The following is a 576,716-nucleotide window of genomic DNA, read 5'->3' as shown; positions in this document are numbered from 1 at the left end:
TTCAACAAAAATACAAAAAAACACAAAATGGGAGAAGAATATACAAAACAATGACATAAACACACAAACCGTAGGGTCTTTTGCTGTATTGATGTTCAGATTGGTCATTATTCTCAATGCTGACATGAATGTTGATAATGTGGCCCTTGGAACAGAGTATTTTTTTTATGATAAAAGTTGCCCATTTCTAATATAGAGAGACAAAAACTTACTATCTTATGCATTCAAAGTCAACAGAAAAGACGCATTGTGTGTCACAAAACGCTGGAGCTGAAAGAGAATCGGCGCATGTGCAGAATGTAATGAGGAAAACGTCTATTATTGGCATAGATCTACTGTATGTGAAGGAAGACACCAAACAACTTTGGTTGGACCAACTGTTGAAGGCTTCCCTATTAGTGATGCTGTGAAATATAAACTGTTTTCCCTTTCATTTTAAGTCGTATGGTCGTAAACGTGATGTGCTTCAGAAGGGCAAATGGTAGCTGGAGTTAGAAGTGAAAAGTAAAACAATCAGCATCATGTTAGGATGATGATTATTATCTCTTTGACCCGTTTGGTCACAACAAAGAGAAACTGTGAGTGTCTTTGCTAAATTGTGATGGAGTTCTTGTAATGTGTCTGTGTCTGTGTGTTGAATCGACCTGGCTCACAGAGTGTTTTAAAGGCGTCTCTGGAGCTTTACAAGCGAGTCGCCCGAGGCTTCACATTTACTGCTGGAATTCTGTTTGAACGAACAAGCTGAGACAGTGAGGGGCTCTCTGCTCTTCCACTCCATCAACACAGCTCACCTCCACTCCTCCTTCATTTAATCGCTGATTTCCCAGAAACCCCTGAGCAGTGAGCACTATATCTGAGGTAAAGCTGCCATGGCTCGCTGCGAGGCACAGATTCTTAGCCTGGTGGCACGAAATAAAAGTGTAAATCAATTCCAACAAATCTGGTTCTTTGGAAACCTCTGTTAGCCAATGCAATATTTACACTTGCTGAGACCTTTACAGTTTATTTTGGGATGAAAGTTTAATCTACCATGGGTCTATCATTGTAAACTGCCATCAGAAGCATTCATTGTCCAACGAATGTCATCATTGACATGAAACTGAACTATTGACACTGTGATGATTTTTTTTTCTTCAATTGTAATACTCTGAATATAAATGATTCTAATTATTTAAAGACAAGTGAGTTTTTGTATCCCACTAGAGATGACACCAAAATAGAAGACATTGTTTAGGACTAGACAAAGCCAGAATAAATACTGCAAAATGATATTAAAGCCATAACGTACTACAAATCCGATGAGAAAGAAAAGTTAAAACAGGGTTTTTCAACCTTGGGGTCACCTGAAATGTCTAATAATTAATAAAAAAAAATAATAATTATTGATTCAATATTTATACAGATATACTGTATATATTTCTTTTTTTTTTTTAAATTATTATTCTTTTGAAAAAGAAAACAATACAAATGTTCAAATAAAATGCAAATATTGATCTCTTTTTCAATACTTTTCACATTCAAAACAGGTTTTTTTTTGCACAATTTTACTCATAACAAGCTGCTGTTATCAGTAACATCTTCATACATTCACGATCACATCTTAATAGGTTTATTTTACGATAGCTTACTGACGTTAGCTCAGGTACGTAGCATAGACTGTAAAACAAACGGACGGGACAAGCTCCCCGGTGGAGTGAAGCTTTCATTTTTAGAGCTTCCCCTGCTGACTGGCTACAGTATAGGTCATAAACCCCGCCTCCTCAATGATAATGGGTGGAATGTGCGTCAAACTGTAAAATTAAAATACTGATCACAATTTTTTTCCAAACCTAAACTCTGCAGTGATCATTAGTTATTATCACTCTACATTCAAGTGCTCATTTTTCTCTGACGTTTGTTTTAATTAAGTTATTTGAGGTTGAAAAATGGGATTTTACGTCACATATGATGATGATTGACCGCCGCGGATCTTGCGTAGCTCTGAATAAAGCTGAGATGCCATTTAACTTTTCCGTTCAGTTTTTTTCATCTTTTTTTAGCGGTCAAAATGAGTTGTTCTGCCGTAAACTGTTCTAACCAACATGTGGAATCTAAGGGATCTTTGCAGTTTTTTCAGTTTGTAAAAAAGTGTGATTTATGTGTAATTGGGTGGTTAGTCATTATCTAGAAAAACTTATTACTAGAACATAGCTGCCATATATCACTCAGCAAGGATGAATTTCAGCCATGAAGGTGGCCTTCATGGAGGAAGTTATGGAAGTGAGCAACAGAAGGGAACAAATGACAAAAGAATGGCTGGAGAAGGTGTTGGAGAAGATGAAAAGAATTCACTGTATATGGTCAGGATCAGCAGTGGAGGGGGTGGGCGCGGGGGTCGCATGCAAATAGACAAACTGGTTTTCAACAGTTTGGTGAACCCCCACCAACATGATCCCAGCACCCAATCCAAATCTCAGCTGCCACTGATCCACACACACACACACACACACACACACACACACACACACACACACACACACACACACACACACACACACACACCATGACCCCATCTGCTTTAAGAACAATGCAGCAGGAGGAACTACAGCCCCCCACCCCACGCACTCCCACCCCTGTCATCGGAGACTCTCTGACTGACACCTTCCCCCACCTTCTCATCCCACAGAGCATTTTAATGACCTTCTCCCACCACCAGCAACCATCTTCAATCTCCACCAGGTGAGACTGGAGCTCCAAATCACCAAAAAAAACAAAACATCAGAACTGCCAATGGCCTGAATAGTGAGAAGACAGTTAATAAGACCAGTTCACACAGAGACAAAACGAAAACAGTTTCCCCTAAAAGGGGTAATTATGTGTGCGTCCACACGTAAAGGTGAAAAACGCTGTAGTAAATATACCAGACCTCTATGTGGCGCTGTAACGCTGCCACAGAAATACACCAAAACAGGGAAGAAGACACAGAGAGAAAGGCAGCATCTATTTGCAAGCATGTCTGGAATACTAGTGGAGCTTTTTTCTATTTTTTTTATTTTTTATTTGGTCACAATGAGAACCACCAGATGACCTCCAGGGCTGGACTGCAGTTCCTGCACGACACTGGACCGTATGGAAGGATCTATAATACGCCTTGTGGCGTCATCGTTTGCAGAGTATGCGTATACGCCTTCTGCACAGCAACCCAGTGGATGGCGTTCACAGACTTTCCCACTCTGTGACCTGTTTTTAGAAGTTATCGTATTCGGCTTCCAAATCGTTGTTGGAATCAAGCAAGTCAGGTCGCTTGAAGGGAGTTCGCCTGAAGTCGTGTCATTTACATTGATTTTGAATGTAATCTAGTCACATCAGTCGCGTTCTGTGTGAATGCACCAAAAAGACACTGGCAGACGAGCTACGACAGCAGCGACACCTTTAAAACATGTTCCAGGAGTACAAGGATTATAGAGAAGCGCGAAGAAACATGGGGCATGTAGGATTTTAATGGAAACTACTAAGCGGCGTTGCACCCCCAAGTATGTAAGCTCTGAAGAGAGCGGCCAGTCCGCGCTGAGTCCGTTGTACACGGGGTCCGCCTGAGTATGTTTGAGCCTTTAGGAAGCTTTCACACTGGTTTAGTCGTGGACTCAGTCCAAATGGGCGGAGGACAGGTGATAATTTTATTCCTTGGTTTAGTTTGTCAGATGCGCAGAAATAGATGCCATCTCCGTTTGTTCTTTCACAACATTCAACAATAGAGCAGCAACAAGTTGCCGTGCTTTTGGTGGTTTTAAAGCCCTGTTTTGCGCCATTGTCCGTTCTTCCTGACCACCTACAATACCGTGCTTTATGTCATTGCCGATACTTCCTGTAATTGATCCGCTCCGAGAGTGGTTGCATTCACGGCGCTCCTAATTGTCGGTGGGGGCCTTGGGGTTGGGGGTTTGGGGGCGGTGGCGGAGTGTGCCAGCTCCTCGGTGCTTTCTCGGGTGTGTATGTGGGGGGCGGTGGCTGCCTCTCGGCTTGGTGTTTTGGGGGCGTCTGGGGGGCTGCTCGGCCGGGGGGGGTTGCCTGGGCTCCCTGGCCCCCGCTCTTTCTAATATTCTGGCTGCGTCCTCGAGTCCGGGGCAGCGCTTGGGTTTACAGTGGCATTATCTTGCAAATACATCGGTCTATGATGCACTAGCATGCCTTGGACTGTGGGATAATACTTGTAGTGGGCTTAACTTTAGACACGTTGATCCCAAATACCTGTTTCATGTAATACCACTCACTCCTTCCCTCTGCCCACAGCCACCACCATTATAGTTAAGCCTCACGCCTACAACTTCACATCTCACTTTACAGTTATCAACTCCTCCCCACCCTTCCATTTCTCTACCTTGAATCGCTCCTCCCTGCTCCCCCCCCCCCCTCACCTAGGTGTAACACTGCCCTCTCTTTTTATATTCTCCCTTTAATAAAGTGTTTCTTACCCTTCCTTAAGGAGGGCTGGTGATGGTCAATAATGCAATGTATTTAATTGCAATAACAAAAAACTAAAAAATGCATTGCTGTCTAAAAAAGATTGCACTTCTTGTAGTGTTGACCTTTGACAACATGTGCAGACAAAAAAAAATTAAGAATTTAACAGAATCAATCACAAATAATCACAAATACCATGCCTATAACTTTAAGACTATAGACACGACCATCATCGGTCTCATCTCTGATGGAGATGAGTCTGACTACAGGTGGGAGACAGACCGGCTGGTGTCCTGGTGCAGCCAGAACAACCTGGAGCTCAACGCTTTAAAGACAGTGGAGATGATAGCAGACTTCAGGAAGAACCCAGCCCCCCTCACCCCCCTCACCCTGGGAGACTCTACAGTGAGCTCTGTGGAGTACTTCTGCTTCCTGGGGACCATCATCACTCAGGACCTCAAGTGGGAGCTGAACATCAGCTCCCTTATCAAAAAAGCTCAGCAGAGGATGTACTTCCTGCGGCAGCTGAAGAAGTTCAGTCTGCCAACAAAGATGATGGTGAACTTCTACAGCTCCTTCATCCAGTCCATCCTCTGCTCCTCCATCACCATCTGGTACGCTGCAGCTACGGCCAAGGACAAGGCCAGACTGCAGCGTATCATCCACTCTGCAGAGAAGGTCATTGGCTGCAATCTGCCCTCCCTCCAGGACCTGTACGCCTCCAGGATTTTGAGGCGTGCAGGAAAGATTGTGGCCGACCCCTCCCACTCCGGTCATAAACTGTTTCAATCTCTCCCTTCTGGAAGGAGGTTTTGGTCCATCAGGACCAGAACCTCCAGACACAAAAACAGCTTCTTTCCCTCTGCCACCATCCACATGAACACACCCCAAGTCACCCACTGAACCCCCCCCCCCAATCACCACCTCCATGATGACATTATCTGCTGCACTGTATATATACATATATATATATATATATTTATATTTATCCTATTTATCCTTTATTCTCTATCTATCCTTTATTTATCCCTCATCCTTTATATTTATCATTTATCATTATTATTATTATTATTATTGTTGCTGGGTTGTTCTTTGTTTTTTGTTTTTGTTTTTTTTGTTGTTGTTTGTTTTGTGCACCAACTACTGTCCTTAAAACTGTACATGGCCATTAAAAACATTTCTGATTCTGATTCTGATAAGATAGTCATTGTGTTAGATTTAACAAAAATGTAATTTAAATACAACTATATTTTTTTTATCAATGGTGGCACGAACCACTCACTCTCATAAACTCACTTCCCATTCCAGGGAGTTTGATGGAGAGGTGAGTGTGTTGAGGTTAGCGTGCGTGCGTGGTGTGGCATGCGCCACACACTCACAAGTTGTATGTGCATGGCTGAGTGCATCAAGGCCATTTGAGGATCAAGCGCAGCAGTTATGAGTGTTAAAGTGGAAGTAAGAGTTTTTCCAAAATAAAAGACCTGGAAATAAAATACTGACCATTTTCTGCTCCAGGTAAAATTAGGTGTGGTTTCCTGTACTTTACAGTGGTAATGTTAGTGATAATTAGGGCTGTCACTTTATTGCGTTTTTAGCACTCCAAACAGCGCGGAACGATTCTTATTTCAAGAGTTTCATCAGCCAATCAGGATTGACGTAATGAGAAAGTGCATCTGATAGGCACAAATCCCATAGTGAGACATCAAAACTAATGTTATGAAATAGAACTAAAGCCTAGTTGTGTGCAAACTGTGCAAGAAAGAGTTACCGCCGCTACCACCTCAATGTAGCGGCTAGATTCATTAATGATTATTTAATCGCACAATTTTTTAATCTCTTGACAGCACTACTGATAATTAAAAAATAAGCACTACCCCAAAAGTTTTTAGATGACAACTGAGAAACGTAGAAGTTTAAAAACCTCAAAATAAAAAAAAAAAACAACAACAACAATTCACCACCTTTCAAATTCCTTTCAGTTCTGAGAGGAGATAAATGCTTAACTAGGGATTATCAGCATTGTTGGTGTAAGCAATCCTTTCCCCATCTTTACTTTCACTATCATTTACACACCAGTAAAAAAGAATCACAGAAGAGCTTAAATCTCACAGCTGGAAAACAAGAAAAGGTGAGTTTGTGATAATTGCTGTGCTAAACTGAAAACAGAAGGAGAACATATGCTGAATGTAAACCCTTGACAAAACCCTAACAATCAGAATCCCAGTGGAAAGAATTCCAACCTCTTATTATTAAAATGGAAAAATCACAGGTTTCACCTGAAAACTGTTTCAAAATTGATTTGATTTGTCAGTTCTTAAGAAGTCTCAGCTTTAACAGAGTAGTGATCGATGTGATGAATGTACAACACCCAACCATAACAATAACTCTTCTAATACAGTGTTTGCTATAAAATGACATTATTTCACATTTATTCACATTACCGTAATTGGATTTTGTCCATTTTTCTAATACAGGGTTAGGATCTTTTATTCTGTCACTATTGATGAAGTGAGGTGAGATCCATGGCTGGTGTTTCAGAATCAGATGTACTCATCTTTTATAGAGGTGATGCATTCAAAGCAGACAGTTTGACACATTATTAATCTTTTAAAGCCGAAGCATCTTGATCGGTCTCGATCGCCTCATGTAAAATCACCAGCTCCCCGAGTGAAGCATCTTTGAATCCAAACATCACTGATAATAATGGAGATTTTTTTTAATACCAGTTTGAGAGTTGACTTTGCTAGCATTCAAAGTCCAGCGTCAGTTGTTGCAGAAGAATTCCACCCCCACCCCCCCCTTTTTTTTTTGTTTTTTTTGTTTGTTTTTACAGCACTTCAGTTTTATGTAAATTATCTTGACCAAAGGGTGCCTATATTTTTTACATTTACTGTAGGACAATCAGAATATAATGCAGTTGTTTTATGACTTTTAAGCACTCATAGCTGAAGGTAAATGTTTATTCTATAACTTAATATTGCTTTCTCAAATGTGTGACACCTCTGTTTGATATGTTTGGCCAGTGGATGTCGTCGTATAAAAAACAATACATTATTATTACTATTATATATACACATATACACTGTATACAAATAAGGCTTTGAGGGAGAGAAAATATATCAATTTTTTTTCTACTTGAGATATTTGAGGACCTCAAGAAATTGTTGCAGCCCTGAAAAAAAAAGTGAGTATTACAAGTTTTATTTGTAGGGTTATCTTTTCACCAAATCCTTGTTAGAATTTCAAATTTTGTTAGAAAAAAACATGAATCTGGTCATGTCAATCCTCATTTACTTGATGTTGATCAGTTTAAAAAGCGTCTCCTTCCTTACATTGCTCTTTAGAACTGGGGTGTTAAAGTTCATCTTTGTTCAGGGGCCAAATTTGGAGCAGTTCAATCAAGTGGGCTGTGGATTTTCCAACATTAATGTGTCCTAGTTTGCACTTCCACGTATAGTGAGGAACATAGGTATTTGAACACCCTGCAAATTTGCAAGTTCTCCCACTTAGAAATTATTTAAGGGTCTGAAATTTACATCGTAGGTGCATTTCCACTGTGAGAGGCAGGAAATCACATTGTATGATTCTGAAAAAATGTATTTGTATTTTCTTGCTGCACATAAGTATTTGAATACCTGAGAAAATCAATGTTAAAATTTTGTCCAGAAGCATTTGTTTGCGATTACAGAGGTCAAACGTTTTCTGTAGTTCTTGACCAGGATTGCACACACTACAACAGGGATTTTAGCTCCCTCCTCCACACAGACCTTCCCTAGATCTGTCAGGTATCGGGGCTGTCGCTGAGCAACACCGCGTTTCAGCTTCCTCCAAAGACTTTCTATTGGATTTAGGTGAGGAGACTGGCTAGGCCACTCCAGAACCTTGATATGCATCTTACGGAGCCACTCCTTGGTAATCCTGGCTGTGTGCTTCGGGTCATTGTCATGTTGGAAGACCCAGCCACGACCCATCTTCAATGCTCTATGACTGAGGGAAAGAGGGTGTTGCTCAAAATCTTGCAATACATGACCCTATTCATCCTCTCCTTAATACAGTGGAGTCCTCCTGTCCCCTTTGCAGAAAAGCACCCCAAAGCATGATGTTTCCACCCCCATGCTTCCCAGTAGGGATGGTGTTCTTGGGATGGTACTCATCCTTCTTTTTCCTCCAACCACAGCTAGTGGAGTTAAGACCAAAAAGTTATATTTTGGTCTAATCTGGCCACATGACTTTCTCCCATGCCTTCTCTGGATCATCCAGATGGTCATTGGCAAACTTCAGACAGGCCTGGACATGTGCTGACGTGAGCAGTAGAACCTTCCGTGCAATGCATGATTTTAAACCATGACGGCGTGGTGTTCTACCGACAGTAACCTTTGAAACTGTGGTCCCAGCACTCTTCAGGTCATTGACCAGCTCCTCCCATGTAGTTCTGGGCTGATTCTTCACCTTTCTTATCATCAGTGATACCCCACAAGGTGAGATCTTGCATGGATCCCCAGTCTGAGGGAGACCGACAGTCATCTTTAGCCTCTTTCATTGTCTAACAATTGCTCCAACAGTTGATCTATTTTCACCAAGCTGCTTGGCAATTGCCCCGTAGCCCTTTCCAGCCTTGTGGAGGTCAACAATTTAGTCTCTGGTGTCTTTTGACAGCTCTTTGGTCTTGCCCATGCTAGTAGTTGGAGTCCGACTGACTGTGGGGTGGACAGGTGTCTTTAACAAGCTCAAACAGGTGCTAATAATTTATATGAATAAGTTCAGTAGAGGTGGACTTTTTAAAAGCAGAGTAAGAGGTCTTAGAGAGCCAGAAATTGTTGCTGATTGGCAGGTGTTCAAATTCTTATATACTGTACTTATATGAGCAACTCTGTACTGTGTGTGATTTGGAGGTGGTGGAGGACAAGTGTCATTTTGTCCTGTATCGTCCACTTTATTTTGATTTAATAACATTTTTATTTGAATGTGTACATTTGTCTAATCCATATGTTTTTTGGATGCCTGAGGGAAGATTATGAGATGGCTTTATAGCTTTATGCTTTTTTTTTTTTTTTTTAAAGCTTGGGAAAAATGACAAACAATTTAGTATCCAGTATGAGAAGTTTTGTGCAGGATGTTTGTGAAACTGGCCTGTAACCATCTGTTTTATTGCTTATGCTGAGTCAGTGTCTTGTAAGCCCATGTGGGCTGGGCACACTTGTGCATGACACTTAAATAAATAAAATCAATTAATCAAAAATATATATATGCAGTAAATAACGTAAAAGTATGTATGTACATTATATGAGGCACCGACAATATCCAAGCAATTGGTGAAATTTTGTCATCCATCCATCCATCCATCCATGTTTGGAAGTAAAACGGTCAACCCCTGCAAATGTTGATTCATTTGTGACAAATTCAATGAAACTCCACTTCAATAATTTTAATGTTCTACTTTCAAATAAATCTGTTGAAATGTTAAGTGTATTATTTTTTGCAAGGATGCCAATATCTATGTTTGGATATGATTTAGCGATTTAAAATTACCCCCAATTTCTGCTTCATTTAAATGAATAATTCCTGTGAAAAGTTAATTTTTTAAAAATATTGCCAAAAATCCCAAGCTTAAGTTCCAGTGGAAATTTGCCTGATATTTTACGCAACTTTGCAACCCTACTGGGATATTCACAACTAAATGATTTGGTCATTTACACAATGATTCATGTTTTCTAGATGTTTTAAAGGGCTAGATTATTTTTTCTTTGGTCAAGAATTCGTTGTTTATACCTTAAATGAACATCATTTATTCAAGAGTCACAGGCTAGTTTTCCATTGTCCACCTCAGCATCCATTTGCGCACTTTTCTTGCATTAATTGTAATGCAATCTTGTATTTGTCAAAGTTTGAAACAGAGATTGGTTTTGTTTGCTGTTTTGCTGCTTGTGTTGCTCTACGTGTGGTTTCAACTCCTTCGTTGCAACATTTACACAAAGTTCAAAGACACGTTAGAGACCAAATCAGATAGTGGAACAAATCAAAACATTTCACCAAGATAAAAAAAAAAAAAATGTTTTATTTATATAGTATTATTATATAATATAGTAGAGATAAATACACCCCCTTTGCATCTCAAGCTCAAACACTGAAAAGTTTCTTTTTCTCTTTCTGTTTTTAAACAAAGCTCCTTTTAGCAGGAGATGATGTATACTTAGTGGTTTTTGGTCCTCAAAGATGGAGGCTGAACAACAACAACACATCCCACCCAACAGCTTGTGTAGTTGTGTCTTATTGGTGTGTTGATGTTGCAGGTGAGTTCTGCTTTGCTTCATCAGACCCCCCCCCCCCCCCCCCCCCAAAAGTTGTAAAAAAATAAAAACATGTAGAGGCATCATGTAACAAACAGTGAGCAGTTGGATCGTCTTGTAGGAATCCATCAGTCTCAGTGTGTGCTGTGTATCTGCTTCTATCCCATAGACAACAAGCCTTTATCTCCCAGCTGAAAGGCCCAGTTACTGAATGGGAATGAGGGGAAAAGATAATGCACCCTTCTCTGCACAATTACTGATCAACTGTAGCGCTGTTGTGGAGCGGAGCTGCAACTACTCATGCATGTGAGTTCACGTTGGTTTTCCCAGAGAGTTCATTGCATGTGGGACAAGGCAGGACTACAGGTGGATGTTTGCTCACACCCTGGTTTTATTATTTAACATTTAAATCCCTGTCAACTACTTTAGGATGATTATAGAGGAGAGATGGGCAACAGATTGATGACCAATCGGAGCTTTATTACTGAAAACAGCAAAAGGTCTATTTTGGTTCCAGTTCTGTGTGTTTTTGGAGTCATTTTTGTTATTGTTTTGTTGTTATTTTGTGTATTTTTGTTGTCACTTGGTGATTCTGGAGTCATTTATATGTATTTTTTTGTCCTTTTGTGCATTTTTGTGGAGTATTTGGATTCACTGTGTATTTTTGTTTTTGTTTTGTGTGTTATGAGTCATTGTGTGTGTTTTCTGGAATCATTTATGTGTATATTTAGTGTTGTTTTGTGTTTTTACATTTATATTTGTGATCGTCTTGAGTGTTTCTAGAGTAAATTTGTGCGTTTTTCTGTAATTTTAAATGTTTTAGAAATCATTGTGTGTTTTTGTTGTCATTTTGTGTGTTTAGCATAATTTATGTTTTTCTTCTGATTCGTTTTGTATATTTTTTGGTTATTTGTGTGATTATTTGGAGCCATCTTAGTAGTGTTTTCTTTGTACTTTTGTGCATTTTTCCAAGGTTTTGCATTTTTTGGTGTCCTTTTTGTGTATTTTTGTCGTCATTTTGTGTTTCTGGAGTCACCTATGTGTATTTTTGATGTTTTGTGTATTTTCTTTGGTTATTTGTGTTCATATTTGTGTGTTTTTAGAGCACATTTGAGTGTTTTTTTGTCCTTTTGGTTCATTTTTATGTATCTTTGTTTGTTTTTGGAGTCACTGTGTATTTTCGTTGTCATTTTGTGTTTCTAGCATCATTTGTTTTTCTTTGGAGTCTTTTTGTATATTTTTTGGTTATTTTTGTGCTCGAGTAGTTTTTTGTATTTTCTTTGTACTTTTGTGCAATTTTTCATGATTGTACATGTTTTTGGAGTCATCTTGTGTATGTTTACGTGTGTGTTAGGAGTTATTTGTGATTATGATATTTTGGGGGGGGCACACAATACTAGACCGAGGCCCACAGCATCCATGATTTCTGTCTGAACTAGTTTTTATTCACAATAAAATGTATTTTTATCCATTGAAGTGATTTTCTTTTTTACTTTCTAATGTTTTGGTCTAACATCAATTACGCTTTATTTTGGTATTGCTTTCATACGCCGACTCTAATTCTGATTAGGTTTTTTTGTTTTTGTTTACCTTCTTATCGTAGTTTCAACTTTTTGTGGCTATTTTATGTTTATAATCTATTGTTTTGTTATGTATCTTGTGTTTTGTTGTGGAAACCTACTAATTAATCTACATTGTGGTGTTATTTTTATTTGGCAGATTGTTTTCTATTTCTTTTGGTATTTTGTGTTTGTCACTAAATCCTTTTGATTCCTACACCCAATGTTTGTTTATTGTGCATTTTGAACATTAAAATTAAGAAGTCCAGGATACAGCTCATGGCAAATACTAAAGACACAGTTTCAGTATGTTTATGTATGTGGTGAAAGCCTGTTTTCATGTAATCAATCAGCTACATTGTGGCTGCGCTGCCTGCAGAGATAAAAGGATTCACTCAAGTTTTATTAACATTTCAACCTAATCTGTTGATTTGTCGTTAGAGGTCAGCAGGTCAAAATGAGACTGACCTCATTATGATATACTGTTAAAATGAGCGTGTGCACGTGCACGCACACATGCACGCACACATCAGACAGATGTCCCTCGACTGCAAGGTAGAAGCCTATTAGTGGTGTTTAATTATTGATCACTATAGAGTCCAGCAGCAGCGCACACACACACACACACACACACACACACACACACACACACACACACACACACACACACACACACACACACACACACACACACACACACACACACAATGACGTCATCAAAGTGTGTGTTAGTGTGTTGTTAATTCATGAATCATTTGTAATTCGAACAGTAAAGACGTTTCATTCCACTTTCAGGTTCTCGGGACAAACTTTCTCCTAAAATGTGAATGGAACCCTAACATTATGCAGTAATTAATATGCATAAATGGTGGGTTTTTGAAATAAAATAAAAAAAGATTTAGTATTTTTGTTTTGCTGTATTGTGTTACAGTTGTTATTTTAGTGTTTTTATTCTAATCCAGGACTAAACAGTTATAAATGTGTTGGTTTGACTCAGAGAAACTCAGAGATTCTACTTGAGTTTTACACAGATTGTTTCCAGGTTTTTGGTTTGCAGCGTAAATTAATGTGTGCAAGGTGAATGATGGATGGATGGATAATGGATAAATGGATGGATGGATGGATAGGTTGGTGATAGATAGATAGATCGATCGATCGATCGATAGATTGATAGATTGATAGATCGATAGATCGATAGATAGATAGATAGATAGATAGATAGATAGATAGATAGATAGATAGATAGATGGGCAGATTGGTGGATGGATGATGGATGGATGGATGATAGATGTATAAATGGATGAATAATGGATGGATGGCTGGATGGGCGAATGATGAATAGATAATGGATAGATGGATGGATGGATGATGAGCGGATGATGGATGGATAATGGGTAGATGGATAAATGGTTGATGGATGGATGGATGGATGGATGGATGAGCAAATGATGGATGGATGATAGATGGATAAATAATGGATAGACATGGATGGATGGATGGATAATAATAATAATGGATGGATGGATGGGCGAATGATGGATGAATGATAGATGGATGGATAATGGATAGATGGATGGATGGATGATGAGCAGATGATGGATGGATAATGGATAGATGGATAAATGGATGAAGGATGGATGGGTAGGTTGGTGGATGGATGGATGAGCAAATGATGGATGGATGATAGATGGATAAATAATGGATAGACATGGATGGATGGATGGATGGATGTATGATGAAAATGAATGGATGGATGGATGGATGATGTATGTATGGCTGAATGATTGAATGGATGGATGAATAGATGGGTGAATGGGTGGATGGATGGATAAATAGATGGATGATTATCTACTCATACTGAAAGAATGAATGAATTAATGGATGAATAATGAACAGATGATGGATGGATGGATGGATGGATGGATGGGTGGATAATGTATAGATGAATGGACGGTTGAATGGTAGATGGATGAATATCTACTCATACTGAATTAATTAATTAATTAATTAATTAATTAATTAACTAATTAATGGATGATGGATGGATGGATGGATGGATGGATGGGTGGATAATGTATAGATGAATGGACGGTTGAATGGTAGATGGATGAATATCTACTCATACTGAATTAATTAATTAATTAATTAATTAATTAACTAATTAATGGATGATGGATGGATGGATGGATAAATGGATGAATTGAATATCTACTAATACTTATTTATTTAATTAATTAATTAATTAATGGATGAATAATGAATTAATGGATAATGGATAGATGAATGGACGGTTGAATGGGTGGATGGATGGATAAATGGATGAATTGAATATCTACTAATACTGATTTAATTAATTAATTAATTAATGGATGATGGATGGATGGATAATGGATAGATGAATGGACAGGTGAATGGATGGATGGATAAATGGATGAATGAATATCTACTCATACTGAATGAATGAATGGAACAATAAATAAATGGATGAATGGATGGATGGATGATATCTACTCATACTGAATGAATTAATAAATGAATAGATTAATAAATGAATGGATGAATTATGAATAGATGGATGAATGAATAGATGGATGAATGAATGGATGGATGGATGGATGGATGGATGGATGGATATCTACTCATACTGAATGAATGCAGGTCATGTTCTAGTTGATCTCTATCATGTCTAAAGCTCTGCTGCCACCTGCTGGTAGTAACACAAACAGCTCAGAGAAAACATGACAATCACTGACTTTTATCATCAAGATTAAATAATAAATAATAAACCTGCTTTTAAATCACATTTATTTATTTAGTGATGTGGATAAATTGCTTGAATGAAAATGTATAATTGTATCACTAGACATTTTGATTTATGAGTTTTGTTTGCATTTCTTTGCACTTGAAATGTAAGGAGGTAAATCATCATTTGACTGTCTTTCATGTTTTTATCGTCACAAATTATTCAAAGTTGATCAGAAATCAAATATTTAGATTGAAATCTGAGTGGAGAAAAACACAAAACATCAATGAAAATAATTAAAGAAAATCCTATAAACAAAAACCATAAATCAGGTTGTAATTGCAATTATTTCCTTTTCTTTGACACACACACAAAAAAAAGGAAAATATCTGCAAATGGAAATTCAAGCAGAGATTTAAAGCTTTTCATTTTCTTTTATAGATTTGATTTAGAATGTACTTAAAGAAAATGTAAAGTTTTCTTTTGAACCACTGACCCATACTTTTGCTGCAGTATTTTCTTGTACATTGTGAGGTTTCTTTGCATATGTAGACTATATATATATATATATATATATATATATATATATATATATATATATATATTTTAAACCAAGGATGAAAACGGGAGAACTTTCAGCAGAACAGACATATTCAGAGATAAAGCTGCAGCTCTGCTTCCCTCTGCTGGTCAATATACAAACAACAGTTTCCTTTCATTTTAATATCATTTTTTAAATGTATTTATTTATAGATTATCTTTTTTAAATTTATTTTCTACAAATAGAAGAATATAGACTCCTTCAGTTATTTTTTATATAAAAGCGTTCTATCCACACATATTATAATCCTATTTTAAGACAAGTTTTATTTTAGAGAACATCATTTTATGTGCGACACTAATGTCTGATTGAGTGTTTTATCCAACGGCCATGATGGAGATACAGGAGGATTTTAATCACAAACTATTTATTTATTGTATGACCATCCATACCGCATGTGTCAAACTCATGGTTCGAGGGCCAAATCCGGCCCATTGGAGCATTCGATTCAGTCCGCAGGAGAAAATGAAAATGACAGAAAAAACATGAATCATTGTGTAAATGAAACTCAACACTCCTGGTGTTAATGTCGCATGATCGCAGTCATCTTTTTAATGTTAAACTGCTGAAAAAACTCAAGATTCTTACAAAATCCTTCAATTTTACTTAAATTATTGCATAATATTTGCCTTAATTAAATAGAAACTTGTCACAAAAAATAGGAAATTTAAAGTGAAGACCCTGTTGAGACTGATATTTGTCACTTATTGCTATTGTTGTTTTTATTAACATATTTTCTATTTTATGTATATGTAAAAGTGCAAACTTAAGGCACAATAATGTTAAACCTTTAACTTTATCCTGTAAATAAGTCATGGTCTGCAGTTTGGGGCCCACATGATACGGCCCTCGGTCTAATTTTGTGTGTGTGTAAGTTTATGAACACAGAAAATGGCTCCAAAAACACACAATATTACAGAAAATTACACAAAAGACAACAAGATGACAAAAATCCCAAAAAAGATTTTTCACAAACTAAACTATAACTGTAAATAAAGTGATTTTAATATTTAAGCTATTATAATAAATACATAATTATGAAATATGTGTATACTATTAAAATACAATAATAGTATTGAAGCAGTAACACTTAAAAACATGAGTTTGATTGAAGTTTATTTAAAAAAATGAAACACAATCAATAAAAGTGTTTTGAAAATAAATGTAGCATTTCCATTTCATCATGGCAGAACCAAAACAAATCAGAAAAACTCACTAAAAAATAAAAATTGACTTCAAAAGTACAGAAAATAAACAATATGACTCAAAAAATGCAGAAAATGAGAGAAAAATCCAATTGTAAATGTGTCTTGGAGATGAATAACTTGTCTATCTGTATATGTCTATCTGTGACTGTAAATACTGACATTATACAGTATTTGACAATGTGGACATGGGATCAGAGAATCACATTTTTGTGGGCCCCACTGTGATAAAAGTGGTCTGTTCACATCAAAGCAGGGCCTCCATCAGGATGAATGAGGATTCACTTTTTAATACATTTAGAAAGTCCTGACATTATTATTAATATTTATTATTATGCACATGAAATATGTCTGGTGAAGCAGATTATCTATACGCTAAAGAGCTTCTTTATTGAGTTCTGTGAGTCGGATCAAACCCAGAGCTCTTTTACTAAAAGTCACATCATCAGATTTAATCTAAAAAGAATAAAAAAAATAAATGTATTGTCTTCAAACAAAAATGATCAGTTTTGAAACCTGTACTGAAAATTCAATTAATTAAAAATTATTTCTTTAAAGTGTAGAAATCATCTGTCTATTCTTAATATTTTAGCAAATATGGCCACAATGATAATCACGATTGTTTTGATCAATATTGTAATCACAATTATAATCACAATTATTTATCATGGCACCACTTTTAAACAAACAATGTGTACAGTTTACATTGCAAAATGAACCTTTAGATAAGAATTGTACTAAAAAATTTGAAGTGCATTAAAAAAATCATATACATAAAAATATGTTTTTGTAAAAAAAATAAAAAAAAATAAAAAATGTTCTTTTTAAAGGTAAAAAGACAACACGCAATCTCAAACAGTTGTATTCTATACTTCCTCAAAAATAAATCTAGTTAAAGAAAAAACAGTATAAAAATTTAATAATGAAATAGTTATTAAATAAAAAGATAATTTTGTAATTGTTTTTAAATTATTGTTCTTTTTAAAGTTAAAAACACCACACACAATCTCAAACATTTATATTCTATACTTTCACTTCCTCAAAAATATAAATTTAGTTAAAAAAGAACAGTATAAAAATGTAATGAATTAGTTATTAAATAAATAGATAAAAAATAACATATTTTTGTAATATTTTTTATTATTATTGTTCTTTTTAAAGTAAAAAACACCACACACAATCTCAAACAATTGTATTGATACTTTCACTTCCTCAAAAATATAAATCTAGTTATAAAAAAAACAAAACAACAATATAAGAATGTTATGAAATAGTTATTACATAAATAAATAGATAAAAATAACCTATATTTTTGTAATATTTTTGTAATTATTATTGTTCTTTTTAAAATTAAAAACATCACACACAATCTCAAATAATTGTATCTATACTTTCACTTCCTCAAATATAAATGTTGTAAATAAAAAAAATAAAAAAAAACCAGTATAAAAATATCTGAGCATAACATAACATGATAGAAATGTGTGATATTAAAATGGGGTCACAGCACCAAACAGGTTGGGAACCTCTGTATTAGGCAAACTTAAAGCTGCTTGTAACGTTTTTTAAAATGTGCCTGTATTTCATCTAAAACTTGTTCTTTACTCACAAGCAAATTTCAAAAGGTTGAATTTGCCAGTTTTTTACTCTTTCATAAACAATCGGTTTGTTGACAAAAGTTTGGCGCATTGCATTGTGGGATTGTATGGTTGGAAACAACAAAAAGAAGGCGCCAAAGTAGAAAAGTTTCTTTAGAAAATGTTTTTTAACCGTGGTTTCTGATGTTTATGGTGTGTATCATGGCTCCATGATATGACTTCACTCTGAGAGATAATACATTTTGGCAGTATTCGACTGTTTCTCTCAAAAATGACAAAATAAACATCCTCCATTGTTTTGCTGCAACCTTCAGTCAACTTTTGAATGATACAGATACATTTTTTACTAATTGTTGCAAGCAGCTTTTATTTGTTTTAATATTATTATTATTATTATTATTATTATTATTATTATTATTATTATTATTATTATTATTAATAATAATAATAATAATAATAATAATAATAATAATAATAATAATAACAATAATAATAATAATAATGTATTCATAGAACATGTACATGTCAAAGTGCTTTATAAAGGCAGGTGTACAATAAAACAAACAATAACATTTTAGAGAATAAGAGTGAAAATAAAGGAAAATAAAGAGCGTTAGCCAGAGAATAAAGTATTTTACATTTACAGAGAGCAGTGCAGCGTGAATGCAGGAGACGACTAGAATACAGGTTGGAAAACAAGACGAGGAATGAGGAGTGTTTTTGTTGTTTAAATATCCTTTGAATGCAAAAATATTATTATTATTATTATTATTATTATTATTATTATTATTATTATTATTAATAATAATAATAATAATAATAATAATAATAATAATAATAATAATAATAATAATAATAATTCTCTACTGATTGGATGGAGCACAGACACACATTTGGATAATATTCCTGTCACATCAGAGTGCAAAGCATTATGGAATTGATGAAGGGCACAAATCAGATCAAATTCCATGTACATATAAACCATATGTGTCAACTCATGGCCCGCGGGCCAAATCCGGCCATTTGGAGCATTCAATTTGGCCCGCTGGAAAAAGTAAAAATCATTGTGTAAAAGAAACTTACATGATTGCAGTCATTTTTTAATGTTAAACTCAAAGCATTACATAATATTTCCCCTAATTAAATAGAAATTGGTCACAAAATCTTGGAATTTCAAAATAAAGGTCCTGTTGGGACTGATATCTTCTCACTTATTGCTTGGATATAATCGGTTTCTTACATATTTTCTATTTTATATATATACATTGTAGCTGCCGTCAGAGTTTTTATCATAAAGGGCGGTTAGTAGTTTTCATATTCAGTTTAGTGGTACATTTCATTTACACATTTCATATTTCCACATTCATGTTTCAGAGAGATTCAGGGGGAGAGCTTATTTTTTGTTCCGCTTTGTTGTGTTGCTGGGGGAAATATGTAGCTGTGGCACACTCCAGAGCAGCACAAGGTGTCTGAGAGATGTGGATAAAACGACATTAAAGGTTGTCATTTAAGAAGAATTCAGTTATTCCCTTGGAGTTGATGCGGCCAATGAGGTATTTTATTTGTGTAATGTGTGTGTGTTTTTTTCATTAGTTAATTAAAGTTTGTATTTTATTTTCATAGTTCTGACGGCATGGAATGCGACATGTAAAGACGTGTTAATAAATGGCTGTTTAATACAAACGAACTAAGTTGAGCCTTGATTGAACTCTGAGGGAGCAACATACATATTATAGTGTAAACTAGGGAACATTAATGTTGAAATTACTCGTTTTCCCACATAATGTCTGTGGCCCACTTGAGGTCAAACTGCTCCTTACTTTGGCCCCTGAACTAAAATGAGTTTGCCACCTGATGTAGACCCTCAGACCCATTCATTCAGTGTTTATGTATAAACATGACATGATCTGATCTCACAATCAGAATAAAAGATAAATCTGTCTGAGAAAAACAAAACAAGTACACGCATCATTTATCTTCTGTCTGTCTGTAATCTTTAGATCAGATCTGTTTCCTCCTGCTTGTGGCTCTGCATTACAAACACAAACCATTAATGTGACTATTGCTTTGTTTGACTGAGCCATCTGTGTGACGACGACTGAGAATGTCACTGAGATTTTCATCATCAAGCCCCAACCTGAATCTCACACTGTGCAATTTTCACTTAGTCCTAAAACATTTCCGCTTTCATTATCGGCTCTGAATGAGGATGCAAAGGATTCATCAAACAGCCATCGTCACTATCAAGACATAAATGTTCTTCACTCGTCCTCACAGTTCTGTTTCATACAGTTAGAAATTAGGCAAAAAAACTATGACGGTGAAAACTAAACTATAGGAGCATTTTACAGAGGGTTTATTATTCCCACACAATCTATATAATCATCTAAGTGGGAATAAAGGGACCCAACCATAAAGACAGAAAAATGATTGTCCATTTATTTATTTATTCGAATAATATCCAATATTTTTGTTGTTTCATGTGTTTTTGGGAGTAATTTTTGTGTATTTTTGATGTTTTGTATAGATTTCCATTACTTTTGTGTATATTTGCCATTATTTTGTGTATTTTTGCTGTTTCGTGTGTTTTTTGGAGTCGTTTTGTGTATTTTTTATGTCTTTTTGTATAGATTTCCATTACTTTTATGTACATTTGCCATCATTTTGGGAATTTTTGTTGTCCTTTTGTCTGGTTTGTTGTCCTTTTGTGTATTTTTCTGCACATTTTTATTGTTCTAATCATCTTGAGTATTTTTACAGTGTCTTGTGTATTTTTGCAGGTTTCTTTTTGCGAGTTTACTTTGGGGGCCGCACAAAATTAGACTGAGGGCCGCACATGTGTGTATGTGTGTGTATGGTGTATGTTATTGTATTATACAATACAATGTGACCAATGTAAATCAGCTCATGTAAGTGTGTTCGCATATATTCAGGTAATTTATTGATTGATGTGAATACCTGGATGTTATTATGCTATCAGAAGAAAAAATGTGTGAAATAGACAAAAAATAAACAAAAAGATAATTAGCGCTCCAGCATCCAGGATGAATTTTTTTCTTAACCTCCAGCGACACTGGTACTGTATTGTACATTTTACTTTATTTCCAAAAAAGTTTGTTTTTTTCTCAGTGAAGATGCAAAATAAAGTGTGTTTTCCATGCAACTCTCATCAGGTTAAAATTATACAAGTTTTCTTCAAAACAAATATTCTATTTTGCAGTTTTGACTTTGAGGTTTGAAGGTTTTTCAACTTTTTATTGTCTTTTTTTCCCTAGTACATCATGTGCCTCAGGTCCAGCAGCACTAAGGAATAGGAACGAATAATAAAAGGAAAAATTGTTTTGGTGAGTTTTAGCTTTCTTCAATAATACTTTCAAATGGTCTGATAATTATCGGCTGCAGGATGAGTACAAATTTTAGGAAAATTGATTGACACGATTAACAACTATAGGTACGAGTGCAAGATTACATCGAGACAGAATTGATTCAATTGACTTTGATTCGTTGCTCATTTTGAGTCGGTAAATGGTGTGAAATGTGAAATAAGTAAATCAGGGTCAATGTGTGGGAAATCAGATATGGAGCTTTGTGCTGATCCACACGTGGCAGGAGAAGAAATAATGAAAAACTTCAACTGACGAAACTTTCATTCTTATTTACATTTTTGTCAGAAGACTAAAAACTAAGACTAAATCATATTTTATATGACAGATGCTCTGTGTGTACTCTTTGTTTGCAAGTGAAAACTGCCGACTGTTGATGATTTTAACTCTTTATATCGGCAACATTTTGGAATTCTTTAACTATGTGTGGAAAGGGAACACACACACACACACACACACAAACTGCTGTCAATTATTTTCTTGCTCATCTATAAATAAAAAAACAGTGTATTTAATCTACGCTTTTCAGGCTCCCTCTGTTGATTTTTTTACCATTGTTTCACTAAAGTGTGTATATAGTTACTGACTTCACTCATGCGTGTGGTGTTGTGTCGACTAAAAACAAAAAACACTGGGCATGGGAACTCCAGCTTGGTTTTTTCCTGTGATGGGAACACTGTAAATAATATTTCAAATGAATCATAGTCTTTATAAAGGTCTTATAGACCTTGTTCACATGGGAATAGTTACATTATGTTTGGCTTAAGAACGCACAAGTTCTTTAGTCATTCTACCTGTCTTTCATCACCATGGATACAGTGTTTAAAGGTCCCTCATGTTTGCATGATCAGTCTGATTGCATGAAACAGGATTATGTGATCAGTGCTTTGTGGAGGAGTCTGTTATACGTGTTTTATTGAGTTGCAGTATAGGTATAATGAGGAAAGAACTCAGATGAAGGAGGAATTAAAGAGATGGAATTCATCAGTTCATCCAGAAAGTACTTATTACATTCCTCGTGCAAACGGAGTTAATGAGTAGGATTTAATAGTGGGCGGTAATGCTCCTTGCCTTGGTTGCCATCCACCGTAAAACGACACAGAAGACGATTCTTTAGTTTTTTCATTTACTTTATGAATTAATGCACATTTTGTATTTGATTCTTTCTTTTTGAAGAGTCTATTACCACTAAATGAAATAGGTGTGAAGGATTGAGTTTTTGTTGTCTTGCGTTACAAAGTCAGTATATAATGAAGCCGTATTAGAATGGACCACTACAGGGATTTGGTCATTGTTGGCCTTTTCATATGGATTACAGGTTATTTAATGTTAGTTTGTGGTAAAAAGTTGTTTGAAACAGAATGATTTTGTAAAAATAAATACATAAATATTGTTGCATTACAATTAGGCTTGTAAAAAAGAGGGGAGAGTGGATTTCTGGTAAATTTCTAGTGGAATTTAAGCTCGAGAATTTTGGGAATATTCAACTTTTCATGGGAATTATTCAGTAATTTTCAAATTGAATGGAAATTGGGGGGGAAAAAAAACCTGTATTATCTTCCATTTTTTATTATTATTTTTAATGTATTCCTTGTTTTATTTTTTTGAAATCATTTTGTTTTATTTTGATGTCAATTTTTCCTATATATACTTAATGTCTTTCTTAACTTTTTATGGCATTCAGTGTGGTCAGCAAAGTGAGCGTTTCATTGTACAGATAAATATGTTTCTTTACTGTACACATTACAATAAACACACAAAAGCATCCATTCAAAATAAAACAGTTGAAAAAAACATAGCATTTCAATTAGGTTTGGAAAATTCTGCAAATTGTCCAATTTTGAGACTTTCAATGGGAATTCACAGGATTTTTATTTCATTAAAAGTTGGCCCTTAACAGGAATGTTAAACATAGTTGTGAAAATATATTTTTGCATCATCTAAAATATGAACATCAGTTATTTAAAATGTTAAGTTCCTGTTGAAAATGAGCTATTTATGTTTACAGACCCATTGTTGACATGTAAAGAAAAGGTTTTTTTTAATGTTTTTATGACAGAAACTTGGATGTATTGAATTTCTTTATTTTGAACATGTAAAAAACAAAAACAAAAATGACCAAAACACAAAAAACAAAACAAAAAAGGGAAGAAAGCAAGGAAGGTGAACTGCAAGTTTACATGTTCGAAAGGGAGCAGGACGACTTTTAACCTGATTTAATCCAACCATTATTTACATTATGATGTCCAAACAAGTATTTTAATTCCTCCATAACATTATAGAATAGAATTAAAAATAGATACATTCATTGATCTCTATAGGTGGAAATTCACTTGTTGCAGCAACAGTAAGAAACAAAACATAAATACCAGCATAAGATAATAATGCAAAATGTAAGAACTGTGGGACAGACAAATTAGAAGGACAAATAAAAAATAAAAAATGTAAACAAAACAACAAATGTGCAAATAACAAAATATTCACATCACTATTTAGAGTTCTTTCGACAACAATTCACAACTGAATTATTTGGAAATTTACTCTGAAAGGCCAAAATTATACCTTAGGTATAATTTTGTCTGGCCCCCAAAACAAATCCCCAAAAATTGTATTTCAAGAAGTTGAAAGGAATATAAAGACAATATTAGGACACAAAATCACTCTCAAAACACAAAAAATAAATACACAAAATGACTCAAAGACATACACAACCACTTAAACAAAACGACTACAAACATATCACATGACAGAATAGTTCAAACGACACAGACTGTCAAACAAAGTTGCACAAAATGACAGGAAAGTACAGAAAAAACAAAATTAATACTAAAAGTGACCTCCAAAATGCTCAAATCGACAACAAAAATGCAGAAAATGAGAGAAAAATACACAATTTACAAGAAGAAAAAACAACAAAAACAGACAATTACTAAATACTGACAAAACAAAAAAAGCACAAAGATTGGTTTTTATTCTAAATGCTGACATGAATGTTAATGTGGCCCTCAGATCAGATACAAGCACATTTTTGTGGCCCCAGCTGTGATACAGTAGCCCATCCCATGTAGTGCAGAGACCATTTAGACCCGTTTCCAACAGAATAGAAAGAATTAGGAGTCACAAACCGTAAAATTAAGATAAAACTGCATTTTATCTTTATGCTGTATATAAACAAACTACAGTGTGTTGCAATTATGAATTATGAATGAATATTATCAGTTCATTGTGTATATATGTGGTGGGGTTCGATTTTCGTTCAAAAAGAAGAACCACGACCATCCATTTGGCAAGTCAACTTTCATTTATTTTTCCAAAAATGGTGCCGGTGCTCAATATTTACAGTGGAACACAAATATTTACATCAAGAGAAAAAAAAACACAACCTGGTCCCAGCTCTATAATAGAAATATTTTGAACTCCAGGAAAAAAAAGACATGTGTTGTAGGTTATCTTTGAATAAAATATTAAATACTCATTTGAGTCTTTCTTGTATTCAAAAACAAAAAGCCAAACTTAAGTTTTAAGGCCACTTAGTGAAAATGTGTGGGTTCAAACCATGCAAGTGAGTTTTTCTAAAAATTATTTATGACACCGACTCTAGCTTGAGTATAAAAAAGTAGTCAAAGTTCCTTCATGGGGTGTGGTCACTAAGGTAACCCCTAAAAGGTGATTTGGGGAGGTTTAGGTTATATGGCGCGTGGACAGGGAGCCACAGCAGAAGGACAAAAGAGCCCCATGTGGCTCCGGACCCACGGGTTGCAGACCTTTGCTGCAGTAGAACATGCTGTCAGGTAAAATAAGAACGTGTCTATTTGTACGGTTGCCGTACGGACAACCCCCGGTGCCATTGGTACGACGCGTACGTAGCGTCTTCGGGTTAGGGTTAGGTTATAACCCGACCAATATTGCAGCAATTTTTAGGGTTAGTCTTAGTCATGTGACCTAAACTGGCCAAATAGGGGGGCTGCATACGAATAGAATATCGTTATATTGATAAGGCAACCATACGGATAGCCACTGCCAATAATAATTTTACATGTATGTACTGAAGTGCCTGTAGAGCAGGAGTGTCATATACTTTGAGTTTGACCTCTAGTAGGCCACAGATTATAGGCGGGAAAAAAAAGAACAATTCTAACATTATTGTGCCCTAGTTTTCAATATCAGTTCAATTCACTTCAGAAAATTCTCAATTTTAAACGTTTTTGTGCAATTTAGAGGAATTTTGTGAAATTGTTGGTGAGAAATTACTAAAAAGTAAAAAGTTGAGTTCTTTTCACTTTTTGCAATTAAAAATGACTGCCTTCATGTGATATAAACCAAGGAAAAATAAAAGCCACTAAAAATATTGTAGAGTTTCGTCAAATTGGGGAATTTTACATTTCTATAACTGGATTATTTGGTAAATTACACAATAAATATTGGCTTATTTTCTCCTGCAGGCCAAATTGGATGATCGAAAGCAGTGTTTTCCAATCTTTTCTGTCTCATGTAACCCCCCCCCCCCCCCCGATCCCTCTCTTCAGATTAGGAGAGCCCCTTCATCACTTCAATTTAGTAATCGTTCTATTATTATTTACATGTTAACATGTTGGCCTCTGAAATCTCCTACAGCTTGAAAATGTCAACCTGTACGTTTAACGCACACTAAATATCAATTTTGTGCATCACAATTATTGTATATCAGAGAAAACATTGACCTCAACTTTTAGTAAGGAGTGGAAAAGATGCTGGATGAGCATGTACAGTGTCTGAAATAGGATTAAAAATGACTCTGCATGTTGGAAATAGATTAATCAATGTTTCCAAACGTACCGCTAGGGGTACACGTACCCCTGGTTGGGAACCACTGCTCTAAAGGGACGAATTTGGCCCCCGGGCTTTGAGTGTGAGACACATGTGCTGTAGAGCCTCATCCATCCTGCAGGTGTCGCTATGAGAGCAGCAGTGTTTGCCTCTATTGTTGTGTACTTTACACACACACACACACACACACACACACACACACACACACGGGTGAATAAAGCACAGTGTGACCATTGAGACACAACAACAGTGTAGGTTTGGTATTCCTGCTCTTTACCACCAGTCCCTCCTCTTTATCTGACCCCCCCCCCCCCCCCACCATAAAGACCCCCACACACTGACATCAAACACTGCTTTGATATGCCACGGCCTTTATGTGCGTGTGATGCTGAGAGGCGTCTTTGAAAAGTGTTTCCATATCATAAAAGCTTTCATTTCCTTTCTAACTGTTGTGTAGAATTAAAAATGTGCTTTAACTGAGGAAGTGGTTTTTACATGTTAATGGCCTTTAATGGGACACTTGTGAAACATTCAACTAAACAATAAAGTAACAAATTAAAAATAATAATAATCTTAGACCTGGTGTAGATGGAAAGGTCAATGACAACCTTCATTTTGTGACTTCCTGTTGTAAAAAAACAAAAAAAAACAACTTTAACATGTAAAATAACATTTAAGAAATTAATCTTATAAAAGTATTGTGAATAAATGTGCTTTTAGGTATTAATAAGCTGTAAATCATTGGGATTTGTGATACTAATGGTCCAAAGATGTGACACTGCGTTAGTCCATGACCTTCCCACTAAATAAAAATGGCTGCGTTGGAATAAAAGCCATCACTGAGCTCCATTACAGCGTCTCCCTGGCTGTGTGTGGGACTGTTAGCAGATAAAGGTGTGAGAGCAGAAGGCGAACAATGTTTCACGTCAGTGGAGCAGCTACAGACAAAGACAGAGAGGCTTTTGTTCTGCCATGACAGCAAAGAAAGAAAGATAGGCCTCTGCTGTAGCTCCTGAAATGGCGGACGGCTTTAAACACAGCGTGCCCGGCGAGGAGCGGTGAAAAACCCGGAGTGGATCCAGAGCACGGACCGGAGCCGGAGTCAGAAGACTACATCTCAGTTTCCTCTAAAGCAGTGGTTCCCCAACTTTTCACAGTCCTGTACCCCTTCATACACTGAACCTGAAGCCATGTACCCCTAGTCCTGCACCAGAGGTGTAAAGAGTACTGATATATCTTACTTAAGTAGAAGATCTGTTACTTGATAGGAATTGTACTCAAGTAAGTGGGGTGCCAATTGTAAAGTAGGATAAACAGCAACTTTTCAAACCATGTTGAAAAAAGTGTGAGAATTTATTCTATGTTACTTTTGACCAGATTTACAGCAATATTTCTGAAATTTGTGATGTTTACTTTTTTTTTTTTTTTTTTATTTATTTAAATCTTATTTAGCTTTTATTTTGGTACCTTCGGTGAATTTCACCCATCATATTTAGATTTAACGTTTATTTAGAATAAACATTTAGATTTAACATTTATATCCAATATTTAACATTTAGATTTCATGCTTGACATTTAGATCTAACATTTAGATTCAAGATTTAGATTTCATATTTGACATTTAGATTTAGATCTAACATTTAGATTCAAGATTTAGATTTCATATTTGACATTTAGATTTAGATCTAACATTTAGATTCAAGATTTAGATTTCATATTTGACATTTAGATTTAGATCTAACATTTAGATTCAAGATTTAGATTTCATATTTGACATTTAGATTTAGACCTAACATTTAGATTCAAGATTTAGATTTCATATTTGACATTTAGATTTAGATCTAACATTTAGATTCAAGATTTAGATTTCATATTTGACATTTAGATTTAGATCTAACATTTAGATTTAATGTTTAACAATTAGATTCAACATTGACATATTTTTATGAAAAAATTAAATATCACATTTCACAAAAAATGCTGTAAATATGGTCAAATGTAACATTTGAAGCTTCACATAAGTTTTTTAATGCATGTTTACAAAAACTTGTGTGAAATTGTATTCATACAAATGATGGTTTGTTGCTAAATGTTGGCAAAAGTTGCTGTTTATTTTCGTATGTGCAACTTTACAAATGCATCCCATAAAGTACAAATTATACACAAAATAGTCAAGTACAAGTAAACAGTACTCAAAGTAGAAGTTACTACTTTTACTCCCATGTTTATTTTTGGTAATAAATCTTGCCATGGGTCCCTTGAATACAGTTAATGTCGTATGTATAAACTTAAAACTTATGTATAAACTTAATTCTGGCATCATTTATTGCGTTTAATGTTGGGGCGGCTCAAAATTAGACTTGGGGCCACACTTGTCTCGCCAGTTACCCATGTTTGGTCTAATAGTTGGATTACAAGGTCAGGGCAGTATTTGTGGTGAGTTTAAGGTTTGCACTGGTAAAAGTTCATCAAAAGGGGTCAAAGGAAGGAAAAGTCGTAAACTGCAGAAAGAGTGGTGGGCTACCAGGGGCCACCAATGCCAGAGTGAAGTAAGAGCAGGCCCATTTGGGTCTGTTTAGGAGACAATATTTTGTGTACCAGTGACGAAGCTAATCATGGTTTTAATTCTAAAGTATTGCATTAACGCACTGTTGATTACAGATTATAGCTGGCCAGTGTGTATCACACAGAAGTGACAAATATAGAATTCAGTCAAGAAGTTTCATGAGTAAAATATCCATTTAAGTTCTATAGCACCATCAGTTACATCATTATATGCCTTTCTAAGCTGCACCATTAGCCATAAACAAAAACTAAAGATGAGATTTAGAAAAAGCTTCAGAGGGAATTAAAAAATACAACTGAATCAATGGATGACACAATAAATCAAGTTATATTTTTACAACCCAGGTCATATTGTGTTCAACCAACCAACCTTATTTTTTTTAACCTATATTCTACCTATTTTACCTTCAATCTGATACAACAGAGACAAAAAGCCATCTCATTCTTATGACAACCTCCATCAATGTACCGTATTTTTGGACTATAAGGTGCACCGGATTATAAGGTGCACTATCAGTGAATGGGTCTGACTGGGTCTATTTTCATACATAAGGTGCACCGGTTTGTTGATGTTATTATTATTATTATTAAGATGCATTAAGCGAAATAAAATAGTCAGATAAGTCAATATTTATTCAACTCATTAACAATAATTCTCAACATTGTTCAGGTTTAACACATAAAATACAGAACATTACACTCACTTTTTCAGTTCAGTATGTTGAAGCACAGTACTGGTACATATCACTCTACGAGGCGTCTGACTACGGTAGCGCTAAAGTGCCAAAAATCCATCAAGCAGTGCAGCTTCATTGTTTACCAAAGTTGTTCTAAAACATTTTGACATATTAATTTCAAATATAAAGCGCACCTGATTATGAGGCGCACTGTCAATTTTTGAGAAAATTAAAGGATTTTAAGTGCCCCTTATAGTCCGAAAAGTACGGTATTCAAACTGCCTGTGAGCACTAACCTCTGCAAACAATTCATGATCCAATTTACAACTATATTTTGAGTTTTCTCCAAAACTCTGTAACCTAGATTTCAAATTCAAATTGTTAGTAAATTGAGACGTTAACGTTTAAATTAGGAAATTTAGAAAAAATTAAAAGGGTAGGATTAGATGTTTATACTTCTTCCAACTCCTTTGGGTTCGTGTAAACAGGGATACATAAGAATTTGAAGATGCAAGATACTGTATTGTTATTATTTCATGATGTTATTTATTTTAAACTGTTTTTAAATTTTCATTTACACGTTCTCAATAAAAATAAAGAAAATAAATGAAAATTCTGCATTTTGACACAAAACAGAAGTTTCAAAATACTATAACCACACACCATAAACATGATATCCTGTTTACTTTGACATGAAAAAGTCTAACCATTTTTGACTTGAAGATGTTATAATATACATATACATATAATATGCATACAAAAAATACAAGTTCAATTTGACATTTATTTGTGGAAATTCCATCTATTTCCAGTCAAACTAAGAACATGGAAACCCCACACAGGTTAACCAAAGCCTGAAACCCACAAAGAGACCTTTACACACATTTTATAATCCGACACATTAAAAATACGAAAACATAAGCTTTGCTCATGACCGTACAGATGCTATTATAGTTGAACAGGTCCACTACAGTAAAAGTCAAATAAAAGGTTATTCAGCCACAGAAAGGGAAGTGAAACTGACACATGACAGTTTGATAGTTTTTGGAGAACATGACGCTACTGCATGAATAAAGCTTCCAATTGTGGGTTTCCCTTTATCAGATCTGTGTGATGTATATAACACAAATAGATGTGCAGATGCTAACTAATGTAGCATTAAAGTGCTAAAGTCTGACAAAAAAGGCCTTGATTGTTTGTTATAGTTTTTTTTTTTTAGGATTTGAAGTAGAAACCAACCCTTCACAATTTGTCCTTGTAGTTCTGTTCATTACCAGCATAAAAACATCATGACTTTAAACAACAATCACTATTAGGAAGTTTGTGTACATCCACTTTTTCTGATATTTCTCACACAGTATTGTCTCTAAAGTCTATTCTGTCACCTTGGAGACACCAAAAATCTGGCAATAAACCATTATTCCAGGCCTGTATAGGGCAAAAACTAGACTATTTTAACTTTTTTAATAGTAGTCAGTATGGATGGATTGTTTTTGTATTGTTATCTTTCGTTATCCAAATAAATACTCATGACCAAAAGGCAATCCATGTGAATCAAAGGCTAAGAACAGAAAAACAATGTTTAAGAAAAAAATATAAATATATGTTTAGGCTAAAAATCACATTTGCTTGACTTAAAAAGTAATATAAATTTGACCACTGATGTCAAATTTTTGTTGCATTTAAATTAGAATTATTAAAAAAAAATATATATAAAAAAAAATGCATATTTACAGGTATTAGGATTGATTAAACATGTAACGGTTGAACTCTGTCTAAAAAAAAAAAAAAATTTCTATTGGCCATTTTGAATTTACTTTTATGAGCGTAGTTTGTGTTTAACGACACAAGCCAACATTGAAAATGAACTGTAGCTGTACAGGAAGTATTTTCGTGCTCAAATAGTTAAACAGAACTTTAATCTACAGGTGATGCTCTTTGAGTTTACATCTGCAGCTCTTTTTTTTTTTAATTTGAGGAAATGAAGAAAGCTGCAGGCATAAAAACCTTGAAGAAAAAAAAACATCTACTTCAACTTTCACGATGAAAATAGATTTGCTTTCCAACATATCTTTATAAATACTACCGTACTGTAAATAAATCATTCTGATGTATTAATAAGAACAAGTACCTTATTAAAAGCATTCCTAGTGTCAGCATTGTGGCTGTCCACCAAAGCAAAGTGAATCTGGGTGGGAAAAAAAAACACACAAAACAAATAGTTGCAGACTTTCAGCTTTAAGTTTTACAGCCTAATCAAGGCTAAATAGTGCAGGAAATATTACATTTCATACAGAGGAAGGGGAGGAGCCAGGTGCAGAGAGAGATGGAGGCAGCAGGCAGGCGCAACATTGGAAACAACTGTCCCAAGATTTCTTAACAAAAACTAAAAGTATCAAACAAAAGGAGTCACTGGGAAAACTGGGAGCAGTGGAGAAACACCACAGCGCACAGGGATGGTAACATAGATTCAGCAGCCGCTCCGATGTGTCCAAGCATTCAGCTACATAGTGAGGGAGGCCAATCAGGGAATGCAGCACACCTGAGTGCTAAACAGGAGGGCGCTGCAGTACGTGTACACACTGATGAGACTGGGAGGTGGAGACACCAACAGGATGCACAGAAAGACAAGTGTTAAAACTGCAGGATCTTCATTTACATTTCTTGAATTTGTGTCAACATTTTATTTGATATAAGTGCAAAGATTTGAGGAAAATGGCAGGATTTGGTAAACATTGAGAGTTTTAGCAACAATATGAGATTAAAATTGACTGCCATCATGTGATATGAGCACGGGAAAACTGAAATGTCAGTAAGAATGTAAATAAAGCATTCCAATGATCAATGTCAAACCAAAGAAAGTGTATTAATAACAAGTGTCCTACCTCCCTTAAAAAAATGATTTACAAAACTCTGCTCACACAGGAAAATCTCTTCATGTCAAAGTTAGAAAAACAAGTGTGGAAACTGTAGCAGAATATGCGATTAAGATAGGAATGGCAGTGATTTATGTTTTTTTGTTACAGTCTGTGCAGCAGCCGTTTCATATTCTTTCAAAATGTGCTATCTTCTTCTAATGCTGTCAAAGAATTAAACACCAGAAACTACTTTTGGTTAGCGTACAATCAGAGTCGGCACCAGGCAGCATTAACTGGGGGGGCATAAAAACACTCGCTGTTTATCTGGTTTTTTAAAATTATTTATTATTATTTTTTTTAGCAAAAATTCATTTTTCGGTAGTACGCATGCATATGTGTGCACATACGATCTCAGTACGATGTGAACTCAGTACATGACACCGGCTTCCTGCGAAAAATCAAACATTTCAAAACAAAAACATCTCTTCTTGTCTTCCATTAGTTTTTTTTTTAACACTTTTATAAATAGGGCTCTTGTTTTGAAGTCAATTGGAATTTTTGTCAGTAGCACAATGGCGGGCCCCCGAAAAATCTCTGAAATGTCGGCATGAAATAAGTATTCGTGAGTTTTATGGATCAAATGAGCACATGTTGATATTCTACTTGGTCACTTTCTCGCTTGAAATGTTTTTAAAACTTTCAAAGGTGGAGAATCAACAGAGATATTTATTCTCAGTGTGATTCAGGTTTTTGTCGTTGTAGGTTCAAAATGCATCTAGGGAAACTTGGAAGTTTACTTCAGTGGGAACAATCATTAAATCATATAATAGACAGTATATTCATTGAGTTTGTAGTGTATAGTTCGAACACAGCCATTGTTTTACTACAACTGTCAGTCTGTGAAAACACCACAAATGTGTTGGGAAGTCACTTTAGTAGAGTTTTTTGGGGCAAACACAAGAAAACACAGTAGCATCCGTCTATGGGACTCCACATCCCACAATGCAATGCGTGAAACTTATCCAACAAAGTCATTTGTTTGTGAGTAATTTATCTTTGATTCACTGACCTATGAGGCCTCCATTATGTCTTTATCTGTTTAATAACTATCATTACCAGCTTTAACGTCCTGATACCGACACATTTAGTGTGACTTCTTGCTTCTGCTGATTATAAGCAGCTGATTCAGCTAAAAACTGAAGCTTTACCAGACAGGAAGAGACAGTGATCATCTATCACTGTCACACACAGCATCAGAGAGGGATAACACGCAAAATCACACACCCACTCAAACAAACAAACACACACACACACACATGCACACTCCCTCTTTCATAACAGCCAGTAAGTCGGCATTTCTAAATATATAGGACTCGCCCTTTGAGGCCACAGTGGAGCCCAGTTGCTCCCCGCTGGAGGTTTTTCTGGAGGTTTGAGAAGTTTCGCCTCTCACCATACATGGAGTCCTGACTGAGAGAGGAAGAGGAGGAGGTGATGAGGGGCGAGGGAAGGGCCAAAAGCCTTGGGAAACATGAACGCAAACATGAACACAATAATACGTGAAATAAACTAATAATAAAATCATGTTTCCTTCAAACAAAAGTGAGAAAAAAAACTGAATAAAAAAAAAAACAATGTTCCCTGTCTCTCTGAGCTCATTTCCTTTCAGCTGTGAAGCACCTTTCAATCATCGGCTGGGCTCGCTCATCCCTGGGGGTAGTCAGCACTGTCTGCTGTGTAATTAAAGAAAAACAACATTCCTTTAATACAGTCTCAGTCTGACTATCCACCACTTAAAGTAGCTCCTCTAACATATTGTTTCCAGAGGAGTGAGAGTAGTTGTGTTTATTGGTATCAGAAAAAAACAAACTATTTTTCTTTATTAGTTTTCACCTTATCTAAAGCTAAAGATTCAACTGTGTCTTTAATGATAGTGGTTGAAACGAATCTACTGGGTTGATTCATTGACTTCATTTTACCAGCACTTGCTTTATAGACAGACTGTTCACACAAACCTACTGCTGCCCTTTTTTATCTTTAGATTTCTAATGGTATGAACTACATCAGGGTTTCTCAACTGGTCTCACCCTGAAACCCATATTTAAGGTCATTTAAGGTCATTAAATTGCGACACACTTTTTTTTTTTTTTAGAACGCAACCAACCAAAAATTCATTTTTCAAAACACACATATAATCTTTTTCAAAGCATGAATCTATATATTTTCCTGTGCAACATGCATTTCACAGCATGCCTGTCAAAAGAAAAGTTTCTTTCAAAATAAAAGACAAGTCTAACATGAGTGACATTAAAGGTATCGTGGACGATGGTATCGTGGACGTGCTCGTGCTCGTGCGCATCGGGTCCTTTGAAAATGGATTTTTATTTACCGGTGGTGAGTCTGACATAGTGGGATGACTGCAAATCTTCTTTTGGAAGGTAAGCTTGTGTGACCTATGCCGACTCCAACTTGTAAACAGCTGTGCACGAGGAAAACGGGGCACGTGCACGCTCTCTCGCGCACATAGGCGCTCCTTCTTGAGCAGGTAGAGTGCTGCGCATGTGCAGAGGGCGTTTCTTTTCTAAATTTCGGGAAAGCACTGGGAGAATGCACAAACTCAACACATCAAACACAGGCCTTCATCCTGTGAAGCACTAGCTGCGTTTCCATTACCTTCGGAAATGTGCAAGATCTAAAAAGCGCGATAAAAACTGGTGATGGAAACGCCTGAATTTTGAGAGGAAAAAAAAGACTAAAAATACCGTAAAAAAGTTTTTACGCTTTCATAGGGAGGTTTTTTAGACATTTTGATATTGAAATGTATCGCAAAAGCACCATGGAAACACTTTTTCCCCAATCATTTATCACAGGGCGTGACGTACCTGGTCACATGACCACTTCTCTTCGAGAAAACATGGCGTGGTACGTGTGGACAGAAGAGAAGACCGAGACATTTCTTAGCGTTATACTTAAAAATTATTATTGCCACATTAGACAGCAAATAACAAAGGAATGTGGAGTGTTATAAGGAGGTCATGAGTGTTCATCTTCCTGCAGCAAAGTATCGTGGGATGAGATTTGACGAGAATTGTGCAGCTACTTCAAATTCCAAAGAAAGCCCGTTCAATGTGCAGTTATACTGTGTCTAAATGTTTTGAAATATCGCTTTTATTTTGCGAAAAACTGTAAGGGAAACAGCTACTAATGCTAAATAACATCATGTGCTACTCTATCTATTTAATATTCTTTTTTTGTATTTAAGAGTTTACATAGATATAATTTCTCAATAAAAAATTATATGATGATTAAATATATAAATATATATATATTTGGAGTTTATGTTTATGTGGTTCTTATTGTTTTTGAGTAGCTTCTGGTCTTTAAATAAACTTCAATTACTCTTTGAAGTTCAAAAACTATTTTCTTGAAACAAGCAGGTCAAACTTTCTTGGGAAATTTCACCACAGACAGTAGCGTTCATTACTTTCTGTTTTTCATTATCAAATCGTAAATTACGCGAGTTCTAGGACAGATTTGGCAGAAAGTGATCACAGTCGGGTCACCGTTTCCTCCAGGGCAGAAACAACAACCTGCACAGTTTTTCAAGTTGCGTCCGCCTACGTTCTCGTCAGAACTAAAAACAAATATTTGCCATTTGCCTTCGATTTGAAGCGGAAATGTGAAGAATGGGGAAGTGCTGGTGTTTGTGTGAGTATCAGAGCGAGGTGAGCTGCAGGAGACGGCCTGCAGGCTCCTAGACATGTCAGCCCGGCTGAAATCTCCATGCAAACTTCCTGTTTTTCTCTCTGCACTCCACACTTTTATCTGAGAGCGCTGTCATGTGTGACGGTGAGTCAGACGAGTGAAAGCAACGAGAATCTCACTGGAGATTCCAAGCAGCTCTAAAAATAAAGCAGAATTATCACGATAACGAGACGTAGAATGTGATTTCAAAGTGGGTTTTCCACTGTAGAGCTTATAGCGTCGCTGTCTACCACTTTTGCATGTCCAGACAGAACCAGGCTTATGTTGTGTTGTTTCCCCCTGCATGGTATTCGTACTACGTCATGTTGCAGATAGTGGCTGGTATGTCCTCACTTTCAGCAGCTGTTGGTGCTCTATTCTCTGAGCAGTGTTGCTTTTCTGATCCTGAGCTCTACAGTTAAGGTGGTGCGTGTTGTTGGAAAAGATTAAACCGAGTCTGACATTAAAGGACCCACAAAATCAATGACCAGGTGAAGGTGAACGATAGAGAACAACTAGCATTTAGCAAACAACAAATTCTCAAACTTTTTGGCTCAAGTACCCCCTTTTCTCCTATTTCTGAATCCTAGTACCCCCTTTGTCCGACTACAACATTTTGCTTAGAAAACTATTAAAAAAACAACTACAGAGCATAATGATGGAATGAATGAGTAAAAACACACATTTTAAAGAATCTCATTTTGTGAATAAGTGGAAAGAAACAGTATTTAGTGCAGTGGTTCCAAACCTTTTATGGATCATGATTAAAAAAAAAAAAAAAATATATATATATATATATATATATATATATATATATATATATATATATTTTTTTTTTTTTTTTTTACTATATTTTAGTTGAACTATATTTATATTTCACAATGCTAGAGTAAAGAAATACAGTTGTTTAAGAGTCTGTGTTTAATTGAAAAAACAATAATAATGAAAACATTTCAAATATCTTTTTTAATTTTTCAGAAATTTCAGGCAAACCGATTTAAACTCCAGACGACCCCACGAGTACCAACCCCAAGGTTGAAAAACCCTGATTTAGTGGCCCCGGAATAGTTTTTTTTTATCACTTCCACTCTCTCTCTCTCTCTCTCACAAGTACCCTCTGTAGTGCCATCGCGTACCCCCATTTGAGAAACACTGAACTAATGCTATTTCTCGCCCAACACCAACGTCCATGTTTTCATAGATATTTTGTTCAGCGCTTTGAGATGACTTTGTTGTATTTTGCGCTATATAAATAAAGTTGAATAGAATTGAATTGAATATCTCTTTGTCTGCTAGAAGTCACGTTTGGACACACTGTGTTTACAGAAGTAAATATGGAGGCACTTTGTCTTAACGTGTGTGTGGCACTGATAAACTTTCAGTAAACCCAAAGTCAGCCCAGAACGGTCACCTTACTTTAAGAAGATTGAAAACAGCGAGAATTATTATCGTTTGAGCTCCAAAAAATCATTCTTTATTCTTGTTTCACAAACTTGACATCAAATCAATAAACTCCAAACTGCTCAATTTGTACGTGGTTCATGAAATAAAATACTCCCACCATTTGTTTATAGCTAATAAACAAATTCAGAATTATCCAGCATGCCCCCCCCAAAACCACTTAATCACAATTTAGCAAAAAACAAATCCCTGGTTATGAAATGAACTTCCTTCTCAATTGGTCCAACTTCCTCCGAGGTCTTTTAAAGATTATGTAAAAATGTACTACTTTTTTAATAATCAATTATCTGTTATAGGTTTCTTTTTGTTTGTTTTCTGCTCTACTGGCACCCTGTGCAGGGTGTACCCCCGCCTAACGCCCATTGGGAGCTGGAAATAGGCACCAGGAGACTCCCGGGAACCTGAAAACAGGAGCAAGCGGGTCAGAAAATGGATGGATGGATGTTTTCTGCTCTGTTTCACATTTTTGGTGCTTTGTCCTGTCCTAATGGGAGCTCATTGAGGGGTTTTTTTTTGCGTTTCCCCTGGCGTACCTTTCAAAATGTAACCCCCTAACTCAGCCAAGGAGGTCATGTTTTCACCGGCCTTTGTCCATTCGTCAATCTGTTAATGTGGATTTTATGTTAGCAGGACGTCTCAAAAAGTTTGCAATGGATTTACATTAAATTTGGTGAGCTGATCGACAATGTCAAAAGGAAGAACAAATGTGATTTTGAAGATGATCTGGTATCCAGAAGAAGTTCATGTGCGAGGATATTTCATACAGTTATGCATGGATTTAAATTAAATATGGTGAGAAGATTTAAACTTGTGCTTTTGTTGTTAATGTTCCTCCATTGTTGTTATTGTGTTCCATTTGTACTTTCAAATGTGCCAAATAAAAAGAAAGAAAGAAAGAAAAACTGTTGTTTTTTCCCACCTCTCTTCCTGGGACACAGCATTGTGATTTTATTGAATTTGAATGATGTAAAGGTGGGATAAATGCGACATGGCCGATCAGACAGCAGTTGTATTGCAAAATATCAGATATGTATCAGATTAAGAAGTACATATGAAAGTGGCCTGGGTTGGACTTGGAAAATGATCTAATTTGTGCTGTTCAAAGACAGATCAGATACAGGTCGCATTTGCCTGCAGTCTGAATATAGACTTTGATGATCAAAGTCCCCCACCCCTCGAACAGTGTCAGAGTCCGATCCACATACTTATTTAGGTCACTTTCACACAAGTAGAAACTAGAAGCGCCAGAATATCTACTTATAAAAGCACATATAATTAAACTAAATTCCTGCTGTGGATTTGTATTTATACGACAAAATGAGGAAAATTAGCTCAAGTTACCGTTCAAGATGTAGGCAGATTATTATGGCATTTAATCGCTGTTACAGGTTCAGTTTGTCTGTTAATGATCGGTTTTAATGATAGTTTATTGTGAAGAAAACAAGAAGCTGACTTGCTGCTTATGCAGTGCTTATGATGGCGCTACAGCTAATGCTGTCACATGACAACCTAAGTAGAGCTAAGCCTCTGAGCAGGATGTTATAAAATCACCTGGAAGTTTTAGAGAAAAGTGGACTTTTTTCTAAATACAGGAAATATTGAGACTTGGTGTCAGTGACTATTGATTCTCAACAGCAGGTTGAACTATACACACCTCCACCTGACGCTATTATTTATTAGCATAGTGAACATAGATCAGCCATGAAGTCAGCTTTGAATCATTGAATGGTGAATGTGATCATCTTCCAAGAAGGAATTGTCAAGACATTCAACCTTAATAGCCCGGCAGATATATAGGAATATTAGGCTAATGCTGCGTTCACACTGGATACGTCACAAAATGTCCGTACGTCCAGATTACAGACAAAGTCAATAGATAGATGCGTCCCAGATGCGAAATCTTTCCAGTGCGGCAGTGCGGTCCGATCCGCACGTCAAGAGCGTTGGCCGTACGAGCATGCTCCCGATGACGAAAGCCAATCAGAGTCTTTGTTGACGATGACGTCAGGTCGTCTGTTCACCCATTCAACCATGGTTCTATTTGACATAGAAGCATGATCTCAATTATTTATATATTATTATGGGTTTTTTTCGGGGTGAAGAAATTCGAAAATAAATCGAAGAATATCTTAAATTGTGCTCAGAGCACGATCCAAGATGGCCGCCATACGTATTGCAAATTTCAAACTGTGGTTTTGGTAGATGTAGAAACATGATCTTTGTGACAAAATGTAGGTTTTTGGGATAATGATTGTCATGAAATAGCTTAAGATACTGTAAAAGCATCCAGGGCAAGATATACTATAAGATGGCCATCACATGGAAAGAGTGAAATTGCGATTTCTTTGCAGCCACAACTCTGTATGACAACAATACCTTTTAAAGGGTGAACGATTTTATTTAAATCCCTATCAAAACATTAATTAATATATCTATTTGCATTTATTTCTCAGGAAGATTATAACCCATGCGATCATGGTGCATGCATGCATAAGCATTAATCTGATGATGTTTACAATGATTACACTCAAACCTACGGAGCCCAGCAAGGGTCAGGGGTAAAAAAAAAAAAATCCGGTGAAAATCCGTGCCCACAGATTATTAAACCGTGCGCTCGGTTTTGCAATCCGTGCGCACGGATTATAAACTGTGCGCACGGATTGTTAAACCGTGCCCACATATGCAACACGTGCGCCCACACATGCTCAAGGACTTCAGTTGAGAGTTTGGATTTGTCCATGGCTGCACCTGCCAGGTAAGCTGGATCCATTGTCATAGACTTAATGCAGCCATGTCATACCATATTTACACTTTGATAAACCTTTAACATGTGTGCCAATCTCAGCTAACGTTAACTTAGTACGGAGCCCGGCAAGGGTCAGGGGTAAAAAATAAAAAAAATCCGGTGAAAATCCGTGCCCACAGATTATTAAACCGTGCGCTCGGTTTTGCAATCCGTGCGCACGGATTATAAACTGTGGGCACGGATTTTCACCGGATTTTTTTTATTTTTTACCCCTGACCCTTGCCGGGCTCCGTACAAACCTTTGATGTAGATATCTGATTAATATTTAAAAGAACGTAACAAATGCGTCAATTCTTTGGCCATCTGGTGGCCATCTTGGATTTCTTGTTTTTGAGTGGGAACCGTAAAATGGATTCACCATACTCAAATTTTCAGGTTTTTTTTTTTTTCCTGAAGTGAACAAAAAACTGAAAGATTGATGTTTGAGATCTCTGCAGGTGGACTAAAGCTTGTCCCCCTCCAGGAGGTGCTACACTTAAGGTCACAGATTCCTCCTCTAGAAGAAAAAAAAAAACAGCATCAAATGACCCACAAGATCAATACAGGGACGCGTCGAATATCGTGCAAGGCAACAACATTCTGCTGCAGCGCATTCATCCTGAGACGGAGCTGATCAATCGATTCTAGCTCACCCTCTCAAGTCTAACACACGCACACACACACACACACACACACACACACACACACACACACACACACACACACACACACACACACACACACACACGGCTTTGAAATGATAAATTTGCTGCACATGTGCACACAGTCACACACAAACACACACACACACTCATACACACACACACACTCACGCACACACACAAGGCTTTGAAATGATAAATTTGCTGCACATGTGCACATACACAAACACACACACACAAACACACTCCAGGAAGGGAGGGGGAGGTAGGGGGAGGGGGGAGGGGGAGGTCATTTGAGATACATTTCCTGAGTCTCACAAAGCTGCAGTTTGAAGACCACTGCTCATTTCTGCAGGGTCCTAGTGTCCATGAATTTAACACACAGTCCTGAGGGTTTTAGGCCCTTTTTTTGTATTTTTTTAACACACTGTGTTCCTCATAGGGAGAGTTTGCTTACTACGCTTTTGTGTTAGCGGGAAATTCACCCGAAGAGGTTCAGCGAGGTCACATAAAAGCAAACAGAGCACACAGGGTTGCTTGTCCTAACTCTACCTGCTACCTTTGAAGATAGATGGACTTTGACATGAGCTATTTCCATTTAAAATCCTTTATTTAATCAGGTTTGTAGACTAAAGTCCACAACAAAACGCCACCAGTTTATCACGTGTGGTAGTAGCAGGACAAGTGAGGACACAGAACGTTGTGGCTTCACAAAAGATCACATTATAGGAGTGTAAAGCAATGTAATTTAGGGTGAGGTAATGTACAGTACTTTTAAAACTTGTATTTGTAAGAAAAACCTGTCCTCGAAGCTTTTTCTTTAAAAAATAAATTTAAAAAATCTGATTATAAATTACCCGAGAAGTTAAATTGTGTGAACATTGTTACTAATATTCAGTTTAGTCATATTTAGGGTTTAATAATCCACACAAAGTCGGATTTAATTCCATCCATCCATCCATCCATCTTCTTCCACTTTATCCGGGGCCGGGTCGCGGAGGCAGCAGTCTCAGCAGAGATGCCCAGACCTCCCGATCCACGCACACCTCCTCCAGCCGTTCTGGGGAGACCCCGAGGCGACACCAGGCCAGCTCAGAGACATAGTCCCTCCAACGTGTCCTGGGTCTTCCACGAGGCCTCTTCCCAATAGGACATGCCTGAAACACCTCCCGAGGGAGGCGACCAGGAGGCATCCGAAACAGATGCCCGAGCCACCTCAGCTGGCTCCTTTCGACGTGAAGGAGCAGCGACTCTACTCCGAGCTCCTCCCGGGTGACTGAGCTTCTCACCCTATCTCGAAGGGTTCGCCCAGCCACCCTGCGAAGGAAACTCATTTCGGCCGCCTGTATCCGCAATCGCGGATACAGGATTTAATTCCATTATCTGTTATTAGTTGCTGTGTTTTCACCATTTAGTCAATAGGCTAATGTAGAGTTTCTCAAATGGGGGGTACACGATGGCGCTACAGCGGGTACTTGAGAGGAAGTGGAAAATTAAACAAATGAAAGTATTAAAAATATGGGGTTTTGAATCGTTTATTTTTAGTGTAAAATGATAATGGCAATGATCTTGATTAGAACACAAACTGAACAGGAGATGACGGCAAATGATAAAAGCTATTGAAATAAATCTATTCAGGAGGTACGAAATGTTGTTTCATTCCATTTATTTACAAAGTTAAATCCTTCAAAATGTGTGTTAAAACTCATTCATTCCATCATTATGTTGTATTGTTGTAGTCGGACAAAGGGGAGTACTTAGATTCAGAAACAAGAGAAAGGGGTGTAAATATGGATTATTACACATGGTTTCTTTTTTAACATACTATAATTAAATGTCCAATAGCTCCTATTTAGCCAGAATAAAATACATTCAGGTCAACTTTCTTACAGCCTATTTTTTTGGAACAAACAGTCTATATCTAATTTCAACTTAATCTAAATCTAACAATAACACAAGCAAGTTCGTAGACAAATCAGAAATAAATAACTAGGACACTCAGATTAACAGTAAAAAAGAGCATTAGAGCAAAATGCACAAAATACAAATAATTAACAAATAAGAATAATTCTATTTTAAGTACTAGACTTATTACACATTAAACAACTCATATAGATATACCTAATAAATCAAATAAGCAGACACAATAGACCCCTAAAGGATCAATAATAATAATAATAATCAGTAATCTTGAACATAATTTGTATTGCTTTAAATCAACAGTAAATGTCATCTTTAACTGATAATAACTGATCGTTTGATTTCTGAAAGTAAAACATCTTCTAATTAAAAGAATACTGATTAAAACTTGTGAAAACTGTGCTTTGACCTTTAGAATTTGTGTATGTCTTTATCTCTGATGAGCTCATGTTTGACCCTGACAATCACAAATGTTTTACGTATCATAACAAAAGAAGACACATGACCCAGCCATGTGCAGCCATGGGAGGAGAAACACGAAATAACAACATGGAATAAAAATGCTGAGAAAACTAGGTGCGAGGCCCAGATAGAAGGCAGACCCTGAGGCCCCGCCCACAGTTGTGCATTAGATGAGTGCGTGTTATATCCTATTGACTTAATATTGGTGTTGATTCATTTTCTGTTCATCTGTAATAAATGGATTGATTGATTCAGCAAAGCAAAACCTCTGACTACGTCTCTCTGTGTGAAATCTCAGGTACTGGATATGAGAGTATCTCAAAACTCTAACAGGAAGAACTCGAGAACCACTGAGCTAATGTATGTACGAATGGTTCATTTGGAATAAAAATCAGTTTTATGTTGTAAGAATGGAGACCAACTTTCAAAACTCAAAGACAACTGACCCCCCCCCCCCCCCCCCCCCCCCGCCTCCCCTTCTTTCCGATGCACCTGAAACCATCGCGCTCTCACCTCCCAACAGCTCACTGTCAAATGTGACAAAGGAAAGGAATATAAAAGTCCCCCCCCCCCCAACTCTTTACAAAGATAGATAGAGTGGCATTAAGTTCTTCAGTCGAGAGGAAACCTTGAGGCAATGCTTCCAGTTACCCTGAGTGGGCGTTACCCAGTGGGCGTGCACTGTAGTTGTTCCCACTCAACATCTTGAAGTCAAAATACAGCACTTAGGGGTGTTTCCATCTTGCAAATTTGATGTCTTTTGGAGCCAGAGTCTGCGCAGTAGGGTCCGGTGGGAGGAGCCCTGGTAACACGCCCCGCCCATTTAGCATTATGCCCTGATCAGTTACGCAGCCCAGCTACTCCATAAACTTAAGTATCTTTCCCACTGGAAAGTCTACCAACATCTTGTTCATATGAACAGATCATAGAGGTTAGTACTAGTAGCTCCAAAAAGACGGAAAAAAAAAAAAGTTTAATGGCGTCTCGGCTCATGACGTAACTGCTCTTCACAAAGAAAGCTACGCAAGATCCGAGGCTGTCAATCATCGTCATATATGACGTCAAATCCCGTTTTTTTTAACCTCAAATAACTTATTTAAAAACAAACTTCACAGAAAAATGAGCACTTGAACACAATGTAGGGTGATAATAACTAATGATCACAGCAGAGTTTAGGTTTGGAAAAAAATGATGTGACAAGTATTATAACTTTACAGTTTGACCCACATCGCATCTGTTATCATTGAGGAGGCGGGACTTGTGACCTATACTGCAGCCAGTCAGCAGGGGGAGCTCTACAAATAAAAGCTTCACTTCCGCCCCCTCTCCAACTCCACCCTGTTCGGCCATTTTTGTAGTTTGATAGAAGAGATACGGCTATGTAGCGGCGCAGAAACTTTTTATTCACACGTTATTTACAAAATGTCAACAACGGAAAACTTGTCCATCCAGCCTTACATGTTCGAGCCAGAGTCGGACCTGGCGGAGCGAGATGAAAATGATGATGAACCCGCAGAACAACGTCTTCATATGGATGTTAACAAGTGAGCTAACACAAGCGCAGAGCTAACGCTAGCGCCAAGCTAACGTCACAAAATGCATTTTAATACAGTCTTTTCGGAGACAAAAAGGGCAAAATGAAATGACTAATGAAAACTTTAGACTTAAATTAAATCACGTAGGCCATATCATCAAGGATCTAAAACTAGCACACAGCGCTAACATATGAAGACGGTGCAACTGCTAATGCTAACAAAACAATGACAGGGACATCTTATCATCACACTTTTTAGCGTTATTTACAGCTTACCGAAGTGCTCTGTTAGTCGTCTCCAAAGATAGAAGGAATTGAACCCTCAATCAGACAAAGTCTTTCGGCAAATCCTTCTTTATACTGGTGGAGGTTGCTGAAGCAGTCATCCTTGAAGTGCTTCGCGCACACAAAAATGACCTTACCCACAGATGTGGGTACATTTCCGTGAAAAATAAAACTCAACCAGGCACTTTGAAAAGGTTCTGATGCTGGGAGACGGTGTAATGAAGTGTGTGGGTTACTACATCCAACAACCAAACATTTTGACTTATCCTCTCGTAACTTCTGCATCCTTGACCTTGGACTACAAAATAAAAGCGAGAAATAAAAATGGCAGAAGTGTTGGGCCTGGAGTCGATGTACTAATTTGGCAGTTCCGCTGCAAATACTGTGACGTCATTGTTCAAAAAACGTAATAGAGAATAGAAAAATCGAAACAGATTGAACAATATGACCAAAACAGAATAAACAGATATCAACGGAGCACCTGAAGAGACTAATTTGAACTTTTCTGTACTTCTAAACACTCTAAATATACAACAAAATGCATTTAAGGGCTAAAAAAGTGGATTTAGCATGATATGTCCCCTTTAAGCACAGGTTAAATTCCTGATTTGGATACTGTGTGAGGCAACAGGCACAGATCAACAAATGAATCAGTCCTAAAAAATCTACTTTGGGTGGAGTCCAGACCAGGAAGGTGCACCTTGTATAAAACAGTTGTAAAATTATCTGGCAAAACCTGTAAACCCTGAACCACGTGGCTTGTACAGAGGATGAGAAACATCAGTGAACAATGAGGAAAAAGTGATACTAAAGTGTTTTACTGCAATTTCATCATTCTCATAACAAAAGTGCCTAGTGTGGCTAAAGTACGGCATTGTGGATGGGCAGGATACCGGCTACGGCTCCAAACAAAACGTTTAAACCAGGGGCGTCGAACTCATTTTAGTTCAGGGCCCAACTATGGAGCAGTTTGATCTCAAGTGGGTCACATAGTTTATGCGAGAAAACAAGTAACTTTCACATTTTTACGTAGAAATAAATGACAAAATATGTAAGAAGCTGACCATATCCAAGTAATAAGTGACAGATATCAGTCCTGACAGGATATTAACTTAAAATTTCTTTATTTTAAGGGTAACACTATGCCACACTATGGGTTTTTTTCAACTCTTTAACATTAACAAATAACTGCAACCATGTGTTAATACGCACTGGAAAAACTGTCGGCCCCTGTAAATATTGTTGAGTTTAATTTTCACAAAAATTTATGTTCTCTTTGTCACTTTCTCCTACGGGCCGAATTGAATGCTCCAAAGGGCCGGATAAGGCCCCCGGGCCATAAGTTTGACATATATGATTTAAACCATGAAAAGCACTGCAATTTGTTGCTGCACCAAAAGTCTTTTTTTGGGTCATTTTGAGGTTTTATGCCTAACTCATGTATTTTCATATTTTACGAAAACGTACATAATAAAATATGAATTATTTTTAAAATATGAATTAAATGAAAAATTATTGTAAAAGAATTGAGTAAGGCCTAAAATTGCACTTTTGTCATGAGGGGTGACCATTTTCTTCCTGACCGACTTTCTGATTGACTTTAAAACTTGGCCTGAGCACATGAAGCTACAGAAACATCTAAATCTGGTCAGTAATGGGCTACATGAGCATTAGACTATTAGCCATTAGGCTTTAAAACATCCGTGATTGGTCCGAGTCTGTACTGCAGCACAAAGATAAACAATAAAAGCTGCATTTAAAGCTCCTGGTCTTCAGTCATTAGTCTGACAAGAAAAGAACAAAATGACATTTGAGTTTTCCTCAGGCCGACGCTCTCTGTGTGAATAAAAGCTGAGCACATGCCATGGTTATGTGTCAAATGCATATAATTCAGGAGAGGAAAAGGGGACACACACACACACACACACACAAGGCCTCTGAATTGGGACACCTTCTCCTAATCGTCCCTGTGGAGCTCCACAGTGACAGAGAAGCAGGTTAATTAGCTCAATCAGATCAGCACAGGAGCAGCAGAGCTGGGCTTCAACAGGACGACGACACATTAATGAGGAGACAGATGAGAGGACAGACAAAACCTGATCCTAGGGAGGTCTCAGCAAACTGAAAAGAACATTAGTGCCAATAGTCAGAGCTGAGACCTCTGGCTTCATCTGTGATAAATATAATCAGTGAATAATGAACTTTAAATATCCAGACATGAATTAGAGGGCATCACAACTAAACTCCACCAGTAGTTATTGTTCTCAGAGATAATCAAAGAGTGGTCAGTGGAAACAGAGAAAGCCTGGGGGTAACGGACTCTCCTTCACGCTCAGCCAAAGCCATCACCATCATCACCATCATCATTATCATCATCATCACCACCGTCATCATCATCCCCACAGTTCATCCCTGCAGCTCAGATACTTCTCCTGCAATATTTCTCTCACGCCTTCAACTCACAGCACATTAAACTGTCCCTGTGTGAAGAAAACATCTGGACGTCTGCAACATTACTGTAGCACCAAGGACGCCATGGGGGCATGTAACGATGCTGCTGATTGGCTCTCTCTGGTTTTGCCTTTATTACTGGAGGTCCAAAAAAATAATAACTTAAAGAAAGGGGAAAAAAGGAGGAAAACAATTTCACCTAAAGATGATAGTGATTAAATACCTTTGTGAAAATATATTTTATCCACTTCCTATCCGCATTGTTAGCTTTGTGTAGTGACCAAAAGAAAAAGATTGCGTCTACAAGCGTCCAGATCTGTAAAGCCGTAGGCTGCAGGTCTCCCTCCCCCTACAGCGAGAGGGCTGTACACTTCCTCAACTTACTAGGGCCAAATGAAAGTGGCATACTCCTTGAATAAGCCTTTCAAATTCTAATTATATTTTGAGTGAACTCATCCTTAAGTCACTCCTTAAGTTGAGAATTTAAACCTTAAGTATAAGCGGCGCTGTCTATGATAAGTGCTGTAAACACACGGCCGGAGAAGAAGTGAGCAGCCCTCTCGATGTGGCAGCCCTCTCAGTGCTGCCTCTGGCTCCGCAGACACATACTGTTCATTCACTCATTCTATTCCACGGTCGTCACGTCACTGGAGCGATGAAGCGGTCAAAAAGCGCAGCAATATTCAAGCGACTCATCACAGGAGATTTAAGCGACTTCATTCGCATTCGGTGTGAATGCACCTTTAGAGATAGAGTCAGGGAGGGGCTCGGAGTAGAGCTGCTCCTCCACAATGAGAAGAGTGAGATGATAAGGATCAAGCACCTGATTAGGATGCTTCCCTGGTGAGTTGTTCAGGGCACGTTTCTCTGGTAGGAGACCCCGAGGACGACCCAGGACACACTAGAAACACTAAGGTTGCTTTCACACCGGTTTAGTCTCAGACTCGATACAAAAGGGAAACATTTATCACCTTGGTTTGGCTCAGTTTGCATTCAGAGCACAACCTCTGATCCACTCCAAACAGCCTCTGGTGCAGTTGCATGAGCTAACCGCTAGAAGTGGCCGTAGAGAATTCTCTAGGCCAAAAAAACAGAAACCTGAAGAAGAGGTTCTCATCTATGGGTCAAAGCCAACGCTTAGGAGTCCACAGAGACTTCATCTTTCTTAGTTTGTTCTTTCAAAACATTCAACAATGGTGCAGCAACAAATTGCCCTGTTTTGCACCGTCGCCGGCTCGTGCGCTCTACGTCATCGCCAAAAGTTCCTGGGTTTGATCCGCTCTGAGAGTGGTTGTGTTCACGGTGCTCCTAAAAGCTCTAGGCTTTGATTGGAAACGCTCCAAGACCGACAGAAATAACTGCTCTAGAATTTGCTTTTTTGAAACACTCTAGACTTTGTTTGCCTGTTCACACTTCCAAAACGAGGCGGACAGTCCGAGCAAAGGAATCCTAGAGCATTTTCATTGCCCCATATTTTATGTTTTCATCGAGAACCCCAAGGGGTACACGTACCACCATTTGAGAAACACTGCCTTAGACCAGTAAACTAGATGGACTATCCCAGCTGGTTACCACAGGAAAAATAAACCCATTTCTCTCCCATCACAAGCATAAATGGATTAAATCAAACCTAAAGCCTCTCAAAGACCCCCAGTCAGTCTCTGCTGTGCGCCCTCTGCTGGTCACACACACACACACACACACACACACACACACACACACACACACACACACACACACAGCTTCACTGACGACACTGCAGAGAACTGCAGGGCTGAGCCTACCACGGTCACCATGGCGACCGGCCCGGAGTGAGTGCCGGTCACCGCCACAGTGTGAGGTCAGCGTTACCATGGCGACAGAGCAGATGAGCGGTAATCCGTCCTTGTTTTGGCACCGTGGAAACGCGAGGGGGCGGGGAGAGCGTGTGTGAGCATGTGTGTGTGTGTGTGATCTGTGGGTTAAAGCTGCAACCTCACGCAGGCACGCACACGCACACACACACGCGCTCCACCTCCTAATAGCGAATTTGCAATCATGCACTGCAGATCAGGCGTGAGGCTGCAGAAGATTAAAAGGCTGATGATGATGATGATGATGATGATGGTGTGCAACAATAAATTAATACATTAATTAATTAATTAACTAATTAAATATAAAGTAAAAACAAGGTCACCACAGAGACAGGCAGCAGCTTATTGTGTGTAAACTACAGGCAGAGTTTGAGAATAAATAAATAAATAAAAAGATTTAAATATTTTATAGACCGTCTGAAGATAAGATTAGTAACATAAATGATAATGTTGACTACAAAAATGTAGTTGTTTAATGTTCAGTCCAGTGGCTGCTTTTTGCTGCAGTACCATATCTGACCTGCTGAGCACAGCGTCGCTTCACTATTTACATTGTGAAGAATTGCGCAAAAAAAAAACTCCAAAAAATAACTTGTATTTTTAAAAGAACAATTGAATTCATATATATTTTGAACAGTCACTGTGTTTTATAGCACTTGAATATTTGTATACTATGTACATTATATATATATATATATATATATATATATATATATATATATATATATATATATAAAATTCTAATTAATTTGGGAAAACTGTAATGTAAACTTTTGACCATCACTGGGGGGGGGGGGGGGGTGCAATGATCATTCTGCCCCGCAAACTCCACCTATAGCGTAAACAAGCATTTAAGTACATACACACTGACAGATAACAATCACACATGCTCAAATAAACTTTATCAAAAACGTTTCCATCGACTTAACTTTGCAAAAAAAAAAAAAGAACGGTTTGGGACCATTTCACTGAAAACGTATACTACACACCTGAGGTAGAATTAACATCTGTGACATGAAACACTAAAAATATTGGTATATTAAGAATTGTATTTTTTTTCAAATGAATTTGGGAAAACTGCAATGAACACTTTTGACCACTGGGGGGTCAATGCTCTCCCTACCCCTGTAAAACTCTATAGAAATGGTTTGTATTACTACAGCCATGTGAAGCAAAACCCTAAAAGTGTTTTATTACACAATTAACTTGCCCTTTTTTTACTTTACTGTACTGTTCTGAGAGTTGTTTCCTTTTTGGAGAACTGTAACTCCTCAAGTTTGTGCTTGGCATGACATCGTGTTGTGTCTTCTTCAGTGAGACAACAAACAGAAACCAAGGTGAGGAATTTATTTGCGTAGTTTGTTGTACTCACAGGACAAACTAACAACAGTCAACCACTGCAGACGGTCGATGTGTCTGTCCTTCACTACGTAGGCTACACACACCAAGGACACGACTATGATTCAGATGTCGATGTCTGTTTCCTCGATGCTTGTTGAAAATCCTGTCCACGCTATGACAGTTCTACTGCAACCAGGAGCACAAGCTGAACCAGTTCATTAGTGAGAGTCTGTAAATAACAATAAGGAGTTCATTACATTTTTACTGCTGCACGAGCCTTTATAGATTCCGCCATGATGTGACACACGAGCACACCCCCCCCACCCAAAAAAAAACAAAACCCTTCATCGGCCTTTAAAGGCAACATTGCATGGGTTTTTTTCTTCTTCTTCTTCACAAACATAATGAGTGTTAGCGTAGCTACAGACTCTGCAGCCCCTGCACTCCAGCAGCACATTCGTCATTTTGGCTTCCTGCCTGCCTCCACCCTCCCTTCTGGAAAAAAAAAGCACCCTCCCCATCCTCTATCTTTTTTTTTTGCTCTCTGGCATCTTTCAAATGGTGCAGGAGTCTGCTGATTGGTCAGGTTGACAGGCCTTCAGTGAGTGGGCGGGTAGCTGCAGCCAATGGCCTCCTTCCTCCTCCTTTCCTGTAAAAAACCCCTCCATGAATAATATTCTCCAAACAACACCACATCCTCCTCCTCCCTTAAAAAAAAAAAATCCCCTCTGTGAGATTTGAACGTGGCCCCGCCCTCACCTTCCTCTTTCTCATGTAAAGAACAGCATCCTCTCACATTACAACATGGAGGCACGGCTGCTTGCTTTGTGTCACTCACACAATGGACTCCCTACCAACAACCCCCACTCTTCCTCACCCCTTCTCCCTCCCTCCTCCCCCACCTTCTCAGTTGCAGATTTTGGGTTGCGGTGCATCAGCATTAGCAGCAGCAGCATTAGCAGCAGCTCTGACTGCAGCCTCTCCGCACTCCAGCCAGGCTATAAATAACTCGGCAGCCATCTTATCATCTGCCTGTCTTTTATCACGCTGCTCATACAGGAAGCAGGGGAACAACTCGGGGGACAAAAGGCCATGTAGAAAGTCTGAGGGTCTCAATTTCTCAGCTTTAGGGAGTCGACGAAAAGAGAAAATGGTGGTTCCTGTGCAAGCGTTACACACACACACACACACACACACACACCAGGGAACATCTTTGCTCCAGTCTAAACCATCATTGTATTTCAAAGCATTGGTCCCACAGATCACATTTACTGTACTTTGTGTTTTTTTTTAAAAAATCTTTTATTCTTTAAAGCTGCAGTATGTAAGTTTTTTTTTGGCATCATTTGGTTAAAAATCATAATCGCCTTTGATCTTATTGAGTGGACAGTGAATCTCTCTCTCCTTCTCTTGGCCCTGTAAAGGCAGTCATACCCATTTTGAGCCGATTTTTCACTCATGCGTCTATTTTTGGGATCGGGCCGAGTTGTGTGTCATTCATCGTGCATACTGTACATCGTGTAGTATACATGGGGTCACGAGAAGCGATTAACACCTCACCACCAGCTCCCGATCAGCAATCGTATGGTTGTAAGGAAATCAAACATGTTTGAAATCCTGGTCGTCCCTCGTGAGGGTATCTCATCATTGAAGCAGTGCCACGGACCGGCATACCTCAAACTGCGCATGCGCAAACACCGTAGGACCGCTGTAGAATTGACGGATGGTACCGCCCATTTCTGTCCAGCCAGTTCCTGGTCCATCACATCACGTCTTTTCTTTTTTTTAAGCTCTTTTTGCGGAGATTCGCGAGTCTCTCTCCACTTCCAGTGTCTTCTTCCTCTTCTGATTTTAATGTTGCACTTCCAGAAACAAGATCTCGACGTGTCGTGTATGAACGTACAGTGTGAGCAGTCAGATCGTGTCAGTAAGTTGGTCCGTACAGTGTGAGAACATGAATCGTGAGCTGCGAACATTCGGGCTCTGCACGAGTCACACATTTTGAGCTAAGGCAACGATATGTACAGATTTATGTGAAACTCTCAAATGCAAAATATCTGGGGGGTCAGAATGAATTTTTTTTCTCCATCGGACAAGGACCGCCCACATGCGGCCCTCAGTCTAATTTTGAGTGGCCCCCATAAGTAAGCTCACAGAAGGACAAGAGAGAAAAATACATAAAAAAATAAACAAATTACAGAAACACTCGAGGTCAGGGGTTCTCAACTGGTCTCACCCTGGGACTCACAGTCATTAAATCGTGACCCAATTTTTTTTTTTTTAGAACCCAACCAACTAAATTTAGTTTTTCAAAAAAAGCTGTTGAAAACACAAATATATAATCTTTTTTTTAAAAAAAAAAACATGAATCTATATTTTTTCCTGTGCGACATGGATTTCACAGCATGCCTGTCAAAATAAAGGTTTCTTTAAAAAGAAAAGGCATATTAAGTATTTATTTATTTTTGACTAACTGTGTGTGACCCACCCAGTAGAGGTCCGCGACCCACTTTTGGGTCCCAACCCACCAGATGAGAATCGCTGCTCTAGATCACACCAGAAACACACAAACAACAAAAACACAAAATGAGAACATACAAAATAACAAAAATGAGTGAAAAATCCAAAATTATTTTAGTTTTTCTCTAAATAACACCAGAAACACACCAACAACAAAACACACAAAAATAAGTGAAGAATACACAAAATGACACCAAAAATCCAAAATTAGATTTTTTTTTCTTCTTTAAATAACACCAGAAACACACAAACAACAAAATGAGAGAAAAATACTTAAAATACAATCAGAAACACACAAAATACAACAAAAACACACAGAATGACAGTAAAAACACACAGAATGACAGTAAAAACACACCACACGACAACAAACACACAAAATTAACAAAATGACAATAATAACCTCCAGTCTGGTCATTATTCTAAACGCTGATGTGACGTCTCGTTCCAGTTTTGTGGCCCTCACTGTGATAAAAGTTGTAAATCGTGTAGATGCGATGGACGTCCACACAGTGATATAATCAATCAACAACATGGCTGTGCTTCACTGGTTCCTGGCCAGTATGTAACTAGTTTCTTCTTCTGTGGTGCAGATGGTTGAGGTCAGTAGACACGCTGACAATGAGCAGCAGCTGTCACTCTCTCAGCGTCTAAAGGGCCCTTCTGTTCACACCCAACCTCTAATAATAATAATAATGTCTCCTAAACGCAGAGCAACTTTAAATAAACTCTCCTTAAATATGACAAAAGCGTCATCATTGATCGCAGTCATTGTTTTACATGCTTTTTAGCAGACAGGCTATGCTAACGAAGCTAATTCACAAACACTACGTAGCCGTCGTAGCATGTTTGGAGTCTAAACGTGTAACAGGTGAAAAAAATACAGCATTAAGAGATTGTTTTTGCTCTTCAATGATTTTACAATTTTATTTCTTTGTTCTAAAAAGTTCTGTCAAACTCCTCTGATGTAAAATTTCCCCCACGTCTATTTTAAATCTTACACAAGGTGTTTTGTTTTTATATTTCTTGAATAAAAGCATAAATCTGATGTTATGTATGTAGGTGTGATGAGTGAAGAACAGTAGATTCTAATAAACCTGGTGATGGAATGTTTGTTTGAATATTAATGAGCTGTCAGGTATGTTTTCAGATTTACATTTACATACATCACACACACAGTGTGCACTGAAACCTACTGAGAAAACATGCATTTTCAGGCTATAATGAGGTAAAAATATAGAAATATAAGATATAAAAGCTATAAAAGACAGAAGAAAACTGGCTTAATTTTTCCATTGATAAAACTTATCATTTATTTACAAACTTATCATTGCTGTCAGTTAATGAGTGTTTTTGTCGTCATGTATTGTGTTTATTGCTCATTTTATGTCGTTCTGTGGAATCGTTTTAGTATTTTGTGTTTAGTTGTTAGAGGCTGCACATTTTGTGTATTTATTGCTCATTATGTGTTTGTTTGGGATGTATTTTCAGTTATTTTGTGCGTTTATTGCTCTTTTTATGTCAATCTGGTGTCCTTTTATGTGATTTTCTTTGTCATTTTTTCTATTTTTGTGTTTCTACAGTCGTTTTGTTCGTTTGTTTGAGAGGCTGCATATTTTGTGTATTTTTTGCTTATGTCTTTTTTTGTGTATTTGGATTCATTTTGTTCGTTTATTGCTAATTTTATGTCATTTTGTCATTTGGTAGCCGTTTGTGTATTTTGGTTGTCCTTTTCTCTTAAATAGTTTAGTTTAAAAAGTTTAGCTTCGGGCTATGGAGGAAACAAAATGTTAAAAAATCTCCTGCCATAAAAGCCCAGATTGACATTTTAAAATGAAAGTTGAGCATTAAAGAGTTATTAATGCTAACTAATGTGACCATCCTTTGACATTCTTTGGTCAGATTATATTAAATGAACGTGTGCCCGATCTCAGTGGTCAGAATAAACCTGGATTATTTACATATCAAATGAATAGTTACTGATTTAAAAATCATAATAAATGCTTCACAGTGTCAGAAAAGAACAAATTATTATTTTTTCTCTTCATTGATTAAATCTCCAGATTCTCAAATTTTGGAATGAATCTTCCCCATGCATATTTATTTGGTATAAACCAGGAAAGGGAAACTTCTACCACAGCGGGGGCCACAAAATTGTGATTGTATCTGATCCAAGGGCCACATTATCAACACGTATGTTAGCATTTAGAATAAAGACTAATTAGAGCATTATTACAGTTAAGAACAAAGAAGAGTTTTGTCTTTGAAGTACTTTCGTGCGGGTTTTCTTGGTGGTTTTTTCAGTTTTTAGACATTTCGTGAATTATTCAATTCATTTTGTCTATTTTCTTGTCAATATAGCACATTTTTGTTTCCTTTTTATGCTTTTTTTGAGTCATTGTGTGTTTGTTATTTTTTTGTTATTGGTGTCATTTTGTTAATTTTTCTTTCTTTTTGTGCAATTTTGTTGGCATTTTGTATATGTTGTTTTGTCATCATTTTGTGTACTTTTGACAAAATTTTGTGCATTTTTTGTGTGTTATGTTGGGCTTTGTATAACTTCCAACTTCATGAATTACAATTTTATTTTGGGGGCTGCACAACATGATATAGGTATAAACTAAAAGAGGAGAACAGGTTAAACATGTCGCTTAGCTATATTTAGCCTCTGTGTTAACAAAAGAAACAGTGTGCGGTAATTAGCGTGTGTTGTGCGAGTCGGTAAACAGACATAAATACTGGCAGGCTGTAAAGATTATGACGCAAACAGGTTACTGGTTTTTTTTTTTTTTTTTTTTTTTAAAAAAAAAAACAAAAAACTTCCCACTGGTATTTATGGTGCGACTGCAGGTCTCACCTGTGCACAAGTGCTAATAAAACTTTGCCCCCATTCCTTTTTAAACTGTTAGACTATTGCAGGATAATAATAATTAAAAAAAAAAAACATCCTTTTTTGTTGTAAAACATCAGATCTTGAATCCCTCCTATTATCCTCAAATATTACAAACACATTTTACCCTCGGGGTCAATCTGACCCCAGGGATATTTGCCTCCAGAAAATTGTTGACCAAGTTTTTGTGGTAGTAGAATATTGTCCCCCACACCCCACCCCACCCCACCCCATGTCATGTATAAACTCAAACGTATCGACTACACCTGCAGCTTAGGCTCAAATTGCCCCCAGAGGAACACCACATGAGTTCAATATGTGTTCAGCATATTGTAAAAAATATGATAATTTTATGCTTAATCAATTAAATCCATGAAATTAGGAAAAGTAATGAAATATGAAGCAAAAATAAGAAAGTCAACTATTGTTTTTGAATGTTGAATGGGGTCAAATTGACCCCAAGGATAATATGAGGGTAAAACCTTTTTTTAATAATGTGCACACATTAAATACACCATGTTTCAGTTTGTTCGTCTCAACTTTATACCAGTATCCAGGCAAATTTTGAAGAATTCTCCGTGAATTTCTGGAAACGTGCTTCTGTTTTATTTTCCTTTGCTGAGTTCAAACTCATGCAGTACATACATCAACATGAACTAATTCACTGATAACGACAGCTCGGATCATTTCCTACCCAACAACATGTATGTATTATTAACGCCTAAAATGCACTGAAAAGGTGAACAATCTCTGATCATTGTGAACCTTTTCAGTGCATTTTAGTAAAAAAGCCATTCACAAAAACTCTGTAATGCATGGCAGAAATAAACAGCATGAAACATAACTGAAGAAACGCTAACTTGTTGGGTTAAGTGTTAAAATGTTGCTTTTTTTGTAAAAATGCTTTCAGGTAAATGAAAAAGATGTGATGAGTTAAATTGTCAGTGCTTAGTTACAACATCTGGAACAGAAAGATGTGGGTTGTTCTTCCACAGATGCTTAGTCAAAAAAAAAAACTACTAACAAAAAAAACCAAACAAACAAAAAACAAAAGGCTCAGGATGATAATGTTAACACTTCAGAAGTCACTGTGGTGCACCGTGAACCAACCAGTGAACATGGATGTTCTTTGTGTTGAAGGGAATGCTGACGATGCATCGCTGAGGAGAGGAGACGACGTCTCAGTGTGAAAACATCCGACTGAAAGAAGGACAGAGAGAAGATCAAAGCTTCATTGGTCAACCTCAGGTTCAGGGTTTGTTTAGTGTTGCCGTGGAAACAGTCTGAGTTCACTTTGATTTTACACTAAAACTTTTAACTGCTGCTCAACTACAAGTAAAAAGTCACATCATTAAACAAAATTTAAAAGCACAGAAAGTGAAAGTTGAGCACAGAATTTTCTGATTGACCTTCAAAAAAATGCTTACGTCCCATTGGTTAAATGTGTATGAACAAGAAACTTATCACATTGTTGGGGCCGCCATAATTCTGCTTCTGTCATCCGAGGGCCAATTTTACCATTAATACAGGAAAGAACAAAATATTTAGTTTTGTTAATTTTTCTGTTTTAGTATATTATTGATATTTTGTGTGTTTTCTGGAGTCTTTGTGCATTTTTGGAATCATTTTGTGTATTTTTAAGTCATACTGTGTGTTTTTAGAGTCATTCTGTGTGTTTTTAGAGTCATTTTGTGTGTTTTTAGAGTCATTTTGTGTGTTTGTGTAATTTGTGTGTGTGCTTTGGATTGTCAGGTCAAAAAAAAAAAAAAAGTTATGAACAAACACAGCTGCCACTAGAACAAAGCTCATCTTAATGCCATGTGAACTGTGACAACCTTCACATTAGTACATGAACGTGGAAAAGTAAAGTGAAGAGACTTGTGTTGGTTATTGTTTCCATCTCTGGACTTTCTCTGCTTTCTGTTTCAGGCTCAAAGTGCGAGTGCAGATGTTTTTCAGACTCAGGTCAAATGAAAAACAGCCTGTGACTCACTTGAAGTTGTCCTCCTCCTGCAGGTTGAGCACCAGGCTGCCGGCGTTCAGGTACACTTTGTTTTGGGACTGCGCCATCTGCAGGTCAAACACAGGAACACAGGCCGGGGGTGAGGGCAGCAGAGGAAACAAACACAGGTGGAAAGTTTTTGCAGGCATGGCTGAGCTGCCGGTGTGAGCACAATGACCACATTGTCCCAGCTCCAACACTGAGGCGATTCACGGAGGGCGAGCGCCGCTGAGGCCCGCTTGCCTTCGTCCACGCAGGAAACGCACGATATTAGCAGAGCGCGTCCGGGCCCCGATGACGTGACGGCAGCGTGAGGAGCGAGAGGTCACGGCGTCATAAAGAAAGTGGTCAGAGCCATGAATGGATCAGTGATAATATAATAACAGGAGCTTATTCAGATGAGCATCAAACACTCACACACGGGTTATTCAGCTGCTCAACCATTTATATCACATGATGTTCTGATTACATTGTTATTGACTTACAGATAAAACAAACACTTACAGATTGAAAATAAAGTCATGCTTTTCAGAACCAGACTTTTCATTTATTATGTTTTATATAGTTCTTTCTTTAAGTGTCATTTCTGCATTGTGTGTTTTTTTAATTTTTTAATTTAATTTATTTATTTTTTGTTGATTATTTCTGTTTTTTTTTAAATGTTTTTTCTTCTAATTTATGTCTGACCTACAACATTCTTTGCACTATTATCTATGTAAATATTTATTTTTGTTTTTATAGTCTGTTCTTGTGTTATTATGTTGCTCCAAAAGTGAATTTCTCCTCCTTCTCCTCCTATTCTATTCTATTCTATTGTTCTAAACAAGTGGGTCAGGGCCCAAAATTGGATTGCAGACCCATTTTGAGTGGCAGACACCCATAAAAACACCGTTATTGTGGAAAAATAAATAGTTTTTTTTCTGTTTAACCTTCACTGTTTGTTTTTGATGAATTGTTTGTAATTTGCATAAAACTTTGAAAACATCCATTTCTAAATCAATTCAAAACTATTAAACTTGACCATCAAATAGATTTTAATTACCCTTCATGTTCTTAATTGATGTCAGATATTTTTTTGGTTTTTTAGTTTTAAGTTCTTTATTTTCCCAAATATTTTTCCTATTTCTAAAAAAAACATTATAGTGTGAATCTTTGAATGGAGCAGCTGCCCTAGCGTTCACAAAAGCAAAACAAGTGCACAAAAAAAAAAAAAAAAAATATATATATATATACTGTATATATATATATATCTGTCCTCAACAAGACCAAAAATATATATTTCTATTTATTATTATTAATTTTCTTTTTATAATAATTTTTAATTATTATAATCCAATATTATTATATTTTTTCTTTATCATAATTTTTTTATAATTCTAATTCATTATTAATAATAATCTTTCATTTTTTTCTTTAGTTTTTTTAAGACCAAAAATGTCCACGTGAGAATCAGACTTGAGCTTTATTTCCTGTTCTGTTGGCGCCATCTAGTGGACACGTCCTCTACAATACTTTAACACACTTTATTTTTTTCCCTAGACTTTAGTCATCCAACTAGTTCTTACATTGTAGGTTCTGCTAAAGGTTTACCTGATAAATAAAACAAGTATTACAAACTGAACCATTTTATTGGTCACTTTATTTGGCACAGCTCACTAGTGTTGGTTTTGGTCTCTATTATTAGGAAAGACCCTCCTCAGTCCCATTCTGATGCTAAGATCTAAATGAACTATTGTTTACTTCACTTAAACTAAAAACTAGGCTTAACGTTAGGTTTCAAAGACAGTCTTTAATGTGTGTCATAATTCTGCAGGCAGTTGTAAATAATCTAAAGAAAAAGCTCAGCACCACCCCTGCCATTATGCAGTGCTTTGGGGCATTTTTGGAGCTAATAAACAGGCATCATTCCTTCAGTTCAGATCTCTCAGAAATAAAACTACCAGAAACTGGATTTGGCAGCTACGATTTAGTATTAAGGACAGGGACGTCAACAACGTTTTACAGCCTCTTTTCCCAGGCAGGCGGGACCAGTAAAACCACAACAAAGCTGCTACAGTGAACACCTATAACAATATATTCTATAAACAAATTACAGCAGAACCACAAAGAAACAAAACGTCTCGTCACAGGACTTCAGACCTGAGCAGTGTGTTTTTCTAACTATTAATTAAACTAGTGGTTCAACTAATGGTCTTAGTTGATTTAGTTATCTTACAGGGATTTCAAACTTAAGGTTAGCCACATATGTAAGGAAAGTTGATGGTCTTTAAATGTTAAAAGTAGGAAGGTGGCTGAGTTATTTATTTTTAGGTTGACAAATTGTTATATTGTGACTTAATTTGGTGTCAATGTCATTATTCATTAAAACCCTCTTTAAGAAAAAAGCTATTTATTTCAATTTTTTTCTTAAAGCTATAGGGAGCCATTGCAAAAGAGTCAAAGAGCCACATGAGGCTCCAGAGCCACCGGTTGCAGACCCCTGGTATAGTTGCAGAAACAGAGTTAAAAAAGAAGAAAAGAAAAAAAAAAGAGGCACAAATGGGCTCAAATTGTTCAGATAATAGTTTCTTAAAGGCATCTGGCATCCCCCTCCCAGTGTCTTGCCACCCCAAATGGGGTCCCGCCCCCAAGGTTGAGAACCGCTGAATTAAACAACTTATGGAACATTTTGACTTGTAATTGTTTCCAAACCTGATGAAGTAAAGCTTCTTCCTTAATCTTTTAGTGTAAAGGCAGTTCAGTTCAATAATATGTTGACACATTTATAGATTTCCGGTCGTTCTGACACCTGGAAACCAAAGCGCTACTAAGCAAGAGGTTGTGGTTTTCTACCAGGAAGAGAAACTGAAAATAAAAAACATTTTTAGTTCATCGGAGCAATAACTAACCTGTCTTCTAAACCAACTAATCCTGTTCAAAGCGTAGGGTCGCAGCCTTTTTGTTTCTCTTTATTTAACTGTTACTCAGAGTGTTACTAAAATAGTGCAGTAAAAAGTGGCCAAATTAGAAATAGCAGTTAATTGTTTTTGTTTTTTTTTTTGTTTTAAAAAAATGCCATTTAAGTCTTTTGGCAAATTTCAGTTTGCAAAACAATCACAGGATTATATCACAGAGGGGAGGAGAGAGAGTGGCCAGATGCTTTCAAAAAACAAGCTTTTCTGCAACTACACCAAACTTGCTATATTTTAACCTATTTTCATCGCTTTTTCTTGCCTTATTTTTGCTGCTTTTAAAGCAGCTAAATGACTAATTATTCCCATTTCTGCCATTTCTCCATCAGATTTCAATGCCTTTTCTGCACATTCTTTCCACTTTCAAGACTTTATCAGCACTTAAACCCTTTCCACCACTTTTCCCACCTAATGTCAAATATGTCGACCCATTATTGTCACTTTTAACCTCTTTTCACCATATTTCATGCTTATTTTGCCTAACTGTTCTAACTGTTCCAATATTGTCACTTTAAACCCTTTTTACCACTTTTACTGTGAGTTTTTTGGCCACTCTAATTTGCAACTTTTAACCAATTTCTATGGTTTTTAAAATCCCATTTCACCAACTTTTCCATCATTTTTGGTCACTTTTAACCCATTTTATTTTTAATTAAAACAAGGATTTAAGATGAATATATACAACGGCCCAAATAATAATAAACTTCCTGGATAACAGTGGATATTATTCAGATAAATAAATAAATGTGTTTATCACAGATTCACAGAACAATGGGTCATCATTTTGCTGACTTTATGGATGGATCCCAAAAATCTCTCCCCTTTATTCCCCCTTATAGATGATCCTGTTGGGGGTGGCGGGCTGAAAAGGTTGAGAACCACTGGTCTAGCAGATCAATCTCTGTCCTTGCGCTTTATGTGTCATTATTTAGTTTGAAAAAGTGGGAGGAAACCTGAGACAACCTAAAATACCAGGCTCTAAAAATAAAAGCACAATTACCAAAGATGGACTGAATAAATTGATGCAAAACTTCACTTTGTGCAATTCCTTTTTGCATGTTTTTCCTAACTTTTGAATCTGCATTACTGCTTTTTTTTAGTGTTGGTTTTATTCTGGTTTCCTATTAAAACGTTTGCTCACAAATCCTGATTTTGGTCCAAATAATCCCATCACCTGTCAGGAAAACTACTTGGATCATGTTTAAGTGGACACATCTCACCGTCTTGGCGATGTTCTGAGCAGCACGGATCTTCCTGAGTTTGAGATAGCCGGGATTCTTGGTGACAGCCTCGCCCAGCTGACAAACAGACACAAATTGTTATTGTATTCACGGGAGAAAAGTGTTACACACCCACAAACAGCAGAGAGAGAGAGAGAGAGAGAGCTGTCGGCCTGGGGCTGAGGAGCAGCAGGCCCAGCCAGTCTTTCACAGAAACCAAACCAATAGTTGGCAGGATCCAGGCTGCGGGCGTGTCACCGCCAGGCTTAAAGATTTCTCACGCATGTTGACATACAGGAAAAAATTATTATTGCATATTTGGATGGTGTTTGTTTAAGGCGCTTCTGTTTCGAACGATTGCAAGGCGAGGCCCAAACCAGCTCGCATCAGGACTGGTTTTACTGTGAGACGAAGCTCAACCAGTGCTTCCAAGTTTTATTTAATACTGTTATAACTCAGTAAAACATGATTAAAACCTTCAAGAAAAACAAAACTATAGGTTTGCAGTTTAGCAGGATCTGCAGATCTTAACCCTAAAAACATGAGCAGGTATTACAATAACCTGACAAACTAACATTTTTCACCAAAGCTAAGGAGGAATTACCAGCTACCGGTGTTTCATTTTAATAAATAACATTACAGCATGATTGATTTCATGTCTCAGTTATATTCTTAGTCAGGGAAAGTAATCACATTCTGGAAATTATGAAACTTTTCAATACTTTCATTAACAGCAGCCTTAAAAAACCATGTTTCTCAGAAAATGTAGGACTTTTAAGACATACTGGTGTCTGCATTGGAGTAAAATAATGGTGGAATAAGACTTTGGATAATTTTTCTTTACATTTTGAAAATGTTTTAATAAAGGAAACAAAAGTCAAAGTGTAGTAAAAACAAGTGGTGGGTGTAAGAGTTCAGGGATTCAGATTCAGATTATATGAACAACCTGTTGACGGGTGGTTTGCAATTTGCAAAGATTGCAAATAGGAATCACTTTTAAAACAAACGTGATGTGGAGTCAACTAAAAGAAAGTGATCTGCTGACTCACCATCTTGGCAGCCTCAGCTTCTCCTTCAGCCTGGATGATTTTTTGTCTCTGGTCCTGTTTGGCCTTTTCAACGTAAAACTGGGCTCGCTGCGCCTCCTGCTGGGCTAGAGAGGGATAGAAAAGACACTCAGACCATTGCAGAGTCATGTGATCGTCTGTTGCGCGGACCACATCATCAACATTCATGTCAGCATTAAGAATAATGACCAATCTGAGCATCAATACAGGAAAGACTGAAAGACGTTCTGTGTATTTTGTTGTCATTTTGTAATTTATTTTATGTTATGTATGCATTTGTTGTTGTTCTGTGTTTAAACGTTTTTGTGTATTTCTGTTGTCATTATGTATAATCTCTTATTTTCTGTGTTTTTGTTGTTGTTTTGAGTGTTTTTGGAGTCATTACCCCATCCCAAAGTGGTAATATTTTCACCAACATTTGTTTGTTAGTCTGTTAGCAGGATTACATCAAAAGTACTTAAAGCATTTTGACAACATTTTAACCAAAGATAGACCTTAGGCCATGTAAGACTGATTCTGGATCACTTCAAAATATCAAAAAAACTCCATCTCTCATTATTAGTGAAATTACAAATTTTTCTATCTAGGTTCTCTGTAATTTGACTCAGTTATGTCCAATTATTCCTCATTTACTTCACTGACGTTCATCTGGATCTGAGCCGGATTGTGCATTTTATAGCAATTTTTTCTAAAAAAAAAAAAAAAATAGGGGTGACATACATTTGGACCTACTGTCTCATTCTTAACGGGAAAATAAAGGACTTTCAAGCTTTTAAAATGTGAGTGATCATGGTACAATGATCAGGATCATTGATCCAGTTACCAGCCAATATCTGACAAAGAGGTAATTTGGCGCTTGGTGGAGGTTTGCTCCCTCTCAGTTCTCTTGTTTTGTGTATTTTTTATGTTGTTTTGTGTGTTATGAGTCATTTTTTTCTATATTTTTCTGTTTTTGTAGTCGTCTTCTGTGTCTATAGTGTAATTTTGTTGTACTTTTCTTTATTTTTCTGTTTTTGTAGTGGTCTTCTGTGTTTATAGTAGGGATGTAACGATTCACTCAACTTCCGATACGATTCGAATCACGATACTGGGTTCACGATACGATTCTCTCAATTTATTTTACAAAATGAGACGGTAGACGAATGATGACAAAAATATTCCTTTATTTTTTTCGGGAAAACACTGCACTATTTTCCTTTTATTTTTTATTGTCAAAAGAATCCCTTGATAAACTATTCAAAACAATGCAATTTAACTAAAAATAAATCCTGAATGAAATAAATAAAGGAATAATACAAATGAAGAAGCCTATTAATTTAAATTCTGGTTCTACAGTAAATCTTGCAAAACTGCATAATAGTTCTTTTTCTTTTTAAAAGTGCAACTGAAAATGTATTTTGTGCCTTAACAATTGGACTGGTCATTGCACTGTATTTACATCAGATATTTGTTTGGACCAGCAGAGGGCGCTGGTAACCCAGTGGTCGGTTGGCATGCAGATATTCTTGCAGTGAAGAAGAGATGCTATGCTAGCAGACAGAGCTAATAGAAAAATGTGACTTTTACAGATATTCACGTAACGTTACAGATATTCTTTCGGTGCTAAAGGGGTAAGGAATCATTGTTTAAGAGTAGAAGGCGATTCCACCCGCCGCCTACGCTTCTGGACAAGAGAAGGATAAATATATAGCGCCCTCTGCTGTTTAAAAAAAGTACTGCGATTCAATTTTCAGAGTATCGATATGAACCACGATACCTATGAATCGATTTTTAACTGCCTTAATTAATCGTTACATCCCTAGTTGATAGTGTAATTTTCTTTATTTTTCTGTTGTTGTAGTTGTCTTCTTTGTTTTTAGTGTCATTTTGTATGTTTTTCTGTTTTTGTAGTCATTTTGCTGTAATTTTGAGTAATATTGTGTTTCTGGAACAATTCTGTGTTTATTTTAGGGGCAGCACAAAATTAGACTGAGTAGCCAATAGTTGCCCATTCTCATGCCACATTATCAAATACAGTTTCTAATTATAATAAACATTTTATATAGCAGCACAAGGCCACAATAAATAAATACTTGTGCATTTGGCCATGATCAAGAAGAAAAAGTCAGAATTTTACATAAATATAAAAGTATGATTTCACCTCGCCCTTTAAATTCAATTCAGACAGAGGTTTTTAATGGTGTGGGGCTAGTGATAAACAATCAATACCTAAACACCACAACTTGCTACGATCATACGTTTTTCATAACCATCATATTACAGAAAATGTTTACTGTCCTAACTTCCTGGTTCACCCACCAACTTGTTTGGCCTCCACGGCAGCCGTGTACTCTCGGCTGAAGCTGAGGTCGGTGATGGCCACGTCATCCAGGATGATGTTGAAGTCTTTGGCTCGCTCGAACAGTTCTCTGCGGATCAGCAGAGAAACCTGGAGAGAGACACACACGACTCAGCCTTTGACTACCTGAAACCTCTTATTATAATATAAGACAGGGTTTCTCAAATGGGGGTACGTGTCCCCCTAGGGGTACGCGATGGCAATACAGGGGATACTTGAGACAGATGAAAATTAACAGATGAAAGCGTTAAAAATACGGGGTTTAATAATGTTTATTTCAGTTAAAAATGATAATCATACTAAATATTACCAACAACTCACAAAACGACAAAAAACACACTAAGAGAGAAAAATAGTTACTATTACCAACAACACACAAAACGACAACAAAGACAAAATCACTGCAAAATACACAAAAATAACAGATACATACAAAACAACATAAGAAACAACCAAGCGACAACAAAAAACACACACGCTGAGACAGAATAATTTAAATAATATCAGAAAAATAATATCTGAAAAAAAAAAACAAAAAAATAAAAAATAAACAGATAAACAACAAAATGACACCAAAAACACATAAAAAAAAAAACAGACAAAATGATGATGGAAATTGATCTTGATCTGACTTGGTACAGCAGGCAGTGGTCAGAAATGGTACCTGTGCTCTCTGTGTGATGAGCTGCGAGGCGTTAAACTTGGCCACCACACTTTTGAGCACCTCGTTGACGATGGAGGGCAGCACACGCTCATCATAGTCCTGACCAAGCCTCTGGTAGAGGAGAGGCAGGTTGGACGCCAGCGGTCGAGAAAGGACTCTTAGCGTGAGGTTCACCATCTGTAGATCTGTGATCAGAAACTGTTATTGAACAAGCCATACTGATTGAAATGAAAGGGTGAAATGTTCTGTTAAATGTTGCTCTTAAAGACTCATAGGGTCTTCTTTTTAAATAAGGACGCATATTTTGTTTACTGCATTTTGTTTTATTTGAGTAAAAAGTGTTTAAAAGCAGAGTTTATAATTCGATTTTTCATTCAAACATGTAAAAAAAAAAAAAAACCCAGCAGGATTATATTTTTTAAATTTCACATATTTGTAAAATATAGTAAAGTGCTGTGGTGTTACATTTGAATAAAGTTGACAATAACGCACAAGATATTTAATAATAGTACTTTTTCATTACTGTACCAGGAAAAAAACAAACCACAACTTCTGTATCGAAACCGTGAATGTTGTGTACCGTTACACCCTTAATATCCATGTTAACATTTATGGATTTGTCTCTTGTCTGATCTTTACTAAGATCTGTATGATATTGTTTTGCCATCACAATATATTTTAATCAAATTATTTAGGATATGTTAAAAGTGAAGACCAAGCTATTATTCAAAAACTTTCAAATCCAAAATAAGTAAATTGTGGACAATATGCAATTTTGAAGCACTGAAAAGTCAAACACCCTGAAAATTTAAATATCAGCTTAAATAAATAGTTGCAAATCTTTTGCAGTGAGAACAGGCTGATATTGTGCACCGAGATTAGACGTTGGACATTTGCTTTAACTTGCGTTATATAAATAAAGTTGAATTTAATTTAGTCCCTAGTGATTGCAGCCATTTCCTGAATGTTCTTAAGGAATTCTCTTATACTTTTGTTTCCAACAACTGAACAACATGCCTGGTTAAATTCAGCTTAGGTGAATGATTGACTTCTTCAGTTACCCAAACTGAAGAATAATTACATTTGCTTTGCATCACTGTCTGATGTTGTTTGCTCAGGGTTCATTTTTACAGCAATTTTTGATTTAGTTTTAGTCAGTCTTTTGACCAAAAATGTTAAAAAGTTATGCATTAACAAAAAACTATAAAAGCAGAAGTGCCATTAGAGCAAAAAACAAACAAACTCAATCATAAAAGTAATAAGAACTAATTATAGACTTATTTAACGTTTATTCTTTCTTTCGTCTTTAACATTTATTCTTTTATTTGTGATATAAGTGGCTGTAACAAAAGCAATTTCCCCCTGTGGGATTAATAAATAAATTCTGAATTTCAAATGGTCAAACCGAAGCCTGACGAGTCCACCTGATCTGCAAAGTGAGTTATAAAAAAGAACGCAAGAAGACTGAAGCTAATGAATCATCAGGTGGATTTTCAGGTGTGGTGTTTGCAGTTGAGAGTCAAACATGTCCTTTGTACCTTTGCTTCCAGTGAGTGAGGAGATTTTTCTTGGTCTGGCTCGGATGTCATAAATGATGGGATACTGGAACCACGGTATCCTGTGGACAACATGCACAGTTAGACACACTACTGCGTTAGAAATAAAGTTCATTCTGTCAGAACGAGAAAGCTCACCTCACCGAACAAGGGCCAGAAAAAATAAATAAATCACAATCTCTCACATTAACAAAACAATCTTTATGATTTTTAGAAACCTTTTCAATATCAAGATTAAGCTGGAAAGTCATGTTTGATGTTTTTGTACAATGAAGAAACTTCAGCCAGATACTGTAATAGTATTAATAATAATAATAATTTACTTTATTACTCACTTAGTGAAAACTATACCCCATTCAACCAAAAGGAGCAGTGCGACAGCCAGTGTTTTTGTGGGGTTAGTATTGGATTCAAACCCTGACGTTTAAGATACAGGTCGATTCTCTGACCACTGGGCCTTAATAAAGACAACGGAGTGGATAGTGGATCATACCTAAAGTGAAGTCCTTCAGAGAGCACAGTGTCCATCTGCATCCCTCCAATCCTGTTGAAGATGATCGCTCTCTGTCCACCCTCAACTGCACACAGTGAAAACAGCAGATTTTAAAATGCAGATCATTAAATATCTGGATAATTGTTAATATATCAGAAATTAATGTCTGTACCCTTGATTAAGATGTTTTTAAATGTATTTATGTTCACTTAATCCAGGTGATTTCAGCCTGGCTACGTGCGCACTCCAGTGACAGGGATGAGATTGCAGCGTCACACCAATCACAATCATGGAGAAACCGTGCCGACATAGGTCACAATTGAGTTGGGCTGAAACGATTTCGATGATGCGCAGGGACCGCACACCACTGGCGCGTCATCAATGTGCGACAAACATTCTGCATTCAGTTAGCGCTATGGCGGAGAGTAAGCGACAGAACGTCTAAAGTCATTACACCCTCAAAGATGAGAACAAGGTGCAATCATGTGTTTACTCCAAACAATACCTGGCATACCACAGCAGTACGACTTCAATGATGCAGCATCTCTACCGAAAGCATCCACATTAGTGTTGTCAAAAAACTCAATACTGAATAAAGTATTGATACCAAAAAGTTAGTATCGGATACAATACTCATCTGCAAAAGTATCACCTGCTCAGAGCGTTTAAACAACTAACCAGAGTTACAGAAGATCTGTGGATAAAGTTGTTCTGTTGTTGTGAACGAGACCATCAATACCAGGGATTGTAGAGTCTGAAACATTGTAGGTTAGTGATAAATTCTGATACTGTCAAATATTCTGACCCCTAGTGGTGAAATAACTGATGCATCCTTGTGTCAATTTATTTTTGTTTAATCATTATGGTCTGGAATGATGTCATCAGGATCATTTAAATTAAGTTTTGATAAAGTTCATTTAAATTAACCTAAACAATAAACCTGATCAGATTCAGTAAACCATTGATCCCTGAGGGGAAATTGGGTGACTGTGACAATAATGCTGTTCTTATACATTTTTTATGACATAAATAAATTAAAAATGAGCAGTCAGAATAATCACTGTCACTACAACTTAAATCTACCTTTTAATTGTAACTTACTTTATTTTTGACACACATTTTTGTTTAATTTTTTTTTTTAATTATTTATTAGTATTTATTTTGTATTATATATATTTTTTATGAAAAAAAAATATTAATATTTCTTAAAAAAATTCAATTTTAAAAAATTTAAGTGGAAAACATAGAACTTGAAAAAAAATTAAACTAATTTTGTAGGGCCCTCATCATAACACTGTTAGCTGGTGCCGGCACGGCTGCAGCTTGGCTAGTGCTGCTGCCGGGGGGCCTACGCAAGCAGTTTTAGTCAAAAATGAGAAGGGAAAATTTGCTAAATTGTGTTATACTTTCTCAAAAAAAGTGTAATAGTTTTTGTTGTTTACAAGTGTTCTTAAATGTTGCACTACATTTCACATAATTTAAAAATACATTGTATCCTGTTCATCGTTTGTATTCTCAATTTTATTAAAGGAAATTATGCTTCTAAATTTTTGTCTTTTTTGCCCCGTGGTATGAAAAAAAATGGTATAGAGTATCGAGTTTTTCCCCTGAATGTCGATATCAAGTTTGAAATTCTAGAATCGTGCAACCCTAATCCACATGCTGTTTCAACAAGAGTCGCTGAAACAAGGTAACGTAGCGCTAATTTAGGCCTGGGCCTATAATCAATAAATAAATAAATTAACCAGACGATAAATGAAAATGAACGCGACAGTTTTCCAGCCTTGATATATTGACATATGCATGTGTATTTCGGCTACGCGCCCGTCGGCTGCGGAAGTTAGCGTTAGCAACGGATATAAAACAGCAGATAACTCAGTCAGTTCTAATAATTTCTCAGCGGCCTGTGTAGCAGCAGAGCCTCGTACCAGCGGTGTCCGCCAGCTCCGGTGCGCACAGCCAAAGGTCGTTCATAGGCTGACTTCCTCATCAGTGCGATTAGAGCAGCACATGCACCCAGCATTAAGCCTGGTTTATGCTTGATCGGCGCAGGACGTCACGAGGTGCGCGTGCCAAAAATTACGTAACCGCACACAGCGTGCTCGGCGCACTCAGGCAGATCGCCGGAACAGTATGGTTGTAAAAAAAATCCCACGGCACACCTGGGCTTCCCTCACGGTACGCCAGTGTTCCGCGGAACCACTGCTTTATGTTAGACCAGTGTGAGTGATTACCTGTGTATGTGGCTTCCTTTACTCCATAGGCCAGAGCTCCAGCTCCAATAAGGAGTTTGACACCAATTCCAGCCCCACGGGAACCTGAAGACATCCTGGCTGCGATCTGTCGCAGCAGCTCCAGCAAACCCTGAAATACAACAATTAAACGATGTAAATTACATTCAATAAACACCAGCATATTGTTAAAAAAAAAGAGAGGTTACTGCTGTAATTTAATCTGTCTGATGAGCAGTTTTAACGGATCAGTGTCCATCATACTGTAGTTTTTTTCTTATAGTATGTTATGTCTAAAGAAATCGACAACGTACAAACAATTGGGATAAATCAGTTTGTTAATCTTAAGGTTGGTTGTATCACATTATTTTTCATCACTATTAAAAAAAGCAACAGGATTAAACTAATGCAAACTGAAAGATTATTAAAATGCTGTAAAACTAAAACCTCTTTAGGTTTTTGTGACAAACATGCATCTTTGCTTTTATAGGACCAGAAATGTTATTGATGAAGCCTAAAACAGCCTTAGATATTTATATAATTTATCATCTTTTAAAAAAAAAAGAAATCTCCAATTCAAAGTAGCAATATGATAAAATTAATTATTTAAAGACAACTCTTTGTTTTCAACAGTCTGCTACCAGTATTGTAGATTTTGTAGTAGTTTTAGTCATTTAGTTGTAATGGTTATTAAACCATCATTGTTTCTCAGAATTACACTAGTTTCACTAAATTTATAACATTTTTAATTAACTGAACATAAAAAAAAAGAGAAAAAAAAAAAAGGCCGTGGCTATTCATACGGAAACGTATCAATAGACAACCAGTCTATTCATAGGCTATGGATACGTTTCTGTATTTGGCAGAATAATGATGAAAGAAGCAATAGTTTCCTTTAACTTTGCCTTTTTTGTGAATACTATATTTTACATCACATTTAGTTCCAAATTACAATGAATGTCATACAACTTCATGAATTAAAACAGAGAAACTTTAACTATAAATTCTAAGTTGTTTATATTGTTAAAAGGTGTTCCAACCCTGGATAATAAGTGTGACAGAGAAGAAGCACGATTTTCATTAGTGCAATATTTATTACCCCAACAATTTAGACAATAACAATAACCAAAATTGACAAAGTCAGTAGCGGGCGTTTCCACCATTTGACAGAGACGTCTCATGCTCCTAACTAGCCTCATGATGTTGTTCTGAGGCAATGTGTTCCACTCCTTCACAAGTGCTACACACAGTTCAGCCAGGTCACGTGGCGGTAAGCTACGAGCATCCAGTTGCTGCTTCAGCTGGTCCCATGGGGTTAAGGTCAGGGAACATTGCTAGCCATACCATATGAGGCACTCCAACTTCCTGAAGTCGAGCTGTGACAATTCTGGCACGATGTGGTTGAGCATCATCATCCGTGAACAGAAAGATGGGGGTGTGCTGGTGGAATTGGAGGATGACAACGGGTTCTATGATGTCTCTGAGTTAAGAAGGTGCAATGACGGAGCAATCGACAATCACCAAATCTGTTTTGTGCTGACTGGTGATGCATGCCCAGACTGTTGCACCTCCTCCACCAAAGCAAACCCTGAGGACCATGTTGACCTTGGCATATCTTGCCTTCTCCAGCAATGCCGACGATCATAATTTCTGTACTAGGTGACCCGACACTCATCGGTGAACAGGACGGTAGACCACTGCTGCATTGTCCAGGTCACATGGTCTTGTGCTCACTGCAAACGGTCACGGCGGTGTCTTGGTGTCAGTGGAGTCACCTTCAACGGTCGTCTGGCATTCAAGCTAAAGCGGTGGAGTCGGTTGCAAATGGTTTGTCTGGAAACCCTAGTACCCCTCACTTCTCGTAAACAGGCCTGCAGCTGGGGTGGTGTTTAGCTCAGTGGGTTGAGCGCCCGCCCCATGAACGGAGGCTGTAGTTCCTCACCTGCAGCCGGTCCAGGTTCGATTCGCGGCCTGGGACCCTTTGCTGCATGTCATTCCCTGCTCTCTCTGATCCCTTTCCTGTCAAGCAACTGTCATATAAAGGCCACTAGAGCCCAAAAAATCCTTTTTTTTAAAAAAAAAAAAAAACAGGCCTGCAGCTGTGGCAGTAGCCTAACGGTGTCTGAGTGCATAGGTCCTTAGGTACTGGTCATCATTGTTGTCCATCACTCGCAGGCCTCCACTCCTGGGTCTGTCACGAACACTGTTAGTAGTTCTGTGTCTTGCTGATGACACTTTGAGACACGCCACGTTCACGAGCAACATCTGACTGACTGCGACCGACCTGAGGGCACGCTATGGTCAGGTGGCGCTGCTCGTCCGTTAAGTGACGTTGTGTGTTCATGGCTGCTTGAATGATGAACTGGGAATTATTTACTGACAATACCAGCTTTTGAAATTGTTGAAATTGATGCCACATTGAAAAGGTTTGTCTTTCTGTATTTTTTGGTATTGGCCCCAATATATAAGGCGCACTGTACCCAGTGAAACCATTACGTGGAAAACACAAAATGAGGCGTGTCTATCACCCTAATACAATTGCCTCCTTGTCCCAAAAAAATCACTGAAGTGAAACAAACCTTATGTATGAAACCCACTGAGGGCCTCACATTATCACTAACTTATTGTTGTTGTGACAGTCCACCATCACTGGGGCGTTTATGAAGTAAACAAAATATAAACGTGACAGTGCCAAAGGGTGCGCACTCAGATGGTGTAGTTTAATATATATATAAAAGTGCAATTTAGTTTACAGAGATGTTACACTATCTATTGTTTCAGTTGTGTGTGGTTTTTTATTCACGTGCATTTTTTGCTAACCGAGACTGACGTTACAGTCCATTTTATTGAATGTTTTTGGTTGTTTTGATTATTTATTTGGGTTTATTTACAATCATAATACAATTCCAATTTTTAATATTCTTAAGAAATAAGTGTATTTATCTTTAAAAGGGTGTACTTGCATTATAATGCCATTTTAATTATATTAGCTGAAAAATGGTATCAAAACAGCAATATTATCGTTTATTGCAATCATTTCTGGGACAATTTCTTGTCCAGCAAAATGTGTCATCATGACAGGCGTAATTGTGAGTAGTGTCATTTCCTTGGTAAGATTTATCTACTCAAACCGCCCCACCTCCTGATAATTAATAAATACATTACTTGTAATTGAATTTAGACTGTATGAGCATTTCTGTTATGAGGCTACAGTAATTACCAATGTATTTAATTGTCTTCAGCTGTGAAAGTGTGGAAACTATGACGAATATTATTAGCCAAATATTAAAATGTAAAAATTTAAAGCGCACATATTTACAACATATTTTGAACGTTGAGAAAAAGAGACCCCTACTAATAACTGGGACGTTACAGTTTAGATTAGAAAGAATGTCTTCTTAGGTTCAATGAATTAAAAGTAAATGTCATTTTTAGTGCAAAGTTTGCACCAAGTTTAAGCGACTGACATTAAAATTTAAGAGAAGCCAAACGACTAAGTTCAAACCCTTTGTGGAAACTAGTTAACCCTGTTATCTTAAGTTAATAATAGTTAAAAGTTGGCCGTGGATATGCATTTATTAAAGGCCTTAACTAACCTACGTCAGACAAAACCTAACACACGTGCACTGCGTGGGCTTTAAAAGTGTTACAAAACGGCACGCGGGCGACAGTTAACAGCAGAGCATTAAAAAAAAACACGTTAAAGAACATAAAGGAAAATCTAAAATAGGATAATTAATTAACAAAAAGGCTACTTACACCAGGTTCTTTATTAGCCATGCTCGTCCTCTGTGTTCCTGACGCTGAAATCAAGCGAAGAAGAGAACAAGGTCACGACTGATGACGCACATCCGCCTGCGTGAAGATTCACGGGAAATGAAGTATTCGCTGAAAAGTCTAACTACATACATAACAGGACAGGTTTATGGGGAGAGTTCTGTCTGAAAAAAAATCACAAATATATCCACAATTTATACACGTGTTTTATCATTTGTGTGTATGTATTTATCATGAATTATCATGTGTTAATCTACAATTGTGTGTGTGGATTGTGTAAAGTGCGTTTGCGGATTATTATTATTATTATTATTATTATTATTATTATTATTATTATTATTATTATTATTACAGTTGATATCTATTATGGTCTATCTTAATGATGTGCCAAAGTGATTTTATATGGAAGTAGATTTGTGCCTTTATTATTCAATTAAAAAAAAAAACACAAAACCGATTACAATTTTTTTTTTTTAAAAAAATTAAAGAAAAAAACTGTTCAAATGGGGGAAAAAATATTTGAGACCCAATGAATTGAATTTGAACACGTTTTTTCTTTGATTGAAACGTGTGTGTGTTTTTTTTTATTGAAGTAAAAAAAAAAAAAAATATTGAAAAGTGTTTTTTAATGGTGATTTTTATTTTGTTGAAAAGTTTGTTTTTTTAATTGAATAATAAAGACAAGACTACCTCCATACTTTTCGCCAAGAACACAATCACACACAAACACAAGTTATTTTTTTTTTTTTTGTAATTTGTAAAAATCTGATTAAGATTATTGGATTTGAACCCATTTTTGTGACACAACTAATCATTGTCTGATTCAATTCTAATAGGATCCATAAAATCCACTTTCGATTAAATGCTTCCTTTCGGGGGCCAAATACAAAGTAGTTAGATTTTAAGTGGGCCACAGATTTAGGGCGGGAAAACAAGCAATTTCAACATTAATGTCTCCAAGTTTGCCCTTTACACAACATATATATGATACATAAAGTATGTAAGGCACCGACAATATCGAGGCAATAAGTGACAGATAACAGTCCCTGCAGGATTTTGAAATTTCATTGATTTTGTGACCAATTTTTATTCAATTTGGGGAAATTATGTGAAATAATTTGAGGAAAATTTAGTTATTTGAACAATTTGAGATTTTAAATTACTGCAGTCATGTGATTTAGACAATAATTTATGTTTTTTTTGTTTAACTTTCTCCTGCGGGCCAAATTGGATTGTCTAAAGCAGTGGTTCTCAACCTTTTCACCCCGCAACCCCAATAATAAAGATACCAGAGACCAGCGACCGCCACCTGAAGATGGTTAAACACAGACATAAACATTGAAGAACGTCATGTGGAGACAGGACCATCTATAAGGGGGAATAAAGGGAACAGTTGTTTGGGGTCCATCCATAAAGTCAGCAAAATGATGGTCTATTGTTCTATGAATCTGTGATAAGCACATTTATTTATTTATCTCAATAATATCCACTATTATCCAGGAAGTTTTGTATTATTCGGGCCATAGTATAAAGTCATTTCAAAGATGTAAAGCCTTGTTTTAATCAGAAATAAAATGGGTCAAAAGTGACCAAAAATGGTGGCGAAATTAGATTTAAAAACCACAAAAATTAGATAAAATGTGCCAAAAAAATGGCCAAAAAACGGACAGAAAAAGTAGTACAAAGGGTTCAAAGTGTCAATATTGGCTTAAAAGTGGCAAAAAAAAAAAAAAAAAAAAAAGTAGGAACAATTAGTTTGAACTGGCAAATAATGCATGAGAAATTGTGAATGTGGTTAAATTGGCAAAAATAATATGGTGAAAATAGGTTAAAAGTGAAAATAATGGGTCAACATATCTGACATTAGGTGGGAAAAGTGGTGAAAGGGTTTTTAAGTGCAGATAATGTCTTGAAAGTAGAAAAACGTCCAGAAAAGGCTTTGGAATTTGATGCAGAAGTGGCAGAAATGGGAGTAATGTCGAAAAAATGCATTAAATGGAGCAAAAATATGGCAAGAAAAAGTGATGAAAGTGGGTTGAAATGTGGCAAGGTTGGTGTAGTGGCAGAAAAAAGGTAAAAATATAGCAATGGGCTGAAATTGTCAAAAAAAAACAAAAATAAAAAATCTTAAATTGGTATCTGGAGACTCTCCTCTACCACGGTTGAAAACCCTGGTCTAAAGGGCCAGATTTGGCCCCCGGGCCATGAGTTTGACACTGTGCTGTATGAAGAAGTGTGAGATGTTGCCGCGCGGCTCGTTGATTGGCCTCGCGCTGTCGGTGCCTCGTGAGGAAATCAGTCCTTTTATAGTTAACGGAGCTCACAGACCGTTTTCCGGGTCCACAGTTCCTCAGCATGCAGAGGAGGCGGACCGAGGGAGACACCTGGACCACCGCGGACACACCGGAGCCCCGACACTCCGCTACCAAGTGAAGCCGATCATCGATCAGGTGAGATCGGATCGGAACTGCGCGCGTAAAGTGGGTAAAAGGGAAACCTGTGTAACCTCCAGGGAGGGGGGGTCGGTGATCTGGGCTCTGGGTGGATCCTGGACTCAGATTAAAGACATGTCAGGTCCTGCACAGACTTCTTCTACCGCGTCACCAGGAGAGGACAAAAAGAAAAGAACCAGGCAGTGCGCATCCAGGGTCCAGGGTTCAGTTTGTATACCCCGAGGTCACAAAGATCCACCCCGTCTTCCTGCTGCGTCTTATTAGATCCAAACACTGAAACATCGTCTACATCTGCGCTTTTATTCAAGGTAATACGTGACAACAGCGACAGACCTACTGGGAATATCTCCGCGCGTAATAATCAGCCAAGTAACAGGTATTTACGCAAGAACAGCAAAAAGAGGGTTGTTTTGATGTAAATGTACAGTGGAAAGACTGTAAAAAAAGATCCTTTTAAAACGCTTTGGAAACTTTGAAAGAGTTAGAGCCTCGGATAGAAAATGATAAATGAACAATAACATGATGAGAATGAGCAGGCCTGACACTGATTATTACTACAGAGTTGTCTTGGCTTCTGTCAGTGGGTGGAATAAGGTTCTCCTAGTAGAACATTGTGTTCTCAAAGTTTAAGATAAAAACATGAAAAGTGAGCACATGCATGTGATCTGTTTAGCATCTGCACTTTAGTCTAATTTTCCAGGAACACAACAAAAGGCTTTTACTCTTGCATGTTCTCCTCATGCTTGGATAGGTTTTCTCTGCTGATTTCCAATTTCAATAACACACATGTACAGAATCATTAAACACGGGACGCGACGTTAAACTGTCCTTTTTGCCAAAAGATGGTAGTCACATGAGTTTTAGGAAGAGGATGTCATTTTGGGACACATCATCAGTAGTGTTCCTTTGAATCAGGGGGTGTTTCTGCCTTTTTAACACTAGATATACTCATCAAAGGTGGCCAGCTACAGGGTACCTGCAGATACCACAGCAGACATTTAGAGATAGTATGTGTGGGGTTGATGTTTTGATGGGGAGGTATTGCCACTTGCACTTGTAGCAGAGAGAATAAAGAGACGGCTAATCGAGCACCACATGTGTAAAAACATTGTCAACAATCTGGCCAAATCATATTTGCTGACTTTTCTCTAAATCTATTCACAGATAAAAGTGTTAGCAGGGGTGTCATGTGACTGTATTATTGTACAGTTTGCGTGTTCTCCATAAACATTAATTAGGTTTCTAAAAATATGTCACATCATTCAAAGGTGTGATTGTGTTGTTATCGTCCGTCTGCAGAGGTGTAAAAAGTACTGATATATCCTACTCAAGTAGAAGTGCTGTTACTTGATTGAAATTGTACTCAAGTACAAGTACAAGTAAGTCATACATGAAATACTGAAGTACAAGTAAAAAGTAGCTCAATTAAATAATCCTCAAAGTAGAAATTACTAGTTACTTTCACCCCTCGTGTTTATTTTTGGTCATAAATCTTGCCACGGTTCCCTTGCCGTAAACATCTTATGTATAAACTTAAAAAGGAAAAAAAAAAAAATGAAATCTTGTACAATTGGAACTTAATTTATTTTCCACAAAGGCATCTGTATAAAATAAAAGGTTTGACAGCAATTAATTCAATTCAATTTAAAAATAAAATCTCCGGCTCTAAGTATAGTTACATTTATGAATTCTAAAATTGAGAAAATAACCTCCATTCAATGCTGTTTTGGTGCCGTGCATTACGTTTAATCCGATTGGTCGGCTATGATGTGATGCATTTGATTGTAGTCTGGTTATTTCATTTTTTGTAGTGTCACTATTTCCGTTGATCATTTTAAAACAAAGGATAATCATTTCCTCAGTGACAGTAACAGGTGTAGAAACGTAACAAATTAGCCTACTTCTTTTAAAACGTACTTAAGTACGACTAAGCACAATTAATGCTTGAGGAATAAACTTTAAAAAGTACAAGTACCCATGAAAGCAACTCAGTGACAGTAGCGTGAGTACTTGTAATTCATTACTTTCACTTCTGTCCGTCTGTACGTGTTTGGCATGGGATGAGCTCGCATCATGTGTACAGTGTTCTCTTTTGTTAGACGATGGAAGGTTAACCAGTGAATTTGTATCAATTAGGAAGTGAAGCTTAAATAACGTCCACCATTCCTGCAGTGGTCTGCTGATAAACAGAAATGTAATGAGATTGTGTGTTTTGTGTGTTCGTGCACAGAGCTGTGTTGTACCTGATCGTACAGCTCAGTCAGTCTGCTTTACTTCCCCTCTTTTAAATTTAGACCAAACTTTCGTACTTCATCACTTCCTCTTTTCACTGTTTCCAACAAGGCACTGTTTCTAACTCACGACGCAAACCACAAACTCCAAAAAAACTCGCTGAAGAAACTCTCACAAAGCTAATTTTTCATACAAATTCTCCTGGTATTTCTTATTAAGCACAGCCAACATGTTGGTATATTTTCACCAAATTGCCTGTAGCTTTTATGACTTTTATTGCGAATAAAATGTAAATATTCATCAGTGACTTTATGTCAAATAGTCTAACATAACTGATGCCACCAGCCATTTTCAGTATTATGTAGTTTAGAGCTTTAACTACTGTAGTTTAGGCCTTCAACTTAGATATATTCATAATAGAGTTGTGCCAGAAACAGGAAAAGGTGTTATTAACCTAATGTTACTTGCTGAGAAAGTGAGTCCAACCTTTTCTATAGTTGAAGATTATGTTTTATGTTTTTTCAACAATAGATTCAAGCCTTAAACCAGACATGGGTCACATGTGGCCCTCAGCCTAATTTTGTGTGGTCCCCAAAAGAAAAAAAAAACCCAAAATTGCTCCAAAAACACATATTATTACATGATAATACACAAAGTCAAAACAAAAATAAACTATGAAATAGACAACATTACCTTAAAAACCACATAAGGTGACAACAAAACCACAAAAAACATACAAAACAACAATCGTAGTACCAAGAATGACTAATCACACCCAAAACAACATAAAGGAATAAACAAAATAACTCTAAACACACAAAATAACAACAAAAATAAACAATATGACTCCAAAAGCACACAAAACAACAAGGAAAAAAAAAAAAACAGAAAATGAGAGAAGACAACAACAAAAACAGAAAAAAATACAAAACAACAACAAAAGTACAAAAAACAACATTCAAACAACATTTAAGAATGAACAAATGACTCGACAAAAACACACAAAACAACAACAAAAACAGAACATGAGAGGGAAAAATAAAATAAATAAAAAATGGCAACAAATTTGACATTACACTAAAAACACACATACAAATATCTAAAACAACTACATAAGTACCAAAAAGGACCAATCACATCCAAAACAACAAAATAATTATTGTATTTAATCCTTATTTAATTAACAGTCTTTTATGTAGTTATGTACATTTTCTTTTTCTTTTTCTTCTTTTCTGTTGTTTAGTTTTCCTTCTTTGGATTAGAAATATTTCTGGAGCATTTGTAAAAAAGAGAAATTTCCCCCTGGGTTGAATAAAGTATATCTGATTCTGAAAAAATAAAGTACTCCAAAAACACAGAAAATGAAAGAAAAATAGACTAAATGATTAGAAAAACACACAAAAGAATATTAATAATAATAATAATAATAATAATAAACAGAACACTAACCACGATATACCTAAATGACATTAAAATAAAAAACAAAACCCTTTTGTTGTTTCCAGTGGTAGCATGTAGGCTCTGGATTCAGTGCCTCTCCTTTAGAGCAGAGGTTCTCAACCTTGGGGTCAGGACCTTGTACTGGGTCACGAGACACATGGGAGGGGTCACCAGATGCCTAAGAATATATATTTTTTTAACAATTGTAGCCCATTTTTGCTTATTTTGACCCTATTTCTGCAGCTACACCAAACTTGCCATATTCTAACCTATTTAAAAGCATTTTTGCTACATTACTCCCATTTCTGCCAATTCTCCATCACATTTTTTTTCCCCTTTCAAAACATTTTCGGCACTTATAAACTCTTTCCACCATTTTTCCCACCTAATGTCGCATATGTTGACCCATTATTGTCACTGATCACCTCTTTTCACCATATTTCATGATTATTTTCATTAATTTAACCACATTCATGATTTGTCATGGCCATGATTTGCCAGTTTAAACTAATTGTTCCAACATTTTCTGTCCATTTTTCACAGTAACTTGAAAACGTTTTGTATTCACAGCATGGGGAACCTGATCAAGGTGTTAACAAGAGACATCGACAACAACGGTGGAAATTTCTTTCTGGATTTTGAGAGTGAGACACAAACACAACTTCAGTGGAATATTTGCTTACGTTGCTTAAGTCGGTAAAAAAAATGTGTACACGTTATTTTCGGCTGGCACATAATGATTGCAGTGTTTCACACCGGCTGTACGTAAGATAATCAGTTTTTTCCCCAATGTTGCTGTTTCAAACTTTTTGTCGTAAAGCAGTGTTCCTCAAACGGGGGTACGTGTTCCCCTATGGGTACGCAGTGGTACTACAGGGGGTACATGAGAGGAAAATTAACAAATGAAAGCATTAAAAATCTGGGTTTTTATGTTTATTTTTAGTAAAAAATTATAATCACACCAAATATTACCAGCAACTCACAAAACGACAACAAAAGCACAAAAAAATGGGAGAAAAATACACAAGATCACTACAAAATACACAAAACTAACAGAGAAACATACAAAATGACATAAGAAACAACCAAATGACACAAAAACACACACACTGAGATAGAATAATTTAAAATAATACCAACAACACAAAAAAATGACACCCAAAACACAGGAAAAACAAGAGAAACATATACTGAATAATAAAATGAACAGACAAACAATGACAAAATGATGCAAAAAACACACAAAATGATGATAGAAATTATCTGGATTAGAACCTGAACTGAAAATACAAGTGTCAGTCTTGGTTCCACATCAGGAGGGAGTGACAGGAAATTATACAAACTATAGAAATAAATCTATTCGAGCCACTAAATAATGTTTCATTACACTTATTTACCAGAGGAGGAAAAATATATTTTTCTTTACTTACTTGTAGTGATGGTATAACAGAGATTTGCTCATCTGTTATTTGCAGATGCTCAGCCCTCACAGTCGGAGACGGTGGTGTGGGAGAAGGTGAACAAGGTGCTGATGGAGGCTCAGGTAGTCCTGGAAGACCTGCAGGCGTACAAAGGTGCAGGAGAGGAGATACGGAAGGTATAGCATCATGTTTTATTCACAAAATGTTCAACTTTCATGATGCAAGAGCTAAAGCAGGACCGTGCTGCTCTATTTAAGATAAATCTATGACGTGACTCAGAAAAACACACTGCAACAAGAAGGATGACGATATTTGAATTTTAGGCCTAAAACGTAGTTTTTTTTGTTTACCTATTATTGTGTCATTTTTGCTTTTATTTAATTGTTTATGTAAAAAATACATCATTGTTTTTTGTACGAGAACCTTTTTACCGCCTGCCTATTATGTGTGTGTGTGTGTGTATGTGTGTTTAGGCCATCCAGAGTCCGACTGTGGAGGGGGTGCAGGAAAAAGCCTGGTCCGCTGTAGTTCCTCTGGTGGCAAAATTAAAAACCTTCTATGAGTTCTCGCAAAAGCTGGGTAAGAAGAAAATGTGAGGAAAATGTGAGGCCAATAAGACACTCAAACATTAGTCGGACACTGGTTGTGTTGCACAGATAGTATGCCTACTACATTGGATAGTAATGTAATGTAGTATGCATACTGATATGTGTATACTACATTGGATGTTTTCTGTATTCAACAAAAACAAAGAAATTGACCTTTCAATACTTTTCACCATTGTGCTACTGACAAAACTTCTATTTAACAAGAGCTCCATTTACAAAAGTGTTAAAAACTAATGGAAGACAAGAAGAGATGCTTTTGTTTTGAAAAGGTGATGTTTGATATTTTAGCTTGAAGCCGGTCCCAGGACGATTTTACATTCCGCTCGTAATGCATTGAGGGGCGGTTGAGTATGAGTAGTGTGCCCACTCTGCATACTTAGGAAATGTCCCGGTATAGTGTACATCTACTATCTAATGTATGCATACTACAATTGAGTCACAATTGATTAAGCATGTGACTCAATTTTTGTATCTAATGTAGTATGCATACTACATTAGATACTATCAACATACTATCAACATTTAAACCAGGGGCTTTTACCTTTTTTTATTGTCATATATGTTAGGTCATATATGGTGCCCGATGGAGCTGTTGGGGGTTAAGGGACTTGCTCAACACCCCACAGTGATGGCCCGGGTGAGATTCAAACCGGTGACCCTCCGATTACAAGCCCTACTACTATCTAATGTATGCACACTCCAATTGAGCCACAATTGATTAAGCATGACTCAATCTTTGCATACTATCTAATGTAGCATACATACAGTACTATCTAATGTAGTATACATACTATCTAATGTAGTATCTAATGTAGTATGCATACTATCTAATGTAGTATACATACTATCTAATGTAGTATGCAAACAATCCAATGTAGTATACATACTATCTCATGTAGTATGCAAACAATCCAATGTAGTATACATACTATCTAATGTCATATGCAAATTATCTAATGTAGTATACATACTATCTAATGTAGTATGCAAACTATCTAATGTAGTATCTAATGTAGTATGCATACTATCTAATGTAAGTATACATACTATCTAATGTAGTATCTAATGTAGTATGCATACTATCTAATGTAGTATACATACTATCTAATGTAGTATGCAAACAATCCAATGTAGTATACATACTATCTAATGTAGTATGCAAACAATCCAATGTAGTATACATACTATCTAATGTAGTATACATACTATCTAATGTAGTATGCAAACTATCTAATGTAGTATCTAATGTAGTATGCATACTATCTAATGTAAGTATACATACTATCTAATGTAGTATCTAATGTAGTATGCATACTATCTAATGTAGTATACATACTATCTAATGTAGTATGCAAACAATCCAATGTAGTATACATACTATCTAATGTAGTATGCAAACAATCCAATGTAGTATACATACTATCTAATGTAGTATACATACTATCTAATGTAGTATGCAAACTATCTAATGTAGAATACATACTATCTAATGTTTTTGAACACAGCACCTGTTCAGGTGGCTGAACGCTAACAACACTCCATTATCACCTTTTTGTGATGATTTAGGAAGGATTGCAGGAAACCTCGTGAAACTATTTCAACCTGGTCCATATTTAATTACTTGATCTAAAATATGACCATGGTGTCATATATATTTTAATAACAAATGAATGTTAAATTAGTGGAGCAGTAGATATTATTGCTACATCACAGTTACAACAATATGGGTTCTTTCTCAGCCATGTCACAACAGAGCAAACTTACTGACTTGTCCTGTCCCTTTTTGTGTCCCACAGAGTCCAGTCTGCATTGTCTCCTGGACGTCCTGACCAGCTCCGGCTCCACACCCACTCAGCACCTGGAGCAGCAGCAGGCTCTGGCCCGTCAGTTCGCCCACATCCTTCATTTCACACTCCGATTCGACGAACTCAAGGTTCGATTCTCGTCAATATTCTCACACCAAACCTCTGCCCAGTGCTTCTTCTCATTCTTTGTATCGGATGGTTTTTCTCAGATGACCAATCCAGCGATTCAAAATGACTTCAGCTACTACAGGCGAACCATCAGCCGCATGCGCATCAACAACATATCTGTAAGCAAAGTGTACAGGGGAAGTATGATCATCATAATGCAATAAAATAAATAAAACTGAAAATAATCCCCTCACAATATAAATATTGCAGACCTTATAGCATCTGAAGAATTTAGAGACATTGGTTAGAATGAAATTGAAATTGTATGGAAGGTCATTCCTGCCAGTAAAAAAAACAAAAAAAAACCTAGAAAAAGTAAAATAACAATAAAAAAAAAAAATGAAATCATAATTATGAGCTACTAATTCATAATTATGAGATACTATCTCATTATCATTGGAATTGTAAGGAAGACCATTCCTGCCAGTAAAAAAAAACAAAAACTAGAAAATTAATAATAATAATAATAATAATAATACAAATCTTAAGTTATAGTTATGAGCTACTAACTCATAATTATGAGATACTGTCTCATTATTATCGAACTTGCATTGAAGCCCATTCCCGACAGTAAAAAAGAAAAACTATGAAAAATAAAATAATAATACTAATAACAATAATAAGTTATTAAGTCATAATTATGAGCTACTAAGTCATAATTATTATATACTGTCTCATTATTATTGAACTTGCACGGAAGCCCATTCCTGCCAGTAAAAAAAACTAAGAAAAGCAAAATAATAATAATAAAATTAATACATTTTAAAAATAAATAAAAATAATAGTGTCTCATAATTATGAGATACTATCTCATAATTATTGAAATTGTATAGAAGCCCTTTCCTGCCAGTAAAAAAAGAAACTAAGAAAAGCCAAATAATAATAATAATACATTCTCAAGTCATAATTATGAGCTACTAAATCATAATGATGAGATACTAAGTCACAATTATGAGATACTATCTCATTATTATCATGATTAGTTTTTATTCTTATTATTTAACTTTTTCTGGGTTTATTTGTTTCTGCAGGAATGGACTTCCATACAATTGTCTCCAACTTTAATAGATTTCTGCTTTGTATTTCAGGCTTCGGCAGAAAGTGAGGTCAACAATGAGCTGGCCAATCGGATGTCTCTATTTTACGCCTGCTCCACGCCGATGCTGAAAACGCTAAGTGATGCCACATCAAAGTTTGTGTCAGACGTGAGTTCATCTTCAGTGTCACTAATGTATCTTAACATTTAATGAAACAATTTACTTTAACCCTCTTATTATCCTTGGGGTCAATTTGAACCCATTCAATGTTTATCATTCAAAATAAATTAGTTGACTTATTTTTTTTTGCTTCATATTTCATGACTTTTCCTAATTTGATGGGTACAATAGTTGATTAGCGTTTTTAAGCGTGACAGATTTTTAAAATGCACCACATCTAAAACTGACAGTTTGACCTGATGGTGGCGCTGCAGGAAAGGTCATGTCATCACCACAACCAATAGAGTTCATACTCTTTTGGTCATTAATGAAGATTTTACAGATAACTATTCTAGATACATTTATTCTAATTTAAAAGTTTGGCCTGATGGTGGCGCTAGAGAACAGGGTTTCATTATCAAGGGGTTATTTACTGTATGTATTCAACAAATAAACAAAGTGCCTGACACAAAAAACTTGGTCAGTAATATTCTGAAAATCATTTTCTGGAGGCCAATATCCCCGTGGTCAGATTGACCCCAAGGGTAAAAGGAGTTAGTTCTATTTAAGGATAATAGGAGGGTTAATAATACACAATCCTTAGAACTGGTTTACTGTCCAATGTAGTATGCATACTATCTAATATATGCATGCTACAATTGAGTCACAATTGATTAAGAATGTAACTCAATCTTTGCATAATATCTAATATAGTATACATACTATCTAATGTATGCATACTACAATTGAGTAATAATTGATTAAGCATGTGAGTCAATCTTTGCATACTATTGAATGTAGTATGCATACTACAGTATCTAATGTATGCATACTATCAGGTTTTTTTTCACAAGGGCATGGAAACAACAAATCTCACCCAAAATAAGTCTTTAGTTGATGAAAAAATAACATTAACAATTAGAGATAAAACATTAATCAAATTTACTCCAAAAATAAACTAAATAGAATTTAATCAAAGGATGTGTGACAAAAAGGCCCTTACATGTTTTATTTATCCCCTATTTATTTATTTATTTTTGTTCTGTTTTTGTGTTATATATACAAAAAAATGCAGTGTACTTTTGATGACAGTTGTGAAATTGACATTTTGCTTGTTAATTAATGCAATAAAGTGTTCAAAAAAATTTGTACTTTTATGAATTTTTTTTTTGTTATCCTGATGAAGGTCCTCTGACCGAAAGCTAAGGAAATTATTATTATTATTTCACTTGCATTGATCCAAGTGTGCAGATCTCTTTTTCACACAGTTTTACCAACTGTAAAAATGATCTCAGGTTCACACCCCTTTTTAAGATTAGTGTTTATGTACTAAGCAGTTTGGCCTTCAGGTGGCGCTCTTAAGCTTTTATTACTGTAAGAACCAGCAGCATTAGCCCTGCTCAGTGCATTTTATAACACATTGTATTACACACCTGAATGTGATTCATCAAAGTAAAGTTTATACCACTCTGTTTCTACTCAGAATCCAGACGTCCCCATTGAAAGCACAACAGACTGCCTGAGTACAATGGCCAGTGTTTGCAAAGTCATGCTGGAAACACCGTGAGTCATCACATTTTTCTAAGTCTTCATTCGACACGCAAGCACAACTTCAATATTGTGTGTGTGTGTGTGTGTGTGTGTGTGTGTAGGGAGTATCGCAGTCGCTTCACCAGTGAGGAGACAGTGTTGTTCTGCCTCCGTGTGATGGTCGGTGTCATCATCCTGTATGACCACGTTCACACAGCTGGAGCCTTTGTTAAGACCTCCAACATAGATGTGCGTCTCTCTCATTTTTATTAATATAATTATTATGTTAAAATATTTTTTTTTTAATTTCAATCCCATCAACACCTCGACGCATTTGTAATTACTGACTTAAAACCTGAGTATTTTACATTCAAGAAAATATTCAACGTCAATTTTAGTAATCTTCATTTGGGAAAAATATGTCCAGGCTTGATACTTTTTAACTTATTGTTTTGAGGAGTTTTTTTTACCCACTTAAATATCAAGTGTGCATTGCTTAATAAGGCAGAAAACTGTTCGCTTTCTATTTCCGCTAGTTTTTTTGTAATGCAGGATCGAATGACGATTTTCAGTAAATTTCCTTTCCACTCCGTTGTCATCAACCGTATCCATGGAAACCCGGGAACGACTTTTTGAATACGATACGTTTCACCATTTGCGGCTCACGACACGATCCTGATACTAAACAATACAATATACATTGCAATATACTGTATCGCGATATCAGTAATTACAAATTTCACCTTTACAAGATCAAAATAGTATGAAATACTATTTATTTTGTTTTTTCTCAAACTTGCCAGACCGAGTAAATGGTAACTAACTGTAATTCAAGTACCGATATAAAAAACAAGTGGTAAGTTTGTTTATCAAACTGGGAAATTACATTTTTCAAAAATGTTTAACTTTTGCTTCTACAACAGATTCTGATTCTTAAATGATTTAAAAACAAACAAAAAAAGAATCTATAAAAGTGCCCAGTATGTTTTATAAAAATTCACTGACACCTAGTGACTGGGCCTTTACTTGCTATGTATATGTTAGCACAGTTAAAACATAATTTAAAAAAATGATTTGGATTGATTTTTTAATCTATTCGATCGCTAAATTTATTTATTTTTTTCCTACAACCTTATTAACTACCTACTCAATACTCTATACCTCTTTATTCACTCTTCTATCAATGCAACCACAGATTGTAGAGCACACAGATGCTAGTTTTTATTAAAGGGGCGGGGCTAAAAGTGCTTGTTTGTGATGCAAGATGATCCCAAACAATAGCAAAAATCTAATGTAATAGCTGCAATAGCGGTTTCAACCCATAGAGGGCAGTCACTCCTACATTTTACAGCAAAATATACCAAATTGAAACACTTTGACTAAAATGTTGAGAGTTGGACCAGGATCAAGCAATAGCACTACTTAATACCAAATACATTTGTATTGAGGAGAATAAAAGTGGTTTTGAGGATTTAGTTACTCATTAATTGTCATTCATAAACCTTAACAATAACAGCTACTAAATGAAATATATTGATACGTTGTTGTTTTCAGATGAAAGGTTGTATCAGACTTCTGAAGGAGCAGCCACCCAGCAGTGTTGAGGGTTTACTTAATGCTCTCAGGTATTTAATGAAAACCACCACACACTCATTCTGTGATTGAATCAAAGAATGCTTTTAAATCCAAAGGCCTTTCCCCTGCACGCAGGTACACAACCAAACATCTGAACGACGAGACCACTCCCAAGCAAATCAAAACCATGCTGCAGCCGAATTAACCCACGTTTGTTCTGCACAGCTGAGGAACTGGAACTATACGCAAAGAAAGAGGAAAAAAGGAGCGTTTGCTTGTGAGGATTTCAAAAGAACTACTGAACTTTTACTTAGTGTTTCTTCCGATAGTGACTGTTTTTAAGCTGCTTTTTAATTTTTTTTTTATTATTAAATGAAAGCAACTATGAGAAAATGGGGAAAACAGGGTTGTATTTTCAGAATATGAAAAAGCATTACAACAAGCTTTCTTTGTTTCTTTACCAGTGATTTATTTTATTTTTTTTACAATTTGACCAAACCTCTTTCTGAGGAGTAAATTAGTTATCTTTGTTCTAAATAATAAAAATGAACTCATTTTTAATTCACATTTAACTAATCCATGTACTGTTTGTTCTTTGGTTATTCCGTTTTCAAACCACTGTTTTCCAAAAAGAAGACAAAATGAATCTTGCTGGAACTATTACATGGAAGTCAAGTGAAACTTCAAAGGACGCATCATCAGAACTCCTCTGACGAAGACTGACAGTTGATAGTCGAAAAATGTCAGGAGACAAAAAAAAAATCCTGAAAAACCTTGTCTGAATAAACAAAACCTGAACTTAACATAGTATTAAAAAAGAAGACAAAATGAATCTTGCTGGAACTATTACACTGAAGTCAAGAAAAACTTCAAAGGACACATCAAAGACGACCATCAGAACTCCTCTGACAAAGACTGGCAGTTGATAGTCGAAATATGTCAAAAGATAAAAAAAAATTCCTGAAAAACCTTGTCTGAATAAATAAAACCTGAACTTAACATTGTATTCAAAAAGAAGACAAAATGAATCTTGCTGCAACTATTACACAGAAGTCAAGTGAAACATCAAAGGACGCATCAAAGGCAATCAGCAGAACTCCTCTGACAAAGACTGGCAGTTGATAGTCGAAATATGTCTAAAGATAAAAAAAAATTCCTGAAAAACCTTGTCTGAATAAATTAAACCTTAACTAAACATACTATTCAAAAAGAAGACAAAATTAATCTTGCTGTAACAAATATCTAATTTGCCCATAAACATCAAAATATCCGACAAACAGAACAAGATTTCACCAATATTATTTTAATTTGATTTTAACAGAAAATTGCTGCTTATCTGGTTTTTGATATGTCTATTTTTGTTTTGGTTTTTAGTCAGTAAAACAAATTAACCACACTGTGCATTTGTTATTTTAATTTGATTTTAAAACGGAATAACCAAAGAATGAACAGTACACTGATTATAACGAAATGTTGCAAAACAAACTGCGGACAGAACCACATTGTCTTAAACATATACAAAAAAATTAAGCCATAATAACGGTAGAAAATATTCATGTCATTTGTTACACAACCAACCACAGTCCAGTTTTTAGACTTCAGACTTACGCTTCAAAGGTTTGTATGAATATGACCAAAAGTCACAGAACTGAAACCGTTTGTGTCTGGAACCGCTGAGATGCAAAACTGAAAAAGGGAAACTTCGGACTGACATGTTGATCAGTGGTAACGCTGCTTTTAAATTTCCAGCTTTTTATGTTAATACTGCAGTGTCAGGGATTTGTATGGCATTATTGTTTTAAGTCTTTGATGTGTTGGCCAAATAAAGTGTCTACATTTTTAAGAAACATCATGTCTCAGGTTTATGTTTATGTTACTGCAAACAGGAATAGGTTGGTATGAATTTTTCATAAGATGTTTATTTTGTGCTTTAAATAATATTGATTAATCTAATTGTACACCCAAGCAACTTTCTGTGTCAACATAAACAATGGCCGTGTTTTAAATGTCATACTAACGTACTACTCGTACTAAGTTTGATGTGAAAATTAGTATGTAGCGTGTTCACATTAGATAGTATAAAAAGATTGAGTGTGCAAGAAATACCCACATGTATACTATATCGAGACATTTTTCAAGGTGGGCACACTAGTCATACTCAACTGCCCCATGATGCATTATCAGAGGATTGTAAAATCGTCCTGGGACCGGCTTCAAGCTAAAAGTCAAACATCCATTTTTCAAAACAAAAGCATTTCTTCTAGTACTTGTTTTGAAGTTAACCGAAGGTTTTGTCAGTAGCACAATGGTGTGTTTCTGAAAATCTCCGAAATGTTGGCATGAAATGTGTGTCGGTGAGTTTTATGGCTCAAATGAGCACATGTTGATATTCTACTTGGTCACTTTCTCGCTTAAAATGTTTTCAGAACTTTCAAATGTGGAGAATGAACAGAGATATTTAGGCTTCAGGTTTTTGTAGCTGTAGGTTCGAAATGCACCTTGGAAATCTTAGATCCTAACCATACTTATAGTATAAAGTAGACAGTATATACTCATTGTGTTTGTAGTGTACATCAATGGTTCTCAGCCTTTTCAACCTGTGACCTCCAAAATAAAGTTGCCAGAGACTGGGGACCCCCATGCACTGTACCTGAAGGTGGTTGAACACAGATATGAACATTGAAGAACAGTCATGTAGAGACAGGGCCATCTATAAGGGGGATAAAGGGGAGAGATTTTTGGGGTCCATACATAAAGTCAGGAAAATGATGGTCCATTGTTTTATGAATCTGTGATAAACACTTTTATTTATATATCTGAATAATATCCACTGTTATCCAGGAAGTTTATATTTTTTCGGCCATAGTATATGATCAACTTGTTTTAATAAAGTGGGTTAAAAGTGACCAAAAATGGTGGAAAAGGTGGTGAATTGAGAGAAATTGACAGTTGCAAATGATAGTGGGCAAAAAATTATACAAAAAGTGGTGAAAAGGGTTTAAAGTTTTAATATTGGCTTAAAAGTGGCAGAAGAACAATTGGGAACAATTACTCTAAACTTGCAAATAATGTGCATGATGAATCGTGAATGTGGTTAAATTGGCAAAAAAAATATGAAATATGGTGAAAAGAGGTTAAAAGTGAAAATAATGGGTCAACATATAGGTGGAAAAAGTGGTGGACAGGGTTTATAAGTGCAAAAATGTGCAGAAAATATATTGGAAATTGATGGAGAAATGGGAGTAATGTAGCAAAAATGCATTAAAAGGAGCAAAAATATGGTGGAAAAAAAGTGCAGAAAATAGAAAAAAGTCAGAACAATTAGTTTAAACTGGCAAATAATGGGCCATGACAAATCGTGAATGTGGTTAAATTGATAAAAATAAGCATGAAATATGGTGAAATAACAGTGACAATAATGGGTATATGCAACATTAGGTGGGAAAAATGGTGGAAAGGGTTAATAAGTGCTGAAAATGTTTTGAAAGTGGGAAAAAAATGTGATGGAGAATTGGCAGAAATGGCAGTAATGTAGCAAAAATGCTTATAAATAGGTTAGAATATGGCAAGTTTTGTGTAGTTGCAGAAAAAGGGTAAAAATAGGCAAAAATTGGCTCAAATTGCTCAAAATGTATTCAGTTTCTTAAAGGCATCTAGCGACTCCCTCTCAGTGTTTCGTGACCCCAAATGGTTGAGAACCCCTGATGTATAGTACTCGTCATTTTAGTAGAGGTGTAATTCAGTGTTCAACCTGAGAGGCAGTAGTGTGCCACTACCACACTACGAGCAGTAAACTGGAGCTCTTTGCTTTTGATGACTGACACATTATTTAATCCTGTTCTTTGTCCACAGAAGAAACACAAGGAACTCTCAGCTCTTCCTCTTGAGTCACACTAAGACTGAATAAAGACAAATTCCTGGAGTTCTGCTTTCTGCCTCACACACGCACACGCACACACACACACACACACACACACACACACACACACACACACACACACACACACACACACACACACACACACACACACACACACACACACACACACACACAGACATGTTGCAATAGTTAAGTCTGATTATTTTCATTCTTTTAAGCTCACCTAACTAATCATTTATCACTTTTTATCCTTAACTCCGTATGTATTTTCATTGTTGGTGTATAGTAAAGGATTGTGACTTATCAAAACAGTGAAAGTGAGGAATAAATATTTAAACTTTCAACTCTGGAGTTCATAGAGCGATATTACCCACATGAATAATTCAACAAGCATGTGTTTGACTGTGATTAGACAGAATGGTATTTCACTGTTACTCTTTAATCTGATCCCATTTTACTGTCAGCTCAAAGTATTTGAGTGGGCAACACCCTCCAACCCACGCATGCACACACACACGCACACACACACACACACACACACACACACACACACACACACACACACACACACACACACACACACACACACACACACACACACGGAATGTGCTTCTTCCTGCTGCTGTTTTCCCTTGAAAACTGCTGTAGACCATGTACAGCAGAAAGGCGGCCCGGGAGCCACATGTGGCCCTCAGTCTAATTTTGTGCGGCCCCCAAAAACAAATCCCCAAAAAATTGTATTTCAAGAAGTTTGAGGGAACAAAAAGCCCGACATAATACACAAAATAAATCTCAAATGACAACAAAGACAGACAACAACCACTTAAACAAACAAAAATAACTAAGTCACAAAATACAATAACATGTTATAGAATAGCCCCAAAGACACACAAACTGTCAACAAAATTGCACAAAATGAAAGAAAAATACAAAAAGCAAAAATACAGGAAGTGACCCCAAAAATGCACAAATTGACAACAAAAATGCAGAAAAATATGCAAAATTACAACAAGAGCACAAAAAAATTACAAAAACACACAAAACAATAGTACATTTTCCCACCGTAGGATCAATAAAGCTACTCTACTCTAAAATGACTAAAAACAGACAAAAACAAAGACAAAACCATTTCCCCCCCCCGGTATTAATGCTCAGAACAGTCATTATTTTAATTAGGAGTGTGATGATATCTCAATACGGCAATATATCACAAGATTTTTTTTTGCACGATCAATTATCAATATGTTCGCGCTAAGTATCAATTTAAAAAAAAAAAATTATTATTAGTTTTTAAAAACATTTTCTGCTTTTTCACTAAAATGTGCAGGTAGGTCTTCGCAGAAATTGTTTGTTGAAGGAACCAATATATTGTTTACTGGAATATTGCACTATAATGGTGTCATTGGTAAGAAAGACCCTATTTTGTGTTTACAGAAATCACTATTGGAGATACTTATTAGTTTACATTGGTATGTTGACACTTATTTACAGAAAGTTGCACTAAAATAGTGTCACTTTTTCAATTTATTGTCTTTCAGAGATATAAAATAAAAATGTATTTTTTCACTTAATCTTTTTTTTTCTTATGTCATAAATGATCATAGATTGATTTCTGACCAATATATCGATAATCGCAGTATCGTCATATAGTGAGATAATTGTTATCGTGAGCTTTGTATCGCGTATCGTATCGTATCGTGAGGTACCCAAAGGTTCCCACCCCTAATTTTAATGTCGGTAATGTGGCCCTCAGATCAGATATAATCACATTTTTGTGGCCCCCGCTGTGATAGAGTTGCCCATCGCTGATGTCCAGGATAATAAATGATAGAGTGGAAAAATACATGTAATGACTGCATCCTCATCTTGGGGCAGCAAAGCATCTTAAGTTTGTAAAAAAGCCTGACAGAACAATGTATAAAACAAAAAACAAACAGACAATACTTTATTATCACTACAAGAAAAATGAAGCAAGAATCCAATCAGTGTATCATAAAGGAGAAACCAAACTGCTGATAATTCAAATGTTATTCACCAGAAGTCATCTCTCTTCTTGTCTTGTCACTGTCTCGTTTTTTAGCCAACTCTGATTCACCACTAACAGTAACTCAAACATGACTAAAGAGAAAACCAAATATTTCCTTTATTTGTAAGGGAATCAACTTACAGAATTGTTTTTTTGCTCACTACAACAGCTCATCATCATCATCGTCATCATCATCATCATCATCATCATCATCAGTGGAACACAAGGGATCAACTAACGGCTTCCTTTTGGCTGTTAACTTCTGAACAGCTGGGCGGTGTACGGTAACACTGTGTCTGCCTTAAACATGTTTTTTTTTTGACAGTCTTCCCAAGAGAATTGTGGTTTTGAACTTGTATTACTCCCATTTACCAACAGCCATTCCAATATGACTGCTGATCCTTCTGTAATTTCTCACAATCTAACCTCATATGTCACTGTGGTGTGAATGAAACATATGTTTTTGGTAAAATAGTTAAGTGCACAAATAGTTTTAAGTGTAGTGAGGCTTTCATTGTTCTCATCACTAAGTTTACACAAATTAGGCCATCGAGCTGTAGAAAGGAAAGGGACCAATATGAAAGGGTGAAAGAAAGGAACATAATTATTGTGTTTGTATTTGATTATACAGAGGGGGAAAAAGAGTAATAATATATCCTACTCAAGTAGAAGTACTGTTACTTGATAGGGCTGAACAATTCTTGAAAATAATGTAATTGTGATTTTTTTTCCTCAATTTTGCGATTGCAATTTAATATGCAAATATTTTTTCAAGGGCCTCTTTTTTTAATGATCACAAGCAATAAATCAATTTATTTCATAATAAACAATTTCAGATTTATTTAAACTTTAAATAAGTATAAAATGTAAATCTTAAAGCACAGATTACAACAAAAAGCAAACACATCTGTGGCTTTACCTATTCAACATTAGGGATAGGTATCGTTAAGGATTTATCGATACTGCTACTCTTATCGATACTCCTTATCGATACTTTACTTTTTTAAATCAATGGAAAAACACAAAATAAAACACTATAAATGTATAAATAAAACAATGAAAAATACAGTATGAATAACACTAAAAACAATAAAAAATCTAAACAATACAAATCTTCAAATCAAACATATTAAACATAACTTAACAATGAAAAATTGTGCAACAGCAGAAATAGTGAGCTGTGTCTCTGATGCTTGCGGCTGCACTGGCTCGTGACAACGAGGCTAGCTATGTTGATTTATACCGTTTTTACCATATTAACTCGCAACATTTTAGCTGTAAGATAATATATGATCGCAAGTCACTACTTGAACTAAACGTAGTCGGCAGTCGAAGCGCGGTAGAGGCCGATGTGCGGGGAAACCTACCTAGGACCGCTACACCGAGATGACCCAGTGGCCCACGAAGCAGTGGGTTTTCCTGCCAGCACTCGCCGCCACTGGAGCAGACGGAGGCGGCGCGACAGACAGCAGAAGCGTGGCTGCCACGAAGGACTAGCGGTTAGGCTAAAGGCTACGCCGTGGAGAACACCCGCACAGTGCACACACACAACTCATCTGGTTCTGCAGCGGCACACACTTTTCTGACTCAAAATCACAATAGCTGCTTCAAAAGCCTTAAATGTTTTTTACTGTAATGTGCAGTTTTTTGGTTGTAAACAACAACAAGTGTGTGTGGATAGCGTCTACAGACACGCCTACTCATGAAGTGAGGCAAACAGGCGAGCACTGTCTACAGTAGCCCCTCCCATCAGTCAGCTCTGCAAGTGGGTTCTTAAGGTGGACTGACAGGCAGCACGGCAGTATCATTGCTTGTCTGAAACTTGAGGATTAATGCGACCTTAAAAATACCGTCAGCAGAACCGATAAGGATGTAAAAAAAATAATAAATCGCAGCCTTAGCGATTAGAAAATCACATTTTATGATGTTGCGATATAATCGTTCAGCCTTATTACTCGATCGAAATTGTACTCAAGTACAAGTAAGTCATACATAAAATACTCAAGTACAAGTAAAAAGTAGCTCAATTAAATAGTACTCAAAGTAATTACATTAGTGCATTACGTTTAATCTGATTGGTCGGCTCTGATGTGATGCATTTGATTGCTGACATTTCCTTTTTTCGTAGTTTCACAATGTCCGTTGATCATTTTAAAACTAAAAAAATATGAGTTTATCCATTAACGGTTGGGTGTAGAAGTGTAACAAATTATTTCACTTCTTTTGAAACTTGGGAACAAGTAAAATTACTGATTTAGAAATATACTCAAAAAGCTACTTAATTTCAGTACCGTGAGTACTTTCACCTCTGTATCAATGAGAAAATCATTATGGTTCCATGTGTTGTTGTCCTAAAATTTACATAAAGGCCAACCGAAAACCAATAGAAATGTGTTTTATTTAAAAGGTAAGTATAACAACATTTTTTTAAAGCAGAATTTCTCCAAAAGGAAGTGCTGAACCTCTGATAGAAGATTTTTTTTAAAATTATTTTTAAAGCCATGGTACTTGTGTTTATCTTATCAGTTCGTTTGAAAACCATGTCCTCTCATCTTTACAATGCGTGTTAATGATAGTAACAACAATGATTTACAGAGATTAACTCTCACTCAGGATTGAAACCCCCAACCTTCACTGAATTTAGCTTTATGGACTCCAGCAAGGTCCAACTTTACAATCGCCTCACAAATGATTTTCTTTTGCAGCGTCAGGTAAAAAAACAACAAAAAAAAAACGTATGTGCTGTTTTTGTTATTGGGATCACGTGTCAAACATAAGGCACGGGGAACCAAATCTGGCCATTTCAAGCATCGAATTTGGCTCACAGGAGAAAGTAAAAATGACAGAAAACATGCGTTTTTGTGTAAATTATCAAATAATCCAGTTATCCAGGTATCTCAGCTTCACCAACTTCACAATATTTTGAGGGGCTTGGCCTTTTTCCTCTGTTTATGTCACACGAATGCAGTAATTTTTAATTGTAAATTGTGGAAAGAACTGCAATTCCTTACAAACAAATGCACGAAAGTCCTCTAAATTACAAAAAAATTGGTAACGAAATCAATCATTTTTAAAGTTTATTACTAATTATATTAAAAATTAGGGCACAATAATGTTAAAGTTGTTCTTTTTTCCCCCACCTAAAATCTACAGCTCACTTGAGGTCAAACATGTCCATATTTGGCCCCTGAACTAAAACAAGTCTGACACCACTGATTTAGATAATAGTGGTGAGGAGGATAGACAGAGTTCATTCTACGATACAATACGCATAATGGGCTCACATAATCAATAAGATAATTTGGAAAAAATACTGTAATACATTACTGTTGGAAAGAAAAGCATTCTTTTATTTGACTTTAACTCTGTCATACAGTATTTACATACTTATTTTGGGTTTGACCTTATCAACTCAATATGAATATAATAATGAAACAAACAATAACATAAATAGTTTGTTTTTCTTCTATTAAAAGTACCTCTCTGCAAATAGAATGCAAAAACAGAGACTTTATGGCAGAATAAAAATTAAAACCAAATCATATCATATCATTCCTATCTCTACACAGCTTTCAGATATGGACATGTTTATCAATTATATTAGTTGGTCCAAAGGTATTGCAATACAATTTAATTTACATGAGGCTACTTTATCAAAGTCAGCAAAAGGTTTTCACATAAATTCCAATATTTTATAAAATATTTAAAGTGATTTAACTGAGTGCTTTAGCTAGTCTTACAAATAATTCCAGCAAGTTCCTTTTGTGTTCTTTTTATTTCAAGGTTTAATTTCTTCAGACTTTTTTCAGGAAATTTACAATTAAATTTTCTTTGAAATTTTTTTTTTTTGATCTCTTGACATGTTTCGACTGCCAACTGTCAGTCTTCCTCAGAGGCATCTACTGATCACTTTCATGTGTGCTTATGAGTTTTTTTCTGGGCGTGGCTAACTCGAGTAGTTCTCTCTGGCTGGCCGCGCCCCCTGTCGCCCGATGGTCTCTGGAGAAAAAAATCCCAGGTGTAATGGTCACATGAAAGTGATCAATAGATGCCTCTGAGGAAGACTGACAGTTGGCAGTCCAAACATGTCAGAAGATCAAAGAAAATTTCAAAGTTCATTTCTTGAAAAAAAGTTGCCTGAATAAATTAAACCATAACATATTAGTCTTACATATACTTGATTTCAGAAGCAGAATCGGTTTAATGGACAATGAACTCATTTCCCATAATGCTCTATTTTTTACCCTGACCTACCTGGACCGTTTTCCAAATAACTTCACTCCACTGTAGATAAACACAACTGACACACCTGTTTACCATAGAAGGAGTTTCCTTCCTCTCATTCTGTGCGATTGATGCTTGAAACAGGAAACCACACCTCTGTTCAACTGATAGTGCGGCTTGGCATCATGGGCACCGCACTGGGCGCACACACACACAGAGACACACACACAGAGACACACAAAGCCTTATCAGGGGGCAGTTTGCAGCAGTTATCAGCTCTGCAGCTTGAGCTGTCAGGTGGGGAGTTGTAGTTTTTATTGGTTCACCAGGCGGCAGCTGTTTGATTAGATTACAAAACTATTACCACTGTTCTCTTTATGTGTAAACGGCCCTTGTCTTTCTATGGTTAACTGCAATCTTCAGTTTTACACTATGAGCTTACACCATATTAATGTAAAACACTGGATATTGATGACAAAACTTTATCCCTCACTCTGAAAACAGCATGTATATATCAGCAGACGCCTCTGAAGAAGACTGGCAGTTGACAGTCGCAACATGTGAGGAGATCAAAGTCAATTTCATGAAAAACAGTTGTCTGAATAAATGAAACCGTAACATATTCAAAAAGAACTTGCTGGAATTAATGCGCGGGAGTCAAGGAAACATCAAAACGATCAGCTGAGGCCTCTGAAGAAGCATGGCAGTTGACAGTCAAAACACGTCAGGAGATCAAAGTAAATTTCCTGAAAAACAGTTGTCGGAATAAATGAAGGCTTAACATATTATTCAAAAAGAAGACAAAAACAACTTGCTAAATTTATACGCGGAAGTCAAGGAAACATCAAAGTGATCAGCAGACGCATCTGAAGACGCATGGCAGTTGACAGTCAAAACATGTCAGCAGATCAAAGTAAATTTTCTGAAAAACAGTTGTCGGAATAAATAAAACCATAACATAGTATTAAAAAACAAAAAACAAAAAGAACTTGCTGGAATTATTACGCGGAAGCCAAGGAAACATTAAAGTGATCAGCAGATGCCTCTAAAGAAGATTGGCAGTTGACAGTCAACACGTCAGCAAATCAAAGTAAATTTTGTGAAAAACAGTTGTCTAAATAAATGAAACCTTAACGTATTATTCAAAAACAAGACAAAAATAACGTATTGGAATTATTACGCTGAAGTCAAGGAAACATCAAAGCGATCAGCAGACGCCTCTGAAGAAGACTGGCAGTTGACAGTCGAAATATGTCAGGAGATCAAAGTAAATTTCCTTAAAAACAGTAGTCTGAATATATGAAACATTAACATATTATTTAAAAAAGAAGATGGAGAGAAGTTGCTGCAATTTTTATGCTGAAGTCAAAGAAACATCAAAGCAATCAGCAGACGCCTCTGAAGAACACTGGCAATTGACAGTCAAAACATGTTGGGAGATCAAAGTAAATTTCCTGAAAAACAGTTGTCTAAATAAATGAAACCTTAACATATTATTTAAAAAAAAGACAGAAAAACTTGCTGGGAATTATGTATAAATTAGAATTGATTGATTGATTGACTAATGTCTTAAGCATGTCTGAAAACACATTTACTTCCCTCTTCTGGCTCTTCTGACATGAAGAATTAGACTGTGTTTAGCTGAAGGAAGTGAAGGGCAGACAGTGCTGACACAGTTTTTACTCACACAGATTTTTTAAATTTATCACAAGATATTTTTTTGGTTTCCAGAGAATTTCCCCCTTTTTTAAAGGGAACTCCCCTCTTAGACAATGTGAGAGATGTGCCAGCTCAAACACTTCCTCCTTTGTATTTTCTTTGCGAGGAGTCGTCTATGCCTTTCAAGTCCAGGCCACAAATGTTTTAATTACATTCTTTTTGCAGATTAGGTTGGGAGGAATGTGTCAAAGCTGAATTCCTTGTCAATATGACCAAACACAATAAATGTATACTCTGTGCATGTGATATGATTATAGAGGTATGACTGACTCGCTCACTTTTCAAACGCAAGGACAGGAGAGTTATCAAGTATCAATCTCTAGGGATATCTCAGCATTGAAAACACTGTTTTTTACATGTTTTTACAAGTTTACAGTGAAATAATAAACAACATTTTCACATTTTATCAGTTCGTCTTGTCCCGATACAACGTTCTCACTTACAGTACGATACAGATATTTCAGCCTTGCGTATTGGTCAATACGATTATTATTTGCGCCATAGTATATAGTCATCTTAAAGATGTAAATCCTTGTTTTAATTAGAAACAAAATGGGTTAAAAGTGACAAAGGTGGTGAAATGGGATTTTAAAAATCACAGAAATGAAAAGCTGCCAAATATTAGAGAGGCCAAAAAGGGTAAAAAGGGTTGAAAGTGTTAATATTGGAACAATTGGTTTCAACAGTTAGTTTAAAGTGGCAAATAATGGGCATGACAAATCATGAATACATTTAAATTGGCAAAAATAAGCATGACATATGGTGAAAAGTGGTTAAAAATGACATTAATGGGTCAACATATGCAACATTAGATGGGGAAAGTGGTGGAAAGTGTTTATAAGTGTTGAAAATGTCTTAAAAGTGGAAAAAAATTGCAGAAATAGCATTGAAATTTAATGGACAAGTGGCAGCAATGGGAGTAATGTAGCAAAAACGCATTAAAAGGAGTAAAAATAAGGTTAAAAAAGTGATAAAAACAGGTTAAAATATGGTAAGTTTGGTGTAGTTGCAGAAAAAGGGTAAAAATTAGCAAAAATGGGCTCAAATTATTTAAAAAATATTCTTAGTTTCTTGAAGGCATATGGCGACCCCATCCCTGTGTCTCACGACCCAAATGGGTCAGGCTGCTCCTCTCTGTAGTTTATTTCCGAATAATCTGAAAATGAAACACTTGAACCGTTGCTTTACCACAAACTGCTGATATGGTGCATCATAATGTGTGCTCATTAAGATCAGTGAAAGTAAGCCACCAATATCTGTGGGAAAATACCTTAACGATCCTATCGCAGCAGGTGCAACAAAACCAAATGTGGCGAAGAAAAAGTCGAGCATGCACCTACCTACGTGATCTAATCAGATTGAAAAGTGTCAGAAATGGATTGTGGGTAAATTCTACCAACAAATGCACCTATTTGAGAAAGTATGTGGCCTGTTTTTTGCAATCTCAAAAGGGGCTACATAAATGTATGTGATTTTTAATGGGAATTTTGCTAACATGAGTATGAATAAACATTTATTTGTATTTATCTGACCAAAAACATTGGCAGTTGTGTGAGGATTAACAAGGTCAGATATGTACAAAGGGGGGCTTCACAGTGTTGCATCATAATGTAAAAAAAAATTAAATGTGTTATTTTGTATGTTAGTATGTTTTCTGACCTCCTGAGCCAAACTACTTTACATCTAGTATGGGGCGCCGATTGTAAAGCTGAACATGTTAAAACAAACAGCAACATTTAGCAACAAACCACATTTAGAAAACATATGTGAATTTTTTTCACGTTACTTTTACCAGATTTACAGCAATATTTGTGAAATGTTTCCTCATAAAAATATGTCAAAGTTAAATGTAAATGTTAAATCCTAATGTTAAATATAACATCACATTGTTAATTCCACATGTCTCGGGTGAAACTAAACTTTAGCTAATATGCAAATTCACCGGATGCGTTTATTTTGGTACTCCCGGTGCATTTGCATACGAGCAAAATATTTAGTTTCACTAGTGACATTTAGATTTAACATTTAGATTTAGATTTAACATTTAAGGTTTAAATTTAACATTCAGATTCACCATTGACATTGTATTTTTACGAGAAAATCACTAATTTCACAAATATTGCTATACATCTGGTCAAAAGTAAAAAAAAAAAAAAAGTTAGATGTTTTTTAAATGTGGTTTGTTGCTAAATGTTTATTTTAGCATGCACACCTTTACAATCGGCGCCCCATATCTAAAGAACATAAACTCACCAATGAAACTGATCTGATAGGATTTAAAGCAGGTGATGGCATCCACATTTGCATTTCAGGAGATAAAAAGCGTGTAAACATTTGACAATATTAAGACAATAATATAAGCTCCAGCAAATACTTTTTGTCTTCTTTTTGAATAATATATGAAGGTTTCATTTATTCAGACAACTGTTTTTCAGGAAATTTACTTTGATCTCCTGGCATGTTTTGACTGTCAACTGCCAGTCTTCTTCAGAGGTGTCTGCTGATCGCTTTGATGTTTCCTTGACCTCCGCACAATAGTTCTGGTTTTTTTGTCTAAATTTCCTGATAAACAGTTTTCTGAATCAATGAGATCTTAACATATTAATAATTAAGCTTGCATCATTAAAAATATCAAAATGGAACAAAAAATGTATTGAGGCTACAACCTAAATTATAGAAAGAACGGAAGACATAGGATTGCTTAATGATCAGCTCAGTTGTCTGTATATATAGTAAAATAATACAGTATATAGGGTTTTTTTCTAGCCTGTGGGAATATTCCTGTACAGGAATAGCAATAAAAAATGACCTGCAGGCTATTGGACTTGATGTGAATGTGCCAAGTTTTCTGTGAAAAAGCAACAACATTTACATGCGAATGATTTGAACAGTTAAAACTGTTAAAATAGCTTGAGGGCAATCCCACTGTTTTTCTCACTTTAAGAAGGAAAACACGTATATCACAGACAGGACTGACTTTTCTTCACCTTGGTTCATTAAGGAAGGCTCAGTAACAAATTATCTAAAGAGTTTGTTTAATGGAAAAGCAAACCAATAAAAAATAGGCCTAGTGAGGAGTTAAACTCAAAGGATGCACAACAATGGGATGCTAATACTGTCATATAAATCAGTCTTAAAAAAAAAGCCTTAAACTTACAAATAAGGTCCTTTTTAGGCTCTTAAATACTGTGAGTGTGGTTCATTGGACCAGATTATCTGATTATTACTACGTTGTTTTACCTTTGTGTAAACATGAAAATTGTGACGTCTTATTGACTTTTTTCTTCTTTGAGTGCTGTTTTGTAATGTGCTTTTATTGTAATTTCATGTCCCATTCTTTGTTTTATTGCAATGTTTTTCTTGTAGCTTTTCTTAGGACTGCATACGCAAATTATCATTCTTGCTATAACCCATCATATTTCCAACAATTTCATAGTAAATAGATGTCACTATAAAATAAACAATAAACAAATGATGTATGAAGAACTATATCACATGTGTCAAACTCAAGGCCCGGGGGCCAAATTTGGTCCTTTAGACCATTCATATCAGGCCGCAGAAAAAAATTAAAAAAAACAAAAAATACGTACATTTTCTGTTTTTTAGTTGCTGTTAGCTACCAATAAACGTATTGACTAGGCCACTGGGAGTGAGGCCCAATGCCAAGGCAGGCTGACTTGATAATACTGTATCATGTTTTTCTGCAGTCAGTGCCTTCTCCTCAGTTCCTGATCTGTGCTTCACGGATCAACTAGTCTGAGATACTCTGATGTTCTCTCTCTCTATCCTGTTCTGTTGGTCCTTCTGTCCACTAACCCCAACCAGTCACAGCAGATGGCTGCGACCTCTGAACCTGGTTCTGCTGGAGATTTCTACCAGTTAAAAGGGAGTTTTTTCTTCCCACTGTCGTTAAATGCTTGTTCATGTGGATCATGTTCGGTTTTTTTTTTTTTATTATTATGAATTCTATATTTTGATAAGCGCATTGAGATGACTTTGTTGTAAATTGCGCTACACAAATAAAGTTGAATTGAATTGAATTGAAAAAATTATTGTGTGAAATACCAAATAAATCAACTGGATAGATAGGATAGAGAGATAGAACATCAGAATGTCTCAGACTATTTGTGAACCACAGATCAGGAACTGCCATCATCAGCTTCACGACACCTGAAACAGAAGAAAGAGAAGGGCGAGGAGAAGGCACTGACTGCAGAAAAACATAACACTCAATTAGCAGGTCTGCCTGCATGGATTTGGGCATTGTTCCTAGTGGTTAGGTTAACGTCTAGCTGCATGGTAACCAGGTGGTGTGTAATGGCAAAGGGTAGCTTTAATGGGCAAAATGTGGCAAACAATAGTGAAAAAGGGCAAAAATGTGGAACAAAAAGAGGCAAAATTGACGGAAAAAAGGAAACAAGTGGTATTTTTTGGGCAAAAAGTAGCTTATTTGGATGAAAAGCGACCAAAAAAATTAGGAAAGGATGCAAATTGGATAAAAGTGTCAAAAAGAACTTGCAAAAATTGACAAAAAATAGGGAAAGGTTGCTGAAAAAAGTGCATAACTTTTTGAAAAGGGGTAAAATTGGGAAAAAGGAAGTAGCAAAATGGCAAAAGGAAATAATTAAAAGGGGATAAAAAGTTTTCCCTTTTTGAGGTTTTCTAGGGAATAATAATTAAAATGAAGACATAAAGTGATAAAGAGCCATATGTTAAGCATCACTGACTTAATAAAGGCTTCTTTATGGTGTCCACTGATAATGTAGTGGGATGGTCTGGACACAAAATGCCAGGACTATATTTTGGTCCCAGTCCACTCCTGGTGCGTACATCTGACATGGAGCGACGTTGGAGGTACTAGAGCCCGCAGTGTGTGCGCATCATTAATCACGCCCCCGGCCTTAACCCACAGTGGCAAATTTGTTTTAGTTTTAATTTTGTAGAGAAACAGTCGCAACATAATCGGTGGGCCAATAATATTGCTCATCACTAATCACGATAGATTAGGTGGCAAAGTTAAAGTAATAAGGGGTCCATCACTGGTACACGTGGCAGTGAATTGATCTATGAGTGGATTTATGGTCTAAAGGTGTGCGACAAGGCAGAGAATAATCAGCTGTACTCGTGTGCATTACTGTTATAGTACATGTAGAGTATTAGTGTCACAAGTAAAACACAACAAGACATTTGGACAAGTAAATACACAGCATTATTTTACATGTTTTGTGTAACAGCTCAACAATGACCTCACAGATGTCCTGTGTCAGGAATCCCAAAGCCTTGAGCACGGTTTATCTTTGAATGCAGACCTTCGACAGTTGAACCTAAAACGACATAAGGGCTGATTCACAACCTACAACCCCATCCCTGACCCAGAGCACAGGAAGCCAAGACTCATAAAAGTCATTAAAAGCCCTCCCAACAACCTCCTCGACACGTCTGGTGCTAAAAGGACCCTTAAAACGCAACAATGTGGGCCTCCCCCAAAAATCTCTGAAGTGTTTGGGGAGAGACTGCAGACATCTGCTTCCAAACTGGACCTGAGTTCCTCCTCCTGAAGCCGCCTGTTGTCAGAGCAGCTGTTGGAGCACATCCATCCACACAATCACAGCAGACAGTGGGAGTCATGAACTCATAAACTAAGACACAAGTCAAATAAAATGGATGTGGCTGTTCATGTTATCCTCTTGAATTCATTTATAACTAGAATATATAAACGAGAATGCAGGTACTGTCCCGCGTTGGACTGAATTAGCTTAGCATTAGCATAGCATTAATGTAGCATTAGCTAGCTTTTACATTACCCTAGCGATATCCTAGCATTAGCCTAACATTAGCATGAACCTAGCATTCACACTAACCTAGCAATACCATTAGACTGGCATTAGCACTAACCTATCATTACTAGCATTAACCTAACATTAGCACTAACCAAACATTAGCATTAACCTAGCATTAGCACTTGTCTAGCTATAGCATTAACTTAAAATTAACATTAGCCCAGTAATAGCATTAGCCCAGCATTAGCATTAACCTAACAATAGCATTAACCTACCATTAGCATTAGTCTAGCATTGGCATTCACCTAGCAATAGCATTATCTTAACATTAGCACGAACCTAGCATTAGCAATAACTTAGCATTAGCATTACTCAAGCATTTGAATTAACCTAGCATTAGCATCTGCCTAGCAATGGCATTATCCTATCATTATCACTAACCTAGCATTAGCATTAACCTAGCAATAACATTGACCTAGCATTATCACTAACATAGCACTAGCACTAACTTAGCATTAGCCTAGCAAAAGCATTAACTTAGCAATAGCTTAACATTAGAAATAATGTTGAAAAAGGTTGAAAAGGCTGAAAAAGTTTAAATAAGTTGAACATATTAGCTGAACATGTTAAAGGTTGAATGGTTTGCAAAGACTTTAAGGTAAAAACTGGAGCATCTCCAGCTTAACAAGCTGTCCGCTCTAAAAATGAGATCAGAGCTGAAACTCAGTGCAGTTTAAAAAAATGTAATAACTAAAAAATTACAAGCTTAAATCTTGAACTATTTGTCAAAATCAGACAGAAAGTGTAGGAGGAGGTAACACAGACTTTAGTGACTAACCCTAACCCTGCATCCTCATAAATAAATAACAATCAGAAAACCTTTGATAGTCCTAAACATTTTACTCACACATAGATGCAGGAGTTTTTGTTTTTCCTCTGTTCACTCTCTCAAACTGAAGCGGCTTAGTCATCTCTATCTGACCATGTTGGATAATGTCCGGGATCTCTGCATGACTTACAGTACACGCTGCTTTTATGACTCAGCAGGGACTCGCTGTTGGTTGTCAGGGTTTCTCTCATTTTTTAAGGAAAAAAGGGAAGACATTGATGTGGTTCAGTCTGGATTTCCTCTTACCTTTTACTGCACACTGACACCGACAGTGGAAATAAATCCCTGATGACTAACATCTGAACAGTCATGACTCGTCATAATTTGGCTTTGTGCTGATATATTTAAAGTTCTCTTTTAGTTTAATGATATTGTACCTTTAAATAGTATTTTAGGTAATATGTAAGACCAGGGAATTTACTCCTATCTCCTGACATGTTTTGGCTGTCAGTCTTCTTCAGAGGTGTTTGCTGATCGCATTGATGTTTCCTTGACTTCCGCGTAACATTTCCAGCAAGTTCTTTTTGAATAATATGTTACGGTTTCATTTATTCAGACAACTGTTTTTCAGGAAATTTACTTTGATCTCCTGACATGTTTTGACTGTCAACTGCCAGTCTTCTTCAGAGGTGTCTGCTGATTGCTTTGTTTGCTTGATTTCCATGTAATAATTCCAGCAAGTTATTTTTGTCTTCTTTTTGAATAATATGTTATGTTTCATTTATTCAGACAACTGTTTTTCAGGAAATTTACTTTGATCACCTGACATATTACTGCCAGTCTTCTTCAGAGGCGTCTGCTGATCGCATTAACATATTACTCAAAAAGAAGACAAAAAACCTTGCTGGAGTTATTACACAGAAGTCAAGGAAACATTCAAGCGATCGGCAGATGCCCCTGAAGCAGACTGACAGTTGGCAGTTAAAACATGTCAGGAGATCAAAGTAAATTTCCTGAAAAGCATTTGTCTGAATAAATAAAAGCTTAACATAAAAGCATTACTCATTAGTCATGGCTTTGTTTCCTGGAGGCAACATTGAGGTTCTGATGTGCATGAGTTTGCAGGTTCTCCACGGTTGTGGGTTTTAGATCATTTCAAGTATATCAGATGTATATTTGACATTTGTATGCTGTATAAGTGCTATAGCGTGTAATATTTAAGGCTGTAGCTTACAGATAAAATGCGATGTGATGATTTTTGTGTTTTTGAGACAACGTCTGATGAAGATGCCGCAACGATTACGTTTTCTTTTATTGAACGGACTTGAATTTTGACCGCTCGATTTCACAGCTTCCGTCTGCTGCTTTAAATACATTTGCCGGGTCACAAAGGACAACTGGAGATGGATTAATCTGTCGGAGCTGTGATTTGTGTGGATAAGATTCCGTTAAATCGTCCCATGAGAATGAACTTTCATCTGCTCAGGCTGAATTTATCTCTAAAGAAGTTTACATCCAATTTCAGACTCTCCTTGTCACTCAGTGAAGAATATTCAGAGATTAAATATGTTTCATGCAGGAAACAACCAAAATAAAACTTTACTTCCCGAGATAAGTGAAAAGAGTTCAAACAATGTTCAACATGGACAGGACCAGATTTTATTTTGAAGGATCTTGCCATTACTGCAAAAATATAAAATAATAATTTGGGAGCTTCAGTAGAAAACTACTAATTAAATAAAAGGAAAAGCAGTTAAATTATTCAAAGCTATTTAACAGTCAAAGTTAGTTTACGGCACAAGAACACATTATGAATTCAGATACAGATTTCATTTCAATACAGGGTCAACAATAATAAATATAAATGTGTACAAGCATTTAAACTAGATACAAACTGATCTCAGATCAGCTCTCAGTGAACCCGTCACTGAGTCTAGGCTCTCACGTTAGTGCAGTCAGTGACAGGGTTGGGGTCATTTACAATTGTAATTGATAATTAATTATGGCGGAATTGTAATTGTCTTTGTTGTTGTAATTGGCATGGAAATTCTATAAAAACTGTAATGAGATACCAAGTTACATTTTGTGGAATAATTTGGCAAAAATTGCAGGACTTTGGAAAAATGTAGAGTTCTTTTAACAACAATTATCAAATAAATTATTTGGTAATTTACACAATGATTCATGTTGTCTGTCATTTTCACTTTTTCCTGTGGGCCAAAACGGATGCTCTGAAAGGCCAGATTTGGTCCCCGGGCCATGAGTTTGACACGTGTGGGTTAAAACATGGGTCAAAACTGACCCGTTATCATAAGAGATGCTAACAGAAAGCTAACACAAAGAGGAATATTACATTTATGGTGGTTTTTATTAAAGGCTCAGTAATTGTGATTTATTGTAATTGAACTTTTTTTTAAATTCAGAACGTAATTGTAATCAACTTTTAAGGGAAAAAATAATAATTGGAATTGGAATGGTAATTGGAAATAATGCTGGTCACCCTAATTGTAATTGAACATGGATAATTACAGATGTAATTGTAATTAAAAAATGTAACTGACCCCAACCCTGAATCTATAATCAATAAAAAGTGAAACGCACTATATGAACAATACAAGGTGAAGAACTATCTGGGACACAAACAACATAAAGACATCACTGTAATGTCCTGAGGTGCTGAAGTTTGTTTTTTAATGCTCTGCTTTTCCTCCTCAGCTCCTCCTTCATGGTTATCAACCTGCTTTCATCCACCTGGAGCTCCCCGATAAGTTCTGTGGCCTTCTTGAGGATCGCCACCTTGGGCGCTCTGTCGTTGTCGGCCACCGATGGGACTTCCTCCCTCAGGGAAAGGAAACTCATCTTCAGCTCGTTTCGCCTTTGCCTCTCCAGCACATTGTGAGTCCTGCGCCTGTCGCTGTCCTCGCTGTCGGACCGTGGGCTCGGACACCTGCGGACCACGGTCCTCTGCTTCTTCCCCTGGGGGGGACTGTACTCTCTACGCTTCACGGGAGGTTCCGGGGCAAAGTAGTTGTGGTGGAGCATGTTAATGTGAGAGCGGTGGAGGACGAGAGGAGAGGTATTGGACCTCTGAGATGCCTTTCGTCTGTCCACTGTAACCACGTCGATCTCCTCATCCTCCATCTCCTCTTCTGAAGGAAAACAAAGTGAAAGTTTCATTTTACGACAGGTAGCAAAAGTAACAGGTCGGAGATACGAGCAGTTGTTTGATAGAGCACAGATTATTCTACCAGGTTTAGGGTCAATTACAATTACTTTAATTATCCAGAATCGGTAAACACGGGACGTGTTGTTAAACCGTCCTTTTTTGTCAAAAGATGGTAGTAACATGAGGTTTACCATTTTATAGTGGTGTGGGAGCTATGTTTCAGATGGGAAGGATGTAAATTTTAGGATGCACCATCAGTAGTGTTCCTTTGAATCAGGGGGTGTTTCACCCTGTTTAACACTAGACACCCTCATCAAAGGTGGCCAGCTACAGGGTGATCAAGGCTGCGTTTCTTACGCTCAAATGTTCAATTACAACTTGAATATGATAACGGTGATCAGCATTCTGTCAAATTACAATTAAAATTAAAATCCTTATGCTGCCCCTGTTAGTCAGTTAGGATTACGTTCTCAATCACTAAAGTTCACATTAAATTAATCACAATTACTGAGTCTGAAATAAATAACCCCACAGAACAGAACAGAAAAGATTAGGTAAGTTTTTGCTAATTACCACTGGACACTATTGGGTTCAGTTTTTCTTTTTGATCATAAGTTTGAAACTGCAAGTGTAAACAGTAGTTGTGTGCATATATGAAATCTGACAATACGATATGATTCATGATTTGGATGTAATGATACAATATATCCCAATACTAATTAATACAATATACATCGCGATATCAATCATTACAAATTTCACCTTAAGTACTTAATGGTATGAAATACAATTTATTTAGTTTTTTTTTATTTGGGAGAACAAGTAAATGGTAACGAACTATAATTCAAGGACCAATATCAAAAACAACTTAACTATTGCTTTTACAACAGATTCTGATTCTGTTAAATTCTTAATTTAAAAAAAAAAAAAAAGTAATGCACATACATCTATAAATGTGCCCATTATGTTTTATAAAAATAAAGTGCAATCAACTTCCAAGATAACATGCATTAATGAGGAGTGAGGTAGTTTAACAAGGTCTGATGCGACATTGTGACTGGGCATTTACGTCCTATGCATATCTTAGCACAAATTAATTTTTTTAATTAAAAAACCATGATTGAAAAATCGGTTTGGACATTTTTTGGGCCAATACAATAATCGCGCGGTGAAATATCACGATATATTGCCGAATTAGGGCTGGGCAATAGGGACCAAAACTCATATCTCTACATTTTTTCTCAAAATGAGGATATACAATATATATCTTGATATTTTCAATTCAAATAAAGTCTGACCAGAAATACAGTTATGGGTTAAATTTGCCAGTGCAAAAAAGCTACACAGGCACATTTATTGACAAACTTTTGGCTTTTTCTCCTCTAAGGGACAGCACGTGTGAGTGAGTTCTGTAGTGTGGTTTGTTTCGGGGAAGGTCTGGGTTAGGACGCACTCAGCAATACATCTAACTGTGCTTTTCATGCTGTTCTGAGAAGTAGCAAAAGCAACGACTCCTAAAATGAGTATTTCAATACAAAATAAGCTACAAAAAATATATGTATCAATATCACCGATATTGTAATTTTCTGTATCGCCAAAATAGAAAACTGGATATATCTTGATTCTCAATATTTTGCCCAGCCCTACACCAGATCAATTTTTTCTTACACTCTTAATTGGGTCCGTTTTTATCCGTGTAAATAGTCCCTCTACCATTGAAATTATGAAAAGAACTTAACAACTGTAACAAAGCATTCTTAAAGACGAGAACCACCATCACATAAGTCTACTTCTTACCTGATTCACTGTCACAGTTGCTGGGTGGCCTTGACTCCAGAGACATCTCTGACCCCAGCTCCATTAAATCTCCACCAGTGTCCTGCTTCTCATCCATTGGGCTGTACTGGAGAACCATAGTAGGGTCCACGCTAGTACTCATCTGGAGCCTGCATATTTGCTCATCTGTCGCTCTGTTTGGCAGGGTGCACACAGCAGACGATCCCTGCCTGGCCCGAAACATGGCCAGCCGTTCAGACACCACCTTCTCCAGCTTGGTAGATGCTGCGAAGCTGCTGCTCCACATGCAGTCCTGGATGATGGAGGACTGAAGCAACGCATCGGAGGGGTTATAATCCTCGTCCAGCAGGTCAGAAACCATCTCCAAGTGGTCGGCGGCAGACAGTGGGACGACGTCGTCTGACAAGGAGGGTTTCCAGCTTGATGACAACGGAGCTGTTTGCAGAAGCTCAAACTTCTTCCAGATGTCCTCACTGGGACCTGGGAGCAGATGGCTGCGAGGAGGAGGGTAGAAGTCCTCCTCACCATCCATGAAGTATGGCTGGACAGTGTCGTAGTCATAATCGTAGTTTGTGCTGGTCATAGTTAATGTGGGACGCATTGCAAATGCCTGATTGAAAAAGACAAAACAATCATATGAGCCAAGTGAGCGCCATAATCTTAAATCCAGGAAGTTCATTTTGTCTTCTTTTTTAAAATATTATGTTGAGGTTTCATTTATCCATTTATCAGGAAATTTACTTTGATCTCCTGACTGCTTTATTTTGACCTGCTGATCGCTTTGATGTGTCATCATGAGTTATTTCTGGGGTGTGGCAAACTTGACTGATGCTCTCTGGAAAAACGACCATCAGGCAATCAGCAGACGCCTCTGAGGAAAACTGACAGTTGGCAGTCGAAACATGTCAGGAGATCAAAGTACATTTCCCTGAAAATTATGAATGACCTTGTTTAACATTTGTTTTGAATAATTTGTTAAGGTTTCATTTAGACAAACATTTTTCAGAAAATGTACTTTGATCTCCTTCTCATCCGCCAGTCTTCTTCAGAGGCGTCTGCTGATTGCTTTGATGTTAATAAATGAAACCATATTATTCAAGGTTAATACAAAAATACCAAGCTGGAATTATTCCGCAGAAGTCAAGAAAACATCAAAGCGATCAGCAGACGCCTCTGAGAAAGACTGACCGTTGGCAGTCTAAACATGTTAGGAGATCAAAGTAAATTTCCATGAAAAAACTTGCCTGAATAAATGAAACCTTAACATATTAATACCATAACATTCAACCGCCAACCAGGGTCATTCCTGTATTTATTCATTCTGCATAAAACAGGGATAAATTAAGTAAAAACCTTGCATTTAGTGACATGGTTAAGCAAAGTGTGTTGTTTGTTGTGCATTTTATAAACAACAAATAAAACAACTTTGACCATTAAGCAGTCACAGCTCAGATAATTTATCTTCAGCGCAAAATATAAAACAATTAGAACAAATTTTAAGGATAAGGACATCAATAATACTTGACTTTGGGAATGCAATAAGTAAGCAGCAATAACTGCATATATACAGTGCTGTTTATATAAAGTTTCAACCATTTTCCACCCTTTAAAGCAGTGGTTCCCAACTTTTTTTGGATCGTGACCCTATTTTGATATCAAGAATTTCTGGAGACCCCAAAGACATTTTTTTCTTCCTAGATTTAGTTTTTCTTCAAGTTTGTTATTACTGTACTACAAATACAGAGCTGCCAGTGTCAGTAACAAGTTGTGCCACCTCAGATATTTTTATACTGCATTTTACTTTTATTATTAAATAGATGTACATTTGACAGTATAGATTACAGTTGTTTAAGATTGAGTGTTGTTTTAATTTGTAAATATATATATATATATATATATAACATTTCAAAAATTAATCTTTAATCTGTCACATATTTATTTATTTTTTTTATCATCTATTACTAGACATTTCAGGCGACCCCATTTTGACATGAACCCAAGGTTGAAAAACACTGCTTTAAAGTATTTCAATTAATAATTCTTAACCACACCGTCCTTTCTTTACAATTGTTGAGTGATGAGATGCTCTGCAGATGCAACAAAATAAGGTGTAAACATACATCAGATGATTGAAAATACACTCATGATTACAATTACTACTTTAATGATTCTTCAAAATGACGAAAAAAAAGGGAAAACCAGGTAATTTCACATTATAATGTTGTAAAAAAAAAAAAAAAAAAAAAAAACTTACTGTTAAAACGCTCTCTCTTTCCTTGTCCCAGTAGGTGTGCAAAAAAATGAAATAAAATGCAAATATTCCAGGGAGTAATGGTTGAATGGTAAGAGTTGTCTTAGTTGGATAAAGACAACTCTTCTGTAGAGCTGAACTGTCTCAGCTTCTCACTGACAGATCTATGAGTGACTTTATACTGCCGGCTTTTTCTTCATCCGCACAAGACACATCGTTACCCATCGCGCTTCACGTACACTTAAATTCCACTTGACTGCACACACACACAAAAAAAATTGCCATTCAAAATTAAATAACGCATATTTTTCTTTGAAAAATATGCACTTCTTTTCAAACAAATAAACGCGAAGAAGGATGGAACTACTTTACTGCGCGGATGTGGAAATCGAGTGGAGCGTAGAGGAGGCTGATCTGCGCTGACTGTAAATGACGCAAAGGAACAAAGTTCCAGGAAATCAGCTTTTACTCAGCGGTGAGGTCATAATAAACACACTTACTGATGAATATTCTAAATATTACACACAAAAAGAATATAATAATAATATTTAAAAAAAAAACAAAAAAACAACAACATTATAAGATTGATGCCTAAACCTCCCCCGACTGCATTAGAATATAAATTGGAGCTGCATATTGAAAGAAAAACGTCAACAATAATGTCAATAAATAAATAAAAACAAACAAATAAAAAAAAATAAACAACCAATATATTCATAATACAGCCAAGTAAAATTTAGGAAAAAATAAAGTATAGTATAAAGAAGAAACCATAGTCAAGAAGACTCCCATCACCTGAAAAATACCCTGATTATTGTGCTAGATAAGATTAGATCTCATTAAAATCACAAACAAATAACCACCTTTCTCCCATGACTCAAACTACATGTGTAATCACAAATCCTATCTATATGCAATAATTGACATCAAAGTGCAAGCCACTATCTGTGCCATATTTATTTATCTCACCAACAGGTCAGTTTACATTTTGATATTGCAGGTTATGATAGTATTATATATTTATATTTCTTCCCTTTCTTGTGTGTTATTTGTCATTCCTCGTTATTGGAGAGCACCTTAATTTCGGTACATCTGTTGAACAATGACAATGAAAAACTTCTATTCTATTATATTAAAAATATGGAAAATTAATCTGTAATAAATTCCAAAACAAATTATTCTGGATCTAATTTAGATAACTACAAAAGACTCGAGGGCCTCTTTTGGTAGTTGATGTTTTGTAATTGGTGTTGGGATTATTCAAGAATGAAAAACAAACCAAATGGTGTCAAATAAATCGAAAATTTCCCCTGTCGCATTAATCTTCTCCTGCAAAATGGACTTCAAAATAATCCCAATGGGCGGGAATCAGCACAATCTGGCAACGCTAGCCAAGCGACTGACTTCCGTACAAAACAAAACGCATCGTGGAACTCTGGGAAATGTAGTTAAGTCGATCTAAATTCAATTAGTTAAATTTTTTTTACAAGTATATTTTTATACAAACAATCTAAATTCGTTTACGTTTTCAAGAATTTAAACAGAAACAATTTCAATTTAGCATTTTGTTGGTAAACTGCGTAAACATTTATATTAAAGAACTACAAATCCCACAAGCAGACACGATGACGTAGTAACGTTTAGCAACCATCAGTTGCTAAAGAAAGCTGCCGCTTCCGTGTTGTTCCTGTGTTATTCTGGCTAAAAGCTGTCGGTAGCAGAGACAAAGCTCGTCTGACAGCCCAGCTAACGACTGACTATCATGGTTTTGTGAAGCTGACGGACACTTTCAGCCCTTTTTTCCTCTCAAACAATGTCGCTGCTGCAGAGCTCCAAGATGAGAGACAAGCGTATTTTGTCTGGTACCTGCCCGGACCCGAAATGTCAGGCGAGGCTATTCTTCCCGGCTCACGGCTCTGTTAGCATCGAGTGCACAGAGTGCGGACAACGCCATGAGCAGAAGAACCTGATGAACGTCGAAGAAGTGACGGACCCGGACGTGGTGCTCCACAATCTGCTTCGAAACGCCCTGTTAGGAGTCACCGGGGCCCCAAAGAAAGGCACCGAGCTGGTGAAGGTAATGGGTCTGTCTAATTATCACTGTAAACTGCTGTCCCCGGTTCTCACCCGGTACGGAATGGACAAGCAAACAGGCAAAGCCAAACTACTGAAAGAAATGAACCAAGGGGAGATGTTTGACTGCTCTCTTCTGGGGGACAGAGCCTTCCTCATCGAACCGGACCATGTGTCCACCATTGGCTACGGTAAGGACCGGTCAGGCAGCCTCATTTACCTCCAGGACACTCTGGAGGAGGTGAAGAAAGCCAATGGTAACAGAGAGTGTCTGATCCCGGTCCACGTTGATGGAGATGGTCACTGCCTGGTCCATGCTGTGTCCAGAGCCCTGGTGGGTCGAGAACTGTTCTGGCACGCCCTGCGAGAAAACCTGAAGCAGAACTTTAAACACAACCTAGAACGCTACAAGGCTCTCTTTCAGGATTTTATCGACGCAGCGGAGTGGGAGGACATCATTAACGAGTGCGATCCCCTATTCATCCCACCCGAAGGCGTCCCTCTCGGACTACGCAACATCCACATATTTGGTCTTGCTAATGTCCTCCACAGACCAATCATCCTGCTGGACTCCCTCAGTGGAATGAGGAGCTCCGGTGACTATTCGGCCACATTTCTTCCCGGGCTTGTGGCTGAGGAGCAGTGCAAAGGTAAAGATGGGAAGCTCAACAAACCAATCTGTATTGCGTGGAGCAGCTCTGGCAGAAACCACTACATCCCTTTGGTGGGAATCAAGAACACAGTGTTGCCGAAGCTGCCCGCGTGGCTCTTGCCAAAAGCCTGGGGCGTTCCTCAGGACCTCATCAAGAAGTACATCAAGCTGGAATCGGACAGCAGCTGTGTGATCGGAGGCGACCGCAGCCTCCAGGACAAGTATCTAATGAGGCTGGTGAACGCTATGGAGGAGGTGTTTGTGGAAAAGCACAGCATACACCCATCGTTGGTGGCCGACGTCCACCAATACGTCTACAGACGGACTGGCATGATTGGCATTCAACCCGAAGAGGTGACTGAGGAGGCTAAGAAGTCCGTCAAGGAGAACCGGCTGCACCGTTGTTTGATCTGTGGCGCCCTCTCTGAGCTCCACGTCCCATCCGAGTGGTTAAGCCCTGGTGGGAAGCTTTATAATTTAGCCAAATCCACACACGGTCAACTGCGGCCAGACAAGAACTACAGCTTCCCCCTCAACAGTGTGGTCTGCTCATATGAGCCACAAGGCGACGTTCTGGTCCCAGATTACAAACTGAGCTCGCTGAACACATGCAGCTGGTGTCACGGTACGTCGGTGCGACACATCCATGGAAACGGCTCGGTAGTTTACCTGGACGGGGACAGAACCAACACGCGTTCGCACAGCGGAAAATGCGGATGTGGCTTCAAGCATTACTGGGAGGGTAAGGAATACGACAACCTGCCCGAGGCCTTCCCCATCACACTGGAATGGGGGGGTCGAGTGGTGAGAGAGACGGTGTACTGGTTCCAGTATGAGACTGACCCGGCGTTGAACAGCAACGTGTACGACGTCGCCATGAAGCTGGTTACCAAACATTTCCCGGGGGAGTTTGGCAGTGAGATCCTGGTGCAGAAAGTGGTGAATACCATCCTGCATCACACTGCCAAGAAAAATCCAGACGAGTACAACCCGGTGTCCATCGACGGTGCTCACGTCCAGCGTCTCACCGACACCGCAGAGACTCAGGTGGTGCAGGATTCACAACCGCCTTCGAAGATCATCCTGACGGGCCAGAAAGCAAAGACTCTACACAAAGAGGAGCTGACCATGAGTCGGACCGAGCGCAGCATCCAGCAGAGCATCAGCGACCAGGCGCTGGTTACACAAAAACGACGCACTGACAAGCTACGACAGGAGCAGAAAGGCTCGGGCCGAACATCTTCTCCCGGAGGTGGTTCCTCGGATAACTCCTCCTCCTCGGCTCCAGCTACGCCCACCAAATCCCTCTCCTCGCCTTCTTCCTCTAGTAAGGAAAAGAAGATCCGTGTGACCACTAATGATGGCAGGCAGGCCATGTTGACGTTGCAGTCCCACACAACCTTCTCAGAGCTACAAAGGAGCATAACAAACCAGTTTGGGGTTTTACCATTACAGCAGTTTATTCGCTACGGTTTCCCCCCTAAAGAACTGGTTCCTCCTAAAGACGGTGCAGAGAACGAGCCGGTGGCTTTACAACATGGGGACAGGGTGACTGTGGAGATCCTGAGGGGCCCCGAAGAAAAAAGCCCGGCGGCTACTGTACGCCGACCCTCGAGCTCCCACTCAACTCTGCACTCTGTGCAGGAGCCGGTGATGCCCAGCAGGCTGAGCAGCCAGGAGCTCCAGGACAGCATTGACCTCGAGATGTCTTCCTTGTGTCTTCTCGCAACGTTAATGGGTAAGAAAAAATATGTGAATGCTATACTGTGGATCAGTGTTACTCAAATGGGAGTACGTGTACCCCTGGGGGTACGTGATAGCACTACAGGGGGTACTTGAGAGAGAGACTGGAAAATGAACAAATAAAGTGTCAGTCTAAATGATAACTATAGAAATCTATATGTTAAGGAGCCACTAAATCAGTGTTTTTCAACGGGGGGAGGTTTAAATTTGTCGTTTTTTTAATTTAATGTTTGTTTTTAACTTTGTGAAATAGTGATCTAGTTCAATTTAAATGCATTTAAAAAATATATATCTGAACTTAAATATGATCAAAAACTAATTCTAGAAAAAATTCTTTATCAAAATGAGGTCATGATCCAAAAAAGGTTGTGAACCACTGCTCTAAATAAATATAGTTTCTGTCCACTTATTTACAAAATGAGATTCTTTAAAACGTGTGTTTGCACTCTTTCATTCTATCATTATGCTCTATAGTTGTTTAAACAGTTTTCTATAAGCAAAATGTTGTAGTCGAGTCGGACAGAGGGGGTACCTGGATTCAGAAATAAGACAAAGGGGGTACTTGAGCCAAAAAAGTTTGAGAATCACTGCTATGGATTATAGTTTAAAGGTCTGTGAAGTTAGTTTCTTCTATTGCTTAAATATAAATGTTTAAAGTAAAATTTTACATTTTTCATACAGATGTCTTTTAACATTTATTTTTCTTGAGTCATCCGACACTGTGAAAAATACAAAAGTAAAAAACATACAAACATTTCAGACACAAATAACTTTTAACAAATACTGGCAAAACCAAAAAAGGCATAATTACCGTGTGTGTGCCTCTCAAACCATACAGAATATTTAAGGTTTTTGGGCATACCAGTTCCTTCTGCAGCCATATGGCCTCTGACTATAATCCTACAGGTGCGATCCTTAATTACTCTGGTCATGTGACTTGCCTCATTCCCAGAAGAAAAAAGAAAAAAAAAAACAGTCCACATTTTTAAACCATATGAACTAAAGTGTTGATGAAAACGGTCATTGAAACAAAAAATCTAAAAACTCAAAAATAACTGTCTCCTGGATAGTTACATTAGTATTATTCTGAAAATATATGGTTTTAATAGTTTAAACTTTAGTATGTTGTCTTAAAAGAACACAGTTAGAATAATTTTATTTTTACAGCAGTAAACCAATGTTTAGGTTATTGGTTTATTTCAAGTGTGTAGTTAGAAGTTAATGTTCTTTGATGACCATAACATTTTTATTTTTTTTTCATCCATCTCTCCGAGCATAAAATAGAACATTTGGTTTACTATTGAGAGTGGCGTGAGAGCTGTGTCTCAGATATGGGAAGGATGTAAATGTTGAGGCCTTCATCAAAGGTGGTCAGCTACAGGGTAATCAAGCCTGAGCTCATGTCCCATAACTGTTTCCCACACTCTCCTATCTGCAGCTTTGGGCCACTTCACTCTCTGTGTGTGCCCTTTGATCTTTTTTTCCCTCGGAAGTGTCTGCTCTTTGATCCTTTTCTTTTAAGTTATGCTCCTTCTTTGTTTAGATTATTATTTTAAAAATAAATGTCCAAATTAGATTTAAAAGTTCAGATTATTATTTTTTGACTGCATGGTAAATGTGTCACAGACTTCACAATTGTTAGTGCTGCTTTTTTAATGAATAAAAACAAGAGAAGAGCACACAACACCTTTGCGAATATTTTTTTAAAGTTTAAAATACCAAAACAGCTCAATACAGCTGTTACCATGTGTCCAGGTGTGTTCTGCGCATGCTTAGTCATGTCTGAAGGGACACTGGCAGCAGACACACTGCACATATAGGTATTGAATTAGCAGCTGAGTGCACTCCCAGGCTTTTGATCAGCTGCCACAAACAGCTACCAGAAACTCTCTCTCTCTGTGTATGTGCACACAAATGCTGGGAATGTGCTGACTCAGCTGTAGCAGCCTTTAGCCAACATCATCGTTTGCCAGCAGGGTCAAAAGTCGTTGCAGAAATGGCAGGTAGCAAAACAGTGTTGATGTTAGCTTAGGTTGCCTCTGCGCTTCCTGTTAGCTCATGGATCGTGTTCAATTATATAACCATATTAAAACCAAGCTTACATTATCGTCAATGTGACGATAAAAAAAATTCTATAAGATTTTAGTATATGGTAGTATATCTCAGTATGAGTACACAGACATTAAAAACATCTAAAATGAAAATTAATAAGCAGAGAAAACTAGATGAAAAAAGGATAGGAAGTGCTGTTAAAAAGCTTAATTATCATATGTTTGGTGGTGTTCCAATACATTTTTATTCTACCTCTGATATGATACATATTGGCCAATATCGATCCGATATATCAACACGAGTCGTACATGCTTTCATTACTTATTATGTAGTGTGGAATGTTGGAAAAAGCTTGATCGAAAATAAAGTCAGTAACGGAACGCAAAAGAAAACCCATTTATTATTGTCAACCAAAGGGTTACATACATTTTAACCTTAAAAATAAAATTATTTTGCTGATATCAGATTGATATCGATTGAAAAAAAAAAGACAAAATTAAAAGCCAGAAAATAAACCTAAATCACCCCTGAATTTATTCCAAGAAATGCAGAAAGCAAATAGAACAGTTTAAACTGCAGAGATGATGATAAGAATATGAGTTTTGATAAACATTCATGTATTAAACAACGGTGTAAGGTTAATAAACTTCTAGATTGAGCCGATCACTAATATGCTGAAAATGTGTTCATAGTGGGATTATAAAAGCAGTTGTAGCTCTTTTTAATCCAGTTTTAATCCTAAGGGATCTGCTGCTGCTTAGCTTTCTCGTAAATGTAGGTTTTTAGGACAATTGAGTGACTTTCTTAACAACTACTCAGTGAATCTCTAAAAGCTGTTGTGGGTTTGGCATTTTGAGGATTATGTGTTGAAACTCTAAAAAGTCTGAGTGATGCACGTCGTGTTATTTTAGCTTTACTGTGTGTTTATTAAACTGGTTTTGTGGTATATTTTAACTTTGTAATATTTGTGCTTTGTTCCAGGTGAGGATGTGTGGTCATACGCAAAGAAGCTGCCTAATTTATTCCAGCAGGGTGGTGTCTTCTATAACATTGTCAAGAAAGACATGGGTAAATTATTATTGTTATTTTTATTTTTAATATTTTGAGATTAAGTGAACCTTTTCTATGCACGTGCATGAGTTGTGATGGCGCTCTTACTGGAACAATACTGGTAATCGAGACTCCTCAAATGATCTGTGATGTTTCCTACTGGGAAATATATCGAGATTTAAGATATATCAAGTTTCCTATTCCGGCAATATAGAAAATTACAATATCACCTATATCAATATATATAAATTTTATAGCTTATTTTGTATTAATATACTCATTTTAGAAGTTGCTGCTTTTGCTACAGAACTCACTCACACAGGAGAAAAAACCAAAAGTGGCACATATTGTGCAGCTGTTTGTTCATAAATGTGCATGTGTGGCATTTTTTTTTAATCAGCAAATTCAATTTTGAATTGTCTTTTTGGTAAGACTTTGAGTTAAAAAATGGAGATATTTGTCGTATATCGCCATTTTGTGAAAAAAATAAATAATGTCACTCAAATTAGCCTGTGATGATATGTATAATGATATATATAAAAGCATAATTATACTTGATATGAAATGGATAGATACCAATTAGAATATACGGAGTACAAAATGGTATGAAATACAATTGATTTCATTCTTTTTAAACTTTTCGAGAAAAAGTAAATGGTAACTAACTGTAATTTAAGTACAAATATCCAAAACAAGTGGTATGTTTATCAAACTATCCAAAAACTAACCACATACATCTATGAAAGTGTCCAGTATGTTTTATAAAATTAAAGTGAAATCAACTTCCAGCTAAAATGGTCTGATCTCGTTCACTGACACTTTGTGAATGGGCGTGCACCTGCTATGTATTTGTTAGCACAATTGAATGTTTTTTTTTCTTTAAAAAACATAATTAAAAAATCGACTTGGCCTTTTTTTTGGATTTATACAATAATCGCGCGGTGAAATATTGCAACATTGTCAAATCAGTTTTTCTTACATCCTTATATGGTATATTGCCAGAATCTTAGGAGTAAATTATCTCCTCATCAGTCTTTGATTCGTGGATTGTAATCCTCTGTTTCAGGCCTGATGGATGGAAAGCACTGCACACTGCCACACTTAACAGGAAAGACCTTTGTTTATAATGCATCTGAGGAGCGTTTGGAGCTCTGTGTCGATGCTGCGGGCCACTTCCCGGTCGGTCCTGACGTGGAGGAGCTGGTGAAGGAGGCCATGATGCAGCTGCGCTCCGAAGCCTCCAGGGGCAGCAGAGAGGGAAGCCCCTCCCACAGCGCGCTGCGGCTGGGCAGCGGGGGCGTCGTCCGAAAGAAGGAGCATCTGCAGAGCGTCAACGCGTTCCAGGGTAAAGGCCACTCTTTAGGGAGCGCCGGCGGCTCCTCTTCCCCGGAACATCGACCAATCACGCGCCAGCACAGCAGTGGTGTGGACCTGAGCGCCAGCGTGTCCCGCGGACCCCCGGACCTTTCTGACATCCCAGAAGGCACCACCAGGGAGTTGGTCCGCATGGCCCCGGGGTTCATGACAACGAAGGACGGGCACGGCCTGGACCCAAACCTGATGGAGCAGCAGCGGAAGAAGCTCCAGGAAATGGTGTCGTCCATCCAGGCGTCCATGGAGCGCCACCTGAGGCAGCAGCAGACTGCGGCTGCTGAAGGGGGCGTGGCCAACAAGGAGCGGACAACTAATGCTAAGACGAATTCAGCGCAGCTGTTGTCTTCAGGGGACGGGCAAACCGTGGCTAGAGCAGCAAGACCGGCGGAGGCAGACGTATCCGTCCAGAAGGTGGAGGAGGAGTCAGATGAGATGGAGAGCCAGGACCAGGACGCTGGGCAGAGCAACAACACGGAACCCATGGACCACTCCTGATGGTTCCTGTGCCTCACTGGGATCAGAGAGCTTTGGTGTGTACCGCATGGCAAGCGTGCTACTGATAACAATAATCATCAGGTGGGGGGATGGGCACTGTCTGCCATACATTATTGGCTTTCTCACACTAACTTTGCACAGGCAACCCTGAAACTTCACTAAAATGCACATTTCATTTCAGCTTTTTATTCTTTGTGTGCCTTTTTTTTTTTTTTTTTTTAAACTGATGATGTATTGGCAGACACTCGTCCTGCAGCCGAAACTGCCGAGTCACCACCACGGTGTCGCTCGGATCATAAGCCTCGTGAGTTCTGCACTATATGACGCCTAATTATATTTCCATTAAAAACGTGCACTGATGTTTTTGCGCTGGGGAAAAACAAGTTAGCCCAGCAGATATGTAGCAATATTTGGTTAAAATGTTCACTTCTTGGAAGAAAGCATGAAACTGTATACATGGGGGTGGGGTTTGAGTATGCTGACTATTTTTAATGGGATCCATGCTGGTAAAGCAGTGGTTACCACTCAAAATCAACAAATCCAAGATGGCCACCATCCTTATTGCCAATTTAGATATTTTATCATAACTTTGGTTCTACTTGACATAGAAGCATGATCTCAGTGGTGAATTATACATTTTCAGGGTCAAAGAATTCAATAATATATCTTAAAATATTTTGAATTGTGCTCAGAGCAAGATCTAAGATGACCATCATCCATATTTACATCTGTAATTTTACCATAACTTTGGTTCTGTTTGATGTAGAAGAATAAATGTAGGTTATTGGGGACATGGATTGTTGTGATTAAATAGCTTAAAATATAGAGAGCAAGATTCAATATGGCAACCATCTGTTTGACATAATTCGACAACCCTCTGTAACTTCAATATTGTTCCCGAGTGGGAACTGAAACTAATTTATTTCTCTGTCAGCAGTACATAACAAAAACAACCATATTTTAAGCCTTTTCATCACAATTCTTGTCCCCAAAAACCTACAAAGATCATGTTTCTACGTCAAACAGAACCAACGTTATGGTGAGATTGAACTTTGCAATACTATGGATCTTGCTCTGAGCACAAGTTACAGTATTTTAAGATGTATTATTGAATTCCTTTACCCTGAAAACCTATGATTCGCCACTAAATTGGCAATGTGGCTGGTGGCCATCTTGGATTTCTCTATTGTGAGTCGGAACCGTTGGTTTTTCCAGCGTGGATTAAATTCAAAATGGATTCAGCACACTCAAAAACACCTATGTACAAATTTTCATGCTTTCTTTCAGGAGTGAACATCTTTTTGACATATCTGCCTGGCTAAAGTTGGATTCATGTGTGAGAAAGAAAGAACCCCCCCCGGGTCTTAATATTAAGAGCAGAGTGGCTTTGGAATCAGCAGCAATACGATCTGCAAACACGCTTCCATCAAATGTAGATGTCAGCTTCTGAATGCTTTAAGGCCGTTTTAACCAAAAAACTGCTTCTTTGTGAGAACAAACGACAATTCATGCAACGAAACAGATCAATAAATCAGTCCGTTTGGGAAGAATTGGAAAGAAAAGCAAGCAAGCAGCTAAACTTTTAGTTCACCCAAACTAATACGTCTTCATTGAAAGGACAGTGGGTTTTTTTTTTTTCCTTTTGTGTGTGTGAGAGAGGTTTTAAGTTTAACATTTTAAGCCACTGACCTTAATTCATAGTTGTGCGCTCACACACTTCTTCTGCTGATGTTGGAGCCTATAGTAAAAAGCCAAAGATGTGGTGCATTCTAGGGTTTATTCATTTATTTTTTAAATCCAAAATTTAGGCTACAAATTAAAATGACCTTCCTGTCCACTGTATTTTGAATACGAATACATAATTTCAACCATTATAATAGAGCTTCTGGTCAAGTGCCTAACATGGTTTATGTGAAGTTTAACCTATAATTAGAGAGGGAAGAAGTCAATTTAAGTCATTTTTATGTTTTACACACACTAGAGTGCAGTGTTTAGAGGAAAACCTCACATACAGAGGATGTTTACTGTTATAGCACTTATGACCTGCAGGTGGTGTAGTTGTGTCTGTTTATTTTTTGGGGGTTTGTAGTTCAGCAGTGTTTGCTACTCTTGATTCTGTTGTTCTTATTAAAGTGTCTCTAAAGCGTCGACAGGTTCAGCCTTTTTGGCTAAAACGTCATTGTAAAAAAAATTAGCAGGAAGTTGATCACAAAAATAAGAGCAACGATCCCAGTGCCATGTCTGAGCTTTTATGAATTTAAAGCGATTCAGTCTGTAAGGCTAATAATTCAAAGTGCCTCGAGCTAATTGTTGAGATGAATTGACTAATTAATTTGTAGTGAAGCTGTTGCACAACAGCAGATACATATTTCAAACTACACAAACTGTGTGAGTTAAACATCATCCCTTTTGGCTAAGTTAATGCTGACAATTTTTTTGTGTGTGGATTTTTAGTATTTGTATTATTTTGGAGGAAAACTTCCATTTGATATTTGTCCTATGCAAAAATATTCACTGAACTTCCAATAATAATAGTATAAGTTTGAAAAAATGGAGGAGTTGTGGTAGTTTATAGATGGCTACAAAATCTAAATGTTAAATATCCTCAAACAATCAATCTTTAAATACATGATGCTTCTTTGATTTAGCAGATGAAGACATTTTAAGGTCAAGAAAAACCTCAGTTTGAATCTTTTCATTTCGTGCTACGTTTTAAACAACGTTTTGCCTCTTTTTTTTAAAGTTTTTTTTTTAAGTTTCTTTATACACCCACAAGAACTTGATCTGTACTTCCTTAATGGATCAGAAAATCTCTTTTCTTCAATTCAATTGAATATAAAATGTTAGGATTGATTTTTTTTAATTATTTTTATTATTTTTTTGGTTAAGACTAATTTAGCGAGCCTATTATTACACTAAGTGGTGCTGAAACCTTTGCCCTTCCGGATTTCAGTGTGATACATGTGACGTCTCCGCTTTGACATCCACTGACACTGTGACAGGGAAATGACAAAAATTATTATTTTTTTTTAAATCATTATGACAGAAAAACTCACAGGATTTTTCATCTTGCTTCGCTTCATTTCGCAGTATCTGCTGTGGATTATTGCAATTCCTGCCTTTTGCAGAGGAATGCGTTTATCAATGCAGCGAGCTCACCATCTAGTGAAGTAATACACGTGTAGCTTATTGTATGAATGTATTACAACTGGTTGTGTTTCATTGTTATCAGAAGAAGTTCAGGTTGAGTTGCTTGAAATGCGTTCTGCAAGCTGTTTTCTGGCATATTTTGGGGTCATGGGTCACTTTTTTTTCTTAATCCCTTAGGATCAGATTGTTGTGAAATTTCTAGCATTTAACCAACTCTAAACTTATCATGACTAAAGTACTTAATCCAGTCCGAGCTAGTTATTTATCAAAGCCTTATTTTTACATCTTTGGTCGCATCTCTATACGTCGCCTCAATTTAAAACAAAAAAGCTCCTTGGGCTTCAGAAATTGAGTTTTTCTTCTTCTCAGGCTTACAGTATAAACTCCTGTAATGGGTTTTTCATTAATTGAAATTACAACAAAAAAAAAAAAATCTCAATTTCAAAATGTGAATCCTACGTTTTTTCTGATTCCAGCTCTCTGTGTGAAGACTTGCCACGAAGGTGAACAAATTTAAAGACATAGCACTTTTTCAGGAAAAAGAGGGAGTGTTTGTGTAGCATATACGTCTATTATAAATGAGCCTGAGTGATTAATAGTCTATGAGGAAAAGCAGGAAAATTAAATGTGTTCGTAACAGACTTGAAGTTTTTCTTTGACTGCTGTACAAAATGACTTGTATTGTAATCCTGTTGTATAATAGTAAATATTGTAGTATATTTGGACCTGTACAGAAAACACAGATTGTTCAGTTCCCTCAGTTTTTTTTTTTTTTTTTTTTTTTTAACTTCTCTCTGGTTTGCTATAATGAGATCTTTGATGATGCACAGCTTCGACATCGCTTCTTGCATGTGTGATGGATTTTCAAACTCAATAAAATCACTTCCTTCACCCGTTTCTTGCATTTTGTCATTATTTCAGATTTCACTGCCTGGTAATATTTGGTCTTTCCATGAACTAATAAATGATTATACGACACGTAGCCAAGCTACAATAACCCCATATAAATAATATGGAGAAGTCACATGAATCCCAATAGGATAACACTTTAATTTAGAACACCTATTAACCATTAATTAGTTGCTTATTAGTATTAGTAACATATTGAGTCCTAAATAATCATTATGTACTTAGTCATTCTTATTAATGCCTTATTATACGCTTAATGGCCGTCTCGCAATCCAAACATGGTTAGGATTAGGGTTAACATTAACCCTAGCATGTTGAGATTGTAATTCATATACAACAACTTTCTTATTTTACTAATAAGTAATAATTCTGAGGTTATTGAGGGAAAACTCTTAGTTACTGAAAAACTGTAAGATCAGCTGTATGATAGGGTAAAGGCTGATAAACCATCTACTATATGCTGATGACCTGCTCATTATGTCACCCTATACTCTGCAGGCCTGCAGCAACTGCTCAAAGTGTGCTCTGAATATGATGAGCAAAATGACATAAGTTTAATGCTAAAAAGAGTGTAATGATGGTAGTGATGATGACTGGAGACCAGTGTAATGTAGTATTTCATGTGTTCTACTTGTCAGGATGGGAGCTGGCTGTGGTGGAAAAAGTGAAATACCTTGGTCACATGATCAGGAGTGACCTCTCTGATGATGATGACATCCAGGGGCAGTATTGGTATTGTAAATTAAATGCACAAGCTCACATGCTTGTGCTGAAATTTGGAACGTGCACAGAAAAGGTGAAAATAGCTTTGTTTAGCATAATGTAGCATCCAACATGCTCTTAGGATTCTACTGAAAGTCACTCCAGTGGTATCTGTCATTGTGTCCTTGGGCAAGGCACTTCACCCACATTGCCTAGTATGAATGTAGTGTGTGTGAGTGTTGGTGGAGGTCGGAGGGGCCGATGGCGCTCGATTGCAACCTCGCTTCCATCAGTCTGCTCCAGGGAAGCTGTGGCTACAATAGTAGCTCACCACCACCAAGTGTGAAGTGAAAGAAAAATGCCTTAATTTTGTAAAGTGCTTTGAGTGTCTATGATAAAGCACTATATAAAATCCAATGCATTATTATTATAAAGTACTCACAAAATGAACTTATAACTGTTTCTATGGCCAGACCAGAGCAGCATCAGGTCCAGTTCAGTGCTTTGGAGGCACAGCTTATATGGACTATAATAGTCTAATTATAATACTCTCTGTTTTGTCTGTCTGTCTCTTTTATATGTTTTCTTATGGACCTTTTTTGTGTCTGAAATAAAAGATTGATTGATTTATAGGCCATTTGTAAGTATTTTTTTAGAATTTCAAGAGACTGTTACCCAAGAACCAATGTATACATGACTAATCATTAGTGATGTGAACAGTCTATGTACATAGCTTAAAGCTGATCAAATTACAGGGAGCTGCGGTATATGCTAAGTGGTTTACTGAAGGCCCAAACATGATCCAGACCCAAACCCAGACAAACGGGGCTGACATGTCCACCAGATAGGATGAATAGCAGATATGTTTATATATTCTGAGAGAAGAGGTGGCGCTGTATTACTCTACCAAATTTCAGTTTCTTATGTAATGTAGTTCCTGAGATATTGGAAGCTGAAAATTGAATAAAAATGAGAATGCACAAAAATCAACCCCCCCCCCCCCCCCCACACACACACTAAATTGTCCACATTTCAAAAAGTGTTCATACGATCAAACTAAAATATTTTGAGATTTAAAAATATTTGAGTCACTCCAAATGTTTGTTAGATTTAAACCAATACAGTTGATGAAAAAAAATCATCATATATATTTGGAAATGTGGTATTTGATCAAAGTACAACAAATAGATACATTTTGTTCATGCTTTTATTTTTATTTTTTTAATAAAGCTCTTAATGTTGCAAAATTAACCCATGCAGTTTACATCTAGTTGGGATGGTTTTAAATCAGATTTCACAGATATCGTGGATTAAATTTTCTGTTATATATCGACTATCGCTGTATCGTGATAATATTGTTATCGTGGTGAAAATATCGCAATATATGGTATTGATACCCAGCCCTAATGCTCAAGGGAAAAAAAAAAGAAGAAAAAAAAATGAAACCTATATCTGTACAATTGCAGTTCGATTTGTGCAAATACAATGCTAAGAGAATAAATAATAGTTGTCTACAATAAACAAAGGACTAGTTTTAAGTGATTTCATTATGATTATATAATAAAACAAATTCCGAAAAAAAATATTTACAATTATGTAATATACATTAGAGTGAAAGAAGGAAGAAAACGTTTTAGAATTTACAAATTTTAGAATCAATCTGTCACTGAGAATGTTCATGTACATACTCTTTAATTTAAATGTTCACCTGCAGTACTCAATGCACTACTGTACTGTTATCTTATTATTATTAAATTTTATTATTATTACTATCTTATTATTGTTATCTTATTTTATTTAGTTTTGCACATATTAGTCTAACTACTGTTTATATATATATATATATATATATATATATATATATATATATTTTTTTTTTTTTTTTTTTTTTTTCTTCTAGTTGATTGTAATTATTTAATGTTTACACTATTAGAGAGAGCACAGTTCACCAAGTCTAATTCCTCGTGTGTATAACAAACTTTATTGGCCATGTAATGTATATTCTGATTCTGAATTTAAGCATCAAAACTTCCTCCGATCCAATAAAAATGTAATTTCTTAAAGATAAATGGATATTGTTAGTTTAATGCTGGATTAAAAAAAAAAAAACCCAATTATTCATTTTTGTTATTTTTTATACAAAACTAATCAAAATGATTTAATTTGCTGTTATTCTATTTATTTATTTTTAAAAATGTAAAAGTCAAATCGGCTACTGAACACTCCCGAACAGTATGGGGCGGTAATGAGTGCTTAGTGTTGTTGCCAACCGCCAACGAATACCATAGAAGAAGATAAAAAAAGACGAAGAAGTCGTCATTTTAATGCGACGCTGTTTTTGTTGCTTTTTCCACGCTTTTCCCCTCAATTACCGACATGTCTGTAGTTAACGAATCAAATGTACCATCCTACATTTTCAGAGATTTTATTAATAAGCGTCTTAGTGCTGTTGCTGAGGAGATTTTCTCCGTGTTTGAACGAACTGTCGACAAATACGAGAAAGAGCTCGACCGTCAGCGTCGACTGCTGGATGCCAGCGGGAAGCCTGGGACCTCAGGTATGTATGTACCACACACACACACACACACACAATGTGTGGTTCTCAACATTTTCAGCCCCGCGACCCCCAAAATCAAAGTGGTTGAACATTGAAGAACAGTCATGTGGAGACAGGGCCATCTATAAGGGGGAATAAAGGGGAGAGATTTTTGGGGTCCATCTATACAGTCAGCAAAAATGATGGTCCATTGTTCTATGAATCTGTGATAACCACATTTATTTATTGATATTAATATCCACTGTTATTCAGGAAGTTTATTATTATTTGTGCCATAGTATATAGTCATTTTAAAGATGTAAATCCTTGTTTTAATCATAAGTAAAATAGGTCAAAAGTGACCAAAAATGGGGGTAAAAGTGTCAGTATTGGCTTAAAAAGTAGGAACAGTTAGTTTAAAATGGTAAATAATGGGAATGATAAACCGTGATTGTGGTTAAATTGGCAAAAAAAATAAGCATGAAATATGGTGTAAAGAGGTTAAAAGTGACAATGTGTCAACATATGCGACATTAGGTGGAACAAGTGGTGGGAAGGGATTTAAGTACCGAAAAAGCTTTGAAAGTGTGAAAAATCATATTGAAATATGATGGAGAAGTGGCAAAAATGGGAGTAATGTAGCAAAAATGTCCTAAAAGGAGCAAAAATATGGCAAGTTTGGTGTAGTTGTAGAAATAGGGTAAAAATTAGAGCTGGGTATCGCCAGGGGTACCTCGTGATACAATATATCGCAATATTTTTTCCACGACACCGATATCGCGATACGGCGATATATCACGGGAAATTTTATACGCAATACATCACGATATCTGTGTCACTGAAGAAATTCAGAATTGATCTACTGCACTGAATCCATTTCACAGGAATTACAAAACATTGTCAGTCAATTTCACATGAATGACAGCCAAGTAAAACACAGTGTATACTGCACAGTGGCTCTTCTTCACACACACGCACACACACACACTTTGTAAATAGTGGGTAGTGGCTTATACCGATATCGATCCAATATGATATCAGCACGAATCATACATACTTTTATTACTTATTTTGTAATGTGGAATGTTAGAAAAGGCTTGATCAAGTGGTGTTACTCAAACTGAGAACAATAGTCAGCAATTCAAAAGTGTCAGTATATGGTGGGAACAACTGAGGGCGGGGACACCCCTAATATATATAGTTTTTGTCATGTCTTGTATGTTGCAATAAAACTAATCAATATTTGTTGCCAGTGAATTGATGACGTGTTGCGAGACAAAACCTTGCGATATATCGTATCGATATCTATGCACATCATTAGCAAAATAAGCAAAAATTGGCTCAAATTGTTCAAAATTTTCTCAGTGTCTTGCAACCCCAAATGGGGTCCTCTAGACCCCAAGGTTGAGAACCATGGAATCATAGAAATGAACTTAAAGAGTACCTGTAACAGTCTTTTTTAAAACATCAGTACGACATGTCCAGTATTTAATACTGTACATGGAAAGTATGTTTGTTTTATTGGTGCACATGGTCCATATATGTAGTTAGACACTTTTATAGTCATATCAAATGAATGATAATCTTTTAAAAAAATATTTCCCCTTGACAAGGAGTTTGAGAACCATTGCCCTAAAAATGACATTATTGTGTAAATTAGCAAATAAATCAGTTGTACTTAGTTCAGTCCCTCCAAATTCAGAAATTCAATTTGACTTCACTATATATTTGCAGGCACTCACACCTTCCCCATCCTTATATCACACGACTAGTCATTTTCAATCGCAAACTGTCAAAAGAACTCCCCATTTTTCTAAAATCCTGCAATTCCTCACAAACAGAATTCCTCTAAATCGCATAGAAATTGGTCACAAAATCAAGGAATATTGGCCCACTTGAGTTCAACTGAAGTTGTGAGACATTTTTTCTGCATTTGTGTCCTCAGAACTCCCACAGGCCTCTGTGAAAGACGAGGTTCCCCTGAAACAGCAGCACTGGGAACCGAACAAGAGGACCAGTGTGGATCACAGTGAAATACAACATTCACTGATTAAAAATGAAGAACATAAAGATATACAAATCAAGGAGGAACAGGAAGAATCCTGCTCCAGTCAAGGTGCTGAGACGCTTTAACAATTATTTTAATGTAATATTTAAACATTATTAGATCATATAAACAGCAATATACTTAAGATTATTTATGAAAATGTTAACATTTCATCTAGTGAGCATTTGTTTTCTCTGTAAAGAAGTTGTTTAAAAATGTGCTGAATTGCTGTGAAAATAATGTATTTTTGTGTAGAAATGTTCTCGCCCTTTGAGAAAAATATCCTCCATCAGCACCAAAGGGTTAATGACTCCTGTCAACAGAAAAGCATGTTGGAGAAAAAAGGTGAGTAAATCCACAAAAACAGTGTATAAATGAGTTTGAACAGAAATGTGACCTGCTGTCAAATCCAAGGGATTATTTTCAGACTTCTGACTAAACATAGTTATTAGTCGTAGATTTGATAAATGGAAGCTCTAAAGCGACAATGACCTTCAGTTGGATTTGTGACTTAATAATTATTTTAATATGTTCTCATATTCATCCTTTAAAACAGCTGGAGATGATAATTTATTATTGGATAAAGACAGTTTAGGCCTCATAGATTAATACATTTAATCATTTGCTCGAGAGAAAAAAAAATATTGTCGCTTGAAAGTTTTGATCTCCACATATTCGGAAAAGTTTCGCGCATTGCATTGTGGGATGTGGAGTCCTGTAGACCAGGGGTTCTCAACTTTGGGGTCGGGATCCCATTTAGTGTTGTGAGACACTGGGAGGGGGGGTCGATATTTGGCGCTAGTGAATCGATAAAGTATCGAAAGGTGAAACCTTGCAATATATCGTTGCATCGATATTTTTGGCACACCCATGCAGATATATATTTTTATAGCTTATTTTGTATTTAAATTAGGGATGTCCCGATACTACTTTTTCACTTCCGATACGATACCAATTTTGCAGTCTTGAGTATTGGCCGATACCGATCCGATGCCAGCACGAATCATACATACTTTTATGACTTATTTTGTCGAGGGGAATGTTAGAAAAGACTTGATAAAGTGATGTTACTCAAACAGAGAACAATAATCAACAACAGTAGGTATGAGAAAAACTGACTCATTTATTATTAACCAATTGGTTACATACATTTTAACCTTCAACATAATATCTACACTATTCTACAATTGAATAAATATATATCGTAGATTTTAGATGCAGTTCGATAAAATCCAATAATCGTTTTCTGGCTGATATCAGACCGATATCGGATCGGGACATCCCTAATTAAAATGCTCGTTTTTGGAGTCACTGCTTTCGTTACTTCTCAGAACATGAAAAGCATGATTAGATGTATTACCGAGTGTGTCCTAACTCAACCTTTCCTTAATCAAGCCACTCTACAGAACTCACTCACACGTGCTGTCCCTTAGAGGAGAAAAAGCCAAAAGTGGCACATATTGTGCAGCGGTTTGTTAATGAATGAGCCTGTGTGGCATTTTTATCAGCAAATTTAACCCAGAATTGTCTTTCTGGTCAGAGTTTTATTGAGCTATAAATAGAGATTAATATATCGCCAGTTTGAGAAAAAATATTGAGACGAGTTTTGGTCCATATCGCCCAGCCCACCTTTTTTTTTGCACATTTTTTTCCCAATTTCAGGAAATATTTCAACTCATTCCACCATTTTTCCCTCCTAATGTTGCACATGTTGACCCATTATTGTCACTTTTAACCTCTTTTTACAATATTTCATGCTTATTTGTGCTAATTCAGCCACATTCACGATTTGTCGTGACAATTATTTTCCAGTTTAAACTAATTGTCAATCGAACCTGCATTAAAAAAAATACTAGCTGAACTAGAAAGTTAGGAGTTTTTGGCTTTATTAAGCAATACACAATTGATATTAAAAAAAGTATCAGGCCCGGACATATTTTCTTTCTATATTCTCCCTTAAACAAATGGATTTTGGAGCATTTAACGGTTATAGAAACTTGTCTGATTAAGTTAAATATATTTTTTGACTAAAGAATGTCTCCTTTGTTTAAAGTTTTCTCAGCTTCCCTATATTTGTTCTTCCAGAGCTCCGGCAGCAGCTTTTCTATGACAAAAGCGACGTTTCTACCGCACAGAAGCACCACAGCCATAAAAACAACCCGGACAATGCAGAGCCTCGACAAACAAAGGAGGAACAAGAGGACCCTTGGCCGACTCAGGATGTAGAGCGTCCTAGTTTAACGCAAGAGACCGATGTGTTTATGGTGACTGTTCCCAATGGAGCAAGTGACGAGAACCAATGCCAGGTGATGAGTGCGCAGTTTATTTCAGCATCAACTGAAGCGATCGTAGCAGGCCCTGTTCGGAAGCGTGTAAAATGTGACTTGTGTGGAAACAGCTTCAGGAACAAGTCCAAGTTGGGAGTACACATGAGAATCCACACGGGCGAGAAGCCGTATCCTTGCGAAACTTGCGGTAAACATTTCAGACGAAGCCACGCGCTGAAGGCTCACAGGAGGATCCACACAGGTGAGAAACCGTATGACTGTAAAGTATGTGGAAGATACTACAGAACCCGTGGTCACGTGACTGAACACATGAGAATGCACACAGGTGAGAAGCCGTACCACTGTGGCACGTGCGATAAAAGATTTTCCAGGTTGTCAAACTTGACGATTCACAGGCTAATACACACGGGGGTGAGATACAGTTGTACCACTTGTGGAAAGTCGTATTCTCAGCAGGCGACTTTGAGAAGACACTGGAAGCTCCATTCACTGGAGGAAATCGTAATACCATGAGAGTCCACTTGGGTAAGACATCATAGACCAGGGGCCTCATGTACAAAGACTTACGTGAAAAATGGTGTGAAAAAAGCGTACATCTCAATCCAAAAACAAGCGTACGCTCAAAAAAAGTCAGATGTTTTAATCTGTGCGTAGGACTGGATCACCATCCTTTGAACATCTGAATCGGCATATGTCATATAGACACACAGTTGGCTGCATGCTTGACTTCTTGGGTGTGTTAAGAAGTAGGGGTGTCCCAGCCAGAAAACTAATATCGGATTTTATCGGACTGCATAAAAAAATCACTGATATATTTATTAAATTGTAGAATACTGTAGATATTATGTTGAAGGTTAAAATGTATGTAACCAACTGGTTAATAATAAATGGGTCAGGTTTTTTCATACCTACTGTTGCTGACTATTGTTCTCTGTTTGAGTATCACTTGATCAAGCCTTTTCTAACATTCCACATGACAAAATAAGTAATTAACGTATGTATGATTCGTGCTGATATCGCATCGGATCAATATCGGTATCGGCCAATAATCAAGGCTGCAATATCGGTATCGTATTGGAAGTGAAAACCTCGGGACATCCCTATTAAGAAGTGGGAAGCGGATTAAGGGAGAGATGGAAAATGCTATATACTACTACTAATAATAATAATTGCAAAATGTTAAATGTTAATTGTCTGTCCGCCATCTGATCAAGGCTGTGGCTTAATGTGTAACTGATAACTCTGTGTAAAACACTTTGGTATTAAGCAATCTATAAGTGAAGTCTGTTTACCGGTACGTCAATCGCCAAGCCCACCGCCTGAACAGTCCGTTGGATTGTGTGCGGCTGCTAATGATGGCTGGGCTGAAAGCGTTACAGTGTTCAGACGTAAGTATCTGTTACTCAGAGGATGGCTGACCAGCGTACAGAGCTTTGACAGGTAGTGAATAACATGTAGCGGACTCAGACATATAAAATAAATTAAAAAAACGTACGTATGCCACCTCAGGGCGTGAAAGACCGCACATTTCCATGCTCACTCCAGTTTCTGAACATCAGGATTTTGCCTTGGATTTGGGCGTACACACATTTTTGGGCGTATGTACCTTCAGTACATGAGGCCCCTGGGCTGCCCAATCTTTTTTGACCCAAGATCTACTTTTCAAATAGCCAACCTCGCGAGCTCTACCAGTTCAGTGTCAAAATCACAAACCCACACTCATCGTTTCCAGCATGCAGTCACTTTACCTCAACCACTAGACATCACATCACAAACCCTCCCTCTCTCTAACACACATTCCTTTCACACAGTTGCCAGTTTGCATAGTGCACTGTAGCACAAACCCGCTCTCACTGCCACAGACACACACACACACACAAAGAAACATACACACAAAACACAATCTCCGTTATGTTTTTAATATCGTCAAACAGGCAATCCACTGCCATGAGAAAGGCTTCCTTCACCACTTCACCGTCTTTGAACGGCTTCTTATGTTTAGCAAGAACGCGACTGACGCGATAGGAAGCAATAGTTGTGGCCTTTGGTAAAAATTGATTGCCGCGCTGCAAGCTGTGCTTTCAATTTGCACACTTTAGTGGTGCGTACCGGCGTTTTTGTAGGGAAATCCTTCTCGTACCTTCCGTGCAACGTTGAAAAAAAATGCAGCTTCGGATTCCCGCTCTTTGCCAACACCATCGTTTAAATGAGAATAAACAAAAAAATTATCTGCTCTGATGACTTAGCTGCGTGCAACGGCTGACAGCTGTCAACTTCCGGTCAGATTGAACCTGACCTTTTTAATTTTTCACTTTTTTTGTGGACGTGTTTAAGAGTCTGATAGGGTGTACAGGCAAGTACTCATAGGCTGTAGTGTGCATTTAACAATAAAAAACATAACACACAATCAACTTTAGTTTCTTTACTTTCCAACACTCCTCGCGATCGACTGGTTGGCCACTCCTGTCATAGACCACATATGTCAGGGGTGTCAAACTCATTTTAGTTCAAGGGCCACATACGACCCAGTTTGACCTCAAGTGGGCCAGGCCAGGAAAATCCATATTTTTGTGAAGGAAAAAAGCAAAAATTCAAACAAAATCCAGAATGTGAAGCAATGTCTAAGCAACTTGACTTAGAAACAAATTTTCTAAGTCAATTGCAAATTTTCTCAAAATTTGCAATTTTTTTAGCCAGAATTCCATGGGATAATTTGCGTGAAATTTTCAGCTTTTTAAAAATAATTGCAATTTAATATCATTGATAACAAGTATTGTAACTCCTACTGTATTTTATCTAAATCTTACATAGTACTTTACAAAAAGTCCTGTTTTTGCTGCCGTTTCTACTTTGAACAAAATATTCCGGCGGGCCAGACTAGAAGATCTAGCGGGCTCGAACTTGGCCCACAGGCCTTGAGTTTTATGTCAAATTATTTGGTAATTTTTATAAATGACCATATATGGCTTATCCTTCACAGAAACATGGATTTTTCTAGGCCGGCCCACTTCAGATCAAACTGGGTCGTATGTGGCCCTTGAACTAAAATGAGTTCGACACCCCTGACACGGACTTTAAATCTGAGTAGAAAAAGTCTTACATGTATGAGTTATGTAAATAATTGAACCCGTCTTGTTTTTTTGTAAAACGTGAAATTCCACATATTAGAAATGTAAAATTCAGAAACTATATGTATGAACAAGCCCCTGAAAGTACTCTGTCTCGCTATCGGTTTTCCATTGATTCTATTTGTAAATTGTGCTGTCAATAGGGATCACATATGCAGTTGAATACCATGTGGTTAATTGGAAAAAGAGGAAATATATAAGCACTGTACAGGTTGTATGTCTGAAGCTGAATAATAAAACTTTATTTGTTAAGTCGATCTTCATTTTGTGCTGTTCTTGACTTGAAAATAACTTCTCTTCACTGGATGTGTTCACTAGACTTCACTCAAAGAACTAGATATTCAATTACTTATTTAATATTATTTATAGTATTGTTTATATAAGTATAGGTGAAAAACCTCAAAAGGAAAATACACAGTACAAGAACAATTACACAACTATTCAGTCCTTGAAATCATATTTTGCTTTTAAAATTAAACCTTTTCCAAGTATTACATTTTATTTATATTATTTCATTTTTATTTTTCTCTAAACAAGGTTTTCTACTTCCAATCTTAATCAATTATATGAAATTATTGGTATTTTAACTTGCATTGTACAAGAAACTGATCAAATATTTATAACCATTCTTTTTAACCACACGTTTTTAACAAAATCACATTGTTTATAGTATAAATTAACTCAATATACTTTAACACAGCTATTTTTAAACCACATTTTTAAGCAATGTAGTTCATTTTTAAACTATTTAAACATTTTATCCTGATCCAACAACACAGTTGGCATGGCACCTTACATCTTGAAATTAAACTAGTACTTCAAACTCAAACATGATTTGAATTACATACGAGACAATTTCCGCGGAAATCGTGGGAGGGGCTCGTTGCCGGTTTGAAAGGTGGAAATCCATTAAAAATTGGCCAAACAGTTGAATTTTTAAGTTTTAGGTGTAAAATGAGAACCTGCAAACTACACACAAGAAGAGGATTAGTGATGAAGAAGAGAGGGGATGATGAAGAGCTTAATTTTTGACACATTTCAAAGTTTGAATTCATTAAAATGACTTTCAATTTTATACCTTCTGGTCTAAACTATGGAACAATGAAAGTGTCATATCCTGACCAAAATGGCAGCTCTCTATAGTTTATGCCAGAAGGTATAAAATCATTCTAAAAAGTTCCTTTTAATGTGGTTTTTTTTTAATATAAAAAGATGCACATAGTTTGTTTATTGATTAAACACACTTTTTGTTAGATACATTTTCACTACAGGTACTGTTTAAATCCAAGTGTCCTGATTACTTTTGAATGAAAGCAACAGCGTTTTATATAAAACCTGTGGTTATATTGCGAGGTTCTTACCACCAGCTGTCCATCCAAACATTAAAGAGTCTTTCACACCAAGTTCAATGAGGAGAAATAACTCTTTCCACTGTAGCTGCTTAACAAGCACTGCCATTACTCACAGTGATAGGTTAGTCATTAACAGAATCAGGTGTGCGTGAGTGGGAGGGGCTTCCACCTGGCCCCTCCCCCTGCACAGCAGGAGGGAGGGAGGGAGGCAGCTCACAGACAGTTTAGTAGAACATTCTTAGATAATGTAAGAAAAGTAATTTGAGTCATTTGCAACATTTAGTCTTTAAATACATGGAATATTTCTTTAATATGTTTCCAACACCATTTTAGATTTTCCAGCCAATCAGTGTTTGCATATCATGTTCTCAGTACGACATAATTACGCCTACTTAATTCCAACGTTACTCGACAAAGAAATGGCATTTAAGTAAAAAAAATTTCACAGGGAAGTCTATGCCAGGGTTTTTCAACCACTGTGTTGTTTGAAATTTTTCAATTTCACCTAATTGGTCTAAAGAAATGTTTTTGAAAACTATTCATTTAATTAATAAGTCAAATATGCCATTGTGTTGCCATGATATATATTACTATTATTATATATATACTAATAGTTCAACAAGTATTAATACTTTTTTGTGTATTTAATTTATAATAATTTTACATTTAATAAATCATAAATGTGTTTATCATATATTTTATACAGTTATAATATATATAGTAAATTATTACATAAATTAAAAATAATATCAGTCACATATTGTAAATTATAAATGTATTAATTATATATACATGCAATTATAATGAATTATATTTTTAATATATACATATGTATCAAATAAATTGCAAAAGTTATAATTTAAAATAACATTTAAATTATACAAATTATAATCTATATAATTCTAAATCTTTTGAACTGCTGAATAATTAAAAACTCTTAGATTTTTAGATGGTTTATATTGATTAGGTGTGTAGCTTGGTGAGTCCCAAATGGGGGCGGCTTTAGGACCCAGAGGAGCAGAGCTGTCAGCTGTAGTAAATATAGCAGCAGCAGTAATGTGCGCGTGGGTCAGATCAGACCAGGGTCATATTAAGACCCGCATGAAGCGGTTCGACCTGATGTTGGTCCACTGATCCACAGTGATCCGATTCAGTCCCATTAACCCGGGGATGGAGTCCAGGTGACGGAGCATCAGATTCAAGTAACATCTGCAAGTAAGTGACTTTGTCCTTGTGATCAATGAAGCGTTTATACCCGTCTACACTTATACTGGAAGAGTTCAAACTTTAAATAATAATTATACAAAAAAAAAATAATAAAAAAAAATATGGATAGATACCCAATATTCCATATTTAAATAATTTGTTTTTTTGGAAATTTAAATATTACATTTCTCGCAGCCAGCCATTTAAACACCCAATAATTCAAGTATAATAAGCAGAAAAAAAAGAAAAGAAAAATTGAGCGAGATCTAATTTATTATGAGACGCCAACTGTAATAAAATGCATGCTAATTTAAAAAGCAACTTCTTGCAACATGCAGCAACAAACCACGTTTAAAAAACACGCGAATTATTTTATGATACTTTGGACCAGATTTACAGCAATATTTGTGAAATTTGTGAGTTTTTTTTCTCTCGTAAAAATACGTCAATGTTAAATCTGAATGTTACAGCTGAATATAAATGTTAAATCTTAAATGTCACAGGTGAAGCTAAATATTTAGCTAATATGCAAATTCACCATTTCTATTTAAATGTAATATTTTGATTTAGATTTCATATTTAACATTGACATCATATTTTTACGAGAAAGAAAACATCACAAATTTTACAAATATTGCGGTAAATCTGGTCAAAAGTAACAAAACAAAATTCACATACATTTTGTAAACGTAAAAGTTGCTGTTTATTTTAGCATGCACAACTATACAATTGGCGCCCCATAATTTATTACTGGAGGTGCTGCTGTAGATAAATATTATGGGCACTACTTCCTGTGTGATAAAAGGGATCAGTTGGTAAGTTGCCAATCCATAGCTGTGACGGTTCTTTTTAATTAATGATTAGATTGCGTCTTTTTTTTTTTTTTTTTAAAATACATAAATGTAATCTACATTTTAATTTTACAGCAGTAAACCAATGTTTAGGTTATTGGTTTATTACAAGTTTGTAGATGACTTTGATGACTGTAAAAAAAATCTGCTTTTATTAAATGTTATCCATCTATCATACCATAAAAAAGAATCATTAAACACAAGATGTGATGATAAATTGTCTTTTGTGCCAAAAGGTGGTAGTAACATGAGGTTTACCATTGGAGAGTGCATGGCGTAGGAGCTGTGTCTCAGTTATGGGACAGATGTACATTTTAGGACGCATCATTAGTGGTGGTCCTTTGAATCAGGGGGTGTTTTGGCCTTTTTAAACACCAGACACCCTCATCAAAGGTGGCCGGCTACAGGGTGATCAAGCCTGAGCTTGTGTCCCATAACTGTTTCCCATTCTCTCCTATCTGCAGCTTTTGGTTGGGTTGGGCATTCAGCATCGATAGGACCCGGGACTAACTTTTCGATTCTCCCGGAATTGATAAAATTTTTACATTTCTATTCCTATATTCGATACACAGTCCGCCCAACAGAAGAAGAATAAACCGCCGAACACCAACAAAGAAGAATCCACCAATGCGTCTCACAACCTGCTCCAAACGCCACGACGGACTTGCCGCAGCGCGCTTGTGGGGGATGCCCCGGCATCAGCGGGGCATCCCGCGGGCACCGCCCCCTGCCAGGCCTGGTTTTCCATCCGTCGGTCGGAACCGAAACCCCACTGTGCGCCGGAGTGCGTGGCAGTCCAGCCCTGGCCGTCGCCCCGGGTACCCAGCAGACCTCCCTTCCTCTTCCACCCCAAATTGCAGTATAACATTATTATTTTTATAACTATTAATAATAACCATGAACAATGTGCGGAAAAACGGTTTCTGATTTTATGCAATACCTGCTGCGAATATGGACTGGGTAAGGTGTTCCTTATTGTATGTTTGATATTCTGCACCGAGTTAGCACATCAGTGGGAGCACAGTAATGTTTCAGTTCCTGCAGCATCAGACAGCATAATATTTATATTCAAGTCCATAGATTTGATATTTATATACTAGCTGCAAACAGCCCTGTTGGAAATGTATTGTAAAGTACTTAAAAAGTAAAAAAGTTCACAGGAATAAAATTCCTGGAGAGGTTCAGAGTACTTCATCAATAAAGATATCTGGTTAGCTAGCTCATTTAAAACATGTAAACATTTTTGACCATGCCGCTTAAAAGTATCGGAATCGAAACGCAGACTCGTAATAGTTCAAGTTCAAAGGATGCCCAACCCTATTTCGCACTCGGTCTGTGCCCTTTGTTCCTTTTCTCCCTACGAAGCGTCTGGTGCTCTTCGAACTGTGGTTTTGTTCCTGTCGCTGTGCTTCAAACATCTCATGATATATAATATATTATAAAACAAACAGGAAACCCAAACCAGATGTTTAGTTTTCATCTCCTAACAGTTTGCTTTGGTCCTGTGAAGATGAACCTGTGAGTGTCGTTGATGTGTGTGTTCTCTCTGAGCAGCGATGCTACAGCTGTGTAAAGTCACTAAGGCCCTGTTCATCAGCAACGCTCGCTCGGCCTGCAGCGATGAGCTCCTCCAACAGGAAGCCATCACGCTCTGCATCAACGTGTCCAAGCAGCAGCCGTTTCCAGACGCCAGCGTCGCCAAGCTGCAGGTCCGCGTGTACGACGACCCCAACGAGGACCTGTACAGTCACTTCGACCGTTGTGCGGATGCCATCCAGAGGGAGGCCAACAGAGGAGGTCACAGCGTCGTCTACTGCAAGAATGGACGCAGCCGCTCGGCCACCGTCTGCATCGCTTACCTGATGAAGCACCGTGAACTGACACTGATGGACGCCCTTCAGGTGACCTTGTTTATGTGAGGAATGAGAACAATGCTGATGTGTAGATACTCAGTGGTGTATTTCAGCTGACGATAGGCCTGTAGAATGTTAGGAAGATCTGTGATATGTGCTGTTATCAGGGTTGGCGTCAGTTACATTTTACAGCTACAATTATGTTTTCAAATACATTAAAAAAAATGTATTGTCTAATTTCTTTCCTATTAACTACCTTGTTAGGCTTCCTAATCAATTAAAATATAGGTTTTTAATATTTTTGGTGTGGGTGTTTGACCTTTGTTGTGTCAGTATACCCCTAGATTTAGATATATATATTTTTAAATTGTAAAATATGGTAAAGCTTGTACTGAAACATATTTTAATAATTGTTAGCTACATGTATAGAAATGTAGCATAGTTCCCCAGTTTTGTGTTAAATTATAATTGGCAATTATAGAATTTTTATGGCAATTACAATGTCAATTATCTGAACTCAATTACAATTTAAAGTCTGTGTAAAGCAGAAATAACTTACGCGATTACAATTATGATTGACCCCAAAATGGCAAAATACTGATTCTGGATCAGTTTGAATAAAAAAAAAAAAATGTTCAGCTCTATGTATCTACAGCACCTCCTGCTGGTGACTTTTAAAGTGTGATCGATCACTTTACCATGATCAGAAACACTGATCCAGATAACTGCCAATATCTTGGTGGAGGTTTGCGCTCTTTTGTGCATTTTTTTCCGTCATCTTTCTGTATTTGTGTTGTCATTGTTATGTATATTTATTATGTTTCTGAAATGTGTATATTTGCTGTTTTTTGTGTACTTTTCTTTGATTCTGAGTGTTTTTAAGAGCCATTTTGTGCATTTACTTTTGAGGCAGTGCAAATTAAGACAGAGGGCCCCCGTCTGCTCTAGTGGCTTGGCTGATAATGTAAGATTTGATACTGACAAAGACGTACTAACATACATTTATAAGGAAAACCAGTCTGTTGTTATCCTACAAGAGCATTAGCCCTTCACAGCATGTTAGAAAACTTCTAGCCCTTGGCCAAATGTAGTTGATGACCGCTGCCATACAGCAGTAGCGCTCAAATTTGAACATCTTCTGAGTAAGTGACTCAAAAAAAAAAAATGAAAAAAATAAAACACTGCCAATTTATGCAAGTGTAAAAGTTTTAGATTACAACTAGAACCAATCGCCACGTCAAAGTTATTATCAGTACAAACTAAGCTAATGGATGAGACAGAATGGTAAAAAAAATTAAAATCCTGCCCCTGCAGAATGAATGTTTCTTTTGAGCTGCCAAAGTCAAGGTCCGACACATCTGAAGGTCAAAAATCTGCAGCAGAGCATTTTTCCTGAAGCTCGTATAGTCAATGATGCCCTTGAGCAAAGCAGCGACACAAGAGCCTGTGACATTGTGATCAAATAGACACACTCAGCAAATCTGCAGCTTCTGAAATGCTGAAATCTGGCAAATGGAGCTGTATCTGTGGCAAATATACATGTTTTCTGGTGATTGTTGTTAAAAATGAGTGTAAGCCAGTTTTAAACAACACACTATGGTTGTGTTGCATCGTTTTGATAAATAATAAAGCAGTTTTATAAAATAAAACTGAACTGATTACAGGGTTGGGGGTGAATTACATTTTTCAGTCACAATTACGTTTTCAATTTCCCATGTCAAGTACAATTAAATTATGATTACAGTGACCAGCATTTTTTCCAATTACAATTAAATTATTTTTATCCTCAAAAAGTCAATTACATTCTCAATTACTGAAGTTCAATTAAAATTAATCACAATTACTGAGCCTGAAATAAATAACCTAATAAAAATTCATTTCTTATGATAATGGTCCTAAATCAGCAGTAAATCTAACATCTAATTTCTTCCCTATCTATTGGTTACCTTGTTAGGCTTCCTAATCAATTAAAATATAGTTTTTAATATTTTTTCCATCAGTAGACTCCTCAATTTGAATTTATTTTTAAATGGTCAAATGTGGGAAAGCTTGATATGAAACAATTTAATATTCATTAGCTACATATGTTAGAACTGTACATAGAACTGTAACATGGTTCCCCAATTTATTATAGAATTTGCATGGCAATTACAATTACAAAGTCAATTATATGAACTCACAATTTAATTATGATTACAGCAGCAACACATTTCTAAAATTGCGTGATAATTGTAATCAATTATCAATTACACAAATAGAATTATAATTGACCCCAATCCTGAAATTAAATAACATTTTAGATCATAGTAAGCAGGATGTAACACACCATAATGCTTTTGCACCATTTTTTAAAAATTACAACTATTTCTGTTATAGAAAAGAGTTATTTACAGATGTTGGGGGGGAAAGAATCAACTGTTCTTGCTGAAATTATTGTTGAGTGATGTTCCAACAGATTTATGTGTTTCCATAGTTGTTAAATCCTCATTATTCTTCCTCAGAGAGTGAAGACGGCCCGTCATGTGATCGAGCCAAACCCCGGGTTTATGTCTCAGCTTCAGAGGTATGAAGAGGAGCTGAAGAGAAGAAGAGGAGAGTCCTGATGCACGTTTAGCTGAAGCTACTGAATAGCCTCAAGCAGCAGGAGAAGCTTCTGCTTTTGAAAGTCCATACAGACAGGATTACAATATAAATGACTTAATGTAACAGAAAGCCCTTTAAACACACTTTATTTGATTTAAAAATCAAACTTATCATATAAGCAGAAATAGAGAAAGCTTGTATTTTTCCTGCTATTAAGAATGATCAAAATAAGATCATTGTAAGCTATAAAACCTTTAAAAAATATATATATATATATTTTTTTTAAATAATAGTTTTTTCTCGATTATGTTATTTTTGTAATCATTGAGTGTAATCGAAATCGATTAATTACACAGCCCTATATAAACCGTCTTGAGATTAGCGCTAACCACAATGTGTGACATATACAATAATACAGTGGTTTCCAAACAGGGGTACGTGTACCCCTAGGGGTACCAAAGCACATCGCAGGGGGTACTCAGAAAGATTTGACAATTATTTTAAAATAATCGAGACATGTTCCTAGTTCTTTTTTAGGCTATTTTTTTAGACAAATTCACCATAAAAATCCAGACTCAAAACCCATACAAGTGTCCTTGGGTGGCCTGAAAGGTGCTTTTTAAATTAAAATATATATATATATATATATATTATTATTACAACTGAACAGTACTATTGCTAAAAAAAAAAAAAAAAAAAAAAACTATATTTTCTTGTAATTTATTGAAACAGGTTTATTTTATGCTGTAGATACCATTTTATCACACTTTTGACAATAGGAGAAAATAATTAGCTACATTTTACATCGGAGGCCACATATTCTTACTATTGAAGTAATGACAAAAGTTACATTGGTAATTTAATTTTTAAAAATAAACAACATTTTGCATCGACACCACTTTCTGCAGTACCGTACATGAACTGCTGGGTGCAGTGTCGCTTCACCATTTACATTGTGAAGAACAATTGTGCAACAGAAGAACCAACTTTTTTCCCCCTTTTTTTTTTATTGAATAACAAGATACTGTCTCACAGAGGTAATAGCAGTAGAACTGTACACACACACAATATATCACGATACACAAACCAAGCAAAGAGAATGAAAACAAAACATCTTACACACAAATCACATACATTGTAAGGCAGAGGAAAATTAAAAACCAAAAGAAGCTTGACTTTAAACATTTAAAACAAAAGTAAGACATAATCGATGTAATTTTTTTATTTTTTGGCATGGTCAGTTTTCAACAGTTTTAAAGAGGAAAAACAACTTAAAATAATTGAAAAAATGGTTGAAGCAGGTGAGACCTTCTCCATTTACAGCAGTGTATATGGTATTTTGCATAGAACAACACAATATTCACAATATTGGACACATTACTTTCTCAGTTGTCAACAAAGTATCTTATATGATTAAAGGTAAAAGTGGGAATATTAGAAATTCCCTACATCGCTACATCACTCCATGAATTGCAGGTAAAAAAAATAAATACCAACCTAAAGATTAATCTAGGTGAATACAAAAGGCACATTGTGTTTTGTCCAATTTGAACTGTTTGTTTAAAATTATAAACAGAGCAAATATTACGACACATTTTAAAATTAAAATGAGTTTCTTTGACCTGACCTGAAGAACCAACCTGCCTCTAGCCTTGAAAGGAAGACCAATAAATTACTTGTATTTTTTAAAACAACAACAAATTAATTCACATATATTTTGTACAGTCATTCACTGTGTTTTATGGCATTTAAAATATTTGTATATTATGTACATTATATTAGGAATTGTATTTTTTTTTTTTTCGAATGAATTTAAGAAAACATCAATACTCAACGAACCTCATCGGCATTTTAGCGTTATAAAAAAAAAAAAAAAAAAAAAAAAGATAAATAACGGGATATCAAATTTCTGTCAGTTTAAAATAAACTGTTGCCTATCATTCGGCTGTATTCTTTAAAAACAAATTCAATTAATTACCTTAAAGTCGAAGGTTAGAAGATCTACTCCCAATGGACGGAAAGATGGTAAATGTGCATGAAAGCTCTATGGGGATTTGAAAGAGCTAAGTTAGAACATTGTAGCTTCAAAGTATACAGTTGGCCCTTAAGTGGAAAAGTCACAATAATATTATAAAACACTTACCAAAATATGACGGTCTAAAAGTGTATAGTTGCTCAGTTTCCGTAGTTTGTCTGAAACGCCAACGACATGCCACGCCCACAGCGGACAATATCAATCGGGTGACTTTACAGGAAGTGGAATATTCGGGGACAGGAATTAGGCCCCTCCTCCTCCTTCTTCTTCTTCTTTTTTGGGATTTTATGGCAGTTAGCAAACTAAAAAGTGTATTACCGCCACCTACTGTTTCTAAGCGGATCTGCGTTTAGGAGGACCATAACTTGCAAAATAAGTTAAAAAATAGATTAGGCCACCAGAAATTCATCACAAGCAAGCAGTGAATCTCCAGGAGTCCAACAGGGCCCCACACCTTCACTCCACGAGCTTTGCCTTCATTCTCCAACATATTTTTCAGCTTCTTCATGTTCAAAAATGTCTCTTTCACAATAATCTTGATCTTTTCCGTCTTCTGTTTAACCTGATCACTGCAGTTTATCACATATGTCATAAACAGTATTAGTTTATCTAAAGAAATGTTCCACTGATATATACTTTTTCCATTTGATTTCCATTATGTTTGTTCCCTCTCCTCGCTTTGCTTCTTTTACACTTTTTTCCAGCACCTCTCTCTCTCTCTAGCTGATATCATTCAATCTTTTTATTTTCTCCACTTCCTCTGCTTTTTTTCCTCACTTCACATTTCCTGTTGTTGCATCTGTGGATGGTGACACAAAAAAGGTGGTGTGTAGAAGGAATCTTCGGACAACTGAATTGCAAATATGATGACATTTATGATACAATCAGAGTCCAAAAACAGGGTGTCAAAACCTGCTGAGAGCTGCTGGCCAGATCATTGCAAACACTGCAATCTCTGCAAACTACTTCCCAGCAAAGTAGTGCTTATATCGACAAGAGAAAGGTCATCCTACAGGGTCATATCTCTAAAAAACCCCCCAATATAATCAAATAAAATAACAAAATAAAATAAATGAATAATGAGGAAAATAAACACATACATATAAATATTTAAGTTTTCACAATGTTAATCTCAGCTTTGTTTTTGTTGTAGTGGAGCAATATTAAAGTATTACTGTTGATGGATTTTTCAGGATGATGATACGGAAGAACTGAAAACTATATTGTCTTCTTCTCTGAAGAAATACATGTGCTCATTGGCTCTCCGCTTGGTCTCTTATTTGAATATTTTTATTTTTTATTTTTTAACTCAACATGAAACAAACGAGATAGTTTGAAGTAGTTTTATCTCACATTATGCTTTTATCTTTTCTTTGTTGATCAGACTCAACATTGTTCCACCAGGACGAACCCTGAAAGTTGCTTTAAAATATGTCCAAAATAACATTCTCTTGTTGATGCTTTCTGGGCTGTTTTCATGTTTAAAGGGCACATGTAGTGAATTTTAATTGGAAGCTCCATAAAAAGATCATATATTGGAGGTTTAGTCGGGTTATTTTCTAAGAAGGAAAAATGGCTCAACTCCTTAAAGAAAATAACACGACCAAACTTTTAGCATTTGATTTTGTTTTATTTATTATTTAGGAGCTAAGGTTAAGAATTAGTAGAATATTAGCTTATATTTAAATTGCTTTAGTTGTTGAAGGATCACTTTTTGAGGGGACACAGTGTTAGTTACTAAATGCTTAGACACACACGCACACGCACACGCACGCGCACGCGCACGCGCACACACACACACACACACACACACACACACACACACACACACACACAACATCATGAAAAGGAATGCACGAGGGAGAAGCCAGATGCTCTGTCTCTCCCTGCTGACAGTGGAAGATGTGGAGGACATCTATCTGCTAGGGGTCATGATCTTTGGCCTGCTAATAACGTGGGTATGTGTATGTGCATGTGCCTTTCTGATGGATCGTGAGCTGAGGCGACTTTCAGAGGATATGAAGGTACTCCGAAAGAAGAAGAACTTTTCGTTTGGAGAGTTGGAGGAACGTAAACAACGACTGGAAAAGAAAGCTCGAGGAGATACGGAAAAAAAGGACAGTGAGGAGGAGTAACAACAGGAACAATGACTGCAGACGAGAACACATCACATAAAAAAAAAAAAAAAAAAAAAACGTTAATGAAAAGATGAAATTATGAAGAAGATGAGAATGTTTGACAAGGGAAGAAATGAGGATTGATGTAAAATTATCTGTGTTCAAATCAGGGGACGGATCTGGATAAGCATAATGCTTTTTTCCGTCGCCCTTTCCGGCATGCAAAAGGACAAAAAAAAAAAACAATGATGTGATTTTGCTCTGAATGTCAAAATGAATTTCTGTGATTGCAACCATGTCAGAAATGAACTGAATAAATAAAATAAATAAATAAGGAATGTAGAAGATCATTCTTGGAGCAGGAAAGGAATCAGATGAGGAATAAAGACCCCTGGACGACACCCCCGTTATGCTGTTGAAAGTCATGTTGTTATCACTGGACCATCAAGTGGTGAAGAGTGGGGGGGTCATACCCCCACCCCTGGACTCTCAACTGTGGAGTGAAACACTATAAAAGAAGACTGAGTCAGAGTGAATGATGTATTTTGCATCCAGAGCAGTCTGCTGTGAAGGAAGCAGAGAATCACAATCGTGCTTGTAGATTTACACGTTTCGGGGCTTATTGATTACGAAATGTATCAGGGTTATTGATTATGTTAAAGGGCCAGTTTAATAAAAAAAATCACTTTATAATGGTTTAACTACAGTGATATACATTCCTTTAGCCTCATTCAGAGGGCCAAAGATAAAAAAAGTTCTGTTTCCTCCCTCCCTCGCTATTCCACATTTTGTAAAAAGTCAGCTCCAAACGGGCGAGCTGGATTTTTGCCCCCTTATGAGTCATAAGGTGGAAACTCCTCCTGCTAACAATTCTGGCTCCTCCTTCCCTACATAAGAATGTGAGCTCCTCCCTCTCAAACTACCTCACAGGTAAAACAATCATGTCGAAGGCAGGTTGAATTAGAGTTAATATCTTTACTTTCAGTACATAGATAATCCAGAATATAGATGAACCGAAAAGCACTTACAATCAGTTTCACTTTTAGTAGCAGTTATACCGCCTCGTATTGCCTTTATGGGATGATGTTACGTGTTTGTGATCCAATGCAACGCTGCGGTCTGACAAAACAATGGACTATCGTTTTAAATGGACTATTTCTGTGGTCAGTGAGGAGGAGAAGGAAGTGACTGTTAATTATTTACTGCTGCTGCTGCTGCTGTGATAAACAAACACGTTGAAGCAGCCTGTTTTTAGGAGCGCTCTAAAATGACTTTTCAGGGAGCTAAAACTCTAGAAAACAGGCAAGATTGGGGAAAAAAACCTCAAATACTATGTTGTTGGGGTTCTTAGAACAATTCAAGATGGTTGAAAAATAGCATAATACTGGATCTTTAATAAGTCTAGTCATCTGTGTGAGGTGATGAAAGAAAGAAAATGACTTGTCCAGTCAATTTCATCATTTAATTTTTCTTACTTTTTTCATGTCATTGGAAACACCACCATTAAAAGTTATATGCTGACAGAGATCGAGAAGGTAACAATATCTGAAAAACCCAGGCGAAAAGCACAGGGCATGTAACTAGCAATTCACATTTCCCTTTAAAGGGAATTAGCATTTCTAATGTTTTCTTTCCCATTTCACAGAGCTTTTGATTCTGATCTTTGTACAACTTAAACATTTGTATTAAGAAATGCAAGAAATGTATAATCAAAAAATGCCTGTGAAGGTCAAGTAGTTTATTTACCAGCGTGCGTTACATCCCAGACACATGGACACTTTCATGGAAGTTCAACACACTTCATACTATATCATCCTCTGTTGGTGACAATGGTTTCCACTCTTGGCGGATGTTGTAGACGATAAAATGTGTCCCACTCCTCCACAACTTTGCTGATCCAGTCATTGTAATTGGACACCTTGGTGTAGATCCCCAGCTTGTCTTCTTTGCCGCAGCCGTCGCCCCAGGACACCAGGCCGACCAAGAACCAGGTGTCCCTGTACAGGGTGACCATGGGCCCGCCGCTGTCTCCCTCACACGCATCCATCCTCTGGCCCAGGACCCCTGCACATAGGACGTTGGTGGAGATGTTGAACGGCTGCATCTGATGAGCGCAGACGTTGTGGCTGACCAGAGGAACTTTGATGACGTTGAGGGCCGAGCTGAACTGTGCGCTGTCCATGTCCTCTTTGCCCCAGCCCGTCACCACAGTTACAGTCCCGTTAAGGTGGAGCACACGTTCGGCCATCTCACGCCCAGGCAGACAAACAGGAACGATGTAGTCAGAAAAGGGAGCGGGTGTCTCTAGGTGCAGCAGAGCGATGTCATTTTCCACTGTTTGGCTCTGGAAGTTGGGATGTGGGAAAGTTTTGTCGACCTTTAGAGTCACCTCAGTGCCTTCATCTCTGAGGCGTTCATAGTCGCCTGCAGACACAGATCAGGGTTTTAATGCTCAGGGTGCTATCCACTGTATTTTCACAAAGCCGTCAATCAGAATAAGGCAGTAAAAAGTCACCCATTCGCACTCTGAATCTCAGATTGTTTTCAAGGCAGTGAGCAGCTGTCAGCACCCAGCTCTCATGGATGAGGACACCCCCACAGTGGAAACGCCCTCTGGCATTCAGTAGCAGCACCTGGACACCAACACATCATCACATACCAATAATGTCTCTCTCGTACACATGTGTCAAACTCAAGGCTTGGGGCTCCAAATCTGGCCCTTTAGACCAGGGGTTCTCAACTGGTTTCACCCTAGACCCACATTTTGCTACGATCATTAAAACGCGACCCACTTTTTTTTTTTAGAATTCAACCAACCTAATTTAGTTTTTCAAAAATAGCTGAGAGACATTAAGCATGCATTTATTTTTGACCAGCTGTCCGCTAGCCACCCAGTACAGGTCCGCGACCCACTTTTGGGCCGACCAGTTGAGAATCACTGCTTTAGACCATCCAATTCGACATGTGGGAGGGAGTTAAGAAGACAGAAAATACATAAATCATTGTCTAAATTACCAAAAAAAAAATCTCAGCCCTTGTAAATACACAAAATGAATGAAAATTCACAATATTTGGAAGATCAGAATTTTCCCATGCTTTCATCACACGACTGCAGTCATTTCAAATCTCAAATTGTTCAAATAACTCAATCTTCCTGAAATTATTTCACATAATTTCCCCAAATAAAATAAAAAAATTGGTCACAAAATCAATGATATTTAAAAAGAAAATCCTGCAGGGACTCATATCTACTTTCCTGGATATTGTACGGCGACCTTACATAATACATACATCATTTATACGGCATGAAAAGTACAAACTTGGGGACATTAATGTTGAAATTGCTTGTTTTCCCACCTAAAATCTGCAGCCTACTTAAGATCAAACTATTTTGTATTTGGCCCCTGAACTAAAATGAGTTCTAGTAGCTATGCTTGCACAACCACCAAGTATTGAGAATTCAACGTAGTTTGTAATACTGTAATAAATTGACAAAAAGAACCAATTTAAATGTATCACCTGCCAGGGGCTTTCCCCCTTCTTGCCCACCTCTCCACCAACCATCCAGGGAATCAGGCCATCCATTGGTTTAGTGTACGATGACCGACCAATCAGCAGCTGACCGCAGGATGATGGACCTGCATGAAAAAAACAATTTATAGTTTGTGGTTTGAAAAATATCCCACTAAGCATAGTAATTAAGGTTAAAAAAAAAGTTGAAACATTCAATTGAACTTTATATTCGGGTCATTCCATGTCATTTTAATAAATTTCAAGGACATCCCACACAAAAAATCTTGACATTTTTTGTTCCTTAATAATTAAAGACGCACACTGGCCACTTTTAGTTTGATAGGAGGATGACTTAATGAGATATGAACAATTTGGTGAGGGGGGTATGTGTCCTTGTTTTCTTTCATTGTCAGCTTCCAGTAGCTCAAACCATTACATCACATCGGAAACTGAAATTTGGCATACTAATACAGCGCCACCTACTCTCTCAGATTATAGAAAAAAATCTGCTATACATCCTATCTGGTAGACATGTCAGCCCCTCAAAATTGGAAGAAAGTTTGTCTAGGTTTGGGTCTGGAACATGTTTGAGCCTTCAGTAAACAGCGTTGCATATGCCTCAGCTCCCTGTAATATGACCAGCTTTGAGCTATGTACATAGACTGTTCACATCACTAATGATTAGTCACATATATGCATTGGTTCTTTTGTTTTAATACTATTTTCATTGGCCCATAACTGCATGTGGGAATGTAAGGAAAAAATCTGATCTCTGTTTTAATTTACAGTATAAAGTTCAGATTTTTTTGAGACCAAAGTGCGTGGGCCATTTGTGAAATGACCCATTTCCATAACTTTAAGAATTAGATTTTTGACTTATTTACAGTCAGCTGGGTTTCCATTACAAATTTTTGCAAATATTTCTAAATGTCAAGAAAGTATAATTGTACTTTGAACGCGTTTCCATTGAAGGTCGTTTTGGGCAGGAGCCTCGTAACTCCAGTGAAATCTCATCCCGTGAGATTTCTCTGCAGAAGATGGATTGTTCAAAGCTCCTTATAACACTCTTCATTCCTTTATTGTTTTCTGTCTAAAGTGGCAGTAATACTTTTAAAATATAATGCTAAGAAATGTCTCTGTCTCCTCTTCTGTCTACACGTGTTTTCTTGTAGAAGTGGTCATGTGACCAGGTAGGTCACGTCATGTGACCAGGTACGTAATTGCACAAAAAGTGTTTCCATAGCACTTTTGCGATACATTTCAATATCGAAAAGTCTGAAATTCCTCCTCATGAAAGCATAAAACCGTTTTAGCAATATTTTTTTTAAATTCAGGTGTTTCCATTACCAGTTTTATTGCGCTATTTAGATTTTGCGCATTTCCAAGGGTAATGGAAACCCAGCAAATGATGTTTTTCCTGAACCTATTCTTACCTTTGGGAACACATTTCCTGTGGTTGTCGTCCAGTTTGTAACCTTTCAGACAGCTGCAGCGTCTTGTCGGGCTGCCATCATTCTCTGTACATTCGTGGTCACAGCCGCCGTTATCCACTGAACAGTTTGTGGCTGTCAGCGCTGGAACACAACAGGAGAGAGAAGATTCCATAGGGTCAAAAAACCACAATACATCATGGCTTCTTCACTGTGGCACTTTTTCCTGTCTGAAGTGGAGTGCATCAGTAAAGAATAAATTCTTTGAACCACAGAAAATACAATTTTGATTTCAATAAATGGAACCCATCCAATATATTCTGTCTTGCACACAATAGTAAATCTATAACATGCTTAAGTTATGTTATGAGAGGAGGTGGCTTTTCCAATGGATCCCAGTGTTAGAAACACTCCATTATTACTGACGGCAACTAAGGTTGCACGATTAATCGATATAAAATTGAGATTGGATTATTTATTGAAATTTAAAAAGTCAACATCGCAAAATCGATTTTCCGATTTTTGAGGGTAATGACTCTCCCTGGGCCGTCTTTGGGCTGTGCTCCTCCAGGCCACCGTAATTATTAGCGCTACACAAGCCACGTGGAAAAGGATTCCAGATGTGGTGGCATTCCACGTTGCTAAGGACAAGGTCCCTTTACAAACTGCTAAAAAAAAAAAAAAACGATTTCAAACAAGTGATAGACCCCCACTACAACCTCTTCTTTTTAAATGTGAATTTTATGTGACGTTCTTTAAAGTAAGGTTTTTTCTAATGCAAGGTTTTCTTTTTAATAATCCCAAGGGCTTCATTTTGGGTTGGGCAGGTTGTTATTTTATCAATCACTCAGAGGATTTATCATTCTTTGTTAAAGCTTTGCTGTTGCACTTCATTCCCAATATGGAAATTTATTTTCACTTTTTCAATTAGAAGAAAATACTTGAAATAATTTAATCCAGTGTTTTTTAAGGGGGGATGGGAAGTAAAATCGTTTTGAACTAAAATCGTTTTGAACAAAAATCGTGCATCCGTGCTACAATGCTCACTTACGGTGTTCACAGTATCTTCCCTCGTATCCATGGTGACACTTGCAGGCGTAGTCCTGGTACTGGTCCACACATGCTCCGTGAACACACATGTGGGACAAGCATTGATTTCCATCTGAAACACAAACATTAGCCCATTCTGATATATTCACATTTTCTTAATTACAGTTTTTAAAACCAATATTTATTACACAGTGAAAGGTTCTATGTTATCTTTAGGGACTAATTAGCTGCTAGAAGTGGATGGATGATGATGATTGTGAGTAATCATGTGTTGATGAGAAGACTTAAAGCATTTGGTGTTTGAATTAAATTTGGTGGTAAAGATTTTCCAGCTATAGCCATCATTGAATATTTATGTTCATTAAGTTCTGGACATTGGAAGCTCTCAGCTCTCTTTGGCCCGGGGCCCAAATCCTTTTTTTTGGTGCATCCAATGACATGAATCATTGTATAAATGAAACTCAACAATATTTGCAGGGGCTCACAGTTTTCACGGTGCATCATTGCAGTCATTAATTTAAAAAAAAAAAAAACATTTCTAAGAATTTTTTGTTCTTACATTCCTAATTTTGGTTAATATTTTTAGAGTCCATCCATGATAGTTCTTTTTTTTTCTTCACTTTGTTAGGCATGGCATAGTTGGAAATCAAAGAACATGTCACGTATTGTCATATTTTGATATTGAAATGACTCAAGTGTTTAACGTTCATGCTGTAAACTGTTATTCTATCATTGTTTCTATCTTTCATGTTGTTGTCATATTGTCATGGCAATGGGACGGGAGCAGGCCTGAGGGGAGGGGTTATGAGCGAGTGGGATGCTGGGATGAGGAAGTGAAAAGTGTGCGGAAGTGAGACGACGGGTGAATATACGAGTCTGTTGGCGTCGTCACGGCTCACAGTGATCATTTTTGTTTGTTTAAATAAACCGACGTGTGGCGTGCCAAACTGCCTGGTTCCTTTCACTGTGCAGAGTGCTACAATATATTTATATGATAATCACTTTTTATTGGGTACATTATATCAGGTAAAAATCACTCGACGTTAGTGATTTTAGCGATAGCGCTCCAAGCCTCACACTCTGTCATCTCTGCACCACATAGAAAGTCCTTTATTTTTTTTATTTAAAATGTTTAGAACAATTAAGTACAGGTGGAGCGTTGCCGTTGGTAGTGGTCTTACCTGTATACACCGTCCAGAACTCCAGCTGTGAACACACACGACCATAAATCATTGAGACTGCTCATGTAATTGTGATTATATACCTGAACATTTCAAAAAAGCAGCTAAAGATCAAACGTGGGAATTGTTGAAAATGAGGAAAAAGGGGTGTCCTGCTTTTGGATGATGTCTATCATGGAGAATGATAAACGTAAAGCTTCTTACCGTAGCTTCTCTGGTTTGGAAAATCTCTCTGGCCTCTTCAAAGTCACACCTTTCCTCCATACACTCGCGCTCCATGGAGGCTGGTTTCAGCTCCTCCAGGAAGGAATTGGCTCGACGTGAGCGTAGCAGCATGTGAGCTTTGGGAGGCTCTGAGAAAACTGGGCAGAACATCAGGATGATCAGATAAAAATAACATGATCCTGGGTAACTTAAGGCAGGTATTGGTGTTTTGTTTGGTGACAGTTGCAGGTAATGCTGTGCAATATAATGATATATATCGTAGTGCAATATAAATACTTCTATCGTACAATATAACCCTTTATCGTTTATATCGCAAATTTAATGTGTGTGGTCGAGGTCCCACTCTGTTGCTAAAATATCATGAAGCAGGCTAATCTGCTCACAGCAACGCTGCTACTTCACAGTAGCATGTTTACGTCACCCAGAGACACTAGTTTACAGCACCCTTAACTCAGTGGTTCTCAACGTTTTCAGCCCACGACCCCTAAAGTAAAGGTTCCAGAGATCGGGGACCCCCACTGTACCTGAAGGTGGTTGAAAACGTACATGAACATTGAAGAACAGTCATGTGGAGACAGGGTCATCTATAAGGGGGAATAAAGGGGAGAGCTTTCTGGGGCCCATCCATAAAGTCAGCAACATGATGGTCTATTGTTCTATGAATCTGTGATAACCACATTTATTTATTTATCTGAATAATATCCATGATTATCCAGAAAGTTTATTATTATTTGCACCATAGTGTATAGTCATCTTAAAGATGTAAATCCTTGTTTCAATCAGAAATAAAATAAGGTAAAAGTGACCAAAAATGGTGGTAAAGGTGGTGAAATGGGATTTTACAAACCACAGAAATGGGTTAAAGTTTCAAAAAATTAAAGTGGCCAAAAACAGACAGACAAAGTGGTTAAAAGGGTTCAAAGTGTCAATATTGAAACAATATGTTTAAACTGGCAAATAATGGGCATGACAAATTGTGAATGTGGTTAAATTGGCAAAAATAAGCATTAAATGTGGTGAAAAGAAGGTGAAAGTGTCAATAATGGGTTAACATATGTGACATTAGGTGGGAAAATTGGTGGAAAGGATTTATAAGTACCAAAAACGTCTTGAAAGTGGAAAAAATTTGCAGAAAGGCAATTAAATTTGATGGAGAAGTGGCAGAAATGGGTGTAATGCAGCAAAAATGCATTAAAGGAGCAAAAAAGTGAGGAAAATAGGTTCAAATATGGCAATATTTGATGTAGTAGCAGAAAGAAGGTAAAAATTAGCAAATATTGGTTCAAATTGTTAAAAAAAAATATTCTTTGTTTTTTGAAGGCGACCCCCCTCCCAGTGTCTTGTGACCAATATGACTCTTTCAAGCAAAATAATTGCAAACGTGTCTCACAAATGGAAATGTTTATTTATCTCCTGCTGCTCTAGACGGACTTTTAAGGACTAAAACCTAACCAAACCTCTACTATCATATATGATCTTTGGTGGAGTTTCCAAGTAAAATTCACTACAGGTACGATTTAAAACTTGTGCAGTGGCCATTATTATTGGTGTGTGTCCAAAGTTGTAGTTTTTAAAGTTTGTTTTTCCAAATTTTACATCATGGTTTGTACAGGATTGTGTGTGTGTTTTTTTCTTTTTTTTTTTAAACTTGTTTCAGATCTATAATAAAGTGAAGAAGATGAGGATCTTGTTACACCCACCTGACAGACTGATGACAGACGCCGACCACAGAGCAACAAGGACACATGCGCAGAGGACGAGGCGAGACATGACAATAAACCTGCAGCCAATCAGAAAAAAAAGCAGTTCTCCCTTCAATGTTTGTGTTTACTCACGGTCGTCAGTGAGTCATTCACAGCCCACATCGAAGATCCAAAACTTACCAATTAAAGCGATACAAAGTGAGACCCTTTGAGCAGCTGTGGATCAGCCAAAGAAGCTAAATTACAACTCGATCAAGAAGCGTAAAGTAATCTCTGTTACACTGATCGATTTCAGATCGAAAAAAAATGGGAGATTTTATCTTTAACACCCCCCCCCCCCCCCAAGGCCTCAGGGAACGAGATCTGAGATCCTTAAAAAGCCGTCGGCGACACGCAGAGGAGATTTTTTCAGTTTGTTTGTACTTACATGAGAAGAATTGAAGCGTTGGATCGAGACGATGTTGCGCTCTTTCTGGTGCATGTGTTAATATCTAACTACCAGTGTTTACTGAGAGTCCACAGTCTGCAGCTGAGCCGACTGCCAACACTGTCAGACCCAAAACACACACAAACACATACACACAAACACACATTCTTTTACTAAAAGTCTAAAATTCACTAAACCGCAAAACACTTTTTTCCCATGCTGCATACAGATATATTTCGGTATTAAGTCGTGCTGTTGATTGATCCTGGTCCAACTCTCAACATTTTAGTCAAAGTATTTCAATTTGAAAGTGTCTATTTGTACGGTTGCCGTAGGACAACCCCCAGTGCCATTGTTACGGTTACCGAAGTACACGTTAGGATTAGGTTTAGGGTTAGGGTTAGGTTATAACAGAATATTGCAACAATTTTTAGGGTTAGGTTTAGGGTTAGTCACGCAACCTAAACTGACCAATGACTGACCTATCACGTGCTGCGTACGGATAGAATGTTGGTACATTAATACGGCAACCGTACGGATAGCCACTGCCTTTCAATTTGGCATATTGTGTTGTAAAATGTAAGAGTGACTGCCCTCTATGGGTTGAAACCCATTACAATTCAATTTTGCCACTGGCTGAGAACGAGATTTGTCATTGGACCATGGTGTGTCACCGTTGGCCCCGCCCCTCCTATAAAAAGTAGCACCTGTGGACTCTACGATCTGTGGTGAGCAGGTTGGACTCAAGAAATTGTAAATAGAACGGTACAATGAGTTTTTTTTAAATTTTTTTAATTAATTAATTTTTTTTTACATATGATACACGTTAGCCAGGACCAATTTTTTGTTTTGCTAAAAACATTATTTCTTTAATTTCATTTTTTTTTTACAAATTCACATTTAAAATTGTTATCATATTTAATCCTTTAATAAAGTCCATTTATCATGGACATTTATTTGGTGTAACATTTTTACTGTATGTGTCTTGATCCCTGTTGAACCCAGGTTAAGAACCAATGGGCTAAATAATACTATCATATATAAATCTTTAGTGTGTTTTTGTCAGTTTTGTTTATATACTTTTATTTAAACGGAGGTTAAGAAAGTATTTTTCAACAGTCTTGGAAGTAGCTAGGTTTAACGGACTTAATCAAAATCAATTCTGCCATATTTCAACAAAAAAACAAACAAAAAAAAAAAAACAGAAAAAAACATTTAATTGTGCAAACATATGCATAGCACATAAACGCCCGGTCACTAGATGTCAGTGAACTACATCAGACCTTGTTAAACTACTGTACCTCACTCCTCAATGCATTTTAGCTTGGAAGTTGTTGCAGTTAAACTTTTTTGAAAAATGTAATTTGACAGTTTGATAAACATACCACTTGTTTTTTATATTGGTACTTTAATTACAGTTAAATACCATTTACTTGTTCTCACAAGTTAAAACAATGAAATAAATCCTATTTCATACCCTTTTGTACTTTGTAAAGGTGAAATTTGTAATTTCGATATTGTAATATTTTGCAATTAGTATTTAGTATTGGGATATATTGGGATGTATCGCATCGTGACAAGCAAATGGTGAATCATCAGACTTATGGTAATGCACACCACTAATTCGAACCAGCAACCCTATTTTAAACTTTATTTAACAAGGAAAATCTCATTGAGATTAAAAATCTCTTTTTCAAGAAAGTCCTGGAAGCAATTAGGTCAAAGGGACTTGCTTAAGGCCCCACAGTGATGGCCCACAGTGGATTTGAACCTGCAACCCTCTGGTTAGAAGCCCCCAAAGCCCTCTGATGGTTAGCTCGCTTCCCAAATTGTTAGGCCACCACTGCCAGGTCAACGTTATGTATTTGCTGCTGCCCAGGTAAAATCAGACCACACAATATCACATTCTAAAACTATTCACGCAGAAATGCATTTTCCCGGTCATTAGTTATGAAGCCTCCAGAGTCTGACCGAGCTCTGTTGGCTGTGGAAACTAGGACAATTATTAAGGTTTTTTGTTCGCCTCTTTGTCACGGTTTTTGCTTTAGCCTTGTTCACGTAGCTCAATTTACATCTCGGCTTTCAGCTGTTTTGACCTTTCAGAATAAAACCTTGCCACTGGATATAAAGAAGGCAGCTCTGGTTCCATGGGTGAGTCATTGATGAGGTTTTTGCTGGGAAGTGGTAAGAGAGAGAAACACTTTCCTTTGCATGCCTTTCTGAGCAGGTCAGTGATCTCTTGTTTGTGTTCGGAGCATTTTCCCATGCTTTTGTTCATTTTGCACGAGAAGCCAAAATAATCGCGATTTTCATCTCACGAGCTGCAAATTCTAAACAACACAACTTAAAAACAACAGAGAATGAAGACATCAAGTCATATGCCTTAATGTTGCAAGTAGCGCAATTTAACGCATTAATTGCGATTAATTAATTACAGCAAAAATGTATTCCTTAAAAAAATGAATCGCTTGTTTTGTTTGCACCCCAAACAGCTCGGAACCTTTCTCCATTGCACGCGTTGCCGGCATACCCATAATAATGATGCACTGGCTACAACGGTAGAACCGGAAGAGAAGTCTTTGTGGGCTTTAAAGCAGAACTAAGTAACTTTTTTACCTTAATTAATCCTTCTCGTAGTCCCTCTGAGGGTAATACAAGTGTTTATGGGGTGATGGGCACTTGCAACTTTCCCTGCCTCCAACCCGGTGGCAGCCTCGCAGCTCTGTACTCGTTCTCGCGACAACACGTACTGCTTTACGACAGCCCAATGCACACAAAAGGTGCGACTGTAGCGACTGCAGTCACTTCAATGGCCTGTAATGAGTCGTTTGAACACAGTGGTGCTTTTTGGTCACTTCATCGCTCCAGTGTCGCCATTACCAGGGAACATGTGTGTGTGTGTGTGCACAGCAGGGTGACGGGGAGACAACTGGCTGATCACTTCCCTTATCATAAACAGTGACATTTTACGGTATAAATGGTCAACTTACTGAGTTACTAAAAGATGAGTTCACTCAGAATGTACGCTTATTCAAGATTAACTTACGTTTATGAAGCCTCCCACTGCCCATCTCACTGAAGCCGGAGAGAGGTGCTGCTGTCTTGGGGGTGCGGAGTGTTTACCAAAAGGGACCCTTAGGGGGAGCGCTAAGCGCAAGTTTCTTAGTTCTACTTTAATTTTATTTCTTTTTAAAAACACACCGGATGGAAAACTGAAGCCCAGTTGTGTACAAATTGTCCAAGAAAGAGTTTGTGGACCACCAGAGGTCTTCCTCCTCCAGCGGAGCTCTCCCACCTCAATGCTAACTATGTAGCAGCTAGCACAGACAGCGATCTTTCTATTCTTCTATTTGGATGAAAAAAAAGTGATGAAAATAGGTTAAAATATGGAAAGTTTGGTGTAGTTTGGTGTAATTTGATCAAATTATTAATAAAATATTCTCAGTTTCTTGAAGGCATCTGGCAGCCCCCTCCCAGGGTTTCGCAACCCCAAATGGGGTCCCGACAAAGATTGAGAACCACTCAGATAGAGGAAGAGATTTTTTTGCATCCGGAGCAGTCTGCCATGAAGGAGGCAGAGAACCTCAATCGAGCTTGTAACTTTACATGTATCAGGTTATTGATTACGACATGTATCAGGGTTATTGATTATGTTAATAAATCTAGTCATCTGTGTGAGGTGATGAAAGAAAGCATTAAAAGTTCTACGCTGACAGTTCCCTTTGATGACTTGCACAAAAGTTGGGTAATTGTGATTATATTCAGGTGTGTGATTAACAAAATCTACCACACAGATGTGAATAATTATCACTTTTACATGTAAGTTTATAAAAGTATAGCAACTACAAGTAATAGAAACAGGTCGCGTGAAGTAGTGACAAGACACAAGGTGTTGTAAATGCAGTGGACACTGGACAGCAAAGGAAAGTGTTTAAAGTAGATGAAAAACACATTTATATTTGAGAGATGAGCTCCCCAAAACGATTAGAGCTACAGACCAGATACGTTTGTTAAAAAATAAATAAATAAAAGATTGGAGAAGACGTAGAAAGTATTATAGATTTGTTGTGGATTTCTCTTTTGATCATTGGATAGTTGTTTTAATTTTAAATTAAATTTTAATTTTCAGAAATAGAATTACAATATTGACACAATTAAAAAAAAACAAAAAACAAAAAAAACGAATTCTAGAATTTGTTCTGAGAGTAATTTAGTATTATTTTTCTGAAACTAAAATAGGAACCAACGTCATCAGATTTTGTATATTTTTAAAAGTTTAGCATCTGTCGATAAAATATTCAATAAAAAATAAATAGGGTTATTTAGTTCAAACTACAACCACTGAATTGTCTTTTAATGAAACGTTCCTATTTTTGATTGTTACCATGATCCTTTAACAGATTTTCCTCTCCAAAGAATGCTTTTGTAAAAAATGTTTTCACAGCACTAAAGCTGTGAAATAAGATGAGGAAAGACTAAAGAGCTGTTTTTTTTTTTTTTATTATCTCTATATAAACTCGATAAAAAGAGGGTGAACAATGATATAAACTAGTAGGGTCTCATCTTTCTGCCCTCAATATCATTTTGCTGTTTCTGTTCAGTAAGACAATGTAAAAACTCCTCCTCCACCTTTACTTTAACCCTTCCACATTGACTTTTGTCTGTTGGCCTGTTGGGTTCGGTCAGCCCTGAAAAAAAAAACAAAACAAAAAAAAACGCTTTTTGTTTGGGGTCACTCCTATAAAAGCACCAAAAGGTCTTGGATCCATCTCATTAAACACACAAATCCAATTTCTGGTTGATGCTACACAGCTGTGAACGGTGAGTTGTTCTCAGCTTTTTGTGTTTGATGTAAAGGAAAAATTTGTAAAATTTGCTATGTTGTGAAAACTCAGGATTAGCATTAGAACATTTTGTTAGGAATTTTATTATTTTTATATACCAATTTACAACTAAGTCTACATGTGAAACGTCTTGGCATTGTTTTCCTTTTTCCAAAGTAAATTTCATCTACTTCGGACGTAATGTTCATTCATACATTCATTGGTGTTTGTTTGTTTGTCTGTTAACAGGATTATGTCTGAAGTACTCCATTATGAAATGTTTTTAACCAAAGATAGGCCTTATGCCATGAATGATTCCATTATCTTTCAGAAGGGATCTGTATCAAGTCTATCTATCTATCTATCTATCTATCTATCTATCTATCTATCTATCTATCTATCTATCTATCTATCTACCTATCTATCTATCTATCTATCTATCTATCTATCCCTCATCATTGGTTAAATTTCAAAAATTTGTATCTTGGCTCGTAATAATTGATCTTTATGAAATATAAATCAGTTGTGTCGAGTTGATCTATCAAGATTGGTTCAGGATTTCACATTTCATTGCAGTTTTTCCAAAAGAAAAAAGGGGCGCTCAAACACTGTATAGTTATTAATAAGGATTGACATTTCTTATGAGCCTTTAAAGTACGTATAATCACGGTACTATGATCAGGATCATTTATCCAGATAATCGCCAATAGCCTAAACAGAATATTTGGCACTTGACGGAGGTTTGCGATCTTGTTTGTCACTAAAATTGAAGCAGTGTTCTATTCATTCCCTTGTTCTTCATCCTTCCCCAGATGTTTTTCAAGTTAGTGAACCTACTCGTCCTGTTGTCTCTCTGCTTTGCCATGCATGAATCTGAGAGCAATGAACATTCCAGTCACGATCACGACAGCATGGGCAGTGATGACATAAGCAGTGCGGACTCAAGCAGTGAGGGAAGTGATCCCAATGGTGAGAATTAACGTCAGTACAACAAAGATAATGACAACTCCAATGATGACCCTAACTCTCACTTCTGGCACTATCCCTTGCCTCCTGAAGGTAACTTTTGGGACCATGATAAAAACACCATCAACTACGGAGGGATGAGAATGTTTGGAGAAGGAGACCCATTGGTGTCCAATCAACCAGATCCTCATTACTGCGAGATCCTGATCAACTCTCCGGTACCAGTGCCTGTAGATCAAATTCCTTTGTCCTGCATCTGCTCCTATTGTAAAGGCACTGTGGGGCCAAAAGGAGATCGTGGGGACCGAGGTCATCCAGGCACGTAAAATCAGTTCATAATTTTCAATAACTATCTGTAATGAAACAAACATTATTTTACTTTGGAGAATCTTACCTGTAATATTAGACAAACAAGAGCAGAAACAGCTGGATGTTTATTTTTACTAGTGGATACAATTTTCTACACACAGCAAAACTAAAGTCACATGGGAATTGTATGATTAAACCAGGCCAAGATAACAGGATAATAAAAACTTGATCATCTCGTTACATTCATCTCAAACTGTTTGCTTCCTTTGAACAGGGGCACCAGGAAGCCCGGGGACTCGAGGGATGACGGGGTATAGAGGGAATCGAGGATTCAAAGGACCAATCGGCATCAAAGGTGAGTCAAACAACAAGGATTAACACAGATTTCAGTCATTGGACAACCATTTTTGGTGTGTACAACTACAATGTGCATGTTTAATGACAATGGAAGCTATGAAAAAACTTACAAAGCATGAGGAAAGCCCCATATTTTTCAAACATATTCAAAACTTTCAGGGTTACTGTGGTTCAGGTGGCAAAGGGACTGTCTCCATAACGAGAGGTTTGGGGTTTGATCCCAAGGTTGTCCATGTTTTAAAGTGTCCTTGGGCAAGAAAATAAATTGTAAACTGTTCCCAATGGGAGATCAGTACCTTGCATGGCTACTCTGTCACCATTGGAATATGATTTCAGCTAATATTTGAGCACAATCAAGTCCATTTACTTGAAACAGTTTTTCTCGAGTCACCGTTTTCTGGAACTGTACTGTAATACCTGAATAAATGTCCATGGGTTAGTCTGGTTTTTCACCAATAGGCAAATGTTTATGACACTGAGTAAACCTCAAAATAATAATTAAAAAAACTAACAAATTCCAAGTGAGCACTTGGAATTTAAAAGGCAATAAAATAAAAATAATAAATTAATTAAAAACATAGCCCAATAATTTTATTAGATTAATATTGTTTAAATATGCGACAACAAAGAGAAGAAATATACTTAAAGACATGACAACGTAAAACTAATGTCAAAATAATTATTTAGAATAGTTAATAGTTATTTAGAAATGAAAAATATAAGGTTGAGCAATCATTACAAAATGATAGTCAAATTTGAAAAATACATTTGAGCAAAATTAGGCCAATTTATCTTTAATTATATATATATATATATGTATATATATATATATATATATATATATATATATATATATATATATATATATATATATATATATATATTATACTGTAGATTACACCTACCAAACTGATTTTAAATGAATACCAGTTCATCTTTCTGGGTGCCCAAAATCAAGTATTTACTAAATTAAAGTCTTTGTTGAAGTTAATTTTTAGTTTAAAAAAATATATCTTTTTGGTGAAATTCAACTGAGAGACATGAGTGCCTCAGTCTGAATAATGTTCATTTTCATTTCAAGTATTATTTGTTTTTACAGGTCAGAAGGGAGACTTTGGTGAAAAAGGACAGACTGGTGTTGCTGGTTTCATCGGTTCAAAGGGTGCACAAGGACTCAAAGGTCAGCAGGGGTTAATGATAATTGAGGATTGGCTGTTAGTTTTCCACATGCAAAGTGATGAAATATGTAATTACTGTTGAAAAAATAAAGTTTTAGAATTTCAGTTTTTCTATAAGAAGGAACTGTTTTGGAAGTTATTAAAATGCAAAGACGGTTGGAGAAGCTTGGATATAATAACAAAAACATTCCTGATGTGTTACTACAGGTGAAAAAGGAGACCAAGGATCATTGGGACCCCCGGGTTCACAGGGGCCCCAAGGAGAAACCGGCACATGCCCTGAATCTTGTAACAGCATCCCAGGTGCACCAGGTCAACAAGGCCCTCCAGGACCAGCTGGAGGCCGTGGCTTGCCTGGGGTACAGGGTGCTGTGGGACCCAAGGGCACAAAGGGTGTAAAGGGTGACTTAGGTAGACCAGGGGATCCAGGTGTTAATGGTGTGAAAGGTGATCAAGGAGAACAAGGTGTGTGTGAGTGCACTGATGGGAACGATGGTACGAATGGGGAACCGGGACAAAAGGGAGATAAAGGGGATAAAGGTGACACGGGTGCTCAGGGTGTACAAGGTCCTGTAGGCTCCAAAGGTGATCTGGGTGACATGGGTCTGATGGGGCTGCCTGGCCCCTGCACACCAACCATTCAATCAGCATTCAGCGCAACTCTTCAGCTGTCATTCCCAGGGCCAAACTGGCCAGTGGCTTTTGAGGACGTCCTCACCAACAGACAGGGCCACTACAACCCATCCATAGGCCTATACACAGCTCCTGTCGACGGCATCTATGTGTTCTCCCTGAACCTGGCAGTTCACACAAAGCCGCTCAAAGTTGGCATTTATAAAAACTTCCATCCTGTGGTAAGAGCAGCCCAACTAAATTACCCATCCATGATCAGCCAGAAAGTTGTACTCCAGCTCATAATGGGAGACAGAATCTGGCTACAGTGTAAGGACAGCACCTCAAACGGCATGTTCGCTGACGATGAAAACACCAGCATGTTCTCTGGATACCTGCTGTATCCCGACACCTGTGAAATCCCTATTGGCAGAGATTTTGGTGACCAATGGTCAAATACGAATCATACCTACTCCTGGGACGGTCCTCAAACTACCACCAGTCCACCTCCCTAAAATGAGGCTCCTCTAAAGTCAATAGTGAAAAATCTTTATAGAATCTTTTTTGAGAACATAGTGACACTTCAAAAAGCATTTATCACAGACACACGACATAGCTTTGAAATGTTATTCACTACCAGAGTTTTAAGAATAATGATTATCATTTCTAAATGCTTAAAGACAAACTCCTAAACTGTTCATACAATGTGGTATGAAAGACTATTCTGATATTCAGGCTTCTTGTTTAGAAAATAATAATTGTGATATGGTAGCTTATAGAGTTAATGGAGCTGTATTGTGTGGTTCATTGTCAAGAGTATAAGTAAAAGTGAAAGGTTTTGGTCAACTCGATCCAAAGTGTGCACAACAAGATCCAAAGACAAAGACAAAAATCAGAAGTTGTCAATAATGTATTTCTAGTACTCTCTTACTATAAAGATTATATATCATGCCTTGCTCAAAGGCACCATCAGTCTATCATTGACCTAAAATGAAACAAAAGTAACATCTTTACAATCTCAACATCTTTTCAATGCCACTCAAACCTTTGTATTTTAACATTGATTGTGGAATTTGTGTTTTTAAACTGTAGGTTGAAACCAAAGTATATGAAAAAAATCCTCACAGGCACAAAGAGGCTTTAAATCTGAAATATGATTGGCTGAAACAGAGCTGGTGTGCAAGGACAGACTGAGAATGAGGATCAGAGACCTTGACCTTTTGAAAGTTAAAGGCAAAGCTGTGAAGTGTTATGAAGATGTTGAGTCAAATGGCTGACTTTCTGCAATAAAGATGTCAAAGAAAGGACTCGTGTGTTTCTGATTAAAAAACGTTTCTATCAAACACACAGAGAACTGCAATCTGGTTTTACTGATAACACAGTGAGCCAGTGAGGCCTTGACTGAACATTAAGGTAGTTGGAGATTTGAGCATCAACTGGAGCCACTCAGACCACACAGGAAAAAGGTTTGCACTCAGTTCTGGTATTTAATCTCTTTCATTTAGTTTGGTAAGAACTGGATGTGTGCTGATGATGAAAGTCAATGGTTCTAAAAGATACAAACAAATTATTCAAACAAACTATAAAATATAAACGACTGCAGCATTGCAATCATAATGCATGCTATAAGTTAAATGTAGATAATTCCAATAATGTTTCGTAAAGTCAAATTAACCAGATCAAAACTTAATTCCAAACAACAAGAATCAATCATTAACTTAAAGGGCCCATGTTCCATTAAACCAACTTTTCTGTGCTTTAAACATCATAAAGTGCTATTAGGGCTTCATACACATGCCCAAAGTGTTTTTTTCATTGATTCCCTCAATTGTTAGTTAGTGGGTGATTTGCTCCTTTCTTACTGCAGGGCGAGCCCAAACACCTCGCTCCAATTTGATGACGCGTTCCCACATTGATGACAAATTTGACACGGCACTGAGCTGGAGAAGCATGACATGTAAACAGACACACCCATAAAGGTGAGCATTTCAGCGTCCTTCGCGCAGTGCTATGTACAGTATGTATTTTCGACAGTCTATGTATGTACCGGTGAACGCCCCGCCCCCACGCTCTGTCTCGTGTTTATAAAGCAACATGAGTTTGGCTACAGAGTGGGTGTGAGGAGGGCGGGCTGTCCTCTGGCCCTACGTCATAGTGCGGGGAGGAAGAAGTCAGTGTCCCGTCTATAGACACGCCCACTCACGAATATGCATAAGTAGGCCGTAAATCAGCCTGTTTGTGTAGAGTTGCTCATAAAGTGACTTTTCAGAGGCTAAAACTCTGGAAAACAGGCGAGTTTGGGAAAATAAACCTCAAATACTATGTTTTGAGGTTCTTGGAACAAATAGAGATGGGTGAAAAAATAGCATGACATGGGACCTTTAAGAAGCTTTGCAGACTTTATAAATGCATATTCATCTGCAGTAGCACATGTAAAAAGGTTTGGAAATTTTAAAATTCAAAGATTAATACGAAAGCTTACTGATTGGGCAGCCAGTAGATGGAACCGCAATGTTACAAAGACATTGACAGAAGGAAAGGACTTATCCAGCTTTAGTGACTTTGCAGCATTCCTGTCATTGAAGCAGAAGTCACTTGTAATCCTGTCACCTCTATTCATGCACTTCGTTCTCTGGAAGTACAAAGCGATAACAGGTACCCACAAGACATTAAAAGGAACAAGGCGAGTGTGTTTACTACAAAAGCAAATATACAAGTTGACAGACAACCAGCAGCTAAGGCCAATGCAAAACTTTGTGTATCCTGTGCCAAAAACACACACAAACTTCACAAATGTCCAAACCTCATCAAAATGTCTCTGGAAGATAGAAGGATGTACGTTAGAGACAATAAACTGTTACGGATGTTTGAAACAAGGTCACAGTGCTAAAGATTGTCGACATTGCCTCACCTGTGACACTTGCATGAAAGCACATCCAACCTTCCTACATGACACAAACTACTTCAGAGATCTGAAAGAAGAGAGACATGTGGGTACAGAAAATACAACACAGAACAATACATCAGAACCAGCAGCTGCAACGTCCCTAAATGTTGTCAGAAATGTGAAATATGTCAACACCTCAATGATCGTTCCAGTGTGGGTGTCTTGTTTATGCTTTACTAGACACTCAGCCTCTGTCATCGCATTGCTGTAAAACAGATCCCCCCAGCGACTCATATGGATGCAATTTGTGCATTAGAAAGTGACTTCAGAGGTCATTAGAAGTGACAAACCAGTGTCCCAAGAGGATCTCATCTTCCTACACAAGCCTAAAGAAGGCATAAAGAAAACAAAGCAAGGGCATTACAAAATGCCGTTACCTTTCAAAGAAAGACCACAATTGCCAGATAACAGACAACTTGCCAAAGCCAAAATAAACCAGCTTAAGAAAAAAATCAACCAAAATAGAAGATACAAAAAAGATTATGTTAGGTCCATGAGCGACATCATCCAAAGAGGTGATGCCGAAGAAGTTAAGGATAAGGTACTCCCTGGTGAAACATGGTTCATTCCACATCATGGCATTTATCACCCAAAGAAACCTGACAAGCTTCGTGTGGTATTCGACTGCTCTGCAAAGCATAATGGGACAAGCCTCAATGAACATCTCATGACTGGTCCAGACATGATTAATAATCTAACAGGTGTTCTCACACGCTTCAGACAGCACCAAATAGCAGGGATGTGTGACATTGAAAAAATGTTTCACCAGTTTCAAGCACAGAAAAATGATTGTAACTATGTTTCCTATGGTGGAAAAATGGAGATCTACACACAGCCTCAGATATACATAGATTTTTATGTGGATGACGGAGTGGCCAGCACAGCGTCGGTGAAAGAATGCATACATCTTACACAGGAAGCACATGAAGTGTGTGCTAAAGGTGGATTACGGTTACACAAGTTCATATCAAACTGCAACGCCGTTCTAAACAGCATACCAACAGCTTTAGGTATTCATAGGAACATCGAAAAGGACTGCTTTACATTCAAAGTCACACTGAAAGATCAACCTCCTACACAGCGTGGGGTATTGTCCACTGTCGCAGCTATATATGACCCTTTTGGATTTGCTGCTCCTTACCTCCTCAGTGGGAAGAAAATTCTGCAAGAGATGTGTCATCAGGGCACCAGCTGGGATGACCCACTACCTGATCATCTTAAGGCACGGTGGGAGCAATGGAGAAAAGATCTTGTCTATCTTGAGAAATTGCAAGTAGCCAGACGTAATGCACCCGCTAAATTTGGAGCGGTCGTAAAAAGGGAACTGCATCATTTCTCGGATACAAGCATCGCTGGATATGGACAGTGTTCATGTCTAAGACTGATAAATATGGATGGAGTTGTGCACTGTGTTTTTGACAAGGGAAAAGCTTGTGTCTCACCCACAAAAGTGACCACAATCCCAAGATTGGAACTCACTGCAGCAGCAGTCTCAGTCACAGAGAGGCTTAGAGAGGAGCTTGTTTATGAAAACATCAAATAATTTTTTTGGACAGACTCTAAAGTCATCATAGGGTACATAAGGCAAGAAGATTTCACACATTTGTCGCTAACAGGGTAAAGACGATCCGTGATAGCACAACGTCCCAGCAATGGTTTTGTGTCTCCACCTCAGAAAACCCTGCTGACAAGGCTTCAAGGGGAACAACAGAGGATGAATTGCTGTCTTCCAACTGGCTCACAGGTCCAGAGTTTTTCTGGGAAAAGGAGATGCACCCTCCAGCCAAAAAAATTGTTGAACTTCCAGTCGGAGTTCCAGAAGTAAGGAAAGGTCACACATTACACACAGCAATTATTGAACATTTCAGCCTTTCTGATCACCTAAAGACGTTTTCATCTTGGTCTCACGCCATCAGTGCAGTAGCACGTCTCAAACACCGTCTGACAAAAGAAAAATCAACTGCACACTCAACAGTCAATGAACGGTAAAACGCAGAGCTTGTGATCATCAAAGATCTTCATAGACAAGCATATGACTAGGTGATAGAGACGCTAAACAAAGGTAAATCCCCACCAAGCAACAACAAATTACATCATTTTGATGTTTACCTAGACAAAGAAGCAGTGCTTAGAATTGGAGGTAGACTATATCACTCATCCCTTCCAAATCCATTCAAGCACCCCATAGTCATTCCCAGAGACCATCATGTCACAAAACTGATAATCTCTCACTCTCATGGTAAAGTTAATCATCAGGGAAAAGGATGAATGAGATTCGAGCCAATGGGTACTGGTTTCCATGACGAAGTCACGCTGTTGCATCCTACATTTGTCAGTGTGTCGTATGTCGAAGACAAAGGAGAGCTGTAGAAGGACAGAAAATGAGTGAACTCCCTACAGAAAGAATAGAACCCTCTCCGCCCTTCATACACTGCGGAATGGATGTTTTCGGCCCATTTCTGACTAAAGTAGGGCGAAAGGAGCACAAAAGATATGGATTACTCTTCACATGTTTCTACTCTCACGCCATTCATGTGGAGATGTTAGAGGATCTGTCAACAGATACCTTTATTAATGGACTACGATGCTTTATTACACTGAGAGGCTCAGTCAAACAGATTTAATGTGACCACGGCACCAATTCTGTAGGTGCAAAAAATGAATTGGATGCGGCTCTCCAAGAAGATCATACTGAGAGATTGATAACCTTTCTTGCAGAAAAGCTATGTAATTTTGTCTTTAACACACAGAGAAAATAATAGGCTGTCAATAAGCTTTTACCTATTCCCTTTTTTGGTTTTTACTCTATTTTTACATCAATGTGTTTGTGTTTTAAAGCAGAACTAAGTAACTTGCATTTAGTGCTGCCCCTAAAGTTCCCTTTTGGCTATGTCACTGTCGTAAACACTCCACACCCCCCGCCGCCTGAAAAACCCTAATACAACAGTGACACTAAGGGTGCTTTCACACATATAGTCCCATGTGACAATGTGAACAGTATGAGGAAGAGAGACTTGTAAAATAAATGAATGATGTGGGAGTAATACGGAAGGGAGTGTGGAAATGTGTGTGATGTATTTGTTTGTGTGCTGACAAAGCGGCTCTGAAAATGGATAGATGGATGGATAGATAGATAGATGGATATTTGTGTGTGTGCTGCCTGATGGAGCGCTGGGTTGCGAGTGTGTGTGCGTGCCTGTTGCCGCAACGACAGTGTGTTTGATTGCTGGCTCCGTAATGATATAAGTTTGTGAAAAGTGAATTAATAGACAACCGTGTGCATAATCTAGCATTAGTTTGTATTGTGCTACCGTAAAGCAGTACGTCTTGCTACCGGGTCGGAGTCAGGAAGGTTGCAAGTGAGGTTTTCTGGTCTGAGACAGCAGGGGGAGATGAAAGACCCCCCAATAACCCCATAAACACTTGTATTACCCTCACAGGGACTACAAGAAGGATTTATTAAGGTGAAAAAGTTACTTAGTTCTGCTTTAATGCAATGTACATAATTGACCAAAATAAATAAAATAATATATTCATTCATTGAATGTGGGAAGAAATCAAAGCCGAATACCCACGAGGATATACAAAGCTCTGTAAAGAAAGACGACCAAAAATAGGAATGCAGGTGTTGGATGATGAAGCGATAAGCACAAACATGTCTCCGTTTTCTGCTTTTATAGTTTTGTTTTTCAGCTCTTTCTTTGAGAAGGAGGTCACGTCTGCAGACAGAAAACCCATCTCATCCTCAGCAGGACAAAGAAAAACACCCAACCTCCTCTTCTTTGCTCTGTCTGACTATCCTGTGCTTTTGTTTGGTGAGACGAGACAAAAAGGATGTTTTTTTTCATGTGAGGTTTATAAATATATCAAAGGTGTCTCTGAGTAAAAAAGGTCTTTCCGAAAACTGCATTCCAAAATAATGCAGTGCAGTTTGCACAGAGCGGTAAGTAAGATTTTTTAATTCTATCAGAGAATGTCTGTTCATACTCAGTCATACAGGAGGAGGTGGCAAAAGTACTAGTCTTCAGTATTCAAGTAAAAGTAGAGATACTTGAATAAAACATGACTCTGGTAAAAGTAAAAGTACTGAAGTTGTTCCCTTACATGAGTAAAAGTAAAAAAGTACATGTTAATATGCATAACAAGGGTTTTTAAACCAGCAAATTACATATATTTTATTTTTTAAGAACTTGTAGAAATGAATTAAATCTGTTACCTTTGAACATCTGGATAACATAGCACAAAATGTGTCAAGAAAAAAAAAAATGCAAATACTTAATTAAACCCAAAGCGGCTTTGAGTTGAACATTTTTTAAAACTTAAAATGTTAACCATAAAACTAAGGGACCTGCCTAACAGAAAAAAGCTCAAACTATACCAACTTTATTAATTTGACTAGCACAAGTTTCTCCTCCAGCTTCGCGATTGCTGTTTTTTTTTTCTCTTTCTCTTCAAAATTCTTAAAAGTAACCAGCTCATTTTTAAAATGTAAGGAGTAGAAAGTACAAATAATTGTTTAAAAAAGTAAGGAATAAAAGTAAATTGTCCCCAAAAAAAAAAAACTCAAGTATAGATTCCAGAAAAAACTACTTAAGTACAGTAACAAAGTATTTGTACGTCATTACTTGTCACCTCTGCATACAGCTAATAATTATAGTAACTAATATAAAGCAACAGCGCTTGGATCAACTTTCGTGAAACAAGTAAAACTTCCAAGTCAAGTTGCTTCTACAATTGCTTTACCTTGAAGCAGAGATGGGCAACTGTTATCACAGCGGGGCCACAAAAATGGGATTGTCTGATCCGAGGGCCACATTATCAATATTCATGCCAGTATTAAGAATAACGACAAATTTGAGCATTAACACAAAAAATACCTAAGTTTTTTTTTGTCATTATTTGTTGTCTTTTTAAGTTGTTTTTTTCATTTTGTGTATTTATCTGTCATTTTGAGAATTTCTGCTTGCATTTTGTGTATTTTACGAGTCATTATGTGTGTTTTTGTTATTTCTTGTGTGTTATATTTGCATTTTGTTTCGTGTCAATCAGTGCCATTTTTGATTTATTTGTAGTTTTTGGTATTTTCTATGTCATTTTGTGTAATTGTTGTGGTTTTGTGTGTCTGATGTCCTCTTGTGTGTATTATGAATCTTTTTTTCTTTTTGTTGTCGTTACTTCGTGTATTTTTGTTGACATTCTGTGCATTTTGTTGTTTTGTGGGTTTTTGAAGTTATTTTGTATGTTATGTTGTGCTTCATATTACTTCCAAATTCTTGAATCACAATTGTTGGTGGATTTGTGTTGAGGGCTGCATTGAATTAGACCAAGGGCCACATGTGGCCCCCGGGCCACCAGTTGCCTATGTCTGCCTTAAAGAAGCAATAGCAGTTGTCTGATGTTCAATTCTTTCTCCTTTTTTCTCCAGATGCTGCTCGGGCTGCTGGGACTCGTCTCCCTGTTTTCCATCTCCTCATCTGAGCATCCGCAGACTACCATCACACATGCACACACTGAAGAAGAAGGCTCCTCATCCGGCCTCAGCAGCTTCCAGGGATCGAGCTCAGGCAAGGCCTTCTGGCCTTCTGGTGCACGCATTGGCATCCAGCCAAAGCCAGCTCTTGTTAGACCCCTGTGGCTGCCCGGAGCCAATATGACTGCAGAGCATGAGGCGCACGACCCCGAGGAGGTCTCACAGCTCTGCGACGTGTTGCTAAACTCGCAGGTGCCACCGACTGCAGAACAACTTCCATTTGTCTGCATCTGCTCCCTCTGTAATGGAACTGTGGGGCCTAAAGGACAACGTGGAGATCAGGGCCCTCCAGGTGTGTAGATACCTACCTAATTTAAAAAATCTGTTGCTGTCGTAATTGTAATTAAATTGTAATTGAGTTTAGATAATTGACTTTGTAATTGTCAAAATTCTCTGAAAATGAATTATAATTTACCGCAAAACTGGGGTACTATGTTACAGTTCTATGTACAGTTCTTTATTAAGGTATGTTTCAAATCAAGCTTTTCCACATTTTTCCATTAATAAATAAATAAATTGAGGGGTATACTGACACAAAAAAGGCTCAGACGCTCACACCAAAAATATTAAAACCTATATTTTCATTGATTATGAAGCCTAACAAGGTAACCAATAGATAGGAAATAAATTAGATGATAGATATTTGTTTTAGTGTATTTTACAGCTGCTTTAGGACCCGTCATCATAAGAGATGCTAACAGAAAGCTAACACAAGAGGAAGGTTAACTTTTATTAGGTTATTTATTTCAGGCTCACTTATTGTGATTAATTGTAATTTAGAAACTGAGCACATAATTGTAATTGACTTTCTGAGAATAAAAAATAATTGTAACTCAATTGTAATTGGGGAAAAATGCTGGTCACTGTTATCGTAACCGAATTGTAATTGAACATGGGTAATTGGAAACGTAATTGGAACTGAAAATTTTTAATTGACCCTAACCCTGCTGTCAACATATCAGAGTTTTCATTTTAGGTTCTAACATATATTTTAAAAGTATATCTGCAAGATGATTATCATTTTTTAATTTCTATACTATCAAGTATTTGAAAGACATCTGTACAGATAACATTGACAACAAACAGGCATTCAAATCTCCAAGAGTTTTAAATACAAATAACAAATAATCCTGACTCATCAAAAGTATACATGCACAGTTTGTTTTCATTAGGAAAAGTTTTATCTAGATCCGGGGCATCAAACTCTTTTTAGTTCAGGGGCCGAATACGGAGCAGTTTGATCTCAAGTGGGACACAGATTTTTTGGGGGAAAACAAGTAATTGCACTAGTTTGCACTTTTACATATACATAAAATACTAAATATGTAAGAAACTGACAATATCTAAGCAACATGTGATAGATATTAGTCCCAACAGGATCTTCACATTTCCTAGACTGTGACCAGATTCTATATAATTAGAGGAAATATTATGTAATAATTTGAGGACAATTGAAGGATTTTGTAAGCATTTTGAGTTTTTTCAACAGTTTAACATTAAAAATGACAGCTATCATTTGATATAAGCAACTGGGAAAACTGTGAGCCCCTGCACATTTTGTTGAGTTTCATTTACACAATGACTCACGTTTACTTTTTTACTTTCTCCTGCTGGCCTAATTGGATGATCCAAAGGGCCGGATTTGGCCCCCGGGCCATGAGTTTGACAATTGTGATCTAGATTAACCTTCTGCTAACTGTTCTTTGAGTCCTACAGCAAAAAATACTAATTTATATTCAAATATGTAGGTTTGAAAACATTTTAGTGGCAAACTGACCTAAATGGCTTTTGATCAGGGAATACTGGAAGCCCCGGGAGGAAAGGACTCATTGGGCTCAAAGGTCACACAGGATTCAAAGGCATGCCAGGAATGAAGGGTAAGTGCACCGTTTCTCTTCGAGTTGATGTTACATGATGATTTAGTTTGGTTCCCACCTGGTTTTTCACGTATTATTTCAGGTCAGAAAGGACACCAGGGGGAAAAAGGAGAGCCTGGAGAAGCAGGATTCATGGGATCAAAGGGCGATCGAGGATTCAAAGGTCTGCAGAAATCACAATCAGACTATTGGCTAATCAACATCAGGGTTCCTCGTTCCTCACTCCAAACATGATGGTCAGCAGCTTTCCAGAACCAGAAATGAGGAACGCTGCTCTAGATTAATGTAAAAACATCTTATAGCTGTAGAAGTTCGGGAACCTTTATTTTAAACAGTGTTGTGCTGGTTGCTGAAAAATAGTAACTAGTTACCATTACTAGTTACTATTTTGATTACTTACACCAAAAAGTAATGCGTTACTGGAAAAAGTAACTTTTGAGTTACCGGTACTTAGAATTAAATAATGTGTTATTTATTTTGGGTCATTTGTGTCCATACAGCTTTATATTAGTGCTGTAATAATACAATAATCCACTGTTGATCAACTGCTATAAAACAACCATAAATGATGTGCATATAAAGCACAAAACAGCTGTTCCAAAATTAAAAAAAAAATTTAAGCCTTAACACAGTAAGCTGTGCATATTCCAGGTGAACATTCTGTTGTTGAAAATGCTTCTAAAAAAAAAAAAGTGGAAAAACAAATTCACAGCATTTTTCTCAGCTACACAATGCTAAACATATCAGGCTAATGAGCTGCTGTTAGCAGTGACTCAGCAGTAGCGACAGGCTTCTTATTTACAACAACATACCGTGCAATAGTTTGGCTGACCTGTCCCAGTCACAGTGCGTTAAAATGCAGCCGCAGCGTTAGCTTAGCTTCACTGATGCATCTTTTGGAGACAAAAAATAATGCGCGTATTTCCACCCTGAGAAGCTCGTCCTGTTCTCGCAATGACTCGCCATGATTGGCGCACGTGATGTAAACAGAAACACGCTGACATTGCTTCTTCTTCTACTGTTTTACCGTGTTTGGCACAGCATCCCGCAAAAATATGTAGCGCCACTGTAAACAGGAAGTACAATGCAGCTAGCAAAGTAATGGACAAACGCACCACATTGTAAAGATAACGGCGTTATTTCTTTAGAAAAATATTACGTTACAGTACTAGTAACTGTCAAAAGTGATGTTTGGTTTTAAATGCTATTGTCAAATACTTACAACACCTGTGTCAAACTCATGGCCCGGGGGCCAAATTCTGCCCTTTGGAGCATCCAATTCGGCCCACAGGAGAAAATAAAAAAGATTCATTGTGTAAATGAAACTCAATATTTTCAGGTGTTCACAGTTTTCCCAGTGCTTATATAGGATTATTGCAGTCATTTTTAATGTTAAACAGTTGAAAAAACTCAAAATTCTTACAAAATCCTTACATTTTTCTCAAATTATGACATACTTTGCTCAATTAAATAGCAATTGGTCACAAAATTTAGGAAATTTAAAGTGGAGACCCTGTTGGGACTGATATCTGTCACTTATTGTTGGTCTATTACATATTTTGTATTTTATGTAAACAGAAGTGTAAACTAGGCCACAATAATGTTCAAATTACTTGTTTTCCCACAAACAATCTGCAGCCCACTTGAGATCAAACTGCTCCGTATTTGGCCCCTGAACTAAAATGAGTTTGACGCCCCTGGCTTATGGTAACATTTAATGTAAACAAAGAGGCAAACTTGTGCTAGACTAGAAAAAGAAGCATACTGAGTACACTGAGTGTTTAAACGTACATTTACATTTATTAACTTGATACTAAAATAACTGTCTAATTGTTGTCTAAAAATTCATATATTTGTGTTGTTTCTAACTTTCACCTTTCATGACAATTTCTTTGATAAATGATTTATGAATGTAACAATAAATCAAACCTTTCATACAGATCCTGATCTGTGTCTTCTCAGGTGGAAAAGGTGAGCAAGGATTCTTTGGCCCACCTGGTGCACAGGGCCCACATGGAGAGAACGGTACATGCCCTGCCTCCTGTATGAGTGACCCTAGTGCCCAAGGTTCCAAAGGCCCAGCAGGTACCGCAGGAGGCCGGGGCCTGCCTGGGTTAAAGGGCTCTGTAGGACCCAAGGGTGTGAGGGGTGCAAAGGGGGACTTGGGCAGTACAGGAGACCCGGGTGTAAATGGTCAGAAGGGTGATCAAGGAGATCAAGGGCTTTGCGTGTGCACAGATGGGACAAATGGCACTGATGGAGACCCAGGTCAGATGGGGATTAAAGGGGATAAAGGTGATGCTGGTGATCAGGGTGTACAAGGCTCTGAGGGTCTAAAAGGCCACCAAGGTGACCTGGGTCTCCCAGGGCCAGCTGGCCCCTGCACACCGGCTATCCAGTCTGCATTCAGTGCAACCCTCGATCAGTCATTTCCAAAGAACAACTGGCCTGTTGTTTTCAATCATGTCCTCAGCAACGAGCAGGGACACTTCAACCCACTGATGGGCATTTACACGGCCCCAGTCAACGGCACCTACGTGTTCACCTTTGACCTGTCTGTTGATGTAAAGCCTCTCAAAGTGGGCCTTTTTCTCAACTTTAACCCTTTATTCAAAACAACAGAGTCAAACACACCCGCAATGACCAGTCAGGAAACTGTTCACCATCTGACGATGGGAGACCAAGTATGGTTGCAAGTAAAAGATAATCAGACCAATGGTATGTTCACTGACAGTGAGACAACCAGTACCTTCTCTGGGTACCTGCTTTTCCCAGACACGTGTGAATTTTCTTTTGGGCAACACTTTGGACACAATGAAACATTTCCTAATAAAAGCTTCAGTTGGGATGGCTATGAATCTCTTACTGCCACTGAACATGCAAGCTGAACATACACCTACATAACCCAGTTAGACTGAATGGTGATCAAGCTAATCATAGTCAGCCATTAGACGAAGCCGCCATTTCGAGCAGGTAAACAAAATGTTAACAGTGATGAGTAAATAAGTAAAGTAACAAAAATGGAAAAAACGTCGTAAGAAAAGAGTGAAAAGTGACTAAAATGGGCCAATAGTAGTCGAGAGTGGCAAAAAAAAAAAAAAAAAAAATTGGCATGGTATGTAAGGGCAAAAGATGTGGCAAACAAGAGTGAAAAAATGTAGGGAAAAAGAAAACAAGCATTACTTGTTTTAAAATAGATAATTGTTTGGCAAGACAAAGCTATAATCTGAAAAAAAATAAAAAGTGTGAGTGAGTTTGGAGACAAAATGGGACAAAGGAAGTTGCAAAATGGCCAAAGGAGAAGGTTAAAAAGAGTTAAAAAGCTTCCCCCTTTTAAGGTTTTCTCTGGAAATAATTCAAATTAAGACCTAGAGCGCCACATGTTGAGTATCATTGACTTAATAACAGCTTTGTCATGGTTTTAGTAAATTAATCTAATTGCTAAATTGGGAGTCGACGACTGCCCTCCCCTTAGAACACCCTCACTTTTAAAATCGCTGCCCCACCCTGCTGGGCATGAGCCTTAACATTTTTTTTTTTTTAATAACATCAATAAACCAAAGGTATTCCTTCCAAAAACAGGATAGTTTACTCTCAACCAAATGTCGAAGGTTGAAAATGCCACTTGCAAGATTGTATCAATCGCAGACAATGGTTTGACAAATGGTAATGATGAGGCTTGACCTTTGGAAAACTTTCATGCATTGAATTGTGGGATTTGGAATCCCGTAAATCAAACTGTAAGTGTCAAACTCATTTTAGTTCAGGGGCCAAATACAGAGCAGTTTGATCTCAAGTGATTCAGAGATTTTATGCAGGAAAACGAGTAATTTCAACATTATCGCTCCCTAATTTGCACTTTTATATACAGTATATGCATAAAATACAAAAAATGTAAGAAACCGACAATATCCAAGCAGTAAGTGACAGATATCACTCCCAACAGGGTCTTCACTTTAAATTTATTTTATTTTGTGACAAATTTTAATTTAATTAAGAAAAACCCAACAACTATTTAACATGAAAAATTATTGCCATAATGCAATATAATCACCGGGAAAACTGTGTACCCCAGCAAATATTGTTGCTTTTGATTCACATAATGATTCATGTTCATTGTCATTTTTACGTTCTCCTGCGAGGCCAAATTGGATGCTCCAAGGGCCGTATTTGGCTCCCGGGCCATGAGTTTGACACGTCTTAGATATTTAAGGAAGACGGTGAGTCACAGTTTTTTTGGCCATTTTTGGTGTTCTATCCCCGTAAATGTAATGTCGTCACTCCACGAGACATTACATTTCGTCCGCATTCGCGTGTCTCCATGGAAACCACGATATCAACAACTGCCAAAACTTTCAATCCATGAAAACACCAGAAATGTCACCTTGAAAGTTTGTTTTTGGAGGAAAATTGGAATCAGTAGTGAACGAAAACGACTTTTGGATGAAATCTAGATGGTTTAATAAATGTCAGTAACTGCAGAAATCCAAAGTTCTGTGGTAAGGTAAATGATTATTGTTTATATATTTGGAATCACATATCCTGCAGTAAATGGATCACATGTTAGCTAGGCCCACCTAAATGTTGTAAATGCAATATATCACAATGCAATCTATAATCATTAGAGTCTAATGAAGCACATTTTTACTACCATACTAATTGTTGTGATTTACGTGAAAATAAAATCTTTGCTGTGAAGAAACTTTGACTCTTATTTCCTGTTTATCCATCAGTAGTGGAATGTAGTTGTGTTTCTCAAATCTATATGTATATTTTAAAAACATATCAACTGCATTTTCCCCTCTTTTATTCAATTCTTAAACAAATAACAGAGCTAATAGTATTTTTAATTCTCCTCAAATACTAAGTTTTCAATTTGAAATGCTTTGGAGCCTCACTTTAGCTGACAATGTGTGAACAATTCAAATAGAAATACTTATTAATTTAACTTTATGGAAGCATCAATTGTAGATCAGTAGAAACTTATTTAAAAAAGAGGAAATATATAAACTAACATAACGTGCCCTCGGCCTGACATTTGAAAAATCCTCAAAATATTAACTGTGACTAAAAATAATTTACATTGATTTATTGTGACTAAGCTAAGCACTTCAGTGAATTTATAGTTGGAAATGGTTCATCCATTACATTTATAATACCGGTAGGGGAATAAAACATTAAATATGATTACTCACCTGTTTATGCATAGAAGTTTATTACATAGAAGTTTCTGTGAGAAAACACAAAGACACATTTTTTTTTGCCACTAATCTAGAGCCCTGTGTGAATGTCACCTTACAGTAAGGTATCAATGGTCCAAAAATCGACCGGAATTTTTTTTCTTCATTACCTGAAATCCCCTCATTAGTACCAATGTTTTAGTGTGAGAATGTTTGGTGGGTATTGCATTAAAACACCGACACCACTCCACACACACACAGACGGACGGCGAACTGACGACAATATCCTTTGGCCAAAGTTGGCACATAGGAATCTTATTTCAAACATGACTTTTTTTTAAAGTATTTTTAAGTGAGTGCAGAATTAAGCCCAAGTGATTGGCAGACGCATTAAAACTCTAAAGAATTAAAATAAGACAGTAGGAATCAGTAATAGTCACTGTAGTTTACTTTTATTGCAAAGCAACAAAGGTTAGTCATAAAACCATAAAGAATTCATCAATGACAATAAAATCCCAAATCCATAACTAATGACAACATTTGGAACATTTTTTTTAATTTTTTTTTTTTTTTAAAGACTGCCAAGTTCACTGTAAACCCAAATAAGTTACCAGAACTTAAACATCTTTTTTTAAAAAGTTGATTACTGTCAAAACTCTCCAGAACGTGAAAGGTTGGATGACTGGTTCCTTGTCATTTTTGATAACAGTCATATTAAAGTGCTATATGAATGAACTTACGCTTACTTCTAAACAAATATGCATAGTTCCATTTCCTCAAAAATGATTAAAGTAACTAAAACTATGTAATTATGTTAATCATTGGGGTTTACAGTGTTTCTTATGAGAGATGTTTAACTATTGGTTGAATAACCAACATTGTAGTCACCATGAAAGACTTTTTTTCTATACGCTAATGGGGGAAAAAAAAAAAAAAAAAGAAATGATACAACATAAATTATCATTGAGATGAAATTCTTATATTTAACCTCAGAGAAAAACTCTTAAGACATCAGCAGAAATCATACGTTAAATAGTTGAAAGTTACAGCAAAGACAAAGCAAAAAGGTATAATTTAGATGACTTGTGGATACCCCTACTTAAACTCTATCCTTCTCTTCACGTGTATACTACCGCTACTTTCTCCTCTATTTTTCTTTGGGTGCCATGTCGTCTCCACCAGACATGTTGCTGTCCTCCTCATCATCTCCCATTATCCCCTTCAGGTACGAGCGCTTGAACTCCTGGAACAAAATGTCCTCCTCCATCTCACTGCAGGAGCAGCAGTGAAGAAGAAATGTTAACGTTTTCTACGCTCGTGAGTCACACACGTGATCGCGAAAGTGTCGTTTGCCAGTGGTTTTAACAGTTAAGCGTATAAAGGTTATTGTTAACTAGGTAAACACGTTCTTTTCTCTAGACCAGTAGTTCTCAACCTTTTCAGCCTGTGACCCCCAAAATAAAGGTTCCACAGACTGGGGACCCCCACTGTAGCTGAAGGTAGTTGAACAAAGACATGAACATTGAAGAACAGTCATGTGTAGACAGGGTCATCTAAAATGGGGAATAAAAGGGAGAGATTTTTGGGGTTCATCCATAAAATCAGCAAGATGATGGTCTGAATAATATCCACTGTTATCCAGGAAGTTTATTATTATTTGCGCCATAGTTTAGAGTCACTTTAACCCTTTATAGGGTACTCATTGAAATATTTTTAAATTACATTTTTTTAACCTTAGAGTATTATTGGTATTGGATGATAAAACAAGTCTTGATTAGTGTTCATTCTACATTTTCATGTAGAAAATTGAAGTTGCCATATTCGGGACTTTGCCCGTGATCACACATATTTACTAATTATAGCCCCAGAATTAAAAAAAAAAATAATTTGTTAAAGTTAACAAAATATCAACATTAAAACATAATGTCCTAAGTTTTATTAGCTTATTTGTAAAGAAAATGTGCGAAGTACCTGTTAGATGCTTTGGGCATATGACTGTGCCTACATTTTCCCTGCAGTAATTTCTCTGAAGTTGTCCACAAACAAAACATATTCCCTCACTGAATACAACTAGTCAACTAAAAAAGTGTGAGTTTCATCAACTTACCATGGTTAGCTTAGATTGCTTCAATCATAAACGCACAGTAAGTTGAGCCACATGACCACCTTTTTCTGAATTCAGAGAAAACAGGAAGTTGGAGGCCTCCCAGGTCTCTGCTGATTGGCTGGGTGAAGACCACATGGTTCTTGATCTCACCTAGGCACAGGACTGGTGCCAAACGTAATGTGTGCGGAAATTACCAAAAACAGTCGTAGTTAAAACAGTTAAAGATGTAGATTTTTGTTTTAATCAGAAATAAAATGGGTTAAAGTGACCAAAAAAGGGATTTTAAAAACCACAGAAATTAGTTAAAAGTTTAACATTTTAGTGGCCAAAAACGGACAGAAAAAGTGGTAAAAAGGGCTGAAAGTGTCACTATTTGCTTAAAAGTGGCAGAAATAAGGGGGGAGGGGTAGATAAAAAACAATTCGTTTAAACTGGAAAATGTGTGAATGTTGTTAAAGTGGCAAAAATAAGCATGAAAAATGGTGAAAAGAGGTTAAGTGACATTAAGGATTTACAAGTGCCAAGAATGTGGAGACGTGGCAGAAATGGGAGTAATGTAGCAAAAAAAAGGAGAAAAAATATGGCAAGTATAGCAAGTCTGGTGTAGCTTCAGAAAAAAAAAAAAAAGTTAAAAATAATCAAAAACAAGCTCAAATTGTTCCAAAAACATTCTTAGTTTCTTGTAGGCATCTGGCGACCCCCTCCCAGTGTCTCGCGACCCCAAATGAAGTCTGACCAAGGTTGAGAACCAACGCTCTAGGTAGCTGCGGGTTTTTCAAGTACGTCAGTTTTATACTATACTATTATACAGTATAATACATAGTCATTATTTGAATACTGAATTATTACTGATTATTATTTTCGAACAATTATTGTTAGTAATTTAATGTTTTATTTTAAACATAATAGAATATTATAATGGGTTATTTCCTGAAGCTTACTATAGGTTTATTTAGGTTTGTATAAATAACACAAAAAGTAGGTCTACTTGTCCTGAAAAACATGTAATTTGGGATATAGCAAATAAAGAAAAACTGATACTGCTTTTTAAGTCACAGCGACACAATAAACGTCAGATAAAAGTGATAAAAGATCATGAGATGGTATTGGGTTCCTGAATTCCGTAACTAAACGCAAAACAACATGGACACGATTCAAGTAGAACAATTAGCAGAAAAATTCCAGCCCATGTGTTTGTTACCCGACCCTCACAGGGAAACAAAAGCCCCCGTACATTAAAGGAACGCTTTCATACCTTTATTAGCTGATTCACAAAAACGCAACAGTTTAGTAAAAAAAACAAAGACTGAATATATGGGATAGTATGGATTACTCACCTCTCCTTCACTGTTGGCAGAACAGATGTAGAGAAGTTATGAAACTGTATTAGAAACCATGTCGTACAGTATATAACGCCTGTGCAGCTTTGTTTCTCCTTACCAGCATTGGGTTTGGGATGCATCAGTTTGAAAGGAATTTCCAGATCAACTTCACTATGAAACAAATGAAAACAAAGTGTCACATAATGTAACAATCATAACAGTGCAGAGCTAATGCTGTTCAAGCTTTAAAATGCTATATATATATATAATATACAGTAAAACATAGGGTTGGAATGAAACAGTATTTAGTGCCTCCTGAACAAATTTGTTTTTTGTTGGTTATCAATCGTGATTGTGATCATGATTATCAATTTCAACCAAAAGTACCCAATAACTTTCATTCTTTTATTTCCTTCTCTCTCACTGCTGCCGCCCACCCCTAGGGCAGTGGTTCCCAACCTCTTTCAGGTCGTGACCCCATTATTATATCACAAATTTCTGGTGACTCCAGTAACTCTAATATATATATATATATATATTAAATCATACTAGTTACACTGGGTTACAAATACAGAGTAGTAAGTGCACAAAGTGACAATATGCGCAAGTTCAGATATTGTTTCTGTATTTAGGGTTGAAAAACCCTGGCCTCATTAATTCAGAAGTATTGGTTTCTGGGAAACAATTAAAATAAATGATCTAGCATCACATTGCACCGTCAGCACAATGAAAATAGTTGATCCTTACCCACCCCTTCCATTGTCCTACCCTGACTCCCTCTCCCCTGTCCCCCTCACCAAGGTGTAGCACACAGTTTTTCTTACCCTTCCTTAGGGCTGGTGATGGTCACAATTGTATTTATATTCATTGCAATAATAAAATATACATAAATGTGATAAGATTGCGCTACATGTAGTGTTGACCTTGGACAGCACGTGAAGACAAGGTAAAAAAAAAATTATACATATATAAAGCAGATTAATGTAATAAAAATCAGACAAACAACCGTACCTTGACCCCATCATCCTGTGAGCATGAAGAGACAAATAACATATTAACAAACATGGAATGCAAAAAACCAAGGCTAAAATGTGTCAAAGACATCATAAAAAGTTCATTTGAGATCTTAAAATTCTGAGCACAATTTGGGCTCTCATTACTTTAAAGCAAATTTATTCAAATGTGTTACATTTTCTTATCTTACATTTTACTGGGTTAGTTTAAGGCTGACAAAGTGACCAAAGTGCCACAGAGAGAGAAAGATTTACCCTCCAATGATGAGCTTTATCAAAACTCTGTATGAAACAATGATCCCCATCACCTCCTTCAGCACACCTTCTTTGATACTGAAAGGAGAATTTAAAAAAATCTATGAGAGTTTCACAAAACCAGTCATTTCTGAAGTCCTGCATGGGTCACTTACATGCTGGTTGAGGCCAGGTTGGTGTCTTCGTGCTTCAGTTTTCCATCCAGTACGATTCCTCTGCGCTCTCGGTTGTTGGCCAGCAGAGGAAGCATCGTGTAGACTTTCTCCAGAGATGCTCCAGCTGCCACAGAGTCTCTGACACGTCAACATAACCACACAGAAAACAGCAACAGTGTCACCACTAGACAGAGGTGTAAAGAGTACTGATATATCCTACTCAAGTAGAAGTATTGTTACTTGATTGAAATTGCACTCAAGTACAAGTAGGGCTGCACAATAAATCAAATTTCAATCGTGATAGAGATTTTGGTTGCCACGGTTAAATAAACCAAATCGTCGGCAATGTTTACATTTAAAATACAGGTTCTTTACTCTGTATTAATGTATTTATTCAGTTAGCCTTTGGTACATTTTAAATTATTGTGTTCCATTCATTCATTTTCTGACCCACTTCCTTTTATTCAGGGTCGTAAGGGTCTGCTGGCATCTATATTCAGCAATCTATTCTTCACTCATAGCATCGCACTTAAATTACTGCTCCGAAATATGGGGTAATAACTACAAAACGGATCTTGAACCACTATTTAAACTACAAAAAAAAAGCTATAAGAATTTTACATAAAGCACCACACAACACACACAAACGAATTATTTGAGAATGCAAAATACCTAAAACTGCAAGAAATAATACACTACAACACACAAATACACGCATTTAGGGCCTCATCTAAAAAACTACAACATCAAATACAAAAACGTTTCACATACAATCAAAATTCCTACGACTTCAGACATAATGTGTTCAGACCAGACAGGGTCAAATCGAACGTTGGCAAACATAGTACTGTGTATAGAGCCATGAACCTCTGGAATAGCCTTGACGCAGAGACACAACAATCCGTAAATCTGAAAGGATTTAAGGAGAAAACACGGAGGATATTTCTACACGCATACAGATCTCAAGTCAACTCTTCATCGAACTCTACAGCGACGACATGGAACTCATCAACTGGTCATTGAGCGCCATCGACAAAATCTTCACGACGAGGCAATTACTACAGCACGAACCAGCGTGTCCAAAGGACACATACCCAAGTGGATATGTCATGGATGCACGAGGGAGAAGCCAGATGCTCTGTCTCTCCCTGCTGACAGTGGAAGATGTGGAGGACATCTATCTGCTAGGGGTCATGATCTTTGGCCTGCTAATGATGTGGGTATGTGTATGTGCATGTGCCTTTCTGATGGATCGTAAGCTGAGGCGACTTTCAGAGGATATGAAGGTACTCCGAAAGAAGAAGAACTTTTCGTTTGGAGAGTTAGATTAACGTAAACAACGACTGGAAAAGAAAGCTCGAGGAGATACGGAAAAAAAGGACAGTGAGGAGGAGTAACAACAGGAACAATGACTGCAGACGAGAACACATCACATAAAAAAGGACAAAAAAAAATTAATGAAAAGACGAAATTATGAAGAAGATGAGAATGTTTGACAAGGGAAGAAATGAGGTTTGATGTAAAATTATCTGTGTTCAAATCAGGGGACGGATCTGGATAAGCATAATGCTTTTTTCCGTCGCCCTTTCCGGCATGCAAAATGACAAAAAAAAAAAAAAAAAAAAAAAAAATGATGTGATTTTGCTCTGAATGTCAAAATGAATTTCTGTGATTGCAACCATGTTGGAAATGAACTGAATAAATAAAAATAAATAAAATTTATTGGGTGTTAGGTGTAGGGTTTGGTACCGAAACGCGATACCAATATGGCACCGGTTCCGACGTAAACGGTAGTAACCAGACCGATTAAGAACAAACATTTTGATGCCTCAATTTGGAACAGATCGGCTAGATCAGGGGTCTGCTGCAACCTGCGGCTCAGGAGCCACATGTGGCTCTTTGACTTTTTTGCAATGGCTCCCTACAGCGTTAAAAAAAAAAAAAAAACATTGAAATAGAGTTTTTTTTTTTTTATTTATTTTTTTTTACAGAGACTATTGACAAAATCATGATAACAATATTCATCTCCAGTAATTATGTAGTTTAATATCATTTAAATGTTTATTTATTATTTCCATATGTTACTTGTATATATATTATTTAAGGTAATATTGTGTTCAATTTGGCCCTGAAAATTAAAGTGTATATCGGTTTAATTTTTTTTTTTTAAAGTACCGATTTATGAACCGTTTAAAAAAAATACAGAGTAGGCACTGGTATCGGATGAAACCCAACTGATACTCAACCCTAGTTAGTAGGTTTATTATAATTCAATTTTAAAGCTTAACATTGCACTGTTAACTCTACACATATTGCTTATATAAAAGTGTTGCAATAAAAATAGATTTCACCCCCTCATATGATAAATAATTGTGATTATAATCCTGATCACAATATTGATCAAAATCATTGTGATTATCATTTTGGCCATAATTCCTAAGTACAAGCAAGTCGTACATAAAATACTCAAGTATTTTAAAAATCTAATCTCACATGTTATACAATTATATTTACAGCACTGTAGTTAAAGTAATTATAGCAATTTTTGTTGTTGCTAGAAATTAATTAATTTAATTATCTATTTGTAAGTTTTAAAGGCATTTGAAATAAATATTTTGTTTAACACTCACAAAACAGCAACTTTTGTAAAGCTTTTTATTGTAAAGGCAACTCTACTAAAAACATGTTTATAAAACCTAACCAACCCAAAGAGAAATGCCTTTATAAAGTTTACTTTTTATTTATTTTTTTAAAATCCTGATTTGCATCCCCCTCTGTCTGAAATATAGATTATTATTTATTGTTGTCATTGGAATATGCTACCATTGAGCATGTTGATGAAGAACCAACATTAATAGGTTCTACTTTCAAAGCAAACGTTGCGCAGAAAGGCCAGAACGTACACGTAAACCTTTTCAGTGAAGCAGAAATGCTACTTTGGGGGCTGTTACTTGTGTTTCTGTGAGTGCACCCAAAGAATTGATGTGTAATTATTATTATTATTATTACCCAGACTCCTCGATATCCACACACTTGACGTAGCTGTCATTGGAGTACAGCACCACAGTGGCGATCTGGTCGACTATATAAGAGACATGCAGATTGTTATACATGGTGATTTTAAGATGTTGTGTTGATTACGGTGGTGCCTACCAGACAGAATAATGTTCTTGACAGTTTTGCTGGAGTTGTTTGTGATGTCGACGTGAACTTTGATAGGTTCTCCGTGGTAATAAACCTGGAACAATAATCAATAATAGTCTCATAAGGGTCATTCCATGTCAGTTCAAAAATGGTCCACGCATTTCGGTCTCAAATAATTCTGAAATTACCAATAGTTCCGTGAATGTTCGATAGGAAAACTGTAAAATTTTTGTTTGATCAGATGAATATTTTTTGAGATATGGCCAATTCAGCGAGGAGGGTATATGTCGATTTTCGCTAGTCCTTATTTTTCTTCCATTTTCAGCTTCTAATATCTCAGGAACAACATCACATAGGTAAGTGAAATTTGGTATAGTAATACAACTCAACCTACTCTCAGAATGGACAAAAAAAAAAAAAAAAAAAAATCTGTTATACATCCTATCCATGTCTGGGTTTTGGGCCTTCAGTGAACAACTTAGCATATGCCTCAGCTAACTGTAATTTGATCAGCTTAGAGCTATGTACATAGACTGTTCACATCACTATTGATTAGTCACATATATGCATTGGTTCTTGGGTGACAGTCTGCTGAAAAACTACTTATTTTACCATTTTTATTGGCCCATAAGTGCCAAAATCTGACCTCTGTTTTTCATTTATAGTATAAAGATTACTTTTTCTTAGGATATACATTTTTTTTCTGAATGCGACTTTCATTTTTATTTTGGACCCCAACTTTGGGGCTATTTCACCACTCGCCAATATTGAAAACCCTTGAGGTCATTATAGCTTGCCCCTGTGTCTTATAAATATTCCAATATTCTAATCACAATTGTCTATGTCTCAAAAGATATTCATCTGATCAAACTAAAAACTTACTGTGTGCCAATTGAATTATTAAGAAACAATTGGTTAAGATTTCAGAATTATTTTGAGACCAAAGTGTGTGGGATGTCCTGAAACTTTATTAAAATGACCCATAATGGCTGTTGTACCAAACAGAACATTGTACATGCATGTGATCTCCAGTTTAAGGAGAACTCACCTCTTTGTCCAGACGGGCTTTGGCATGCAGTGGTTTCTCAGACATAACAAACTCCTTAGAGATTTCAATGGACGGCACGATGCCCTCGCTCTCTGGAGCGTACTGGACCTTCCTGAGCAGCAGCTTCACTGAGCTCCTGTTAAAGGATTACACAAACGTGTGCTTAAAGCCCAATAAAAACACCCCATATTGCAACTATAGTTGATTTTTGGCAATGAAAATTTGAGAGATCTAAAGTGAGTTCCAGAGAATTTGAGGGTTTTCTGAAAAGGTTGGATTGAAGCTTGAAGAGACTAAATGAAAATTGTAACTGCAGAGATTTAAAAGTAGAAAAGTTCTGATTACAGATATCTGAAAATGTTAAAAAAAAAAAAAAAAGAGAGACTAAAATATCAAAATCAAGACATTGACATGAATAGAAAAAAGAACCATCTACAGACCACATGATTTATTAATTCCCAGATCTGTATCATCTAGAGCACACATGGGCAATTAGTAGCCTGGGGGCCTCATGTGGCCCTTGGTCTTGTTTTGTGTGGCCCCGCAATAAATGTACAAAATGATGCAACCAATGATGCAACCCACCCAAACAAAATTACAGAAAACTGCAACAATACACAACAAAGACAAAAATATACAAAATAACATCAGAAATACGCAAAATGACAGAACACTATACCAAACAGACTACCAAAACAACAACAAAAAATAAAACATAACAAGATACCAAATACGATTAAAAAAAAAAATACACAAACTGACTCCAACAACAGAAAAAAAAATAATAAAAGTCCTAAAAATGACAGAAAAATATACGAAATTGTTCTAAAAACATAAAATACAACAACAAAAACACAAAATATGCACACAAAAACTATTTGGTCTTTCTTGCGTTAATTCTCAGATTGCTCATTATTCTAAATGATGTGAATGTCAATAATGTGGCTCTTAGAAAATCACATTTTTTGTGGCCCTGGCCGTGATGAAAGCTAACCATCTCTGCTCTATAGATTATGAAAGGACTTACCGTTTTGGTACTTTAGCATCCGCGCTCTCAGCGCTGAAGGCCTTGATTTCAAACTGTACGACACATTGCTGAAGAAGAACAAAGAGAATGAACCATGTTTGTTCCACGTATTGAATTCAATAAAACATCTTCATCGCCTCATCAGCATCATACCTTTCCCACATCATGGGGCGCAGGCTGGAGAGACACTGAACAAGGCAGGTTATCTGGAAACTAGGGATGAGAAATTAAACAAATTTTGATTAGTTGATGCAAAACATAGCATAGAATTGTTGTTCAACCAGCCCCCCCCACCCCCCCCCCAAAAATAAATAAATAAATAAAATAGAATATTTGCATTTCCTGAAGAAAATGCAAGTGAGGATGCAGGTGCTGGCCTGAATTAGCCTAGCATTAACCTAACATTAGCTAGCATTATATAATTATTTAGCGTTAACATTAGTATTTACAAGTATGAGCACTAGACTAGCATTAGAATTTGCCTGGCATTAGCATTAACCGAGCATTATCACTAACCATGCATTAACCTAACAATAGCATTATCTTAACAATAGCACTAACCAAGTATTAACATTAACCTAGCATTATCATTAACCTAGTGTTAGCCTAATGTTATCATTAGCTTAGCATTATCACTAAACTAGCATTGGTATTAACCCAACAATAGCATTAGCACAAACCAATCATTAACATACCATTAATCGAGCATTAGCCTAACATTATCATTAGACTAGTTAGCATTAACCTTGCAATAACATTATCCTAGCATTATCACAAATCATACATTAACCAAACAATAGCATTATCCTAGCATCTGCACTAACATTAACAAACCATTAATCTAGCGTCGGCGTAGTATTAGCCTAACATTATCATTAGCATTAACCTAGTGTTAGAATTAGCCTAGCAAAAACATTTTCCTAGCATTAACCCAACAATAGCATTATCCAAACATTAACACTAACCAAGCATTAAAATTAGCTTAACGTTAGCATTAGCCCAATGTTCACATTAACCTAAGATTAGCATTAGCATAGCCATAAATTTGCAATAGCATTAGCCTAGCTATAGCATTATACTTCTTGCATCCGATTCCTCACTAATAATGAAATAAAATGGAATGCTGAGTAAATGTACAACAATGGGGGTCTAATGTGTCACCTCGAAGAAGAAAGGATAGGCGTCGTCTCCCAGCTTCCGCAGCAGTTTGGCCTGAGTCTTGGTGTGGATGCCCTGCTCTCGGTCCAGCAGAGGTGGGTACACCTGGCGGGTGGACAGGTACAGCTCCCTGTGGAAGGCGATCCCCATCACGTCCATGTCGTCTCTCCCATAGCGGAAGATGCAGGACAGGGTGACAAACACTGGACCACACACAGACAAATGTTCAGTTTGAAATTCTAACATTCACAGCCTGATTGCTGCAGAATGAATAGATTTAAAGATAATACAGACTTTTTATACACACCTGAGCAAACTATATGATGACCTTATTTACAGTTTAGGTCATTGTTTTCTGCTGCACATTCAACTACTTAAAGCAATCTGTGGTTGGAAGCACAAACATTTACTCATTGTTTGAAGTTGTTTGTGGAACGTTCCGGCGACTACTCAGCCAATGACTGCTTTATTTAGGCTTTTGTAAACCAAATGTAAGAAGAATTAAGGTTATACAAGACTTTTCTCCCCCCCTTTTTATTTTATTTTTTTTTAATGGAAGCAAATTATGGCCAATTTTGAAGGAGAAAATATTTATGGGCAAATCAAGAAAAGTCCATTTTTAGAATGAATTCAAAATTGTCCCTGGTCCACTTCCATAGATTTGATGTTATTAGCAAAGCCCAAAATTATTTTCTTCATCAAAATTAGCCCTAATCCAATTCCATAATTTCTTGACATACAGTATGAGGTTTGAATTTCTATCAAATTCACCCATCCTTGTATCATTAATATCAAACTGAGCTCAGGTTATTGTAGGTACAAAATATCCTTTATATTGTATACTAGAAGAGCATTATACTTTGTAAAACAACTAAATATTCACACATTGAAAGAAAAAAATAAATAAATATAAAGTCATTTTTAAATTAAATATATTAAAACACTTGAATTTGGCATCAACAAACTGCAGAGATGAAAATAACAGATTACAGGTACACAGGTTGCATTCATTGATTTGCTTTTATGGTTACTTGTACTTTTGAATATATATCTAAATAACTAATTTCACTTGAACCTTTAAATAACTAATGTTTACTTTGAGCACTATTTAAGCTACTTTTTACTTGAGTATTTTATGAATGACTTACTTGTACTTCAATCACAAAAATTCAGCCCTGACATTTTGTGCCCAGATCAGCAACATCATGTAGAAGCCATTATTTAGTCAGTAATGCTCAATGTGTGGTTTTTCATGTCTTAATTTTATTTATTATTCAGAAACCCTTAAAAGGGGGACACTTTCTACATTTTTGCCCTTTTTCAAAAAGATTTGAGTCTCCTTTTGCTAATAAATATCCCTTTTTCCCTATTTTTGCAAGTTCATTTTGACACTTTTAGCTAACTTTTTCCTAATAAACACCACTCGTTTCCTTTATTCCCTTACATTTTGCCTATTTTTGTTCCACATTTTTGCCCTTTTTTTTTTTTTTACTAGTGTTTGCACATTACATACCACCTGGTTCCTCTTTGCCTTTTTTTTTGACCACTCTTGACTGCTTTTGGCCCATCTTATGTAAAGTAAAATGTATTTGTATAGCAGTTCTCAGAGACAATAGTCACAAAGTGAGTCACAGTAGTGAAATAAATAAAGTAAATAAGTATTAGAGCATCTAATCAAGTAAAAAAATATATCCACTATAACAAAACAACGCTAGGTCACTTTTAATCACTTTACTTGACACGTTTTTGCCACTTTTGGGCCATTTTTGGCCACTTGTTACCATCTCGGCCTCTACTTGCTCTTCAAAATAAAAGAAAAGAAAATGTAGCGGACCGGACCAGTCCATCTCTGCTTCTACTTGAGTGGGATAGATCAGTTCTCTTTAAACCTCTGGAATAAACTGAATCCCAAACTGACCTTTTCTTCCTTGTAGATGCTCAGGATCAACGAGGATGACGCCATCTAGTGGGAGAAAAAAAAAAAAACCACGAGATCTGCAGTGTTACAGTTTTAAAGCACACTAATTAAAAAAATAGCTTTATTGTCATGGTACAGAGATGTGGTGGTGCAGGACCCAAATACAGACACATTGAGGCAGCGGGCAGGCGTAGCTTTCAAAATTATTTTCCATGTTTTAACCCAAAAGGCAACAAAACACAAAACCAAAAGGGGACGAAGATAAGAGGGAGCAGGAGACAAAATAAAAAAATGCAGTGCCAAACTAGGAGGTTAACAATGACAAGAACAAACATTTAGCTAAATAGTGCAGGAGGCCTGATTGGGAACGGGCCACACCTGGGTGCAAAACAGGAGGGCGCTAATCACTCACAACCCAAACACAATGACATCACTGGGAGGAGGAGACATAAGCAGGAATATCTGGGAACACAAAGACAAGGGCTGCGTCCGAAAAGTCCCTCCTATCTCCTTTCTTATCCACTTTTCCGACGTCACGATATTAAGGAAAGGTGTTAGGAGAGGAGTAAGAAAACAACCTTTTGACAATCAGACAAACTTCCACGAGGTGACGTAATAATCTGACGGCTGCAAAGGTTATTGTGACGTCTGCTCTTTGAAAAAACTACAAATTTTTCTGAAAATGGACTACTTAAAGCACATTTGTAACAATTTCCGCTGATATAATCTCAAGAATCACAAGGTTTGAATGTAAATCAAAGGAAAAGAGGCTACCAGGCTAGGAACAAAAGTGAAAAAGAAAAAAATGTCACATTGAGAATGGTTGCTCACACTCACCTTCCATTCACTAATATCAATTATAGGAGGTTATAAAGCTTAGCTTAAAGACAATTTGAACACTCTTTATAATGGCCGCCACTTCCTGGGGTGGGGTTATGGAAAAGTGGATTGGATAGGAGATAGGAGGGACTATTCGGAGACAGCCAGGATTTGACACAAGGAGCTAAACTTGAAAACAGAATAAACAAAGACTCTCGGAAAACCAGAAAGAGGACCAAAAGTGCAAAAAACAAACGAAACATAACAGACCCTGACATTTATACATCAAATCACTCAGTGTTTTTAGTGTTGCAGGTGAGACTCACCCACAGGATCCACAGAGTCCACATGATCGACAAAGTCTCTTTTCCCCAAATACACTCCAACCTTAAGCAGAACACGTTGTTAGAGAGATAATAGTCTTGCCACTTCAATGCATTTTCAGAACTTCACAGGCAAGTTTACGGCTCTAAGAGTCCCTTATGAGAGTCTTGCTCTCAAACCTCTGCACACATCTGTGTAATTGACAGTAAAGAGGTCCACCTGTCTATTTTGGTCACATCTCTGCAGCAGGTTCTCTTCATTGAGCCACAAAGCTTTACATAATCTGACCTTGAATGACCTGCAGGCAACAACTGTGTGATCTTCTGAAGTGCTTTCTGTGATTAAACTCAGAATATACATTATTCCAAACCTGCATTGCACCTAATGAACAAAAATCTAATGATTCCAGCAAGTTCATTTTGTCTTCTTTTTTGAAATATATGATAAGGTTTCCTGAAAAGAGAACTCGTAGCGATACATCAAGGCACATCACCTCTGAGGAAGACTGGCAGTTGACAGTCGGAATATGTCAGGAGATAAAATTTCCTAAAATGTCCTGAAAAACCTTATCTGGGGAATGTTTGAAATAAGGACAGAATTATCCCTGGTGCTGGTTAGAGCAGGTATCTTTCTTTTTTTTTTTAAAACTACTTAAGGCCATAGGCGGAGTTTAAGATTCTTGCCAGGGGGGCAAAAGAACCAACCACAATGTGTGTAACATATGCAATAATGCAAAAAAGATTAGTAAAATAATTGATAATGATGACTACAAAGCGTCAACACGTTGTTTAATGTTGTAAATTCATGATAAAATCAGGCCGGCGGCCATTTTCTGTTTCATTTTTGCTGCAGTACCATACATGAACTGCAGGCTGCAGTGTCGCTTCACCATTTACATTGTGAAGAAGAATTGCACAACAGAAGAAGAACCAACCTAAAGCCTAAAGTTTGGGACCATTTCACTGTATTCTACACACCTGAAGTAGAACTAACATCTGTGGCATAAAACTAACAGTAATGAAAACTTTTGACCACTGGGGGGGAAGGAATTAATTAATTTTGTTGAAAAATACTATAATTTTATGGCTTTTACCCACATAAAAACACTCAACCACCTTCAAAAAGTGACATTTCACTTACTGACTTGTCCTTGGAGACTTTCTTGAAGACAACATTCTTTGAGCTCATGTTGACACAGAGGAAGGTGGCTTTAGTCTAAAAAGACAAAATGGAATGTGCTATTAGCTTTATACATGGAATTATGAACTTGCCATACTCTCAACATGAAATATATTTGAGCCCTGGACTTTTACTTTTGCTTACACAAGCCAAATATATAGAAAAGAATAACATAAAGAAATATGAAAGGTAGATAGTTTTTGTTCATCATTTAATATAAAATATAATGTAGTTATCCAGTCTTGTTGGGTTAAAATCAATTGACATTTCATATAGAGCCCTCAGAAAAACTGTAGAAATAAAAAAAATACTTGAATTTTATTATTTGCGGAAGGATTTAAATCAGAATCAACTAATATTTCTTAATAAATAAATGGATAAATAAAAGTAATTCTACCTCAGTCTAAAAACATACATTTCTGAAAATGTAACACAATAGTAAAGCAAGAAAATACAAACGTCCCGTCCTTGCTTGATACCTCTTATATGGTGAACGACGTAAAATACCACCTTCTGTTGAATCTGAATGCACGTATGACCTTTCAGCTTAATTTCTAACCACTGAAAAAAAAAAGTATGTGTTTGACATTTTTATGTTGAATAGATACTAAAATCCATGCTTCAGAGAGTGGCGTTTAAATGCAACCTCTCCATTTATCATCATCTATAAACATAATGTTTTGGTAAAACTAGTGTTTAAACTATAGTTTTGAGTGTCTGGTATTTGGTGTGGTTCCGTTACTGCGTCAAAAAATTAAAAAAAAACAAAAAGAAGAAGAAGAAGAAGAAGAAGAAGAAGAAGAAGAAGAAGAAGAAGAAGAAGAAGAAGAAGAAGAAGAAGAAGAAGAAGAAGAAGAAGAAGAAGAAGAAGAAGAAGAAGAAGAAGAAGAAGAAGAAGAAAAATGGATCATTGTTGTATATAATACCTAATTAAATGTAAAACAGTTTTTGCATTATATGAGGTCACAAAATCAATAATTTCCCACACAAATAGAACAATCTATATTCACTGCCACTGATGTAAACAATTAAAAACAACTCACCTGAAGTGCAAAATATGACAAATGTTGGTTGAAACAGTAGAAGACCAGAGAAGCTCTTTAGAGACGACTACACAGGCTGTCCATCAGAGACTTTCTTCACTCCCCGTTAGCCAATCAGATCAGCCGCAAGCCATTTTAGACCAATCCTCGATGCTCATGCCATTGCCCTTTATACATTAGTCAAAGCGTCCATGAAGACAGAGAGACATGAACATCACTGAGAGGATTGAAGCTCTTTCCCCCTCAGTCAGCACAACAGGAACAGATTAAAAAGACACAGACAGGAGAGAAAAAACAGACAAAACTCATCCCATCAAACCATGTACTCACGTTACTGTAATTGAGTTGCTTTTATGGGTTCTTTTACTTTTTTGAGTATATTTCTAAATCAGTCATTTTACTTGTACTTAAGTGTGTTTTAAAAGAAGTAATTTGTTACATTTCCACACCCATCCTTTACATTTTTTTGTTTTGTTTCATAATGATCAACAGACATCGTGAAACTACCAAAAACAAAAAAAAAAAAAAAGTGAAATGACCAGACAATCAAATTTATCCCATCATAGCCATCCAATCAGATTAAATGTAATGCACTGCACCAAAACAGCATTGATGAATGCTGGTTATAGAGTTCATAAGTGTAGCTATACTTGGATTATTTAATTTTTTTGAGTTAAATTCATTGGTGTTGGTATTTTATTTCAAAAAAAAAAAAAAAAAAAAAAAAAGATGTACATTTTGATAAACCTTTTATTTTATACAGATGCCTTTGTGGAAAATAAATGAAGTTCCAATTGTGAAGGATTTGGTGTCTTCCTTTCTGTTGTCTCTTCTGTTCATTGTTACCGTGCTGTCCTGTAACACCCTGCTGCTACAGCAAGGCAAGGCAAATGTATCTGTATAGCGCATTTCATACACAAGGCCATTTAATGTGCTTTACATAATCAAACAGCTTAAAAATCAATACCAACATTAAAATCAGCAGTAAAAACATAAAATAAACAATAACATGATTAAAAATCTCCCTCTCAATCATACGCAGTAGATCACCAATATGTGATCAAATAGATTGGGATGGTGAATATCTTTTATCTAAAAGTTATGTTTACAATACATTATCTGGCAGTGGCTATCCGTACAGGTGCCGTCTCAATATACCGACATTCTATCCGTACGCAGCGCCCCTATTTGACCAGGTTAGGTCACGTGATAGGTCAGTCATTGGTCGCGTGACGAAAACTAAACCTTACCCTAAACCTAACCCAAACACTAAAAATTGTTGCGATATTGGGTTATAACCAAACCCTAATTCTAACCCTAACCCCAAGACTCTACGTACATGTACTTCGGTAAACGTACCAATTGCACCTGGGGTTGTTCGTACGGCAACCGTACAAATAGACACTTTCTTTTGAAAAGAGTTAAACGTTGGGATATTTGATTGTTTTTCAAGTTAACAGACAAAGTAACTGCATGTGTGTGTGTGTGTGTGTGTGTGTGTGTCAATGGTTTATCAATGGAAAGACTGATGCAGTGCAGCTTTAATCTACTGTTCTGCCTGTCAGCATGTAGTGAGACAGGAGGAGGATTACTGCCTGCAGTGCATTAATCGTTATTATTAGAGAGAGGATTATCACACACACACACACACACACACACACACACACACACACACACACACACACACACACACACACACACACACACACACACACACAGTGACACTAAGCAGCTGCTGAATCTCATTTGACCCCATTTATTTTTTATCATAATTTAAAAAAAATGTAAAAATATGATTTTTTTTTTGCTTCATATTTCATGACTTTTCCTAATTTGATACAGATACAATGCATACAATTAGCATGATGACATTTTTTGTTTTTTGAAAACTTGTGTGTTTGTGACTCGTTATGTAACATTCCTTTTATTTTATGTATTGTTTTTGTTTTTACATTTTCAAAAATAAATAAATCAAAACAAAAAAAAAATCTAAACTTCTCGTCTTGTTTTTACTACAAATGATATGAATGCAATACAAGGGTATACAGTACACTTCATAGGGAAGCTTAAGAAATGAGGAACATTGATCTATTTTGAGAGATGGCGTTAAATAAGCAAACGTTTCTTCCTCTACTCCTCCACACGCTTTGAATTTGTAAAAAAAGAACACAATTATCTCTTTGCAATGATGCAATATGCATATTTCCAATATGTAATTATGCTTTACATATTGGAAAAATTAAACAGACAAACAAAAATAATGTGTAAAATGTCACACCAGTTAAAAATTTGTAATCAATAAAATGGTAAAAGGTATTTATTAACACTATTTATTCTGCTGAAAACGTTTTTTTTGTTATAAAATCTGATAATTATTTTGGACATTTCCATGCATACCAATATTAGTCATACTATCCTTTTGAAGTGAGACTAAATTTTAAGCAAAACATTATCTTTGAGCAACTTTCTCACAAACTTTTGTGGTAATTTCCAGCTCGGGGCTGCTTTGACTTTTCTGTACATATTTTCATTCACTTCCTCTGTTCTCTGACAGATGAAACACATAAATATTCTTCCTCATTACTTACAGGATGTTTGAACACTGAATGTCATTTCTGTAAATTCCCTTGAAAGTTTCACACATTTTTTTTTTTTTTTTTGTTCCTGCTTTGTGATGTGCTTTGTATGGGCCTTTATTCAAAATGACTTTGTGTTGCTGTTCCTCAACTTGCATTTCCTCCTTATTTATGTACAGCTTTGCCTTGATTCTCCATTATTTTGTCGGCGTGTGTAGTTTTGCTACCAAACGTATAATACCATATGTAATGTATAAACACAGTGTGCACATAGTAAAACAAACTTTATTTAGACAAAAACAAACAAACTTCCCAACAGGGTTACCACACTGACTGACTGTTACGGCTGGTAACAACTATTATTTACTAATCATCTATTTATTTGAATTCTCAGACTATCAACATTATAACTCAACAACTCGTTTAAACAAACAAACAAACAAACAAACAAACAAACAAACAAACAAAAAAAGGACAGATATTGACACAGTTGTGGTATGTAAAGTTTACAGAATGACTGAGGGAAGGCGTATCTCAGTTCAAAGTAAAAATTCTATATTGTTTGAAAATCAGGACAAAGCAGAGGCCAGGGTTGAGATCAATTGTAATTGTAATGGTGTAATTGATGACTGCTTACAATTATGACATAATTGTAAAAAAAAAAATCTGTTTCTGTTGTAATCATAATTGAATTGTAATTGAGTTCAGATAACTGACTTTGTAATTGTAATTAGCATGAAAATTCAATAGAATATATACAGTACGTAGTTAGTAATTACTAAAATATGTTTCATATCAACTTTTCCCACTACCTGTGAGTTTTATTAAGGATCATCTTATTATTTAAAAAAATAAATAAAATGAAATTGAGGGGTATACAGACAGAAAAAAGGCTCAGACACCCACACCAAATGTATTAAAACCAACATTTTCATGGATAAGGAAGCCTAACAAGGAAACCCAGAGATGAGAAACAAATTAGATGATAGATAATAATTTTTTTGTGTATTTTACAGCTGAATGAATCATTTATGTCTCAGATTTGGTTAGGATGTAAATTTTAGGACGCATCATTAGTAGTGTTCCTTTGAATCGGGGTGTTTCGGCCTTTCAAACACTAGATACCCTGATCAAAGGTGGCCAGCTACAGGGTTATCAAGCCTGAGTGTGCATCTCATAACTGTTTCCCACTCTCTCCCAACTGCAGCTTTAGGTCACCTCATACTCGATCTGTGCCCTGCAGTTTTTTTTTCTCTCCCTTAGAAGTGTCTGCTCTTTGATCTCTTCCTTTGAAGTTCTGCTCTTTGATATCTTTGATGTTCTCTGTGGCTGGGTAGAGTCCTCCACAGACATGGGTCCAAACTGAGCCATTATCATAAGAATTGCTAACAGAAAGCTAACACAAGGGGAAGGTTACCTTTTATGAGGTTATTTATCAACGACAGTAATTGTGATTAATTGTAATTGAACTTCAGTAATTGAGAATGTTTTGTATATTGAGAATATTTGTAGTTTATATTGTAATTGGGAAAAAAAACTGACATTCACCTTAATCGTAATTGAACATGGATAATTGAAGATGTAATTGTAATTGAAAAATGTAATTGAACCCAACCCTGGCAGAGGCTCAGGCGACAAATAAAGAAGAGACGCTCTGTGTTCAGACATAAGCTCTGGCTGAATCCGGGTCAGATTTGGCTGTGAGTGTGTAGACCTTCTGTGGTGTGCCTCCACCATAGTAACCACTGCAAAACACAATCAAACAAAAAAAAAAACAGCAACAACATCAGATGCAGAAAAAATTAAATATGGAAAAAAGCAGGAATGTGAAAGAGCGTATGGGAAAATCAGACTATACCCTTCGACAGGACAGAGCACTCACATATTCATAGAAATTCATATTTATGAACAAACCACTTATATTCTTATGACCATGTGATTTGAATATTATCTGAATATTACTGATGCCTCGCGCATGTTTCCATTTGGTTTTTTCTCCTTTCCATGCGTGTTTAAAGCAGTGGTTCTCAAAGTTTTTTGGGTGTTCTCCACTTTGAACGAAGGTGACCTTTCAAGCCCAACCTGCGCCCATTGCCCCCAAATAGTCGTGACAAACAACACATTTTCAAATGTATTGAGCTAACAGAGAACACGTACTACCATATTTATTAATGATTCAAAAAACAAAAACTAGATTAAACTATTCACCTTTATGAAAACTAATTTAAAAGTGCAGTTGTAAAAAATGCAGAAAATAAAGAAACATTATTTGCGACCTGTGGCAAAAAGCTTAAGAAAATTGAAATATTGACTATTGAAAGTTTGCTGATTGTTCCGCTCCATGTGAAGTACATGCCGATGTAAAACGTTATTTTTGCTTTAGTTCCATGTTACATTTTGTTCCCGGTCGTATATCTAATGTTGTCTAATCATTTAATGCTCTTCTAATTTCTGCTACATTTTTAGGCTTCTCATTATTACTTTCCTTGTGTGTAGGCCTCTTTGGTGTTAATATTATTTATTGTCAATAACAAAAGGATTTAAGAACTAGCATTAAAATGAAAATGTCCTCCTGTTTGTCGCGCCCCACCTGTCATGTCTTCATTCCCCACCGGGGAGGGGGGGGGAGGGGGTTAGGGGGGGGCGCACAACACACTTTGGGAAGAACTGGTTTAAAGTATTTGATATGGATCATTCAAAGATGGATTCTATCGTAATTACCCTTTCTGGCCTGCAGGTGACGCCCTCCTGCAGGCGGTGCAAAGTAAAGCTCCTCCCAGTATTGCCAGCGAGGCTCCTCCCCAGCCAATGTAGAGACCAGTGCCCAGCTCAAACCTGCAAACACACAACAGGAAGTCAAAACCGAAAATAATTATCCGTAGGGTCAATTTGATCACATTCAATGTTAATCATTCAAAATAAAAATGATATTTTTATTAGAACTAAGCAATAAAAAACAAGCAAAATATCCCCAGGGTCAGATTGACCCCAAGGGTAAAATGTGTTAGGAGGGTGAAATGACCCTTTTAAAGTCACAATGTTCTACTCTTCTCTGGAGAAGTCCTTCCTTTTCAATTGCTTCTCAATCTTCACTGGTCAGTTCATTATAGAATAGATGCTTTAAAGCGGTGATTCTCAACGTGTGGGACGGAACCCAAAAGTGGGTCAAAAATAAAAAAATACTTAATTTCTCTCATGTTGGACTTGTCTTTTAATTTGAAAGAAACTTTTCTTTTGACAGGCATGTAGTGAAATGCATGTTGCACAGGAAAATATATAGATTTATATTTAAAACAAACATTTAAACATGAACAAAATTTGGTTGGGTGAATTCTAAAAAAAAAAAAAAAGTAGGTCACGATTTAATGACCGTGGCAAAATGTGGTTCCCAGGGTGAGACCAGTTGAGAACCCCTGCTTTAAAGTATGAGCGATACCTTTCTGTATGTAATTACACTACAGCTGAAGGAAACAATGCAAACACGATGACATGTTTTACGTGTAAGTTGTTTCATCATGGACGATGTGGCGCTTGTGTAACAGAGGGTGAACATTTTGAAAGTATTTCAGTTATTTTAGCAAACGTATGCGAGTGGCTCTTCACCTGACTCCACCAGTGAATGGGTTGTTGAAGTCCTCAACGACTCTGAATGCATACCAGGAACAAGCCACCATGCAACACAGACCTGAAACACACAAAAACATGAGTTATTGGTTAGCATACGGCTAGTTTTAATTTCACACCAGGTCGCTCTATGTTTGAGGTGATATTTCCACTATAGGAATAAGAAATATGAACAAGAATGAGACGATGTTGGGCTGAGGTTTGGGGGTCAATAAAAGGCAAAGTTTCAGGTTGTATTTCAGAATTTCATGAGACTGATACAAATAATGAAAATGGAACTTAGAAAAATGGACAAACTATAGGAAACTTTGACCAAACTCATTTTAGTTCAGGGGCCAAATACAGACAAATGAGCAATGTCAACATTATTCTGCCATAGTTTACACTTCCACGTATAAATATTCTGAAGTATGTAAAGCACCAATAATATTCAAGCAATGACTGACCTTAAACTTAGATTCACTTGAATTGTCCTTGATTTTGTGACAAATTTCAATATCATTTGGGATACATTTTGTGAAATAATGAGAGAAAAGTGGGAGGATTTTGAAAAAAATTTTAATTTTTTTTTAACAATTCAAGTTTAAAAATAACTGCCAGCTGGCAAAACTTTGAGCCCTGCAAATATTGTGGAATTTTATTGAATTTATGTATATGGAGGGGCTGAGATATCTACAACTGAATTAGTTTGAAAGTTACACAATGATTCACGTTTTCTCTGTCATTTTTACTTTCCTCTGCAGGTCGAATTTGATGCTCGAAAAGGAAAGGATTTTGTCCACGGACTTCGTGGATATTCTATAAAAACTGTCAATTACAATTTAATTAAATGCAATACTGGGGAACCATGTTACAGTTCTATGGCTTACACATACATAGTTAACAATTATTAAAATATGTTTCATATCAACTTTTCCAACTGCCTGTCAGTAAATCTTGAGGATCATTTCACATTTTATAAAATATATATAAATCTAGGGGTATACTCACACAATAAAGGCTCAGACACCCACACCAAAAATATTAATACCAATATTTTTATAGCTAAGGAAATATAACAAGGAAACCAAGAGATGAAAAACAAATTCAAATTCAAATTCATTCAGCTGATTTAAGACCTGACCCGCATCATAAGAGATGCTAACAGAAAGCTAACACAAGAGGAAGGTTAGGTTTCATGTGAATATTTATTTCACGCTCAATAATTGCGATAAATAGTAATTGAACTTTAGGAATTGAGAACGTGATTGAAGGGAAAAAAACAATTGTAACAGGAAAAAACGCCATTCAACATAATCCAAAAACGTAACTACCCCCAACCCTAACACCAGTTTGCTCTGTGTGACTCACCACCGAGGATGGCCAGGATTCCTCCAGTGGTGGCGATCTTGGCCTTGGCCTGATCCGTGTTTGAGCCGATCTTGATGCATTTGAGTCCGAGCAGAGAGACGATCATGCAGCCGAGGCCGAGCAGCAGAGCGATGATCATGAGAGCGCGACATGCCTGTACGTGACCTGCACAAAGAGAAATGTTAACGCACTCATTTTTGGAAAAGCTCAATAAAAACTTAATTTGTTAATGACTTTTCATGATTTATTCACAAGTTCTGAACTTAATTCTCTTTGAGGGGACTTGTGGCACAAAAGGACTGAAAGAAACAATGCTTTTAAATCAGCTACATCTATCTACTCAGATAGCTGAGGATAGCTTTCGGGTTTTCTGATGTAAAACAAATATATACCTAATATTTGAATATTTTATTTCCTACCAGATGACAGAGTTTAAGAAATCTAACATATCAAACATACCTTAAAAGCATACGCAAAGTCTGCGTAGTGGTCAAAAGTTTTCATTACAATTTTCACAAATTAATTTGAAAAATTACAATTCTTAATATAATGTACATAATATACAAATCTTTTAAGTGCCATAAAACACAGTGACTGTACAAAATATATATGAATTCATTTGTTGAAGATTGTGTAATTGTTGTATTTGTTGTGGTATAAGTTTTCAGTAAGATGGTCCCAAAGTTTTGAGACTTTAGGTTGGTTCTTCTTCTGTTGCACAATACTTCTTCACAATGTATATGTTGAAGCAGTTCATATATGGTACTGCAGCAAAATTCAGATTTTTGTAGTCGCTATTATCAATAATGTTACAAATCATTTTTATATGTGTGTATATGTTACACACATTGTGGTTGGCCCGAATCTCGAGACGGTCTATATATTTACTTCTAGTTTTTATTTCCCCCCACCTCTTTTACACTGTATTAGATATCTGAAAAAAATATAATTACAATGCATTTAAAAGCTAATGACAAAAATGTAAACACTGTACAGACACTCTTAGAGATAAAATGTTATATACGGAAGAGGATTAGGGCCACTAAAAAAAAAAAAAAAAAAAATAGAGCCAGTAGTGGAGGTAAAGAAAGAAAAAACAAGAAAAAAAAAAACAGAACCAGTAGTGGAAGGAAAAAAAAATGACATATATACAGAAAACAATTAAGACAAAAAAAAAAAATAATTACTTCCACTAGTGGCCCTGATCCTCTTCCGTAGTTATACCGTGACAGTAGCAAAAAAGGCAATTTCAAAAATTTGAATTTGCTCCAAAATAATCGTTCTCCTTCCACTTAATTTTTTCTCATCTCGGCTTCTTCCTATCCAACTTCCAATCTTTATGAATATGTATTAGAATGTGAGATTATGAGTTGTATTTTAAGGACTTGTAATGTTAAATTTAAACACAACTCAGGCCATACATTTTTTTATGGTTAATGCTGAAGTAAAGACCTAGAAAAAATAGCAAAACCAAACAGCAGATCCAGAACTGAACCCTAAATCTTTGTTTCTGCTTATTTATTTCCTCTCTTTTCTTCAAAAGTCATCTGTGTTTTATAAGGGAAACCTTCTTTACAGCTGCTTTAGGTAATTTATTAACAGATGACCCCATCAGTATCATAAAAACCTGCTGCACCTTTTTTTTATGACCTTCAGGTAGTTTCAGCTAACAAAGAAGTCAACTGGTTTTCACACAGTTGTGTAGTATAAATATTTATCTTACAGAACTGTTTGAGGACACATTAAAGATGATCAATATACTAACGCATCCTGAAACTTTCAGAATATGCGCAAATGTTTCCCGTCATTGATAATTTAAACATAAAATGTGATTTAAAGATTTAATTCAATGGATGAGAAACTGCTTCAGTGATTTGTTGAAAAAGATCTTCTATTAAGTGCATTACATCACATGTTGTGTTTAAATTATTACATAAAAAAATCTATTAAATTATCTTTTCAAAATAAAGCAAAATCTCAAAGGCTATTGAAATATGTTTAAAACCTGCTGCACTAGCAGGATCATTTGTGTACATTTGAATCCAAACTGAAAGTATGGGAAACAACTTCGATCAGCTTAAAAAGTTAGTTCCCTCCATTTTGCCGTCAAGACAGGGCGAAGCTCAAAATGGCGCATTGGATGTAATCGTAAATGGCTTTTACTGCAGCTCAAACAGCCTCAGAAAAATGACCTAATACTGCAATACCAGGAAGTAATGCCATAGAATCATCAGTTTGTTGTTCATTTTTATACAATACTTAAATTAAGAGTCACAAATGCATTTTTGGCGGGAAACCTCTGCTGTAAAGTTCACCAACCTTTCCCCCCCCCAAAAAAAAAAGTAAAAGAGAAAGGAATTAGGCCCCGTTTCCTGTTTAAATGATTGAATGAGCTCAACACAAAACTTGAATATTAAATAATAATATTTAGCAGGTGAGGCTGAATAATTCAGATCGCAGGGAACTTGGAAACCTGACCTTCTTGTCTCTTAGAAAGGGAAAATCTCACCGATATTGAACAACAACTTGTTTAAATCATCACAAGTGCATATTTAGGATTCATTTCAGAAAAAAGGTTTTGTTTTTTGTTTCCACTCTGATTTGTAAATGTGTAACGTTGAATTAAGGCTAATCGCAGGTTCCATCACCTAAAGTTGATTTTATTCATAGTCAAATAGCCTGAAGAGTCTGATCTGATCTGAGGTTTGCACTTACCAGGAAGGGCAAGCAATGACTCAAAGTCTCTGCATTCGGCGATTCCGGCGCTGTTCTCCGCACACGAGTGCCACAAGTTTTCAAACTGCCTCTGAGAGATGATGACGCTGCCGGCCACTGTGGAAATCTTCCAGTAGTCGTTCACCAGCGATGCCCCGGTAAGAAGCCAGCTGATAATGCACATGATGAACCCGGTACCTTCCACAGCCGTCGACATGGTTGTCACTGTTCAGAGGGGTGGTCAGAACAAATCCGTCAATGAGGGCCTTTGAACAAAGGGAAACCACCAAGGTTTAAAGCCTGGAGCTCTGGAGCTGGAGTCTTTTTCAGGTGATCTTACGAACGGGTCAGGGTTGATGGAGGCTCGAAATCCTCTTCCTCAGCTCTGTGTTCTGCGTCTAACAGCTGGACTTTACACTCAGACAGGGGCTATAAACTGGTGCCACTCCCTGTGGGTCCTAACACCCACTTTGTATGGATCACGGTGATGATGATGATGACCGTGAGCCTTCAGCCGCACCTCAGCAAGCAGTATCTGTTTGTATTGTGAGGATGGGGGCTGTGTGCTTAGGGTCTTTACTTAAAAAGTGATGATGATTATTTTGTCCAGAACAATAACTAATAAACACCCAAATTCATCTGATTGCAATGTTTTCTTGGACCCTACAAAGATACTTAAATAGACAAACTATCTCCTTTAAAAATATCTGGTAACTGTAATCACCAAGTCTTTCAAAATTTAAAGCAGGAATTATTCACACACTAAAAAACCCCCAAGTGAAATATGAAACAAAAGAGCGGAGGCGGTAGAAATTCAGTTTGGTTGAATGTGTAAGCTCTGTGGTTTATAGCTTTATGGCCGTTGATGGCTCATATTTGAGCGTCATGAGAGTCCAAAGTCTGACCTCTGTGTGCGCTCCTTCTCTTCTCTATCTGATAAAGTAGACCTGCACATTTAAAGTCAGTTAGCGACTGTATTTCCAAAAGCTTTTCCAGACCAAACTATCTGAGAAGCTCCCAGAGACCAATTGAAAAGATCAGTAGTAGCAGGTTAAACTGCTGACTACAGTGAAGGAGATTGAAAGTTTGACTCCCAAAGAGGACAATTAGAATCCAGACATCCACAGAGGTGTAAAAAGAACCTGGAAAAAATAACTAAGTAAAAGCACAAATACCATCACTGAAGGTTACTTTGGTGAAAGTGAAAGTCACCCATTAGAAATCATTTGAGTAAAAGTCTTAAAACAGCGTATCAAATATATCTTGTGAAAAAATACACTCAAGTATCAAACAAACAAGTACAGTAGTCATAACAAGAAGCAAAACAGCTATGAATGGTTCTTCCCTTGTTCTCTCTATTTCACTTTTAGGTAAATGAAAAAGATGTGGGAGGATAAAACAAACAAACACCTGAGAAAACATAAACAGTTAGTGAATCATATACTATATACTATACTATAAATAAAGCCTCTGTCTGTACATTTACTTAGTTACTACACACTTCTGGACATCCAAACTGTCAATTTCAACCATAAGATATATTTAAGCAATGTTAAGAAGAGAAGAGTGAATACCATAGGAAACAATGGCTGCAATGTAGGCCTGGGCAATATAGAGTCAATATATGTCATGATTTCTGTTTTGGAATATAGACAATTACAATTAACGCCTATAATGATATATTTTTATTTAATAGCTTATTTTGAATTAAAGTACTTGTTTTGAAAATCACTGTTTTTGCTACTTTTCAGAACAGCATGAAAATTGATTGAAATTTGGATTGTTAGATGGATTTCTGAGAGTGTTCTAAGCCAGACATTCCGTTAAACAAGTCACACTACAGAACTCACTCACACCTGCTGTCCCTTATAGTCGAAAAAGCCAAAAGTGGCACATATTGTGCAACTCTTTGGTAATAAATGTGCCTGTGTGGCCTTTTGAATCAGCAAATTTAACCCACAATTGTCTTTCTGATAAGACTTTATTGAGTTACAAATATTGAAATTTAAATTGTACATCGCCGTTTTAAAAATATCGAGATATGAGTTTGGGTCCTTATTGTCCAGTTCTACTGCAAAGGCCTTGAAGCACAGTTGAGATCGCTAACCAGTTTTTATGGGTTGGAAGAAATAATGAAAAAGAGAAACTGCAGAAAGACCAGTGGCTGAAAGACAAGCTGTAGGACAGATTTATCTTCAGTATTCAACGCACAATGAACCACAAACACAAGCTCTGGTCTAATGATGAGATGTGTGTGTTTTTGTAGTAAAGCTGTGTTTGGTCACACTTGGAGCTATTGAGTGTTTTGATTTGGTCAAAGCCAACACAAAGAAAATGAGATTGCATAGTGACTTTAGCAAACACGTAGCACAGCAACGTTGGCCAACATGCTCGTATAGAGATTGACAGGTATGTTATGAGTTTAAGCAGTGAATAACAACTCATCACTTCGCTTGGCACTTCCAACAAGGGAAACTGGCTCTGCAGCCTTGAATCAGACTTAAAAATCCAGATCCACAAGCTGTTAGCTGCAGTTGCATGACAGTTATGAAATGTGCACTTCGTGTATTTGATCAGGAACAGTTACTGTACTCTCACAGGATTTTCCACAACTGACCAAGAAGCCATGAAAACCATTCCATAGGAACTCCAGGAGGATCAACAGCAGATAGGAGGATCTGCTCATCTTCTTGGACAAATCCAGAAAAATGGACCACTTCAGATGACAACAACCAAAAGGGGAATCATGAGGTTTTTTTTCCCTCTATGCACGTTTTCATATTTGTGATCGCTGTGATTCAGACATGAAGATACACATTCCGTTTTTCCTCAATCGGTTCTGAAGAACAACTCGGTGGTAATGACACTCGTGTGGACAGAGAATCTGCTAATGATTTTGCTGTCAATGATCCCGTTGGACTTCTCCAACAGTGAGTTCCTGCAACATAAACAATTCAAAGCATGCATCACCAAACAGGGTGTGAATGATTGATAGTTGCAAAAACCCCACACATTTTTAACGCGTGTGGTGTTAGTATATACACGGTTCATTGCCAAACGTTGTAGCTTTGAAATTTGAATGGTTAAATATTTACTTGTGTGTGGTGCATGTATGCACACATGTATATGGCATAATGATGAAGGCAATAATGATCCTTTGGTATCAAAACTCTCAATAAGACACCAATAGTGAGATTATTGACCCATCATTTCCAATGCCACTCAAAATGTGATATCGGTGATATCAACAATAGTTAAGCTCTACTAGTGTTCAAAGTTGAGGTACATTAACTCAATTTTGATTTACTAGTGTGTAAGTACACTTTAAGTAAAAATTGTCACTAGTAGTACTGGTGAAGCTTTGAAGCTCTCATTAGTCATACTAGTAGGCTATTTTCTTAGTCAGTAAAGTAAAGTAAAGTCAAAAGATTCACTAGTAGTTCTAGTAAAGTCATAAGATTCACTAGTAGTACTATTAAAGTCATAAGATTCACTAGTAGTACTAGTAAAGTCATAAGGTTCACTAGTAGTACTAGTATAGTCATAAGATTCACTAGTAGTACTAGTAAAGTCATAAGATTCACTAGTAGTACTAGTAAAGTCATAAGATTCACTAGTAGTACTAGTAAAGTCATAAGATTCACTAGTAGTACTAGTAAAGTCATAAGATTCACTAGTAGTACTAGTAAAGTCATAAGGTTCACTAGTAGTACTAGTAAAGTCATAAGATTCACTAGCAGTACTAGTAAAGTCATAAGATTCACTAGCAGTACTAGTAAAGTCATAAGATTCACTAGTAGTACTAGTAAAGTCATAAGATTCACTAGTAGTACTAGTAAAGTCATAAGATTCACTAGTAGTACTAGTAAAGTCATAAGATTCACTAGCAGTACTAGTAAAGTCATAAGATTCACTAGCAGTACTAGTAAAGTCATAAGATTCACTAGTAGTACTAGTAAAGTCATAAGATTCACTAGCAGTACTAGTAAAGTCATAAGATTCACTAGTAGTACTAGTAAAGTCATAAGATTCACTAGTAGTACTAGTAAAGTCATAAGATTCACTAGTAGTACTAGTAAAGTCATAAGATTCACTAGTAGTACTAGTAAAGTCATAAGATTCACTAGTAGTACTAGTAAAGTCATAAGATTCACTAGTAGTACTCGTAGACCAAATACCAATGTAGTAGGAGGGATTAAAACCAAATTAAGCTCACTGATTATTTCAAATATTTTTTAAAACCAATGGCAATCCTACCTTTGGTTTCCCCTGCCTTCTTTTTAACATATAAGGATCACTACTAGTACTAGTGACACTTTTTACTTCACTACTAAAGTGTAAACCAACATTGAGTACATGTACTCCAAATTTGAGTCGCTATTAGAGCTTAACTTTGGTTGATAACACTGATATAAAACATTTGCTCAAACGGCTTTCCATAAATGTCACTTTTCAAAAACATGAATATAATAACAACAACAACAATAATAATAATAAAAAAAAAAAAATAATAATAATAATAATAACTACAAAATTTGCATTTCCTGAAGAAATGGCAAGTGAGGAAGCAGTTGCTGGCCCACATCACACTGCATTAGCTTAGCATTAGCATTGATTTGCATTATCATTAACATACATTGGCATTAGCATTAGTATTAGTATTAGCAAGCATTAACATTAGCATAAACAGCATTAGCCTAGCAATAATGTAAACTTAGCATTAGCACTAACATAGAATAATTGTTAGCCTAGAATTAGCATTAACCTAGCAATGGCATTAGCCGAACATTAGAATTAATCTAGCAGATACAGTAGTTAATATCTATACATTTTATTTGAAAGCGCTTTTAAAGACACTCAAAGACACTTTACAGGCAGGTTAAAATAACAACAACAATACAGTAATAAAAACACAGAAATATAAATCAAAAAGAAAGGAATAACCAGTAAAAAAAAAGCAACAAACAGGCGTGGATGAGTGGATGGTTCAATGTTAAAAGCAGAGTGAAACAGGTGTGTTTTGAGAAGTGATTTGAAGATGGGAAGTCAGTGCAGTTATGGATGTAAATATGTGATTTTTAGTCATGTAGACTGTTGTACTTCACTATACGCATGAACAGGACAACAAATCAGCCTTCCCGGTTGAACACAGCATTAGTCTACCGTATCTGTCATGTCTAATTGCTCTTGATGCAGCTCCAGGACAGATGGCTTAAAGATAAGATGGTGTGTTGCTGTTGTTCGCTCAGTAGCAGAGATAGGGCGCGGTGCTCCCATAGCACACTTAACATTTTAAAGATGACGTAGGTCCTCTTTGTTTATTTGTTTGTTTTGAACTGGAACAAAAAAGAAAGAAAAAACAAAAGAACAAGTCTTTGTGTGCAAGGAAACAACAGAGAAAACAAACAAAAATGTTCAAAACAATATATGAGATCCTTTGTTATTACTCTGTCATGTCACAAATAATTATGAGTTATATTATTCTGTTAATCTTGGTGCCAGGGTTGGGGTCAATTACATTTTTCAGCAACAATTACGTTTTCAATTACCTGTGTTCAATCACAATCCAATTATGATTACGGCTACCAGCATTTTTGTTTTAATTACAGTTGAATTACAAATATTTTTTATCCTCAGAAAGTCAATTAAAATTATGTGCTCAATTACTAAAGTTCAATTACAATTATTCACAATTAGTGAGCCTGAAATAAATAACCTAATAAAAGTCAACCTTCCTCTTGTGCTAGCTTTCTCTATATAACGGGTCCTAAATCAGCTGTAAAATACACTAAAAACAATTATCTAAAATCAAATTTCTTTTCTACCTACTGGTTACCTTGTTAGGTTTCCTAATCAATAAAAATATAGGTTTTAATATTTGTTTAAATAGTAAAATGTGGAAAAGCTTAATATGAAAAATATCTTAATAATTGTTAACTCTATATGCGTAGAACTGTACATAGAACTTTAACAGGGTTCCCCAGTTTTGCATTAAATCATAATTGACAATTTTCATAGAATTTTCATGGCAATTACAATTACAAAGTCAGTTATCTAAACTCAATTACAATCATAATAATGCTGTAATTGTCATTAATTATCAATCGCGTGATTACAATTATATTTGACCCCAGCCCTGCTTGGTACAACTGCAGATATTGGACTGCTCGTGGCCCCCAGCAAACTCACCATGGAGTCCATCAACATGCAGCACACACTCAGCTGGCCCCCACTGCAGGCTTCATGCGACTCTACGGTCCTGTACTCTGTCCAGTATCAGGGGTGAGGAAACACATCATCAAAGCAATGCTTCTGTCAATGTTGTTTAACTGAACCCAAACACAGATTTAATGTCAAAATACACGGTGACGGTCTTAGTTTGGTAAATGTGGTACAGCTTTGTTTCCGCAAACACCAACAGAATGAATATGAAGATATCTTAAATAGTTTTAGGGCAATCGTTTGATAATTATTACCGCAACAGCTTTTTTTGTTATCATAAAAAACTTGGGGATACTTTTCAACAATTAAGAAAAACCCACAAATAACACGATCTAAGCTGCATCAACAAAACATCTGAATCCACGTGACATTTACACATAGGCAGGGCCGGCCTTGCTGCGAGGCAACCAGGCGCCCTAGGCGGCCGCCTAGGACCCCCAAACAATCTAAAAAATCTCAAATAATCAAAAGGTATAACACATTTGAAACACAGCCTTTACTATCACTGTACATGTTTTCTCTTAATTAAATATTAAAAATCTGTAACTATACCTGCTGATCTTCTGCCCATATTTATGCATATTTGTGTTTTTTGCACATTGTGTTCTTTGGTTTTAAGATGTTTGCAACTAGTAAAACTAAACAGGAAAGTAGAAATTTCCTTGCACTGAAACTTTTACATTTTATTTTTACTTTGATTGCACTGTTTTGCATTGCTTTAAGATTTTGCACCGTTGTTGTTGTTGTTCCCTCTATACCTGTAGGTATTATATTGTTTTATAGTGCATCATTCTATTTTTTTAAAATGGTTGTTCATTACTGACGCATTTGAATGCGTCAGTAATGAACTGGGTTATACTTTTTGCATTGTGTTTACAGGCGTGGTGGGTGCAATTATGAAGAGATCAGATGCCAACACAGAGCTATAATTAAAGCCTTTGTTACAGCAACTCCTTCTACTGGATTTCACTCAGCTCTGTTTTGTTTCATCGAGAACTGGTTGACTTCTTGTCACCTCTGTCAAGAATGTTGTAGATTCCAGTACATTTTGGAGGGAATTCCTACTAGGGGTGTAACAAAATAGTTTGCTCACAATACAATATGAAATACAATATAGGGCTCACGATAAAAATACAAAAATTCGAATGAAGACTAACAAATGTGAAACAAACAATTGTTGATAAAAAAAAAATTGTTGATATGAGTGTTTAGCTTCACAAATAAAGAATGAAAACACATTTACAGTGTAAAATAAATTTTTTGTTTTATACATTTCCACTACAGGTACCATTTAAGTTACTGAAAATTTCAAGCTGCATTTTAGACCTGCCAAAATAAATCCAAAATGCAGCTTTAAATGTTCAGCACCCCCTGTAATTTAAACGAGGAGAGAGTAAAGTTGTTATTTATGATGTTCTACATGATATATCATACAACACTGATACATGCACTTTAATATGGAAGATACTCTAACATGGAGGAAAAGACACTGTGTGTCAGTTGTAAATCATTGAGTGAGACAACAGGTAGAATAATATGAAAAGGTTACATAAGGATTAAAAGCATTTCATAGTCCAACAACGTAAGATTATGGCATTAAAAGACTTTAGCTGCATTTCCATCGCGCACAATCTGAATAGCGGAACAAAAACTGCTAATGCCTGAATTTTGAAAAAACAAATATCGCTAAAAAGTTTTTCATGAGGAGGTATGTCAGACATTTCGATAGTGAAATGTGTCGCAAAAGCGTCATGGAAACACTTAATCCGCAATTACACGTCACAGAACGTTACGTACCTGATCACATGACAACTGCTCTCCGAGAAAACATGGCGCGGTACGTGTAGACAGAAGAGGAGACCGAGACATTACTAAGCATTATACTTTAAAATTATTACTACCACATTAGAGTGTTATAAGTAGGTTCTGTATGGAATCAGAACAGTATCATAATGAATGAACTCTTGCAGGGTTTTAAACCAATTGCAAAGCTACTGATATATGTGTGCATACGCAGTGTTCAAACAAGAGTGTGGAGAAAATGTAAGAAGCCATATGATTGGCTGAAAGCAAACACACCTGATTGGCTGATGAATCTGTCAATCAATTTTATCAGCCAATGGTGATGTTCGTCGACCTGCGACGTCAGGCCAGTCTCAAAATTCACCACACACATTTCTCTCAGAAATACACAGAGGTTTCACAGCACAGAAGTAGTTTGTAAATGCACATTCAGCAATTTACATTATCTGTGGATTTATATTACAAGTGTTCCTCAAAATAATATTTGTGAAGTAGAGCGTGTGCATTTCAGAATTTATATTACAAGTTTGCATAAAATATATATTTGTGAAACAGATCGTGTGCATTTGTGAATCTGAAATACAACTGCGAAAACAAAGCATGTGCATGCGTGAAAAACCCTGCAAGAGTTCATTCATTATGATGATCATTCATTCTGATTCTTCTTCCTGCAGCGAAGTCTCGTGGGATGAGATTTCATGGGAGTTCTGAGGCTCCAAAACAATCTTCAATGGAGACATTCAAAGCGCAATTATACTTTGTCGTTTTTAGAAATATTGCTTTTATTTTTGCTAAAATTGGTAATGGAAACCCAGCTTCTCAAAATGGAATTCTGCCTTCGCTGAATAAATGCACCTCTCCTGCGGGGATGCCGATTTATTCGGGGGGAGGAGATAGGCACAACGCTTGTATCCAAACAAGTGCGCGCTGACCGTGCAGTTTGCTCCCTCACTGTTTCAGTTGGTTTGTTTTCTCAGTGCATCACTACACACAACAAACTTATGAGTCCACGGAGCACCCGCGGTATCCACCATGTAGTAAACAAAGCGCCTCTGAGTTGCTACAGGAAGCAGGAGGGTCAAATGTCATTGCGCTGCTATTCGCAGTTTTTTATATTGCAAAATGTCATTACATTCCTAATTAATACTAATGCAGTTGGAAGATGGTTTGAAAATCATCTTTTCATTTTGTCTTTTAGAGAGTTTGAGCTGTTCCTTCGGAATGGCAGCTGGGTCAATGCGATTGACTGCCAACAGATCCCCCAGACTCACTGCGACCTGACCTTTGACCTCGGCTCGGACTCTGACTACAACCTCCAGGTCAGAGCTCAGTGTGGCACACGACTGTCCCCCTGGACCAAACTCAGCAGACCCTTCAACAGAAGAGACAGTAAGACAGTCCAGAAATATGAATACTGAACAAATGTGTATATACTATGTTGTTCTCAAGACCACACTATCCAAGACCAAGGCCGTGTTTGAAATGGCACAATAGCATACTACTCATACTAAGACAATCAGTGCACTAACGCCAGGGGTAGACTGGCCATCTGGCATACCAAGCATCGTCCCGGTGGGCCGTCGACCCAAAATGGGCCGGTCTGGTCCTCTATGAATTTTTGTTTTTTTTGAAGAGCGAGTGGAGGCAGACATGGTAGCAGGTCGCCAAAAATGGTCTAAAAGTGGCAAAAACGTGGCAAGAAAAGAGTGTAATGTCACTAAAATGGGCCAAATGCAGTAAAGAGTGGCCAAAAAATGGGCAAATGAAGAGGAACCAGGTGGTATGTAATGGCAAATGAGCTTTAATGAGCAAAATGTGGCAAACAATAGTGACAAAGGGCAAAATGTGGCAAACAGTAGTGAAAATGGGCAAAATGTGGCCGACAATAGTGAAAAAGGTCAAAAAATGTGGAACAAAAACAGGCAAAATGTAGGGAAAAAGGGAAACAAGTGATAGTTATTGAGCAAAAGTTAGCTTATTTGGATGAAAAGTGGTCAAAGAAATTCAAAAGAGGACAACAATTGGACAAAAGTGTCAAAATGAACTTGCAAAAATTGACAAAAAAATTTGCCATTTATTGGCAAAAGGTAGCTAAAGTCTGAAAAAAGTGTCAAAACTTTTTGAAAAGGTGAAAAAATAGGACAAAGGAAATAGGTAAAAAGGGGTTAAAAAGTTTCCTCCTTTTAAGGTTTTCTGGAGGAAAATTAAAATTAAGACATAAAGAGTCACATCTTCAACATCACTGACTTAATAACGGCTTCTAAGTGGTGAGACTAAGACTTTCAAAATATGGTTTGGATACTAAGACTGGTCTCGAGTACTGCAACAGCAACACTATTAAATACTGATTGGGATGAGTAGTCTACAGTTGTTGTTTTTTTCATACTTTAGTGATGATTTTCTAAACGAGTGAGAAAACAGTGATGTGTGACTTGTGTGTGCAGCGGTCCTGACGGTGCCAGAGATGACGGTAATGGCAGTGGGGGGCGTACTTCAGGTGTCGTTCAGCCCGCTTCCTCTCATCGCCACCATCAGTGTGATGGTGTCGAAGAAGGGCTTCGAGCATCAAGTCAGTATTCATTTTAACTTTCCACTTTCAATACATTGCTCTGTTCCCTTCAAAAATATATTTTAATTCCTATTTGATATCTTTCTAATCGAAATCTGGAGCTCTTTTAGATTCTGGCAAAGATGTTTTTTTTTTCTTAGCCTAATCCAGTGCTTCTCAAAGTGTGTGGCGTGCCCCCCGGTGGGGAATAGAGGTTTGAGGGGTGGGGCGCGACAAACTTTTCAATTTCATGCCAAATGCCTCTCTGAGATCAATAACAGGAAACAAAACACCTACACACAACAAAAGTAATATTGAGAAGCCTAAATACAAAGCAGAAGTGAAAAGAGCATTAAATGATTAGACTGTATTAAATATGCGACCGGGAATAAAATGCATCGTGGAACTAAAGTGCAAAAATAATGACTGAAAACATTTATTTTTTAACCTTTTTACCACAGATTGCAAACAGTGTTTGGTTATTTCCTGTATTTTTGTCTGCTGCACTTTTACATGTGTTTTCCATGCAGGTAATTAGTTTAATTAAGTTTTTTTTTTTTTTTTTTTTTTTTTTAATTCATTTTTGAAATATGCTACTTGCCAGGGTTGGAGTCAATTATATTTTTCAATTACAATTATGCTCTCAATTACTGAAGTTCAATTACAATTGATGACAATTACTGAGCCTGAAATAAATAACCTAATAAAAGTTAGTTGAGTTAGCTTTCCGTTAGCATCTCTTATGGTAACGGGTCCTAAATCAGCTGTAAAATACACTAAAACATATATCTATCATCTAATTTATTTCCTATCTATTAGTTACCTTGTTAGGCTTCATAATCAATAAAATATAGATTTTAATATTTTTGGTGTGGGTATCTGAGCCTATTTTTGTGTCACTATACCCCTAGATTTAATTAAAAAAATAATAATAATTTCAATGGTAAAATGTGGGAAAGCTTAATATTAAATATATTTTAATAATTACATATGCGTAGAACTGTACATGAATCTGTAGCATGGTTGCCCAGTTTTGCGTAAAATTAAAATTTTTGTTAATTATTTACAATATAAAACCGATTTTTATAGAATTTTCATGACAATTACAATTACAAAGTCAATTATCTAAACTCAATTACAATTTAATCACAATTACGACAGCAACAGATTTTTAAAAATTACAATTACAATTATGACATAATTGTAATTAATTATCAATTACGCAACTACATTTATAAATAAACCCAACCCTGCTACTTGCATTATGAAACATGATGATACTTGTTCCCTGTTAATTCATTTCATACGTGCACTGAATTTCCTTTTTTCTTTTCTCAAGCTTTTAGTCACAGATTGCAAACAATATTTGATTATTTAATTTTGGATTGATTTTGAAATATGTGTTTTGAAATTGTTCCGTTAGTTCAATACATTCAAATATGTGTTATTTTGTCAAGGATTATTTGGGAGGGGCAATGGGCGCAGGTGGGTCTTGAAAGTTCACCTTCGTTCAAAGTGGGGAACACCCAAAAAAAAAAAAAAAATCTGACAACACATTGAAGCGTTCTTTATTTCTGAATTGTTTCACTTCTTTACTATTTTCTTCTTGTTTGTTTTCAGACAGTTCGATACTCAATGCCCAGTGAGCAACGAGTGATGTCTGTCGCCGCTCTGCAGGAGGAGTCAGTGTACTGCGTCAGAGCTCAAATAGTCCTGGAGTCAGGGGCCCACAGTGGAAACACTGACACCCAGTGTGTGACTGTCACAGGTGAATAACAAGCAAAGCCAGAATTACATGACCAAATAAATTGGAGTTGAACCATAGTTCAGCTCACACTCAATACTCAGAACTCTAACATTTTATATCACCACATCAAACCCACCCACAGCAATGTGACTTAAAGGAGGTTCATGTAATATAGTTTATATTCTTTAAGTAGCTGTAGATTAGTGTGCTCACTCAGTGATGGAGGCTTTATTCTTATTGTTCACCTGCAGGTCCACAGACGGATGCTTGGAGGAGGCCGACTACAGTGGCTATGACTGTAATCTTCACTGGAGGTTTACTGTTTGCATTATTCGGGTTGCTTGTTCACTGCCAACTAGACGACTTCCAGGCATGTTTTCAAAAGGAGCCACTGCCTACGCCACTGGTGAGTGTCTATAACCCTTTTAAATACATTTTTAAAAATAATAATGAAAATAAATGTTCATTATTATCTTATCTAGGGGGATAGTGGAGGGATCTAGTGGGGATAGGTAGGATTAGGGGTTAGGTAAAGGAATGTGTTTTCTCAATGTGACCCCCCAGGGAGTCTCTCCATTCTGTGTCTGTATGGACCCCCTGTTGTAAGGTTATGTGTCTTGTGGTGTGAGGGTTTAGAGAACTGTTGCCGAGGGTCGGAAGTGGGAGCCTGTCCGGGCTAACAACCACAACTGGGTCCGTTTGGACCTCTCGGTGAGCGGAATCACCTACTACTCTATTTCTGGCCGCCCTCTACTCTTTTAACATGTTCCGAAATTATTTTGTACCCCTTAGCACTGAAAAAATCATTAAAATCCATGAAAGATTGAAGTTTTCTACACATTCAGCAACTTTTGTAAGACTGTTTCGGTGGCCATTTTCTAAATCTCACGCAGTCTCGTGAGAGTTCATCTCAAGCTCCACCAAGCAGCAGCTTTACACGCCCCTCCCATCAGCCATCATTAGCATAAACCCGACCCTGCTGCTGAAGCACACAAAACTTCCGCAACCTCCAGCGGGCGCAATTCAGCCCCAAACTAAAAACAAACCACATATTCGGACTCGATGAAATGAACACTTTATTTGCACTGCGATTGTGTGTTTTGCCTCTCGCGGGCGCAGTTCTGACTCTGCCCGGGAGAGATACACATATTCGGACTCGGGCGGAGCAGACTTTTCCAATGACACCTCAAACTCATAACACAAATTTATTCCTGCCTTACACAGACTTTAAACATCCATGGTCAAATTTTGTGCTTCATTAAAATATGCTTGAGTTAGATATATAAATATGAATATGAATGTGCTTGTGTTAGATATATTATGAATATGTGCATTGATACAACTAAATATATTACCAAAACCAACTACAAGCAAACCACACAAAATGATGTTAATCATGCAGATATGTTACAGTGCCAGACAGCATTCTACAGAGGACTCATTATCATGGATACCAGATTTTAACTGCATCATGAAAACAAAAAACTTGGTGAGATGCTAAGAAAAGTGCTCCAAAATAGACAGAAGAAAAGCCACAATTACACTAATATAATGCACCAAATGCCACCATATAGCATAATTTTTGCTGAATTTTATGGGGGGGATGCCCCCTGCCCCCCAACCCCCCTAGTTGTTGCGCACCATTGGCGTCGCAAGTTTTAGCCTTTTACTTCTTTTTTTAGCCTGCTACTTTTTCTTTTCATGACATCACCGGGTTAGGGTCAGGGTAATGAAGGGTTAGGGTTTGGGTTAGGGTTAGGGTGATGAAGGGTTAGGGTTTGGGTTAGGGTTAGGGTGATGAAGGGTTAGGGTGATGAAGGGTTAGGGTAATGAAGGGTTAGGGTTTGGGTTAGGGTTAGGGTAATGAAGGGTTAGGGTTTGGGTTAGGGTTAGGATGATGAAGGGCTAGGGTTTGGGTTGGGGTGATGAAGGGTTAGGGTTTGGGTAACCAGCGTCACTTAATGAAAGCCTCCATAACAGCTTATTCATGCTAATGACAGGTGTCATGTCATAATAAGCGTAATGTCAGCCTTTATGTATAACAACTTCCAAGTAAAGTGACCTGAAGCTGTCAACTGAATTGCCAGTATGAGATAAACACTTTTTTCTGATTTGATATAATAATAACAGTTGAGATCTAGATATGAGTTTTCATTTTGCAGACGAAACGTAACATTTTTTGGATTTTATCAAAAGTATCAATATTAATATGTATTTTATCAAATGTAAAGCTCGATAACAGTTTGTATTGGACACTTTAATAAATTAAGTTTATTTGCAGAAAGGTGATTGGGGACCAACGGTGAAGATTAATTGCCCGTGTGAGGAGACTTATGATGAAGTGCGAATACACTCCGAGAGAACACCTGATGACTTGTTTACAACACTTTTGGAAAATCAACTTTAATGAATGTTTGGCACTGTACCCTGAGTGTTCAGATCATTTAACAGGAAGTGCTTCACTGATCAACTACATGACTTTGTTTCTCAAAGAAAGAAGAACACAATCCTGGATTATGTCACACATCCCAGATAGCATACAGATGTGGGCCGCATCTTGTAATGATCCGGCACGTTTGGCATTATTCTGGCCCATACTAAATAGATATGAGCCAAAATCGGCCCACATATAATGCTGTAAATGTGGGCTACTTATCTTCAAAAATATTTGGGCCAGTTTTGGCCAAATAATGGCAAGTGACTAATCTGGATGTGAGCCAAAAGTGGCTGATGTACAAGGTACTATATCTGATTGATTAATCTTTGGCTGACACCGGGCATTGTGAATGCTTGGTTGTAGCCAGGTTTTGGCAAACAGGAACGCCCAAATGCCACCATTCTGTGCAGTATGTGGGCCGAATGAACATGCCAGGTGTGGACACACTGGGACCAATATGAACCAGAAGAATTTTGCAATCTGGGATAAAAACAGTGTTTTGAGTGATCATAGTATTCATGACGACAGCTGTTTACGAGTAGTTATCCATATAACAAAAATGACAACACAACCAAGAAAAGAGACCCAGGGTGCTTGGCACGGTGAAAGTTTGCGTTTGAAATCATAGATCCAATCTTTTGATTTAAACACAAGCTGTACGATGACGTGAGAAACAGATGCTGGTGAAGCAGAATGTTTAGGGATGTAGCGCCACGGTGCAGAGAAGAACGCGGAGGCATAAATTCCTAAAACTCATAAAGTTTGCAGTTCATTTCCTGTTTTCTGTCAATCAAACAGGCTTGACTGATGGTTTGGAAGGATGCTCACTCGAAAGTATACATAAGTATGTACATAAGTATATGTAAATAAATAGACGGTCTCGAGATCTGCGACAATCAGTGTGTATGCAAAAAAGATTAGTAACATAGTTGATAATGTTGACAACAAAAATTTGCATCGATGCATCATTTAATGTTGTAAATTAATGATGAAATCAGGCTGGCGGCCGCTTTCTGCTTGATTTTTGCTGCAGTACCATACATGAATGGCTGGCCGCAGTGTCGCTTCACCATTTACATTTTGGAGAAAAATTGCGCAACAGATGAAGAACCAACCTAAAGTAGCATTAACATCTGTGACATGAAACTAACAGTAATATGTTAGAATCAGAGCATCAGAAAACTATTTTACATTGAAAAAAATCTCAACATTTCAACAAGGCTCCCCTCTCGCAAACTCTGCGTATGCTTCTCTGCTGTTTTGATATGGTTCTGAATTTTTTTTTCTTCTACTGGTTCATTTAATATTTTGAAGCATGATTAAAGGTAACCACATTATGTGACTTTATCCTTTATCGGCTTCATCATCTTTACTGGAGAAGTTGCACATTTCTTTGTTCTGTCCCTTGTTTGACTTGTTTCTAAAGCTCACTCGAAGCTATACACTGACAGGTGTGTAACATCACATTGTTTCAAATTAAATGTATCCTTAGCTAACAGATACACTTGGCTTATTGTTTAGCCCATGTCGGACCATTAAACCTGTCTTTGTGATTAGGAGATGAAAAATCCTCAATTTTTGTCATCTTTTGTGTTCTCTGACCTCCTTGGTTATCATCTAACTGTTAATATTGACGCTTTGTGATACCAAAGAAGAGCACTACCTTTGTTAAATGTTGTTAACAAAATAAATTAGGTGCTTTTTACAATAAATATATTAAAAAAAAAAAAAACTCTAAGTCACCCACCGCGGGCGGTCTCTTTTTCCTTCAAGCTCGGGTCCTCTACCAGAGGCCTGAGAGCTTGAGGGTTCTGCACAGTATCTTTGCTGTTCCTAGAACTGCACTTATCTGGACCGAGATGTCTGATGTATTTCCTGGGATCTGCTGTAGCCACTCTTCCAGTTTGGGGGTCACTGCCAAGACGACCACGGGCACCATTGATGACTTCACCCTATATATATATATATATATATATATATATATATATATATATATATATATATATATATTGCTTCATTTAATAGAGTCTTATATGCAGAAGTGAAGTACTCACATTACTGTAATGGAGTTGCTTTCATTGGTACTTTTTTGAGTATATTTCTAAATCCATAATTTTTACTTGTACTTAAGTACATTTTAAAAGAAGTACTTGATTACATTTCTACAACCAAACGTTACTGAGTAAATTATGACCAGACTACAATCAAAAGCATCACATCATAGTCAACCAATCAGATTAAATGTAATGCACCGCAATAAAACAGCATTGAATGCAAGTGATTTTCTCAGTTTTAGTTCATAAATTTAGCTATACTGTACTTAGAGCCTGGAATTTGTTTTTAAATCATACATTGAATTCATTGGTGTTATTTTATTATATATAGCATAAATCAATTAATAAAAAGGAATAAAAAAAACAAACACAAAAAAGAGAGACAAAAAAAAACAAATAACAAATGAAGTACAATAATAATAAAAATAATAAATTAATTAAAAAAATTATAAAATCAACAACAAATGAAACAAGTAAACATTTATTTCAAATTATACAATGCCTATATATTGTGTATTTATTTATGTATTTATTAATATAGGTTTCCATTAGGTAACATAGTAACTTTTACTCTGACTACTTTTTAATTGAGCTACTTTTTTACTTGTACTTTTATGTATTACTTACTTTCACTTGTACAATTTCAATCAGGTAACAGTACTTCTACTTGAGTAGGATATATCAGTACTCTTTATATCTCTGCTTATATGAGATATAAAGATAAAAAAAAGACTAGCTTTTAATAAAAAATTATGTTTACACAGAAAATGTATGTTATCCAATATAGTTTGTGTAATAAATTATATTATTCTTCCTAAAATACTTGAAATCAAAGATTGTGTGAAATTCTATACAAGCCAAATTCAAAAGCTGGGCAGAAAACAATAAACACCCACTAAATTACCAACACCATACTAGATAAAAGTGCCTGATGAGAAATTACCAACTTGGCCAATGTTGTTGTGCCACACTGTGGCCAAATGTAGAACAGTCAAATAACTATTGCTGGGCACATCCGGGGATGGTCAAATAATCTTTATTGCCTTTTTATACAATGTTCCAAAACATTGTAAAGAAAGAAATGGACAGTACACAATACTTTTAAAAGTAATTTAGCTATTTACATTTAAATTGAGAACCTTATTGTTCAAATGCAAGTTCATTGCTAAACATGGGATTAATCAGATTAAAAGCTTTATTTATTGTCCAGCACCAAAAATTTATATTGAGAACATGATTTGTTTTGGAGAAAAAAAACCCCCAAAAAAACAGTATGCTTTATCATCAAATGTTGCATGTTATACATGTACATGATATATAAGTAACTTCTATGTAGCATCATAACGCCTGTTTTCCCCAGGAAGAGCTGGTCCCTGGGGAGTGGGTGTGGGCTTCCCTGCTCAGGATGCTACCCCAACAACCCAACCAAAGATAAATGGGAAAATGTTTATTTATTTTATTCAATTGTTAAATATTCTTACGTTTGAGGTTAAAATGTCTATGTCAGGGGTCATCAACCTTTCTGAAACTGTGAGCTACTTCATAGGTACTGAATAGTCCGAAGGGCTTCCAGTTTGAAAAGCACTTCTTAAATACTAAATATTTCACTTCAATACGAAGGTAAGATAATAAGGAAGACTAGCAATAACTTTAAAAAGTAGGAAATGTTTAAGTTTTAACATGCAACACTTTATTTCTCCTATTTTATGCCATTTCATTTTCATTACATTTAATAGAAAATGAGCATCTTCCTATTTTACTAGCAACTAGCAAACAACTTTTAACGAATCGTATAACGTAACATTTGTAAAATGTAACAATTATGTCATATTTTATGAAAATCCACCTTGCGTTTTGAAAATGATCATGTCATACTGTATAACATACCACAACCAGAACACTAAATCTACAACACTTAAACATATAATGTTTCAGTGGAAGTAAACATTTAAAGATGGCACTTTAATACTAAAATCTAATCATGTGCAGCAGCATTTAACATACAGTAAGTACTAACTACATCTGTCATATGTATTTATATTTGTGACTTTGGATTTTGGAAAGTAACTCAGATTTTAAGTGGAGCTCATTGATGTCTAGGACTCAGAATTAGAATAAAAATCAGAAGTACTTTATTTATCCCAGGGGAAAAAATAACTTGTGTTACAGACGCTCAAGAACTATTACAAATAAAAATAATAAACACTAAACAAAGAAAGAAAGAAAGATAAAGAAAAACATACATAATTAAGTAAAAGACTGTTAATTAAATAAGGATTACATACAAGTGCACACATTACAGTAGTAAAAAATAAAATTAATAATAATACATATATATTCTTAGAGCACCTCACATGGTTCACACGGACTACTTGATGCCCGTGGGCACCGTGTTGGTGACCCTTGGTCTATGTCAACTTTATTTTTATAACACATAACAAATAGTCAGTACTAAAGTGCTGTACAGTAAAATAACATAATAATGTGATGTCATATAATGGAGCCCTGAACTGAAATTTTTCCCTGAACTTTGGACCTATCCTGTTGAGGAATCTAATCTAATCTCTCGATAAAAGCAAAGAAGTGTGTGAGTTTGTGGAGCAAATTTCTCCCCGACGCGGTATCTGTTCGACCTGAAACTTTATGAACAGCTTGCACATAGCCTGAGTGTGTGCATGCGTCATTTTGGAGTAATTTGGTCATTTCAAAACTACACGCGCACACACGCATGCACACGCGCACACACAAAAAGATACAAAAATACACATAATGACTCCAGAATCACACTACAAAGGCAAAAAAAAAAAAAAACAATAATTACAAAAACTGCACAAAAATAACAGAAAGATACAAAAAACACACAATGACTCCAAAAAACATTGATGACAGAAAAATATTTAAATTTAAATTTTTAAAATAAATTTAAAAATGTGTAAAAAAAACTATATATAATGTGCATGTCCCATAGAATTAAACCAGGGAAATCGCACTCGCTATTTTACTTTGCACCCACAAACAAACCTCTTTATAACACTACAGAGTACAGAGTATGTACACCTCTTTGTATATCCAACCTTCAAACACATACTCTTTTGACCATAATTGACAACTCTACCAAAGCCCCCACTATATGAATACATACTTCCGATGAGCACTGTACTATAATAATATAATAATTAAAAAAAGAAAACATCTTATTCAGAATTATCACTTGTTTGCTTCATTTAATTAAATAGCGTCCTCGCATTTTACGTGAGAACCTAAGACATAAAGGATAAATAGGGGTGATAGAACACCTTCATTGTTGTTGCATATGTAGAGCTGCATACATTAAATTTGTTCTCTGCATTTAATTCAACTCTATTCAACTTTATTTATATTGTGCAAACTACAACAATAGTTATCTCAAAACGGTATCAAAATATAAAATTCTTAAGAAAAACCAAAAAATCCACATGAACAAGCATGAAATAGAAAAGAAAGAGAAGGGCGGGGAGAAGGCACAGACTGCAGAAAAACATGACCTGGTTCTAAACTATGAGGGAGTGGAATGAGAATGAGTATGAGGTGGACATCATGGTGTGTAAGCAGTGTGATGGGTATATAACGAGGTGCAGTAGTGGGGGGTTAGCTACAACGCAGCACGAATGTGTCTTTTTGGACATCGCACATTGCAACCCATTAGAGCTATGTGTAGTGGGGGTTTTTTAATATAGTGTTGGTGTTTGACTATATAATCTTAATTTATAGTTCCTATTTTCAGGTTTAGAGATTTGTTCCTATTATACAGTATATGCTTTTGCATACTGTGAATATTTGGTCTGGCTATTGCTGTCAGGTGACGCTTAACTGTCGGCCGACTAGTTGAAGTAGTGACAGTCAACGTGGAAGGACAATTGGTGTCTTTTAATCACTTCTTCATTTTCAATGGTTTGCCATGCACGGTGAAATGAACACCAGTCACTCACGGGTGTAAATCAATCAATTAGATTTACATACAGTAAGTCTGCGAGAACAGGAAGACTTGCCATGTAATGACCTTGCTCACCACTAGAGGTCTTACAAAGGCATGGAGACTCCTCACTGCTGATTTATTTATGTTCTAATTTCCAATGTTGTGACGCTGTTTTACATTTTTGATCCACGTACCCCCTGTGACAATTTGCATACCCCTGGGGTACGTGTACCCCACTTTGGGAACCTAGGCAACACTGGATGAAGCGCATCAGGGGGGATTCAGGAGTGGGCATATGCTGTATACCCTGGACTATACACCAGTGTTTTATTCAGAAGATTTGCTTTGTTACCAAGTTCAAAAACATGTAACGGGTCTCTAAATCATCACAGACGTTTTTCCCTTGTTTTATATACATTTTGTCTGTACTGCTTTTATTTTGGTATGAAATAATTAAAATCTTCACATCTCTTTTGATTTGACAGGACTAACTCCCTGGGACCGTGATGACCTGAAGAAACACACAGAAGAAATCACAAAACCCAGCAGTGACTTTGAAATAGTAGCTTCTGAATCGACTGAAGGCAAATCTTCAGCACTAAATGTTGAGGCGTCACTGAGGGCAAGTTTCTTAGGAGGACTGGTAGAGGTTGAAGGTTCAGCCAAATATCTGAATGATAGTAAGACCTCCAAAAATCAAGCCAGAGTGACACTGAAGTACAAAAGAACAACAAAGCTACATCCTCGATGCTAAGGAAGTTAGCAATGTGGAATAAAGATGCTCAGTACAGTGTTATCATTGAAATAGTGTCCATTTCAACTGGTGAACTAATATTGATTTCAGTTTACTATGGAAACTGAAGATACTGAAGTCATTATGCATATCTTTATTTCATGTTGTGTATTTTTATTTTTGTTCTGTGTGTTTTGGGAGTAGTCAGCCTTGTGCATCTTTGTTGTCATTTTGTATATTTTTCTATTATTTCATATGTTTTTGTTGTCATATTGTATATTTGTCCTTTATTTTTCATTTAATCGTTGTAATTTTGTATATGTTTTTCTATCATTTTATGAGTTTTTGTTGTCATTTTGTTAATTTTTCAATTATTTTGTGCTTTTTTGTTTTCATTTTTGTATACTTTTTTTTATTTAAAAAAATTACATATATTTTCTGTATTTATCCTGGGTGTCTGTAATGTTCTGGATCAACATGTACATCAACAAATGTCACATTTATTACATCACAAGCAAATTATCTAAGAATAATCCAGAATATTGATTTTTTTATTTAGTAAATAAACCCCATTTCCCTCTATCCTGTTCAAATGTGTCAAACCACAATAATTTAGAGGAAATAACATTATTAAAGGAAGTTACACGGGAATGTTAAATGACATTTTTTTCATAATTGTGAAAGATAGAGATCAATTGTCTTTTAGCAGAAATTGTTTTTGAAATGATCTTAAAAGCTTTGCATCCTCAGTGAAAGGATCATTTGTTTTGCTCTTGTAGATATTTATTAAGAACTCATTTGTTTTTGTTCAGTCAACCTTTGCACATTTAGATTTTTTTCAATATTTATTATTTACATTTAATATTTAGATTTAACATTTATACATACATTATCTTTTATAAAAAATGTAAAAGATTTAAATGTAAGATTTAGATTTAAGATTTAATATTCAGATTCAGCATTTAGATTTAACATTTATATTGAAATGTAGCATTTAAATTTAGATTTAATATTTTGATTTAATACTGATATTTTTACGGGAAAAGTAAAGTTCACAAACACTGCTGGAAATCTGGTCAAAGGCAATATAAATAAATGTTTTTTAAGTATGGTTTGTTGCTAAACTTGCTGCTTATTTTAGTAAAATCTTTACTTTTTTGTCTGTCTGTTTTTTTTTTTTTAGTTATTTCCATTTACAAATGTTTTCCTACTTTTTCTATCTGGAGATACATGTTCTTTGTGGATTTTTGCAAGACGGAAATATGTGAAATACATTTGATATTTGTACTTTTGAAGTACGTGTTGAACTGCTGAAGTCAGCATCTAATTTTAAAATCCAAATAAAAAAACTGAGAGGGATACTTTTCATTATTTTATTTTTTTTAATAATGTAAAGCACATTGAATTCCCTACACAAAAACATCTGCCTTGCTTTGCTTTAAGGAAGTTTTATTGTGGTGGGAGAATCTGGAGAAAACAACTCAGTCTGCAGTGGATCTTCTCACAATTTGTGCCGAGCTAAACAGCTGAAGAGTTTTTTTTCAAGTAAAACCAGTTTTCACTCCATCTCCCCGTCCTTCGTCTTCTTCTTCTTCTTCTTTGTCCTGTTCCTTCTCTTTCTTGGCTTTTCACTTGTGGCGGCGAGCACTTTTAGTTCAGCGTTTTCCTTCACTAGAAGCTCCATTTCTTGTGTTTTTTTTCTCCTTTTCCTCGATCAGAGTGAGATGTTGGGTCTGAAGAACTCCATACTGAGTGTCCCACTCAGCGTCTTTGTTCCCCAAGGTGGAAATCTGTGTCAAGAGCTCACAGTTCTCATTCGTCAGGGCTATAACTTGTCTTGTTGTTTCCTGGCGTTCGTCGGTGAGCTTTTCCTCATGTTCTTTCTGAAGGTCAATCATTCTATCCACTGTGTCTTCCTCCAGAGGAGGAGACAGTGGAACGATCTCATTGTGATGTTGAACATCCAGTAGAGAGAGAAACTCCTCATCTTTCATTTCCAGCTCAGTGTCTGTTGTCTTCTCCCTTTCTGCTCCATTCAGAGACACATTATCATCAAAGATGCAGTTTAATGCATTCCTAATGTGCTCCAGTCTCCTGTTTCCCTGTTGGAGAGTTTTCTTTAAAGAGAGGATCTCCTGATCTTTCTTCTCCATCTCAATATTCTTCTCCTTCACCCATTCTGCTTCCATCAGGGACACAGTATCCTGATGGTAGATGTTGAGCCTACACACTTCACGCTCCATGTTCTCCACTTTACTGTTGGCCTGCTGGAGAGTTTTCTTTAAAGAGAAGATCTCCTCATCTTTCTTCTCCAGTTCAGTGTTTATCTTCTCCCATTCACTCTTCATGTTCTCCACTCTACTGTCGGCCTGTTGGAGAGTTTTCTTTAAAGAGAGGATCTCCACATCTTTCTTCTCCAGCTCAGTCTTCATCTTCTTCTCCCATTTTGCTTCTATCTGGGACACAGTATCCTGATGGTTGAGGTTGAGAATACGCACTCCATGCTCAATGTGCTCCAGGTCACTGTCGGCCTGTTGGAGAGCTTTCCTTAAAGAGAAAATCTCCTCATTTTTCTTCTTTCGCTCAATGCTCGTCTTCTTCTCCCATTCAGCTTTAACCTGAGACACAGTATCTTGATGGTCCTGGTTGAGCTTACGCACTCTATGCTCAATGTGCTCCAGGTCACTGTCGGCCTGTTGGAGAGTTTTCTTTAAAGAGAGGTTCTCCTCATCTTTTTTCTCCAGCTCAGTGCTCATCTTCTTCTCACATGCTCTCATCAGAGACACAGAACCATCTAAGATGCTATTGAACTCACACCGAATTTTGCTCATTGAGCTGCTAGACCCGTTCTTCCCTTTTTCCCTCTTACTGCAGACTTCTCAAAAGAGAAGTCCACAGGAGCGAGATCAGGGCCAAACTCAGCTGGCACGCACCGGAAGAAAGCTGTGCAGTGAAATAGATACAGTGCCCGTCAGAAGTATGCATTCATGTGGGAGCTTAAGTAGAGTTAATTATGGTCAAATGAGTATGTGTTTGAAGGTTGGATGTACAAAGAGGTGTACTGTACATACTCTGTGCTCTGTAGTGTTATTAAGGGGTTTATTTGCGGGTGCAAAATAAAACAGCATGTGCGATTTCCCTGGTTTACTTCTATGAGACATGAACACGATAAATGTGTTTGTTGTTGTTTTTTTAACTCACATATTTTTTTTGTTTGGTGTATTTTTCTGTAATGTATGTTTTTTGGAGTCAATATGTGTCTTTGTGTATCTTTCTGTTGTCATTTTGTGTATTTTTAGTATAAATATTTAGTTTTGTGTATTTGAGTCATTTTCATATTTTTGTTGTATTTTTCTGTAATGTATGTCTTTTGGAGTCATGTGTATTTTTTATTCTTTCAGTTGTCTTTTTGTGCATTTGTTGTGTTTATTTTACTCATTTAGTATTAGTATATTTAAATAAATAAATACTGTGTGTGTTTGAGATGCTGATAACCAAACTCCATAGACATTGTAGCGCCAATCACAAAAACAACCAAACTGCGCAAAACAAAACGTAAAGCTCCAAACTACAAGAGTGAGTAAGTAAATTCAAGTTTCACACAAACACATGTGAATGAGAGAGAGAGAGACACCCACAAACTGTTAGTCTTTTAAGGCAGGCATACACTTGTGCGTCAATTTTTGGGATCACGCGAGTCTCCGCTAGATCGTGTGTCCGTGTCTACTACACGAGAAGCGATTAACACTTCACAACCAGCTCCCGATCAGCTATCGTGTGGTCGTCAGGAAATCAAACATGTTTGAAATCCTATCGCTCCTCGTGAGGGTATCGCACCAAGCAGTTCTTTATCCTTGTTTTAAAGTGGGGCAGCTTTATTTGTACAGTGTTTTTCCACACACAAGGTGTTTCAACATGCTTTCCAGAGGAAGGTCCCAGAAACGGAGACCACAGGAGGCAGAGGCGAGACGGTACAAGGCGGAAGCTGGAGCCAATCTGGTGAGAGTTCTCTGAGTTAAGCTCTGAGTAAGCTACGGTTTGGCACTGACTGATGGTCAGGGTGCCGTTTATATGGGACTGTTGATTGCATCCTGCCAGTGCCGGCTCCACGCACCAGACCGCCAACGTCGCCGCCAGTGCCGGCTCCCCGCACCAGGCCGCCAACATCCAGCTCACCTGCGCCTTCTTCGCCTGGCTCGCCGGAGGTGTCACCAGCTGTCTCGGCGGAGGTGTCACCAGCTGTCTCGCCTGCTCCCTCTTCGCCTGGCTCGCCGGAGGTGTCACTGGCTGTCTCGCCTGCTCCCTCTTCGCCTGGCTCGCCGGAGGTGTCACCGGCTGTCTCGCAGGTGGTGTCACCAGCTGTCTCGCCTGCGCCCTCTTCGCCTGGCTTGCTGGAGGTGTCACAGGCTGTCTCGCCTGCGCCCTCTCATGGGAGGCCGCCGGACTCCTGCTCCTCGCTCGCGCCGCCTCATGGGAGGCCGCCGGAACTGTTTCGACCCTCCGCCGGGTCCCCCACCATCCTCCCTGTCTTGGTGTTTTGATTTGGAGCGTTTGGAACCCGCTCCTTAAGGGGGGGTTATGTCAGGTTCTGTTTATTTAGCCCTTGGGGTCCTTTTTAAGTTTTTAAGTAATTAATTGAATTTCAACTTAAGTATTTGAGAATGTTATTGTAATTGACTTTCAGGGGAAAAATAATCATTTTAATTGCAATAAGCCTTTTCACACTCTCGCTCTGGTTCAGTTCTTCCGCATTCGTCAAGAGGGATATACTTGCTATGGCTGATGGTGTAGGAAGTGGGTCTGACAGAGATTTAGATTATTTTATCCGTTGGAGCGTTGATTCGTTAAAAGATTTTTTGCATAAACATGGTATCAGTCTCTGAGGCAAAAAGACAGTTAGCTGCTAAAGCTAATGCTGCACACGAGCTGAAAATTCTGTTTTTCCCTGCCTTTTCTAACTGTTTCAGCTGATGGCGTTACTCCAGTTCACTTATCAACCTGTCCATCTTGTGCACTTCCTTCAAATTTGTAAATTTAATTAAAATAATAGCTTTATAAAAATAGTTTCATACTGTGTCTCACATTGGTTTTACAAAAGTGGTCAGATCACAGCACCTACAGCACCACTGAAAGTTTAAAAACTAGAAAGCAAACAGGGAAAACAGTGCTCTTAAGTGGCGCTCAAAGGGGGAGGGTGTGACACAAACACGTGTGAATGAGAGAGAGAGAGACACACACACAAAATGTTAGTTTTTTAAGGCAGGCATACACTCGTGCGTCAATTTTTGGGATCACGCGAGTCTCTGCTAGATCGTGTGTTCGTGTCGATTACACGAGAAGCGATTAACACTTCACAACCAGCTCCCGATCAGCTATCGTGTGGTCGTAAGGAAATCCTATCGCTCCTCGTGAGGGTATCGCACCAAGCAGTTCTTTATCCTTGTTTTAAAGTGGGGCAGATTTATTTGTACAGTGTTTTTCCACACACAAGGTGTTTCAACATGCTTTCCACGTAAAAATGAAAGTGAAAAAGATCTTAAGCAGCCTTGCCCCATTCCTTCACAGACAGACAATGAGACTCCCATAACCTGTTTTCGAGAATATCAGCCCATTTCTTCTTCAAATAAACATTTGGAGATGGGACTGAATCACAGCTGCTATAAAGTATGAAACCACAAATGAGGTAATTAAAAAAACATTAAAACATCAAGTGTTTTTTGATTGAAGGAATGTCTTAGCAGCAGATTCAAGGTCCATAGAAAGACACTATTACATACAAAAATAATTAAATAACAGTTCAAATTAACGTTAGATTAGACAAGGCATTTGTTTTATTTGCTATGATTTGTACGTTGCATTTCCGGAAACAAGACCCCGACGTGTTGTGTCTGAACGTACAGCGTGAGCAGTCAGACCATGTCAGACTGTTAGTCCGTACAGTGTGAGAACAAGAATCCTGAGCTGCGCACATTCGGGCTCTGCACATGAGTCGCACAGTTTGAGTTGGAGCTGAGAACAACGATTCAAAAAATCGCACAGTGTATCCCAGCCTTTCGACTAGTAAACTAACACTATAACACACACAGCAATATAAACAGTGAACAAAATTGGGTAGTTACATACCGTCTCAGACGGCGTCTGTCCTCTAGAAACTTTCTTTCTTAAAGCATGTCGACGACTCGGCGCGCGTTGTGTGAGAAATAATGCTAGTTGGAGACGGCTCTAGGTTTAGCCCTGGTTTCATAGCCATGGTCCGGATTCTCTATAGTGACATTAAGAGTGTTCTGAAAATTAACGGCGAGCTGAGCGTACCATTTGGGATACAGAGAGGGGTGGGGCAGGGCTGCTCTCTCTCCAGGATGTTATATTCAGAATCCATCAAGCCTCTGCTCCACTATATTAGAGTTAAACTTCAAGGTGTGTGTTTCCCCCAATGTTCAGACCAGATTTTGGTTCTTTTTCATCTGCTAGAGTAAACTTGGGTGAGCTAGAGGGCTAGCTCGGGCTGCCCGGTTGCCTCCAGTGGAAAAAAGGGGATTTCAGGTACCTTGGGGTCTTTCTGAGGGATGAGACCAGCGCAAATAAAAACTGGGACAATGTCTGCCTCCAGTTTATCCAGAGGTTACAAACCGGACCAAAGGAAACTCTGTGGAGACCCCTGTTCCACTGCATACTGCAGGGTTTCAATGACCTGGGTCATTTTTTAAATTTGTTTTTAATGAACATACCGAAAATGAGCACATCTCCTCTGCTTGCTTTCTATAAAAGTGTTTTTAGAGTGTGGAACCTGCTGAGGAATGCGAGGAGTGGGCAGGTGGACTCTCTGTACTCGATCCTCCAAGAGTCAGTCCTCTGGGGGACCCGTCTGGACCTTCCCAGCTGGGCAAGTCAGTGTCTGGCCTCGAGACTACTGCCTGTGGGGGTTGTTACTCTGGGGCAGGTGGTGGCGCTAGCTGGACCCTGGAAGATATATATCCTGCACCACTGGATGGGACCGCAGAAAAAAACTTTTTACAGAATTATGATAAAACAAAATAAACAGAACGAGGCAAGACAAGAGAGCTGACACTCCATATAGAAAACATCTGCAGCTGACTCCTGCAACCAGACCTGAGTGGAGGTCCTTCTACAAGCCTCCACTCTGCAGACATTCACTGGAGTGTCCTCCATGGGGTTATGCAGTAGAGGACAAGTGTCCCCACTGCGGCCAAAGAGAGACTGTTTCACTGTTTTTATCATTGTTTCTGTTTTGAAAATCAGTTTTTACCAAGCAGTTCTTTATCCTTGTTTTAAAGCGGGACAGATTTATTTGTACAGTGTTTTTCCACACACAAGGTGTTTCAACATACTTTCCACGTAAAAATGAAAGTGAAAAAGATCTTTAGCAGTCTTGCCCCATTCCTTCACAGACAGACAATGAGACTCCCATAACCTGTTTTTGAGAAAATATTTGGAGGTGGGACTGAATCACAGCTTTTATAAAGTATGAAACCACAAATCCCATCCAGAAAATCTTACACATCCCTACGGTGAGTACACTTTACTATTTTTACTGATTAATTTTATATCTTGCACATTTTTGTGTTGTATATGTACTGTAGCAGGTAATTTTACTCGCCACTATTGTGTGGTAAAAATAATTGCTACTTTTTTTGAAAGGCTAAAGATTACACAAATTACAAAGTGCAAATGAAAATGCCAGAAATATTCAAAACTCCACAGCAGTATGAACTACATATCCAGTATAAAAGCATGTGACTTGAAATTTTATGTAAAAACTGTTGACAAAAAGGAATTAGCAGTTTTTAGAAATTAGAAACTGCATCTATTCAAGTAAACTTCTCGGTAAAATTACTCTCTTTTTAAAATCAATAACTCTAGAACATCAAACTCAAAGTAATAATAGCCTACATAAATTAATTTATAAATCTGGACAATCATATCAAACTATTTAAATCTAAAATAGCATCATATTTGTGTGATAAATTAAAGAATCAGGATTAAAATGTGAGCATGTCCTTTGTCTTCTATCACAGCATAAGGCAGAGGCTTTTGTTCAGGCTATCAGCAGCAACCAGAGGTGTATAAAGTACCTGAAAAAATGACGGAAATTTTACAGTTAAATTAAAATACTTTTACTAAATTGTGAAGAGTGGGACTAGGATCAATCAACAGCACGACTCAGGGCTGACATGATGCGTTCTGGCAAATATTTTTTTTTTGGCCTTTTTATCATAGCTTTGGCCTGTTTTAACGTAGATTTATACCTAAAGACTGATGTCCTCAACTCCATGCCAGCGGCTCTTCCTGCAGTGTGGCCTCCTATTGCTAGTTTTAATCAACCAGAAATGTATTTGTCAATATTTCATTTCAACCAACTCTCCATCATTTAGCTGGGGACATGTCTCATGTAGGTGTTTGTTGCAGATTTTGATGCCTTGATGACAGAAGCAGAGTGCTCCCACTTAAAAACACTGTGGCCCAAGGCAGTGCTACCTTTACCTCAGCTCTCCTTGTCTGCAACAGAAATGAGGTAATTAAAAAGCAAACCATGTAAAAAACATTAAAACATCAAGTGATTTTTGATTGAAGGAATGTCTTAGCAGCAGACTCAAGGTCCATAGAAAGACACTATTACATACAAAAATAATCAAATAACAGTTCAAATTAACGTTAGATTAGACAAGGCATTTGTTTCATTTACTATGTATTTATGCTGATATAACCTACAAGTGCAATTCAGCTACTATCAGCGTTATGAACACTGGTAGTATCTAAATAAGAGTTTTAGTCTAGCACAGACACACACAAAATGTTAGTTTTTTAAGGCAGGCATACACTGTGATTTTTGGCCCATTTTGAGCTGATTTACGACTCGTGCGTCTATTTTTGAGATCGTACGAGTCTCTGCTAGATTGTGTAAGACAGCTGCAAAATTGATGGACTGTACTGCCCACGTCTGTCCAGCCAGCTCCTGGTCCATCATATGGCCGTCTTTTCTTTTTTAAAGCTCTTTTTGCTGAGATTTGCGAGTGTCTTTCCACTTCTGGGTTCTTCTTCGTCTGTTTTAAGGGCAATGCTTCAGAGTTCTTCTTCTTCTAATTTGTACGTGAGGTGTATTGACTGTTTCACATGTGTAGGAAATTAAATCATCTAAATTAAACTTTGGCTGAAATACTATACTAGCCTCAGCATGGGAGACAGAAGGTTGTCTCTCTCTGTGAAGTGTAAATGTGGACCAAGGGGGGACCCTTTCCCCTTCCTGGCCAAGCAAAGGAACAGTAGGATCAAAGAACAGGTTCGTTCCTGTTCTCACCTCTTTGTTACATTAAACAATCAATCAATGTTTACTTGCTAAGTTTTCAAACTCTGGGCTCCGAACCCATGCGGAGCCCAGGGGATTTTATCACCCCCAAAGGTGACTCAGGATGTTGGAAGAATACCAGCTGTTTGTTTCCCCCTCAAAATGAGATCAAAGAATATGTATTTGTTTGAAAAGTCACAAATGAAGGATTATTGGAATGGTTCTTGCAGAAATCTAGATTGCAAATATAGTTTGTTCAATGCCACTCTTCAGATAATTCAAGAACCAACAGAATGTTCTCATTCATATAACCCATTGTCAACTACAAGTGTTATTCATTCTATGCAATATACCTCTTCACTTCAAGCTGAGTATAAGATGTCAACAGATGGCTTTATTTGTGACCCCCTGCCCGTTATCTCTGTAACTTGACTGTTGGATGTTGATTAACTTGTGAACCCTGAAAGTTTCTTGTTCCCAGGTTGGTACTTCCTCCATTTGTTGAGGTGTGAAAGTTTGTGGCTTTCTTTCTTTGTTCTAAGGCTAAAGCCTTAGACTCCTCCCGTTGGTCTCAAGTCATATAGGCCTTTTTTGGCTAAGATTCTTCAGAGTAAATTTGACCCCGGCTGCTCTCACAGGGCTTCTGCCTCAGCCCTGTTCTTTTGATTCTGCTTGTGTTAATAAACTTTGTGTTATTATGCAAGCCAGTTTCTACGATCCCTTTTTTCCACTCTACATCTTTTTCATCGTTCACATCTCTACCTGGGAAAACCACGACAAATTTGGCGTTGTCGGACAGCGGCTGCTACAATTGTTCTTCCGTGCCATGGTGTCCCTGAGTTCATCCAACATCCTTGGTGAGTATGAGATGGGTGTTTGGGGTCACTGTGTTAACATGGATATTGTACAGTTTAAAAGAACTTGTGCATTGTGTGATGTTTGTAACGATGAGGAGTGGAAAGGGTTTCGCCTAAATTATGTTGTTAAATTGAGACAGACTTTGGATTATCGGTAATGACAACAATAACAAAAGAAAAAGAGAACTAAATTGCTAGGATAGTTTTGTTTGGAATGGTAGGGATGTAATGGCTATTTTATGGTTTTGGGACTTAATATCCATGCAAGAATTGGGAATAAGGGCCCATTTTTCCTACATTCTGTAAGTCTCTGTCGCAGGTTTTGTCACTTAATCATGAGATATGCTATAGGGGATTAACACTTAATTTGGTAAAGTTAAATTTTGAAATAAAGGAAATGAGAGAGAAATAAGAATGACTTGACTATGTTATGAATTCATGAGTTGAGTTGAGTTGAAATGAGAGAAATGAGAATAACTTGACTATGTGATGAATTCATGAAGTTGAGTTGAGTTGAAATAATGAAAATGAGAATAACTTGACTATGTTATGAATTCATGAAGTTGAGTTGAAATGAGAGAGAAATGAAAATGACTTGACTATGGAATGAATTCATGAGTTGAGTTAAGATGATTATTTTTGAGTAAAGATTCAGGAATTTACTCAATATGGTGGAAAATGAATGAGCCACTATGAAATAAAGCGCTGTTTTGATGTTTTGTGTGTCAATAGGAATTAACGAATACAACTGCTGGTCAATTGTATTTGTTTTTTCTGTTTCCTTTTTGTGTGTGAATTTAATGTTCATTTGTATGTCATGTTTGTAAATGTAGGTTGTGTTTTGAATTGTATATGATTTAATGTAAATAGAGGGTAATTGGATATAAGCCCTAATGTTACATAAAATAGATTTGGTTAAGGATTAAGAATTATGAGCCCTATAAATTATGGGGACTTTTGATAGATTTTGGTGCTTTTTGAGATTGATTATTATCTAGAATATATTTTCAACATAATGTTAAATATATCTTAATTAAAAAATAATGATTTAGCTCTGTTTAAGGTTGGTTTTGATGTCGACCTTGTTTGGGGCCGCTTGCCCTATGTTGATTTGCAGTTCGCTGTGGCTGCCCTTGTGTTCCTCCTGCACGCTGCAGAGGGGTGTGTCTGTGTGTGCAAATGCGTGTGTGTGTGTTCTCTCCCTGTCATGCGTTGAATGAATGGTAGTGAAATAGCTGTTATAACTGATTTTAATATAACTTGTGACTTATTGGTGAAGTTACTATTCAGTGTTTGACGGAGCTGTGTGTTTGTTTCTGGATTCTGACTGTTGCCACGATTGACGCTCTGGTTTAAAGTTCTTAATAAATAAATAGCGTTGTGCTGCATGCCGGCGCCTGGGTTTTAATTTAGATTTTACACTTTTAGCATTGTCTGATACATGAAGCCGGCATCAGCCGTGGTTGCATGCATTCTTTAATTCAGTGTTGCTGTTGGTGTTACAGCGTTATATTACTGGATTAATTCATATTGATGAATTAAATTACATACAATATCAGCATTCATTTGGTTGTGGTAGAATACGTTCCGGACAAAGGCCTGATTTAAATATAATAATGATAACAATAATAACAATGATAATGATAATGTTTGGTGCTGCTTTTGATTATTAAATAGCAATCTGATTGGATTAACGTGCGGTTTTTCTCAATTATGTGATCGATTATTTGCTTTGCCGTTCGATGGCATTGTTTGCTGAATTATGTTATTGTTCAGCGGTGTTTATGTGTTTATGGATCTGTTTTATCCGCTGTCGTTTCCTTATTCCACTGACGTGTATTTTACGGTTTCGGACTTGTTCACGGCGTTCCGCTGCAGCGTCCGGTGTGAACCGTCTCGGATCGATCGCGTCTTTCTTTTTGTGCGTTTGTTGGGATTCTGTGATTTGTGCCTCTGTTTGTCATGTGTGTTTATGTGTAAGCTGTTTAGGTTTATTTGGTTCCGCTGTGAAAGTTGCGGGTGTTGTGAACGAAGTGGTAAACTGTGTATTTGGTGATAAGAACTGGTCCGTATTTTCCGGCGGGCAGAAATCTTGGTTAAGTGTTTGAATGTGACCATTAGAATATTTGTTAACGTAAGATAATTGTGAATATGCCATGTTGTTTTGTTTTTGTTTTAACTGTCTCGTATTTTGCGTCTGCTAGCTGTGTGACACTATGCCTGGATATGAACGGCCTGGGACGCCGGGTTCGTGAGTTTTGGTTATTGGGACTTTGTTATTCGTGTTCTGACGTGGATGTTTACAAAAACTGTGTCTTCTGTTGAGCTGTCCTGGTTAGTGTTGTAATTTCGTTGTAAGTTCACTCCGGTATAATGTGAATGTGTTGTGTCGATTTGTTTCCCCGTTGTTTTTGGCGTCTGTTTGAGTTCCCGTGATGTTAACTCTTCGTCCTTAACGTTGTTACTGGACGTTTGTTTGTTTTTGAGAGGCGGAGCTACGAGTTACGTCATGGTGTGGACGGACTGTGGTCCGCCCAAAGGGGGGAGGATGATCAGTTGTGGCGCCATCTAGCTAAAGAGATGGTGAACTGCACAAGTTTTACTCTAAAGTTAAATACTGCCTCTAGCGGTATATATGGGAAACTGCATGCTTTAGTGGAAGCAATGTTGCTCTCTGCTGGTAACATGAAGTTAACACTTATATAGAAATTACTCATTCGTTTAAATACAGTATATTCTTTAAAGATTAAGATTAAAGATTAAATCGGGCTTTCGCCTTTAATTGGCCATGTAATGTTAGTACATTATTGGAATTTGTCTTCTGCACTTATCCCATCCCTGAGGAGCAGTCGGCAGCCATTTTGCGGCGCCTGGGGAGCAGTTCGGGGTTAAGGGACTTGCTCAACATCCCACAGTGACGGCCCCGGTGAGGCTTGAACCGGCAACCCTCCGATTACAAGCCCAGCGTCCTTAACCACTAGGCCACTAGGCCACCACTCCCCATTATAATTAATCATAATTATAATTGTTCCATAAGCTTGAAATATGAGTAAGATTTACAGAAATTTTTTAAAGGTTTCATTTTTTTAGTTTTGGATTCACAGCTTTAAAAATGGTGATGACTTGTTATGAAACTGAATTTTTGAGGAGTTGAGGAGAGGAGTACCTGAATCACAACTCCTAGGACACTGAAACACACCTGGTGGTTTTGACTTTGTGGACAATACGATACTCGAATTCCAGTCGAGAGAAACTGGTGCGTTTATTCATGAAATTATTCAAATAGAACATTTGTTCTGGTTTATTTTTTACACATTTATAGCAACACATTACCTTACACAAACAATAATAACACAATTTATTCACTTATATATGGCTTCACAGTGGTATATATGATACATGAAAGGACTTGGCAGTGGACTGAATATTGAATTTGTTTACTTTATTGAACATCATTGATTAACAATAACTCATTGATTGATTGGCTTTGACAATTTAGTATTATTAATTTGATTAGTTATCTGCAAGTTAGATAATCTGTTTAAACTATCAAGTGAATATGGTGAATAATAATTTCAGTATCTGTGCTTAACTTAACTTTGATTGGGGATATTGATATCATCCCAGTTTTGGAGATGATTTAAGGTTTGATCAATTATATCATTACGATTCGGGTGGATTTATTCTCACATCACTTCTTCTGCAGTTGGCAAAGTTCGGTGACCATAGATTTCGTATAGCACACAATTTTTCGTTCGACATTAGATTTATAGTAAAGGAAAAATTAAGAGAAGTTCTTTATAATGACGAGTCCCTACATTACACAGCCATGGTCAGTTGAGGGTACTTTTAATCCAGATGTAGTTAACACCTTACAAGTCCTAGTGTCTACTTATAGAGCAAGTCAGAGGAAAGGAAAAGAGGGAAAGAAACGAAGTGAAGAAAAAAGACAAATTGAATTAGGCATACTGCAACTCTTTGAGATCGTAGGGCAAAGTTTATCTAAACTGGCAAATGACAAAAAGATGCAAAGCACACGAGACATTAAGAAAAAGGAGAAGACCACGAGCAAGTTGACAAAGAAAACCAACATATCTTTCTCTCAGGCAACATCAGCAAAGAAGCCACCACCATATGAAAGAGAAGTACGTTTACGAATATTGGCAAAAGCAGAAAGAAGAGGAGATCGATCAACAAAGCAATTAATGTCAGAGAAAGACGACACGAAGGACAATGAAAGTGAAAATGAAGGTGAAAATGAAAGTGAAGACGAAAGTGACAAAGATGAATGTGAAGATAAAAGTGAAAGACATGAAAGTGAAGACAAAAGTGAAGAAGATGAAAGTGAAGAGGAAGTGGAAGGAGAAAATTTTCTCCAGTGGAGTTTACGCAACAAAGAGAAGAAAAAGTCTCAAAAGTCAAACACCTGGAAAGATGCACTACGTCCAAAAACCGAAAAGAAAGACAACAAAATGTGCCCAGTGATACTAATCACAAAATCTGGACAAAATCTGGAGTACAAGCCTTGGCAGAAAACTGACATGTCTGACATACTCGGAAAATTACCGACGCTTCGAGATGGTGCACACCCCTGGATCTCAAAGCTGGAAGAGGTTCTGGTGGGAACACAGCCAGCGATGGGAGATATTAAGAGACTTTTGGCCAGCCTTATTGGAGTTCCAGCAATGAAAGAGATTCTGCAAACAGCAGGCCTAAAGAGATATGTGGAGACGTCTGTCAATGATCAAGAACGGTTTGCTGCAAGTCGAGGACGGGTGTGGAGAACCTTAAGAGGACTTTTTCCAACAAATGTGCATCCTGACAACATCTTCATTGAGCCACTTGGTCACCAAGAGAACCCGAGAGCATATGTATCGAGAGCTCATCGAATGTGGAGAAACGTCACAGGAAATGATCCCGAATTGAACCAGATGGAGAAATCAATTTTAAGAGCCAAAATCCAGGAAGGATTGCCTCTGACACTGAGGAGCAAATTGGCTGAAGTGTTTGGTCTTGGAAGTATGACCAAAGGCGTGTATACGGATCACATCGCACATCAGGTGGAAGTGTATCGGAAAAAGGAACAAGATCAAGATACTCTCCGAAAACTCACCCAAATACAGTTGATCGATGATAAGAAGAAAGAAGAGAACCAAGCATTTGTCATGCAGAGTCAGCCACAACCGACTCAAGTGCAACCACAACTACAACAACAGTTTCAGCAACAGCCACCTGAGGTTCCCATTGCCTCTTTCCAACAGCCATCGTGTGATCAACCACAAATAGGAAGAGGAAGAGGCCAAGCAAACTTTGGAAGAGGAAGAGGAGGAAACTTCCCACAGATACAAGGACCATGTCATAATTGTGGACAAATGGGCCACTTTGCTCGTAATTGCTACAGCTCCAGAGGAAGCTTCAGAGGAAACTCCAGAGGAGGTTTCAGGAATAGCTTCAGAGGAGGCTACAGAGGTCAACAGCAGCAAATCAGGGGACCGGTAAACCCATTCAGGGGCCCGGTACCTGGTTTCTAAAGGTGCCAGCTGGTAGAGTCAGGGCCGAAGCAAGAATCAACAATAGAGGTGAAAAATAAACACTCAACCATTGGAAGTTATGACTGATTGTGAAGCTGCTTTCACCTGTATTCGGCCAAAGGACGCTATACATCTTCCCATGTCTGGACAACTAGCAGGACAATAGGGGTATGAGGACGTGAAACAGCTGATTCCTCTCACAAAACCCAATCAAGCTCTGCTACAAAAATCAGAGACCTCGTCAGTATACTGGATTGGAGATCCAGATCCAGAACTGCTAAAACCAGCTACTATGTGGGAAGAGTCCATCGTGGCAAACATGCCTAACACAAGGCTACCAGAGTATCCACATCATTGCACACTCAAATATTTCAAGAACACAGACCAAGCAAATCCAGAACAATGATTGAGTAATCAACCCAAACATGTTGAGCTGACTTCGTCACCACAAGGAGCAGCTATGAAGATAAACATTAACGATTAGTAGTTTGTCTAGGTCAGATGATAACTCATGTACATAGAAACATCTCTGAAAGTTATTTAGAAGCTATTCATACAGCACTAAAACCTAGAACAGTTAGGGAAATGATGTCATTTATTGATATCACAGACTTTTAGAGCAGGAAGATATTACCTTAGTGAGATGCTCTACGGTAAATTCGGCTGAAAATTTGCCAACTCCAGAAGATGGGGAACCACATGATTGTGTGGAAAATTGCGGGTTTAAGAAAACAGATGGGTCTCAGATCCAACATCATACACAGGTATTGAAATTATTGCATGCAATGATAAAACCAAAAGAAATAGCTATAGCTAAGTGTGCAGCTCACAAACAGGACATGTTAAGAAACCAGGAAGGACTGATGATAGTGCCTTCAGACCTACTGGGCCTAATGATTCAGGAAGCCCATGGGTTAGCCCATGTGGCAAAGGGAGAAGTTAGGAGAAAAATTGCAAAAGTGTGTGGGGTTTTGGTTATAGATTATGTTGACATGATAAAACCAGTTGTGAATAGATTTTCTCAATGGTCTGAAACATGTCCAAGCAAACGTAAAGATGCTCAGTCTGTTGCTAAGTTTTTGTGTCGCGACATTAAAGTAGTTGGGGTTTACCCGATCGCATATCTTCAGACAACGGGAAAGAATTTGTGGATAAAACAGTAAGATTAATTTTAGGAAAAATTAGGAATCAAATAACGTTTAGGAGCTATCACCCACAAAGCCAAGGTGTGAAAAAATGAATGTTGTGCTAAAAAATTGCATTGTTGAAATCTGTTAGCACACAGGTTTTAATGGGGTTGAGGTACTTCCACTAGCATTAGTGATATGTCGTTTAAGTGAATTCCAAAGAAAAAAGGTCAATAGCAATTAGTTAGATCAATAATGACGGTAGAACAGAAAAAATGTCCACTATTCTAGCTAGGACTGTGGCTAGTGGTATTATTGCATCAAATATAGTTTCTACAAATACAACAGTGATAGATAAGAATGTTTCAATAACAGTGATGACAACAGCTAATTCTATAATTTCTGATAATCATACAAGTGCAGCTGTGGAAATGAGTTCCACAACAAATAACAATGGCAACTTCTTCAGTGCCCATAGAGCCTGAAGGTACAAAAACAATACCAGACATTACATCCTAATTCATTATAGTCTATAAATACAACTCAACAGGCTATTGAACGATTGAACATTAGGTTGAATAATATTGAGGACAGTTTTTAAGAACCATTAGATGAGGAGACTGATAACGACTGCGGTGAGACAGATAATGTGAATATATCACCAGATGAGTATTCGGACGGAGATTTGACACCAGAAAAAAATGTCTCAGAATTTTCGCGCCATAAGAAAGCGGAAAAAGTTGAAAACCTGGGGTTTGATGCCTCAGTGTTGCAAATTTTAGATACATGGATAAGCAGAAATATGTGGTATTGGCAAATAACTCACTCCGTTAGAGAAATTACTGGGATAAAGGGTCCGGTTTAGTGAAAATTCCAACTCCAAGCACGTGGAATTCAATTTCCGATTAATACCTGAACCTTTGCTGGCATATTGCCAATCACGATTGGTGACATGGCTGTGGATTCTTACAAAGCAAACACAATTCTGATAATTTGGTGGAAATAGCTGATCGCCTGTTCACATGCAAAAGTTCACATCACTACAGTTGTTCTTCGCTAGTGGAATGACAGTTTTTGTATATTCTTGAATATTATGAAGATATTGTAGGTTCTGGGAGCTGCTATTTTATCACTTTGTGTGATTTTCTGTTGTTGTACATTGGTACTGACCTCTCCTAAAGCTATGATACAGATGAGGAGGTGACAGTAGTGGTTGATGAGATAGTGGAGACTTATCCATTTTGATTGATTACACCATTCCCTGAACGATATTTTAACCAAGTGGTTTCTTGGTTAAAGGGGGGAACGGAAAGGAAAAATGGAATCACGTATTAATAATGCATTAATTAGGCATTGAGTGTTAAACATTAATCAAAAAAGATAGAGGAAAAAAAAAAAAAAACAACAAAGAAAAATTAGAATTTAGCTATCATGTGGTGTTTAATGTTTGTGCAAGATACTGGTCAGATGTTTTTTACCTTCCAGAACAAGTGTGGGAGTGATGGGGCTAGATGATTCTACCTGCCTATATGAACATGGACACCTCAAACATGGACACTCCAGTTATGGACACTGAAGGACAAAAACATGGATGGCAATCCACAACGAAGCCGTCATGAACTGTGATACTGAACGATAAGTTGATGCTGCCAAAGGAATATCAACAACAACAATTGTCCAATGTTTTCATATGTGTCCTACATGTTTGTGATGTTTATTGTATTGGAATATGTTTATTACAATGTATTCTACCTCATTAATGATTTCTACTTTAGACTAGGTATTTTAACGAATACACATTTTAGATTTAGCTAGATAGTTTGAAGTGCTTATGTTGGGACCTCAGGTATTGTGATTTTTTTTCCGGTTTTTATTTGAAGGGCCAGTGGGGCTTAGGCAAGGAAAGGCTTACTGTGAGGTGCGATGGGTCGACCAGACCTCATAGTGGGCAACCTTTTTGTTTGTTTCTGAGGTTCTCAATGTGTGTACTTAATGTAGATGCACGTAGACATTTAGACATTTATGTTTTTCTTTTCAAGTAAAAACAAATCAACTAAATTACAGTTAAGTAAGTCTATAGACTTGGAGTTAAAGACTGATAAATATAAGATAAAATAAGGCATTAATTAAATAATACTAGTTTTCTCATTTTTGATTGGTTAGAGATTTATTAAAATTGGCAGAGGATGATATTTGAAAGGATCCTTTTCACATTTGGAAATTTTACAGTATGAATAAGGCTAAACATGATAAGGGGTTGTCATAACCTTTAAGACTATTTATAACATGCTTTGTTATCTTTGTTTTTTCGAGACTTGGTGCCTCGAAAAGGGGGGAATGAGGTGTATTGACTGTTTCACATGTGTAGGAAATTAAATCATCTAAATTAAACTTTGGCTGAAATACTATACTAGCCTCAGCATGGGAGACAGAAGGTTGTCTCTCTCTGTGAAGTGTAAATGTGGACCAAGGGGGGACCCTTTCCCCTTCCTGGCCAAGCAAAGGAACAGTAGGATCAAAGAACAGGTTCGTTCCTGTTCTCACCTCTTTGTTACATTAAACAATCAATCAATGTTTACTTGCTAAGTTTTCAAACTCTGGGCTCCGAACCCATGCGGAGCCCAGGGGATTTTATCACCCCCAAAGGTGACTCAGGATGTTGGAAGAATACCAGCTGTTTGTTTCCCCCTCAAAATGAGATCAAAGAATATGTATTTGTTTGAAAAGTCACAAATGAAGGATTATTGGAATGGTTCTTGCAGAAATCTAGATTGCAAATATAGTTTGTTCAATGCCACTCTTCAGATAATTCAAGAACCAACAGAATGTTCTCATTCATATAACCCATTGTCAACTACAAGTGTTATTCATTCTATGCAATATACCTCTTCACTTCAAGCTGAGTATAAGATGTCAACAGATGGCTTTATTTGTGACCCCCTGCCCGTTATCTCTGTAACTCGACTGTTGGATGTTGATTAACTTGTGAACCCTGAAAGTTTCTTGTTCCCAGGTTGGTACTTCCTCCATTTGTTGAGGTGTGAAAGTTTGTGGCTTTCTTTCTTTGTTCTAAGGCTAAAGCCTTAGACTCCTCCCGTTGGTCTCAAGTCATATAGGCCTTTTTTGGCTAAGATTCTTCAGAGTAAATTTGACCCCGGCTGCTCTCACAGGGCTTCTGCCTCAGCCCTGTTCTTTTGATTCTGCTTGTGTTAATAAACTTTGTGTTATTATGCAAGCCAGTTTCTACGATCCCTTTTTTCCACTCTACATCTTTTTCATCGTTCACATCTCTACCTGGGAAAACCACGACATACGTCGCATTTCCGGAAACAAGACCCCGACGTGTTGTGTCTGAACGTACAGTGTGAGCAGTCAGATCGTGTCAGACCGTTGCAGTTTGAGCTGGAGCTGAAAACTATTAAAAAAAAAATCGCACAGTGTATCCCCGCCTTTAGATGAGTAAACTAACACTATCAGTCAGGTTTTCGTTCTCATCACAGCACTGAAACTGCTCTTATCAAAGTGATCAATGACATAAGGTTGAACACTGATTCAGGAAAAGTATCTGTTCTCATTCTGTTGGATCTAAGTGCTGCATTTGACACTGTAGATCATACAATTTTGTTACACAGATTGCAAACATGGGTCGGACTAAATGGAAAAGTAATGCAATGGTTTAAGTCATACTTGGAGGAGCGAAGCTATTTTGTAAGCATTGGAAACTTTGAATCTGACAGATTACCAATGTCCTGTGGGGTTCCTCAGGGATCTGTTCTTGGACCCCTTCTGTTTAACCTTTACATGCTTCCTTTAGGACAAATTTTACAGAACTGTAAGGTTGATTATCAGAGCTATGCAGATGACACACAACTATATCTATCACTGAACCCAGATGACCATGGTCCCATTGAGGTGTTGTGTGACTGTTTAGAAAAAGTAAACTGCTGGATGAGTGAAAACTTCCTTCAACTAAACCATGACAAGACGGAGGTGATTGTCTTTGGTAACAAGGAAAAGAGGACTGCTGTCAGCAATTATCTTGAGTCTCGATCTTTAAAAGCTAAAGACCAAGTCAAAAACCTTGGTGTTCTGATTGACTCAGATCTTACATTCAGCAGTCAGATCAAATCTATCACAAAAACAGCCTTCTACCACCTAAAGAACATCTCCAGAGTGAAAGGTTTAATGGCTCAGAAAGATCAGGAGAAACTGGTCCATGCTTTTATCTCCAGCAGACTGGACTATTGTAATGGTCTTCTGACAGGAATCCCCCAAAAGAGCATCAAACAGCTACAGCTGGTTCAGAACGCTGCAGCTCGGGTCTTAACCAGAACAAAGAGGTCAGAGCACATTACTCCAGTTTTAAAGTCTTTACACTGGCTCCCAGTCAGCCTCAGAATAGACTTTAAAGTTCTGCTGCTGGTGTATAAATCTGTGAATGGGTTTGGTCCAGAATACATCAGTGACATGTTGGTCAGGTATGAACCCAGCAGGTCTCTCAGATCTTGAGTATGAAATGCGCTATATATATAAATATAAATATAAATAAATTTGCCTTGCCTTGCCTTGCCTATAACATACACAGCAATATAAACAGTGAACTAAATTGGGTAGTTACATACCGTCTCAGATGGCGTTTGTCTTCTAGTAACTTTCTTTCTAAAAGCATGTCGACGACTCGACGAGTGTTGTGTGAGAAATAATACTAGTTAGAGATGGCTCGTCAAGACCAGCCTTACGTTGCTTCTTATTGGTTTATTACTGCGTGATGCCTGCCGTGGTTGGTTAGATTAGGCACAAGGAGACATGGATTGGTTATTTCGGTCAGTCAATCAGAGTTACTTGAACTACGGCAAGCAGCGAGGACCAAAGTTCATTATCATGAAAAAATTAAATAGAGTTTTGAATGGGGAAATATAGGCGTGAGAAATGTCAAGTGTGGCGTGTGGTGTGAGAATGGGTCAGATCGCGTGACTGTCACACTCAAAGGGTGACGCTTGGCACCTCTGGCACTACTTAATACCCAAATACACATTCAGCTGAAAAAAGTTGGTTTGAGGTTTATTCATCTTTAAGTATCAGAGTACAATTAAAGCCGCTATCCGGAGTTTCTTCCTCCTCCTGCCTCTGCAATCTACCAGAAGCCACGCCTCTACTTTTCTGCACGCGCATCGCGGAACATAACAAGATCGCATTGGGTCGCATTAATATAGGTCTATGGGTCAGGTAAGAGCCAAAATCATATTTACCTTTTTGCTGTTGTGACGCGCGGCCTTGTTTCCGTGCACAGTTCCGCATTCACTTTGACTGACAGTCTCAAAATCAGAAAGTCAAAGCCTATTGGCTGGGCGCACTCGGCAATCGTTTTCATTTGTGTAGGGGTCTATAGGACGAATAGGATGAATGTATATGAATGACCACCGGCAGTAGACCATATTAAAAGACTAGTTACGTAAATGATACGTAAACATCGATTTCTCAGAAACTCCAGATATCAGCTTTAAAGTAAAAAGTATTTTTCATAGTACATATGAAATAAAGTGAAGCAGCCATAAATAGTTCTCCCCTTGTTCTCTTAATTTAAATTTTAAGTTAACGAAAATATTTCATATTTCTATTTCCTGATGCAAGGAGTGCCTATGGGCACCATCGCGTCCAGGAAGGTGGTCGGGGGGGATCTGTGAGGGGTTGCTGGGATGTAAGCCCCCAGCGCTCCCACATCGATTACTTGGGCCTCTCAGCGGTGTTTCTTTCCCTGTAAAACAGTGTCCCCCTGGACAGCAGGCGCGGGCCTGCTGTCCAGGGGGACACTGTTTTACAGGGAATGGATGCTACACCCGGAGGCTGTGGAACAGATCTGTCTGAAAGTGCATGATGAGAAATCACCAACTTGGCCAATTGTATAGTTCCACACTGTGGCCAAATGTAGAACTGTCAGGGTCCACTTGAAATTCCATGCTGACCAATTGGGACTGGTGGACCCTTGGAGGACTAGGTTCCCTTCAAATAAGGAGTTCTCCTTCTTCTCTCATGTTCACCGTAGCTACTCGCGAAATGTTTTTTTTTCCTGGTAGATAATAAGCTGGTGCACAATACTGTTGACTGTGAATATCACAGTATAGTAATTTCCGATCATGCCCCTACATCAGTTGCCATTTCTTTTTCCCCCTGCAGACCGACTCACAAATTCTGGAAATTTAATTCACAGTTGCTTTCGGAAGCTAAATTCAAAGATTTTCTTACTAAAGAAATAAATTTCTTCTTTGAAATTAATGATACGCCTGATATCAGCAGTGATATACTGTCAGATTCCTTCAAGGCTTATGTGGGCAGATAATCTCATTTGTATCCCATTTTAAAAAAAACAGAACTCTCTAAATCAAAAGAATTATCAGGTAAAATACACATTTTAGACGATGAATATGCCAATAACGCTTCAGCTGTATTATACAAGGAAAGGTTGCAGTTACAGTCTATGATTTATTGTCAACCAGCAAAGTTGAGATTCAGCTTTTACAAACAAAGCAACGCTTCTTTGAACAAGGTGACAAACCTGGCAAACTTTTGGCATACCAAGCCCGAGCCGCCAGTGCCTCGAGGCATATACCCAAAATAGCGTTTCCGAATGGGTTAGTCAAAATGGACCCCATGGAAATATGTAATACCTTTTCTTGTTATTACTCGACACTTTACTCATCTGAGATCTCCTCTTGTATTTGGTCAGAGCGTAATTCTCTGGACTGTTTATCATACCCTCAAGTAGACAATGATGTATTTAATAATCTAGGAGCCCCTATAGTGGTTGCCGAGGTCCTAGAGGCTATCAGCTCCAAATCTCCTGGACCGGACGGATACTCCACGGAATTTTTAAAAACATTTTCCAACATGCTAGCTCCTATCCTGGTGAGGGTATTTAATGCTGCGTTCACAAATGGGAGACTACCTTCTACATTCTCTGAAGCATCAATAACCTTGTTGCTTAAGAAGGACAAAGATCCCCTCCATTGTGGCAGTTAGAGGCCCATTTCCCTCCTTAATGTTGACTTCAAAAATTTTATCCAAAGTACTCGCCATTCACCTGCGTCTGGCTTCGTCTCTGGGCGACAGTCTTTTCATAATACTAGAAGAATATTAAACATTACATGCTCCTCATCAGACTGCAACCCGGCCAAAATCATTTCATCATTAGACGCAGAGAAAGCATTTTACCGCATGGAATGGGACTACCTGTTCGTTATTTTACGCAAATTTGGTTTTAGCCCCAACTTCAAATCAAATCATAATCACATTTAATAGCTTGCAGCAGTAGTATTACAGTTCTTAAGATGTAGAGCTAAAATGTGCTGTATTTCTCACTGTATTGCAGGTAAAAGGTCTGACCTTTGTCTAAAGGATGACCGAGATTGCGTTAGGGTTAAAACCAGGTAGTTGACAATATCAGGATACGAAACAGAAAGAAGACTCTCCGGGTAATCATTGATCCAAGATGAGGGAGCCAACTCGTATGGATCTGCACCACCACTAAACCGTAGCTTTTCCAAATATCGGGCCCTTTCCTGCAGACCAAGTGCTTCCCTGTACGCCTTTGTATCTGTACCACACTTTGAGGACCTTTTCTGTGGTTTTGGACATTTATTTATTTATTTATTCAGTTTATTTCCGACATGGTTGCATTCACAGAAGTTTTCTTTTTCTATTTTTTTTTTTGTACATGCCGAAAAAGGAGACAAGAGAAGCAGTTTGCTTATCCAAGTCCCGTCCCCTATTTTGAACACAGAAAATTTACATCAGAGCTTGTCTCTCTGGTCAAACATTCTTTGGTTCTGAACACAATTTCATTTATTTATTTTTTTTGTCCTTTTTTGTGTAGGATTTCTTCTCATCTGTAGTCAGTGTTGTCTTCTTTTTTTTATTTTTTATTCTTCCTCTCCATCGTTGTTCGTGTCATCCTTCTTTCCGGTAGATTTAATTCCTAAACGTTGTTTGTGTTCCTCCAGTTCAAAAGAAAAGTTCATCTTCTTTCTCATTGATGTGTTGATCTCGTATTCTTGCAAAAATGTCTTCCGAGTTTTTTCTTTTATATCTAGCCAAGTTTGCAGCTTGTTTTGTCTCTGCATCAAGGCTATTCCAGCTGGTAATAGCTCTGTTGACAGTGCTGTATTTTCCAATGTTAGATTTAACCCTTTCTTGTATAAACACATTATTATGTCTTAGTTCATAAAGAGTGTGTTTGTATGTGAAACGTTTTTGTATTTGGTATGGGAGTGTTTTTAGTAATGCCCTATATGCGAGAATTTGTGTGTTGTAGTGTATTATTTCTTGCAGTTTTAGGTATTTGGCCTTTTCAAATAGTTCATTTGTGTGTGCGTTGTGTGGTGCCTTATATAAAATCCTAATTGCTTTCTTTTGTAGTTTAAATGAAGGTTCAAGATACGTTTTGTAGGTGTTTCCCCAGATTTCTGAGCAGTAATTTAAATGTGACCCAACAAGGGAAGAATAGATTGTCTTCAGTGATTTGGTATGTAGTATTTGTTGTAATTTCCATAGGATGTAGATGCTTTTGGCAACTTTGTTTTTAACTACTTGTATGTGCTTTTTCCAGGTCAGTTTCTCATCTATCCACACTCCTAGTGCTCTATATTCTTTTACTTGTTCAATTATATCCATGTCTAGTTTCAGTCTAATATTTTCTGTTATTTTTTTATTTCCAAAGCTGATGAATTTTGTTTTACTGACGTTTAGGGCTAGTTTATTTACATTAAGCCATGTTTGGATTTTTGATAGTTCTTTTAATTTTCGATAATTGCGGTAATATTGAAATAGGTCGATAGTTGGTGAAATCTCGTTTGTCTCCACTCTTGTGGATCGGTCTGATTTTTGCGATTTTCATTTGGTCTGGGAAAATACCCTTTTTGAATGAGAGATTGCTGATATATGTTAGCGGTGGTGTTATTTCAGCTGTTACAGTTTTTAGTAGACTCAGTTAGATTATTAACGTCTCTGGATTTTTTTGAATTACAGTTTGTAATGATCGCTTTCACCTCTGCTTCCGTTACTTCTTCAAGTGTTAAATAGTTATCATTCTCTATATTCTCACTGTCAAAATGGTTCCATTTAAGTGTTGGATGTTGATAGATTCCTCTCCCAGTCTCCATTCCAATATTTATAAAGAAATTATTAAGTTCTTCTGCGATTTTTTTCTTATTGTATTCCTTTAAGTTGTTTATTATAAAGGGATCTGTGGCTTCTTCTTTGCTTTTACGCATAGTTATGGAATTTATAATAAGTTTTTGGTTTTTGTTTTTATTCTTTTAATTGTTTTTCCATAATATTCTCTTTTCTTTTCTCTTAGGAGAGTGTTGACTTTGTTTCTGTATTTTTTGTATCGTAGTTCTGTTTTCAATGTTTTATCTTTAAGATATTTTTTTATAGTGTTTTCTTTTTTTGCATGCGTTTGCAAATTTTTTATCAATCCAGGGTATTGTGTTTGTCTTACGGTTGACTGTTATTTGTTTCAAAGGGCAGCATTTACCATTTATTGTAGTTATGTCTGTGAATGTGTCATATGCTCTGTTCACCTCCTGTTTTGTGTAAACCTCCTTCCACGTTTCTTTTCTTATCTGTTGTTTAAAGTTTTCTAGCTGTTTTTCTCCTTCCAGTCTTTTGTATGTTTTTGGTTCTAGTGTTTCTAGGTGGATATTGTCGTTAGTATTAACTATTGTAAATATTGGTAGATGGTCGGAGATGTCATTTATTAATATTCCATTGGTTAGATCTGAATTTTGTATGTTTGTGAAGATGTTATCTATCAGTGTTGAGCTGTGTTTATTAATTCTAGTTGGTTTTGTTATAAGAGGTTTTAGTCCATTTGTGTACATGTAGTTACTGAACCTATTCAAGCTCTTTTTGTTCAATTTACTAAAGTTCTGAAAAAGGATTAAAATAAGTGAATTGTGTAAACCCAATTTAACTTTGTTCTTTCTGTTGTTTCAGTTGCTGAGAGCCAAAAGTGGTGCCTCTTGTCATTTGTTGTGCAGCCCCTAGGTTTGTCTGTCATTCCATCTGGGGTGTTTTCATTATAAAACAAAAAAAAATCCCTGGAATCCCTTAGCACCGGTAAGCCTCAACAATGATCATTTTGTACCAATTTATTTTATTTTATTCTGAACATTTTGTAATAAAATAACCTAAACGGACCATGCCTACTGCTCTAGTAATAGCCGGGCCTGAGTGGCTTGTGTGGATACATTTCACTGTATTTCCTTGGGCAAACTCCCAAGGTGGAGTTGCCAATCTTAATCTTCCCTCATACTCACGCCACATGTAAACTAAAATGACTGGTCATTTTGGACTCCATATGTGGTGCACCTAAAAATATTCAATTCAACTTTATTTGTATAGTACAAATTACAACAAAGTAATAATATTTATTTAGCAATATGACATTCGAACAATGCACAATATAAAATAAAATAACAAAATGTTTAACCTGACCCCACTCATACATTAAATAATAATGTACAGGCCTAAAACTGACTGAGCTTCTGGAAGAGAGTCAAATTAAACACTTTATCAGCTTCTTGGCTTTATTCATTATCCAAGGATGTTCTTGGAGATGCACACACACTATGTACTCTGCATTCTTTGTGTAACCGGGGCAGTGTGGATAATTTCTTGTGCCGTGCTTCAGATTGCTGTGTAGGGGTCCCACGGAACTACAGTGTTGACGTGACACAGAAACATAAAACACACCTACTGCTCTGTCAACTCTGCTTAGAAAACTCTTCAGTGCTCAGATGTATTAAAGCCACCCCTTGAGTCCATGGACAAGTTGGTCTGTTTCCAGACAAGCGCGCACTGACCGTGGTGTTTGCTCGCGTCATCACAACATTGTTACAGCTTGTTTTACGTGTTCAGTTGTTGTGGTAAACTGCTGTGAAGTGTTGCAATGTGCGCGCACTGTGTTTATCTACTGCACTGATGTATATTCTCCTTGCTTTTAAAATGTAATCTCCCTGAGTAATCGCCGTTTTAATAAAAAAAAAAAATACCTGTAATATCTGATTACATGTTTTTTAATGTACTGTAACGGATTACAGTTACATGTTTTTTGTATCCACTTTACGTAACGCCTTTACTTGTAATTCGTTACTCCACAACCCTGGATATTGTGTGATGTGTGCGGTAAACAGTGTAATGTTTGTCTTGTGCAGCTCCGCCTGAAAGATGGATCCAGGGGCCAGCAGCCCAATCGAGATGCCAGCACTTGGCCGACCTTTTGGCCTTGGAATGTTGTACGACTGTCGCAGAGACATAATCATCCCTGGTAGGCAATCACCTACTTTGAAATCACTTTTACCACAACAACAACAACAAAAACAATATTTTGAACTAGGTTTTGACAAATATTGATATCTCAACTTAAGGGTGACAATCAAAAATGGTATTTCAGTTATTTTTGAATATTTATTTAATTAAAATACTTCAAATCTGAACTTGACAATGCATCCTTTAAATTTAAAAAAGCATCAAAACCAATCAGGTAAACTCAAAAGTGCAATGTCGTAAATTTCACATAAAACTCTATTAACTGCGAACTATTTTTTGGCATACCTTGATAGATATATATATAAAAACAAACAATATTTTACAAAACAGCGTGGATCAGGTGATAGAGGTGTCATCTTCTGATTGGGAGGTTGGGGGTTTGATCCCAGTCTATACCTGTCTATGTGTTAAAGTGTCCTTGGGCAAGACACTAAACCCTAAGTTGCTCCCAGTGGTTGACCAGTGAATTGCATGGCAGCTCAGTCTTATTGGTGTGTGAATTGGTGAATGAGTTGATATTGGGTCTACTTCACTGTAGGCATAAAAGCGCTATATAAATCAAGACCATTTACCTAAACTTATATCTATTTTTTTGTTTTTGGACTTTTTGTTGTCTACATCAATTTACTACTAAATTATTTATAAAACCATACAGAATAGTCACCATCAGAGTGCTGTAATAATAATTGTGAAAAACTAAAGGTCCAGTTAGTGTCACTGACAGATGGACAATTCTCGTTTCTGGAGCCTGTTTAAATGAAGAGCTTAGAGAGTTCAATCTACACTCTGCATCCCTCACCCTTACACTGTGTGTTACGCCAAGCCTCTCATTCTCTCAATTTCTGGCTTATGTTTGGTGCCCTGCTCACCATACATGTATCCCCTCCCTTTCACTATATTCAATCAATCAATCAGTCTTTATTTATATTAAATTAAACTACAACTGCAGAAAAACATGATACAGTAATATCAATTCAGCCTGCCTTGGCCTTGGGCCTCACTCCCAGTGGCCTAGTCAACACTTATTATAAAGGTTACAAATCTCTTTCTGTTTATTGGTAAGCTAATAGCGACTCCAAGGTCTGTAAATGCGATTGTTTATAGATGAGACAATGTCCGCTCTCGTGGTTAGGTTATATTATGATTCAGTCCTGTTTATGCAGACTGCAAATTATAACCAGCTATATCAGAATTTGAATCTCTTCCCGTCTATTGAACCAGTAAATGTGACCGATTATAGACAAGCCCATGTCCGCTTGAGCGGTAAGGTTATGATTGGTCAGTATATTGACCAATCAAGTGTCGCTTTTACAAGGAACTTAAAGGTGCAGTATTATGCTATTTTTTTACCCATCTCCATTTGTTCTAAGAACCCCAACAACATAGTATTTGAGGTTTATTTTCCCAAACTCGCCTGTTTTCCAGAGTTTTAGCCCTCTGAAAAGTGACTTTCTGAGCAGTTCTAAAAACGGGCTGTTTTGGCACCTACTTCGGCATATTCATGAGTAGGCGTGTCTGTAGACTCTGACTCCACACAACAGCTGATCACAAGCGATTTTCTTTTGCTATCCACAGACTGTTATTGTTCTCAACCAAAAAACTGCATATGGCTTAATAAGCGGTTATTGTGCTTGTGAGTCAGACAAACACTGCTCTACGGTGTGTGTGTGTGTGCTGCTTCAAACACTCCCCGGAGCTACTACTTCGCTTTTTTCTCCTCACCACTACTTATTACAGAAATGGTCCATTCGAGGTGAAAGTCCACTGTTTTGTCCATTGGGTCAGAAACACATCAGATCATCTCAAAGGCAAAACAATGCGATGTAACGGGTACAAAATATGGAACTGCACTAGGTGCTAAAACGTGGGTGCCCACTTCTCCTCAGGGAGAGGTTAAATGCAGAGAACACATTTCATTTATGTAGCTTTACATATATGACTATAAAGTATACTCTATATTAAACCGCAGTGTTTGTTTTATCTGAGAGATAGTTTGAGACGGAGGAGCTCACGTTCTTTTATTGGGTAGGAGAAGCCAGGATTGTCTGGAGGAGTTTCCGCTAGGTGACGTCTAACCTTGCCTGCAAGATGGATTCTCCTGGTGTTCAGAAACACCAGAATCCATCTTGTCCTGCTCCAACCTTTACCCTCCATTGCGAACCAAACCGGTTCGAACCAATCATAAGGCAGTGTTGTGTTAAGGTCGGGATATCTGGGTGTGACGAAGGCAGAAGCGTTGAAGCAAAACTTGCGCACGTGCAGTTGCGGGGAGAGAACTAGCTGGGCTACCGCTATTAGCATAGCTGTCGATGCAGGAGGATGAATGTGTGAAAGCTGCTATGAACTCAGTTTTAGAAGAATCCAGCATTTCCGTTTTGAAATTGGCTAAAGCAAATCCTTGCCAGGTTACTCACCTGTTTGGAGCTGACTTTTTACAAAATGTGGAAAAATAAAGGATGGAGAAAACCTTTTCAACTCTCGCCCTCTGAATGTGGCAAAAGGGATGTGTACCACTGTAGCAAAACCATTATAAAGTGATTTTTTTTCATCATCCCGCCCCTTTAAAACAAATCAACTCTCATCATTCACTTTAAAGAGCCAGTTATTAGAGCCGTTTCGATCATGCCAGATACATCAGTACAGTAGTCCCTCGTTTATCGCGGGGGTTACGTTCTAAAAATAACCCGCAATTGGCGAAATCCGTAAAGTAGTCAGCTTTATTTTTTACAATTATTATACATGTTTTAGGGCTGTAAAACCCCTCCCCACACATTTCAGACACTTTTATCAGACAGACGTCAACATTGTGGGTTTTGTCGGGGAGAAAACTTGCAAACATACAACACTTCAGAGTGCGAAAGATGAAATATTTCCCCAATTCGCTTCATATGTGTGTCTGAAGCGAAGCACCGCCCATCAGCGGCACATCCAACTCGGTGAGTTTCACTGCCTGCATAAGCAAGGAGCTGCACTCCTTTTTCTCCTCTCATAAACCACCATTGAAAAAAGCCGGTGTGATTAGCGGCTAATGCTATCCTAGCTCAGTGCCAACTTTCAAAGATGAAAACTACAGAGAGAACTTTTACCTGCTACTACCACCCCCTCGCTGATTCCCCTCCACGCCAAATCCTTCCTAGTCCAGTACCGGTTATAAAGGCCGTGTCATACAGCTCCAGGTGATCACACACAGCTTCTACTCCATGGTTGAATGGGTGAACAGACTGGTGTTTGTGTTGACGGCATCATCAACAAAGTCTCTGATTGGCGTTCGTCATGCGAAACAGTTGCAGGAGTTCAATATTTTGAACTCCTGCGAATGTGCGAATACGACAAAAAATTGGGAGCGCGCTTGCACGGCCAACGCTCTTGACGTGCAGATCAGACCGCACCGTAGCCAATCAGGACGCAGAACACAATGCATGTTCATACACTGTAAAAAACACATACATGCAAAGTTGCACTATGAAGAAAATCCGCAAAACACAGAGGCCACGAAAGGTGAACCTTGTTACAGTGAGGGACAACTGTATACTGAATGATGCACATCGGAGGGCTACACCACTGTTTTATTCACAAGATTTGATTTGTTACCGAGTGAAAAAACATGTGTAACCGGTCTTTAAATCATCACAGACGTTTTATCCTTGTTTTGTATATATTTTGTCTATTACTTTTATTTTGGTATGAAATAATGAAAATCTTCACATCTCTCTTGATTCGGCAGGACTAACTCTCTGGGACCGTGATGACTTGCAGAAAAACACAGGAGAAATCACAAAACCCAGCAGTGACTTTGAAATAGTTGCTTCTGAATCGATTGAGGGAAAATCTTCAGCACTAAATGTTGGGGCGTCACTGACTGCGAGTTTCTTGGGAGGATTGATACAGGTTGAGGGCTCAGCCAAATATCTGAATGATAGTAAGACCTCCAAAAACCAGGCCAGAGTGACACTGAAGTACAAAACAACAACAAAGTTCAATGAGCTCTCAATGAATCACCTTGGAAAAGGAAACGTGAAGCATCCCTATGTATTGGACAACAAGGAAGCAACACACGTAGTTACCGGGATTCTTTATGGAGCACAAGCTTTCTTTGTGTTCGATCGTGAGACAACTGCAAATGAAAATCACCAAGACATTGAGGGTATCCTTAAGGTGATAATAAAAAAAATCCCATCACTTTCCATAGGGGATGAAGGTTCCGTCAAACTGAAAAGTAAAGAAAAAGAAAATGCTGATAAATTCTCATGCAAATTCTACGGGGACTATTGCCTTAATAAAACTCCTACAACTTTTCAAGATGCAATAGAGGTCTACAAGAGCCTGCCACAATTACTGGGAGCCAATGGAGAAAATGCTGTCCCAGTCAAAGTCTGGCTATTGCCATTGACAAGCTTGGATTCCAATGCAGTCAAACACGTCCGTCAGATAAGCATAAGATTAGTTCAAGAGACACAAAGTGTTCTGGAAGACTTCAACGAGCTGGAGATGAGGTACAATGATGCAGTGGGATCTTCCACTGCTCAGTATTTCCCACAGATCAACAAGAATCTAAGAAGTTTCAGAAAAATGTGCTCTGAGTTCAAGCTGGACTTACAACAAAAGTTAGCAACAAAACTTCCTTTGATTAGAGGAGGCGGGGCAGAGGAGGCTGAGCTCGCAGATATCCTTATTAAGAGACATGCATCTCCCTTTAACAGCAAAAGCCTGAGTGAGTGGATGGACTGCAAAGAGAAAGAAATATGTACGCTAAAATCTCTCACCAACAAAATGAAAAATACTAAGGTCATCTCCAGTCAGAGCAATCCACATGAGGAGCTTTTCAATGTGGAGCATGCCGTCTGCTTTGTCTTCACCTCTCTGGGGAGAGATGAACCTTATCTGTCAGATTTATCAAACTACTTAAAAGGAAAAACCAAATCAGCTGATCAAGACCCTCACACTAGAGATGTGGAGCAGGAGCAGTGGTTCCAGTCATACAAACTTGCAGATGAAATGATGAAGCAGGTAAAGCTGTTCAGTGACTTTGCAGAAGCCAACAAAGAAAATAAGAACATCAAGTTTCTGGCACTGAGTTTAACAAATGAGTCAAAGACAGGTTCAAGTATCTACCTTTACAAAGAAGGCCTTTCAGTCACTGAGGACTTTAAGCCATCTTCGAAGCCTGAGGCAGTAACAGTTGCTGACATCAGTCACAACAGTGTGATGCTGAAGATCTCTCCTCCTAGGTTTGGAGCAGAAAACATAATATCCTATTCAGTGGAGTACTGTGTCAGTGGAGAAGATGACTGGGAAAAGAGTGAATCCAAAGCTGAAGAAGTCCCAGTGAGTGGTCTGAGGCCAAACACAGAGTATCTGTTTAGGTGCAGAACAGTGACCTCAGTGGGGGTTGGACCCGCCAATGAAGTCAGTGCTCGCACTTTCCCCTGCAGCCCTCCTGTCAAGCTTTGTGTGGAAGCAAACTCACATAAGATATCAGTTAGCTGGGAAAAACCTGCAGAGCTCGGACAGGATGTGCTGATACTAAGCTACATTGTAGAGTATGCTACATCAACCAATGGTGAACAAGTAGAAGACAACCAGTGGAAGCAGACAATGGCCACCAGTGAAAGCACAATCCTAACTGGGCTTCAAGCTGAGACAAAGTACATCATCAGGGTTACCTGTGATTGCGGTGCTGATGGCAGAAGCAAACCCAGTGTCATTCTTAACACCAGTACAGCAAAGCGTGAAAATGCACACCTAGTTGAATACCTAAAACACTGTGAAAAGATTGGAACTTCAAATTTACCCCAAATTTTTAAGATTCCTCTAGAAGAAGAAGATATGGAGATCGATGGCTGTCGTAAGTTTACCTTTGGCAAAGAGAACATGAGACAGAAACGCACAATCATGCTTCTTGGAGCGACTGGATCAGGAAAAACCACCCTCATCAATGGAATGATCAACCACATTGTTGGTGTAGGGTGGCAAGATGAATTTAGATTGATTATTGGGGATAAATTAAAGTCTCAGGCTCACGGCCAGACATCTGAGGTCACTGTGTACAAAATCAACCACCAGGATGGTTTTACAGTCCCTTTCTCCCTGACCATTGTGGACACACCAGGGTTTGGTGATACGAGAGGCATTGACAGAGACAGGGAGATCATAGAGCAGCTACGTACGCTCTTCTCCTCTGATTATGGAGTCAATGAAATTGACGGCATTTGTTTTGTGGCCCAGGCCTCTTTGGCGCGACTCACTGCGACACAGATATACGTGTTTGATTCTGTGCTCTCCATCTTTGGCAAAGATGTGGCAGAAAATATTCTGATCATGGTGACATTTGCAGATGGCCAATGCCTACCGGTTTTGGAGGCAATCAATGAATCAGGTGTCCCATGTCCAAAAAACAAAGACAACCTGCCACTCCACTTTAGATTTAACAATTCAGCCTTGTTTGCACACAACAAATCTGCACAGAATTATGATGATGATGATGAAAATGAAGATCGAGGCTTTGATAAGATGTTCTGGGAGATGGGAACCAAAAGCATGAATAGGTTCTTTGCTGCTCTGAATCTCATACAAACCAAAAGCCTGAAACTGACAAACGAAGTCCTCAAGGGACAGCAACAGCTTGAGGTCTCAGTGGAACAATTGCAGGTGCAGGTCAGACTCGGCTTAGAAAAGCTAGAGGAGTTAAAGGAAACAAGGGAGAAGCTTAAAGAGCATGAGGCTGAGATCCACAGGAATAAAGACTTTGAGTTTGAGGTCACTGTTCAAAAGCCGTATCAGGAGGACATATCTGGCACTGGGAACTTTATCACCAACTGTCAGCAGTGCCAGGTCACCTGCCACTATCCATGTAACATTCCGAATGATGCAGAGAAAAGTGGCTGTTCGGCTATGGGAGAAAATGGCTACTGCAATCAGTGCCCCAGCAAGTGTTACTGGAATGTTCACTTCAACCAGAAGTACAGATGGCATTACAATGAGGTGAAAGAGAAAAGAAATGTGGAGGAGCTGAAGAAAAAGTACCAGAAAGCCTCAGGGGAGAAGATTACTGTCCAGGGGCTGGTAGACAAGATGAAGGTTGAGTACGAAGAAGTACAGAAATGGGTGGTGGTTTTAATGGAGCAATCTGCAAAGTGTCTGAACCGACTGAAAGAGATCGCTCTGAGACCCAACCCTCTGTCCACTCCAGAGTACATAGAGATGCTGATTGAAGGAGAGAAGAAGGAAGGAAAGCCTGGCTGGAAGCAACGAGTCCATGCTCTGAACTCCATGAAAGAAAAAGCTGAGTTAATGGCTAAAGTAGAGAAGAATGAAAAACTCCTGTGAAAATACTGTCAGTGGACGACCCTCATGCAAATAAAAGTGTTCACAGGTTGAGTGAGATGAAAAAACCTCAACGTGAAGTCACATGTTGCTGAAGTTTCCCTTTTTTTTTACATTTAAAAGATTTACATTCACATATAACACATTTTTGTTTACCTTTGCTCGATTCATCATTCCGCTTTCAAACTTGAAAATGTGTTTGATGATAGATAGTTATACTCGGATACTGTTTTTTTTCCTTCATTACAGCTTTAGATTGAAATATAAGCTTATAAATACTTTCATTGGGACTTCCTGTATTAATGTTGACATGTAAAGCGATGTAACTTCATGCAGTCGACTAATATTTAACCTTTTACCATTTTAAAATCAACATGATATAATGACATTGAAGAAATAGCTCGTCATTTACTCGTCTTTTTTTATATACATTTTCTGTAAAAGCATTAATTGTTGTTTGGTGTTGTAAAGTTGCTCTGTCTATTGACTGGCTGATGGAAATCAGCCACTGGTGGCAGTGAGTGGGAGGATCCAGTTTGTGATTGACAGATTAAATAGGAGATATAATGCTATTAACATCTTACATATTCTGTATGATATGTAAACATTTAAAATAAAGCAAACTCTTTTGCTTCTGACGAAAACAGTATGTTCTTAATGTGGGTTTTTGAGTGCTGGGCAACAAATAATTCTTTTAATTTGATTAATCACATGATTTACCTGCTTCTAACCATTAACATTCTCAAATTAAATGTTGGAAATAGGTTAACTACTTTAAAAATAACTGTATTATCCAATATTATTCAGGGGTAGGCCTACTCTTTACATATATGTTTTGGAACCTACAATATTGAACTATCTTAAGGATATTTAGAGATCAGTAGTTGCTCATTTCTAAATGTGCCCAGCAATAGTTATTTCAAAAAAATTGCTAAAATGCTAATAACAGTTCTAGATTTGGCCACAGCGTAGCTATACAAGTTAGGCCAAGTTGGTCATTTATACTCTATACTTCAATCTAGTAATGTTAGTAATTTAGTTAGTGTTTGCTACTTTTCCTTTTTTTTGCTACAATGACTGTCAAAGAAGAGAGGGCTTACTTTGTCTGGTGGCAGGGCATGTGTATTGGGTGTGACCAAACTCATTACACTGATAACAACGTATGTCGGGCTTGGATGCAGAAAAAAATTTCTTATTGCCATTTGGTCGACTAGGGGAAGGTTGTCTAGAGCTAGACTGATGTCTGACCTGAGAATGACCACTCCCCTCACCCCCATTGGACTTACGTCTGGCAAAGCTGTTGTCTCGGCCCAAGGTGGTTTGTCTCGATCCCGTTCCTGTTCTGGCTGAGAGGAAAACCTCTGCAAGACGGGCAGCCTCCTCTGCAGACCTTGGGTCCCGTTCTCGGATCCAGACTTCAAGCTCAGGTCCCACCATTCTCAAAAACTGCTCCAGTATTAACATCTGAGATGTCTTTAACTGTGGAAGTCTCTGGCCTTGTCCATTTATTGAACAGATCCTACAGCCGCACATAGAGTTCACGGGGGGATTCACCTTGGTTGATGTCCAGGGAACGAAACCGTCACCTATAGGTGTCAGCTGTAATCTCATATTTGGCCAAAATGACATCTTTTAGTTTATCATAGTCTTCCGTGTCAGCAATATCCATGTGGACATAAGCACTCCGTGCCTTACCAGTGAGTAGAGGGATCAGCTGGATAGCCCACTCTTCTTTTGGCCAACGGCAGACAGTAGCAATCCTTTCAAACGTCGTCAAATAATGTTCAATATCCTCACTATGAGAGAGAGGTAACAGCTTTGGCTCACGTTGGAGGCTAGGTGTCCTCCCTGGGGTAGGTTGCTGTAGCTCCTCCTGCTGCTGGAGTTGGTTTGGAGCTCCACGATGATAATCAATGTCATCATTGTGTCCATCTGGACCAAGAACTCTGTTCTCATAGTCCTCTTTTAATTCTCTCATCTGTGCTTGAATCTAAGTAAACTGGTGTTGCATACTCCTCCATCTTTGGTCTTGGCGTCCAGACTCCTTCTCCATCTGCTGGTCCCTTGATGCCTGGGAATGGACCAGAGATTTGACCAAGTTTGTCAACTCCTCCAACCCGTCCGGGCTGCTGGCTGCTGATGCACCTTGCCGCTCTGCTGAGGTAGCTGGTTCACCATCATCTGGCTCCACCATCAGCTCCCCTTTCTTTCCTCTGGTCATGGTTCCTCCTTAAAGTCCTGTTGCATCCCACTTCTGACACCACTTGTCAAAGAACAGCCGTAGCAGTGGAGGCAATCAATGAGGCAACCAGGCTCCAGAGTTTTGATGCATCAGGTTTTTGTCTTTTTATTTTCCATTGGCACCACAAGCACAGTGCATTTCAATCTCCACACCACACCACTGAACAGAATGGAGGTCCCTATATACAGGTGCATCCTTAATTAGCCTGTACCAAGCATAGGGTGACATTTGATTTACATATTAAAAGTACAACATAAATATTTACACAAATAATTCTTAACAGACACAATCATAAACAATAACCCTCTATTAATATAATTACCCTTATTCAGATCCCCTAAATGATTAAACTAATTATTTACATTGATTTTTAAACATCAAGCTCCCCTGTTCCTTAGTCCCTCTTGGTCTCTCCCACCTGGAACTATAAAAAGGTGTCCAAAGCCCCCAGGGAATTCTTTCACCAGGACACCACAGGAAAGAGGAAGAGACCTTGCACAGGTAAGCATTGCTGTATATTGCATTTCAATCACACCCAGAATAAGAGAACATATTTAATGGTTTTATCTATCATGTCACTGCTAAGTTATTTATCAATTATCTTAAAATGTATTTTCTGTTTTTATCACTAGATGAATGCTGAAACCCTGTGGCCTGAACCATGTGCTTCATCACCTGTCCTCATGATGTCAATTTAAACAAATTCATTAAATCAATACAACCAAATGTGTCTTCTTAATGTCATTAAGCACTGCCAGTCTGTTCACACAATTTACCATGTATACATTATAACAGTCCATGTGTAACGTCACCTCGTCGTTACATTTGATAACACAGTTTTTAACTCTGTGTGTGTCTTTTTTAGACACCAGAAAGTGATCCAACCGCGAGTAGCTTCCATGCACTTGTGACATAAAGGTGAAATCTTTCACTTTTGGGTGAAGGTGTCGCCATACATCTATCAACCCTAATTCCTTCATCATATTCATTAAACTTTTAGACATTCTACTTTGAGGTTTTGAGGATAATGGTAATTTATCTATTCTATTATTCAGTACACAGTTTAAGTCTCCACCCATTAACAGCACACCTTCCCCATTATCTGCTACCAAATTTGCAAGCTTTTTGAAAAATGTTGGACAATCTTCATTTGGTGCATAGGCATTCAAAAGAGTTAATTTACAGCCAGCAATCCTTCCTATGACCATAACATAACGAACCTTTGCATCCTGGAAAACTTTTTCACAGTGAAAGTATACAGATCCATTAAATAGTATAGCTACACCTCTCTTTGTGCATTTCCCATAAGAACTACTGTAAACCTGATCCACCCATTCTCCTTTTAATTTTTGGTGTTCTGTTGCTGTAAGGTGTGTTTCTTGAAGTAAAGCTATAGAGCACTGCATTTTCTTCAACTGCCCAAGTATCTTTTTTCTTTTAACTGGGTTGTTTATTTCCTTTATGTTATAGGTAATTAAATTAAGTAATGCCATCATTATATTTATACTGAATAATGTAAAACAGCCTCTCACAAGCGTCTGTTAGACAAAAAGAAATAAAATAATTTAACTCCAAATATACAAAGTTAAACAAAAAGAATTTTACAACCCATCTCAGATAAAACAGAACAGTAATATTATAGACATAGAACAGAACTTCCACATTTCCAGTCAGACACAAGAAATAAACTATAACCATGTCTGACCCCCGGTGATAATGGGACAGAGAGTTGTGACCTAATCCCTCTGTGGAGAAAAGCACACAATGTGCAACAATGAACCAATATTACACTAGCCTGTAAGAAAGGTCTTAGTGAGTGTGAACCACTCATGTAAACGTCAAGAGTCCATCAGATGATCTTCTATTCTTTTTTTTTTTTGTTTTTTTTTTATTTCCCTCTCCATTGCTCTTGCTTTGTGACAACTTACATTTTTATTATGTATTATGCTATTATTACTTTCAGTCTATGCATTGTTCATACACGCTCAACAATATGTATACCTTTAGCAGTCATCTTCTTCCAGAATCATGGACTTCAAGTCGTCTATCGCCAGCATGCTGGTTCTCTTCCTCTTTGCGCTGATGTTCCATCCTCCAGTCAGTTTCTCCTCGATGCGCGATGAATTATTTTTAAGATATCTACTACATTCAATTGTACTTTAATTCCTTTCAATTTTTAAACCATCTGTCTTCTTTTTAAATCATATTTCTGACAGTGTACTGTATAATAACATGTTCCACTGTCCACAGTATTCACATCTGCCTGTGTTATGTTTTCCTATTTTAAACAATGTACTGTTTAATCCAGTGTGTCCAAATTATAGTCTAGATCTGGGGTTCTGAACTGGTCTCACCCTGGGACCCACATTTTGCCACAGTCATTAAATCGCGACCCGCGATTTGTATTAAAATGTATGGTCTGCTGTCTGAATGACTGTACTGTAAACTTATGACTGATTAATTTGAATCTGAACAAAATAACTGACTGTAGGGGTCTTGTGTTTATCCACTGTACTGCTAATAATATTGCGATGACCCCTCACTGATTCTTTTCCCCACTTTAATTTGAAATTCCGGCACAACAAATGAAACCCCGACTTTGCCGACTATGTTTTTTGATGCATCATTCTGAATAGATGTGGACATAACTATGGTACCCATCAATATAACTCTGTATGAAGTGTGAGTTAAAATGTCCTTATTCTTCTTTTCTAATAATGTTAGATCTATTGTTGCTTCAGGCAGTGTCCAGGTTTTTATTACCGGTAAGGTTAATATTGGATTAATATTCAATTCATTAACTTTGAGTTCTGCTGCTTTCTGTGTCACTGTCCATCCAAAGCTATTTGTTTTCTTCTTCTCCTTCTCCCAGCAAGGTTTTAAAGTTTTCTGTGTTGGATGATCCTAACTATGGCCCTGCAAACAGGATAGTCCAGTAAAGTCACTGGTAGCTGAGTCCTTCTCATTTCTAAAGGCATTTCTCCCATCTCAACTTGTAATGCTTCTGTTGGTGTCATTTTGAAAGCACTTGTACACAATCTGAATGCCTGATATTGTATAACATCTAATTGTTTTATAGTTGTATTTGCTGCTGATCTACAGGTCAGCTGATGTTGCTGGCCATTTCTTTTTACATTTATTAGGGCCGTGGGGCCCTAAGCAGCCACTTAATCCACTTAGTGGTAGGTGTATTCATGTTTATGTGTGAAACATAGACATGCATTTTCATTGTGAAAAAAAGTTTTATATATATATATATAGATGAGCTTTATCGATGTGAAAAAAAATCTTATTCGAATTTTAAATGTTAAAAGAAATTAGACAACCTGCATTTTTTAATATTTTCAATGTAAAAAATAAATAAATAAAATTCATTTTTAATGTGAACGGCAGATTATATGTACATTTCCTCTTCTTTATTTTGTAGGCAGTGTCTTTGAATGTGTTTCAAACAAGATCAATGTACAAGTGTTGCCATCTAATGTGTGAACCCATGGTTTTCGTTGTTTCACATTATAATGTACATTCTTTCATTTTTAATGTTTTCTCCTAAATGGCCTCCCAAACCTCCCATACACTGCCATTTAATTTCTATATTTTGAAATGACGTGCTAAGTCAGCTGCTTTTTCTTGACAATTCTGTGCAAAAAGTGAGTTGTTAATGTTGCAATGTTTTTATTTGTTCTCTACATTTGTACACTTATAATAAACGTTTCAAATAGTTCCGAAAAAAGAAAGAAAAAAAAAGCTAACCTGTTTTCCGGATTAGGTCACGTGGCGTTCTGCATATACCCTATTTCGAACACGGCAGTGGCTATCTGTATGGTTGCCATATCAATATACCGGCATTCTATCCGTATGCAGCGCCCTGTATAATTTATCTGTTTTTATTGTTTATATGTGATATTTAAAATCTTGTTTCTCGAGGTGACAATTTCAAATGAACTTATCCTCAAGTACAAGTAAATTTTCATCTTTAAACTCTTAGAACTAGAACTCAATATATAGTTAGTCAACTGTGTGAAGTTCACATCATCAATCAAGAGAAGTCACACTATATTATTAAAAAAAAAAAGTACGGTAAATTCTTTGACATTACGTCCGAGAAGCTACATTGTTTCCATTTTTTCTCCACTCAAACTTGTTTCTTCATTAGGGTAAGGTTATTGCTCAAAGCTAAAAAATAAAAAAAATAACAATGAGAGACTAGCTTTTAATAATATCATCTGTAGTTTTTATAGTTTACGAGGAAAATCTATGTTATCCATCTATTTTCCAACCCGCTTGCTCTTTTTCAATCACGGGGGTCTGCTGTTGCCACCTCCAGTTGTTATCGGGCGCTAGCCGGGGTACACCCTAGAAAGGGTGTCAGCCCATCACAGCCTGTACAAGGATGCAGAGGATGCTGGAATCTATCCCAGCAGACATATGGCATAAGGCAGTGTAATACCCCCTGGGTAGGACGCCAGTCTATCTTGATAGGGACAAGTTAGAGGCCACCAACTGGGACTTGAACCCACGATCACTAAACTAAGAAGCAGTGATGCTCACCAGTTTGCCACAGAGTGACATACCCAGTTACATCTAAAAATACTTGGGATCAAAGACTGTGTAAAACTGGATAAAAGCCTAAATCATCATAGCAAAACAAAGTAAAAAAAAGTAACAAACACTAACTAAATTACTAACACTGTACTAGATTAAAATAAAGAGTATAAATTACCAACTTGGCCAAATCTAGAACTGTTATTAGCATTTTAGCAAACCTTTTGAAATAACTATTGCTGGTCACATCCAGGAATTATCAACTACTTAACTCTAATAATCCTTAAGATGGTTCAATATTGTACTTTTCTAAACTTGTAAGGAGGCCTACCCCTGAATAAGATTGGATAACAAAATTAATTTCAAAGTAATTTAACTATTTCAAACATTTCATGTGAGAAGGTTAATGGTTAAAAGCAAGTTAATCAAGGCAAATCATGTTATTAATCAAATTAAAATTTTATTGTTTCCTAGCATCAAAAAAACCCACATTAAGAACATACAGTTTTTGTCAGAAGCAAAAGGGTTTGCTTTATTTTAAATGTTTACGTATCATACAGAATATGAAAGAGGTGTTAATAGCATTATATCTCCTGTTTAATCTGTCAATCACAAACTGGATCCTCCCACTCACTGCTACCATTACAGTTGATTTCCACCAGCCAATCAGGAGACAGAGTGACTTTCCAACACCAAACAACAATTCATGCTGTTACATAAAAAATTATAGAAACAAAGACGAGTACATGACAAGCACCATCTTCACTATCATTATAGCACGTTGATTTTAAAATGATAAAAGGTTAAATATTGGTCGACTGCATGAAGTTACATTGCTTTACATGTCAACATTAATACAGGAAGTCCCAGTGAAAGTACATATAAACTTACATTTCAATTTAATGCTGTAAGGAAGAAAAAAAAAAACAGCATCCTAGTATAACTGTCTATCATCAAACAATATATTTTCAAGTTTGGAAGCGGAATGATGAAGCTAGCAAAGGTTAAAAAAAATGTGTTATATGTGAATGTATATCTTTTAAATGTAAAAAAAAAAAGTGAAACTTCAGCAACATGTGACTTCACGTTGAGGTTTTTTCCATCTCACTCAGGCCTGTGAACACTTGATTTGCATGAGGGTCGTCCACTGACAGTATTTTCACAGTATTTTTTCATTCTTCTCTACTTTAGCCATGAACTCAGCTTTTTCCCTCATGGAGTTCAGAGCATGGACTCGTTGCTTCCAGCCAGGCTTTCCTTCATTCTTCTCTCCTTCAATCAGCATCTCTATGTACTCTGGAGTGGACAGAGGGTTGGGTTTCAGAGCGATCTCTTTCAGTCGGTTCAGACACTTTGCAGATTCCTCCATTAAAGCCACCACCTTATTCTGTACTTCTTCGTACTCAACCTTCATCTTGTCTACCAGCCCCTGGACAGTAATCTTCTCCCCTGAGGCTTTCTGGTACTTTTTCTTCAGCTCCTCCACATTTCTTTTCTCTTTCACCTCATTGTAATGCCATCTGTACTTCTGGTTGAAGTGAACATTCCAGTAACACTTGCTGGGGCACTGATTGCAGTACCCATTTGATCCAATTGCCCAACAGCCTCTTTTATCTGCATCACTCGGAATGCCACATGGATAGTGGCAGGTGACCTGGCACTGCTGACAGTTGGTGATAAAGTTCCCAGTGCCAGATATGTTCTCCTGATACGGCTTTTGAACAGTGACCTCAAACTCAAAGTCTTTATTCCTGTGGATCTCAGCCTCATGCTCTTTAAGCTTCTCCCTTGTTTCCTTTAACTCCTCTAGCTTGGCTAAGCCGAGTCTGACCTGCACTTGTAAATTTTCCACTGAAACCTCAAGCTGTTGACGTTCCTTGAGGACTTCCTTTGTCAGTTTCAGGCTTTTGGTTTGTATGAGATTCAGAGCAGCAAAGAACCTCTTCATGCTTTTGGTTCCCATCTCCCAGAACATTTTATCAAAGCCTCCTTCTTCACTTTCATCATCATCATCATCATAATTCTGTGCCGATTTGTTGTGTGCAAACAAGGCTGAATTGTTAAATTTAAAGTGCAGTGGCAGGTTGTCTTTGTTTTTTGGACATGGGACACCTGATTCATTGATTGCCTCCAGAACCGGTGGGCGTTGGCCATCTGCAAATGTCACCAGGATCCGAATGTTTTCTGCCACATCTTTGCCAAAGATGGAGAGCACAGAATCAAACACGTATTTCTGTGTCGCAGTGAGTCGCGCCAAAGAGGCCTGGGCCACAAAACAAATGGCGTCAATTTCATTGACTCCATAATCAGAGGAGAAGAGAGTACGTAGTTGCTCTACAATCTCCCTGTCTCTGTCAATGCCTCTCGTATCACCAAACCCTGGTGTGTCCACAATGGTCAGGGAGAAAGGGACTGTAAAACCATCCTGGTGGTTGATTTTGTACACAGTGACCTCAGAGGTTTGACTGTGAGCTTGTGATTTGGACTGATCCTCATCCACTAACTTGAATCGAAACGAATCGTCCCACTCCACGCCCAGAATGTAATTGATCATCCCATTGATGAGAGTTGACTTTCCAGCACCAGTTGCTCCAAGGACCATGATGGTGCGATTGTGTTTGGATGAATCTTTTCCGTAGCTGAAATATTGGCAGCCATTAATGTTCAATTTGTTTTTCTTAAGAGGAACAATGTAAACAGGTAGTGGGCCTGAGTGAGAGTCCAGCTTTTTACTTTTACTTTTAACTGCCTCACAAAGTCGCTTTGGCTCACTGGATGTTCCAAAAATAATCTTCTTTGCGGTCTCCATTGGGCTTTGATGTGAAGAGTTAACAGATGGATGTAAATGACACCACTATTCTAGCTCTAACCTTGGTTCGCTTATTAAATTTTGATGTATGTGTTTGCAGAAAATAACTACAGACGATGTCAGTGGCTCCAAAAATCGTCTGTTGGCCAAAATCTGCAAACAATGGAAAAAAATAAGTTAAGTTCAGGTTTCAGTTTCAGCTTAAAAACAAGTAATGTTCATCAACTTTAAATCAGTTATTCATAGAAGTGTTTTTTTTTTTTTGCTAACCCTATCATTCCACTTTGATCTGACATGTTTCGACAGTTTTGAAGACTGGCAGTTGACATTTGAAACATGTCAGGAGATCAAAGTGTATTTCCTAAGGAAGAGTTGTCTGAATAAATGATACCTTAATATACTATCCAAAAAGAAGACAAATAGAACCAAGCTGGATTTACTACGTGGAAGTCAAGGAAACCTCAAAGGAAACCTCAAAGGAAACTTCAAAGGAAACATCAAGTGATCAGCAGACGCCTCAGACGAAGACTGGCAGTTGTCAGTCGAAACATGTCAGGAGATCAAAGTGGATTTCCTAAGTAATAGTTGTCTAAATAAATGACACCTTAACATAAAATTAAGGGTGTTTCTATCCAATATTGATGTTGGATATTGGTCCAATCTCAAATTTCAAGGTTTTCTAATTAAAGATTGTATTCAATTGTTGAATATTCTGTGTAAAATTAAAATGTCAACTTCAACTTTACCTTTATAGCATATTTAAAACAGCCAGTGGCCCAACAAAGTGTATTACAATAAGTAAAAACAATAAAAGCAATAAAAAAGATGAGTCTGTTTTTTTTTTACCTATTGTTGCTGACTTTTGTTCTCTGTTTGGGTAATATCTCTTGATCAAGCCTTTTCTAACATTCCACACTAAAAAATAAGTTAAAAAAATTAAATTAAAAAGTATATATGATTTGACTTGATATCAATATTGGCCAATACTCAAGGCTACAATAACAAACAAAAAAGTTGTATTGGGACAGCTTTACTATATAACCATTAACTCCAAACCATGATACTGATTTTACACTTTATGTCCACTAGGGGCCGCTCAGCTTGATCCTGGTCTGATGTCTGATGTCGCCCTGCTTTCAACACACCTGAATGTGATGAGTCGCTCCTTTTCAGGGGTTCAGCAGAGCTGGCTGATTACACATTTATTAGATTCAGGTGTGTTACTGCAAGAAGGCACTAAACCAGGGGTCACCAACCTTTCTGAAGCTGTGAGTTACTTCATAGGTACTCAATATTCTGAAGGGCTACCAGTTAGAAAACCACCTCTTAAATACAAAATGTTCACGGTCTCACTTTGAAGGCATACAGTGGACTTTTTGAGCTCGTCCCGGCAGCAGGGCCGACCCTCGGTGAAGGGGGCCGAAGAGGGCGGCGGTGGCGGCTGCTCCTCCAGCCCATACTCCAGCCCATAGACTGTAGCCGCGGCACGAGCCTAGCCCCGCTTCGCACCCCAGCCCTTAGAGCCAATCCTTATCCCAAAGTTACAGGTCAACAACTGTCTGCTTACACAATCAAAAGACGAAGGGAGGCTGGCCCGAATAACTCATGATTTTTGTGACAGTGCTGCAGCTTTTGTGGCCACTAGGGGCGCTTGCGTGAAAGTTATTGGCCTAGTGCCCCTAGTGGCAAAAGGTTACAGTGTGCCTTTAATTAAAAGGGTTACGATAATAAGGAAAGTTAGCAGTAACTTTAAAAAGTGGGAAATTTACACTTATTTCTCCTCATTTATGCAAATGTTTCATCACATTTCATAGAAAATTATCATCTTCCTATTTTACGAGTTTTACAATCTAAGTACCAACTTTGTCAAACTACATCATTATGCTAAGAAACCTATTTAAAAAGACCAATAGAACATATGATGGAGTGATGACACACATTTTAAAGAATTTTTCAGAAATGTCAGGTGACCCCATTTAAACCTCAGGCGATCCCACATGGGGTCTTGACCCCAAGGTTGAAAAACACTGACTTATATTATAATAATATTGGCCATAACAGCATGTCATCGTTAGATCTGAGAAGCTAAGTAGGTTTGGCCCTGGTTGGATGGGAGACCACTGAGAATTCCAGGTGCCACAGTGTGGGACAGTAGCTCCAGTGGTATCTGTCATTGTGTCCTTGGGCAAAGAGCTTTGTGTGACTATCATTTTTAACTAAAAATAAACTTTATAAAACCCCATATTTTAAATGTTTTCATTTGTTAATTTCCCCCCACCGCTCTCTCTCTCTCTCAAATACCCCCAGTAGTGCCATCGTGTATCCCGAGAGAAACACTGGACGAACATGTAACATTTGTAAAATGTAACAATTATATTTTATGAAAATACAGTATATATATATATATATATATATATATATATATATATATATATATACACACACAACCCAAAGAGTGAGAAACCCTGATGTATGAGAGCAAAGAACCTGCACCTGTTTGAGAAACTGGATGAGAACCCAGAGAATCTGCTTCAGGTCGATCCAAGAAAATTAGCTGGTGGACAGAAAAAATGAGAGGGTTGCATGTCAATTATATTAGCAGTAACTTTTTAATATATATATATATATATATATGCCTTTTTTAATAAATCCAATCCACCTTTTGACTTGTGAAATACATGAAAATGGTTTAGTTCTGAAGGTTTAATGCAGTGTTTTTATAGCAAATGTGAAAGAGAATTTTTCAAAGACGCAGAAGATTTACAACAAACCTGCTGTTGTCGTGGTCAGGATACAGGATCTGTGACTTTAAAAATGGATTTCAAACCTTAGCATTCGAAACAGCCTAAACAAAGAGAGAGGAACACATTTAGTTTTACTGTGTCACCAAATAACATGAATTTGGTTTTTGAAAAGTCTAAAGACAAAAAAAAGGGCTTGTTGAAATGAAAAGTAGATAAATTATCTGAACCTGTTCATTAAAGATCATTTAATATCAAAATAAATAATGCTAATTCTCTGATATGCTGATAAATAATTGTAAAAAAAAAAACAAGTGATAACATTATACATACATTTAAAAAAAATCTGATAAAATGTACAAATACAGCAAAACTTATTTTTTACAATTTAATAAATATATTATCAAGCAGTTTATTTAAAACACATCTACAACTTTAAACACATGCAAAGAAAAGACAATACTTTGTATTTATATCTTAACATGTTACAGAAAGGTTTGTAACATTCACATATTATGGACTCGGTCACTGTTTCATAGCCGACATATTTTCAACATTTAGCTCACTTTCCTCACATTTAGATCATTTTTCTTTTATTTGAGACAGAAATTCATGTAAAACATCATGTTCTATATCATTGTTAAAAATGCGTACACATGAAAAATAAATGTAAATGTAAATGTTGAATCTAAATGTAAAAGTTAAATCTAAATGTAAAGGTTAAATCTAAATGTTAAATGCAAATATAAATGTTAAATATAAATGTAAAAGTTAGATTTAATTATAAATATTAAATGTAAATCTAAATGTTAAATCAGTCACACATTCAGACTTAACATTTAGATTTACATTTAACTTTTTTTAACATTTACATTTACATGTTTACACATTTTCAACATTGATATAGAACGTAAAAGAAAGTGCTCAAAGTGCTCAAAATAAGTTGGCTATGAAACACCCAGTTAAATATTTATTTTTATTTTTTTTAAGAGAGTAATAATTATGTCAAACAGAGATGAGTTTGTTCGGTTACTATTTTCAGTTAAAACAGTGTTTAAAGAAATAGTGACGAACTCATAAATATTTATTTACCATAATATAATTTGAGTTTCCTCTTAAAAACATGAACAGGGTTGTGTTGCTTTATATTCTGATTCTAGTATTCTGGTTAACATAACTGCTCGTTGGATCAGCCTGGTTTTACATTTTGGCAGAGTGAAACACTGCCCTCCAGAGAACCATACTGGAATTGGTCATCAGTTAAGCTGGGCACCAATTGAAACTGAACACCATTATTAATAAGATGCACGTTTGGCAGATTTTTGTTCGCTTGCACGTCTAAAATTCACTGTTGAGTCTTATCTTCTCCTTCAAGTTTTTAAAAAACATAATGACATCTTTTTTCCATTTCGGTCATTTGCATTGTTTTCTGCTACTTGAGATCATGTTCTATGGCAAATGCAAAAAATAATTAATTAATAATTAATTATCTTGAGGTCAAAACTTGCAGCTACAAAAAAACATTCAGTCATAATATGTTGCAGCTCATGAGCAGCAGCAGGAAAAGTAAAAGAGTTTGTTCAGTTACTTACCTCTGACTCTGTGGAGAACTCTGCTGAAGAATGAGTCTCACTGCTGCTTAAATACTGGACTCTCTCTCTCTCTCTCTCTCTCTCTCTCTCTCACACACACACACACACACACACACACACACACACACACACACACACACACACACACACACACACACACACACACACACACACACACACACACACACACACACACACACACACAGCAGTAAAGAAGCCCCTACCCACCAAACACAACATGTGATACAGAGAGTGAAAGTATGCTTGCTGTGCTCTAGTGGAAGTTGAATGAGTTCATTTTCTAATGTCTGCTGCTTGTTAAACTTATGAAAGTACATTATTATCTTGTTCAATATATTAGTTCTCCATAGAGATGATCTGAGCTTGTGTCCTCATCCTACTGGAAGCTGGAGTTTGACACCAGATTTATTTTTCAGCTCATCTTAAATGTAAATGTTCCATTGCTGGGTAACACTTTACAATAAGAGTCCCTTAATTAGTCTTAGTTGATACATTACTAAGCATTAAATAACAGTTTAATAATAAAAAAAATATCATTACAATGCATTACCTATTAATAATGAACAGTTAATGCATTAATAAATGTTACATCATGTAATTACTTATTGTTAAGTATGCATACTTAATATGCATTAATTAATATATTCGTAAAACGTAATAACGTCTATAATAATTATTTATTTTTTGTTATGTAACATTAGCAATATGACAAAAACTGAAAAGCCAAAAAGCAATTACTGTTTTTTTGGGTTCAGTGAATGCTTTGACCTGCTGCAGCTTTGTTAGTCTAATAAAACTCGTGCTCCTCCACCTCCCTCTCCTGAGTTTCAGGCTTCACAGCAAGTCAGACCATTTCTGAGAAATCCCACCCTGCATTTATGAAAGTGAAAGTAGAAGCTCAGCAAAGAATAAACTGTAAAACATTGTGTTTGAGTTCTGCTGGTGGTCACCAAACATTCTCTGTCTCTGTCAATAGACTGACATTGTATCCAATGAATTTATTATTCTGCCTCATTCCCATTATCAGCTGCCCTTTATTAACATTAGCATCACCACCGGCTCCGTAGTGTGAAAGGATAACATTTCACTTAAAGTAAAGACTTCAACTACACCAAACTTTCCATGTTTTAACCCATTTTCATCACTTTTTCTTGTCATATTTTTGCTCTTTTTAATGCATTTTTTTTCTTCTCCATCAAATTCTAATACAATGTTTTCCACTTCCAAGCCTTTTTAGCTCTAATAAACCCTTTCCACCACTATTCCCACCTAATTTTGCGATATGTTGACCCATGATTATTGTTATTTTAAACCTCTTTTTACCATATTTCATGCTTATTTTTGCCAATTTAACCACAATCACTATTTGTCATGGCCATTATTTGCCAGTTTAAACTAATTATTCCTACTTTTGAGCCTATATTGACACTTTGCACTCTCTCTGTTTTTGGTCACTGTAATTTGCAACTTTTAACCAATTTTAGTGGTTTTTAAAATCCCATTTCATCACTTTTTCCAACATTTTTGGTCACTTTAAACCCATTTTATTTCTGATTAAAACAAGGATTTACATATTTAAGATGAATATAGACTATGGCCCAAATAATAATAAACTGGATAAAAGTGAATGTTTTTTGGGGGTCACAGACTGAAAACATTGAGAACCACTTACCTAAAGTATGATCTTATAGGAGAGAGTAACATCTCTTTAACAGTTGTGTTAATAAAGAGTTAATTGATGTCCCTTATTTCACCTCTTAGTTCAGTATTAACATTTAATCAGTGTACATCACATCTCTGTGAACTACTTTCACATCTGCATTTCTCAAGGATTTTCACAGATTAAAGGGTAGTCATCACATTCAAGGTTTGTACCTTAACAGATAACTGGTGGCCACAAAGTTCTTTTTACAGCAAGTCAGACCATTTACAGGAAAATCCTTTTTTCAGCCGCCTAGCCCACTTCTTTCTGCACACAAGGACAAAGGTATGCTGCTCTTTTTTTCAGCCCAGAGTCTGCAAAGCTGTTTCCAGGAAGTCAGACCAATTCTCTTCTGCTACCAGCTCTCCCATAAATAAACATTAGGAGGAGGGACAGACTCACAGCTACTATAAAGTATGAGACTGCAAAACCCACTCAGAAGATCTCACACTACCTTCATGTGAGTACACTTTCCTATTGTTACTGATTCTTTGTATATTTTGCAGATTTTTTTTTTTGTGTGTTGTATAAACTAAAACGATTAGTCGTTGTGGACTCTAGTCTGGGGACTATAGATGTAATTAAGCTCTCTGTATTTCCTTTTTGTACGTGACCCTCATGGCTAAACATTGAATTGATTAATTACACAATTACTTCCCCTTAACATGAACACTCCCTTCCTTTCCCTCCATATCTGAACTGCTATCTTCTCCAACAGTGTTTGCAATATAGGTGGAGATTAAGATTTTTGCCGGTGGTGGGGAAGGGGGTTTGGGGGCAAAAGAAAACTAGAATTAAATATATAGATTGTTTCGAGATTCGCGCCAACCACAATATTGTGTAACATGTACAATAATGGAGAAATTATTAGTAACATAATTGATAATGTTGACTCCAAAAATTTGCTTCAACGCGTCGTTCAATGTTGTAAATTCAGGATAAAAATCACTGTCGCTTTATCATTTTATTTGTGAAGAACAATTGCGCAACAACAGAAGAACCAACCTAAAGTCTCAAAAGTTTGGGACCATTTCACTGAAAACTTATACGACACACCCGAGGTAGAACTGATGTTTGTGATATGAAACTAACAGTAATATGTTAGAATCAAAGCAGCAGAAAACTATTTTATTAAAAAAAAAAAAAAAAAACTTTTTTTGAATGAACTTGGGAACAAAAGCTCTGGACCACAATGGGGGTTGGGGGTGCTCAATGCAGATTAAGAAAATGAATTAGAATGAAGAGGTAAAGAAAAAGAAGAATTGCACAGGTGGTAGAGGGGTCATCTTCTAACTGAGAGGATAGCTCTTCAATTCCATAGTTACAGTATAACTAGTTCTGTGTCAAAGCGTTATTGGGCAATCCACTAAAACTAAATGTTCTTCTGTTTATTTAGGCTACTTCAATTTCAAGTGAAATACGTGAGAATATTTGAAAAATCAAAGTTAACGTGTGATGGCGCTGTTAAAAACAGATGCTATTTATGTTTTATTAACAACTATTATAATGGGAGTCTGTACATACAGTATATCGATGGATCGATTAATGGTTGCTTCCTTTTTACTAAAGGCAAGGATCCATAAATGATACTAATCTCTCTGATTGCTTAAAAAATTTGCTGTGAATATAATTGATATGTAACCCTGGCATTTTTTTCATTTCCTCCAGCTGATTGTCTTGGATTGACCAGAAGCTGCTTCTCCCGGCACTCATCCAGTTTCAGGTAGCACAATGTCGGATTTACTAAAATCTCCAAAATGTCAGCATAAAATATGATTCTGCAAGTTTTATGGATCAAATGCCCAAATGTTGATATTCTACTTGGTTACTTTTTCTATTAAAATGCTTCCAAAACCTTCAAAGGCGGCAAATTAACTGAGATACAGAATACGTCTTGGGAAACTTGGAAGTGTACTTCAGTGGGAATGGTCATCATCCTAACCATACTTTTAGTATACAGTAGAAAGTATATACTCATTGAGTTTGTAGTGTATAGTATTGAGTGTGACATTTCAAACACAGCCTTATAATATCTGCCATGTTTTAGTGTCGTTCTAATGTAACACACCTAAATATAATATGTGTAATCAGCCAGCCCTGCAGAAGCTATGAGTCAAATTATACTCATTAGAAATTGTTTTTATATATTTTGAATATGATTTTTTTTACAGAAACCTAACTTACATTTTCTTTATTTCCATTATTTGCAGATTTCAGCTGACAACCATTTTTTGGAGTTGACAAAATCGCCTGAACTTATTTTCTACAAACACATTAAATAAAAATAGAAAAAGAAGACCAAGCTTGGAACCAGAATAGAGGTGTCATTCATATCCGCCATTTAAAGCCCAATGGAGGCTTTAAAGCATTTATTTTTTGGCGTATTTGGTCAGCGAAAGCGACTCTGTGAGACAGTTAAAGAAGAAAGTACAAAGCTGGAATCTCACTCAGGCCCACTACCTGTTTACATTGTTCCTCTTAGCAGTAACGAATCGCCAATAAATGGCTGCAAACATTTCAGCTTTGGAAACGATTCGACTAAACACAATCGCACCATCATGGTTCTTGGAGCAACTGGTGCTGGAAAGTCAACTCTCATCAATGGGATGATCAATCACATTCTGGGCGTGGAGTGGGACGATTCGTATCGATTCAAGTTGATAGATGAGGATCAGTCCAAATCACAAGCTCACAGTCAAACCTCTGAGGTCACTGTGTACAAAATCAACCACCAGGATGGTTTTACAGTCCCTTTCTCCCTGACCATTGTGGACACACCAGGGTTTGGTGATACGAGAGGCATTGACAAAGACAAGGAGATTGTAGAGCAGCTACGTACTCTCTTCTCCTCTGATTATGGAGTCAATGAAATTGACGCCATTTGTTTTGTGGCCCAGGCCTCTTTGGCGCGACTCACTGCGACACAGAAATACGTGTTTGATTCTGTGCTCTCCATCTTTGGCAAAGATGTGGCAGAAAACATTCGGATCCTGGTGACATTTGCAGATGGCCAACGTCCACCGGTTCTGGAGGCAATCAATGAATCAGGTGTCCCATGTCCAAAAAACAAAGACAACCTGCCACTGCACTTTAAATTTAACAATTCAGCCTTGTTTGCACACAACAAATCATCGGCCCATAACATAGCTGGGGATCATGATGATGATGATGATGATGATGAAAGTGAAGATGGAGGTTTTGAAGGGATGTTCTGGGAGATGGGAACCAAAAGCATGAAGAGGTTCTTTGCTGCTCTGAATCTCATACAAACCAAAAGCCTGAAACTGACAAAGGAAGTCCTCAAGGAACGTCAACAGCTTGAGGTTTCAGTGGAAAATTTGCAAGTGCAGGTTAGACTCGGCTTAGCCAAGCTAGAGGAGTTAAAGGAAACAAGGGAGAAGCTTAAAGAGCATGAGGCTGAGATCAACAGGAATAAAAACTTTGAGTTTGAGGTCATTGTTATAAGGCCATATCAGGAGGACATATCTCGTACTGGGCATTTTATCACCAACTGTCAGCAGTGCCAGGTCACCTGCCACTATCCCTGTAGCAGAGCAAATGATGCAGAGAAATACTGCTGTTCGGCTATGGGACCAAATGGGTACTGCAAACAATGCCCTGGGAAGTGTCTCTGGAATGTTCACTTCAACCAGAAGTACAGATGGGATCACAGGGAGGTGAAAGAGAAACGAAGCGTGGGAGAGCTGCAGAAAAAGTACCAGAAAGCCTCAGGGGAGACGATTACTGTTAAGTGGCTGGTAGGGAAGCTGAAGGTACAATACGCCCTTGTACACAATAAGGTGGTGGCTTTAATGGAAGAATCTGCAAAGTGTCTGAACCGACTGAAAGAGATCGCTCTGAAACCCAACCCTCTGTCCACTCCAGAGTACATAGAGATGCTGATTGAAGGAGAGAAGAATGAAGGAAAGCCTGGCTGGAAGCAACGAGTCCATGCTCTGAACTCCATGAAGGAAAAAGCTGAGTTAATGGTCAAAGTAGAGAAAAAAGAAAAAATCCTGCGCTCTCAACTTTCAGTGGACGACTCTCATGCAAACTAAAATGAACCAGGCCAATATGATGTCATTTGTGGCTGAAGTTTCAGCTTTTTTAAATTGAAATATTTAAACCTTTTGTTTACTTTTGCTAGCTTCATTAATCTGCTTCCAATACAGTAATTTGAAAATATGTCATTTAATGATAGACAGTTAAATTTGAAAGCTAATAAACTTATATGTACTTTCACTTGAATTAACTGTGTCAGTGTTGAAATGTAAAGCTAACCTCATGCAGTGGAACAATATATACCTTTAAATAGCAGTATGATATAATGGCATAAATATAATTGCATTTGGTGTTGTAAAGTTACTCACAAGTGGGGCTGAAGTTCCACTTTTTTGCTTATATAATGGCAATCTTTTGTTTGTGTTTATAGTGTCATATTTCCGCTTTGAATACGATAACTTGAAAATGTCACAGGAGCCTGGTCTGGTGATGGTGTAGGGAGAGACAGAGGCAGAATACTGGACTGGTCATTTGTAACGACCAGTCCATTATTTGTTGTCAAAAACCCAAGAAAAAAAACAAGGCAGGGACGGGAAAAACGGGAAACGGGATGGGAGCAGAAGTCAAGACATGACACGACAATGACGCAGGAAACTTTTTGTGTCCACACGCTCAGCTAATCAATGTGGGAGGCTTGATTGGGAATGGGCCACACCTGAGTGCCAAACAGGAGGGTGCTAATCACTCACAAGCTAAACACAGACAGCACTGGGAGACCTGGGAACACAAGAGTTTTAAAACACAGTTAATCAACATTTAAACATCATCCCGATGTAATGACTGTGCTCAGCTTTATTTTATATACTTTTGCTGTAAAAGCATGATTTGTTTTTTGATGTTGTAAAGTCACTCTGTCTCCTGAATGATAGAAATCAACAGGCACGTGCAGTCAGGGTAGGCAAGGTAGGCAGTGCCTACCCAGGGTGAATTTAAATGAATGACATATTCAACGGATCAACCCCCCCCGAAGCTTTTAAGAATCTCTGCTCTTTAAAAATAATCCTTAAGACCTATGATTATTTGATTCTCCTCTTTTTTCCTGGCTGTCAGGATTAACGCTAAACAGTCAAAGAGTGTCAGACCTGTTTTTGTGAAATAACCATGGAACTAAACTAAAACAACCCTGGATCAATCTGTCACTGAGAATGTCAGCACTGCACTATTATCTTATTATTATTATCATCTTATATTGTTATATTATTTTATTTAGTTTTGCTCATATTAGTCTAACTACTGTTTATATTTTTTTTCTAGTTGATTGTTATTATTTAATGTTTACATTATTAGACAGAGCACAGTTCACCAAGTCAAATTCCTCATGTGTATAACATACATTACTTGGCCAATAAAGTTGATTCTGATTGTTTATTACCTGAATTGCAGACCACATTCTTGGACAGGTTTTCCAGCATCCCTTGGGAACTCCATGGGACCGTCTTGTCTATTCTCTTCACCATCTACACCACTGACTTTAACTACAATACTCAATATGTCCTTTTACTTATGTATATTATGTTATATAGATATATATTATGTACAGGAGCTAATGTCCCCGCCCCACATGGAGTAATAAAGTGTTCCTGAATATTTATCTCTCTCGTCCTTTGTCTGCAACATCCTGTGAAATTACATGTTTACTCACCTGTGCAATTACTATATCCTGTGCATCCCAGTTGCTGCTATTAAGTGTATTTAAAATATGTAATTATAAATACTTTTTGTCTCTGCTTTAATCATGCAGTGATCTTTATACAAAACAGCAGATGTGCCTTAATGTCAAATATCTCATCCTCCATAACCATTACAATCAGACAGGTTCATTTAACGCACACATTTGGCACTTTGTTCTGCCACAAAAACATTTAAAGTTCCAAAACAATATTCTGACTGAGCTTGAAATACCATGTGATCATAATTGTTGTCAAAATAATTAATGTCTGCCAAATTTGACTCTAAAACACGCCATAATGAGATGTAAATGAGGCATATAGGCTATATGATGTAAAAAAAAGTGTAAGGAAATAAAATAAATAGAATACAACTGAGCATACACTTAACACATTTTTATTTTTATTTTTTTGTAGCAGTAAGTGAAAGTGTAATAAGGACCAAATACTGTATTTACACAAGTAACATGTAGACATACAACAAATAATGACAAAATTCTAATATATATATATCTATGTTATTTTATTATTATATATATATTATATTATGTATAATATTTGTTTTATTATAAATATATATTGTATATTATTTAGTTATATATATTATAGATAAACATGACAACACAATTCTCCAAAAATAATAATACCAATAAAAATACCTATAATTGTAAAACAACCAGTTAAATAAACATGCCAGAAATAAATAATAATAATGAAACAATAATAATAGAATAAATAAATATAAAACAATACAATAAGTTAAATATATTGGAACTTTCAACATTTTAATAACGGTGTTTGTTGTTTGGAAAATAGCTCAGACAGCGTCTGGGACTGCGAGGCCAAAAGCTCGTCCACTGCCTTTTTAAAGTCTGCAAGTGTTTCAAAAGTCTTGCCACTCAGTCCTCTGGAGGTGGATGACATGGTTTTTGTACAGAAAGTTTTTTTTCATGTATTTTGCGTGTCCTTGAGTGGACTGGCCGCAAAGCACACACGTGTAGAGTTTCACTGCCTGAAGGTTTGTGCCGCCACGCTCAACTCTCTTTCTTTTATATAAAGTTGATCTTGCCGAGGAGCTGGCTGAGGAAAGCAGTTGTGACAACAAAAAAGATGTCTGCTGTTGCTGGGGGTAAAGAGCTGGAGGTAATGTGTGTCTAGTCTTGACCCCAGCTGAAACACTGAGACTGACTCAATGGACCCATTTACGCAAAAAGGCAAATCGCTACCCTGTCTTTGGACGTAACCGTGCTATGTTAATCCAATACGTACGCACAGTGCATAGTGAATACAAAACAGATATCATGTGGTCGCATCTAGTGGGTGGGATTCCGCCCGGGCAGGATTCCACTACAGGTTGGATGACAGCATTGGAGAGGATAAATAAATTTTCACAACTTTCTTTTGAAGAAAAGCGACAGCTTTTAAAAGATGGGAGACCAACACCTGAGCTACCAGACCTTCAGCAAATGATCTGACTTCCTGCAAAGAGACAAACACTTATCAGCAAGAACTTTATGGCCATCGAAGCATTATCTGGACTTGCTCTTATGTTTTGTCCCTGTATATATCATGTGTTGCAAGAGTTGCTGAAGCCTATATACAACTACCTTTGTCCTTGTGTGCAGAAAGAAGTGGGCTAGGCGGCTGAAAAAAGGATTTTCCTGTAAATGGTCTGACTTGCTGTAAAAAGAACTTTATGGCCACCAGTTATCTGTTAAGGTACAAACCTTGAATGTGATGACTACCCTTTAATCTGTGAAAATCCTTGAGAAATGCAGATGTGAAAGTAGTTCACAGAGATGTGATGTACACTGATTAAATGTTAACACTGAACTAAGAGGTGAAATAAGGGACATCAATTAACTCTTTATTAACACAACTGTTAAAGAGATGCTACTCTCTCCTATAAGATCATACTTTAGGTAAGTGGTTCTCAATGTTTTCAGTCTGTGACCCCCAAAAAACATTCACTTTTATCCAGTTTATTATTATTTGGGCCATAGTCTATATTCATCTTAAATATGTAAATCCTTGTTTTAATCAGAAATAAAATGGGTTTAAAGTGACCAAAAATGTTGGAAAAAGTGATGAAATGGGATTTTAAAAACCACTAAAATTGGTTAAAAGTTGCAAATTACAGTGACCAAAAACAGAGAGAGTGCAAAGTGTCAATATAGGCTCAAAAGTAGGAATAATTAGTTTAAACTGGCAAATACTGGCCATGACAAATAGTGATTGTGGTTAAATTGGCAAAAATAAGCATGAAATATGGTAAAAAGAGGTTTAAAATAACAATAATCATGGGTCAACATATCGCAAAATTAGGTGGGAATAGTGGTGGAAAGGGTTTATTAGAGCTAAAAAGGCTTGGAAGTGGAAAACATTGTATTAGAATTTGATGGAGAAGAAAAAAAATGCATTAAAAAGAGCAAAAATATGACAAGAAAAAGTGATGAAAATGGGTTAAAACATGGAAAGTTTGGTGTAGTTGAAGTCTTTACTTTAAGTGAAATGTTATCCTTTCACACTATGGAGCCGGTGGTGATGCTAATGTTAATAAAGGGCAGCTGATAATGGGCATGAGGTAGAATAATAAATTCATTGGATACAATGTCAGTCTATTGACAGAGACAGAGAATGTTTGGTGACCACCAGCAGAACTCAAACACAATGTTTTACAGTTTATTCTTTGCTGAGCTTCTACTTTCACTTTCATAAATGCAGGGTGGGATTTCTCAGAAATGGTCTGACTTGCTGTGAAGCCTGAAACTCAGGAGAGGGAGGTGGAGGAGCACGAGTTTTATTAGACTAACAAAGCTGCAGCAGGTCACACTAAGAAAACTACTTCTAAAACTGTCAGCATTCACTATTCTGTAGAACCGTTACGGTTATTAATCACTCACATTACAGCAACTTGACCACAATAAGGGTTCTTTAATTAACATTAGTTAATGCATTATTAAGTGTTAATGAACAGCTTACTAATACATTATAAATCATTTTAATGTATTAACTAACATTAATTTGCATATCACTTAATGCATTATTAAGCAGTACATTCATTTCTACTGCACAGAGTTAATAAAAAAAACATTATTAAGCATTAATAAAAGTTACATAATGTAATGTAATGTATGTAGGATGGGATTTCTCAGAAATGGTCTGACTTGCTGTGAAGCCTCAAACAACAGGAGGGGGGGGGAAGTAGAGGAGCACAAGCTTTATTAGATAAACAAAGCTGCAGCAGGTCAAAGCATTCACTGAATCCAACAAAAAACACACAAGTGCCTCTTATTCTCATCACAAGTTTATAATTCCATCATATCGGACTGAGAACACTAACACACGCAGCTTTGTACTATCATGGTGATTACTCACGTAAATTACAGCACTTAAACAATTACATTAAGATGAGCTGATAAATAAGCATGACAAACAGGGCATGGTTGTTGTTGGTACCAAACCACAGCTTCCAGTAGGATGATCACATAAGCTCAGACCATCTCCAACAAGAGAATAAGTTTATTGTACTTTCATGGGTTTAACAAGCGGCAGACCTTTAAACAATATTACACAAGAGGTCGTGCTGTTGTGCTGAAATATCAGCAATGGTGTTATTAGGCCGTAGATAATCACACCAGTGCTGATATTTCACACAACAGCACTACCTCTCGTGTGATATTTTTTATACAACAGTTCTACAACCGCATTTGAGTGTGACAAGTGACGAGAGATTCTGATTTGCCTGTTTGTTTAATTATTTGGCTCCACCAAAAAAAAAATAGTTCCACAAGTGGAGAGCACACAGCATACTGCGTTGTGTAGCCCAAGATGTAACGGTAATTAACAGTATTTAGATCAGCTGTACAGTGGAGTGATATGATCCATAAGAAGTCCCAGTGCTGTTGTTGCTCTATATCAGCACACAGAATGTCTGTCATCCAATCAGATTACTTGGTCAGAACTAACTGTCGTTTAATAGGAAATGAACTCTTTCAACTTCCACTAGAGAACAGCAAGCATACTTTCACTCTCTGGATCACATTTTTGGTTTGGAGAGGCTTCTTTACTGCTGTGAATGATTGTTGTGCGTGCTCAGAGAGGGAGGAATTTGTGTGTGTGTGTGTGTGAGAGAGAGAGAGAGAGAGTCCAGTATTTAAGCAGCAGTGAGACTCATTCTTCAGCAGAGTTCTCCACAGAGTCAGAGGTAAGTAACTGAACAAACTCAGCTCTGTTTCTCTTTTACTTTTCCTGCTGCTGCTCATGAGCTGCAACATATTATGACTGAATGTATTTTTGTAGCTGCAAGTTTTGACCTCAAGATAATTTAATTCTTTTTTTGCATTTGTCATAGAACATGATCTCAAGTAGCAGAAAACAATGCAAATGACCAAAATGAAAAAAAGATGTCATTATATTTTTTAAACTTGAAGGAGAAGATAAGACTCAACAGTGAATTTTAGAAGAGCAAGTGAACAAAAATCTGCCAAACGTGCTTCTTATTAATAATGGTGTTCAGTTTCAATTGGTGCCCAGCTTAACTGATGACCAATTCCAGTATGGTTCTCTGGAGGGCAGTGTTTCACTCTTCCAAAATGTAAAACCAGGCTGATCCAACGAGCAGTTATGTTAACCACAGAATAGAAAGCAACACAATGCTGTTCATATTTTAAGAGGAAACTGAAACGATATTATAGTAAATAATATTTATAAGAGTTCTTTACTTTTTTTTTAAAAATACTGTTTTAACTTAAATCAGTCAGTTTTTTTTTGTCGAGCATCTGAAAATGTTTCTTTGATTTGATTATTGCTTTTTTTTTTTTTTTTTTTAATAAAGAACTGTTTAGAAATGTGTTTGATGTAAAATGACCCCATGCTGCTGATACTAATGACGATCTTAATAAACATAAACATGTGTACAATAACCTGACGTAGGTATTTTGGAATTTGCCAAAGATGTAACTTTAACATAAACGCATTTATTGTAGAAAAATGCAACTTTTTTCTTTAAAAATCCAAAATCCCATTGTTTAATATTGAAAATATTTACCACACATTATTTATTGACCATTAACAATTAAATTCTGCAGCAAAACATATTTTTTACCATTTTAAAAATTAAGTTGGCCTACTCACTTGTTTGAAACATATTGAATAAAATTATATTCTTGAAAAAAAGTCTCGACCAGTGTTTCTCAAATGGGGGTACGTGTACCCCTAGGGGTACGCGATGGCACGATAAGGGGTACTTGAGAGAGATTGAGTGGAAAATTAACAACTAAAGTGTCAGTCTAAATGATACAAACTATAGAAATCAATCTATTCAGGAGCCACTAAATCAGTGTTTTTCAACCTTGGGGTCAGGAACCCATGTGGGGTCACCTGAAATTTCTGAAAATTAAAATCAATTTTTAAAAATGTTATACTTTTTTTTTTAATGAAAACAACACAGTCTTAAACAACTGTTTTTCTATACTTTCACATTGTGAAATATAAATCTAGTTCAACTAAAATGTAGTTGAAAAAAAAAATGTCTTTGGGGTCGCCAGATATTCTTGATATCAAAATGGGGTCACGATCCAAAAAAAGGTTGGGAACCACTAAATAGTTTCTTTCCACTTATTTACAAAATGAGTATCTTTAAAATGTGCGTTATCACTCATTAATTCCATCTTTATGTTTTATAGTTGTTTTTAAATAGTTTTCTATAATCAAAATGTTGTAGTCTGGCAAAGGGGGTACTTGGATTTAGAAAAGAGAAAAAGGGATACTTGAGTCAAAAAAGTTTGAGAATCACTGGTCTAGATTTCCAGAATTCCAACTCCATGTAAAGCTTCTGCATGGACAGTTTGCACTGATATGCATTTGTAAATAAAAATGCTGCGTATGCAATACCTCTGATACTGTGTGATGTGTGTGCATGTGTGCAGTAAACCAATGAAATGTCTGTCATGTGCAGCTCCGCCTCAAACATGGATCCAGGGGCCAGCAGCACTATCGAGATGGCAGCACTCGGCCGACCTTTTGGCCTTGGAATGCTTTATGACTGTCGTAGAGACATAATCATCCCTGGTGGGTTTGAAATCACTATTACCACAACAACAACAACAACAACAACAACAACCCATTTTCAACTATAGGTTTAACTTAATAATGAAATCTCAACTCAAGTGTGACATCCTAAACATGCTTTACCCAAAGTTTTATACATAAAGGCTGTCATTAATATGGCATGACACCTGTCATTAGCATGAATATGGTGTCATGAAGTGTCGTTCGTTACCCTAACCCGTAACCCTGCCTAACCCCACTAGATCCCTCCACCTAACATGCCAACATAGCTCCAAAGGTGTCATAATTTAGCAAATGACACTTAATGACAGCTTAATAATAGCCTTCATGACACCTTATTCATGCTAATGACAGATAATGACAGCGTGATGTCAGCCTTATGTATAAAACTTCAAGTGAAGTGTTTCTCTCTTAAAACTCAACATTGTAAAAGCATTACTTTTTTTTTTTTAGATGTTTTCATTAATAAAACTTTTTGTTTTTTGAGTACCATAAATGCCTTTAAAAAAATATTAATTTTGTATAGTTGTTCTTTGTTGAAATTAACTTAAGTATTTAAGAAACTGTTTATTTTTATACATAAAGGCTGACATTACGCCGTTATTATTATAACATGAATCATGCATTAGCATGAATAAGGTGTCATGAAAGCTGTCATTAAGGGTTGTTTGTTACCCTAACCTTTCATCAACGACACTTCATGACAGCTTTTTTTAAGGAATATGTTTTTTCAAACTCTAAATTGAATAAGTTCATTTTTTTTTTTTTTTTTATTCATGATTAGTTCTACTTTATAAATATATATTTTAGATTTTTGAGTAAATGCATTTAAAAATATATTTATTTTGCATTGTTTTTCTTTGTTGAAATGCACTTTGATATTTAAGGAACTGAATTATTTTTTATTATAAATCCGTGCACCCTTCGTTCTTTGGTTATTTCGTTTCAACACAACATAGAAAAAAGAAATAGTTTTTTTTTTTTTTTATTATTATTAATTTAAAACCAGAAACAGGAAAACGGAGAAACCAAAAACCAAACAAGCAGTTATCTTCATCTATAAAAATAATAAATGTTAAATTTAGATTTTAATCTAAATGTTCAATTTAATCTAAATGTTCAATTTTTATTTAAATTTTGAATTCAAATGTAAATGATACATTTAAAAAAATGTAATGCTAAATTCAAATGTTAAATCTAAATGTTGTTTTTTTTATTTTTTGTGAGTTACATTTTTATTGGGAACAAATAGTACAAATATGACATTACAACTTACAGTCCCAGGTTTTTAAATATGTATACAGTGTGAACAAAACAACATATCTTAAAACGAGTTAATGCTAAATTTAAATCTAAACATTACATTTAAAAGTTAAATTAAAATGTAAAAGCTAAATTAAAATCTAAATGTTAAATATCTATCTAAATGGCAAAAGTGTAAAAGCCAATCATTTAGAATATATTCATATAACCAAGGAAGCCACTCCTATGCTAGTGGCCACAAACTGTGAGGCCCCGCCCACACCTCTAAAGCCATTACAGTGAACTTTTTAAAGTGTTGAAAAAGTTGACAAATGTGAGCACAAAGAGTCACAGGGATTGACTCTCTCTGAGTATATTTTTAGGCAAACCGGCTAAATAAAATCACCACAGTGCATATACAAAAACTGCCATTTTTACAGAAAGGAGAAGTTGATTCAGATATTTACCTGTTTTCTCTTTCTATTCAATGATCCACAATCTGACTGTTTTGATAAACAATAAAGTAATTAAAATCTGAATCATTGAAATAACATTCGGCCATCTAACGAAATAGGTCAAGCCTATAATGTTATGTTGCAGTTTTAAGATTTCGCTGGATAAAAACATGACCGGGTTAACAAATATACCACATATAATCAACATTTGAACCAGATTACTTACTTGACATGTATACACTGAACCAATATACTTTGATCAAAAACATTTTGTTTAACGGGTCTCGAAACGTTTTACCCTTGTTTAATACATATTTTGTTTGTATTGCTTTTATTTTGGTACTCAAAATAAATCAATTCCAATCTTCACATCTCTCTTGATTTGGCAGGACTAACTCTCTGGGACCGTGATGACCTGCAGAAAAACACAGGAGAAATCACAAAACCCAGCAGTGACTTTGAAATAGTTGCTTCTGAATCGATTGAAGGCAAATCTTCAGCACTAAATGTTGAGGCGTCACTGAGGGCAAGTTTCTTGGGAGGACTGGTAAAGGTTGAAGGTTCAGCCAAATATCTGAATGATAGTAAGACCTCCAAAAATCAGGCCAGAGTGACACTTAAGTACAAAACAACAACAAAGTTTAATGAGCTCTCAATGAATCACCTTGGAAGAGGAAACGTGAAGCATCCATATGTATTCGACAAGAAGGAAGCAACACACGTAGTCACCGGGATTCTTTATGGCGCACAAGCTTTCTTTGTGTTTGATCGTGAGGTAACAGTAAATGAAAATCACCAGGACATTCAGGGTAACCTTAAAGTGATAATAAAAAAAATCCCATTACTTGCCATAGAGGGTGAAGGTTCCCTCAAAATGGAAGATAAAGAAAAAGCAAATGCTGATAAATTCTCCTGCAAATTCCACGGGGACTTCTGCCTTAAAAAAACTCCTACAACTTTTCAAGATGCAATAGAGGTCTACAAGAGCCTGCCACAATTACTGGGAGCCAATGGAGAAAATGCTGTCCCAGTCAAAGTCTGGCTACTGCCATTGACGAGCTTGGATTCCGATGCAGCCAAACTCGTTCGTCAGATAAGCATAAGATTAGTTCAAGAGACACAAAGTGTTCTGGAGGACTTCAATGAGCTGGAGATGAGGTGCAATGATGCAGTGGGATCTTCCACTGCTCAGCAGTTCCCACAGATCAACAAGAATCTGAGAAGTTTCAGAGAAATGTGCTCTGAGTTCAAGCTGGAATTACAACGAAAGTTAGCAACAAAACTTCCTTTGATTCGAGGAGGCGGGGCAGAGGAGGCTGAGCTCGCAGATATCCTTATGAAGAGACATGCATCTCCCTTTAACAGCAAAAGCCTGAGTGAGTGGATGGACTGCAAAGAGAAAGAAATAAGTATGCTAAAATCTCTCACCAACAAAATGAAAAACACCAAGGTCATCTCCAGTCAGAGCATTCTACATGAGGAGCTTTTCAATGTGGAGGATGTCGTCTGCTTTGTCTTTACCTCTCTGGGGAGAGCTGAACCTTATCTGTCAGATTTATCAAACTACTTAAAAGGAAAAACCAAATCAGCTGATCAAGACCCTCACACTAGAGATGTGGAGCAGGAGCAGTGGTTCCATTCGTACAAACTTGCAGATGAAATGATGAAGCAGGTAAAGCTGTTCAGTGACTTTGCAGAGGCCAACAAAGGCAACAAGAACGTCAAGTTTCTGGCACTGAGTTTAACAAATGAGTCAAAGACAGGTTCAAGTATCTACCTTTACAAAGAAGGCCTTTCTGTCACTGAGGACTTTAAGCCACCTTCAAAGCCTGAGGCAGTAACAGTTGCTGACATCAGTCACAACAGTGTGAAGCTGAAGATCTCTCCTCCTAGGTTTGGAGCAGAAAACATCATATCCTGTTCAGTGGAGTACTGTGTCAGTGGAGAAGATGATTGGGAAAAGAGTGAATCCAAACCTGAAGAAGTCCCAGTGAGTGGTCTGTGTCCAAACACAGAATACGTGTTTAGGTGCAGAGCAGTGACCTCAGTGGGGGTCGGACCGGCCAATCAAGTCAGTGCTCGTACTTTCCCATGCAGCCCTCCTGACAAGCTTTGTGTGGAAGCAAACTCACATGAGATATCAGTCAGCTGGGAAAAACCTGCAGAGCTTGGACAGGATGTGCTGATACTAAGCTACATTGTAGAGTATGCTACATCAACCAATGGTGAACAAGTAGAAGACAACCAGTGGAAGCAGATGATGGCAACCAGTGAAAGCACAATCCTAACTGGGCTTCAAGCTGAGACAAAGTACATCATCAGGGTTACCTGTGATTGTGGTGCTGATGGCAGAAGCAAACCCAGTGTCACTCTTAATGTCAGTACAACAAAGCGTGAATTTGGACGCCTCGCTGAGTACCTAAAACACATTGGCAAGATCATAAATTCAAACTTACCACCAACTTTTAAGATTCCTTTAGAAGAAGATGATATGGAGATTGATGGCTGTCGTAAGTTTATCTTTGGCAAAGAGAGCATGAGGCAGAAACGCACAATCATGCTTCTTGGAGCGACTGGATCGGGAAAAACCACCCTCATCAATGGAATGATCAACTACATTGTTGGTGTAGGGTGGCAAGATGAATTTAGATTTAGATTGGTTATTGAGGATCAATTAAAGTCTCAAGCTCACAGCCAGACATCCGAAGTGACTGTGTATGAAATCAATCACCAGGAAGGGTTTGAAGTCCCTTACTCTTTGACCATCGTGGACACTCCAGGGTTTGGTGATACAAGAGGAGTGTCGAGGGACAAAGAGATCACTGAGCAGATTCGAAGACTGTTCACTTCTCTTAACGGAGTCAGTGAGATTGATGCCGTTTGTTTTGTTACCCAGGCTTCCCTTGCACGGCTAACAGCCACCCAGAGATATGTGTTTGACTCAGTGCTCTCAATTTTCGGCAAAGATGTGGCAGAAAACATTCAGATGCTGGTGACATTTGCTGACGGAAAACAGCCACCTGTTCTTGAGGCAATTAATGTCTCTGGTGTTCCATGTCCCAAAAATGAGCTGGGGTTCCCAGTTCACTTCAAGTTCAACAACTCTGCGTTATTTGCAAACAACAGAAAAAGGTCCATCAATGAGGATTCAGAAGAGGATGACAGCTTTGATGAAATGTTCTGGAAAATGGGATCCAAAAGTATGGAGAAGTTCTTTGCTGCTTTAGGTAAAATGAACACCAAAAGCCTGCTGATGACCAAGGAGGTGTTAAAGGAAAGGAAACAGCTAGAAACTGCCATTGAAGGCTTGCAGCCACAAGTCAGAGCAGGGTTAGCAAAACTGGAAGAAATAAAATCAACAAAAGAAAAGATCAAGGAACACGAGACCGTAATGACCTCAAATGAAAACTTTGAGATGGAGGTGGATGTTATTAAGGCAGTCAAAACACAATTGACCCAGAAAGGAGTTTACATCACAAACTGCCAGATATGCTCAATGACATGCCATTTTCCATGTGCAATAAAAAATGACGGCGAAAAACGTGGCTGTGCATCAATGAACTCAGCAGGGAGGTGTAATGTCTGTCCTGGAAAGTGCATCTGGAACGTGCATTTCAACCAAACGTACAAGTGGGATTATGTTTCAGTGAAGGAGAAACAAACTCTGCAAGAACTAAAGAGCAAGTACGAAAATGCCACGAAAGAAAAGTTGACTGTCCAGGGACTGATCGAGAGGCAAGAGGAGGAGATTCTTCTTCTCCAAGACATGATGGTGTCCCTGATGGATCAGTCATCTTCCTGTATAACTCGCCTCCAGGAGATTGCCCTGAGGCCCAACCCTCTCACCACTCCAGAGTATATTGAACTGCTGATCGAGGGAGAAAACTCAGAACGCAAACCCGGCTACCAGGCGCGAATTCAGTCTTTAGAGGCAATGAAGGAAAGAGCAAAGCTCATCTCAAAGGTAGCCTGCAGAGACAGGCTAACAAAAACACCAGAGGAACTACTTGCAGAAAATCAAGAGAAAATGGAAAAGAAAAGTTGGAGCAAAAAGTTTATGAATTTCTTTGGGTTTTAGAAAAAGAAAGCTGTAATCATGGTTCATGGTTTTTCCTGACATGGCTCCAGCTCTGTAACATTGCAAGATAAAACTACCACCGCTGAAGGGGGTTAAACATTCATTATTGTAGCAACGTGCTGTGTGTAATTTCTCAATAGACTGTCAAAGATCAGCAGTAGAATTTAAATCTACAAATAACTTGATTATTAGTAAGCATTAATCTCAAATTGCTAATATTAATTGTTCAGAAGTAATCCTGTCGTGATCACATTTCTTCATTTTTTCTTGCATCTTCGGTATTTGTCTTTTGTTTTTCTTGCATTATCTTCAGACTTTATTTGTTCCATTATCGGTAAATTAGTAACTACTATGCCAATTGTAACATATTGTCCGTGCACGTATATGCATTTGGATGAATGTTGAAAGCAAACTATTGATGAAATTGGTGTAAACATAACATTGCTATGTTGTTTTAGGCTAAAAAAAAAAAAAAAAAAAAAGCTGATGTGTTTAAGTGATGACAATATTTCTTACGTTAGCTTCAATGTTGCGAAATGTAGTAAGGTGTAATAAATACAATATATATATAAAACATCTCTGTCTTTATTGTTTATAACTCACAAATTACAATCTATTTTTCAAGGTGACATTTTGAAATTAATTTCTTAATGCAAGTACATTCCTCGATGTTATGGGGAGTAAAAAAAACAAAAACACATTATCACAGCAATATAAACTCAGCGGGTGAAACAAGGGGTTTGAAAAATACATTGTCTTTGGTGAAAACAGAATTTGATCATTGATAACGAAACAGAATAAGACTAAAAACTTTAGTATTATCACTTTTGTTTCATTGGGTGCTTTAACTCTCGACGCCTCAAATTAATTATTACAATTTAAATCATTTTTCAACCCACGCTTTAAAACAATCGAAGTCTGGAAAAGCTAAATTTGCTTTAACAGCTGCATCTTTGTTGCTATTCACACATTTCTAAATGATTATCGTTGCCACCTGTTGGTAGGCGTGTGAAATGACAGCCACTTGCTTTATAAACAATGATCAGCTGACCCTAACCCAGTGATGCACTAGTTACTGAAAAAAAGTAACTAGTTACCGTTTCTAGTTACTTCATTAACAAAGTAACTTAGTTACTATTTTGATTACTTAACCAAAAAGTAATGTGTTACTGGAAAAAGTCACTTTTGAGTTACTTAGAATTATAGAATGTATTATTTATTTTGGGTCATTTGAGTCCATACAGCTTTATATTAGTGCTGTAATAATACAATAATCCACTGTTGATCAACTGCTATAAAACAATCATAAATGATGTGCATATAAAGCACAAAACAGCTGCTCCAAAATTAAAACAGTAATTTTTCAGCCTTAGCACAGTAATGTAAAGTAAGCTGTGCATATTCCAGGTGCACATTCTGCTGTTGAAAATGCTTATTAAAAAAAATCTGGAAAAACAAATTCACAGCATTTTTTCTCAGCTACACAATGCTAATTATATCAGGCTAATGAGCTTCTGTTAGCAGTGACTCAGCAGTAGCAACAGGCTTCTTATTTACAACATGCCGTTCAATAGTTTGGCTGACCTGTCCCTGGATAACAGTCACAGTCCGTTAAAATCCAGTCGCAGCGTTAGCTTAGCTTCACTGATGCATCTTTTGGAGAAAATAATAATGCACTATTTCCACTCTGAGAAGCTTGTCCTCCTCCTGCATGACTCGCCATGATTGGCGCACGTGATGTAAACAGAAACACTTCTATTGTTTTTACCATGGTTGGCACGGCATCCCGCAAAAATATGTAGCGCCACTGTAAACAGGAAGTACAATGCAGCTAGCAAGGTAACAGACAATTGCACCGTATTGTAAAGGTAATGGCGTTATTTCTTTAGAAATATATTGCTTTACAGTACTAGTTACTGTCAAAAGTGACGTTGGGCGGTAACGCACCACCCTAACCCTTCATCGCCACTGCACAGGTTCGCACCCCACGAGTTGAGTAACTGGGATTTAGAATGATCAAGACATTTTAGGATCTTACATTTGGTCTTTAATGAAATCATTTAAACACGATTTATCCCCCGGGCCTTGAGTTTGACACGTGTGCCATAAACCTTGACCTTGGTTACAAAGTGAATAAAAGAGGCCGAGGGATGTTCACTGTTTATTGATGCTCAGGAATGTGAAATAGCACAACAGGTCTACATCAGATGTTCCCGTTGTTCTCAGCAGGTTAGAAAGACGGACCCACCGAGTAGGTGAACCTATCTATGACTTAACATTTAAACTAACGTTTTTAGTAAAACATCAGTATTAATAAAAGTTTCAATCAGTTATTAAAAACTAATCATATTTCTGTAACTTGGCACACAAATTAGAAAATTGACCATTTAGGTTTGGTTAGTTGTAGATCAGTTCATCTCCAAACTACCACGTTAGAAGCTAAAGAAAAATAATACAAAAAGTTATTCATTTTAATTCCATTTACACAGGATGAAAAATAGCTTTGACTTCTTTTCTTTGTCGGTTCCATTCTTAGCAGGAAGTGTCTTTATAATGTGCACTTTAACACATTACAGTAAAAACTCAAACTTCACAGCCAGCAGTAAAATAAAAAAACACAAACAAATGAAACACACAGGTATGTATGTGCATATCCTACAACAATGTACACACACACAGAGTTTAACATTTACACAGACGCTGGCTTTACTATGGAGACCTTAAAAAAACAACTTCTTAATTCCTTTAAGAAATACAAATAACACAGTTCAACATTTAACTGAACTCTGGACATTCACAGGTTGATTTCAGCAATCATGTTCACATTCAGCCTTTAACGGAGTCTGTACTGTAACCAGATGAGACGTAAACATCCCTCAAGCTGCCACGATTACCTTTCAGTTTGTAGAATGGAACAAAAACACGGTGTGGAAGTTTCCATATTAATCAAACGTCAGAAGCTGCTGAGGAGGAGCACAGAGGTGTCGGTCTGAAGAATGACTTTTCAAACATATGAAGTACACGTCAAGCATTGGTGTGAGCACTGTTTAGCAGTAAATGTTAATTATTGACATTTCAATCAAAAAAAAAAAAAAAGAATGAGAAAACAAAAAGCTCCTTGAGAAAGAGGCTGAAAATCTGTTGGTCATTTCCTGTTTAAAAACACAAAAGGGGATTTTTTGTGCCTATTATCTGTGAACTATAAATGCAAAAAATAGAAAAAACAATGGATTTCCTTTCTTTCCATTCTAGGTCAGACACACAATAAACACAAATAAAAAACTTTATGATCTGATTGTTTCTTTCTGACTTGTTGTTTGGGTCACGGCCAAAAGTTTAAGATACATTCAATTAAAATAACACATTTTTAAACTATATATTGCTATATTCCTTAACTATTAAAGTCTTTTGTTGTCATATCCCAAATTATTTCACAAATGGACCATTTTAGTTTAATAGTCTTTAGGTTAGAAGGAATCTTTTTTTTTTTTCTAGAACCAGTAAAACCTCCAACAAACTCCAGTCGACACCCCAAAACCACATTTCAGTCAGACATTTGCTTCTTCCAATCAAACTAAAACCCTTTCTTCTTCACGGTGAGCTTAGCGCTCTTTAATGGACGGACTAAATTGTTTTCAGACAATCTTTATGCCAATTTATCATTACTATTATTCTAGAGTTTGTAATGTTGCAGTAGCTGCTTATGTGGGGTTCATCACTTCAATCATCCAAGTGTAGCCAAAACATCAAATTTAACTGTTGATTTACAACTCCATAAACCACCAACAAAAGGAAACGACATTTTCAGTGTGTAAAATAACAGTAAAACGAGCAGAAAAGAACATTCACAGACTCTGAACGGGTCGTGGAAGCTAAAGTGACGTCATCATTCTCGCAAGTTCCCAAGTACACCTTGGTTTTGGTGCTTTCAACCAGTTTAACTTCAGCACCAAAACAATTGGTTTATGTGATTGTATGACATTGTCAAGCTTCATAATAATGACCTGCACGTCCTAGTTGGTGTGCAGTCCTCATGCTGTGGCACTACCTGTTTGGTATTATAATACTGGTTTGGTTTGACCCAATAGCAGTTAAATTAAAACGTTTGGACAATTCTAAATATATAAAGAAACATAAAAAAAGACATTAAGTGGGCTAAAGCAGCAACAGCAGCAGGGTGCAGACCTTATTTTAATTTAAAGCACCTTTCTGATTCATCATCAACATGTGCTTGGAAACAAAAACCAAAAAAAACTTCTCCATCAGACCATAGGTCAAGCATCTAAAACAACCACGCGAACCAGTGATTTGCTACACGCGGTGTTTCTCGGACAACAATGACAAAGCAAACAACCAACCCTACTATTCCGATGGAGGAATGTGCACAGAAGTGAGGACGGACGGGCGGATCCCACCGCCTCAGTCTCCGAGGTCCAGGTGGATTCTGTGCTCAAACAGAGCGATGAGCAGCATGATGCAGAAGCCCAGCAGGATGCCGGCGTTCTGCAGGAGGAAGAAGCAACAGTGGCCGAAACCCTGGTCGCCAGCGTCGTTGTGCAGCATCTCAGGGACCTGGAGAGGAACGAGAAATGCACAAACAACACATGTGTGACACGTGAATTCTACAACACCACCTTAAAAAGAGAAGAAAATGATGAGATCACACAATAAATCATTGGCTCCCAGACTTTTCTGGGTATTCTCCACTTTGAACAAAGGTTGCCCATTGCCCCCAAATAATCCTGACAAATTACACATTTTTAAATTATTGAACTAACAGTGAATGAGTGTCATCATATTTCATAATAAATCAAAAAACTAATGATTAAACTAATCACCTGCTTACAAAACAAATATAAAAACGTAACGAAACATTGTTTGCAATCTGTGCCAAAAAGCATAAGAAAACAAAAACAGGAAATTCAGTGTTTGTATGAAAAAGTAGCCTATTTCATAAATAAATCAAAACTCATGAACTAAAGTAAACTAATTACCTGCACAAAAAACAAATGTAAAAATACAGGAAATAATGAAACAATCTGTAAAAAACAAAACAAAAAAAAGCTTAAGAAAACAAATATAACAGTTTTGGTAACACTTTACTTACATATAAGCTGACATCACACTGTCATTATTATGACAACACCTGTCAATAGCATGAATAAGGTGTAATGAAGGCTGTCATTAAGAGTCATTCATTACTCTAACCCAAGTTCCTAACTCCACTACATTCCTCCACCTAACCCAAAAAATGTCATAATTTAACTAACGACACTTTATACCAGCCTTAATGACACCTTATTAATGCTAATGACAGATAATGACAGCGTAATGTCAGCCTTATGTATAAAACTCCAAGTAAAGTGTTACCTAATTTTTTAAGTCACCTATTGAAAGTATGTATTGTTGCGCTTCACTTCACATGCCGACCTCAAGATTATTTTTGCACTTTAGTTCCACTCTACATTTAGTTCCAGGTTGCATAACTAACACAGTACATTTTCAGGCTTTTCATTATTACTTTAGTTGTGTGCAAGTGTTTTGTTTAGTGTTAACAATCTTTATTGTCAATAAAGAAAGAAGAGGGATAGGGTTGTAAAATTGGCATGAAAATTGAAAATGTCCTGTCTGTCACGCCCCACCTGTCATACCTCTATTCCCCATCAGGGGGCGTGCCACACACTTTGAAAACCACTGGACTAAATGCAGATAAAACTTAACCGATGACTAAAATATCACTGGGCTTCTGCTGTGGTTTTACTGGGTGCAGTGTACAGCTGTCACCACATGAGGTCAGTATACTTCACTGTGCTGTTTTAAGGCAGCAACAAACACCTCTTCAAGCTCCACTCCTGTGTTTTTTTGTTTTTGTTTGAAAGTGTGTGTGTGTGTGTGTGTGTGTGTGTGTGTGTGTGTGTGTGTGTGTGTGTGTGTGTGTGTGTGTGTGTGTGTGAGTGTGTGTGTGTGTGCGTGCGTGCGTGCGAGAGAAGAGACCATCTGGTAGTGAAGGCCGCACCTCTCATCAGGCTGAGCTGAAGTTATTCTCAGGGTCAAACATCAACAGGTGCAGCTGACTGGACAACACGTCCTGTTCTTTCGAATAAACGCTTTCTCCGCACAACTAGTAAACGTTGCTTCTGTGCCACGTTGCCATGTCTGCACTTTTATAGTCATAAATATGTACGATACTCAAAATAATCAGTCATAACTATTTAAATGTGAAGATGAAATAAAAGACTGAATATAGGCAAAAATATTCATATCATGATTTTCTTTTTGTGAAAATCACAATTTTATCACAATTCTTTCATTCAGATCATTCAGACTATTTTCTCACCTACTTAAAATCAAAGCCCTAAATTGAAGAAAGATAAAACTAAGATAATTTAAGTCAGGGTACTTTTCAAAATTTTTTTTTGTTGATCTCACACAATCTTTTCCTTTGTTTAACTAAAGTAGTGTAGCATTAGCATCACTAGCTACATAACAAGGCAGCATATCAGTCTAGGGATTTCCATTTGTTTTTAAGGCAACACACTCATGTTAATAAAATCCTACTTTAATCAGTGTTTGAACGCCTCATTTCCCACAGTTTAGACAATAAACAAAATATCCTGTACAAGATAAAATGTTACTGCTTTGGTTACATTCGGCCTGGGTGATATAGACCAATATTCAGATCTCAATATTTTTTCCTTAAAATGGCGATAGGCAATTTAAAAAAAAAAAATTCAATATAGTTTTACAAGAAAAACAAAAATGTGTCAAAGTCAGTTGAGAAAAAGGCCACAAAAACACTTATTAATCACTAGCAGCACAATATCAACATTTTGTGCCACTTTTGACTTTTTCCTTCATTATGGCTGAAATGTGTGATTAAATTCTGTTGTGTGACTTCTTTCAGGGCAGCTCTGAGTAGCTGAAAGTAGTTTTTAAACCACATTTAGTACTTGGTCCCTTTAAAAGAGCAAGTCTCTCAGTGCTTCCAACACTCAGAACTGAAGAATAACCCCTAGTTACTGTATACATGTATTAAAAATAATAATATTATAATATATATATATATATATATATATATATATATATATATTACTGTGGCTCAACCTATAGTCCATTAATTGTCTATCTTATGAGTGTTAGTGGGAGGATAAAAAAAATGCTGACTCACCATGTCCACCAGAGCCACGTACATAAACAGTCCAGCCGTGAGGGCAAATATCCACATGGAAATGTTCTCCGCGTAGTGTCCGATCAAAATCCCCATTATCATTCCGAAATACGCCATCATGGCCGACAGCACGTTATAGAGGATGGCTTGACGTACTGTCATACCGGCTTTCAGCAGCACTGCAAAATCACCTGAAAAACAGTGAAAGGTCCTCAAACATTCGTCTAACTCAAGTCAGTTGCATTTTTAGTTAATCATATTGCGTGTGCTAAATTGATGCATTTGCATTTCCCTCTCTCAAAGTTGCGTGATTCGCACAAATTGCATATTTATGAGAGGAAAATGTGTTAAATAGATAAATATACATATAGTAGTGTAGTAGTTAGACAGATGCAATCCAGAATGCGTGGGGTTATAAGATCACCCGCAACATCTATTAGTGCGTGCAAGACAAGAAGAGATACTTTTGTTTTGAAAAAGGGACGTTTGGTTTTTTGCTTGACCATTTTACATTCTGCTCGCAATGCATCATGGGGCGGTAGAGTATAACTCGTGCTCCTACCGTGCATACTTAAAAAATGTCCCGATATCGTATACAGTACATCCGGGTATTTTTCACCTACTCAATCTATTCATACTACCTAATGCAGAGGTTCTCACCCTTGGGGTCAGGAGCCCATTTGGGGTCGTGAGACACTTGGAGGGGGTCGCCAGATGCCTTAAAAAAAAACCTGAACAATTTGACACCATTTTTGCTTATTTTTACCCTTTTTCTGCAACTACACCAAACTCGACATATTTTAACCCATTTTCATCAATTTTTCTACCAATATTTCTACACCTTTTTGCTACATTACTCCCATTTCTGCCACTTCTCCATCGAATTTCAATGCCTTTTCTGAACATTTTCTTTCAAGACATTTTTGGCACTTATGTAAACCTTTTCCACCTAATGTCACATATGTTGACCCATTGTTGTTACTTTTAACCTATTTTCAGCATTTTTCATGTCCATTATTTGCCACTTTAAACTAATTGTTCCAATATTGACACTTTGAACCCTTTTTAACACTTTTTCTCTCCATTTTTGACCACTCTAATTTGCAACATTTAACCAATTTCTGTTGTTTGTAAAATCCCATTTCACCATCTTTTCCCACCATATTTGGTCACTTTTAACCTATTTTATCTCTGATTAAAACAAGAATTTACATCTTTAAGATGACTATGTACTATGGCACTAATAATAATAAACTTCCTGTATAACAGTGAATAATATTCAGATGAATAAATAAATGTGGTTATCACAAATTCATAGAACAATAGACCATCATTTTGCTGACTTTTTGGATGGACCCCAAAAATCTCTCCCCTTTATTCCCCCTTATAGATGGCCCTGTCTCCACATGACTGTTCTTCAATGTTCATGTCTGTGTTCAACCATCTTCAGGTACAGTGGGGGTCCCCAGTCTCTGGCACCTTTATCTTGAGGGTAACGGGCTGAAAAGGTTGAGAACCCCTGATCTAATGTGAAAGCTCTACATACTAACCTTGATGTCAGACTTAGTATGAGTAGCACGTTACTATGGCATTTCAAACACGGCCATTGTGACTGTTTTTCTCTGAAGTCAGAAACAGCAGAAGACGAAACCATCTCACCTAACTCATGAGGAAGCTCGTGACAGAAAACTGCCACAGATGTGCTGAGACCACTGGAGAGACCCTCAGTGAAGGCAGCGCCTGCACACAAAAAGAAAACCTGTTATTAATGCACTAAGATGAAGAAAAAGCACATATAACATGTGTTTTTCCACACGCACCGATAGCAAGGCCATCGCTGAAGTTGTGCAATCCGTCCCCCATGATAACCATCCATGCCAGTGTGGCCACGCCCGCTTCCTGAAAGTGCTGCTCTGAGTAGGAGTGGGAGTGGCTGTGCGGGTGGTGGTTCTGGGAGTGGTGGTGGTGGAGGATGTGGTGGTATTTGTGGTGGTGGTGGTGCGCGCTGTCGGCTTGGCCCACCGTGTCGTGGAAGTGGGAGTGGCATTTGTTTTCGCAGTCCTCCGCGGTGTAGGCGTTGGAAGACTCCGACGCTCGCCTGTGACCCTGAGGGGAGACGGACTCCTCCGGCTCCAGCATCACCTCCTCCTCCTCGGCTTTAATGCTGCCACGCGGGCTGCCAGAGTGCTCTCCAAACATACAGGTGCCATTGGTTTCCATGTCTAAAGACAACAGAAAGTGGGGAGACGTTTCTATTCTACTTCCTTTTAAGGATGTACCGATCGGTCAGTAAAAAAACACCACACTGCTAAGCAGAGGTGAAAGTAACGTTGCTGTAATTGAGTTGCTTTTATGGGTACTTGTACTTTTTTGAGTATACTTCTAAATCATTAATTTTACTTGTACTTAAGTACGTTTTCAAAAAAGTTAATTAATTCATTACATTTCTACACCCATCTGTTACTGCATAAATTATTGTAGTTTCTATTATTATGCAATTTGAACTTTGCCTAACCAAGCAATGCTCGTGCTCGGTTAGTGCTAAAGCTAGCTTAATGCTAATGCTTGGTTAGTGCTAATGCTAGGCTAAAGCTATTGCTAGGCTAATGCTGAGTTAATGCTAATATTAGGCTATTCCTATGCTAATGCAGTTACAATTACATTTTCAATTACCCATGTTAAATTATGATTGCAGTGACCAGCATTTTTTCCAATTTATCCTCAGAAAGTCAATTACAATTATGCTCTCAATTAGTAAAGTTCAATTCAAATTAATCACAATTACTGAGCCTAAAATAAATAATAAATGTTATCGATGACGTCGACGCAAAAATACGTAGAGGCAAAATGTGTGCGCCGATCCGTCGTCCGACCAAAACAAAGCGCCACCAGAGAATAACTAATGCGAGTGGCTTCTCCGAATTTTATAAGTGCAAGGCAGTGAAAACACGCACTCTTTCGTAGAAGGTAGCTGTTCCCTGACCCTCGTCCTTTATCCCAGGTGTGACCAGACGGCAGCGCGTCGACGGGACAAGGAGGAAACACTCGCCGTGACATCAGCAGCAACAGCAATATAACGTTCATTTTGCCAAATCTTCAAAACGGCATACAGCTTATAATCGATCTGCTCCGGTCATACACACACACACTTCTTAAGGTAAAAGGAAAGTTTATTTTAATGCTACTTCTGACTCTGAATGCATTATTTTGTACTTTTATATTCTAACTTGACCTTTATTTTGGACATTTGAGTTGAAGAGCAATAATCATATATTGTAATGTTAAGGAATTAATGTTTTTTTTCCATTTTAGATATGTAAATCAACATGTATAGATTACCTTTGGTCAATTAATGGGAGATAATCGAATCGAGTCGAATCGAACTGGGAAAATGAATCGTTAGATTAATCGTTTAATAAAAAAAAAAAAAAAAAGGTTAATCACAGCAGCTCTAGGGGTTGAGTTTTGGTTTCACTTTCAAAATGAAGCAGGAAGAAAATTCTACAAACTGCAGCTTTACAGCTCAGATCAATGATTATTCTAAATGCTGACATAAATGTTGATCGCGTGGCCCTCGGATCAGATACAATCACATTTTTGTGGCCCCCGCTGTGATAGTGTTGCCCATCCCTGTTCTAAACCTTTCATTTATATTTGAGATAACTACCTCATGTGCAGTAAAAAACAACAAGTTTTTACTGTTTTATGATCCTTCAGTGTTTACCAATAAAATAAGAATGGAACATTCAAGGTGTATGTTGTCAGTTCAGATCGGCCCAAATCGGAATCGGCAGGTCAGGCTTTTTAAAAATTGGTGATCGGCCAGAAAATTGATTCTCACCTTCACTAGGCTTGGCCTTGTTGTCCTCCAAAGCAGGATCCACCTTGTCATTTTCATCCGATTTCTTCTGGATCTGTGTGGACAAAATCTATATATTCATGTTTCTCTGACATATTCAGTATCAACAATACATCCTAAATGTTTCTGGGGTTTTTTTTTTAATTACCTTTTGTTTCTTGTCTTTGTACATTTTCCCCAGCGTCAGGAAGTGTTCAATGAGGAACATGAAGTAGACTCCACCCAGGGCTGTAAGACCTTTCCACACAGCATCCAGGTTCTCCTCTCCCTCCTCGTGGAGGTGATATCCCTCCATGTTCATCCCAGAGTCCTCATGGTGGTGGTGATGGTGGCCTCCCTGAGACTAAAGCCATAAAAGTAAAATATGAAGTTAAAAAACGAAATTGAAATTTCTCAAGACAATACGAAGCTAAAAGTAGAAGTAAAAGGCCTTTATTTTAAAAACATGATGCTTTATCACAAACTATACCACTGAAATCACTTTAGATAAGACCCAACAGGAGGGGCAGCACCTGTAGCTTTAAACAACCTCCGTCTGTAACCTGTTGGACTCACATGTGGAATTAGGTGGAGGAAGGCGTCACCGCTAAGCGTACCGACTGCCAGCGCCACCAGAAAGCTGAGCAGGAACTTAAAGAAAACTCTGTTCATGAGAGGGATGAGGACGACGCCGAGCAACGACAGCAGACTGATGATGGTGATGGAGAGGAAGCCTCCCAGCCAGGCTGCAACACAAACACACACAACAACAGACTCACAAGTGTGTGTGACATTATTAATCAACAGAAATCTGCAGCCTTGGGCTCAGTCAAAGACGATATTTAGTTGAACTGTTAACTTCCGGAGTATTTTGTGTGTTTTCGTTATTATTTTTTGTGTGTTGGTTTTATTACTCAATATTAAATGTTAAACCCCGACGTGTTGTTGTTCTTACCGGTGGCGATGCTTTTGCCACCGTCTCCTGCAGTGCGTTCGGTGCCGTTGTTGCTCGCGTGGCTTTGGTTTCCATGGTGAGGGTGAGCGTGTTCATTAAGCTGGTGTCCTAAAAACAAACGACAACAAAAAAAAAACGCTTGGAAAAGACATACTATGCAATTAATAATTAATAACACATAATATGCAATTAGATGGAAAACGTGCATCAAACAATACAATGATCCAACTCGAGCTGGGAGATACAGTTTATTGAGATTCAAGATATATAGAGTTTTCTATTTTGGAGATATAAAAAAAAACCATATTGTTTATATCGAGATTTATATATATTTATTTTCTTATCAATAAAATAAATAAAAAGCAGTTGGATGGATTTCTGAGTGCGTTCTAACTCAGACCTTCCCCTAAACAAGCCACACTACAGAACTCACTCACACGTGCTGTCCCTTACAGGAAAAACAAACTAAAGTGGACCATATTGTTCAGCCATTTGTTAATAATTGTGCGTGTTTGACAATTTGCATTACCAAATTTAACCCAGAATTGTCTTTCTGGTGAGACTTTATGTGAATTTAAATTATTGAGCTTTATATCGTATATTGCCATTTTGAGAAAAAATATTGAGATATGAGTTTTGGTCCATATCGTCCCGCCCTAGTTCCAACTCTAGATGACTTTGGTTTTGGGTGATTGCTACTAAAAAATAGTTTGCGTTCCAACCTCTTTCATCGTGTTGGGCGATGTGCAGGATGCAGGCGGCTCCGTCAATCTGGTTGAGGAGGGCGGGGCAGAGAAAGCTGAAATCGTTGATGGTAACGCCCACTCTTTTAGACATCCCGTGTGAGGAGAGAATGCTAAAGGCACTCAGGCACTGAAGGGGTGGGGGAAAAAGAACAAATAAATTCAGTTACATCAGCTTCATCTAAACGGAAAATGTTATTTGGATAAATGGCTGATGTGGAACCTCTGTGCTGTCCAGGCTGTGGTTGTGGGAATGATCATGGTCTGGATCATAGATTTCTCCATCAGGATTCTGTTGCCCCGTGCTACTGTCCTGTTGATTGAATGCCCTTTGTTGGGGGGTGTAACCCGCCGCCGTGCCGACCACCTGAGCCGCTGCTACAACCACGCTAGAGCTGGTCTTTCCAGGCGTGTCCAGATGTTCGTCTCTACCCTCGTTCTCCACGTCCGGTGCCTCGCTTACTGGAAACTTTTGTGATGAGTGGAGATGCTGATGGTGGGAGTGATTGCCCTCGTGGTGGTGGTGATGATGATGATGATGATGATGATCGTGGTGTGGGTGGTGGCCTGCTTGCTCGTGATGTTGAACGGTTCTTATGCGGTGCAGCCCGATGTTCTGTAGGAGGCGCTTTAATCCAGCCAGAGAGATGGTGCCATTTTCTCCATATCTGTCACATTAAATTCAAAGACTTTTTTAACATTCAACCACTCGCAGATCAGTAAGTGAGAAATCGTACCATTGGTACCGTGGCTGAACATGGACTAATGTAATACCAGCGAGTTAATCTTGTCTTCTTTTTTGTCATAATATGGTTTAATTTCTTCATTTTTGATTTGAACAGCAGTGTATGTATTTACCACAATGAGAAAATAATAATAATTTGAAAAATCAAACAAAGCAAAGAGAGAATATTTTAATGTATTTAACTTGAATAAATGAAACCATAACATATTAAAGAATAGAATATACTGTACATCTATATATTTTAGTCTGTCCCACCATGACTGTTCATCTCTACAGTGTAAAAATCACACGTTGCAGCAACACAACAGAATAACAGACAGTAAGAACAAAATAAATACCAACCAAGGATTATAGTGCAAATATACAACTGTATACAAAATTTTATTTTAAAAATTAAATAAAAAACAACAACAACAATGGCGTAAAAAAATGAATAAATGAACAAATAAATTAAAAAATTAAAAACAAAATAAAGAATGTTTTTAAAAAATAAAAGAAATTATGGACTACAGTAGTAACATTTGTCATTTTTTTTTTATTGTCTCACCATGACTGTTCAGCTCTGCAGTGTAAAATACATAAAACACTGATTAATCAAAAATCCAGATTCTTATTCTTTTTTTTTTTTTTTTAAATTGTCAAGAATTTTTTTTTGGTGAATGTTTCCCACCTGTTAAACAGAGCCTCCAAATGCTGCCTCTGGCTGTGCTCAGCTCTATGTGCATCAACTACAGCTGACAGTAAAGAAGCCCTGCTCGTCTCTGTGGTGGACGACGGGCTGCTGCAATCTGAACCAGCTGAACAATCACTGGCCAAGAAGAGAAAGGTCAGCGTCAGCAGGGCGGCATTCATCATCACCTCAGTCATCTCTGAAAAAGGAAACAGAGACTTTCAGACAATCCTGATACTTACTATGTCAAAAATACACGATTACACAAAACATTTAATACAGTAATATCTCATTTTTTTTTAAAAAAAAAAAAAAAAAGAACTACAGACCTGTTGGACATTTTCCCCTTTTTATTTTTACATGTACAACTGCTAATACAGCACAAAGTATGATACAAATACCCTCATGAATGGATGATATATGAACAGATTTCATATTTTGACAGCGCTTTGAGATGACTTGTTGTAATTAGCGCTATATAAATAGAGTTGAATTGAATTTCTTAAAAAATTAGGTTAATTTAAAAAAATAATAATAATAATTATAATTTTTATTAAAAGCTTCATTGTGCACTGTAAACTGTACACGCATTATAAAAGTGACTTTTTGTCATTTTTGCTAAAGCTGTCACTATGTAAGGACAGCTTTACATCAAAATAGTAGTTTGTGTGACAGGAGCAGCCCCCCGCTGCTCCAGCAGCCTTTGACAGATTGCCAGAATGCATCGCGGCCGTGCAAAAAGAACCAATCAGAGCCAGGATTGTGTCTGACAGCTGTTGCTCACAGTCTCCGCCTCTTTCCCAGCGCCATCTTTTTTACAGTGTATGGTATGGAGAAGTAGTTGAAGAAATTGGTGACTTTTCTGCTTGAAAGGTAATTACTGCTGCTTGATTTACATTATGTTTGATTTGTAATTGTTATTTTTTATTCACACTATGCTGAGATGCTAAGGGAAGAGTTTTTTTTTTTTTTTAATTGTAATGTTACATGTTACAAAATATGTAGTTATCTGATTTCTTAATCAGAAAATTTAAGCTACTGTGAAGTTGCTGTTGCACTTTTACTTAAACCTGGATTAAAGCTTGAAATAGTTGAATGACAGAGTCTCATTTACTTTTTATTTTGGGATTGTTCTATGCATTTTAACTCTTGAGGACAATCACAGCAATAAAGTTGCACTTTTGACAAATTATATGATGTCTGCAGTTATTTTTAAGTGCATTAAATAAAAGAAAAAAATAATCAAATTGGAATTATTTTTTTTTTTTAAGGCAAAATTGCCCAGCGCTAATATAAATATTTGAATGCCTGTCGGGTTTGGGTCAAAGCTTGAAGGTTCATACCATAACTGGTCTGTGTTTAAAAGCAAATCAGAGCCACAAAACATATTTGTCACTTTCTTTTTCCTCGTCATCCTCTGCAGCTGCTGATTCATTCTCCGTCTGTCGTAGCCCGGTGTCAGTGAACCACATGAAACCTTGTTAAACTACCCACTCCTCAATGCAATTTAGCTTGGAAGTTGATTGCACTTTATTCTCATAAAACATACTAGATTATTTTATAGATGCATGTGATTACGTTTTTTTTTTTTTTTTTTTACAAATTAAGAACTCAACAGAATCAGAATCTGTTTGTAGAAGGAAAAGTTAAAACTTTTTTGAAAAATGAAAAATGTAATTTGACAATTAGATAAACATACCACTTTTGTTTACAATATTGGAACTTGGAAAAAAAAATTATATATATATATATAAATGTTTCATCTGATGGTGTTACTCCAGTTCACTTATCAACCTGTCCATCTTGTGCACTTCCTTCAAATTTGAAAATTTAATTAAAATAATAGCTTAATAAAACAATTGTGTACCTCGTAAATGTACCTTTTCAAAACGAGAACTCAAAGTCCTGTTCACACTCGGAAATCTCGCTTGTCCCATCAATAATAATAATAATAATACATTTTATTTTTAAACACTTTCCAAAAACTCTACAACACTTTACAGTTGTTAAAACAACTACACAAGTCAGAAAAATTTAACAACAACAATAAAGTAAATACAGAAAATGCATAACAATCAAAAGTTAAAAGCTTGGGAGAAGGAGTGGAAGCAGAGGAAGTCTGTCGCTTTGATACTGTTTCTCACATCGGTTTTACTAAGGTGCTCAGATCAGCGGAAAGCCATGGTCTCCCTGAGTCCGAATATGTGCGTTGTTCCTGGGTAAAGTCCGCTGGACACCATGGAAGTCGACGCTTGTCATTCTTACTCCCATCAATGGTGGAGGAGTGTGAAAGCACGATTTTACAAAAGTACTCGGTTAAGTGCATCATTCCCGGGTAGAGTCCTAATCCGCCTGCTGGAAACCCAGGTAGTCGGTGTTTTCATTCAACAAGGGTGGAAGCGAGGGGACTGCCCTCACTTCCATACTGCTGCTGAGCTGCTTCCATCGGTTTTTAAAAGTGCTCGGATCGGCCGAAAGTGGCATCAGCAGAAAACCCTGGACACCTCCTCGAGCCTGAATATATGTAATATTAAAACACTAACAATCTCTGGAATAACATTACAAACGCTGTTAGATTGGAAACAACAGAGTGAAGGAGCTTGTTTACGTTTATATCCCTCTCGACCTACGACCCCCCCCAGGTCACACATGGTAGTTCCAGAGTGTGAAAATGTTTATTATTAATAAACGCACCTGTGTGGCATTTTGCATTAGCAAAGTGTAGCAGGATAGTCTTTCGAATTTAAATTATCGCGATTTATATCGTATATCTCTATTTTGAGAAAAAATATCGAGATACGAGTTTTGGTCCATATCGCTCACCCAGTGATGATATGCAGTGACTTCTTTTTTTAAATCATTGGATACATGATGATGAAAGCTATAATGTTGTACTACAATACCATAATGACACACACACACGGCCGTCCAGCAGCTATCTTTACCCGATGACCACAGCCCGTTTAGCCCCCGGTTAGCCCCAGTTCTTAGTGGATGCAGACCGACGGACACAGTCAAGTGGCCGAGGCTCAAGCTCAGGCCTCGGAAGGCCGCAGAGGCTCGGACCGCTGTGTGCCCGTCACATTCCGCCATAAGGTAACATTTAATATGCTAGCTTGAGTGCGGAAGGCTACCGTGTGTCCACAAACCGGTGGTAAACAGTAACACGTTGTTTTTGTGCGCCCCGCACCAGCCCAGAGTGTGTGTGCCGTGTGCACAAAAACCACCAACCCGGAAGCTGAGCCTCACCGACTCACGCGGCGTCTCGAATCAAGCATTAAATAGAGTTAATTAACATTAAAAAAAGAGAGAGATGATTAATGACTTACAGGTGACCCGGTGGGGGTGTTTGTTTCCTTACAGTGGTTAGACTCCTCTCGGTGCCGCGTGGTCCCGTAAAAGTAGCACGATGAGTCCGTGGTGCATTCACTGACTGTCGGGAATCAGACTGATCATAGATGCTCAGGACTCGAGGGACTACTACTAGGAAGGAGTGGCGAAGTAAGTAAAACATCCTGGTTTTCAGACTTCATTTAAATCAAATGCGACGTCCTCCAACATTATCCCAGATTTCTAGCGCAAATGTCTACAATTAAATGGAAAACCATTTATATTAAACTGAGAAACATATAATTCAAATATATTTAATTGAGGTAGTTAGAGAAAAGGCTGTTTTACTGGCACACAGAATGCAATAAAAAGATGTAGTCACGAGTTGTTTATTGTCTATGTCTGTGGTTTTGTTGTTTTGTCAGTTTTTGTCATTATGTGTGTTAATGTTATTTTTTGTATTTTTGTTGTAATTTTGTGTCATTTTCTGCATTTATTTTGTCGACTTGTGCATTTTTAGGGCCACTTTCTGTATTTTCAAGTCATTTTGTTCAGTTTGTGTGTTTTTGGAGCTGTTCTGGAATGTGTTTTTTCTTTGTGTGTTTTCATAGTCATTTTGTTGGTTTTATAGCATTAGTAAGTATAAGAAAAAAGAGCAACAATATTACCTAGGACAGCAATAATATATGATATGTATATAATGGAATAAAATAATAAAAGTTTTTTATTAATGTATATATTGCCACGCTAAATTTAATTGATTAAACTTGTGCTGTATATATTGAAATAGCAATCTAATAATAATTATATTATGTACATATAATGTACATTCATGTGTACGTATGTATATGTGTTTGATGCACATGTATGAACTGCACAGTTTTTTGTAAATATACTTTAACTTAATTTGCAACTTGAATTAAACACAATAATTGATATATCTGTACTGTACCGCACCCAGTGGTAAAAAAAGTATGCATTTGTAAGATTTTTAATTATTTTTTTTACACCTATGAGATGTTAAAACTCAGAAATCAACATCACCCATGTTAATATCACTGTTCTTGCTATAAATCGTAATTTTCTAAATGAAAATAAAATACAATACATTCAAAAAATACAATAAACTGTTGTGTTCATACACCGTTGGAATTTTTAAAGTCTCTTCCTATGATAGACGAGAACAGTTTTCTTTTTTTTTTATCCCCTTAATTTGTAAAAGTGACTTAAACTAAACACATATCGATAAAAACTGTTTCAACACACAAATTGAGAAGATTCATGATTTCCTTTTGTCTTTTAGGTGTTTAAAAGTTAACATGGAACTTTGCACCAACACAAAACAAATGCTTTGAAATATTATTTAAATATACAATATATTTTTGCCCTTTCATTGTTTCTATGTGTTTTTAATAATTATTAAGATTTTAGTTAATTCAATTCAACTTTATTTGTATAGTGCAAATGACAACAAAGTCATCTAGATATTATATTATTAATTTTTTTTTTTTTTAGAATTTTTTTTTAATTATATAATCTATTTAATTGTTATTATTATTATTATTATTATTATTAGTTTTTAAATTTTTGAGGCTTCTTTTTGAGCTAATGTAATAGCATTCCTGCCTCACCTTTCAAATGTTTGAGATTGAAGCTTTTTATACTTAACAAATGTTCTAGAAGAAGAAGAAGAAGAAGAAGAAGAAGAGTATTTAGGCTTAAATCTTAGCTCTCAGGTTCCATCCAACAAAAGCACAGATGGATCTCAGTAATCAGCTGCCACCCAAAGGTGTAGCCAAAGCCGCCCCTTTAACAAATATGCGGTTGTTTTCATTCTTATGTCGGATATATTTGTTTTCTTTTCCCACTTGAAGAAACTGAGATGAACTAAAGTCAACTCACCCTTCCCTGTTTTTTTTTATATGAAACAATAAAACATAAGAGTCTACTTCAGCTCAGAACATAGTTGCTGACTTTTATAAGTAAATCATTGACAGTTTCATAATAAAAGCCATGTGAACCTATTCATCTATATTGAAGTTTGAGTTTATTTTTGTACGTATGTACTGTATGTGTTCAGATCACTCACTTAGATATTGGCTTTATGTTAGAAATTAACAGCAGTTTTCATTTTGCCAAGAATTTTTCCATTTTACTTTAGTCTTAGTCGCCCACCATTGGCTGGATTTAGGGTCACATTTCTGTGGAAATCAGTTAAAATATAGGGATGCACCGAATATTTGGTGGCCGAATATATTCGGCCGAATATTGCAAAAAAAAAAAAAGCCACATTCGGCCGTTGGTTTAGTGAGTTAAAAGCAAGGCTGAATAGTAGAGTGTGACGCAATCAAACAACGTGCAGTGATTTTGAGTCGGAAAAGTGTGTGTGCGTTGCTGCAGGAGCAGCAGCAGCTCCTCCTTTCAACACACAAACACAGCCAGACTTTCTCCTTACCACTTTCCATCGTCCGTCACCGCGTAAAAGTTGGAAGCCGTCCAATTCCAAAACCGAGTTCGTTGTTAGCGCTGTGAGCCACGAATCCGTAAACATCCCCATCGTTTCCTTCTTACGCTAAACCGGGTCTCGCTGCATAGGCTGGTGTAGCATTAGCATGGAATGCTAACAGCTGATGTGTGTAAACAATGGGTCCGTGGCTCCAAGCAGTGACTCCCAACACGATCGGCAGCAGAAAAAGTAGTGCAGTTTGGGCGTCCAGTAGTGCAGTTTGTATTTACATATATGGTAATAAAGTATAATATATATTCTATATTAAACAGCAGTGTTTGTTTTAGCTGTGAAATAGTTGGAGAGGGAGGAGCTCACATTCTAGGAGGCGTGTTAGGTGACGTCACCTGCCAACGTGGGCAAAATCCAACTGTCCCGTTTAAAGCTAAGATTAAAATGTGGAACAACAAGGGAGGAAGGAAACAGAACTTTTTACACTTTGGCCCTCTGAATGAGGCTAAAGGGATATCACTGTAGCAAAACCATTATAAAGTGATTGTTTTCATCATACCTCCCCTTTAATGCACTTTAGCTTTTTTTTTTTTTAAATGCATGTTTTGTTTTATTTGAAGGGCTAATATAAATGAAAAACTTTGTTATGCTTTTTTTTTTTTTTTTTTAAAGCAAAGGCTACTGGAATATTTAAAAAAAAAAATGGCAATAAACATTTACTTTATTTAAAAAACATGTCTAAAAATGTATTCTAGGCTATTTATGCACTATTAAAAAAAATAGTGAAAAACTTAACAACCGCATTTGATATTTGGTATTTGGTATTCGGCTAAGCGGTTATATTTTATTCGGCTTCGGCTACAAATTTTAATTTTGGTGCATCCCAAAAATATATATATATATATACAAAGCTGTTTCAGAAAATTTATATATATTTACTGACTGGGAATATATGGTATAAATGAAAAGTCTGAATATATATGTGAAAATTTGAATATATATATATAAGAAAATTCTAAATATATATAAGAAAATTTTGAATACACAAATTCACACACACACACACACACATATATATATATATATATATATATATATATATATATATATATATGTATGTGTGTGTGTGGGTATGTGAAAGTCTGAATATGACAAGTTGAATAGGTACATAAGTTAAGTCAGTTTTAGGAAATAAGTGTAATCAATAACTTCACTGTTTTTTTTTAGTTTTTGTTTTTTTAATGTATAGATTTAATTAATTTGCCACTTGCTAACTGTATCTTGTGAATAACCCAATTTACCCCAGCAGTTCTTTAAAATTCCAGACAGATATGTTGTATTAACTATTAGTATGTTCACAGTAAACTAATTCGGATGCGTTTAATCTCATTCTATTCCATTTGTGTGTGAGAAATAAGCTTTTCCTTCTGGGTAGTCTTAATACTTTGATGTGAAATGACTGCTGTCCTTTCATCAACAGTTCAAACATGACTTACTCTAATTCCTCTCACACAGGTGGTCATTTTAGGACTTTATAACAACAGGTTTAAACTTTAGACTTAAATCAAACATTAAAAACAACAATACTATGAGGATAATTTTCTTATTTTTTTCACTCGTTTCACCCCCTTTTTTCTCCCTTTTTTCTCTCTCTCTCTCTCTTTTTTCTTCTTCTTTTTTCGCTAAAAAGGTGAAATGTTTCATATTTAGAAGTAAACCTTAGAAATGAATGTGTGAGCCATGGACAATGTGTTTGTTTTATTGTCATTAGAACAAATAGCTCAGATTGAGCTCATTTAATACATACTGTATATTCAAAGGTACCAAATCTTCCTTTAAACAATAAACACACACTTTATACTCACATAGTCAGAGTTATGTCTTCATCTGCCTCCAGGTTGTGTCGCTCACAGAGAAGGTATTTGAATACTTGTTGTTTTTTTCTGAACGAGTAACAAGTGTTAACTTTATATGGAGGAACAAACCTGCCAAAATAAAACATATAAAAATTAATTGAATAAAAGTAAAAATGAAAACAAAACAAAACAAAAAATATGTTTTTTTATGAATAAAATAAATGTTGAAATTAATTTAAAAAAATTATATTTGTATTTTCTTTTTTTATTTCTACTTTTATTTATCAATCTTTATTTGATTTGTTTTGCAATTTTTTTGCATTAATTTATTTAATGATGTTTTTATGTTGGTATTTCTATTTTGACTTCTGTATTTCTTTACGGCGTATATTTATTTATTTATTAATACTTGTATTTAATTTTCAATTTTCCTTTTTTCCCGTTTCACACTGATCAGCTTAATGTGTCCACTAGAGGGCAGTGCTGCACAATCACATGTTTGACTATTTTTCTGCTGCAGCTTAATACAAAATAACCACATATGACTGACTTATTTATAAGGAGTTTAGTGTCAAAGGGGCCTTTTCACCCTGTGGAAAATCATACAAGGCCGTCAAATTAATTTATAGCAGAGATTATATCTCTGCAGGGGTCACAAAAATGTGGGTTTTGTGTATTTTTTTGTTGTCAATTTGTTTATTGTTTTGGGGGATTATTGTCTAATTTTGTTGTCATTTTGTCTATTTCTCTGTTTTATTGTTTGTTTCTGGCATCATGTTTATGTATTTTTGTTGTTGACTTGGGGTTTTGGAGTCATTTTTGTGTATTTTGTTTTCCTGTTGTGCATATTTCTGTCATTACATATGTTTTTGTGTGTAATTGTTGTCCTTTTGTGTATTTTTCTGTAGTCATGCTCATGTATTTTTCTTGTCGATTGGGGGTTCCAGGATACTTTTTGTTGTCCTTTAGTGTATTTTTCTGTCATTACATGTGTTTTTTGAGTCATTTTGTGCATTTATTTTGTTTTTTGTGGATTTTTGAGTCCTTTTTATGTATTTAGTGTATTTTTCTGTCTTTTGTGTGTTTTTGGAGGTATGTATGTGTGTTTTTGTTGTCCATTTGTGTATTTTTCTTCCTAGCGCATTTCTGTAGTCATGCCTTTTTATTTTTCTTGTTGATTTGTTGTCCTGGAATACTTTTTGTTGTCCTTTTGTATATTTTTCTGTCTGTTTGTGTGTTTTTGGAGTCATGTTTGTGTACTGTTGTTGTCATTTTGGGTTTTTGGAGTAAATTTGTGCATTTTTATTTTCCTTTTGTCTATTTTTCTGTCTTATTGTGCATTTCTGGAGTTATGCTTATGCATTTTTGTTGTTGATTTGAGGTTCTGGAATACTTTTTGTCTTTTGTGGGTTTCTGCAGGTATGTTTGTGTACTACATTTGTTGTTATTTTGGGTTTTTGGAGTCATTTTGTGCATTTTTGTTGTCCTTTTGTGTATTTTTCTGTCTGTTTGTGTGTTTTTGGAGTCATGTTTGTGTATTCCTATTGTTGTTTGGGGTTTTTGTCGTCATTTTGTGTATTTTAGCTTTCCTTTTGTGTCTTTTTCCATCATGTCACGTGTTTTTGAAGTCATTTCAGTGTCATTTTGTTGTCCTTTTGTGTATTTTTCTGTCTGTGTGTTTTTAGATTCATGTTTGTGTACTTTTTTTTGTCGTTTTGGGTTCTTGAAGTCATTTTGTGCAATTGTGTTGTCCTTTTGTGTATTTGTCCATCATTTTGTGCAATTTTGTTTTCCTTTAGTGTATTTTTCCATCATTTTGTGTGTTTGTGGATTCATTTTGTTGTTCTTTTTTGTACTTTTCTGTTATTTTGTGTGTTTGAGTCATTTTGGTCATTGAGAGGTCGCACAAAATAAGACCAAGGGTCAAACTAATAAACAACCAATTACCTTCAAATAACTGCTGACACACAAGACCTTGTTAAAAATAGAAATAATTATGACCATCAGTTTACTAATGCTGTGTTGCAATTGTTCAACAAAGATGGGATGTTAGCAACAAACCAACACTGCTGGGAAAGGATGAAGGATCTGGGAATGTTGCACTAGAGAAGTAAATTATATTTATTATTAATAGATAGTGATTTATTTTTCATGTAAAGTAAACAACCTGCTTTTTCAAATGATCGCTGTGATGTTTCATCGATCTCCTCTTCAGGATGTGATAAAAAACTAAATATATAGGAAATGATGAAAACATCAGGTTTGTAGATTTAAACATTTCTTTTTTTATTTTTTATTTATTTATTTATTTATTCAGTTCATTTCCGACATGGTTGCAATCACAGAAATTCATTTTGACATTCATAGTAAAATCACATCTTTGGTTTTTTTTTTAATTTTTTTTTTCTCCTTTTGCATGCCGGAAAGGGCGACGGAAAAAAGCATTATGCTTATCCAGATCCGTCCCCTGATTTGAACACAGATAATTTTACATCAAACCTCGTTTCTTCCCTTGTCAAACATTCTCATCTTCTTCATAATTATCACAATATTTATTTTTTATTATTATTTTTTTTGTCCTTTTTTATGTGATGTGTTCTCGTCTGCAGTCATTGTTCCTGTTGTTACTCCTCCTCACTGTCCTTTTTTTCCGTATCTCCTCGAGCTTTCTTTTCCAGTCGTTGTTTACGTTCCTCCAACTCTCCAAACGAAAAGTACTTCTTCTCTCCGAGTACCTTCATATCCTCTGAAAGTCGCCTCAGCATGCGATGCATCAGAAAGGCACATGCACATACACATACCCCCATCATTAGCAGGCCAAAGATCATGACCCCTAGCAGATAGATGTCCTCCACATCTTCCACTGTCAGCAGGGAGAGACTTTCTACCTTCTGTTTTCATTTTGTATCCTTAAAAATAAATTACATTTGTATTCTTACAATTGAAATAATTATAATTTTCTAACTACCTTTATTATTTTTCACAGCTGTATGCTAAATAATCCATAGAGTTCACGTGGAAGTGTTTATATTGGGTTATATGGTTTTGTTTTTAATCAGATTGCTTTTATTTTGAAACCAGAAATCAAACTTCCTGTTCCTTTGTACATTTGGAGGAAAAAAATGAAAACGCATAAAGTTTAGGAACCACTGCTAAAAAGAGTCCTATTGGATGTTTTGAAAAAGCTCCAAAAGTTTTGAGAAGAATAATATTTTTATTTGAAATAAAAAGAGAAAAATCATTATTTTCGTCTCCAAATGTCAGCAGATGGCACCAATTTTCCTAATAAAAACTAATCAGCCAATTACAAGATGGAAGCTTCCAGATAACTAATTTAATCTGTATCTAATAGACGACGGCTACAGTGAAATTATAAATGGCTTAGATGCTTATTTGACGGAGATTTTCTTAAGTCGATTTAGAAGAAATCCACCTTCTGTTATTTATTTCAGTGATTTACTTCTCAGCAGGATTCAGATTTTAACTTAAAGTAACAGATCATTCCCTAATTTCATTATTTGCCATTTCTGAAGCTGAACGCAATCAGTTTCATTTGACTTTTTTTTTCTAAAGTTTAGACCAGATAGTACATTTAATTTTCATTTTCATTACGGGTCTTATTAAAGAACATTTGTAGTTTAAAATAATATGTATATTAAAGACAATTTTAACAAATCGTCAGTTTGTTCATGAAAATAATGCTTGATTTTTTTTTTTTAGATTTAATATTTAAAAAAAAAAATGTAGACATTTCAGTGAAATTTTCTTTCTTTAAAAAAAGAAAAATAAATAATAATAATAATATTGTTGATGTTTTCATTTACTGTTTATAGAGTGGTTCACTCTAGACCCATAGTGGTCTATTTCCAACTATTATCATATTTTATTAAATGAAATTAAAATGTAAATGTCCTCCAAACTCTCAAATCTAAAAAATGTGTAAATTCTGTGTAATTTTAAATTTTGTCAGTAATTAGGGTGATTGTTTTATTTAATGGCTGTTTAAGGGGAAAAAGAAAAAAAAGGAAGAGAAAAGGTGGAAAAAAGAGGAAAAAAATATAAATGAAATTAAAAAAAATGAAAAGCACTTCTTCAATATAAAATGTTCCCTGTTTCACTTTAATTACAGGGTAAGATAATGAAGGACGAATAGCAGTAACTTAAAAAGGTATACACCTTTTTGCCTGACGTCAGCACTTCACTTACGTGCGCCGCCATTTTAAGAGTGGTAATCATTTGCCTGACGACCGCTATTTACTGCTGATCTTGCAGTCTGGATGATTTTTATCATATAATGCCCAAATCCTGCGTAGTATTTGGCTGTCATAACCACGCCTGGCTGAAGCACAGGATAGCCTTTTACAAAATACCGACAGAAAACGTTCAGAAACGGAAATGATGGATCCAAGCACTGAGCTCAAACACGATCAAAAACAAATTCTCGAGAAAAAAAAATGTCTTTGGGGTTGTCAGAAATTTTTGATATCAAAATGGGGTCACGATCCAAAAAAAGATTGGGAACCACTGCACTAAATACTGTGTCTTTCTACTTATTTACAAAATTAGATTCTTTAAAACATGTGTTATCACTCATTCATTTCATCATTATGCTCTATATTTTTAAAAAAAAATAGTTTTCTGAGCAAAATGTTGGACAAAGGGGGGACTTGAGCCGGAAATGTTTGAGAACAACTACTGTAATATACTGTTGGAGCAGTAAACCCTTCTGTTGGTTTGGGGTATTTGTCACGTTTTAGGTGGTCAGTGATTTTACTTTTAGTGATGAAATGGTTCCTTTGTCTGGTGTGTGTGTGTGTGTGTGTGTGTGTGAGAGAGAGAATGGGACGACCAATATAAAGTGCTGAGACTACTCAGGTGGTGATAAAGACATTAAGGCTATTTCCCATTTAGCGTGATTGAGAGGGCTTTTCTGTTGCCTCTATCCAGAGCGGAGCGATGTAAAGTGATGGGAGCAGTTCTATCTCCTTATGTAGATTGATAAAGGCAATGTTCAAAAAAGGGATTTGGTTACAAGAAGCCATTAGAGTAATATTAATTTCCTTTCACTTCATTTGTACTTGAGGTACAGTCGGAGTGAACGTGACCCTTTCCTCACCACTTCATACCTCTTCAGAATCTCTTTCTGACACAAACGGTCTGCGTCTGACAGGTGTTTACATGATGACTAAAACACAAAGCCCTGCTCCTGTTTGACTCACTGGCCACAGTTACATTATGTTTTTTTTTTTTTTTAATTCTGAATTAATTTTTCCGAATTAAATAATTCCAAATTAAAGTATTCTGCTTCATGTTTACATGGAAATCGTATTTCTGAGTTCAGGTTTTGTGTAATTTTGTTTTGTTTTTCTGTCTTGTGCATTTCTGGAGTCATGTTTATGTATTTTTCTTGTTGATTTGGGATTCTGGAATAATTTTTGGTGTCTTTTAGGGTTCTTTTCTGTCCTTTTAAGTGTTTTTGGAGTCATTTTTGTGTAATTTTCTATCTGTTTGTGTATTTTTGGCTGTAGGCATTCGTTTTGGTGTCATTTTGGGTTCTTCGAGTTATTTTGTGTATTTTTGTTGTCCTTTTGTGTATTTTCCCACCATTTTGTGTGTTTTTTTAGTCCTTTTGTGTAATGTTTTCCTTTTTGTGTATTTTTCCATCATTTTGTGTTTTTGCAGTTTTTGACTGTAATTGTTTGTGTGTTTTAGGAGTTATGTTTGTGTACTTTTGTTGTCCTTTTGGGTTCTCAGACTCATTTTGTGTCATTTTGTTGTCCTTTTGTTGCATTGTGTATAATTCGGAATTAAAGTATTACAAATTAAATAATTCGTAATTAAAGTATTTTTGCTTCATGTTTACCTGGAAATAGTCATTCCCAATTGAGGTTTTGTGTAATTTTGTTGTTCTTTAGAGTATTTCTCTCTCTTTTTGTGTATATTTGGAGGTAGATATGTGTATTCTGGTGTTGTTTTGGGTTTTTGGAGTCATTTTGCGTATTTTCCATCATTTTGTGTGTTTTTGCAGTCATTTCAGTGTGATTTTGTTGTCCATTTGTATATATTTCTGTCTATTTGTGTACTTTTGTTGTCCTTTTCTTGTATTGTGTCAGAATGAAAGTATTCTGCATTGATTCTCCTCTATTAAATTCCGCTTTAGGTCTGAGGGTTGGGAAAGATTCTGATTGGACGGGAGGAACGAGACGTATTCACGTCTATTGAATAAGAACTGTTTCACTTTTATTTTGAAGGACGAGCAGGCACAGAACGACCAGAACTAATTTAAAGTGGAAAAGAATTAAACATTTAACAAGATCAATGAATTATTTCATTCCAAATTAAAATTAGAATAAACCAGCCACTTATTTCGGACTTAAGTTTAATTCGGAATGGCCATTTTCATTCGGTTATAGATTAAGATTTTTCAAAATACCTTTATTACTTTTCACAGCTGTATGAACAATTATCCATAGAGTGCACATGGAAGTGTTTCTAGGTTTATATGGTTTCGTTTTTAATGAGATGGCTTTTTTTTTGAAACCGGAATCTGTACTTGCAACAACTTCCTGTTTCTTTGTACACTAGGAAAAAAAAAATTAAAACACAAAGTTTAGGAACCACTGCTAAAAAGAATCCTATTGGATGTTTTCCACCTTTTTAAGGCTCCAAAACCTTTAAGATAAGAATTAAAAAGAGCAAAATTGTTATTTTCATCTTCAAATGTCAGCAGATGGCACCAATTTTCCTAATAAAAACTAATTTACTAATTACATGATGAAATCTGATTTAATCTGTATCTAATAGACGACGGCTACAGTGAAATTAAATGGCTTAGATGCTTATTAAAATGGAGATTTTCAATTTACAAGCACAAGGGATTATTCCATTTAGAATTAAAATCAGAATAAACAAACCACTTAATTCGGATTTAAGTTTAATTCGGAATTAAGTGTTTACATGGTCAGTTTAAAGAGGATTTAACTTTTATTTCGAATTAAAGCGTAATTAAAGCGCTCATGTAAACGTAGGCATTGACTCTGGCTTTTATCTATAGTTCACTGATTGTTGCTAGATTGCTTACTCATCATCATATTATATAGATATTCATTCTGTGATCTTACACTGGCAGTATTTGCTCAGGCTTTGAAAGACACGGTGCTCATTATGCACGTCAGAGACACTGCACAATAGCGTTTTAGCTAAACTTGTCTACCCACGCAGGCGGGCTCTCGCAATGCTTTCCTGATAAATGCACTCAACACGTGAAAAAGTCTGACACCCCAACAATTATTCAACCCAATGATTCAGACGCGTGTGTTCAAATGGCGTAGGCTACCATTCAAAGTCACATTCACGCCTATCGGTGCATTTCTGTTTGGTTCTTGGTCACTGTTTTTGCATTGTAATGTATTGTTGTCCATGATGTGTAGTGCACACACATCATGGACAACAATACACTACATCTCTGTAACACCAGTGTGTAAATTGTATTTGTGCTTAATTTTGAGTTCCTGTGTTCATGCAGAGATCTGAGCTGTGTTCGAAATCTCATACTAAGGTACTACTCATACTAAGTCTGACGTCAAAATGAGTATGTATTGCGTTCATGAGGGGTGGGCAACTCCAGTCCTCAAGGGTCGGATTCCTATGACTTTTAGATGTGCCCCTGCTCCAACACACCTGAATTAAATGAATGGCTCGTTATCATGCTTCTGCAGAGCTTAATGACAACACATTGGTTTCAACCAGGTGTGTTGGAGCAGGGAGACATCTAAAAGCCCACGAGAACTGGAGTTGCCTACCCCTGCATTAGATAGTATGGAAAGTATTTGCGAAATACCCGGATGTATACTGTAGCAGGACATTTTTTACTTAACCACCCCATGATGCATTGCGAGCGGAACGTAAAATCGTCCTGGGACCGGCTTCAAGCTCAAAATCAAATCCATTCGTTTTTAACGCTTTTGTAAATAGGGTTTTTGTTTTTAAGTTAAAGCTAGGGTTGGTGATTTTTTCCAGATACACTTTTTAAGCTTTTGGTTGAAATAGTCTTTATGTCCTGACAGAAATTAAGATCTAATGTGCTCTGAAAATGGAACGAAGAAAATCTGTCAACTGTAGCAGCTGTAAATCTGTAATAACTTCGACCAATAGAAAAAAAAGGAACCTTTTTTTTTTTTTTTTTTTTTTTTTTTTTTTTTTAACCAATCACGTCTCCCTGTCTCCCTGCTCGTTCTCGATCCCTCACATGCACGAGGTCACACTGAAAGCGCGTCACCACTGACAGAGTTAAAACAGAGTTTTGGTCACGTTTTTAACATATATGATGGTAAATTAGTGTTCACTTACTGTTGAATGACATGAGACAATGAAGTTTCTACACAATACAAGAGATAAGCTGAGCTCCACTTCTGCAGCAGCTGTACGAATGCATGTGAGTGAGACGGAGCACCAGGGGGAGGAGGGAGGGGGGTAAAGGCGGAGCCGGCGGGGAGGCTATATTCAAAATCATGCTAGCTTTCGAAAATCGCCTACCCTACCTTTAACCAGAAGTTCTGTCAATAACACAATGACGGGTCTCCGAAAAGCACTAAAATCTCGGAATGAAATGTGTATACGCAAGTTTTATGGATCAAATGACCACATGTTGATATTTTATTTGGTCACTTTTTCACTAAAATATTTTCAGAACTTTCAAAGGTGGAGAATCAACTGAGATATTTAGCCTCTGTGTGTTTCATGTTTTTATCGTCGTAGGTTCGTAATGCATCTTGGGAAACTTGGGAACAGTCATCATTCTAATCATACTTATAGTAGACAGTATATACGTATTGAGTTTGTAGTGTATAGTACAGAGTGTGCCATTTTCAACACAGCCCTGGTGTTTAAAGGGTTTATAGATACACAGTCACTTCCTGATCATGTAATAGTATGCACTGCAGGCATGATGTTTGTATATAATGTGGATTAGTTGCTGTTTGCTATGCACATATAGCTAGGTAATACTCAAACACGTGATATCTTTTGACAAAATCATAAAATATTGTCTCATCTTGTGTTGTCTCACACTTTGTTTTATCTTTGTCTACTGTTTGGCACGTCCATGATTAGTTTTTTGCAACCATCAGAAGCTTTTGGATGATAAATAAATCTGGCTGAATAGAAGGTATTACTTGGTGTAAATTATTGGTTTTTGAAAAGGAATTCCAGTCTGCAGAGAGGCAAGTTACTGGTATTTTCAAAGGCACCAAATTACTGTAATGGAAACTGATGCACTGCAGCTAAGATGTAGGATTTATCTCCTTGTTATTCTTGCTAGCTACTGCAATGCAACAGTTTATTCTTGCAATATAAAATACAGAATGTAAATCTGTCAGCTACTTTTTTTGAAATTGACAACATTGAATTCATAGATTTGATTGATTGTTTATTCCCAGTTTAATGTACATTACATGAAGACATGACTCTTTTCGAATTAACATACTTTCATATACACATGAACTTGAAAAGGAGTGGGAGGAAGTTATAAACTTGTAAATTCCCACCCCTGTAATTGTCATAATTCATATCAGTGGTTGCTTCTTTTCGCAAAACAGTTAACACAACATATAAACAGTTTACATGCAAGAAACATACATATGCACATACACATACTTATATATATATATATATATATATATATATATATATTATTATTATTATTATTATTTATAGATGATGGTGAATGATATATAATTACAGAATCTCTCCTGGTCAGTTCTGGTCAGACTAAGCAGGCCAGATACCATCATATACTGACAGCACACACCAAGGTCTCTGCCTGAGGAGGCTCAGCTACTGTATGTTTTGACTACCGCTATCAGCAACATACAGTACATAACCCTGAGAGCACTAAACAGTGGCAGATTCACCAAGGTACACACACTGAAAGCTGGTTAACCCCCAAATCCGTATCTGACCAACAACCCTAAAGTTTGACTCCGTCTCATTCATGAAAACCGCCACAACACTGAACATTTGTCCTTTGGTTTTCAAAGAGCACAAAAGGTTTTGTTATTTCTGATGAAGAATCAGATTATATGTATTCAATGTATAACTTGCACAGCAAGCCATCCAACATCCACCAAGTTACATTCCTTGTATGGTTTTTCATTTGTACTTGGCCAATAAAACTTTTGAACATGGCAAGAGTTGGGACCAAGGGCAGAAGAGCACAGAATGCACCTAGTTCCTTGATTCGAACGTAGGACTTCGCTCAACTTCATGAAAATCCACTTTCCTCTGTGTGATAGATGCATGTGTTAGCGGGAAGAGCGTATCGGGGGGAGGTGATTCAGGGAGGGACTCTGTAGGTGATTAGTCACAGAGCAAATCGACGCGAGCAGAGCTAATCAGCGCTGATGGAGCTAAAGAGCCAACAAAAATGGCACACTGGGCAATAGCAACAATACCCTAAAAACCTATGTGTGTGCTTATGTCTGAACCATTACTTGGTCAGAATACCTGTTACATATTGTTTGCCAAAACCAGGTGGTTTTTATTATGTGCCACTCCTAACTTTATCTTTCACTATAATCTAATACTACTGCTATTCTTATCGCATTGGTCATATGTTGTTGAGTGATGACCCAGTTTAGACTTGAGTCATCTTCCCTCAGCAGCGCTGTGTTGTGTTTTCACTCTGTAATTAAATTGTAAAATGCCAAACGCCTGGAGTGGCTGATGAGCAGTGACACAGCAGCTGTCGTTATCATTTAGGGAATTGATTCTTATCAGCTACTTCTGGCAGCAGCAGAGAACGATGGTCAAACAGCATCATCAGCATTGGCATTGTTTTGTGTGTTTGTGTGTATTTACCCAATCGTTCACATCAGAGCTGAGTTTAAATGAGGCAATTTATGCCTCAATCTTATTTTTTGGAAGGATTTTTGAGTTGAGAATTTGAACTCTCCAATGGGAGAAATTTTAGACATCACATCAGGTTTTTAATTAATTATTATATTTTTTTTGTGCCAGATTTGACAGCAGATTGTTAGAATTGTCATGTAATTTCATGTTACAGTTCTTGTCCCCACTTTACAGCAGTAATGTCACATATATGGACATTAGACTTGGTGCTGAAACACAAACTAAAGCGTGAGATTAAAATACATTTTTTTTTATATTACCAATTTATTAAACCTTCTACAAGGTGGTGATGAACCCACATATCTCATATACTATAAGTAACAGTATATACTGTATGTTTTCATTTTGTACTTTTTCTTTTACTTTTGTGTATTAAACCAAACATCATTTTAGATTATTATGAATAAGGCCTCGGCAATCTATCGAGAGTCAAGATATATTGAGATTTCTGTTTTGGCGATATAGAAAATTACAATATCGCATTTTCGATATATATTTATTTATTTGCATTGTATTATTATTATTGTTAAATTACTCATTTCAGGAGTCGTTGTTTTCACTGCTTCTCAGAGAAGCATGAAAATTGCAGATATTTCCTTAGTGCATCTTAACCCAGACCTTTCCCTAAACAAGCCACACTACATAATTCACTCACACATGCTGTCCCTTAAAGGAGAAAAAAGCCAAAAGTGGCACATATTGTGCTGCTGTTTGTTAATAAATGTGCCTGTGTGGCATTTTACATCAGCAAATTTTACCCAGAATTGTCTTTCTGGGTAATTTAGTTAAAAAAAAAAAAAAAAATATATATATATCGCCATCTTTAAGAAAAAATATTGGGATATGAATTTTTGGTCTAAGTACCAACACGGTGCCTGCAGGCCCCTGGTAGCCCACATGGAGCATGTGAGGTGTCCACTTGGTTACAACAGCAGCACTAGACATCAGTTAACTCTGTCTTTAATCTGATTTCACTCACAAAGATAAACACAGATGACAGATGTAGTCAGAGCCTTTGTTGAGTTAAATACCGCTGCACCTGATAAGTTTGTGTATTAAATTAACCATCTTTAAATGTTTATTTCCGCTAAAACATTGAGACAAATGTGTTCAAGTGTCTTAAATTAATGATACTGCAGATTTGGTGTTTAGATTGTGATGTTTTTTTTCTAAAAAGTATAATAAAATAAAAAAGAAAGAAAGTGGAGTTTTTTAACATCTTGCACAATTGTTCAATTGTAAGAACATGTTTGGGTTTGTAAAAGAGTAGTTAGTGGCTCGTGAAATAGGAACATGATGATTTCCTATGAAATGTTTCAGAATTGGTCATTTACAAATGAAACAATGGCACAACTTAAGAGAAATAAACTGTTGCATTCTAATCCATTATCTTATTGACCTTCTTAATCCAGACTATCATCAGAAAATGATTCATACAGTGCTCATGGAGAAGTTTCCTTGCAGCAAGTCACGACGCCAACAAACAATACAGTCAATCACATACACACAAATGCATTGCTGCTGATTAAGAGCCAACAAAGAGTAATACATTAATAGTAGTAGTAGTACATTAAAGATGAAAGAAGACATGAACCTGAATCAGGCTGTAAGGAGATGTATCTGTAATATTTAGTGTCATCCATACTGAGTCAGCATTTTTAAATGTCTTTTAGCTTTTCTTATTGATCTAAAGGTTAATAGGGGCCCTGCTGAGAAGGGTTGTCATGTATCCACTACATTCTTCTTGGTTATCTCCATTCTACAGCTACTGAACCTCTGGGACCCCCCCCCCCCCCCCACACACACACACACACACAGTTTCTCAACCATGTTATTATTTATTTATTTATTTTCCGATCAATGATTACTGCTGAGCCATTTTTTTCTTAGAGGTCAAGAGTGAAATGACCTCATAACGCATCGATGGAATGGTGAAATCAATAAAAGTTACCCTAGTAAGCTTTCTCTCTTATTTGTGGTTCAGCTCTATTGATTGTCACCAGGAGGAGTATGGGGGGGGGGGGGGGGGGGGGGGGTGAAGGTAAAGGTGATATAATGACCTACAAAAAAAAAGAAAAAACCAGTGATGAGAGCTCCATCAGTAATCTCTGAGCTGCATAGCAGGATCAAACCAGTAAGGCTCCAGTAGGTCCACTTCATTACCAGATCGACTGGTTGATCAAGCTCAGAGCTTGAATGTTGATGGCTAAAGGGAAAGCAAAAGTCCTCTACACACTGTGACAAGCAGGAGGCCAGGGAGCTGAGGGGGAACAGGCAGTGAAGGCTTTGACACTGAATCATACTGACGTTACTCAGCGCATCACCCTGCAAAACTAAAAACGCTCATATCCCACCAAACACCCAGTATCATTCAGACACTGCTCGGTCAATCTTAGGGTGCTTTCACACATATTCCAGTGAATCGGTGCGATTAAGGCGCTGAATCGGTCCACTTTCACACATTGTATTTGCCAAGCGCACCAAACTTTCGGTCACCGATTGGACAGAATACAGTACTTCAACTTCCAATGCCATGACGATGTTGTGCTGCTCTGTCACTACTGACAGTCGTGCCGTCACATCCTACATTTGCCTATCTTCCTGTTTTCCAAAGGAAATCCTAAAACAATCCCCGCAGAAAAGTCAATAATTCAAAATAATAATTTATTTCTTTCTTTCTTTCTTTCTTTCTTTCTTTAGGTGGAAGAGGGGTCGTCTTCTGATCGAGAGGTTCAATCCCAGTCTAGACACTGAACCCTAAGTTGCCCCCAGTGGTCGACCAGTGCCTTGCATGGCAGCTCAGTCCCATTGGTGTGTGAATGGATGAATGAGTTGATATTCTAAAGCTTTGGGACTACTTCAGTGTAGTCATAAAAGCACTATATAAATCAAGTCCTTACCGATTACTTAACAGATGGGTCTCGCCTATATCCAGGGCTCTTATTGTGAAAGGCATGAGGGATTTATTTATTTATATATTTATTTACTTCCTAATTTACTTATTAAGAATACATTATATATTGATAAGATGTGTCTCACCTATATCCAGGGCTGTTATTGTGAAAGGACTCAGAGGGAATTCTTTCTTTTTTTCTTTACTATTTACTTATTAAATAAATTATATTTTGATGTCTCTCCTATATCCAGGGCTCTTATTGTGAAAGGCATCCTGGATTCATTTATTTATTTATGTATTCTTTTACTTACTAATTTACTTGTTGAGAATACATTATATATTGATAAGATGTCTCATCTATATCCAGGGCTCTTATTGTGAAAGCCTAATTAGTTTTTTTTTTCTTTACTATTTGCTTATTAAGGATAAATTATATATTGATAAAATGTGTCTAGCCTAAAGCCAGGCCTCTTATTGTGAAAGGCCTCAGATAGAGCTCTTTTTTTCTTTATTAAATACTTATTAAATAAATAATATATTGATATGTCTTAAAAATGTCTTAAACATGTCCTAAGCTTCTTTCTTTCTTTCTTTTTATCAAGGGCTCTTATTGTGAAAGGCTTCAGAATGAAATTGGGGTTTTATATGCGTTGTTGACACTCAAACAACATATTTTTTGATGTATTCCTATATAATATCCTTTAAACAATGTAAAAACAAATAGATATCATGTAAATACTTTAAATAATTGTCCTGAACCAACTAAACAAATTTTCTTTGTACTTCCATTATCACGTTGAGCTTTACCAAACATCGATGGGTTTAGTTCAGCCTGACTAAAACACATAATTCTGTCAATCTTCTAGCTGGCAGCGTTCATGCTCTCCAAGCCAGAGACTAAAGAGAAGTTTAATTTGTACATCATAGTATTTAATTAAAGATAGCAGGGTGAAATTAAAGATGAGATGTATTCTCTATAACTCATTTTGAAGTCATTTTCAAAAGAAGAGAGAAATTAATCTGCTATTGTTACTCGACAGGTTTTTGTGGGAGTAAAAAAAAAAGAAGTGGCTTCTGTTGAATGGGCCCATGCATTCAACTTTCAATTAACAGTGACAGACGGAAGAAAAAGCAATTTTCTTTTCAAGCTCTGATGTGAGTGAAGGAAGAACAAGACCGGCGGGGAATGAATTTAGCTTGAAGTTGAATCATCTTTATTAACATCCCGTGGCCTGCGTTGGTCTGTCTGATCCGCTGACGGCAGGGCGAGGGATGTCAGGTCAGGAAAACTTCTAATCATGTCTGAATAAATCACATTTTGTCTTTACTAAAGTTTAATCTCTCTGGTGATGTGAAAAATGGAATCTTAACTTTTCTCCAACGCTACACTGGATCACATTCTGTACATTAAAACTGTTGCTGTAGGTTAGACAAGGACTTTATTTTAAAAGGAACCTGCCTTGGTTTAGATAAAGGGAGAATTTACCAAACAAAGCTTACAAAATGCAAAGCAGTTTTCAGTAGAGATGTTTGATATTAATTCGAGCAAGTTGATTTTGTCTTTTTTTTTTTTAAATAATATGCTATGGTTTTATTTATTCTGTCAACTTTTTTCAGGAAATTTACTTTGATCTCCTGAGATGTTTCAACTGTCAACTGCCAGTCTTCCTCAGAGGTGTCTACTGATCGCTTTGATGTGTTCTTATGAGTTATTTTTGGGTCGGGCCAACTTGACAGTTCTGTCAGGCTGGCTCTGTTTCAAAGTAAAGCTCCACTTCAAATTAAAGCTCTGCTTTAAAGTAAAGCTCCACTTCAAAGTAAAGCTCCGCTTCAAAGTAAAGCTCCGCTTCAAAGTAAAGCTTCGCTTCAAAGTAAACTCCACTTCAAAGCAAATTTCCTGAAAAAAGTTGTCTGAATAAATGAAACCTTAACATATTACATTGCTCATTAACTTTCTACCAAAATATGCTAATATTGTTCAATACCTAATTACCAATTCTTGATATTAACCGAAATATATACTGTACATAGACTCAATCTGAATTTAGGTGACATACATTTTATACCTCCATGGAATTAATACACTAAGCCTACTTTCAATGTCCCACATATAATATCATCTGTGCAAAATAAAAATACGAATTCAACTTCAGTTATAGAACAAGTGCCATTTCAATTATGCCAAGGAGGTAATATTTTCACTGGCACTTATTTTTTTCTTCTGTTAGCAGGATTACATCAAAAGTACTAAATGGATTTTACAAAAAATTAACCAAAGGAAGAATCCATGGCATCAGTTTCAGAAATAGAAAAATCCCTATCTTTCATCATTAGCAAAATTTCAAAATTGTAGATTGTGGTTTGTAGTTTGGTTCTTTATGGAATTTGTCTCAGTGTTGTTGGGTTGGTTTCTCAATTTCCTCAACGAGTTTCATCCAGATCAAATTTTCACATTTCATCTCACTTTGAAAGAAAAAAATGGCAGTGCCCATACATTTGGACCTACCGTATAGTTTCTTCCAAGTCTTTAAAGTGTGAATTATCATGGTTCCGTAGTCAGATTCAATGATCCAGATAACTGCCAATATCTGGCAAAGAGGAGATTTGTTGCTTGGCTGAGGTTTGCCGACATTAATACTGCCTAGCTCTATTTTTAGGGCATGATCATTGCAAATCTATATTTACCAACAACTTCATTCTGGAAATAATTGTAGTTTACTCCAGTTTTAAATGTATACTTATGTCTTAGTCCAAAAAGTACCAAAGAAAGGCTGAAATAAATGAGTTTAATCTGTTTTTACTGAGCTCTCAGCCGACAAAACTCTAATATATCATTTGTGCAATATCTGTTTCTTTGAAAAAGAGGCTACCTACTGCTTTACTGATTCATGGCATGTCAAAGTATTTTTTTTAATGAAAGTATTATATGAACTCTTTTGGGTATTTTAAGAAAAGATGGGCTCAACCTTTGATGTTATGGTACTCATTAATAATGTAAAAAAATCAAGCTCCGCAGCACAGGAAGAGGACTCTTTGGTTACTTTCTTCCTGTATAGCTCAATAAATGGAGGTCATCATTGCAGACAGAGGTGTCCTGTTACAAGTCTCAACTGAATAGAAAGAATAGAAACAAGGCAGCCACAAGGACACTACAATGAAAAATGAAGTTTAGTTTTTTTTTTTTTTAAATGAGAATACGTATTTTAGACAGGGTGAGTGAATGACAAGACCTCTAAAAACAATACTTAATAAAATGTCATATTTTGACAGAGCTTCGAGATGACTATTGCTGTAATTTGCGCTGTATATGTTTGTCCCTGTCGGCCACCGTATAAAAGCGCTCATAGTTGAAGTCTGCCCCCCTGTGAGCGTGGTAGAGATCCTGGAGAGACACGGAATTACTGAATAACACATTAAAAAAGACTGCGCTGCCACCGTATTTGTTAGTGGGTGCATGGGAAACCCAAAAAGGGCAGGTATCAGCAGAGGCAAAGGTAATAGATTACAAGTACTCGCATTACTGTAATTGACTTGTTTTTATTGGTAGCTGTACTTTTTTTTTTTATTTCTAAATAAGTAATTTTACTTGTACTTAATTAAATTTTATAATACAAGTTTATAAATGTAGCTAACTATACTTAGAGCCAGATAATTTTTCTTAATTTTGTATTGAATTCATTGTTGTTATTTTATTTTTTAAAAAATTGTACATTTTGACAAACATTTTATTCTATACAGATGCCTTTGTGAAGACATAAATTAAGTTCCAATTGTGCAAGATTTTGTCCTTTTTTTGTTTATACATGAGATGTTTACTGTATGCAAGGAAAAACGTGGCAAGATTTATGACTAAAAATAAACTTGGGGATGAGAGTAACTACTAACTAGTAACTTTAATTCAGCTACTTTTTACTTGTACTTGGGTATTTTATGTATGACTTACTTGTACAGTACTTCTACATGAGTTGGATACATCAGTATTCTTTACACCTCAGTATCAGTAATAACATGGGCTTTTTTAAATGTATTTTATGTTGTTTTAATTAATCTGTTTAGATCTGTTTTGTATGTGTGTCTGCTTATGACTAAATTACAGCTGAAGTTTGTTAATTTCAGACTCAGTCAGATTTTGCTGTTCTGCACCAAAAATCCACACGCTCAGAAATGCTTACACGAGATATGTACGCTCACGTCACAATTGATAAATACCGAAGCCTGCGTGAATATGGTTGGACGCTCAGATCTGACTAACGGTCGATAAATGAGGGTCATTCTGACTCCAATATTCATGATGACAAAGGGTTGGCCTTGTGTCTGCAGCAGTATCACTGCTTCCAGCAGACTTTAGTCTGATTGCTCAGATTAAATGGCTTGTTAAGATCTTTCCCAGCACTCAAAGGGATGTGGGATGATTACCAAAGGGTTCCACTCTGGCTCCCTCCTTTACCATTCTCTCTCTAGCCCTGCAGGATTTTGGCTTATCTTCCTTCCTTCCCTCCTGTCATCAGCCCCCACCCCTTCTCACGAGCTGGAGCTACAGATGGTGGAAGACAAAGTCTGCACGCTACGATCAGGATCACAGCTAAGACCCCTAAAAACAGCCTGGGCCCCCCTCAGGTAGAGGATGCTAATCACTATAGGACTCAACTATTCACTATCTGCTCATTTCACGTGTTTATTCTTTAATCTCATGGCGTTACATTTTCAACCCTCCTATTATCCTCAAATATTACTAACACATTTTAACCTTGGGGTCAATCTGACCCCTGGGATATTTGCCTCCAGAAAATGATTTTCAGAAAATTGCTGACCAAGTTTTTGTGTCTGGCACTTTGTTTATTTGTTGAATACCTAAATAACCTCTTGATAATGAAACCTTGATGTGTTCTCTGGCGCCACCATCAGGCCAAACTTTTAAATTAAAATTAATTTACCTTCAATAGTTTTCATTAACATCTTCTCAAATTCACTGACGACATTAATGACCACTTGAGTAAGAATCCTATTGGTTGTGGTGATGATATGACCTTTCCTGCAGCGCCACCTTCAGGTCAAACAACAAGTTTTAGAGTTAGTGTGTCTTGAAAATGTTTCATCCAAATATTTTCTAATTTGGGGTGAACATTCATGACTCTCACAGAATGAACCAAATTGACTGATGTTGGGAACCCCCCTTTCCTCTTATACACATTTATTTTCTTTTTTTTTATACAGACAAGTTTTACACACCTAAAACAGCTTGGGGTCACTTTCACTGTGAAAGAGCTGTTCCAAAATGAAAGATATGTGTTCAGCACATTTTCATCTCCTTTTTTGTAACATATTTGTGGTTATTCACTATAAACTTCTCTGTCTTAGACATCGTCCTCTACGTCACTTTCACTGTGAAAGAGCTGTTCCAAAATGAAAGATATGTGTTCAGCACATTTTCATCTCCTTTTTTGTTACATATAAGTGGTTATTCACTATAAAGTCTTCTGTGTTAGACATTGTCCTCTACGTTACTTTCACTGTGAATGAGCTGTTCCCCCATGCCATGTACCAACTCCACACCTGCAGATGTGGGGATGTAAAGTCACACATGGGTCACACACAGACAAGTTTTACACAGCTAAAACAGCTTGGGGTCAAATTGACCCCAGAGGAACATCAATGCTCGCAATATGTGTTCATCACACTGAAAAAATATTATCATGATGATTTTATGCTTAATCAATTTTAGGAAAAGTCATGAAATATGAAGCAAAACTATTTATTTATTTATTTTTTTTTAATGATGAAAATTGAATGGAGTCAAATTGAAACCAAAGATAATAGGAGGGTTAACTTAAGTAACACGATGCTTCCTGCTCTTATGATGCTGTAAAGCTGAACATCCTAAAAGGCCGTCTCACAGCAGGCTCCCAGTCTGTGCCAATCCACACCAAGCGCTCTAAGACAATTACTGCTAACTATCATGAAACCTAATGGAATTACCATTACTGATTTGCAATCCCTCTTTTTCAATTTAATCCCCACAAATGACACAACCTTTCCACTCATCCCTCCAATTACCACTCCATTACAGAAGATAGGAGCCTCTCCTGTGAAGCCTTCTTGTACTAAATGTTTGGACAACCACACGATTGCTGTATACTATATTGGGATTACTATTGTTTAAAACTGTTAGCATTGAAGACTATGTGCAAAAATGTGTTTCCATAACCTTTTTTGAAAGATGAAAGTGTGAATTTAGTGAACTTTAGGTGCCCGAGCCTTGGAAACCATCTAAAAAAAGACTGTAATTTAATTCTATAATGATGATATGCACCATTTGTCAATGTCCACATTCCTGGATTATTTATAACTATCTTCTGTAACAGCCTGGTGTAACCTCATAATTTTACAAAGGTCTTTCCAGTCTTGCTCATGGGCCGTCATGCGACCTCCAAAGTAAATTTACAAAAACAACTGAGAAAACACCCAAAATGACAGAAATACACACAAGTAAACAACAAAATAGCAAAAATGCACACAAAACCACAACAAAAATACATAAAACGACAAGAAAAAACACAAAAATCACAGAAAAACACCACAAACAACAACAAAAATGATAGAAAAACACACAAAAAAACAAGAAAAACACACTAACTGTTCAGTCTAAAAGAAAAATCCACTAAAATGACTACAAAATCCACAAGGACTCATATTACAAAACAACAAAAACACACAAAATAACAACAAAAATATACAATAATGACATAAAAACACACACAACAATTACTAAAATACATAAAACGACAAAAAACACAATAAAACATCACAGACAACAACAAATATGACTGAAAAACATGCAAAAAACCCCCCAAAAACCAAGAAAAACACACAAACCCTTTGTTCTGTCCTGTATTAGAGTTTATATTAGTCATTATTCTTAACATTAACTTGAATGTTTATAATGTTTATAATGTGACCCTCAGTTCAGACTATCCCATTTTTGTGGCCCCGGCTGTGGTAAAAGTTGCCGACCTCTGGCCTAGCTGATGTGACTCATAGAAGCCGTATAAATACTGTATATACATCCTTTTGTGACCTCTAACTAAAGTGAATCCAGAAAAACGGGCCTTATTTGCCCCATGTAAGCTGCGTCTCTAAACCGTGCGATGGAAATCATTTGGTGGAGGGAATAATCTGACGGCCGCCGAGCTTCAGTTTTAAAACCCAAAGAGGCGACAAAAGCTGATGAAGATTAGCAAAAAAAACCACTTAAGACAAAAGCCTTGTCAAGATCCTGGTACGAAAACAGCACATCTATAAGCTCCGGTGCTGCCCCATTACTGAAATGATCAAACCACAATGTCTCAATGCGTGCATAACTTAAAGCTTGTATCCAACGGGGGCTCCAGGTTGGTAAATTATTTAGTCTTTATAGACGTTGCACAAAGAGGAAGAAGCACAATCTTCTTAAATGTTTGCCATTAGAACTAAATGCATGTTGATCATTTGAATGCTCTTTGGCTCAACATTCATTTCTGTATCCATAATTTTCTCCTTCGTTTGATATGTTGCCCTTTACGAACATGTTTTTTGGCTGATCACAGTTGCTTGATTGAAATTGTACTCAATTACAAGTAAGTCATACATAAAATAGTAAAGTACAACAAGTGCAAGTAAAAAATAGCTCACTTAAATAGTACTTTAAGTAAAAGTTACTAGTTACTTTCACCCCACACGTTTATTTTTGGTAATAAATCTTGCCACGTTCCCTTGCATACAGTACACATCTCATGTATAAACTTAAAAAGGAAGAGACCAAATCTTGCACAATTGGAACTTAATTTATTTTGCACAAAAAAATAAAAGGTTTGTCAAAATGTAAAATTATTTTTCAAATGAAATAACACCAATTCATTTTATATATTTCATATTTTTGTCTTTTTTGTGTGTTTTGTGTTTTTGGAGTAATTTTCGAGTTTTTTTCTCTTATATTTTGTCAATTTTAGTGTTTTGGTTGTTATTTTTATATTTTTCATCTATTTTGTAAGTTTTTGTTAAATTTTGTGTTTTCGCTGTGATATATTTTTGTTGTTTTGTGTATTTTTGTGTGCTACTGTTGCTATTTTTGATATTTTTTCTTTTCTTTTGTATTTTTTGTTGTCATTTGGTATTTTAGGAGTCATTTTTGAGTTCTATGTTTTTGTTTTGTGATTTTGAGTGTTTTTCTGTCCTTTTGTGTATTAGGAGTCATTTTTGTGTGCTTTTGTTGCCATTTTGGATATTTTTCTCTCATTTTTTATTTTTTTTTGTCGTAGTCAAAATTTACAACTCTTTAAAAAATTAACACCAGTGTATTCAATTCAAAATAAAAACAATTCTCAGGCTTTAAGTATAGCTACATTTATCAACTCTAAAACTGAGAAAATAACCAGCATTCAATGCTGTTTTGGCACGGCGCATTACGTTTAATCTGGCTATGATGTGATGCATTTGATGGTTGTCTGGTCATTTCATGTTTTGTAGTTTTACAATGTTCGTTGATTATTTTAAAACAATTTACTCAGTAACGGTCAGGTGTAGAAATGTAATGAATTACTTTACTTCTTTTAAAATGTACTTAAGTACAAGTAAAATTAATGATTTAGAAATGTACTCAAAAAAGTACAAGTACCCATAAAAGCAACTCAATTACAATAACGCGAGTACTTGTAATCCATTACTTTTGCCTCTGTCTGTAAAAGAGTCTTTCTCACTCATTAATGACTGTAAATATAATCTGTCCTATTGGGTTGTTTTGTGCGGTCTAATAATGATTTATTTTATGTCTCAATTTTAATTATTATTCCCCCAAAAAACCTTAAAAAGGAGGAAACTTTTTAACCCCTTTTTACCTTTTTCTTTGGCCATTTTGCAACTTTGTTTGTCCCATTTTTGCCCCTTTTCCCAAAATAAATTGACACTTTTTTTTTTTCTTTTCAGATTTTAGCCTCCTTTTGCCAATAAATATCCCTTTTTCCTCATTTTTGTCAATTTTTTCAAGTTCTTTTTGACACTTTTATCAAATTCTTTGTGAATTCTTTAACCATTTTTTGCTACTTTTCATCCAAATAAGCTATCTTTTGCCCAATAAATAACACTTTTTTCTCCACATTTTGTTTCCTACTTTTTGTTCCACATTTTTGCCCATTTTTTTACTATTGTTTTGCCACTCTTGACTGCTTTTGGTCCATTTTAGTCACTTTTCACTCTTTCCTTGCCACGTTTCTGTCACCATTTTTTGTCACTTTACTGAACTTTACTCATCACTGTTTGTTTACCTTCTCGGAACAGCGGCTTCGTCAAATGGCTGTGATTGGCTTGATGCACCATTCAATCAATCTAACTGGACCAAAATATGTTTTCAACAATGAATCCCTCCCCAGACGTGGCTGCTCAAAAGTAAAAAATAATTAAGAAATGAATTTAATTTGAAGCTGTTCAGGGTTTGTTTTGATCCTCACTGTAAACAGTCCATTTATTGACATTTTGTTGTGGCAGTTTGGATGCATGAGACGGAGTCAAGCTTTGGGGTTGTCGGTCAATTTCATGCCAAATGCCTTTCTGAGATCACTAACACTAAACAAAACGCCTACACACAAACAAAGTAATAATAAGAAGCCTAAAAGTGTAGCAAAAATTAAAAGAGCATTAAATGATTAGACTGCATTAGATATCATATGCTGGAACAAAATATAAGGTGGAACTAAATTTCTTTATATTCTGTATTTTTGACTAATTAGTCATTAACCAACACTTTTACATTTGGTTTTCATGCAGATGATTAGTTTAATGTACTTTTTGAGTTGTAATTTTGATTTTAATTATGAAACATGATGTTACTTATTCCCTGTTAGTTAATTTAATACGTGCACTGAATTTCGTTTTTTTGTTTTCTTATGCTTTTTGCCACAGATTGCAAACAATGTTTCTTTATTTCCTGTATTTTTGACTATTGCACTTTTATTTGTTTTTCATGCAGGTGATTCGTTTAATTCAGTTTTTGATTCATGATGAAATATTACCCAGCAACAAGCTGGGTTACATGAAACTATCTTTAACTTGGTTTGTCCGTCTGCACCTTTCTGAAAGTCTTTAACCTCGTCTGAGAAGGTAATCAACGATGGGTGATTTAGAGGCGCTTTGCCCCATTCTGCTGTCTGGCAGGTGTTGATAGCAGCTCAGGAGAGCTGTAGGAGCTGTGGGCGTTTAACCAACCCTGTCCAGACGACTCTCTGCTGCATCTGCTGCTCACGCCGTGTCAAAGAATCAGAGTGTAATGGAGCAATGACAGCAGCTGGATGATGGGCCGTGTGCCCCAACATACTAATGGTTGGTCTTAAAGGAGAGTTAGTGTGTAGCAAAGAGAGGCTAAAAGCGAGCAATGAATGAATGCTAAACGCATTAACATGGAGCGCTTTGAATCTTCTTTTGAAAAAAATGAATAAATAATGACAAAGGATGACTGAGAGTGACGTGCAGTCAGGGTAGGCAAGGTAGGCAGTGCCTACCCAAGGGTGAATTGATATTTTGATTATTTGTATTAGTTATAATATAATTATAAATTATTTATTTACAGTGCCTATAAGTTTGAAAGTGTTAGCATTTTGTGCGTTTCATAGCCCAAATGACTAAACATCTCTATTTCCTGGTACGGCAGAGACGCTGCACAGTCTCACTCCACTGTAAAGCAGGAGGAGGCCACACCTCCTCCCAAAAGCACATTACTGCTCTGCCTCTGTTCCCATAGCGTGTTTTTATACGTTTGCACATGCACAGTCAGTTCCCCGAGATGAAAACCATTTACCGTGCTATGCTAAATGCTATACGTACGTTCAGAGTGCATTAGTGAATTGATACAGCGTGGCTGCTGCTATGGTCTCTAGCTAGTGGGAGGGATAACACTACAGGCAGGATGACAGCGCTAGAGACGATAAAGAAACTTTTTTTTGAGGAAAAATGACAGCTTTTAAAAGTTGGGAGACCAACAGCTGAGCTACCAGACCTTCAGCAAAGGTAAGGTCAGAAAATTGTTTTGTACTTTCCACAGTGAAAGGTACAAAAGGAAGGATTGGCTTTGTGGATGTTCCTCACTGAGGCTGTTCCGAGTTGTTGTTGTTGTTTTTGTCACTTTCTCTGTGTTTCTGTGTTTCCAACACAAACAACGGATGCGCTGCCGTGTCATGAGATATATCTTGGTGGGAGAGCATGGAGGCTATATTAAATAATTGTTTATGTTTCTTTAATGGTGTTTTACGATGTGGATTTTGTTCGATTAACACTTGCCAGCAGAAACATATGAAATTGTCATTAGTGTAACATTGGTGGTCTCAATTTGCAACGCCCTGCCTACCCAACCCTAGTGCTCACAGCACGTCACTGATGACTGCCTAATCCTGAACAGGGTCAAGGGTGAAATCCTGGACTATGCAAGGAAGTATAGTGTGTGAGCCTTGGAAACCATCTAAAAAAACCCCCAATATTTTAATTCCATAATAAAAATATGCAAAACTCATAAATTAACAAAGGTTTTTTAGTCTAGCTCTAACATGGACAACTGGCGGTCCTGCTTAATTTTGTGTTGTCCCCAAAGTAAATGCACAAAATGATAATCCACCATGGGGCAGTAATTAGCTCAGCAGAGGCCTTTCCAGCAACTCTACAAGATTTTCATTTATGAGAAAAGATGCTCAGGTGGTTTTAGAGGAAGAACATTTTACAATTTTGAAAAAAATCAGGGGAAGAAAAACATTCAATTTTTTACTGAAACATGAATAGGAAGAGTTAGTGGGTTGATGCAGTGATATTAGTTTATATTTTATAATCTCTGAACCTTGTTGAAAATGGTGTATCAAATTTGATACAGTAGGTATATGAGGAAAAAAAAATATGTAAAAAAATAATACTTTTTGTCATGTAATATCATGTAATTCTGATTTAGAATTACATGATCTTACATGACAAAAAGTATTATTTTTTTTACATTTTCTTTTTCCAGCAAACTAAGTACATTTAAATTGCTTAATTTGGGAACAGGGCACTTTTCCCATGTGTGCTGTGAGAAATGCTGAGTGCATCTGTTTCTGAACAAGGTCAGGAACAGTTTTCAGGCACCGCCACCAAAAAGTTTGTGGAGCCAAAAATGAGGGAAAATAAGAGATAAAATAAAGATAAATTCAGAAATAGACTCATTGTTGCATGAAAATAGCACTTCAGAATGTTTTTATGTATGTATGGAATTACCAATTTGTTGATATGTTGGTTAAAAACAAAACAATATTTGAGGATGTATCAAATATGATACAAATTAAAACTCGTAAATTGATTATAATTTTTTTAACTGTATTTGTTGTTGTTGTTGTTCCTATAGGGACCAATAGCTTCCAGTTTCAAAACATCAATTATTTAATGATTAAGGCTTTACTGGTTTACACTAAAGCCCATATTACCCCATGTTTTGACCTCATCTTTTCACATCTTTGGATAGAATCTGCTTTTTAGGGAGTGATGTGATGTGCGCCCCCAGGGCCGGAGCCTGTTTTTGAAGCATGACGCACACTTTCATCTTTAGTTTCTATGGAGTCGTTTGCGTTCGGTGTCATTTACCGCAGCCTTTCTGCCCTTTGTAATCACAGTGTGTGCGTGTAAAAAGGTGTGTGTGCGTGCGCGCTGCGTGCGTTAGGGGCGTGGAGAAGGCTGAGGGGTGTTGCATCCACACACACACACACACACACACACACACGTCACTGTGGCTCCGGCTCTTTGTTGTGGTTGCAACCGCTGCGCTCTTTACGCACGGAGAACCGGGGGCGCCCTGTCTGCAGGAGGACACCGACCGGGAGAGAGAGAGAGCAGTCTGCTCGGTGTTTCTGTGCGTTGGATGGTCGGATGGATGGTGAGGATGCTACCGCTGCGTCCCCTTTTCCCACGCTGGACTAACCGGAGCTCCTCTGAGGCTTCCTGAATTTCCTCCATCTTCACCACAGAGCTCTGTTTCTCTAGCCTTCCTCCTCCTCCTCTTCTTCTGCTTGTGCACTTGGAACTGAGAGAGCAACCTGATCGCATTTTGGAGGTCGGATCGTCTCTAACTATCACCATCATTCTCACCATGCTCTCCGGGCCTGGGAGGAGTCCCTACGGGCGTCCCGCCGGGTGCATCCGGTACTTGGTGTCCGCCTGTGTGCTCTGTGTGCTGCTCTCCCTGCCCGGTGCTCGGGCGTCTTATCCTCAGAGCGGAGAGTGTAAAGGCAAAGGCAAAGACTGCACAGGTAGGACGCGCTGCTGCTGCTGCTGTGTGCGTGCGCCGCGTGCACGCCGTGCACTCTTTGATCGTAGAGCAAAGCATCAAAGCCTTGCATTGATCTTGGAGAAGATGATCTCTCTGACGTCCCGCGGTGACTCTGCTGCTTGACTTTATGGTGACCTTTGCTTGACATGAGCTGTCTAATTATAGTTGGTTTCATCGGCCTGCCTGGGTCCTATAGGTCCCATCATTGACTTTCTACTGACAAGCATCACATTAACATTTCAAACATATTCCCTTCTACGGAAGAGGATTAGGGCCAATTTTGATGGAGAGAATATTTTTGGGCATATCTAGAATAACGTCGAAATGTCTAGAATAAAGTTGAAATTTCAAGAATTAAGTCGAAAAACGAGAATAAAATCGAAATGTTGAGAATAAAGTCGAAATTTTGTGAATGAAGATGAAATGTTGAGAATAACGTTGAAAAAACGAGAATAAAATCTAAATGTTGAGAATAAAGTAGAAATGTCGAGATTGAATTTGAAATGTCAAGATTAAAGTTGAAATTTCAAGAATAAAGTTGAAAAACGAGATTGAAGTTGAGATTTCGAGAATAATGGTGAAATGTATAGAATAAAGTCGAAAAACAAGATGAAAGTTGAAATTTAGAAAATCAAGTAAAAACACAATATAGTGATTAAAGTTGAAGGTTTGCTAATGAAGTCAAATCTACGGAAGCTGTTAGCATAGCGACATCGAACACAGCCATAGACTGTCAGACTTTTCATATCCTCCTACTTTTAAAGACTACACAAGCAATAGACTAATAATTCATCAATTCATATCAAATAAAGAAGTAGTGAAGGTTATTAAATACACTGGGGCAAGGGTTTGTTCGCTGCTAAATGTATTGCTATTTCATTCTTGATTCATGATATCTACATTGGAGTTGATTAGAGCTGTGTAAAGTATTGATTTGATTCATGATTCAATTTGATTTTTTATTTGGTTAATGATATTTAAGACACTGTACCAATTTTGATTGAATATGGAAGAGATTTTCAGAGATCTAATGCTGTAAATAGAAGAAAGTAGTGTAAAATAAAATATTCTTCTTTATATTAAGAATTGATCCCACAGCGCTGTAGAACACGTAATAGAAAAGCTGTATGAAATGATTGATTTTTGGATTTGGAGGCTCACATATTCTGCTTTATTTTGAGCAAGTTAGGATGAAATCTACTTCGTTCTTCCAAATCAAACACTGCATTTTACAGTGGTCTGCAGTCATTCTGCAGTCATAGTGGACAGTAGTGTTTTATAGTGTTCATGCTAATATTGTTTAAAGCTGCTGGAGACCATAATGTAAAGTTGTGTTGGCCTCATGGATCAATCAATCGAAAATTATTTTCTCAGAAAAAGATGTAAAAGATGAAATTGCCGCGCACAGTTTGCTTTGATCTCCACTGTAAACACTGTAAAAGTAGTGCGCATTGCATTGTGGGCTTTGGAGTCCAATAGACGGATGCGTTGAAGTGTTTTTACTTCATTCTTGTCGTGATTCCTTGTGTCTTCCCTCAGAAACCCGACCAACACATTTTTGGTGTTTTAACGGATGAAAGTTGGGGCCAAAAAATGGCGAATGTTTATCTTGGGGCTTACATGGAAAGATCCAAATCCGATGCGAATATACGAATCTCTCATATCACCGAGAATACCGGGAACAGACTACAACAAAAATGGAGTCAAGCAAATCACCGTTCTCTTTGTTTAGCAAAGAAACAAAATAAATCACGGTAAGAATGAAATAAAAACACTTCATCCCACAATGCAATGCGCAAAACTTTTCCGACAATAAATACAATTTTCTTGGTGGAGATGAAAACAAACTTTTGAGTGGCAATTTCAACCTATTACATCTTTTTCCGAACAAATGCTCTTGGATTTATGTATCTGTGAGGCCTAAACTATGTCTGTATCTATTGTCTCCAGCATAAAAATGGTTAAAACAAGTCTAGTCAGTGTCAAAAGTCAGAAAAAGTGCAATAAGTTTGCAAAACCGACTACAGTACTTGGCCTTGTGTTAGTAGCACAACACGAGTCTCTCAGTCTGTCAAATAGTCATAATCATAATCTCTTCTGACAGGGATTACGATGGATGCTATTTGCAATTATGTTTGCATCCCAGGGCATCACTATCTAATATTCATGAATTCATTATTCTCTTATACTGTTCTTCCTCCTTTATTAAATATTTAAGTGTTGGCTGTCATTAACAGAGTGTCAGGAGGAGTAACTCGGACTCACCTCAGTCGTCAGTCAACGCACACTGTCGAGGTATAGAACATAATGTTTGGTCAAAGCATAATCTACATTTTTCAGTCACTTAACAAAGCAAACATCTAGCACAGGAAGTTTATTATGCGTCGTGCGTGACATTATCCTGCAGTGTGCTAAGTTTAGATACCACATAATACCTGACGGCTATGCTTTAGCAACTGCTGTTTGCCTGAAAAGGCAGAATAATAAAAGGCTTTTACTGTCAAAGGAGAAAAAAAAAAAAAAATTAAAATGGCTTTTGGCTCTTTGTTGTCAGAAGCAGCTGGATGCTGCGTTCAGTGGAGTTTGAAAGAAGACGTGCAGGCCCAGAGAATGACCAATTTTAGAGATCCTGATGTCAGCCACTTTGTTAGATGGAGTTGGTCTTTTCAGGCTTTGCGCTTTAGCACTTCCTCTAGTTGTGGAAGCTCTGAATTGGACTTATAACAACATGTGTGGGAATAAAACCAAATCACTCCTTTGCTCGTGATATTTTTGGCGATTGCGATGAAACCTTAAAACCAAGACAAGGATACAGTAAAAGTCTAGTATGGTGTAAGGTCTTTGTGGATTTCTAATGGTATATATTGCACACGGTAGCACTGAAGCTTAAAGGAAACTGTACTACAGTAAGTTACTACTTTGAAAAAGTTTATTTTAAACCTGAGACATGTTGGAGATTTGCATCTACTTATCAGTAGAGTTAAAAACAAACTTCCCCAGCTTTGTTTTTACAAACCAGTGCTTCGTTCACCTTATAACCTATTAGTGCTGTGTGATATGGAGAAAATTTTATATCACAATATAGGTAGATTTATATCCTGATATAGTATAAAAATTACATGAAATTAGTGGAAAAAAGCTGTAGTATTTCACGACCAATTTCTGCAATTGTTACGGCCTAAAACACCTGATTTTGCAGCAGCTTTTTCCAAATATTGTTTCAAAATTTATGACTAAGGCTACGTATAATTTTTTTTCATAATAAGGCTTTATGATTTTCTGTACAACTTTGCATTGACTGGTCATTAAAAAAACAAACAAACAAACAAAAAAATCCCACACACATTAAATTAACAATATCAACAACAGATGGTTATATTGTACGATAGACATTTTTATATGGCACTAGGATATATATCGTTATATTGCACAGCATTATAACCTATTGTGTGTGTTTGCAGTAAAATTCAAAAAAAAAGAAAAAAAAATGACCAAAGGACTTTATTTTGTGTTAAAATTTCTACTAAATATTATGATCGCTGGCTTTTCCTGTCATAACAAACATAATCAATTTGCTGCTCTTGCCTAATAAAGATACATCAATTGTTTTTTGTGTGTGTTTTGTTTTGTTTAAAATTTAATGTATCTCTGGCTTTTGGCAGGAAGTCTGGCAAATTCTGCGCGTTCACACAGAATGCGACTTCGGTGACTAAATTACATTCAAAATCAATGTAAATGACGCAACGGCGAGCAACCTCCCTTCAAGCAACGCTACTTGTGTGACTCCAGCGACTCATACGCGCAATCTGAGTTGCTGGAAGTTGCTCGAAGTTGCTCAAAGTTGAAATTTTGAACTTTTCCAGTGACTTTGAGTGAGGCTGTGTCGCGACATCCAATCAGCAATGAGTTTCTCCCTATGTCACGCCCCCGGTCATCACGTTACTGATGAATTGATGAAATGAGCAAAATGCGCGACTATGTTCAAGCGACTCAACACGGGCGATTTAAGCAACTATAGTTGCTGAAGTCGCATCCCAAGATTCTAGGAAAAGCCTTGATGGGCTTTTTTTTTAACTGTCTTAAAAAGTCCCACTGAATTTTAAAAGTAAATTTGAAGATTATAAATACATTTAATTCCAAAAATGTATTTCCAAACAAGGTTGTGGGCATGTGGTAGTATTTATGGCAGTAGGTTATGCAGATCAGTACAAATAATTCCCATAGCTGCTGAAAAGGATAATGAAATAGTCGCATAAAAAGAGGAGGAGGGTTGATGTCCTTTGTGTAGATGATTGGTTTAACTCAAAAATAATCTGATCTCAGGGCTCATGCAAGAGTCAGTGTGGTGCCATTCTCATTAGCTACAAAATGTTATTGCATAACTGTCAAGGAGGATCAGTCGGAAGTTGTCTTCAGCTGGAAACAGATGGTATTGATGTCCTCTCCAGTGACAGTGTTTATTGTCCAAGTAAACACTGTGAGGGTGATGGAGTGCGACGCCAAGACTGTATATGCTCTGCACATGTTTGGATGTCAGCCTTGTCCTTGACATGTTGAAAATGTGCAATTTTGTGGTGAGCTTTTCCTCCAGGGACGCTTGAGTTTTCTGGAGCACACGTGCACGCCTATCTCTCTTTGCTGTGGTTGAAAATGTGCGTCTGATTTACTGTCTTGCCAATCTCTGATCTTTCTAGTTCAAACTTCTGTACTGTAAATTCCTCTTCTATAGGGTTGTGGTTTGAAGCAGCTGCTGAAAGCTGAATGGATAAAAGAAAAAAGACAATTTCTTGGGGTTTCAATTGTTGTTGTAGCTCTGATTTTCTCTCTTTGAACACATTCTTAAACAGTGCAGCAAAGATATAGAAGGAAAACTGAAAATAATGAAAGACATGGATTGGTCTTTCACATTTGAATTGTGTTTATTATTTATTTTTTTTATTTTCCTCTGCTTGGCTTATCTTGTATAATTTCCTTCATTAATCTTCCTTACCTGGTAGTCCAGACCAGTTTCATATTGTATTGAAGCCTATTCTAGCTCAATAAATGTTCCTTTACTTTGCAGTTATTGGTATATAGGCCAGGACTGATTATGGAAATTGGACGGAATTGGACTTATTTAAAACCAGACCTTAAGTTGATGTTTTGAGACAATATCACACATATACACACTATTTTTCCATGGAAAATCCATGCTCATAAATTCATTCAGATGAACAGACATTTTCTTCTTATTTATCGGCAGTTGTTATCCAGTATTTTGGTGCATTACTGCCACCTACGAGCATACGTCTAAAATCGCGTCTCAAATGTCCAAATGTGAAATATTGCAGAAAATGAAATAGAAATATCCTCACTTATACATGTGTTGGGACTGTATATTTCCAAGTTATTTTTCCCGTAACCGTGTTTCTCGCAGTCTTATCCTGTGTGATTTCAGCGTACCCATCCTGGCTTCCGATAACAACAGCAATCTTATTTAGCATGTTTAGTTTGATTTCGGGAAGTTTAATAGCCAGTAAAGTCACTAAAATAGAGAAAGGCGATAAAACCGGAACAAAACAGAAATGGGTAAACTGACGCAGACATGATGTGGAAATTGATTAACTCTGAAATGAAATGAGTTCTGGAAAATTTGAAATAGAAAATTGGACTTCCTGCAAATACTAGGGTCCGTCTTGTTTGGGCGGTGTGAACATGCAAACGAAGTCTAGAGTGGATCAAACAGGCGAATTCTAGAGTGATTGTTTCTGTCTGTCTTAGAGTGTTTTCAATCAAAGCCGATGTGAATAAGAGCGCCGTGAACACAACCACTCTCTGAACGTATCTAACACAGGAAGTATCGGTGATCACGTAGAGCGCCGGGCATTGTGGGTGATCACAAAGAACCGGCGACGTCGCAAAACCGGGTATTAATTTTTATTTAATCTTAAATTAAATTTTTATTGAAACTTTATTTGTCCCCGGGGGCAATTCTTTCTCTGCGTTTAACCAATCCCTGAGGAGCAGTGGGCAGCCACAGTGCAGTAGTTAGGGTTAAGGGCCTTGCTTGATGGCCCAGGTGAGATTCGAACCAGTGACCCTCCGATTACGAGCTCGCTTCCTTAACCACTGCCCCAAAAACCACCAAAAGCAATGTAACTTGTTGCTGCTCCATTGTTGAATGTTAAGGTAGCTCGTGCAACTGCACCAGAGGCTGTTTGGAGCGGATCAGAAGTTGCGCTCTGAACGCAAACCCGACTCAAAACAAGGTGATAAAATGATCACCTGTCCTCCGCCCATTTGGACCAAGTACAGGACTAAACCTAACCCACCCTTAGTGGTCGCTAACGTATGTTATCAGAAAGATTCCTGGAGCTCTGTGTTAGTTCTTAAACAAAATATGATTTTAATGAATTATTCCACTTTTGTTGCACTGCTGTCTTTTTAAGTCAATTAATTTTTTGTAAGTATAGCAGACCTTGAATGAATGCGTGGATCAGCTGGTTTACAGTTAGGAGTTATAAGAGAAAACACGTAATAAGCTGAGAGTTATTTTCTAGCAGAGGAAATAATCTCCTGTATGTATCAACTGTTTGGTTTGGTCTACATTTGGTCAAGCCTCACCCTGACCTTGACTCAAGCTTCGGTTCGGTTGTAATGACATTTACTTGCCCTTGCCAAGATAAATGAAATCATACTGCATAATTTGGCCCTCGCTGAAGCTTTTAAACTCTCACCCCTTGGGAGACCCATGCAGCCTCCTCTGCCATGCCTGATGGAGTGATATGTGACTGTGCCAGGAAGCTCCACTGTGACAAACAGACAGAGAAACAGGGAATGATTAAAATTTCAGCAGCGGCTTTGATGTTAACAAAGCAGCAGATGAATATTGATATCCTGTCTGTGCTGTTTATGGCTTACACAGGCCGTTTAGCTGGAGCCCTCATCCACAGCAGCTAATGATTAGGATGAGGATGTTCAGCACTCAGTAACACTAAAAAGACTGTGGAGGTGGAGGGGACGCAGCATTTTAGCTTTTTCTCTCAAACTAAACCCAGACACCTGTAAACACTTTGTGAATCAGTCTTTTTTGATTGTAAACTGAAGCAGATGTTAAAAAAAGCAACTGTTAAATGACTGGAATGACAAATTTGATAGCAATTGGATTGAGGACAGGAAGTGTGTTGTTACCATTAAAGAGAATACGACATATCACATGATGGGATAGAAATCAAAAACAAAAGCCAGACACAGTTTTTGATGTCCTTTTGTTTTGTTGTATTTTCTTGCACACACACACACACACACACACACACACACACACACACACACACACACACATTGGGATATTTTGTCTCATTCTGTCATTGATAAGAACATGGCTGCACGAGCTCACACTGAAAGCGTGTCACCGCTGACAGAGTTAAAACAGTTACTGCTGAATGAGACATGAGACAATGAAGTTTCTACACAATACAAGAGATGAGCTGAGCTCCTCTTCTGCAGCAGCTGTACGAATGCATGTGAGTGAGACGGAGCACAGAGGGGAGGAGCGGGGGGGGGGGGGGGGGGGGGGGTGGGGGGGGTTAAAGGCGGAGCCGTCGGGGAAGCTACATTCAAATTCATGCTAGCTTTTGAAAATGGCCTACCCTACCTTTAAATTTGATGAAATACACAGCAACTTACATGAAAAAATGTAAAGTAAAAATACTGAGATGAACAGATATTTAAAGCAATGCCAATTAAAGCTAATTAGAGGCTAACTGCTCACAGCATGCTAGCATACATCACTGAGGGACGTTTAAAGTCCAGACCTTGAAAATAGTGGCTATATACTGTATATCCAGAGAAACAAAGCTCACTGGATAATACAGTTTGTTTATCATGTTTGAACATATAATAGTTTTCTTTTCAAATAAAATGATGACTTTCAGTTCAGGTCATCTGAGTTATTAAGGTAATCATTGCATTTTTTTTTATTGCTGTTTTTGGTTATAGCTTTAATATTTTCCCTTGTTTCACTGTCCAAGTAAAGTTACAGGCTAAAGTTTTTAATTCCTCCAAGTAAATAAAAAAAAAAGAAGCAGATGGTTGAAGACTAGATGATACTTCTGCTTTCCGTCTCCTCACAAAAACAGATTGACAGCCAAATCAACGACATTCCACTTGTGTTTGGCACGGTTTCAATGCCACCTACGGGATTTTACACATCAGGATCTCATGGATTTATTGACAAGTCTGTTGTTTGAAAATCACAAGAACAGGAGGTGGTGTAAGTTCCTTAGATTGTTAAGTACAATTATTATTTTTTTATTTTTATTTTTTCTGCTGCTTTTTGTCACTGACTCCCAGCACAACTTCAGTATTTAATGTGAAATTATTTTGCATTGAACTTAATCACCGTCTAATTCTATCCGATTTTTTTAAAGAAAAAATTGAGTTGCGATTCGATTTTTGATTATTTTTTTTAATGCACTTAAAAATGACTGCAGACATCAGATATATTGTGAAAAGTGCAACTTTATTGCTTTGATTGTGCTCAAGAGTTAAAATGCTTAGAACAATCCCAAAATAAAAAGTAAATGAGGCTCTGTTATTCAACTATTTCAAGCTTTAATCCAGGTTTAAGTAAAAGTGCAACAGCAACTTCACAGTAGCTTAAATTTTCTGATTAAGAAATCAGATAACTGGCACACATATAGCCTACTCAAAGGGTAAACAACAACGCGAAAAAGTCCGAAAAAACTGTGGTGGGGGATTTTTTTTTTTTTTTTAAATATTAAAAAAATTGTGACATAATTAAGCAACAATATAAATTAATTTATTTCATTGCAATAACAAAACATGCATTGCTGTCTCATAATGATTGCACTTCTTGTAGTGTTGACCTTTGACAGCATGTGCAGACGAGTGGAATAAATAAATAAATAAATAAAATATTTAAAAAATAAAATAAAATTTAAAAAAATTTAAACTCGAATTTGCTAAATAAAAATAGTTTTTATCTACAAATTCGATTAATCGATTAAATCAATTTTTTTGTCCAGCCCTAGGGTCAAGTAAAATATATATTATTTTCAATACTGTGCATTGTTGGAATGTCAGTACTAAATAATTATTTAAATATTTTTAATGTATTTATTCTTTGAAGCATTAATATGAATTCATATACTGCAGATATATAAATAAATACTTAAGTAAAGTACAGATACCAGAAAAAAGGAATTAAGTACAGTATCAAATAAGGGTGTGCCAAAAGATTAACTTTTTTTTTTTTTTTAATTGCAACATACAAGACATGATGAAAAAAATATATATATATATATATATATATATATATATATATACATGATACACAGTGATAATGCAGTACATACACAGTACAATGAGACAATAGGTGAGGAGTGGATATTTACTGTGTGTTTGTGTTAAGAAGAGCCACTGTGCACTATACAATGTGTTTTACTTGGCTGTCATTCATGTGAAATTGATTGATAATGTTTTGTAATTCCTGTGAAATGGATTTATGCAGTAGATCAATTCTGACTTTCTTCAGTGACACAGATATCGTGAGGTACTGTGTATGAATTTTGTCGCGATATATCGATTATTGCCACATCGTGATAATATCTTATCGTATCGCGAGGTACCTGGTGATACCCAACCCGAATAACAAAGTATTTGTACTTCATTATCACCTCTGCTATCTGTCCATCCACAGTTCTTACCTTCTAAAAGAAAGTTCATACCTTCACCATCTTCATGGTTAGTAAAAAAGTGAAATTAAATTATAAATCTTGTGCTGGTTTTGTTTATTGCTAAATTTGATGCACTTGACAAAAGTCAAGTTTTAAGTCGTCCTATTTATCAGTCTGAGCAGCCGACAAACTGAAATGTCAGGACAGAACGGGCTTGACGGATTATATTTCTGAAGGACAAATCGTCTCACCTCAAGTCTTTCATTGATGTTGTACGAATCTGAACCTGGCTTTGCTTCTTTCCAGCTGAGGAGGAATTATCCACCAATCAGTTTGGCCGTCTGAGTTTAGGGGGCAAACCAATTATCCGTGGCGCTAAAGGGTGACAGGCCATTTTAATTGTCTTTCTCCAGGCAATAAAAGGTGTTTGTCAACCCGGCTGGATGTGGACTTTTTGAAGCTGTTGCCGCTCCTGGAGTTTAATTAAGCCTGGAGGATAAAATGAAAAAAAAAAAAAATCTCTATAAAGTCAAGGTGTTCTTTGGCTGAATGCACAGCTGTCAGGCCCCAGAACCCGGGCTGTACATCCACAGGTACAGCAAATAACCCTGAAGGAACATTACAGCCTGCCATTTTCAAGTCATTTCAAGAGATAATAATAAAAAAAAACCCACTCAGAAGCTTTCATGTGTTATTCAATCGCCAAGTCATTAACTACTCAAATACTGTAATTAGGCAGATTGATGGTGTATAATTTGTGGCTCTTAACGGATTCACAACAAAAGATAAATTTTCATCTTTGTCTTTTGGTTACGAGGAAACAAAAGAAGAAAAACTAAAAAACTGAACCCGTGCCTGAGTACGAGAACCACTGTTGGTTTTCTAAAAACATAACAAGATAATAATATCGACCAATGTGTTCCCTTGGTCTCTATTCATTTTGATCTAAGAAATCAGTTTTTTCCACTAACAATGCTTTGTTTTATTCTGGAGAGGGAAGATCAATTATTAATCAACTTGAAACCTCCAAAGAAAGACTTTTTTTCTCATCATGTGAACTTTAAAACTAAAGTTCAATCCCAGTAGAAAAACTGAAATCTACAGAAACAATGGCTGTGTTCGAAATCACATACATTACTAAGGTACTACTGAGTATGTAATGTGTTCACATTAGATAGTATGAGAAATGTTTGGTATGCAAGAACTACCCGGATGTATACTACATCAATTCAATTCAATTCAACTTTATTTGTATAGCGCAATTTACAACAAAGTCATCTCAATTCGCTTATCAAAATATAAAATTCATTATAAGAAGTAAAAAAACCCAACAAGAGCCACATGAACAAGCATTTAGCAACAGTGGGAAGAAACAACTTCCTTTTAACAGGAAGAAATCTCCAGCAGAACCAGGTTCAGAGGTGGCAGCCATCTGCGTCGACTGGTTGGGGTTAGTGGACAGAAGGACCAACAGAACAGGATAGAACATCAGAGTGTCTCAGACTAGTTGAGCCGTGAACCACAGATCAGGAACTGCCATCATCATCTTCACGACACCTGAAACAGAGCAGAGAGAGAAGGAAGAGGAGAAGGCACTGACTGCAGAAAAACATGATACAGTATTATCAAGTCAGCCTGCCTTGGCCTTGGGCCTCACTCCCAGTGGCCTAGTCAATACTTATTATAAAGGCGAAAAATCTCTTCTGTTTATTGGTAAGCTAACAGCGACTCCAAGGTCTGTAAATGCGATCGTTCACAGACGAGCCCATGTCCGCTCTAGTGGTTAGGTTATGTTATGATTCAGTCCTGTTTATGCAGACTGTAAATCATAACCAGCGACATCAGAATTCGAATCTCTTCCTGTTTATTGAACCAGAAAATGCGACCGTTTACAGACGAGCCTATGTTCGCTCCAGAGATCAGATTGTTATGATATCAGGACATTTTTGAAGTATGCACGGTGCAGAATGCTCTCAATGCATCATGCGTCCTGGGACCGGCTTCAAATTAAAAATCAAGCATCTCTTCTTGTCTTCCATTAGTTTTTTTTAATGCTTTTGTAAATAAGGCTCTTGTTTTGAAGTTAACCCGGAAGTTGCACAATGGCAGGTCTACGAAAATCTCTCAAATGCCAGCATGAAATGTCTTTCCGCAAGGTTTATGGATCAAATGACCACATGTTGATATTGTACTTGGTCACTTTCTCACCTAAAATGCTTTGTCATAGTAGGTTTGAAATGCATCTTGGCGAACTTGGAAGTATACTTTAGTGGGAACAGTTATCATCCCAACCATACTTATAGTATATACTTATTGAGTTTGTAGTGCATAGTACAGAGTGAGCTATTTCAAACTCAGGCAATGATTAAACTTGCAGTTTTTAGAGACCAGACGTTCACAAAGCACGTGGAAAAATATGTTCAAAGCTGTGCCAATGCATTCAATGCACTAATAGATTTTAAGCAGCTTAAAGCTAACAGCTGGTCATGTTAATTTTCCACTAATGAGTGACTGAACCACATGGTGACGACTTTATTATGAAATGAGTCAAATCACAAATACTGTACAGATGAATTTAATGTGTAACATTTAGGCCTGGGCAATATATTGGGAGTAAAGATATATCAAGATTACAATATTGCTTATGTTGTTATATTGTTTTTTTTATAGCTTATTTTTTATTAAAAGAATTGTCTTTTCCTACTTCTCAGAGCTGCATGAAAAGCACAGTTCGATGGATTGCTGAGTGTGTCCAAACCCAGACCTTCCCCTAAACAAGACACACTACGGAACCTACTCACATGTGCTGTCCCTTATAAGAGAAAAAGGCAAAAGTAACACAAATTGTGCAGCTGTTTGTTTTATTAAATGTGCCTGTGTGGCATTTTGTAGCAAATTTACTGTAACCCAGAATGGTATTTCTGGTAAGACTTCATTGAATTAAAAACATCAAGAGTTTTAAATGTCTTAAAAACCTCCTCATGAAAGCGGAATGGCACGTTCACACCAAACGTGTCAAGCGTCAAAAGCGTCAGGTGTACATACACAATATATGGTGGACGCGCTTCTAGGAGCATCGAGAGGTCCCACTGGGCGCCTCCTGTGTGGCGCGTTTTGAGGCTTGTGTCCGGCGACTCCAAAGTGGTCGACGCTGGAATTCGGATTGTTAAACTTTTGGAGCATATCGCGGCACGTCGACCAATCAGGAGCTTTCCCCGACCGTGGCGAATTCAGAATAATGAAAGAAAAAAAAACACTAACCGGAGACAGATGAACAGCCGCTCTTCTGCTGGAATAGAACGCCTGTAGTTGGTGTCCTGGTAGGAGATGCCAGCGCCGATACGGGTCAGCAGGTCATCAAACTGGGCCCGGGAGAGACGGAAGTAGCGCTGAAAGTGACTTTCGTCTGAGCGCAGCTCTGGTAAATCCAGAAACGGAGCCGAGACGCCCTTCAACGATGTTGTCTGGCTTTATTTATCAAATAAAAGCCAGGAACAACAAACTTTATTCTCCATTCAACCACATTTCTCTATAACCTCTGACATCACAGTGCACACACTGAGTCACACCAAAATACATTCGACCTGAAACACCGCCTTCTCAACTCAATAATGTTCCTCACCACTTCACAGTCACTGGGTGAATTATGAACGTAACTGATCGCCACAATATCATCCATTGTACGAACGCCACCGGCAACGGAGAAGCCCCTCCCCAAAACGCTCTGAATCAGATGATTCAATGAGCACAAGCATCCAACTAGGGGCGTGAGGCACGATTTTGATGCCCGAAACGCGTTTGGTGTGAACACAGCATAAAAGGTTTTTAGCAATATTCAGGTGCTTTTTTTTCTAAATAGGTGTTTCCATTACTAGATTTCATTGCGCTTTTTAGATTTTTCATATTTCCAAGGGTAATGGAAACACAGCAATCGACCGCTCCATTGAAGCTCCCGGGCTATTGTGTCAGATTTGATGAAAACCAGAAACCACAGATGTCACACAATGATAAAATCTCCTGGCGGTCCATTAAACTCCTCATGTGAGTGTGTGTTTAAAAGCAGCAGTGGATGCCCATTGCCCACAGTGAGGCCATCCAGCTGCTACGCTGGATTTTGTAGGTTTTCGGCCCTCAGGTGTGAACAGAGCCGACGCCTTGTCGCCCCTAAAGCTCGAAGCGCCAACGTTTACACTTCAAACAGAGCTAATATAACGGAGTTCATGCCTTAGATCTCATTCACTCTAAACACAGTGTGGACATCTGGAGCAGCGCTGCCTTTGATTGATTCGCTACTTTGATCTCCTGCTCATTAGCGGTGATTAAATTTCAGCCTCATGTTGTGGCGGAAACGTGAAACTTCTCTCACAAGATTTTTTAAAACTTGTATCCGTTTATTGTTGACTCTTTCTTCATCAGATAAGAGTCAAAGGTCAGCCTTTTATCCACATTGACCAGATTGTTTGCAATGTTTGAGTTAGACAGTTTTATGCAACATTAAGAAGCTCAAATATTCACTTTATTTGAACAATTTTAACACCAGAAATGATTTGATATATATTACGACTCTACAAGTATTGCAATTCGATAGTTACGCTTGCTGCAGTGTTTTTCAACCTTGGGGTTTGGACCCCATGTGGGGTTGTCTGGAGTTTAAATGGGGTCGCCTGAAATGTCTAGTAATGAATGAAAATTAAAAAAATATCACTGGTTTTAGTTTTTTTTTTTTTTCAAATTAAAACAACGCACAATCTGTATTCTATACTTTCCTTTTGTCAGATATAAATGTAGTTCTCATTTCATTTAAAACGCGGTAAAACAATATCAGAGCACAACTTGTCACTAATCCTGGCTGCTCTGTATTTGTAATACAGTGTAACAAACATGATCAAAAACTTATCCGAGGAAAAAAAAAAAAACATCTTAGGGTGGCTAGAAATTCTTGATTTCAAAATGGGGTCACGATCCCAAAAAAAGCCACTGGCTTTTAATTTCCTTTTTAAATTCCTTATTTTCTTTAATCAAAAATAAAATGGAATCATACACTTTGAGAAACAAAACATGAGTCATAGTTCCAAAAAACAGTGCACATCACAACCTATGACTACATATGCAGTCATGGTAAAATCAAATTATAAATTAATGTAAAACTTTTTTGAAAAATTGATTATGGGGATGAATATCAATTTTCATTATTGTCATAAAAAAATATTTTAAGTTTATCATGAGTTGACATTTTTTCCCACCCCTACAAGATTTAGCATCCATAAGGTAAATCTTGTAAGTTAGCATACACATCACCGTCATATTTTTGGTCACTTTAACCGTGGTGGAAATTTTTCATACCGTTAAATCCCTAGATGTGTCAATCAAATGTTTGTACAATTTGATCCTTTTATTAAACTTTATTGGATTTAAGTTAAGGATCATGACAAAGGGGTTGTGCAGTGAGTGTTTTCATATGCATTCATGAACTAACAACACGTACCCTAATCGTCAGTGATTAATGAGAACGCTGAACGTATGACAAAAGCCTCGTCTCACACTCCCAGATGTCTTTAATATTTATCCACATATGGGCATCAAACATGAGGAACAATTAAAATCTGGCAACAGACTCTCTTTTTTTTTTGGTTTTTTCTCACATAGAACATTAAGAATAATTTCTGTGAAATTGGCTGCATGTGTGGGTCGTCAGGTATGCAGAGTGATGCTGCGTTAGTAATGATAAGAAGGCCTGAGTGGCAGCTTTGTAAAGCCAGTGGATTTACACAGACCTCATTTGTCAATTTCAGTGCTTTATAATGCTGCGGGTTGCTTTAGGAAGGATTATATTTGACATCATGTCCAGAGGAAACTAGTTTCATTAAAAAAGAAAAATATAAATATCATTGACCTCATTTATTATTGTTATTTTATTATTATTGAATAAATTATTTTTCATACTGTTTCATAATAATAATAATAATAATAATAATAATACATTTTGTTTAAAAGTAGGGGTGTCCCAATCCGATATTGGTCCGATATCAGCCAGAAATCATTCTCTGATATATATTATATTAATTCAATTGTAGAATACTGTAGATATTATTTTGAAGGTTAAAATGTATGTAACCAATTGGTTAATAATAAATGGGTCAGTTTTTCTCATACCTACTGTTGCTGACTATTGTTCTCTGTTTGAGTAACATCACTTGATCAAGCCTTTTCTAACATTCCACACTACAAAATAAGTCATAAAAGTATGTATGATTCGTGCTGATATCGTATCTGATCAATATCGGCCAATGCCCAAGGCTGCTTTATCGGTATCATATAGAAAGTGAAAAAGTTGTATTGGGACATCACTTCTTAAAAGTGCCTTTCAGGCCACCCATGGAGACTTTACAATGAAAACAGAATAATATAAACAGTGCAATACATTACAAAACGGAATAATACAAAAAAAAAAAGAACAATATAAGAGAAATTATGGAATGTGATTAAACATTGGATTACAGTACAGAGAATAAATGTGAAATGTGAAAAATAAAGCCATGAACCCCCCCCCCTTCAAAAAAAAAAAAACACAAAAAAACTTGGATCTCTACCTGCCACGGTGAAGAGAAAAGGTCTAATAGCGTAAAATGCAGGCTTGTGATGCGTCCTTGATCCATGACCATGTGGCTGGTAACACTCAGTAAATGTCCCGCCTGCCCTTTGTTGCGTGCAATCTGTTGTTAAATGGAATGAAGCAAAACCCATAAGGGAAAGGTCGAAAATGTAACTAAAAGCTTCCTTCACGTTTTGTAAGCAAACACTGTGAAACAATTCTCACGCTGCACTGGTGTGGATGGTATATTCGTTTGGAGCTGTCGAAGATGCAGTAATGGTGAACATTAAAGGGTTTTGAGAAGCACAAGTTAAACAGTTTTATTGCCATCATACTGAGAAAAACATTCTAACTATCTAACTATCATATTGCACTACATGGACAAAAAAAAACCTAAATTCAAGTTCTGACCTGTTTTCTTATTTAAAATCAGGCAAGGAAATGTCAACAATAACACAATATCATACATTTATACTACGGATGCACTGAAATGAGAATTCTTTGCGGAAACAGAAAATGAGGAAACAGCAATCTGACATACTGTATTGGTCCGTAATTCCAACTTTTTAGACATTCAATCACAAGTTTTCTGGTGAAAAATAGGGTATAAATTAGTGATGCACTGAAATTCCGGCTACATTCGTGGAAAAATACGGTAATAACAATAGCGAACTTAATTAATCAAGCAGATTCTCATTTCCTAAAGCTCTTAGATCCTAACTTCCATGTTTTACACCAGATTAAAGATAGTTTGGTTATTAAAGATTTTATGATGAACCATTGAAATGTCATGCTCCGAATGTTTTTTGTTTTTATAATTCAACCACGTCTCTTTTCAAGCTCTAAACCAATATTGAGACCAAATATTGGGACTTCAACCCTCATATTTGACTCAGTGAGGCCGGGCATGTGTTGAATTAAATGCACTTTGCTGATAACTGAGTATTAAAAGTGCATCTGCTACAGTAACTGATAATCAGTCATGTGATATAGTGCTTTTGCAGCACAATGATTAGGGTGTGTAATATAGGGAGGTCTTCACCCGGAGCCAGATGGCAGCATGTGGAGGAGGAGGAGCTGTTTTATGGTCCAACCTGCTGATGTGCTGCTCAGTTTATTCTCAGACCTCCCAAACCTCCAATGGAGGCTTCCATCAGTGAATGTGTTTACTGCAAACAGCAGCTGTGTTAGTTCTTATTCACATCTGATATTAGCTTTCTGACTCAATAACTTATTAATGCTTTCTATAATCAGAGAATGATGCAAACAGAAGGTTTTTTTCCTCCACCTGGGTAGAGTTTATTACTCAGCGTCGCATAAGACACTGGTTCTCAGGTTTTCAGCCCGCGACCCCCTAAATGAAGGTGCCATAGACCTGGGACCCCCCACTGTACCTGAAGAGTGGCCAAAAATGGACAGAAAAAGTGGTAAAAAAATATATATATATATTGGTAGGAATAATTAGTTTAAACTGGCAAATAATGGGCATGACAAATAATGCATGTGGTTAAATAGGCAAAAATAAGCATGAAATATGGTGAAAAGAGGTTAAAAGTGACAATAATGCGTCAACATATGTGACAATAGGTGGGAAACGTGGTGGAAAGGGTTTATAAGTGGCAAAAATGTTTTGGAAAGTGAAAATAGTGTCCAGAAAAGGCATTAGAATTTAATGAATTGGCCGAAATTGGAGTAATGTAGCAAAAATACATTAAAAGGAGCAAAATAATGGCAAGAAAAAGTGATGAAAATAGTTTAAAATATGTTTACTGCAAGAAAGGGTTGAGAACCCCTGGCACAAGATGAGGTTAACCAACATGTGTGCCCTGTGATGGAAAGTTAAATTACAATTAATCACAATTACTGAGCCTGAAATAAAAAACCTAATAAATGCTTTCTGTTAGCATCTCTTATGATAACAGGTCCAAAATCAGCTGTAAAATACACTCAAAAACAAATATATATCTAATTTCTTTCATATCTAACTTCCTAATCAATACAAATATTGGTTTTAATATTTTTGGTGTGGGTCAAATTGTAAAATGTGGTAAATCTTGATATGAAACATATTTTAATAAATGTTAAATACATATGTGTAGAATTGATGGTTCCCCAGTTTTGCATAAAATTATTATTGACAATTTTTATAATTTGTCATGGCAATTACAAAGTCAATTATCTAAGCTCAATTACAACAATTTAATTATGATTAAGACATCAACATTTTTTAATTACAATTATAATTACACCATAATTGTAATTACGTGCATTACAATTATAATTGATCCTGACACCGGCACCAGCAGACCCCCGCGACCCTGAAAAAAAAGCAACAAGCAGTTCTGAAAATGTATGGATAAAAATATTACATTTGCATTTCAGGAAGTTAATTTTGTTTTCCTCGACCACGGATAAGACGGTATCGCTATCAGCGATGGATGGATAAATACACCTTTTCGCGGTGACATCAGCATCCGGGACACTTGACCTAACAACGCCTGCCGCCATTTTAAGAGGTCTGCTTTTGCTTGACAACCGCTATTTATGCTATTTATTGCGGACAACACAAAGGTTTTACTCAATGTCTTATGAATATTTCTCAGATTAGAGCCAAAGGCCAAGCACCGATATGAAGATGGTTGGTTTACACTTCTTCTTTGTTTTTTTTCTCGCCGGAACGTCTTCTTACATCCATCCATCTCTCTTCTGAGTTGTTTCCTGGTTTATTGCCGCTGTCGGCACTAATCTCACGAGAACTGCCACACATGCCATTTCAGGGGTGAGTTCTCGCGAGGCTAGTGACAGCGTTCAGTTTAGTAAGGCAGAGGAATGTTTTTATTTATTTATTTTTTAATTATTATTACATTCAAATACAGGATATTTACAGGAAAATACTAATACGGGACAATGGCGGGAAAGAGGGGTAAAATGCAGGAGTTTCCGGGCCAAAACGGGATACTTGACAGGTATGTTTATTTCCCCTTTTTTTTTTTCTTTCTCAAGGCCACCGCGCCCACCGGGGAAATCCCAGTTGTCCCCGTATGCCAGTCCACCCTTGCCTGTTACCATGCGTTAAGATTAATGGCACGACACACGCGATAGCCAACAGCCGACACGCTCTGTTCAGAACTCTATTCCGTTTCATTAAGTGACGTTGAGAATGTCAAGAACGACGACAAAAGTTATATTTGTAAAGCATCTTTGTTAGGTGTAAACCCGACATGGAAGCCCTCTGGCTAGGCCTAGCCCTAGCTAGCTAACTAGCTTGCTAACTAGCTATATTTCAGTCATTACTGAATAAATTACATTTTAAATGTAGGCTAATTCATAATCAATGTTATAAAATCAGTCAGGAAGAAATTAGATCCCCAAAATACACAACCTACCATTAACGAAATGTCTACTGCAAACATACGACCACTTTGATTTTGGGCTCCATGTAGTTGCGTTGTCGTTCGTTCGTCTCAGTGCTTGGATCCATAGTTTCCGTTTCTGGCCATTTTCTGTAGGTATTCTGTAAAATGATATATTTTTTCGTTCAGGTTATGACAGCCAAATACTACGCAGGATTTGGACATTCTACGATAAAAATCTGCCAGACTGCAAACACCACCGTGTTGTCAGCGTTCAATGGCGGTTGTCAAGCAAAAGCATGCCTCTCTTGAAAGGGCGGCACACGTTGCTGAAAAGGTGTATAGATATTGTTTGTACTATTCATATAGTTTCAGAACAGAAACACTGAATGTGAGTGTTTGTCACCATCACTGTGAAGTCACCACAAATTACCGGCTACATTCATCGTGAACGTTAGCCAATAAACACATGAGAGAAAACACCATCCCACCTTTCAGCTTCACACCTCGTCTTTTATTTTAAGCTCTGTCTCCTCCAGTGGAAACTCAATACTGTGCCACCACGGCGCCGTGCTTTCCAATGTGTTGCCTCGGGGGTAGAGCTGGCGTGCTCTGTGTTTCTGCCTTTCAGTCTGACAAACAGCGACACGCCCGGGTAGCCACACTTTGTCAGCGTTAGCTACACTGCCATCACTGCAGCTCACTACATTTCCTCTTTCTGTAAAAGCCTCGGTGCTCATACTGCAGAAAGAGCTTTTTCTGTGGCCTCGGGACAATGTCTCGGGCTTCACCTTCTGAAAAATGGAGCGTCTTAATGTCACAGTTTACTGGTCTGTTGACAAAATAAGACAAACAAGAAAAAAATAAAATCACCCTGTGAACAATTGATCAGGCAGCGGAGTAACTCTTCCATTACAAAGTTATGTCACATTGTACGTTTATAAAGCTTGTGCGTTTTTACAATATAAATAGTAAACACTGTTAAAAACCACACCTATCAAACCACAGCGATTACCTTAAAATATTGGTTTATTACTGGGAAAAATAGGCAATTTTGACTAGTTAAAATTATATTATGATATCCATAATGTTTTAATCCATTAATAAGTTTATCACCCTGGGACCCACATTTTCCTACGGTCATTAAATTGTAGAATTATAGAAGTTAAGTATTTATTTATTTATGACCAGCTGTCCGCCACCCACCCAGTACAGGTCTGCAACCCACCTTTGGGTCCCGACCCACCAGTTGAGAATCGCTGCACTTTAGCCATTCAAAATAAAATCCCTAAAACTTCAATGAACATCCATTTATTTTCCAACCCACTTGCTACTTCAAAGAATGTTCAGTAAAAAAAAAAAATGCTAGTTACTCAATGATAACACCAATCAAAAACCAAGCAGAAAATCATGCAATAATTGTAATTATTTGAAGGAGATTAATGAGTGAATTAATTTTATTAAGTTATTAGTCACTAAAAATCCCTGCAGTGAATTGTACTTTACTTTACATCGAAAAAGCAAACATTTGATCAATACGTTGAAATAAAAGCTTTATAGCACAGGTGTCAAACTCATGGCCCAGGGGCCAAATCTGACCGTTTGGAGCATCCAATTCGTCCAGCAGGAGAAAGTAAAAATGACAGAGAAAACATGAATCTTTGTGTAAATGAAACTCAACAATATGTGCAGGGGCTCACATCTTTCCTGGTGCTTTTATGGCATGATTGTAGTCATTTTTAGTTTGAATTTTTTTTTAATTCTTACAAAATCATATTTTGTATAATATTTCCCTTAATTAAATAGAAATTGATCACAAACTCTAACTAAAATGAGTTTGACTCCCCTGCTTTAGTCTTTATTTTTTAAAAAACAACATATATTTAACACTGATGATAAAGTTTAGTTACTGGTACGAGGTAAATTAAACCACTCTTCTTCTGTATCTGTGTAATTTAGTCCCTTACACTAATTATGAAGGTTTGGTACAGTATTTTGTTTCTATAATCCTTCATACCAACGTGGAAGCATCTTTAAAACATTGAATGGATCAACTGTATTGTAACTGTTGCACACTACAGAACCGATGATTGGCTACGTTTCCATGAGAGCGTTCATTCAGAATAAAAGTTTAAAAAGATTAGAAATCACCTTGTAAACACCTAATTCCGTATGAAAATGGCCACCCCAAACTTAAATCCAAAGGCCTGTGTATTGCGATTTCAATGCCGAATTGAATAATTCCTCGATCTTGTAAATGTTCGTCCCGCTTTGAATTAATTCCGATCAATCTGCTGCATCAAAACAGAAGTGGAAATAGTTCTAATGTGGTCTTTTATGTTCAAAAGAAAGGGTTTGCTTTGTGTTTTTTCCCAGTCGTCACGTTCGCTCTCTGTCCAATTAGAACCCTTCCCAACCCACACACCTAAAGTGGAATTGAATAAAGGTGAATAAATGTGTTTCCATGTAAACCTCAACTTGGAATTACTATTTCTATGTAACCACAAAGCAGAATACTTTAATTCCAAATTACATGATTTCTTATAATTAATTCCAAATGAAAAAAAAACCATCATGTAACCGTGGCCATTCAGTTTTATATTTTATATTTATATTCTTTCTTGGGTCCTTCCAAAACAAACTACTCTCTAGCTTCAACAAACCGTAGCATCTTCATCACCCAGATCCCAAACTGTGAGCCAGTGCTCTGATAGATTTATATGGATGGTAGCAGCTCCTCAGCCCCCCCCCCCCCCCCCCCCCCCCCCCCAACTCCCCCCCCCCAGGACTGAATGGATTCACCCAAAGAGTCAGCGATGCAAGACTAATCAGGTCCCATTTCAATTCAGACCTCGGTCCCCTGAGTTCCAACAGTAAACCAGCAGGTGATTTGCACTTGATGCATTTTAATTGGTGCACAAAGAGAAGCAAAGTGTTGAGTGTGTTCTGACCCTGGGAAACGCTCCCTCTTTCTAGCGTTCTGCCTCTACTGGCTCAAAGGGAACAGGCACCTTCAGATGCTGCAGCGGGTTTTATAGAGGCCGCTTCACGCTGGAGGCGCTTTGTGTGTTAGCGATCAATGGCAAGGGGGAAGCCACACCGTAGCAGCAGCTAATGGCACCACAGCTAAAAACCTCACGGCAACAAAGAAGGAAGGACCAGATAGCCTCGCACATACAGCCAAACAAACCACAGTGAGGATGATATACGATGGCCGCACAATTAAAAGCGCTAGCCGCTGAATAATGAATCGCAACAGTGTCTGGAAATATTGGCGCGATCAATTCAAACAGTATGAATAAATGTATGAAGGAGAGGTTGTGAGCGGTTCTATGGTGAAGAATTTATCAGCATCAATGAGAAGCTGCTGTTTATTCCCAAGCTAATAACAAGAACGACGAGGTAGGGCTGCTCGATTATAGAAAAAACTAATAATCAGTGTCACGATTATCTTTAGTCATAATTGAAATCACAATTATTCAAATGAATATTTGTCAACCAAAAAGTGATTTATTTTTTGTACAAAACAATGCAGAATATATTCTTTAAACATTGATAAAACACTGAAATCAAGTATGTTCACTTTTTCACGTGATGCTACTGTAGCTATTCTTCCTGGGGTCTACATCACAGACTATACATGCATGGCAGTCGCAAAGTCCAACAAATAGATTAAATAAGATGTGCAAAAACATTCAACCAGAAAAGAAAATATAGCCGAAAATAAAACACAATAACCAAAGCATTCATAATACATAACAACGTTAACCAAAATACATAGAAATACAAAAAATGAAAGTAAACTCATCATTGATAAAAATATTAAAAAAAACTCTTCCTGTTTGCAAAATATTCAGGTATAAAATCATGCCATACATGACTTATCATGATTCAGCACACAATACATAGTTTTATCATAATTATATATAATAATCATTCTTGAGTAAATATAAATAGTCTAACTTTTTTAGAAAAATTTACGGTATACCTGCTTGAAATCAAAAATAGTGGCTGAGAATTCCATGCCATTATTGCCCTACAACGCACCATTCTTTGTGTTTAATTAGAGCAACAAAACGACCTTCACCTGACTGTCGTGTGGACCACTGATGCAAAAAGTCAACTTACGTGAATACGTCTTCATCATCAAACTCAGTCAGTGTTCAGTCCGTGTACCCTTAGTTTTAAAACCAAATCAAAATAACAAATAAGCAGTGTGGTTATTTTGTTTTATTGATTTAAAACCAAAACAGAAATACAGAAAAACCAGATGAGCAGCGTTTTTCTGGGTTGTTTTTTTTTTTTTTACTTTGTTTTGTTTGTGTTATCGGTGAATATTTACGGGGAAATTAGAGCGAGAACACAAGTCCGCTGCACCTCGTTTCCCTCCCCAGATCCCGGACCAGGTCTCCACACGCAATAGGACTGTTTAGGATTTATTGTATGTATGTATGTATTTTTTTTTAATAATTGTTTTTTCTCGATTATGTTATTTTTTGTAATCGTTGGGTGTAATATTCCAAATTGTAATCTCATTGTATATAGTCAACTTATACGGTATATCAAGTATATGTAAATCTTTGTTTTAATCACAAATAAAATAGGTTAAAAGTGACCAAAAATGGGGGAAAAGGTGGTGAAATTGGATTTTAAAAACCACAGAAATTGGTTAAAATTTGCAAATGAGAGTGGCCCAAAAATGGACAGAAAAAGGGTTCAAAGTGTAAATATTGGCTGAAAGGTGTCAGAATTAGGAGGGGGGTTGGGCTAATGCGATTTTAGTTTAGTTTAAACTGGCCAATAATGTAGTGGAGAATTTATCAGCATCAACAAGAAGGATGAGGCATAAAAGACAGTGTTCATTCTGCATATTTTTTACTGAACGTAATTGAGAAATCTTTTTTCCATCTGGAGGAATTGGGCTCAGCCAACATTACAACTCTGCTTTCAAATGACTAAAATATGCACGGAACCTTTAAGTCTTTCCTCTTTCTTTATCTCCCAGTTGTTTTTTAATCAAACTTCTGCAGCATTGTGAGCTAAAATGTTTTACCAGCTCTTCTTTTGAAATCAACAACCTTCCTTTAATGTGAGTTTCAACACTAACCAGCAGCTTCTCGTACAAACGCTGTCTCTGTCCCTGAGCAATATACACGAGACACAACGGATTCTTATGTGTTTTGGTAATGTCATGCATCCTTTTATAGACAGGAATGTCAAACATGATGCAATTCCGTTAAAAGCAGCCAAACCAAAAGGTCGGCTCTGGTCTGAGGCTGTTTTTCCATACCGTGAAAATGACATTGGAGTTAGAGACTAACTAAACCCTGAAACATTTTTTTATGCTGAAACCAAATGTATTTGGGTATGAAGCATTGTTGGTGATTGATTCTTGTGCAACTCGGTTGAAATCTGGCTATTGCAACCCAAATTTTACTATTGGCTGAGAATGGTTGTTTGTGACCTTTTTGGTGGCTTATTACATCACGAACCAGTACTGGTGGCCCCGCCCCTTCTATAGAAAAAAAACTCACCTGTGGAGTCTACAATCTGTGGTGAGTTGGTTGGATTGAGAGAATAGTGAATAGAGAGGTATAGTGAGTATTGAGTAGCTAATTAGCTTAGCATAGATTGTTCTTTGGAGATTTTATAGTATAGAGTAGGCGTGTCCTAACTGCTCCAGGAGCCCCGCCCATAATCAAGGCTTTTTTAAAAAAAAATTCTGCATAGATTAGGGATGTAACAATTCACTCAACTCCCGATACGATTCGATTCACGATACTGGGTTCACGATACGATTCTCTCATGAATTATTTATTTTACAAAATGGGACTGTATATAAATGACTGAAAAATATTTCTTTTTTTTTTTTTTGAGAAAATATAGTACTATTTTCCTTTTATTTTTCATTGTCAAAAGAATCGCTTGATAAACTATTCAAAACAATGCAATTTAACTAAAAATAAATCTTGAATGAAATAAATAAAGGAATAATACAAATGAAGAAGAAGCCTATTATTTTAAATTCTGGTTCTATAGTAAACAATGCAAAACTGCATAATAGTTCTTTTTCTTTTTAAAAGTGCAACTGAAAATGTATTTTGTTCCTTAACAACTTGACTTTAAAAAAGAAAAAAAAAACAGTCATTTGAACCAGCAGAGAGCGCTGGTAACCCAGTGGTCGGTTGGCATGCAGAAAAATGAAGAAGAGATGCTATGCTAGCAGGCAGATCTAATAGAAAAACGTGACTCTTATAGATATTCACGTAATAGTACAGATATTCTTTCGGTGCTAAAAGGGGTAAGGAATAATTTATGAACATGTTTAAGAGTAGAAGGCGGCCAGAAAGAAAGTAGTAGCAGACTCCACCCGCCGCCAACACTTCTGGACAAGAGAAGGAATAAATATATAGCGCCCTCTGCTGTTTAAAAAAAGTACTGCGATTCAATTTTCACAGTATCGATTTGAACCTTGATACCTATGAATCGATTTTTAACTGCCTTACGATTAATGTTTACATCCCTAGCGTAGATGCATTTTAGCCAAAATCTCGTGGTTAAGTAACTCTTCAATGAAAAACGCGTCTCAGTGTGTGACTAGAAACAGAAAACCTGCATGAATTGTGTTCGTTGTGCTACATATTTATTTGTTTTTCTACTTAAAATAATGAAAAAGTAACACACTTTACAGTGACATAACAGAGCTACTTCATTATAGAAAGTAATGGATATGTGAGTATTGGTACGTGGCGTTACTATAGCGTATCACTTTGTAACGTGTTTAGTCTTACAATACACACTTTAATAAACATGATCAAAAACTAGAGATGTCCCGATACGTTTTCATTTCTGATATGATACCAATATTGCAGCCTTGCGTATCGGCCAATACCGATATTGATCCGATATCAGCCTGAATCATACATACTTTTACTTATTTATTTTTTAACAAAAAAAATAATAATTACTTATTTTGTAGTGTGGAATGTTAGAAAAAGGCTTGATAAAGTGATGTTACTCAAACAGAGAACAATAGTCAGCAACAGTAGGTATGAGAAAAACTGACCCATTTATTATTAACCAATTGGTTACATACATTTTAACCTTCATCATAATATCTACAGTATTCTACAATTGAAGAATAAAAAAAAAAAATCAGAAATCATCCGACATTCATTTTCAGGCTGATATCGGACCGATATCCGATATTGATATCGGATCGGGACAACCCTATCAAAAACTAATCCTAAGAGGAAAAGAAATGTCTCTGGGGTCGCCGAACATTTGTGATATTAAAATGGGGTCACAACACGAAAAAGGAAGGGAACCTGTGCTGTAATGTATCAGTTAGTAACATGTTAGTCTTACAATTCATCATTCTGGTAGGTTTTATATTTTCTTTTAGTTCCAGGTTTTCATAAAAACATCAGTTTTTATAGTCTACTAATGATAAGCAGAGAGCATGGTACAAAATACACTTACTTTACTTATGAAATGACAATGTTTTTGTTGTAAAATGACATTTTATTTACATTGATTCAACTTTAACTGATCCAGTTTATTTGAGATTAGGCATGTCTGCATTTTTACTTTCAGACACACATGCATATACTGTAGACACACACTATTACTTACTGTTAATAGCCTCCAGTCAGTGTAAGAGAAAAGTGCAGGTTTACGTTAAAACAACCTTCTTGCTGTGAGGAAGAATTGCTGAGTCTGACCTCTGTTTTCGTGTACAACAGTTAGCTTTAATTTCTTGTACTGGTAACAAATCTAAAGAGAGGATGAATAATTGAACAGCCCTTCTTGGAGTTACGTGGTAAATCTGACTTGTTGATCTGCAGATTGAGCTCAGACTTGGTCCTTCTGTTTTTACTGAGCCGAGCCAACATCTCCTGAGAGTCTGCACACAGCGCCAAGCAGAGAATAAGAAGGCTTTTGTCCTCACTCTTCACAGCCTCGCTGTATGTTAGCACTTTTTTTTTTATCAGCCTCACGGATGCCTCATGGACGATCAACCCCAAAATATCTGTTGAGATCAACCCACAAGAATGGAACCAAACAAGCAGAACCATTCATGGTTAAACAGGTCCAGTATTATGCTGTTTTCCACCCATCTCCATTTTGTTCAAAGAACCCCAACAATATAGTATTTGAGGTTTATTTTCTGGAGTTTTAGCCCTCTGAAAAGTGACTTTCTGAGAAGTCCTCAAAACGGGCCTCCTTATGCATATTCATGAGTGGGCATGTCTGTAGACGCAGACTTAATGCCTCGCTCTTGCGATGGAGATCAGTGATCACCACTGTGCTATACACACACTGTTGTTATTGTTTTCAGCCAAAAAACTGCACATAACAGTAAAACACATGGATATTTAATTGGCTAGTGTGATTGTGAGTCCGTCTCAGTGCTTCAGGCTGTGTTTATCACATCAGCAGCAGTGGAGTAATCCAGCTGCTTCAAACACTCACTGGAGTGTTAAGCTGCTAAGTCACTTTTTTCTCCTCCTCATCTCTATTAACTACATGAATAGTGCATTTGTTTTGGCCAACCGCTGTTTCGCTTTGTGTCACAAACACGTCAGATCAAGTCAAAGGTGATACGAGGTGATATAACGGGTACTAAAAATGGAACTGCTCCCTGGGTGCTACAGCGTTGCTGCCCACTGCTCCTCATGGAGGGGTTAAATGCAGAACACATTTTATGTATGTAGCTTTACATATATGACAATAAAGTATAATATATATATTATATATTAAACCGCACTGTTTGTTTTAGCTGTGAGTAGTTTGCGAGGGAAGAGCTTACATTATTATAGGGTAGGAGGAGCCAGGATTGTCAGGTGGATTAGTTTCCGCTAGGTGATGTCAGGTAGCGGGAAAAACACAACTCGCCCGTTTGGAGCTGACTTTTTACAAAATACGGAATAACAAGGGAGGGAGGAAACATAACTTTTTCAACTTTTGTCCTCTAAATGAGGCTAAAGGGATGTAAAGTATATCACTGTAGCAAAACCATTATAAGGTGATTTTTTTTCATAATACTGCCCCTTTAAATCAGTTCTCTTTTCTGGATCATCCATCAGGGTTTTTCTCACTGTCTTGAAATCGAGCATCGATGACAGACTGTGTTGTGCCGTAGCTCCTGCTCTCTCCAAGACAAAACCAATCCCATAAATTGTCAGAAGAGGCATTTTAATGGCAGAGCATAAATGGAAAATTGCCCATGCAGCTATTGATTTCCAACCATCCACATAACTTGGTTTTTAGCTCCAGTTGAGGACATTGCTTTACATCTTCCATAAAACAAGACTAATGCTCACTATAGAAACCTATAGAAACAGTATAGAAACAATTTGCTATACGTAGTAACCATTACGCCAGTGGTTCCCAACCTTCTTTGGGAGAGTTTTTTATTATTATTATTTTGTAATTACTTTTTGTGATATAGTGTTACAAGTAGCACTATAGTGATTAATATTTGACTAAGTGAAAGTATAGAATACAGTTGTTTAAGTTTGTGTTTGGTGTTTTAATTTGAAAAAAAAAAAATGATTAAAGAAAATTTACAAAAATATGATTTTTATTGTTATTTAGTTAACTATTTGATTTTTAAACTATATATGTATATATTTTTTTTTAACTAGATTTATATTTGAGGAAGTGAAAGTATAGAATACAGTTTGAGATTCTGTGTGGTGTTTTAATTAGGAAAACAAAAATAACTTTTGATTATTATAATTTTGATAATTTTTTATTATTATTTAATTAACGATTTAATTATTTGATTTTTAAATCTTTTTTTTTTTAACTAAATTTCTATTTGAGGAAGTGAAAGTATATAATACAGTTGTTTGAGATTGTGTGTGGTGTTATAATTTGGAAAAACAGTAGTATTTTTTGTATGAACTATTTTTATACTGGATTTTTTCATGAACTAGATTTAAGTATAGAATACAGTTTGAGATTGTGTGGGGTTTTGAAATTACAAAAATATAAATTTAATCAATATTTCTTTTTTTTTTTTTTTTTTAATCAATTACTAGACATTTCAGGCGACCCCATTTGAATTCCGGGCGACCCCACATGGGGTCACGACCCCTATGTTGAAAGACTGCATCACATGAATGTGCTGCCTCTCAATCTGCTATAAAATATTTTAAATTTTTAAAATGTTTTTTTTTCCTTTTAGTTCATGATTTATTAAAATTCTCTAATTTAAACATAGACAAAACTCTTCGCCTCATCCTACAGCTGCACTTGCTGTTGTGTTTATTCACTGCTCTTCATTGTATGGAGGTATCTAATACTATATGAAGTAAATTATGGTGCCTTGATTATGCAAATGACACTGCAGTTGCTGTGGGTGGAGGGTGTGGCATTGGCTGACACAGGAGCTGATTCACAGCCTGCTGGGAGGTGACAGAACAGGATGCACGTAATGAGGCGGCTTGCTCCATGTGCTGCATGCAGCTGTGCATTCTGCATGGAAACATCTGGAGGCAGACGGTCTGCCAGAGAAAAGCAGCCAAGAAGAGACAAATCACCAGAGAGATACTGCAGTCGATGGCTTCAGCTTTTGTTGAAAAGACAAAAAAAAAAAAAAAAAAAAAAAAAAAAAAAAGACAAAAAGGAGTATGGATCCAGTGTTGTGCAGTTGAACCAAAAAACCAGTTCATCCATCTCTGTTAGCCTGGCTGCTATCAATGACATACAACCATTGGATAGTATTCATTTACTCATTGTTTATTTGGACTGAAACATCATCCTGAAGCAGAGGTGAAAGTAACGGATTATAAGTACTCATGTTGCTGTAACTGAGTTGCTTTTATGGGTACTTGTACTTTTTTGAGTATATTTACAAATCAATAATGAGGGAGGATGCAGGAGGCATCCTCGCTATTGTTATCTATTTGTCTTCCGTTGTCGCTAACTCCTCCTGCACCGTTTGTCCGATTTGGACAAATAAGCTATCAAAAAATTCAGAAAGTTCTGGAGATTTATGCTTGTACTTTTATAATTTGTAACTTTTAAAGTTTTTGACTCATTACATTCTTTCTTTCCCATTAATTTCTATTGGAAATGTCATCTTTTTCAACTTTTAAGCCCTTCATCCGCCTCCATTCTTCAACTGTTTCTGACCATTCAACCTTTAACATGTTCAGTTAGTACCTTCAACCTCAACGTTGCTAATATTCAGCTATTGCTAGGTTCATGATTCAAGGTTAATGTTATTGCTAAGATAATGCTAATGCTAGGTTAATGCTAATGCTGGATTAGTGCTAATGCTAAGTTAATGATATTGTTAGGCTAATGCTACCACTAGGCTAATGGAATGCTAGCTATTGCCAATGCTAAATGTAATGCTAGCTAACGCTAATGTTAGTTAATACGAATGCTAGCTAATGCTAAATCTAGCTAATGCTAATGCTAAGCTAATGCAGTGCGACGCGGGCCAGCTCCTGTATCCTCACTCACATTTTCTTATTTAAGTACGTTTTAAAAGAAGTTAAGTAATTAATTTCATTTCTACACCCAACCGATACTGAGTAAATGATTATTTTTTGTTTTAAAATCATCAACGGACATTGTGAAACTACAAAAAATGAAATGACCAGACAACAATCAAATGCGTCACATCTTAGCCCACCAATCAGATTAAATGTAATGCACTGCGCCAAAACAGCATTAAATGGAGGTTATTTCTCAGTTTCAGAGTTAGTAAATGTAGCTGTACTTGGAGCCTGATACTTTTTTTTTTATTTTGAATTGAATTCCTTGGTGTTTTTTTTATTTTAAAAAAGAATTTTACATTTTAACAAGCCGTTTATTTTATACAGATGCCTTTGTGGAAAATAAAATAAGTTACAATTGTGCGAGATTTCTTCTTTTCTTTTTTAATTGTTGTTTCCGAGGCGGTTTCAAAGGTTTGTTCCTATAGAAGGAACTGGTGGGCTGCATGGGGAGCAGCACAGACTCGCAGGAGAAGTTTGGCTGCATGAGCAGACGCCGACTCAGCTGTCTCCTCCAGAGATTGATGAAAGGATGGCTATCAGTCGTTTTCGGGAGAAGGAAAACTCTGCACTGTAATTCCCTGCAGGTATCTGGCTCCTAGTCATTGGGAGCCCTGTTGTTATCGTAGCATCTGTGCAGTGGATGTGAAGCTGAAAGTGGTTTTGTGGCTGCAGTTTGAGTGCATCAGTGAAACTGCCTTTACAACTTGACAGCAGAGAAGAAAATGAACTGAAGGATAAAAGCCTCCCACAAACACACAACAAAGATGTCTGCGGTTCTTCCCTCACTGTCAGCCTTCGACCTTTGTTTTGTTTTGTTTTTTTTGTTATTTGCTGGTTCCGCGCTGTGGTCTCCTGTGGAGAGGTGAGTCTGAGGAGCAGAAAAGGGCGAGTTGAAATAAAGGGCGAATCTAGATCTTTCAGTCGACAGTAACAGGCGGAGTAAAAAGGAAAACAACAAACATTAAAGGCTAATGTACTATTGACAATGTCTCTTCTTTATATACCAACCTTTTTTTGCTGAGTAGTAGATGGCAGATTACCCTCCACATTTTACAAGAGGAACAGCTGCTTTGTCCTTAGGATAAATAGGGTTCTGATTTTCTAGCTCATTTCCACGTCACGTTTCTTCATCTTTCCATGTTTAGATGACTTAACTGGCTATTTAACTTCCCAAAATTGTACCAAACATGCTAAATACAGTTAATAAAGTCAACTACTGTAATTGTTATTCATTTGCTTCAGAAGATTTCCAAAAACAGGACGTTTACGATTAATTCACGTGAGATCACATTAAGGGAGTGCGAGGGTGAGCGTACAGCCGTGTGATTGGAGGTGCAATGCCTCTGCTGTGACGACCCACCAGGTAAACTCATTACCAGTTGAACTAATACACCATCAGCTGAATCCATATTTTTACCTTTTCAGATATGAACCACTTGTTCATCACAACAGATTAAAATCACACTTCAGATGAACTCCTGCAGGTATTTTCATGATCACTATTTCAGCCTTAACACTGTCAGCGTAGAACCTTTAACGCTGACTGGTGTTTTCAATGACCTGGACATCTGTCAATTTCTTTTTTTCATCACCTCACACAGATGACTAGATTTATTAACACAATCAATAACCCTGATACATGTAAAGCTACGACCCCCCACTTCACCATTGGCTGGTCTTGTGACAGCATGACTTCTTGGGCCTTTGTTCTCTTTTGTTTCCTGTTTCAAGAATCATTGGCTTCACTCGTACTACAGTCACTTCCCTGCCTGAGCGTTTGAAGTCTGCTTGATTAAGAGTGCTTTAAAATGGCACCAAGTGTTGTTGGTCTGTTTTGAGACAAATCTCACCTCATGCTCTAAAAAAAAAGTTCCGCAGCGGCGGCACATCATCAGACATTTATAATTGTAACCTTATTGCGCTGCCACCTCTGACTTACACCAAAGACTGTTTTTTTTTTTTTCACTGGCAGTGACTGTAGATAAAGGCACTGGTGCTCATTAGTTACTAAATAGTAGCAGGAATTCCACTATTTTTTTTCACCCATGAGTTAAAGGGGAGGAAAAAAATCACTTTATAATGGTTTTGCTACAGTGATATACATCCCTTTAGCCTCATTCCAAAGTTGAAAAACTTGTGTTTCGTCCTTGTCAAAAGTCAGCTCCAAATGGGGGAGTTCGATTTTGCCCGGCAGTTGACGTCACACACCGAAACTCCTCCTACTGACAATCCTCTTTCCTCCTAACATGGACATAATACACCTCCTAGAACGTGAACTCCTCCCTCTCCAACTATATAACAGCTAAGACAAACACTGCTGTTTAATATAGAATGATTATCATACTTTATTGCCACATTGCCACTGTATGTAAATGCAAACTGCACTACGTTTTCCGCTGCCGATCATGTTGGGAGTTACTGCTTGGAGCCACGGCCATTGTTCACACGCATCAGCTGTTAGCACTCCATGCTAATGCTACACCAGCATATGCAGTGAGACCCGACATCGCTTGTGAACTGAGGAGGAAACAATGGGGATGTTTACGGATTTGTGGCTCACAGCGCTAACAACGGACTCAGTTGTGGAATTGGTCGGCTTCCAACTTCTACGCAGCGACGGACGACAGAGAGCGGTGAGCGGAAAGGAGAGAGTCTGGCCGTGTTCTGTGCGGAAAAGAGGAGCTGCTGCTGCTGCTCCCGCTGCTCTGGTTCTGCAGCAACGCGCAGACACCTTTCTTACTCAAAATTACAATAGCTGCTTAAATAGCCATGTGTTTTACTGTAATGTGCAATTTTTTTGGCTGTAACAAGAGTGTGTGCATAGCAAAAGATAATCGCTAGTGAGTCTATAGACATGCTTATTCGTGAATATGCATAACTAGGCCACGAATCAGCCCATTTTGAGAATTGCTGTGAAAGTAGCTTTTCAGAGGCTAAAACTCCAGAAAACAGGCGAGTTTAGGAAAAAAAACCCTCAAATACTGTGTTGTTGGGGTTCTTAGAACAAATGGAGATGGGTGAAAAAAGAGCATCATACTGGACCTATAAACTTAAACACAGATAACAATTGAGGATTTTTCTGCCTTGTGACGTACACCTTTTCACGTGACGTCAGCACTTGCAACGATGCCATTTTTAGAGTGGTAATCATTTGCCTGACAACCGCTATTTACCGCTGATTTTGCAGTCTGGCTGATTTTTATCATATAATGCCCAAATCCTGCGTAGTATTTGGCTGTCATCACCACGCCTGGCTGAAGGAAAATACAAAATACAGACAGAAAAAGGCCAGAAACAGAAATTATGGATCCAAGCACTGAGACGAACAAACGTAGATGGAACTACATGTAGCCCAAAATCAAAGTGGTCGTATGTTTGCAGTAGACATTTCGTTAATGGTAGTTTGTGTATTTTGATGATCTAATTTCTTCCTGACTGATTTTATGACATTGATTATGAATTAGCCTACATTTAAATTGGGATTTATTCAGTAATGACTGAAATGTTTATGGTTAGTATGTCTAACTTGAAGACGAGTATATTAAATAAACAAATGTGCTTCATATACCCATTTATGTTTTAATTTAGGCTGTATTATTATTATTAGCGGTGCTAGCCTAGCATAGCCACGTACAACAAGCCAATTATCATGATGACACAAAAACACATACATAAGCCTACCTTAAGAAAAAAATATATGCATCCAAGTCCTCATCTTCTCTATTGTGTAGACGCCAGGGCTGTTAATGAGCTACTCATAAATATTAGGCCATTGGAGATCTGGCCATGGTGTCGGGTCGTTTTTCCATGAACCTTGAGGTGCTTGGTATGGACATGATTCCAAACCAACCAGATGTAACTTCCTTTCATATCGGTGCTTGGCCTTTGGCTCTAATCTGCTGAAATATTCATACAACATTGAGTAAAACCTTCGTGTTGTCCGCGGTAAATAGTGTAAATAGCGGTTGTCAGGCAAATGTAAACCCCTCTTAAAATGGCAAAGGGCGTTGCTAAGGCAAATGTCCCGGATGATGATGTCACTGCGAAAAGGTGTATTGGCTCAAAATGAGATATAACTGACATTACAAGGTGTTTTGTCAGATCCGGCAAGTTCATTTTGTCTTCTTTTTGAATAATATGTTAAACGGGCCATATGTAGAATTTGTGAGCAATTTCTGCCACCACGAGGAGGCATTACGCCTTTGAAGCGTCTAGTCTGCCGGAAATGAAAAAGAAGAAGAAGAATCCTCCACTCTCAAGCTCTCAAGGCGTCAATGGGATGAATACAAGTGTATAGTTATTTCAGAAGATGACTTCTTCAAGTATTTCATCTCCAAGTGAACCAGTAAGTAACCCTGCTCCCAGCAGAGGCTGAGATGGCCTAGTTCAGGGACAGCTCTGCTGTAAATAGGATTATACTCACCCAACCGCTGGAAAAAAGGTACTACAGGTTGGCCGGGCCGACAATATTTATCAATGTATATATAACTGTAATCTAAAAAAAAAAATCACATATGACATTTAACTGGCGCCCTGTCCAGGGTGTACCATTGTACATTGGCACCGGGAGACCCCCGCGACCCTGTGAGACAGGAGCAAGTGGGTTTGAAAATGGATGGATGGATGGATGGTATTTCATTTAAAAGTTGAAAATTCACAATAATTCTACATATGGCCCCATTAAGGTTTCATTTATTCAGACAATTTTTTTCAGGAAATTTATTTATATCTCCCGACCAGCAGATACCTCTGAGGAAACATGTCGGGAGTTCTAATTTCCTGAAAAAAAGTCTCAATAAATGAAACCATACATATTATTTAAGAAGATCTCTGATTGGCTGAAAAAGAGTGTCATGCTCCTTGATTTCTAAAGCTTGAATGCAGAGTGAAGAGAAGTCCAGTGTCCTCTCAGAACATTTGGGATTACAATATGCTTAAAGGTTACTATGGATTTTTGACCAAACTACGCCGAAAATAACTTACACACTGCAGCTTTAACTAAAGTACATAACTGAGAATTGTAATCCTTTGTCTGACAAGAGGCTGTAAAATCCTTGTATTTAAGCTAAAACTCAGCACATTTGCGTCCCTCCTGGAGGTCGGGCTCTCCGTGGGCTGAAAATGCATTCGGCTTCCTGCAGCTTTTTTACTGCACATAATGAGACCCTGCACAAAAAGCGGAGAACGCCAGGCACAAACAGAATCCTTCCTGCAAATAAAATACTTCCAGTTTAGTAGCTGAGAGTGCTTTCGCATCTGAAATGAGGTTTACCATTAACAGCAACAACCAAAATATCCAAAGCGGCGAATCAGCAGTGCGTGGTAAGCTTCAGGACGTATCCATTTATTTCCCATTAGTTTTTTTTTTTTCTCAAAATGCATCTTTTCTAAATGCAGCGCTGAGACATTTAATGGCTTTTTTTTTTTTTTTTGGGGGGGGGGGACATCTAAATGAATGTGAAATAAATGGAAGCAATTTGACTGCTCCATGCTGAAAGAAACACTGTCTCCTCTGTGATTAAAACTGTGTTTGTCTCAGTATTAGTAAGTGTGGTGATGAGCGTCATTAGCTTTATGAATAAAACAGTCAGCTCTTGATAGGATTTTGCAGAGGATGTTTTTTTAAAGGCGGTTGCATAATTAAAGCATCATCAGGATGAGGTGAAAGGAAGTAGAAGCTCAGGATATTTCCTCAGCTCACAGACGGCTGCCGAGGGCACTAAACAAATGTCACCAATTCATTGAATTTATTCCAGTAGCACATTGAGCAGGATGACAGTCTTTTTTTATATACAGTTCTGCAGGTGAAGCAGTAACACAGTGGAGAAACATGAGCGCATTTCATTACTTTGGATGAGTGATAGAAATGTTGTTTTAAAATGGGCTCTTTTGTCACTGAAACATAACGATACACGGGTGAGTTGTCATCAGAAATTCAAAATGCATGACATTTCTGCCTATTGTGAGTCTCATGTTGCATTCACTCTCACTCCCATCGCCCGCTCGCTCTCTCTCGCTCGTCCACACACCGTATCTGAGTTTCCAATTGCCATTGGAAATGTGCAAAATCTAAATAAAACCGGTAATGGAAACACCTGTATTTAGAAAAAAAACACTCACATATCGCTAAAATGTTTTTACGCTTTCGTGAGGAGGTTTTTCGGGTGTTTCAATATTGAAAAGTATCACAAAAGCACAATGGGAACACTTTTTTTCGCAATTACACGTCACAGGATGTGACGTACCTGGTCACGTGACCACTGCACCCAGAGAAAAAATGGTGCGGTACGTGTGGATTGAAGAAGACCGAGACATTTCTTAACGTTATACTTGAAAAATGATTACTGCCACGTTATACAGCAAACAACAAAGAAACGCAGATGCAGCGAAGTCTCGCGGGATGAGATTTCACGGTAGTTATTATGAGGCTCCTGCTCAAAACAACCTCCAGTGGAAACACATTTAAAGTGCTATTATACTATATATCGACATTTAGAAATAGTGATCCGGAGTTTTTGAGAGGACGTCTCGATGTCCCTCAGCAGCTCCACCTCCTCCCCCTGCCTCTGCAATCTACCAGAAGCCACGCCTCTACGTTTGTGCACGCGCTTCGCGGAACACACGGTTGCATCGGGACGCATTGATATAAGTCTATAGGTCATCGTGGCGATGGACATTTCTGAGGGAAGAGCCTCGGAGCTCTCCTCCATGACGCTACGCTGCTCAGTGACACCTGTTTGCTGTTGTGACGCACGTCCTCGTTTCCGTGCACAGTTTACGCACGCGCATTCACTTTGATTGACAGAGTCCTCTCCAGGAAATCGAAGCCTATTGGCTGGGCGAACTCGGTGTTCATTTATATTTATAGGAGTTTTATAGGGGTCTATAGGACGAAGGCGGGTCCTATATACATTGATGTATATGAATGGCCACCGACAGTAGTCCATAGTAAAAGACTAGTTAGGTATTTATTCAAATAAAAAAAAAAGATATATAAACATAGATTTCTCAGAAAATCAGCTTTAAAAAATGTTAAAAAAAAAATGTTCTGGTCATATGAATATGAAATGACACCTGTTTATGGAGACATGCATCAGGATTCATACAATGTTTTCAGTTTTTCAGAAGCTCTTACAGTTTAGACACAATTGAAGTTTGATTGGAGGTGTTGTCCCTTCTGGACCTTCAGTGTTATTCCAAAGGTGGCTGGTTGCCATGGTTACTGCTCGAGCGACAGCTTCTGGCAGTAAATCAGCATGAACACTGGTTGATTAGTTTCTTACTGGGTTTTTCAATGCTAAATCTGTTCATACTGGGGTTTTTGTGGTTATCTTGTTTAAAATGGTTTTATACTGGTTCAACTGTTTGGACTGATTTCATTGCAACTTGTTGAACTTTTTCCCAATATTTATTTTAGCCTATTTATTGTTTTTGTTTGTTTTTTTTTTTTTTTTACATTTCTAATAAATTCCGATTTCTGTGACCAACCGAGTTTAGCGGCAAAGACGCTAGATTTTTCCCCCCAACTTTATCGAGTAGGAGCGCCGACTTTAGGTGGCGTTCCAGGTCACTTCTGCAAGTAGGAGGTCGGAATATCCCCATACACGAGTTGCTTGGAACGCAGCATAATGTCAGGTTGCTAGATCTCGTTTGATCACGCAATATTTCATTTTCATTGCACTTTGTCATTAACAGTAGATTTATTTATTTTGTAATTGATGAAATAATTACAGTGAAGGAGGTTTGACAAAACTCCATCTTTTGCTTTGAATTCCATGAATGTTAGTTTACGTGGAACACTGTTTCCAGTAGTTTGGGTTTCAGTCCAACTTTGGCTTCAAAATAATCATTTTTTGGAATAATCTCAGTTTAAAGGTTAAGTGTCTCATTTATGGATCGCTATCAGAGTTCAAGGGTGCGATAAAGGTAATTACTGTAGCATCATGCAACTTCACAGACATTTTAAAGCAAACTGATCTGCAGCCACATTTAGCTTTAACCCAAAATGAAGTAGATGGTTTTCAAGGTTTGGCAAGAGAAGCTGACGCATCATCCAGCAGAAAAACTGCAAGCACAGCGATCCGGTACGGCTGTAAGTCATCTTCCATAGTCACTGAAGTATCAGTGTGTTCACAAAACACAAAGCTGGAGGAGATTTTAGCCCTCTCAGCATATGCTAACTTTCAGCTTAACTTTTACAGCTTTTTGCTATGAGTGAGAATGCAATGAATTGCAAATAAGGGCAGGTCAAGCCTTTTTTGCATTACTATTCTAACCTTAAAACCTGTTTAAAGTCCGTGTGAAGTCTATAACTGTTTTGGTAGCGAACGCACCGAGCTTTGTAACAGACCTGAGTGACCCGCGCTAGACGGATATCCTCCGGAGGTCAACTACTTCCTGCTGCCGGTGTTTTCTGCGCATTTTTTTTCAATTTCAAGACATTGTCTACACTTATCAACTCTTTCCACCACTTTTCCCTCATGGTGTCGCATATGTTGACACTTTATTGTCACTTTTAACCGCTTTTCACCATATTTCATGCTTTATTTGCCGATGTAGCCACATTCACGATTTGCCTTGCCAATTATTTGTTCCTACTTTTTTCTGTCACTTTTAAGTTAATATTGACACTTTCAACCAATTTTACCACTTTTTCTGTCTTTGGCCACCCTAATTTTCAACTTTTAACCAATTTCTGTGTTTTTTAAAATCCCATTTCACCACCATTTTAGGTCAATTTCAACCCATTTTATTTTTAATTAAAACAGGGATTTATATCTTTAAGACGATTTTTCCTGTGGTGCAAATAATTATAAACCTCCTGTATAACAGTGGATATTATTCAGATAAATAAATAAATGTGGTTATCACAGATTCATAGAACAATGGACCATCATTTTCCTGACTTTATGGACGGACCCCAAAAATCCACATGACTGTTCTTCAATGTTCATGTCTGTGTTCAACCGCCTTCAGGTGCAGTGGGGGTCCCTGGTCTCTGGCACCTTTATTTTGGGGGTTGTGGGCAAAAAAGAGAACCGCTGCTTTAGATACCAAACCTAAATATTGAGTGCTCAAAGCTTGTTTGATTTCATTTGGAAATGAAACCTTTAAAATGTGATTTGTTGCAGTCGGAAAATAATTATTTGTGGTTTTCATTTGGGTTTTTTTTTCTTTCTTGTGAATCTGGACAAGCCTAAAAGTCAGGTGTTACTAACAGTTACAATCATAACTTTTACAAATGAAAAGTTATTGACATTTCGTTACATCCCCATAAATGAGCTGCTTGGAACGCAGCATTATGTCTCAGCATATGCTGACTTGCAGCTTCACTTTAGTAACTTTTTGCTATGAGTGAGGATGCAATGAATATCAAACAAGGACAGGTCACGCCTTTTTTGTTGCATTACTATTCTAACCTTAAAACCTGTTTACAGTACGTGTGAAGTCTAATTGTCTTGTTAGCGAACGCACCGAGCTTTGCAACAGACCTGAGTGACCCGTGCTAGACGGATATCCCCCGGAGGTCAATTACTTCCTGCTGCCTGAGCGTCAGACCTTGAACGGAATACCTGGAAGAAGTGTTTGTGTCACTGGGATCTGTTGAACATGAATAAAACATCAAAGTCGTTATCGTTACGCTGCACCCGCTGCTTCCCGGGTGAAGATTAGTCTGCGGCGGCGGCTGATGGAGCCAAACGAGGCAAGCGTCCCCCAGTGCTCCAGGCAGGTCAGATGTTTGCTCTGCCTTCAAGGAATCACATGCACAAAGTTGTACAAATTAGGAGGTAGAGAAGTGTGTAATTGGAAAGCACCTGTTTCCTGCAGCAGCTGGTTATTGTTGCTGCTGAGGTTGACGATTGAAATCCCTCCAACCTGAACTCTTGACTACGGTGTCCGTTTTAGGACATCCTCAGGTATCAGAGTGACGTGTCAGGTATCAGACCAAACCAGACTCATGACTCAGCAAAACTTCCGTTCAATGAAACAGCCTCACTTGTCAAACCAAATGCCGTCAAATGAAATGGCCTCAGGCTTCAAATTAAAAGTCATTAGGCTCGACGGCCTCAGCCCGTAAAACACGACATTTCAGGGATGGACCGGGACATAAATTCCACCCTGGCATTTTGTGTCCAGATCAGCCCACTACATTATCAGCAACACCATGTAGAACCCATTATTAAGTCAGTGATGCTCAACATGTGGCTCTTTGTGTCTTAATTTTAATTATTATTCTTTTTAACCTCTTTTTTACCTGTTTCCTTTGGCCATTTTGCAACTTCCTTTGTCCCATTTTTGCCCCTTTTCAAAAAGTTTTGACACTTTTTTCAGACTTTATCTACCTTTGCCAACAAATGTCATTTTTTTTTCCCTATTTGCAAGTTATTTTTGATACTTTTAGCACATTTTTGTCCTTTTTTAAAAATTTTTTTGCACCACTTTTGTATCCAAATAAGCAGCCTTTTGCCCAATGAATACCACTTTTTGATTTCCATCATTTCACTATTTTGTTTTTACTAAACAGAATCTCTCTGCGAATTAAAGTGTTACATGCACTACTAATCAAGTTTTTTAAGAGTGTGATCAAGTAAATTTGTATATTTGTATATATATATATATATATTGTTTAATCTCAAACATCCATATACTATATGGTGGTTTTTTTTACTCATATTATGGCCAAAGTCTACACAACTGTTGTTTTATAGCAGTGAATTAAAGGCCAACCAATCAAGCCAAGTCTTCCATGCAACAACAAAAACTCAGGCTTCTTAAGACCTGTGTAAACCTGTGTTACTTTACTATCATTGTAATGTTATTGTCTATTTACAGCCACAAGCATAAATCTATCTTTTTATTCATCTTAACCATCTGACTGTTGGTTGATGTTGAATTAGAGATTTGTTCTCATAAAGGTCAGTCTTTTGAAGCCCAGTTGATGACGCTGCAGTTTTAAATTAGATCTATAGACACAGAAGACAGATCAGCATTTCAGGTTGGCGACATCATTGTTCTGTTGTTGGCGAGAGCAGCAAAGTGGAGGAGGAAAAAAAAGGCCGTGGGGGATCTTTGTTTAATTCAAACAGAAGGAAAACGGGACATTAATCCATTAGGCCATGCAACTATAACAATAACAGCTCTGGACAATTGTGCAGAACCGGAGCACCATTTATTAGGATGTTTTACCTACAAACACAATGGTAATAGAAGCATATTAGAAGAGATTCCAACAGTTTTTGTGTTTATACTGTAAATAGTTCGAGTTGGACTTGAAAACTGTCAAACGCTGGTCATATTATCTTCAACATTCATGTTTGGAACTTCACACTTTATCCTCAGCCTCACATAGATTCTTCTGGACATTCATAAAAATAAATTTACTTGACAGAATTAAGTAATGCTACACCATAACTTCATGTTCTATAGATCTCAACCTTGGGGTCAGGATCCCATTTGGGGTCGTGAGACTCTGGGAGGGGGTCGCCAGATGCCTTCAAGAAAATACAAATATATTTTTTTAACAATTTTTGCTTATTTTTACCATTTTTCTGCAACATCACCAAACTTGTCATATTGTAACCTATTTTCATCACTTTTTTCTTGCCATATTGCTCCTTTTAAAGCATTTTTTGCTACATTACTTCAATTTCTGTCACTTCTTCATCAAATTTCAATGTTTTTCTGCACATTTCTTTTTCATTTTCAAGCCATTTTCGTCACTTATAAACACATTCCACCACTTTTCCCACCTAATGTTGCATATGTTGACCCAGTTTTGTCACTTTTAACCTCTTTTCACCATATTTCATGCTTTTTTTTTTGCCAACGTGACCACATTCACGATTTGTCATGTCCATTATTTGTCGGTTTAAACAAACAAAAAACTTTACCAAAAAAAATCCATAAAACACAGAAAATGACAACAAAGACACACTAAACAGCCACTTAAATGCACAAAATAACAACAAAAACAACAGCATGTGTCAAAGAACTTCAAAAACACACGAAATTACACAAAATTTACACACAATGACAACAAGGACAGAACAAATATCACAAAAAACACACATAATGACTTGAAAAGCACACAAAAAGATGACAAAAGATCACCGTATTGACGAGAAAATCTACAAAATCAATTTAAAAACACACAAAATGTATGCTTTTGGACCTGGTTACTGGTTACTATTGATGCTGATGCAGCAGATAGAGTAGTACACACACTATACAGGTTAACAGTCCAACACTGTGACAAACAATCGGAGAAAATCCAGATAATGATTAGTGTTACATTACAACGACTGACTTCACAGGAATGGAAGCTGAGCATCACAAATATGGATTAGCGATTGATATTCCTGACATGTTTATGCAACGGTTGACAGAGTAAAGAGAAAGCTGGAGGCCACGTTTGATTTGGAACGTATTCAAGGAACAACAGGAGCAGTGATTGATAACATGGAAGCAGACAGTGTCGCTCAGTCTGAGCCAATCAGGCTCTTACGCCAAACCTTTCTTCAGCTTTCCTCTCTTTTTTTCTAATCCTCTTAAATCACATTACTGCACTGATGCATTACATGTCACATGAAATAAAGATGGTTTTAAAATTGTTTCCTTTAAAACAACCCACGTAGCATTTTCTACTTCATTTCACACGGGCATCACCGAGGGCAGCTTAGGACTCTAATCAGTGTTTTAAGCAGATGGCTCTGTTTAAATCAGCTACAACAATTAGACATATAGAAGTCATATGTATACATTTCCTGTGTTTTAACTGTAAAAACTCATGTTTGAAAACAAATAACACCACCTAATTTATTGATTTTACCTGTTTTATTTCCCTTCATTTTAAGCAAAATGGTATATAAGCTTTTTTTAATGCTTACATGTCATTTTGCTTTTATGTCTGAGTGAGTGAGTTGAATATTTCTATACCAATTTCAAGTTTTCCTGTATTTTACTGCTGATAGTTGTGTTTCTTACTGTATTTACTGTTCTATTGTCCACATATTTATCATTCTGACTCTGTAAAAGTGAACGTTCATGTTTGCTTCACAATAAACAGGTATATACTGTAAATTTGAATGAGCACAGTCGTTGTCTCACCAAAATAATACAGTAGTTTTTAAGGTTCATGGATATTTTTGGACATTACAGTATTTTAATAACAACTACGCATATTTATTTGTTTTTATTGTAAATGTCTGTCATTTAAAAAACTAAAATAAATACAGTAAAAATCAAATTTATATTCAGTCTCTCAATTATTTGTTAATGAACGCATATAATTCAGTGAAATAATATTTTTGGTTTTACGGTCTCTATTTATTCTCGCTTTTACCATATTTGTTTTTTTTACCATTTTACCATTATTATTTTTTTTTTACAGTGTATCTTATTTTGACACTTTGAATTGAAAATTATTGGACAGTTTGGTCTTCATTTTTCTGAAACGGGAGGTAAATCACAAAATGTAAAAAAAAAAAAAATATTTTCTTTTGTAGATGGAAACATGTTTCATTGTAGGTGTAAAATATGATGTATTTGTTTGATGGGTACATTTCTTATTTGCAAAACAAAATCCATGAGTTTGTGATTGATATTTTGCAATTGAAAATTCATATTTAGTAAGTGTAAAACATGCTGTATTTGTTTGATGGGCACATTTCTTATTTGTAGAACAAAATCCATTAGTTTGTGACTGATATTTTGCAATTGAAAATATGTTTTTTAGTAGGTGTAAAATATGCTGTATTTGTTGATGGGTACATTTCTTATTTGCAAAACAAAATGCATTAGTGTGTGACTGATATTTTGCAATTGAAAACATGTTTCTTTGTAGATGTAAAACGATGTATTGTTTGATGGGTACATTTCTTATTTGCAAAACAAAAACCATTAGTTTGTGACTGATATTTTGTCATTGGAAAGTTTGTTTGTGAATTGTTTTGCTTGAGTAAATCTATTTATGTGCGTTTGTGAGGCTTTGGCATGATTTTAACAGCAGATTTACACTTAAATACACCAGAGGGAGAAGAAAGAACTAATTAGTTGCAGCTGGAAGACACAGATGAGGCTAATTAGCAGGGCTAGGAGCAGGAGCTGTGACATATATAGTATTAAAAAATGGCTAGTTTGACTCAGTGTTGACATATTACAAAACTATTTTTTACTTCTACTGCTTCAATCCCCTTTTATGTGTGGGTGAAAATGTTTTGACTTACAAATGCATTTTCTGAAATATTTCTATTTTCTGACTTCATCTAGGTCACATGTGTCAAACTCGAGGCCCGGGGGCCAAATCTGGCCCTTTAGAGCATCCAATTTGGCCCCCAGGAGAAAGTAAAAATGACAGAGAAAACACCAATCGCTGGGTAAATTACCCAATAATTCACTTGTAGACATCTCAGCCCTTCCAAATACACACATTCAATGAAATTCCACATTATTTGCAGGGCTCACACTCCTTTTTTGTCTCAAATTGTTGAAATAAATTAAATAGAAAATTGCTCACAAAATAAAGGAAATTTGAATGAAGATCCTGCAATGACTGATATCTGTCACTTTTTGCTTGAATGGTGGATATGTCCTACAGTGTCATTTTTAATGTCAAACTGTTGAAAAAAAAAAAAAAAAAAAAAACCTCAAAATTTTTTTCAGAATCTTTTAATTTTCTTCAAATTATTACATAACGTTTATCTTAATTAAATAGAAATTGGACACAAATCTTTGAAATTTAAAGTGAAAACCTTGTTTGGACTGATATCTGTCATTTATTGCTTGTATTTAGTCAGTTTCTTGCGTATTTTTTTTTATTTTATGTATACGTACTAGTGCAAACTTTAAACTGAAATGTGTTTGACACCCCTGATCTATGTCAATGTAGCTGAAAACCAACATATTTGAGTAAAAGTGTATTTAATTGTAATGTTCGCTGATGCAATGCTTTAAGTGAGTTGCTGAATATTATTTACAAAGCAGAACATTTGGAATCAATTGATGTTTGATTTCTGAAGTTAAGGCTTTATTCTGGATTAAAGCAGTCGGCTCTTACTGACACAGAAAGAAAATACGCTGTCAAATTTTTGACTACATTTTAAATATTTACTTGCACTCTTTCTAAAAAAAGAAAAAGAGACAATAAACAGAATATAAATGCATCCTCATGGCTTCCAAAAAGCAACAGTGATGTTGAATGCGTGTGTGAGCATGTCCCACAGCTGGAAGTCAGATCATTAGAATTCACAAAGCTGATGTCTTTGTAACTCAGTCGCTCCATGACAACTCCTCACATCAAACAGAACTTGTAAATCAGGGTGCGGGAATGTCCCATCATGCATCTCTGACTCTGATTGGTTACTTCACGGTCATTCCTCCACTCTTGTGTATTTATCATTTTGGAAATCTTCTGTCCTCTTCGTAAACTAATGGATTTAACACCGTAGTGTGTGCGGTTTTTCTCTTGTGATAATGTTTTTTGGCAAGAATTCGTATACGAGTAAAAAGCCTGATTATTTATCTTTTTAAACCACCTGTGTCAAACTCGTGGCCCGGGGGCCAAATGCGGCCCTTTAGATCAGTGGTTCCCAACCTTTGTTGTCTTGTGTACCCCTTGAGCCTTTTTGTCATACCATGAGTACCCCCCCCCTCACTCATACGTGTTCATGATTCTCCAAAAGTAGAACATAACACAACTAAATATTCAACGCAAGTCATTTTATTTATTATATTAATTAATATTCAGGCATTATCTTCTTATTTAACTCAAATTAAACATAAAATGATGTTGCCTTCAAGGCAATGAGAATGATAAATATAAGAAATAATATTTTAGTAAAGTTTGTATTATTAATACTGTATTATTACTACTAATATATTATGATTATATTGTTATTAAAGAAAAACAATAAAGTTGAAATTAGAAAAAACAAGAATAAATAAATATAATAATTATATAAATACAAAACAAATAATAAACCTGCCTGTGTTGTATATAACTTTTATGACATTTTCCACAAAAGGAGCTTTTTTGTATATGTCCCCTTTAAACAGACATTTAAACTTTAAAAACACGTACCATTTTATTGACGGACTTGTGAAATGACTGAGAATATTTTTTTTTATTATCTTGGAAATAAATTCTTAATTTTTCCACGTACCCCCTGCAATGTGCTCATGTACCCCTAGGGGTACGCGTACCCCTGGTTGGGAAACGCTGCTTTAGAGCATCAAATTCAGCCCGCAGAAGAAGGTAAAAATGACAGAGAAAACATGAATTACCAAATAATCCAGTTATAGATATCTCAAATTCACCAATTTAATGAAAATCTACAATATTTTTAGCATTTTTCCTTTGTTTATATCTTATGAACGCAGGATTTTTTTTTATTGCAAATTGTGGAAAGAACTCTCCATTTTTCCACAAATCTTGCAATTTCTCACAAACAATTCCACACAAAAAAAATCAAGAATCAAGATTTTTTGAAGTGAAATGAACTGATATCGAAAACTAAGGTACGATGTTAACCTGAATTAAAAAAAAAAAAAGTTTGACATCCCTGTTTAAACAGAAACATCTTAACATCAAAGCTGAGTTTGTGGATTGCGCTATGAATATTTTTTTCTAATATTTCTCACCAAAGGGAAATTCTCTTAGTTTGGTGGATTAGAATGATGACTTAAATCTACTGGCGACGATCCCTAACATTTTATATAACGGATAAAGACACGATGTCGGCCTCATAGTCAGATCAATAAGTCGAAGATATTTCTTCTCCAAAAAAAATAGAGAATTTACTCACAAACGTCAATGGTTGAAACATTGTTTTTGACTCTTTCACAAACAATGGCTTTGTTAACAAAATGGTCAAACATTTCAGGGAGCTGCCATAGCAACAAAATTTCAACAAAATAAGTGAAATAAAACCTTCTTTACCTTGATTAAAAAAGGTCAAAATTGTGATTCTTCTTCTTCTTAAAAACTCATACAAATAAGAAAATGTGCAATCATATTTTAAAACGGCAATAATAAAAGTTCTTTGAGTGCATAGAATGAACTGTTTTTACCATTTTTCATGCTCAATATACACACCCAACCCCCTCCACCACGCCCCCTCCTAGGGGACACGCCCACCAATATTCAAAGTTACATTTCTGATAATTATGAAGGGTTTTTACTTCATTCTTACTGTTATTTCTTATGTTTCCTTGTAAGACAAGGATGACAGTGATTCTCTTCACGTCCTTTTTGTTCTGGTTTGTTTATTGAGTTTTTTCAGTGATTTGACGTCATTCTGCGACACATTACATTTGGGCCGAATTCTGGTGTTTCCGTAGAAAGCCATGATATTAATCTGCCATTGACGCTTTGGTGCACGTTGACGTCAGTAGTGGATAACGACGAGAATAGAATAGAATAGAAAAGAAAAGAAATACACCTTTGTTCATCCTCAGAGGGGGAATTAACATTTGCATCAACACAGCATAAGAAGAACAAAAATAAATACTAACATATGATAATAGTGCAAAATGTAGGACATGCACAAATTCGCAAAAACAACAACAACAGCGGAAAGAAAAACAACAAATGTGTGGGCGGGGTGGGGGTGGTGTCAGTGTGGTTACAGTTAATATGTTAAACATTTTGTAAAATATAAATGTGAGGGATCATGCCTGCTGAATGGAGTCTGGAGAAATAAGACACATCATTGGCTATTGGACAATAAAACAGTTTAAATACGAGTGTGTAACATAATATTATAATGTTTCTCTCCTCACTCTCATCATGTTTGTTGCTGAAAGTATGAGCAGGGAAATGAAGGCCTGAGATCAGCTGACAGTAGATGCATTAATCCTGTTTTAAAAGTCAAGGCTGCAGTAAAAGTGAGGAGGTGTTTGGTGTGTGTGTGTGTGTGTGTGTGGGGGGGGGGGGGGGGGAGGTGGGATGAGCATGGAATATGGTGTGGGAAGGTTAGATAACAAGTAGAAGTGAGCAGCATCAGCAGCAGCAGTAACTGGGTGGCCATGACGACCAGGGCTGAGCTCAGGGATTTGGGTGGTGGAAGCACCTCGGGGTGGTGGCTGCTGCTACGCTCCGTCAGCTCCGCTCAAAGAAAGGAATTATGTGCATTTTTTAAACCTTGTTTTTTTGTTGTTAAAATGCATGAGGGGCCATGTGCTCAGACACATCCGCCCGCCCCCCACCCCCCCTCCCTTCTTGGTCAAATGCATACACACAGAAACATAAGAGCAGCAGGCATTTTTAAGATACATGTGGACGCACACTATGGGATCAGATTACGGTCATAAAGAATTTGTGTGCTCCAAAAAAGTCTGTGTGCGTATAAATAATCTGTGCATGAAAAAAAAAAAAAAAAACATTTGTATTTGTAAAATAAATTTTGTGTCCGCAAAATGGATTTTGTGTGCGTGTGAGAACTTTATCTCTTACAAGTACAAAACCAAATACAGACCAATTGTGTTTTATCTGCCGACGAAGACCATCGACCAATCAGCATGCAGCTGCTTAAACTGTCTCCTGTAATTAACAATTCCACTTAACTTGTTTAGAGATTTTATTATCTCACCTGTTCACTCGGGATTATCCGCCATCTTTTATCGCGCAATGAAAGAGGAAGTGGGCGTTTCCAGCTAGAAGCCTTCTGATGGTGTGTTGTAAGCTGAATGCTGATTGGCTGGCCCCAAACGCAGTCAAAACATGGTGACAATTGGTCTGTGTATTTGTTTTTGTGCTTGTGAGAGATAAAGTTCTCACACGCACACAAAAGCAGTTTTGCAGTCACAAAATGTCTTTTACAAATACAAATAATCTTTTCACACGCAAGGACTTTTTTTTTTTTACGCACACAGATTTTTGTTTTTGCACACACAAAATATTCATGACCCTAGTTTGATCCCATAGCACACGCACCGTCACTAAAGCATCCACGCACACACTCATGGTTGTCCTTTAACATAATCCCAATTTGTCAGGGTATTAAACCTGTGAGAGGTGGCAAACAGGAAACAGCACACACTCGTTTTGTTTTTTTCCAGACACACACACACACACACACACACACACACTGTCTGCAGGCCCTGTGATGGATGTGGATGCTGTTTGAACGTAATCAGCCATGAAGCTCCTGCAGACCAACACAAGGCCTGAGCAGACGGTTCAGCTCTGCACTTTAATGCTTCAGTCTGTACTTTATCAACTATAGTTCAGAGATAACGAGAGAAGTGAGGACATTATTGCGTTGATTTTACACGTTCACTCGTCCACTCAGGACTCTTTAAAGATGAACATGATATAGCTGACTGTACAGCGTGCAAAGAGGAAAATTTGGGTTGTGCAAAGAAAGCAGAAAAGCCTTAAAAGTACAGATTTTTTTCCACTGTTTTACATAATCTTTTTGATTTACATAGTGCGTGTACTTTGGTAAACGTACCATTAGCACGGGGGGTTGTCCGTACACCAACTGTACAAATAGACACTTTCTTTTAAAATTATATATTTATTATTTTCTTATTATCTAGTTTGATAAGTTGCGTTGGGCGCTCTGTACAAATGTGATTTCCCTTTTTGTGTGAAACTAACTGATTTTCTGTCCATGTTCTTGGACATTTAAACAGTGATATTTTGAACAATCTTAGCCACTGTTGTTTCAAAGTGTCCTAGTTTAACCTTGATGCCTCAGATCTGAACCAGTGAAATCAGAGCGATGTGTATGATGTGTTCTTTTTTTCCTTAACCTGACAGACAAATGTTAACTTAGTTTGCAGTCACACTGTTCCTGATCTGAGATGTGTTTAATTACAAAATAATTGCATCAAACCTCTTTCGTCACTGCTCTACCATTGTGTTCACGTTTACAGCTGACTACCTGTCTTTAGCTTTTAGTGCCTGCTTCTTGCTGCAGTTTGTAGTTGCTAAACAGTAATTATACACCATTACGTCGCTCTTCACAGGCCACTCACCTGTGGTCTGCGCTGCTCAGGCCGACTCACGGGATCTGCCTCTTTCATCTCAAGGAGACTCAACGTTTGCAGCATATTTTACACTCGTGGATGCCTGTTGTTTTCACACAAGACACGACTGCCTTTGGTTGCCACCCACTGAGTCTATGTCTCAATTATTGACATCTCTGCAGCTTGTTCCATATGGGGCGCCGATTGAAGTTGCGCATGCTAAAATAAACAGCAACTTTTTGCAACATTTAGCAAGAAACCACGTTTAAAAGGATCATATTTCTATTTTTTTTTTTTTCTCGAAAAAATATGTCAATGTTAAATGTAAATCTAAATGTTAAATCTAAATATTAAATCTAAATCTTAAATGTTACGGGTGAAACTAAATATTTAGCTCATTCACCGGAATGAGCGTTTATATTGGTACTTCTAGTGAATTTGCATATTAGTTAAATATTTAGTTTAACCCGTGACATTTAGATTTTTCCACATTATACTTCTGCCTGAGTTTATGTTTGAGCATTAAGCTTTAAATTCTATGCTTAATGCAATACAAGGTGCATTAATTATGTAAAAGTTCAGTAAGTTCTTGGACTAATAAGGCTTTAGAAAATATAAAGTTTAGGACTACTAGTGAATCTGACCTGAAATTAAGTGAATTTGTGATGCTTAGACAGTCATAGCATCTCTACTCAGGCCACTTTAGCTTCAGTCTAAACCAAGATTCTTTTTTTTTCTTCTCCATGAGAGAAAATCAAAGAAAATTTTAAATCAGGAAGGACATTTTTAATTCAGAAAGGCTGGGAGCCCATTTGTAAGCCTGTAATATTGCTGAGAGCGATGTGAACTCAAGTGTCAGTTTCAGAAGTAGTTATGATTGTTACTGCTGCTACAGTCTATTTCAATTCTGCTCAAAGAGTTTCCTATTGGGTCTTTGCTTCTTCCAAATGATGGACGTTTATTTAATTTTTTATTATTCAATTTCTGCTCCTGGAGCGGTTAAGACGCCCAGTGGATATTATAAAATCCATAGGTGCTAGTTTCTATAGAAGGGGCGGGGCCAACAGTGGTGGTTTGTGACTAGGCCTGTGCAATATATCGAGATTCAAGATATATCGAGATTTCTATTTTTGTGATGTTGAAAATTACAATATTGTTTTTTTTTTTTTTTAAAGCAAATCGTACCTTTTGACTCCCCGTTCCTAAACTTTGCAACCTTTCTTCTTTGTTTTCTTTCTTCTTGTCTTTCAAGAGGGTCTGGGCCTTTTGGTCCAGCTCTCAAATCAGGCTGCCCCTAGTGGCCTGGAGCACTTCTGTTATGTTCCGTGAACTTGCAGCATTTCTCTCTTGCAGTTGTTTTTGGGTTTGTTTGTTTTTGGCGTTTGCATCATTTTCCCGTTGCATTTGTTTTTGTGTGTTTCGCTTGTGCTTTGTTTCTGCGATTGCAACATTTTTCTGTTGCAGCGTTTTGGTTTTTGCACGTGTTTTTGTGTGTTTTTGGTTTTGCAGCATTCCTGTGTTTGCTGCTTGCTGCACGTTTGCCCCTGTCGGCTAACATAGAACTCACTCACCCTTATAGGAGAAAAAGCCAAAAGTGTTAATATATGTGCCTGTGTGGCATTTTGCATCAGCAAATTTAACCCAGAATTGTCTTTCTGGAACTAGAAAATACTGTGCTATTTTCTTTTATTTTTCATTGTCAAAAGCATCCCTTGATAAACTATTCAAAACAATGCAATTTAACGAAAAATAAATATTGAATGAAATTTTAAAAAAAAGGAATAATACAGATGAAGAAGAAGCCTATTAATTAAAATTCTGGTTCCATAGTAAACAATGCAAAACTACATAATAGTTCTTTTTCTTTTTAAAAGTGCAACTGAAAATGTATTTTGTGCCTTAACGATTGGACTTATAAAAATGTACAGGTTTGTGACTTTAAATATTTACGTCAGATATTTGTTTGGACCAGCAGAGGGCGCTGATAACCCAGTAGTCGGTTGGCATGCAGATATTCTAACAGTGAAGAAGAGATGCTATGCTAGCAGACAGAGCTAAAAGAAAAATGCGACTTTTACAGATATTCACGTAATATTACAGATATTCTTTCGGTGCTAAAGGGATGAGGAATAATTTATGAACATGTTTAAGAGTAGAAGGCGGCCAGAAAGAAAGTAGTACCATATTCCGCCCGCTGCCTCAGCATTTAAACAAGAGGATAAATATATCTGCTGTTTAAAAAAAATACTGCGATTCAATTTTCAGAAAATCGATATCAACCGTGATACCTATGAATCGATTTTTAACTGCCTTACGATTAATCGTTACATCCCTACCCCTTAGGCATCACTAAACGATCACTTCTTCCTTGGTTATTGGCGTGTTGCAACCAACTTGAATAGGTGCATCCATCGCCAGCTACTGTACATGTTTTACAGTATATCATTACTTTCCCATTCTACACTCAGTCAGTTTAACTTAGTTTGAAGCATTTTATTTATTGAGTGGATGTTAAATGAAAATTATTCAGCAGCGTTGCAATTGCAATTCTTTGCGTACGTGCTAATTGCAGTGCATCGAGCACGCTTCTGGTTGGGTTTCATGCTGTTTTTAGACATAGTTAGACATTTTGAACCTGTTTTCTTGCTTCTGTAATAAAACCAACTTCCCTCCTGAGGTAAAGCATGAATCCCGAATCAATTGAGATCCTTCACTCGGGACTTTGTTCTGTATTGACGAAGTTGTACAGCAGTCCTTTAACTGAGGAGTGTGTATGTACTCAGCTCTGTGTGAGTGCTGTTATTTCCCAGGTGTAAACGCTCACCTGTAGTGCAGGTGCAGGCTGTGACACAAAGACTTATTGCTTCATTCGATAAACAATCCTTTCTGCAAGGGTATCTATCCATTTCCATCTGTTTTTTTATTGTTCATAAACTCCAACTTCCTGGCTTGTGTTCTGAGGGGACTGTAACATCTGAGCAGAGATGACACGTTTTACTCCTGAGCGCCCTGTAGGTCTGATATACACTTTATTGATCCAAAGCGTGGAGTGTTTAACCCTCTGCCTTTGTTTGTCTCCCTGCTGTAGATCTGTCAGAGAAAAAGAGTGACCTGAGGGTGTGCGATGACTCCACCTGTCGATACGGAGGCGTATGCAGAGACGACGGAGCTCAGCTCAAATGTGTTTGCCAGTTCCAGGTAGATAAGATGTTTTGTTTTAAAAAACACAAACATGTTCTTTTCTGGTTCTATGTTTATTATAGGAATTGTTTGCCTATTGTGTGTGTGTGTGTTTTTTTTTAAATCCTGGCTTAAGAAAATGAAATCCTTTGATATGTAGGGTTTTTTTTCTATGGGTCATTCCATGTTTCATTTCAACAAGTTTTCAGAGCATCCAATGCACTCTCAAAAAATTCTAAATAATTTACCAATTGTTCTGTGATCCTTGAAAAGACACACTGTACAATTTTATTTTTGATCTGATTATTGCTTTTTGAGATATGGCCAATTTAGTGAGGGGGGTATGTGTCAATTTGTCCTTATTTAGGAACTACACATAGGAAGCTGAATTTTGGTATACTAATACAGCTCTACATACTCTCTTAGAATATACAAAAAGATCTGCTATGCATCCTATCTAGTGGACATGCCAGCCCCTCAAATTCAAAAAAGTGTTTTGGGGTTTCTGGCTCAAACATGTTTCAAACAACTTTGCATACGCCTCAGCTAACTGTAATTTGATCATCTTTGAGCTATGTACATAGACTGTTCACATCACCAATTATTAGTCAGATATATGCATTAGTTATTGGGTGACAGTCTCTTGAAATCTCCCAAAAATACTTTTCTGTTTTTTTTTTTACTATTTTCATTGGCCTATGTGGGAATGTAAGAAAACAATCTGATCTCTGTTTTAATTTGTATTATAAAGATTATTCTTTTTGGGATATAAAACTGTTTTTCTTGTGTTAGAAGTCGTTCTCTGCAATGTAAATTTTTTATTGATTTTCTGTCATAAAGTTACAACACATTCGTCAGATGCACAACCAGTGGAATTTTGGTGACAATTTTTTTTTTTTTTTAAGTGACAATAACTAGACTATGACTAAATAAAAAGACAAAAAAAAAACATGTTAACAAGTTGTATCAAACATATTTATATTTTGCTCTCGTTTTGATAGTTATATTTTTAGATAATTTTCCAGAGGCAATTTCATGCTTTATTTCAAGCAAATGATCTTGTATTCAGAAAAAATCTTCGTCTATCATAAATCAAAGTAACAATATTTGCTGTGCAATGTTGTACATTTCACTCACTGTGTACGTGTTACACACATCAATTATCTGTGTAAGTCCTGCAACACCCACCGTGTTGCTGGACTTGTGAAAGCAAAATTGCCGAGTACTGATCAATAATTTACAAAGAAATGTGCCAGTGTTGTTCCTGCTAAGGAAGGAAGTCTTTATAAGCAAAAACTCAACTGAAATGAATGGAATGATTGGGAAAAAGGTAAAGAAAAGATGTTCCACTCATTATTTCCACGTTAGAAGTATTTCAGTCTGAACACCATGATGGAAAACAAACCAGTGGTGATGATGGTGTCGACACACAAGGTAACACTCACATCTCACGTCAGCCTTTCAGCTGAGAGTGGGACACTTTGGGATTTATTTATGATCAACAACACGTCACAGTTGGATCTCTGGAGACCAACCTGAGCTTTATGTACAACATGTTGGGGTTAGATCAGTCTGAATGTGATGGTTGGCCTTGTATGTTTAGTAAAAAAAAAAAAAAAGATTTTTATCTAATAATGACTGTTTCTACCTGGGTTAATAATGGATATGTTGTGTTTGCTGATTGTATGTAAATATAATTAAAAAAAAACCCAATAATAATAAAAATAATGTATACATAGGATATTAATAAAAATCCCAGGATCTAAAGATTGAATATATATTTTTTGTTTGTTTTTTTTAAAAGTCCTTTTATTTCTTTTTAGAATAAATGTAAAAATATAACAAAAATAATTCAAATTATTTTTGTCTTCTTTTAGAATATTCTTAAAGTATAATTTATTCAGACAACTGTTCCCAAAATCCACTTTGATCTCCTGACATGTTTCGACTGTCAACTGCCAGTCTACGTCAGAGGCGTCTGCTGATCTGGTCTTTTTTGTTGTATGTTAAGGTTTAATTTATTCAGACAACTGTTCCTTAGGAAATCCACTTTGATCTGACATAGTTTTGACTAACAACTGCTAGTTTTTGTCAGAAGCGTCTGCTGATCGCTTTGATGTTTCCTTTGAAGTTTCTTTGACTTCCGCGTAGTAATTCCAGCAAGATTTTTTTTAGTCTTCTTTTTGAATTGTATGTTAAGGTTTAATTTATTCAGACAACTGTTCCTTAGGAAATCCACTTTGATCTGACATGTTTTGACTAACAACTGCTAGTTTTTGTCAGAGGCGTCTGCTGATCGCTTTGATGTTTCCTTTGAAGTTTCTTTGACTTCCGCGTAGTAATTCCAGCAAGATTTTTTTTAGTCTTCTTTTTGAATTGTATGTTAAGGTTTGATTTATTCAGACAGCTGTTCCTTAGGAAATCCACTTTGATCTGACATGTTTTGACTAACAACTGCTAGTTTTTGTCAGAGGCGTCTGATGATCGCTTTGATGTTTCCTTTGAAGTTTCTTTGACTTCCGCGTAGTAATTCCAGGTAGATTTTTTTTAGTCTTCTTTTTGAATTGTATGTTATGGTTTAATTTATTCAGACAACTGTTCCTTAGGAAATCCACTTTGATCTGACATGTTTTGACAAACAACTGCCGGTCTTTGTCAGAGGTGTCTGCTGATCGCTTTGATGTTTCTTTTGAAACATTAATGCTATTCATGAAGAAGACAAAAAGAATCTTGCTGGAATGACCTTGCAGCCCTATAGTCACCTTTTAATCATTTATCAACAGCTTTCTACTTTACCTTTAAAGCACATAATCCACAGGTTAGCGAGTGATTTGTTAGATTCATGATTTAGAGATGAAATCTGATTGGCTACAAGACGCATTTTCCAAATGCAAATCTTATTTTTGAAAACCTGCTTTGATAAAAAAAAAAAAAAAAGTGTTGCACTCAGGTGGTATTTATCCCCTTTTTAAAATGTACTCAGAGACAATGATTGCGCTCACTCCACTTTAAGCATTATTCAAATGAAAAGCATCTGGAAAGCCACAGTGGCCCTCAAAAACGTGTCTTCCCTGGTGCTTGAAATAGCTTAAAAATGGTCTTTTGCAGGTTTGTGTCATGCACACACATATTTCTGAACGTGTGACAGCGAGGGAGTGTGAATTTTGAATTTGAACTTTATTTTGGCAGTCTTCAGAAAGAAAAAAGGACAGAACAAACAACACTTAATTGTCTAACTCTAGGTTGAAGCAAAAGCGTATATATATATATATATATATATATATATCTACCCCATCACAAAAAACAAAACAATGTTCTCTATAATATCACAAAAAAAAAAAAAAATAGGAGACTAATAATATTTTCACAATACACATTCAATATATATTTTACACCAGGGATCTCAAACTAATTTTAGCTCAAGGGCCAAATACAGAGCAGTTTGATCTCAAGAGGGCCACTGATTTTATGTGGGAAAATGAGTAATTTCAACATTATTGTGCCCTAGTTTGCACTTCTGTATATACAAATTATGTAAGAAATCAACCATATCCAAGCAATAAGTGACAGATATCGGCCCCAACAGGATCTTTACTTTAAATTTCCTAGATTTTGTGACCAATTTCTACTTAATTAAAGGAAATATGTCATAATATGAGGACAATTGAAGGATTTTGTATGAATATTGAGTTTTTTTCAATTGTTTAACATTAAAAATGACTGCAATCATGCGATATAAGCACCGGGAAAACTGTGAACACCGGCAAATGTTGTTGGTTTTCATTTACACAATGATTCATGTTTTCTCCTGCAGGCCGAATAGAATGCTTCGAAGGGTCGACTTTGGCCCTCGGGCCATGAGTTTGACACAAAGTTCAACACATCAAACTTATGTACATATACATATACGCACATGCACACACACATATATACACATATACATACACTACATACACATGCATGTACATAATATTCATATTATACTATTTAATATTTATCACACAAATTTCAATCATTTCAATTCAATTTTAAATATAGTTTTCAATTCATAATATACTATATCCTACTATATACATTTTATGATGTTTATTGAGTAAGAATTAATATATTTTATATCATTATAAACATATTATATATTATTGCTGTCCAAGGTAAAATTGTTGCTCTTCTTTCTTATATTTACTAACGATATATGATTTAAAAACTTTTTAAACGTGTTCATGTTACTACCTTGTTTTATTTCATCACGGAGGCCACATGTGTCAAACTTCAGGCCCAGGGGCCAAATTCGGCCCTTTAGAGCAGGGGTTCTCAACCTTTTTGACCTCGGGATCCAAATTTTCTGAATACAAAGTGGCCCAGGGCCCATTTAAATATTAACACTTTCATTTCAATTGATCTGAGTCTTGGTTCGATATGTATTCAATAACTACATCAAGTCCACTTACAGTTTAACAAGCCACAAAAGCTTGTAAAATAAATGATATGATACACTGTGATCATCTCAAAGACATTTATTTTTATTGCGTATGTAAACTTGCACAAACAACAACACTGAACAGGTGAGCACTTAGAACAAATCGAGTTGCTACAAGAACAATAACAAAGGATCACGTCAGTCATTAACAAAAAAAATCAGAAATTTCAAAAATATTTTGATTTAGATACTCAAAAAACTGAAGAAAAATTCTCATAAATCAAATTATTTGGTAATAAAATCAATACATTCAAAATAATAAGTATCAAATAAAAAATATAAACTGTAAATAGAATTTAAATAAAGTGCAATTGAAAATATTAACTTATAACCTGCTGATTAATTTGACAATTTCATTTTGAAGGCTTCAGTGCTTCCTTGGCTGGGGTTATCCCACACTTCAGCCAAAAGTTTGCACCAGTTTTCTTCTGTTTTTCGCGGACCAGTAGTTGGCACCAAGGGCCCAAGAATGGGCCACGGCCCTATGGTTGAGAATAACTGCTTTAGAGCATCAAATAAAGTAAAAATGACAGAAAAAACATGAAGCACTTTGTAAACTACCAACTAATTCAGTTGTAGATATCTCAGCCTCTACAAAGACAAACATTTAATTAAAACCCACCATATTTGCAGAGTTTTCCAGTCATTTTAAATCTCAAATAGTTGAAAGAACTTTACATTTTTTTTGAAAATCTAGCAAATGTTTTTCATATTATTCCACGAAATGTCCCCAATTTTCCAAAATTTAACATTTAAGTGAAGATTAGGGGCATTAATGTTGAATTTGCTCTATTTCCCACTTAAAATCTGTGGCACACTTAAGCTCAAACTGGTCCGTAGTTGGCCCCTGGACTAAAATGAGTTTGACACCCCTGCTTTAGGCAGATCCATAATGAGTTTGTCTAATGAGACAAAAAGTCTTTGTGGAGTTATTTTAGCCATTTTACAGAAGCTTTTACTTCCCACCACACCTGCTCTACAGCCACTCACTGAACGAACCAATCCCATGGATCGTCTGCTAAATAACCACCTGTTCTCATTGGACCGGCTGGGATCGCTCCGTGTCCAGGTCATTAAAAACATTTGCTTTGGTAAACACAAAAAGAGCCGCAGTCAACAAAGTAACTCAAACATGTCACGCACTGATAATGAGCAGGAAGTGTGAAAAATGGTCACATGACAAGAAGTCAACACCGAGCTGCTGATGAAGGAGAAAAAAGAAGGAAAGTCATCATTTACTTTAGTTGTAGAGAAACAGTTCACTGCATGTGGATCAGCACTGATCACCAGGGATGGAAAGTTAGAGACACCCCTGAAATTACAGCATTTCTTCTCTTTGTTTATTTACTTTATGTGCATTGAAAAAACACAAAAAATCAGAAGAAAAAAAGCCCAAATTTAAATAAAATGATTTATCCACAGTTTTATAAAGGTGTCAACCATTTTGTCCTGTCCATTTTTTTTTTAAAAAAGTGTTTAAAATTATGTAAATGTTGGCTTTTTTGTGTTTTTTCAATGCACATAAAGGTAATAAACATGGGTATACCAAGAACATTTGAAATTGCTATATTTCTGGGAGAAATTGTGTAATTTCTGAAAAAAATCCAGGGGTGCCAATATGCTTTCATTCAAAATTACAATTTTTTTGGTATAGACGTGTTTATTTCCTTTATGTGCGTGGAAAAAACACAAAGAAGCAGAAGAAAAAAAGCCCAAATTTGAATAAAATTATTTATCCACAGTTTTAAAAAAGTGCCAACAGTTTTGTCCAGTCCATTTAAAAAAAAAAAATTGTGTAAAATTATGTAAATGTTAGCTTTTTTCCTTCTGCTTTTTTGTGTTTTTTCAATGTACATAAAGGAAATAAACATGGGTATAGCAAAAAAAAATTGTAATTTTTGAATGAAAGTGTGGACATTACAGCATTTCTCCCAGAAATAGTTGCAATAACAAATGTTTTTGGTATACACGTATATAGAAAAATGTCAAAATTTAAATAAAATTATTTATTCACAGCTTTATAAGAGTACCAACAATTTTGTCGAGTTCATTTTTTAAATTTCGTGTAAAATTATGTAATATTTGGCTTTTTTTTAATTTTATTTTTTTGTGTTTTTTTTTTCAATTCACTTAATGGAAATAAACAAATGTGGAACAAACATTTGTAATTGCAACTATTTCTGGGATAAATGGTGTAATTTCTGGAAAAATTTCAGGGGTGCCAATGCTTTCGTCCATGACTGTATATGTACAGTATAGTAGTAAAGAACAAATACCAGTACTTCTTGAAATGAAAAAACTATATACTTTATGAACTACTAGTTTTTGTTGTTGTTGTTGTTGTTGTTTTGACAGCCAACAATGTTGGATGAGACTGAAGCAAGTTGGATGATTGGTTGGTTTTGGTAGACTCCAGCGCCGAATTTAACGTAATCAATGAAACAAAAATAAACAAATTCATTACCCAGAATACCAGCTGCTTGAAGATTTTTATCTTTTATTATAATCTGCTAGGGGTGATCATTTTCAATCAGATAGACATAGTGTAAGCCTCATTGATCAATAAACCCAAGATAATTTGCTGGAAAAAAAAGCTTTTATATGCCACTCACAAGTTTGTTTGTGTTCCCACCATAAATACTTCGTTTCACATTTTTTATTTATTTTTTTTAATTCTGTATGGTGCATTGTGGGATGTGGAGTCCTGCAGATGGATCCACAGAAGTGTTTTTACTTCATTTTTGCCGTGATTTCTTGTGTTTTTTCACCAAATAAGGAGGATATTGATTTTATTGACACCATTTTTGTTCTAGTTTGTTACCGGTGTCATGTACTGAGTTTGCATCGTACTGAGATTGTATATGCACACTACCAGAAAATGAATTTTTGCTTAAAAAAAAAAATCATTTTTGTTATTGTTTGTTATTTTTGTTTTCAAAGTGAACGTGTTTTACTGTATTTGTTTATTGGATTGGGTTAGGGTTATAATCTCAGTACGGAGGTAAACTCAGATTGTATATGTGAATATATGCACATTAACGCACATGCGCACTACCAAAAATTTTTGCTAAAAAAAAAAATTGATTATTATTTATTTTTGTTTTCAAAGTGAACGGACAGGTGTTTTATTTATTTTTAACAGTCTTTTACTTAATTATACACTTATTTAATGTTTATTCTTTCTTTTGTCTTTGTTAAACATTTTATTCTTTTATTTGTGATTTTTTTTCTTGACGAAAGCAATTAATACAGAATTAATAAATGAATTCTGATTCTGATGTATTTGTTTATTGAATTAGGTTAGGGTTATAATCTCAGTACGAAGGTAAACTCAGACCGTGACACCGGTATTCCCCGTGATATCACTGTTCTCGGCGGGACATTCAATTTTGATCGGATCTTTCCGTGTAAGCCCCAAAATAAACATCCACCATTGTTTTACCACAACTTTCAGTTGGTGAAAACTCCAGTAATGTGTTGGGAAGTCACTTTGACAGAGTTTTTGAAACAGCAACTCAAGAAATCCCAGTAAGAATGAAGTTAAAACACTTCTATGGGACTACTCATCCCACAATGCAATGCACACAACTTTACCGACAATGCAAATGAGTCGAGCATCAATTTTTTTTACATTTTACATCATTTTTCAAGCAAATGATCTTGTATTTATTGATCTATGAGGCCTTCTCTATGTCTCTAGGTTTGAGTTTCCAGTGTTTTCCACATTTACTGTTTGTCACACACCAGTCAGTGATCAAAGCAGCAGCTGCTACACTTGTTTTGTGTTTTGTGTCGGATACGAACCTGAGCAGGTGGTGATTTCTGTGTGCTGGAGGTAATGGAGGTCACAACTGCGGTTTGTTTCTGCCACGTGATTGATGGCTGTGGGTTAATAGAATATGGAATGAGTGAACAGTGATATGTATCCTTGGCAGCAGACTTGTCGTGCTGAATAACATTTACAAGTCATTGATTGTACATTTGACACAACCAGCAACAGCAGCAGTTTCTTAATGCAACAGAGCATTCTAATCCACACACCGTATATCATCAAACACATTATTAATACTTTTATCGTGAACCGTGTCGCTTTCGTTTCGACTAAGACTATTTTGTGGCTTCTTGCACTCATATACAGACCAACACACATAGATTAGCATCACAAGTTATGCCAACATCAATGTTTTTAGTCTATTGGAAGAACTCTGAGTACTTTTTGGTAAAATAATGAATGAATGAATTTATTTAGGGAACTAATATTCCTAATAATTCATCACTGTATTTGCTGTTGTTGTTTTAACCTTTAACGTTTTTTTGAGATTGTAGAAAAGCACTTTTAAATAAAGTGTATTATTATTATTATTATTATTATTATTATTATTATTATTATTATTATTATTATTGTCACTATTTTACACACATTCAATATATATTCTACACAATAGTGTGTAAAAATTATATATTTTTCTAATATATATACAGTGTATACATACACATCAAACACATACACAAATATAGATACACACACATAAATACATATAAATACATGTACACAATAATATTTTACTATTGGATATATACTACTGTACAAATTTCATCTATTGAATTTTTACACAAAATAAAGAGTGGCGATATTTAAATTCATAATATATCACAATATATACCTTTTATTAGGTTTATTGAGTATTAATATATGTTATACCATTATATACAAATGTATTATCATTGCTGTCCTTGGTTAACCTTATTTTGCTGGAGAAATACAGCAACAAACTGTCATGTCTTACCAAAAGGAGCAAAAATGATCAAATATTAGAGCTGTTCAGCTGCTCCCGACCAGCTTTGAACGAGTATATTTTTAAAGTTTTCTTAGTTAAACATGTTTTACTTTTATAGGTGGATGACAAAATGTTTCAAATGGATTAAACAACAGTAATAACAGGTGTTTTGTGATTATAGAGACATCAGTGGTGGCCTGATGGTTAGCTTATTTGGGCTACTTTTCCCAAACGTTCTTAAACCTATTTTGACTTCATCCACCTCATTATAAATGGGTGATTACCTTTTTTTTCTCACCCTAATTCTGCACGAGTATTTACGATGTTTGAGTCTCTTCTGAGTACAGCAGCCATAATGTAACCTAATTCACATTTTTATTGTGTTTGATTCCCAGTGTCATAAAAACTACATCCCAGTGTGCGGCTCAAACGGCGACACTTACCAGAACGAGTGCTACAGACGACAGGCGTCCTGCAAACAACAGAGACTCATCTCCAGGGTGTCAGACGGGCCGTGCTCTACCGGTGAGTGGAACCTAATGCTAGCAAATTAGCCCTGAACAACTGATTGGTTGATAAGTACAAGGTTTATGGGAAAAAGGGAATTTTATTCACACTCAACAGCAGGTCTTCATCTTTTTTTTTTTCTTCCATTACTCATGTAACGATGATACTTTCCAAGAAAGAGAGAGAGAGATTGATGAGATATGCAATACGTTAAAATACATTAAGACATTTCACAAAACTCAAACGAAGCATGAAGCACATTCGAACCCTAAAGCACAAACAAAGCAGAAACGAAGAATGAAGCACAAACGAAGCACGAAGCAAAAATTAAGCACAAATCCCAAACAAACCCCGAAACACAAACGACGCACGAAACACAAACGAAGCACGAAGCAGAAATAAAGCATGAAGCACAAACGAACACTGAAGTACAAACGAAGCAGAAATGAAACACAAAGCACAAACAAAGCACGAAGTACAAACGAAGCACGAAGCAGAAATAAAGCATGAAGCACAAACGAACACCGAAGTACAAACGAAGCAGAAATGAAACACAAAGCACAAACAAAGCACAAAGTACAAACGAAGCACGCAGCATAAACGAACCCCGAAGCAGAAATGAAGCACGAAGCACAAACAAACCCTGAAACACAAACGAACCCACGAAGCAGAAATGAAACACAAAGCAGAAACAAAGCACGAAGCACAAACAAACTCCGAAGCAGAAACGAAGCACAAAACACAAACGAAGCACGAAGCACAAACAAACCCTGAAGCACAAACGAAGCACAAACGAACCCACGAAGCAGAAATGAAACACAAAGCAGAAACGAAGCACGAAGCACAAACAAACCCTGAAGCACAAACGAAGCATGAAGCTCAAACAAAGCACGAAGCACTAAAAAAACTTTGAAGCAGAAACGAAGCGCAAACAAAGCAGGAAGCACAAATGAAGTACGAAGCAGGCATATTATATATCAATTTATCAGAATTGATGTATATATCAATTCTGATAAATGTATTTTACTAATCAATTATTTTGCAGCAACAAAATTATTCCAACTGCTCAGGAAATTCGAATCAATTTGAATCAATCAAAGTCATTTCAACTCTGTTTGTCATGCATTTTCGCATCTAGAACACAAAGAATATTGCGTTAGAGAAAGTAAGCATCTTTGTCCTGTAACTGACAGCAGTATAATCATTATAATGAAATTTGCATAACATGATTTTATGTTAAAACAAATGTTAATACTTGTACTAAATACTAATGATGTGTTTTTAAAATCCTGCAGGTCATAATGATTGTGAGAAAAACACAGACATGCCTTTTTTCTAACTAATGTTTTAATGACTGTCACCGTCAGCCTTTCATAGGAAGTGTTTCATGGTATTTAGTTTCACCTCATATTTCATAAATGGCTGAACGTCAAACACATTTTGCTGCTCTGGGAAACTTCATCAGTTGCATTGATTTCATGGAACAAGCCGGTTAATCATTCTGAAATCAATTTTAATTAGAGCTGCTGATGAGAGTCATTAAAATCCTCCCACAGCTGAGTGATTTACCAAAGTAAAAGTTCAGGGTCCCTTCAGAGGCCTTTCAGGAGGGGGGTGGGTGCAGGATTAAAATTAGGATATTTCCTTTCTTTACATTCAGGATTTCCATATTGCGGATGAAAATCACAAAAACTAATTTTAGATATAAAATGTCTTCTTTCGCTAGAAAAGCACATCAACCAATGAGTTAAACACACTCATCACTCATTTTCTAATTTGCTTGTCCTGAACAGTTATATTAATCTCTTTTTTTTAATTTATCTCATTTAGAAAATTTGCTGTATAATGCATTTTTTTTTTTTTTTTTTGCATCAGTCCATCAGCAAGTGAGAGTGTTTTATTGTGAAATTTGAAAAGGCTTAAAATTCTGGTAGCTTTACTTCAAGGTGTACATTTTTTTTCAAGCATGGCACACCTGATGCCAATACTAGAAATTGGAAGATACCATTCTAGGAAGTGGAAGGGGTTCTACTTCTGTTATATTTATTAAAAATGGTACATTTATTTTGGGATCTTTGTTAATAATTCATTTAAAAGGCAGACTTGACTTAAATATTTACTTTAAGGCAATGCGTAGTCAACAATTTATGTTATTTCTGATTTTCCTTTGTGTTGAACTAATTAAGGCAAGTGGTTCCATCTGGGCTGGGAGAGGATAAATAGAGCTGAGCTAGTTGTTTTCCTGAGATGTTGCCGCAGCGCTGTGCGAATGCTGTCATGCATTGTTGAGCTACGCTGATAAAAAATTATTTAAAAAATGCTGGGCACTGAGTCAAGAAAAATTGTTTATTAATTATTCTTTTTAGTTTAACTAGTACAGTGCCTGTCGGAAGTATGTACTCTTGTTTTAATTGTTGTGTGCAGGAATCCCTTTAAAACCATTCATAAAATAATGGTCCTTTGTTCTATCAATCTGTGAGAACCACATTTATTTATTTATCTGAATAATATCAACTGTTATCCAGGAAGTTTAGTATTGTTTGTGCCATAGTATGTAGTCATCTTAGAGATGCAAATGCTTGTTTTAATCAGAAATAAAATGCGTTAAAAGTTACCAGTAAAAAGTAGTGAAGTGAGATTTTAAAAACTGCAGAAATTGGTTTGAAGTTGCAAATTAGAGTGGTCAAAAAAGGACGGAAATAGTGGTAAAAAGGGTTAAAAGTGTCAATATTAGCTTAAAAGTAGGAACAACTGGCAAATATGGCACGAAATATGGTGAAAAGAGGTTAAAAGTGACGATAATGGGTCAACATGTGTGACATTAGGTGGAAAAGTGGTGGAAACGGTTTATTAGTGCCGAAAATGTCTTGAAAGTGGAAAAACCGTGCGGAAATGGGATTAATGTAGCAAAAATGCATTAAAGGGAGCAAAAATATGGCAAGAAAAAGTGATGAAAATAGGTTAAAATATGGCAAGTTTGGTGTAGTTGCAGAAAAAGGGTAAAAATAAAAATAGGCTAAAATTGTTAAAAAAAAAAAAAAATCTTAGTTTTTTAAAGGCATCTGACGACCCCAAATGGACCCCTGACCCCAAGGTCGAGAACCCCTGCTTTAGACGTTGCTGGTTTTTATTCTTCCTTCAAAGAAAACACATGTGATAAACTCTATGGCTTCAGTCAAACCTTTTTGCTCAATTTAAACTCTTAAGTAATAAAATGCTAAAACTAAAGCTACACCACAACGCCAACGCTACTACTACTAGCGGTCAGCTCCATCTGCGCTAGCATTGCTGTGATTTCCCTGGAGGCGTCGCTTAGTGCTTTGCTCTTTATTACCCATTACACTCGGGATCCAGTGCCACTATATGCCCTGCAACTTCCTCTCTTAACCGCCTGTCCTCCTGCAATTTCCACTTCCCAAGATTTATGCTTCCTGTAATCGGAGCATTCAGCGGCTGTGAGCTGAGGAAACGGCACCATTTTTTGGATGAGTTTGTTCCCTCAAGCAGGAGATTAAGATGAGTAAAGGTGGTGATTTCAGCAGGAAGGAAGGAAGGAAGGAGGAAAGACTGCCGCGTTTGGCGTAACTCCAGAGCTGCAGGGTGGAACCTGCACACCACGCGTTGGGTCAGACTTATTGCTCTTTAAAACTCTTTTTTTTGCAGGCTTGTTGACTCTATTGGCCACACAAGGTTAAAGAGCAGATAGGTGGATTAAGAGGAGGAGGCTTTGACTTGAAGGCCACTGCGGTGCTTTTTCCATCTTAAAGTCAAACCACTCTACTCTGGTTGACCTCTACATCTTTTTTTAGCTGCGCAAGAATCACAATTCACGCAAAAGAAAATGGCTTAATCAGATTAGAAGATGAAGGAATGAAATCAATGATATTAATTGTTTAGCATTTCTGTGAATGTGACGAAAGGAAATTCTGATAAGCCAAAATCTGATTAGAAATGAGGGAATTTACTAGGGATGTGAACCTTTGAACAACTCAAGATTCAAACTCTATTCTTGGGGTGACTATTCGATTCGGAACCAATTCTCAATTCAAACTGATTATTTATTGGGTGCAAATAAAAACTGATTATGTTCAAGAAAAAGCTGCTTTCCAAGGTTCAATCAAGTAATTCTGAAATTGTAAATACAAAGAAGGCAAATTTTGGACGAAGAGGTAACATATATTTCGTGTATCTTGTAAAATATATATATATATATATATATTTGTCACTTAATAGTAGTTTTGAAAATAAAACAGTCAAATACCTGGTTACAAAGTTTAAAAATTCAGTAATATAAAAAAACCCAACTCTTTCTCACACAACAAAAGAAAACGATAAAAGGAATTCTCATTTGGAATTCAATTTCCGTTCAATTAAATCATCGACTGCCATCGACGTACATATACGTCATTTCAAATCCAACCATTCACTGCCATTGACGTATATGGATGTCAAATATGTTTTTCAACGGGGGTTGCTAGGAGACACTGTGAGGGAGCTCTTCCATAGATATCACTTGTACTGAGGTGTAGTGACCAACTGGTGCACTGTAGGTGGCAGCACTGCAACTTTGGATGAGAGATTAGTAGAGATGTAACGATGTTTTTTTTTTTTTTTAAGTCCAATTGTTAACTCACAAAATACGTTTTCAGTTGCACTTTTAAAAAGAAAAAGAACTATTATGCAGTTTTGCATTATTTACTGTAGAACCAGAATTTAAATTAATAGGCGTCTTCATTTGTATTATTCCTTTATTTATTTCATTCAAGATCTATTTTTAGTTAAATTGCATTGTTTTGAATAGTTTATCAAGGGATTCTTTTGACAATGAAAAATAAAAGGAAAATAGTACAGTATTATTTTTTTAAAAAAAGGAATATTTTTCAGTCATTTGTCTACAGTCCCATTTTGTAAAATAAATCGTGAGAGAATCGTATCGTGAACCCAGTATCGTGAATCGAATCGTATCGGGAGTTGAGTGAATCGTTACATCCCTAGAGATTAGCTGTGATGGGCTTATGTAGGCTCAAAGTCATTGTTCTGATTGACATGTTTTGTTTTGTTTTTTTGTTTTTTTTTTTTTTCACAAAAATCCTGTTTTCTCAGCTTTTCAGTCAGAAACTGGCATTTTGCGTATAACCTACCTATATTCAACTGCTGATTACGGAAGAACGAAACAAGCTAGGAAAAAAAAAAATCACTGATGAAAGTAGAGAGTCTATTTTTTTAGAATCTGGTTTTTACAGAGTCAGTACAAATATTCTGTGGGTCTTTAAAGATCAGTCAAAATGGTCTAAAATGGTGAGGGGGTATCTGTTCTGAAAATGGCTGGCAGCCAGTGAGTTAAGTAAACATGAATACCCACTTATTAACTTGAAATTTTCAATTAAATATGAAAATAAAATGACATTTAAGTACCCGAGGCATTCATCAGCAGATTCAAATATAAATACTAAGTACATCTCAATTTTATGAGACCACAAAAGTAGAGTACTCACTTTGGTAACATAAGTAAAATGATGGAGAGTATGTTGTGGAGTTGTCGGCTTCTTTTTACTCCGGGTGATGGCGTAAAATGTGGGCTCGGACGTTTGAAGTGTTCCCGAAGTACTTGGTTTTCATTTTGCAGAGTTTGTAAACAGCACAGTCATGTCAAAAAAATTTTCTGCCACCCTTAGAATTTACCTCTGTTTTTGATTGCTTTGATGTTTCCTTTGAAGTTTCCTTGACTTCCATGTAATAATTCTAGCAAGATTCTTTTTGTCTTCTTTTTGAATTATGTGTTAGAAAACTGTTCCTCCTGTTCCTATGCAATAATAAATGAAACCTTAACATATTATTCAAAAAGAAAATAAAAAGAATCTTGCTGGATTTAATCTGGTTCTGATTTATTCTTTGTTTGTTTTCTTTATAAAAAATGCAAATTAAAATGTGAAACCTATAATTTAAAATATTCCACCCACCTCCAAAAAGTTTCCACATCCAATTATTTAAAAAAAAATTAAATAAATAAAAGCTTTTCCCTGTCTGCGTCACGTGTCACCCTGTCTGGGCCAATGTTGCACTTCATTGTGTTGAAAGTTAGAAAGCCATTAGTGGTTATTCAGTGTTTTAGAAAGTGATTGATGTCAAAATCAATTCTTAAAATGTTTTAGTCAATTCAGAATTTCCTAATTTATAAGAAATCTGATTTGGATGTGAATCGATTTTTTTTTTTTTTTTTTTTGGCACCCTTAAATTGACCTCTGCTTTTATAAAAAAAATCCCATTGATAAACCAACTATCGGCGTCTGCTGATTGCTTTGATGTTTCCTTTGAAGTTTTCTTGACTTCCAGCAAGATGCTTTTTGTCTTCTTTTTGAATAATGTTCCTCTTGTTCCTATGTAATATTAAATGAAATCTTAACATATTATTAAAAAAGAAAACAAAAAGAATCTTGCTGGAATTAATGTGGTTTTGATTTTCTATTTGTTTGTTTTCTTTATAACAAATGTGAATTTAAATGTGAAACCTATAAATTAAAATGTGAAGCCTATAAATTAAAATGTGAAACCTATAAATGAAAACGTGAAACTTATAAATTAAAATGTTCCACCCACCTCCAAAAAGTTTCCACATCCAATTATTAAGAAAAAATAAATTAAAAGCTCTGCCCTGTCTGCGTCATGTGTCACCCTGTCTGGGCCGATGTTGCACTTCATTGTGTTGAAAGTTAGAAACCCATTAGCGGTTATTCAGTGTTTCAGAAAGTGATTGATTTACAGATGTGGGCAGCTGTGTGGGATGCAGGCGGCTGCACTAAAAGCCCTGGCCTGCTTCATTAACCACAGGGTCTACCATGTGTGATTTCTACAGCGGGGGTTATTGAGTCAGACCGACTCATTCTTCTTCTGCATTTAAATGTTTTAGAGTTAATGTGCCCACGCTGGTAATGAGCAGTTGGTTACAGTAAAGAAACTGTGATAACTCCTCCTCCATCCTTGTGCTATTATTGATTGAAGGTATAGCACAGGAACAGAGATCCATCAGATGGGTTTTTTTCTCCATGGAAGTCATCAATCCCCACATCATTTTTGAAAAATTAATTCAAAAACTCTTTGAAGTTTATTGATCTGGCAGGTTTGTATATTTCTGCAGTCCTCTATTTTTTATCAGCTGGATCAAATTAAATTCAGACTCGGATGGTCTTTGATGTTTCCAGTGTTCTTTTTTTTTCACCTAAGGTTGAAACTTTTAATGGCTGCGTGTACAATGAGGACGCTGTGTTCACGAGGTGTAGCTGCTGCAGGCAGATTATGAGTTCTTTAGGGGTTTTTTTCTGCAGGTTTTCCTTCACCAAACTCACAATGGAACAAAATTGACAGTTTTTGGCCTTTGAATCATCATTGTTTGACAAACCTTCAGCAACTAAGTAAACATAGGGACGTCCACACCAGTTTGGGATCGATTGTGGCCATAACTACCAATCAAACGCTGAGGTTTTGCTGATGTGCCACTATACTGGACACTTTTTACTGCTCCTGGAGCAGTCAAGACACGCCCATTTCTAAAAGTATATACCTAGATGTGGGGACCAATGCACCAATAAAACAAACAAACTTTTGATCATGTATCACGTACATGATGTTATCTCAATAGTGATGAAATTGTGCATTTTGCTAAATGTGCACATATTCCATTGATTGTTATTGTTAATACACATTTTATGTTATATAATTAGGACAGTAGCTATTTAAATATGTAGGTTGATACTTTCAAAGAATAGAATAGATCAGTGGTTTTCAAGCTTTTTTGGCCCTTTTTCTTATTTCTGAATCCAAGTGCCTCCTTTGTTCGACTACGACATACTCAGAAGTCTATATGAAAAAACAACTATAGAGCATAATGATGCAATGAATGAATGAAATAGAATCTCATTTGGTAAATGAATGGAATTTGTAGTTAGGAAGTTTTAGTGCCTTCTGCGTAGATTTATTTCTGTAGTTTTTATCATTTTCGCTCATCTTCGGTCTGATGTGGGACCAAGACTAACCCTTGTATTTTCAGTTTATGTTCTAGTCAAGATCATTTCCATCACCATTATTATGATTATCATTTTTTATTACAAATAAACGTTATAAAACCCCACATTTTTAATGCTATCATTTGTTTATTTTTTTCGCTCTCTTTCAAGTGCCCCCTGTAGTACCATTGCGTACCCCCATTTGAGAAACACTGGATTAGATCAGTTCTATGGCATTTAGAACAATGTTCTCCTCTGTAATAAGGAGTCCCTGGATCCAAAAAGTTAGAGGATTCCTGCCTTAAAGCTGATATCTGGAGTTTCTAAGAAATCTATGTTCATGTATGATTCTTTTGAAATGCGAAAAAATACCTAACTAGTCTTTTACTATGGTCTACTGCCGGTGGTCATTCATATACGTATATATGTCCTGCCTACGTCCTATTCACTCCTTTACAAATGTAAAAAAGCGCCGTGATCGCCCAGCCAATAGGCTTAGATTTCCTGTAGCGGAGACTGTCAATCAAAGTGAATGCTGAACTGTGCACGGTAACAAGGCCGCACGTCACAACAGCAAACAGGTAAATATGATTTAGGCTCTTACCTCAGAAATGTCCATCTCCAAAAGATAAACGATGACCCATAGACCTGTATCAATGCGACATTGTTATGTTCCACGATGCGCGTGCAAAAAAGTCGAGGCGTGGCTTCTGGTAGATTGGCAGAGGTAGGGGGAGGAAGTGGAGCTGTTTAGGGCGGGACACCGAGACGTTTCTCAGAAACTCCGGATATCGGCTTTAAGGTGTCTTGATTAGCTTTTTTTCTTTTTTGTTTAATTAATAAAAATAAATGAATGAAAACAAGATGAATCATTAATGCCCAGGCTGTTTAATTCATAGACACTTTAATTTGAAACTCACAATAAATAGTTGAACCATTCTGTGTGAAGGGAAGCCAGAACTGTGGTTATGATTATTGCAGTGAAGTCAGTGCATACTTCATTATGCAGCGTGTGACTATATTAAGCTCCTATTTGGAGGGATAGTTTGTAACGTCGTGCTGATCTGGTTACAATGGTCTGCTAGTGCTGTACAGTACAGTGGGTGATGGTCTCTGCAGGCTGGTTAACTCTATGGGGAGTCTTTTCCGTACGTGGGTCGTACATTGTGCTCACCACAGTGAGACAGAGTTAGAAACGCCAGCAGTTTTCCCTTCATCACCCTCTGCAGTGCTCAGGGCGCTGAAGTCTCTGCTGTGCTTGTTAAAATGCCTCCAAGGTGATGGATGTCCACCACACGTCTTCAGTGGGCGGAGCTCCACTGGGATGTCTCCAAAGAACTGAAAGGTTTTCACACACTCCATCTGAGCTTTGACACAGAGGGCGGTTGGTGCATTGGATCACTTACCCTCCGAGGTCCAAGTTCCTACTTTGTGTTTCCACAAGAATAAGTGCAGGTTTGCTCACAGAAAGCCTGTGTGTGACTATGGCTGTGTTCAAAATGTCATACTAACATACTTTTCATACTAAGTCTGGCATCAAAATGAGTATTACATTATCACATTAGATGGTATGAAAAGATTACATGAGAAATACCCAGATGTATACTATATTGGGGCATTTATGAAGTATGCACGGTGGGTACACTAGTCATACTCAACACGCCATGTTGTGTTTTACGGACTGAGGCTATTGAGTTTGATGACTTTTATTTTGAAGCCTGAGACTGTGTCATTTGACGGCGTTTCATTTGATGGAGGTTTTGCTGAATAATGAGTCCGTTTGATCTGATAAATCATTTTTCCTGATACCTGATACCTCACTCTGAGACCTGGGCAGGGGTGGACTGGACATCTGGCATACCGGGCATCGTTCTGGTGGGCCGTCGACCCGAAGTGTTCGGTCCGGTTTGTATGTGGTTTTTTTTTTGACGAGCAAGTGGAGGCAGACATGGAGGTGGCCAAAAACAGTCCAAAAGTTGCAAAAACGTGGCAAGTAAAGAGTGTAAAGTGACTAAAATGGGTCAAAAGCAGTCAAGAGTGGCCAAAAAATGGGCAAATAAAGATGAACCAGATGGTCCTAAAATGTACAGTTCTCTTATTTTGAAGATAACCAAAAGTTTTGCCAAAAGCACAATGGCGGGTCTCCGAAAATCTCCAAAATGTTGGCATGAAATGTGTCTACGTGAGTTTTATGGATTGCAGTGGCCTGGTTACTTCTTTTTGATATAGATTTAAGCAGGTCATGCACACTGCTCATCTTTTGTAACCTAGACTGTTTTCCTGTCTTCCCTGCACATGAAAGCTGGTAGACGGTAATATATCGTGTGAATAATGGGTCTCCAACACAAACCTGACAGCTGTCCCTTGTATTTTCACAGATCCTGGCTCTGGTTCAGGAGATGGAGATGGTAAGTGTATTCTTCTCTCTTTTTTTTCTCCTCAGTAATTCACAGGGCGGGGTGTTGCACTATCAATATATTTAATTTTCTTTCTTGTGTCTGCTACAAATGAAAGTCAAACATAAATCAATTACTGCAAGCGCCATTGTCACAGCTATAGCATTGTGGATGATCTGATTTAAATGAGCTGATCAGTGCTCGGTTCAAAGCAACATCTAAACAAAGTAAAGATCTTCTTTTTCTTTTCATGCATTTTGCTGCTCACATGTACTATACACCCTCTGGATTGAACAACAACTGCTGTCATAAAGACTGCAGTTTAAATTCCTTCTCCAAGTAGTGGATTGGTGCTTTAGGTGAAGTCCGAAAGACATTTTTAACCAATCGCAATCACTGACAAGTGTTTATACTGGCTCAATAGTTCTCAACCCATGATCCCCCAACATTGAAGAACAGTCATGTGGAGACAGGACCATCTATTAGGGGGAATAAAGGGGAGAGATTTTTGTGGCCCATCCATAAAGTCAACAAAATGATGGTCCATTGTTCTATGAAGCTGTGATAACCACATTTATTTATTTATTTATCTGAATAACATTCACTGTTATACACAGGAAGTTTATTACGATTTGTGCCATGGTATATATTTATCACAAAGATATAAATCTTTGTTTTAATCCGAAGTCAAAGTGACCAAAAATGGTGGTGAAATGGAATTTTTGAAAACCACAGAAATGTCTAAATTAGAGTGGCCATAATCTGACAGAAAAAGTATCAAAAATGGTTCAAAGTCAATGTTGGTGTAAAAGTGTCAGAAAAAGTCAGAACAGTTAGTGATGGCCATGACAAATCGCCAATGTGGTTAAATCTACAAAAAATAAATATGACGTATCGTGAAAAGAGGTTAAAAGTGACAATAATGGGTGAACATGTGTGACATTAGGTGGGAAGGGTTTATAAGTGTCACAAATGTCTTGAAAGTGGAAAAATGGGCAGAAAAGGCATTGAAATTTGATGAAGAAGTGGCAAAAATGAGAGTAATGCAGCAAAAATGCATTAGTGAGCAAAAATATGGCAAGGAAAAGTGTTGAAAATAGGTTAAAAAAACATGGCAAGTTTGGTGTAGTTGCAGAAAAAGTGTAAAAATAAACAAAAATGGGCTCAAATTGTTCCACAGTGTCCTGTGACCCCAAGGTTGAGAACCCTTGGATTATGCCATGTGTTGTTTTGATATAATCTATAAATTAGTTTGATTAAAAAGAAATAATAAAAATGCATTCATCGTCCCTGAAGAAGATTTTCAAAATAATATTACCTGCATTAAATGGTGCCTCTACCATTTTATCCCTGATTATTGTTCTTAGTTCTTTTTTTTTTTTGTTGCTGTAAATCAAACTTTGTGCCGACCAACAGAGGATCATTAATCCCTTGAGATTGCATGGATTAAACTAACCTCTGAGGTGCCGTGCTCTTTATTTTTCCAGCTGCTCTCCTGAGCTGTCAGCGCAATCCTTTAACCTTTTGGGCTGACGTCTAATAAGCCTGCTCCTATCTCCATTATGTGAAGCCCATGTGCCTTTTTTCCTCTCTGGTTTGTCTGTCATCTCCAGCTGCTGACAAAGTGACGATTCCATCTCTCAGCACACTGACATTCTGCTCCATGCCTGAGTCTGCGCTCCAAACCGTTAATATGAAATTCACCCCCACAAAGATGAATGGCTTATAAATGAAATGACAAAACTCTTAAATAAACATAGAAAGTCTAATTCGATTCCAAGTATTGATAAAATTTGCAGGTTTTTTCATGAGAATATGTAGTGAGGGTTGAAGCAATTTGGTCCCTTTGGCAAGATGTAGGATGCCATCGCTTTGCTTCACAGTAAATTCCTTGTTATTTAGATGCCAAAATTGATACACGTGATGTTTTAAATAAAAAAATATAATAAAAAAAATACAATATTTAAAAAAAAAAAAGGAAATTCTAAAAAGGTCTAAATGAAATGTTAAAAAAATGTAAACTTAATGATATAAAAACGAATAATGAAGTGCACAAAAGAAGATATTATAGAAACTAGTATCAATGCAATAAAAACAGGATAATTTCACACAATTCCTTTAATGCAATTACTTTTTTTAAACAAAGACCTCTAAATGGTGCATCCTGGGGTCACGCCCAAAAACTCACAGTCCAACCAGTGGGTACTAGTGAAGGTTTTGTGTATTTTATTATAATTTTTTATAGATTTTGCAGTACAGTTTAATTCATGTGGGCTTGTTTTTTTTTCATATTAACAAATAGTACCAACTACTTGTAATAAAAAAAACTCTATTAAAAATACTAGAATATACTTGAAATAACACCAATGGGTTGTTGTTTTTGTCATATTGCATCAGTGCAGTGTGCATTTGAAAAGATGACATTGCTTAGGTGAAAACGCAGTATTAGATAATAAAGTTGCACTCATGTAAACCTTGATTTTATGTCCCTTTGGTTGAAAAGGAAAAGAAACATAAAACCATTTGATGTTGGTATAATTGAGGTTATTCATTATCATGCTTATATTTTTCAACATTTGATGACGAAAGGAAGTGAGGCAGAGCAACAGTAAGGAATAGGTAGTGGGTGTGTCACTAAAACAATAAATTAAACTAAACCGAAGGACAACTCTTTGTTATACACATGCAAACAAAGGTATACAGGTATAGGATAGGTGGACACTTTATTATTTCAAGTGAAATTATAAATATTCACAATGTAAACGTAAAGGTAAATACTAAACGGACAAATGAGAGGATGTCTGTGTTTGTGGACGTGATGTTGGTGGTTGGGCGGGTGCTGCAGCTCTCTAACATGTCTATGGCTGAGGTCTGTGTTGAGCTGCAACGCCCCGTTGTCAGACAGGAACAAAGAAGCCTCTCTGCTGCAGATCCTTGTCCATCGATCAGCAGCCTGCCAGCCCCAGCTGAGCCATCCCTGTTCAATACATCCACACACAGCGGGCCAACCTGTCAGCCAGCAGCTCGCGCACACACACGCACACACACATGCACACGCACACACAGCTGCATCCACTCTAGGGCTGAACGATTTTGGAAAATAATCTAATTGTGATTTTTTTTTTTCTTTCCTTAATATTGCGACAGCGATTTATTATACGATAATTTTTTCAAGGGCCTCTTGTCGTGTGTTTTCCAATGAACACAAGCAATAAATCCATCTGTTTCATAATAAACAATTTCAGATTATTTTAAACTTTAAATAAATATAAAATGTATCTTTGAAAGCACAGATTACAACAATAAAGCAAACAAATCTGTGGCTTTACCTCTTCAACATATCAAAACTAACATGTAAACATGTGGACTGCACTTCTTAAACACTCACTGAACTTAACAGGACAGTACAAGGAAAAAAAAAACAAAAACATTGCAGTCCTTGCGATTAGAAAATTGCGTTTTATGATATCGCGATAATATCGCAAATGCAAGTAATCGTTCAGCCCTAATCCACTCCCTTATATTCCTTACTACGGTATATTATAAAGACCAATACATTCACAACAAAGCTGTGATCCATTGTGTTTCTCTGACACACACACACATAAAATGTGCTATCTTCTGTATTCTGTAATTGTACATGATTCCAGAATGTCTAAATATTGTTTGACCTTTGACTGAGACAAATAATTATTAACACACTTATCATAATGATTGTAATTAATCCCCTTTAACTGCCTATTGAACCCACGCATTCATGAAATCATTCATTTATCATTTGGAAGTAAGTTGAATTACCTTTTGGAAAAAAAACACCTCAAGCACAGGCGGAACAGGCCAACTCTGCTCAGAAAGTTAACTTACATGATGCAATATATTCAAATGTTACAGAAGAGCAGCTTTGTTTGATATAATTGTTGTAATGAATCAATCAATCAATCAATCAAACAACCCACCAACAAACCAACCTATCTATCAACCAACCAAAAAACCAATCAATGAATTAACAAACCAATAAATAAATCAACTAATCAATCAACCAACCAACCAAAAAAAACAATCATTTAATCAACCAACCAACTAATCAATCAATCAATCAATCAATCAATCAATCAACCAATCAACCAACCAATAAATAAATCAATCCACTAACTAACCAACCAAAAAAAAACAATCAATTAATCAACCAACCAACTAATAAATCAATCAACTAATCAATCAATCAACCAACCAACCAATAAATAAATCAATCCACTAACTAACCAATCAAAAAAAAACAGTCAATTAATCAACCAACCAAGAAATCAATTAATTAATTAATCAACCAAACGTCCAACTAATAAATAAATCAACTAATATATCAATCAATCCACCAACCATCCAAAAGAAATAATCAATTAATCAACCAACCAGGAAATCAATCAAATAATGAATCAAACAACCAACCAATTAATCAACCAACCTATAAATCAACCTAACGTCCAACCAAGAAATCAATCAATCAATCAATCAATGTTTATTTTACAGTAATATATTTAAGTCTGATGTCAGAGTTTAGAGGATTGAACTAAAGAATAAAATCAAACTCACTAATTTTAATAAAAAAAATGAACTATATATTAATTTTAGGTTAGATATCATTTCTAATGAGTGAAGGTGAAGTTGTCACTATGGATTCATCTCCTCCGTGATGTCACCAAGCATCTCTTCTATTACATGATATAAAAAAGTACATTTGATGAGTCATTAAATTGGTCTCCTGGTGAAAGGCGAGCGTGAACAATCTCTGATATTTAATGTTGTGGTTGTAAACGCCTCATTTGCTCTCAACTCCATCTCTGCTGGAAAACGGGCGCTGCCATGCGAGCAGGTATTAAAATCAGCCCCTGTAATGATAATAGTAATATCATAAGATAATAATGTGCTGTCACTGGTCTCATTTGGCCAATGAGCTCCCAGTGTTGACTCCCATTATCAGCTGAATGTGAGCCTTGGAGCTGCTGGTAGAATCTGTATCTACTAGGGCTGTAACGATACACAAAAATCACGGTTCGATACGTACTTCGGTTTTGAGGTCACGGTTCGGTTCATTTTCGGTACAGTGTGGAACAAAACATAACATGCTTGTTGTTTATTTGAAACTTTAGTAAACCAACAATGTATTTAACATTATACAGAATATGAAAATAAAGTTGAAAAAAGTGCTGCCTGGTAATAATAATATTCTCAAACAAAAAATACATCAAATATTATGAAAATAAGCTCCTCACAGGTTGTTAACAGCTTTTATCCGCTGCTATAAAGACTCAGATGACAGTTGTTGTTCGCACTGTGGACGTTTTCTTTCGCACTGTGGTGCCGTCCGTTTCAAGTAAGTTAGCATGATTGTCGCGTTCCCGGAAACATACCCGATCTCTGCTGAACAATGTCGGCACACTGCCCTCGTTTCATCCACTGGTCTTTCTACTTTGCAGTATTTCACCCGGAAGCCGAAGTGTTCCCAAGCAGGAGACTTTAGCGACAGGGGCGGGTCCTCCAGCTCTGGTTTCTCGCTAGTAGGGATGTAACGATTCACTCAACTCCCGATACGATTCGATTCACGATACTGGGTTCACGATACAATTCTCTCACGATTTATTTTACAAAATGGGACTGTATATAAATGATTTTGATGAAATAAATTTTTTTTTTGGGGAAAATACTATACTATTTTTCATTGTCAAAAGAATCCCTTGATAAACTATTCAAAACTATGGAATTTAACAAAAAAAAATCTTGAATGAAATAAATAAAAGAATAATACAAATGAAGAAGAAGCTTATTTAAATTCTGGTTCTATAGTAAACAATACAAAACTGCATAATAGTTCTTTTTCTTTTTAAAAGTGCAACTGAAAATGTATTTTGTGCCTTAACAATTGGACTTAAAAAACAAAAAAACATACATTTTACTGTATTTAGGTCAGATATTTGTTTGAACCAGCAGTGGGCGCTGGTAACCCAGTGGTCGGTTGGCATGCAGATATTTTGCAGTGAAGAACAGATGCTATGCTAGCAGACAGAGCTACTAGAAAAACGTGACTTTTACAGATATTCACGTAATTTTACAGATATTATTTCGGTGCTAAAGGGGTAAGGAATCATTTATGAATATGTTTAAGAGTAGAAGGCAGCCAGAAAGAAAGTATTAGCAGATTTCACTCGCCGCCAACACTTCTGGGTAAAAAAAGTACTGCGATTTAATTTTCACAGCATCGATGTGAATCGTTATACCTATGAATCGATTTTTAACTGCCTTACGATTAATCGACACGGTTCGATACAAATACACGTGTCGTTACGCCCTCAGTAGCTACTGATGACACGGAGGCGTTTTGCTGCAGCTGAAAATACTGCTGTTAGGATTTTGTTTAAAAAAGAATGTTTTTTTCTATTGAATAATAAAAACAAAAGCTACCACCAATTTTAGGGCGATCCTGTTTATTTTTTTATACAGCAAATCAAGCATTTCTGTTGTTGTCTTCCAGATGATGAAGGCTCAGGCTCTGAGGTTGGGAAGAAGTTTACAAAGTGCAGCACTTGCAAATACGGTGCCGAGTGTGATGAAGACTCTGAGGATGTCTGGTGAGTCCAACGTCTGTAACGGCTGTGCACTGAGTGTATAGGATGCTTCACTTACTGTATGGATAAAAGACTTATGAATTAATAAGTGAGATAGATGAATAGATGACATTTTTTAGTTTTTTAATCAATGATGGCTGGTGCAATAGATACGGTGTTGTGAATATATTTATTTAATGAATTGCAAGATTTCAGAATAAATTATTTTCTATGTATTTATAAGAAATGACGTTTCATAGCCCACCTGCAGTACCACGAGTGAACACAGGAGGGCGTAAGGCCAACCAGGTGTGATCAGGGCGATTAAACTCATTTTAGTTCAGGAACCAAATACGGACTAGTTTTATCTCAGGTGTACGTCAGATTTCAAGTGGGAAAGTAAAGCATTTTTAACATTTTTGTGTCCGAGTTCCACCTCCACATATACCGGTAAATGATATATACAGTTTGTAATATTAATACAGCTACACCAGGGGTGTGAAACTCAGGGGCCAAATATAAAGTGGTTTGATCTTAAGTGGGCCGCAGATTTTAGACGAGAAAACGAGCAATTTCAACAATAATTTCCCCAAATTTGCACTTGGATGATACATAAAGTAATGTAAGGTGGCGACAATATCCAAGCAATAAGTGACAGACATCAGTCCCTGCAGGATTTTCTCGTTTAAATTTCATTAATTTTGTGATTATTTTTTATTTAATTTTGTGAAATTATGAGAAGTAATTTCAGGAAAATTGAGTCCTTTGAGCAATTTGAGATTTAAAATGACTGCAGTCATGTGATAAAAGCATGGGAAAACAGCAATCCTTCAAATATTGTGGAGTTTTATTGAATTAGTGTATTTAGAAGGGCTGAATTATTTGGTAATTTACACAATAATTCATGTTTTTATGTTTTGAGCTTGAGTTTGACACATGTAACCTACAATATCCATGCACTAAATCACAGATATCAGTCCCTGCTGGATTTTCTCCTGAATTTATGTATGATATAGGGCAATTTTGTGAGCAATTGCAGGATTTTATAAGAAAAAATATTGAGTTCTTTCCACAATTTGCCATAATGTGATAAAAGTGTGGGATAATCGCAGGTATCTGCTAATATTGTAAGGTTTAATATAATTTGTGAATAAGGGTTGAAATCTATAAATAAAATATTTGGTATTTTACACAATGATTATTGTTTTTTCAGTCATTTTTTTTCTTTTTCCTGTGGGCCAACTTGGATGCTCAGAAGAGTCAGATTTGGCCCCCGGGCCTTGAGTTTGACACATGTGATGTGATATAGAGTTTGTTTTTATAGTTTTAAGAATCTCTCCAATCAAAGTTTGGTATTAAAATCATGTAATCCTAAATGTTTTTTGTATGATTTTGGCACAGATCTGTGGAAATGTTTCTTAAACAAGTCGACTTTTTGTCAAACTTGGACTAATTCTCCACTTTCTAACTGATGCTTTATACTGTATATAAGCCATAGATGCTTCATAAGGACCTGCTTCCTCTCCTCAGGTGCATATGCAACATTGACTGCAGTGGACACAATGAAAACCCAGTTTGTGCTACGGATGGAAACTCCTACAACAACCCCTGTTTGGTACGCGAGGCGTCCTGCATGAAGCAGGAACAGATTGATGTCAAACATCTGGGCAGATGTCCTGGTAAGGCTAAGACTAATATGGAACTCACATGACAGGGATGTTTTCAATCTGTTACGACAGCAGGGGGCCAAAAACTGTGATGGAGCAAGGGCCACATTATCAACATTCATACAGCATTTAAAGAAATGACCAATCTAAGCTTTAATACAGGAGAGAGAAAAGTGTTGTGTTTCTGTAACAGTTTTGTTTGTTTTTAGAGTTTCCTCACATGTTGGGTTTTTGGAGTCATTTTTGTGTCATTTTGTTGTTGTTTTTGTATTTTCATAGTAATTTTGTGTATTTTTGTTGTCCTTTTGCGTTTTTGTAGGAATTTTGTGTATTTTTTTGTCCTTTGTAGTAATTTCGTGTATTTTTTTTTGTTCTTTTGCATTTTTGTAGTTGTTTTATGTATTTTTATTGTCCTTTGTAGTAATTTTGTGTATTTTTGTTTTCCTTTTGTGTGTGTGTTTTTTTTTTTAGAAATTTTGTATATTTTTGTTGTCATTATGTGTTTGCAAAATATTTGTGTGTATTTTTGTTGTCCTTTTGCGTTTTTGTATTTATTTTGTATATTTTTGTGGTCCTTGTGTGCGTATTTTTTTTTTTTTTTGTAATTTTGTGTTTTTTTGTTATCCTTTTGTGTGTTTTTTTGTGTATTTTTGTGGTCCTTGTGTGTTTTCGTAATAATTTTGTGAATTTGTGGTGTTATTTTTTGTATTTTTCTTAAGTTTCGTGCAACTGTTTGAGGTGCCGCACAAAATTCAATCATGGGCCACATATGTTCCCGCATGTGTACCAGTTTTTGCAGAAGCAACATGACTGGTCGACTCACCCTATGGAACTGGTCTTACTCAGTTATAGTCATATAGCTGTCAGTTTTCTGGTGAAGCTGCTGAGAAAGATTTCCTTATAAACAATGTATTTCTGCAGAAATAATTCACAAGGCAGCTCTGGAGAGACTTTTAATGTTGTCGGTGTCAGTGCGAGAAAGAAAACCAGTGTATCAGCAGCGCCCTGATTCACGGTTCTGCCAAGTTTCCAATGGTAGATTATTTTTCATGTCAGGTAGACATAATCCCACGGCTCTGTGTTTTGCTGCATTGAGAATGTAACATGAATATTGTGCGGAGCCGAGGCTGGATCATCTGGTAAATACTGTATGCAAAGGTGCACAATTTCCCATAGAGCTGCTCAATTCATTGAAATTTGATTACGATTTAGATTATTCCACCCACCGATTACAAAAATAACATAATGGAGAAAAAACGATTATCATTTTTTTTTTACGTATGTTTTATTTACTAAATAAAACAAATGCACTATTTCAGATATCTACAAATAATAAAGCTTGGCACACACGTGTTATTAATACTAACTTTGAGTTGTTTAATCCACACACATGCAAGCTCCTCCCCTCCGCCCCGCCCCTCTCAAAGCTAAAGCTAGCCTGCAGGCTAACACGGGGAAAGTTGTTGCTAGTGGTCTTGAAACATGGCAGGAGAAATGCAGCAAAAGCACTCGGTAAACAAATGACAAGGCAAATTCTCTTCTATAGGAACACTTTGGGTTTGATGATGAAGACCTGGAGCAAAGACACATCATGTGCAAGAAGTGTTTTGTTTTGTGCAAAAGTGAACATACTTGGTTTTAGTGTTTGAAGGATTTTATTCATGTTTAAAGAATATCTTTTATGTTTTTTTGTACAAAAATTAGGACTATAATCAAGCGGCCCTAATTTCCCACATGTCTAGATGGAACTACACAGAATATTTGTACCATTCTATAGCATACTCAAATAACTATGCTACCCATTTTTTGGGGGAAAATGCAGCAAATATTTTTAAAAAAAAGCGTGAAAGTCAGTTTGCAGTTGAAACATGTCAAGAGATCAAAGTAAATTTCAAAGTAAATGTGCCATGTGGGTAACAACATAATAGGTAGAAACCACGAGCTGAACCGAGGAAAGTGGCTGAGCGTTGATCAGAAATGACTCGACGACCATGAAACGGAAATTACAAAAATAATCACAACAAATAATAATAATTTGCTCAGTAATGGTTGGGTGTATAAATGTAATGAATTACTTTACTTCTTTTGAAATGTACTTAAGTATAAGTACAATGACTGATTTTTGAAATATACTCAAAAAAGTACAAGTACCCATAAAAGTGACTGAATTACAGTAACGTGAGTACTTGTAATCCATTACTTTCACCTCTACCAACTGAGTTGAGGAAAAAGGGACGGAAAGCCCCAGAAATACCCAGAGGGAGGCTGTCACACACACTTTCCCCATTTCTTCTTCTACTTTATGTGATAATGTTTACCATGATTTCTTCTGGTTTATTTTTTTCTCCCACTTGTCCTCCCCAGGAGATTAACTTTAAAAAGTTTTTTTTTTTTTTTTCTGTCATTGGTTTTACTTCACTTTTTACACCATCACTTCTACCGTCTTTCAATAATATTTTTCATTGTCTTTATCTTTGCATCAAACTTGGATTTAACATGATTTACTCATTCATCTGTTTGTTTTCTTACTTGTTTCTTGTCCTTATTCACTGCAGCTGCCATTTTAATCTTATTCATTAATCGAAACTGTTCTCATTCTAGTTTTTAAACCGCTGCTTGAATTAGTCGATCATTAAACTCTGTGTTTTTATATCAATTGCAGACTCATTGTTGCTTTAAAAAAAAAAAAGAAAAACAACAGCTCAATCCTTAAATCTTCCATCTACATAATCCTGTGAACACTGCTCTAATTGAACATTTAGTTTGTGTTTGTAAGCGACAGCACAGTCCTTTTTATGGCTTAATTTTCACGATTTATCCTTAAATATGCCGAGCGAACTGTAATGAGGCAGATAGACAGAGTCGCAGCTCCTCTGATTCATGAATGAGGGATTTCTGCGCTCAGAGGGGAGCAGAACTGTGAATATTAGATACAAACCTCATTTGCAGTCACACTCAGTGACTCTCTGGTGTTTTTTTTTTTTTTGTCTTCCAGCCTCTGTGAATTGGAGAATGTATTTTTAGCTCTGATTTGTCTTCTTGTTGTCTTCTTGCACTTACCTTGAATAGCCACATGTGTTCAGTTCTGAATACATAGAGGTGCACAATAAAAGGTGTGGGCAACTGGCGGCCCGGGGGCCACATGCGGTAAATGCAAATAAAAAAAACCCAAAAAACTCAAAATGACAAAAAACACACAAAAAGACTCCTAAAAACACACATTATTTCAACAAAAATACCCCAAAATGACTCCAAAAACCCAATATGACAACAAAATGGACAAAATGACTACAAAAATACACAAAAAACTCAACAAACACACAAAAAATGCGAGAAAATATATAAAAAGAATACAGGAAAACCTAAAGATGATTTCAAAAACGCAAAATGACATCAAAAAATGGACCAAATTACACACAAAACACACAAGGTCACAACAAAATGACTGCAAAAATACATCAAAACTCAACAAACACACTCAAAATGGGAGAACAATACACAAAATGACAACAAAAAACACACAAACCCTTTATTCTTTCCCGTATTAACGCTCAGTTTGGTCATAATTAATATTGGTCATTATTCTAAATACTGACATGAATGTTAATAATATTTTTTTTGCCCCAGCTGTCTTAACAGTTGCCCACCGCTCTTTTAGAAGTTAGATGTGAAAAATATAATTGAAAACCTTTTATTTGGTAAAACAAATAAATGAAAAAATAATTACTCCAAAAACGTAAAATGACAACAAAAATTAATAAAATGGCTTGCCAAATACACAAGGTGACTACAAAATGACTACAAAAATACACAAAAAACTCAACAAACACAAAAAATGAGAGAAGAATGTACAAAATGACAAAAAAAAAAAAAAATTGAAAATGGCTCCAAAAACCCAATATGACAACAAAAATGGACAAAATGACTCACCAAACACACAAGGTGACTACAAAATGACTGAAAAAATACACAAAAAACTCAACCAACACACACAAAATGTGAGAAAATATATAAAACGACTACACGAAAACCTAAAAATGGCTCCAAAAACACAAAAGGCAACAAAAATTGACAACATGACTCCAAAACTACTCAAAAACTCAACAAACACACAAAATGAGGGAAAAATATACAAAACGATGTCTTTACAGTTGCCCACCTCTGTTTTAGTGTGAAAAATATGACATTTTGTTTGTTAAAACTCTAACAGGTTCTTAAATTTGCATTTGATTTGTTTTTGTCTTCACAGCTAATAAAGAAAAGCTTGGCAAGAAAGACGACAGCAGCCTTTTCAAAGTAAACGACCTAGGTAAAGATACATTTTTAAACACCATTACATTATGTTTGCTGTGAACTACGATCATTTTCTTTGGATTTTTTCACTCTTGTGTTGTTTTTCATGTGTACCTACCAAGGACTTGGACTTTCCTTTAAATAATTCAACGTATCTCCTCAGTTGAAGCTCACGAATAAGAAATAATGATTCCATCGAGCTGCAAAAAGCAAACTGTGGCTGCAAGGATACTGAATGTACACGGGCTAATTTAATTAGCAGTTATTTTGTACTCTGATTTCCATTTGGCCAAGCTGCATTTCTACCTGTGAGGAAGCAGAATCTGCAATATTACGCTCTGATTTACCCAATTTATGGAAATGATCAGCAAAATTGTTGTGATTAAATGTCAATGCTGGGGAGAAACACTATTTTATTGCCTGATCACAGCATGACTCGGCAGCTTCTCGTGAGTAAACATGCAGATTAGTGAGGCAGAAAAAGGGCATTTTGCAGCTTTTGGCATAGAGCTGTGTTGTGCAAATGTTAAGTTTGGAGATCAAAGTGGAGATGAAACAGAATGTAGATGCTTTAGTTCTCCGCGCCGCTGCCAGAGCAGTGATAAGAATGACTCAAGGTTTGGTAGAACAGTTTTTTTTTTTTTTTCTGTACACTTAGTTTTCAGGCAAAGCTAAGAAAATAAGAATTCAATTATGGCTCTATTGTCAACAACTGAGCTGAGACGGAACGTTTCTTTTTAGCTTTATTTGAGTCTTTGTTAATGTTAAGAGGCGAGAAAGGCTGCGAGACTTTGTGCAGAGACGTCTCCTCTTGTTCAAAGATCTATTTATCCTGCAGCAATGACTGGGTACGTAGTTGATTTTTCTGCTGCTTTTTTAATATTTCAAACATAAGACCTCAGATAAAGCAGATAAAAGGGTAAAATACACAGACGTGAATTTACCAAATGAAGACATTTTCTTTTGCTTAAATTAATAATTAAAAAACTGATACAGTATTTGTTTATTGTTATTGATGGTACACTGACAGGAGCTTCATCCAGCAGCAAGTCAATAGTTTTTAGGGGTGTGCATTGTCATGAATATGACATTACAATTCACAAATTTAATGTCACGATACAATATATCCCGATACTAAACAATACGATATAAATGTGATATCAATAATTAAAAATGTCATAATTTTTTCTTCACCAATCTTTATTTGTATAGCTCCAATTCATAACAATGTTATCGCAAGACACGTCACAGACAGTCAACACATGACTTGAGTTACCATGACTACCTGTCAACATTGAGCTGTTCTTACTTGTCCTGAGTTACCATGACTACCTGTCAACATCAGTTCTTAAAATTTTTCACTCCTGTGGGGCGTGGGGGTGGGGCATCCAAACAAATCTCACGTTGCACACCATTGAACCAAGCAGCAGCCATGTTGAAAGTCTCAGCACTGTGTGTCCCTGAACCACAGAGATATTTGAGCCACAGACACACAGAGATTCCTTGCTTTAAAGATAGATAGATAGATAGATAGATAGATAGATAGATAGATAGATAGATAGATAGATAGATAGATAGATAATTGTGACCATCAAAAGCCCTCCCTAAGGAAGGGGAAACATGAGCGTTTTTTCTTTTAAAGGTAAGATATAAAGAGATGTAAAAAGAGAGGCCAGTGTTACACCTTGATGAGGGGGAGAGGAACGGGGAAGAGGGAGTTAGGGTGGGACAATGGAAGGAGTGTTTTTTTTAAATGGTAAAAATAGTGACTTTTCTACTTCAACACTCATAAAAATAACATAAAATGTTCAATTGCATAATTTAGAACAGTAATAATACAGTAATTAATTAAAAAATAAATGTAGGGGTGGGGGCATTCTCACGTCCCCCAGTTTGAGAACCACCGGCCTTCTCAAACAAACAGTTTCTAATACATTTCCTTTATTTTAATGACCCAACTTTTTTAGCTGCCAATTTTCATTTTGTAGGAAGGGGTTCACGTCTGATGTCGGCAGTCTTTGATATCGTGCTGTGTTTTTTTGTTATTTGTTCAGAAAACACGGGGCTCAATCACGGAGACGGCTTCTACGCTGGGATGCCCATTCCCTGCACGGAAAGTTCGGCTGGCTTTTGTGTTCACGGGAAATGTGAGATCAAATACAGCATGGCCACTTGCAGGTCTGTGTCTTCTCCGTGTGTGATCAATGGTTGATATTGTAAAAGTGATACTATCAACACAAATGTCCCACTCATGGACACCAATTGGATTATTCAAGCATATTAAGTGAACCTCAGCTTTCATTTAAACTTCAGCATTAGTGGACTTAATGCATTTTGCACATTTCTTAAAAGACAGTAACCTATAATAATTGCACAGTCAGTGCCCTCGTTTGCACTTTAATGTTTAACTGATGATTTATAATAAAGTATGTCAGTAACGACAATATCCAAGCAATAAGTGACTTAAAAATTTGCTTGATTTTGTGACCAACTTTTATTTAATGTGAGTAGATTTTGTGAAATAATTTAAGGAAAATTCCCGGATTTTGGGGAAAAAAAATATTTTCAACAATTACAGATTAAAGATGACTGCCATCATGTGACATAAGCATGAGAACACTGTGATCCCCTGAAATATTGTTTAGTTTCATTGAATTTGCGTATTTGTAGGTGTTGAGATATCTACAGTTAAAATATTGGGTTATTTACACCTGTGGTTCTCAACCTTTTCAGCTCGCGACCCTTAAAATGCAATGTATGGGTGTAATGTAATTGAAAAAGTAGGAACAATTAGTTTAAACTGGTAAGTAATTGGCATGACAAATTGTGAATGTGGTTGAATTGGCAAAATTAAGCATGAAATATGGTGAAAAGAGGTACAAAGTGACAATAATGGGTCAACATATGTGACTTTAGGTGGGAAAAGTGCTGGAGAGGGTTTATAAGTGCTGAAAGTATCATGAAAGTAAAAAATGTGCAGAAAATGCATTGAAATTTGATAGAGAAGTGACAGAAATGGGAATAATGTAGCAAATATGCATTAAAGGAAGAAAAAGTGATAAAAATAGGTTAAAGTATGGTAAGTTTGGTGTAGTGGCAGAAAGGGTAAAAATAAGAATAAATGGGTTAGAATTGTTGAAAAAAAATTTCCTAGTTTCTTGAAGGCATCTGGTGACCCCCTCCGAGTGTCAAATTGGATGCTCTAAGGGTCCGTATTTGGCCCCACAAACCTTGAGTTTGACACGTGCTCTACAGGAACATCTTGAATGGCATCGCCTGAAATTGAAGCCAATGTTTATCGAAACCTTATTTTAGCCTTAAAATCAATGACGTTTGAAAATCATAATCATAATCAATCTCATTCACTTAATATATCATAGTTATATTTATATATATTTATTTTCATATTCATATCTGCACTCTCACTGTAAATATTGTAAATAATTGTTGTGTTGTGCTGTCTTTAGAATTTTTATATTCTACATAGTTGTGTTTTTGTGCTTGGACATGTAGTTGTAGCTGACTTTGACTTTGATTAAAGAGATTCCTCACAGTTACATTTTTAAAACATACAGCTGTATCTAAAATAACTCTCATTCTGTCATAACCTGTATTGTCTGCTTTTGTTCGTGTAAAAATAAACAACAATGCATGTGTTTGTGTTTGTGTGTAACTCAGGTGTGACACAGGCTACAAAGGTCCTCAGTGTGACGAGCCTCAGGATTTCAACATTCTCTACGTGGTCCCCAGTGGACAGAAGCTGCATTACGTCCTCATTGCTGCTATCATTGGCGCCGTGCAGATCGCCATCATCGTAGCTGTGGTGATGTGCATCACGAGGTAAAGATTGTAGGTTCGAAATGCATGTTGGGATACTTGGAAGTATGCTTCAGTGGGAACGGTCATCATCATAATTAGACTAGTACATTGTATACAGTAGACTGTGGCCATGGTTACATATGAGCTTTAATTCCTCTTTAATTCAGAATAAAAGTTAAACGTCTGCAAGCGTCACTGCACGCGCTAATAAGGCGGACAAACCCCAGGGAATCGGGACTGCACGTCAAAATGCGAGAGTAAAGTGTGTTTGAGGGAGAGATAAAGCATCAGGCCAGAATCAGCTGATCAGATGTGTAATTTACGCAGTGATGGCACAATGTTCACATATGAGAGTGTGGTGATGCAGCGCTACTTAGGACCTCAGACTTCAGACCCGCTGGATGATGGTCAGTAGATCATCTTCAAATGGTGCAGACTGATTGACAGACTGTGTTGCTGCATTAACTCAGATCAATGGCAGATCAATAGGACGGTTTCTGTCCAATGCTGCCTATTTATAATCAGAGCAAAGCTGACGGAGCAGCCACATTAAATTAGGCGGGGAAAATATCATTAGGTTTCAAAGTTGTTGGGTTTTTTTTGTTTGTTTTTTTTTAAACATTTTTATTTGTTTATTTCGTTTTCTACATTATTAAATGTTTGTGCAGCAGACAGAGAAGTCCATCTGTCTCCAATTTAACCTCCTCAAATGTCATTGTGTGCTTTTGTGCACTCACGTCTCAACATTGAATGAGCAAAACGCTCATTTAAATAGGGCGGTCTGCACCACTTCTGCACGTGCGCTAATCATTGCTGCAATCTTAGTGAATCCCTCGCAGCAGGTGAGGAAACTGCATCACCAAAGGATTTAGGGACGCAACTGGTTTACCACCCTTTATTTCAGAGCTTAGTGAATCCGGCCCTTAATTCAGAATTAAATAATTCCTCTTTCTTGTAAACTAATTAATTCCGGTCATTCTGCACATGCGCAACTTGCCGTGATGAGGCGCTGATGACGACATAATCCAAGAAGATGGCCTGGACGAGAGCCAAGACTATTTCTTTAATGAGGGCCTTAAAAGACATGGATATAATGAAAAGAGTGGATGGACGGCGGCATAAACATGCGGACATTCACACAGACTTATTACGCACACGGACATCGGCAAACGGAACAGGCTTCATTGGCGCTGCGGTGCATGAAGCACCAGAGCTTCACTAATGATACGCGGATCATTATAAATTTCATTTTTCATTCATCGTCCTGTATAGTGGAGGTAGAACAGCTGTTGCATTAACCGCAGGCTTTGATTGACCAAAGTACGGACTTCTATTTCCTTTCTCCGCTGCTCTATTTCCTTCTGCTCCACGGAGCAAAGCGAAACCATGTGTTATTGTCCAGCTGCTGCTTCAAAACTACAATCAAAATAAAAGAGAAAACCGTTCTCATGCGGTCTTTTATGTTGTAGCCAAGAATAAAACGTTTGTTGTGTGTTTTTTCCTGAAAGACGTAACACGTCTCGTTCTCCGCCTGTCCAATCAGAGCCTTCCCAACCCCCACACTTAAAGTGGAATCGAATAAAACTGAATAAACCGGTTTTCATTTAAACCTCAATTCGTGAATTACTATTTCCATGTAAACACAAAGCAGAACACTTTAATTTCGAAGAATTTAATTCCGAATTAAAAAAACATCACAAAACCATGGTTAGTATATACTCATTGAGTATGCTAATATTGCTGAAAAGGAACATGTTCCATATCTTAAATCTGGGCTGTGTAGACTGTTCTACTTTGATGTTTGAAAAAACTTGTTATGCCAAGTTTATGCACAGATGGGATTTTTGGTTTTTGTTTTGGCGAATGTCATTATGACAGTATTTGTTTTGGATTTTAGACAGGCATGAATTGTCAGTCCCTGTTTCAGAAGTGAAAAACTAATAAACAACAAATGATTATAAGACACAGAGGCAAGCTACAATGGCCTCATAAAGGATTTTTAATATTCATGAGTGGTGAAATAGGCCAAAGTTGGGGTCCTAAATAAAAATGAAGAGAAAAAATGTTTTATACCCCAAGAAAGAGTAAACTTTATAACTATAAATTAAAACAGAGATTAAATTGTTTCTTACATTCCCACATGCAGTTATGGGCCAATGAAAATTGTATAAAAAAAGTGTTTTTTCAGATTTCAAGAGACTGTTACACAAGAATCAATGCATATATGTGACTAATCATTAGTATTGTGAACAGTCTATGTACATAGCTCTAAGCTGATTGAATTACAGTTAGCTGAGGAATATGCTAACTTGTTTACTGAAGGCCCAAACATGTTCCAGCCCCAAACCCCAAAAAATGTTTTTTTCCAGTTTTGAGTGGCTGGCATGTCCACCAGATAGGATGTATAGCAGATATTTGTATATATTCTGAGAGAGTAGGTTGAGCTGTATTACTATAGCCAATTTCAGTTACAGTACCTTTATAATGTAGTTCCTGAGATATTGAAAGCTGAAAATGGAAGAAAAAATACTAAATTGGCCATATCAGCTATCAGCTATTCCTACTGGGATCCACCGATTACACAATGACAATACAATTGGTACAATAAAAAATAATAATCACATTACACCAACAGAACAGACAATTCAACAGCTACAACTCAAACAAAATCAATAACAACAGTCATAAATGCTCCAAAGTATTAGGATTAGTGTTTGGCCCTAAAGTTTCTTAGTAAGAAAATGTAGAGACACAGACTGACGATGTTGTTTGAAGTAATAATCTGAGTACCATCTGTTTTTTCTTCTTTGTTTTCAGGAAATGTCCCAAGAACAACAGGGGTCGCCGGCAAAAACAAAACCTTGGACACTTTTCTTCAGACACAAATTCCAGAATGGTATAGCCATGTCCCAAACCGTGGTTCTTTTCTACACCCGTTTTTTCTGTACGATGTGGGAATACCATTTTTCAACATTAAAAATGTAGTTATACCTTTTTTTCCCTGAGGAAATTACTTAATGTAGAAAATTAAGATGTATTTAAGGGGCCTTATTTTCCCTATTTTTTTATTTCAATGAAAATTGTGCACAGTTTTGATTTCTTCATTCAATGAGGGGCGGGGACTGGAGTCAACACATCCAGCTGTGTCTTTACAGTGTTGCAATGGCTGCTGTTTAAATGTTTTAATATACCTTTGATAAAACATGGCTAACATGGAAAATTACACTTTGCTCCTTTTTCTGTTCCACCAAAATTATTGTGCATTTAAAAAGGTCAGAAAAAGTAGCCGGTCATAAAAAATGTTTACACCCTATTCTTTGGTATGAAACCCCATGTAAATAATTCACAGTTCTAATAATTTATCATTTATTTTATGATGAGAATCAATTTCTCCGTAGGAGTTTTTACTCAACGTTTTTATGTTAAACTCTTGTTCCCTGTATATTCGCATGACCTGTGAAAAATGTGTACCGTGGTGTAATTTTAACTTTTTAAAAACAAAATGCTCTCGTGTCTTTTCAACCCTCATCTTGATGACGACCGCAAGACAAAAACGTCCGATTGAGGAACGAAGGATTGTTTGTATAGTGTTTCAAAGAAGGAATATGTTATGGGGCGCCAATTATAATGTTGTGCATGGTAAAATAAACAGCATTTAGCATCAAACCAAGTTTACAAAACGTATGTGAATTTTGTTACTTTTGACCAGATTTGCAGCAATATTTGTGAAATGTGATGTATTAAATGCTAAATGTTAAATCGAAATGCTAAATGTTAAATCGAAATGTTCCATTTATTTATAATTGTTAAATCTCAATGTTAAATAAAAATGTTAAACCTAAATCTAAATGGTGAATTAGCTAAATATTTAGTTTCACCCGTGACATTTAGATTCAACATTTGAGATTCAGATTTAACATTTAAGATTTAAATTTAACATTTAGATTTAAATGTAACATCAGATTTAACTTTTAGATTTAGATTTAACATTTATACTTCAATGTAAAATTTAGATTAAACATTTATACTTCAATGTAAAATTTAGATTTAACATTTATACTTAAATGTAACATTTAGATTTAACAATTCGAATTAACATTGGCATTACATTTTTAGGAGGAAAAAATTTTCACAAATTTCACAAATATTGCTGTAAATTTGGTCAAAAGTAACATTAAAAAATTCACATACGTTTTTTTAAACGTGATTTGTTGCTAACTGTTGCAAAAAGGTGCTGTTTATTTTAGCATGCGCAACTTTACAATCGGGCGCCCCACAGTGTCAGGCTTAGAGGTCGGTTTGTCACTTTTATCAGCACAAAGAAAAACGAGAATGTGTAGACGTCGATAATGTCGGGAAACCTTGGTGTGAAGATACCAACCGTGTTTATAGGTGCAGTAAGTTTTGTATTGATTGTATGGCTTTTAGTCAAGAATGTTTCAGCATCTTTAATCAAAAGGTGAATATTTGTTGATGTCTGATGGACTTTCTAAACCCCGACCGACTCATAATGACGTGTTTTGTGTAATCAATAGAAGTGTTGTCTGCTGAGGAGGCTGTAACCAGGACTTTGAATGTGAGCGGAAGGGTTTTTTGTTTCATTTTAGGTGTGTATGTGTGTGTGTGTGTGTGTGTGACCGAACACAGATGATCACACAGGGAGAATTAAACACTTCCTTAAATTAAATTTGTGATTCCAGCATACAGCCTCAAAATGTTTCCCATGCATTTAACAGAGATTTTTGTCTTGACAAACTACAAAGGCCGAGGACTGAAGCAAATTGGAGACTTTTTCCACATTTAATGTTACTATTTTTGTTTTGCGTTTTGTTGTTGTTGTTTTTTTTTTTTTTTTTTTCTAACTTTGTTGTGTAAACAAGATTTTTAAAAATGAATGTTGACTTTTCTACCTGTGAAACTCATCTCATATGTTTGGCTATGGTAAAAAAAAAAGAAAAGAAAGAGCAATGCAAGTGTTTTTAATCCCATTGAAAGCTGGTATTTTCAGTCACACACTCTTTGTTAACCTTGTGTTATTAGCATATCAGTAGCATTCAGACATAGTCGCCTGCTAATCTGAATGTTTTTAGGATATATTTTTTATCAGAGGTATTCCAACAAGGTCATGTCCTTGCAACAACAACAAAAAATGTCAACCAGCAGCACACATTGTGCTGTGCTGCACTATTCAATGTATCAGACCAATTATTGATGAAAAAAGCTATTTCTATTAGCAGACAAGGACATTTATGACAAAGTTTTCTTTTTTTTTAAATGACACTATGGAAAAACACTCTTCCTCAACATAGGTGTATTACGATCACTTCAACTAGTAGTCTAATTGTTAAAACAAATTAAGTAGGATCAGGAGTTGGTTAACCCAAGTTGACATTTACAAGCACAAATTGCCATTGGGATTTGTAGTAAAACAAAACGAGCTGTAAAAGTTAATGGTCATCAAAAAAATGTAAACGGTACCTGTAGTGAAAATGTATGTAACCCAAAAATGTGTTTCATGTATTACCAATAAACTAGATATGTGCACCTTTTTAAAAAACAAAAACATTGAAAGAGCTTTTTAGAACAATTTGATACCGTCGGGCATCAACTGTGGAGAGTTGCCATTTTGAACAGGATATGATGACGCACGTTCGTTGATTCCTGTTAGCTGTTGCTAGGCAACAGTGTTCCGTTGCTCTACGGTTTCTGAACAATGGTGGAGCGTTGCTATAACAACAAGAGAAAAACCCCACAAAAACATTTCTTTTGTACCTTTAAGCCAAATAGCGACACTAAGTTATATATATACACTGAGTTAAGTTATCCAGATGTTGGCTCCATAATATCGGTACGGGATACACAATTAAAACGTTTACGTTCGGACGAAATTTGACGATATGCGAGGACGACTTCAAGCCAAGCTGCTCTGAAAGGGATCTGCTGGCTAAGCTAATGGGCTAAGCTAATGGGTACGAAGCCAAAGTTACGCCGGAAATCAGACGCGGTCATGACAGAATTTCTTCACATAAAATCGCAAAGCAGCTTCTAAACGTACTTGTTCAGAGCACTACTGCGTTTCATCTTACATGGGCGGGTGTCATGGCACTAACCACACCCCCACCAGATTGTTCCCTTTTTTTTTTTACGGCACATTTTTAAACTCATTTTTTGTTATATACATTTTCTCAACTGGTACCCACTGAGCTCAACTCTAATTCCATCTAATAGCTAAGTTAACACTGGCTACAACCAGCGGCTAGCATTAGCTTATAGCAAGCTACAAAATTGCATTGTGGTTTATTCTAATAGCTAATGAGTCCAAAAGTCATTAGGAAAGTGAAACCACATAAAATCTAGAATACAGTAACAAATGCAATTGATATTTGATTTTTAGACACAGTGTTAGCAGTGTCCCCGCTACCCTGAAAAACAGGAACAAGCTTGGATGGATGTTAGCAGTGTTTATCTGTTAGTTTTAACATAGTAAAGTGAGCAGATTGGGGGGCATTTCAGTTCACATTAAATTACAAGATTTATTTTTAAATCTCATGGAATGGTCCTTTGTACGGTAAATGTTTTCAACTGTTTGTCTTTCTTTCTTTCTTTTGTGATGTGTTTGTCAAAGAAAGGTAGGTGGTATGTCGGCTGTTTCCTGGATGGACTTGTTCTCTACCTTTGCAGCCATGACTTCTCTTAATGTGACTAGACTGTGTTTGACATGTTATTATCCTGCATGTAGACTCCCGAGACGCTACTTTTGTTCTCTGAATAAAATCAAAAAAAACTTTTTTATGACATATACCACATTGTGGATGTGTATTTTAATTAAAATGAACGTGTTTGCTGCACCTTTGATAGTTTTATTTATTTAAATCATTGTGTATTCAATTACATGTTACATGTTCAACTGAAGTATGATTAGGGTGACCTGCATTTTATCCAATTACAAATAAATTTACAATTATTATTTGTCTCCTGAAAGTCATAATTACAATTACATTCTCAATTACTAAAGTTTGAATTAAATTAATCATAATTACTGAGCCTTTGATAAAGAAGCCCATAAAATTCAACCTCCCTTCTGTTAGCATCTCTCAGTTTTCACCCTAAATCTGCTGTAAAATTCATTAAAAAAAAATCAAAAAAACAATATCTATCATCCAATTTGTTTTTTATATTTTGGTTACCTTGTGTAAAGCTTCCTAATCAATAAAAGTATTGGTATTAATATTTTTGGCATGGGCGTCCTAGCCTTTTTTCTGTCAGTATACCCCTAAATTATTATTATTGTTTTTTTAATGATAAAATTATCCTCGAGATAGAGGGAAATGTTGATATGAAACATATTTTATGGAGCCATAGAATTATGACATGCTTTCACAATTTTGCGTTTTCTATAAATTGTAATTGACATTTTTTATAGAATGTCCATGCCAATTACAATTACAAAGTCAATTATCTGAACTCATTACAATGCAAATATGATTTCAATAGCAGCAGATCGTTTTCAATTAATTACAATTAAAAATAATAGGGTTAGGGTTAGGGTTAAAAATAATGTCAATAATTGTAATTAATTATCAATTGTGCAATTACAATTAGAATTGACCCCAACCCTGGTCACAACCGTGTTTTCATTTCTCCTGATATTTAAATATAGATATTTGTGATCTTAAAACCTCTTTAGTATTCAAAACACACTTTTATCTTCTCTATTTCAAAAGCTGTGGGAGTTTGTGCTTTAAAAAATTGAGAGTGATGGAGGTTGAACCATCGTTATCCATTCCCACCCACCTGTCGGTAGAGGGTACACATCATTAATTCTCTAATTAAAAACTGCTCATCTGCACAGACTGGAACAGAGGTCACCACCTTAGTTAAAACATTAAAATACACCAACCTTACATTTGCACATTGGGAGGGGCCTCAGGCATGCAAACCTTGGGTAAATATAGAGCTACATACTGGGTGGTGGTGGTTGTGGTGGTGGGGGCATTCGGGTAGAGGACCAGCTGCTGACTTCAGTCAAGCACCACCATTAAAACTATACCAGTATCCACAAATGATCCACCACCATCGTCTTCAGAGTGAATGGGAGACATGAGTCTTTTTCTTTTGTCATTGGCAGCTGAAAGCCAATAAGTACTTGTAGTAGACTGCTGTTCAGACCATTACATTAAAAAAATGTTAGACAGGCTGGCATGAAAAAGGTCTGTGGGTGGATCTTTTGACATTTTCCAGTCACTCTAAAGCAGAAAAAAGTAAAATAATTCCTTTTCACTCAAGACAGTACAAATTAAAGGAGGATAGTAGACCAGACCTGGGTAATAGCGGCTCTCTGCCTTATTTTAAGTAGCCCTCAAAGTTCAGTAAATGCACAAAATAACACAGAAACTCACAAGACACCAACAGAAATAAACAAAACATCAGTAAAATTCACAAAAGGACAAAAACAAAAAATGCACAAAATAACCCCCGAAAACCCTAGACGCCTACAAAAATACAAAGGATGACAGAAAAATATACAAAACCCACAAAATGACTTTCTGGAATTATTACGCGGAAGTCAAGGAAGCATCAAAGTGATCAGCAGACACCACTGAAGGAGACTGGAAGTCGACAGTCAAAAAATGTCGGGTTATCAAAGTAAATTTCCTGAAAAACAGTTGTCTGAATAAAAGTCTTAATATATTTTTTTTTAAAAAAAGACAAAAAGAACTTGCTGGAAGTTAAGGAAACATCAGAATAATAATGAAAATTAGGAAAAAATAGTGAAAAATACACATAACGACTCCAAAATCACACAAACTCTTTGTTCTTTTGTGTAATAATGCTTAGATTGGTTGATATTCTAAATGCTGACATTAATTTGTTGATAATGTGCCTCACTCGGATCAGATAATTACATTTTGTGGCCCCCATTGTGACAAAAATTGCCCATCTCTGCAGTAGATTATTCATGGTTAATCCAACACATTTATTGTGGAAGTTGAATACTTTTAACCAACTTTTTATACATCATAAAAATACAGTCTACTCAAATTTAAGATTCCAATAAGATATTAAATTAGTAAGTGTGGTCGCACTGACAAATATAACCTGGGTTTGTTAAAATAACTAAACTACAGCTACGACTTTGTCCACCAAGAGGTTTCAGCCCCATACAAATCATTGTTTATTCATGTATGTATTTTAAAATGGTTATTTTATTAATTGCCATAACTTGTAAACTGTTCGTATGCTTAATAGGACAGTCTATTAAGCTTAATAGGACAGTCTACCAGTACAGTTTGCACACTCCAGTACAGTAGGTGGCGATATACACTTATTCAAGTTGGTTGCAATGCGCCAATAATCAAGAAAGTAAGATGAGTGTATATAAACACATTGAGTTTATGTCCTTTAATCTGGTGATATGCATCCTATTCAAGTTGGTCGCAACACGCCAATAACCAAGAAAGAAGAAGAAGAAGTAGGGAAGTCTAACTGAAATAGCTATGAAACTCAGAAAACACTTCTCTGATCAATTTAGTTATAGTTAAAGGACATTACCTTGGCTTTTGATAGTTTTTAGAGCTGATTTAAGCAGACATGTGCTTGGTTTATTTTATGTCTGTGTTGGTTGGGATGTTTGAAGAGATTGCAAGGCCAATAGACATGGACTGTGGGTTGTTCAAACTGTATGATTCAGACTTAGGCTTCTGATGAAAGAGCTCTATAATGTTTTTACATTCACTTCCTCAGATAGAAGGAGGTTAGCTACTCTTTGAACTCAGCTGAACAACAAGGACGATCCTTCCAGTTCTTGTGAACTCTGTCTTCAATATGTAGAGAACACCATGTTCTACTTATAGAGTGACCTGCTTGGACTGAGTAGACGTGGTGTTCAAATACAACCCCTGAGTGGTGTGAGTCCAGGAGAGCAAGTGTTCAGTTAGTTATGTCTATAAAGAGCTTCATATCTCAATCCCAGGCAATGTTTGGACTCTGCTGCCCATGGGGAAAGTAAAAAAGGGCGTAGGTCCACTAGTGATCAATCCCTTCAGAAAACATTCCTGCTCCATGTAATCACCTCTCTGACACTGCAGAGCTTCAGAACAGCTTCTGAGCCTTTGTTGATGTACATGATTCACAGCTGCAAGAATAAACCTACTGTACATCCGAGGAACGGAAAACTCTGAATCAGCTCGCGTCGGTTTAACAAGTGCTGGCCTCGGCTAGGGGATTCTGATCATTACCAGCTTCCCAAAATGTCAGTGTCACCTTACAAAATGTTTGTATTTTTAGCTGAAGGGGGGTTTCACACAAGCACTGATGCTCCCTTCTTGATTCAACGTCTGGCCCACATCCAGATGAGGGTTAAAATCCGGTTTGTGTTGGTTCTTGAGGCTTTTTTTAAAAGGAGAAGGTGGGGTTTATCTTGTCTCCTGTGTTCAGATTTGAGTTTGAGTCACAGCTTTGGCTCTTGCTGCTCCCCACACTTCTTGGTGAGAACCCAATCCATCCCAAAGTACTCTTTAGTTTAGAGTGACAAAAAGACTGAATCTGGTAATCGGGAATGGATCAGCAGAAGTATCGTACAGCAGGTGTGCAAGAGAAGTTGGAGATCATCGGGGTGGAGGATGAGGCCGGAAACCCCATCAGTGCCCTGACCATCCTGTCCCTGCTGGAGCGAGTGGCCGGCATTATCGATAATGTCCAGTCCAGCCAGCAGCGGATGGAGGAGCGCCAGCTGGAGCTGGAGAACAACATCAAGAACATCCAAGGGGACGTGCTGAAGCTGGCCAAGGACCACACCGACACAAGTGGGACGGTGGAGAAGCTCCTGCAGAAAACGCGCAAGGTCAGCGCAAATGTCAAAGACGTCCGATCGCGAGTGGAGAAGCAAAATATTCGAGTGAAGAAGGTGGAAACAACGCAGGATGAGCTGCTCACTCGCAACAAGTTTCGAGTCGTCATCTACCAGGTGAGCAAATGCAATAGCATGGTTGTAGTTTTAGGATTTAAAAACTATTATGATTATTTATAAATCTTAGATATTAATTTGGATGTTTTATAAAGAGATTATAGTTTAACAACATGAGCAATATGAGGTTTATTTTAAGGAAATATACATTCTAGTTCAGGGGCCAAATATGGACCAGTTTGATTTCAAGTGGGCCGCAGATTTTAGGTGGAAAAAATAAACATTTTAACATCATTGTGCCCTAGAGTTTTTAATATCAGTCCCTGCAGGACCTTCATTTCAAAATTCCTTGAATGAAACCAATTTTTGTGTTTTTTAGGAGAATTGATTGTGAGAAATTGCAAGATTTGTGGAAATATTTAGAGTTCTTTCCACAATTGGAACTGCAACTGCATTCATGTGATTTAAACGTAGGAAAACTGCAAGCCACTAAAAATACTGTAGAGTTTCATTAAATTGGTGGATTTTAGATATCTACAACTGGATTATTTGATAATATACACAATCATTTGTTAATCCTCTGTCACTTTTACTGTCTCAGATTTGGCCCCCGGGCCTTCAGTTGGACACGTGTTCTAGTTCCTAATGCCAGTATCACAATGGGTTTAAATGTTTGCACTACCTATTTTCTAGTGTTGGTTTTACCACCAAACCATGTCTAAAGAAATATACGTTTTCTATTGGTAGAACCAATATTTTAGCTTCTACTCTAAAAGCTCCTATGCATCATGTTCTCTGATGCTTTTCTATGAGAAACTGCTGTAACTCTTTTCCCTTCTTGATCTACAGCAGCTGGTTGAACCATATACTATTAGAAGTCGTCGGATCTTCAATTGGTGACCCTTTACTAACCTTGACCCTATTACTCAGTCCGAGGTGCTCACTCCTCCGAAAGCATGGCTTCGGTCAATTTATAGACTTCATATATTTGGACTGTGGGGATAGAATTTAGGTGCTTCAAACTGATAAATCTAGGGACAAGATGTGCTGCTCAAGGTATAATTTAAACGTATTCAATATTCTAGATAACTCAAAGCACAATCTATCCAGGTTTCCATTTATGAAAAAGGACCATGAGGATTTTATGTGTTACATGAACAGAGAGTAGAAGAAAAGTTCATCTGAACTGTATCTGATGAAAGGTGGATAACGCTGAAGCCTTAATAAATCTTTCATTTTGCCACACTGGAAATGTCCATGGTTTTGGCCCGCCAATATTAGCCATGAATTGTGATATTGGTTGACATTAGTATCAGTTTTTCCACCGATATTAAAAAACCAACTTTGTTCGACACAACATATGAAAATATATATACATAAAGAATTTTCCTTGACCAAAGTTGAATAGGATTTCTTATTTTGCACAGATTATGTTTAGTTGTGGAATACAGCTAGTGGGGCATCACATTAAAAGTAGGATAAAACCTATTATTTCCATGGAGATGTACTGTATATAATGTGGGCCAAAATAAAGGTTAGTGGGGAGGGCGTCTATTCATATATTGGTATCGGTTAATATTGGAAATAGGAAATTAAGTGTTGGACGATATCGGCAAAAAGCTAATAAAGTTGGTTAAATCTAGAGTTTTATCAGCGAAACCCTTTTTCATTTTAGACATGAAAAATTAGTCTTTTTTTCTCAGCTCAATATAGGGAAGTCTAATATAAACTACGGGGAGAAGGCTAATGCTTATTCTAGGTTATAGCACGTGTGGAAACTTTGTAATGGCAACATCAGAGCTTCCTCTGCAACCCTCGGGTCAAGTGATAAACACCGTTCATTGCTGCAGGCTGTTTAAGTTTCCATTTGGTCAACAAATGGGCTGTTAAATTATAACGCTCAGATCAGAGGATGAAAGAGCGTATAATTTTGCAATAATATTAGAGTCGGAATAAAGTTGTTGTTATTCTATGACTGCTTTTATTCACGTTGACTTACTGAATTATTTAGTCTGTCCTCTGAGTTTCTTGGTTATCCCAAAGTCCTTCCATTTATTACAGCCACAGAGAGATAGAGAGAGAGAGAGCAGGTGAAGATAGTAACAAAAGTCAAGGGTTAGAACTTGTATAAATGATGTTTTGTGAATGAATTACTTAACAGTGATACCGTTTCTTGTGGTTATAATAATTTGCTTGCCTTCTAAACTCTACCTGCTCTTCATTTCAAATTAAAAGCATTATAAAGCTATCCTAATCATAACCTAACCCCAGAAACTTCCCTCACGCCCCGATTTTATCCTCTCAATGGCCATGAATGAGCCCAGGCTTTTTGATTTGAAAACTCTAAGGTTTAAACTTTCACGGGTATGTAATAATAAGATAATATGTCCTAATTTATTGTAGTTTACATATTTGACTTTAAAATAGATTGCAACAGCTGGGAAGAGATCTGTAATGACAGGGGCTTATGGGTAATGGAACCTTCTTATCAAATGAGCATAACTAAGCGATGAATAATCAAATTCAAAGAAAGGTTGTGAGAGTTTAGCTGATAAATACAGCGTTTCAATTACAAATGACCTTATTTAGACTTTTAGAGTTTTATTTTATTTTATTTTGTTGTTGTTCAGGCAAAAAAAAAGGTGTGTCTCTGTTTGTCTCCGTTGTATTGATATTCTAAATCGAAACAGTCCACTGCTAAATGGAGCTTCTGTTCTCAATAAGGTTCCGACTTCAGAATTGTAGCAGAGCATTATGGGTGAACAGCTGCTGTGGATCCGTGACAGAAAGTCCTATTTTGGGATCACAGCATTCTCCCATGTGCCAGCAGGGACAGGCTATAAACTGCTGTCAGCCAGAATCAGGCTCTGATATGTCATGCAGCTAATCGCAGGGGCTAACACACTGAGGGGGACAGGATGTCAGTCACATGGAAGAGAGAAAAAAAACAGAAAAAACTTTTTTATGCTAAGATTTTGTTTTCATTCTCTTCATTGTTTTAGTTAAATTTTCGAGTGCTCATTTAACATCTTCCTGGTCTAAAAAGCTGTGTGGAACAATTTAAAATGAGCTATTCAGTAACTGAATAAAGAATAATCTCATATATTTTTATTCCATCCTGTGCTACACATTATTCTCAGCTAATCCAAACAAAAAAGGCAAAAAGTGTAGTCTACGTGGCGGCGCTGCGCAGCCTTGGGCGGGGCGGGGCTGGTGGCCTCGGGCCCGCTGTCGTCCGGGGTGTGCTGGCGTCGGGGGGGTGTCTCGTGCCGGTGCGTGGGTCGTCGGGGATCGCCTCTGTGGGGGGGGGGGGCTCTATTGGCGCCGTTGGTGTGGGGGGGCGGTTCCGGGCTGGGGGTGCTTCGGTACTCTGGCTTGCCGGTCCGGCTCACACCGGACAGGCCTCCTACATGTTCACTTCACCCCACTCCCAGCTGGTCTGGCTCACTCACAAAATGCACCACACACCCATACCCAACCCTTGGGGGGCTGGATGGTGGGGCTGGGGGTGGAGGGGGCCGCCACCTGTGTTACCATGTAGTGGCGTGGGGGCGGCACTCCCACCTCTAGTTGCCCTACTAATCCCTCCAATTTTAATCACATCTCAACATGCCACCCCCCGGAGGGTGTATCATCATTTACACCCTCCGGCCTATTACACCACATACACATAAATCCACAGAGGCTGGATGGGGAGCACCGCTCCCCTCCATCCCCCTTCTTTTAATTACACCCCATACATTCACCAAACACACACATTCACACAGGGGATCGGGAAGTGCCTCTCCATTGGGGCGGGGGGCGCTGCCCCGTGGCTTGCGCTGTCCGGGGGGCGGCGGGCCCTGGGCTGCTGGCCTTGTGCCGTCTGGGGCTGTGCGGTCCTGCTGGGCTGTGGCCGGGTCCTGGGCCGGGGTGGGGGGCGCGTCCCGGGGGGCTTGGCCCGGGGGCTTGCCCTTGGGGGGTCCTGGTCCCGGGGGGTGCTCCTGGGGCCCGGGGTGCTTGGCTGGCTGGCCGGGCCGGTACTGCCGGGGGTCTTCCGGGGCGGGTGGCGCGTGCCGCGCCCTTGCACACCTTCTGGGGGTGTGGTCGTCCGCCCTGGGCGGGCTGCTCCTGGTGCTGCATCCATTCCGGGTCCTCCTGGCCTGGAGTCGGGTCCCTGCTGGCTCTGGGCTCGCCGGCGGGTGCCCGCCGGCTGCCCATTCGGCGTGGCTCTGGTCGTCTGCTGGGCGTGGGCTTCGGCTCCTCCGCTGGGGTCTCCGGCGGGGAGTTCTCTGGGCCCTCCCCTCGGGGGGCTGGGCGCGGGGGTGTGGGTGGTGGTGGGGGGTGGGGGGCTGGGGGGCCTGAGGGTTGGGGTTTGGGATCGGTGGCGTGGTGCGCTGGGTCCTTGGCTCCTTGGGGCCTTCTCGGGTGTGTATGGGGGGGCAATGGCTGCCTCTCGGCTTGGGATCTTGGGGGCGTTCGGGGGGCTGCTTGGCCGTGGGGTGGTCGCCGGGGGCCCCTAGATTTCCCGCTCTTTCTGCTGGCCCGACTGCTTCTTCGGGCCCGGGGGCGGCTCATGGGTTTTGCAGTAGCGGCTCTTGGAATCACATTTGTCATGGACGCACTGGCCTCGGGCTGTGGGATAACACTCATACTGGGCTCAACCATAGACACGTTGTTCCCAAATACCTGTTTTATGGAATTTCCACTCACTTCTTCCTCTGTTCACAGCCACCACCATTATTCCAAAGCAGCACACTGGTCACCAGACTGACTTGATAACACAACAATATACACAACCACAATTTCACATCGCATCACTTGAAACTTATTGACTATTCCCCACCCATTCGTTTTCCTATCTTGTATCCCTCCTCCCTGTTAACCCCCCCCCCCCCACCCCCCTCACCCTGGTGTAACACTGCCCTCTCTTTTTTACATCCTCCCTTTAATAAAGTATTTACCCTTCCCTAGGGAGGGCTGGTGATGGTCACAATTATGCAATGAAATAAATTCATTTATTTAATTGCAATGATAAAATATGCATTGCTGTTAAAAGATTGCACTTCTTGTAGTGTTAACCTTCAACAGCATGTGCAGACAAGGTAAAAAAAAAAAAAAAAAAAAAAAAAAAAAGTGTAGTCTACGGAGCCACTATGGGCGTGGCTAATAGTTAAGACACAATGTGTCGACATTGTCAATATTCATTGATATCTACTGTCCCTACTCAAATAAATAAATAAATAAAATCAAAATAAATAGATTTCATAAAAGAATAGATACGCCCCTTTGAGCTGTGTGCCTATGGCAAGGCTAAGCTAGTCAGGTCAAAATGACAAGGCTTTCCATTGTTTTAGAAGGCACACAAACTAACAACTTAAGGATGGGTTGCAGGGCAGAAAAAGGTAGATTAAGCCTTTGCCAAATGATTATCTTCCCACTGTCACTAAATGCCTGTTCATGTGGATCTTGTTGGGTTCTTTCTTTCTTTCTTTCTTACTACGGACTTATATTTTGTTAAGCGCTCTGAGATGACTTTGTTGTAGTTTGCGCTACATAAATAAAGTTGAGTTGAGTTGATTTGATTGGCTGCCACAAGTGATAAATATTAAATCAAATCAAACATTTGAACTATTTGGTTTCTTGAGTGTCAGTGTTTGTTGATTAATCATCTTAGTTACTGATTGGTGTACTTTATGGTGCTACAGGAACAAGAAAGCACCATGGTTCCATTTTCAGGCACTTTTATTATTTCTTGTTAAAAGTTACTTTTGGGTGGTCTATGTTTCTGCTGAAATCCATCCAAGAGATTCTGAAAATTCCAGATTGATCTTCATCTTGGATTCCATTCTCGCTACTGTGCTAATTTAAGACGTTAGCATCTCCCTGTAGAAACCAGGTCCACATGACTATTCTCTTTCTTCATCTTTACTTTGAATAATTTTGCACCGTATAACAAACATTAAAACCTCTAACAGAGATCTATTTAGTGATGGGGATATTATCGGACAATATTTGCCATAAATTGTATAATCGGTTGACGATTTGCGCTGTTGTTTGAGAAAAAAATTCAACATTAATATTAGTTTAAAATTATTGGCAGGAGGGGACAAAAGAATAAATTATTTGAATATATAGACCGTCCAACCACAATATGTGTAACATATACAATATTGCAAAAATTATTAGTAACATAATTGATAATGTTAACTCCAAAAATTTGCATCGACGCATTGTTTAATGTAAAATCAGGTCGCTTTCTGCTTAATTTTTGCTGCAGTACCATTCATGAACTGCTAGGTGCAGTGTTGCTTCACCATTTACATTGTGAAGAAGAATGGGCAACAGAAGAAGAACCAACCTAAAGCCTCAGTAGTTTAGGACTTTTTCACTGAAATAGTCCCAACTTATACTACACACCCTCGGTAGAACTAACATCTGTGACATGAACCTAACATTAATATGTTTGAATCAAAGCAGCAGAAAACTATTTTATAAAAAGAAATATACTTTTTGAAGGAATTTGGGAAAACTGTAATTAAAATCCTATTTTCCACTGATGTTTTTATGTGGAATACATCAAGTGGGGCATTACATTGAAAGTGGGTTTAACCTGGTCTTATCCATGACGTCATATATAATGTGACCTAAATCTATATGGAGGGGATGGGGTTCTATGTATACAGTAGTCCCTCGCTATATCGCGGTTCACCTTTCGCGGCCTCTGTGTTTCGCGGATTTTTTTTACAGTACAATTTTGGATGCATTTTTTTTTACAGCGTATGAACACGCATTGTGTTCTGCGTCCTGATTGGCTAATGCTGCGTTCACCCATTGCCCACCAGCGACACATCCAACTCGGTGAGTTTCGCTGCCTGTTGAAGCGAGGAGCTGCGCTCCTTTTTCTCCTCTCATAAACATAAACCACCAGTGAAAAAAGCCAGCGTGATTAGCGGCTAATGCTATCCTAGCTCAGTGCCACAGAGAGAACTTTTACCTGCTACTACCACCTCCTCGCTGATTCTCCTCCACGCCAAATCCTTCCTAGTCCGGTCCTGGTTATAAAGGCCTTGTCATACAGCTCCAGGTGGTCACACACAGCTTCTACTCCATGGTTAAATGGGTGAACAGACCGGTGTCCTTGTTGACGGCCTGACGTCATCGTCAACAAAGACTCTGAATGCGTTCAGCATCAATGTCTGATCGCTACCAGTATGACTCTGAAGTGCTGTATGTTTGAAAACAGGTTTATGTTTTAAAATCTACAAAGGTTTCAACTTTGAGAGTGTTTAAACAAGAGAGAAATGTTAAATCCTGTCTGAGAAGAGTGTATAAAAGTGTGTGATGAGGGGTTGAAACGACTGCTCTCTGTGTTTCTGAATGTAGAACAGCCACGTGTGTGGTTTAGCTCGGTCTGCAAAGGAGAGAGTTGCAGTGTTGAGTTTCAATTTTTGACTGATCAGTTCCTGTCAGTTATTCTGAGGTCTATGTTCATCTCCTAATATAGAGCCACGGCTACATTTGTTAAACCAGGAAGTACCTTTGTGAGGGACACTTGTCACCAGTTGGTGCTAAATGACAGCTGGACAGTGGAAAGTAATGGGAAAAAGATAAATAGCTGCCAGGTAACAATAGGATGCACTTTGTCCTGTCTGACGTTAGAGGACAATGTGCAATTTTAGAGCAGTTAATGGTTTTTGGTTTGTAATATTTCTGCTGTATGGCAATGAGAAAGGATGGGCCGTGTTAAACTGCCTGCGGGCAAACACAAACAAGGTCAACCACCTTACAGTGTACAAGAATCTCAACAAGCATACCATATTATTTTGACGAAAAACAAACATTGTGGTGGATTTAAGGTCACATTTGGTAGCATTTCTACAGGCTTTTAATTGAGTATTTAGGCATGTAGACATGGTCGAGGTCGACCCCCATTTTAGGGTATTTTTGCTGGGCACATTTCAAAGAGATAAAACCTTCAAAGCAGCAGTTTCTGTGGGAAGATGCCTTGTTGATAGTGAAGCAGAATAATGTGTATGGCATCACAGAAAAGCAACAGGAATTCAAATAATGTCTTATTGCAACAAAGATATTCAGAAGGCTACTCCTCTCACACAACCAGTCTTGAAGCTAAAAGAAATGAGACCAAAGAAATGGCTGATTAGGTTCTCTGAGCTCCGTTGTGATCTGTATTCACTTTTACAATGTGGTGAACAAAATAATTCTCCTTGTACATTTTCAACAGGAAAATCAAAAACTGCCATGAGACAATCGTGTCAGTTTCTGGTATCTTGTTTAATCAATGCCACATATAATGATGGCAGTTCTGAAGGTAAAAGTGGTACAACCCATTGTGAGCATAATTGGTTTAAACTTGGGTTGTGTTTCAGCTGTTTTTTATACTTGTAGGTCATAGTTTTGGTGTATCTGTTAAGTTTCTGTTAAGTTTTGGTCCTTCTGTGTTCATTCAAGTGTTTTTATTTTATCTAAGTCCTTTTAAATGCCCTTTATTTACCTTCTGTGCAATTTAAAGTGCCCATGTTATGTTAAATCAACTTTTCTGTGCTTTAAACATGATAAAAGTGCTATTTGGGCTTCATCCACATGCCCAAAGTGTTTTTTTTCATTGATTCCCTCAATCGTTAGTTAGAGGGTGATTTGCTCCTTTTTTACTGCAGGGCGAGCCCAAACTTCTCGCTTCAATTTCATGATGCGTTCCAACTTTGATGATGAATTTGACTGAGCGGGAGAAGCCGCACCTCCAGAAAGCTCTCTGCCGTGATAGACATGTAAACAGACACGCTCACGAAGGTGAGCATTTCAGCGTGCTATGTATGTATTTTGTACAGTCTATGTATGTACCGGCGAACGCCCCGCCCCAATGCTCTGTCTCGTGTTTATAAAGCAGCATGAGCTCGGCTACGGAGTGGGTGGGCGGGAAGAAGGAAGTCAGTGTCCCGTCTATAGACACACCTACTCATGAATATGCATAAGTAGGATGCAAATCAGCCTGTTTGTGTAGAGTTGCTCAGAAAGTGACTTTTCAGAGGCTAAAACTCTGAAAAACAGGCGAGTTTGGGAAAATAAACCTCAAATACTATGTTTTTGAGGTTCTTGGAACAAATGGAGATGGGTGAAAAATAGCATGACATGGGACTTTTAAGTGCCATTCTGTCTACTGTAGATTTTTGCACTAGTTTGTGCTTTTTTGTGTGTAGGTCATTGGTTTTTAACTAAAAATCTTAAAATAACATTAAGTCTAACCACATTGAAGGTTAGAATTTTCAATGATTTATGGCCTGTGATGTTTTTTCATGGGGTTTGTTTTCTATCATCTTCCTTTGACCTTCTTGTCCTTTTGATTAATTTTGTGCAGCTGTTTATCTTTGTTTGGGTTTTGAATCTATTCATTTTTATTTACTGACAAAGGAGGTAATAGTTTCACTGGCAATTGGCTTGTTTGTCTGTTAGCAAAATTACACCAATAATACTAATAAGATTCTGACATGTTTTTAATCAAAGATAGACCTCAGGCAATGGAAGATTCCATTAAATGATGGAGAGGATCCAGATTGATATACTGATTCTAGATCAGTTTCAAAAACTGAAAAATGGCAAAATTACAAAAATACATACTGCGGTTCGTAATTGACAGATCATTATGAAATTTGAAACAGTTACTACAGAGTTTCATCAGGATCCCATCGGAAAAAATGCATTCCATCGAGTTTTTTCCACAAAAAATGGTGGTGCGCATAAATTTCGACCTAATGAGGATAGAATCTTCTTCCAAGACTTCAAAGTGTGAATAATCATGATACCATAATCAGGATCACTGATCCAGATAACTGCCAATATCTGGCAAAGATAATATTTGGCGCTTGGTGGAAGTTTGCGCTTGTTTGTGTTACTTTTGAAAATTGTGCATCAAAAACCATCTTTTATGCAGGGGCTCTTATCATTTGTACAATGCCCTGGTCAGACTGTGATTAAACAATTACCGGCTCCAATGGTCTGAGTTTCCTCTTCCCTCCATCTTCATCCATATTATGAACGCTAACTTTGTGCTGCAATGTAATTGAGTCATTTTCAGCATCTGGACGTGCTCTGGTAACTCCTCCCTGATTAATGAGTAGTTGTAGCAGGTGGTCACTTCTTAATTACGATTAATTGGCTTTCACTTCCAAAGTCACCTGTAGGGCATCTTAGGTGAACAAGATATTGGATGTAAATCATCCAGGAGCTGCTTTGTTTCCATCAGCCAGTGAAAACGTGTGGCAGGACTGCTGTGGGAAAGTCATTAAACAATGTTTGCTTTTGGTTGATTGGTTATATTCAAAGAAAAAGAGGAATTCACACAGTATAGCCTTTAGCAGAGGCGTCCGAACCAGAAAGATACAGATTTCTTTGAGGAAGAAAGTGCAATTAGATCAACATTGTGCCCTAATTGGCACTGCACTGAATCCTGAAGCATAGAGAAATAACGTTCTTGTAACGTTCAAGAACTCCTATTTATTTATTTGTGGAAAAATTTCAAGGTTTGGGGAAATAATTGAGTTTTATGAATGTGATTTAGAATATTGAAATACTTACTGATATCGAGCATTGCATATATCAGGTAAATGAATTTACACTACTGCACTCCCAGTCTCCTCCTCTCACGGAAGTACGCGAACTCGCGCACGAGAGCTGAACGTGCACTACCGGTAAAACGCGTCGCCATGCAAAAGGATGCACACAAAACATAGGAAAATGGAACATTAGATTACCTGTCTAGAAGGAAAACAGCCACTTGCGCCTGAAAACAAGTTTGCATCGTGCACTCGCTTCACTATATATCACGGCAGCCAATGAGGAGGCTCCTTCGTGGGCTCTGCTCACCCCTACTTTTTCTAAATCCTGTGATTGGAGCTGGAGGGGGTGACCGCCAAGATTTTGTCTTCCGGGGTTTTAATCATAATAATGATGATGGAAACGATCTTGATTAGAACATGAACTGAAAATACAAAGGCCAGTCTTGGTCCCACACAAGGTGGTGGTGGAGGTGACTGGAAATCATGAAAACTATAGATTTAAATCTATTCAGGATGCACTAAATATTGGTTCATTCCAATTATTTAAAGAATTAGTAATTAATCTAAGATGTGTATCACTCATTCATTCATGTTTAAAAGTACTTTGTCTAAGGCAGTTTCTATCATCTGTTTACAGGGTGAGGCAGAGGTTCCATCTGTGGCTGTTACAAAAGGACCCCAAGGACCAGGGCTGGAGGGGCTAGAGATTGAGCCCGACTCCTATGACATCCCTGCTGACCTCTCCTCTGATGAGGAGTACCTGAGCGTGGAGGAGGCAGACCCCTCACGAGCTGCCCGGCTTAAGAAGTCTGTTGTCAAGAGCACGGAGACCCTAAAAGCTGCATTCTCCAAGGAGAACATGACCAAAACCAAAGATAACCTTGGCAACAAATTCCACAACCTAGGTGAGAAGGTAATGCCACCTGAGCGCAGAGAGAAGATGCATCAAGCCGGCGAGAGACTGAAGCAGTCTGGTGAGCGGTTGAAGGAAAACATTGCAAAGAAGGCACCGAGCAAAGAAACCTTTCGGATCAAACTGAAGAAGGAGCGAGCAGTGGCAGAGGGCCAGGAAGGCCAGGAAGGCCAGGAAGGCCAGGAGGGCCAGGAGGGTGCAGAGGCTGAATCCGAGGTCAAGGACAAGGCAGAAGAGAAGGAAGGAGGAGTCCCCTATACAGAGGTGGCCATGGAAACCAAGAGGGAGGGACCCGTGGAGGAGGCAGGAGCCACCCGCATAGCAGAATAATGTTCCAGAACGTAAAGAAAACACTTCAAGAAAAGGTGGACCACTAAAGAGAACTCAGCGGTATTAAGAATAGTGGATCTGTGATCAGCAGACATCGGAAATGGACAAATTATCTAATCAAAAGTAAAGGAAATAAAGAAGTTGGCAGTAATAGAAAACAACAACATCATTGAAATGTTTGATGGTTGCTAATCCAAGTCAGCCAGTGCCGTCAACGCTCCTCAAGTTCTATCTTGAAAGATTCAAGACAGTTTTCTTCATGTGGTCATTTCAGATTGTATAAAGATGGCGTGATTGAAAAGCAGGTTCAAAGTGAACGTGGCAACCAGGGTGCAAAAGGACATACAGCGAAGTGTTTGAAAGAACTTTTACAAGGACGATGAAATATGAGTTACATATATATCTTCAGGTGAAATAATGCTACACTTCTGGCCAAAGCCGGGGTGTGAGATTGGCCTCAGCTGGTCTCTGAGTATCCCAGTGAGGAATGAAACAAACCAGACTGTGTCTGTGTGCAATAGTAGGGTTAGGATAGGAAAACAGCTTTGTGGTGCTATATCTGGGCATAGGAAAAGATCAAGTACTGTATGCACCTTACAGCCTGTGCTGGTCATCAAGAGACTTGGTTTCAAATCTACATTGATGCCAGAAGTTCAATAATGGATCATTGTTACAACTTGAATAATGATGAGAAATGTTTTGGATTTTGAAACTTCTCAATGTATTTTTTATTTTTTGGTTCAAATTGATCAAAGAAGTCACATTTCAAATTTATTATAAAAATTGCCAAAGCAATCAAGAACAATACATTATCAAATATTATTTAATGAACTTTCTGGCAATCAGTTTGATTACTGTTCAATTACACCACTGATTTATTATCAACTGGTTATGATTGCCATGCAGAGTATGTTAGATAGATAGATAGATAGATAGATAGATAGATAGATAGATAGATAGATAGATAGATAGACAGATAGATAGATAGGTATTAAAGACCATTACACAGGCAGTGTGGGTGAAGTCCAGATTTTATCACCCATTTCTGTCCTTAAAACTGTGTATTTACGCAGGTTGGTCTCCTATCTGAAGAGGTTTCATCATTCTCTCCATCATAATCATTGTGGCTCCTACAGCTTGTTGTATTTCTAAACATAAATGGTGCAATCAGGCTCCTTTACGACAGTATATGAGACTCCTTCAAACAGCGACAAATGTATTTTCCCTAGCTGAGAAATATTCAGTCTGTCATATAACGCGATAACATATTTTGCATGAACGCTACGTGAGTTAGATTTACTATACTATTCAGTGTGCACAAGTGGTGAATTTATTTATTGAAGTTCTAGAGTTACTGGCTTTGAAGTTTTTGAAGCATATGAAAGCGTTTTGGCGTATGAATGTTTGATGAAATTATGGGGTTTTTTGTTATTGTTTTTTTTTCTTTTTTGCTGCTTGATATTCATAGTTTTCTTCTTCTTTTATTTTCTTTTCTTCTTTTTTTGGGGGAGTTTAATCTCCAGGGGTTATTTTAGAGGCTTTAGCCTTTAGCATGAGCACATCTTGAAAGCTTTGGCACTGCAGTCATCAAATGCTCTTATGTTACAAAGAAGAAGCTTTGCTTTAATATAGTCAGAAGAGTGTGGCGTCTTATTCTAAAATCACTGTATTAACTGCTGCTTCTTATGTGAATGATCAAGTGCGGGCATGTCGTAGTGGATAGTTTTGTTTTTCAGTTTTAATCATAGCTCAGTTTTCATACGTTTCTTTAGTATTTTACCTCCATCAGTGAAGAAAAAACACTGTATGCTGAAATGCAGTTGGCTATTCTTTTGACTGTTTTCACTTTATTATTATTTTTTAATTATTGTTTTTAAATATGAAATTCAACAACAGCATAGATAACGAAGAAAAAAAATAAAGATCATTTCTACGACTCAACAATCTGTCCATCATTACTATGATTGTGATTCTTGTTGTTTGGTGAATTATTATATTACTTGATTATTGAATATATTTGCTGAACATTATTGTAATGTGACGAGGCTTTTAATTTCTAGAGGGTTTTCACGGCGCGTCATCAACCATCAAGTCAACATTTTGGATGTAAGAGCAGCACACAAATGAGCAAAACCCAAATTTTGAGAGAAAATGGTGAACTATTGTCGTGTTTTTGGCTGTACTAATTGGTCAGACCGTGAAATACATGTGGAGTTTTATAGACTGCCAAAAGTTATAACATCAGGGAAGAACAATGTCTGCATTTTATAGTTAGCAGTTCTACATCAGGAGAGCAGTGACATGAGACTAGCTCACCATTGTTGCACCAGTTGTTATTGATATATGCAAACACCGCCGCCCTCATCTCCTGTCTTGCATTTAAATCCAGCTTCAGGTAGTCCACTTTGTTCTCCTGGGAGAAGACATTTGAACACAGGATGGAAGGAAGCGGCGTTCTCTGAGGATTATTTTTAAGCTTGGTTGCTAGCCCCGCTCAGCATCCCCACTCCTGCCTCTGATCACACCGCTTACGTCTCCTCCGCTGGCGGACACCGCTGGTACGAGGCTCCGCTATCGCTGGTACGAGGCTCCGCTACTCCAGTGGCCTACATATTTTACAACAAAATATGCCAAATCGGAATACTTTGACTAAAGTGTTGAGAGTTGGACTAGGATCAATCAACAACACTACTTAATACCCCAAAACCCCGAAATGTGGTTCTGGGGTTTAGTTACTCTACACTCTACATTTACAAATACATGTACTTTTGAATGTAGGAAATAATATGTTATAGTTTCATTTATTTAGACAACTTTTTTCAGGAAATTTACTTTGATCTCATGAGATGTTTCAGCTGTCAACTGTCAGTCTTCCTCAAAGGCGTCTGCTGATCACTTTGATGTGTCCTTATTAGTTCTCTTTGGGATTCTTTTCTGTATGTAATAGCGTATGTTAAGCAGTGTCATAATGAGCCGAGAAAACCTACTACAACTTTTGGGTTTATTCAACTTTCATGGAAGATGACATGGACGACAGGTATTGGACATAACTGAGGTGGGACCACCTGTGCTAAGTAGACCCCTCAAAGCCTCAGAGATGTGAAGCAAAGAGCGTTTAATTAACTTTCCCTCATTTGGACTGATCAATGACTGAGCCACATGATATCTGTAGTGCAGCCCATTCAAGCCTTGCCAAGCAGCACAACGTGAACACTATATTTTTGATTTATAAAAGCACTTCAGATGGAGAAGCAGAGAGGCGGCGATAGACATGCCACTCTGCCGTTATTGCATTCAACTCCATCTGTTTTTCGTACACTAGGTGAGCACAACTGAACTCTGAAAGCAATCTGTTGAAAAGAAACAGCATTAAGATGTTTTCAGTTTCTCCTTCATGGTGGGAGTCAGACATTTGAAAAACCTGAGCAGGTTACGGTCTATCTGAGATAGGTGCCACATTTTTAGCAAAGCAGGAGTGAAAGCTGGAAGTTATAACCTGACTCAAGTTTCATTTCCAGGTTTATTTTCACTTGATGAGTCAGTTGAAAAGCTGGCTTTGAGTCAATGAGGGAAAGAAAAGAAAAACACTTTATTTAACACCCCTATTATCCTTGCGGTCAATGTGACCCTATTCAATGTTTATAATTCAAAAATAGTTGACTAAATAAGGTTTACTGTCAATGACAATGAGGTTTTGGAACAGCTCTTTCACAGTAAAAGTAACATAAAGGAAGATGTATCTGAGACAGAGGACTTTATAGTGAATCACCCCAAATATGTTGCAAAAAAGGAGATAAAAATAGGTAACTAAATATCTTTATGATAGAAAAGGGAGAGTGGGTCACAAACATCAATTGTTATGGTTTAATCTGTGAGAGTCATGAAAGTGCACGCCAAATTAGAAAAGATTTGGATGAAAGATTTTCAAGATACACTAACTAAAACTGAAAGTTTCACTTGCAGGAAAGGTCATATCATCACCACAACCAAAAAGGTTCATACTCATGTGTTCGTTAAATGTTGTCAGTAAATTTGAGATTTTAATGAAAACTGTTCAAGATAATCTAATTCTAATTTAAAAGTTTGGCCTGATGGTGGCGCTAGAGAACAGGTCATGGTTTCATTATCAAGGGGTTATTTATGTATTCAACAAATAAACAAAGTGCCTGACACAAAAACTTGGTCATTTTCTGGAGGCAAATATCTTTGGGGTCAGATCAACCAAGTGACAGAACAACACGTTCCCTTGCATTGGAGAGCTTAAGGAACCGTTGGTGTTCGCAACAAAGCACATTTAATTCCACTACTGGTAATCTGCAGAAGCAGCTTCACGCTGAAATAATACTGGAGGAAAAATGTAATGACCCACAAAGGAAAAATTAATGCAAATCTTACAGCTCTATTTTCACAGTAGGACTATACACTATCTTTTTCACAGTGATGACATAATGGCAGACATTTTCCTGAAATTAAAACATTTCTTCTTCTCAGTGAAAACATTATCGTAAGTGCCATTTTTCTTTAAATTATGTCAATGATACAAATTAAGCACAAATTAGCCTCTTGATTACGTACACCTCACAAATAGCCAATCGTATCGCAGCAACTCAATGTTTTTGTTTTGTTTAGTTTTTTTCTAGCCTTTCTTTTCGTATTATATTATTCAATAATAATACATATACATTTTTAATCAAGGTACTGTACATAGGCACAAAAACGCAGTCTGGCACTTGCTGAAGAAGTGAACATTGACAATAAAGTTCTAAATAAGAGAGAGAAAAAAAAACTTAAAAGGCAACTCAATGTTGTTATGCATGTAACATGGCCAGCACAGAATGACCTATTGGATTTCTGGCGTTCTTGGCTGTTAAATTGTTGTAGGTGACAGACAGCTGGTTAGTGTCAGTGGTTGTGTCAGTAGTCAAAGTCTCTAAAGCACACCCTGCACTTGGTTTGACAGAGAATGGTCCAATTAACAGAAATATAGGCAGTGAGCAGCTGTTTAGTGGCTGAAAATGCCTTCTCTATCTAAAAAAAACTCAAGTGCAAATCCCTGACTGGTCTCAGCCTATCACAGATAAAGGTTCAAGCGTAAATCTAAGTATTCTCACAAATATTATATGGTAGAAATAACTATTTTAGATTTAGATTTAAATATGCCTTTAAATGAAGGAAGATATCAACGAATTTGATTTGATTTTAGAATTACACAATGAGAAAAGAAAAGACACACAGTTACAGTCATGTGTTCATCACCACTAAGTGTCACCAAAAGTATTGAGTACTGTACACTGGACATTCTCATGCCTACGTCAATCCTGACTGGTTCCTTTAACATGACAGAGAATTCACCGTACTCCAATGGCTTTATGATGGACCATGTGGTGCCATGTGCCTGTGTCTTTAAGAGAAGAGCTGGCCTTGATTGGCGAATTGGGATCACCTGAGCTTAGTGACCCACATGGTATTTAAACACATCCTCTGGTGCCTGGTTTGACTGTAAGTGTGATTTTTTTTTTTTTTTAATTCATGTTTTTGTCAAGTTGCTCCTTGTTTATGTTAATAAACTGGTTAAAATTGAAACTGCATTGTGTTTTCTCACTTTTCCCATGACCCTTAAAATTGCTTGAAGCTATTGTTTTATCAGATAAGGTAGTGTGGGCCTCATAGAAAAACAGAACCTGTAAAAAAGGTTGAAATTGCAGCCTGAAAGAGTACTGTACCTTAGAAGGATGCATAGAAGTGTTTTTCACTCGTTTTTACTGTGATTTCTTGCCACAAAAACCAATTTCTGGTGTTTCCACCCGAATTTCCGTCCATTTCTGAACTGAAACAACGGTGGATGTTTATTTTGGATCCAAAATCTGGCCAAAACTGAATGTCTCACAGAGCGAGTTGATATCACAGGGAATTCCAGAAACAAACAAGAACAAAAATGATGACACACAAATAACTGTCCTCCTTGTCTGGTGAAGAAACACAAGAAATGTTGGTAAGAAACACTTGTATGCATTTGTCCATGGGACTCCACATCCCACATTTTCCAAAAATGTCAGAGTGTTCATCAGATAAAGTTGTGGATACTTTTACATTGTCATGAGCCCATAATGGATTAGTGATGTAAAGACTAAATATTTCCAATTTGGTTTCAGCCAGCTTTTGCTTTTTAACTATTGTTAATCACCTCTGTGCACTCAGTGGTACTTTGTGAGCTACATTTGTGACCTCTCCCATCATGAATATTGTGATGCCGGTGAATCCAGCCTTGGTGTTGTTCTGTGTTGCCATGTCTGGGTTGCCACGTTGGGTGTTTCCCATGTGTGTTTGCCGCCCTGGGTTGATGTATGTGATTGTGACGTTTCCTTTTGTTGTGTCCTCACTCTCGCGTTAGTTCGTGGCGGGCGGGAGTAGAATGAGATTTAGATAAGTGTTGGCGGGAGGAGGAGTTAGTTCATGTCTGACAGTGTGGATGGTGTGTGTTACAACACTGTGTACGATTGTCCTGCTCTATAACCAGCAATTAAAAGCGACTTCTGACAAGACTTCAGCGATCCTTATTTCACGGCTCATCCACACTACAATATTTTACTTTCCATTCATATTGAAAGTAGACTTGTACATAGAATGTACAACGTGCTGTGGAAGCTCTAATAATTCAAGCCGCTGAAGATGATCATTTCTTATCAGATAAAGAAAAGATGTAAAAGGTTGAAATTGCCAATTGAAAGTTTGTTTTCTCTATAGCTAGAATTTTTAGGTTGTTTATTGCACGGCAGTCAAATCAGCTAAAACAAATGTGGTGTCAGCGTCAAACCCATAATGCTGGTGTTTCCAATAACTTGGACATCAATTTCTTTCTTTCAACACCTCACACAGATGGCTAGATTTATTAACATAATCAATAACCCTGATACATGTAAAGCTGTAAGCTCTATCGAGGTTCTCTGCTACCTTCACATTTCAAAAGGTTTATCCTAATTTTATTTTGAAATCACTGTGGAATCATCTTGGGTTACACCGGACAGAGGGTTAGACCGGAGAGGGGAAAGAGGGGTTTGAGCAGCCGCACTCTAACTGATATACTAGCAAAGCTCTCAAGTCTCGCGTATTGGGTGTGAGACACACCTATTTCAACCTGATGTGACACACACACACGTGAGTACATGCGCGTGCATGTCTGTGAGAGTGAGCCCACGGAGGAGAGATGAACAAGTAGCGAGACACACAAACACACACACACGTGGGTGCATGCGACTGATGTGCGTGCGTGTGTGAGAGTGCTGCCTGTTCTTTCTATGCGGTACCACAACTTAAAAAAACGCCGCATTGGTGTAAACTTTTTTTATCAATTTATCATGCACATGACCCATAGAATTAAACCAGGGATATCGCACACACTATCTTACTTTGCACCCGCAAATATACCACTTTACAACACTACAGAGTATGTACACCTCTTTGTACATCCAACATTCAAACACATACTCATTTGACCATAATTGACAACTCTACTTAAGCTCTTATTATATGAATACATGCTTCCGACGGGCAAAGTACTAGTAGTAGAAAATTCTCTTTTAGAGAATATATCTTTTGAAATAATGACTGTCAGGTAGAAGCTATTTCTGTTGTAAACAGGCTTTGTGAATGACACTTAGCCTGCTGATGCTTCCTGTAGGACTGAGTGAAGCCTCCCAGCAGCATTCGCTCATTATCACATGGCTCAGGTTAAGCAATAGAGCCCCCTCTGCCTTTCTCTCCAATTACTTCCACCATCCAGCTCTGGTATGTGTGGAAATAAAGGCTGAACTACAGGTGGTTGGTTCTGTGTGGCTGCTGAGGAACTGTAATCATGCTACAGCAGAGGTGAAGCTGGTGCTCCCTACAGCTTGTGGAGCAGCTTGTCCATTCACTGACAGCTGTGCAACACATGAGCTCCATGTGATTGTTACAGTCAGGAGCAGAAGCTGATTTGGTGATTAGTCGTCACATGTATTTTTGGATTAATAAGTTGATTTCTAGCTCCAGCTAAATAAGAATTAAATGCCTATTGAAGGTTGTATTGTTGACTTTGTGCAAGTGGCAACATTTTCCCCAAAATGTCATTGTTTCTAAAGAAAATGAAATCCTTTGATCTATTTTACTTCTATATACAGTATTCTAAATATTGTGATTAATAATTACGTTAGGGTCATTTCTTTTAACCAAACAACACATACTGGTATAAACATACATATTCTAGTTATACAATTGCAAACGGTACTGAGAGAAATGCACTTGTTATATCAAAAAAATTAGTGCTGTTAATTGTTAATATTGAGATGACAGACTATATTTTGTTATTATTTGTGCATACTTCATCTAGATCCAAGGTTCCCAAAGTGGGGTACGCGGTACCCCCAAGGGTACACAAATTGTCATAGTGAATGAAAATTAAAAACAATGACATTGGAAACTAGAATATAAAGAGAGCAGTTAATGCTAATGCTAGGCTAATGCTATTGCTACGGTAATGCTAGGTGAATGCTAATGCTAGGTTATTGTTATTGATAGGCTAATGCTAGGTTCATGTTAATGCTAGGCTAATGTCATTGCTAGGCTAATGCTAGGATAAAGCTAATGCTAGGTCAATGTTAACGTTAGGATAATGCTTGGCTAGTTCTATTGCTATGTTAATGTTAATGCCAGATTAATGCTATTGCGAGACTAATGATAATGCTATGTTAAAGCTAATACTAGGTCAATTTTAAAGCTAGGCTACTGTTAATGCTAGGGTAATGCTATTGCTATGGTAATGTTAATGCTATTGCTAGGTTATTGCTATTGTTAAGCTAATGCTAATGCTAGATAATGCTAATGCCAATGATAAGCTAATGCAGTGCAAGGCGGACCAGCACCTGTGTCCACACTTGCATTTTCTTCAGGAAATGCAAATATTCTAATTATTATTATTATATATTATTCCTCAACAATATAGGTACAATTGACTGTAGGGCTGTATATGACATTATAATATTATGTTGATTAAGTGTTCAGGAGTACATGGTTTCAGGTTAAATGTCTGAAGGGGTACATGACTGTGAAAAGTTTGGGAACCGCTGATCGAGATGCTCTGTATTGTGTATTGTTTGTGGTCTGATTTGTCTTGTTTTGTTTCTCTATGTATAACAAACTTTTGAAAACACTCATGAATAATGTTTGAAGGAAACAAAAACATTGTTCTAGCTGTTTTTTTTTCTTCGTTTTTTACAACGATTTTTCAAACAAAGAAAACCCAGCCCTTTCCTGATTCTTTTCTTTCCTGTTACGACTAAGAGTGAATTATCACAAATTGCTGCCCTAAGTCGTAAACATGCTAATGTCATAAACACCAAGTTGCTTTAATGCCCATTACATTTTATTGCTTTCTAGATTCTAAGTATTGTAATTACATTAGGATCATTTTTTACCAAACAACATGTACAGGTATAATCACACATTGTTCTAGCAATGCAGTCCAGAAACTGACTTGTTTTTTCAAGGAAATGAGTATCTGATTGTTTATTTAAGTCCACTTTTATTTGTTAATATGGATATCACTACTATTAAATGCGCCGTATTGTTTATTGTTTCTGTTTCTCAAAAAAAAAGTTTGAAGAAAGAAAAAAACAATGTTCAAGCTGCTGTTTTTGTTTTTGATTTTTTATAAAATGTTTCTAAATCTGTTCCTGATACAGTCGACTAAAATACTTTAAGATTCAATTACTGTTTATCAACCTGACATTTGATTATATTATTATTATGTAAATACACACAGACTGATTTGAAGTGATCAATGCATTAGACCACATGACTTCTGATTGGAATTATAATTCTAATTTTGTTTTAATTAGTGGACAAAATATAGTTTTTTATTTCATTTTAAATAGTCACAAAATGTAGTCGACGAAAAATATAATGTAAATATTTTGGTGACAAAATCAACACTGTATTTGATATCATATTGGGTTGAATGTTGCCCTTGAGATAAAAATTAGTTTGACACTTCATTATTGATGTTTTTATAGAATAGAATAGAGTTTGTTGCCATATGAACAAATTAAAAAAGAACAGGTATAATGGAATTCTTGTGCATGTCCCTGAGTCAGATGGAAAAATGAAACAACACATCAGCCATGACAGTATAACAGTAGAAGGTGCAAAACAAGGAAAAAACAGAAGTGGACTCTACAAAAAAAAGAAATATATATCTATAATTTCCCTTTGAGCAAAATCATCCCACAGGCCGAACTGGATGCTCTGGTGTGCCGGATTTGGCCTGCGGGCCTTGAGTTTAACACCCGTGATCTACACTTGATATGTGCAACAGATCAAACTGAGAATAAGCAAAAACATGCACGACACACTCACACATCCACACACACTGAACAGTGAATTGATTTTCCTCTTAATTGAAATGGTGAGTCCATGATATGAAGCTTGAGATCATCAGCATTGCAGCAGGATGCCGACGAGCCCGTCAATCAATCTCGTCACTGGGGAGCTCCACCTGTGTGCTCACTGACTGACAGGGAGCAGCATGCACATGAAACCAACACACCCATCATCACTGCACTGCCTGCTGCACCACAGGAGGGAAAGCGGATATGAATTATTCACAGGAATACGTGCAGATAGAGGCTGCGTACTGTGCATGTCATTCATCAGACAAGGTCACAAGGTTGGCTTGAGTTTATATAAAGTGAAAAAGGGGGAATGAAATGACAGTGATGTATAGCAGGTGTGTCCTCTCTATATCATTTTCAAATTAAGTGTTTTTCTAAAAATGATCCCCTGTCAAGTAAGACAAAGAGAACTCCTCTGAACCCAGGCTATATGTTTTTATTAAAATGTTAATTATTTTATCGCTACGAGGTCAATGCAGAGACCTTTTTTTTATCAGTGACTCAGTTTTAACTGGTTTTTCCCTGTTTGTTTCAAGATAATCAAAGAATCATTAGGGACTAATGTGGAATTTGTTGAGTTTATTGGATTTATTCATTGAGGTGTTGCCATTGATATATCAAAAGTTCAATCTTTTAACAGATTTAAACTGTTAAAAGAACATTTAATGGTTTGACTACATTTTTTGAGTGACAATAATGAGACAATGTCAAATTTAAATAAAATACAAGAGAATAAATGCAATATCAAAATACATAAATTCGTCACATGGGACGAAATCCAATCAGAACTCATGTGATCATGTGGTCTAATGCAGTGGTCTCACACTGCGACCCCATTTTTTTTTTTTTTTTTTTTTTTTTTTTTAAGAATTCAAACAACCAAATTTAATCATAATCATATATATATATATTAAACATAAATCTATATATTTGCCTGTGCAACAAGCATTTCACAACAGACTTGTCAAAAGAAACGTTTCTTTCAAAATAAAAGACAAGTCCAACCCAACATGAGAGACATGAGACATTAAGTATTTATTTATTTTTGACCAGGTGTCCGCGACCCACCCAGTACAGGTCAGTGACCCACTTTTGGGTCCCGACACACCAGTTGGGAATCACTGGTCTAATGCATCGATCAAATCAAATCTATCTGTCTTTACAAAATCTTTTTTTTTTTATCCATATATTCTTGTACTGTCTATTTTAGTCGATGATATCTGCAACAGATTTAGTTGACTAAAACGCATCTGTAATTAAAAAAGTCTGACTAAAATTACCTGTCTCTGGTTAAAATGCTTTTATTTTGAAGGTTCAATCGGAACAAAAGCAGTATTGATAATGATGCCACAAAAAACAGCGTTCTTCAGCCTGTTTTACCTGCTATTATTTGAGCTTTACCGGTTATTAACGAGATAAAATCACTAGATTTGATAAATATGCTCAGTACAGCGATGATGAATCGTTTAGTGTTCGCTATCTAAAGAGGATAACGGAACTGGGCTCTCGGTTGCTAGACAACGGACAGGAAGCCAAACAATCTGAGCTAGCTGCACATGCTAATCGGCTAAATGGTAAAAATCATCCATTAATTGTTTAATTTTGGAGCCTGGGGACTAAACTAAATGGCAGACGAAGTCGGACGGGGGGAGGGGGAAAGCCGCGGTCCTGGAGCGGACCACAGGGTGTTTATGGTGATGGAGTGTCTGCTGGAGAAGTTAAAAGTCCTCAACTATGAAGAGGAACTATTAGTGAAACACAACATGAAGAACCTATCCAGGTGAGCTATTAACACACATGACAAGTAAAAAATACACTCCAGCAACGTTAACCGACCTGTAAATGACTAAATGTAAATCTGTTTCCTCTAAAACGGGGATTTCCAAACAGTGGTACGTGTACCTCTATGGGTACAGAAGCACAATGCAGAGGGTACTTGGAAATATTTAACAATTCATTAAAAGATAATTCTTCCGAGTTCTTTTTTGTGTTATTTTTGGACAAATTCACCACAAACTAACTACTATTAATATGTTTAGCTTTCATTTATACAGGGAACTTTTTTCAGGAAGTTTAAATTGATCTACTGACGTGTTTCGACTGTCAACTGTCAGTCGTCTTCAGAGGCGTCTGCTGATTGCTTTGATGTGTCCAATTTTTGGACACTGTCTTGTCCATGACTTCCTCATAATAATTCCAGCAACTTCATTATGTCTTCTTTTTGAATAATATGTTAAGGTTTATATTGAATAAATGAAACCTTGTTATTATGTTATTCAAAAAGAAGACATAATGAACTTACTGGAATTATTAACTGTACTAATATTGCTTAATAAACTATATTTTCTTGTAATCTATTGAAACCCAGACCCTATGACAGTGTTTTTCAGCCTTGGGGTCAGCTGGAATTAAAATGTGGTAAATATAAAAAATTTCAACTTAAAAACCTTGAAATTTGTGCCACTTCCGCACCTCCACTCCGCTAGATTGCGCCGTAGATATAATATTAATAATAAATAGGATGTTTTGAAGCAAATAGGTCTGACTCAATTTGTCCTCTGAATGATCAATATCTTCTGATGAACATGTACAGCAACTTTATTTTTCATCTCTACGTTTAATTTTGATATTAACTGGGTAGAATATTGGCATATATCCCGATAATATCGCATTGTGATCCAAGTATGATACGTATCATATTGCAACATCCTTGCCAATACTCACCCCTACCACTCTGTATTTGTAACATACTTTAATTTACATTTACACATTAATTATATATTTATATATAAAATATGAAGAGTAGTAGAATACTATTCAAGCAGAAGACCAAAATAATCTTGCTGGAATACATACGCGGCAGTCAAGGAAACATCAAAGCGATCAGCAGACGCATCTGAAGAAGACTGGCAGATCAAAGTGGATTTCCTAAGTAACAGTTGTCTGAAGAAATGGAACCTTAACATACGAATGAAAGCCCTTGTTTTTTCATGCTGTATTATCATTATGTGATGACACATTTGTCTTTGATGGTGTCTGTTTTACAGACATTACTTTGTCTCCAGTCCGTACCTGGCTTCCAACCCAGGTGAACAGTTCTACATGTTCACCATCATCGCTGCTTGGCTCATCAGCCTGGCAGGGAGGCCATTCACTGAACCTCAGGAGAGCGATGAACCCAATGCCACTGTGTCAAACATCCTGGCAGAGCTCAGAGCTTTGGTAAATACGGTTAAAGCTTGATGCAGTAAAAACACACATCTGAAATCTTATTAGGCATCAGTTATTTCATAGTTTCTGCAAGTATTGAGACCTAGTCTTTAGAAGTGGTAGCAGCTGCTACAAGGTCAAAATTCTGTTCATAATTTCATATATTTTTTTACCAGCACAAAGTGAAATGAAATAATGTTTCTTAACCTGATAAACTAAAGTGACGAATAAAGAAAAATAGGGATAAATAACAACTCATACATTACACTAAACATTATAGAAGGACAATTTAACGGATTACCGGATATTTTAAAAGCATTATGTTACTTGAGCTGTTGATTTAGTTTATTATATGTATATATAATGAAGTAAGTAAACTTTATTTGTAGAGCGCTTTTCACAGGTAAAAAAACACTGTATATAATCTATCATTTAGAACATTTTTTCAAATTTTCAATAAGACAACAAAAACACACAAAAGAGAGAGACTTATACTAATTCACACCAAAAACACACAAAACCACAACAGAAATGCAGAAGAAGAGAGAGACATATACTAAATGATACCAAGAACACCAAAAACAACAGCGGAAACACACAAAATGAAAGAAAAATGACTAATTCACACCAAAAACACACAAAATGACAACAAAAACATACAAAAGAGAGAGACATACTATGTGATACAATGTATACACAGACAACAACAAAAATATCCAAAACAACAACAGAAACACACAAAATGAAAGGAAAATATACTTTTTAACATATTGTTTAACAACAATAACAATAAAAATTTTAGCCACTGAAATGTCAAGTGTGTGTTGCTTAATAAAGCAGAAAAATCCTAGCTTTATAGTTCCACTAGTTTTTGTTTGTAACGCAGGTTCCATTGATGATTTTCAGCACTTTTCCTTTTTCTGAGCCACTTTCATGTTGTCCACTCCACTCCGTTACCACAAAAAACAGGTACCGGAGTGGAAAGACCTTCATCGTCATCAACGTCATGTTAAACAAAAATTAGGAAGAATTCAGCACTGCTAACTTGGTAAATTAAGTGAGCTACTGAAACCTTTAAATTCCATGATTTTAACCATCCCAAATGTGCCCCATATAAATATTTTGCCCTTATTTATGTTTTTGGATTTAAATCTTAACCAATTGGAGGTTTTATCTCAGGAACTTTCTATTACAGCCTGACATGTTTTATGTCTCAGATGTGTTATTCTTATCAGAAAATCATGTTATTTTGTAACTTGTCCATACAAAAAACAAAAGAAAAGTCTAAGATGGATTTCTGAAGCAGACATGTTTAATAAATCATCTCCTGCTCACATGGAGAGCGTGCTCTGACTTTCTAGCAGCTAGCGTGTGGCTGTAAGAGTAAAACGAGTGTTTGTTTCCTATGTTTGTCAGGGGGTGAAAGTGGACTTCCCACCCTCCAAACTGAAGTCGGGCTCCGGTGAACATGTGTGTTTCGTGCTGGACCGACTCGCCGAGGAGGCTCTGAAAAAGAGACGGTTCACCTTCAAGAAGTAAAAACCACAACTTTTCCAATCTTTCCATATTATTATCCCCCTTGAGCTCCATCCGTCCGTGCGTCCGTCCGCCCGCCCGAGTTAAACGGGACAGCTTTTCTCAGAAACTGTTAAGGCAGGATAACCAAATTTGGTGTGTGGCTTCAGGATATCAATACCTTGATGGAGTTCGAAAATGAGAAGCACGCAATTATTTTTACGAAGTTATTGCCATTGTTCCGTTTTTTTTACTCTGTTCGAGGTATCTTCAAAGGGGACAGCTTTTCTTAGAAACCGTTTAAGATAGGATAGCCACATTTGGCGTGTGGCTTCAGGGTATCAATACCTTGATGGAGTTCGAAAATGAGAAGCGCGCAATTATTTTTTCCAGTTATTGCCCTTGTTTCGTTTTTTTTTACTCTGTTCGAGGTATCTTCAAAAGGGACAGCTAGCTTTTCTTAGAAACCGTTTAAGATAGTAATTTTATATTCTGATGTGATAATATTTTCTTATGTATACATCTAAGTTCTTAGATTTAGGACATCTAGGAAAAGGTTGTGAGGTATAATGGCAACCAATCTGGCCAAGGATGTTGATGACTGTCTTTTTGTTCAGGCTGGTGTTCACTGTAGCTTTTTTCACCTGAATGTGTGAACCCGTGTTTCCCTGCGTCTCAGGCCCGTCTACCCAGCAGAAAACACGGAGGAGGAGTCAGTGATGGAGGATGACGCTGAGCTGACTCTCAGCAAAGTGGAGGAAGACATGCTGGTGGTTGACCTAATTTAATCAATTATAATTGTAATTGCGTAATTGATTATTAATTACAATTATGATGTAGTTGTAATTGCAATTGTAGTTGAATAAAATACATGTTGCTGCTGAAATCATAATTGAATTTTAATTTAGTTTTGATAATTGACTTTGTAATTGTAATTGGCATGAAAATTCAATAAAAACTGTCATTTACAATTTAATTAAACACGAACTTGGGTAATGTTAGAGTTTTCAGATACTCTCGTGTTCAGTACCTGAGATTTTATACAGAGAGACATAGTCAGTGGTTTTGCTTTGCTGAATCAATCAATCAATCAATCAATCAATCAATCAATTTATTACAAATGAACAGAAATTAATATACAGCTTTATTTGATTTATTAGATGTATCTAGTTGTCATTGTCATTATTGCAATTGAACTTTGGTAATTGAGAACAGAATTGTAATTTACTTTCAGGGGTAAAATTATTGTCATTTCAATTTTAATTGGAAAACATTTCAGTCACCTTAATCATAAATGAGTTGGAATTGAACATGTAATTGTAATTGAAAAATGTAATTGACCCTAACCCTGCTCCTTTCAGCTTGTGCTATCATTGAATACATTTAGACTTGAGAGGAAAGTTCATGTCTGGTGTCTCCTCAGGAGGAGGCTGACGATGAGGAGGAGAACGTGATGGACCTGGAGGCACTAAAGCTACGGACAACTATCACCGTGAGAAAACCTACTTAAGCAACTTTTCTGTGGCGTTCCATATTAATTTAGAGCCGTCAGCAGTTTTCACTCCGCTGCTTTCATCCGTCTTCCTTCCGTGACAGGAAGCAGAGATGTCCTCCAAACCAGACGACATCCTGGAGTCTGCAGTGGATGCAGAGGAGTGGAACCTGGAGGTGGAGCGAGTTCTACCGCAGCTCAAAGTCACCACCCACACGGATAACAAGGTACACGGCACATCTGCGTAAACCAGGGGTATCAAACAATCAATCAATCAAAATGTATTTATAGAGCACTTTTCATATATACAGTATGATTCAAAGTGCTTTACATCATTAAAACCTAACATACAATAAAAAATACCCTACCCAAACAATCCATAGGAAACCCCACAATAAAATGCAGCTCAAAGTGCTCTCACTAAGACAATAACATACACAACACCCACCCCGTACAAACCCTGTCCACCGCTCACAGACATGCAGGTTAAAGAAGGACAATGGCACATGGCTGGGTACAGAGGATATGGGTAAGGCGACATAAGGACCGTCCGCACCACGAGCTGGACACAGACCATGGGCACAGGGCGACAAGGCAGTCTAGCAAAATAGCAACAGCCATTCACCTTCACTGAGGGCCACGATACAGACAGCACCACTGCAGCCACGGCCCATCACAGCCCCCAGTGCAGAGGTCTCCCTCCAAGAAAACACTGGGATAATAATCCTAAAAGGTAAACCTAAATCTATAAAAACAACATAAAAGAACAATCCGACAACTATAAAAAACATAAAAGAACAATCAGACAACTATAAAAACAACATAAAAGAACAATCAAACAACTATAAAAACAACACAAAAGACCACAATCCGAAAACTATGAAAAAACATTAAAGAACAATCCGACAACTATAAAAACAACATAAAAGATAACGATCCTAAAACTATAAAAACATAAAAGATAACGATCCTAAAACTATACAGGATTACAATCCTAAATTGAATTAATAATTAGCTAAAAGCTTATTCTTTAAAGGGGGGTGCAGCAGAAAAAGTTTGGGAACCACTGGTCTAAAGCAACACATAATTAAACCTTATATTCATGTTTTTATTTATTGATAAGAAGCTGTTTGATGGCTAATCTATACAATCTGCAGAGAAAAGACAAAAGATTTTGTTTTGGGATTTTTAGACCTTTGTTCCTATTTTTTGCACTTTGTAATGAGTGTAATGAGTGCTGTGATAAATGATAATGATAAATAATGTTTTTGTTTTTTTTTTTATCAGATCAGGTGAAACAGAAAACAGACACAGTTTGGTGGGATTTGAATGCCTGACCAGAGTTTGTAAAACATGCTTTGTGTCATCAATATGTTGTTTTGCAGGACTGGAGGATCCATGTGCACCAGATGCACCAGCACAGAGATGGGATCAAATCCTCCCTTAAAGAGGCCAAGGTGTGTTCACTGACCGGCTGGAGCTAAAGCTGCTGTGATCATCTGATCCTAGGGCCACATTATCAGTATTTATGTCAGCATCTACAATCTAAAGTAGAATATAGAAACTAAAGTCAGTAAATCCAAAATTCAAATCATTCTCAACATTGCATTTTGGGACATTTTATATATTTATGTTGTTTGTGTTTTTTTTTATTATTGTCATTTTGTGATTTTTTTTTTTTTTTTCATTTAATGTGTTTTTGTTGTCATTTGCTGTATGCTTTTTGTGATTTTATGTCTTTATTTGATGCTGTTTATGTGTTTTTGTTATCATTCAGTATATATTTTTAGTTTTTGTTATCATTTTGTTTTTTTTAGTAGTAATTTTAAGATTTATCTGTTATTTTTGTGTATTTTTTTTAATAATTTTGTGGGTTTTATATCATTTTGAGTGTTTTTGCAGTCATTTTGTGAGTTTTTCTCCCATTAATGTGTTTTTTTTGTATTTCTTTTGTCATTTTTTGTTGAGGTTTGTGTGTTTTTGGTATCATTTAGTATCATTTTTAAGTTTTTGTTACCATTTTGTGTTTTTTAGTTGTCGTTTTGAGATTTCTTTGTTATTTTTGTGTAATTTTTTTGTCATTTTGAGCACTTTTTCTTGGGGGCTGCGTAAAATTATAGCGAGGGCCACCACTTATATCTGTTTTAAGGAAATAATGATGATTGATAATGTTCTCAATTGATTATTAAGAGCAGTGGAAGATTCTTAATTCTTTTTTAGTCCCTAGATCTAATGTTCCCCTTAATTTGAATGACTTTTAATGCATTTGATACACTAATTCCTCAATTAAACGAGAGTGGAAGTAAAGTTCTCATTTGAAAAGCTGGAAATGTATGGAACGACACAACATAGAAGCTCTACTAACTCCATTTAGAAAGAAGAGTGAGTCAGCATGTGTAATCAGCACGCTCCTGATTAGCTTGACTGTGTTCTAACTTCATTTGCACATCAGAGCGACAATTCCTCTGCTCTATGGAGGAAGTGGTGCTACGCTGTGCAACAAACTATTCTTCCTGTCAATCACATAAGGAGGGAATGTGTCGTGGAGTGTCTTTTTTTTATCACCTGTTACATTTGGTAGAGGTTTTAATTAGGAAAGTAGTTGTTCTGCCAAAAGAAAACAGTGAAAATCCCCATTGATTTTTTTTTTTTTTTCATTTCAATTTCCAAAGAGCCACTTAAACAAGCTGCAGGAGGACATCGGGAAGACGCTGGAGAAAGTCAGCAGCCGAGAGAAGTACATCAACAGCCAGCTGGAGCACCTGACCCAGGAGTACCGCAGCGCTCACGCCAAACTCAGCGAGGTAAACGGCCTTTACGTTGGCTACCTAAATCATTCCATTTGTGAGAAATATAGAAGATTTAATGTGGATTTGTATTACAGTCAGTAATGATTTGCAGATTTTAGAATTGTTTCAACCTTGAATGTCTGAGTAAAATGTTTTTTTTTTTTTTTGTGGGTTTTTTAAATTCACTAGTAGCTACATGACCCTTTCTGTTTTCTTATTGAAAAATTGTTATAAAAGAGTCAAACTAAAGGCTGTGGCAATGAGCAGATACATTCATCATGTTGAACATAATCAGCTTTGATTGTTTGACCAGGTGAAGGAGAACTACCAGCAGGCCAGTGGCACAGTCACAGAGAAAACACGAGTCCTAGCGGAGGTCAGTGAACGCATCGCCTTTTATTAAAGCACTGCCATTTACAGAGGTTTAAGGAGGATAAATAATAGGTTGGTTTATACAAATATAGTGAAAAAGAGTGTTTGACAAGTCTTTAAAATGCCTGTCGTTGTACAGTAGAGCAACAGGCGCCACCACATGACGGACAATCGTTACTGCAACCTTGAAAAAAACATACAAAAAACCTTTTGGAGTTGTACAAATTTCATCTATATATATATATTGAATGTGTATTTTCAAACTTTCATATACTGTATATATCTATATTCCGACTTTATTATCCCCCGCCACAAAGTGTGGAAGGGGAATGTAGGTTTGGGCTCCGTCCGTCCATCAAAGGGGACAGCTATTCTCAGAAACTAGTAAGTAAGTAAGTTTTATTTATAAAGTGCTTTTTGCAGATAAAATCACAAAGTGCTGTACAGAGTTGTGGTACAAGTGCAAACAATAGAATAATTGAACAAGAGTGCATAAACATCATAAGAACAGCAACATTAAAGGATAAATAAAAACTGTTTATGATAGGATAACTAAATTCGATGTGTGGCTTCAGGGTATCAATACCTTGATGGAGTTCGAAAATGAGAAGCGCGCTATGATTTTTTATGGTGTTATTGCCCTGGTTCTGTTTTTTTGGCAGGGATGTCGATGACTCTCTTTTCGTGTGTGTGTATATATATTCAGACATTCATTTATTCCATATATATAGCTATATTAAATATAGCTTTCACAGTTAAACCAACATTGTGTGTAATTGGTGAAAGTACTGATAGTGCATGTTATTTCTCATGGATAACATTACAATTTTTCCCCTCCAGCAACTATGTCCTCAGATCTTTAGTGAATGGTGATAGTGTTGTTAGATCCCATTAATAAGGATTTTGTAAACTAGGACTGAGCTGCAAATTTTATTATTATTAGATTTTTCCTGTTTAGTAGATGGTATTTTTTCTTTTTTCTTTTTTTTTTTGTATTCTGCAATGATTTTATCGACAACTTTTAGTGCTAATTTTGTAAAAAGCTTCAACTGTTTTAATTGCGGTTTGTTGTACGGCTGCACATGCAGTATGTTGTCTCTCACTCGTTCTGATGGTGGTAAAAATGGCAACAGATAACATTTATTTGATAGTTACTGTTAATTGCTTGTATTTCAGATCAGTGAGGAGCTGGAGAAGGTGAAGCAGGAGATGGAGGAGAGGGGCAGCAGCATGTCTGATGGAGGTAAGACTTTCCTCCATGACGGGAGCGCCCTAAACCTGTCTAGGTCTAGGGTTAGTGTCAATTATAAAATTGTAATTAAATTGTATTTGAGTTCAGATAATTCTAAATTTTAAATAAAAAAATTGTCAATTATAATTTAACGCAAAACTGTGGAACCATGTTACAGTTCTATGTACGGCTCTACACATATGTAGTTAATTATTATTAAAATATGTTTCATATCAAGCTTTCCCACATTTTACCATTTAAAAAAAAAAAATGTAAACCGAGCTGTATACTGGCACAAAAAAGGTTCAGACACCAAGACCAAAAATATTAAAACCTATGATTAGGAAGCCTAAAGGTAACCAACAGATAGGAAAGAAATGAGATGATAGATAATTGTTTTTAGTGTATTTTACAGCTGAAATAGGACCTGTTATAATTAGAGATGCTAACAGAAAGCTAACACACGAGGTTAACATTTATTAGGTTATTTTTTTCTGGCTCAGTAATTGTGATTAATTTTATTGAGAACGTATATGCAATTGACTTTCTGAGGATAAAAAATAATTGTAATTGGAAAAATGCTGGTCACTGTAATCGTAATTGAACATGGATAATTGAAAACATAATTAAGACTGAAAAATGTAATTAACTCCAACCCTGGTGCCGTGCATAATGTCACACAAAAGCCAGAAGACATGCAGGATGTAAGAAAAACCAGGAATTCTGACCCAAACGTGTGAAATCGTGGTAAGTTGTGTGGATCGTTTCCCACCATCTGCATGTGCGTGGTTTCAGCTCCAGTGGTGAGAATCAAGCAGAGCCTGACTAAGCTGAAGCAGGAGATCCTCCAGATGGACGTGAGGACCGGGGTGGTGGAGCATATGCTGCTGCAGGCCAAGATCAAAGAGAAGTCCAACATGACCCGAGACATGCACGCCACCAGCATCCCAGAGCCCGCTGCGAGACACTTTGTTTAGCAGAACATTACATTTTGTGTTTTGTACAGTTTTTTTTTGTATTAAAACAAAACCATGTATTTAATTTTTCTTTCACAGTGTCTTATTATTTTATTTGTATAGTTTAAATAAAAATATGAAGAACTTACATTATTTTAATTTTGCCTTGAATCAATGTGTGTAAGACTTGATTGCATTTTGAGTATATGGCCCATTAGATGTCAGCATACTTCTGTTTTTTTTTTTTTTACTTTATTTCAACTTTTAAGTACAACTTGATGGTATGATTATGCTTTCTACATGTTAGCATTGCACTCATAGTACACAGATACAAAAATTAGTAAATAAATAAATAAAAACAGATACATGCATACACTAAAACAAACGTATACATATATAGACACATAAAATGCATGAATAAGAGAAAAAAAAATAGATCAAAGGGGGAGTGAACAATACATTGTATAATATCTTTTTATGGGCTAATTAAGGTAGTTTATAAAAGGTTGCCAGTTTAAATTAGAGAATATTTACCTTTTCTCGCAATAGAAATATTATTAAAATGTTATTCTGTTTCTTTTACTTTTGTAAGTTTTTTTTTTTAATATTTGTTTATGTAACTGATGAAAGTATATATAAAAATAATTCCAAAGTTATTGATTTACTTCAGCCTTCTTTCACTTTTTAAAAGAAATGTTTTGTAAGATATTGTACATTTAAATTGTTTTTATTAAACATTACTTTTAATCTCTGCTTTTCATAGAGTTCCTACACACCTTTACGTCTACATACCATATATAAACTCTAAAATAAATCAACAGCACATATTTTAAACTCTAAGAACTTCTAAAGCTGCTAAACTAAGTCAACAATGAAATAATAGTAATAATCTTTGGTCACAGGAATTATGAAAGCATTTATATTCATATGATGTAAACAATCTAGAGCTGCAGGAACAAACAAAAAGGACAGCTGAGTTGACATTTTTCTTTCACTCTGGTGTCTTTTCAACCTGTTCCCTTTATTCCCAGGGACAGAAGTTGGCAGCCGGAGTTGTTTTTCTGATTAATTGTTCACTCTGAATCGAATAAATGTAGTTCATGATTATTATTATTTTCATTGTAATTAAATTTAATCAATTTTCTTTTAGTATGGCGTCCGATATTTGATGTTTAATTTAAGAAAACGCCCGAGCAACAAACTGATACCGTCGTTGTCATTTTAGAGCTTTTACTTTGAAAGGTCCGAGCGGAACCTGTTGTCCCTGTGTGTAACTTTAACAGGGGCGGGGCCACAGTGACAGTTCTGTTCCGATCCTTTTCTTACTTCACAGATTCTCTTTTTTTCCGCCTTTAGGAACCACTTAAATGTTCGTTAAACTCATCGTTGTGGATGAAAATTAACGAAAAAGACGAAGAAAGTTGCAGCATTTTAGGAAAACAACTTGTTTTGTTTCAACTGGTTTTGAGGAAATCGAGGAAACCAAGCGGTGAGTATTGGCAGCAGCACCGTTATTTTTCTCTTTGTCTGATTTTATAAAGTAAATTATGTTTAAGTTGACGAAAATTAAACAAGAATCAAATTAAAACCAAAATTGTGTGGGTTTGTTGTCTTTTGGATTTATTTTTGAGTAATTTTATACGCTTAAATTAAGCTTTTAAACGCGTCCCTAGCTGCCTTACGTTTACATTAATACATTACATTAAAGAGGGTAAATAAAGTTTCAGAAATACTGTGTATATTCACATTTATGTATATATATATATATATATATATATATATATATATATATATATATATTTATTTATTTTTTTTAACTATGGTTTTATGTTATTTTTATTTTATTCTAGTGTTTTTATTGTCATACTATTTGTCTTATTGCTAATTAATTTAGGAGTGTGGATGCAATTTAGAATGTATGCTTATTTACGTCAATGCTTGCTAAAATATCTGTGATTTAATGTGCACTGTCCCTATCAAGAAAAACCAAAAAAAAAAAAAAAAAAAAAAAACAATTAAATGTAAACATATATATTTTTTAAATGTATTAAATCATATTTGTTCATAGTGTGCATACTATTTTATTTGCCCTTATTTCTAAAGTGTTGTGTATGTTCTGGTAAAATGTGGAATGGTTTCGTCCATTTATTGTGTTTCCTGCGACGCGTTTTCCTCCAACATCAGCAGCTCCAGCAGCATCTGCCGCAAAGCATGCTGGGAAAACTCCAGAAGTCTCTTCCAATATAATAATAATAATAATAATAATAATAATAATAATAATAGAAAATACTGCTTTAGGTCCTGATGAATCATTTTACGATAATAATCTACAAGTATTCATGAATTTCCTTTAAATAAAACAAAGATATCATAACATCTATATATCTGCACAGTATTTTTATATATTTATCTATTTTTTTATTTTATTTTTTGTTTTTTATTAAGTGGTTCTTGACAAGTATGTTTAATAAAGTGATGCACAACTTTTTTTTTATGTGAAATTCTTTTTTAAAAAAAATTAAATTCAGACACGCATTTTCATTGTGAAAAAAACATATCTGATGAGCTTTATCAATGTGAAAAAAACAAATCTGATGTAAATTTTAGATATATTTAAAAAAAATAAAAACCAAAAAAAGCATTAAGAAAAACAGCATATTTTTTGTTTGTTTTTTTTCAAATGATTAAAAATAGATGAAAATAAATTAACAAATGACAAAAAATAACAGAAATCTCAAGCATCAACAAATGCAAAATCCAATAAAGATGAACTAAATGGACAATACAAATAAATACTCCAATCTAACTATGAAGAAAAACAGAACAAAAAGCAAACAAACCAAAAAAGAAAAACAACTGTATAATAAAATATGCGTGAAAACGTCCATTTATACACTTCAACAAGATGGTAATATTTGACTGCTAGCTGCTTTCTACTGACCTGAAGAGGTGTAACTTATTAATATATTATAAATAATATGCATATATATCTTATATTTATATAGATACTGTATATCTTCATAGCAACAAAGTAACTTCTTGAAAAAGCACAAACATAAACTTACATTACCAAAGTTTGAGTTAGTAATGGTTACCAGGAACCATGATATCCATGATAATACAGTATTTACAGTAGCTCCCTCACAGCAATAAAAACAGTCAAATATAGTTGTGAGAATTCTGTAAAGTATTTTTTATATATGATATTTTATAAATAATCTTTATTATTATTATTAGTATTGTCTTTATTTCATTTATTTATTTAGCAGCACACATTAAAGACAAAAGACGTGAATGAAGCCCAAGAGTTCCCCTCATTTCAATAATCACAAATAATTCCAAATTAAAGGCTAACAAATAAAAACTAACAAACTCAGGAGAATAAGATGCACAAATGTTTTTTTGTTATATGAGGGGAAAAAATAGTAAACAAAGTTCACACATTCATATCAGAAAAACACTGGAAACAAAGAACTAAATATTCCTTCTTATTGGTGTGTTTTTTGTCTTTTTTTTTTTTTTTGCTTCGGTTTGTTTTCAGTGCAGGAAACAAAACACTTTGATGAATGTGAATATTTTCTGAATGTCCGTTTACTTATTTACATTAAAACACTTATAAATCATATTTATTTGTGCGTGATTGTACGTTTTCTAATAGAATTATTAATGTTGTATTTTTACTTTTAACTTTTTTTTTTTTGCATTTTGTAAACAATTTTTAGATTCTGTTTGGAATATTTGAATCAGAGTCTCGTGTGTGTGTGTGTGTGTGTGTGTGTGTGTGTGTGTGTGTGTGTGTGTGTGTGTGTGTGTGTGTGTGTGTCTTGTCAGCAGACAAAGAGTTAACAGGAAACATGAGCTCAGAGTCACAGCCCAACTGTTTTTCTATGGTTTTCCCTTTTCTCTGCAGTTTGTTCCCAGGCGTCGTTCCTGCAGGATGTGAGAAAACAACAACCACCACAACAACAACAACAACAACAACAACAAAACCAACAGGAAATCTCAGAAGTAACAAAGTTTGACAAAGGTAAAAATTTAGTTTAACTTTTTTTTTTTTTTTAAGTTTTGCATTTTTTAAACGTCATGCCCAGGTTTTGCACTTTGTTGAGTTGACGTGAGCGTTACTGTACATTAGCTGTTGACTCCAGTTAATCCCTGCAGTTCTGTGAGTGTAGATGGAACTCCTTTAGCAGGGATTACCTCACACGTCTGAGTTTTAATAGATAACGCTGCTGGAGAACAAATCAGGCTTTGCACTTGCAGGCAAAGTGTCTGAATAATCATGGAAAGACAGTTCATGCAAATTTCAGGTTATGTAATGCAGTGGTTCTCAACCTTTTCATCCCACGACCCCCAAAATAAAGGTGCCAGGGCCATCTATAAGGGGGAATAATGGGGGAGCTTATTGGGGGCCCATTCATATAGTCAGAAAAATGATAGTCCATTGTTCTATGAATCTGTGATAACCACATTTATTTATTTATTTATTTATTTATTTATTTATTTATTTAAATAATATCCACTGTTATCCGGGAAGTTTAGTATTACATGTGCCATGTGTCATCTTAAAGATGTTTTAATCAGAAATAAAATGGGTTAAAAGTCACAAAGAATGATGGAAAACGTGGTGAAATGGGTTTTTAAAAACAGAAATTGGTTAAAAGTTGCAAATTAAAGTGGGCAACAAAAAAAATAAAAAGTGGTAAAAAGGTTTCAAAGTGTCAATATCATAAATATATTCTTAAACGTGGCAGAAAAGAAGTACAAGCAATTAGCTTGAACTGGCAAATAATGGTGGAAGCTGAGGTGTTGTTTTGATTAATTTAACTTTTAAATGGAAATCAGTTATTTTTTTTTACTTCATATTATGGTTTAAAATAAACAGCTTTATAAAAATGAATAGAATGGGTTAATAGTCCCCAAACAATGGTGGAAATTGTAGTTTAAAAACCACAGGAACTGGTTAAAAGTTGCAAATTAGAGTGGGCAAAAACGGACCAAAAAAGTGATTCGTTTAACAATTAGTTTAAACTGGCAAATAATGGCCATGACAAATTGTAAATGTGGTTAAATTGACAAAAAAAAAAAAGCATGAAATATGGTGAAAAGAGTTTAAAAGTGACAATAAACGGTCAACATATGTGACATTAGGTGGAAAGGGTTTTTATAAGTGCTGAAAATGTCTTTGAAAGTAGAAAAAAGTGCAGAAAAGGCATTGGAATTTGATGGAGATGTGGCAGAAATGGGAATAAACTGGCAAATATGCATTAAAAGGAGCAAAAATATGGCAAGAAAAAGTGATGAAAATAGGTTAAGATATGGCAAGTTTGGTGTAGATGCAGAAAAAGGTAAAGGAAAAAAAAAAAAAAAAAAAAAGCAAAAATTGGCTCAAATTGTTAAAAAAAAAAATCCAAATGGGGTCGTGACTCCAAGGTTGAGAACCTCTGATGTCATGAATTTCCCATCTTCTACTTTTACATAAAAAGAGAAAAGACAAGAAACAAGCCTAAATAATTAAACTTTTGATTTGTACGCACCTAAAAGTGAGCGAGATGACCTGTTCTCTCTCTCTCTGGGTTGTCATGACACTGTAGACAGTAAATCCTGATTCACGTTGGCCCGTCTCCACCACAGTTACACCAGGACTAAAAATAGTCACCCCCCCCCCAAAAAAAAAAGCCTTATTCCCTTTATTTATAAACAGAAGGAAGCCATGTGACTCAGAGTCACAGATGTTTGCACTGATGAGACTCCAGTTCCCATGATCCCCTGGGGTTTCACCGAGGGTTCATTTCATTGGCCCACAGTTTCTATCACATGGTGTCAGTTTAACTCTGATGTGTTTCACGGATCCACAGAAACAAGAGGCTGCACACAAGCATGGCTCTGTTCTTCTCTGGAGCGACAACAAGTACGTACTGCACCACACGTTCACATCACAAAGCAGCTCCTGATTGGTGGGAAAAAAAGGGGACGTCGCTTTATAGTCTCTACAGTTTGTGTTTCTCTTTGTGCTGAAACCACTTTGTACTTTGTGAGCTGTGAATGCAGTCAGAAAGATCAGCAAAGGGAAACTCTGATCACAGTGGAAGCCTCAAAAATGTGATAATGTGATCTGAGGCTCACGTTATCAACATTCACGTCAGCATTTAGAAAAATGAGCATTAATACAGGAAAAACAAAGAGTTTTTGTTGTTATTTTGTATATTTTTGTTGTCATTTTGTGTATTTTTCCGTCATTCCGTGTATTTTCATTGTTGTTTCTTGTGTTGTGAGTAACTTTTGTGTATTTTTGTTGTCATTTTGTATTATTTTTGGTTTTTGCTGTTGTTTTGTGCATTTTTATTGTTCATTTTGTGAACTTTATTCTGTTATTTTGGTGTATATTTGTAGTTGTATTATGTGTTTTTAGAGTAAACCTCTGTAATTCTGTGTGATCTTTGCTGTTGTTTTGGGGTACATTTGTAGCCTTCTGATGTGTTTGTGGAGAAAACTTTTGTACTTTTGTGCAATTTTCTGTAATTTTTTGTGTATTTTTCTGTCATTCTGTGTGTTTTTATTGTTGTTTTGTTTGTTGTTAGACATTTTTTTGGTATTTTTGTTGTAATTTTGTGAAATTTTCTGTTACTTTGGTGTATATTTGTTGGTTTAGTGTCAACTTCTGTACTTTTGAGCCATTTTCTATCGTTTTTCATATTTTTGCTGTTATGTATATTTTTCTGTCATTTCTTGGTTCTGGAGTCATTTTCTGTGCTTATTTTATGGAGCTGCACAAATTTACACGGAGTTGTCCATGTCTGCTCTAGAGTTTGTGCGTAATGATAAACTATATTTACTTTCAGTGATCTGAAAAGCATTTATCAGACGAGTGGTTTTGTTCTAATGGAAAGCAGCGCGTCGCTCACATTCCTGCTGCTTTGTTTGGAAACACTCTCTAAAGTGGCTCTTCATGCTGATAAAAGTGTTCTTTATTTAGAAACCTGCTTTGATTTCTACCTGCTCTCATGTTTGTTCCTCAGGCTCGCCCATAAAACGAAGGCTGAGATCCAACCATGGCTGTCAGAGGTAAAGTTTGACACTTATTTTAATACAATTCTAAATTCTCTAAAATAAATCATCTGTTTTTGGATCGTTGAACACGTCTGTTCTTCCTCAGTCTGGACACCTCTCTCCTCTCTCCTGACTCCTCCTACATGTGCTACACTGCGTCAGAGAGCGGCGACCCCTGCTGCTGCCGCCGCTCTCCACGCCTCCTCACCAACGGCTACTACGCCGTAGCAGACGACAGTTTCTCCTGGGACCACGACGGGAACGTGTCGCTGTCACCCTGTAAAACCAAAGTATCGTACAAAGAGAACCTGGTCAGGTGAGAAGCCAAAAAACGGTTCTGTTTTTTGACACTTTGTTGGTGTGAGAAAGATTTAGGCTATGTATGAAATGGCATACTAACGTACTCATCATAAGTCTGACATCAAAATTAGTATTACTCAATTGTAGCATGCATAGATTAGATGCACACTACATTGGATAGTATGCACACTACATTGGATAGTATGCACACTACATTAGATAGTATGCACACTACATTAGATTGTATGTACACTACATTAGATGGTATGCATACTACATTGGATAGTATGCACACTACATTAGATAGTGTGCACACTACATTGGATAGTAAGGTATGCATACTATATTAAATAGTATGCATACTACATTTGATAGTATGCATGCTACATTAGATAGTATGCATACTACATTGGATAGTATGCATAATACATTGGATAGTATGCAAAGGTTGAGTCACGCTTAATCAATTCTGACTCAATTGTAGTATGCATACTACATTAGACATGCATTTAAAAAAAAAAAAATCTTCTAGTACTTAGAGTAATTTTTGAAACACCTTTTTGTATTTAATCACTCTGCCTACAAACACCAATCTTGTCAATCTACAGCAAATCTACAGTTTCCATGTTATCCGTGTGATTTCATTATTACTACTTTTGCAATTTGGACTAACTGAGTTAAACTTGGACATTCTTGCTCATAATATGTGAAGGTTTCATTTATTCAGACAAACTTTTTTCAGGAAATTTACTTTGATCTCCTGACATGTTTCGATTGCCAACTGTCAGTCTTCTTCAGACATCAAAGTGAAAAAGTTAAACCTTAACATATCATTAAAAAATAATAGAAAATAAATTTTCTGGAATTATTCTTGCACATATTAAAAAAAAAAGACAATTTCTTCTATGTTTCTGAGTTTGATGAATTTAGGTTTATGTATTTAAATATCTGTTAACGTGAGTATTTACACCAGGCTGCTTCGCTCTTGTTCAGTGGTTCAGTTTGTAGGTGTAGAAAATACATACATAGCACTGCGTGAAGGACACTGAAATGCTCACCTTCGTGGGCGTGTCTGTTTACATGTCAATCACGGCAGAGAGCTTCCTGGAGGCGCGGCTTCTCCAGCTCAGTGCCGCGTCAAATTCGTCATCAAAGTGGGAACGCGTCATCAAATTGGAGCGAGGTGTTTGGGCTCACCCTGCAGTACGAAAGGAGCAAATCACCCTCTAACTAACGATTGAGGGAATCAATGAAAAAAACACTTTAAGCATGTGTATGAAGCCCAAATAGCACTTTATGATGTTTAAAGCACAGAAAAGTTAATTTAGCTTAAGATGGGCCCTTTAAGAGTCGTTTATTGAGCTCAGACACAGTCCATAGAGAAGCTATGCTGAATAAAAAGAGGAGGCGTTATGCTGGAACAAGGGCCGTCTGTGAAAACTGTCTAATCACCATTTTTCCCAGACTTTGCAAGAGGAGTAACGGACACAGTTGAACAACAAGGATGTGATACATCTGTACTGACATCATCCTCTTCTGCCAATCAGAATGAGTCTTGTGAAATCGTTTAACGACTTGTGCGTTCTTCATGTGTGACATCAGCTCTTTCAGAGCAGGGTGTGATGTACGTGTTGCTTCCTGTGCTAATGGACCACTGCACCTTCAATGGGAGATGGCATTTAGTTCTGTTTATTCTATTACTGACCCTGTTTTGTCTTATCGTGGTTATTTTGTGTAACCGTTTCTTTTAAAGGAATTTTTTTAAACATTTTTTAATGTTCTTTTTCTGGTTTGTGAACATTGTGACATTGTCCCACATTGTGAAAATTTCTCTTTGTTTTTGTTCATAGTCAAATACATCAATAAATTAAAAACATAACCTCCTTGGCAGGAAATAAAGGGATTTGTGTGTATTTGTGGTCAGTCGGTCAGTTTACCTGTGATATATTTCTGTTGTGTATTTGTGTGTTTTTAGAGACATTTTGCATGTTCTTGTTGTCATTTTGTGTATTTTTGTTGTCGTTTTGTGTATATTTGGGTTTATTTTGTGTATATTTATTGATGTTTTGTGTGTTTTTATTTTAGAGTAATTTTTGTATGTTTTTCAATCATGATTTGTTCTAATTTCGCCTCGCTTTGTGGTAACAATGAGTTTTCCTGTTTTTTCTATAACAAAGTTTATTCCACGAAGTCATTTCCTGTTTAAAATACAACTTTTGTTTCATTCTCAGAGTTTTCCGCCGCAGACGGAGGCCTCGCAGCTCATTGGTCGGTCTCCTTAGCGACGTGACGGAGAGCTGCCAGTCATGGCTGGATGAGAAGGTCTTCGGAGGAGTGTTTGGGACGGCTCAGAGACACAAGCAGGACCAGGACCAGGACCAGGATGAAGACCTGGACCAGTCCAGGGACATGGACATGAACTGGAAGAGGAGCTCAGCTGTGCTGGACGAGACTTCCTGGAACCCAATGAACAGCACGGAACTGGAAGACAGCCGCACCTTCACCTACGGTGGGTCACAGATACACATACTGTACTTAACTAGTTTTTTTTAAACAAATATCTGTACTTTCTTTTCTACTCCTTACATTTTAAAAATGAGTTGGTTACTTTTAAGACCTTCGAAAATGACATCAAGACGGAAAAAGACAAACCAGCCACCGTGAAGCTGGAGGAGAAGCCTGTGACGTTTTATTTACGTACAAATTGTATCTATAATGTGTGCTAATTTCTCTAGATGTTGGTAACAGATTTAATTTATTTACATGTACCAGTTTTCTACACGTTCTTAAATATGTCAAATCTAAGCTGCTCTGGGTTTAATTGAGAATTTTCACTTTTTTTTTCTTTCTTGACACGTTTTATTTACTAATTTTATTTATTATTAATGCTAAATTCTCCAGATGTTCAAAGGTAACAATGAAGAATACAATATATGAAATTTGCTGGTTTAAAAACCCCTGTCTTATTATTGAAGGGACGTTTGTTTTACTTTTTACTTTTTTTTACATTTAGTATTATGTACTTTTTAACTCAAGTAAGGGAGCAACTTTAATACTTTTACTTTTACCAGAATTATTTTTTATTCAAGTATCTCTACTTTTACTTGAGTACTGAAAATGAGAACTTTTGCCACCTCTGAATAGCACAAAATGTAAAAAGTTTGATCCTATTTTAAATCTGTACCTCTATGTCAGAGGTGTTAAACTCATTTTAGTTCAGGGGCCAAATACGGAGCTGTTTGGTCTCAAGTGGGCCACAGATTTTATGCAGGAAAACGAGTAATTTCAACATTATTGTGCCCAAGTTTACACATTAAATACAGAAAAAGGAATAAACCGACAATATCCAAGCAATAAGTGATAGATATCAGTCCCAACAGGGTCTTAACTTTAAATTTCCTAGTTTTTGGGGCCAATTTCTATTTAATTAAGGGGAATATTTTCTCATAATTTGAGTAAAATTGAAGAATTTTGTAATAATTTTACTGTTTTTAATGACTACAATCCTGCGTTATAAGCACCGGGAGTGTTGAGTTTCATTTACACAATGATTCATGTCATTTTGACTTTCTCCTGCGGGCCGAATTGGATGCTCCAAAGGGCCGGATTTGGCCCCCGGGCCATGAGTTTGATACATGTGCTCTGTGTTGTTTTTTATTTCTCTAAACAGACCCGACCGATTTCCCACATCCTGCAGATAAAATGTTGTTACAGGAGGAGATCACCTCTGACCTCTGTCCGTCACAGCAGCAGTTCAGCCAATCAGAGGGAGGCCTCTCAGAAGTCCCGCCCCTCTCTCCTTCCTACACCAATAGCTGCTGCTGTCAGGCGTCACATGAGCACACAGGTCAGCTTTGTTTGAAAAATGTATTTTTGTCTGTTTGTTTTTCCAAAATCTCACCTGTAAAAGTACATTTCATTGGTTTAAAAAAGTATTATAATTATGTCACTATCATCAATATCAAACATAGATTTTAGAATTTATTCTTGGTAGATGTTGAATCTTCTGAAGATTACTCAATTATTTTGAAATCACCTTCTATAATGAATTATATGAAGGATGAAAAAATGTCATCGTCTGATCTGAGGGACACATTATAAACATTTAGAATAATGACCAATCTGAGCATTAATACACTGGGAAAAAATTAAGTTTTTGTTGTTGTTTTGTGTGTTTTTGGTCACTTTTTTTGTTTTAGTTGTCGTTTTGTATACTTTCCTGTCATTTTGTGTATTTTTGTTGTTCCTGGCCTAAATTTTGTTTTTGTTTTGTGTAATTTTAGAGTCACTTTGTGTTTTTTTTAGTTGTTTTGTATATTGTTTTTGGTCATTCTGTGTATCTTTGTTGTTGTTTAATGCATTATGAGTCACTTTGGGCATTTTTTGTTGTTTATTGTGGATTTTTGTTGTCGTTTTGTGTGTTTTTAGTCATTTTGTGTATTTTAGTTGTTGTTTTATATATTTTTTTATGATTGTGTGTTATTTATTTATTTTAATAATTATTATCATGAGTACTTTGGTGTATCTTTGTAGTTGTTTTGTGTGTTTTTAGAATCTTTTTTTGTTCTATTGTTGTCATTTTGTATATTCTCCTCTCATTTTGTGTATTTTTGTTATTGTTGTTTAATGTATTATAATTATCTGTATTTTTTGTCGTCCTTGTGTGTATTTTTCTGTGATTTTTGTGTGTTTTTGGAGTCATTTTGTGCGTATATACTCCACTTTCTGGTACTTTGTGATGAAGTCATGGCTTTATTTTCTGTTTCTGATTCTTAACGTCTTGTTTCAGGGTGGACGATGAAGGCCGTCCTTCTACTGACCTTCATCGTCTTCATCCTCACAGCTGTTTACTCTGGGTAAAACATTTCTTTTTTCTTTTTAATGAATAATTAGTATTTCTCAGTTCCAAGATTTTCCTCGTTGTCGTTTGAAAATCTATATTTTAAAATGGTTTTATTTGTTGTAATTCCTACAGTAGAAGAAGAAGAATGATTTAACCTCTAATGTGTTTCTCTTGCTGTAGCTGTTTGTGGTGGAGTGCGACAGCAGCGTCAACTGTCTTTGGAACGATCGCAACATTAATGCGTGAGTGTCACACTCTGGCCGTGTTTTTGTTTCAAACACATCAACCTTGTGGATCAAAGTGACCCAACCTACGAGCATTTAGAATAAAGACAACAAAGACATTTATATCACGTGTCTGTGCTGTTGTATGATTAAAACAGAAAGTAAAACGTAACATGTGACTAGAGCGTGTAATGCAAAAAGTCACCAGCAGGAGGCGTTGAAGAATCATTTCAAAGAGCTGAACAAAGGGATTTATTGATTTTTTTCCAAACTGATCCAGAATCAGTTATTGATCCAAATCTTCCCCAAAATCTAATCACACGTTCCTTATCCCATCTCGGATATTTTCAGAAAATTTCTTTAAAATCCGTCCATTGTTGTTTGAGTTAGACCGCTCACAGACAAATTATTAATAATAAATAACATAACCTCCTTGGCAGACGTAACAAAGAGATTTGTGTATATTTGTGTCGTTTGGTGGGTTTTCCCTGTCATTTATGTATATTTTAATTGTCAATTGGTATGTTTCTGCAGACATTCTGTGCTTTTCTTTTCATTCTGTGTGTAATTGGGTTAATTTCGTGTATATTTGTTACCGTTTTGTCTGGTTTTGGGGTTATTTTGGGTATTTCGGTTGTTTTATGTGTATTTGGGTTTATCTTGTGTATATTTGTTGCAGTTTTGTGCATTGTTGGAGTCAGTTTTGGTATTTTTTCTTGTAATTTTGTGTATTTTTAGATTCAGTTTATGTATATTTGTTGACGTTTTGTCTGGTTTTGGTGTTATTTTGGGTATTTTTGTTGCTTTATGTGTATTTGGGTTTATCTTGTGTATATTTGTTGCTGTTTTGTGGATTGTGGGAGTCAGTTTTGGTATTTTTTCTTGTAGTTTTGTATATTTTTGGATTCAGTATTTGTTGACGTTTTGTGTATATTTGGGCTCATTTTGTGTATAGCTCTTGCCGTTTTGTGCATTTTGGGAGTATTTTGGTTGTACTTTGGTGTCCTTTGGATTCATTTTATGTATTTTACATGTCATTTTGTGTATTATTGGAATCATTGTGTAAATTTGTTGCAGTTTTTTGTGATTTTGGAGTCATTCTGTGTTTTTGTTGTGGTTTTGTATGTTTTTTGAGCCATTTTGTGCGTTTAAGTCGGCACAAAATTAGAGTGAGGGGCCCATTATTGTCTACTCTACATTATTGGTGCTTAGTACTTTGGTAGTGCTTTAGTGGTACCACTAGGGGTCACTAAACCTATCAGACTGCATTCATAGATATATTTTAAAAAAAACCTGACTTGATCTTGTGATAATTTTTAGTTCTGACCAAGTCGGGTCCGATGGGCGACTGGAGAAAGGCTAAGACAGAGGTACGTCTCAAACACGCCCGTAAACACTCTTATTTTGTATTTTTAAGGATATTTAGAAGAAAAAAACATTTTAAATGTGTTAAAAAAACAATGAGTTCTTAAATTCTGTCTTTTTAGGACATCACATCAGGAAACGAGTAAAGAAAAGCTCTCCGTAGGCGAATTCTGGTATTTGAAGAGATGTGAAGACACTCCGTAGAAACATTTAATCCACTTCCTGTTTGCATGTAGGTTGCACCTAAAGAACCAAGTCGTGCTGAAATCTGGAGAACATTTCACTGCAGTGCCTTTGTGAAAGAACATTTTCTATATCAGCCAATAGGGATGACACGCTTTGACCTTTGATTTATTTATTATCAAAGCCAAACACGCCTTTGATCTGAATCATGAGTGTGAAATAATGTCACTTTTAACGTCTCGCTCTCAAAGGCTGATCTGTTGTTGAAATGCTGAAGGAATTCATAAACGAATGACATGAGTTACTGTAGTTTATTTAGCAGCTAGCTAAAGATTAGTAGCTGATTATCATGTTTGATAAGATATTATGTTTATACTTATTATTATATTGTATATATTTAAAGTTTGTAGGTGAACTTGGCTTATTTTGCGTTGTCTAATTTAACACGAAACCAAATAAATTGAAAAAAAAAATCAGTTTTAGAAACAGTCTTAGTCAGAAGTCTCACTTTCAGCTTTTCTTTTTTATTTGTTTTTAAAACAAAGACAGAAAAAGAACTAAATCCCATCTAAATGTTGTACCTGCCTGTTACATATTTTGAATAACACCAAAAAGAGTTTTGCTTCAAATACGAACCTTTTCCCAGTGTTGGGAGTAGCTGGTTATTTTTCTAATATATTACAGTAATATATTCCTTTTTGAAGTAACTCAGTAGTGTAACTCATTACAAAAGTGAAAGGTGGTGTAATATATTACTAGTTACAATTAAAGTAACTCAAGTTACATGCAAATTCAATTTAAGTGCATATTTGCAAATCATTAAAGTCAAATGTAACTTCATTACAGAAGGTGAAACTCAAATAAATGCATTACTCATCAACTCAAATGTCAGGCTTTTGAAAAGTATTACATTTTATGCACCTAATACTAGGTTAAATGTCCTTTATTATTGTCTGTGAGCCATATTAATCAACATTACACTAAATAAAGGCTGAAAATATGTCACTCGATGTGTAATGAATCAATATAATATGTAAATTTCATTCAAAGTATTGAACTTTGTTATGATATTCTCATTTTCTAAGCCGTAGCCTACTACCTGTATATGCTAAAATGAATGTAATAGATTGTTTCCATAGCCTGGGTTTGGTAGAAATGATTCAATGAATTATGAATAATTTTCAGTGCCTTTTTATGGACCAGCAGTGCAGAGACAGTGTATTAACAGTGTAATAATACAGAATAATAAGGACATGGCTGCAGGTGTTTTGATTAAAGTAAAAGTGATGGGAATAAATGTCTGAAGTGAGACAGAACGACGACTGAAAATATAATAATCATATTTAATTACGACATGTTTGGGCCTGAAAATATGAGCCAAGACTGAACAAACCAGAAATGAGCTGAGCTTCAGTTTGTGTGAAACTTTAACGTGTGTGAGAACATTTGGAGCTGAAATATAAAGATGTTTTAAATAGTGGTGGTGGTTCCCACTGACACGTTCCAGGACTGTCATGGAAATCTGTCCAATGATGTTGGGAATATGCAGGTTGAACGTCAGAGCCGTTACTTTTTTCTTTTTTTTTTTTGTCCTACCTCAACTTTTCAAACACCATGTGGTGAAAAAAGGTCCGAAAGCTCATCATGTAAAGCTGGTGATTTAGCATTAACTTTTTATTGTCAACGTTTCTCAGTCACTCGTCCTTAGTAACGTTGATCAAAGCACAGACTGTTTAGAACGAGCTCCTGTTTTAGAGGTTCATCTTGTTGTTTTTTTTTTTATCAGTAGCAAACATATATACAGTATATACAGTATGACTCTGTGCAGCTGTGGAAACACACAGACTTCCTGTGGTGGAACTGCACAACGTGTGTTGATATTTAAACAGAGAAACCGTTAGAAACTCACAACATAAAACTGGGAATTTATTTAAAAACTAAAAAAAAAAAATGAAGAGCAGATGCACCTTAAGGCCAAGGTTGGGGGCTTGGAATGCTGCAGCGACATGCTAGATCACATGTGTCAAACTCATTTTAGTTCAGGGACCAAATACGGAGCGGTTTATTTTAAAGTTGCAGTCCGCAACATTCAGATCCCTCTCTCCCCCTCCCTCCCCACTCCTCTCTTTCACTGCCTCCAAACTTTCCAACATTAGAGTAAAACACACGAAATGACAGTGAAACAACATACAAAAACAGACACAATGTTATTCTTTCTGATAAACTGGGTTGGATACTCCCATGGTTTAACTCGTAATAACCTCTGATCTCAGCTTTTATTTAGTCCAGTTTGTGATGATCCTTCAAACAAACAATAATCTCTTTAATTCTAATCTAAGGGCATCTATAAACCTAACCAAAATGTATAGTTTTAGCATTAATTATGGTAATATGAAGCCAGATTGGGCATTAATTAGTTTGAGTTGAATTAAAAAGAGCTAAAAACACTCCGTTTTTAAGTCCAAAGTCAGTCAAAGTGTTTCATTTTGTCATATTTTGTTGTAAAAACGTATAGCGACTGCCCTCTATTGGTCTAAACCTGGCTATTACAATATAATTTTGCTATTGGTTGAGACGTTTCCCTACGTCACGAACCAGCACAGTTAGCCCCGCCTCTTCTATAAAAACTAGCACCTGTGGCCTCTGACTGCAATCAGTGGTGAGTAGATTCATGATTGAGAGAATTGCTAATACTGGGCTATATTGAGCATTAAGTAGCTAGTTAGCATAGCATAGATTGTTCTTTGGAGATTTTAGTTTCTAGACTGCGCATGTCCTAACTGCTCCAGGAGCCCCGCCCATAAACAAGGCATTTTTTTGAATTTCCATCCAAGACTCAAAACCTGGGGTTTAGTTACTTTTTAAAGGTTAAGATCGTCGGACAAATGAGCAAAAAAATAAATAAATTAAAAACATGTTACATGCTGCAAACCTTCAACCCAACCCTTCAGAGAATTGATTTATTGTCACCAATATCAAGTAAACATTAAGCTAATGCTAATGCATTAGCTTAACGTTTCCATCACTTCAGTTGTAATGTTTGCTAAAATTGATAGCATCATCAATCCTGTTGAGTCATGAGAAAGTTTAACTTGAATGTGCAACTAAAAAAAAAAAAAAAAAATCAACAAAATCCAAACGAATGATACTACTAATAAATACTATTTATCAAATTTAATATAATTTATCCATTAGTTCAACAGTTGATTGTTGTTAATGATTAATTCCCTTTGTTTGATTCACTTCAAAGTGCCAAATCTGTCTAAAGAACTCAACGATAAGTAACTGTGTGATCAAATATATTTTAATATGGCTCTGCTTCTTTTTGAATGTGTATTTTTGTGTAATATTTGATGTGTGGGCTGCTGTGTGAAGCTTTATTAGCCTGTTTTAGCAACTCGACTCAGTCAGGGTTGATAAATTGGTTTCTGGCCTGGATTCCGGTACATACGCTGAAAAACAGAAGAAAGAAGAAAAAATAAATGCATGAAAAACTCCTAAAAACAGAAAAAAAATAAGAATTGTCCAAAAAACGTGAAAAACAATGGCCTGAAAAATAAACAAAAAAAAAAATTCAGAAAAACAAATGATTTTTTTTTCTTCTCTTTTTAAGTGATTTACGCTTCTGTACAGATCAGTCTGTTTGTTTCCTACAGCTTTAAATACTGTACGTTTAGGAGGCAAAGATTGTGCTGTGTAAAAGATAGGGAACATAAAGGCAAAAAAGGTGAAACATGATTTAATTTTTTTTAACTTGGATTTTTTGAGTTTTCAGTCAGAAGTGCAGATCCTGTAACTTCTAAATGATGTGCATTGTTTCTTTGACTGCAATGGCAATATGCTGACGATAGCACTTATACTTTTTTTAGTATTCACTTTATTTGTGTGTAACTACTGTGAAAAACTCATTTTAGACCACACCCACTTAAGGCACAAAGAAGACTTTTGAGCTGAGTAGAAAAAGAATAAATATGATGTCATGTAAAGTGTTTTCAAAGATGCTTTAGTTACAGTAGAGACACTTTAAATGTTTGGATCATGATGATAAAATTCCAATTTTGAGTGGTTGTGATGGTGTATTACGTCTTCTCTGCCCTTTAGTGGCGCTGGGTTTAAGATTTGAGCTTTACAGTATTATAAATATAACATATATTTAGTTTCATTTATCAAAGTTATTGTATGTGATGCATTAAAATGGTTATTCAGAGTAAATGATGGTTCTGGTTTTTTAATGCTCCATTTCTCACATTTTTGTTTATTGAATTGTAAAATATATATATATTATTATTATTTAAGTAATTAGTGAAACTACATTCATGTTTGTGTGATTATATTTGTGTTATTGCAGCATTCACAGGTATTGAGTCTAGTCAAGCAAAGTAGTGAGGTGCTCCAAAACGGAAGTGGTTATTTTTCCAAAATAAAACACTCGTGAAAGACAAATACATTTCTTTTTCTGTTTAAAAAAAATAAATATCTATTATTCTTTCTTTGCAGCCTGACACCAAATAGTGCCTTGAGTTGAATTTCTGTCTAATTTCCTCAAAAATGTTTTTATCATCTTAAATAAAATACAACATTATTATATTATACAATTATTTTATAAATCTACAGATTTATTTTATTATCTATTTTTGGAGAAGGAAAACCCATTTCATTTAACATGTAATTTAAAGGCCCCACAAAATTATAGCAAAGGGCCACATGTGGCCCCCAGTTACCCTAGTCTGGTCTAAACAGTAAAGATGTGAAGGAGGAAATAATCATATTCTGCAAAATTATAGAATAAACATTTAAATCTATTGAATTAGAAACAAGTCTTTTTTAATGTATCTGCATTTTATTGGTTAACACAACAAAAGCCAAGTTTATACCTTGAAAAAGTCACGTATCAAGGTAGAAATCTATACCAAACCTTTTTTTCCTAAAGACATCACACATATAGATCTATAACGGTGGAGTGCGTTGTGTAACTCAGTTGTAATGTAAAGAAAATAAACCCAACATCAAATAAATCACTGACTCATCTTTACAAGGGATAAAAAAAAAAAGACCCGTTCGAACGCACAAATAGTTTAAATACATTTTAGAGGAGGAAAAAATAAAATAAAGGAATAATATAAATAGAGTTTATTTTTTTCCTCCATCTCCATTTTCTTTCCTTGGGCTGTACTTCCTGATTATGGGTGTGACTTCCTGTCTCAGATTATAGTCTTAAACTGTGTTTGAATGGAAGACAAGAAGAGATGCTTTTATTTTGAAAAGGGGACGTTTGATTTTTAGCTTGAAGTTGGTCCCGACTTTACGTACTGCTCGCAATGCATCATGGGATGACTGAGTATGACTATTGTGCCCACAGAGCATACTTAAAAAATGTCCCGATATAGTATACATCCTGGTATTTCTCGCATACTCAATCTTTTCATACTATCTAATGTGAACGCATGTCGTACAAATTTTGATGTTAATCTTAGTACGAGTAGTACGTTAGTACGACATTTGGAACACGGCCTTAGTCTGTGGGGAAGATGGACTTTGTCGTGTAAATCAGCCCGCGACCCCCAAAATAAAAGTTCCAGAGAGCGGGGACCCCCACTGTAGCTGAAGGTGGTTGAACACCAAACTATAAGGGGGAATAAAGGGGAGAGATTTTTGGGGTCCATCCATAAAATCTGCAAAATGATGGTCCATTGTTCTATGAATCTGTGATAACCACATTTATTTATTTATCTGAATAATATCCACTGTTATACAGGAAGTTTATGATTATTTGTGCCATAGTAAAGTCATCCTAAAAATGTAAATTCTTGTTTTAATCAGAAATAAAATAGGTTTAAAGTGACCAAAAATGGTGGGAAAAGGTGGCGAAATGGCATTTTAAAAACCATAGAAATTGGTTAAAAGCTGCAAATTACAGTGGCCACAAACCAAAGTGATCAAAAAATGTGATAAAAAGGGTTCAACATCAAAGTCTCAATATTGGAAAAATGAGTAGGAACAATTAGTTTAAACTGGCAAATAATGGGCATCACAAATCCTGAATGTGGTTAAATTGGCAAAACATACTGTAAGCATGAAATATGGTGAAGAGGTTAAAAGTGAAAAAAATGGGTCGACATGTGTGACATTAGGTGGTAAAAGTGGTGGAACGGTTTTATAAGTAATGAAATTGTCTTGAAAGTAGAAAAATGTGCAGAAAAGGTAGTGAAATTTGATGGAGAAGTGGCAGAAATGGGAGTAATTTAGCAAAAATTCAATAAAATGAGCAGAAATATGGCAAGAAAAGGTGTTCAATAGGTTAAAAATGTGGCAAGTTTGGTGTAGTTGCAGAAAAATGGGCTCAAATTGTTCAAAAATATTCTTAGTTCCTTGAAGGCATCAGTGTCTCGCGACCCCAAGGTTGAGAACCCTGTATTAGAGACAGGTTTGTTCCACCAGCAACACTTCCTGTCTGAGTGTTTGATGTCTATTGTTGCCGTGGTTACTGGGCTGCGTTACTCGTCTGTTCCTCTGCTGCGTGGGTGGTGAGATGGCGCCGCAGGTGGCTGTGTGAGATGAACATCTTGTTACACAACGAGCACCTGAACTGTTTGCAGTCCGTGTGCACAGTCATGTGCACCTTGAGGGAGCCGGACTGGGCGAAGCGTTTGCCGCAGTGCACGCAGCTGTAGCGCTTCTCGCCCGTGTGCACGCTCTGGTGGCGTTTCAGGTTGCTGGAGTCGGAGAAGCGCTTCCCGCAGAGCATGCAGACGAACGGCTTCTCGCCCGTGTGCACCCTCATGTGCGTGGTCAGGTTCTTGAGGCAGGCCAGCTTCTTACCGCAGTAGTTGCAGGCGAAGGACTTGCGCTCGGACTCTTTCAGTGTGACAGACTCGTCTAGGGACGTCGGCGCCCTCTGCTGGTGAACAGAAACACCTGTGGGCTGTAGCCTCGTCTCACTGACGCTGAAGGAGAAGCTGCTGCTGCTGCTGCTGCCAGAATCACTTACATTGTTGCTGTTGTTTAACACAGAGGAACAGCCAGGATCCAGGTCCAGTGCATTCTGGGTAGTAGTGTGGTAGTGCGTTTGGGCAGGGGGCTCAAACACTAGTCTTTCATAACTGCTGGTTTCTGGTCTGTGGTTGCTGCTTTGCTGCTTTTTCTGGACGTACGTAGAGGTGGAACTGACTTCTCCTGTGGTCCATGATTGGGACGCGGCGCCACTCGTGTCTTCTACTTCCTGTTTGACTGGTGAAGACAAATCGTATGTTTCTATGCGTCCATCAGACACGGGGATGAAATCTTCTGCAGAGAGAGGAGGTAGAACATACGTTTGAATCCACAAACACGACAACAGACTCAGAGATCAAAGAGCAGACACTTCCTAGATCAGGGGTCTACAACCTGCGGCTCTGGAGCCTCATGTGGCTCTTTGACTCTTTTGCAATGGCTGCCTATAACTTGACACACACAAAAAATAAAAAATCATGATAGAACATGAATCACATTGTGCAATAACTGTGCCACCGTCCTACTTCACCACATATCAACTTTCCTTGCACCTGTGGAAAACCTTCTGGAATAAAAGAAAGAATTTCATTGCGTGGGGAAAGATTTATTTAACTGTGCCAGCTTATGATGCATGCTTGATATTTGACGAGAAATGACCAATTAGCATGTGTTGGTTAGTCCTACAAGGCCTACACACACACATGTGTTTTGCTGAATCTGGAAAAACCTGGAGAGGTTTTAGCTGAACCTAGGTATGGTGGGTGGAGACTAATTGTGGGTGGAGACTAATTAATGAGAAACACCTGTGAGCTGGCAGGAGAAAAAAATCAGTCAAACTGAAGAGAGAGTGGACAGCAGGAATAGAAATGGAGTTTGATGGCTACTATTCCAGTTTCAGAGACTTAAAAAAGTCCTACAAACTGACTGAATAAGAGGAGCTTTCAAAATAAAAGAAGACTGGATCTGAAAGAATGACAGCTGAAGTCTTCCACTTCAGCTACTGAAGACTTCCTAAGCTAAGTGTTGGATGTTCTACGACTCTCTGCCTCACAAAATAACCCAAAACTAAACACACACACACACACGAATGAAACTGAACTAAGAAAGCAAACCAACAACCCACACTGAAAACTTACCTATTTACTCATAAAACTGGGTTTAAAAACGTTAATGAGCTGAAAGACTGGAGTTCCTCCTCATTTCTTTATTTGAACATTAAAATGAAGTTTAAATTGTGTTCTATGTACGTCTTAGTTTTCTGTTTATTATGATCAGGTGATTATTGTTGGAAGTGAATACAAATTAAGGAAGCTGACGAGTTGTATTTTGATTCATTTAATTTTGGTATTAACGGATATCAGTTATTTTACTTCATATTATGATTTAAAATAAACAGCTTTATAAAAACTAACAAACTGGGGTAGAAGTGACCAATAAACGGTGTCGAAATGGGGATTGTTTTTTAAAAAAAAACACAGAAATTAGTTAAAAGAAGCAAATTAGAGTGAACAAAAACAGACAAAAGTGTTTAACAAAAAGTTTCAAAGTGTTAATATTGGAACAGTTAGTAGTAACAATTAGTTTAAAGTGGGAAATAATGGGTATGACAAATGACATGGTGAAAAAGGTTTTAAGGTGTCAATAATGGGTCGACATATGCAACAATAGGTGTTTATAAAGTTTTATAAGTGCTGAAAAGGGGAAAAAATGTGCAGAGAATGCATTGAAATTTGATAGAGAAGTGGCAGAAATGGGAATAATGTAGCAAAAATGCATTAAAGGGAGTAAAAATATGACAAGAAAAAGTGAATAAAATAGGATAAAATATGGCATGTCATGTAGAGACAGGGCCTATAAGGGGGAATAAAGGGCAGAGATTTTTGGGGTCCATCTATAAAGTCAGTAAAATGATGGTCCATTATTTTATTAATCTGTGATAACCACATTTATTTATCTGAATAATATCCACTGTTATCCAGGAAGTTTGTTATTTAGGCCATAGTATATTGTCATCTAAAAGATGTAAATCCTTGTTTTAATCAGAAATAAAATGGGTTAAAAGTTACAAAAAATGTTGGAAATGGCATTTTAAAAACCACAGAAATTGGTTAAAACTTGCAAATTAGTGTCCAAAAATGAACAAAAGAAGTGGTAAAGTTTCAAAATATTAACATTGGAACATTTAGTAGTAACATTTAGTTTAAACTGGCAAATATTGGGCATGACAAATTGTGAATGTGGTTAAATTGGCAAAAATAAGAATGAAAAATAGGCAAAAATGGGCTCAAATTATTCCAAAAAAATTTGTAGTTTCCTGAAGGCATCTGGAGACCCCCCTCCCATTGTCTCGCGACCCCGAGGTTGAGAACCCCTGGTCTAATGTGAAGCAACTTCAGCAAATGTTAAAACTTGCGCCAAATCTTGCGTAACTTCAGCGTGTGACAATACAGCAGAAAAATATAACAATTGTTTCCTCAATGAAGCATCTTTGGCACCATTTTGAGGAGTTTAAAAACCTGATTAAGGAAAGCTGATGAAAAGGAAAAGGCTCAACTGACGCAGAAATGGTCAATTCTGAAACTGATCTGGGGAAAATTTGAAACTGAGAATCAGATCCTCTGGATGAACAGTTGGATGAAAGGAAATGAGTTACTTACTGTGGGTCTCAGGCTGTGACCATGAGTTGTCGTCCATCTCCTCCACTTTGATGACTGCACTGGTCTCTACAGCAGCCGGCTGGAATCAGAACAGACACAGTGGAAGAAGAAGGATCCATGATGGAGAGGTTCTCTCTGTCCGTCTACTACTCACCGTCTCCTGACTGCGTACTGGTCCAGGGTTGGACAGTGAACCAGGGATGCTGCGCCGTACAGGATCCTGATTGGATGAGCGGGACAGCATCACTCCAACTAGAAAAAGAAACGCACTGTGTTTGTTCTCTTTTGTTAAGGAGATCATGGGGTCACGTGAAATTTTAAACGATCTAAGTCACAGAATTTTCTTTATCGATCACTGTTGTCCTGTTGTTGTTTTCAGGGTTCCTACAGCTTTTGTCTAATTAAATTCTAGAGTTTTTTATTGCCATTTTAAATTAAATTTAAGAGCGACTTCATAGTGAACATATATGGGGGAAAACGCCACATCAGTTACATAGGGTTAGGGTACATTATTTTTTCTAGTGCAGACGTGCAACTGGTGGCCCCCAACGTAAACACACAAAATAAGAGTAAAATACACAAAAAACAGACTAAAAAAAATCAAAATCACTCCAAAAACACAAGATGACTACAATCTATTTTTAAAAAAAATCTTTGTTGGACAGGCAATTTTCATTAAATTTACTTTTTCTCATGTTTATAATTTTTTTTTAACAAATGTTAATTTATATTGAGATGTGAGACTAATTACAATCATAAAATCATAATTATGTGTTAAAATTTAAGACTTTTGAACATCGGACATGAAAACATTTGTCAATTTCTAACATGTAAGGGTTAGCATAACTCTAACCCATAGGGCGGATTCACCATGTCCCTAATCTGTTACCATAGCTACTCAATATCCACAGACGGACCAAATGATCCACCTCAACCATACTTGACTGGTTTTACCTTCTGAACAGATTCAGTTCTTAGTAAAATGTCTTTGAGGTCCTTAAAGAGATCACAACGCTGTGTTCATGAGCTAAAAAAAAGAAAGAATCTGTTATTAAATGCAACTTTGAAGTATAGTTTAACGCAGTGGTTCTTAAACTTTTTGCTCAGAATTATGTTGTTTTTGTCTTTTTATTATTTAAATGCTGGTAATAAGAAGTATTGTTCTCTCTTAGTGCGTGTGACGTTTTTGGTGTCATTTTGTTGTTTGTCCGTTTTTATTATTCAGTATATTTTTTCCTCTTATTTTGTGCTTTTGTTGTCGTTTTGTGAGTTGCTGGTAATATTTAGTATGATTATCATTTTTAACTAAAAAATAAACATTATAAAACCTTATATTTTTAATGCTTTCATTTGTAAATTTTCCTCTCTCTCGCTCACTACCTCCTGTGGTGCCATCGCGTAACCCGAGAGGTACACATACCCCCATTTGAGAAACAATGGACGACCATGATCTGCTGTTTGTTGTCATATGGTGAATTGGCCCTTGTCAGCTTCCGTAAATATGACTTTATTAGCAAACCTTAGCCTTTTTTCCACAATACTGTATTTTGAGTTTATTTTCAAAATGTTTACCTTAATCTCAACATTATATTTCAACTTTATAATCGAAATGTTGACTTTATTCTTGATTTGCCCAAAATCAATCAAAATTGGCCCTAATCCGCAGGTAGGTGTGTGAAGAGTGGCATAATGGGTTTTAAAATGGGCTCCATAAACATACACAGCCATATACGTGTGTTACCTGTGGGTGTCCCAGTCCTCCTCTGCTCCACCCTTGACCCGCTGCTGCTGTTGTTAACCACGGCCCTCAGGGCGGCTCCTCGGGCCGCTTTGAGCTCCATGAGCCGCAATTTTCTGCGCAGCACCTCGTTCTCTCTGCGGCTGCGGGAAACCTCCAGCTGGAGGACGGCATAGCCGCTGTCCACTAGCTCACAGATCTCAGCCACCGCTGTGTTAGCTAGCACCTCCATGATGGAGGCCAGCTGGGAGTGGAAGGAAGCGGCAGGAGACATTGTTCACCGGTGTGTGAAGGTCCCACAGCCCGGTCTGAGGCACTAACTCTGAGAATAACGGACAACTACAGTCCAGGGAAGAGATTCCCAGCTGAAGAGCAATGCTATTGCTAACAATACAGACATATACAGCCGGAAGTGACGAATGCTGTAATTCAATCTGCGCATGCGCAGTCGTTGTATGGGATCTCTTTACTTTTAGTTTTTATCTTTTTACAAAAAGATTTAACCTGTTAATATCTAACATTCAGATAATTATCAAAAGATTTAAAATTGATATTAAAATGTAATATACTATAGTATAGTGTAATTACAATGGCATTTGTCAAACTCATGGCCCGGGTGCAAAATATGGCCCTCTGGAGCATCCAATTTGGCCCGCAGGAGAAAGTAAAAATGACATAAATCATTGTGTAAATGAAACTCAACTATATTTACAGGTACTCACAGTTTTCCCGGTGCTTGTATCACTTGATTTCAGTCATTTTTAATGTTAAACAACACAAAAATCCCCACAGAATTCTTAAATTTTCCTCAAATTATTACATAATATTTCCCTTAATTATATAGAAATTGGTCACACAATCTAGGATAAAATGAAGATCCTGTTGGGACTGATACCTGTCACTTATTGCTTGGATATTGTCGGTTTCTAACACATTTAGTATTTTATGTAATGTATACGTAGAAGTGCAAACTAGGGCACAATAATGTTGAAATTACTTGTTTTCCCGCATAAAATCTGTGGCCTACTTGAGGTCAAACTGCTCCGTATTTGGCCCCTGAACTAAAATGAGTTTGACACCCCATGCTGTTGGTTTTCTGTTTTTTTTTTTTAAAAAAAATACATATTTAAACATTTAAAAATAATAGGAACTGTTCACCCACAAGAAGCCTTAAAAGTGCAGTCCGCAACTCTCAGATCCCACCCTCCTTGCTGCTCTCTTTCCCTGCCTCCAAACTTTCCAAAGTCCCTCCCTCAGAGGAGTTAACAAGCTAACGTTAGTCCGACAGCAACATCACAGTAATATAACATGCTCTGTAAAAGCGTATTACTGCAGTGCTTCTCCCTCTCTATGTGCACACACCTCAGCAGCAGCAGCAACAACACAGTGTCACTTACAGCAGCGCACACGGAGGCTGCTGCGCACATATGAACAACACATGCGCCACAGATTTTTAGTGTAACAATTACAAATCAAACATAATGTAAATCAAGCAGCAGTAATTACCTTTCAAGCAGAATAGTCACCAATTCCATCTTCTACTCCTCCAGACCATACACTGTAAAAGAGACGGCGCTCTAGCGCCGGGAAAGGGGCGGGGACAGTGAATGGGACTTTGGCAATCTGCCAAAGGCTGCAGGAGCAGCAGGGGGGACTCAATGAGCCTTTTTTTTTAGTTTTTTCACACAAACTACTAGTTTGATGTAAAGCTGTCCTTACATAGTGACAACTTTAGCAAATATGACAAAAAGTCACTTTTATAAGAGTTGCAGACTGCACCTTTAACCGTATATAATGATAGTAATAATGCATCAATTTTATATAGTGCTTTTTTGGACACTCAATGATGCTTTACAGAATTAAGGGATTATCCTTTCACTCCACACTTAGTGGTGGTAAACTACTATTGTAGCCAAAGCTGCCCTGGGGCAGACTGACGGAGGCGAGGCTGCCAAAGTGCGCCATCGGCCCCTCCGACCACCATCGTGAATGACGCTTCAGGCCATTCTGCCAGGGCCATCTATGAAATGCTCCCTTCAGGGAAAAGGAATCGCTCCATCAAATGTTCTACTGCTCGCCATTTGAACAGTTTTTTCCCACAAGCTGTGATGAATCTAAACAAGGCACTTTAATTTTGTATGGACTTTTTATTGTACAGAATCGACCCTATAGTATTTTTATGTGCTTTTGTGACTCTTTATTGTACAGTATTTTACATTATCATAGTATTTTTAGTGGCATTGATTGTTGGTTGTTTTTTATTGTGAAATGTCTATTTAAATGTTGACTGTAGGGATGTAACGATTCACTCAACTCCCGATACGATTCGATTCATGATACGATTCTCTCACAATTTATTTTACAAAATGGGACTGTAGACATATGATGACTGAAAAATATTCCTTTATTTTTTTTGGGGTTCAAAACTATACAAAAACTGTACTATTTACCTTTTATTTTTCATTGTAAAAATAATCTCTTGGTAAACTATTCAAAACACTGCAATTTAACTAAAACTAAATCTTGAATGATATAAATAAAGGAATAATACAAATGAAGAAGAAGCCTATTAATTAAAATTCTGGTTCTATAGTAAACAATGCAAAACTGCATAATAGTTTTCATTTTAAAAATGCAACTGAAATTGTATTTTGTGCCTTAACAATTGGACTTAAAAAAAAAAGTCATTGCACTGTATTCAGGTCAGATATTTGTTTGGACCAGCAGAGGGCGCTGGTAACCCAGTGGTCGGTTGGCCCTGCAGATATCTTGCAGTGAAGAAGAGATGCTATGCTAGCAGACAGAGCTAATAGAAAATGTGACTTTTACAGATATTCACTTAATATTACAGATATTCTTTCAGTGGTAAAGGGTTAAGGAATCATTTATGAATATGTTTAAGAGTAGAAGGCGTCCAGAAAGAAAGTAGTAGCAGATTCCGCCCGCCGTCAAAACTTCTGGTTGTGCCTTGTGGTGATTTTTTTAATTGATGGTAAAAATCTGTATTTAATTATGAATAAGGGACCCATTTGCAAAAATTGAAAAATGACATATGAACAACAGATGCTACAAATTTCTGTTTTTATTTTGTGATGCAACCTCAAACATTAATAAATGTAGTAAAAAAAAATCAGTATTGTAAGTGTTGCTCTGTGAAGACAAGAGGAACCTTTGAATCCCAAAGCTTTGATGCTGTGAGGCAGAAATGATAACCACTTCACCAGCGTGCTGCCCTTTGCTGTAACACATGAAACAAACTAAACAAAGTAAAAACATTACATCATTAGATTTATAAAGCAGGTTCTTCACCTTTTCAGCCTGCGACCCCCAAAATAAAGATGCCAGAGACCGGGGACCCCCCCACTGTAGCTGACGGTGGTTGAAGACAGACATGAACATTTAAGAACAGTCATGTGGAGACAGGGCCATCTATAAGGAGGAATAAAGGGGAAATATTTTTGGGGTCCATCCATGAAGTCAGCAACATGATGGTCCATTGTTCTATGAATCTGTGATAACCATATTTATTTGTTCATCTGAATAATATCCACTGTTATCCAGGAAGTTCATCCTCATTTATGCCATAGTATATAGTCATCTTAAAGATGTAAATCCTTGTTTTAATCAGAAATTAAATGTGTGAATAAATGTGCTGAAAAGGCATTGAAATTTGATGAAGAGGCAAAAATGGGAGTATTGCAGCAAAAATATGTTAAATGGAGCAAAAAATATGGCAAGAAAAAGTGATAAATAGGTTAAAATATGGAACAAAAAAATGGTAAAAAGGATTGAACTTCAAAAGTTCAATATTGGAAAAAAATAGTAGGAACAATTTGTTTAAACTGGCAAATAATGGGCATGACAAATCATTGAATGGGGTTAAATTGTCAAAAATAAGCATTGAAATGTGATGGAGAAGTGGCAGAAATGAGAGTAATGTAGCAAAAATGCAATAAAAGGAGCAAAAACATGGCAAAAAAAGTGATAAATAGGTTAAACTAGAAAAGCATTTAAGAGCGCAGACCTCTGCCAAGCAGCTCAAGCTCAGCTAACACGCTCCGGTCATGGTAACATGGTAAATTCAGGATTACCTGGATTAAATTTAGCTCAACCTGTCAACATTGAGCTGTTGACTCTGAGAGAACCTATGACATCAAGTTCCACAGTGTGGATGGGATATATATATCTATATTTTATTTTGGTAGCCAAAACATCACCAAAATGTAATCACGTTCCTTATCCCATTTATCTATTTTCCTAGAAATTTCATCCAAAGCCGTTCATAACTTTTCACATTATCTTGCTAACACACTGACAGACAGAGACAAACGGAGGGTAAAACATAACCTCACCGCTCTGCGATTGGCAGAGAAAATATGACAAGTTTGGTGTAGTTGCAGAAAAATAAGCAAGATTGAGCTCAAATTGTTCAGAAAATATTATTAGTTTCTTGAAAGCAACTGGAGACCCCAAATGGGTTGTGAACCCCTGGTATAAAGAACCAAGAACAACCCTGGGTGTGTTTTCTCAGGGCCCAGGAGGAGGGTGACAGTTCTTCATGTGTAGTTTGAGGCTGTATTTGACGATGAAGCTCTTGGAGCAGATGGAGCAGACGAACGGCCGCTCCCCGGTGTGAACGCTCATGTGTCCCTTCAGGTGAGATGACTGGGTGAACTTCTTGCCACATTGGCTGCAGGCGAACGGCTTCTGGCCCGTGTGCAGACGCATGTGCACGTCGCGGTTCTGCGCCGTGGCGTAGGTCTTATTGCAGATGGAACAGATGAAGCGTTTCTTTTTAAACCCCGGCTGTCCCTCACACTGCTGGGCGGGGCCTGACTGATCGCTGTAGAGGGCAAAGTTCATCATGTCGCCCTCGTCGTACTCAAAGGTAGAGTTGCTGCCTTCAGAGAGATGACAGTCAGTGGAGGTGGAGCCTGAGACGCTGATCAGCTTCAGTCCAAAAGCGTCTCCGTCCATGTTGTCAGTTTGGTGAAACTGATTATAACTCATAGAGATTTTGGGCTGTTTGGTCCACGTTGGGTCAACATTCACATCCACTTCTTCTGTTTGTGAATCCACTGCTAAGTTGCCGCGAAAGAACATTTGTCTCTCCGAGTTGGATCGAGCGATAGAACATTCCTGAATCAGTTGGATATCAGAGTCCATCTGTGAGGAAAGGGAACAGGCAGACTCCACAGCATCCCTCCCCACATCCACAGCTAAACGTCGAGAGCATCCAGGTGATTCAGGAAGAGAAGAGCCAAGAGTGTAGGACACAATCATCTTCTGTGTTCCTGCAGTAGCTGTGGATGGTTTTATCTGCTCAGGAGACGACTTCCTCTCTGCGTCTTCTTTCCCAGGCTGAACTCTCCTCACGCTCCAGCTGTTCATAGTCGATGCATTTCGTTCCCTGGCCGTCGCTCCTTCAGCAGATGTTTTTTCTGTAATAGAAAATCATGCATAACTTTCATAAACAGAATTATCAACAATGGCACTTTTTTTTTTTTTTAAACCAAAACTCCATTAACTGCAGAATTGCATAAAATTAAAAGTGAGATCATTCTTATACTACAACCCAATGTCTGTTTTTTGAAATATTAGCATAAATTTCCCAAAACACCAATTGGATGAGAAAAAAACCGAGGATTATTCCTAATTTTAAAAACCTACCAGTAGCCCTTTAAAGAGTTTTGATTTGGAACAAAAGAAATATTCGCATCGATTGTAAATGCGAGAATATTCAATTTCCACTCACCCTCCTCAATATCGTCATCACTGTCCTCATCTTTGATCAGAACCACGTCTGGAAGCTGAAAATCACAGGAAAAGGAAATAAATAAGTCACACTGATCTCAAGGAATAGTTTTATGCCACAATAAAACTAGTGATAAATCAAAATGTTTGGTGGAAAACCCAAAATTCACACTTTCCCACCGAAATAAGCCAACCGAAACTAGGGGTGAGTATTGGCAAGGATTTTGCAATACGATACATGTCACAATGCAATATTGCGATGTCACGATATATTGTGATATTCTACCCAGTTAATATCAAAATTTAATGCAGAGATGAAAATGCAAGTTGCTGTATATGTTCATCAGAAGATAATGATCATTCAGAGGACAAATTGAGTCTAAACCATTTGCTTCAAAACTATTCTATTCGCCCACTATATACATGTCCGCCATGTTTTTCATTGCCTGTGGGAGGAACACGGACCCTCAGCGTTGAAAATAAACACCAAAGAGGTACCCCGTGCGTCGAACACTGATGCTAAGGGGTCCTGACCGATGGTCAATATGAGACGAGTTGAGGATGACACTGTGTTGCTAAAACGTGTGATGCACTCGTGGCCCTCAGGCTTCTCAGCATTAGTGATAATTCTCCACGAATCGATATTGCAAGTGCTGCTGCTCATGTCTGTGTAAAGGCTCAGCCAATCACTTCACTGGCTCCGCCTTATGTTCTTTGATTGACAGACCGAAGTTATTCTGCTGAAAAACATTATGAAATAAAAAGGCCATTGTGAAAAAGGACATTATGAAATAAAAAGGCCATTGTGAAAAAGGACATTATGAAATAAAAAGGCCATTGTGAAAAAGGACATTATGAAATAAAAGACCATTGTGGAAATAGACATTTAAGAATAATAAAACGTGTTTCTTAATAATATTACCTTATTTAAAAATGTAATGGCCATATTATATATTTGTCTGTTATTTATCAAAATTGTTTTTATTTCAAAATGTTTTTGTTTTTTTTAATTTATGACTATATATAGCCTATTGCTCTTGATGAATAGCATCACTTTAACCCACTCTTGACTCCGTTATTTACCTCCTGCACTCTACCTCCTCCGTCCGCCTCTCCATCACGTGCGCTCTGCGGGGCTTTCGTAGACGGTGCTTCTGCCACAGACGGTGTAACCTCCGGGTTCCCCTCCGCCTGTCCTCCGCTGCTACCCCGGACCACTATAGATTCTATGAGGTGCAGTTTCTTCCGTAGGTCGTCGTTCTCCTGGTGTCTGCGGTCTATCTCCCGCTGCAGGGTGGCGTAGCCCTCGGTAACCAGCTCACAGATCTCCAGCACCGCCGCCTTGGTGAGCGCCCCCATGATGAGGGACAGCTGCTCCTGGAGCACCCGGCTGCTCAGCACCGACATCCGGACAACTGACTACTTACACCGAGCTGCTGCGGAGCGGAATAAAGACTCTGATAGGAGCCTTTATCTGTTTTAAGTAGAGCCGTTCGTGTCCACTGGAGTGGGCAGACTGTTTTCCTTCTTTATCTGACGTCACTTCCGCTACTAGTACTACACATTACCATAGACTGCTGCGCTACAAGGCGGCCATCTTGGACCGGTGGCAATCGCTCCTCCAGTTCATTACATTTAAAGAGGAATGATGTGCTGACACAATTAAAGTTATCATAAATCACTCTAAAACAATTTTCACGAGGTTTGTTTGTAACAAACGTCAGACATAATAGATAGATAGATAGGAAAGGAACCCAGAAAACGTTCAGCTGTGCACAGGTTTTTTTTTATTGACATCAAGGCTATACATTGCATTTGACAATTATTATTGTATAATTGTACTGCTGTATAATTATTTCTATTCTTATAAATATCATTCTCATATTATTGTGTTATTTATATTGTATATTATAGTTCCTGGTATTCTCAGTTATTATTCTTGTTGCTAATTTATTATTATATTATCTTATTATTAATAAATATTGTTTATTATTAATATTATTTTATTATTGTTACTGGATTCTTAAATTATTTTGTCATTATTGTTATAACCATCACTATCACTACTACATCATTATTAATTATTGTAGCCAAAAAACTGAAATATTCAATGGGTGTGGAGATTAAGTATTGAGTGGTAAAACCAGCATTTAAAATATATCCATGCACCTTGTATCAAAATATATCCATGCACCTTGTGTGACGTTTTTTTTAATTATTATTATTATTTTTTTAATAAAACAGTTTGGAAATCGGTTCAAAATTCAACGAATAAACTACTTAGAGATTGAGAAATACCTCTTTCTGGCGTAATGTCCATGCACCGCTGCCTCCACCACCACCGGTTCAAGATGGCGGCGCTGTTGACGTGTTCCTCCACGGTCAATGTGGCGTCTACCTACTGTACATAATGTCTATGCACGTTACGAACGGGTTGTCTCAAACTGAGGGGGCGGCCCCTAGTGACCAGAGAGGCAAAAATGATTACATATACACAGAAAAATAAAATAAAGATTGAATATACACCATTGGTAGTCAGTAGGGTTGAAGAAAACTATTAATACATATTGAAGCCCAATGCCACCATTCAAAAAAAAAAAAAAAAAAAAACTTGGGAAAAGTCAAATATTTAAAAATTCTTAAGTTAATTATGACTTAGTTTATCATTATTATTTTTACTTTTCCTAGCTTTTTTGTTTTTAACTGGCGGTAATGGGCTTTCATACATGTGACATTTTATTTATTTATTTAATTTTGAACAAACTAATTAAAATGGATAAAACAAAACGAAACGAACAAAAAAACCAATATCAAAAATCTGACAAATAAGTCAATTTCAATATAATATACATTTAATAAAAAAACCCATCCATCTAAGGATTTCTTATGCAAGTTAAAACAAAAGTTTAATGTTGTTTTGAGTAAATGTGTTTTTTTAATTAATATTTAATTAATATTATTATTATTATCATTACATGCAAGTACAAAGACTTTTGGATTTTATTACAGGGATTTCGGGTCAGGATTCTGGTTTTCAATCTCAAGTTTTATCAGATTAAGTTTGGTTTGAAAATTAAGGATAAAAATAAATATTTTTGTATCACAAATTTTTTGTTTTGGCAAAAAAAAAAAAAAAAAAAGGAAGCTATGCTTTTCACATTTTTTAGATGAGTTAAAAATATTTATAGATCATTTTAGGTTTGTTCAATCTGCTAAAACTTCCCAAATTACTGGAAATTTGAATATGAATTATTTTGGTTTTAGTTCTTGATTGCCAACGTTGTTTATTGTTTTGATCAGTCTTGTATATTTTGTTTATGTAATTTTCATTTTTTCCACATTCAAATTGACTCCTATGGGCAATCTAGAGACTCCATTCAACCTAACAGCCACGTTTTTTGTTTGGAGAACATGCAAACTCCACACAGAAAGGACCTAAATAATAAGTGTCCACCCCAGGGCTTAAACCCAGGACCTTCTTACTGAGGTAAATGTGAACATTAGTGCGTGGACTGAATTTGAAAGAAACACTTCTATGCATCCGTCTCTACATCCCACAACTTTTACTTCTTTTTTTCCAAACAAAATATTTTCCATTTATCTATGAGGTCTACACTGCTAAAAATAAATAAATAAATGTATTGTCTCCAATAGCTTTAAGTTTTTAGTGACCATGATCTGAGGAAGAACATCCGTACACGTTCTGCGTGCCAACTCAATTCTTGGAAGGCAAGCTTCACAATCACACAGTAAAGGCAATAGTTATCCAACTTACTTTTATATGCAAATGAACACCCACGTATGAAACATGCTTTGGAAAATATAGAGAACAGACCACTGCTTTAGGATGGCTTTGTGATTTTATACAGTCAAAGTGGACCTGAGATCAGTCCACGTTCTAGTTGAGGTAAGATTAACTTCTAGATCAGGTCTGAAGAAAATGTATTCCTAAAGAGTAACTAAACCCCAAAACATGCTGAATAAATATGTATTTGGTATGAAATAGTGTTGTTGATTGATCCTGGTCCAACTCTAACCAGTTCTAAATGGGCTTGCCCCTCCACCTTTAATGGATTTTATACTTAAAAAAAACCTCACACTGTAATACCTACCAGAACCTTGACTGTGTAGTACAAAGGCAACGTCCTAAATGTAGCCATATAGTGTCTATCAGAGGCACACAATTATGGAATACACTTCCAGAAAACATCAGAAACTGTGGCAATTATCCAACCTTCAAATCAGTTCATGCACCCATAGATAATATTGTACTTATTTATTGGGCTCTTTTATCTCCTGACTGTTGTTTGTTATAGTAAATACTAAATAATATATGTGGTATCATGTTTTGTCATCAGTCAGGCATATTTATGTTGATGCTGTTTTGCTGACACATTGATTAATATGTAATGTACTAATTCAAATAAATAAGTGAAATTAAATTGTGTGTTCCTAGTGCAGCCGAGGGGAGGGACTGCTTTGACTGGGCGAGTCGTAACTGCTCTAGGAGCCCCGCCCATAATCAAGGCATTAAAAAAAATACCGCTAGAGGTAAGTCAGTAAAAACCCAGGGGTTTAGTTACATTTTAACAAAAGCAGTACTGTACACACATTAAGGCGGCACGATTTTAGCTCAAAACAAAATCCTGATTTTTACTTTGAAAACTTGATTTTCCCCCCCCCTTTAAAAAAAAAAAAAAAAAAAAAGACACTGGATTAAATTATTTCAAGTATTTTCTTTTAATTAAAAAGTGAAAATAAATTTCTGTATTGGGAATAAAGTGCAACTGCAAAGCTTCAACAAAGAATATTAAATCCTTCCCAACCAAAAATGAATCCCTAAGGATTTTTGAAAAGGGAACGTAAGAAAAACTCTGGCATTAAAGTGTAACTAAACCCTAAACTCACTTTTTTCTATTTGGCTATTAAGTAGTGCTGTTGATTGATCCTAGTCCCACTCTTCACATTTTCGTAAAAGTATTTTAATTTTGCGTATTTAGTTGTAAAATGTCAGAGCTACTGGTCACTAAGGGTTGAACTCCGGCGATTACAATTGAATTTAGCTATTGGCTGAGATGCATTATCATGCATCACCTATTTTCACTGTTGGCCCCGCCCCTCCTATAAAAGCTGAGAGGAGGGAGGGGGGCTTCCTCCAATCATTGACAGCCCTAATGCGGAAGTCCTCTCTTCGATAAAGAACAGATTCTGCGCTTATCAGAGGGTTCATCAATCTGTGTGTATGTACAGACACATAGTGTGTGTATGTACAGACACATAGTGTGTGTATGTACAGACACATAGTGTGTGTATTTCCGTCTGTCTCTGTGTGTGTGCGGACTGTGTGTCTGAGGTGGTGGGAGAGCAGGGCTGTGTGTGAGCTTCATGTCATGACTGTGTGTGCCTGCCGTTGTAGTGTGAACTCGCTATGCGTGTGTGTATTAAAGTCCGTCACTGCGCACAGCGCTAACCGGCTGCCTGACTGGGCGTGTCTTACTGCTACAGCAGTAACGCCCGTAATCAAGGCATTTTTTTTAATTTCCCCCCTAGTTACAGGTCAGCAGGGGTTTAGTTACTCTTTAAAGAACCTCACACAAAATTCACATTTAAAAAGAGGTTCTAGTGGGGGTCTATCACTTTAAATGTGTTTGAAACCTGTTTTTTCAGTAGTTTGTAAAGGGACCATGTCCTTAGCAACGTGGAATGCCACCACATCTGGAATCCTTTTCCACGCCGCTTGGGTAGCGCCAATTACTACGGTGGCCTGTAGGAGCACAGCTCAAAGACGGCCTGCGGAGACTCATACCAGAAATCAATTTTCCGATTCAATAAATATTCCAATTTTCATTTTAAATCGATTAATCGTGTAGACTTACACACAGTAGTAGTCAAAATCCTCAGCTTGTTGTTTTGTTTTGCCTTTAGGTTCTAAAACTCGTCAGTGATCAGGTTGCTTCAGTCAGGTGGTGATGTTTGTGCTGATGGATCCTTAAGTTCTGTTTGCCCGCAAACCTTTTCCCACAGAACTCGCAGGCGAACGGTCGCTCCCCAGTGTGGACGCTCTGGTGCGTTTTCAGGTGACCCGACTGCGTGAAGCGTTTCCCGCATTGAGCGCAGCTGTACGGTCGCTCCCCGGTGTGAACGCGAACGTGGGTCTCCAGGCTTCGAGCCGACATGAAACATTTGCCGCAGTAGCTGCAGGTGAAGCGTCTGTCCCGGCTGTATTTGTTGAGTTCTGCTGGGTCGAGTCCGGAGCTACTCAGAGCAAACGCTAATGGGATACTGGGAGCGTTAAAATCTGAGGTTTTATCCAAAACTGGCAACCTGTGGTTTGGTTTTAAGTATGGCCGATGAGCCATTACACTCTGTAGAGCCTGGTTTGTCCACGAGGAGCTCAAATCCATGTCTGCGTCATGGAGGCGGGAGCTGACCATGGAAATGTCTTGCTTCAGCTCTAAAGTGGCAGACAGCGACGTCGCACATTCTCCAGACGTACGCAGGAATTGTTTAGTCGTATGAGTCGAGGTTGGAGAATAGCTGTCTGTCTCGCCGGATAAATCAAACACCATGTCAGAGGAGGAGCTCTGGTTGCTGAGCTGCTGATCCTGCTGCTCCGCCCGTTCAGTACGGTGCTGGTTCCACATCTGTACGTCAACTGGTGCAGATGTGACGCTGATCCCAGACGGGCCTTCGTTGCTATCATCGGGCTCCGACGGTCGTACATCTGTTCCGGGACACAAAAACCAAATAGTGTTCATATTAGTGTTCATAAGATACTTTTTTTTAAATCAGAAAATGAAGCAAAGAATTGTAAAAGTTTAAGTTTGTGAATAAATTTGATCTTTAAAGGAAAGAAAGTGGACATTCAGTTAAAAAGTAATATTTTAAAAAGTAGAAATTTTTGAAAGAGATAAAAATAAAGTCAAACTTTTTTTTTTTACCATGAATAAGATTTTTTTCAGATCTTATTTATGAATATTGGGGTGCGCTCTGGTTCTCAGGAGCGTTCTGTCAGGGTGCTTTTAAGTCTATTGATGTGTTTCACGAGTTTTTACTCATCTTTGATATTTTTGCACAAAAGCTGTTAATGAAGAAATCAACCAGTGATGTTTTTCATTCTTTGTAATATTCAGCGTTTTCTTTTTGTTTTACAATAAAAACTGAATAATAATAAAAACAGATAAAAAAACAAACTGTTCATATTAGGGGTGTGCACTGACATGAATGTGACGATTCGCATGTCACAATACAATATATCTCAGAAGGAGGACTGGGCAAAAAAAAAAAATCGATTTATCGAATTTATAGATCAGATTATTTTTATTTTGCTAATTCGAGTTTAAAAAGAAAAAACTGTTCCCACCACAGCTTTTTCAGACTTTTTAGCGTTCCATCCTTGTGGGTTACCATAGCACGATGTGAGCCAGCCCCCTCTTTGTTTACATGTGTTTACCCTTTGAGTAGGCTACATGTGTGCCACAGGCATGTTTTATTTTTTTATTCACACTATGCTGAGATGCTAAGGGAAGAGTTTATTATTTTTTTAATTTTAATGTTATATGTTGTAACCTGGGTTAAAGCTTGACATTTTTATTTTGGGATTGTTCTATGCATTTTAACTCTTGAGAACAATCACAGCAATAAAGCTGCACTTTTGACAATATATCTGATGCCTGCAGTAATTTTCAAGTGCATTGAAAGAAAATAATTGAAAATCGAATTGAAACTCAAATTTTTCTTTAAAAAATCTGAGATTTTTTTTTTTTTGGCAAAATCGCCCAGCTCTACCGGGAACTAAACAACACCTTATACATCACGATATATTGCGACATCCATATTTACAAATTATCTCTTTTCAAGTACAAAATGGTATGAAATACAATTTTTCATTTTTTAAAAAATAAAGGAAATTCAAGTACCAATATCAAAAGCAAATGGTCGAATTACATTTTTAACAACAAATTCTGATTCTGTCAATGTTGTGAATTTTTGTATTTATTTATTTTAAAGTAAAAATACATCTATAAAAGTGCCCAGTATGTTTTATGAAAATAAAGCTAAAATGTATTGAGGATTGAGGTAGTTTAACAAGGTCTGATGTGGTTCACTGACACCCAGTGACCAGGCGTTTACATGCTATGCATATGTTAGCGCAATTAAATGTTATTTTCGTTAAGAAACATGATTAAAAATATCGATTTGGACATTTTCTGGATCGAAACAATAATCGCGCGGTGAAATATTGCGATGTATGGCTGAATCTTTTTTTTTTTTCTTACACCCTCAGTTACAAGCAATAAAATAAGATATCAACAGTCACTTTTTCGTTATGGATAAATCTCGTTAATGTAAAAACCAAACACAAAAAACAAACTCTCCAACTCACTGTTGTGTTTGTGTGCGTTGTTGCAGGTCATTTCTTCACCATCTTCAATCAGCAGAAGCTCTTCTGTCATGTGGTTTTCATTCAGATCCTCTTTAATCCTTTCCTCCTTTATGAGAACAACCTCATCTGAATGTTGCTGCAGATTCACTGCAGGTTCCACTGAGGAGGAATCCTGGCACGGGAAGATATTAAAGCAATGAACACCTGATATTATACGTTAAATTAGGGATGGGCAACTCGTCTGATCTCATGGCAATCAATACAATGAATTACAAATCATGTTTTTTCAAGGTTTTCTGTTTTTACAACTGATTTAAGAAATTTAAGCACCGCCGAATTCGAAAATGTTACCTGTTTTTGGGATTTTTTTCAGATTAGGCTTTTGTGCTTATTCGATTAAAAAAAAATAATAATAATCATCTTATTTCATGCTTATGATTACATTATTGATCTTTTTTGTAAATATTTCTCTTCTAGAATAGGTTTTTAAATTAAAAAAAATTGTTTTCCAACAAGTTATTTTTTCAATGTTACAAAAGTTTAGTGTACATTGAATAGTTGACGTTGATAAAGGTAAAAACATATGACCTGGATATTAGGTCCACATTGTTCAAAATTCAGGGCAGATTAGGTTACTGCCTTACATAAACTCTTCAAAATGTGATTATTTAAAGAAATAATTTTGAAACACCTGTACATTAAAAAAAATAAAATAAAATCATGTGGCGATGGATCAAAAAAGTTAACCTGATAGAGCAACACCAATGTGACTTTTAATCCAGCAAAATAAAACTGTCCAAAATTCATGAAATAAAACGTGGACAACAAATTAAATATTGGCCAGTGTTATCAAGATTCATGTCAGCGTTCAGAATATTGACTGATCAGAGCATTAATATAAAACTTGTAAAAAAAATGTACGTTTTCATTGTCATTTTAGATATTTTCTGGTCATTTTAATGAATTTTTGGTATCAATTGTTTTTGTTGTTGTTTTGGACGTGTAATCGAGGAAAAAGTGTTCCCGTTGCGATGCATTTCAATATCAAAAGGTCTGGAAAAACATCCATGAAAGCTTAAAAACTTTGAAGTGTTTTTTATTTTTTTAAATTCAGGTGTTTCCATTACCAGTTTTTTTTTTTTTGCGCTTATTAGATTTTGCGCTTTTCCAAGGGTAATGGAAACACGGCTCCAATTGTTGAGCATATTTCACTATAGATCAACTAAACTTAACATTTTTGGTTGGTGCGTTGATATTTTTGTTCAGTATAAATGTGCAGCATTGACAGGGTCAGGAAGTAGCAGGGCTCTATGTCTCACCCCTTTAATTGCCTCTGTGGTCACTTCTGTGTTAGGAACCAGTGAAGCACTCCTCAGGGTTGAGGCCGTTGGCTGCTTGGAGCACAATAATGCAGCTGGTTCAGGGCACTCTGGATAACAAGATAAACACAAAAAGACACAACTATTTCAAGTTGTCATGCGATCAACTTTCTTATTATCTAACACAGTGGTTCTCAAACGTCTTTGGCTCAAGTACGACTTCAACATTTTGTCAAAATTCTGTGAAAAAACAACTATAGAACATAATGATGGAATGAATGAGTGATAACACACATTTTGTAAATAAGTGGAATGAAACAGTATTTAATGCCTCCTGAATAGATTTATTTCCCTCCTAATGTGGGACCGAGGCTGATTCTTGTATTTTCAGTTTATGTTCTAATCAAGATCACTTCTATCATCATTTTCGGGGTAAGCTACGAAGCTAAATTACCTCTTATCGTGCTAACTTCCGGGATTTAATCAGTGTGTGCTGTCCTACGAAGCTCACTAATGTCTCACGGAGCTAAATCACCATGGTAACTTAGGCTGAACGACTAACCTGAGCAAGTACTAAAGCCCCGCCTCCTGACCAATCAGTTCTCTAAGAAAACGACCTGCCCATTGTTAGAAGATCCTGGTTGGTGATTTGACAGCTGTGTTTAGGGAATAAAGATTATTAATGGATAAATGCATTCATTTAATTTACTGATGACATCCTTTAGGAAAGATGAACTGATCTACAGCCAGCTGATGAAGCCTGTGTCTCTGTATGCACGGACGGGTGAAGTCATCCATTAATTCATTCATTCATATGCTATAGTGAGGCTGACAGCATCAGCGGGAACATACTACAATGAAACAATGCACTCTCATCCCAGTGTGTGTGTGATAGAGGTCTACGTGAATAGAAACGTGTGTGCTGTAATAAAGTTCACCTGATCACAGCGCTGTCAGTTTATCATACGATGGATTAATATCATAAATAATCTCAAGCTCTTATGCCTTCACAGTGTCAGGAGCTTTCTGCCTTTCCTGTAACTACAGTGTTGTTTTTGGTCTGAATAATGGATTTTAATTATTCATAATTTTAAACTGAACCAATAAGCTCTACTTTGGTCTCATCTGTCCACAGGACGTTCTCCCAGAAGGATTTTGGCTTCCTCAGGTACGTTTTGGCAAAATATAGTCTGGCTTTTTGGTAAAGCACATCATTGTACTGTTAATAGAAAATGAAATGAGGCCTTCAAAAAAAACAAAAAAAAAGAACACGGTCCCTACGGTTAAACATGGTGAAGTTTCACTGAGGTTTTGGGGTTGTCTTGCTGCTTCTGGCATATATATTTATTAGGGATGTAACGATTCACTCAACTCCCGATACGATTCGATTGACGATACTGGGCTAACGATACGATTCTCTCACAATTTATTTTACAAAATGGGATTGTATATAAATGACTGAAAAATATTCCTTTATTTTTTTTGGGAAAATACTGTACTATTGTTCATTGTCAAAAGAATCCCTTGATAAACTATTCAAAACAATGCAATTTAACTAACAATAAATCTTGAATGAAATAAATAAAAGAATAATACAAATGAAGAAGAAGCTTATTATTTAAATTCTGGCTCCATAGTAAACAATACAAAACTGCTTAATAGTTCTTTTTCTTTTTAAAAGTGCAACTGAAAATGTATTTTGTGCCTTAACAATTGAACTTAAAAAAAAAAAACAAAACAGTCATTGCACTGTATTTACATCAGATATTTGCTTGAACCAGCAGAGGGCGCTGGTAACCCAGTGGTCAGTTGGCATGCAGATATCTTGCAGTGAAGAAGAGACAGAGCTAATAGAAAAACATGACTTTTACAGATATTCACGTAATATTACAGATATTCTTTCGGTGCTAAAGGGGTAAGGAATCATTTATAAACATGTTTAAGAGTAGAAGGCGGCCAGAAAGAAAGTATTAGCAGATTTCAATCGCCGCCAACACTTCTGGATAGCGCCATCTGCTGGTTAAAAAAAGTACTGCGATTCGATTTTCACAGCATCGATGTGAAACTTGATACCTATGAATCGATTTTTAACTGCCTTACGATTAATCGTTACATCCCTAACATTTATAGCTTCTTTTGTTTTAAAATACTTGTTTTAGGAGTCGCCACTTTCGCTAGTTCTCAGAACAGCATGAAAACCACAGTTAGATGGATTTCTAAGTAAATAAATAACTCACTCACACGTTCTGTCCCTTATAGGCAAAAAAGCCAAAAGTGGCACATTTTGTATAGTTGTTTGTTAATAAATGTGCCTGTGTGACATTTTGCATCAGCAGATTTAACCTAGAATTGTCTAAAATAAATTAAACGATAATTATATCATATATTGTCATTTTTCAGAAAAAATATCGAGATATGATTTTTGGTCCAATCGCCCAGCTCTAATCCGAATATTAAAAAAAAAAAGATGGTCTAAATCTGAAATGTACTGGAGGGTCCTGGTTCTGAAATAAATAAATAAACCTCACCAATGGGGACCTTCTCCTCATCATCATCATCCTCTTCCTCTTCCAGTCCTTGGTAGTCCAGCACCAGGTTGAGCCCTCGGTGTCCCCGGGCAACGATGGACTCTATGAGCTCCATCTTCCTCCTCAGAGCTTCGTTCTCTTCGTGACTGCGGCTGATCTCCAGCTGTAGCACCGCGTAGCCTTCATCCACCAGCTCACAGATCTCTGCTACAGCCGCCTTAGTGAGAGCCTCCATGATGGAGCCCAGCTGTGAATGTAACGCTTTCCGGGCCGTCATCTCGGATAGCAATAATATGGTTTTTATTTAAAACCAGCGGTGCTTTTCGGACAGAAATGACCCGCTAATGATGAGCTTTTAGCGGCCTGACGATGTTTCCTGTGCCCGAGGGGCGTTTGCTATTGTTTAGTTGCTAGCCCGTGTCCTCGTTAGCTGGGTTGCCAGATATGCATGATTGCGTCCAGCTACAAAACTGTTAAAAGGTGAAAAAAATTATTACAACTGCCAGTTTATCGTTTCAATTACAAATATACATCGAACCGTTCACCCTAATTCAGTAGCTTTTTGCTTGAATTGTGGAATTAAAAGTCGTCTAAAAACCGGAGAAAAACCAAAACATGGCAAAACCATGTTAAAAGACTTCCGGTTAATATTTTCAGAACAAAACACTTTGCTGTACTCTGAAAAGTTTTTTCCAATTCTTCATCTCTTCTTTATGGCAGAAATGCCTCTAGACTTGTTCCATTTATGAAAAAACTTGATATTTTTCAATAGCCCAATCTGTTGTTTGATAAGTACATTGTTAAACCCTTTCATTCTTTTTTGTCTTTCAATGTTGTCTATAATCTGTAATAATGTGAAAGGTGCCTTTTTGTTTGTATCTGTACTTGTTCAATTAAAAAAAAAAAAAAAGAAAATTACAAAAATCCTCAACTATTTTGTCCACTGCTGCATAAAATAATCCACTGGTCGATTAAAATAAATCATTAAAGCTGTACAACAGCATAATAAAGCTGACTTGTGCCTCGTTTAATATCTCGCAACCCTTATTTCAAAACCAGTAACTCTTTATCTACAAGACTGATAATTTATTAAACTGGAAGTATCATTTTATTAGTTTTTTTTTCTCCGCCGCAGATCCCGTTCAGTTGTAAGATTTCCCATAACACCTAAATGCGGCAAACATTTGGTTTCCATAGAAACATCAAATACCATAACACCACAGTAACAGCTAATGCAAGAAGAAGAAAGATGGTTTACAGTAAACAAAAAACACGAGCAATTAAACCTAACCAAAACATAAATTACTATTGTTGTTTGCTTTCATTAGTTAAATTATTGTTTATTTGTAGCTGAAGCTAAAAAAAAAAAAAGTTTAAGAACGGAGCGATTTGACGTATTTAGAGAGTAAGTACAGTACAGTTAGTTATGAGCAGCTGCGATACCGTTAGTTATAGAACTGGTAAATTGGCCTAATTCTAAAGATTAAATTAAGTAGGAAGTAAATTATCCACCAAATTATTTAAAGTATATTGTAAAAATGTGATAAGGTTTCAGTTTATAAGTTTAAATCCGGTTATTTGTGCCTAATGATCAGAAGTGGCAAATTAAATGTGTAAAACATTTTTTATTTTTATTTATTTTTACTGAATATAATCTTAAAACCAAGCCTATTAATTATTATAAGAAATAAAATGAATATCAATATGATAATCAAAGACATTTAATGACAAAATCACATAAATGTTAAGTTCAACAGATTTACAGTATGGTCCATGCTTTTATCTCCAGCAGACTGGACTATTGTAATGGTCTTCTGACAGGAATCCCCCAAAAGAGCATCAAACATCTACAGCTGGTTCAGAACGCTGCAGCTCGGGTCTTAACCAGAACAAAGAGGTTAGAACACATTAGTCCAGTTTTAAAGTCTTTACACTGGCTCCCAGTCAGCCTCAGAATAGACTTTAAAGTTCTGCTGCTGGTGTATAAATCTATGAATGGGTTTGGTCCAGAATACATCAGTGACATGTTAGTCAGGTATGAACCCAGCAGGTCTCTCAGATCTATGGACACAGGTCAGATAGTGGAGCCCAGAGCTCACAGTAAACATGGTGATGCTGCTTTTAGTTGTTATGCTGCAAAGAAGTGGAATAAACTGCCAGCAGAGCTGAAGTCAGCATCACATGTGAACATTTTTAAATCAAAGTTAAAGGCACTTTTTTCTCTACAGCATATGATTGAGAGAGAGATTTTTAGTCATGTTGTTGATGTCATGATGATTTTACTGATGATTTTAATTGATTTTACTGATGATTTTAATTGATTTTACTACTGATTTTAATTGATTTTACTGATGATTTTAAATGTTCTTATTGATTTTAAACAATTGAATGTTTTATCATATAAAGCACATTGAGTTGCCTTGAGTATGAAATGCGCTATACAAATAAATTTGCCTTGCCTTGCCTTACAGTAGTAGTCAAAATCCTCAGCTTGTTTTGTTTTGCCTTTAGGTTCTAAAACTCGTCAGTGATCAGGTTGCTTCAGTCAGGTGGTGATGTTTGTGCTGATGGATCCTTAAGTTCTGTTTGCCCGTGAATCTTTTCCCACAGAACTCGCAGGCGAACGGTCTCCCCCCAGTGTGGACGTTCTGGTGCGTTTTCAGGTGACCCGACTGCGTGAAGCGTTTCCCGCATTGAGCGCAGCTGTACGGTCGCTCCCCGGTGTGAATGCGAATGTGGGTCTCCAGGCTTGCAGCCGACGTGCAGCATTTGCCGCAATAGCTGCAGGTGAAGCGTCTGTCCCGGCTGTATTTGTTGAGTTCCGCTGGGTTGAGTCTGGAGCTACTCAGAGCAAACGCTAATGGGATACTGGGAGAGTTAAAATCTGAGGTTTTATCCAAAACTGGCAACCTGTGGTTTGGTTTTAAGTATGGCCGATGAGCCATTACACTCTGTAGAGCCTGGTTTGTCCACGAGGAGCTCAAATCCATGTCTGCGTCATGGAGGCGGGAGCTGACCATGGAAATGTCTTGCTTCAGCTCTAAAGTAGCAGACAGCGACATCGCACATTCTCCAGACGTACGCAGGAATTGTTTAGTCGTATGAGTCGAGGTTGGAGAATAGCTGTCTGTCTCACCGGATAAATCAAAAACCATGTCAGAGGAGGAGCTCTGGTTGCTGAGCTGCTGATCCTGCTGCTCCGCCCGTTCAGTACGGTGCTGGTTCCACATCTGTACGTCAACTGGTGCAGATGTGACGCTGATCCCAGACGGGACTTCGTTGCTATCATCGGGCTCCGACGGTCGTACATCTGTTCCGGGACACAAAAACCAAATAGTGTTCATATCCAACCACGCCATTACCTCAACTTACAACAAACTAAGGTTGCACGATTAATCCAATTTTAATCGTGATTACGATTTTGGCCTCCACAATTAAATTAACCTGATCTTTGGCAATTTTTACGTTTAAAATGCGACCTCTGATTGATAGAAAAGTGGAGTTTTAGAGGGTTATTTTAGGTGAGGCGCTCGTGTTGAATGTGTTGACACGCCCCCATGAGTTGACATAAGTACCTAATAATTAGAATTAATTAATTAATCGAGCAGACACTCAAGCCACAAAATGTTGACAGGCTGGTGTTTGTTGCTCAAGCCTAATGTTCTTAACTTTTCTTTATACGCTGTAATTGTTTAATGAGTTACCACACTGTAACAGTGTATTTATTTATATTTAGCCCATAGTCAATTTTGGCAAATTCTTGGGTAAATTTTAGTTATCATTTTATTTACCAATATTCTTGCTTTTCTTTTATAGTCTAAACTGTTCACAGTCACAGAATGTTTGTTAAAGTGTTTACATAAATATACAAACGTTTTCCCTAAAACTATAAATAATCGTGATTAACATATTGATTCAAATAATCGTGATTATCATTTTGGTCATAATTGTGCAACAAACTAGCGTGGATTAGCAAATAAATTAATAAAAATCAATAAAGTAGGGTTTTTTAAGTCAATGCACAGTGTGTACACATTAATATTTATTTCAAACATCAAGACAAAACAATGCAATTCTGCGACACAGAAAACCATTGAAAAAAAATAAAAAATACAACTTATTCTAAAAATTAGAATAATACACTATAAAACCATATAACACCTACAGGTATAGTGCTAATGTCCTAAGGGAAAAAAAAAAACTCTCCAACTCACTGTTGTGTTTGTGTGCGTTGTTGCAGGTCATTTCTTCACCGTCTTCAATCAGCAGAAGTTCTTCTGTTATGTGGTTTTCATCCAGATCCTCTTTAATCCTTTCCTCCTTTATGATAACAACCTGATCTGAATGTTGCTGCAGATTCACTGCAGGTTCCATTGAGGAGGAATCCTGGCACGGGAAGACATTAAAGCAATGAACACCTGATATTATACGTTAAATTAGGGATGGTTTTGATTTAGGACAATTACGCACCCCTAAAGTAAAAAATGACAATTTATTCCAGATTTGGTTTTTGTATTAATTCGATTTAAAAATATATACATATTTGTCTTTCAAAATAGGTTTTTAAGTTTCACAAACTTGTTTTCCAACAATTCATTTATTAAATGTTACAAATGTTTAGTAAACATTGATAAAAGTAAGAACATATGACTTTGATATTAGGTCCACATTGTTCAAAATTCAGGGCAGTTTAGGTTACTGCTTTACATAAACTCTTCAAAATGTGTTTATTTAAAGAAATAATTTAGAATTTTGCATCATATCAATAGAAAACACCTGTAGATAAAAAAAAAACAAAAAAAAAAAAACATCATGTGGCAATAGATCAAAAAGTTGACCTGATAGAGAAAAACCAACGTGACTTTTAATCCAGCACAATAAAACTGTCCGAAATCCGTAAAATAAAACTTCAACAAGAAATTAGATGTTGGCCAGTGTTTTGGCACATTCACTCCAAACGCATCAAAAGCATAGGTTTACATAGACAATATATGGTGGACGCGCTTCTAGGAGCGTTGAGGTCCCACTGCGCGACCCCCGCCTCCTGTGTGGTGCGTTTTGAAGCGTGGCGGACGCCGCACATTTTGAGATTTCAAACTTTTGATGTGGGTCCGGCGCCTCCAACGCGGCCGACGCTGGAATTGGGATTATTGAACTTTTGGGGCATATTGCGGCGCGTCGACCAATCAGGACCTTTCCCCAACCGTGATGTATAGAAAATAATGAAAAAAAAACAATAACCGGAGGTGGAAACAGATGGACAGGCGCTGTTCTGCTGGAACAGAGCGCCTGTAGTTGGAGTCCTGGTAGGAGTAGTGAGCGCCGATACGGGTCAGCACTCAGCAGGTCGTCAAACTGGGCACGGGAGAGACGGAAGTAGCGCTGAAAGCGAGTCTTGTCCGAGGGCAGCTCTGGTGAATCCAGAAACGGTGCCAAGGCACAAATAAAACCAAGCCACTCTCTCAATAATGTAAAGCTGATGAACGGGAGTCGGAGGCGGCGTGTTCAGCGAGGAACTCCAAACTTTATTCTTCATTCAACCACATTCCTCTACAGCCCTCTGACATCACAGTGCACACACTGAGTCACACACACATACATCCGACCTGAAACAAAGCCTTCTCAACACAATAATGTTCCCCACCACCTCACAGTCACAGGGTGAATTATGAACGTAACTGATCGCCACAATATCATCCATTGTATGAACACCACCAGCAATAGAGAAGCCCCTCCCCAAAACACGCTCTCTTCCAAACTTGTTTGGACGCATGTCCAGAGCGTCTTCGATGCTGGTGACATGCGTCTGATTCAATGAGCACAAGCGTCCAACTCGGGGCGTGAGGCACTATTTTGACACCCGAAAAGCGTTTGGTGTGAACGTACCATTATCAAGATTCATGCCAGTGTTTAAAATATTGATAACTTGATAAGTTTTCGTTGTCATTTGAGAGATCTAGTTTTTGGTATTAATTGTTTTTCGTTGTTTTTCTGATATTTTGTGTATTTATATTGTTTTGTGTGTTTTTGTTGTTGTTTTGGACGTGTAATTGCGGAAAAAGTGTTCCCGTTGCGTTTTTGCGATGCATTTCAATATCAAAAGGTCTGGAAAAACCTCCATGAAAGCATAAAAACTTTGAAGTGTTTTTTATTTTTTTTAAATTCAGGTGTTTCCATTACCAGTTTTTTTTTTTTTTTTGCTCTTATTAGATTTTGCGCTTTTCCAAGGGTAATGGAAACACGGCTACAATTGTTGAGCATATTTCACTATAGATCAATTCAACTTAACATTTTTGGTTGGTGCGTTGATATTTTTGTTCAGTATAAATGTGCAGCATTGACAGGGTCAGGAAGTAGCAGGGCTCTATGTCTCACCCCTTTAATTGCCTCTGTGGTCACTTCTGTGTTAGGAACCAGTGAAGCACTCCTCAGGGTTGAGGCCGTTGGCTGCTTGGAGCACAATAATGCAGCTGGTTCAGGGCACTCTGGATAACAAGATAAACACAAAAAGACACAACTATTTCAAGTTGTCGTTCACAATTCAAATAATGCGATCAACTTTGTTATTATCTAACACAGTGGTTCTCAAACGTCTTTGGCTGAAGTAGGACTTCAACATTTTGCTCAGAATTATATATAATATTTCTAACAAACAAAAATCTTTTTTTTCTTCTTGTTACGTCATAGATTATCGTAAATTGATTTCTGACCAATATATCGATAATCGCAGTATCGTCATATTGTGAGATAATTGTTATCGTGAGGTTTGTGTCGCGTATCGTGAGGTAACCCAGAGGTTCCCGCCCCTACTACAGAGATGAACAAAGTGCAGTGTTGGAGTCATGCAGTGAAAATGTGCAGCTAAAATGCAGCAACTGTGGAGGAGAGCATCGGGTAATGGACGGGAAATGTGAGATGAAGGAGAAAGCAGAGGGAGTTAAAAGGTTTAATGACGTCAGCTATGCTGAGGCAGTGAAAAGAGTAGCGAAGGGAAAAAAAGAGAGAGAGAGAGAGATAATGGGAAATACTGTAACAGAAGGAAGCAGGAGCAGAGAGAGGAGAGGGAAAAAGCCAATAATGGTGAGCAATCAGGGAAAAGAAGATACCAGTGGGACATTTCATTGGAGAGGTTAATACTGTTGTTGGATAGGTGATCAATTCCACTGACCAGGTCAAACAGAAATGGAAAAGATTAAAATAATAGTGAAAGGAGCAGATACATTGTTTATTATGAGGGAGCTGTCATGGGAGGAAGTTAATAGGATGTTAGAGAGTGATGGCAAAGCTAGTGGAGGGAAGGTGTAGAGCCCGTGGGGGGGGGGGGGGGGGGGGGGGGGGGGGATGGGGGGGGGGGGGGATTATTTGTATTTTGTCATTTCAAGGTACACTTCTTCAAAATCAATCATTATAAAAAAAATTCATTCCTTCCTCATTGACATTATCCATCAGAAACGTGTCCGTCTGTAATACCGGTCTGTCGGAAACACTTTTGTTGCGGCCCATTGGCATTCATGTTGTGAACCGTTTGTGTTCGTTTATGTAAAAGCATTTACCTGACACTTCCCAGCCATCGTAAATGACAGATAATGAAAGCGTAATATCAGCCTTTATGTATAAGACTTCAACTGATGTGTTACTAATGGATCTCTGAGTGCGTCCTAAAATAGGGCTGGGCGATATATCGAGACTCAAGATGTATCGAGTTTTCTATTTTGGCAATATAGAAAATGTCAATATCGATATATTTCTAGGGCTTATTTTGTTTTAAAATACTTGTTTTAGGAGTTGCCACTTTCGTCATGTCTCAGAACAGCAAGAAAATCCCAGTTAGATGGATTTCTGAATGCCAAACAAGCCACACTAAATAACTCACTCACACATGCTGTCTCTTATAAGAGAAAAAGCCAAAAGTGGCACAATTTGTGCAGCTGTTTGTTAATAAATGTGCCTGTGTGGCATTTTGCATCAGCACATTTAAACCTGAATTGTCTTTCTGAAGTTTCTGGTAAAACCTTATTTGAATTAAAATCATTTACATTTATATAGGATATTGCAATTTTGAGAAAAATATTGAGATGCAAGTTTTGCTTCGTAGCGTAACAGCCCTACGTCCTAATCCAGACCTTCTCCTAAACAAGCCACAGTACAGAACTCACTCACACGTGCTGTCCCTTACAGGAGAAAAAGCCAAAAGTGGCATATTTTGTGCAACTGTTTGTTAATAAATGTGCCTGTGTGGCATTTTGCATCAGCAAATTCAACCTAGAATTGTCTAAAATAATGAATCGATAATTATATCATATCGTCATTTTTTTGGGAAAAATACCGAGATATGAATTTTGGTCCATATCGCCCAGCTCTAGTCGGAATATTAAATAAAAGATGGTCTGAATCTGAAAAAAAAAAAAAAAAAAAAAAAATCACCAATGGGGACATCCTCCTCTTTTTCCTCCAGTCCTTGGTAGTCCAGCACCAGGTTGAGCCCTCGGTGTCCCCGGCCAACGATGGACTCTATGAGCTCCATCTTCCTCCTCAGAGCTTCGTTCTCTTCGTGACTGCGGCTGATCTCCAGCTGTAGCACCGCGTAGCCTTCATCCACCAGCTCACAGATCTCTGCTACAGCCGCCTTAGTGAGAGCCTCCATGATGGAGCCCAGCTGTGAATGTAACGCTTTCCGGGCCGTCATCTCGGATAGCAATAATATGTGTTTTATTTAAAACCAGCGGTACTTTTCGGACAGAAATGACCCGCTAATGATGAGCTTTTAACGGCCTGACGATGTTTCCTGTGCCCGAGGGGCGTTTGCTATTGTTTAGTTGCTAGCCCGTTTCCTCGTTATCTGGGTTGCCAGATACGCTTGTTTACGTCCAGCGAAAAAACCGTAAAAAAATAAATACAATTATAACTGCTAGTTTAAAGTTTCAATTACAAATATACATCGAACCGCTATCCTAATCCAGTAGTTTTTTTTGCTGGAATTATGGAATTAAAAGTCGTCTAGAAAGCGGAGGAAAACCCCAAACATGGCAAAACCATGTTAAAGACTTCCGATTAATATTTTCAGAATAAAACACTTTGCTAGAAGCCCCATTGGAGGAACGACCTTATACTTGTATGGCAGTAATGGCTCTAGACTTGTTTCATTTATTTAAAAAATCTTGATATTTTTCTATAGCCCAATCTGTTGTTTAATTGTAAGTACATTGTTTAGCCCCTTGGTTGTTTTTTTTGTTTTTGTTTTGTCTTTCAGCGTTGTCTATAATCTGTAATAATGTGAAATGTGCCTTTTTGTTTGTATCTGTACTTGTTCAATAAAAAAAAGAAAGTATTTAGTCTTGTTTAAAATTGAACTTACCTTTTACAAGTTGCATACTACTTCGATTTTCAAAAGAAAATTACATAAAACCGCAAATATTTTGTCCACTGCTACATAAAATTATCCACTGGTCGATTAAAATAAATCATTAAAGCTGTACAACAGCATAATAAAGCTGACTTGTGCCTCGTTTAATATCTCGCCACCCTGATTTCAAAACCAGTAACTCTTTATCTACAAGACTGATAATTTATTAAACTGGAAGTATCATTTTTTTTCGTTTTTTCGTTTTTTTTCTCTGCGTTTCCGCCGCAGATCCCGTTCAGTTCTGAGATTTCCCATTACACCTAAACGCAGCAAGCGTTTGGTTTCCATAGTAACATCAAAGCTTCCATATACCATAACACCACAGCAACAGCTAACGTCAGAAGGAGAAGAAGAAAGATGGTTTACAGTAAGTTAAAGATATGAGCAAGTAAACGCAACTAAAACATAAATTACTGTTGTTTGCTTTCATTAGCTAAATTAATGTTTATTTGTAGCTGAAGCTAAAACAATTTTGTAAGAACGGAGCGATTTGACGTATTTAAAGAGCAAGAAACTGCTACAGTTAGTTGAGTAGTTGCGATACTGTTATAGAACTGGTAAAAAGAGTAAAATAAGTAGTAGTAAGTAAATTATCCACCAAATTACTTTAAGTATTTTGTAAAAGAAAAAAAATTATTAGGTTTAAATCATTGCCTATTTGCTAATGATCAGAAGTGACAAATTAAATTTGTAAAAAAACGTGTTTTACAATTTATTATTATTATTATTATTATTATTATTATTATTATTTCTTTTTATTTTTTTTAATTTACTGATTACAATCTTAAAACCAAGCCTATTAGTTATTGTATCAAATAAAATTATTATCAATATGATAATCAAATAAATGTAATGAAAAAACACATAAATGTTAATACGTTCAACCGATCCAGATTTACATTCATTCACATAAAAAAAATTAATAAAAAAAAAATATATATATATTATTTGGGGAGAAGAAAAATCAACATGTTTAATGACCAATTGTGGATTAAAAAACTAGAATCCACAAAGTAATAATAATAATCATAGTAATATTAAAATCTCAGACACTTTACAATGAAAGTACAGATGATAAAAAGAAGAGTACATGTAATAATGAAAGTTTTAAGAGCGATCGTAACATTAAAAGTCATAAATAGTTTTAGCAGTTTAAAGCATGTCTAAATAGATGAGTTTTGAGGTGTAATTTGAAGGAGATTGTGCTTTATTTATACCTACACATACACACCACAAATAGACTTTTCAGTCCTGTAGCTACTCACAGGAAAATAAATGTGTATTTATTATTTGTATGTCACCTGTAAACTCATTGCAACTCTGTACAAGCTTTCTAGATACGCAGTAACTTAAATGCAAAACTCAGTCTAATTCTTGAACAAACCAAGTACATTAAAAAAATAAAGCCCTGCTGGTATGGTTGTTATTTGGAATCATTAAACACGGGACGTGATGTTGAACTATACCAAAAGGTGGTTGTCACATGATCACACCCCTCTGAGAGTGGCATGGGAGCTGTCTCTCAGATATGGGAGGGATGTAAACTTTGGGACACATCATCAGTAGTGTTCATTTGAGTGAGAGGGAGTGTTTCTGCCTTTTTAACAATAGACACCCTCATCAAAGGTGGCCAGCTACAGGGTGATCAAGCCTGTAGTGACATGGGTGCTGATGCTCTGCGAACTGTGGTTTTATTCCAAAAAAAATATAGAAGCTATTAAGTAATATCAACAATAATCCAATAGTTTCTCTTCACTTTTTTGAATACCTTTGACTAAGCTATTAAGAGAATGAACCCAGGTGTAAAGAAAGACGATTCGTTTTTTCCATCTCAATTCTGACTTTGGCAGAGAAAAAGAAACAAAACACTCTCTATATTGTACAAATATTTTTTTTTTTTACATTCAATGTAATGAATATAAATGTTACTATTATGGTTCTGTGCATTTACCAAGTATGTATGCATGTTGGACCAAAGTAAACACTGATTGCTCATAAAGGAATGCAGAAAAACAATCTTTCCATGAATGATATCCCACCAGACAGCAGAAATTATAAGCTTTAAAACATAATGTTCATGATCAGTCTTGTATAATTTCTTTTTTCCCCTCTCTTTCTGTCCAGTCACTGAGGACCTAATACGACGGCGTGCCGAGCACAATGGCTATGAGATCATTTCCCTGGAGGAGATTTCTCTCCATCAGCAGAATATCGAGAAGATCGAGCACATTGATAAGTGGTGCAAGGAGCTGAAGATTGTTTACTTTCAAAACAATCTCATTCCAAAGATAGGTAAGCTGTGTGTATATCGGGAATGATGTGCAACATATGTTAAGGTTTAATTTATTCAGACAACTTTTTCCAGGAAGTTTACTTTGATCTCCTATGAGAGCAAAGTCAATTTCCTGAATCTCCTATAGGAGATCAAAGTCAATTTCCTGAAAACAGTTGTCTGAATAATTGACATCTTAACATATTATTCAAAAAGAAGACAAAATCAACTTGCTGGAATTATGATGAGGAACAGCCTCTTATTTACTCAGAGTGGTAACTGTTCATGTTCTTTGTCTGTTTGTCTCGTCTGTTATTCCAGAGAATCTTGGCCATTTAAAGAAGCTGAACTATTTGAATCTGGCCTTGAACAACATTGAAGTCATTGAAAATCTTGAAGGTCAGTGCGTAGAGCAGAGATTAATTGTTGAGGTGGGTTTGGTGGCTTTACAATCAGGAATAATTATTAGCAGAAATGGCAACAAAAATGTTGCTTCAGTAAAAAGACTGGTTGCCCTAAAAGTTACAAGACAAAATCTAATATGAAATGTTGAAACATTTCTAATGGGGCTACGAAAAAAATTTGATTTGGCGATCAATCACTATATTTCTTTGCACGATTATCGTATCAGTCCAAAAAATTGTCAAATTACATTTTTCTTTAATCATGTTTTTTTTTTTTTTACAAAATAATTCAACTGCGCTAACATATACATAGCACCTAAACGCCCGGTCACTAGGTGACAGTGAACCACATCAGACCTTGTTAAACTACCTCACTCCTCCATGCATTTTTGCTTGGAAGTTGCACTTTATTGTACTGGACTATTGTAATGGTCTTCTGACAGGAATCCCCCAAAAGAGCATCAAACAGCTACAGCTGGTTCAGAACGCTGCAGCTCGGTTCTTAACCAGAACAAAGAGGTTAGAACACATTACTCCAGTTTTAAAGTCTTCACACTGGCTCCCAGTCAGCCTCAGAATAGACTTTAAAGTTCTGCTGCTGGTGTATAAATCTATGAATGGGTTTGGTCCAGAATACATCAGTGAGATGTTAGTCAGGTATGAACCCAGCAGGTCTCTCAGATCTATGGACACAGGTCAGATAGTGGAGCCCAGAGCTCACACTAAACATGGTGATGCTGCTTTTAGTTGTTATGCTGCAAAGAAGTGGCACAAACTGCCAGCAGAGCTGAAGTCAGCATCACATGTGAACATTTTTAAATCAAAGTTAAAGGCACTTTTGTTCTCTACTGCATATGATTGAGAGAGAGATTTTTGGTCATGTTGTTGATGTAATGATGATTTTACTGATGATTTTAAATGTTCTTATTGATTTTAAACAGTTGAATGTTTTATCATGTAAAGCACATCGAGATGCCTTGTGTATGAAATGCGCTATACAAATAAATTCACCTTGCCTTGCCTTTATTTTCATAAAACATACTGGGCACTTTTATAGATGTATGTGGTTAGTTTAAGATTTTAAGAACTTCACAGAATCTGTTGTAGAAGCAAAATTAAACTTTTTTGAAAAATGTAATTTGACAGTTTAGTTTAGTAAACATACCACTTGTTTTTGATTTTGGCACTTGAATTATAGTTAGTAACAATTAACTTGTTCTCACAAGTTAAAAAAAAAAAAAAATATATATATATAATATATATATATATATATATATATATATATATATATATATATATATATACAGTATACTGTATATAAATGGTATGGTATGGTAATGGTATGAATAAATATTTCCTACCATTTTGTCCTTGTAAAGATGAAATTTGTAATTATTGATATCACCATGTATCGCAATGTATATCATATTGTTTAGTATCGGGATATATTGTATCGTGACATGCAAATCGTGAATTGTATCATGAGATTCATGGCAATGCACACCCCTAAGCATTTCTAAAGCAGCTGATTTTACTTTAGTTTTGGTGTTGCTGACCTTTTTCAAGCCATATTGTTCAAAGGTTTAATCTATCTTTTAATAATGGAAGCTCTCCTGTGATTGGTTACTTTCTCCAGGGTGCGAAAGCCTGTGGACTTTGGATCTGACGGTGAATTTCGTAGGTTGTCTGAGCAGCGTGGAGACGCTGAGGAACAACCTTCACCTTAGAAAGCTGTTTCTGTCGGGGAATCCCTGCACTGAGTTCCAGGGCTACAGGCAGTACGTGGTGGCCACGCTGCCTCAGCTGGAGGTGACTGCTATTTTTAATTTGCATTTTCTAAATTAATAAATAGTTAGAGAGGATGCAGTAGGTATTCTCACTATTGTTATCCATATACTTTATTATGCTATTTTATTATTATTTCGTGTCCTCAAACTACTTCCACAATCTTCAACCAATTTCAACAAGTAAGGTATACATTTTTTCAGAAAATTCAGGACATCTGCTATGTTCAAGTTTTTTGTTCAGAAGTTTTCTCATTCGTTTTCCCATCCACTTTTAACCATTCAGCCGTTACAATTTTAAGCTATTTGTTCACTTTCAACGATGACCTTCAAACCAGTTCAACCATTTAAACATTTTTCAACCTTTTTTTTAACTTTCTTCAACGTATTTCAACAATTTCCAACTCGTGTTCTGCAATATTTCACAGAGGGTTAAATGGCTAGGCTAATGCTAGGTTAGTGCTAATGCTAAGTTAATGCTAATCTTTAGCTAATCTAATGTTAATGTTAGGGTAATGCTAATACAAAGCTAATGCTAGGTTAATGCATAGCTTATGGTAATGCTAGGTTAATGCTAAGTTAATGCTAATGCTAGGTTAATGCTAGATAATGTTAATGCTAGATAATGCTAATGCTAGCTAATATTAATGCAAAGCTAATGCTAGTTAATGTTAATGTTATGTTAATGCTCAGCTAATCATATTTTTTAATGTTAATGCTTTGCTAACCTAATGCTACTGCTTCACTAATGTTAATGCTAAGCTAATGCTAGGTTAATGCATATATTATGGTAGTGCTAGGCTAATGTTAATTCTGAGTTAATGTTAATGCTAGGTTAATGTTAGATAATGTTAATGATAAACAAATGTTAATGCTAAGCTAATGTTAGCTAATATTAATGCTAAGCTAATGTTAGCTAATATTAATGCTAAGCTAATGCTATACTACCCTGATGCTTTGCAACTGCTTTACGAATGCTAATGTTAGGTTAATGATAATTTTAATCTTAATGCTAATGCTTTAGTAATGCTAAGCTAATTCTTAACTAATGTTCTGAGCAAGCGAGTCGGAAAATGGATGGATGGATCTTCTGAATTTGCCTATGCAGCGGATTGCAACACGGGTCAGCGCCTGCATCCTCACTTGTATTTTCTTGAGGAAAAGCAAGTTTTCTAGTTACATTCATAATAATGCAACAAAAAATTCATCCACATGAAAAATTGTAGAAGTGAATGTATTGTGTCCCTATGTGTCCCCCAGGAGCTGGATGGCATTAAAATCACTCGCTCAGAAAGGATCAAAGCCTTACAGGGCTTGGATGAGTTAAAGAGGAGCATCAGTCAGCAGGAGCAGGACTACCTGAGAAGGAGAGCAACAGAGAAGGAGCAGGAGGTGCAGAGAAAAGTGGCATCGCAGGAGAAAGGACAATCAGGAAGGAGCTCGGATTCAGATGAAGAGCAGCGAGAGCGAGAGTTTTGGAACACGCCGTGCTCTTTCACCCCTGAGTCTCGACTGGAGGCTTATCGCCATGTGGAGGAAAAGAGGAAAGCAGAGGAGAAGTAAGTACGATCAGAAATCAGTCATTCAATCAAAAAGGAGTCCAAACATAACATTTTTCTTCCATTAACTCAGTTTACTTCCACCCTTGTTTGTTTATTAGGATCCCCATTAGCTTCAGCAAAGAAAATAATAATCACATTAAACCAACTAAAGAGACAGTTCAACAACTACAACTGAACCAAAATCAATAACAGACATAAATGCTCAGAAGTATAAGAATTATTGTTTGGCTCTAAAGTTTCTTAATAAATATCTCTTTAGGGATTTTTAAAAAAAAAAAAGATAAAGATTACGTTGTTTAATGTCATTTGGTTATGAATTCCATTCATGCATAGTTCTGTATGTTATTGAGCGCTGTACTAATGAAGTTCCTACTTTGGGTCAAATTGATTTAGTTGAGTAATAATGATGTGTTTCTGTACTGATGGAAATATAATAAAATAGACCTTTATTGAAAGCTTTTGGTATAAATAAAAAGGAGTTTTAGTTGTTTTCATAGAAATTCATAGGAAGACCATCAATATAATAATAATAATAATAATAATAATAATAATAATAATAATAATAATCTGTTTTTAACTTCCAACTATATAAGATTTTGATGCATTTTAACAAAAGTTGACCTGTGCCCTCATGGCAGAGCAACTTTTTAAGGTTGCCGATGGAAATGCTGGACCAGACTACAGAGCAATAGTGCAACTGAGAAATAAACAAAGCTTGAACTCATTTTTTAATGGGAAGTACTTTGCACACTTTTTAGACAAGGCACTTCCCATTTCAAGCACCATTTTTTGTCCCAGCTTGTCTCAACATAGTCTCTGGTCTATAACAACATCTAAAGGTTTGACATACTCAGCTTGTTTTAATAAATTCAGATTTATTTTGAGCTCAGGTTTTGGTTCAGAAAGTAAACAATGAGCAGTTTTTCAAACATTCAATACAAGTTTGTTATTTATGATCCAGTTTACCAACAACTGAATTTCTCTGTTCTCTTTTCTATTTACGGTATATAGAAATCAAAGTACTTGTGTCAACTTGTGAAGAACAAAGCTATTTGATTGCTGAGCTGTAAAGCTGTACACCTTTTGATGAATCGTTGATTTCTTGAAATATCTTTTGCGCAAACGTACGTGGTATCAGTCTCCGAGGCAGAAAGACAGTTAGCTGCTAAAGCTAATGCTGCAGACGAGCTGAAAACTCCGCTTTTGCCTGACGTTTCAACAGTGACCCAGGTCAAATCAGAATCAGATAATACATTATTTAAATAAACGACCAATTAACAGTAGAATATTAATCAATTTCATTTGTCAAAATAAGTAAATACAGGTTCTTTTGGCAAATGTATGGGTCCTGGCTACAATGCTTAGTGTTTTCTATGTTACACTGGCATGATGTACAGTACTAAACATGATAAAAGGCCAAAATGATGGTCAGATTCAAGTGATTAGAAATAGTCGATACAGTATATTCTGTTCTTCTCTGTGTATTTTCACCATCTCACAGTACTACTACCATTAATTTATCTATAATTTATAATATTAAACAATATAACTTATATTTATGAATTTTATTCACACATTCAGCTAATCATAGATTATGCCAGGCGCATTATTTTTTTGCAACTTCTCGTCCATTAAAAACAAATCAAAAATCGGGCTCAGAGCGTCAATGCGTACACATCCATAGATTATAGCTACCGAATTTCAGCCTGATTCGTTCACGAATACTAGAGGGGTAGCGATTTTAACTAGCGTACACAACAACAATAACAACAATAACAAAGTGAGTGGCGTTTTGAGTCCAGTAGCCCAGCCTAATAAAAGCGCAAATGGCCATTGAAACTTATTTGTTGAAAGCTGGTTTAAGTGAGTGACTGCAGTCTGAGTGTTGCACTTGCAATATATTGGAATATCCGATACATTAGGCACACTTTTATCGTACAAGAAGTAAGCTGAAAATCTCAGCGCATAGCACAAACAGCGTTGTGTTTACATTTTTATACCTCTTGACCTATGACCTCTGCAGGTCGCGCATGCACACTTCCAGAATGTGAAAAGGCTTATTGCAAGCTAAAATTTTTAACACATCTTATTCAAAGCACTAGTATGGACATCTATAAAGAATGTTGTTAATAGTAACTTAATTTCGAATGCAAATTTAATTCTGAATTAAACACACACACACGCACACGGACGGCCCCCGGGTGGTCACCGTCCGCCCTCTGCCCCGCTGCCCACAGAGTGATTAGCTCTGGTGCGCCCACAGGCTGCCTCTAACCCAGCCAACTGTTCCGCGCGATCAAAGCCAGCAAAGGCTTAATCCACAGTGATGATGTGAAATTGTCCGCTCCCAGTGGATAATTTTATGAAATAATTCATTGACAGTATCATTACAGTCCAAACAAATCCAACGTTGCACACCGTTGAACCAAGCAGCAGCCATGTTGAAAGTCTCAGGTCAATCTGAGCCTAATTTGTGACATTTTTGGAACACACAGAAAGACACAGACAGACAGAGATTTGCTTTTATAGAAAGATTTTGGAAAAACAATTTCCAGAAATTCATACATGTAAAAAGGAAAATAAATTAAAAAAAAAAGGGTATCTCACAAAAATGAAGGTGCCCTTTTTCTTTTCAGCACATAATGTAGTGGAAACATATTAAATATGTATTGGACTTAGTGGACAGTTAATCCATACAGTTGTAACAAGTATGCGGACTAATCCACGATACCTCCATGTTTATTTGCATAATTCTTATATACCTGAAAAAGAAATTGAGAAAATAAAAAATAAATAAATAAATAAAATTACTTTTATCTGCTTTTGCCGCCAGATGGCGCTATAACACTAAACTACAGTAGTTAGGTGTGAGTGCTGAGGAGCAACATTAGCACACCTGGCTCTCATTAAAATAGTATAAATAGTATAAATAGTATCAATAGTATAAAAGCAAAGGTTTAGTGGAGAAACTGTTTTAAACAAGGTAACATGCTTTTCTTGTTGAGTGAATTTTTCGTATCGTCATCTATTACAGGCGTTCTCAACCTTTGGGTCAGGGCCCTATTTGGGGTCGCATGACACTAGGAGGGGTCGCCAGATATACCTTCAAGAAACTAATAATATTTTTTGAACAATATGAGCCATTTTTGCTTTTTTTTTTTATTTATTTTTTTAACCTTTTTCTGCAACTACACCAAACTTTCCATATTTTATTGCATTTTTGCTACTTTACTCCCATTTGTACCTATTCTCCATCAAATTTCAATGCTTTTTCTGCCCATCTTGTCCCTTTTCAAGACATTGTTGACACTTATAAACCCTTTCCACCACTTTTCTCACCTAATGTCGCACATGTTGACCCATTATTGTCACTTTTAACCTCTTTTTACTGTAATTCATGCTTATTTTTGCCAATTTAAACACATTCTTCATTTGTCATGCCCATTATTGAGTTCAAACTAATTGTTGGTACTTTTTAAATGACATTACCCATTAGTTTGGGGGTCACAGGCTGAAAAGGTACTATAATATTTAAAAGATACCTCCTTATGGGACTTCACTATACAGATTATAAAGCCTCAATAATAAGCTACAAATATCCTTTTGTTTAAATTTTTTTTCTAATGTGTCTAAAATGTTAGAAAATTGTCAAAAAACAAAACAAAATGTAAATAGATTGTTTCCATCACATCATTATTTAGCTTACATTTCTGGTCTCTGCTGCCTCATGGATATTTAGAGTTGATAAAAAGAAAACCTTTTAAACTACAAAATGTGATCGTCTTTGCAAGTTTTAATAGGCTAGCTACTCTATTACAGGTACATCTAAAAAATTTAAAATATCAGGAAAATGTTAAAAAAAATTTGTCACTCATTTCAGAAAGTCAAACCCATATATGATATAGGCTCATGACTCATAGAGTGAAATATTTCAAGCCTTTATTTCCCCAAAATTTCAAGAAAAAAGGGGTAAATTGCCTCCCACTAAAATTTACTAAAATATATACTAACCCTGACCTGGTAAATCCAAATTTTACTTAACATAATATGGTGCTTTTACTTTGTATAGTATTTGATGGTGGGCAATTATCCCCTTTAAATTTTGGATTGAGGAGTTTGTCATGGCTGTGTTCCTGTGCAAAATGATGAGTCAGCGTTGCTCTTTGCTGGGAAGTACTTTAACCACTGCAGTTTTTCTACGTGTTCAGCTAGTCTGTAATATTTTTTTACAGAGAAAATGATCTTTATTGTGCTTTTCGACCCCAGGCCCTTCACTAAAAGATTTATTTTTCTTTTCTACATTCATTATAAAATTACTTTTATGTGTGAAATGATCCTTCATTCGGGCTCAGCCTATTTTAGAAATACATTTTAAACCTCCTTTTTTTTTATTACATTAATACATTATTACAACGCAAAAGAACTTTGCGCGGCATTCATCTGTATGAAAAGAGCTACGTGAATAAAGTTTGATTCATAACAAGCAGATATGGACAGTTCAAGAAGCTTTTTCTAACCAAATAACTAGTAAATTAAATAATAATAATAATAATGATATTTTTTTATTTCTATTTGGATCATTTTCCTTCAGCAGCAAACTTTCCCTTTTAGTGGGTTCAACTATCCTGGTATTTATACAAATATTTCGAAACGCAAAAATAAAAGAACAAACAATGAACAAAATATTATATTCACATCGTCTATTTTCTCACAACAAATATCCTTGTTTTCAAATATAAAGCACTAAAGCTACAATTACACATGACTTGTTTATCATTTATGTATGTGTGTATACCAGGGTTGGGGTCAATTATAATTGTAATTGCATAATTGATAATTAATTACAAATATAATGTAATTGTAATTGAAAAAAAGCAGTTTCTGTTATAATCATTGGTTAAATTTCATTGATTCAGATAATTGACTTTGTAATTGTAATTGGTATAGAAATTCTATAAAAACTGTCAATTACAATTTAATCAAAACACAAACCTGGGGAACAATTTTACAGTTCTATGTCTTACACATACGTAATTATTAATTATTAAAATGTGTTTCCTATCAACTCTTCCCACTATGTGGCAGTTCTCTTGAGGATCATCTTGACATTTTTTTTTTAATTTTTATTTATTTTTTATAAAAAATTGAAATCGAAGGATAAACTGACAGAAAAAAGGCTCAGATGCCCACACCAAAAATATGAATACCAATATTTCCAATAATTACGAAGCCTAACAAAAAAACCAAGAGATGAAAAACAAATTGGATGGTCGGTAATATTTATTTATTTTTTTCTGTGTGACTGACCCGTTATCATATAAGATGCTAACAGAAAGCTAACACAAGAGGAAAGTCACGTTTTATGGGCTTATTTGTTGAAGGCTTCATAATTGTGATGAATTAAATTTGAACTTTACTAATTGAGAACCTAATTGTTATCGACTTTCAGGGGAAAAAACATACTTGTAATTTTGATTGTATCTGGAAAAAATGCCAGTCACCGTAATAATAACTGATTTGTAATTGAACACGGATAATTGATGTAGTATTAAAAAAATGTAATTGACCCCAGCCCTGGCGTATACCCTGCTTGACTTTAGTGCTGAGGTCATTTACTTTTGTCACTAATGCAGCACAGATGGGGGGGGGGTCTGGGAAACACTGTTCAAACACGATGGGCTGATCTGCTGCTCCCCAGTACATCCCCTGTGGTGCTTCTGCCCTGTTCACAGTGATGAACAGGTATTTATCTCTGCAGTGTCCTTGGTTGAAGGTTGGATTCTTGTCTTTTGATGAAGGCCGTTTCTTGCTTTATGTTTGCGGTTGTTGTCGTCGAAGCAACTTGTCACTGGTTTTTGGCCAAGCTTTGTCAGTTTTATATTCGCTTTGTGCCTTTGCACTTTTTCTGTGTGATGATATGAGTCTGGAAAAAAAGAAGCTAGATTTGTCATTAGAATGGCATGTTGTAGATCTGCAGACTAATAAATAGTAAATACACAAAGCCTTTCCTCTCCTCTACCTCCTGTGAGACTTGATGGTCCGTCCAAGGTTTATCTGTGTCCAAGGGCATTTTGACAGTGGACTTTGATACCAGCATCCAGTTCACAGGGGACAGAGCGACGCTGGCGGGTCAAAATAATAAACCGACCGCTCACTGGTTCCTTCATAGACCAAGCTGAAAAATAGGTACTCTGCATAGCAATTTGACATTTACTCACAATGTTCTTTATGAGTGCACTTGATGGCTTTCATTTATTTGATCACCATCCATATCTCCTCAGTTTGCAAAGGTTGTGTTGAAGGCCTTACGAAAAAAGTTAAGGTAACAACATTTCTGATAATATAAAGATAAAACTCATTTTAGTTTAGGGGTGCAGTTTGATCTAATGTGAGCCAGATAAGGAAAAAAAACCTCTTTAAACAATAACTCTAATTTGCACTATCACGTATACATGAAATGTAAAGTACTTAAAGCTGCAGTATGTACGTTTTTTGGCTCAATTTGGTGAAAAATCCATTATCGCCTATGAGCATATTGTAGTGTTCTGATAGGAAACGGGACATTTTCTCCTGGTTCTTTATTTGAGTCTTAGAAATCCAGGCGCATGATGCAAAAATAAATAAATAAAACTAATATTTAAATAATATACATTTAATAAAATGTGTGATTAGTTTAGTTTAATTTGGTGAATTTTTGTGAAATAATTAGATTGAAATTGCAGGGTTTTAGGGGAAAAATCAAGAGTTCTTTCAACAATATGTGATAAAAGGTGACTGCCGTCATGTAATAGAATTATGGGAAAACTGTAAACTCATGCAAATATTGTAAAGTTTGGTTTTGTGTATTTCAGGGGTCTGATATATCTACAACTTAATTAGATTGTCATTTACACGATGATTCATGATATCTGTCATTTTTACTTTGTCTTTCGTGCCGAACTTGATGCTTAAAGGGCTAGATTTGGCCCCGGGCCTTGAGTTTGACACATTTGTTCTATAGCAACCGGTGCAGCTAAGGTCTTATTTGATTTCCACTGTTGTGGTTTTTATAAAACCTTTTGTATCTAGCTTGAATATGTCCACAAGCAAGATAGCTTTACTTATGCTGAGCTTTAGTTGATAAATGGAACTCCAGCCAGTGTTTGCAACAGGAACGCGTAAACATTATCTGTCGGAATAGTTTTATCAATTTTCCATAGTAATTTCCTAGATGACACTTATCTCACGTCATTTTCTAACATTTTTGAAATGTACGAAGAAGTTATCATCAAATCTTGTTCTTATTTTATTTAAAAGGGAGTCGAATTAAGGGGTCTCTCTCTGTTGATAAGCCACGTTCTACTTGTAGATAAGGGGTACATAAAGGAATACAATGGGTGACAGTCTGCCTAAAAAACTGAGTCTTCTTGCCGCCCAAGCATTAAACGAAATGTGCCTTTTCATAGTCTCTGTGGTTGTCAGTGTTCAGACTTTTTGTGTGCAGTCGTGCCATCACTGGATTGGTCTTGAAAGAAGAGTTAACCCCCCCACCCGCAGCCCCACCCCCCGCTTTGACAGTGGATTTTGTGTTGAAGTAAACCATAGATGCTTTTGTGTCAATGAGAACCTCTGTTCCCCTCAGAGATTGAAAAATAAGACAAGATAACAACCCATGACATGTTTGAAGGGCAAGTCATTCTGAAAGCTTAATAAATGGATATGTTAATTAATGTGCAGTGCACATCTTCTCTATAAGACATAAAAGCAAAGAACTGGGACTAATGAAAAGATGATAAATTATGTTTGGTAATGAGAGATTAAAGCAGATTTCTTGGGTCATCTATAGTGGAATACAGTCTGTAACTTTTGGCCATGTATTCATCCGTGTTTTCCTAATTTGTTCATCACAAATAATTATAATACTGTAGTATTTTTAGAATTAAGAATGTTTCCACTCGCCCTTTGACTCCTATGAGTGATATGTAATTACACAATTCTCTCCTGGTCAGACTACCCTAAGCAGACCAGATACCAACGTACACTGATAGCACAAACCAAGGTCTCTGCCTGACGAGGCTCAGCCATGTTGAGCATACATAACACTGAGAGCACTGAACAGCAGCAGATTTGTTCCCCAATACCCTTTGACATAATAAACCCCAACTCTACAACGCTGGTCAAAGAAGTTTACTGGAAACCTTGAATTTTAGGAAATCCAATGATACATAAAACCTTTTGTGGAAAAACTGTTTCTCAACTGTTATCTGAGCATTGGCCTTCATTGTTTTCCTTTTTAAAAAGGGTTCATTGTTCTTTCTAAAGTGTAACTGAGACTTCTACTTTGTTAGCAAAGGTGCAAATTGGAGCATAATTGCAGAGATTGCAAGGGAGTAAAGATTTTCTGAATAAGGGTTTTTTTTCCTCTTCAAATGTTCTTCTGTAGTTTTCTTGCAAAATAACAAAATACAATGAAACAAGGTGGAAAATAGAACACATTTGGGGATGTTTGACTCTTTGTTTCGACTCCTTATGTAGAGCTTGTTTTGGTTTACGTGACCAATTATAGCTTTTCACTTTTGTTATTGTGACTTTGGGGCCATCTTCAAGAGTGTGGATGGTCCTTTACAGCGAATAATTGAATCATTTTACATGGTGGAGGATCTTTGCAGATTATGTAGGCAATGACGAAGCTGTATCTGTCAGAACGTCTAGTAGTCCTTGTACAGTGTATAACGATGATCTTTAATGCTTTGGTAATGTTTGGTTTGTCTTTTATAACACCTTGACAATCTTTACAATAAATGAATACAGTAGAGGGAGTGAGCAGCTGCTGTTTGACCTGGAAACCAGGTGGATGCTCATTTTGTTTCCATTTTGGAAGTGGGTACTTGCCCTGCGCCTCACCTGAGCTGAAATGACTCGCAATCATTGGTCTGGTAGTTTATTGGAAATGTGTTCCAGTTCCTGTTCAGCGTACTCCTGGTCTACTGGGACCTTTGAAGAAACCATCACATTGAGTTATAGCTCCTCCAAGAGCTTTCAGAAAAGCCCAAGTATTGTAGCGTGACTTAGTTTTTAAAACGAGAAACAGCATTATTTAAAGTGTAATATTTTGTATGGATGCTAATATTTGTTTAGATATGATATAGTGATTTAAAATCTCTGGTTAATTTAAAAAAATAAGTCCCATGAAAAGCTTCTATTTTTTTATATTGCCAAAATTATTATTATTATTAATAATAATAATAATAATAATAATAATAATAATAATAATACATTTTATTTGTATTGCACTGTACACATGAAAACACATCTCAAAGTGCTGCAGGTGAAAGCACCAGAGCATCTTCGACACTGGTAACAAGCGTCAAATTCAATGAGCACAAGCGTCCAACTATGGGCGTGAGGCACGACTTTGAAATGCGTTTGGTGTGAACGTACCATTGTGCTTTAGCTCAGTTTAGCTTTATGTGAATTCCTAATAGCTCCCGATATATACAGCTCAGTGCATATATACAAGTGTGATCTTGACATCCTTGAGTTGAGCAGATTGAAGGCTGCTTCAGCCCACAGCGGCTGATCTACGGCTGTGGAGGTTGTGACGACTGACCCTTGGCAGAGCACTTAATAGTCACTGGCCTCACCTGCCAACACATTCATCTGCTGCTCTGAGGGTTTAATAGACGGATGGATGTGGACGTGTACGTTTCCCTGTGTCAGGGGCAGTTCATGTTGGTAATAGGGTGACTCCTGTAGAGTTGATGGTAATGCAAGTACGAATGAACTCTTACAAACTGTGGTGGGAGTTAAAGGAAAAATACAAAAGGCTGAGGACCTATGAAGTTTTGTGCTGCTGACTCTAGTTAAAGCTGTGCTGTAGAAGGAGTTTCTTTCAAAAAGTTATCCATAATGAGATCCTACTTCATATTCCATCCAGACTTTCATGTTGCAACCCTAGCCAGCTGCTTTGATATTGGGGCTTTTCTGTTGAATAAAAGGAGACAGAGGTAGATCATTGCAGAGTGGCCAAAAAACCACTGGCCATCAAAACTGAACTGAGCTATACCCTATCCACCTTCTTATGGGGTGCAGATTGTAAAGTGGCTCATGCTAAAATAAACAGCAACTTTTTGCAACCTTTAGCAACAAAACACGCTTAAAAACATGTGATTTTTTTTTATGTTGCTTTTGACCAGATTTACGCCAATATTTGTAAAATTTGTGATTTTTTTTTGTAAAAATATGTCAGTGTTAAATCTAAATGTTAAATCAAATGTTAAATCTAAATGTTAAATCAATTGTTAAATCTAAATGTTAAATAAAAAATCTAAATCTAAATGTTAAATAACAAATCAAAATCTAAATGTTAAATAACAAATCTAAATCTAAATGTTAAATATTAAATCTAAATGTTAAATCTAAATCTAATTGTCACGGGTGAAACTAAACATTTAGCCAATATGCAAATTCACCAAATTAAAGCTCACTTTTAACATTTGGATTTAGATTTAACGTTTAAGATTTACATTTAGGATTTACATTTTAAACATATATTTATATGTAACATTTATATTTAACATTGACATTATATTTTTACGAGATAAGAAATATCATAAATTTCACGAATATTGCTGTAAATCTGGTCAAAAGTAACGTAAAAATTCAAAATTTTTTCCACATTTTGTTTTGGTAAATGTTGCAAAAAGCTGCTGTTTATTTTACAATGCGCAGCTTTACAATCGGCGCCCCATACCTTCTACAGGTTATGTCTCCGACTTTGGCGAAAGAAAGAATTAAGCCGTAATAAGCAGGATAATTTAAAGGTGTGCTACCATAATCTTTTTGAACAGTTATTCATCTGCTGCTATTGTGATGTCAAAGTAATGCTGAGATTTGAAATAATAAAGGTTGGAATGGTTTCCAGATGGTTTTATTAAAATCTAATAAAGGCAGAATATTCCTTGCCTCTCTTTTTTATGGAAACCCTGTACACCTCCCTATACCTGTCATCACTGTGTTCCATTGAAAGTATCTCTCATTCTAATGTTGCTTTTTTATTTCTCGTGTGTCTGCAGGAAAACTGAGAAGAAGCAAAAACCTCCCAGGACATTGGTCACTTCTAGTGGGCAGGTGTTAAACATCAACGAGCCAAAGTAGGTTATAAGAGACTCACATTATTCTGCATTTTTATTACAATTTTTTGCAGATTTCCCATGCAAAGCTTTTCTATGAGAGGAAGCTTTACTTTTATTTATTTCTTTTTTTTTTTTTTTTTTTAAACTTCTGTGCTCTGCCTATCAATCCTGATTGTTGTTTGCCTGTGTTGGCCTGCTCTTTGATAAATACCTTTATGTATTGTGTCAAACAGATATTCCCTATATGAAAGAATGATGCCCTTTGTGTGCTAATGCTTTGTAACAGTAACTGTCTTGTTAGATCACGGAAGCTAAGCAGGTCTGGGCCTGGCTACTCGTTGAATGGGAGACCACTGAGAATTCTGCTCCAGTGGTATCTGTCATTGTGTCCTTGGGCAAGGCACTTTACCCACATTGCCAAGTATAAATGTAGTGAGTGTTGGTGGTGGTCGGAGGGGCCAATGGCGCACTATGGCAGCCTCACTGCAGTCAGTCTGCCCCAGGGCCGCTGTGGCTACAATAGTAGCTTACCACCACTAAGTGTGGCATGAAAGAATAATGGCTTGATTCTGTAAAGCACTTTGAGTGTCTATGATAAAGCGCTATATAAAATCCAGTGCATTATTATTATCTGAATAATATCCAGGAAGTTTATTATTATTTGCACCATAGTATATAGTCATCTTAAAGATGTAAATCCGTGTTTTAATCAGAAATAAAATCAGTTAAAAGTGACCAAACTCAGTGGAAAAGGTGATAAAATGGGATTTTAAAAACCACAGAAATTAGTTAAAATTTGCAAATTAGGGTGGCCAAAATCAGTTAAAAATGATTCAAAGTGTCAATATTGGGATGAAAGTGGCAGAAATTTGGGGAGAAGGGACTGAGGTCATGTAATTTAAAAGTAGGAACAATTAGCTTAAAATGGCAAATAATGGGCATGATAAATTGTGAATGTGGTTAAATTGGCAAAAATAAGCATTAAATATAGTGAAAAGAGGATAAAAATTTACAATAATGGGTCAACATGTGTGACATTAAGTGGGAAAAGTGGTGAAAAGGGTTTATAAATGCCGATAATGTCTTGAAAGTGGAAAAATGTGCAGAAAAGGCGTTGAAATTTGATAGAGAAGTGGCAGAAATGGGAGTAATTTAGCAAAAATGCATTAAAAGGAGCAAAAATATGGCAAGAAAAAGTGATGCAAATATTGAAAGCTTAGTGTAGTTGCAGAAAATAGGTAAAAATAAGCAAAATTTGGCACAAATTGTTTAGAAAATATTTTTAGATACTTGACGCTATCTGGTGACCCAGTTTCTTGTGACCTCAAATGGGGTCCTGACTCCAAGGTTGAGAACCCCTGACGTGGGGGACGGGGGTGTTGCACTGACAAATTTGTCAGGTCACACTCATTTACATAGGAAAGTCACATGGAATTCATATGGAAAAAAATGTACAGAAAAAAACAAAGAGAGATCAGCCAAAAACAAACAAACATTAAAATGTTAAAACCTCACATTTGAACTTGTATTAAATATTCTTTTAATTTTCATCTTGAACAGTGTGGAATATATTAAAGCATGATTAAAAGCTTTTCAAACAATTCAGTGTTTTAATTAAGGTTAAAACAGACATTTAAGTGTCTATTCTAGGTTCATAGTCAGATGTAGTGGGGTGTTGGATGTCCAGCTCTACGGCTCCACCACTGCTCCAGCTTTAGACCAACTCTACAACTGTTATTTTAGAATCAGGGGTTGGCGGACAGCGCTTGGGGTTACCACTCACCTTCCTTCTTTCCCAACATGTTTATATCCAGAGTGAGGCCACAGGGTCGAGGCCTTAGAGCTCAACTGGTTTCATAGGTAATCTGAGCTGAAGAATGTGAGATTTATCACCTCACACCTGCAGAGTGATGATAGTGTTGATCTCTAATAGCCTGGATGTTAATACAACGTTCCTACTTTCCCTTCAGAAGTGTTTCATGAAATCCTTCTCAGCCGCTTAAAACAGCATGTTTCTTTAAAATGTAATTCGTTAAATAAATCAATCAATCAATGAACATGTTGATGTGAGGCTTTGGGGTTAATGTAAGTTTTACTTTTTGATTGTACTTTCAGACTTAAACCTATGGTTGATTTAACCATTTCAAATGTAATTTGTTAGTTTATTTTCTGATGTGCCAATAAATGAAACTGTCGTAAATATGTGACATTTATTAAATATAAAAATGCAAAAGCTTAGGTGAGAGAAGCTGTTGCTTTAGAATTGTTTTTGTTTTAGCAACCCTTGGCTTGCTCTATAGGTCAGTGGTTACCAATGTCTTTTGTCCCATGTACCCCCTTTGCATTTTTGTCAAGTCATGTGTACCCCCCCTTTCATATCTTAAGTGCCCTCTCCATAATTTCATATGCTGCTCTCCTAACTGTGTCTTAAAAATTGGTTCCCTGAGACTTAATCTTAATCTAAAAATTCAAAACAATGAATGGAATTTATTTTTTAAATTTTTTTAAATACCATGCAACTTTTTTGTGATTACTTCAATAGTAAGTAAATATGGTCTTCTATGTAAAATGCAGCTGATTGTTGTCTCCTATTGTCAGAAGTGTGATAAAAGGGCCTCTACAGCATAAAATAATCCTGTTTCAATAAATTACAAGAAAATGTAGTATTTCATTGAGCAATAGTACTGTTAGTTTGTGGTGAGATTGTCCAAAAAAAGGAACTAGGAACCTTTCCAGATCATTTTTCAATTAATTGTTAAATTAATGTACCCCCTGCAATGTGCAGGGGTACACGTACCCCTGTTTGGGAACCACTGCTCTAGGTCACACTATCAAATCAAATCAAACTTTATTTATATAAAGCTTTTCATATATAAAATGTAGTTCAAAGTGCTTTACATTATTGAACTTTAAATAGAATACATAGATAAAATGCTACACACACACAATCCGCAAGAAACCCCAACAACGTCACACAAACTCACACACACATAGAATTAAGATAAGGTCGTTTAATGTTTCCCTTTTTTCTTTTTGTTTCGATCACTTTTGGTTACTTTTTTTTTTTTTTTATAAAATTCTGTATTTTTTTCATTTTAGTTAATTTAAAGTTTCTCAACCCTTCTTCCAACTCATTATATTGTAGCTATAATAGACATTAAGTTGATCTGTATTTATAAACTCTTCCTTTTCTATTCCTCCTTCTTTTTTTCTTATTCACAGATTGGATTTCTGGCTCACTGAGGATGAGGATAATAACACCATCATCTTAGATCTAGCTGTGTATAGGTAAAAAAAAAAACATGCTGTTTTAAATGCCAACATGTTTGTTACTGTTGCTGTTTGACTCTTTCTTTAAACAACCTCTACGTACCCTCACAGACACATGGACACATCCCTAATAGACGTGGATATTCAACCAACATATGCCAGAGTCTGCGTCAAAGGAAAGGTATGTTGTTTAATCATCATTTTCTCCTCCCTCTCACACCCCAAACATTGAAAAAATATTAAAGGCCCAGTATATGCCAGGTAATAGCTTACTGTAGTGCAGGGGTGTCAAACTAGTTTTAACTCAGGGGCCAAATACAGAGTAGTTTGATATCCGTAGATTTTAGGCGACAAAAAAAAAAAAAAGACTATTTTCACATCTCTGTCCAAGCAATAAATTACAGTTTTCAGTCCCAGCAGGATTTTTACTTCTAAATCCCTTAATTTTGAGACCAATTTTTGTGTAAGTTTTTTAATTTATTGAAGAAAATATATATATATATATATATATATATATATATATATATATATATATATATATATATATATATATATATATATATATATATATATGTATATGTGTGTGTGTGTGTTAATTAAGTAAACAAATCAATAACAATAATAATGAAATAAATACATAAATAAAAAAATTAAAAAATATCCCTTTATCTTGCCATATCTGCATATGTCATCAATTATTATTGCTGCATGTAGTGCAGTCCTTTTTTTTTTTTGTTGACAGCAATGCATGTTTTATTCTTTTAAGAAAAAAGTAAAATAATGCGTTTGTCTTATATTGTGTAATTCTGAACATCTTTTGTGTAATCGTTAGGGTAACTTTGTGGACTTGTTTGTGAGGAAATTCCAATTTAAAACATTTAAAAAAATACACAGGTTGTGATTAAAAAAAAAAATATTATAATATTTTTCCTTTTCATGTTTTACTCTTCCTGTATTTTTACACAAATTATCCGAATCAACAAATTGTGACAGTGTCATCAATTAATGACATATTGAGTTGAACGTGAATTCACAAAGGAGCAGCTTGTTAGAAGCACTCGATAAATGATAGGTGAGAAAATTGGATTAAAAGCACATAAAGTGTGTGTGGGGGCGGGGGGGGGGTCTTTGTAACCTGCTGAGTCATCACACTCAGTTTTGATTCATGACGGAGGGCTGTTTACTTCCCAAAGTGGCAGCTGTCTATAACCAAACGCTGACAATATTTCTTAGTTCAGACACTGTAATCCGTCTGTAATCGGCCCAGCTTCCTGCCAAGTTGGTGTCTTCAGAAGTCAAGCAACCGTTTTTTTTAATCTTCTGTCAGCATTTGTGACTCTGCGTGCGATTTAAGTGTCCTTTATTGTGAAGGGAGCTCCAGTCCTGCATGGCACTGTGACCACCACACAATTAACATCATGTGGTCACCTTCTACGCAGCACTTAGGAAAATGTTAGTAGAGCATTTGCACTCACAGTCGCTGTTTAGCCACATTGAACTTTAATTGTTTGGTGTTTGACATCACCACATAAATTAAACACGCTTCATGTTAGTATTTGTGTCTCTGATTTACACAGCAGAGAGATTTACGCAGTGATACATCATGTCCAGTCATCAGGTTTCCTATTTAATCTTAGCCCATTTTCAGAAGGCACAGGGAGTGAAACATACAGTGTTGGGCATATCTTAAAACTGAAAGCAACACAGTTTGAACTATTGTGTCTTTTTGGCCTTTAATGTAAGTTTTCCTTAAAAATTTAATAAGGTAATATGTCTTTCCGTAGGATATTGTTTGGTATGTTAAGGTTTAATTTTGTTCAGACAACTGTTACTTAGGAAAGTTTTTGATCTTCTGACATGTTTTGACTGTCAACTGCCAGTTTTTGTCAGAGGCGTCTTCTGATCGCTTTGATGTTTCCTTTGAAGTTTTCTTGACTTCTGCATAGTAATTCCAGCAAGATCCTTTCTGTCTTCTTTTTGAATAGTATGCTAAGGTGTCATTTTGTTGTTCCTTAGGAAATCCACTTTGATCTCCTGACATGTTTTGACTGTCAACTGCTTGTCTTCTTCAGAGGCGTGTGCTGATCACTTCGATGTTTCATTGACTTGCTGGAATTTTTACGCAGAAGTCAAAGAAACATCAAAGCGATAAGCAAACACCTCTGAAGGAGTCAGAGGATGAAAGTACATTTCCTGAAAAAAGTGTTGTCTGAATAAAATACATCTTAAGATATTATTCAAGAAGAAGTCAAAAAGAACTTCCTGGAATAATTACGTGGGAGTCAAAGAAACATCAAAGCCCTCCACAGACACCTCTGAAGAAGAATGGCAGTTGACAGTCGAAACATGTCAAGGGATAAAAGTACATTTCTTGAAAAACTGTTGCCTGAATAATAGAAAGCATATTATAGCCTTCATCTCTCCTGATTTTAGCTACTCTTTTGTTTTGTTTGTAGATACTGCCAGTCTTTGTCAGAGGCGTCTGCTGAGCTCTTTGATGTTTTCTATGAAGTTTTCTTGGCTTCCGCCTAGTAATCCCAGCAAGAATATTTTTGTCTTGTTGTTTTAAAAGGCTTTTGCTCCAATGATTAATTGCTCAATTGGCTTCTCTCTGAAGTTCAGATTTTTCAGACGGGAAGTGACCCAGGAAGTGGAAGACCACCAAGTGTTTAGAATAATTTGACACAGTGTGAAAGAGTCAGTACTTAATTTCACTGATGAATAATTTACCCTGCAGATATTTCAGCTCGTTCTGCCTGCTGAAGTGAAGCCTGACAGTTCAACGGCTCAGAGATCTCAAGCCACTGGAAGCCTGGTCCTGACTATGCCCCGGGTACGTAACGGAACTAGGGTAGATGGCAAAAGTAATCAAGGTTGTATGATTCATTATTTTGAGTTTATTTGTTATTTTTGAAAATGAAAACATTTATTACAGGTACAATACTACACATCTAGCAGTAGATTTTTATTGTCTCAGTATTCATATATTAATAATATTGGCAGATATACAGGTAAATAGGATGTTTTTTTTGTTGTTATTTACAGTTGAGCATTTGGGATTTATCTACAGTATTTGGAGTTTGTGGATAAAAACTGCTACTTAAGAGTTTAAAAAATATACAGTAAAAAAAGCCATTTAAAAAAGTCTGAATTAGCGTTTTCAACACAACCTATGCAGACAGGTCTTTTGTTGCAGTATTTGCAACATTTTTTCATATTTTGATTTTTTTTAAACCTACATTGCTTCACTTTTTTTCATAGGTTTTTTTTTACCTACACTTTTATGTTGTGCTGTAAGCTTTCAGGGCAACTTTAACAAATATTGTAAAAACGCACAATGTACACATGATACACACACACACACACATTCAGCCCACAGTTTTAAAAACGAGATAAATAAGAAAGATTGTAAGTATGGAAGCCCACTTCCTCCAGTAAAAAGATAAAATGAAATAAAAATAGGAACAGTAAAATAATACTAAAAATACTTAGGATCTCATAATTATAATTATTATCATGAGGTATTGAAGATACTGAGTAGTATCTCATAAGATGATTATTAGTATCTCATAAGATGATTATTAGTATCTCATAAGATGATTATTAGTATCTCATACGATGATTATTAGTATCTTATAATTATGACTTAAATCAAAATTATGAGATATTAAGTCTAAATTATGAGATATTAAGTCTAAATTATGAGATACTAATAATCATCTCATATGAGATACTACTCAGTATCTCATTATTTTGACTTAGTATCTCATAATTTTCTTTCGTCCATACGAAAAACATAGATCAAGGAAGGAAAAAGATAATTTATGATCTTGCTTTATGGAATATTAGTGGGAACAATCTGACATTCCTCGAGTTTGTTTATATTCTCAGCCTTAATAAAGGAACTTTTTTATTGTACTTAATGTAAAATAAAATAAATGGAATGGTATTTTTACTGCAGAGTAAGCCCTGTCAGCACTAAAACTCTAAATGGCTCCAAATCCAGGTGACATCAGGGTCTGAAAAGAGTAAACGGTTCAGGTATCGATTCTGTTTGCCTTCTAACTGTTTAATCAGTAGAAATGTATTTGTGTTCTCCTGTAGGCTGAAGGTGAAATCAAAGTGAGAAAGACCATCACACGTCCGCCTGCATCCACTCCAAACAGAGGAAGCTGCATCTCCAAACAGGACGTTAAAAGGTAGAGGCAATGTCAACACTCACCATGGCAGACATATTGGTAACCATGATTAATGGTAAATAACATGGGTGAACAACAACAAACACTTACACGCCTGTTTTAGCTGCTCAATATTTGTGCCTCCTCAAAAAAAAGAAAGAAAGAAAAATGCACCGAGCTGCCAGCTTCACATACGTTTGTACTGTAAATCTAGAAAATGTCCTGGTAAAGGGAGTTTATTGTAATTAGAAAGGCAAAAAAGAGAGGAAAAACTTTTTCCAGCTATTGGTCAAACTCGAGGCCTGGGGGCCATATCTGGCCCTTTAAAACATCTAAAACGTCCCGCAGGGGAAAGCAAAAATTAGTGAGAAAACATGAATTACTGTATAAATTACCAAATAATTTAGTTGTGTACAATATCTGGCAAATTACCACGGGAACCCTAAGTTCTGGAGTTTTTGACAATGTTAAAAAAATAGAAACTTTTCATGGGAGTTTATTGAAATCAACCAGGGATTGCGAGTAATTTTAAATCACTATCATCTTTAAACATAGGTATTAGCATCCATGCAAAATATTACACTTTAAGAAAAAACGCAACATAATTATTCAAGTGCTGTTTAATTGAATTTGTGACAAATTCAATGAAACTCTACAATATTTGCAGGGTTCAGGTTTTTCCAATGCCTGTTTAACACAACGGAAATAATTTCTGCTTTCAAATTTTTTTCCAAAATCCTCAAATTATTTGACAAAATGTCTCCAAATTAAATAAATACTGTCACTACCTGACACCTATTGCTTGGATATTGTCAGTGCCTTATATACTCTACATCACTTGTGTCAAATTCATGGCCTGGGGGCCAAATACGGCCCTTTGGAGCATTCAATTTGGCCCGCAGGAGATAGTAAAAATGACAAAGAAAAGATTCATCATTGCTGGAATGAAACTCAACAATATTTGCAGGGGCTCACAGTTTTGACATGATTGCTGTCATTTTTAATGGTAAACCGTTAAAAAAAAACAAAACTCAACATTATGACATATTTGTTTCCCATAATTAAATAGAAATTGATACAGAACCTCGGAAATTTAAAGTGAAGATCCTGTTGGGACTCATGTTTATTACTGCTTTGATATAGTATGTTTCATAAATATTTAGTATTTTATGAAGAAGTGCAAACTATGGCAAAAGAATGTTGAAATTAATTGAAATCAAACTTGTCCGTGTTTGGCCCTTGAACTTAAATGAGTTTGGCAACCCTGGTTCAGTGAGTTGTCTTTACACGAGTCAAACAGTGGTCACATTAAGCACTGGGGATGATCTCTGTGAAGCCTGGAGTTGAACGTTCACATATGTATAAATCTTAGACTTATCAGTTCCCTGATGTGCTCATTAAAGATGCCCGTTGGAGGGTAAACACTGTAAAGGTATCAGCCACGTCGATGATGGCCTTCTCTTCACTAACGACCGCGTGCAGTTCACAGATAACCCTGATTAGAGCTGCACCACTGCAGCACAGCCGTTACAGGGCTCAGCTTGTTTTTCAGTTGTCTGGAGCTAATTCTGCTTCAGGCACTGAGACTCAAAGCACCAACAGCTGCTGCAGGGATGCTTTTGGTCAAGTCTCAAAAGCAGTTTATGTTCATGATATCTAATCAGCTGTACAAGAAAGTACTTTTATTCTTCTATTACACAACATGAGATTTTTCTGTTATGTCTTGTTCGTCATTCTTTGTGTATTTGTAACTTAAAGCTGTGAGAGATAATAATTTTTTCTAACAGATAGACATACGCTGTGTTTGAAATTTCATACTAATGTACTACTCATACTAAGTCTGACGTCAAAATGAGTATGTAGTGCGTTCACATTAAGTAGTATGAAAAGATTGAGTACATGAGAAATACCTGGATGTATTCTACATCAGGACTCTTTTTAAGTGTGCACAGTGGATACATTTGTCATACTCAACCGCCCCATGATGCATTGCGAGTGGAAAGTGAAATCGTCCAGGGACCGGCTTCAAACTAAAAATCAAATATCTGCTTTTCAAAACAAAAGCATCTCTTGTCTTCCATTAGTTTTTAACACTTTTGTAAATAGGGCTCTTGTTTTGAAGTTAACCGGAAGTTTTGTCAGTAGCACAATGGCGGGACTCTGAAAATATCCAAGATAATGGAAGGAAATGTGTTTCAGCGAGTTTTATGGATCAAATCACCACATGTTGATATTCGACTTGGTCACTCTCTTGCTTAAAATTATTTCATAACTTTCAAAGGTGGCGAATCAACGGAGATATTTAGCCTCAGTGTGATTCAGAAACTTGGAAGTATATTTCAGTGGTCATCATCCTAATCATACTTTTAGTATACTAGTGCAGTGCCCGTAGGAAGTATGTAGTGCTCTAGAAAAGTGGGAGTTAAGTAGCTATTTTAAGGATGGCCAAATGAGGTTGTGTTTGAAGATGGGACGTCAGAGACATTTAGGTTTGTTGTGAAATGTGAAGAGTGACAACTATTGTGTTTTCATCTATTTTGGCTTTTAGCAAGGACACTGTAGGGAGTTGAACCTCATTTCACTAAGTAGTACCACTACTGGTGCCTTTTGCTTTTTTACGCAGCTTTCAACTTATCTTGACTTACCGTGACTACCTGTCTAACATTGAGCTCTGTTACCATGACAATCTGTCACCCCTCCTCCTTTATCCTGGCTTGGGACTCTGAGAGAACCTGTGACATCATCAACACATTTTTTTTAACATTGAGCTGTTCTGCAAAGCTGCATTTAAGAAATAATTCATTACCAGTTTCATTGCTGTCCAAACAAATCTGACGTTGCACACCTTTGAACCAAGCAGCAGGCATGTTGAAAGTTTCAGCTCTGTCTGTCCCTGAACCGCAGAGATATTTGAGCCACACCCACACAGTAATTTCTTGCTTCATAGATAGATAGTAGACAATATATACTCATTGAGTTTGTAGTGTGTAGCACAGAATGTGACATTTCATACACAGCCATATAGGTAAGGCTTCATTGATCAATAAATCTGGCAAACAAATGTAGATGGTTGAAATTGATGCTCGAAAGTCTGGTTGTTTTTTTTTTTAACCTATATTTAACCACGAGATTCTCATTGAGATTAAGAATCCTTTTTCAGGAAAGACCTGGAAGCAGTTAACTTTAAGCGACTTGCTTAAATCTAAGTCCACTGTGATGACCCACAGTGGACTCAGTCCAGTTATCCAAGCCAGTTATCCTTAAGCATGAAGCCACTACCCCATTCTTTCATTCTTATCGTAATTTCTTGTTTTTCTTCACCAGACAAGGAGCTAAGTGATTGGCATGACACCGTTTTTGATCTAGTTTGTTCCCGGTATTCCCCGTGATATCACCTTACTCCACGAGACATTCCGTTTTGGCCAGATTCAGATGTTTCTTTGCAAGCCCCCAAAAATCATCACCATGGTTTTTAGTTTACGAAAACACCAGAAATGTGTGTCATTTTGGCACTTCCTAGGAAGAGAAAGATCCAAGGGCACAGACCGAGTGTGAAGTGGCCCAAAGCTGCACATAGGAGAGGTTGGGAAACAGTTATGGGACACAAACAGCTGACCCTGTAGCTGGTGTCTAGTGATAAAAAGGCCGAACACCTCCAGATTCAAAGGAACACTATACTGATGATATCTGAGATACAGCTCCCACACCTCATGTGACTACTTTCTTTTGGCACAAAGGACGATTTAACATCGCGACCTATGTTTAAAGATTCTTATTCTATGTGGCCTATACTATGTCTACATCTGTTTACATTATACGTAAAGGTGCAGGAGACTATGCATTTTAGTTATAGTCATTGGCTTTATGCTTAAACATACAGTTTATCTGTCCATAAATGGATACATATGTTTTGAATAATCACTGTATCATTCTATATCACTATCAGTTTGCATACGCTTTAGACATTTTTTTTATTATTAAATTTTGATCAGTCTCTCAAAACAGTGCACACCAGTGCAGAAAGAAGGATTCACTTGAGCTTGAATCAGAGTTTACAGAATTTTCCCCCCTATTACATTTTAAAACTGCAACATCATGAAGGCTGCATTTCTTCCTGCCGCGGTCAGGTTTAGGTGAGCAGATTCACGTCCTAATGAGCAAATTAGTCCGCAGGGCTGTTTCACTGAACCCCTCCTTGCCCGAAGGTGCACTTGTCACTGCGCTATCATCATTACCATTTTATGACCGAGCTTCACTTCTTGTCCTTCAGTCGGCCCCATCAAACACATTGAAAAACCTCCGCACTCTCCCGTACCCTCGAATTAAAAATTCGATAAAAATGCTAAGCTCTTCCTGCACTACACCAAAGGGACATGGTGACAGCGTGGCTCACTGCTGACTTATTCCCTCATTTGGACATGATTAGCGGTGACTTTTGACCCCAGGCTTACTCAGGTTCTATATTGAACCTCTGGCTTGAAAGGAAATGGATCTGATAATAAAATGCATATACTTGACGGCAGCAGCCAAGGCGAGCTGTAAATGGTTTGATGAAAGTGAATATCCGACATGATCTGAAACCAAAGGCCGACATTACCTCGATATCATTGTGGTTGATTTAAATGGCAAAGATCAAGGTCAACTGCAAAGAAAAATCGACATAATTTATTTGAAACCGGTGTGAAACTAATTTTCACTGTGACTGAGCTGATGGAGGTTCATGGACCCCAAGGGTAGTAATTACCTTTGTTAATATATTGCCTGTGACCCTAGTCCAGGGTCCACTAGGATTTTACAGAGAAAAAAAAATTAGAGAACGTAATTTACATTTTGAAAATGAACCTGAAACAATAATACACAAATCAATCAGGTTTTTGTAAATGTTCTTGCAAACATAATTACTAAAAAGTAATTTTTATTCAGAAACTGCTTTACTAAGGCTTATTTTATTCACTTTGATCTTTTGATATGTTTCGACTGTCAACTGCCAGTCTTCTTCAGAGGCGTCTGCCGATTGCTTTGACTCCTGTGTAATAATTCCAGCATGTTCTTTTTATCTTTTTTTGCATAATATCTTAAGGTTTATTTTATTCAGACAACAGTTTTTCAGTTTTTTTTGATCTCTTGACATGTTTTGATTGTCAACTGCCAGTCTTCTTCATAGGCGTATGCTGATCGTTTTGATGTTTCCTCAACTTCTGCGTAATAATTCCAGTAAGTTTATTTTGTCTTCTTTTTTAATAATATGTATGACTTCTTTTTATTGAGACAAATGATTTTCAGGAAATTTACTTTGACATATTAATTAAAAGGAAGACTAAAAGAACATGCTGGAAATATTACGCCAAAGTCAAGGAAACATCAAAGCAATCGGCAGATGCCTCTGAAGAAGACTGGCAGTTGACAGTCGAAACATGTCAGGATATCAAAGTAAATTTCCCGTTCAGGAAGCGAAACATATTATACCTTTACTTTCGCCTTCACGTCTCCTGATTTGAGCCACTCTTTTGTGTTGCTTGTAGAAATGTCACTTTAGCACTCGATAAGTCACATGTACAAGAATAAACAAGTCCCTTATGGACTTTGTTAATCGATCTTTGTGTAGTAAAAGACAGATGCACTTAGGTGCTGCTCATTCCTCCTCCGCTAACTACCCACTTCTGCACGGCTTTGACAGGCTGCAAACTTTTGTAAAAAACAAAACAAAAACAAATGTATCAATAGTGCACGATATGCAGTTATGTCTCCAGCTATCTCATTATAACAACAAAATGGTCTTAGCCTGATAATACGGTGCAAACATGCCTTTTTCAATGCTTTGCAGACTGGTCATTACTCGCGAGCTATAATGACCAGTAACCCATTACAGGCAGCAGCTTGTGTTTTCTTAACTGGGCTGGGCATTAGTGAGGAGAGCTGTGGACTAATGGCTCCATTCATCTCATTAGGAGGAGGTGCTGATGATCAGGTTTACTGAGATGAACCTTGGAGCTAAACTTAGAAATAGGTTTCATAATGTCATAAATCTCACAATCACACCCCCACCTCCTTATCATTAATATACTGAAGATTAATTTAAGTCTTTTACAGTTTTGTCAGCTAATGAACAAAAGAGCAGTCATTCAAATTCTATATGAAAGCTTATTTTTGAATTTTATTTATATATATATATATATATATTTATTTTTTTTTTCATTTTTTTTTTAAAAAAAGCTCAATTTGGTTGGAAATGATAAAGATTCAAATTACTTTTATTATTCTTTAGCACTACTTAAAATAAGTTTTCATGTCTTTTGTGTTTTTTGTATCAAATGTTTGGTTTAGATACATACTGTAAATAGATTAAAAATGTAAAAACTGGTGATAGTCCAACTGTTTAAAAAATTGGTTTATTATTTGTGCCTTGCAGGCAAATAGTGAGCGTGAGGAGTTTAGAACGCTCATTTAAAGCAGAGTGCTTTTGGATAAACCGACATCTTTGATTTTTTTTTTTTTAATCAGTGACTAGTGGTCACAGACAATGGACGGAGCCTGCTGACGTTGTTTCAATCAGCTGCAACTCAATTAAAGCCCTTTTATCAGAGCGCCATGCTTCTCCTGATAAAAGCTGCTGCAGCGATCAATGCAATTTAAATACCTCATAAAGTGTCATGTATAGCCGATGCGTGGAATGTTACCTGCGATTGTGATTACTTTATAATGAATTTTCTGCTATAATGAGACCCTTTCAGGTTAAAAATAGTGTTTTACTTTTGTGCTCGGGAGATTAATCTACATACTGTATCTCTGGATTCTTCAGGAAATTAAATTTACCTTTAAAATTATGGGTTCTGTCAAGCCCTAATGCTTTTTCAAACAAGAAGATTTTAGGTGTAACCTAGTAGAGTGTGTACTGGCCTCCTGCACCAAAACCAGGAGCTGGTTCCATAAGTGAAGAGTCTGATTTTGTTATTTTGTGAATTTTTTTTACTCTTTTTGTGTATTTTTGTTGTCATTTTGTAAAATTTTCTGTCATTTTGTATGTTTTTGTTGTCTTGTGTTATCGTGTTATGCATTTTTTTATTATCGTTTTCTTTATTTTTCAATACTTTTTTAGGTTATCTTTTTGTGTATTTTCTGTAATTTTGTATGTGTTTTGAAGTAATTTTGTGTGTTTTTCAGTTTTTTGTGCATTTTTCTTTCATTTGGTGTGTTTTTGTTGATTTGTCATTTTGTACATTTTTGTTATCATTTTCTTTATATTCCAGTTCTTTTTCAGGTTATCTTTTTGTTATTTTTTTTAAGGATATCTTTTTGTAAATTTTCAATAATTTTGTATGTATTTTGGAGTAATTTTGTGCGTTTTTGCGGTTTTTTTGTGCATTTTTGTGTAATTTTAGGAGTTTTTGAAGTCATTTTGTGCGTTTACTTTAGGGGCCGCACAAAATTAGACCGAGGGCCGCCATTTTCCCATGTCTGCTGGAATCCAAGATGTTCCTGATTTTTAGATATTTTACAAAGGTGGAAGAAGGCATTAAATAGTTCTGTTACAAATCCATGTTTAAAAGGACAATCAAAGGTCAGTAAACCTCTTTAAGGTATCAGATCTTCACTGAAATATAGGTGACTTTTTAAAGGAAAGTAAAACGCCTCAGAAAACATTCATCAAAGACTGTGGAAAAACAAACGTAACAGATTATATTGTAGATTATATGTATCTGCCGTTGTCATTTGGGAGGTGTGAATGTATAATATCAACATTAATTACATTACTCTACATTTTATGTCCTGGCAGCAAGAAAATAAACTCATCTTTTAAACATTGCTGACATTTATTAAACTCACTTTCTATAAATAACTCCTGACTTGCTTCTCAACCAGCAGGAAATTAGTCCAAATTGCTTTTCGCGTCCTTCCAGTCCAAGCTGCTAATTTTCTGTGCTGTAAAGCAAATGAATATGGCACTCGTCACTGGGACAGTATATATTTATATATTTGTATTAATACCTGTGTCTCCTGGTAACTGTATTCCCCTCTTAATAAGTAAGTGACAGAGAGTGGAGTGTAATGAAGTAGGCCTTTCTCAGTCACGTCGCTGCTGTTTATTATCAGCTGCTGGCAAGAAGATTCAATTATAAATCTCTCGCTCCTCTTGGAAAATATGCACGTTTCATTCAGATCCAGATGCCGAAACTGTGGCACCTTTTTGCCAACGGATACCAGAGTGTTGATTTAAAAAGTGTAACTATCGATTTATTGGTGTTTCTCAAATAACATGTTAAAGTTTCATTTATTTAGACAACTTTTTGCTGGAAATTTACTGCCATATTTTCCTGACATGTTTTGACTGCCGATTGTCAGTCTTCCTCAGAAGCATCTGATGATGGCTTTGATGTGTCCTTATGAGTTCATTCCGGGGTGAGGCCAACTTTACAGTTCTGTCAGGCTGGCCACGCCCCCTGTCGCCCAGTGGTCTCTGGAGAAGTGATTACCAGGTGTAGGAAAGGAGGAGAAGGAGAAGTTGGCAACGCCCAGAAAGAACTCATAAGGACACATCAAAGTGATCAGCAGACACCTCTGTGGAAGACTGACAGTTGGCAGGAGGCCAAAGTAAATTTCTTGAAAAAGTTGTCAGAATCAATGAAACTTTAACGTACTATTCAAAAAATAAGACAAAATGAACTTTCTCAAACATTTTCAAACTAAGGACCACTAAACAAATAAAATAAAAATCCCAGACGATCTCAACAAATATCCAGAACCAACAGATCTGTTTACTCCAACAGTACAATACAAATGAATATGATTCATAATTATATAGATAATATGAACTCAAACTGCATCGTTTCACAGAAGGTATTTTAACCTTGCTTGCCTGTGATTCAGAACACAATTACTGTGGTTTGGGGTCCTGTGGTATTTTCTTTATTTTAGCGCTAGTCGTGTTTTCATTCATTTATTTTAATTGACCCTGTATTGAGTCACCGATTCATAATTTTGGCATAAGATTGTAAAACACACCTGTGCACCTACGAAGTGGTGTGGTAAAATAGCCTTAATTATGAGGAAGATTGTTTTGCTTTGACACAATTTGAATTTACATACTTTTGGAGTGGATCACAAAGAGTTTGAGAGACACTTTTAATCTAAGAACACATTCTTTTAAAAATATATATATATGTATTTGCCCAATAAAGTAATGGACCACTCGGGGTCCCTCGAGGTCCACCAGTGGTCCGCGAACCTCTCTTTGAGAAAGGCTGGTTCCTACCATATGCTCTTACAGTATGTGATGCAGCAATGACTTAAAATGCTTCTCTTATAGGTTTTTAATGGCATTTTCATCCAGAAGTAAGAAATCACAGAAACACATTAGTCACAGACAGATACACAGCTTTCAACAAACTAGGATCCAGGATGCAACTGATGAAATCCACGCATACCCGGATGAAATGATTCCTCATGGGAATGAACAACATAAGCAGGACTCGTGAATCTACCTCCTGTGAAAAGCTCGTGGACATACAGGAGTTTGTTATTAAACAGATAGAAGCGCTGCATTGCATTTAGTTTCTATACGCAGTCAATGAGGGGGCACAGTCTGTATGCAGCTAGCCTGCTGGGGTTTTCATCTTCTGCAATGCAAGTTATTTCATGAAACTGTTCAAAGGAATTCATCTTATGCTTCTTTTGGATCCCTATACTATAGGTCAGACACAAGCAACCGGCGGCCCTCGCTCTAATTTTGAGCGGCCCCCAAAGGAAATGCACAGAATGACTTAAAAAAAACATACATTACATAAAAATACAATAGACAGCGTAAATACACAAAATGACTCCAAAAACACACAAAACAGCAACAAAACAAAAAATAATCACTTTCCTCACATTTAGCTCATTTTTTAAAAATGTGTACACATGAAAATCAAATTTAAATGTAAATGTTTATTTTAAATGTAAAAGTTAAATATAAATGTAAAATCTAGATGGTAAATGTGAATCTAAATGTTGAATCTAAATATAAATGTTGAATCTAAATCTAAATGTTGAATCTAAATCTACATGTTGAATCTAAATCTACATGTTGAATCTTTAGCTCATTTTTCGTTAAAAATGTGTACACATGATAAATTAATCTAAACATTCAACATTTACAGTAGATTTAGATTTTCCATTTAGATTTACATTTAAGATTTAAATTTTACATTTAAATTTATATTTAACATTTAGATTTCATTTTCATGTGGACACATTTTTAACAATGATATAAAGCATGCTGTTTTACATGAATTTATGTCTCAAATTAAAGAAAAATGAGCTAATTGTGAAAAAAAAACTGAGCAAAATGTTCAAAACATGTCTGCTATGAAACAGTGACTGAGTTTTTACACCCCATAGTATTAGAGTTAAAACTATGGTATATATTTCTTATGCAAATAACAAACTTGGTCTCTAAAGTGCAGCCGGAGGAGTCGTTTTTCACAGTTAATGTTTGATCCCAAAATGAAAGTATAAAAATATGCGCTGTGCCTCCATTAGAAATTCATACAATCCATCTGCAAAGAAAATATACACCCCTCTGGAGATATTGGATGTGACAGAAGGTGACACTTGAAGGTATAGTCGGCTTTAGGAAGCCATACATGCACATGCACAGCCTTATTTACTGTCTGAGGGTTGAGATGCATGTCCTGGCAGCGTCATTAATCACTTCTGTATCAGTGCCTGTATTGAGTTCTGTTCAATTTGATGCCTCTGCAGCAACACCATAGAGACAATTGACCTCTGATTTATCCTCTGTTATAGCAGCTGTTTTCAAAACTTAAATTCTGTTAGTGTTAAGTTAATATAAATTGAGTGGATTAAAGTAAAATGCACATTTAAATGTTTTTTTTCATGAAAAAACATATTAAAAAATGTATGTGGACATTTTTAGATTGATACGATAATCACGTTGTGAAATATCGCAATATATCGTAGAATCAATTTTTTCCCACACCCTTTCAGGAAACTATCATGAGCTTGTCAACAGTTCATCCAATTTAATCCATTAAATAACCTAATCTGCGGTTGGGGTAAACCTTATTCCTTGTGGATCTTTCTTAATATTGTCTTTTTTGTTTTTTTTTACGACAGAAGATGTGCTGTACCTGAGAAGCTGGAAGTGGATCCTAACAGTCGCACAGCTGTGGACTTTACCAACATTGTTCCTCGACAGAGTTCTGCACCAGATCCATTGCAACACAGACCCAAAAAACCATTATCTACAGCTATGGCTGAATTTTCTGAGGACTTCATAGATGATCCTGAGGTTCCTCCACTAATTTAAGACATCAGTGAAGGACAGGTTCTATTTCATCTTTACTGACCGCCAGAGGCGGTGCTTAAAGCACTGGATGTTCCATCTTGCACAGATCAAGTAATTACATCGACAGAGTCACCTGTGACCCCTGGATGACCCGGAGAGTCTATATCTACCAGTGTCATCAGGTGATCTGTTCCTTCTATCTTCTAGTGATTGCAGATAACGATAGCAGGTCGGTTGTTTGCTATTCACAGCTTGTCGCTTGTAGCTTCGTAACCATAAGGTTGGCGCCTCGAGCTACGCCGCTTTCTCTCTGATTAAACAGCTAAGGTTAATCTGCTGTGTTGCTACGATTTCTGTTGGCACCGTTGTGGTTCACCTGACGGGTGAATTTGATGGTGTGTGGCCGGTGTGAGGCCAACACGGGCTTCCCAGCACACCGCTGCTAAGAGTGCATTTGCCTGCTATCTCGGCCAGTCATGCAAAGGTGGATGGCCAGTCAGTGGGATTGCATTATCTGGTCAAGCAGTTTCTGAAAGGGACTCGGAGGCTCATACCGCGCCGGGTCCATGAGGCCATCATGGGACTTGCAAGTTGTCCTTCAGTCCCTTTCCCAGCTGCTCTTTGAGCCACTGGAACACACTGATTTAAAGTGTCTGTCTCTCAAGACAGCCTTTCTTCTTGCTGTGGCAATGGTAAAACGTGTGGGGGAGCTGCGTGCTCTGTCAGTGAGCTAGGCATGTCTGCGCTGGAAGGTGTAGGGCTCTGGGGTGCCCCCTCATCATGTGAACCAGCCTATTGAGTTGGCGGCCTTCAGTCCTCCGGGCTCCTCAGGGGGGAAGGGTAAGCCATCAACGCTGTTGTGCCCCGTGCAGGTGCTTAAGGCTTAAGACAGTCTTTTCATCTTTCTAAACAGAGACTCTCTCACTGGGTAGTGGATGTCATTCAGTATGCCTATCGTGCACTGAGCATCCCGGTGCCTCAGGGCATAAAGCTCCATTCTACTAGAGGCATGGCTGCATCATGGGCCCCTGCAGGACATCTGTGCTGCAGCTTCCTGGTCCTCATCATGCACCTTTGGACGGTCAGTTAGGATGAAATAGAACTAGCAACTACTGTTCTATGAATCTCCAGGTCATCCAGGGGTCACAGGTGACTTTGTTGATATAATTACTTGACCTGCGCATGCAAGAAATGGAACATTTAGTGCTTTAAGCTTCACTTCAATGCCAAATATCCAAATAAAGACACAAGAGGTTAGAATATGTGTATCCTGCTAACTGTATTATTTTAAAACAAACATAAAATCACCTTTTGCAGTCACACTGCATTAAAGGAAATGCTGTGGTAGTTTAACACAGACTGGGTGGACCCACAGTAGTTTTAACCAATAAGTCTTCCAAAATTATCAATAATTGTATTCATTAATTATGAAGAATTCAGTTGAATCATTGACCTAGACCACAGACCATAATGATTATTGTATATCATAGTTCTTATTTTTGCAGTTTTGTTTCACTCAAAAAGGATTTGTTTCCCCTCTTAAGCAGAGCTTTTAAAAGACTGGATGGTTCTAACTTACAACACATAAACAAGTATAAACAAAAACAATTTCAATTCAATTCAACTTTCATCTCAAAGCGCTGAACAAAATATAAAGTCCATAGTAAGAAAGAAAGAACCCAACACGATCCACATCAACAAGCATTTGTCAACAGTGAAGAAATCTCCAGCGGAACCAGGTTCAGAGATGTCAGCCATCTGCTTCGACTGGTTGGGGTTAGTGGACAGAAGGATAAACAGAATAGGATAGAAGGATAGTCCAACCGAGTGTTCTAGACAAGTTGAGCCGTGAACCAATGATCAGTCCATCCCAGACGATAGGGCACTAAGAGGTCTTTAAGATTTTGTATGCTAACAGGAGGATTTTAAACTCTATTCTAGATTTTACAGGAAGCGAATACTGGAGAAATATGCTCTCTCCTGTACCTGTTAGTATTCTAGCTGCAGCATTCTGCATTAGCTGGAGACTTTTAGTGAGTTACTAGGACATCCTGCAAGTGGGGACTTACAATAATCTAATCTAGATGTAACAAATGCATGGATTCGTTTTTCAGCATCACTCTGGGCCAAGATATTCCTGATTTTAGATATATTACGGAGGTGGAAGAAGCTTGTATTTGTGATTTGTTTAATATGAGCATTAAAAGGT

The 576,716-nt window shown here is 36.8% G+C and overlaps 25 protein-coding genes and 1 long non-coding RNA gene across 48 annotated transcripts; 14 read left to right on the top strand and 12 right to left on the bottom strand.

Moving 5' to 3' along the window:
• Positions 1-57,149: 57,149 nt before the first annotated feature.
• On the bottom strand, positions 57,150-75,044 carry phb2a (prohibitin 2a). Its single transcript, XM_028473574.1, has 10 exons — positions 74,912-75,044; positions 71,156-71,285; positions 68,922-69,006; positions 68,411-68,490; positions 66,873-67,057; positions 66,169-66,298; positions 63,853-63,956; positions 62,804-62,881; positions 58,624-58,700; positions 57,150-57,830 (listed from the first exon to the last, which is right to left on the bottom strand). Exons 1-10 carry the CDS (start codon positions 74,930-74,932, stop codon positions 57,812-57,814), a joined length of 909 nt encoding a protein of 302 aa, XP_028329375.1. The 5' UTR covers positions 74,933-75,044; the 3' UTR covers positions 57,150-57,811.
• Positions 75,045-77,201: 2,157 nt separating this feature from the next.
• Positions 77,202-90,040, top strand: LOC114479548 (protein FAM49B-like). Of its 3 annotated transcripts, none has more exons than XM_028473283.1 (11): positions 77,202-77,379; positions 81,625-81,698; positions 82,530-82,651; positions 82,949-83,054; positions 84,880-85,016; positions 85,098-85,175; positions 86,145-86,261; positions 87,736-87,815; positions 87,905-88,031; positions 89,337-89,407; positions 89,493-90,040. In XM_028473283.1, exons 2-11 carry the CDS (start codon positions 81,626-81,628, stop codon positions 89,560-89,562), a joined length of 981 nt encoding a protein of 326 aa, XP_028329084.1. In that variant the 5' UTR covers positions 77,202-77,379; position 81,625; the 3' UTR covers positions 89,563-90,040. The 3 variants fall into 3 exon arrangements, with proteins under 3 accessions (XP_028329084.1, XP_028329085.1, XP_028329086.1); XM_028473284.1 differs by lacking the exon at positions 77,202-77,379 and adding an exon at positions 77,394-77,690; XM_028473285.1 differs by lacking the exon at positions 77,202-77,379 and adding an exon at positions 77,394-77,758.
• A 19,872-nt stretch (positions 90,041-109,912) lies between these two features.
• LOC114479234 (transcriptional regulator Myc-B-like) lies at positions 109,913-120,314 on the bottom strand. Of its 2 annotated transcripts, none has more exons than XM_028472800.1 (3): positions 120,309-120,314; positions 112,779-113,388; positions 109,913-110,964 (listed from the first exon to the last, which is right to left on the bottom strand). In XM_028472800.1, exons 2-3 carry the CDS (start codon positions 113,377-113,379, stop codon positions 110,471-110,473), a joined length of 1,095 nt encoding a protein of 364 aa, XP_028328601.1. In that variant the 5' UTR covers positions 113,380-113,388; positions 120,309-120,314; the 3' UTR covers positions 109,913-110,470. The 2 variants fall into 2 exon arrangements, with proteins under 2 accessions (XP_028328601.1, XP_028328600.1); XM_028472799.1 differs by lacking the exon at positions 120,309-120,314 and adding an exon at positions 115,033-115,183.
• vcpip1 (valosin containing protein (p97)/p47 complex interacting protein 1) lies at positions 116,669-128,387 on the top strand. Of its 2 annotated transcripts, XM_028472798.1 has the most exons (4): positions 116,669-119,492; positions 122,531-122,617; positions 123,666-124,503; positions 128,095-128,387. In XM_028472798.1, exons 1-3 carry the CDS (start codon positions 116,843-116,845, stop codon positions 124,466-124,468), a joined length of 3,540 nt encoding a protein of 1,179 aa, XP_028328599.1. In that variant the 5' UTR covers positions 116,669-116,842; the 3' UTR covers positions 124,469-124,503; positions 128,095-128,387. The 2 variants fall into 2 exon arrangements, with proteins under 2 accessions (XP_028328599.1, XP_028328598.1); XM_028472797.1 differs by having other exon boundaries at positions 123,666-128,387.
• Positions 128,388-131,531: 3,144 nt separating this feature from the next.
• Positions 131,532-136,988, top strand: LOC114478973 (zinc finger protein 570-like). Its single transcript, XM_028472351.1, has 4 exons — positions 131,532-131,786; positions 133,711-133,881; positions 134,068-134,157; positions 135,898-136,988. Exons 1-4 carry the CDS (start codon positions 131,606-131,608, stop codon positions 136,611-136,613), a joined length of 1,158 nt encoding a protein of 385 aa, XP_028328152.1. The 5' UTR covers positions 131,532-131,605; the 3' UTR covers positions 136,614-136,988.
• Positions 136,989-141,648: 4,660 nt separating this feature from the next.
• Positions 141,649-147,744, top strand: dusp28 (dual specificity phosphatase 28). Its single transcript, XM_028472352.1, has 3 exons — positions 141,649-141,795; positions 144,192-144,538; positions 146,992-147,744. Exons 2-3 carry the CDS (start codon positions 144,194-144,196, stop codon positions 147,091-147,093), a joined length of 447 nt encoding a protein of 148 aa, XP_028328153.1. The 5' UTR covers positions 141,649-141,795; positions 144,192-144,193; the 3' UTR covers positions 147,094-147,744.
• On the bottom strand, positions 146,767-149,372 carry LOC114478975 (uncharacterized). Its single transcript, XR_003675937.1, has 3 exons — positions 149,217-149,372; positions 149,052-149,117; positions 146,767-147,066 (listed from the first exon to the last, which is right to left on the bottom strand). It is a non-coding gene; the product is annotated as an uncharacterized LOC114478975 (long non-coding RNA).
• A 3,663-nt stretch (positions 149,373-153,035) lies between these two features.
• proca (protein C (inactivator of coagulation factors Va and VIIIa), a) lies at positions 153,036-158,774 on the bottom strand. The gene is made up of 7 exons (XM_028473328.1): positions 158,604-158,774; positions 158,400-158,424; positions 157,220-157,330; positions 156,172-156,312; positions 154,745-154,863; positions 153,741-153,858; positions 153,036-153,649 (listed from the first exon to the last, which is right to left on the bottom strand). Exons 1-7 carry the CDS (start codon positions 158,772-158,774, stop codon positions 153,036-153,038), a joined length of 1,299 nt encoding a protein of 432 aa, XP_028329129.1.
• A 6,650-nt stretch (positions 158,775-165,424) lies between these two features.
• LOC114479582 (collagen alpha-1(V) chain) lies at positions 165,425-182,590 on the top strand. Its single transcript, XM_028473326.1, has 11 exons — positions 165,425-165,575; positions 166,390-166,546; positions 166,637-166,861; positions 167,127-167,207; positions 168,309-168,389; positions 168,595-169,506; positions 173,622-173,767; positions 177,372-177,768; positions 179,273-179,353; positions 179,436-179,516; positions 181,316-182,590. The coding sequence occupies exons 2-11, from the start codon at positions 166,390-166,392 to the stop codon at positions 182,239-182,241; spliced, it is 3,087 nt and encodes a 1,028-aa protein (XP_028329127.1). The 5' UTR covers positions 165,425-165,575; the 3' UTR covers positions 182,242-182,590.
• A 3,043-nt stretch (positions 182,591-185,633) lies between these two features.
• Positions 185,634-201,183, bottom strand: saga (S-antigen; retina and pineal gland (arrestin) a). Its single transcript, XM_028472591.1, has 16 exons — positions 201,046-201,183; positions 199,964-200,038; positions 198,826-198,886; positions 197,681-197,725; positions 195,766-195,965; positions 194,758-194,817; positions 194,605-194,672; positions 193,578-193,713; positions 192,539-192,623; positions 192,395-192,467; positions 189,386-189,523; positions 189,231-189,308; positions 188,974-188,988; positions 188,081-188,133; positions 187,978-187,987; positions 185,634-185,804 (listed from the first exon to the last, which is right to left on the bottom strand). Exons 2-16 carry the CDS (start codon positions 200,009-200,011, stop codon positions 185,681-185,683), a joined length of 1,194 nt encoding a protein of 397 aa, XP_028328392.1. The 5' UTR covers positions 200,012-200,038; positions 201,046-201,183; the 3' UTR covers positions 185,634-185,680.
• Positions 201,184-203,886: 2,703 nt separating this feature from the next.
• Positions 203,887-211,767, bottom strand: cldn15la (claudin 15-like a). The gene is made up of 5 exons (XM_028472754.1): positions 211,311-211,767; positions 208,596-208,760; positions 207,225-207,306; positions 206,343-206,456; positions 203,887-205,366 (listed from the first exon to the last, which is right to left on the bottom strand). Exons 1-5 carry the CDS (start codon positions 211,525-211,527, stop codon positions 205,282-205,284), a joined length of 663 nt encoding a protein of 220 aa, XP_028328555.1. The 5' UTR covers positions 211,528-211,767; the 3' UTR covers positions 203,887-205,281.
• A 2,008-nt stretch (positions 211,768-213,775) lies between these two features.
• crfb16 (cytokine receptor family member B16) lies at positions 213,776-232,978 on the top strand. 8 transcript variants are annotated; one of them, XM_028472833.1, is made up of 8 exons: positions 213,776-214,061; positions 214,156-214,240; positions 217,445-217,592; positions 220,534-220,724; positions 221,780-221,904; positions 223,504-223,651; positions 223,882-224,036; positions 225,912-227,120. In XM_028472833.1, exons 2-8 carry the CDS (start codon positions 214,171-214,173, stop codon positions 226,035-226,037), a joined length of 963 nt encoding a protein of 320 aa, XP_028328634.1. In that variant the 5' UTR covers positions 213,776-214,061; positions 214,156-214,170; the 3' UTR covers positions 226,038-227,120. The 8 variants fall into 8 exon arrangements, with proteins under 8 accessions (XP_028328634.1, XP_028328637.1, XP_028328633.1 ...); XM_028472835.1 differs by having other exon boundaries at positions 213,778-214,061; positions 217,466-217,592; XM_028472836.1 differs by lacking the exon at positions 225,912-227,120 and adding an exon at positions 232,562-232,978 and having other exon boundaries at positions 213,776-214,240.
• A 7,329-nt stretch (positions 232,979-240,307) lies between these two features.
• LOC114479060 (uncharacterized) lies at positions 240,308-271,247 on the top strand. Of its 5 annotated transcripts, XR_003675940.1 has the most exons (5): positions 241,237-241,342; positions 259,622-259,744; positions 260,842-260,954; positions 264,681-271,022; positions 271,154-271,247. XR_003675940.1 is itself a non-coding variant. In XM_028472501.1 (4 exons), the coding sequence occupies exons 3-4, from the start codon at positions 260,855-260,857 to the stop codon at positions 268,280-268,282; spliced, it is 3,702 nt and encodes a 1,233-aa protein (XP_028328302.1). In that variant the 5' UTR covers positions 240,308-240,338; positions 241,237-241,342; positions 260,842-260,854; the 3' UTR covers positions 268,283-270,803. The 5 variants fall into 5 exon arrangements, 4 of the variants coding, with proteins under 4 accessions (XP_028328302.1, XP_028328303.1, XP_028328301.1 ...); XM_028472501.1 differs by lacking the exons at positions 259,622-259,744; positions 271,154-271,247 and adding an exon at positions 240,308-240,338 and having other exon boundaries at positions 264,681-270,803; XM_028472502.1 differs by lacking the exon at positions 271,154-271,247 and having other exon boundaries at positions 259,622-259,672; positions 264,681-270,803.
• Positions 271,248-275,541: 4,294 nt separating this feature from the next.
• Positions 275,542-282,305, bottom strand: LOC114479870 (uncharacterized). Its single transcript, XM_028473787.1, has 4 exons — positions 282,209-282,305; positions 280,647-280,720; positions 280,369-280,429; positions 275,542-278,028 (listed from the first exon to the last, which is right to left on the bottom strand). The coding sequence occupies exon 4, from the start codon at positions 277,873-277,875 to the stop codon at positions 276,226-276,228; it is 1,650 nt and encodes a 549-aa protein (XP_028329588.1). The 5' UTR covers positions 277,876-278,028; positions 280,369-280,429; positions 280,647-280,720; positions 282,209-282,305; the 3' UTR covers positions 275,542-276,225.
• Positions 282,306-284,278: 1,973 nt separating this feature from the next.
• LOC114479299 (uncharacterized) lies at positions 284,279-289,150 on the top strand. The gene is made up of 3 exons (XM_028472903.1): positions 284,279-284,391; positions 285,600-285,654; positions 286,142-289,150. The coding sequence occupies exon 3, from the start codon at positions 286,283-286,285 to the stop codon at positions 287,987-287,989; it is 1,707 nt and encodes a 568-aa protein (XP_028328704.1). The 5' UTR covers positions 284,279-284,391; positions 285,600-285,654; positions 286,142-286,282; the 3' UTR covers positions 287,990-289,150.
• Positions 289,151-293,698: 4,548 nt separating this feature from the next.
• On the top strand, positions 293,699-301,966 carry LOC114479436 (uncharacterized). The gene is made up of 3 exons (XM_028473105.1): positions 293,699-293,867; positions 295,620-295,732; positions 297,819-301,966. Exons 2-3 carry the CDS (start codon positions 295,633-295,635, stop codon positions 301,505-301,507), a joined length of 3,789 nt encoding a protein of 1,262 aa, XP_028328906.1. The 5' UTR covers positions 293,699-293,867; positions 295,620-295,632; the 3' UTR covers positions 301,508-301,966.
• Positions 301,967-303,655: 1,689 nt separating this feature from the next.
• Positions 303,656-319,134, bottom strand: slc39a6 (solute carrier family 39 member 6). Of its 3 annotated transcripts, none has more exons than XM_028472458.1 (12): positions 318,572-318,806; positions 315,627-315,825; positions 314,435-314,879; positions 314,191-314,341; positions 313,469-313,576; positions 313,090-313,259; positions 312,683-312,877; positions 312,517-312,589; positions 310,496-310,897; positions 310,335-310,415; positions 308,676-308,866; positions 303,656-306,079 (listed from the first exon to the last, which is right to left on the bottom strand). In XM_028472458.1, exons 1-12 carry the CDS (start codon positions 318,717-318,719, stop codon positions 305,927-305,929), a joined length of 2,316 nt encoding a protein of 771 aa, XP_028328259.1. In that variant the 5' UTR covers positions 318,720-318,806; the 3' UTR covers positions 303,656-305,926. The 3 variants fall into 3 exon arrangements, with proteins under 3 accessions (XP_028328259.1, XP_028328260.1, XP_028328261.1); XM_028472459.1 differs by lacking the exon at positions 318,572-318,806 and adding an exon at positions 318,956-319,134 and having other exon boundaries at positions 305,927-306,079; XM_028472460.1 differs by lacking the exon at positions 318,572-318,806 and adding an exon at positions 318,988-319,121 and having other exon boundaries at positions 305,927-306,079.
• Positions 318,892-444,918, top strand: tmeff1a (transmembrane protein with EGF-like and two follistatin-like domains 1a). 2 transcript variants are annotated; one of them, XM_028472462.1, is made up of 10 exons: positions 318,892-319,127; positions 404,578-404,687; positions 414,320-414,449; positions 424,810-424,839; positions 431,354-431,450; positions 432,957-433,105; positions 437,343-437,402; positions 439,441-439,564; positions 441,065-441,226; positions 444,023-444,918. In XM_028472462.1, exons 1-10 carry the CDS (start codon positions 319,085-319,087, stop codon positions 444,105-444,107), a joined length of 990 nt encoding a protein of 329 aa, XP_028328263.1. In that variant the 5' UTR covers positions 318,892-319,084; the 3' UTR covers positions 444,108-444,918. The 2 variants fall into 2 exon arrangements, with proteins under 2 accessions (XP_028328263.1, XP_028328262.1); XM_028472461.1 differs by lacking the exon at positions 318,892-319,127 and adding an exon at positions 349,837-350,357.
• Positions 444,919-451,545: 6,627 nt separating this feature from the next.
• cavin4a (caveolae associated protein 4a) lies at positions 451,546-465,843 on the top strand. Its single transcript, XM_028473420.1, has 2 exons — positions 451,546-452,171; positions 463,302-465,843. Exons 1-2 carry the CDS (start codon positions 451,764-451,766, stop codon positions 463,905-463,907), a joined length of 1,014 nt encoding a protein of 337 aa, XP_028329221.1. The 5' UTR covers positions 451,546-451,763; the 3' UTR covers positions 463,908-465,843.
• Positions 465,844-475,666: 9,823 nt separating this feature from the next.
• Positions 475,667-485,981, top strand: ift57 (intraflagellar transport 57 homolog (Chlamydomonas)). The gene is made up of 11 exons (XM_028473044.1): positions 475,667-476,111; positions 477,379-477,553; positions 478,958-479,076; positions 479,736-479,826; positions 480,480-480,548; positions 480,653-480,775; positions 481,934-482,005; positions 483,221-483,352; positions 483,651-483,713; positions 484,886-484,952; positions 485,736-485,981. Exons 1-11 carry the CDS (start codon positions 475,957-475,959, stop codon positions 485,915-485,917), a joined length of 1,248 nt encoding a protein of 415 aa, XP_028328845.1. The 5' UTR covers positions 475,667-475,956; the 3' UTR covers positions 485,918-485,981.
• A 1,195-nt stretch (positions 485,982-487,176) lies between these two features.
• Positions 487,177-503,385, top strand: tmem71 (transmembrane protein 71). Its single transcript, XM_028473639.1, has 11 exons — positions 487,177-487,385; positions 489,807-489,923; positions 491,755-491,807; positions 492,916-492,961; positions 493,053-493,262; positions 495,478-495,755; positions 496,917-497,093; positions 498,036-498,102; positions 498,270-498,331; positions 499,634-499,683; positions 499,801-503,385. The coding sequence occupies exons 3-11, from the start codon at positions 491,777-491,779 to the stop codon at positions 499,822-499,824; spliced, it is 945 nt and encodes a 314-aa protein (XP_028329440.1). The 5' UTR covers positions 487,177-487,385; positions 489,807-489,923; positions 491,755-491,776; the 3' UTR covers positions 499,825-503,385.
• Positions 503,386-505,641: 2,256 nt separating this feature from the next.
• LOC114479134 (transcription factor che-1-like) lies at positions 505,642-511,665 on the bottom strand. Its single transcript, XM_028472645.1, has 4 exons — positions 511,250-511,665; positions 509,663-509,760; positions 509,509-509,587; positions 505,642-507,145 (listed from the first exon to the last, which is right to left on the bottom strand). Exons 1-4 carry the CDS (start codon positions 511,518-511,520, stop codon positions 506,343-506,345), a joined length of 1,251 nt encoding a protein of 416 aa, XP_028328446.1. The 5' UTR covers positions 511,521-511,665; the 3' UTR covers positions 505,642-506,342.
• A 3,465-nt stretch (positions 511,666-515,130) lies between these two features.
• LOC114479133 (zinc finger protein 35-like) lies at positions 515,131-518,532 on the bottom strand. The gene is made up of 3 exons (XM_028472644.1): positions 518,084-518,532; positions 517,002-517,056; positions 515,131-516,687 (listed from the first exon to the last, which is right to left on the bottom strand). The coding sequence occupies exons 1-3, from the start codon at positions 518,405-518,407 to the stop codon at positions 515,774-515,776; spliced, it is 1,293 nt and encodes a 430-aa protein (XP_028328445.1). The 5' UTR covers positions 518,408-518,532; the 3' UTR covers positions 515,131-515,773.
• A 2,091-nt stretch (positions 518,533-520,623) lies between these two features.
• LOC114479131 (zinc finger protein 45-like) lies at positions 520,624-529,863 on the bottom strand. 2 transcript variants are annotated; one of them, XR_003675956.1, is made up of 5 exons: positions 529,234-529,863; positions 526,706-526,815; positions 525,387-525,558; positions 522,877-523,724; positions 520,624-522,790 (listed from the first exon to the last, which is right to left on the bottom strand). XR_003675956.1 is itself a non-coding variant. In XM_028472640.1 (4 exons), exons 1-4 carry the CDS (start codon positions 529,508-529,510, stop codon positions 522,946-522,948), a joined length of 1,338 nt encoding a protein of 445 aa, XP_028328441.1. In that variant the 5' UTR covers positions 529,511-529,863; the 3' UTR covers positions 520,624-522,945. The 2 variants fall into 2 exon arrangements, 1 of the variants encoding a protein (XP_028328441.1); XM_028472640.1 differs by having other exon boundaries at positions 520,624-523,724.
• A 600-nt stretch (positions 529,864-530,463) lies between these two features.
• On the top strand, positions 530,464-576,206 carry dnaaf11 (dynein axonemal assembly factor 11). 4 transcript variants are annotated; one of them, XM_028472642.1, is made up of 11 exons: positions 530,464-530,492; positions 540,761-540,928; positions 541,230-541,307; positions 542,949-543,121; positions 544,357-544,655; positions 555,713-555,790; positions 558,995-559,060; positions 559,154-559,223; positions 561,780-561,875; positions 563,147-563,241; positions 574,336-576,206. In XM_028472642.1, exons 1-11 carry the CDS (start codon positions 530,483-530,485, stop codon positions 574,526-574,528), a joined length of 1,326 nt encoding a protein of 441 aa, XP_028328443.1. In that variant the 5' UTR covers positions 530,464-530,482; the 3' UTR covers positions 574,529-576,206. The 4 variants fall into 4 exon arrangements, 3 of the variants coding, with proteins under 3 accessions (XP_028328443.1, XP_028328444.1, XP_028328442.1); XR_003675957.1 differs by lacking the exon at positions 530,464-530,492 and adding an exon at positions 538,944-539,003 and having other exon boundaries at positions 563,147-563,296; positions 574,336-574,449; XM_028472643.1 differs by lacking the exon at positions 530,464-530,492 and adding an exon at positions 538,944-539,003 and having other exon boundaries at positions 574,339-576,206.
• Positions 531,654-538,264, bottom strand: LOC114479002 (zinc finger protein 35-like). Its single transcript, XM_028472393.1, has 4 exons — positions 537,658-538,264; positions 535,609-535,718; positions 533,448-533,619; positions 531,654-532,543 (listed from the first exon to the last, which is right to left on the bottom strand). Exons 1-4 carry the CDS (start codon positions 537,917-537,919, stop codon positions 531,765-531,767), a joined length of 1,323 nt encoding a protein of 440 aa, XP_028328194.1. The 5' UTR covers positions 537,920-538,264; the 3' UTR covers positions 531,654-531,764.
• Positions 576,207-576,716: the final 510 nt, after the last annotated feature.

This window comes from Gouania willdenowi, chromosome 17, assembly GCF_900634775.1.
Source record: "Gouania willdenowi chromosome 17, fGouWil2.1, whole genome shotgun sequence".
In the NCBI taxonomy this organism is placed as follows: domain Eukaryota; kingdom Metazoa; phylum Chordata; class Actinopteri; order Blenniiformes; family Gobiesocidae; genus Gouania; species Gouania willdenowi.
The sequence above is the reverse complement of the archived record's forward strand: the minus strand, read 5'-3'. Positions and strand labels throughout refer to the sequence as shown.

Coding starts and splice junctions, on each gene's coding strand:
- phb2a (XM_028473574.1), bottom strand. CDS start 74,932: ATGGCTAATAAAGAACCTGGT. Junction 68,491..68,921: donor TCTGAAGGACTTCACTTTAG/GTATGATCCACT, acceptor TGTTGTCCACAG/GATACCGTGGTTCCAGTATC. Junction 58,701..62,803: donor CTCAGAACATCGCCAAGACG/GTGAGATGTGTC, acceptor TTTGACCTGCAG/ATGGCGCAGTCCCAAAACAA.
- LOC114479548 (XM_028473283.1), top strand. CDS start 81,626: ATGGGGAACCTGATCAAGGTGTTAACAAGAGACATCGACAACAACGGT. Junction 83,055..84,879: donor TGAGTTCTCGCAAAAGCTGG/GTAAGAAGAAAA, acceptor TGTGTCCCACAG/AGTCCAGTCTGCATTGTCTC. Junction 85,017..85,097: donor TCCGATTCGACGAACTCAAG/GTTCGATTCTCG, acceptor GGTTTTTCTCAG/ATGACCAATCCAGCGATTCA.
- LOC114479234 (XM_028472800.1), bottom strand. CDS start 113,379: ATGCGTCCCACATTAACTATGACCAGCACAAACTACGATTATGACTAC. Junction 110,965..112,778: donor CAACTGTGACAGTGAATCAG/GTAAGAAGTAGA, acceptor GTTTTCCTTCAG/AAGAGGAGATGGAGGATGAG.
- vcpip1 (XM_028472798.1), top strand. CDS start 116,843: ATGTCGCTGCTGCAGAGCTCCAAGATGAGAGACAAGCGTATTTTGTCT. Junction 119,493..122,530: donor TCTTCTCGCAACGTTAATGG/GTAAGAAAAAAT, acceptor GCTTTGTTCCAG/GTGAGGATGTGTGGTCATAC. Junction 122,618..123,665: donor CATTGTCAAGAAAGACATGG/GTAAATTATTAT, acceptor CCTCTGTTTCAG/GCCTGATGGATGGAAAGCAC.
- LOC114478973 (XM_028472351.1), top strand. CDS start 131,606: ATGTCTGTAGTTAACGAATCAAATGTACCATCCTACATTTTCAGAGAT. Junction 131,787..133,710: donor CGGGAAGCCTGGGACCTCAG/GTATGTATGTAC, acceptor TTGTGTCCTCAG/AACTCCCACAGGCCTCTGTG. Junction 133,882..134,067: donor AGAATCCTGCTCCAGTCAAG/GTGCTGAGACGC, acceptor ATTTTTGTGTAG/AAATGTTCTCGCCCTTTGAG.
- dusp28 (XM_028472352.1), top strand. CDS start 144,194: ATGCTACAGCTGTGTAAAGTCACTAAGGCCCTGTTCATCAGCAACGCT. Junction 144,539..146,991: donor CACTGATGGACGCCCTTCAG/GTGACCTTGTTT, acceptor ATTCTTCCTCAG/AGAGTGAAGACGGCCCGTCA.
- proca (XM_028473328.1), bottom strand. CDS start 158,774: ATGTTCTGCCCAGTTTTCTCAGAGCCTCCCAAAGCTCACATGCTGCTA. Junction 157,331..158,399: donor GTTCTGGACGGTGTATACAG/GTAAGACCACTA, acceptor TTTGTGTTTCAG/ATGGAAATCAATGCTTGTCC. Junction 153,859..154,744: donor AGGGGGAAAGCCCCTGGCAG/GTGATACATTTA, acceptor GTTGGTGTCCAG/GTGCTGCTACTGAATGCCAG.
- LOC114479582 (XM_028473326.1), top strand. CDS start 166,390: ATGTTTTTCAAGTTAGTGAACCTACTCGTCCTGTTGTCTCTCTGCTTT. Junction 166,862..167,126: donor TGGGGACCGAGGTCATCCAG/GCACGTAAAATC, acceptor TCCTTTGAACAG/GGGCACCAGGAAGCCCGGGG. Junction 167,208..168,308: donor AGGACCAATCGGCATCAAAG/GTGAGTCAAACA, acceptor TTGTTTTTACAG/GTCAGAAGGGAGACTTTGGT.
- saga (XM_028472591.1), bottom strand. CDS start 200,011: ATGAGCTCAAAGAATGTTGTCTTCAAGAAAGTCTCCAAGGACAAGTCA. Junction 193,714..194,604: donor GATGCTAAAGTACCAAAACG/GTAAGTCCTTTC, acceptor ATCCTTTAACAG/GAGCTCAGTGAAGCTGCTGC. Junction 192,624..193,577: donor AAGCCCGTCTGGACAAAGAG/GTGAGTTCTCCT, acceptor TTATTGTTCCAG/GTTTATTACCACGGAGAACC.
- cldn15la (XM_028472754.1), bottom strand. CDS start 211,527: ATGTCGACGGCTGTGGAAGGTACCGGGTTCATCATGTGCATTATCAGC. Junction 208,761..211,310: donor GTCATTGCTTGCCCTTCCTG/GTAAGTGCAAAC, acceptor CTCTTTGTGCAG/GTCACGTACAGGCATGTCGC. Junction 206,457..207,224: donor CCATTCACTGGTGGAGTCAG/GTGAAGAGCCAC, acceptor GTGTGTTTGCAG/GTTTGAGCTGGGCACTGGTC.
- crfb16 (XM_028472833.1), top strand. CDS start 214,171: ATGACACTCGTGTGGACAGAGAATCTGCTAATGATTTTGCTGTCAATG. Junction 214,241..217,444: donor CCCGTTGGACTTCTCCAACA/GTGAGTTCCTGC, acceptor ATTTGACCCCAG/CCCTGCTTGGTACAACTGCA. Junction 217,593..220,533: donor TACTCTGTCCAGTATCAGGG/GTGAGGAAACAC, acceptor TTTGTCTTTTAG/AGAGTTTGAGCTGTTCCTTC.
- LOC114479060 (XM_028472501.1), top strand. CDS start 260,855: ATGGATCCAGGGGCCAGCAGCCCAATCGAGATGCCAGCACTTGGCCGA. Junction 260,955..264,680: donor CAGAGACATAATCATCCCTG/GTAGGCAATCAC, acceptor TTGATTCGGCAG/GACTAACTCTCTGGGACCGT.
- LOC114479870 (XM_028473787.1), bottom strand. CDS start 277,875: ATGGAGACCGCAAAGAAGATTATTTTTGGAACATCCAGTGAGCCAAAG.
- LOC114479299 (XM_028472903.1), top strand. CDS start 286,283: ATGGAGGCTTTAAAGCATTTATTTTTTGGCGTATTTGGTCAGCGAAAG.
- LOC114479436 (XM_028473105.1), top strand. CDS start 295,633: ATGGATCCAGGGGCCAGCAGCACTATCGAGATGGCAGCACTCGGCCGA. Junction 295,733..297,818: donor TAGAGACATAATCATCCCTG/GTGGGTTTGAAA, acceptor TTGATTTGGCAG/GACTAACTCTCTGGGACCGT.
- slc39a6 (XM_028472458.1), bottom strand. CDS start 318,719: ATGGCGGAATGTGACGGGCACACAGCGGTCCGAGCCTCTGCGGCCTTC. Junction 313,260..313,468: donor TGGCAAAAGCATCGCCACCG/GTAAGAACAACA, acceptor TTTGTGTTGCAG/CCTGGCTGGGAGGCTTCCTC. Junction 310,416..310,495: donor CAGCGATGGCCTTGCTATCG/GTGCGTGTGGAA, acceptor TTTTGTGTGCAG/GCGCTGCCTTCACTGAGGGT.
- tmeff1a (XM_028472461.1), top strand. CDS start 350,198: ATGCTCTCCGGGCCTGGGAGGAGTCCCTACGGGCGTCCCGCCGGGTGC. Junction 350,358..404,577: donor CAAAGGCAAAGACTGCACAG/GTAGGACGCGCT, acceptor TCCCTGCTGTAG/ATCTGTCAGAGAAAAAGAGT. Junction 441,227..444,022: donor GTGGTGATGTGCATCACGAG/GTAAAGATTGTA, acceptor CTTTGTTTTCAG/GAAATGTCCCAAGAACAACA.
- cavin4a (XM_028473420.1), top strand. CDS start 451,764: ATGGATCAGCAGAAGTATCGTACAGCAGGTGTGCAAGAGAAGTTGGAG. Junction 452,172..463,301: donor TTCGAGTCGTCATCTACCAG/GTGAGCAAATGC, acceptor ATCTGTTTACAG/GGTGAGGCAGAGGTTCCATC.
- ift57 (XM_028473044.1), top strand. CDS start 475,957: ATGGCAGACGAAGTCGGACGGGGGGAGGGGGAAAGCCGCGGTCCTGGA. Junction 477,554..478,957: donor TGGCAGAGCTCAGAGCTTTG/GTAAATACGGTT, acceptor TATGTTTGTCAG/GGGGTGAAAGTGGACTTCCC. Junction 479,827..480,479: donor AAGTGGAGGAAGACATGCTG/GTGGTTGACCTA, acceptor GTGTCTCCTCAG/GAGGAGGCTGACGATGAGGA.
- tmem71 (XM_028473639.1), top strand. CDS start 491,777: ATGGCTCTGTTCTTCTCTGGAGCGACAACAA. Junction 497,094..498,035: donor GGCGTCACATGAGCACACAG/GTCAGCTTTGTT, acceptor GTCTTGTTTCAG/GGTGGACGATGAAGGCCGTC. Junction 498,332..499,633: donor AACGATCGCAACATTAATGC/GTGAGTGTCACA, acceptor GATAATTTTTAG/TTCTGACCAAGTCGGGTCCG.
- LOC114479134 (XM_028472645.1), bottom strand. CDS start 511,520: ATGTCTCCTGCCGCTTCCTTCCACTCCCAGCTGGCCTCCATCATGGAG. Junction 509,761..511,249: donor GAGGACTGGGACACCCACAG/GTAACACACGTA, acceptor TTCTTTTTCTAG/TTGGAGTGATGCTGTCCCGC. Junction 509,588..509,662: donor CAGTACGCAGTCAGGAGACG/GTGAGTAGTAGA, acceptor TTCTGATTCCAG/CCGGCTGCTGTAGAGACCAG.
- LOC114479133 (XM_028472644.1), bottom strand. CDS start 518,407: ATGTCGGTGCTGAGCAGCCGGGTGCTCCAGGAGCAGCTGTCCCTCATC. Junction 517,057..518,083: donor GAGGAGGTAGAGTGCAGGAG/GTAAATAACGGA, acceptor TGTGATTTTCAG/CTTCCAGACGTGGTTCTGAT. Junction 516,688..517,001: donor TGATGACGATATTGAGGAGG/GTGAGTGGAAAT, acceptor TTTCTATTACAG/AAAAAACATCTGCTGAAGGA.
- LOC114479131 (XM_028472640.1), bottom strand. CDS start 529,510: ATGACGGCCCGGAAAGCGTTACATTCACAGCTGGGCTCCATCATGGAG. Junction 526,816..529,233: donor TGAGGAGAAGGTCCCCATTG/GTGAGGTTTATT, acceptor CTTGTTATCCAG/AGTGCCCTGAACCAGCTGCA. Junction 523,725..525,386: donor CAACGCACACAAACACAACA/GTGAGTTGGAGA, acceptor GTCCCGGAACAG/ATGTACGACCGTCGGAGCCC.
- dnaaf11 (XM_028472642.1), top strand. Junction 559,061..559,153: donor TTAGATCTAGCTGTGTATAG/GTAAAAAAAAAA, acceptor GTACCCTCACAG/ACACATGGACACATCCCTAA. Junction 561,876..563,146: donor TGGTCCTGACTATGCCCCGG/GTACGTAACGGA, acceptor GTTCTCCTGTAG/GCTGAAGGTGAAATCAAAGT.
- LOC114479002 (XM_028472393.1), bottom strand. CDS start 537,919: ATGACGGCCCGGAAAGCGTTACATTCACAGCTGGGCTCCATCATGGAG. Junction 535,719..537,657: donor AGAGGAGGATGTCCCCATTG/GTGATTTTTTTT, acceptor CTTGTTATCCAG/AGTGCCCTGAACCAGCTGCA. Junction 533,620..535,608: donor CCACAGAGGCAATTAAAGGG/GTGAGACATAGA, acceptor TTCCCGTGCCAG/GATTCCTCCTCAATGGAACC.